The sequence below is a fragment of the Molothrus ater genome, chromosome 23, assembly GCF_012460135.2.
Source record: "Molothrus ater isolate BHLD 08-10-18 breed brown headed cowbird chromosome 23, BPBGC_Mater_1.1, whole genome shotgun sequence".
Lineage (NCBI taxonomy): Eukaryota > Metazoa > Chordata > Aves > Passeriformes > Icteridae > Molothrus > Molothrus ater.
Genome location: NC_050500.2, coordinates 2,847,487 through 3,417,075, shown reverse-complemented (window position 1 = coordinate 3,417,075; position 569,589 = coordinate 2,847,487). Strand labels below are relative to the sequence as shown.

Here is a 569,589-nt window from a genome sequence, read left to right as displayed (position 1 = left end):
CTGAACCTTGCTGGCGAAGCTGAAGGCCACAAAGCAGGTAGGTCAGGATTAACACTTTGTACGTACATGTGGTCGAGGTTCCAGGTGCTGAAGAGGATCCTGCTTTCCCTGTTGCTGTAGGGGTTGATGGAATGCTTACACGGGCAGTCATCTCTGTCAAAAGGTCCCTGTGAAAGGTGTCACACTCGTCACCCCAGAGAGATCCTGCACCCACATTCCCCCCAGCCTGGCACTGCACCCAGGAAGCTGTTTCCTTCCTCTGATGTTGAAGGGGCAATGGGATCAAACTGATAAAAGGGGAAGTTTAAGTCAGATATATACAGAAGAAATTCTTCTCTGTGAGGCGGTGGAGCCCCGGCACAGGGTGCCCAGAGAAGCTGTGGCTGCCCCATCCCTGGAAGTGTCCAAGGCCAGCTGGATGGGGCTGGGAGCAAACTGGGCTAGTGGAGTGTGCCCCTGCCATGGCAGGGCTGGAATGAGATGATCTTTAAGGTCCCTTCCCACCCAAACCATGCCATGATTCTTCAGGAAGGCTGCAGGTACCTGACAGGAGAACCACCCCTCTGCAGTGCACAGGCGTGCTGCCTCCTCCTCCTCCCTTCTGTCAAAGTAGCACCCGTTGTACTTCACAGATTTCAGTTTATCTGCCATCAGGTCGATTATCCCTCTGTAGGCATCTCGTGCTGCAGGATGAACGTTTGAAATAAAACCAGTAACCTAGAGGGGGGAAACCCAGCAATCACTCCTCTGTTCCTGTGGCAGCCCGAGGCTCTTTTCTACAAGCACAACTGTAGAAATACTTTATATTCCTGCAGCTACAGAATTACTGTTACAGCTTGACATAATTTACTTCAACAGAAACTTTTACCTCTCTCATGTAGCCCCGCATTCTGCTCTCACAGCTATGCCGCAGGTAGCTGGATTTATTCTTGAACCGAGACTCCAGTCCTGGAGGGAATGAGATTATTTTGTACCTCAGCACAGCTCCTGCCCAGCTGGGAGCTCATGCTGGCTTTCCATTAACTCAGGTTGCACAGGTTTTTTAATTTCCTATTTTTATTTTACTGGTTCAGGACTACCGTACTCTTAAGCACTTAAAAGGCTGCTGTAGAGCATCTGCTGAAAAAGCAGGAGCTGGTGTTGTTATGTTTCTTGTTACTCTGTATATGTAGAACACCAATAAATTGTGAAAGGAAAACAATTGTTGGGGAAGAACTGCAGTAATGGCTTGGAATGGAAAGGGAAACTAGCAGATTATAAAGAGAACATAAAGCTGGCAGAGATGTCCCAGTTATCCATATACTATTAGCAAATCATTAAACATCATAAATGCAGATTTATATTAATGGGGGAAAATGCATTCCAGAGCTATCTTTATTAAACCAATAGGGAACCATTAAAAAAAATCAAACATTTTAGCTTCGATACTAATCTACTAACACATTTAGCTTTAGATACTAAATGTGCATGTACTTTACAGAAACCTAAAGACAAGTGCTAATGGAAGGGGTAGCTAAAGCCCTGACCCAGCACCCAATCCCACCAGCCAGAAGAGCTCCCAAACTTTGCTTTAAGAGCAACAAAACTGACAGAAGTGACTTTTCAGAGCAGAGCAAGAGCTGGGAGTCCCGTAGCAGCTTCCTACGGCAACAAACGCGCCTTCAAACCATTTCTTATCATCCTCCTTGTCCTCGGCCAGGATGTTTTCGCTCAGGTTGTGGATGAGATCCGCCAGCAGCTTCTGCCTGTGGGGAGCCCGCTCGTCCGTCAGCAGCCTCCGCGCAGCCTCCACCACAGCGCCCTGCTGGCTGCAGAACGCGGCCAGGAGCCGCTCGATGTCGCTGGCACCTGGGGCAGGTGAGGCGGCACCGGCTGAGCCCCCGCGGCCGGCGCTGCCCCCGCGCCCCCCGCCCGGCCCCGCCGCACTCACAGCCCCGCCAGCTCTCCCCGGGGCCCAGCAGCACCAGCTCCGTCTGCGCCGGCAGCGCTCGGAAGTAGCTCTCGGTCAGCTCCGTGCCGTCCTCGTAGAGGCAGAGGCGGCTGCCTGTCAAGGGAAGCTGCCCCACGAGCGGGTGAGAGCCCGGCTCCGGGCGGGTGAGAGCCCGGCTCCGGGCGGGTGAGAGCCCGGCTCCGGGCGGGTGAGAGCCCGGCTCCGGGCGGGTGAGAGCCCGGCTCCGGGCGGTGAGAGCCCGGCTCCGGGCGGTGAGAGCCCGGCTCGGGCGGGAGAGAGCCCGGCTCCGGGCCGGTGAGAGCCCGGCTCCGGGCGGGTGAGAGCCCGGCTCCGGGCGGGTGAGAGCCCGGCTGCGGGCGGGAGAGAGCCCGGCTCCGGGCCGGTGAGAGCCCGGCTCCGGGCGGGTGAGAGCCCGGCTCCGGGCCGGTGAGAGCCCGGCTCCGGGCGGGAGAGAGCCCGGCTCCGGGCGGGTGAGAGCCCGGCTCCGGGCGGGTGAGAGCCCGGCTCCGGGCGGGTGAGAGCCCGGCTCCGGGCCGGTGAGAGCCCGGCTCCGGGCCGGTGAGAGCCCGGCTCCGGGCCGGTGAGAGCCCGGCTCCGGGCGGGACAGAGCCCGGCTCCGGGCGGGACAGAGCCCGGCTCCGGGCGGGACAGAGCCCGGCTCCGGGCGGCCCCGACCGCAGCGGCTGCAGCTCCGCACGCGTCTCGGCGGGCAGCTCCAGCCCCGGCCCGGAGCTGCGGCACTCGCTACTCCCGGTCCCGCCCAGCATCGGCAGATTCGCCCGCATCTGTAAGCAGCATCCCAGCCTGGTATCGTCCCGTCCCGCACCGTCCCGTCCCGCACCGTCCGCAGCCTGGTCCGCCCCGCACCTGCAGCAGCCGGCAGCCCTTCCTCAGCAACCCGCGCAGGTTCCCGGCCGCCACCCCGAACTTCTGCGGGCTGCCGCACCCGCGCAGGCGGAAGGGCCGCAGCGGCTCCTCCATGGCCGGGCCGGGCCGGGCCGGTGGCGCTCCCCGCCCGGAGCCGGTGCCGGTGTCCGGGCCGGGGCCGGGGCCGGTGTCGGGGCCGCCCCGCGCAGGCGCCGCGGGGCCGGCGGGGCGGTCGCGCCTGCGCGGCGGGGCCGCGTTGCCATGAGAGCGGCGATGGCGCCGCGCTGAGCCAGGTGGGGCCCGGCCCGGCGCTTCCCCCCGCGCCCCGCTCTCCCTCCGCCCCGGGGACACCCCCAGGTCCCGCCAGGCTCCCCCGTGCTTTGTCCGCCGCCCGGCCTGGCTGTGCTTCCAGAGCGGTGCGGCCGGGACCCTTCCGGGCCTGCGCCGCCTGCGGGGTTGGGGCCGGCGAGGGGAGGGAGGAACGGGGCCGGTGTCGGTGCCATAACGCGGCCCGGGGTGGGCAGCGCTGCTCCCGGTGCAGCAGCCGCGGTGGATGCGTGGCTTTCCCAAAAAGACTAAACTGACCTTGTACTTTGCTTTTTGTTCGCCAGAGTCAGATACCCAGCACATGGTGCAGCTACAGGTTTGGTACAGGTTGCTCGTGTATGCATTTGGAACTCTTAGTTTCAAGGTCCATCTTGGATTAGCAGGTTTAATTTATTGGAGATTGCTCTGCAAGTGATCTAAATCCTCGTTTTGCTCAACAAAAGGTTAAAAGATCAGTTATATTGACTGATCCTTTATCTTTTGTCTATATTGACTGACCCACGCCTAAAGAACATTTATGGTGCCAATGTTAATTAAAGGGAATATATATTTGCACTCATCATCCACTGACTCGACTGGCCTCAGGATGCAATTCTTTGATTGTGGTGCCTCAGTGGGTTTTTGTCACCCTTCCAGGGATGAGTCTAAGCTTGAAGGCCGTGGCTGTGACCAGCTCACCTGCCCAGGATGCCACACAAGATCGGTTTCACGGTGGTCAGTTCGTCGGGACACGAGGATGGGTTCAGTGCTCGGGAGCTGATGGTTCATGCACCGACAGTGAACGGGTGGCGCTCGCCCAGGTACTGTGAGGGGATGGCCTTGGAGCACTGAATTTCAGAAGCACCAAGTTTAAAACGAGTGGCAGATGTACCGTGCATGGCCAGAGCACTTTGCAGTATCCCAAACTGAACTGATAAAGCAAAAAAAGTTACTTTAATCCCATGCAACCCTCATCCTGGGGGAGAAAAGCACCTTGATTAACACCTAAAAGCACTGCATTGTATTTAAATAAAGTCCTGGAAAATGAAAATGTTTTGTTCTTGGCAGCCTTGGAGTTTAGCTTAGTGTGAAAAATCCATTTGACATCTTCTAAACATGTGTGGGGCACCTGAAGATATGCATGCAGTAAAGGGAAGGGAAAAGTGTTTCCACTCTACTCTTGGGATTCTGACAATATTTATAATATTAGCTTACAATTAATAACTTAAAAGTTCCATAATTAAACGTTGCTCAAGTTGGAAGTGAAATATGCTTTAAAATGATGATTGAATTCAGAAACTGTGTCTGTTTCAGGCTCTGTCAGTACCCCCAGGAGATCACCCTGCAGCTGGTGGAGAGGTGTCGGATCCGGAAGCTGCAGCTGCTCGCTCACCAGTACATGATTGCCAGCAAAATTGAGTTCTACATCAGTGAAAGTCTGCCTGAATACTTTGCTCCCTATCAGTCAGAGAGGTTTCAGAGACTTGGGTGAGACAGAAAGTTCTGGATCAGTTCATTGCCGTAATCAGAAAAGCTTCAGGGGGAAATAACACTCAGTGTGGGTTATGGGTGATGCTGTGTGAGCAGCTGGGAGGTTCTGGACTTGTGTGGATCTGTGACAAAGCTGGAGATGCAGGTGAATTGCCTTGCCAGGTGACAGCACACAGTTATTTCAGTTGTGAGGTTATGAGGGGGGTTTCACAGTCGTTTCAGTTATGAGGGAATTTCAAACCCCACCTGAGTGTTTGGATGTATCCTCTGCTAATGTGTTATGTTTTCCTTCCCAGTTATGTCCCTCTCTCAGACAATGAGAAGACTGATTTCAGAGCTCGAGAGTTGAAATCTGTGTACATGGATGCAGTTGGCCAGTACCTGAAGCTGATTTTCCATAAAAATTATGTCAATAAATACAACTTGTATGGGCAGGTGAGTTAGAAGTCCTTACCTGGTAACCTAGGTGACACTTCATAGTAAAGAGCAGACACAGAAATCTGCTCCCTTGATTTATGGAAGCAAAAAATGTTGGTTGAAAGCTCCTGTGTTTATTTAAGTTTGTTTTAAAGCATAAAACACAAATAACAGGTTAGAAGTGAGTTGGGATCAGGTGGATGCACCTCATCCAGAACAAAGGAGTCAAGGGCACATTCTGTCACTCTTGTTTGTGCTGAGGTTTAGCCCACACAGCAGGGTCTGTGTTGAGGACAAGGAACTCCCTCTGAGAACAGCTCTGGGTTCACAAAGGCACTCTGAGTGTTTTGGAGGACCTGTTGTGGCATTAAGTGAAGGTGTTGCACAGCCAGCATGGTGCAGACACACAAACACCTGCTGAGTTCTGCTGGGACTCGTTTCAGACCATGGGGTTGTAGATTTGGTGATACATCTTCAATGGAGCAGGAGGCACATATAGCACTCTGCTTCTCTCTGCTTCCATATCACCCTCCTGACCACAGGCCCTGGTTTTTATTCCAAGAAAAGAGGAATGAGCTTACACATTTCCATTTTCTGTGAATTTCTGCAGGTTGCCCTGGTAGCTGTGAACATCATTGGGGATCCAGCAGACTATGGCATCGACAGCATGAGCAGTGTAAGTCCAAAGCATCCCTGTCCTTTTACTGATGCTCCATTTCTTCAAGTACAGGTTCCTGGAGTAATGGGATGAACCTTTCTTGTGCCAATTCTTTAGCAGAGCTGTGTTGCATTAATTTATTTTTAATGTTCTCTTGAAGCAAGAAAGTTGAGCCTAATGTGGGAATACAAAAATTAAAATATAATAAATTGGGACATTTTCATTTTCATTGTCTTCAAGTTCTCTTGCTTCAATGTGCCCCAAAGCACAAGTGCTTTATGTTGCAAAACTGATGTTGGTTGTGGCAAGTCAGAATTCTGTCTTGAACACACACCTGATGTTGGTGAATGTGCCTTATGATTTTCTTTTTCCACCCTTCCAAAGCTTTCCAGAGAGAAGCTGATAGATCACTACTTGGGAATTAAATTGGATGACCCTGCCTTAGATGGAACTTACCTTGGGTAAGTTTGTTCTTTGCATATACCCTGGCAAAACCTCTGCTTGATGTAAAGCAGTTGTTGATCTCTGTATTTTGTTAATTGTTAATTCCCTGCTAATGAAAAGAGAAGCCTGCCTTATTGTGGTTTATTCATTCTCTGCCTTCAGGAAACTTGACTCCATTTCACCTCTGGATGATTTGGCCTTTGACATGTACCAGGACCCAGAAGTGGCTCAGATAATCCGGAGGCTGGATGAGAAGAAGAGGGAAGCTGTGCGTCTGGAGTGCTATGACCATGCCAAGAAGCTCAAACAGGCCATTGCAGACTTGCAGAAGGTGCTGTTGGAAGATCTCTGACATCTAAGTGGAGCAGAGCTCCAGTGGCCCATCAGGAATCACAATGATTTTGTTTGTGTGGAATCATAATGATTTTCGATATATTTCCCAAAAGATTAATTTTAAAATCAGATAGCTTGATTGAGTAATTTGCCTGCAAGCAATGAAACAAGTAGAGTAAGGTGGTTCCAAGAAATGCTCAGTAAAGTGATTCCAAGAAACGGAATGTTACATTTCCAAGAAATGTTCGGTGAGATGATTCCAGGGTGATTTGTACCAATCCTAGGTGGGCGAGCGACTCGGCCGGTACGAGGTGGAGAAGCGTTACGCGGTGGAGAAGGAGGATTATGACCTTGCCAAGAAGAAGAAGGAGCAGATGGATGAGTACAGGCTGAAGGTGTACCAGCAGCTGGAGCTGCACGACCTCCTGGATGCACAGCTGCTGGTGGGTGCTGTTAGGCCAAGCTAACAGAGTGCTCAAATAGAAATGGCACAGCAGCCAAACTTCATTCACAGGTTAAGGGAAATTTTGAGATTTACTAAAGCATTTCAGTTTTCTCTTTGGATTGTGGATTTCTTCAACCTAAGACTCTCAGTGTGGTGTTTTATGAACATGCTTAGTTCTCCACAAATCCCATTAAACTGTTGAGGTCTCAAGAAAATGGCATTAGAATCCTGAATGTTGTGCATAATTTCAAGACTACCTGATGCAGATTAATAAGGTACTTTCCCATATTTTGGAGGGGTAGAGGAGGCTTAGGATGGTATCAAGGCTAACCATACAGAATCCATGTGATTTTTTTATATCCATATGGTTATGTAATGTGCTCAGAACAGGAAATTTTATAATCTCTCCACACATGCACCCACACAGAATTATTTTCTGACTGTTTCATAAAATTGCATTCAGTGGGAATGATGACACACCTGTGAGCCAGGTTCAACTTTTACTTGAAATCACCAGAAGCCCGTTGACAGAGTTGTAGCTGTACTGACTGATTTTAGCACATTTTTAGCCTTGCTGTAAAAATCTTCTTCCCTTTCTCAGATCCGAAAAAATGAGTTGCCCTTGGGATCTGTGAGTGGCACTGAGAGCCCCCAGAGCTCCCCTTCTGAGCCTGCAGACCCACGCCAAGGAGAGCCCCTGAGGGCAGAGCCTGTGCTGGAAGAGCAGTTGGTGGATCCCACTTCTTCTGAGCCTGTTGTTCCCTACCAGTCCCCTCTTTCTCCTCAGACTCAGCCCACAACCTCCAAGGAAGTGTTTTCCAAGGAAAATGTGAGTAGTGTTCCTTCTGTTAATACAGAAACCTGTCAGAGCAAACAATCTGAGGTCCAACCTTACCAATAATGTCATTCTCATTGTTAACTGGGGTGTGATGCTGCTTTGATGTGAGAAAATTGCACTGAGGTGAATCCAATTAGTGATAAAACCACTTCACATCTGAGTCTTTTCCAGAAGAATAAATTTTATTATTTCTGGTAGGTTGAAATTTTACCTTATGATGAGAGACCTCTCCCAGCCATCTGCAAGCAGGTGGATGAAGCTGTTGCCTATGTTGAGCCAGAGGTGACTGAGGAGGATGTGGGTGATGCTCCAAGGACTGGCAATGCTGGGGAGCCTGAACAACTCACACAGAAGGCACTGAGGGAAGCCAGCCCTGTTGTGGAAGTTTTTGGAGAGACTTTGGTAAAACCCAGTAAAACAAACCCAAAACCCAGTAAAACAAACCCAAAAACCCCAGTAAAACAAACCCGTGGGTTATTGTGTTCTGTGTTAAGAGGATTTTTATGTGTTCAGAGCTGCTGTTTTGAAATCTGAGCTTAAAAATTTTACTTTGGCTCTATGGATGCCTGTTTGCAGCATTTTTACCAATCTGTAGCTTTCATGATTGATTATTTGATGTGCTGATAAACAGACAGGATCCAGCAGACTGCTTTAGGGTATGGACCCAGAACACCCATAACTTGCCACTGTCTTTTGGAGGGAGAGAAACCCTCCCTGTGCCTGGAAGGGCTCCATGAGCCTGACCTGTTAATCCCATTTCACTCATCTCATTTCAAAATGTGTGCTTTTAATTAAGCCAGATTCCTGTGGGGAACACCTGGGGCCTTCATGCTTCAGTTCATGTGTTCTTTTGAGGCTGGTTCTCTATAAAAATGTTAAATATGTATTGAAGTATCTGTAGGGACTTTTAAGAGATAGATTGTTCTGTGCTCAGGTTTCAGGAGCATATTCCAGAACTTGGTCATGTCGAGAAGAGGCTTTACTGGCTGTGTACCAGAAGCTGATGGAGGTGGCAGTGGACACTCCAAAGGAGGATTTAAGGAACATGCTGAGGGCTGCTGTTTTCCTTGTGAGGAGGGCCATCAAAGACACTGTATCTTCAGTAAGTTGGGATAAGTTTGGTGCTCCAGTGAAGAACTGGCAGCCAAAATTGCAGAACCATGGGGTTAGGATACTTTGAACAAATAGTTTATAAAGCTACTGTTGAATAAATCCAAAACCAAAACAAAGCCCCTCAAAACTCCCAAGACAACTGGGCAATGTCTGGAATTAAACAGATGGAGAAAACTGCCCTGGGCTGAGCCATGAGCTGATGCAGTAAATGTGCAGTGAGGTTGATCCTTTTTCTTTGTTAAATCTGAAATGCAACAATGAAATAACTTCTAGTTTCCAGCTCAAAGTACTGCACTTAGCTGAAGGATACTTGGGCATCAAATAAACCTTAAATAAGAAGAAAAGAAAATTGAGCTGGTACTCTTTATGAAACAATTTCTGAAGCCTTTCACCTAAGTCCTAGCAACAGGTTTTCTGGAAGACAGTTGTCTGAAGTAGCTTCCATTAAGGGTGTTACTGTAATTCAGATTAAAAATAGATTTTACTGTATTGTCTGAAAACAGGGGGCTCTGTGCTATTTTTGCTCATTGTTTCCTTTTTCCTTTTTAACTTAGGTTTTTCAGGCTTCTCTGAAACTTCTAAAAATGATCATTACCCAATATATACCAAAACACAAACTGGGGAAGCTGGAGACCTCTCATTGTGTGGAAACAACCCTGCCACATTTGCTTTCTAGAACAGGAGACTCTTCATCCCGTCTTCGTCTTCTGGCTTCAACCTTCATCCAGGTGGGTGTTGCCCTTCAAATTAGGGAGCTCATAGGTGAGAAACACCTGGTCAGAATGGACTGTGAGACCAGGGTTGGCTGCTGTGAAGTGCTATAGCTTATCACAGAATCTTATCACAACTTATCACAGAATAGCTGGGGTTGGGAGGGCTCTTTGGAGATCATCCAGTCCAACCCTCTGCCAAATCAGGGTCACCTGGAGCAGTCTGGGGGTACCTGCTGCTGCTGCAGGTGTGACTCTTGAGTTCTTTGCTGCAAGTGACCTACAGAGATGAGAAAACTCTGCTTTGCAGAGACAGGTAATTGTCCTTATCCAGCGTGCTCACTGACTCTGTGTGTTTCTAGGAAATGGCACTGTGCCCTGAAGTAAAACCTCTCCAGATTATTCCAGTGCACCTGGTTAAAACATTAAAACCAAACTCCCCAACACACCTGGCAATGAGTCACGTGGAACTGGTGGAATCTCTCTTGGCAGCCATGGGGACTGAAAGCTCCGGGTTTACCGTCAGCAACGTCATGAAGGTGAGAGGCCGAGGTTACAGCACAGGGAGGATTTTCTGATGGTTTTCTGGGGGCTTGCCTGGATTTTTTTGAGTGTTTGAGAATTCCTGGAGAGGTGTATTCTCCTGATCAACAGTGCTGGTAATAATTTTAGAGCAGGTTGGACAGGGCTTGAAGCAACCTGGTCTAGTAGGAGGTGTCCCTGCCTGTGGTATGGGGTGGAATGAGATGAGCTGTAAGATCCCTTTCAACCCAAACCACTCTGGGATTCTCTGAAGCAAGATGTTAATATCTGGAAAAAGGAACCAATGAGTTAAAAAGTGTTTGCAACAACCTGCCTTGTAGGAAGATTTCTCCTGCTTGCAGGAGAGTCTTGGACTAATAAACCAATCCTTAAAAATGCGAGAAAAGAGAGAGATAAAAATTTTTTATCATTGTTTCCAGTTTGCCACGGGAGCTCTGGAGCACAGGGCTTATGAGGTGCGTGAGGTGGTGCTGAGGATCATCTTTGCCATGTACAGGGAGCACAGGGCAGCTGTGCTGGAATATTTCCCTCTGGACGACGCCAGCGCCCGCAGGACCGTGCGCTACAAAACTCTCTTTGAGGGCTTTGCCAAAATCGATGGGAAATCTTCTGAAAGTGAAGTGAGGGTATGTAAGGAGAGGCAGAACCTCCAGGGCCACTTCAGACATGGTGTATTGTGTTTGCAGGATTCCCAGATGAAGGAAGGAATGATGGATCTGACTCCATGTTCTCAGAAGGCTAATTTATTATTTTATGATACTATATTATATTAAAGAATGCTATACTAAACTATACTAAAGAATACAGAAAGGATACTTACAGAAGGCTAAAAAGATAATAATGAAAACTCATGACTCTAGAGCCCTGACACAGCTTGGCCATGATTGGTCAATAAGTCACAACAATTCACATGAAACCAATGAAATTTCCACTTGTTTATTATTTATGATACTATATTATATTAAAGAATACTATACTATACTAAAGAATACAGAGAGGATACTTAGAGAAGGCTAAAAAGATAATAATGAAAACTCGTGACTCTTTCCTGCCCAGGCACAGAGAAAAGCAGCAACAGAAGCAGAGAAACAGACAAAGGAAGAAATGAAAGTTCTAAAAAGCCACCCAGCAGCTCTCAAATTAGTGTTACAAGCAGAGGTTGAAGATGAAGAGGTGAGCATGTTTCAGTTTAAGGTTGTTTTAATCCTTTGCTCCTTTGATATCATGGACTTAGATAATGAGCATTGGTGTTGTCTTATTAAAAAGAGTGAGAAACTGTAGGCATACCCAGGGTGACTTTTCTCCTCAGCAGTCCAGCATAAAATCTGGGGTGTTGTTCCTCCTAAAATAGTGTAAAATTTAGATTCTTTATTAGAATGTAACAATAATACCAATATAATATAATAATATATAACATAACATAATATGTATTATATAATACCTTTAGAATATAACAATTATACCTTTATAATATAAAATAATACCTTAATACAAGTGATTTGCCCTAGAACCAGAAGCACAAATGTTGTAGTGCATTGACTCTGCTTCTAAATTTTAAATTCCAGACAGAAATCAGAATATAGTGTGTTCCCTTTCTCTCTAGAAGGCAAATTTCTGAGTTAAATTTCTTTGTTTGATAGGAGAAAGAATCTTATTTTCAGAAGACAAAGAATCAAGGTAGGTGGTAGTTTCAAAAAAGAGTTAAGAAATGTAGATGAATTAAATTGTGATCTTGGTTTAATAGTTCTCTCCTTACAGATTACCAGGTGTATGAAGCAGGAAAGATTCAGGAGGAACTTTCCTCTGTTGCAAATTACCTGGATAAGTAAGTGAGATGAGCCTCTAATCACCTTAAGCCCTTGGTGTCACCTGTGAGCTCCTAACAGTAATAACATTTTTCCAGTAGATCAAAGCTAATTCCTTCAGCAGTGAAACAATAAGGACTAAAATCTCTTCCAACAGATTTGAAATGATCACCAGGCAATCCTAAGTTCTTTTCTTTGAAGTTCTTGGATAGTGTGACTTTGTACTTTTTTTTTTTTTTTCTGAGTATTTGCATGTGGGCTAAGAAGTAGCCACAGCTTTAATGTTCAGCTGCCAGTGTGAAATAAGGGAAAAATATGGTGTGGCTTTGCTGGGTGTTGTAGGGGGAGGGCACAGAAGAAGCCTTGGAAATTCTGGAGCCAGGAAAGCCAGTTTTGGTGAGGTGCTCTTGGAACTTCTGTAGAATTAATAATTCTCTAAGAAAAAATGCTCTATGCTTGTATTTACCCTAAATTACAACCCAGTACCTGCCCCATCCTAAGCTCAGCTCTACACAGGGGAAAGAAACTTTTCAAGATATTGGGTGTTTTTGAGAACAGCTTGGAACAGAAGGAACAGGGCTCATCTGTTTCTCTCTGATGTCACTGATGTTTGTATTTTTTTCCCAGCTTGTGTATTTTTTGTGGTGAAAGGAACGAGTCCTTCACTGAGGAAGGGTTGGATCTGCACTACTGGAAGCACTGCCCCATGTTAACCCGCTGTGAGCACTGCAAACAGGTCAGACTGAGCTTCCCAGAGCTGCTGAGACATGGTCTGCTGTTACTCTGGTTTAGATAGGCAAGATATTTATTGCTGCAAGATATTTAACACATGGGCAGGTGAATTCTGAACACACCCACGTGATTTGGGTGGTGCTTTTGGAAAAAAAAGCACCAATAGAAAATGAAAACTGGACTGAAATTTAATTTTCTCCTTGTCATTTTAGAAGGTGAGGCTGAGCTGATGAATGCCATCTCTGCTTGCTCAGCACAAACCTTGCTGGCTGTGTTGCAGATGCTGGAGATCTGCAGCCTGACAGAGCACCTGCTGACTGACTGTGACAAAAGGGACAGCTTTGGGAGGTGCCCACGCTGCAGAGAGGCCGTGCCCAGGGATGAGCTGCCCAGACACATAAAGAGCAGGATTTGCAATCGTGAGTAGCTCCAAACAGGAAAGTGGAACATCAGAGGTTCAGATTTCAAACACCAGGGATCTTTGGCAAGTCAGGCTTAGGGATCTAAGTGAATCCTCAGGATGGGATAAATGCCTGAGTTTTCTGGTGCTTGGCCTGTGTGAATGTGTGTTGGGAGGGTGAGTGAGAGGACTGGGAAATCTCTTCCCTGTAGATTATGCACTATCCCAGCACAGAAAGGACATGGCCCTGGTCTGGAGTGAGTTCAGAGGAGGCACCAAGGTGATCAGAGGGTTGAGTCACCTCTGCTGTGGGGAAAGGCTGAGAGAGTTGGGATTGCCTGGAGAAGAAAAAGCTTTGGGGTGGCCTAATTATGACCTTCTAGTAGGGGCTGAAGGGGCTACAAGTGAGGTGGAGAGAGGATGTTTAGAAGGGCCTGGAGTGACAGGACAAGGGGGAACAGGATGATCTTTAAGGTTCCTTCCAATCCATGTGATTCTGGGTTCTGAGATTCCTTTTGATCTTGTTTTGATGATTAAACACAGGGCTTCTTTGGGAGCAGTTAATGGTAACAGGGCAGGAGCTGGCTTAGTCATGGGGTAGTTTTATGCTACTTGCTCTGCAGATTCTCTTCTTGTGTCTGAAATTAGCCTCTCTTTGCAATTCTTACATGATTTTCCAAACAATTTCAGCTGCCAAACCAGAAAATGTGGCAAACCACTGCCCTTTGTGCCATGAGAACTTTCCTCCTGGAGAAGAGGTGAGGCATCCTTCACATTGGGCAGATGTTGTTATGGGTTGGTTTAATGTGATGGACCTTTCAGAATATATTAAAATACTGGAAACATTAATTTCTATTTCATAGCAAGGAGCTCATACTTTGAAAAAGCAGATTAAAGTGCTGTTGATAAAAAGTTTGTACACAATTAAAGCTAATTTTGCTGGATTTGTGCTATCATTGCTTTGTAATTGACTTCAGGCCTGGAGACCTCACCTGATGAGCAGAGATGGCTGCAAAATGAACCAGAGGAGGACATCCCTCCTGAACAAAACCATTCTGCTGCAGCCTGGTAAGACATCAGTTAATGATAATAACATTTGTACTTTTTACTGTGTTAAAACAGTACAAAGCAGTACTTTTGCTTAAGGAAAGTGTTATATCCCCTAGAGCTGGGTCTCTACAACTCGTGGTTTGCATTTGGGTGAGCTAAGTGATAGTTCTTGTGCTGGAGCAGTGTGCCTGGGAGCAAATTCCCAAAATCATGCAATAACAGTCATGTTCAAAGGAGGACATGAGCTCAGCTGGTGGGGAACTGGCAGATTTGATAAATTGATCAGTTCAGGGATTTTTTCTGCAGAACAAGATGACCGTGAATAGAACAATCAGCTGAACAGTGTTCTGGAAAGCTCCTGAACGCTGACACAGGGAACCAGAGCCTGATTTAGCTTTTAGTGTCCAATCAAAGGTTGCTAATCTGATCCTAATTACAGGGTGAACTGAACAGTGAGTGCTGTGCACTGCTTTTCCTTTCCAGTCCAGACTCAGGAACCTGACAGATTTATCATTGTGCAGCTTTTTCACCATCAAAGAGACATTGATGATGTCAGGTGGTGTTTTTTCCAACAGTTTCCTTTATGAAGAACATGGAAAATCCTTTTATTTCCAGAACACAGAAGTTAAACAAGCTTCCTGCAGCACCAGAACTTTTGGCCAGTAACCTCCAAACCTTTCCTCCTTCAGACTCTTTGGAGTTTTTTAGTCAGCTGTGTTTTCATTTCACATGCTCTGAGCTATGCTCTGCTCATATCTACATGTCACTATCCCAGGTTCCTGGAAAGAGCTGTGGAATTGTTTCTTCCAGCTGACCTAAGTGTATCATAGGGGTTAAACTTGGCACTTTCCAGTGTTAAACTGGATGCACAATCCTGTCTATTTGTCCTCAGCTTTGCTGTTTGTACTGGCTAATGAGACGCCAGTCAGTTGGTAGTTTGTTGCTGCTTAGAATTTGGAAACGGAAGCGAATCCTGCCTGGATAAGCTCTGATTCCAGAGCTGTTTCCCAGAGGTAGGAAAGGAGCCCTGACCATTCAGTCTGACACTGCTGGTGTGGAGCATGCTGAGGCTCAGTCATTCAGACTTAGCAGATCTTGGGAATCAAAACAGAGGATTAAATTCACTCCTGGGACTAGACGTGCAATAATGATCTCTGTTTTTCTCTTTGCAGCCAAAGCAGTTGGCCACTATTTAAGGAGACCAGGTCCTTCAGGAACAAAGTTTCAATCTCCTTCAATAGGAAGCAAGATCAGAACTCGAGGGGCCCCAAATAAAAACACTGGCAAAACATACTCCAAGCGATGACAGGAAAAGTATTTCTTCCTTTGTCTGAATAACTGGGCACATGGCTTTTCTGAGCTATTTAAAAATCGTAGGCAACTTGTATCATCTTTTGTGTGGGTTGTTTTTAGCCTTGGGCAGTGCCTGGTGTGATCCCCACGGCGTTGCCATCACTGCAGCACTGGGCTTTGCTTTGCTAGGAATGCTCATTTTGGAAATACCAAATGTTCTGGGACAAAAACATTATTTTGACAGATAACTGTGCTCTCCAATCCCATGTCAGTAATTTAATGGGTTCAAAGACATTAATTATGTCAGTGGAGAGAAGTCTATTTCCTGGTGCTCGAGGAACAGGAACCACACGTGGGGGAAGCCTGGCCTTGTGTGTGTGTCAGATTTAGGGTTCTAAAGGCAGCAGAGCTGTATCCAAAGCACTGCTCAACCCCAGGAATTTGCACCAAATGGAAAAGCCAGAGGGCTGGCTGGATGTTTTCCTGGTTGTGCCACTGTGCAGGAGTTGACAGGACATTGCAGCCTCTCACTGTGCACCAAGTGCCTTAGGAGCCCACTTGGCAGGAGGGTTAAACTAAACCCTCCAAGTCTGTATCCCCTAGAAATGACCCCTTACAGAAATGAAAAAATTATCTTGGTTGGGTCCTGAAGAGCTTGAATTAGTAAATTTAGCCCTTTTTGCCTGCTTTAGTGCACTTTCAGCTCAAATACTGAGCTCCTCTAGTTAGGTATTGATTAAAATAACCATCCACAGACTGGAGCACGTGTCTTCAACAGCTTCAGAGAGACAAAGTCTATTAAAACCAAGGCATGAAGCTTTGTACCAAAGCAGCCATTCTCACATCTCTAACATTCTCTCTTTAACATTCCAGCTGTTGCTTTCCAGTGTGGAATTGGTACTATGGGCACAGGAATGAGTGGTCATGATAAGATGAGGGGAAATTTGGGGGTTTTTGCTCCCATGGAGTGACTTTGTGATGTTGTTTTGTATATAGAGCTGATTTTGTAATACAGTTTTTCTAGTTTGCCTGCAGCCTGCATACCAGCTTAGGGATTTTCCAGGTAGATCAGTGTGCTTGGATTTCAAAATTCTTTGCATAAATTGTTTCTCTAACTCTTCCAAATACATATTTCAATATTTATACACACATTAGGAACATATATATAGGTATTTTTATTTTCCCTTTAGTGACATGGGTTCCTATTTGAGGACCTGATTCTCTATGCTAAATAATAATAATATCTCAAAATAGCCATTGATCTTGCTCAGAGATGTAAGGATGAAAACTACTCTGTGGTACAATAAGGAAATAACTTAGTGGTGATAAAATAGCAATTTTTTAGAATGTGAAAGGAGTACAGTAGTACCACCAGTGTCATGTTTAAAGGTGAATTTACTGGGATCGCTCCTTAATTAACAACCTGGGTTTGCTGCAGTGGCTAAATAAACACTGGAGTGAAAAACACCATGAGGTTTGGTGCTGTGCCACCAAGTCCTGAGCAAAATATTCCAGAGAAAATCCATTGCACAGGTGTGGGTCTGGGCAGCGAAAGAAGGGCTGCAAAGTGTTGGACTGGAACCTGGATTTGGCTACAATGGGGCCTCAGTAGGAAAGCAAGGAAAGAGTATGGTCCTGAGTGATCTCTGTCCATCTGAGCTGTGCCTGAGTGCCAACTGAGGCATTTTCATGTGTCACTGCAGAGATGGTTCCAGAGCAGCCCCTGTCCGTGTGTGCAGGAGTTGATCTCATCCCAAAAGACCTCTTGGTGTTCCACTACCCCCAAGAGAGCAATTTATACTGATTGCATGTTCCTAAGCGCTGGATGAGCAAATCACATATTGAAATCTGGGAGATTTTATCAAGAAAAGGAGTCACTTGTGTTAAATGTCAGTTATTTTTATTGCACATATTTAATAAATTACTTTAGCCACTCTGGAGGGTACATCTGCATTTTCCACCTGCTACAATGGAAATGGGTACAGAGTGGTGTGAGGCTGTGGTTCCTACAGCACCTGTGGGTACCTGTGAGTGCTGTACCTGTGTGAGCCCTGCCTGTGGGACCTGTACCTGTGTGTGAGCTGTGCCTGGACCTGCCTGAGCCATGTCTGTGTGACTTGTACCAGTGTGTGCTGTATGTATGTGAGCTGGATCTGGATCTGTACATTTGTGAGCTGTAACTGGACCTGTGTGACTTTTACCAGTGTGTGCTGTATGTGTGTTGTTCCTGGACCTGTGTGACCTGTACCAGTGTGAGCTGTAGCTGTGTAAGCTGCACATGTGTGTGCTGTAATTGGGCCTGTGTGACTTGTACCAGTGTCTGCTGTATGTGTGTGAGCTGTAACTGGACCTGTGTGACTTGTGAGCTGTACAGGTGTGTGCTGTAGCTGTGTAAACTGCACATGTAAGCTGTACCTGGACCTGTGTGACTTGTACCCGTGTGTGAGCTTCCCCTGTGTAAGCTGCGCCTGGGCCTGTGCGGCCCCGCTGGGGCAGACCCGCGGCTCAGCAGGACGCGGTCCCGTGTTTTGCCCTTGTTGAAGGTATCACTGCATCCAGGAGCAGCGATACCACCCCGTGCTGCCGAGTTCCCGCCGCGGGTTCGGCTGGCGGCCGGACCCTCCCCGAGGGCGGGACCGAGCCGGGGGCGGCCCTTGGACAGCGGCGGCGGCGCCGGGCGGGCTCGGGGCGCGATGGCGGCGGCGGCGGCGGCCGGGCCGTGGCCGGAGCTGGAGGCGGCGGCGCGGGAGCGGCGGCGGGAGCTGTCGCTGGCGGGCGCGGCGGTGGCGGAGCGGGTGGCGGCGGGCGGCGGGCGGCTGCCGGAGGCGCTGCTGGCGCTGCCGCTGCTGCAGTCGCTGGAGCTGAGCGGCTGCGCGGCGCTGCGGGAGCTCGGCCCGGGCGTGGCGGCCGCGCTGCCCGCGCTGCACACGCTGGTGCTGAGCCGCAACGCGCTGGGCCCGGCCGGGCTGGGCGCGGGGCTGGGCGGGCCCCTGCCCGCGCTCCGCCTGCTCGACCTGTCCGGGAACGGGCTGGAGGCGCTGCCCGCCGCGCTCGGAGGGACAGGCGGTGGCGCGGAGGACGCGGCCCCGGCCTTCCCGCAGCTGCGCAGCCTCAACCTGAGCGCGAACCGGCTGCGGGAGCTGGGCCCGGGGCTCTGCCGCGCCGCGCCGCAGCTGCAGGAGCTGCTGCTGTCCGGGAACCGGCTGCGAGCGCTGCCCGGAGGGCTCCTGCCTCCCGAGGGGCCGCCCGCGCCCTTCCCGCTGCTCAGCCGGCTGGACGCGGCCGACAACGAGGTGGCCGAGCTGGGCGCGGACATCGCGGCGCTGCCGGCGCTCAAGGTGGGAGCCGAGCCCGCCGCCCCGCACGGTTCCCCGCCGCGCACCCCTGACCGTCCCATCTCTGTCTCCTCCAGAGCGTCCCCATCGCGCAGCCCTGACCGTCCCATCTCTCTTCCTCCAGAGCGTCCCCATCGCGCACCCCTGACCGTCCCATCTCTGTTTCTCCAGAGCGTCCCCATCGCGCACCCCTGACCGTCCCATCTCTGTCACCTCCAGAGCATCCCCATCGCGCACCCCTGACCGTCCCATCTCTGTTTCTCCAGAGCGTCCCCATTGCGCACCCCTGACCATCCCATCTCTGTCACTTCCAGAGCGTCCCCGTGGGGCACCCCTGACTGTCCCATCTCTGTTCCTCCAGAGCGTCCCCATCGCGCACCCCTGACCGTCCCATCTCTGTTTCTCCAGAGCGTCCCCATCGCGCACCCCTGACCGTCCCATCTCTGTCACTTCCAGAGCGTCCCCGTGGGCACCCCTGACTGTCCCATCTCTGTCACCTCCAGAGCGTCCCCATCGCGCACCCCTGACCGTCCCATCTCTGTTCTCCAGAGCGTCCCTGTCTCTGACCCCTGACTGTCCCATCTCTGTCTCTTCCAGAGCCTGGACGTGGCCAACAACCAGCTGCGGGAGCTGCCCGCCGCGCTGGCCGACTGCCCCCGCCTGAAGGAGGCCAACTTCAGGGGCAACCAGCTGAGGGACAAGCGGCTGGAGAAGATGGTCAATGGGTGCCAGACGAAGGCCATTCTGGAGTACCTACGGGCCGGGGGACGTGGGAAGGGGAAGGCTGAGAGTGGCAGAGAGGACGTCAGGAAGAAGAAGAGGGAGAAGCAGCAGAAGAAGGACAGTGGGGATGGGGAGCAGGATGAGGTGGAAGAGGCGAGCAAGCTGCTGGTGAAGGTTCTGCACGTCTCTGAGAACCCAGCAGCCTTTGGTGGTCAAAGTGAGCCCGGGTGTCAAGGATGTGCGAGCCTTCATCGTGTGCTGTGTGCTGAAAGGAGTGAACTTAAAGCCGGGAAATGCTCTCAAGAGGTTCCTGACCATGCAGGTAACAGGTGGAGCCTCGTGGTACTCATTTGGAATGGGAATGTTGCTGGCAGAGTTGGAAATAGACTGTTGTAGGCCTCTTCCAGCAGATGAGTTTGGAAACTTAAGGTGAGCTCCTCACTCAGCAGGTGCGAGGGTACAGGGTGAGTTGTCCCTGCCAGCAGCACATGCCTAGTCTGTCCAAAATCAACAGAACTGTTTTTGGGAAGGACCCATCAGAGCTCAGGTATTGCCATGAGGGCAATGGACGCGCTCACATTTGCGTTGTGACTGTAACGGGAGCTTGTTAGTACTGTGGAACCTGTTAAAAGCTAAAAATAACCCTGTGTCCATGTGTAGAGATCCCTTGGATTGGCTCTAGCTTCCCTGATCCATTAAAACCATGGTACACACCCAGCTTTCTGACTGAGGTATCCTGCCCACAGGCCTGTTCCTGGGCCTGCTGCTCACCTGTCCCTTGGGTGGCAGGTGGGAGCTGCTTTCAGGTTACAAGGCTTGAGTATTTGGGATTGCTTTCTGACTTAAAATTTGGTTTCCCTGTAGAAAAAACATGTCACATGTTGTCAGGCTTTGCTACCCTTGCATTTGGGCTGTAACAGAGATGCAGATGAAGGGAAGGGCTCTGTTTTAGTCACCTGGCTGGTAGTGCTGCCAACATTAAATACAGAAGAATCTGCACATGGAAGGGATAAATCATATTGCCTTTTTGATCTATTTTGATGGCATCCTTTATGTTTCAGACCAAGCTGCACGAGGACATCTGTGAGAAGCGCACAGTGGCCACCATTGCCACCCACGACTTGCAGCTGGTCAAAGCTCCTCTGACATATGATGTTCAGCCTCCTGATGAGCTCAAGGTAGGGCTTAAGGGTGCTTTCTTACCTCATAGAACCTAGAAAACAAACTCCAGGAACTTTAGATGTTCTGATTTCCTTGCTGTCCTGCTGTACCAGGTGCTTGGTTTAGTACTAGCGGCTGAGCCTGTTTTTCAAGTGGGTGTTACAGCAGTCCATGTGAAATGGAAAGTATTTCCGTGGTGAAAAAGGCATGACAACATGCAGGAATATTGTTTAATTATTGACTTGCTTACAGGGGAGTGTTGTAACCCTGGTGTTTGAGTGAAATTCAGTTAAAATGTTTTGTTTTCCCGCGTGGTGCAGATCACGCCCCTGGGTCGGAAGGAGATCAAGGCAAAGGATCTTCTCCGCCAGCTGCAGCTGGAGGCTGAGGAGCAGCGGAAGCAGAAGAAGCGTCAGAACGTCTCTGGGCTGCACAGGTCAGCGCCTTGTTGTGGTTTTCCCACGTACATTTCGGTGACTCCACTGGGGATGTGACAGATGTGTTCGGAACAGCAGATAGAAGGGAAGCAGAGAGGATTGAAGGGTGTGTGGTGCACATGCTGTGAGCTGAGGGAATCGGGGATGAGGAAGACTTGACGTAGCAGCAGATGGGCTGTAAGGCAGTGTGTGGCCCTGCCCTGTGCTGAGATCACACACTGATTCCTTTTTGTCACTATTTCCTGCCCTTGTGTCCAGCTGCTCTCTCAGTTGCTCACTTCTTGCTGCTTTGTTTCTCCTGGCAGGTACCTGCAGCTGCTGGATGGCAAAGACAACTACCCGTGCCTGGTGGATGCTGAAGGTGCTGTGATTTCCTTCCCACCAATAACCAATAGTGAGAAAACAAAGGTACTTCCCAATCATGGAAATACATCAATAATTAAGCAGTGTTTCTTTCTATTGTGAGATGTTTAACTCAAAGGCATACAGTTCTGTGAACCTTGTGCTTGTAGTCCAAGTATAAACTCTTACAGTTTATATGGGCTCTGCTGTCAGACTGAGAGGGATCTGGGAGTTACAGTTTTACCTCTGGAAATCTGTTCCAAAACACCAGCCTGCCTGTGCAAAAGCTTTGGAAGGGCAATAATATGGCTTTTGATTTGTAAAGAACAGCAGAGCCTTGCCCCTGATTAAACAGAGTGAAAGCCTTCAGCTCTGTGTGCTGGGACGTGTCCAGGGGGCTGTGGATAAGCTGCTCTTACTCCTGACTTGCTTCATCTCTGAAACTCTTACAGATTAGAAAAGAGACCCGGGACCTGTTTCTGGAAGTGACGAGTGATACCAGTTTACAGATCTGCAAGGATGTGATGGACACCCTTATCCTGGTAGGGAGTTCAGGAAAATATTCTTCTGTTCCTGGGGGGGCTCCTGCCAAATGTGTCATTGCTCACATGCATTGGGAAGAACACAGAAGCTGATTTGTATTTTTGTAGTATTGTTACTCCCTCTCTTTGTTCCCTGCCACAGAATTGATGTTGTTCTCTGTACTTTGCTTTGCAGAAAATTGCAGAGCTGAACAGATCTGCCTTGGAGAACAAGGAAGGCTCTGGTTCAGATGTGGAATCAGATGCTCCCTGTGGACTAGGGAATTTGAACCTGCCCTTGGTGGTGGAGCAGGTGCGAGTGGTGGACACGGATGGGAACTTGAAAGTACTTTATCCTTCCAAAACAGACCTGGCCACAGTGTCCTCTCTGCTGACTGTGATCCGTTAGCAGGTGCCTGAGCTGAGAGAGGATTCCATTGCCTTTATTTGGGGTTTTTTACATTTATTCAACAACACAACTTATGCACAGTGAGATGGGTTATTAAAGAAAAGATGTGGAGCATCCTGCTGGGAAAGCAATGGCTGCAGAGTTTGATGAGCTACAGCAAGGAGAATTGGGATTTTCATCCTTAACAGACATCATCCATGTTAGGCCTGTGCAAAAGAGCAGCATCTTCAAACATGGGCTGAAGGCAGAGAAGCTGTTGGATGTCAGAATGCAGTAGAGAAAATCATTGCAATGTTTAAAACAAGCACAGTCACATTTTTCTGCAAGATCACTTTTTCCTCCTGGTGTTTCATCTGGATCATTATTATGGCAGCAGAGAAATGCAGTTAATTGACAGTGTGGAATTGAGGTCCTCTGCTGGGTACAACCTGGAGCCAGAATGCCAAAGCACTTTGCTGACATCTTGTTCTGCAGAATTTTATCTGGAGTAACTGTGAACATTTAGTTGCTGTCAGAAGCATTTAATTGCTGTCAGAACTTGAGGGATGCATTTTAAAGTGACGGTTTTTGTGTTCAGACATGAGCACAGCTTCCATTTTTAAGGGATTTGTTGAGGGTTTGTGTGTCCCAGTGCATTTCAGGGCCATCCTCCATCCCTGTGGGAATTGTGGTGACCTTGTGTGTGCCCAGAGAGTCACTGTGGGCGAGCACTGGCTTTGTTTTTGCTGAGGGGGTTTAGGTCTATTCAGAGCTGCCTCCAGCTGACACTGCTGAACTCCCTGTCCCCCCAGAGTACAGGCACTGATGCCCAGAGTGACCCTCCTGGAGCTTTCTGCCTCACCCACATATTTTTACCTTCCAAAATATAGGCAGTTGGAGCAGTTCTTGTTTGGCAGTCTCTGGGTGACCTATATGTGTGGGTGAGCACTGGTGGGCACTCACACCTCTCCCTAAGCCAGGGTGACCCCCATGACTCTTTTCTGGTAAAAATGATATCTCAGAGCTCTAACTGAATTGCTGCTATGTCAAATACATCCCCATGTTGGGACTTGGACATGGAATGGAAAAATAAAACAGCTTTTGCAGCCCTGGCACTGTCCCTCGTTCTGGCATTGGGGGATGTTATGTCACTTAGAAACTTCCCAAGGCAAAAATGGGAATTACACACTGCCCAGCTGCTTGTAGCCAAGCCATCCTTGTGCTTCAGGCTTCTCTGGGAAGTCAAGTGTTACTACAGACCAAGGACTTCCAGTGACTTGTGCTCTGAGTTGGCTGAAACAATTGAATCAGATACTCCAACAGAACTTGGTGTCAGTAAAAAGAGTTTAATTTCTTGTAAGGCACCTGCTCCGAGCTGAGAGCCCAGAACCTGAGGCTGGTGATGGGTTCTGGCTCAGCCATCAGAGCTTTTCCATCCTGGAGGATTTCCTTCTCCTTGCTGGTGATGCTGTGCTGCTGTTGCTGCTGAGCAGTGACGTCCTGCTGCTCTTGTTCTTCAGCATCTGCTGGAACTCCGTCCGCTCGTTAAAGATTTTCTGAAAATCAGCCATGTGTGAAGAGGTGGGCAGGCTGGGAGCAGCACTGCAAAGTGTCCTCTTACCTCAGCAGTCCCTTCCTGGCTGCTGGAAGCTGTCTGGGAGAGCCACATACCTGCATTGCCTCCAGCAGTTCATCATCCGTGAGCTCGCCCTGGGGGTCCTGGATGCCCTCCACGCTGAACGTAGCCTGGATTATTTTGTTTCTATACCTTTCAAACTTTGGATAAAAGAGGAGAGCAGGTGTGTTCAGGCTTAATGTGCATTTGCACTGATCTACAGAGACTGTGAAGTGTTTATGTCAAATTACAGGCAGTTTGGGCTTCACTGAAAGTGCTGTGGTGATTATGTGGGTCTGGGTGGGCCAAGGCTCTTCCCCTGGCACCAGGAGATGACTTTAGGGTGGTTCTTGTTACCTTGGGTCTGGAAGGATGTTAGAAACCTGACCTGAACTCACCTTTCTCCAGAGTTTCTGGTATTTGAGGTCTCTTTTCTTTTTAAGTGGCACAAGAGCTGCCTGCTCCACACTAGGGAGCAAATGGATTGAGATTCCCAGGTGTGTCCCAAGAGGGAGACAGGGCTCTGAGGTGAAAGAGGCCACACTTACCTTGCTGCTGATGAGCTCCAGTGCCACTCTGGTTTGCAGCTCTGTGTGCTGCAGTGCCTCAAACTGGCTCTGGGTCTCCTTCTGGGCCTGTTTCTGCTCCAGGAGGTGGAGGCGGGTGGTCCCAACCTCAGCCTGCAGCTGGCTGATTGTCCCCTGTAACTCACTGATGAGCTTGTTCTGCTCAGCCAGCTGGAATTCCTGTTCTGCAACAACCTGAGCAGATACAGGAATCCAGCTGTCACTGGGGAGAAGAAAGTGAGCAAGTTTCACCTTATTTTCCCACTATTTGGTCCAAATGTTTCCTGGGCAGAATCTCTGGACTGACAATCTCACCAGTAGTGGTAGCTGTTATTATTTAGTGTTTTCTCTAAAACTACTTGGGTTAAGTGGGTTTTATATGCCAAACTCCACCAGCCCTAAAACCAGCCCAGTGAAGCAGCAAACACCAGACTTTTCTGTAGAGGCTTTGTTCAAATTCACCTCTTGAAGGTTTTGGTTCTCCTCCTCCATCATCACCACTGCTTCTTCCTGCCTCTGTTCTTCTGTAAGGCTGCAAAACTGGAAGGAGAATGTTGTACACTTCAGTTTCACAGCCACAGGTGACCCTCCTGCCTATGAGAGAGGGAATGTTGCAAAAATCCCAAATTCCCAGCTGCCATGTCTCCTGCTAGCCATGGCCACCATGCTCTTGGGCCACACCTTGTCAGACACAGCTTGGAGCTGGACTTCTCTCTCTCTGAGCTGCTTCTGGAGCAATTCCTTTTCGATCTGATTCTCCGAAGCTCGGATTCTTGGATCTCCATCTGTCTTTGCAAGGAAGAGATGGCACCTGTGAAGTGGGAGAGTATTCTGTTAGCAAAGCAAATCCCTGCTGAACGCCCTGTGGCTGCTTTTTTCAGGTGAGCATAAGCAAAGCCACTGTGGGAACAGTCTGGGACCAGACTTGGGTCACATTAATGCTGCATCACAGTAGTTCTGGGTGATAATGTGGTTTGTGGGATGTGGGTTTGTACAGCCTGGAGAAGAAAAGGTGGTTTCACTTCAGTGTGACTAATTGTGGCCTTCCAGTGCCACAAGGAGCTGACAACAGAGACTGTTCACAAGGTGCTGGAGTGACAGGACAGGAGGGAATGGCTTCACACTAATAGAGAATAGGGTTAGAGTGGATATATGGAAAAAATTCTTCCCTGTGAGGGTGGCTACGCCTGGCACAGGTTTTCCAGAGAAGCTGTGGCTGCCCCTGGATCCCTAGAAGTGTCCAAGGCCAGGTTGGACAGGGCTTGGAGCAACCTGGGATAGTGGAAGGTGTCCCTGCCCATGGCACGGGGTGGCACTGGGTGATTTTTAAGGTCCCTCCAACCCAAACCATTCTGTTATTCCATGTGTATTAAACGGCCTGGCTTTGAGGTGGGCGCTGCTCTGGGGACACGCAGAGTGAGCACCTCGACCCCTGCTTTGCCACTCTGCTCAGCGCTTTCTCTGCTGGTTTTCTCGTGTTCTTCACTTCCAAGGGGAGAAAAAAAAGTGTTTTCAAAACAAGCGGCTTTTCAGCCTGTGAGCGACACCCTGCAATGTTTCCAAAGTGAAAGCAGCCGAACTGAATGAGACCTAGGCAGGTAAAGGCGTGCTCTGGGCACCTCCCGCGGTACCTATGGCCATCTTGTGGTCATCCTTGGCTTTCCGCAGCTCCTGCCGGAGCTGTCCCATGGTTTCGGCGAGCTCTGCTCCCTGCGAATCATCGGCTTCCATCGCCCGGGGCTGGGGCTGCGGCCGGGCCGGGCCGAGGTCTGTCCTGCACCGCGGGGCTCGGAGCGGGGCCGCTGCCGGGCAACGGCGTGAGGCGGGCGGGCCTTCCGCTTCCGAGTCAGCGGGGCCGGGCCATGGGGCGGAGGAGGAAGACGCTGCACGACTACGCGGCCGAGTTCTCGGAGCTGTCGGTGCGGCGGGAGCCGGCGGGGCCGGGCCCGGCGGGCGCCGTGGAGACGCTGTTGTGCACGCCGTGCCAGCTGCCCCTGAGGGTGCGCCGCGACCGCATCCTGGAGCACCTCAGCTCGGGCCGCCACTGCCGCAACCGCCGCCTGCTCCGGCAGCTCGGGCTGCGCGCCCCGGGGCTCCGGTGAGGGACACACCGCTGCTCGGGCTCACCCGGCCTTTCCCTGCCTCATTCAGTCTCACCCGACCGACCCCTGCTCGGGTTCATCCTGCCCTTCCCTGCCTCACCCGCTCCATCTCAGCCTCACCGAGCCTTGCTCGGGCTCATCCTGCCCTTCTCTGCCTCACCCACCCCATTTCAGTCTCACCCGACCGACCCCAGAACAGTGTGCCCAGCTGGACTAGTGCTTGTCCCCCTGTGCTGGGCACTGCTGAGGCCCCTCAAGTGCCATGCCCAGTTCTGTTCCTCACTACAAAACAGACATTGAGGGGCTGGAGCGTGGCCAGAGAAGGGCATGGAGCTGGGGAAGGGGCTGGGGAGTCAGTGCTATGAGGAGTGTCTGAGGGAGCTGTGGGTGGCACTTAGTGGTGTGGTTTAATTGACAAGGAGATGCTCAGTCAAAGGTTTGCCCTGATGATCTTGGAAATCTTGTCCAATTTTAATGATTCTTTAATTATCTGTCTCACCTGACCCCACTCAGGAAGCGTTTGGACAGCATCCTCAGACATATGGTGACATTCTTGAGGTGTTCTTATGCAGGGTGTTCTTCTCAAGAGTTGGATTTGATGATCCTTGTGGGTCCCTTCCAGCTCAGGATATTCTCTGATCCTCTGATCTCTGTCTCCTCAGCTCTGCAGGTCCCGACTCCAGCCTGAGCCTGAGCCTGCCCCTGCCACTCGACGTGCCCTCCCTGCTCTCCCATCCCTCCTTCCTCATCACCACTGGATCCAGCACTGGCTACAGCATGGTCCCCTCCCCACCCTCCTACCACAAGCTGCTGGTTCCCCACCACCCCCTCCCCACCACACACAGGGATGACCCAACACCCTCCACCTCTGCCAGCCACCCCTCACCGCTGGCCACCTTCCACACCAGGATTGCACCTCTTGGCCAAAGTGAGCCCGCACCTGATGCCTCCAACAGCCCGACACCCCCCTCATGCCATGGTGGCAGCAGCGTCGGCCTCGTGCTCTTCGGCGCAGGGCTCGTGAGCACAGCCTTGTTGCAAAGCCTGCTGGAGGAAGCTGGATGCTGCCTGCTCTACGTGGTGGAGGATCAGCTGGAGGAGGTGGAACGTGCCTTTGGGGCCAAGGTCCCAGCTGGCGCCAGGGTGCTGCAGCAGCAGGAGGCCACCATCGCGCTCAGCGACCCGCGGTACTGACCAGCGCGGGGGCTTCCACACAAGCCTTGCCTTCCCCTCTGGAAACTCTGCAGCAGCCCCAGACTGTCCCTCTGTTCACCAGCTCCACCAGCTCTTGGATGTGGCTCTTCTCAGGGCGGGGGGCTCCATACCAGCCTTGCCTTCTCCTCTGGGAAACTCTGCAGCAGCCCCAGACTGTGCCTCTGGCCATCTGTGTGGGAGTGAGGGCCCCTTTTGTTACCTACCCATAGGTCCTTCAGGGGTCTCTGAGCAGCTTAACTGGGCCCCAGATTAATGGAAACTTGGAGGTGTTTAGGTACAGGCAGTTTTGTTAAGAAATTTAAAAAAACCAAACATTTTCCTGCATTCCCACAGAGCAATAGTAAATGGCAGCTTCCCTGCTTCCTGCCAATTTCTCTGTTTCAGAGCAGTCAGCTGAGTTTGGTGGCTCTTGGAGCTCTGAGATAAGCGAGGGTTGGTGTAAATTGTGGGAGGATTGTGGCATTTTGCTTTAGATTGAACTGAACAACTGTAACATCACTAAAGTGCTGTTGCTGTCAGGTCTAAAATATTGCAGGAGCAAAAGGCAGAGCTTTTAGGAAAGGCAGATTTGATACTAGCAAATAAAGAATCACAGGAAGCTAAGATGCATTGATCAGCAGCTCTACCACATAAATACTTTGGATTTCTGTGTGTGTGATAACTGTCAGGATTTAAATCCTTTTTAAAGGAAACATTTAAAAGACTTTCTCCTTGAAGACACAGGAAAAGCAATGCAATTCCTTTGTGCCACTTGTGATTTTAATCTATGTGTGTCACTACATTTCATCCTTGAAGCAGGCACCGAGTTCCTTCTATAACCCAGCTGGCTCTTCCAGAGCAATGGGGTTTTAGGTTTTTTAAACTGTTACCAAATAGAGCTTTTGAGCATTGTTTGATCTAGTGAAAACCTTGTTCTTACTGAAGATCTCTCTTGATTCCTGCAGAGTTTCTGGAGCCATTATTTGTTCTCCACCTGACAAAGCCCCTGAGATGGTAAGAGATGCCTTACGAGCAGGTGAGAGGAGCAGCTGCACATTCAGCTTTTCCCTGTGCCCGTTGATGTGCACTTGTGAGTGTGTTTGTGTTTCAGCAGCAGCCCTGGAGCTGTGCAGGCTCTCAAACTGTGCAATTAAAGTGTCTGAGATCCCTGCTGATGTTAATGGCTGGACACCAGTGGGGTTTGTGCTATGCTGGTCCCTGTATGACTGGGCAGTGTCTCATCCTAAAATCCCACCAGGACTCACAGGAAAGCTATCACCAAAACAGTCCCACTCCTGGGGTCTGGGACAGCTGAAACCACAGCAGGCAGGCAGAAGGGGATAAATGCCATCAAAACCAGAAATGTAACGAGCTGTTGCTTCAAGATCAAGGTGTTTTGTGCAGCTGTGTCTCCCCTGAGCCCCGTGTGTGTCCTGTTTTGCACAGGTAAAGGTGTGTTCTGTGAGGGGCTGCCCAGCTTGGACAGACAGACAGCAGAAGCCTGTTTTGATGAGGCCGACAGGTGTGGGAGGCCACTCGTGTGTGGGTTCTACAAGTAAGACCAGTGGTTTTCCTGTGATTTATTTTTTATAAAATCCCATGTCTGGAAGCAGCACTGATTCCTCAGGCTTTCCTGACTTGGTCCTCAAATCAGCTTGGTTTCACCTTGAGAGGAACAGTGGATTTGTCTTTCCAAACAAGCTGTGGGTCTGCTGGTAGATAAAACCAGCACTGGGAGATAAAAAGAAACAATGGGAAGGATTCCACTGATTGATGAATGGAAAAAGATATTTGCTTTTACAAATAAACTTTAGGTTTGCTGATAAACGAAATTAGACATTGAAAGATGAAAGAAACAATGGGGAAGAAAAACCCCTAAATTCCATAAGAATTAAAAATGAAAAGGGAGGGTTATACATTTGAGGGAAATCTTTGGTATCAGGTGTATTAGGAAGTCTGTGCCTCTCAAGTACCTCAGCCAATGGGGACAGAGAGAAGGGAAATGTGGCAGGGAAATTGGGATAAAAAGGGAGGCTGCATCCTCCAAAAATTGGAGAGATCCCAAGGGAATGCCCCATGGCCTCTCCCTTTATAAAAATAAAGTAAAAAGGACTCCTCAGTCTCCTTTTTGGACATAAACCTCTGATGTTTGTGGATTCATTTTCCTAACAACCTCATCCTTGTTTCTCTTGGAAGGCGCTTTGACCCAGCCCTGCAGTTCCTGTACAAGAAGGTGCGGGAGAGCCGGGCCCTGGGCAGGATCCACCGGGTATCAACCATCAGCAGCCTCTATCCTGCAGCCTCTCTGAGCCTGCTGAAAGCCTCAGGTACCCAGCAGCTCCCTGCTGAAGAGTCTGGGCTTCACTCAGAGTCATGGAATGGTTTGGCTGGGAAAGGACATTTGAGCTCATCTGTTCCACCCCCTGCCATGGGCAGAGACACCTTAACCAGACCAGGTTGATCCAGAACCTGTTCTGGAAATGTCTCTGCCTTCTGTGGGAATTCCCCTGAATTTGTATAGCCTTAAGATCCATGGGGAGGAGAGTTTTTTGAGGAGTGTTTTCTTTACCAAACTTCACTTCTGTGCATTTTTTTGTCCCTTTAGTATTAGTTTCTTCACTGTGGGGGCTTTTTATACCATCTCTGTGCAGTTCAGAAATATGAATTAGCTGTGGGTTTCAATATGGAGACATTAATGCCCAGTTTTGCTTCTTCCAGGTGGAATTTTTTACAATGCTGCCGTGCATGACATAGATATTATCAGTTTGTTGTTGGGAGAGAGTGTGCCAGATACAATATTTTCCCTGGGCCATGCCTTCTGTGCAGGTAAGAATGAGTCTTTCTTTTGATAGTTTATTGGGTACCTCTGGACTTCAAGGTTAAAACTAGCAAGAAAGAAGGAATGAGAGCATTATAGCCATGACAATTGTTCCATCATGGAGCAGCTGAATAAACAGGCTGGTGGAACATAAGGCAGGTTCCTTGGGGGTATTTGGTGAAGATCTCTGAATCTGGTGAATCTCCTGCTGATGTGAAGCAGTTGAAGTGGAGTTATCATTGAACATGACTCTGCAGGACACCAGATTTGGAACCAGAGTACAGAAGATAACTGAGCTAAGGTTTGAGCTCACAAAAATGTCAATGAAATGTTCATTCTCTGCTTTCTCTGGCCCTTCCCTGTGGATCCCAGCACACAGCTGTGCCTTTGCTCTGGGTCATGTTGGGTTGATGTGCACACTCTGGGTTACCACACTCATTTAAACGAACCCTAAAATGTGGAAGGTGCCGTTTTTGAAATGGAAATGCAGAGTTTTAATTAAGGTAATTGCAGCAGCTGCCAAGCTTGGCTGGCTGGGGTGAGGAGGGGCAGGATGCAACACTCTCTTGCATGGCACAGCATTGAAGTGCAGCAAACAAGAGCCCTCCAGGAGGGTTCTGTACCCTCTGTCTGCTCCAGCAACGTGCTGGAAGTTGCCTGTTCCTGGAAGCACAGGTGGGTGCCCTCATTAGAGAGCTGCAGGCTGGGAGGGTGGAGTTGGGCCTGGGGCTGTGTGTTCCTGCAGAGCTGCCTGTGTTCCATCAGGAATGCTGGTGAAGCAGCTGGGGTGCTGTGGGAAGCTGTCACAAAGCCAGTGTCACCTCCCAAAGGAAGAACAGCAGTTTGTAGCTCTAGGATGTGCTGGTTTGCTGTTTCTGGGGTGAGCCAGGCCTGTTTTGTCCCCAGACATGGGCTGCCTGAGGGATGTGGACATGGTCACCATCAGCATGAAGTTCCCCAGCGGAGCCATTGTCACCCTGGACATCAGCCAGCACTGCACCAGGAGCTGTGACCAGCGGCTGGAGGTGGGGCCCTGCTGCTCAGTCAAGTCTGTTTTGACTCCTCTGAGTGTGCCTGCAGCACATTTCCCAAAGCCCCTCTATTACAGAATCATTGAGGTTGGAAAAGACCTCCAGGATCATCAAATCCAACCTGTCACCAATCCCCACCTTGTCACCCAGAGCAGAGCTTTAAGTGCCACATCTGTTTTGTTTGGCTGTTGCCTCAGCAGCAGTCCTTTTTCAATCTACAATCCACTTTCTCTTTTCTCACCCAAATTTTCTCTCTGTCCCATGCATTATGTGGTGTTAAGAGCTGCATGAATCATACCAGAGCAGGAACTGGTGTCAGCTCTCCTGAGGCTGAAATTGTGCAGATTTCCTTTGTCCTTTCCAGGGTGGTCTCAGCTGTGTAGCAGGAGTCCTGCATATGAAAGGGGAAGAAAAGTGTAAATTCCTACAGTAATGAATAATTACAGCTATGGGGGCTGGTCTTGGGAGGAATTTCTGTTAGGCCCTTATAAAAGGGGCTTTGCTCAGGTGAGGTATCACAGAAGTGGAAGCCATTGTACTACAGCAGATCCATGGTGTTTCTGTTGTGTCTGAGCCATTCCAGGGCTGGGGCAGGTGTGACTCCTCATTTCAGAACCTACTTTTGTCTTGGTTTTACAAACCAGGGCTTCTCTAACCTGGCCAAGTGTGTGAGATTGAAAATGTGATAACTTCAAAATATTCTTTCCTCCCTGTTTTGCTCCTTCTCTCAGGTTCATGGGTCTCAGGGGACGTTAAGGGTGGACAACCAGAACCCCCTGGGCATCACAGAGCATGGGACTTCTGTGTCCATCTGTCCCCAAAGCCAAGCTGAGCGCTACAGAGATGCCTACAGGGAGCTCTTCCGGCACTTCCTGAGAGCCCTGAAAGGTGGGACAAGGCTTAAATGGATGGCTGGTGTTGCTTTGGGTTGGCTTTCTTAGGGATGCACTGTGTCAGGTCATGGAGATGGGTGGGGAATGATGATCTGAAACTCTGTGCTGGGTTTAAGAAATGAGAGTTGGGAGGGGAAACTCCCTTGGACCTTACTGCTGTTTGTGACAGCCAAGAGATTCTCAGCCAGAATCCTGGCTGCCCAGAAGGGATGAAAATCACAGAATCATGGAGTGGCTTGGGTGGGAAGAGGCTTTGAAGATCATCTAGCCCACACTATCCTCAGCCAGAGTCCTGACTGCCCAGAAGGGATGAAAATCACAGAATCATGGAATGGCTTGGGTGAGAAGAGGCTTTGAAGATCATCTAGCCCACACTATCCTCAGTCAGAGTTCTGGCTGCCCAGAAGGGATGAAAATCACAGAATCATGGAATGGCTTGGGTGGGAAGAGGCTTTGATGATCCACACTATCCTCAGCCAGAGTCCTGGGTGCCCTGAAAGGATAAAAATCACAGAATCATGGAGCGGCTTGGGTAGGAAGAAGCTTTGAAGATCATCTAGTCCAAGCTATTTTTATTCAGCAGTATTTCAGTTGTTGTGGCTGCATTGCCAGGGCAGGAGGAGGGGTTGAAATGTTTTAAGTCTTGCGGCCCCAGTGCTGTGGGGGGATCTGTGCTCACAGGGGACCATGGGTTTCATCCAGTGCTTTGTTGCTGTCCCACAGGCCAGGAGCCCCCCGTGGTGACCAAGGAGCAGCTCCTCTGGACCATCCAGGTCGCTGCAGCAGCCGAGCAGTCCTGGAGGAATGGATCTGCCGTGGACTTGCACAGCAGTGCCACGGATCCGCCTGGGGTCAAGGCTGAGCTTGTGTGACAGCCACTCCCACCCAGTGGCCTCAACAGAAGCCTGGATGGTGGTTTTGGTGTTCCCACTGGGAATACCCAGCAGACAGAGGCAGTTCTGAACCAGGAGCACTCGTTGCTGGGGCGGGGCAGGGTTCCCACCATGTCAGCCAGAGCCTGCAGGAAATTCCGTGTGGTTTCATCCAGGTGGTTTTTCCTCCTGGAGGGTGCTGCTGGCCACAGAGCTCTGTTTTCCTGGGAGAAGAGTAATGCTCCTTGGGCCAGGCAGGGTAGTGGAGGACCACCAGTATCTGGGATGAGGGAGAAGTCTCCCCTTGGAGAGGGAACAGCCACTGCCTGCCTGGAGGAGAAGTCACAAGCAGGCGCCTTCCCGGCAGTGCCACAAGGGAGGTGATTTAATGCTCAAAAAAGCATTTAATGCTCACAGGAGCATCTGTGAGTATGTTTAGATTGGATATATGGAAGAGCTTCTTCCCTTGGAGGTTGGTGAGGGGCTGGAATGGATTTCCCAGAGAAGCTGTGGCTGCCCCATCGCTGGAAGTGTTCAAGGCCAGCCTGGACAGGGCTTGGAGCAAGCTGGGATAGTGGAAGGTGTCCCTGCCATGCCAGGGGTGGGATGGGATGAGCTTTAAGGTTCCTTCCAAACAAACCTGTCTGGGATTGCATGATCCTGTCTGGGACACAGACCCCAGCAGAAGGCAGAGCCACAGGCCAGTCAGTGTCTGCCAGGAGCTTTGGGCCTTTGTCGTGTGTGGAGCTCTCTGCAGATGTGAGGCTCTGACTGTTCCTGTCTGGCTGTCACATGCCAGTTTTCAAGATATTTTGAAACCTTTCTTTTTTTTTCTTCTTTTTTTTTTTTTTTTTTTTTGTATTATTGAATTACAACAACATTCTTGACTTGTTCCATTTCAAGGCATTAAGTTTATAAACTTCTTGCAAGAACCTTTAGTTCAATCAATTTCCAATTCCTACCTGTGGAATATATACTCCTAAAACTAGAAATAATGGTGAAATTTGTGTTCTTTTTGGGAAATTGTTTTTAACAGTGTAATTTTTCAAGCTCAGAAAAACTGTGTCTTAATGCTTGTTCTCCATTCCATTCACTATTTTTTAGCCATTTATTAAGAAGAAAAAAATTATGTGTCCAGAAGCTGGTTTTTGCCTCTCTGTTCTTGCTGTAGCAAATTAGTACATAATGGTGGGTTTCTTTTTTGTTTCAGTAGCTTTAGGCCTTTTGAGGTCCTACAGTTGAAGGTTTACTCTGGGTTAAGAGGGCACTTTCTGTCCAGTTTTAATTTTTAGATGCAAGAATTCCCACATGTGCTTTTATTGTGTTACAAAAAAAAACCCAAAACAACCAAACAACAGAAAAACAACCCAAAACAAAAAAGAGTAACCACATCTATAAAAATAACACATTTTCCAAAGATAACATTACAAAAAATACAATTCCTATCACAGAGTGATCCATTAATACTGCTGGGAACAGCCCTGGGAACTCTGGAAATGTGAGTGGTTGTTGCAAAAGCTTTAAAGCATTAAAGTGCTTTACTGAGCCATTTCCTGGGGACACAGATCACTGTCAGCCACACCAGGGGAGCTCCCAGTCCTAAAGGTTCCCAATCCCTGTGGTGTGAGGGGTGGGATGGCCTCAGGGGTGGTGACTGCACCTGCAGCTCACCAGTCCCTGAGGGAGAGGAGGGACAAGAGGCAATCTCTGTGTGCTGAAGGCTCCGAGCTGCTGTGGGACACCCAGACAGGGCCTTGGAGGAGGGTCCCATCCCAGGGCTGTGGGTGCAGCACATGCAGTGGTCACACTCCTGTCCCCCCTGCAGAGGGAGCAGCCACTGCCTGCCTGGAGGAGAAGTCACATCTCAGGTGAGCCCTGCTGGGATTTCAGCTCTCTGCTCTTGCTTAGAGGGTCCAGGGCTTTGGGAAGGGTATCCAGCCCCTTCCCCAGCCTGGGGGTGGTGGGAAGCAGGTGCAAGGCTGCCTTTGGAGGCCTCCAGAGGGAGAGTGCAGCAGTGGGAATGGGCTGGGCAGCGTCATCTCTGTGCAGGTTCCCTCAGGCTGCCCAAAATCTCCAGTGACCCAGGGCTGAGGGGGCAGATGCAGCAGCTCCCTGCCCTCCCTCCCACAGCAGCAGCTCCTGAGACTTCCAGTGCCTTTCCAAGACTTGTGGGACATTGTCTTCCCAAAAGTGTAGGGAATAAACAATCAGGGAGGGAACACACCTATTTGTGTCCTTGCTTTCTGTGAAGGCTTTTTTCCCAGTCTGAATCAACAGAGAAATTGCAGCTGGGGAAAATTACAAGGAACAGAAGAGAATTAGGCAGCCAGTCCATGCTGTGCTCCAAAAAGATGGAATTTACACCATGACATTCCAGCTTGTCAGGTCTGACCTGTCAACAAAACTCCCCAAGGGAGCAGGGAAGGATTATCCAGACCTCTGGCTTCCCAGGACAATCACTGGCTTTTCCACAACTGCATGCAAGAGACTCAGAGGAGGGAAAAAACTGAGTTTTGAACAGATAAGGCTGGAGACAGGATTGTCTGCATGTTTACATGCTACAACATGGAATTAATTTACTTGACACTGCGGTGTCTCAGGAGTCAGTATCAATTTTTATAGCTTACATGAAAATAAATCTTTCTCTCTCCTTACAGCACAACGAGTTTACTGTATGTACATTCTGTTTATATACACCAACCTTTAAGTACAAGAACACATTGGTAATGGACAAACAGGATCTTTCTGGCTCTACTGAGGGCTGAGGGAAGGGGTGCATTTGGCAGTCCATGGAAAAGCAGGATGTGGCTTCACACCAGTCCCTGGCAATGCCTGCACAGGTCAGGGCTGAGTCTGTTGCAGTGCCAAAGCCCTCTCAGTTTGGGACACCATGAAGAACACGGATGGCGAGCAGGGATGAGAAAAATGTGCTGTCCTTACACTGCTGGATGCAGGGATGCTCCAGGAAAACACAAACCACACAGTGCCTCCTGTGCCGTGGGCAGGCAGAAACCCCGCTCTGTCTGCTGAGCTGGCTCGGCTGCCCTCCTTTCCTTCCTCCTCCTCCTCCTCACCTCCAGTTTCCTCCCCAGGCAGGCACCTCCTGCCTGGCTCAGGGCCCGCAGTTCCCCTGGATATAACAAACTTAAACTTCTCCAGGTGCCCAAGGCTGCAAACACATTTTTGAGGGGTGGGGGGGTCTCGTCACCCCGCTGGTGTCTCGCTGCCACCTCTGGAGCCCCTCAGTTGATCTCTCCCTCCGTGAACTCCTCCTTTATGGACTGTTTGCGGGATTTGCAGTCCGGGAGGTCGAAGCCGAAGTCGGCCCAGTCGTCGGCGGTGCCGCGGTTGGGGATGGTGATGGTGTGGCGCACGCGGAAATGCACGGCCTCCATCACCCGCTGCCGCTGCAGCTCGCCCGAGCTGCCGATGGAGATGGTGGAGGCGTTGCTGCTGCTGCTGGAGCGGATCAGCTGCTGGGCGCTGTAGTCATGGCTCTGCTTAAGCTCCTGCAGACCCCGCCAGATGATCATGCGGTACTGCTCCGGGATCTTCAGTGCTGCGAGATCCTGCAAGGACAACGCTGCTCAGGGCACGGCCAGCAGAATGGCACTGGACCAGCAGGAGAGAGCCCCAGGTTATGCTTTTGGGGAGGACACGTGGGGGCAATGCCCAACAGAGCAGAGCTGGACCTCCTGCCATGGCCAAGGGTCCTTCCCTCAGGTTCAGGGGTCTCAGGGGACGTTAAGGGTGGACAACCAGAACCCCCTGGGCATCACAGAGCATGGGACTTCTGTGTCCATCTGTCCCCAAAGCCAAGCTGAGCACTACAGAGATGCATAAGTTTGTTATATCCAGGAGAGAGCCCCAGATTATGTATTTGGGGGGACACATGGGTGCAATGCCCAAGAGAGCAGAGCTGGACCTCCCGCCATAGCTGTGGGTCCATCATGGTGCACCCACGGCCATGGATGCATCCCCTGGGTGTCGCAGACACGTTTTATGAAAAATCCTTGTGCCAGGATTTTTTCTCCTGAGAAGCTCTTGAGAAGAGGCCTCAGAAATGATATGTAAACAATAATTACCTGCTGCCGTGGAACACAACAGGTGTGTCTTTGATTGGTCTCATGTGGTTGTTTTTAATTAATGACCAATCACAGTCAAGCTGTCTCGGACTCTCTGTTCAGTCACATGATTTTATTATCATTCCTTTCTATTCCTTGCTAGCCTTCTGATGAAATCTTTTCTTTTATTCTTTTAGTATAGTTTTAGTATATAATTTTCTTTTAATATAATATATATCATAAAATAATAAATCAGCCTTCTGAAACATGGAGTCAAGATTCTCATCTCTTCCCTCGTCCTGGGACCCCTGCGAACACCACCACACCCTGGGTTATTTCTCGTTTGCAACCAAGTAACTGCAGGTGTGCATGTTGGAGATTTTTGTTGTTTTGGGAAGGGTTCACATCAAACTGATGTGGAAATGGGAGGGAAGGAAGGGACCATTCCCCTTGAACACAGGTTGCAGAGCAGCGTGTGGAGCATCCTCGTGGCTGTGCACCTGGGATGGCCTCTGCTCTGGTCCTGGCCCAGGAGGCTGGAGCAGCACCAGCCTCCAGCACTGAGGACATGACATGACACTGACCTCAGGCTGGGGACATGTGCCAGGACACACACCAGCACAGGGGGGAGCTGCCAGGGGTCCGTGTTAATGCCAGCACAGAGACTCACGGGAGCGTTAACTGGAGCAGACAGTGAGTATGCAATTAGTAGCTACAAACGACTCAGACACACAGCTCTGCCCTGACACAAGTTTTGGCCATTCCTAAATGTTCCCGTGGACAGCTGACAGGCAGTCATGGAGTTAGTTCAGCAAATGGTCCAGAACCAGGCTCAGGTTACACAACTGGCCCCAGCCACCAGTGACAAATCATCGTCTCTCCTGCGGGATGCTGCAGCTGCCAGGTAGAGACACTGCTACACCTGCCTGGGGCAAAACAAGGTCAAAACAGGGTCGGGCAGGAGCTCTGTCTCAGTCAAAACACCAGCTCGGGGATTTACAGGGTTTTCCATGGATCAAAGCGTTCCAGGATTAGTTTTTGTTTTCCTTTTTCTTGTTTCTCTGATGGGCTGGGGAATAGCTCCAGTGCTGACCCTGGTACCAGCACCAGAGTGTGGCAGCAGCAGAGGATGATGCTCTGGGCACACACAGGCATTTCCAGCATCCCCTCCATGCTTCTTCTGACAGCTTTTGCCTGACCTGGGCTATTTCATTCAAGACTTCAGCCTCTTTCATTCTAAAGATTAGCAGGGGAAGAGGCGAGACCAGATTAAACCTCCCTGAGCTGCTGTGGGGTGTCCCTGCTGGCTCTGTGGGATATGGGGTGTGTTCCCCTGAGCACCTCAGCTGTGTTCTCTGTGTTAGGAGGAAAATCTCCCTGAGCTCTGGCCTGGGGATCTTTGATCTCTGTTGTTTCTGAGAGTCTGGAGGAAGCAGCTGAGATTGGTTGTGGTTTTTTGGGACTGGTTGTGATTTTTATCAAGGCCTGAGCAATAGATACCTCCAAAGGACCAGCAAGGGGGCAGGAATGACAAGCATCAATCCTGGGAACATGTGTTCTCTGTGAGGGGTTGGGGCACAGGTTTCCCTTCCTCCAAAACACATTTGGCTTTGCTTTTCAGACCAACAGCTGTGGGAAACAAGTGGTAAGAACAGATCTCCCCAAAGCATTTACCTCTATGGATAGGTTCTGCAGGTGGTAAATATTCTGTAACCCTTGTGAGGTGAAATAGTCGATGCAGTTTGGACACCCCAATCCTGTTAAAAAACTGCAGAGAAAGTTTGGAAAATAAAGTGGCATTAAGTTCTCATGAACAACAGCTGTGTCCCATCTCTGTGGGACAGACCATGTCAGGTGGGGGACGTGGAGAGCTCCATGGGTGCTCCACTGGCACTAAGGTCAAAGCACAGTGTGGGGTTGAGTTCGTTCCTAAACTACACATGTTTTTCTCCTGATTGTCTGAGATTTTGGCTCAGGAACTCATATAATATGAGGGAGCTCAAGCTACTGGGGAGGGGGATCAGGGCATGCCCCGGGCTCTGCCCTGTGTGGATGCTGGCCCAAGGTCTGTCAAAGCATCCGTGGTCTTTTTAAAGGCCAAAACATTCAAAACCTGCAGAGCTGTTAATGCATTTCTGACTGAAATAAGCCACATGGACCCATTTCCAGGTGTTGCTGGAAGGGGAAGGGGGAAGCTCATAAAGCTATGTGCTGTTGGACAGGTAGGACAAGACCCTCTTTAGGATGTGCTTAATTTCTAATTGATCAGGGATTAGGGAGGTGTATGAGGGCAGTGGGGGCTCCTGACTGATTGGTGGCCGGGCTTTGGTTGCTCAGGTGAGAGGAGCAGCAGTGATTTCTCAGTTGGGGCCAGTGGCCAGCTGACCAGTTGCCAGACAGATGGGAAGGTTAGAGCGAGGGACACAGCAAGGAACAGAGGACAGACAGACAGGACACCAGGTGCCTTCCCTACCTGACGAGGCTGGGGTCGGCGTTGTAGGGCGGAGGGGGGGTGCAGTGGGACCCCGACACCATGGACTGGGAGGAGTGGCCCCCGTTCATTTCTCCATTGCTCTGCATGGGGTGGCTGTTCAGCATTCCAGGTCCTGGGCAGTGGCAACAAATGCACCCATTAGACACCACCCAGACCTGATAATCTGTGGGAACCCAGGGCACAGGAAATATTTCTCTGTCTGCTCTGAGCCCCAGAGAAGCACTGGCTTTGACCCTCACCCATGGAGAAAGCTGCCAGGACTTCAAGATAGACTGGAGTCTACAAAAGTGTGAAATAGATTAGAAAGATTAGTGTAGCATGTCACTTGGGTGACAAAGTTAGGTTTTGGGATTTTTAGTGTGTTGTAGATGGAGGCAAGATAGGGCATTGTCCTGAGCTGCTGCTTCTTCTTAATCTACTCCATTTTCTGCAGTGTTGGTGGCACAGGGTGATTGGTCAAGGAAAGCTGCAGTTTTAGGTTACGTGGACAGACAAGGGATGAGTTATTGGTAGATAGGTAAAAATAAAGTGCAATTTAAAAGTTAATTGGATGGGGCAACTTTAAAAGACCTTGAAACTGTACATCTGTAGCCATTTTGCAGTGCTTTTCTTGTGTGCAAAGTCTGGTGTAGATGGTGTGCTCAAGTTTTGATACGATAATAATAAACAACTAGCTGAAGACTGAAAAAATCCAGTGCATCTCCTTTTCCTGACACAGAACTGCTCCAGGAGGGTTTCCCCCAACAGGGAAATCAAGAACTCGATAATAACCCCCACTCCTGGGCAGGGAGATCCCAGCCTGCTGGCAGAGGACGTACCCATGGGGCCCAGGCTGGGTGCAGAGCTGGAGCCGTGCTGGGCAGGCTGTCCCACCAGCTGGTTCACAGAGGGCAGCTTGTTGATTCCTCCTCCGTGGACTTTGTTCATGGGGGAAAGGACGGGGCCGTAGGAGGAAGGAGTCTGCAGCTGGCTCCTGTTTGGGGAGGGAACACTCTGGTCAGACTGGGGTGGGTAGGGTGGAGCTGTCCTGCTCTGTCTGGAGCTCGGTCCCAGCCCATCCAGCCTCCCTAGCAAGGGTGCTCAGGGGCTGTGGGGGTCTCAAGGGGCTGCAGGGGCCTGGGGGGCTGTAGGAGCCCCAGGGGCTGTGGGGGTCTCAAGGGGCTGCAGGGGCCTGAGGGGGCTTTAGGGGTCTCAGGGACTGTGGGGGTCCCAGGAACTGTGAGGGTCTCAGGAGGCTGCAGGGGCCTGGAGGACTGGGAGGTTCTCAGGGACTGTGGGTGTCTCAGGGATTGGGAGGGTCTTGGGAGCTGAGAGGGTCTCTGGGACTTTGGGGGTCTCATGTGCTCTGACAGTCTCAGGGGCTGTGGGGGTCTCAGGGGCTGTGAGGGGTCTCAGGGTCTGTGAAGGTCTCAGGGCCTGTGAAATTCTCAGGGGCTGTGGGGGTCTCAGGGGCTGTGAAGGTCTCAGGGCCTGTGGAGGTCTCAGGGTCTGTGAGGGTCTCAGGGCCTATGGAGGTCTCAGGGCCTGTGGAGGTCTCAGGGTCTGTGAGGGTCTCAGGGACTGTGGGGGTCTCATGGAGTTTTGGGGGTCTCAGGGGCTGGGGCAGGACTCACTGCCTCTGATGGAGCTGCTGCTGCTGCTGCCGGTAGGAATCCACCAGCTGCTGTGGGACCAGCTCCACCAGCTCCAGGCTCTCCTTTATCTTCATCAGGATCTCAAAGTTCTCCCTGCCTCGCACCTGGAGGAGGGAACAAGACAGGACTTTGCTTTATTCCCATCCCACGTGGCCAATTCCTCATTCTCCCTTTTTTCCACCCAGACTGGCTGTCACTGTGGCCAGGGACTGTTTGGGATGCCTCAATCCCTTGGACACGTTTGTCCATGGATGCTTTTGCTCCTATTCCCAAGGCCCCTGCTGTCCTACAGGAGCCTGTGCAGCCCCAACCTGCCTGACATCCCCTCCCCAAGGTGCTTCTGGCAGAGGGGACAATGCCACCGCTGTCCCAAATGGCTTTCTGACCCCATTGCAGCTCACCCACACTTACAGGCACGTAGTACACCTCCTCCTCCCCATGCCTCCGTTTCTTAATGCCAGTGCCCAGCGCTGGGATGCCCTGGGGGCTCTGCTTGAAGGCTGGAAAGAGGGGGGAAGAGAATAGATATAGTCGTGTGTAACCGTGTTCACAGGGGTCTTAGGAGGGAAGACCCCTGTGAAGAGGGAAGAGACGAGGATCTGACTTTATGTTTCAGAGGGTTTGATTTATTATTTTATGATATATATTAAAACTATACTAAAAGAATAGAAGAAAGGATTTCATCAGAAGGCTAGCTAAGAATAGAATAGGAAGGAATGATAACAAAGACCCTCTGTCCAAGCCAGCTGGGCTGTGATTGGCCATTAGTTAGAAACAACCACATGAGCCCAATCATGGATGCACCTGTTGCATTCCACAGCAGCAGATAACCATTGGTTACATTTTGTTCCTGAGGCCTCTCAGCTTCTCAGGAGGAAAAATCCTAAAGAAAAGATTTTTCATAAAAGATATCTGTAACAGTCATGGGAGACAGGACATGGCAGGGAGTACCTCAAGCTGTGCAGGATGCTAAAACCATTCCCTTGAGGCCTGGCATGGGTGTGTCCCTTTGTTATTGTCAATAATAAATAAACATATCTGGCCATGAGAGCCATGCCCAGGCATCTTTGGGCTCTACGAGGAGAGGGGTGGAGTCCAATTTATGAGATTTAGTGGAGGAAAGTCAAAGCATCATCCCTGAGTGTGGATTTGAGCCCAGACTTGTGGAGCACAGGGATTTTTGGAGCCCCCCAGCCCTGTCAGGGCACTCACTGCGCTTGTTGGCGTTGCCATTCTTGGCCGTGCTCTCGTTCAGGGCTTGCTGCTCTCGGAAATGATCCTCATCAGCTTTCCTATCCCTGCCGGGACAGGCACAGATCCGCCCCTCGAAGGATCTCCTCCCCAGGACCTGGCCGCTGGGAGAACAGCACAATCAGTGGCCCTGCTTCCCCTTGGGAAGGGCAGGAACCACATCAGCGACCCTCAGCGAGCCCCTGAGCAGCTGGGGGCAGAGGAAGGCTCCAGCTGACCAGTCCCTGGTCCCTCCATGCCAGCCCCTGTCCAAGCTGGCAGAGGGGAGCATTGCTGTGCTAAGAGCTGGGGCTGCCCCATCCCGTTCCCTGGGTCTCAGGTTGCTGTTTGATATTTGCTGCCCTGAGATGTGCAGGGTGTCTCTGCTTCGGCCCGTGCGGCTGAAGAACGAGTCTGGACTCTTCACTTTTCCGTCTTGAGGCTGTTTATTAATTCTTATCTATAAAATTTTCTTCCTGCCCAGCCGAGATCTGCTCAGCAGGGCAGCCACAGGCACTCTGACCGCCCCCGAGGCGGTGTTGTCCTTTTATACTATAAACTAGATTTAACATATTTACACTTAACTCCCAATACCCATCACCTATGTTAGACAGTGCACTTCTACTCTAAACCAATCCCAAAGTGCCAACATCACTGCAGAAAATGGAGAACAAGAAGAAGAAGAAGAAAGGCTGGACATGCCCAAGTTCCTCCATCTTGTCCCCATAACCCCCATACCAAAAATCCTAAAATCTACATTTTCACCCTGTGATACTTTTATTATTACAGCATTCAAACCTGTGTGACTTTCACGTCCTCATACAAAGTTGGCAACTTGCTCCAAGGGTCAAAATCAAATCCCCAGGTGTTCTGGGCTGGGTGCCAGGGTCTCTGAGCCCCCTGACGGGGTCCTCGGCAACTCTGGACACCCAGAGGGATGCACTGAGTTCTGACACCTGGGGAAGCTCCCTGCAAGGGAGGGTTCCTTCCCCAGCCCTCCCACGATGGGCGGGATGCCCAACCCTGCTCCCACAGCCACTCACTCTCTCGTCTCCAGGGTGATGATGATGAGGATGGGCCTCCTGTTCATCCCTCCCACGCAGCTGCTGTTGCACATGAAGTTGTACAGGATGGTGGTGAACTCGGTCCCCACCTGGCCGGGAGGGGAGAGCAGGTGCTGAGTGGGGAGTGATAGGGGGAGGCAGGCTGGGATCCCCAGGGTGTGAAGAAGAGGAGGGGAGGTAGGCTGGGATCTCTGGGGAGTGAAGAAGAGGAGGGGAGGCAGGCTGGGATACCCAGGGTGTGAAGGAGAGGAGGGGAGGAAGGCCAGGATGCCTGGGGAGGGAAGAATCAGGGCTGGACCCTCTGGCACAGGGCTGGTGCTTTAGCAGGATGAGCTGGGGAACACTTGGGATGGTCCCAGCTGGAAAAAGGGGACTGTACAAGGATTGTGGGGGCATCCAGAGAAGGAGCACCTGGGTAAGGGTACTCCCTTCCACAGGTACCTGTGGAAGCATCCCAGTGATATCCTGTTACACCCCACTTCCCAAGACCAGGCTGCTCTGGGATGCTTCACAGGGCTGGGAGCCGCAGGTTCTGGAGTGTAGCTGCCACCAGTGCCAAGGACGAGCACAGAGTGGTCTCAGATGGTGCCAGGGCAAGGGGCACACTGGGCCCAGCAGCCCAAACCAGGGAGGCAGGGGCTGCTCCTCGTCCCTGCCACGAGCAGCCGGGTACCTGTGGGGGCTCGTAGGGCACCATCACGCTCTGCCGCCCTGTCACTGGGTCATCCACGTACTGGGACAGGTTGTTGCCCTCCACCCGGATGAGGTGGCTGGCAGGGGCTGACTGGCCTGCAAGGAAAACCTCCCGTTAGAGCCATGGCTGCCCAGGGTGCCCATCCTGAGCACAGGAGGGCAGTGACACCAGGGACATGCAGCCCTCACCATCATTGAAGTCACGGCCCAGCTCGTGGTTGGGGCAGCGTTTCACCACCTCGGTGACGTGCTCTGCCTTCTTGTAGACGGGCATGGCCCGGATGATGGTGCCAGGGGGTGGTGAGGTGGACACCTTGATCTGGATGGGGCATGTCTTGGCAATCTGACAGTAGAGCTTCTTCAGCAGTGGGGAGTACTGGAAAACAGGAGACATCCCTCAGGTGAGCATCCCTTGGCAGGTGGAGGGTGCTCCTCCATCCAACCTCAGCTTCCTCTGCTGCTCTGGTGCAAAGGCAGGGCTTCCTTCTCTTCCCTTTCCCTGGAAATGTTGAAATCTGGCAATTTCACCCATGTAAACCAGATACAGCAGGGAAGGGTTTCCCTGATGGGCAAGGGGTCTACCAGAGCAGGGCACCACTGCACTGAGACAGAGGGAATCTCATGGAAAACAGGAGACATCCCTCAGGTGAGCATCCCTTGGCAGGTGGAGGCTGCTCCCCCATCCAACCTCAGCTTCCTCTGCTGCTCTGGTGTAAAAGCAGGGCTTCCTTCTCTTCCCTTTCCCTGGAAACGTTGAAATCTGGCAATTTCGCCCCCACTGTGTGGTATCTGCTTTCCATGTACACCAGATACAGTCACCTCTTGGGGCAGGGAAGGGTTTCCCAGGTGGGCAGGAGCTCTGGCACCACTGCACTGAGACAGAGGGAATCTCACTGGAAATCACCAAAACCCTCATTTGTCCATCACTAAGCCCATTTTGGAAATATTCCCAAGTCTGTTCTCGCACACAGAGCACACTCAGAGCACTGACACATCACAGCCTGAGGAAAACATGCTTGGTGCCATTAGCAGATGATTAGGCAGGACCTGGGAGCTTAGTTCTGACACAGATGGGTTTGTCCTGATCCTGATTCAGGACAGCCTTTGCAGCAGCAGTGGTTCATGGAGGGGACAGGGTAGGGACAGGATGGGGACCACTGCCTGGGCTGGCTGTGGGAGGAGGATGCTCTGTGGCAGCTGGAGGCAGTGCCAGCAGTCATTGCTGAGCAGAAAATGGTGTGTGGCCACCAAATTCCTCCCTGTGAGGGCACAGTGAGTTTTGCTTGGTGGCAAACTTGTCTCACAAGCCCCTTGGATGGGGGATGCTCTGTGGGCTGCAGTGTGTGCCCCTCCAGAGCAGGGCTGGGGAAGGAGAGCCTGACCTTCACCTTCCAGGAACTGCCCAGGTGTGGGGATGTGCAATTCCCTTCCACCTCAGCCGTGCCATGCTGTTTTCCATCTCGCAAGGAATGTGTTTGCTGTACACCAGCCCACCCCTGTGCTCGGAGCAGCCCGTCCCTGCATGGCAGGGCATGTTCCTGCTCCAGGTATTTTATCTCATCCCCACAACACAGAGCCCGGTGCCAAAAAAATACCACCGTGCAGAGAGTGTTTGTGGGGATGTTAAAGCTTGTCCTGAGCCATCCAAATACAGGTGTGCCAAGGACAGGCTCTGCTCTCCCTGTGCCAGGCAGTTCCTGAGCTGGGGCTGCCCAAAACAGGGGCTCAGCACAGGGCTGGAGGGTGTTCAGGGGCTCAGTGATGGCTCAGTGCCCATTTTCCTGGCTGTGAGCATGTCCCAGTGCAGCTGTGGGTCAGGCAGGAAGGATTTGTGTCTCCCAGTCCTGCTGCCCTGGATACAGGAGTAGATTCACCCATGGCTGAGAAAGCTGCTCCCAACATCTGGACTGGGACAGGGCAAACGACAGAAACCATTTCTGGGTTTGTCTCATTCAGGTGGTCTCTGTGGAAGTTCTGGGAAGATAATAAAGGGTAGAGGATCTACCAAAGCAAACAGCAGCAGCTCCTGCAGCTCCTCCAGCACTGCACTGGTGGTGGCCAGCTGCAGGTACCAGCTCAGTGGTGTGTCCTGGGTGTCCCAAGGTCAGAACCTGCTCAATGGGGTGTCCTGAGTGTCCCAAGATCAGAACCTGCTCCATGGGGTGTCCTGGGTGTCCCAAGATCAGAACCTGCTCAGCACTGGGGGAGCAGGAAGATGCTGTGGTCACTGGAGGGTGGTGGCTGAGAGGTGTAACATGCACTTGAGCCTGACAACAAGAATTAATCCTTATTTTTGTAGGCACTTGGACTCGCCCAACAAGAGAGGATGCTTGGAAACCCCTACTGAAATCCCCAAATTTTGCACTCATACCGGATGATGCTGACTACACCTTGACTCCATGGCCAGGTTGGCTTCCTGGGTGTGATCCTGCATCCCCAGCAGGGATTCTCAGGGATCAGGCCTGAGCTGGAAGCGTGGGTTCCACTCACAATGTGGTGACTCTGCTCTGCCTGGCTGGAAACTCCCATGTGGCTGCAGCCCACGGGACCCACTCACCCACCACAATGGGGTTTAACACCCTCGTTTAGAGGAGCCACCGTGGCAAAACAAGGGTTATTTGGAGGGGGCTCTTCCTTGCCAGGTGTTAAAATACTGACAACTCCTGTCAAAGGATCTTTTCATGTCGACATTCCCGGGCAGCCCTCAACATGCCTGGGAACTATAACTGCTCTGGAAGAGCAGAGGTGCATTATGGCAAGTTCTTTGGTAACAAATTCTCTCATTATACCATGTTATGACATGGATAAATCTCTGTTAAATAGCAGAGTGATGCCCTGCAGGGGGAAGGCGGCCGCTCCGTGCAGACTTGCCTCTGCTGATAACCTTATCGTGTCCCAACAGCTCCGGGATCGCCTTCAAAGATCCCTCCACAATAACAAACCATTCTTTTAAGGAACTCCCTGCTGATAATTCTGGGCAAGAAAAGTCCAGGCTGTGCCCTGGGCGGCCGTGCTGCTGATTCCTCTCCCTGTGGAGCCGTCCTGGGCCACATCTCCAGCTGCAGCCAGGGCAGAGAGGTCCCACAGAGCCAGGCTGCTCCTGGTCATCGCAGCCAGCATTGTGTTTTTGGGATGGCAGGTTCTGCTCATGGCCACCAGGACAACCAGCATTGTGTTTTTGGGATGGCAGAAGGTTCTGCTCATGGCCACCAGGACAACCAGCATTGTGTTTTTGGGATGGCAGAAGGTTCTGCTCATGGCCACCAGGACAACCAGCATTGTGTTTTTGGGATGCCAGGAGGTTCTGCATGCCCAGCTTGGCAATGCACACTCTCTTTAGGGGACAGCAAAACCTGCACTGTGTAGAGTGCCCCTGGACAGACACCTCTCTCCTCTGTTATCTGTATTTGATAATTATCAGCCCCATGCACATCTCTGCTGGGCTCTGCTGAATCACCTGAGGTCCTGGTACCTCCCAGCACAGCCATACCCTGCACAGCACCCTGCAGGAACCACGGGCACCATGTGCTGCTCAAGTGTAACATGAGGCAGTGGCAGAGCAGAACCACCAAAATGCTGGGATTTAATCTCAAGCCAGCGCTGCTGTTTGGCTCTCTGTGTGCCAAGGATGTGCTCCTGCCACCTGCATGGGGGGAACCTCAGTCTGCTCACCCACATCCTTCCCATTCTGCAGTGTTTAGACAAACTGACCTCTCAGGATTGGCCACGTGTGGCAGCTGGGTCACAGCCAGAGCTCAGGTCAGCTCTGGCCAGCTTGCTGCTGGGCATAGGAACAACATTTTGGGGCACCTGAACCCCTTCCTGGCATGTCCAGACCTCAGCTCCAGGATTCCTTTCACACCTACAAAGAAGCCAGGGTATGTTCTGCCCTGGGCATCTCCTGTCTGTGTCTCCACACCCTTTTCAACCCTGGGGACGTCTGGTGTCTGTCTCCACGGTTACATTAGGAGACTCAGGTCATCTCTGTTCCTGGAACACATTGGAGACTGTCTGTTATTGAGTATTACCATGTGTTTGAGGAACACAAATGGTTTCTGTGGCTTGTGGATGCTGGGTTGATTGAACCAGCACAGAGCAGCAGCAGCACTGACAGTCTCCCCTGGAGCCTATGGAAACACACAGAACCTCTGTTCCTTTGGGATTTCCTGCAGCTTCCAGTGTTGCCCTCAACTTCTGGGCTGGTACTGTGATGCCAGCTCTGTCTCTGTCCCTTCCCTGCTACTGCTGTCTGTCCAGAGTACTAGGAATAAGCCAAAAAATGGAAAAACCAAATTATTTAACTCCTAGCAGCCTATCAGCTCTATTTCCCCAAGAGCTTGGTAACACAAGGGGCCTTTGGACGTGTTTGAAATGCAGCTGCTTTTTTGGGTGAGATGAGACCATGCTGCACCACTGCCAGATGGAACAGGACATAAACCAGTCACTCCATGGTGCCACTGGCCACTGTGAAGCTTCACCATGGTTATCCTGGTTATCCTGGTGCTGCTGCCCCAAGGAAATGTTCTGGACACCACAAGATTCCACTGGGTGAATGCCCCACAATAGCTCCTGGATGTGGAGCCTCAGCATCCATCGCTGCCCACCCTGAGAGAGCACCAGGAGATGGCTCCAGAGGCTGCTCAGCCCCAGGGCTGCCTCCCCATGCAGGAAATGAGCAGGGAGAGGTCGTTTTCCCCATGGATGCTGACAGCCTCACACAAAAAATAACCTGAATCCTCTGCTGGAAAGCCTTCCTGGCCAAGTCCATCTCGCCTGGCCGTCCCTGGGCAGCAGAACCGCTAGGAGGATGTGTCCCAACAGATTTGGAGCTGATAAAATCTTATTTATCTTCAACTGTTGACACCTAAGCGTCTAGACTTGCCTGTTGGGGAAGGCGCAGCCAAGGCCTCCTTTCCCTCTAGAAGGAAATGATTTGCTCAACAATTGCTTTTTCCACAAATCCTCCCCTCCTCCTCCTCCTCCTCCTCTTCTCCTACATTCCAGGCTTCTCATTAGCTTTACTCAAGACGTGTCCAGGACTGCAGTCAATGGATCCCCAGTAAAGCCACTGGCCTGGCAAGGGGGAGAGAAAGAAAAGCGCTGCCTCCGGCTGCTAATTTCCTTGCACTCCCCAGCAAGCAGCTGCAGAGCTGCATCCTGGGACAGGTTGGGGCAGATCTCAGGCGAGAGGTGATAATAACGTGTCTGTCATCTTCCCCGGACATGTAGCATCTTGCAAACCGCAAATACCGTTAACCGGCTCGGACGAATCTGTTACGACAGATCCTGGAAGACGTGCCGGCGGCACAGCTAATTTTTTTTTTTTTTTTTCTCTCTCTCTGTCTAATTTTTTTTTAATAACTATTTTTTAATCACCGGCCTGTAAACTCCTCACTGAGCTGGAAATTCCTCCCCGAGCTGCTTGTTGCTCATTTACTACGAGCCAGGTTTGAGTACGACTGGTGGTTGAGAGGAGAGGGGAGTGTCCAGCGGGGCCTGAGGTACCTGTCCAGCACACAGGTGGGCTGAACAGGGGGATATTGCCCTGGGGATGGCTGTAAGAAGTACCCTGGTGCCCTGTGCCTCCAGTCCCTGCACCACAGCGGTGATGGATTGAAGAGATGGCCATAAGAGATGCCCCAAAACTCATCTTCCTGTGCCTCTAGTCCCTGCACTACAGCGGTGATGGATTGAGGTGATGGCCATAGGGATGCTCCAAAACCCATCTCCCCATGTCTCCATTCCCTGTGCCACAATAATGATGGATTAGGGTGATAGCCATAAGGGATGCTCCAAAACCCATCTCCCCATGTCTCCATTCCCTGTGCCACAATAATGATGAACTGATGGCCATAGGATGCCCCAAACCCCATCTCCACACATCTCCATTCCCTGTGCCACAATAATGATGAACTGATGGCCATAGGATGCCCCAAACCCCATCTCCACACATCTCCATTCCCTGTGCCACAATAATGATGGATTCGGGTGATGGCCATAAGGGATGCCCCAAAACTCATCTCCCCATGTCTCCATTCCCTTTGCAGTGGGAATGGATTGAAGTGATGGCCATAAGGGATGTCCCAACACCCACCTCCTTGTGCCTCCATTCCCTGTGCTACAATAATGATGGGTTGGGGTGATGGCCATAAGAGATGTCCCAAAAGCCATCTCCCCATGTCTCCATTCTCTGCATCACAGCAGTGATGGATTGGGGTGATGGCCATAGGGATGTCCCAAAACCCATCTCCCCATGTCTCCGTTCCCTGTGCCATAATAATGATGAAGTGATGGCCATAAGGGATGCCCCAACACCCATTTCCCCATGTCTCCATTCCCTGTGCCACAATAATGATGGATTAGGGTGATAGCCATAAGGGATGCTCCAAAACCCATCTCCCCATGTCTCCATTCCCTGTGCCACAATAATGATGAACTGATGGCCATAAGATGCCCCAAAACCCATCTCCACACATCTCCATTCCCTGTGCCACAATAATGATGGATTCAGGTGATGGCCATAAGGGATGCCCCAAAACTCATCTCCCCATGTCTCCATTCCCTTTGCAGTGGGAATGGATTGAAGTAATGGCCATAAGGGATGTCCCAACACCCACCTCCTTGTGCCTCCATTCCCTGTGCTACAGCAATGATGGATTGAAGTGATGGCCATAAAGGATATCCCAACACTCACCTCCCTGCGCCTCCAGTCCCTGCACCACAGCAGTGATGGATTGGGGTGATGGCCATAGGGATGCCCCAAAACCATCTCCCCATATCTCTGTTCCCTGTGCCACAATAATGATGGGTTGAAGTGATGGCCATGAGGGATGCCCAACACGCACCTCCCTGTGGTCCCAGTCCCATGGCAGTAATGCCTTGGGGTGACACCAAGCCACCACCAGCTGTGCCCAGCACAGGGGGTCTCAAGGCACTCAGCAGAGCCCCCTGATCACCCCAGCCATCATCAGCTCTGTGCCCCACAGGTCCTCCAGCCCTACAGACCGCTGAGGTCTCGGGGCCCTGCAGCAGAGCAGCACATGGAGGCTCCCTGTGCTCCAGCCTGTGTTCTTCTACCTTAATTAGCATGCCATTACTGCTAATTGAAATTCCTTGGTTCATCCCCAAAGGACTCCTCTCCCTGCCTTCCCCAGTGAGCACATCCTTAAAATAACTTCCAGCGGGGATCTCTCTCACTCCCTGCTGATCCAGCGCTGGCACTCTGAGGGTTTAATCTCTTCTGGTAGGTCTGACTCCCTCTGTGTAGTGGATACTCAGATCCCCTGTCCAAGCCAAGCCCAGAGCTCCCTCCCACTCAAAAACGGAAGCCACAAATCCAGCAAGGAGGTTACTTCACCCTGCCAAGGGTGCAGGGAGCAGGCTGGGAGGAGAGGGAAGGGAAAAGGAGGCTGAGTTGGCCTTGGGAATTGCTGCTGGGAAGGAAATGCGAAAAGCAGCACAGCAAGAGCAGGATTTAGGGGGGAACCACTGGCTCTGGAGCATGCCAGGAGGGCTGTGCCATGCAGGAGGGGCTGCTCCTCTGCTCTCTCTCAGCCGCTGCCCGGGGTGGGCACAGGCAGTGTGTGGGTTTGCCAAGGGCACACCAGCATCCTTTCCCCCTCCCGTGCAGCAGAGATCAGGGCTCCCAGCCCTCTCCCACCTCTCCTGCCAGGGAGCTTTGCCTTCCCCATGGAGCAGCATTGCCAGGAAGCCATTCCCTTGACCTGTGCATACCAGACACGTTCAAGATAGTGGAACTGATAGCGGGATCGTGTTGGAACATCACACACCGAATTCCTTTGCCTTTTTTCTTAATTCCATTGTGTCTGGAGCTCCTGGAGCCTCATCCACACCCTGAGAGAGCTGGTGGAAAGCCTCCAGTGGTTGGCTTCGATGGGCTCTGGAGCAAGCTGGTGCTGCTTTCCTACTTCTGGCACACCAAAATATCCACACTCATCTGCACAGCTACTCAGGGTGTCCTCAGCTGTTTCTGCCCAAATCATCTCCAGGCCTTGGCTGTTGGACAGCAACCTCCCTGGGATATGGGAATGTGCCAGAGAGAGTTTGCAGAGGGGGTTTGTGGTACAGAGATGCTCCTGAAGAATTTTCCCTCCTCTTCATTATCTGCCTCTACCCCAAGAAACCACAGACAGTGACCAGCAAGGGGAGAACCTGCCTCCCATCCTCCTCACTCAGTCAGGACCGGAAAAAGCGTTTCAGCTTCCCTGTTCCCATGCTCCAGCTGCAAGATCTATCAAGCAAGTGGAAGCAGCTCCACGCTGCCATGTCCCACTGGCTGAGCACTGGGATGCTGTGGGTGGCTGCTGGACAGCCATCCGTGGGAGCAGGAGCAGCTCTCCTCCTGCCCAGCCTCCCCCTCGCAGGCTCTTTTCTCCCCGAAACAGCAACAAGACAACCCCGGGTGTAGTTCCACGGGTGTATCAGAGACTCCCCTTCCTGCCTGCTCGGGGGTTTGTCCATCTCCTCCCGGCTCCAGGAGCTCCACACTTGAGCTGGAGCCCCCACGTCCCTTTGCAGCCCGCCCGCGGGAAGCCAAAGACCCCATTAACACCTCCGCATCTCTGGCACATGCGACAGCGCTCCGCCGCCAACCCGACTTGAGAAAAATCCTAATTATCCGTCAGTTACCAGCTGGCTGGCGTGGCGAGGGGCTGCGGCGAGAAAACCACGGCGATGGGGCCGCTGTGGCTGCAGCGTGTCCGGGCAGCGGAGCCGCCGGGGCCGGGCAGGATGCCGGCGTGCCCCGGCTTGCCGTGCCGCAGCTCCCCGTGCTCTGCCTGCCCGAGGGGGGCTTCCAAGCCGCAGGGAAAAGCTTCTTTTCGGCATCTGGCCGTTGGTCTCTGCGATAAGAAGGCCATTAAAAATGAAAAGGGAGGTGGGAGCGGGTTGGAGGGCTTCCCATAGGATGGGCGGGCGCGGCTGCTGCTGTCCAGGGCTGGGGGCAGCAATGTCACCCATCACTGCTCAGAGTCCCTCTGCCAGGACAGAGATGTGTAATGTCAGCCCCAAGGCTTCACCTTCTCCATTCACCTCTTTTCTAAAATTAGAAAATCAGCATTTTGAAGCAAGAGAGAGCAGCTGATGATGTTCTGGTGCCATTGCCCTCACTGTTACCCTCAGACCCCTGATGATGTTCTAGTGCCATTGCCCTCACTGTTACCCTCAGACCCCTGGTGATGTTCTGGTCCCACTGCCCTCACTGCTACCCTCAGACCCCTGGTGATGTTCTGCTCCCATTGCCCACACTGCTACCCTCAGACCCCTTCCTCCTCCTCCTGCATTGAGTCAGGGGTGTCTGCTAAAGCACATCTTATCTCTGGAGAGATATGCAGACTCCTCATTTGAATCCTTCAGGAGTTGGGAGAATCCACCACATTCCTTGGTAAGATGTTCCTATGGTTAATTATCCTCACTTCTTAAAAAAAAAAATATACCTCCTTGTTTCTAGTCTGAATTTGCTTGGCTTCAGCTTCCAAGTGCTGGATCTCATTCTGTCTTTTGCTATTAGATTAAAGAGCTGGCTGCTATCAGGAACCATCTCCTGGGCACACCATAATCAAGTCCCCTTGCTCTTCTTGGGGGGAACTTCAATGCAGAACATTTCTGTGGTATTGCTCTACATCTGTTCAAAACTGTTCATTTTGTTCACATCTCCCTCCCAGGCCATGTCTGTTTTTTCAATAGAGGGTTTGAAGTGTGGGCAGGAGCACCGTGTGTGGACAGGGCTTGGGGACACCCCTGTCCAGGTGACGCTGATTTGCCCAGCCCTGTACAGCAAGGGCTTGTCCAGCACTCTACAGGGGCCAGCTCACCTGGTCCTTAGGAGCTCTAAGAGAGGCAGAATGGGTAATGCCACATCTCCCAGAGGGATTCAAGTCAAAACCCTTCAAAACCAGGAGGCCATTGGGCTACACACCTCCATCAACCAAAACTTGTGACTATATCAAAAAATGATGCTAAAACTTTTGACAAGATGACTCACACAAACCATTTGTTTTGGCATTGCCTGCTCGCCAGCTGTCCTTTCCTCTGTGGCCAGATCCTCCATGATTCAACCCCAAATTGCAGGAGACTTTCAGCTGAGGCTCCTTCCAGTGCAGCAGAGCCCTCACTGCTCCAAAATGCTGCCCAGAGCCTTGGCTCTGCTGAGCTTGTGGTCAGTGCTTGGTGGCAATTGATCAACCATCCTGGCATGGATTATTGGGTGCAGCAAAGCTCAGAGTGTCCAAAAGGCACAAGGAACAGTCTGGGCTGGTTCTTCCCAAGGGCTGCCCCAAATCAGAGCACCAGGATGGTTGGTGCTGCTGTGTTTGGTGTGGCCATCACTGTTCTGTCAAATGCCTCTTTCTGTCCCCAGCCCTGCTGACCAGACATTTACCTTCACTTCCCTGCATTCCCCAATGGCTTGTTTTTTTACCTTAGGTGCGTGTTCCCAGCTCGTGTGGAGGCTCACACAGAGTTATTTGTGAGTTCATTGACAACATAAAACACATCTGTTTTGCTGAGTCCCTTTCCCCATTAAAGCAGGATGAACTCTCAGGTGTGGCAGTGGCACTGCAGAGCTCACAGTGAGTTGGAGGAAGGCATTGGCCTCATCTTCCAGCACTGACCATGCCTGTGACAGCCCCAGCCAGGAGGACAACAGGAGCACAGGGAGTGACACCAGGAGCACAGGGAGTGACACCAGGAGCACAGGGAGTGACACCAGCTGCCACCACAGCAGGACCATTTCTCATGTGGCACCGTGGCAAGCTGGACATGCTGCACCCGCCCTGGCAATCCTGCAAGAATCACTGCTGCAAATGAAACAGCCTCTGTGCTCTCCAGGGTCCCTGATGCTGCCAACCCACTGCTGCTCCCCTCGAGGCTCAGCTCCAGTGCAGGTGGGCACTGGCCCTGCAGCCAAGCTGTTCTGGGGGATGCAGCCACATCAGCATTGTGGCTCAGAGGGTCACACACCTCTGAGTGTCCTCCTTAGTGTTAAAACCACTTCAGGCATTCAAATCCTCACTCTCGACCCTTCCCAGGACCCCTCCTTGCAGCCGTGGGTGGCTCCCAGCCCCGGCTGGTGGATGCGTCCTCCAGAGATGCTCCCAGATTCTCCAGGCAGCTCCCGGGTCCAGCTGCTCCCCCGAGGCTGGGAGGGCACCGTGTGGCATTGCCTGCCCTGAATCCCACAAAGGCTTGGGAAAAACAGCCACGTCCTGTCCTGGTGAGCCGAGCTCCCAGCGGGACACAGCCAGAGGAGAACAGTCAGCACAGGGTGATGCGAGACAGCCTGAGCTCCCTTTAGAGCCGTGGAAAGATCCCGGGATGGCTCTAAGGAGGGGAGCCCTGCTGCGCTGGGTCTGCTCCACCCCAAAGCCATCCCACTCCTAGCTGGGGACAGTGGCAAGCGAGCACCGGGCACGTTCTGGCCCCCATCCCTGCGTGCCGGGACAGCACACGCTGCAGTGCCTGGTTTCGGTTTCCCTTGGGACGCTGTAGGACGGGAATGCCTCCCTTCCCTGGGCAGGTCCTACGGCTGACAGGAGTTATCTGTCCCCCAGCAGGGATAGGAGCGGGCTGGAGTCACATCCTGCCCGAGGACCTCCGCTTTACTCATTTCCTAATGAAATGCTGCCAGGGAACACAGTGGAAAAAGTGGAGATTTAACCACCCTTGAGAGAGCAGGGCGCTCAACCACGGCGCTGTCCCGAGTCCCCGGTCCTGTGAAGCAGCGGGGAAACTGCTGGACTGACCAGCCGGAATTCGGCTGCTTTCAAATGCCCGATGGCTGCTGCTTTCCCACTGCAGGCACCCATTGGCTTCGGCGGGACGCGGCCCCAGCGCTGCGGAGCTGCCGGAGCCCGTCCCATCCCCGCATCCTCCCCAGCACAGCCGGGAGCATCCCGTCGGCCGCTGCCCGGGGTGTCCCCGCACCACAGCACCCGAGGATGCGTCCTGTCTGCCGCAGGAGGGACTGTCGTGCCAATTAAACACGTCACCTTCCGCAAACAAAGGTCATTGTCACAGCCGGGCTGGCTTAAATACCGCTGGGCTGCTCTGCCCGTTCCGTGACAATGTCAAACCGCAGCCCCGGAGGGAACTCTGCTGTTCCCATCCCAACCTTCCTGCTCTGCCAGTGCTTCCCGGAGGAGAAAACCCGCCCGGTTCGAGCGCGGTCAGCAGCTCCCTCGAGGCACCCGCTGCGGGATGGACACTTGTGCCACAAGTCCTTAAAAACACCGCGCTGAGCCAGCAGCAGGGCTGAGGATTTAGGATTTTTTGCCACAAAAATCAAAGCATTTCCCGTGCGGTCTGCCCGGCCCTTGGGTCCCTGCTCGCAGAGCTGTCCCGTGCCGGGCAGCAGGAGCAGCCGTGGTGCCAAATCTGCAGCGACAGCAGGGGCTGTGCAGCCACCCCTCCGGGCATCGAAACCTGCTGCGCTTAAAATCCTGCTCGGTTATTTTCTGTGACTTGGAGGGATTAAGTTACTCCTCTAATACGGGATGGAGGATGACTGTAAATGACATTTTACAGCACAGCTGTAAATGGCATTCACAGCACAGCTGGCAGACACAAGCAAAGGTCCCTCTCACTCACGGCATCGCCTCTGACAGCACCCGCTGGCAAATACCCTGGGAAGCACCGTGAGAACAAGGCAGGTACTTTTACAGGACGGAGAACATTTACCCACAATTTAGGGAATCGCCAAGGAGAGAAGTGACATCCCAACCGCTGTGCTTCACTCCCCTTTGGGAGAAATACCCTGGGGAAGCACCGTGAGAACAAGGCAGGTACTTCCCCAGGACATTCCTTTTCGGAGAACATTTACCCACAATTTAGTGAATCGCCAACGAGAGAAGTGACATCCCAACCGCTGTGCTTCACACCCCTTTGGGAGAAACCCCCTGGAAAGCAAGCAGGGATGTTTCCAGCTACTTCCCTTCCCAGGGCCACCACCTGTGCCCGTGAAGCCGCCATCAGCGGTGGCTGCATCCCGTGTCACCTCCCCGCGCCACCACCCTGAGCGCGGTGAGGACCCGCTCGGCCGCGCTGAGCATCTCCCCGAGCCAAGGCAGGAAAAAACAAAACTCACAGTCCAGGTGGCCGATTTGGCGGTGCTGGATTGCTGGAAGGTCACCTCGAAGTGGTGGGGACCGGGGTAGTCGGTGTTGGAGGGGATGACGGGGGCCGGGGACATGGCGTCGAAGGTAGAGCTGGGCTGCGAGTAGGGCGAGTGCGTTGGGACATTGGAGGTGTGCTCGGAGCTGTAGGGGCTGGTGGAGGCTGCTCTGCTGCCGATGCTCTGATCCATGCTGTTGTTCAGCAAATTGAACTGGGACTGGAGGAAGGGAAAAGGGGAGGAGGGAAAAAAGAAAACACCAGCCAGTTTAGAGACAGGGAAACCTCAGGCACCTTTCTGCAGTGCTGGGGTGTCCTGTTACAGCCTCCTTAAAGGGCCAGCGTGCGGGATGGGAGTCAAAAGGAGCTGGTCTGGGTGGCTCGGGTTTTCTGACAGGTCGCCACTTGTGTGAGGGATGAAATCCGTGTGCTTAAATCACCCCCGCCTCGAGCTGCTCCATCCTCGCTGGAGGCAGCGAGGTGCCCCAGTCCCGCATTTCTGGAGCACCTGCCTCGGGAAAGCCGCGCTCCTGGCAGCGGGGAGAGGGCAGGGACGTGGTGGGGTTTGCTCAGCTGTGGGAAATGTTCCTCTGCAGGTGGGGAGGGACACCCAACCCTTTGTCCCTTGCCAGTGTCACAGCTCGGTGAAGCCACCGCGCCCAGGTGAGCAGCAATCCCTGGCAATGACACCGCTCCATCACCACGGCGATTCCCAGCGGGTTTTCCACCCTCTTTTCCAGCCTGTCCCTGGTGTGCTCACTGGTCAGGACACACACACCCCCACACCACTCCCGAGTTGTGGTTTGTAGCTGGTTTCCCAGCGGGATTGCTGCTCCCAGTGCCTGATGCAGCTCTAATTTGGGCAAAGCCTCAAACCTACAGAGCAGGCTGTGATGCACAGCGCTGCAGCAAAGTCACAGGGCAAACAGAGCCACTTAGGCAGGTCCCGGCTCTTATTGCAGACCTGTTGGACCAAATAATGACTTTTTACAATTTTTTCCTTATTCCTCTTCTGACCAATTACTGTCAGATTCTTCCAATAAGAGCTGGCAGCTCCTTTACCCAAGGCACAGCCCAAACACAGTGACATTCCCAAGAGCTGTGTGGCTAAAGAAATCTTAGTATTTCCTTAGAAAATCAGGCTCAAATACAACTCTTTCTCAGAGCAAGTGGGAGTTATTTTTTTTTCCCCAGAAATCTGCAATTCCCGGGTTTTTTCTCCCCCTGAAATCTGCAATTTCTGAATTGCTCAGGGGATGGGTTTTTCCCCCAGAAATCTGCAATTCCCGGTTTTTTTTCCCCAGAAATCTGCAATTCCCAGGTTTTTTCCCCCAGAAATCTACAATTCCTGAATTGCTCAGGGGATGGGTTTTTCCCCAGAAATCTGCAATTCCCGGGTTTTTTCCCCCAGAAATCTGCAATTCCCAGGTTTTTCCCCCAGAAACCTGCAATTCCTGAATTGCTCAGGGGATGGGTTTTTCCCCCCTGAAACCTGCAATTTCTGAATTGCTCAGGGGATGGGTTTTTTTCCCCCAGAAATCTGCAATTCCCAGGTTTTTTCCCCCAGAAATCTGCAATTCCCGGGTTTTTTCCCCCTGAAACCTGCAATTCCTGAATTGCTCAGGGGATGGGTTTTTCCCCCAGAAATCTGCAATTCCCAGGTTTTTTCCCCCAGAAATCTGCAATTCCCAGGTTTTTCCTCCCAGAAACCTGCAATTCCTGAATTGCTCAGGGGATTTTTTTTTTTTTTTTTTCCCCAGAAACCTGCAATTCCTGCATTGCCCTCACCCTGCAGCCCCAGAGGCAGTGGCAGTGCTGGTGACCATGCACAGTGTCGGGTGCATTGCCGTGTGTCCTCCCGGCTCCCAGCATTGGAGCAGGGACACAGCAACCCCTGGGCTGCCCTCATCCCTGTCCCCAGCACCCTCTGGGGCAGCTCTGGGATGCCAAGAGCTGTGGAAGCAGCCGTGGGCACAGCCAGCAAGCTCAGCCTTCTCCAAAGGGCTGCAAAGGCTCACGGCTCAGGAATCAGGAAACGTGTTTTAACTTGGGATCCCAACCTCACCCAACCCTCTTCGATGTGGAATGGTTTAAAGGCAATCATCCTTCTCCAGGGAAGTTCTCCTGTTGCCTGCATCTCTCACAAGGTCGTTGGAGCCTGTGACTAACTGGAGGAATGCTGAACAAGATCTGGCTTGCTTTTACGCATCCAGCCATTTTCTCCCCTAAAATATGTGCCTAAATCCCTCTATTCCTCCTCACAGCTCTATAAATAGCCCAGCCGAAGACAAGCCAAGCTCTCCTTAATCCAGGCTTCACCTGGAGAAAAAAACTTATGAGAAACTCTGGCAAAACAGGCACGTTAGGAAAGCTCTTGCCACCCAACTGGGAAATGCAGCTGCTGCGGGGACTGCAGGCAGGGCAGAGCCACTGAGGTGGCACAGGAAAACCTGAGGGATCAACCAGGAGAACAGCAGCAAGGGAAAAGGGATTGCTGCTGGCTGGGGCAGCATCCAGGAGTATCGGGATGATACTCAGCTGATCCAGGAGTATCAGGGCTGAGCTGTTTTGCTCCCATCCTGAGACATTCATGGTTGAAGCCTGTGGCTGTCAATGGGCCGGTGAATGGGGACCCACCACAGAACGGAGCATCCTGAGCTCTGTGTGGGAGAAAACCCTCCCTCAGGAAGAATGGTGAGAGGTGAGACCCAGGGTGTCACCTCTGCCAGGCTGGGCTGCCTTTGCATAAAGCAGGAGGCAGCACCCTGAGTGCCCCCAGACTTTGGGAATCTGCTGGTGGAGAGACCCAGAGTCAGGTGCGCGGGCAAAACCCCAGACTTGCTGTTCAAAATTGATGCAAAACCACAGACTTGCTGCTCAAAATTGATGAAATCATGGAAACATTCCCCTAAAAGATGAATTGAAGGCAGGAGTGTTTGTGTGTGTGTGCGTGTGTAAATATGTACAGACACACACAGGGATAATTATTCACACAACTGCAGCAACGACCTCCCATGGAACAGCCCCAACAATGGGACACAAGGGCTTGGTGCCAACACACTTAAGGTAAAACCAGGAATGAAGGGATTTCCTTCTGTCTCCAACTCCCTCTGTGCCTGTGCTGGATGGTTCTGAATGCCAGGGACAGACACAAACCCTTTTCCCTAAGGAAACAATCTCAGCACTTGAGCACAGGGCTGGAAATGCATTACCTGCAGCACAGGTACAGCTTCACCTGCCCTGCCCTCCCAGGGATTTCCACCAGGGGAAGGAAGCCTGCCTGCGAGGACAGGTGAGCAGTGTGGGCTCAGTTGGGATGACAGAGTGGTGCTGGAGGTGTCCAGCACCTCCAGGTGCTCCTTGGATGGATGCTCTGGCTGACCTGTGCACACAGAGCTGAGGGACCCTGCACCCCCTGCACCTGAGCTTTAAATCCCACCTTGGGTGTGATTTATAGATGGATGCTCTGGTTGTCCTGTGCACACAGAGCTAAGGGACTGCACCCCCTGCACCTGAGCTTTAAATCCCACCTCGGGCTCTGCAAGAGGCAGATGGGGCAAAGCAAGAGGAGCAGCCACTGCCTGCCGAGGCTGCAGCACCTGCACCAACACAGGGCTGGAGCAGCTCCAGGTCCTCCAGCAGCTGCAGGACAGGGACAGGAGTACACTGGGACAACCCCTGGAGCATCCAGCACCAGGCTGGGCAGGCAGAGCCAGATCAGGTAAAGCGAAGGATAACTCAAAGGGGAGCATCAAAGCAAAGCAAGCAGCACCTACCGTGGTGTAATGCTGCATCGGGTCGCTGATGTAGAGCATTTTAGTTGTCTCGGGGCTCGCGGAGCGCGGGGCAGGCTCCTGCCACGGGACTCATGGGGTCGGGCCGGCCGCCGGGGAGGGGAGGCGGGGAGGGAGGAGAGCGGGAGCGGGGCCGGGCGGGCAGCGCCAGGGATGCTGCGCTGGCCACCCCGTCCGTGTGCCGCCGTCTGTTGGCTTTTTTTTTTTTTTTTTTTGCTTTTTTTCATCTCCCTTAGTTCTGTCAACTCGCTGCATCCAACAACAAAACGGGGCCCACCCCTTCTGTCCCTCATGACTATTCATTAAAGCACAGGGCAGGCCCCAGCTTGCCCAGTGATGGACTGGGCGATACCAACCATTCCCGCTGCAGGGAGAGCAGGGGTCCGGCTCCACCACCAAACCTGCCCGGATCCCACTCCCCAAAGCTTCTTCCAGCCACACAGGGGGATGGAGACCTGCTGGGCTGGCAGCTGGCACCAGCACAATGGGGTGCCCACCCTGGCACTGAGCTGGCAGGGCTCTCTCCATGAGAGCTCCGTGTCTGGGAGATGTGGATTGTGGAGGGATGGATGGAGGGATGGATGGAGGGATGGATGGAGGGATGGATGGATGGAGGGATGGATGATCTAGAGGGACAGACAGGAGTAATTAGGGATAGATGCCTGACAGAGCATTGGGGTGACCTGCTCTGGGCTGGCAGCTGTCACCAGCACAATGAGGTGCCCACCCAGGTCAGCAGGCAGTGGCTCTGTGAGAGCTCTGTGTGTGGGAGATGTGAATTTTGGATGGATGGAGGGATGGATGGAGGGATGGATGGATGGATGGATGGATGGATGGATGGATGGATGGATGGATGGATGGAGGGATGGATATCTAGAGGGCCAGACAGGAATAATTAGGATAGATGCCTAACAGAGCATTGGGGTGACCTGCTCAGCACCACCGAGCACCAGCACCAGATGCATGCCAAGAACAGCAGGAATCAGCAGGGACTGAGTGATCCCTCCCCTCTCTTGCCTTCCCCTCAGGCTGTTGGCATCCCGTTACCAGAGCCCTTCTTGTCCAGAGCCCTTCTTGTCCAGAGCCCTTCTTGTTGCTCACCCCAGGCTGCCCCGGCCCCGCCGGGCTCGGCTTTGGTGACAGCAGCAGCGAGGGGAAAGGCGATGCTCGCTCAGCGAGGGGCACAGGCACAATTAGCAGCACTCTGCCCAGCCCCTGCCCGCTGAGAAGGGCCGGGGAAGGGAGGGAAAGAGAGCAGAAAGCGAGGGAAAAGGGGCTGGGGGAGGGGAGGCAAGCTGTCGGGTGAGGGAAACGGCGACTTTCTGGAGGGAAAGAGCGATTTCCCGGAGGGAAACAGAGATTTTCCGGAGGGAGATGCAGCCACCAGCCGGGGCAGCCCCAGGGATGCTCCCGAGCATCCCTGAACATGCCCAAGCGGCCGGGATGCCTCGCACGGCCGCGATGCTTTTCCGAGACTTTGTCTCAGACAGAAGCAAAGGTTTCTGGCAGGAAAGGCAGCGGCACGGACCTGGGGCTGTGCTGGGAGCACGGAGTGCCCCCTCTGCAGCAGCTCTGCCTCCTCAGCAGCTCACAAATGGCTTTTGTCCCGGAGAGAATGGCACTCTGCTGCTGTCCTGGTACTCACCTAGAACTGCTGCCCCGCTGCTGCCTGCACTGATGTTATCTAACAATAAATAGCCATGATTTTACTGACCCTTGTGCCATTGATTAACCCTGCCCCAGCAAGGTTGGTTTCTCCCCCAGAGCCCCCAGCCCACCCCTGCAGGGAAATCAAGGATGTGCCCGGCTCTGGTGCCCGTCCCTGCTGTGTGAGCAGACTCACCATCACCGAGTCAGTCATGCCTCTCATCTGGAACACGTCCATGGTGACCTCTGTGCTGTTGGAGACCTCATTGCTGCTGCTGGGGTTGGCTGGAGGCAGGTCGAAGTAGGTGCTGTCTGGTTCCCTGGGCAGGAGGTGAGGGCACAGTCATCTCCCAGCTCTCCAGCACAGCCTGTGCCACCACCACCACCCTCCCAAAAACTCACAGTCCCCTCAAACCTTGTCCCTTTCCCAAACCTCATCCCTTTTTCAAACCTCGTCCCTTTCCCAAACCTCGTCCCTTTCTCAAACCTCGTCCCTTTCCCAAACCTCGTCCCTTTCCCAAACCTCGTCCCTTTCCCAAACCTTTTCCCTTTCCCAAATCTTTTCCCTTTCCCAAACCTCATCCCTTTCCCAAACCTTTTCCCTTTCCCAAACCTCGTCCCTTTCCCAACTTCTTCCTCCATCCTCTGCTTTTATTTCCACCTGGCGGAGCTGTAGATGTGGGAAATTCTGCATCCACCCAGCTACTCCAGCATTTCTGTCACCTTGGGATGCCTTTACGTGTGAGAGGGCCAAGGAAGGAAGATTAAATGAAGCACAATCCTTCTCCCTTGCTGGATTAGAGCATGAGGCTCAAAGGCCAGAAGACTTGCAAACATCTTGGTGGGGCTGGGAGATGTTTAATTTTGGAATTAAGGGTTCCAGCTTGAGGGGAGCTCTGCTCTGGCCCTGGAGCATTGCTGCCCATGGGACAGACATGGGAAATGGAATGCCCTGAGCCAGAGAACCTGAAACCAGGGAGCCAAATTTGCCAGGTGGAAAAGGAGTTTGTGGAAAGCAGAGGATGCAAAAGGGAATTTGTCTTTGTCAAAGAGCCACTGCTGCCTCTGAACACCCCCATGGGGAATGAGCACACCCCACTTACAGCGAGCTCCAGAGGTGCTCAAAGGTGGGGCCTTCATCAGCTGGGGATGGCTGGGACATCTTCAGAGCAGGGGAGTCTGACAGAGGATAGATCACCCTGGGGGAAAGGAAACAGCAGGGTTAGTGCTGCCAGAGTGCCACTGAGTGCCATGCCATTCTGCTGTGCTGGGCTGGGCTGTGCCATGCTGTGCCATGCTGTGCTGTGCCATCTCACCCCAGCAAAGCAGCTCTCCAAGGAATCCCTCAATCCCAACTCCCTCCCAGCAGCACGGCAGGGACCAGAGAGCCCCAGAGCCCCTGGCAGGGGGCACACAGGTCAGGGACCCCAGGGTCCCTTGTGGGGGACACACAGGACCAGAGCCCCTCAGAGCCATCATGGGGACACAGAGCACCAGAGATCCCCAGAGGCCATTTTGGGGGACACACAGAACCAGAAACCCTCAGAACCATCGTGGAGGACACCCAGGACCAGATTCCCCCAGAACCCTCATGGGGACACACAGAACCAGAGCCCCCCAGAGCCCATAATGGACACACAGAAGACCAGATCCCCCCAGAACCATCGTGAAGGACACAGAGGATCAGAGCCCCCCAGAGCCCATTGTGGGGGACACTCAGGACCAGAGCCCCTCAGAACCATCTAGGAGGGGACACAGGACCAGATTCCCCCAGAACCATCATGGGGGACACAGAGGACCAGAACCACCGTGAAGGACACTCAGGACCAGAGCCCCTCAGAGCCCATTATGGGGACACAGAGCACCAGAGACCCCCAGGGGCCATCATGAAGGGCACACAGAACCAGAGACTCCCAGAGCCCATTGTGGGGGACACTCAGGACCAGAGACCCTCAGAGCCCATCATGGGGACACAGAGCACCCCCAGGGGCCATTTTGGGGGACGCACAGAACCAGAAACCCTCAGAACCATTGTGAAGGACACCCAGGACCAGATTCCCCCAGAACCATCGTGGGGACACCGGGACCAGAGACCCCCAGGGGCCATTCTGGGGGACACTCAGAACCAGAGCCCCCCAGAGCCCACCCTGAGTGACCACAGCACTGGGCAGCCCCGTGGCCCATGGTGGGGGACAGTGCCCACAGCCCAGCAGTGCAGGCCAGGGCAGCAGGCAGGGCTGAGCCAAGCTCAGTGAAATGAACCCGTTTTCCACCCAAACCCTCCTGGCTGCTGCTGCACGGTCACAACCAGAACCACACTCAGTCCAGGCCATTCCCCTTGTCCCTGCACGGGGATTTTTGGAGCAAAGCAGCCCAGCCCAGCTCTCCTGTGTGCCCAGAGCCTCTCAGAGCCAGCAGCTGCAGCCGGAAGTTTCACGGAGCCATCTTGAGCCTCGTGCTGCCTTCCCCTCTGGACAACCATCATCCTCCTCCCTCAGCCTCTCTCTGCCAGCAGCAGGACCTCTTCCCTGCCCTGGCTGACACCCCCAGGCACAGCTGGCTGTCCCTTTTCCCCTTGCTGATGTTAGCATCCCATCTCATAGTGAAAACCTGACACTTCCTGTGCTTTGGGCGGGAGATGCTGAGTGCAGGGCTGAGCCAGGGATGCTCCAGTGCAGGGAAGCTGCTCCTTGATCCAGGGATGCTCCAGTGCAGGGCAGCTGCTCCCCGAGGCCAGGGACGCTCGAGTGGGGCCCCTGGGACTCAGCTGGGGACTGACTGGCTGCAGGGCACAGAGTTAAAATGAAAGCGGGGAAGTTTTCCCCGTCAGTTTTGACAAAACACAGCATCCGCAGCCACCCTGCCTGGAGGGATTCCCATGGCACAGGAGGGCACAGGAGGGCACAGGAGGGCACAGGAGGGATCATTCCCCACAGGTGCCGTGTCAGGGACAGCTAAAAGCAGAGTCTGATGTCCTCCCATCCCTCCTCACCCCATGTGTGACACACACACAGAAACGAAAGGAGCCACGAGCAGCTCTGAGAGGAGCCCAGAACAGATGGCACAGGGGACAGAACAGGGCTGCTGGCGCTCTTACCCCTCTTCCATGCTGCTTTCCCTGGCCCAGAGCAGCTTCAGGAAGTAGCCAGGCCTTTTCCTCCCGAGGAGAAAGCACCTCTGCACCGCCCCGGCTGTGTGGTCATCAGGGTGACACCAGCTCTAACCACGTGGCTGCTCTCGGTCTCAGAAGGGAAGAAATCTGACTATTTTAAGGGCGTTTCGGAAGTTCCCTTTCACTCTTTGTGGCTGTGCAAAGCCAGCACAGCTTCTCCTGCTGTTGGAGCTCTGAACTGAGGGGTACAAGGGGAAGTTGGGGTGGTGGGTGCTGTTAAAGAACATCCCTGCTGCTCTGATCCCTGCTCATCACCTCTGCAGCAACAGTGACAGCCCAGCACCAAGCACCTCAGAATTTACCGACCAATTTACCTACAAATAGGGTTCCCCAAAGTTTGTCTGGTTCCCCAAAGTTTTTCAGGGATTGCTGGAGGCTTTCACATTTGGGAAGCTGGGAAGGCACTGTGGTGTGATAAATAAATGTGATAAATAAATGTTAAAGTAGTGATGTGATGGTGAGGTGTGATGGTGAGGTGTGATGGTGTTCACAGGGGTCTTAGGATGAGGGAAGAGATGAGGATCTGAATCCATGTTTCAGAAGGCTTGATTTATTATTTTATGATATATATTACATTAAAACTATACTAAAAGAATAGAAGAAAGGATTTCATCAGAAGGCTAGATAAGCTAAGAATAGAATAGGAAGGAATGATAATAAAGGCAGCTGTCTGGGGCTCTCTGTCCGAGCCAGCTGGGCTGTGATTGGCCATTAATTAGAAACAACCAACATGGGCCAATCCCAGATGCACCTGTTGCATTCCACAGCAGCAGATAACCATTGTTTGCATTTTGTTCCTGAGGCCTCTCAGCTTCTCAGGAGGAAAAATCCTAAGGAAAGGATTTTCCATAAAAGATGTCTGTGACAGTGAGGTCCTGCAGAAGGAAAAGTCACCCTGTGGGAAGCAGTGGGAGCTTTGTGCAACACCAAAATCAAAGGTAAATTGGGAAGAGCCTTAGAGCCTAATTGTGCATTGCTCTGGAAGCATTCCTGGTGGCTGGGATGTAATTCCTGTGCCCAAGGATGAGCAGATGGCACCTGGGGCTGAGCTCAGGAGCAGCCATAGCCCAGCTCAGCTCCCTGCAGGCACCAGAGGGAACACCTGGGGCTTCATCCTCACTTCTTCCAGCGAGAGTTCTCCAGCCAGGCTCCCCCAGGAGGATTATCACCTGCAGAGACCTCAAACTGCTCATTAAAGTGGGGATCTCCTCTCCCACCAGGGAAAGGGTGCAGCAAGGAGAATTCCAGTAAGGAATTCTCCATCCCTCCTGTCACAGACATCTTTTATGGAAAATCCTTTCCTTAGGATTTTTTCTCCTGAGAAGCTGAGAGGCCTCAGGAACAAAATGTAACCAATGGTTATCTGCTGCTGTGGAATGCAACAGGTGCATCTGGGATTGGGCTCATGTGGTTGTTTCTAATTAATGGCCAATCACAGTCCAGCTGGCTCGGACAGAGAGTCTGAGCCACAAATCTTTGTTATCATTCTGTGCTATTCTATTCTTAGCCAGCCTTCTGATGAAATCCTTTCTTCTATTCTTTTAGTATAGTTTTAATAGAATATATCACATAAAATAACAAATCAAGCCTTCTGAAACATGGGGTCAGATCCTCCTCGTCTATTCCCTCATCCTCGGACCCCTGTGACCACCATCACACCCTCCCACCTCGGTGAGGCAGTGGGGGATCCTTGGCACGGCTGCCACAGCTCGGGAGGGACCTGCACTGGATTTATTGCAGGTTTCTAAGGGGAAAAAAAAAAGACCAAAAAGTGCAAACCATGGGGTGGTGCTGGGATTCAGGGTTGCCGGTGGGATTTGCCGGCGTTCAGCCGCGCTCCAGCGTTCCCTGGGTTGCTGCTTCCCTCTGTTGCTTGTCAGGGCATTGCAGGGAGGCTGCACAAGGGAAAAGAGCCCGGCAGCGGGGAGACAAAACCTTGCCAGGAGGTGATGCCCCAGCTCTGAGCCCCGCGGGACCCGGCTCAGCCCGGGATGGGGCTGCCACCCCCGGGATGCGGGACCGGCTCCGCTTCCCTCTGCCCACGGAGCTTCCCTGCGAACAGCCACTGAAACAATGCCCAAAGATTAGCATGGAAAAGCTCCACGTACTCAGTTTTCGACTGGAAAACCCAGCCCCAGATAGAGGGAGGAGGAAAAGGAGGGATCAAGGTCCCTGCAGCCGCCCCAATAGTGGAGAACAACTCCCTGGAGAAGAAGAGATGAACCTCAGCCCATCCAACCGTGCCTCACTCATGTGCTGTGACCACAGAGGTCACATAATAAATAAAACAGAATTTCTAATAAATATTAGAATGATTAATAAGGTCTAATGGATTATTGGAATGATTTGGAATGATCCCTGGAGAAGCAGAGCAGATGAACTTCAGTCTATCCAACCGTGCCTCACGTGTTGTGGCCACAGAGGTCACATAATAAATAAAATAGAAATTCTAATAAATATTAGAATGATTAATAAGGTCTAATGGGTTATTGGAATGATTATAAACTCGATTTTTTTCATCAATATTGGAGAACAAGTCCCTGGAGAAGCAGAGATGAACCTCAGCCCATCCAACCATGCCTCACTCATGTTGTGGCCACAGAGATCACATAGGAAATAAAACAGCATTTCTAATAAATATTAGAGTGATTAATAAGGTCTAATAGACTTTTGGGATGATTATAAACTCAATTTTTTTCATCACAATGAGGTGAAGGGCACCGTGCGCTCTCAGCCCTGCTGGGATCTGGCTGGGTTTGCCCACTGAGTTTCTGCACTCTCTGGAAGGAGCATCTTTGAGCTCACTATCAACTCCAGGGCTCAGGTTTAGCACCAGAAATGCTCAGAATTTGTTATTCACCGCCATCCCACCACTCCAACAGCCCAGAAGGAAACATGACAACCTGAATGGGAGATAAATGCACAAACTCAACCTAACAGGGCTACAACTAATTCCTAAGGACCCTCTGGGAGAGCAGGAATTCTGAGAGCTGTTTCCACCTCTCGCACGGAGCTGCTCCATGACTTGGGATCTGGCCCTGCTCTTTCTCTCCTCCTCACAACGAGACCCACCAGGCTCATCCAGCCCACAGCAAACAACTTAATGTCTGCAAAAAATGCTGCCAGTCCCACAGTGCCACCGCTTTGTGCTCTGTGCTACATCATTCATTTATCCCAGACTGTTACATTCAAAATGAGCTTTGTAAGAGCAGTGGAGAGCCAGGGAGCTTTCCTGCGGCACACTTTGAATCTCAGGACCCTTCCAGCAGCTTATCAACAATTTCCTCCTGAGAAGGAGAGAAATCCCCTCGTGATGGGGCAGAAGGCTGGGGCTGCTGCTCCTCCTCCTTCCCTGGCAGCCCTGCACAGGGATTTGGGGTAGCCAGACCCTGCATCCCACCAGCACCCAGCCCCTCCATTGCTTCTCCCATTCCAGGCTCCTCCAAAAGTGCTCTCACTCCAGAGTTAAGGCACTTGGAAGCAAACTTTCCAAAAACGGTTTTTTCCAGAAAAAGCACCAGTCCAGTTGGTATCTGGTGGGTTTTTTTTTTCCCTTAAAAGATACAAGCATGGCTTGCTTTTCACTTTCCAAAATAGTCTTTTTCCAGAAACTTTTTCCAGAAAAGCACCAGTCCAGCTGGTATCTGGAGAGGTTTTTTTCCCCCTTAAAAGATACAAGCACCGCTTGCTTTTCATTTGTAAAAGCAAGAGGGGGAAATAGCATGAAATAGAAACATTAAAGAAGGCGAACTCATAGAAAACTTTCAATATTCTGTCACAACCCCGCCACCAATCATCCCCCAGCTGTATTATATAGAAACTCACACACCCCCAGAGCAAGGGGCTTCCTTTTGTAGGGTTTTTTTCCTCCCCTCCTACCTGAGTTTTTGAGTTCCCCCGGAGGTTTCCCGCAGGCAGGAGTGGCCTGGGATTGAGGATCTACGTTATTCACTGCCCTGCACACGGGAGTAGCGTCCCGGTCGCCAAGGCAATGACATTGGAGCCGCTGGAAAGCTCCGTGAAAAGTGAGGCAAAAGCTCCTGCGCTCCTTCCTGCCATAGGAGGCAGCTGCAAAAGGGGGTGGGGAGTGCTCAGCCAAGCGTGCCAGGGAATTAAAGCTGGACAAAGTGACGCCGGGGCAAGCCGGGCTGTGAGGGATGCGAGAGCGGGGCCAAGCCGGTGTGGAAAGCCCAGAGCACACAGGGAATATTTCTGTGCCTGTCCTCTGAAAGGTTCAGGTGTCCTGTGGCTGATGTCTCGCTGCGAGTCCTTTCTTTAAAAAAAAAAAGTATCCTACATAGCATAGTTTCTATTTTGACATTTTTTTAATATAACCTAAAACTGTATTTAACACACTACTTAAGAGAATTAACACAGCATCACTTTCTAATGCAACACATATAATATTCATTTTAATGTTTGCGAAAAGCCAATTGTAAAATGCATGCATTTTTCACATTGCTCCCATCCACAACACACTAAAAACGCCAAAACCTCAAATTCTCACCAAGTGATGCACCTACACTACTGTCTGTAATCTATTCCACACTTTTTGTGGATTCTAGTCTATTCTGGAGTTTAGAAAACTTTCTCCATGCATGAGGGTGAAAGTCAGGGCACCCCAGAGCAGACCCATGTTGTGGTGTGATGTAATGGCCTGTTTCAGTCATCCCAGTTATCAATTCATGCCCTACTTTGTCCCAAAATTGAATATTGTGGACTTCTTCAGGACAAATTTGTGGGAAGTGTAGAAAAAGCCACCTTATGAATTGTTTCTAAATTTCCCTTTAGAGAACGATATATTTCCACTGTCTAAAATTCCAACAGTCTGATAATGGGAGATTGTACTGTGCCTTTTACATCTAAAATGAGCTCTAAATTAAGCACAGCACAAAAAGGAGTGTATTATCAAATTGTTGGGATTTTAGTTAGTCTGCATTGGGGGCTGTTTGGGATCAGCTATTGGGTTAAAAGGGAAAATAATCCAGGTGTCAGCTCTTAATTGGATAGTTTAGTTGTAAAAGCCCTTGTACCAAGAGATTGTTGGCCATTTTGGGCCTTCTCATGAAAAGCTGCAGAACTCACAGCAGGGAGACTGTTTTACTGATAAGAAATAACAAACACCTGAGTGTGAACATGAACTCCTGTCTCAAGTGCCTTCACTCCAGACCCAGAGGAACCCACAACTGTGACCCCCACAACCAGCAGCAGCGCTGGGCTTTAATCAGCCACAGGGTCAGGGCATGGTTTGGGTGGGAGGGGCGCTTAAAGATTGTCTGGTTCCACCCCTGCCATGGCAGGGACACTTTTCACTGTGCCAGGTTGCTGCAAACCCCATCACAGAATAATGAGGTTGGAAGAGCCCTCTAAGATCATCGAGTCCAACCTATGCCCCAGCACCTCAACCAGGCTATAGCACCAAGTGCCATGTCCAGGCTTTTTTAAACACATCCAGAGATGGTGATTCTGCCACCTCCCTGGGAAGAGCATTCCAGTACTTTATTGTTCTTTGGGTGAAATTTTTTTTCCTAATATCCAACCTATCCCTTCCTTAATGTAGCTTGAGACTGCGTCCTCTGGCTCTGTCAGAGACCGACCCTACCTGTGTACAACCTCCCTTCAGGAAGAAGGGGGCTGTTTCCCAAAGGAATACGTCCTCTGAGAGGGGTTATCAGGGATCTACCCCTGGTGTGCCTATATTTATTTATTAATTGATTGATTGATTCCAGACAGTTCACATCCTTTTTACTGCGGTACATCTATTCCAATTATTAGTTCCTCTGTCCTCTCCGGCGAATCTGGCGGGACATCCCACCTGTGCCCCCACTGCTGTCGGTAATTAGCCGGCAGTAGTGATTAGCCCGAAGGGCTGATTAATTAGCCAGAAGGGCCGGTTAATCAGTCAGGACTATTCCATGCGCGGGATGCTGCCCGCGGAAAGGCGCCAGATAAGGGAGGGTTCCCTGAGGATATGGAGAGGAGGGGGAACGCGCCGCTCAGCTCATTAACCGCGTCATTACCCGGCTCATTAGCGGCTCATTTGCATACCAATGCGGCTCGCGCGCGCCTTTCCCGCGCGCTTCCCGCCGCCGGGCGCCCCCTGCCGGGTTGGCGCAGGGACTACAACTCCCGGCGTGCCCCGCGCCGGCCCCTCCCGCGCGGCCCCGCCCGTTCCGGCGGTCCCCGGCGGAGCGGGGCGGGCGGAGCGCGGCGGGTTCGAATCCCGGCGGCGCCGCGCCCGCCATGAACTTCTCGGAGCTCTTCAAGCTCTCGGGGCTCCTGGGCCGCTTCTCCCCCGACGGAAAATGCCTGGTGAGTGCTGGCCGCGCTCACCGGGGCCGTGCGGCCCGGGACAGGGCGGTTGGCGCGGCCCTCGAGCGGCCGCTGCGCGGGGCCCCCCGGGCCGGGCCGGGCTGCGGGCGGACGCTGCGGGGCAGCGATGGAGCCCCGGAGCCTGCGGGCCTGAGCTCCGAGGCTGCTGCCGAGAGGCTTTGAGGCACGGAGGGTCAACACCGGAGACCTGAGTTTGGTTTAATTAACCGTAATCAGTTAGATGAATTAGTACTTTAAATTAAGGACTACCTAAAGGGAGCCTACAGGGAAGAGGGAGGGGACTTTTTACAACGGTTTGGAGAGGCTGGAGGAGGAAGAACAGCTTCAAACTGCCAAAGGGCAGGGTTAGATGGGATATTGGGAAGGAGTTCTCTGTGAGAGTGGTGAGCCACTGGCACAGGGTGCCCAGAGAAGCTGTGGGTGCCCCTGGGTCCCTGGAAGTGTCCAAGGCCAGGTTGGACAGGGCTTGGAGCAGCCTGGGGTAGTGGAAGGTGTTCCTGGATGGGCTTTAAGGTCCCTCCCAACCCAAATCATTAAGGGATTTTATGAAATAAAATAAGGTATCAGACAGAAAGTAATTTTTTAAAAAACTGGAGTTTCTTGCTTAGCAATTATAGAATTGAGGATTCTGTTTACTGCTCTAAAGCCCCTTTCCCCCGGGTTAGTTCTCACTGTAGTTTGCAGTGGAGCTCAGTGCATATAGAATAGAATACAGAATCCTAGGCTGGTTTGGAGTGCAAGTAACTTTAAAGCTCATCCAGTCCCACGCAGGAACACCTTCCACTGTGCCAGGATGCTCCAAGCCCTGCCCAGCCTGCCCTTGGACACTTCCAGGGATAGGGCAGCCACAGCTTCTCTGGGCACCCTGTGCCAGTGGCTCACCACCCACAGGGAGGATTTTTTTTTTTTTAAACACAACATTGAGCTCTCTGAGCTAAACCTGCCATCACAGCGAGCCTGACAGGGGCAGCCCTGGTGCTCCATCCAGGATCCTGCCCCAGCTCAGCCCTGTCCCTGTCCCCCCCAGGCCTCGTGTGTGCAGCACCGCTTGGTGGTTCGGGATGCCAGCTCCCTGCAGATCCTCCACCTCTACAGCTGCATGGATCAGATCCAGTACATCGAGTGGTCCTCGGACTCCCAGTTCATCCTGTGTGCCATGTACAAGCGGGGCATTGTCCAGGTGAGCATGAAAGCAGCACAGGGTGTGTGTCCTGCTGGGGTTTGGGTGTGATGTGAGTGAGAGCTTAAAAGCCAGCACTAGTCTGAGGCTTTGCTGAGGCACCTGATGTTATTGATAACACAGTTTGAGGATAACCCAGCACGCCGAGGTTTTGAAAGCCACGACAAAAATCTTAGTTTGAAAAGGAATATTTCGGATAAAAATATCTAGCAAAACAGATCAGAATTGGAGACTATCCTTCAGAAATAAATAACATGCAAGCTTGTTAAATGGCCTAAACCCGTTTAAATGTTGGATATTCAGTATATTTGTCACAGAAAAAAATCCAACCCCACATCATTTGCCCTTTCCATGACCGCACAAAGTACGGGACTCACTTTTGCAGCGGGATCCAGCGCCAGTCCTTCATGGCTGCGGGTGGTTGGGTGTCGCTGAGCTCCCTGAGCTGGGATGCAGGAGCCTGTTGCCAGCTGCAGGGAACCCTCCTGAGCAGAGCTTTGGCTGAGCTGATGCTTGCTGCTCCGTGTGGTTGCTCCCTGCCCCAGGTCTGGTCCCTGGAGCAGTCGGAGTGGTACTGTAAGATCGACGAGGGCTCCGCGGGATTGGTGGCCTCATGCTGGAGTCCGGACGGGCGTCACATCCTCAACACCACCGAGTTCCATGTGAGTGTGCAGGCAGGCTTGCTCCCCTCGGTGTCAGGTGTTGCTGTCTGCCCTTTGCCTCCTAAAATAACCCAGAGCCCTTAAAGCTGCAGCGGTGGCGGAGAGCGCGGATGCAGCTCTGTGCTCCTGTGTGTGACTCGGGTTAGTGCCAGGCTGGGTGTTTGTTGTTCCACTAAGTGGAACATTTTAAGTGTTTTTTCCTCCTGCTTCTGGTGAGAAGGTAGAAAATGGAGACTTAAATTTGAAGGTAAAATTGTGTGGTTTAGAACATATCCTGATGTTTTGGATTTTGATGGCCTTCATCAAAGCAGTCTTAGAAATCCAGTATGTTGCTTGCATGGTGAGAGAAGCCCAGGATTTCTAGTTAAAAACTCAAACCATAAACATTTCAGAGTGATTTTAAATTAAAACTTACAGACCTATTGACCTATGAGATTTAGATCCAGATCCTGGAAATATTTTCCCAATTGTTTGATTTGACACACAGGAGCCAGACTGCTGGTGGAACTTGTCAAATTAAAATTATAACACCTTTAATGCTTGTTGAGACCCATATTGGGGGATGCTACTAATGTAGAATCCAAATTAGTTTGTGGATGGTCAGTTTTGTTGGAAAGCTTGTGGATTCTGACTTTTCCACCTTTTGGATTAGAGCTGATGATTGCTATTATTGAGTACAACAATGAAGGGTCAGAAAATAGCCAAGAGCAACATGTGAGACACTTTCTTTTTGTATTTACTCCTTCCAAACCTGTGGAAGGGTGTTAGGTGACAGGATCTTGTGCCATAACTCTGGTTAGCACAGAATTCGCATGCTGCAGTGCAAGATTCCCCTTTTTTTTGGGTAAATCCCAAAAATTAGTTAGTAGGATATTAGGATATCCTGAAATTGTTAGTAGGATATTGCTGTGGACAGACTGTGTGTGTGTACAGACCCACTCCCCCATCCCTCTAGACAGGAGTGATAAGTTTAGACCTTGGTATTCCCAGGTGTGAGCTGCCCTGATAGCAGCAATAAAAATTAAAAGCGAGCCCAGAATTCCAGCCTGGAGGCAGAGCAGCCATCCCTGCTGGTCAGGCAGCAGCAGAGGAGGCAGAACTGCAGGCTGGGGCTGTGTCAGGCTCCCAGAGAAGATCTCGTGGCACGTGCATGTGGGGGTGGACCAGGGAGGATTTATTGCCTCCCAACAGAACTCGGTTTGACCTTAGAGGATTTCATTAAGCCTTTGCCAAGTTGGCATCTGTGTTGGGATAAGTTTCCTTTCCAGCTGTAAACAGGTTGCTAAATTAGCTGTTGTCAGACAGCTGCCAGGGCCAGGCCGTGGTTGGAGCTGTGTTTATTCCCTCCCTGCTAAATCCACAGTCTGGGGGGGGTGGATGTGGGCAGTGCTCAGGATATTTAATAGCAGTGTCTTATCAAATCCACGGATTGCCTGGAGGGTTTGGGGGTTCCCTGTCAGCTCAGCTGGGCTTTGGTCGCTTCCAAACAGCACCAAGTAACCACTTGCTATTCCTCAGATCAATGTGTGAACTCCACTGAGAGCTCACAAGGAACTTTCTTATTCCCTGAGGAATAAGAAAGGTTTTTTTTTTTAAAGGTTATGGTTGGGCTAATTTCTTTCTAGCAATCTGTATTTACCATTTTGCCTCAGAAAAATCATTACAGAATCCCAGAATAGTTGGAGTAGGGAGAGCCCCCTGGAGATCATCCAGTCCAACACCCCTGGCAAGGCAGGGTCACCTGGGGCAGGTGACACAGAAATGCATCCAGCTGGGTTTCGAATGTCTCCAGAGAGGGAGATTCCCTGCCCTCCCTGGGAAGCTGTTCCAGTGCTCTGCCACCCTCCATGAAAAGAAATTCTTCCTCATGTTGAGGTGGAACTTGGTGTGTTTTAGTTTATGGCCATTGCTCCTTGCCCTGTCACTGGCACCTAAAAAAGGAGTCTGGCACCATCCTTTGACACTTGGAATTCATCAGCTAATTTGTAGGGTTTCTTTGTGGTCAGTGTTCCTCCTGTACTGAAATCCACTCTGGGAGGCAGTTCCACATTATCAGTGTGTCCTGTGGAGGGTCTTGAACCCCATGTGACTCCTTCCAAGGCCAAAATTTACAGGCACAGGTAGAGCTTAACCAACAGCTCCAGGTAAAGGATCTGAAGGAAATGGATCCTCTTCACATTTCTGAAAGTGCTCAAAGCCAGGTTGGACGGGGCTTGAAGCAGCCTGGCCTAGTGGAAGGTATCCCTGCCCATGGCAGGGGTGGGATAAGATGAGCTTTAAGGTCCCTTCCAACCCAAGCCATCCTGGGATTCTCTGCTTCCTCATGCCCCTCACATTTTGGGATAAATAGTGTGAAGATGTTCTGGAGTGTTTCTCTGAAGAGCTGTGCTTACAAACTACATACTTGGTGCTTTGTCTCATTCCATGTCAAGTCCTCAAGCGTTAAGGAGCTTCTTTGGAGCTGCAGCAGCAGGGAGAAGCGTGTGTTTCTGTGTGTATCCCAGTTAATCCTTAGTAACTGTGCGTGGCTGCGTTGGCTGAAAAATGCTTCCTGGCGAGGAATGTACTCTGAATAATCTTCTGAAATCCAGTGCTGACAGACACTGCTATGTAAGGGGGCTGAGTGACCCAGTCAAGTCTGGGACAAGAGTTGACAGTCATTTGAGCTGTAGGTTGTTTAAAAGTGTGTTTTTGTCTGTTGAAAATCACCAGTCCTACACCTGCCTGGAGCTGTCAACATCGGGCCGTGGTCCTGGGCCACTGTTTATCACGTTACCATCTAAATACTTTTTATTTCTCAGCTGTTTTTAGGCTATTTTAAAAATGCTTCTGCTTTTGGTTTGTTTTTCCACTGCAAAACAACAGCTGAAAACTTCTCAGACACCATTATTGTGAGGATTTGAGTTTGACAACTCCACTCAATCTATGCTGAAGAGAAGGTATTTCCCAAAAGGAGCAGTGGAGAAGGGCTTGCTGCAGACTTCACTAATCATGCGCTGTTCTCCTTCTATAAAAACAATTGTCCCTTCTCCATGAATTCCCTGAGAAAGGCAATAGCAGCAATGGAAATTTCCTGTCATTTTTGAAGCGTTTGGTTTCTTCTCTCATCCTCTGTGTTTGGTGTTTCTGTTGCTCCTGATCCTGTCTGCAAGCTGTGACATAATCCTTCTAATCTTCTTCATCTCATTTATGTTGGCAACTTAAATGAGATTGTGGAATGTTCCAGGTGGGAATATGAAGGTTTTCCCTTTCTGTCACAATTCAGTTGTAAACACAACGTTAAGGGAAGGGGGTGTGAAATCCATACATTAAGCACATAATGTGTGTTTCTCTATAGGAATGTCTGAGTGGGCACAAATGGAACAACAGAAAAGGATCCTGCTTTCAGGAAGCAAAATGATCTGGTTTTAAACGTTCCTAGCACTAGACCAAACCATCCAGTTGTGTGAGTTGGATGAGAAATTACACTGGAATTACAGAATGCATCTGTGTGCTTTCCTCTGAGCCTGCAGCCCTTGCAGGGGAGAGAGTGGAGTTGAGCAGACAGAGAATGACAGGATAAGAGGACACAGCATCAAGCTCTGCCAGGGGAGGGTCAGGTTGGACATCAGGAGGAATTTCTTCATGGAAAAGGTGGTCAGGTGCTGCCCAGGGAGTTGGGTGGTGGAGTCCCCATCCCTGGAGGTGGCATTCAGTGCTCTGGGCTGGGTGACAAGGTGGGGATCAGGCACAGCTTGGATTGGACTTGATGATCCTGGTGGTCTTTTCCAACCTCAATGAATCTGTGAATAGAAGATTTGAAACAAGATGATCTTTAATGTTCTTTCCTGGCTGTGATTCTTTGATCTTGTTAGATATTAAAAGTGTCTTGTGGCTGACAGATGGAGTGAAGATGAGGGCTCTGCTTTTCAGACACTTAGAGGCATCTTTAGTTGTAGTCTGGGTTTTTGCAGGTGTATTTTTGTGTGGGTGACTGTGCCATGCAAGGTGTGCTGGCCTCCTGAGGCTTGGAGCAGGCAGTGTGGTCCAGGATGGCAGTGTGTTTGATGCCCAGCAGGCCAGGGGAGCTGTTCATGAGGCTGAGTAGCAGCACTCAGATGCCTTTGTCAGGAAAAATGATGATCCAGCCCTGAGCATTCGAAGCCTGCAGCTGCTAAGCTTGTATTAAGTGGCTGGAGAATGTGTGCTGTGTGTTTTGCTCAGGGGAGGCAGGGCAGCCAGTGCATTTAGGGATGCAATTAATAGTCCCCAGCAGCATTTCAGTGCTGCAGTTGCTGCAGAGGAATGTGTGGAGGCATTGTGTTGGTATTTTTAAAGTAAATCTTGCCTGAGGAGCAGACTGACAGCGCTGGCTTTGGGTGGCCGGAAGTGAGCGGCCCCAGGGTCATTAATCAATAAAAGTTGATTCATGTTCATCTCGTGGGTTCCTCCAGCAGCTGCTGAACTTAGGGGAGGAGGTTCTGCCCCTCTCTCCTGCCCAGGTGAGACCCCACCTGCAGAGCTGCCTCCAGCCCTGGGGTCCCAGCATAGGAAGGACCTGGAGCTGCTGGAGAGAGCCCAGAGGAGGCCCCAGGGTGATCAGAGGGATGGAGCAGCTCTGCTGGGAGAGTTGGGATTGTCCAGCCTGGAGAGGAGAAGCTTTGGGGTGACCTCATTGTGGCCTTCCAGTGCCTGAAGGGAGCTTACAGGAAAGATGGACAGAGCCAATTTCCAAGGGCCTGGAGTGACAGGGCAAGGGGGAATGGCTTGCCACTGACAGAGGACAGTGAGATAGTGGAAGAAATCCTTCCCTGTGAGGTTGGGCAGGGCTTGGAGCAACTTGGTCTACTGGAAGGTGTCTGTGTCCATGGCAGGGGCAGGGACAAGATGAGCTTTAAGGTCCCTTCCAGCCCACATCATTCTGTGAATCCGTGGGGAAAGATTTCTGTGTTTTTTCTTCAAATCTCAGAAGTTTCCTGATGTGTAAGGCAGAAGGGTCTGTTTGGGATTCCATGGATCTCAGGGAGGCAGTGTTTATTGGGATTCTGAAGCTTGGTTTGAACCCTGTAAATCTCTTGAATTCTGCTTCCCACCAAAACTGATCATGTCAGCAAGGGAAAAACCTCCAAATTCTGTTGCAACACAGAACCTGCAGTGCTATCAGTGAAGCACATCCACAGGCTGCCCCCTCAGCATCCTTTGTCACCATTGAGCATTCCAGGTCCTTCAGGGAAGGAAAAGCTGTCAAGGACAAACCTGCAGAAAGGTGTAGGAGAACCTTCCTCCCAAGACTGCTGGGCTGTGTGGGGTGTGGGAGGAGGAGGAGGAAATGGGGACAATTCTGGCATTTTACATAATGGATCAGAATTAATCTCGGTGTTCAATTGTTCAGGGAAAGCTTTGTGATAGAGGTGCTTCACTGGAAAAAGTCCTACCTGTAGCTGTTCCTTGGCGCAGTAAAATGCGGGAAAACACAAATTCAGAAGCTGAGTCTGGAAACATTCCTTGCTCCAGCTCCAAATCCAAAGGTTCACGTGCCACCCTGGTGAATGCCCGTGTGTCTGGGCTGCCGTTGCTAAGGGAGAGGGAGTATTTGTTTTTAATTGGGTAATGTGCAGATGGCAGGGCAGAGCCTGCAGTGCAGCTGTGACCTTGGGGAGCTCTGGGGAGGCTGGGTCTGCCTTGGTGCTTGTGGAGGCACAGTTCTCCAGAAATCCCCCAAACACCAGTGTAAAGCCTTGCTTTGCATAGCAGGTTTTGGGTGTCTGAATTTTTCAGTAATTCTGTAAGGGTGCCTGAGGAAGGAAGAGCAAAACACAAATCAGCCATCAAAGCTGAGGGTTTCTAAATGTTGTAAAATCCAGCTCAATGCTCATACTTGATAGCCTTTTCCCAAGGGATGCAGTGTTCTGAAGGGGCTGTAACTTGTCATCCATTCATAAAGGCAGGAAACTCCCCATCTCTCTCCAGATTCTGTGATGAATCTGTTTTTCCAACTGCACAGTGACTCTAGCACAAATATCTTCCCAATCTACTGCCCAGTGTCAGGAACTTCAGTGTTTGTGAAGAGGTTTCCTCCATATCAGTGCTGTGAATTTTGTATCCCATCTTACTTGTGTAAGTTTGGGGTAAATTCCCTGCTAACTGCCAGAAATTGGGACATAATTCCTCATAGCTGCTCCCCATGTCATTGTGTTACACAAAATAGCTGCAGAATTAATTAATCACAGAAGTTTCATTGATCCACTTTGTGTTGCTGAATTAGGTTGATGTTTTCCTGTTAATTTTTTTTTTTTTTTAAACCTACACAAATAACCAAAACTGCTCCCTGTCTCTGTGCCAGCTGCGAATCACGGTGTGGTCCTTGTGCACCAAGTCCGTGTCTTACATCAAGTACCCCAAAGCATGCCAGCAAGGTAAGTAACACCTGGCTGGGAATGGTCCTTTGATGTGGCAGAAAGGGAAAATGACTTTAATGTGACTGCAAACCCCATTTTTGGGAACAGGCTCTGGTCCTGTCCCTTCCGAGCAGCACCTGCAGCCAGGTTGTAGTGTCTGAGTGAAGGATTCCAGCTGATCCATGTGCCTGCTCTTCACATGTGCATCTGTGTTGTGTTTGCCTCTGAGGGATCCTTTAAGACATTAAATTATGCTGGACGTGCTCCCGATGAATTAATCCAAAGTGACTTTTGTCATCTTCTGCATATGGAAAGGCTGGAAAGGGAAGCTTGTGTCAGGGCTGTCAGACCACATGGCTGTGGTGAGCAGTTTCCTGCCCAAGGCTTGTATCCCAGAGATGACAAAGACAATTATGTATTCCATGTAAAATCCAGGAGCATGGGGAGCAATGCCTGGGAGTTAGTGGAGACCTGATGGTTGCATAACTGATCCATTTAGCCAGGCTAAATGAAGTGGTTATTTGAAATCTGTTGGGTTTATATAACAACTGTCAGTGGTTAGATGTGTTTTGAAGCACGCTGGAGCTTTTCATCCTGAGAAATTGTACATTCTGAGCCTAAAAATTGCTGACACAATGAATCAGTAACACCGTGCTTCGCCTTGATTAATGTGACCTTCTGTGGAGAGATTCTGGCTCCTCTTTTAGTTCTGCTTTGAACTGGGAGTAACTGTGCCTCGCTGAAGACTCATCAGCTCTTCTGCCTTGTTGTCTGATTTCTGTTTAAGCCATTTTTAATTAATCTGTGCCGTGGCAGGGGTGGCTTTCACCAAGGACGGGCGCTACATGGCCGTGGCGGAGCGCCGCGACTGCAAGGATTTCATCAGCATCTTCGTGTGCAGGAACTGGCAGCTCCTCAGGGTAAGCTCTGCCTCTGCTCCCCCTCTGCTCTGCAGGAGGTTACCTGCACAGTGAGAGAAACAGTGAGAGCATCAAGTGCTTGGTACTTGGGACATGTGGTATAAAGTATTCACACATGGGATCAGTCCATGGAGGGTGGCATTGGCCACGGGCTGGATCTGGGCAATTAAACCTCACTAAGAACTTGTCTGTATCTTGTGTCACCTCTAATTTGGGAATTCTGAGCCTCAGCAGAAGCTGAGAGAAAATTTGGGAAATACCCCTAAATGTTTGTCATGTTCCTGAGCTCTCCCCTAATGAAGTGGAAGCTGTGGCTGTCCCATCCCTGGAAGTGTCCAAGGCCAGGTTGGATGGGGCTTGGAGCAACCTGGGATAGTGGAAGGTGTCCCTGTCCCTTCCAGCTGTCCCTGTCCCTGTAAGGTCCCTTCCAGCTCACACTTTCTGGGATTATGTGATCCTGTACTGGGCTTTAAGACAAGGAATTAGTTTTCCTGGATTTTTGACTGATTCAGTGTAACTAATTTAATTCTCTTATGAAATGCTGTTCATTTGAAGGTATAGAAACTTTCTGCTTTTCTGTAGAGGGGATCAAAGATCCACTGAAGGCAGCATGTATTACAGGAAGAAATATTTTTGTTGCTACTCTGGCATATAAAAAGCTCTTTTGTGTTTGTGGTAGCCCTTGAAAGGTTAAAACTGAACATTCTGTCATCTTAGATGCAACAGGATTTGTTGGCATGTTTCAAATGGTTTTGTGGTTTCTCTTTTGTGGGCAGCATTTTGACACTGAAACCCAGGATCTGTTTGGGATTGAATGGGCTCCCAATGGCTGTGTGCTGGCAGCCTGGGACACGTGCCTGGAGGTAAGAGGAAAAGCAGATTATTTTCTTGAAGAGCTCAAGTTGGTCTTTGGCCATCATGTATAAAGCAGTGACTAAAATAATTAGTGTTTAAAATGTTTCTTTTGAATATAAGAGGGTGTGAGTCCAGCTTTTGTTAAACATTACATTTGTATTGGGGATGGGTGTCCTTGCAAGTGGACGTGGCTGTTCTTTAAACCTTCAATGACAGCAAATTATTTCTAATTTATCTTGTAAAAAAATTGTAAACATTGTAGAAGCTGCCTTCATTATTGAAATAATGGAAGAAGAATAATGGAGGAGTGTAAGAGTTTTGTACAGCTTTACTGACATTGCACTTGCACAGTGATTTTACAGTTACTGAAAGTATTCATCCAAAAACAGAGCAACGAAGCCTCCTTAACTCATAGATAAGAGACCAGTTGTACCTTTGTATTTAACTTGCATGATAAACAGGCAGAGTTTGGCAGGATGACTTGCCTGCCTGTGGTTTTCAGCAGCATTGCTGGATTTTGGAGTGGCTGTGCTGTGTTTCAGTACAAGGTGCTGCTGTACTCCCTCGATGGGCGCCTGCTCTCCTCCTACCGTGCCTACGAGTGGCCCCTGGGCATCAAATCAATTGCCTGGAGTCCCAGCAGCCAGTTCCTGGCCATTGGCAGCTTTGATGAAAAGGTGAGAAGTGTTTCCTGCCTTTTTTATTTAAATAATTTGAAGAAGTTTGCCCTAACAGTCTCTGCTTGCCGTGTTTCCTGAGCCAGGTGCGTATCCTGAACCATGTGACGTGGAAGAAGATCACAGAGCTTGAGCATCCAGCAGTCATTACCAGCAAAAAGACTGTAAGTGTGGATCCCAAATCCATGGAGACCTTAGCAGAGCTTGCGTGCTGCTGTTTGTATCTGAAAGATGCTCATTAATCCATTTAATTCTGGGGACTTTTCTTTTTTTTTCCTCCCAGGGCTTGGGAAATTGCATGGCAACCTGGGAATGTAACAAAAAAGGGGAATCCTCCTTTCAAATTTGGTGGAATATGTGTCTGTGATCATCTCTCTTGAGCAGTAATAGATTTTCAGATGCTCCTGTCACATGCCAATGTATTTTGGGTGTAGGTGGTGGCTGCATTACAGATCTGGGTGTGCAGCCGATGGCAAACTGGAAAACTGAACAGGAGAGATTTGTCTCAGCTTTATACAATTCCTAACTTTAAACAGTGCTGGAACTGGATTGTGTTCAGATTTTCCATCCTGTGTGGACAGGCTCATCCAGCTCACCTAAAGGGCATTTCCTGGAACATCTGTCAGCATTGATTTTTATCCTTTATACCTGTACCTGCAAGGCCTGACAGATTCTGCGCTGTTGGCAGCAGGTGCAGAGCTGCTCTTCCCAAAATCCTGAGCTGATCTCATCCCTGGAGGTAATGAGAACAGTGTGTGGTGCTGTTTGCCATTGCAGAGGGACTGAACAGACCTCCTGGAAGAGTTTGTGTGTGGATTTTAAGCCTGCAATATTCACATGACTCTGCCTCTTAGCCAGAAGCCAGGCACGAGCCATTAAAGCACCTCAGCAAAGCTTCTCACGGCTGAAAAATGCCTTAACTTCCAGTTAGGTGTAAAATGTGTCATGGAAAACAAATGGAAATAGCTCTGTTAATCTCCACTACACAGACAGGAATTGCAGTTGCTGTGTTTTATCCTGGTGCTTGTGTTCAGGAATATGTTGCAGGCACACTAAAATATTTTTGCTATTTTCCTTCTGCAGCGCTGCACTTTGTTTGTGACAGAATCAGATGAAAGATTTTGGGTTGTAAAAATGAGATTCATGGTCCTGCTATAATGGGGATGATTTAATTTGCTGTCAGAAATAATGAACGAGGTGCATTCCCTGGGGCTTATTCTCTGCTGTGTTTTTCCTGATCATGGTTCCAAATGGCCCATAATTCACTGGGAATACTGGATTCCAGATCTGCCTACTGAAGCCCTTTCCTCTGTTGATGAACCAGGGGATGCTGAGGTGTACTAAATGTGCAAATGAGCCAGTGGGATGTGGGTATTTGGTAACAGCCCATGTTCAAACTCTCCAAGGCCCTTCTGTAGAGCTCTCACTTGTTTCTTTGTAGATTGTGTATAAAGAAGTGGAGAAATCCCCAACTCTTGGCACAGAGAGACTTTCTTTCCCTCCAACAAGAGCATTGGCTAGTTCTCTCTTCAGCACACAGAGTAAATGTAAGCCAAAGTTTACTCAAACCAGACACTTGAGTTTGCCTTGGGAAGTCTTTAAATAAACATTGTAGGTGAACTCTGCCCCTTGGATGGTGGAACAGATCCTCTGGATGTTCTCTAGGGCAGTAAAAATCAGTCTCAGTCTTTGTGGCACTGTAAATCACCTTTGGTTAACAGTGTTTGAAATAGTAGTTAGAAGGTAGTAGAAAAATTAATCTCTCCTCATTTTCCTGATTTAATCTCAGTCTTGCCTGAATTTCCAGCCTTTCCTTTTCTGTAGGAGGGCAGGAATAGTAGTAGGGCGGCTGTGTGAAGATGTAGTATCTTTAAAGCAGTTGAAATTCTGATTGGAACATCTTGGAGAAGAGTAAAATATGGTCCTATCACTTCAGAGATGAGGGGTTTTAACAGTTGGATATAAATGCATTATCCATCCAGGCTCACTTAGTGACATACTTTTATTTCCTGTTCCAGATGACATTTGCCAAGTGCCAGTTTCTTTACACTACATCAAACCAGTTGCTGACAAGGCAAATCCCAAAGTGGGAGTTGGGATGTTGGCCTTCAGTGCAGATAACTGTTTCCTGGCAACCAAAAATGGTAAGTTCCGACTGCCCTGCCTTAGAGGGGAAACCATGAAGGGCATGTGGGGGTTTCCTTAGCAGAAATGATCCTTTGCACTATAAAAAGAGTCATGGCCCTGTAAAATCAGCTCTGTTGGGAGATGTGTAACTACAGGGGAATCCCAGCCTGTCTTGTAGTGTGTGTTAACTGTTGTGAGCTGCCAGAGCTGCTGATCGGGGCATGAACTCAGCCTTGGCTCTGTATTTAATGAAAATAGTGGGGTTTTATATTTCTTCAAGTTTGTGTGAGCACACTGTATTGAAAATGAAACAAATCTTCCCACTTACAGCCTGGGTCTCTTAAAAGGCAGAACTCTGCATGACCTATAGCAGGAGGAATTCTGACTTCCTGAATAGTGAAAGTCATGGAATTAAGGTTCCATTTTTCCCTTTGGTCCTGTTGAGGGGCTGTTTGTGCCTGGATGCCAAAGCTCTGGGTCAGGTGCAAAACCCATCAGACAAATGTGATAAAAGCCAGGGAAGGACTGGGAGATGGACTAGATCACTTTTACCTTTTTTTGCAATATTTCCTGAAGGCTCTGCTTGGCATAACTCAAGTAGTGCTAACCCTGGGGTGTACCTAAAGATTTGTGTTGTACAGATTTGTCTGTTCCTGTGCATTTAGAAAAACCACGTGTGATCCTTTATCCTCCAGCTATCACACAACTGCTGCTTCCTCTGCAGATAACATTCCCAACGCTGTGTGGATCTGGGACATCAGGAAGCTGAAGCTGGCAGTGGTGTTGGAGCAGCTGTACACCATCCAGTGCTTCCAGTGGGACCCCTGCCAGCCCCGCCTGGCTGTGTGCACGGGCAGCAGCAGAGTGTACCTGTGGTCCCCAGCTGGCTGTGTCGTTGTGAAGGTGCCTGGGGAAGGTGAGCACACAACCTCCCAGCAACTGCTCCGTTGTTGGAACCCTGGCTGCTGAGAACTTTTAGATTTTCTGTGCTGGAAAAAGTTTCTCCCCAGGAGAACGCTGCATTTGACCTGAGGCCGTGGAGAAGGCTTCCAAAATGGAATGATGGAACTGGGATTGGGGGTGTGGAGTTTGCATAGAAGTGTGTGATATCAGAGGGTGGAAAACCTAGAGTTTAAGGGTTTAGAATATAAGTGATATATATATATATATATATATATAGCAAGATGGAAGTTTTAGAGTGGATGCTGGTCCCTCCTTCCCCTCCTTCCCCTCTTCCATGGGTTTGGGTGGTTTTGTGGAATTGGATAAAACTCCCCATTGCGGGGCCTGGGTGGTTGGTCATTGGGTTAAAAATAAAAACAATTTAGGTGTCATTTCTTAATTGGACAGTTGAGGCCTTGTAGAGAGAGAGACACAGCTCCATTTTTAGCCTGTTAGAGTGAAGTGCTGTAGAACTCAGGGTTTGTGAGACTGTAATAGAGCTAAGAACTAATAAACGTCTGAGTCCCAACAAGAAATCCATCTCACACATTTAATCCTGACCCTGACAGAAAAGAACTAAAGAATCCAGACTCAGTGAAAAATAATATTCCATTTATAAATTGATCTGAGTGTTATCCTGGAAATAGCTCAGGTGTGTTCTTGGAACTGCTTGAAAATGGCTGTTTTCACCCTCAGGAAAAGAGGAGCTCATAGTGAGACACAGGAAATGTCTCAGGGACAGCATGGGGCCAGCAGGGATTTATTTGTGTGGCTGATTCCAGCTGCCTTTTCCTCCAGCAGGAGGATGGGCTGCCAGCTCCTGGCTGACACACTGATCTCTTCCTGCAGGTGACTTCCAGATTGTGTCTCTCTCCTGGCATTCCAGTGGGGACTCCATGCTGCTCCTGAGTAAGGACCACTTCTGTGTGTGTTACTTGGAAAGAGAAGAGGTAAAATAAAAGAACTAAAATGCATTAAAACTGCTCCCAAGTCTGAGGAAGAAAGAGGAAAAGGATTGAAAACTTGTTGCCCAGTCTGAAGTGTTTGTATTTATAAGTTATTTATTTGAAGGAGCTCCAAGCTCAGTGTGTGAAATACTGTGACTGCATTTGAATGAAGTGATGTAGCAAGTGAAATGTAAGGAATGAGTGTCTATTACAAGAAAACCTGAATATTGAGGGAGTTGGTATTTTTCAACTCTGAACCCTTATTTTCTAAAACTGTAGCTCTGTGTATATATAATGTATAGCTATTATGTAAATTTTCTATTTCCAATAAATATTTTGATAGTTACAAACTATAAACCTGCACCTCTGCACTTGAAAGTCTGTTTCAGTGTGATCAGTGATGTGATGTAGTGATTTACCCCAGCACAAGGAAACTGTTACTTGCACACAAATAATTTTGGGTGACAGTAACTGTGCCTGGGCCACCGTGGATTTATTACATGGAATCTTTGCCAGAGGGATCACAATTTGACACTTGAAGATGCTGAATTACAGGTAACTGAAATGAGACTTTTTGTCCCAACTCTGGTGCCAAATAGGAGTGGATGGTTTGGCAGGGAAGGAGCAGTTGGAATCCTTCCTTGTTTTTCCCTGTGTCCTTCCAAGGAGGGAACCTCTTGTTTAGGAATTTACTGGATATTTTTTCTTTTGTTACCTAATTTCACAGCCTCAGTCTCCAGAAAATGAAGAACAAATGCCAAGTAAGAGTTGAAATTTTAACTTTACTGCAAGGTTAATGAAAATTGAACAGGTAACTTAGAAAATGCACGGAGAAGCTTGGAAAGCTGGAGTCAGGACTGACTGCAACAGGAGTTTCACAAACACTCACCTACATTAAGATCAAAACCACTGTGGCACAGTGTTCATCCAGCTCTGATGAAAGGGCATGGAGAGAAGGTCATGCACAAGGAAAAAGCTTGTTAGAGTCACCTCCTGAGCAATTACAGCTGTAATCTCTTCTGAGTTTCATCCCTGGATGAGAGGTTCAGTGCAGGAATGTATGAATCAAGGCTGACACACAGTGCTGAAAGTTTTCTCTGTCTCCGTTAAAAAGTCCTGGCTCAAACTAGCGTAGATTTAAGAAAAATGGCTAAGAGTATCAATCTAACCAAAATAGAATTCCTTTTCAGTTCTACAAAGAACAGCTTTGAAGGCAAATGTGTTTGTGAGGCTTTTGGCAACGTTCTCTCACAACAGTTTTTATTCTGTGGCTGCAGCAAAGAAACAGAAGTAGAGAGGAAGTTCCAGTAGGTTCTTAGAGGGATTTTAACAAGAAGCTCAGAAATGCATATTGAGTTCGCAAACTGCTGCTGAGCAGGTGGAACAGTGGCAGCTTTAGCAAAAGCTAGCAAATACTGTTAAAGACTGACTGACAGCTTTGAAAATTCCTAACAGGCATTAATCAGAGCTCTGAGATCATGGTGATTGGAACAGCAATTCCTCTTAAACAACACAAGGGAGTCCCAAGCACACGACAGGATTTGAGACCGTACACAGGGATACAGCAGGTTCCAATGGCACCAGGGTCCTGCTGTGCCCTGGGGGCTTCAGCAGGTTCCAATGGCACCAGGGTCCTGCTGTGCCCTGGGGGCTTCAGCAGGTTCCAATGGCACCAGGGTCCTGCTGTGCCCTGGGGGCTTCAGCAGGTTCCAGTGGCACCAAGGTCCTGCTGTGCCCTGGGGGCTTCAGCAGGTTCCAGTGGCACCAAGGTCCTGCTGTGCTCTGGGGTTTCAGCAGGTTCCAGTGGCACCAAGGTCCTGCTGTGCCCTGGGGGTTTCAGCAGGTTCCAGTGGCACCAAGGTCCTGCTGTGCTCTGGGGGCTTCAGCAGGTTCCAGTGGCACCAAGGTCCTGCTGTGCTCTGGGGGCTTCAGCAGGTTCCAGTGGCACCAAGGTCCTGCTGTGCTCTGGGGGTTTCAGCAGGTTCCAATGGCACCAAGGTCCTGCTGTGCTCTGGGGGCTTCAGCAGGTTCCAGTGGCACTTGATGGATTGGGAAGAGCAGGCTCTGGGACACAGAACACACCACGGCTCATTCACCCTGCATAAGGACCAGTGAGGGCTGTAAATAAGGTACAAAATACAAGGCTGGCACCACCCTGTGTCTGCTTCAAATCCAGCCTGTGCATTCCCCAAACAACCTGGGAACTGTCCTACAACGTCCCCCTTTCCTTTCTTTTCCATTCCTTCCCCTGGCAACTTTACTTTATCACGTGCTCTGCTGTCAGCACCCTCTCCCCAACTCACTTGCCCTTGAACAGGTGACACACAAGGGGGTTTAAAATCCAATTTTGCCTCTTGTCATGGAGTAGCCCAGCTTGGCCTCGTTGTTGATGAAGGACATCAGTCCCAGGTAGGTCTCGATGAGGATGGGCCGCTCCAGCACCAACACCCCGTTAGCACTTCCTGGCACTGGGCCCTCCTTGTGGGCTTTCTTCACAGCCTGGATCAGCTGTGTTTGAAAGTTTTCCAGCTGGAAGAAAAGAAATCACCTTGCTATGGCATTGTTTTGCAAACTGTTAAGTAGCTGCTGATAGGGAATGGTGAAGGATTAGCATTAAAGCTGTAGCTGTCAGGGCTCTATGGACTGCGACAGTCACAGTCTGATATTTAACCTCAGTGATTCAGTTAATTTCACACAGGACACTGCTGATGTGTGACTTAAACTTATCAGTGACCAGGTGTTTATTTCTGACTGTGGTTCTGCCCTGCTCACTGATGTGTTATGCTTAATAGGGTTCTAATTTTAGACAAACCTTCAGAGGGAAGCACCTATTACAAAAAGAACAGAAAACCACCTTGGTGAAGGTTTTCAGTGAGCAATTAAACTGTCTGTTAATTAGCTGGCAGTCCTAGATGAAAAGTCCATCAGCCTGTCAGGTAAGTAAGAACAGAAACAGCCCAAGATCCATTTGCTTTTGGGCTTTACAGGACTCTGTACATTCGGAAGTTTTGGCTTCCTCTGTGTTTCACCCAGTTATGGGTGGCTGGCAAAAGGGGACAGTGGGGCCACCTTGCAAGTCAAAATTTGGAGACTGGGGAGATGGAGCTCCAAGTTCCACCTGTGCTGTAACCGATTTTGTTTGATTAATTGATGTGTTGAAGTTGTGTTGACCCCATGAGCTCAATGAGGTGCCTGGAGCAGCTCCTTACCCGGCACAGGGATGAGATCTTCTCGTCAGCGTCTGCCATGGGGTGCTCGGTGAAGGTCATGTAGGGGATGTTGGTGGACCAAGGGTTCCACCTGTTGATGAAGGAGGCTCGGCTTTGCTTGTCCCACTGGATGCGGATACCGACACCTTCCCTCCTGACAGTGCACAATGAACAGGGTAAAACTTGCCTTTGAGCAAGGTTAACTAAAAATGTTCTGTCTGAAAAACACCTGCTTGGATCCAGAAGCTATCTTGAAATACAAGTGATAGTAAATTTTACAGTAGGCAAGAAATGCAGTAATTCAGGCCCTGGAACGTGCTTATGAGCTGAGAGCAAGAAGGTGAAGCACCCGGGACACCCTGGCCATCCCTCACAGCCTGTGACAGCCCCTGTATCCTGCCACTCACAGCTTTCTACTCATGCTGAGGTGGTGTTACTACTACTTACTGCATTATGTAATGATGATGAGTTTCTGCTCCCAAATATACTCCTCTTATCTTGAAAGTCCTTGAGCAACTTGCTGTTAGTGCAACTACTCACCACCCCAGCAAACCAGCAGCTACCCTGAGCAGTTCTAGTAAAGCTTCAGGAATTGTTTGCAAAGTTAAGCAAACAAAAGGAAGAATTCTCAGACCGTTCCTGTGGTCAGGCTCACAGCTCAGTCTGTTCCCAATAACCTGTGCCTGTGGCTGCTTACTTGTTGAGAGATTTAGGTGGGAACACAAACTCCCCCACGGAGATGGTGTCCACGGCACTGAGGGCGATCCTGGTGACATGCTGGCACTGCAGGCTGATGAAGTTGTACTTGCACACCAGGAGGGACCAGTCGGTGATGAGGACAAGGCGCTCCTTCTCGTTGTTCCAGTGATCGATTCTGGGGAGAGAACACCACTGAGTTTAAGTGGTTTTGACTCATGGCTAGGAACACTCAAGAGCTTGGCAGAAAGGAGAATTGCTGAGGAGAGCAAATCTGTAGTCTTGGTGACGCTGTATTTTCTGTCACTTTGCTTTGCATCTGCAGGGCCAGTGCAAGGCTGAGGGTCTGAGCCCTGCTGCACACACGGGGCTTTGGGTCAGTTTGTTAAAGCTGTGCCTGTGCTTTTCTGCAGGAGTGAGTTCTCTACGGGACTGGATTTAGTAAGGGGTTAACTCGGGAGCGTTGATCTGGAGCTGAAGGGCTGGGTTATAAAGAAATAATGAAATAATGATGGCTGCAGCCAGCCTGGACCATGGAATAATATTCACCAGGTTTAATACCGAATAGCGCTTGGGCTGTGCGGCTCCGGACCAACCCCGCGGCGGCCGAGGCTATCCTGGCTCTCATCTCCCCCTCCCGCAGCGCCCATCCCAATCCCATCCCAATCTCCTCCCCTCCCATCCCGCCGCGGAACTCACTCGGTGAGCAGCCACACGCTCTGCACCTCCCCGTCCTCTGCGGGCAGCACGACCACGCGGATCTCGCTCACCGCCTGCTCGATGGTGCCGGGCTGCGGGGGGGACAAGGCAGAGAGGACAAGGCAGCGGTCAGGGCGGGCGGGCGGGCGCTGCCCGCGGCCGCCCCCGCGCCCCTCCCGGCGCGCACCCGGAACACGAAGTACTGGCGGAGGCGGCCGGCGCGGCCCGCGGTGCGGACACTGAGCGGCCGCAGCGTCTGCCGGGCCGGCGGAGCCGCCGGCTCGAAGGGCGGCCCGGCTCCCCCCGGCACCAGCGTGGCGGCCCCGGGGCTGCCGGGGCTGCCGGCCGGGCCGGACTCGTCCGCGTCCCGCAGCTGCAGCATCGCGGCGGCGGCGCCGGGCGGGCGCTCGGAGCCTTCCGGGGCGGAGCGGGGCGGGCGGAGCGCTCAGAGCCGCCTCTCGCTCCGCGCCGCGCCGGGAGGCGGCACTGCAGCCCCGGCCGGGACCCGGCCCGGCAGAGCCCTCCCTGCCCGGGAACCGGCACTGCAGAGCCCTCCCTGCCCAGGACACGGCACTGCAGAGCCCTACCTGGGACCCAGCACTGCAGAGCCCTCCCTGCCCGGGACACGGCACAGCAGAGCCCTCCCTGCCCGGGACACGGCACAGCAGAGCCCTACCTGGGACCCAGCACTGCAGAGCCCTCCCTGCCCGGGACACGGCACTGCAGAGCCCTACCTGGGACCCGGCACAGCAGAGCCCTACCTGGGACCCAGCACTGCAGAGCCCTCCCTGCCCGGGACACGGCACTGCAGCCCCGGCCGGGACCCGGCCCGGCAGAGCCCTCCCTGCCCGGGACCCGGCACAGCAGAGCCCTCCCTGCCCAGGACACGGCAGTGCGGAGCCCTGCCTGGGACCCGGCACAGCAGAGCCCTACCTGGGACCCAGCACTGCAGAGCCCTCCCTGCCCGGGACACGGCCCGGCAGAGCCCTACCTGCTCGGGAACCGGCACAGCAGAGCCCTCCCTGCCCGGGACCCGGCCCTGCAGCCCCGGCCGAGACCCGGTGGGATGCGGGATGCGAGATGAGGTCCTGGTATCGGGTGTTGTCATCGTCACGCAGCGACCGCTGCTGGGACTGTCGCTGTCGCACACCTGGGGCTGTACAAAGCGGTTGTTCTAAGATCTTCTTTGAGGGGGAGGCCTTATTGGCATCTCGGGCTTGTGGCAGCTCAGTTGCTTTTTAATCTTGGCTGCTTGGGTAACATGTGGCCACTCTTTACGCCGTTATAAAGTTAATTTGGGTCTCCTGTATAACTGCGGTGGCTGGCACAGAATTTAGCAACCCTAGATTTGCTATGGCTAAGTCATTATCTTATCATTAGTCATTATCTTATGGCTAAGTCATTTGCTATGGTGCTGCCATTATCCCTTGCTCAGAGCTGATTAGGTACCAGGTACTGTCACTGTCACATGGCCAGGGCTGTGTCAGGTGCTGTGACCATCGGACACTGGGTGTACAAGGTGTCAGGTGCTGTCACCATCACACAGCAGGGCGGTGGGTGCTGTCACTATTGCTGCTCAGAGCTGGGTTAGGTACCAGATGCCATCGCTGTCACACACTGGGGCTGCATCAGGTGCTGTCACCATCACAAACCTGGGTGGGTGCTGTCACATCCCCTGCCCAGAGCTCTATCAGGTACCAGGTGTCATTGCTGTCACACATCTGGGGCTGTATGAGGCGCCGGGTGCCACCATGGTTGCAGACCCAGAGGTGTTTGAGGCCTCTCTCAGCCCTGCTGTGGATTTTCAGGCCTAAGACAAGAGCCCACACACATCACACAATGTACAGTGGGAGGCCCTGAGCTCAGCCAAAATTGTGCTCTGCTCTGCCCAGGTGGTCTGGGCAAGACTCTCACATACCCATAAAGGAACAAGATGTGTGGGTCTACAGAGTTCAGGCACAGCTGCTGTGAAGCAGATCTGGGTCAGATGTGCAAAATCCTGAAATATCATCAGGACAGAGCTCAGGAAGGTACCAGAGGAGGGTGGGATAGGGACAGGATTGTGCATGGAGTGCCCTGGCGCCCATATCATATCCAGCACATTGATAGCAAAGATTAAATAATGCTGGGGAATGAATGGCACGTTAATGTTTCAGTTTCTGTGGTCTCTGGCATGACTGCAGATATTATCATCAGTATTTATAGAGCTGTATCATATCTTGGACCCCTTTCAGGGCTGTTTTTCGTGGAGCCAGAGGATGACATCCTTGTCGGGCAGCTGTGCTGGGAAATGATATAAAATTGAAAACACACTAAATTGACTTCACAGACAGGGTAGGGTTTCAGATATCTGTCTTTCACATGTGTCCCATGAATCCCCTGCTCTCCACAGCCCTTGCTCACGTGGGCCTCTTTAGGTGGGAAACCTCACTAGCGGCTTTAAAAGGACTGCAGAGCTGAGTTTGTGCTGGGTCTCTCCTGGCTTTAAAGGGCCTTTAAAAGGACTGCAGAGCTGAGTTTGTGCTGGGTCACTCCTGGCTTTAAAGGGCCTTTAGAAGGACTGCAGAGCTGAGTTTGTGCTGGGTCACTCCTGGCTTTAAAGGGCCTTTAAAAGGACTGCAGAGCTGAGTTTGTGCTGGGTGTCTCCTGGCTTTAAAGGGCCTTTAAAAGGACTGCAGAGCTGAGTTTGTGCTGGGTCACTCCTCAAAGCACAGCTTTTCCCATTGGACCTTCCCCTTCTCCCTGCAGGCAGCCTGGCTGGGGTGGCTGTGGCGGGGAGAGTGGCCATGCCAGGACCCTACAGCGGGCTGTGACAGCCAGGATTGTCACCTGGGGCAGTGTAGCAGCTGTGGCTGCCCCGATCAATCCCCATCCTTGGCCGTGTCCTGGAGAGGGAGCCCGACTCCCGGCTCTGCCCAGTCCCTGCCCACTGGGAGCAGCCTGTTTCCTACTGTAAGGAAGTTCTAACTTTCTAATCCCAGACAGAAAAAGAGAAGCCTGGATTTATTGTATCCTGGAGCTCTCTCTGTTGTTATAAAACATCTTTATGTAGCTGCCTTTCTTATCAAGGAAGAATGAATGATGTTTTCTTCCCATCCATTAGGCTTGGCTGATATTTTACTGCTAAGTGGAAGCATTAACCCCCTCACCTGCTCTTTTCTTTACTTTAGGATTTATGGCACTGCTGCGACCTTAGGAGGGTTCTGGTGTAAGGAGCAGCTGCTTCAGTTTTTCCCAAGACTGAGCAGCTTTTGGGCATGGCCCTTGGGGACTTTAGTCTTGATTAATGGCTGTCCTTCAGCCACAAAATATGTCCATGAAACTATCTCAGCCTTCCTCCTTCTTATCCTGCTTCTCTGATGGAAATCAGCACCTGCCCCAGGCCAAGTGAGCTCTGGAGGGCCCTGGGGCAGCTCAGAGGTGCTGCTCTGGTCCCTCCTGGCCCTTGGGGAGGATTTGCTTGAGATGTTTAGTGCAGCATCCCTGCTCTCCTCCTCCCCATCCCACTGTGCCAGCTGCTGTGTGCAGTTGGAGGTGTCCCTGCCAGCAGAATTTCCTTGGGAAGCAATCAATTTTGTTATCTGCTGGAGTGCATGGGGAAAACTGAATCTCTGTGGGATGTTTCTCGAGCTTCTGGGAAAGGGATTTGGGCTGGTGTGTCCGCACACAGCCTTGGGTAGTGGAGGAGCAGCCCCGAGGCACCGCTGCTCCATCCCTGCATCCTCCCCCTCCTCTGCTCGGGGCTGGGCACCGCTCGTGGGAGGGATTTCTGACTGACAGCGAGCAAAGAGGCATGTGAGGGGAAGGAGCTGGACCTGGGAAAGGCAGGGGGAAGTTTTGTTACTGCCCTGACCCGCGGGGAAGCTGCTCCGGTGAGTGTGTGTGCCGAGCTCCTCTCTCCCGGCTCCGGAGGATGCCCGCAGCTCTGTGGATGCACTGAAGGATCACCCTGCCTGCTTCGGGAAAAAAACCCCTTCGAGGTGAGATTCTCCTGCCAGAAGAGCACCCCCTCCTTCCTCCTTTCTCCTTCTCCTTGCCAAGGGCTGGATTTCAAAGTGCCTCGGGAAGGGGATGGCAGCTCCGGAGCAGCTCAGCCCGCATGGGGCTGCTCTGCTGGGCACAACCCAGCTCCTGTGAGCCCCCAGCTCCTCGAGCTTTGCCAGGAAAGCAAATCCCAGGAGGAAAAGTCACTTCAGCGCATTTCACCGCCAGCAAACCAGCATGAGAAGCCGGGTTTGGTTTGGGGAAAAATCCAGCTGCAACCTGCGCTGTGATTTCCAGTGGAGTGAAGAAAGTGGCTGAGCGGAACCGGAGAGGGAGGAAGCATCCAGGAAGGATAAATCCGCTCTCCCCCTGTGCTCCCACAGCTTCGTCCTCTGCAGGGACAGACAGACACGGGCACGTTGGGAGCAGGAGGCGGCGGGATTCCCGGGATAACCGCTGGAAGCACCTGGAGGGAGAGCGGCAGCTGCGATGGAGTTTCCTGCCGTGGCACTGTCGCTCATCGTGGCGCTGCGAATGTCCCCGCTGGCTGCTGGCACCAAACTGCAGCCCCACATGTGAGTAGCAAGGAAAGAGCTCCGGGAGGGGTTTTGTCGGGCAGGGGATGGGGAAGCAGGAGCCAAACGCACTGATTTCAAATCAGAGAGTGAAGGGCCAGTGGGGACGAGGAAGCTGTTGTGGGTTTCTTTATTTACTTCTAGATGTGCAGAAAGGGGAATAGAAAATTGAAAATGTGGATAGTCTTTTCTTGTAGGAGGGAGCTCCTTGGTTCAGCTGAAACTTTTCTGAGTGCAAGAGATGATTCCTGTGTGAATACTTTGCCCTTTCTTCCAAGACCTGCTGCTTTTATTTCACTTCACTCTCTTATCCCGCGTTCCTCCCCGCCTGCTGCTGTTACTCCAGCAGCACGTAGGCTGCTCTTTTTAATTACATTTTACAGTTACAGTTTGGTGTTAATCATTTGGCTGCTCTGGAAGACTTCCTTGCAAATTTGGCCTCCTGCCAGAAGATGGTCTCTGAGAGCCAGGGGATCACTGTAATTCCCTTTGTCCATGGAGCCCGTGTGGTGTGGGGTGCAGACTCCAAGCCGCCCTCCCCGAGGGGTTTAATTCTTTACAAAAAAGCGTGTCCTTCAGAAGATAAAGGTTTTGGAAGGAGCAGCTTTTTCTCCCCACGTCAGGGTTTTGTGCTCCTGCCCTGGCAGTTACTTTCAGGACTTCTTGGACGGGGCACTGGAGCAGAGCCCTGTGCCAGCATGCCGGGGTTGGAATTGAGCAGCCTGGGGAATTCGGATGGCAGCTGTGACCTCTAAGCTTCACCACGTCCAAATGAGTTATTTTCACTTTTTTTTTTTTTTTTTTTTTTTAATAGAAAGTACCTCTAAGAAAACTCTGGCTCCTGTTGGAAGCAGCAGAAGCGGCCTCAAATACCAAGTGGCTCATGGAGTCAGGGACAAATGTCTCACTCTTCATCCTTAGTTAAACCCACTGACTTGTGCTTGGAGAAAGAGTTGGGATTAGAGAAGAAACAAAGTACATTTCTTTGATTTATTGGAATTAGCCTCACAGCCCTTAGCTCTGAATGAGCATGAAACCACCCCTGTGGCTGGTGGGCCTGGCACTGTTTCTTTCCCCTGCAGTGATTAACTCATTGAGGGGTGGATGCAGGAGGTTGCCCAAGCCCTTCCTGCCCTGCCAGCAGGAAATCCAGGCAGTGGGAATGCTGCACCCCTCACAGCTGTGACCCCTGTATTGGTTTGAACAGACAGGTGTCTGCTAAGGCAGGCAGGAGCCTTCCTTGAAATGGAAAATGTAAACCCCTTCCCTCTGAATTGTTATAATTTTGAAATTAAGGGGCTCTCCGTCAAAGATATGGGAATAGGATAAAAAGTTCTTTACTAGGAAAATTAAAATACAAATGCAATAGTACAAACAAACAAAGAAAAATCCCCACTGCCAGAGTCAGACCATGCCCTGCCCTCTGTGTGTCAGGGGGTGGCACAGCCCCATCCCATGGGGGCTCAGCCCTCCTGCAGTGCCAGCTGTGGCTCTGCTGGAGCAGGGATCCTGCACAAGGGGGGAGTTTTCCTCTGCAGCTCCAGGGCTGCTGGAGATGGGCCTGGGCTCCCTCTGGCCATGCAGGGCAGCAGAAGCTGCTCCTCTGGGAATGCACTGGGCAAAGGCTGCCTGTGGTGCTCCAACCCTCAGATTGTATCCAGGTAGGAATGCTTGGCTCCTCCCCTGGGCGGAGCATCTCCCCATGGGATGATGGAATTGGATCAGCCCTGCAGGGACACTCAGTGGCCATGGACAGCAGAGATCTCCCAGCTAAACCTGAGATACCCCCTGCATCCCTCTGCATCCCCTGCATCCTTCTGCATCCCTCTGCATCCTTCTGCATTCCCTGCATCCCTGACACCCCTGCATTTCCCTTTTCCAGGCTGAATGTGTGTGCAGAGCAGGAACTGGGCGTCGTGGGGCTGTGACAGCTCTGACCCCTTGGACTCCTCCGGCTCCCCTGCATCCCTGACACCCCTGCATTCCTCTTTTCCAGGCTGAACGTGTGTGCAGAGCAGGAGCTGGGGGTCATGGGGCTGTGGCAGCCCCTTACACCTGTGACCCCCTGGACCCCTCTGGTTCCCCAGCATCCCTGACACCCCTTTATTTCTCTTTTGCAGGCCGAATGTGTGCGCAGAGCAGCAGCTGGGGGTGGTGGGGCTGCGGCAGCCGTGCGTGCAGGCTGCCCGGGTGTGGCCGCAGGACTGCGGCGGCCGCCGCTGGTGCGCAGGCTTCGAGCGCAGGTGGGTGCTCCTCCCTCCGCCCCGGGCTGCTCCTGCTGGGAATGGGGGGATGGAAAATTCCACGGGCACTTCCAATACGTTAAGGGTTTTTTTTTAGGAGAGTCTTACTGAAGTAAGAGATGATAAAGTTGTATTTTTTTTCTTAACGCTGATGTGATGTTGTTCACAGGGGTCTTAGTTTGAAGGAAGAGACGAGGATCTGACTCCATGTTTCAGAAGGCTTGATTTATTATTTTATGATATATATTATATTACTAAACTATACTAAAAGAATAGAAGAAAGGATTTCATCAGAAGGCTGGCTAAGAATAGAATAGCAAAGAATGGTAACAAAGGCAGCTCAGACTCTCTGTCCGAGCCAGCTGGGCTATGATTGGCCATTAATTAGAAACAACCCCATGAGACCAATCCAAGATGCACCTGTTGCATTCCACAGCAGCAGATAATCATTGTTTACATTTTGTTCCTGAGGCCTCTCAGCTTCATAAAACATGTCCGTGACAGTACTACCACTACTATTATGAAAAACCCATTGCCCTTCCCAAAGAGAAGGTCTATCCTTTGTTCTCGTTCTGAAGAAGCTTTGTCCTTGTGATGGGCTGTTTCCCATCTTCAGGCAATGTTTAACATCTGTTTCCTATGATCCAGCCACGTTAATGGAATGACTTATTCTCATCGTGTGCACTGTTCCTGTTATCTTTAGGTATCTCCTCCTTAAAGCCCCTCAGTGCCTCTTGTCTGACAGAGCTGATGGCAGGAGCTGGGTCCCAGTGAGGGTTATTGGCTAAGATAACAGTGAAAGTGGCCGTGGTGCAGGGGATGGGGCGGTGCAGGGACTGCTGGGGTCAGCAGGATTTCCTGCAGGGTCACCTTGTTCCTTTCACTCCCTGAGCTGCACCGTGCTCAGGCCCACGTCAGAAGAGCTTGAGCTGGGCTTGCACAGGTGAGCACAGGGCTGGACCATCCCCTGAGTGCTTGTCCACCTAATCACAGCATCCCTTGGGTTCCCAGCTGGCCGGAGATGCGAGACTGGGCAGGAGGCCCTGCAGAAGGAGGGCTCTGAACACGTGTTAGAGCACAAAAATGGTGTGGCATTCACATTCTCTGAAACAATCCCTTTGCCCAGGATTTTTCTCCTGGGAAGCCTCAGAGAAAAGGAAAACAATTCTTATCTCATTTGCTTCTCCTGTGTTTTGCTGCTTTGGAATGTGTTTGGAGATTACCACAGGTGATTGTTCCACTGGATTCTGCTGTGAGTTGTTTTCACTCATTGGTCAATCAGGACCAAGCTGTGTTGGGACTCTGGAGAGAGTCATGAGTTTTCATTATTATCTTTATAGCATTGAGTAAGTATCTTTTCTGTATTCTTTAGTATAGTATAGTATAGCATTCTTTCATATAATATAGTATCATAAAATAATAAATTCGCCTTCTGAGAACATGGAATCAGATTCATCATTCCTCCCTGCAAATACAACAAAAAGGAACTTTTCTTACCTGTGCAGCAGCCAAACTACAACAGTGCCCAAGATGCTTCCAGCCTCCCCCTGCTCTTCCTGCCTCATTAGGGAGTTACAAGCCTTCGCAGAATAAAAGTGGTAGTTTGTCGTTTCAAAGAAACATCTTGGACTCAAGACAGCTTTTAAGTCCTGTCTTTAGGAATTCCTCCTAACCTGTAATTGTCAGTAATTGCCCTGGTGATGAGATCTGTGTCCTGGTAACAAAGGAGCAAACAGAGTCCCACTCTTGGCTGTGTTTTCAGGGAAGGCTTTGAAAGGATGGGTGCCCTGTCTGCTTCCACTTCAAAGGCTGGGAGCTCTTCAGCCCCAGCAGTCCCTTCAGCTCCTTAAAGGATGGGCTTGACACCACAAATCAAGGGACTGAAATGAAATAACTTTCTGTTCTGCTGCATTACAAATATCAAAATAACTCAGTGCTAAAACCAATCCTGATGGAAGCACAGAGGGGAAACCACAGAGGGATCTCACCCCAGGAACTGTGAAATCCAGACAGGGAAAGGACTATCAGCAGACCATTTTCTGGGCAAGGTTTTGTCCTAGATCTCCTCTCTCTAAACTTCTGGGTGGGAGTTCCCAAGCTTTTCCAGGAGCTGGGAGCTGTCCTGCCAAGCTCCCTTGTGCTGAGCGGCCGCGGCAGCCGAGCGCGGTGCCGGCGCTCGCAGGGATGCTGGAGCTGCTCCAGTTGGACCCAGCTCTGGCAGCTCAGCAAGAGCCTTCACAACTCCAGGATCTGGCCTGAAATTGGCCTTGGAGTTCCTGGAGGTGACTGGGAAAAGCAGCATCTGCTCGGCTGGAGCATCCTCGAGCTGTGCTGCTCTGTGTTCCTGCATCCCTTGTGCATCCCTTTGTGCAGCCTCCCAGTGAGTAATGACAGCAAGGTAGCTTTGCTCAGCCCTCCATAACCAAGCCTGAAGGAATCCCAGCACTATCCCAGAGGGGCTGGAAGGGGATTTTCCAGCAGCAGGACACAGCAGGATTCCCTGGGTTCCATTAGTTCTGGCTCATTCCCTGTTTTCTGTGCCAGGGACTCCTTAAAACACAAAAGAAAAGAGAAACGCTGAAGATAAAGTATCTCCTGTGTGGCTCTTTCCCATCTGCAGCACCCAGATACCCAGAGACACCAAGGCTGTCACAATATTTACCTGTCCTGAAGGGTCTGGAGTGTCCAACAGAGCCACCCAGGAGGGTGGGATGAGGCTGCTTAGGGCACTGCTGGGGCACAGGGAGCCCTGAGCTGTCCTACATCACTATTTTGAGCTTTTCCTCCCCATCCCTGAGCTTTTCCTCCCCATCTTTGTCATGTTCACACCACCCTGCATCCACCATCTCCCTTTTCCTTGCTGGGCTGGGCTGGAGAGGGCTCCTGGTACCAGGAGCATCCTGGTGGGCTGGAGCCTGGTGCCTGTGAATTGCTTTCTCAGCTGCTTCTGGAGCACAACAATTTCCTTCATAATTTGTTAACAGCTCATAATAAACCAAAACAACAAAAAAAAATTTGGTATCTGCTTTTATTTTTCTCAGCTGTGCTTCCACATGCTGCTTGGCACGCAGGAGTTGCTGAAGGTTTCCTTCCCAGGGATTAAAGGTTCACTGTTATTTAGGTTTTTTTTTGGTAGGAACATCCAGACAAAATCAAACAAGTCGACTGAGTTAGGATAAATATTTTCAGTGGACATGCACAACACATCTGCCCTGCCAAATATTTGTTGTTGTTTGCCTGATTCGCTTTGGTGGAGCAGTTTCATGTTCTGCCAAGGGAGCCTTTTAAAAATCAGCTTCAGAAGTATTATCTGTGTTTCAATTCTCACAAACACACAACACCAAATTTCCGGGGCAAAAAATGTGTCGCTTTTATTTATTTACGCTTCAGATCAGTCCCTGCTTTACCCCCCCAGCTCCTGTCCTGGAGGGAGCTCCTGGGTGTGTTAAAGGGACCCTCAGTGTTCCCTGCCAAGCTGCCTTGCTGTGTCCAGCACAACTTTTGGAGTAGCTTGGTGTTGCCATCAGCATTATGTTGATTTTTTAGCTCAGCAGCCCCTTAGAGACACCTGCTCCTGCTCACTGAGGCGGAAATACCTGTTCTTAAAGTTTACATTTCCTTTGTGAGCAAGCAGTGTAAGGGAGGAGCTCGGAGCTGTAAATAGTCTAGAAAAGGAGGAAAAAAAAATAATCTGGGGTGTTGTGAAACCTGGGTGTTGTCTCTTGTGTTCCTAATTAGAGTAAATTAGGAGTATTTTCTTAGCATCAGTGATCGCTGCCAGGCCATGTGGAAAACAATGGCAGCACTTTTGCAAAACCTCATTTTATTTGCACCCATGGCTACAAATTCTGTTCCTCCCCTTTCCCTGCCCTGCAGGAGCTGACTTTGGCTGGGTTTTTGTGTTCCAGGGTTGTGTATTACACAGGCTACAGGCAGGTGTACCAGCTGAGGTCCCAGACCACCTACAGGTGCTGCCCAGGATGGTCCCAGCTGGCAGGGGATGCTGGCTGCCTGCACAGTAAGTGTCACTTACTCTGCTCAACTTCCTTGGGCTTGGCTCGTTTCAAGTCCTGTGCCTGCAGGAAATGCTCTAAAAATGTCTTTTAAAATGTGCTTTTAAATAATTGTCATGGTTTTTTATTAGTTTTTTTCCCTGGTGTAACAACAACAACAAGAACAATAATAATAGCAATAATAATAGCAATAATAATAGCAACAACAACAACAACAACAACAACAACAACAACAACAACAATAATAATAATAATAATAATAATAATAATAATAATAATAATAATAATAATAATAATAATAATGTTTTACTTTTATTAATAATTTTACAATAGCAATAATATGAAAAAGTAATAGTATTAGTATTATCAATAATTCATTATAAAATTATTATTGTTGTTATTGTTGTAATAATAATTATTGTTACTGTTACTGTTGTTATCATTATTATTAATAATATAATAATAATAAATATTATTATAATGAATAATATATAATATATAATTATATGATAATCATTATATAATAATATAATAATATAATTATTATTATATAATAAATAATATATTACTATATATGATAATAATAATATATAAAAATTATTATTAATAATAGTGTTTAGTTTATTAATGATTTTACAGTAATAATATGAATAAGTAATAATAATAATAATAATAATAATAATAATAATAATAATAATAATAATAATTATTATTATTATTATTATTATTATTATTATTATTATTATTATTATTATTATTATTATTATTATTATTATTATTATTATTATTATTATTATTATTATTATTAGCTGCTCTGGCTTCCTGGGAAGCACTGTGCAGTGCTTTCCATTTCTGGAGAATTTCTACATTCTGAGTGTCCCAGCCATTCTTCCACTTGCCAAATGCTGCCAAATGTTTAAAATCAAGGCCAATTTGATGTTTCCAATGGTGCCGCTGGCAGAAGCTCTAGAAGCTTCTTTGGGAAGGTTTGTCAGGAGCTGGGTTTGTTATTTTAGGACTGGCTGAGTTGGGGCTGCCCCTGTGAGAGGTTTGGGATCTCTGCATCCTCCTTTCGCCTGCTCCCTCCCGTATCCAGAGGGTGAGTGGGCTCAGGGTGGTGATTCTGGTGTTTCCAGGGCAGTGGCAGCCTGGAGGAGGGGACACAGCCGCAGGGAAGGGGTGGCTCTGCTGTGGAGAACCAGAATTTGCAGCTTTGGGATCTGTGGTTGAATTCCTGCTCTCTTCCAGGGCAATTCCCTGCCAGACAGGCACAGGAGTGTGTCCCCCCCAGCTGTGGGGGAAGCTGTGAGATGTATTCAGGTTTGCACATGATGGGGATGTGCAAATATCAGCCTGTAAGATGATTTTATGCTGTTGTTGAGGAAGACAGAGGCAGCTTTATCCCCGTGGGCCCCACATTGCCCATTTCCCTCCAGATTCTCTGTCTGACACGGGAGGCAGCTGCTGTGGCACTCCCCAGACCCTGCAGCCACATCCAGCTGGGGAAACATTTAACTGGGAGCTACTTCTGAGGTGTTGAGAGCAAGGAAAAACCTCCTGAACTGAACCAAACTTATGTGCAGCACCAAATTTTACCTTGTGCAGAGCCCTGCACTCTCCTTGTGCTGTGGGATGAATTGTTTTGCTTTTCTAACCCATCACCTTTACTCACCTCTGCTGCACTGAGGGTATTTTTGTCCAATGGCTTCTGCCTCACTTGCACAGAGATGCTTTTGTTATAACTTTTAAACTTTTAGCTTATTCCATACAACCTCGGTGCCTGATTCTTCTCTGATTTACACCTTGGAGCTGCTCTCCACCTCCCCACAGAAAAGCAGCTTTGGATTTTAGTGGTTTTAGTGGACCAGCAGAGCATTTTGGGGTCTGACCTGCCCTGCCATCAGAGCAGTCACAGCCAGCTCCTTGTGGAGGCACTCAGGGTTGGGATTGACCTCCAAGACAGGAAGGTGTCTCCCACATCTGCTTGCCTTTTGTTCTGTGGAGAGGCTGTCTGTGCCTTCCTCAGGCTTTGATGCTTCTAGAAAAGCTTTTTTTTTGTTTAAAAAAAAAGGATAAAAAGGTGTGCCAAACAACCAGGCTTTATTCCTCCTCTCCCAAGCTGTGGCACAGGAGAACAACCCACAGGGGGGAGGAAGCTCCATGGGTGCCTTGTAGCCCCTGTCAGTGAGCAGATAATAACCTCAGCTGAACTCAGAAAAGCACCTTCTGTAATGAGTTTTCCTGCCAAGGAAGTGAGTAATTCCATGCAGGAAGGAAGCAGAGAAAAGGAAATAGAGCTGCTCAGGGCACGCTCTGAACTCATCTCTCTCATCACCGGGGCTGGGAATGGTCCTCAGGGGCTGCTCACTGCTGGGTTGGGCTGGAGGGGAGAAGAGAGGGACAAAAGCAGAGTGGCACCAGCCCAAAAACTCCTGCAGGAACTGCTGATGAGCTGCTGGGGAGCTTGAGGTGGATCTTGACCTGGAGGTGGTGAGCTCTGTCCCCATTCAGCCCTTCAAACCCAATTGGACATCACCCAGAACGTGCTGGAACCTTATTTCTGGGACAGAAAAATAGGTATTTGTGTGCCTCAAGTGCAACAGGCACAACAGGGAGCTGACCTCTGCCATCCCTCAGCACAGGCAGGGGGCAGAAAATAAAATTACATTGCTCTGTGAATCATCTTCTGAGCAGCAGCAGAGCAGCCAGGTGAGCTGGTGGGAATTCCCACCTCACCAGGTTAGGGCTCAGGTGGGAATTGTGCTCTCTGTTTGTGTATATATTATAATATATAATATATATTATATAATATTATATGTGATATTATATATGATACATATTTATTATTTATAAATAAATAAATAAATAAATAATATATATATAAAACTCTGTGCAAATGAGACAGAAGCCATTGGACAAAAGTATCCACAGTGCAGCAGAAATGAGTAAAGGTGATGGGTTAGAAAAGCAAAATAAATTCTGTAACAACTGTCTATTGGGTTTAGAAAGTTCTATATTGTGTTGTAACAAAGAACTTGTGACTACTCTGAACTACGGCTGAATGTTTGCTCCTCTAAAATCTCATAGCCTCTGAGACTGACGTTTATCTGAGCAATAAATCATTCTTAGCCCCAAAATAGTCCCATCCCCATTCATTTCTCAGGGTGACAATGACACCCCAGCCCATGTGAGGGGGAATTTTCAGCACTGCAGGCTGATGTATAACCAGCCAAGGCCCTGTGCCACCCCTTGTTTGAGCACGTGGCACTGTCTGACATTGATGGTGACCCTAAACACTGCTATGGGATGGGAGTTGCCAGCACCCTGTCCCAGGTCAGGGGAGCTGTTTGGCCTCTCAGAGCTGTCCTGGTGCCTGGAAGAGGAATTTGCCTTGTTGCAGCCCCTGCACTGGGGGTGTTCACTGTTAGCACAGGTTGTCTGAAGCAGAACTGGGCTGTCCCCCCTTCCTCAGGTGCAATTTGTGTCTCTGAGCTTTTACAGGTGAAGAAATGTCCCCAGAGCAGAGCTGTGGGGACAGTACGGCAGCTGTGGGCTCTGCTGGGAGCAAAGAGCTCGGAAAGAGATGGAAAATGACAAGAAACAGAGACCTCATCGAATATTTGGATTTGTTCCTCTCCTTGTGTGCCCTCTGAAATGGTGACACCCAGCCTTGCTCCTGCCACCCCCAGGGCTGCCAGAGGAGAAGGCAGGGAGCCCTGACCCTGGCAGGTTCTGTCTTTTGTCCCTTCTCTTCTGGTGGTAGCAGAGGGTGAGGATTTGCTGCCTTGCATTGCCCTCTGTCCTGTTCCATCTCTGTTCATCTCTTTGGGAAGGAGAAGGGTTAGAAGTCAAGGAACCCTTTGCATTTTTGGGATGGCATCAGGTCCTTTCCCTGCCTGATCACTGATAGTTTAACTCTCAGACTGAGCTGCCTGCTTTCAAGTGGCCTCTGAGATGCTGCTTAAATTCCACCTGGGTTCAATAACTCAGGTAAAGCCTCAGTGATTAGGTGAGGGGCCTGCATGTCTGCTAAGCTCTGTGATCTCCACTTGCAGCTGGGGATGCTGAAAAGCTGAGTCTGGAACTCTTGATGTGCGTGGAGGAGCTGGAGCTCAGCCACCCCCAGCATGTCTGTGCTCTTGGGCCAGCCTGACAGGGTCCTCAGAGCTGGCACAGCCCTGGAGCCTGGCATGGCCCTGGAGCCCAGCACAATTCTAGAGCTCAGCACAGTCCTGGAGCCTGGCATGGTCCTGGAGCCTGGCATGGCCCTGGAACTTGGCACAGCCCTGGAGCCTGGCATGGCCCTGATAACTGGCACAATCACAATCCTGGAGCCCAGCACAGCCCCAGAGCCAGGCACAGCCCAGAAGCCCTGCTCTGTCCTAGAGCCTGGCACAACCCTGGAGCTCTGTCCTGGAGCCTGGCACAAGCCTGGCACGATTCTAGAGCCCAACACAATCCTGGAGCTCAGCATGACCCTGGAGCCCAGCACAACTCTTGAGCCTGGCACAGCCCTAATGACTGGCACAGTCCTGGAGCCCAACACAACCCTGGAGCCTGGCTTCTCCTGGAGCTTGGCTTCTCCTGGAGCCTGGCTTGTCCTGGAGCCTGGCTTGTCCCTGGAGCTTGGCACAGCCCTGGAACCTGGCATGGCCCTGGAGCCTGACACAGTCCAGAAGCTCCACTCTATCGTGGAGCATGGCACAGCCCTGGAGCCTGACATGGCCCTGGAACCTGACACATCCCTGGAGCCTGGCAAAGCCCTGGAGCCTGGCATGGCCATGAAGTCTGGTTTGTCCCTGGAGCTGGGCACAGCCCTGGAGCCTGGCATGGCTGTGGAGCCTGGCACAGCTATGGAGCCCAACACAATCCTGGAGCTCAGCATAACCCCAGAGCGTGGCACAGCCCAGAAGACCCGCTCTGTCCTGGAGCCTGGCACAACCCTGGAGCCTGGCATGGCCCTGGAGCCTGGCACGGCCCTGGAGCCCAACACAGCCCCAGAGCCCAGCCATGTGCACCATCACGGAGGGGCAGCTCAGGTTTGTGATGCAGGTTGGAAGCTCGGCAGGAAATGCATCTGGCTGACAGTTTGATTTCCCTGAGAGGCAGCTTTGCTTTGTCCATCACCTCCTGGCTGCTGCAGGCACTTTGTTTAGTCAGCTGAAAGGCTGTGACTGAACTCCTGAACCTCTCACCCGAGATGGAGCTCAGTGCTGGGTAAAAGTCCATCCTGGGCTCCCCTGGGAGCTCCATCTCTGCCCAGGCAGGGGGCTGGACCTCGGGGAGCCCAAACATTGCTTTTCTTCATGGCTCTTCCTCCTAAATCAGTCTCATGTCTCCGACTTCCCCGGGATCCCGCCTGGCTGAGCTCTCACAAAGGACACAGCCTGGCCTCTGAGCAGAAGGCGGTGATGCTTCCCATAATTTATTCTTTCTCTGAACAGTGTCATTACCCTTTCCCCAAATTTCATCACATTAAACTCTGTCGCTCTGAATTAGGAGCTCGTTTGCAGGAGGCCTGGAGGGCACAGAGGGAGAGACCCGGGCTGGGAAGTAGGTTATCATGATTTCCACTCGGTATGTGCCAGCCTGCAGTACAGAGCAGGGAATTGTCCAGCTCATTCAGGAAATCTGGGGCACTGCCAAGAATAACACCCCTGTCTTCTAACCCCTGATTTGTGTCGCTGAAATTGCTTCTAATATTTTCCATTGTTGTGCTTTGGGTCTCGCTGAGCTGCTCTGAGAGCTGAGAGCTGCTGGTGAGTTGGGCTCCCTTGGAGCCAGGCTTGGCTCTGCTGGGACCCTGAGGAAAATGTGGTTTTTTTAGGTGTTTAAGGTGAAAGATTCAGGAAAAAACCAAACCACTGTGTAATTTGGCCAGGCAACCCATTCCCTCTTCCGGTGCCTGAAGGAAAGGACTAAAAGAAATACCAGCTCCTCTTGCATGATCAGAGCTGGGAAAACCTGGAGGCTGGAACACCTTGGCACACACCTGGAGATAGCAAGTTGCTCAGGCCTCGCTGTGCAGGGAAATATTTGCAATCCACAAGCATGAGGATGAGCAGGATGCTTGGCAAAGAGCTTCCCAAGTTCCGGTGCTCGGGATTGATCCAGAATTGATCCAGGATCACTGCAGTCCCCAGGGATACATGGCCATGGAAAGCAGCTAAAGTTTTAGATGAGAAGATAACTGGCTTTGTGAAGCAGCATTTCATCACGGGCTCATTAGTTCCAGGAGAGAGTGTTTGGGCTTCAAAGCTACCTTTGTCTTGTAAATAATCTTCTCTTCTGGAGGGAGGGGGTTTGAAAAATCATCAGGTCCTTAAGAGAGGCAATGCTGAGGCTGGTGGATTTCTGCTGTAGTGGATTTCTGCTGTCAGAGGTGCAAAGTTTGTGGGATTTGGCCTAACCCAGGGTGTCCCTGTGTGGTAAAAGAATTGATAGAAGAAAGGCCCTTTAAGCAGGTATGCAGCTCTGTCTGGAGACGGTGTGTTTTGATGGCAAATGTGAGTATTTGGAGAATGGTACATTCACCTAAACCTTCACCAAACCTCCCTAATCGCAAAACCTCCCTAATCACAACTTCCCCAGCCAGTGCAGCCTTGGCAGAAGGTGTTGTGTGAGCCAGGAGCAGGATTTAGCACGGAGGAGAAATCAGGAAGCTGATTGTGTTCCTGTAGGAAAAAAACAGAGCCAATATTGGATGTGTGGGAGATTCAATAGTGGGAACACAGTAACGTGGTTATTAAATTTCCATGTACAGTGGGTTAGAACTGATTTTTCAGGCGTGACAAGCTGACACCCACCAGCTCTGGGTTCCTTTTGGGAAGGTAATCCCTGCCTGTTCCCAGCTTGGATTTCGTGTGGCTGCCTCACACTTTTGAGTTCCCTTTGACAATTGATAACTTTGCAGCTTTATCTCCTGGTGTGCACAAGCTGTCCTGCCCCAAAACTGCAAGCCCTGCCTTGCACTGTTTCCATCTGTGATCCCTTTTTTCTCTGAGTGCACAATTAGTGTTTTGGAGCCGGCCTGGGCGGTTTTGTGCCAAGAATTTCGGAGCCATTTTGGAAGCCTGCGCGGGGTGCCAGTTATAATGACACGAAATGAAATGTGTAATCACAGACCTGCTTCTTCTGTCACTAATTAGTCACAGCTTTAGCTGGAACGGGAAGAGAAGCCAGGGGGGCTCCCAACTTGCAAGCAGGAGGGAGAAGCTGCAGCCAGCACAGCCCACGTGCGTGGGGGACCCTGGGTTCAGCCAGTGCTGCTGTAATTGTTGCCAGGTGGTCCCAGATTGTACAAGGGGTTGTAATTTAATCACAGCTCTGTGTGTTTGGTTGGTAACTGACCTGAAGGCCCTGTGACACCATTGGTGGCTGCAGTGTGCTCCTTCCTGGGATGCATCAGTTGGAATAGATTGGTCCCCATGGCTTCTTTTAGCCCAGGGCTCTCCACAGTCCTGGGCTCAGCAGAGGTGTGGAGTGGCTGAGAGGGAGCTGCTGGAGCAGGGACCACCACTGTGTATCATGCTCTGTGTCATCAGTTGATGCTCTTTGCTCCAGGTTTGCCAGGTTTTTGTGAGATGTGTTCCTACCAGTCCTGTTGCTCTTGGAGTTTGGAGTAATTTCATCAATGAAAAGTGGGAGGAAAAGAGGAGGTGAGGGAAGAAGAATGAAGAGAGGAGCTGGCCGTCACCACAGCTCTGTCCAGATCAGTGAACGGAGAGAAAATTTCATTGTGCAAATCTTTAAACAGATTTAGAAAGGAAGATGAATGCTTGTTCTGTGTCCCTGCCCCTCAACAAAGCACCACACACATGACAGTGCCCCTGCTCACAACGTTTCTGCTTTTGACATCAGCATTCCCCAGTGGGAAATATAAACCACGGGCTGCATTTCATGAGTTATGAGAAGCACACACTCCCCTGGAGGAACCATAACCTTGTTAGTGGGTTTGTGGGGACGGTTTGGAAAGGTGGATTTCAGAAGCCTAATTGAGCATTCTGTGTCTCCGTGTCCATTTTACACTCGGCTGGGTGAGAACAGAGAAACGTGGCTGCTCAGCCTTACTTACAGTTTAGTTCCATTTCACCCTCTGGGCTGCCCAAAGGTGACGCCACCATGGGGCACCAGCTCCCAGGGAAGCTCAGTGCAGAGATGGGAGCAGCTCCCCCTGGACTGTTCTAGAAAGACCCCTCCAATTTCAGCACGAGTCGCTTGTGTTTGTTGCCTCGAGATCTTGCGTGAGTTGTTTTCTGACTGTTTCACCCACTTGTTGGCTGGGAAATCATCATTTCATCACAGACCTGATGTTTTCCTATGATTCTCAAGGAAAGCCATTGGACATTGCCTGAGGAAATTTCCTTCCTATCCTAAATTTTGAGGCTTTGTGTGTTGAGTACTGCACTGTCAGCTAAAAGAAAAAATCAGCTTTCCAAAAGGGTTAAATGTCGAGTCTTAACTTCTTTTTGCACGGGTCAGGATTAAATGTGTGAGATGGTATTTCTTGTTGGGACTCAGATGTTTATTAGTTCTTATCTGTGTTACAGTCTCACAAACCCTGAGTTCTACAGCACTTCACTCTAACAAACTAAAAATGGAGCCCCATCTCTCCCTCTACAAGGCCTTTTAAGGATCAACTGTCCAATTAAGAAATGACACCTGAATTATTTTTACTTCTAACCCAATAACCAACCACTCATGGCCCGCAATGGGGACTTTTTTATCCAATTACACAAAACCACCCAAACCCATGGAGAAGGAGGAGAAGGAGAAGAAGAGGTGAAGAAGAAGGAGAAAAAGAAGGTGAAGAAGAAGGAGAAGAAAGAAGGAGAAGGTGAAAAATAAGGTGAAGAAGAAAAAGAAGAAGGACCAGCCACTGCCCTAAACCCTCCATCTTGCTCTATATATATCACTATATTCTAAAACCTTAAACTCTTAAGTTTTCCACCCTGTGATATCACAGACTTCTATCCAAACTTCATACCCACAATCCCAATTCTGTCATTCCATTCTGGAAGCTTCTCCACAGCCTCAGGTGAATGCAGTGTTCTCTTGGGAGTCAGTGCAGAAAGTCTGAAATTCTCAGTGACCAGGGTTCCAACAGTTAAACAGTGTTTTTTAATGACTATTCAACTGTTCTCTGGGGCTCTGGGCATATCACCAGGGATGGGGTGTTTGCCCTTCTGATGATGAGTGTGAGATCATCCTCATCCTCCTCCTTGCAGCCACCTCTGGTTGCGGCATTTGCCTCAAGGGTGGGAATTGCTGAGAGGGATCCCTGCAGCTCTGTCACTGCTCCTCTGGCTTCCAGGGCCCTCACTGCCAGCACAGTCAGCAGCCCTGCCAAATTCCTCCTTTCATTCCAAGAGCTTTGGAGCGAGGGATGTCCTGATTTATTCACGTTTTACCCTCGCCGTTGTTTTATCTGCAAAACTCCAACAATCTCCTCTTGGCTTTTGTGATGCTCGGGGAGCTTGGATGTTTGGAAAGGAAATACTTATCATGGCTTGCTGTGAAACACAGCTCTGTGCTGTACAATAGCCTTTATTCCTGGCTGCCATCCGTGGCGGGATTTGCTGGAACCAGAGAAGGAAGCTGATTAAAGTTGGGTCAAACAAAGGAACCCCGGGGTCACAGGCTGTGGGGTGAGCTGGCCCAGGGCAGTGCGGCCGCCTTGGAAAGGAACCTGGTTGTGATGGTGTTCACAGGGGTCTGAGGATGAGGGAAGAGACGAGGATCTGACTCCATGTTTCAGAAGGCTTGATTTATTATTTTATGATATATATTGCATTAAAACTATACTAAAAGAATAGAAGAAAGGATTTCATCAGAAGGCTAGCTAAGAATAGAAAAAGAAAGAATGGTAACAAAGGTTTCTGTCTCAGCTCTCTGTCCGAGCCAGCTGGACTGTGATTGGCCATTAATTAGAAACAACCACATGAGCCCAATCCCAGATGCACCTGTTGCATTCCACAGCAGCAGATAACCATTGCTTACATTTTGTTCCTGAGGCCTCTCAGCTTCTCAGGAGGAAAAATCCTAAGGAAGGGATTTTCCATAAAAGACGTCTGTGACACCTTGTATCTTTGGCCAGGCTGCGTTTTCGGGCTGCTAAGCTTTATTTAATTAACCTCTGTGAGATGTACAAGCCTCTCTCTTGAAGGTTATTGAGTTTCCTGTATTTGGTGGCTCACAGATGTTCTGGGTTGGGAATATGATAGTTCATAGCAAACAACCTCTAAAAGCTGGAATGTTCCTTGGGCTGCAGGGACACATGGTTGTCTCTCTCATCCCTCTCACTGCTGAGTCTGCAAGGCCCAATGTGGTGTTTTTTGTCTTTTTTTTTTTTGCTAGAGTTGGGATAAAATGTGGGAGATGGTATTTCTTGTTTGGACTCAGATGTTTATTAGTCTTTTATTAGATTAGATTTATTTTATTCTTTATTATTATTAGATTTTATCTATATTGATTAATATGGATAATATATAGATAAATAGATATATAGATAGATATAGATAATATATAGATAGATATAGATAATATATAGATAAATATAGATTAAATCTATATTTATCTAGATTTTATCTATATTATTACTATTTATTTTATTCTTTTATTATGATTAGATTTTATCTATATTGTAGTCTTACAAACTGTCCAATTAAGTGAGTAATTGCTGTGAGTTCTACAGCATTTCACTCTAACAAACTAAAAATGGAGCTGTATCTCTTTTTCTACAAGGTTTTTTAAGGATAAACTAATTAAGAAATTACATCTAAATTATTTTTACTTTTAACCTAGTAACTAACTACTTGTGGCCCACAATGTGGACTTTTCTATCCTATTACAAAATGCCACCCAAACCATGGAAAATAAGGTGAAGAAGAAGACTTCCGCCCTAAAACCTCCTTCTTGCTTTATATATATATTACTATATTCAAAACCTTAAACTCTTAAGTTTTCCACCATGTGACACACTTCTATTCAAACTCCACACCCACAATCCCAGTTCCATCAATGGGGTAAATGTTGTGTGCGTTTTCCTGTGCAAAACCTGAGAGGTAAAAAGCATTTTCACACTTGGAAATGTTTAGCAATTCCCACACTTACAATTGGTTGCAGCTTTGAAAATTGAACACACATTTTGGAGACCCCCAATGTTTTATTAGAAGGGAAATGGTTGGTTTGATTTGGAGGAGAGGAAAATTCTGGACTGGCACTGATGTTACTCACCTTGCACAAGAGAGACCTGAAGTTGGGGCTTTGGGTGTCATATTTTAAATCAAGGTCTGAGATCCTGAATATCTGTTGTCAGATCCCACTGTCACCATTTTGGCAGAGTGGTGGGAATATTTTAAATAAAATATTTTAAGTAAGAGTCTGTCATATTTTAAATAAAGTCTGAGATCCTGAATATCTGTTGTGAAATCCCACTGTCCTGCTTTTGGCAGAGTGGTGGGAATATTTTAAATAGAATATTTTAAATAAAGGTCTGAGATCCTGAATATTTTAAATACAAGTCTGAGATCCTGATCAGTTGTCAGATCCCACTGTCACCATTTTGGCAGAGCGGTGGGAATGGGCTGTGAAAAAGGCATGGCCAAGGATACACAAGGACACAAATTGTGGCTCTGCTACCTGAGTTTAAAGGCAGAAAGCAGTCCAAACTCTGGTGTTTTGGAGTGAACTAATTACAAGGAACAGGCAAGAATGTGAAGCAGAGGGGATAAATCATTCTTTGTGCAGCTTGTCCTGAGTTTGTAAAGCATTAATTGCCCTGTTGCCTCCTGGCAGAGGAAAGCTCAGCTGAACCAAGAGCATTCCTCTGCATTTGCAACCTCAAATTATTTTCATTCCAGGGTGATTTATATTTCACACCCAGGGCAGAGATGACCCCCTGCCACCCCCTTCTTCCAGACAGCACTTTGCTCTTTCCCGGGCCTATCATTTGTGAAGGTTTGAGCATTTTCATTGCCTGCAGGTGAAGGACAGATACAGGCACAGGGGACTGGGGACAGTGTTCGTTTTGCAGGCACCTTCAGAGAGCTTTCCTGACTTTCCAGTTTCATTTTAACTGTGGTTTCCATCCTGCTTTTAAAGAGATGTTGCCCCTGAAAAATTCCAAAAGACCAACGAAACAGCTGTGTTAGCCTTAGCTTGCAGAAAATTCATATTATTTTTGTCTGTTTCTTGATGCCTTTGGTTATTTGCAGCGTTTTTCAAAACTCACAGTCCTTGCCACAGAGAATGTGCTGATTGAGGATACAGCAAGGCCCCAGTCACAAGATCATCCTTCCCTTCATCTTAATTTCTTACTGGCTCCTGTCAATGGTTCTCTTTGGTAGAAGAGAACTTCCTTTGGGCAAATAAAGATACTTTAAAAAAGATACTCCAAAAAAGATAATTTTTCTGGACAAAATTTCTGGTGAAAACCCTAATTGTCTGGATTTTCATTTTCTTTTTCAGTGTTAAAAGTGCTCTGGGTGGTTGGCTTTGCTCATCAGTCAACATTTTGTGCTGGATTTTCCTAATAGGATGAGAGGCTGCTGTGGGGTGGGACACCTCATCAGTGACTCATTCTTTCCTTATCTGCCACCTGTCAGAGGAGCTGTCCTGGTGTGTGAGATGATGGTTCCTCCTTGAGAGAGGATGGAGTCAGTACTGGGCTGGAGTGGCCCTGGATATGGGCAGGACAAGGCTGTTTGGTGGAAAGGACATGAAAATAACCCCTGTGCTATTCCATACCTCACTCATCTTCAAGAAATCTCAAGAAATCCACGTCTGACCCTAATGGAACCATTTTTTCTTGCCTGGAAAGAAATACAGATGTGTTTTCTTTAGAGGCAGGACGCTCCCTGTCCTGGCCAGACTCCTATCAGAGCTTTCAGCACGGGATATTTTTGCTGGCCAGCCCCGAGCAGCAGCAGCAGCTCCCCAGTATTTACCCTGGCTGGGCAGCAGCAGCTCCCCAGTGCTCTCCTTGCAGGGTGAGGTGCTGTCCTTCCTGCTCTCCTGAGCTGCTGACAGCCACAGCATTCACTCATCCTCTGGCTGCAATCACCACAGCCCTCGGTGGGGCTGTGGGAGCTCTTGCAGGAAGCTCTGCATGCTCCTGTCCAGGTCTCAACACCTTTTCTGTTGCCTCTTAGTGGCTTTTTGATCCTGTCAGTGTAGAAATGGATATTTTTTTTTTCCCTGTTCTGCTTGTCCACCTGCCATCAGGTGAGCTTTAATTTGCAGCAAACTGCAGCAGAGGTTGAGCTGGACAATAGTTCAGCCTCAGGCTGCACCAAGGGAAATATAGGTTGGATATTAGGGAAAAGCATTTTACAGAAAGGGTGATAAAGTTTTTTACAGAAAGGGTGATAAAGTATTTTACAGAAAGAGTGATAAAGTTTTTTATTGGAAGGGTGATAAAGTTCTGGAATGGCTGCCCAGGGAGGTGCTGGAGTCACCATCCCTGGGTGTGTTTAACAAAGCCTGGATGTGGCACTGGCTGCCAGGGTTTAATTAAAGTGTTGGGGCTGGGTTGGACTCAATGATCTTTAAGGTCTTTTCCAACCTGAGGATTCTGTGAATTCTGTGAATATTACAGTGACCACAGACTGAGGAAGCAGCTGAGCTGTCCTGAGCTCCTTTGGTATCTCCCATCCTTGATAGATGAAAGGGTTGTAAATGGAGCATTCAAAGTTTGGGCTGAGGCTCCCTTTAGAGCTCCTTTCTGGAGGCTTGGACATAAATGACCTTTCAGTGCAGGCTCATTGCTGCAGGGAGGGGGTGCTGGGGAGCCTGGGCTCTGCTCCAAGCCTGCCCAGCCTTCCTGGGAATCCTTGGACCACCCAGAGCTCTGGGGTCCAGGGCTGCTGAGCCCATCAGACCCCACTGAGTGCAGCAGGACGGGACCTGTGTGTGCTGGGGCTGGGAAGGTGGTTGTTGCTGGTGTTATTTACTGGTGTGCCCTGCTGGAAATCAGCTGCTGGGCTTCACCCTTCGCTCCCTGGAGCCTCCCAGCAGAGTGGATTGTTTCAGCAACACTCACGCTCCCGGGGCTCTGATGGGGGAACTGGGCTGTTCCTGATTAGCCTGGCTGTGTTTTGAGGCCTGGGCCAGCCCAAACCTCCTTCTGCTGGCACAAAGGACAGGTCAGCTGTGGCAGCAGGGCTGTGATCAGTGTCTGTGCCTGGAGGCCTGCTCGGGTGGCTTTGTCACCCTGGGAGTGACACGGCACAAAGCACCAGGACTCCATCAGAAGGGTGCATGAGAGGGATGTTTTATAGCGACATATGTAAGAGGGATTTGTTATAGTTACATGTTTATTATAGCAGCATGTTGCTTTTATACTTTTTCAAGATTGTAGGAGCGATGGGGGGTAGGACGGTGGGGATGGATGGAGATGAGAGATCTCTGGAGCCAGGTCATGGAACTTGGGGTTTATTGCAAAGGGCCTGGGTGCAGGGCCCTGCTGGGAGCTGCCAGCCACAGCTCAGAGCAGGCCTGAGAGAAGTAAAGAGAGTGGTAAAGAGGATGAGAGAGAGAGAGAGAGAGGATGAGAGGATAAGAGAGTAAGAGGGTAAGAGAGTAAGGTTCCCGTTACAATACCATAAATCTTCTTCTGTATTGGATACTCTGATTCTCACTAACCAATCTAGTACAATATACAAATCCTATAGCATTTACACACAACCTATAAGAATCACTACATTACCATACTGTGTTACAGTTTAAACCCTAAAAACTCCTCTTTGGGCCCCTTCTGCCAAGCTGTAGGGTCTGCTCTGAGCCTTGGGCCTGTCTGCAAGCAGAGGGTGTTGTTCCATCAAAAGGGGATCACCTTCAGCTGGCCATGCCATTGTTTTCCAGTTGTTCAGTAACTGCGGGATCTCAAAGCTTGCTTTCATTTCAATCTCGCTTATAGTTTCCATATTCTCAAAATCTTTTGCCTGACAATCATATTTATAAGGCTTTCCTCTTTCATCTTCCCCAACACAAGATATTTACATTATTTACATTTACTTAACACACACATTCACTGCCCATTGGTCATAAGAAAGAAACAAAGTTCTCAATAGGTGAACAAGGAGCCACGTCACTCTGTGAGCCAGCTAAAGTCTGTATCTTTTAACTTTCTCTCCTTCCATCACGTTTTCACGGGGATAGCCTTGGTGTCTTCCTCAAGAGAGATATGGGGCTTTCCTTATCTTCAGGAAGCCTTTGCTGGCTCAAAAGAACAACACAAAATGCCTTTTCTACAACCCTGCTTCAGGAGACCAGTATTGTCTCTTTTATAGCACTGCCCTGGTTTGCCCAGCCTTGGAGGTGTTGTTTGATTGACTAAGGACCTGATTTCTCCTGCTAATCTCTCCGGAGCTGCTCACTTGGAAGCCTTTGGATGTGTTAGGGCTGGGACAGAGGGGTTTGCTGGAGGCCAGAGCAACGTGGGACTGCGAAACACTCAGAGGCGTTGGAAGCTGAAATGGGAAGGGTTCAGCCTTTGGAAGCAAAGGAAAGCACAGGCAGTATTTTCTTGGATCCAGGAGCCAGATGCTCTTTCCAAGATGGAGAAACTCGCGTGACAGCGCCAGTTCAGACTCAGGTGACTTCCCCAGCCCAAGCAGAGCCCGGTGCAGACTTCAGGATGACGGTAGCAAGAGTCTGTGATCGATGCTTCCAGTGCATGAGGCCAATTCAAAATCCGTTTTGTGGAATTAAATGGCTGCAATTGTTCTTCAGCTGTCAGCTCATTGGAGAGAATCCATGGGTAATAACACCAGGGCTAAATTAAGCAGAGCACTTCTCCCAGCAGCCAAGAAGTCCGAGTACTTTTATTTATAAGCAGCCTCCTGATTCACAAGGTTAGCCTTCTGCTGGGGAGGGGAGAGGAGTGCGAGGCCAGAGGAGATTCCTGCTGGGATTTTCTTGTATTTTGGCTCAGGAAGGCAGTGGAACAAGGGCGGCTTGTGCAGGGCTTGGCCACGTCCTGTGCTATCGGCTTGTCCATCAGCCAAGCATGGTATTTAAGAGCTGGCAAACAGGTAGGGCTGAGCTCTTTGAAGAAATCTGTGAGAGGAAACAAGCCAAGGCGATGCAGGGGCTTATTCAGGTAAAAAAAACAGCTTTTGTAAAGGCAGTTTGGAAGAAAAGAGGGAGTGTGCTGGAGCCAGGGGAATGTCTGTTGTTGTACCCTGCTGAAGAAGTGTCCTGGGATTTTTACCTGCAGGGTGAAGAGTCCTTCACTGAGATATGTTGGTCAAAGACGGCGCTGCTCATCACACCCAGCACCACCTCCTGCAGGGCAATAACTCTGTGAATAACTGGGCAGTTTATATAATCTGAGTTTCTAAAGGTGAACTGGAGTACACCGAACAGCCTTTTGGATGTGTGTGATGTTGTCCAGCTCTGTCCAGCTCCATTGGTGAGTGATGGAGAGCGTGCAGAGGCAAAAGTGTTGCTGGCCATTTGTTTAAAGGAACATGACAGTGGGTGAAGCAGAGCTCAAATCTGATGGGCTTTGGTGGATTTGAAATATGGCTGGCTTTGTTCTTTTCAGGCTTTCCTTGGGCTGAGCTCAAGAATTAAGGATTTCGTGACCATTTAAAAGAGATTATCATATTGGGTTGAAGAAAATATACGGCTCAAGTCCTTTGGATGAGTCGTAGCCCTCTGCTTAGGTTTTGGCAAATAAATCAGAGTGGAATCTTTTCCACTGATTTGAAACGTTCACACAGATCTTTACGGCTCCTCATGCTAAGATCCGCCAAGGGCAAGAAAACTTGGGAGGAAATGACTCATTGAGCCACCTGAAGAAGACAAAACCCCTGCTTTATTGTGAGGGATGGGTACCTTGGGCCAAGTCATGTGAAGAGCTGGATGGCACCTTCAAAGCTTTGCATCCCCTTCGGTGAGGGCTGAAGCTCCCAGCACCTCCCGTGATCCCTCCTCTGCCGCAGCCCCTGCTCCAATCTCCCTGCAAGGAGATTCCCAGCCAGCTGTGACCAATTAAACAGGGGCCAGGGCTGCAAAACCCCAGCTGGGTGAGGGCTGGGCAGAGTTTATGGCTCTGAGAGCAGCAGAGTCTGCCCGAGGTGTTTTCTTCCCGTAAACCACCCGAGGAAAGCCAGGCTTGTGAGCTCAAAGGTGAGTCAAGGGACATTTATGGAGGAGAATGGATTATTTTCCAGGCAATGTGGAATGCTGCAGTGTAACTGGACCGCTGGGATCCCATCGTGTAATTGGTAATAAGAAGGATTTGTTACACAAATGCAAAGGAAACTGAATTAAAGCTGAATTCTTGGATCGTTTCTGGAGAGGATTGAGCCCATCCCCTTGGTCAGGTAGCCAAGAACCATTCCAGGCTCACAGTTCCTCACCAGTTACTGGTTTCTTGCAATGAGAGAGAACATGATTGTGAGTGAGAGACTAAAACCTTCAGGTCTTCAGTGGATTCACAAAAGAGAAATAACGGGGACCAGCTTGACTCCCTGACTGTGACAGAACCATCAAACCCTTTACTTTGGAAAAGACCTTTAAGGCCATCAAACCCAATAATTCCCTGAATCTTCCTCTGTTTGCAAAGGATCTTCTGCAAGTCAGTGGTGTGGGAGCCACACTAGCCATGGGCACAAGGGCCAGGTTCCAAGTGAAACAGGAGGATTGGAGAGTGAGATGAGGAGTGAGGGCAACAGCAGGAACGAGAAGCATTGCTGCAAAGCTGCCAGGAATTTGTAGAATTAATTTATGCTTAAACACACAGCCCACTCCACAATAAATCATTGGTATGTTATGCTTTCCGTTTCTGGGTTTGGAAAGGTTGGAGAAAACGTTTTTTTAATTCATCAAGTGCTGCTTTCTCTGGGGCATCGTTTTAAAGCCATATTCTCTGGCAGGTGGTAATATCTTTCAAGCAGTCTCTCCCCACCTCAGCAACAGGTTTGCCTTTCATTTTTCCCTCGTTTGTTGTGTTTCTGTTTCGCCTCCCATGCTGCATGGGCTCAGCACAACACAATAATGGGTTTAACAATTCAGAAACAAACACATGTTGCGATTCCAGTTGTTACAAATACCTTTTTTTTTTTTTTTCTGGGAAGATGCTCAGAGGGTTCTCTCCCCAGAGGTCTAATCCATGTGAGTTATGTGAGGAAAGGAGGACACTTTCCACACATTTTTGATCCAAGTTTCAGTGCATGCAAGTTCCTCTTGTGTTTTTCCCTTGGGCTGGAGCTTGATATTCTGGGCAGCCTGGATCCCAACTGAGTTGATTGATAGTGGAGAAGGAAGAAAATTGCCCACTAACAACCTCCACAGAGAAATCCAGGAGGCACCAGCCAGTTAAGGAGGTTTTCATGGTCACTTTTTACTTTTCTACAAAGTTCAAATGGAATATGGGACTCCTCTTGCATCAGTGGCACCAGCATCAAAGCACCAGCTCAGGGGATTTGTACTTCTGCAGCTTCTTTATCATGGAATTACAGAATTATAGAATTATTACAGAATTACAGAGCATCCTGGGTTGGAAGGGACCCACAAGAACCATCAAAGCTGTGCTGGGGCTGGAGCTGTGACCCTGGGCCTGGTTCTCCCTGCACGTTCCTCAGCAGAGGAATCTCTAGACTGAAAGCAGAGTCCAGGGGACCCTCACCATCCTGGGCTGAGACTCCCCAGCCCCAGCATGGCTGGTTTCCTCCCAGACACACTTAATTTTATGGGGCTCAGCTTGCAGACAGTGACACATGTGCTGCGCGGAGCAGTGCGGCCGCTTTCCCCTTCCACGATTCCATATTTGTGGGGCCTCTGCACCCCCTCAACATTCCTGCTGGCCACAGGGGCACCTGTTCCACCCTCCCTCTCTCTGTAAACCAGCCAAAACCCAGCTCTGGAGGCCAACAGGTGTTTCTAGTTTGCGGTACATTAATGGATATTGACTGCCTGTCTTCCCGCCTCTCCAAGCCAATAAACCCATGGACCTGGAAATCCTCCACTCCCCGCTGCAGCAGCAGGCCCAGCACGGGATGCCAGGAGGCCAAGCGAGCTCACAGGCCGGGTGCTGGGGCTGCTGGCCCCAAGCTGCTCTCTGAAGTCATTCCTTAGCGTTTGACTTTCCATTTAGCCCGGAATGTGCGCTGGAAAGCCTGGGACACTGCAGCTTTCTGGGCACCGCTGAAGCGATACACGGAATAAACAGAATTCACAGCTCTCGGGGCTTCTGCTGCTCACAGTGACCCCGAGATGTGTTAGAAAGTCTCTTTCCCCAGCCTGGCGGTTGAAGAAGGAGTCAGAACTCTTCAGTTTTCGGTGTCAAGGTTGTTTATTGCTTCTTATCTGTAAAATTTTTTCTCCTGTCCTGCTGAGGTCCGCTCAGCAGGACAGTCAGAGGCACTCTGCCTCCCTGGGGTGATGTTATCTTTTTATACCAAAAACTACATGTACAATATTTACAATTACTTCCCAATACCCATCACCTATGTTAGACAGTGAGCTTCTACTCTAAACCAATCTAAAAGTGCCAACATCACCCAGAAGATGGAGGCCAAGAAGAAAGAATGACAAGCACGCCCAAATTGGCTCCACGCCCAAATCCCTCCATCTTGACTTCTTCAATCATGGCATCTCCACGAGCTCTTGTAGGTGGCAGAGCCTTGGTTTGAGGTGGGACCCTGCTGCAGATGCAAAAAGAAGCAGAAGCAGAATAACCCATGTTTACCAGTTAAAATAGGGATTCTTTTCCTTTAGAAATTTATGTGGCTTGCTTAAAGACTGGCTAGACCATTCCCAGACGTCCAACGCAGCCTCCCCTGGCCAGGAGCTGTTTCGAATCACGGATAATGGGAGTCAGTTCCGTGATTCATGGTCCTGATGTGGCTGTCAGAGATCAAAGGGCCAAAATAACCGAGCCCGGTGTAAGGAAGGCGGTGGAGGAAGGGGCAGGAGGGTTCCCAGCAGTTAAAGAGGATCCAGGGATGCTGTGCCTTTCCTCGGCGTGCCATTGTGCTGTGTGAGGGGTGTTGGGTTTCAGCCCCGCCGATGGATGCCAGATGTGTGTCATTAGAGGATGCCTCTCCTCACCAGCTGCAAATTGTCCATGGCTTCCTCTGCTGTTTTCACCGGGAGAAGCTTGAATTCCCGCTATTTCCTGCCATCTCAGATGTTGTCAGGCTGCTCTTTGGCTGGATTTCTGCAGCCCAAGCCAGTCACGTGTGGCAAAATCAGGCATTCTGTGTTGATTTGTATTTTTGCAGGAGCTCGGTGAGGATTTGCCTTGATAAATTTGCCCATAAAATTGCATTTTATATTTAACTCGCAAAATGAATCCCCAGAAAACTCTGAGGATTTTGCTGGAAGAATGCTGGAGATGGTTTTGTACTTATGTGAGAAGAAGACATGGCTTTTCACTTTGTGGTCTCTGGTGCAACAGGATATGCTCCTAAAAAATGTGTGTTCTTAAACTGAAGAAATGGTTAAAAAAATAGGAGCACAGAATGCTCTGGGTTAGGGATAAATTCATTAGGAAAATGTTCACACTTTACCCAGACTTTTCTCCAGCAGGAATCTGAGGTTTCTGTGAGGTTTTATGTGTTTGATACCTCGCTTGTGGAGTTCTGTGTGAATGCACCATTTTCCCTGGTCCCTTGGCAGCCTTATCTCCCAGGCAGAGAACTTTAGCAAGCTCCCTTCTGGAACAGCCTGAGAGGTCTTTTTTATTTTTTCAAACCTAAAAGCAAGATTCATTATAAGGAAAACAAGGACAACAACTCCTTTTCCTGAGCACTTCCCATGGGTGGCTGTTCCCACCTGGCCTTGCCTTGGGGCTGGGTCTGGATGAGGAGGAGGAAGGTGAGGAGCATCCCATGGGCTCCTGTGGCAGAGATGAAGGAAAGGAGAGGAAAAAAGGACCTGGATCTCTTCTGAGGAATGTGTTTGGGGGTACCTGTCCCTTCCATGCCACCATCCTGGCATGTTCCATGGCTGGAAATGCAGCATTGGCTTTGACCTTTCCCAATATTCAGCAGAGAGTGGGGGTGTTTGAAATACACAGGAGAAACAGATGTAGAAATTGAGTTTTGGGAAGCAGCAGACCAGGTAATTTTTCTGGTTTAAAATGATTTAGGCATTATCCCCCTCTGTACGGGCTGGGAACCTGCCTTGGATTGCACAGCAGAGTAGTGACTCCTGGCAAAAATATACATTATTTCAGTCTCCTTTTCCCCCAGTTGCTCAGGATCTCACCTCATTAATAGTGGAGATTTTGGAATGTCAGCTATTTGGCATATCTGGCTATTGGAGCTGTACAATAGATCCCTGTGGCTGGCTGTCACTGAGCCCCATCTTTCTGTGGGGAGGTGTTTGATCTGCACCTGGTTGTGCTGGGACTGGCCCTGCCCAGGAAACTTCTCCCACCTAAAACAACTGCTCCTTCAAGGAGGTGAATTTCCAGTTTAAAACATTACATTTATGCTTTTCTTTTTTTTTTTTTTTTTTTTAACTCATGAATCTCCCCAGAAGCGAGTAGCCCTGACCCTTTCATTAGAGACAAAAGGGAGTGTGTATAAATGTCTTTTGTGGCTTGGCAGTAAACTTGCTGAGGACGACATAAAACGTGCTCATTAAATGCTCTTTACCCAGCATTGCTTTTTGTTTTCAGCAGCACTGTGATGTTTCATCCCACCATTAATTGCCTAATACCAATTATGGCATAAACAAGCCATTTGCTAGTGTAACTTTTTCCATTTATTTTCCAAGATTCTTACTCCTGACACTCATTATGCATCTGGGAACGTGAGGGGCAATATTTGTGGGGAAATATAAATCATGAGATCGTCGATCAATAGTTTTACCCAGACCTTCCTGTGCTATAAACGTGATTGTGGCTCTTGAGAACCCTCCAAAAGGCTCCCCCCACTTGGATGCTTTGTTGTATTGAGCTTAATTATATGGAGACAAAGAGACTTGGAGGAGGACTCTTTTTTCCCAGGGATGTGCCAGTTTTTCAGTGTAAGACGCGGACTGCAGGTTGTGTGCTGGCAGCAAAGCGAGCGGCCCCGAGGGAGAGGTGGGCACTGCCTGGGTGTCACAGACACCCCAAACGCTGCCAAGTGCCTCGAAAGACTGGGCACAGGCACAGGGGCAGAGCTGACCCCTCCTTGCAGCCCTTCTGCACGAGGCCATCCTGTTCTTTGTGGCATTTTAGCTCCTGGCTCTGTTCTGGCCAAAATCTGGGAGCTGGCTGGAGTGAGCAGCATTGCTGCAGAATTTTGAAATATTCTGATTTAGGATTCCCTTTGGAAGAAACAGTGTGGCTTCTGGAGCCTCCTATCCACATGAGTGAGTTTAAACCTGAAAGGTGAATGTCTTGGTTTGAAAAGACAGGTGTCTGCTAAGGAAAATGAAATGGAAAATGTAAACCCTCTCCCTCTGAATTATTAGGATTTTGAAATTAAGGGGCTCTCAGGCAAAGATATGGGAGCAGAAATAACAGTTCTTTATGGGGAATAAAATAAAATATAAAATAAAAAAAAAAAAAAAAATAAAATATGCAGTAATACAAAACAGAATAAGAATACAACCTGACCCCCTGTGTGTCAGGGAGGTGGCACAGCCCCATCCCATGGGGGCTCAGCCCTCCTGCAGTGCCAGCTGTGGTTCTGCTGGAGCAGGGATCCTGGAGAAGGATGGAATTTTCCTCTGAAGGTCCAGGGCTGGTGGTGTAGATGGGCCTGATCTTCCTCTGGGAATGCAGGGCAGCAGAAAGCTGCTCCTCAGGGAATGCAGCAGGCAAAGGCTGTCGGCGTTTTTCCAACCCTCAGATTGTATCCAGGCAGGAATGCTTGGCTCCTCCCCTGGGCGGAGCATCTCCCCATGGGATGATGGAATTGGATCAGCCCTGCAGGGACACTCACTGGCCATGGACAGAAGATAATTAATAATTAATGGCCCATGAACAGCAGAGATCTCCTGGAGGGAGGACTGGCTGTGGCAGAGATAAAGAAAACTGCCCAATGAACAGAAGATAACTGCCCCAGCTCTGACAGATGGGGATAGAACACACACCCCCACCCACATCTTGCAGCCCCGGACAGTGGATATCTGGATGTCACACTGACTCCTGCCATGCCTGTAGCTCTCATTTCTCAGTCTGGTAGCAGAGATTTATCCTTTGTCATTGCTGCTCCTTGAAACACAGTGTCAAGCCTGGTCCCCCCAGTGCAGAGATGGGCACTGACAGGCTCCTTGTGTGAGGAATCACAGCTAGATGGACTCAGGAGGGAGGAGAGACTTTTGATGTTTAGCTGGAGAAATGGGAATGAGCCAGGGTTGTGAGCCCTGGCTGTGGGAGTGAGCCAGGGATGTGTCTGGAGCCCAGACCTGCTGCCCCAGAGCCATCCACTCCTCCAGCCCCTGTCTGAACCCTGTCACAGACACATTTTATGAAAAATCCTTTCCCTGGGATTTTTCCTCCTGAGAAGCTGAGAGGCCTCAGGAACAAAATGTAAACAATGGTTATCTGCTGCTGTGGAATGCAACTGGTGGATCTGGGATTGGGCTCATGTTGATTGTTTCTAATTAATGGCCAATCACAGTCCAGCTGGCTCAGACTCTGTGTCCAAGCCACAAACCTTTGTTATGATTCTTTCTTTTTCTATTCTTAGCCAGCCTTCTGATGAAATCCTTTCTTCTATTCTTTTAGTATAGTTTAATATATATAATATATATAATATATAATAGTATAGTTTTAATATATATAGTATAGGTTTAATATCATAAAATAATAAACCAAGCCTTCTGAAACATGGAGTCAGATCCTCATCTCTTCCCTCAACCTGAGACCCCTGTGAACACCGTCACAAACCCTTTACGGCTTAGCCTGGTTCTACAACATTTCTTCTGAACCTCCAACTACATCTTGCTAATTTTTTCCCCTTAATTCTATATGAATCACTTTGGTTTATAAGCAGTGAGAAGGAAGCTCTGTGTTTTTCTCCCTGCCGTGCTGGCAGCAAGTCCTGGTCACTGGTGTCCATTCAGAAGCCACCTGCCATGGGGACACACCACTGAAGGTCACCAGGTGAGCACAGAGCTTCACCCTGGCACAGATTTTGCTGTGAGAAACAACTAAAAATGGGACAAACCTGCTGGAGACACTTAAACCTCCCTATGCTCAGCTTTGGCAAAGCTTCTGTGATCTCACAGAGCTGAGGTTGCTTCAAAGGGTTGGAAAGTTTGAAGGAAGTCTCTACACTTCTCTATAAGAGGAATACAGGTTCTTTCCCAGGAGAGTCATCTTCCTTTCTTCCTATTAAATACAGTTTTGGCCATACAGTGGAAAAAAATCATCAAAGCCCAGCCTGTGCTCTGAGCTCCTGAAGGGAAGCCTCGGAAAGGCTGCCAGGCACAGTATATTTTTTATTGCATCCATTATATAATGTGTCAAAAAAGAATTCTCTCCACTGTGGGGAGATATTTATAGTCCATAGGGTTTTATGGCAGGAGTGGAGTGTCTCAGGTTACCCTGGCCAAGCCAAGCCAGGCTGCTGCGTCTGGCTCCATGGGAGCAGCTCTGGGAGCCTGAGGGTGATCTGAGGAAAGGAACAGCTCATCATGACCTGTCCCAGCTCTCCATCTCCTGAGGAACCTCGGCAGGACCAAGCAGAAATTTTCCCAAACTCTAAACAAATTGGGCACTGGAGCAGGTAGAAAACAGTGGCAGGATTTAGGAGTGGGCAGGAGGAGGAGGAGGATGTCTCTGCTGAGTCTGCCTGAGGCTCATGTTGGTCAAGGAGCTGAGAAAACAGCAAATGATGTGACATCCACAGGGAAAAAGTGTGATCTGAGTGGAGAGGGGACATTTGATGGCATCTTTGCCTCGCTCACTCACAGAAGGTGTGTGGGGGACACCTGGCACAGGTGTGGGGATACTCCTGGATCCATGTCAGCTCATCTCTCTTGTGGATGTTCCCCCAGCACATCTGCACAGCCCAAAGCAGCTCCTTGCCCTGACCTGGCACACACATTCCAGTGGGATGGAGGCAGATGAAGAAGTCCCAGAAGTCTCCTTTAGGCTGGGAAGATTCCAGTGGCAGTTTCCCTGGAAGTGTGGTTACCTCCCCTTGCAGGAGGCAGCTGGAAAAGAGATGAGCAGAAATATGTTAAGCCAGACTGAACCACTGGGTTTGAGCTCAGTTTCCTCAAACTGGGTTTGAGCTCAATTTCCTTAACTGGGTTTGAGCTCAATTTTCTTCGGGCTCAGTATTTGAGCTCAATTTTCCTCTTCTTTAAAAAATAAATACCTTAAAGAGCAGCTAAAACCCTTCACAACTTTTCACACCTCAACCTCCCTGTCAAGGAGTCGAGTTCCAAAAGACCTGCAAAGTTTACAGACAGCTTGCTTATGCAACCTTTAACTTCCTGAGGATTGAAAGCCCTGACTATGGTATTGATTAAACCTTATTTGGCCATCTGACATATTTATATTTGTGAGGAGTTTAGAGGGAGCCAAGTCTGATAATGCAGTCGCTCTGGGGAGGCTGGCTGCACTAACAGAGGGTGTCAGGTTGCACATGCACGGCTGGTATGTGTGGGAATGATGCCACTGTGATAAAGTGAGCCCGTGGTCCCCTCTTCACCTCTCCTGGGACTCCCCAAACCCAGGCAGGGCACGTACGTGAGAGTGCTGGTGCATGTGGGATCTCTCCACGTGTGGGGTTGTGTTTTCCGACATCCACATGGCTGAACCAGCATCCCCAAAGTGCCTCATGCCCCTTAAATTAAGGGGCTCTCACCCTCCCCTTCCTGCCACAGCAGGTCCAGACCTGGCCATGCATGAGGAAAACATCACAGAATGACATGATCAATCATTTTGGGAAAGACCTTCAAGGTCATCCTGTCCAAGCTGTGCCAAATCCCCACCTGGTCACCGAGTGCCACATCCAGGGATGGGCACTCCAAACCTCCCTGGGCAGGCCCTTCCAAGGCCTGGCCACCCTTTCCATGGAGAAATTCCTGCTGATGTCCAAGCTGATCCTCCTCTGGCACAGCTTGAGGCTGTTTCCCCTTTTTCCCTGTGACCTCCACCTGACTGCACCCTCCTGTCAGGTTCAAGACCATGATAACCAAAAAGCACCAGACAGATCAGCAGTGCTTGAAAAACTACCCAAAGATGACAGATGACATCAGTTTGGATGGGAAACTGAGGAAGAAATAAGGGGTGAACGAAGAAGCAGTGCCTGTGGCACGGAGTCAGCCTTATCTGAGCACCACAGGAAGCTGCAGAGCTGTGCTGATAATCTGCTCCCTGCACACAGCTCCCAGCAGGCACAGGCTCCTTTTACTCCCCCAAAAAAAGAGATTTCCTGGAGGTGCTGTCTGTCAGGGCTGTTTTGTGATGTCTCTGTTACTGCAGGTCAGGAGGAGCCAGGCTGGGCTTGTCTCAGCATTTGATATAATCCATAGAAAGGCATTGGATTTATGGATTTACAATTGGGTTTACAGAGTGTTGGATTAATAAGGAGGAGAATTTGGATAGGAGCTCTGGAGATATGGGAAAATCTAAAATATCTCCTTACAGTTTCTCTTTTTCACCACTCTGTTTACACCTTTGTGTCTTGCAATTTGTCTTTGCCATCCCTGCTGGTGAATCTCCTGGAGACACCATGGGATTCAGGGATGGAAATCCCAGAGGGTGCTGAGCTGGAGAGAGGGGAAACAACACAAAAAGGAAGGAGGAAAACAACAAAGAAACAAAAAAAAACCCACGGAGCCTGGGATTTGTGTGTAATCCCTGTGTGCTGGCAAACTTCAGCAGAGCCCCAACACTGGGAGGATTGTGCAGCCTCATCCCCCTGGCACAATTTCAGAGAAACAAGGGACAGGCTCCTCTTTCATCCCAAATTCAGCCACGCAGAAGTGCCTGCAGGACCCACAGCATCCTGCCAGTCCCGTGCTTAACTCCTTAGTTCAGCATTTCAGTGCCGGCGAGAGAGAATTGTCTGATTTCCTTTAGGTTATCAGGAGGGTGTGTTCCTGGGGGGATGTTGATGAGTTTTAAGGGCTCAGATCCCCAGGATGTCACAGCCTTTCTCCCAGCACAGCTGGTTCCAGGAAGATCTTCTACAGCAGCCTCATTTTTAGTGAATAATTCCCCAAAGCTTCTGTCTGAGAGTGTGTGTGGTGTCCTCTCGGCCAGAGGGAGGGGGTAGAGCATCTCTGCTGGGCTCTGCTCTGCTCCTGTCCCTGGAGCTGCTCTGTGCGCTGCCTGTCTCCCATTCAAAACCTGCACAGTTATCCCTTTGGAGTGAGAGAGAAAAACATTTTACCCCAGTTTTAACCACTATTAGTCTGTATAAACTCTACTAGGTTTCTTCTTTTTCTCTTTTTTTTCTTTTTTTTTTTTTTGGCAAACAAAATGCAGAAAAAATGCAGAAATCTTTGTTCACTTTTTTGTCTTATCGAAAGTTACTCACTTACCAAAGAACCCAACAAAAAACCAAACCAACCAACCAAAAAAAAAAAAAAAAAAACCAAACCCAACACCCCACAAAAATAAAACCAAAACCACAAAAAAAACAACCAACCAACCGCCCATCCACCCAAGGCCCCCAAAACCTGGTTCTCCTTTCCCAAGGAATTGGATCTTGGTCCTTTTTCCCAGAAAATTGGATCTTGATCCTCTTTCCCAGGGAATTGGACCCTGGTCCTCTTTCCCAGGGAATAGGAGGAATAGGATCCTGGTCCTCTTTCAGAAGGAATTGGACCTCGATCCTCCTTCCCAAGGAATTGGACCCTGGTCCTCCTTCCCAGGGAATTTTCAGCATGCAGATGGCTGAAGTGCTTTGTGTGCTCTGGAGAGCTTTCCCCTTTTGGGGTCACCAGGATAATGCACAAAAATCCCTTTTTCCCTGCCCTGAGTCCCGGATCTGAGGTGTGCACTCCAGAGCTGAGGATGGCTGTCACCATCTGGGAAAGCTGGGGGTTTGTTCAAGCCAAAGCCAGACCCTTCCAAACCGGGGCCTCTGGCATTTCAGCTTCCTTCAGAGCTTTTTTTTTACCGGAGCTGTAAAATCACCTGACAACAGGCCATGAATATTAATGGATTTTAGCCCCAAGGCAGAGGGAGAAGCAGGGGTTTGTTATCAGGTTAAAAGTGGACGGCTGCTTTCATGTGGGAGTGTGTAACTTCCATAAATAAAACACCAGATGTGCTTGGGTTCTGTTTTCCTTTAAACGACTTGGGAATTCTCATAAAGAACAGGAATATCAGGACTTTATTTCAACCCTTTCCTGGCAGGAGTCACTGCCTTGGTTTGGAAAGACAGGTGCCTGCTAAGGAAGGCAGGAGCCTCCCCTGAAATGGAGAATGTGAACCCTCCCCACCCCTCCCAATTGCTATAAATTTGAAATTAAGGGGCTCTCAGGCAAAAAATATGGGAGCAGGAAATAACAGTTCTTTAATAGGGAAAGGAAATAAAAGGACAAAATAAACAATGCAGTAAATTAAAACAAGACTGACAGGGTCCGAACCCAACCTGACACCCTGTGGGTCAGGCTGTTGGCAGCAGTCCCATTGGAATTGTGGCTCAGCCCTCCTGCAGTGTCAGGGCTGGTTCTGCTGGAGCAGGGATCCTGGAGAAAGGTGCAGTCTCTTCCTCTGGAGATCCAGGGCAAGAGGCAGCTGCTGTTCCTCTGGGCAATCCAGTGCAGAAGCTGTGCTGGTGTTCCAGAATATCCAGATTATATCCAGGTAGGAATGCTTGGCTCCTCCCTCTCGGCTCACATCTCCCAATGGGATGCTGTAGTTCTTATCAGCCATGCAGGGACATTCAATGGCTGTTATCAGCAGATGTCCCCTCCCGAGAGAGGAGTGATTGTGGTCACTCAGAGAGAGATAAGGAAAATGCCCACTTGACAAAGGACAACTGCTGTCACAGACACATTCTATGGAAAATCCTTTCCTTAGGATTTTTTCTCCCGAGAAGCTGAGAGGCCTCAGGAACAAAATGTAAGCAATGGTTATCTGCTGCTGTGGAATGCAACAGGTGCATCTGGGATTGGTCTCATGTGGTTGTTTCTAATCAACCGCCAATCACAGCCCAGCCGTTTCGGACTGTGTGGTCAGTCACAAGATTTTATTATCATTCCATTCTCTTCCTTCTTTGCAAGCCTTCTGATGACATCCTTTCTTCTATTCTTTTATTATAGTTTTAATGTAATATATATCATAAAATAATAAATCAAGCCTTCTGAAACATGGAGTCAGATCCTTGACTCTTCTCTCGTCCTGGGACCCCTGTGAACACCACCACAAACCGCCATACAATAGAATACATCTATTACCAGAATTCGTTGTTATTATTGTTGTTATTATTGTTAGAATACATACAAAACAATAATAACTATAATAACAATAATAACAACAATGTATTCTGGTAATAGATTTATAGATTTATAGGTGTATATAACAATAATAGAATACATCTTGCCTTGCAATCTGAGACAGTCACGCAGGGGGAGCTGGTGGATGCCACGATGCTGCAGGGTGGGTACCACATCCTGATGCTCTGAACCCTCCAGATTAAGCCAGGCTTACCTGTAAATCCTCCCAAAGCAGACCTGTCTGCTCACAGGATGTTGGTGCAGGTGCTGCAGGAGGATGGTGGAGCACACACCACGGGACAGCCCCATGCCCCAGGGAGGGGAAGATGCTGTCAGTCCCTTCCTCTGCAGGGATTTGTGCTCAGAATATATTTGAAACAAATCTTGCACAGGTGCAAGGCTGGAGGAGCAGGATGGGATTCTTTCAAAGAAGAATATTTTTGTTTTTAAATGAGCGTGGATTATCTGGGAAAAAAATGTGCTATATGGGTGAAAGTTCAGAGCAGTGTTCTCTTCTTTCTTCCTTGAAAACAAAGAGCAAATGTAGGTGTTTCACAGGCAGATTATTTGAAACAGTTTTGACAGAAATCACGGAGGAAGTTTCATATTGAATTTATTTCTGTTTCCACAGCATTTTGATTAAAACTAACAAGTTTTCCAGGAGCTCCTAAACATCCACTGTGAGTGACCTTGGAAATCAAGTATTGCTGGAGCCTGTGGGGTGATTTGAGGCGACCCATCCTTGGTTTCAAGGCTCTGTGGGAACCTCCAGGAGGAGTGAGCAGTGCTCTGTGCCTGCTGCAGTTGCTGCACGAGTCCTTTGGTGTCTCACGACCGCAAACATGTGAGCACAAGAAAAACCAACCCCTCACTGCTGAGGATTTACGTGGTGCAGTAGCGTTCTTGAACACCGGCTTGGTTTTGTTTTGAAAAATCACCTGAAAATGACATTTCTGGGTGATGTGAAGGGTAGGAGTGATCAGGACACAGCAGCTGCACCTGAGTCATCTCTGCTGTGAGTCCAAGCCAGGATCAATCCCTCAGCTTGGATCTGAACTGCAGAGTTTGTCCAAAGCTCACAAAACTCAGCCCTAAAATGATGAGAGGCAAATCCTCACCCTCAGGCAGTGATGCTGAGCCTGTGGTGAGCTGGGGGATGAGGAACACTCCTCCTTTTATTTATGGATGGTGTGCTTGGGTCAGGGAGGAAGGAAGTTCCACAATGCTTCGATAAATACAAGCTCTGGGGAGCTGCAGGAGTGTTTGCAGAGCCCAACCACAAAGCTTATTTTGACAAAAACGTGGAGGCAAGGATCATTCCAGCTCTGGAGAAACTCAGGGCTTACAGGGGAACCTGCTGAGACTGGGTCTGGTTGAAAGATTAAAGGGAATTTTATGTGAAAGCTGCAGTTAAACATAATAATAACAATGATATCTATTATTATTATTATTATTATTATTATTATTATTATTATTATTATTATTATTATTACTACTACTACTATTATTATTAAGGTATGCTGGGCTTCATGTGGATCCATACCACCCCTCAAACAGACCCTGCATTTAGGCACTTAGTCTGAAAATGTAATTAGAATTTATGAAATTCTAAGAAAATGTAATTAGAATTTATGGAATCCATACTTTTAAGGCCCTGCAGAGTGCAAACTGCCTAGAGTCCTCCTCCAGCTCCCTGCCTGGACCTTGCCCTGCCCAGAGCCCTTGGAATGAGCCCCTGTCTGCAGGTTGCTGCAGAGAGGGGATTAAGCAAATATAAACCCTTGGGGATTTCATTAAGCTCTAGCAGGTCTTAGGATTTCTGAAAATAAAACAAAACTTGCAGGGTCTGGTGTTTCTGAGCAGCCAGGGCGCTCTGAGCCCAGACAGGACCGAATTAGAAGAGGCTGAGGGAATTAAACTCTGAGGCCCTTTGATCACATCAGCCTTGTTTTGATTGCTGTCCTTCTCCAGCTCTGTTCTTGGCTGGAAGTGCATTTAATTCTTCATGACTTGACAGGTTGGTGTGCTGCCTGCAGACACCTTTCCTTGCTGCTGCTGCAGGGCTGATCTGGGGCTGGGTTTATGCAGAATTAAAGTGTCAGTTCCAGGGATGGCCCTGTGTTGAAGATCGCCATGCAAGATGTTCTCAATTCCCATCTGTGTGGCAGATTACCTTTGTCAAGTGGGCAGTTTGCCTTATCTCTCTCTTTGAGTGACCACAATCACTCCTCCCTTGTGAGGGGACCCCTGCTGATAACAGCTATGGAATGTCACTGCATGGCTGATAAGAACTACAGCATCCCATTGGGAGATGGGAGCCCAGAGGGAGGAGCCAAGCATTCCTACCTGGATATAATCTGGAGATTCTGGAACACCAGCACGGCTTCTGCACTGGATTGCCCAGAGGAACAGCAGCTGCCTCTCCTTCCCCTGGATCTTCAGAGGCAGAGACTGCACCTTTCTCCAGGATCCCTGCTCCAGCAGAACCAGCCCTGACACTGCAGGAGGGCTGAGCCACAATTCCAATGGGACTGCTGCCAACAGCCTGACCCACAGGGTGTCAGGCTGGGTTCTGACTCTGTCAGTGTTGTTCTAGTTTACTGCATTGTTTATTTTATCTTTTATTTTTTTTTCCTTTCCCTATTAAAGAACTGTTATTTCCTGCTCCAATATTTTTGGAGCCCCTTAATTTCAAATTTATAGCAATTGGGAGAGGTGGGGAGGGTTTGCATTCTCTGTTTCAGGAGAGGCTCCTGCCTTCCTTGGCAGGCACCTGTCTTTCCAAACCAGGACACCCTGTCACCTTCCACATTCTGCCACCCTTCCATCCCCATGGATTGTCACAGGATTCCCTCTGCAGCAGAGATCTGGGAGTGATGGGAATGGGGCTGGCTCTGGATGAGCAAGGGAAAAAAAACCCAAGATTTATCTGCAGTAGCAGAAGGAAACCCTGAGCACGGTGTGGCTGAAGCTCATTCCTGGCACAGCTGCAGCCCATTCTTCTTCCATCCAGCCCTAAAGCCTTCAAACCCTATTTGTCTCCATTTTTCTGCTGTCTTGTAAGAAGGAAATGATGCTTTACAGAGAGAAAAAAAAAAATCAACTTCTTAAGCACAGATACATTTTTGAAGTGCCTCACTCGGTGCCAAATGTCAGAAATTTGCCAGCAGCTGATAAATCTTTGTGAAACCACCCCATATATTCCACACATCCAGCTGAAACTTGGAATTCCCTAAACTTTGGGTTATTCTGATCTGTGTCCGAAAATAATGGAGTGGCCTAGCAGTGATGCAGGGGTGGGGAGCATCTCCTGTGCTGGTTCAAGGATTCCAGGAGGATTTTGGGGAGGATGGAGGATGCTTCAGGGGGGGAAAGCTCAGGTTTTAGCTCCTTTAGCTCCCCAGTGGAATCCGTGGGAGCCGCTGAGGGAGGGAGAGATCCGGTAACAAGGGGGTGGTGATTCCTCCCTTCTCACCTGGTGATTAGTCACTCACTCTAATAAAAGGTAATTTGAGAAAAGTGCTCTCTGTGCCTTCCAGGTCTGGCCCACGCCCTGCTCAGGGGTAGGGAGAGCTCTGGTTTCGGTGGGGGAACGTTTCTCATCCTCGACTTGAGTCACAAAAATTGGTAGAAAATGCAGAGAGGTGTCTATTTTATATTTTTCAACATTTTCGTTCAGATTTCTGTGGATTAATTCTATCCAGGGCGCTTGTGTGTGTTTATTTGAAGGAATTTTAGCTCTCTGTGCCTTCCAGGTCTGGCCCACGCCCTGCTCTGGGGTAGGAAGAGCTCTGGTTTTGGTGGGGAACATTTCTCATTCTCTACTTGAGTTACAACAATGCATAAAGGTGTCTGTTTTATATTTTTCAACCTTTTAGTTCAGATTTCTGTGGATTAATGCCATCCAGGGTACTTGTGTGTATATATTTGAGGGAATTTTAGTAGAAAGGGATAACAGTTCTAAGACAAGAAGGAAAACTTCTAAAACAACAGGTCTACAATGCAGAGAAGTTTTGTCTTCTCATTTTAATGAACAAGAGGGCTGTTAGAGAGTGAGCCAGAGAGTTGGGACATCAGGTGTGTTCTTATCCATGTGAGTCCCTCCAGGACAGGAATATTTTGGGTGATATCTGGAGTGTTTGGGCAAGGAAGGACGAGGAAGTTTTGTACCTGCTAATATTGCTTTTTCTTATTGGTACTGAAAGCTGGGAAATGGTAAAAAGAGCTGCAGGAAAAATAAAAAGCAGTTGGGTTTGGGTTTGTGCAGCATCTCCAACACAGGCAGGAGGTTGTGGTGATTGAGGTGGCAATTGTGGCAATTCCCTTGTATTTTATTGTTAACCTGATAACGATAAAATACAAGGGGAAAATGCCTCGTATTTTATTGCTTCAAAGATGAGATTTTTCCTTCCCAGTTTGTTCCCTGTTCTGCCCCAAACCTGGTCCCAAAATGGAGTGGAAGAGCAGCCCCAGTGTGTCTGTACATGGAAACCCCCAGTGCCAGCTGTGCTCCAGGTGCCCTTTGGGCTCCCACAGCTGGAACCAGCCCTGCCTTGCTCTGGGAGGGATTTCCATCCGTGTGAGAGCTGCTGGTGCAGCTCAGAGTCAGAGAAATGCAAGAAGCTCTTTGCCCATCAGAGCCAAGAACAAGATGACAGTTTTTGGATGGTGTCACAGCCCCAGGATTCATGGAGAGCACCTTCCCCAGGCTCCCCCATAGCCCTGGATTCCCTGGAGAGACCTTGAAACACCCACCCAGGGCACTCTGGGGGTTGCTTGGGATGGTCATGGCTTTGTGGCAGAGCTCTTGCATGTTTTCAGCACTGGTTTGCTTAGCAGGAGACCAAAAGTATTCAAATAATTAACAAAGATTGCTGACGAACAGGGAAAGAGCTGTTTTCTGTGGATATCTGCTTGGACATTAAAGAATTCCACAGAAAAAATGTCACTTTCTTGCCAATTTGGTACATTTGTCTTGTTTTGTTGAAAATAACTGAAAAGTATTTCCTGGCTCTGTACCACTGTAGAGATGTGTGAAATAAACAGCTCTGCCCTTATCTTAGCCAAGTGAAAATATTTCCAGTTTCCCCACAATTCCCCTGATGAGGATTAGCTTCTCTGATGATTAAGAGGTTCAGGATTTTGGTGGAAACAAGCAATCCTTTTAAAAATTTTTCTTTTTTTCTTTTTTTTTTTGGCCTTTATTTCTTATACTTTTAGGAGGGACGGTGTGGATCCCTTTGCACATATTCTTGGAATAATTTGTACCTCTTTGCTCCCTGTTTCTCCCTCATTGCCCCTGACTCTGTCTGGGGTGCTCTGAGTGCATCCTGGAGCCCCTCATCCATCCTGTGTGGCTTTGCAGGTCTCATCATGCCAAAACAGGACACTTAAGGGAGATTAAACCTTAAATGAAGTGAGAGAAGGGTTTGCACTGAGCTGCCTCACTCCTGCTTTGCTGGAGTGTAAATCTTTCCAGCCCAGCAAAGCCGGTGTTGAGTTATTCCCCCACGGCTGCACTCCTCAAACAACCCCACTACTGTGTCAGCAAGGGCACCCTGCTGTCCTCACCCCTTTCTACAGTAATTTCTATTTTTTTTTTGCATCAGATAAGAAGCTCTTTCCAAACTCCCCACATGCTCTCACATGTTTTCAGGAGAGGACGGGGTTGGATCCGTGTTTGTGCAGACAGCGAGAGTTTAAGGCACTGATTAATGTTTACAGTTTGCAAAAATATTCAGCTTGTGTTGGTCAGAGTCCTGATGGAGCCTGAATAAAGCTGCAAACCACAGGGTCAGATATTTGGAGGCCCGTGTTGAGGGTTTGGAGCCCACACCTCTCCTGAGGGTGGGCCAAGAAGAGGAGCTGGGGGTTCAGGGGTCAGCACTTGAAAGGTTTCATCCTTGGGATTTGATTCCTGGCTTGCAGTGACATCAAGCTGGGACTTTCAGAGTTCTCTCTGAAGTGTCTGCTAAACAAACTGCTCTGCAATAGCATCAGCTTTGTGTGGAGAGGAGGAGAATACCAGGGACCAGGGTTTTGAAGGGAAAAGCTTCATCTCAGCCACTCAAGAGCTTCCCAACCTGACCTCTGGTCAGAAGGAGGAGGATGTTGGAGCTCAGTGTTCCACTTTCCTGGCCAGAATTGCCCAGATTTTGTTGATTCCCTCCCAGCAGCAGCACAGACAGGGGTGTCACAGCTGCCATGGTTGTGAGGCATGGCAGGTTCTGGTGTTGATGAGGCCCTGCCCCAGGAGCAGGCGTGCTGGGGCAGTGCAGTGGAGAGCTCTTAGAAAACATCCCAAACCAACCCCAAAACCACAATTCTCACAAGATCTTGTTTATTTTATCCCTCTAAGCACCACTTGACATAGAGAATTATATTTGCACTTTGCATGGCCTTCACAGGACAAGGGCATTAGCTCCAAAAGTAAATGAAAATTCGCATTTGAGCTGGATTGTGCATAAACATAAACCTGATTCAGCACATGGAGGGGGTCTCAGTTTAGTTCCCAGCTGATATTACACACAGAGAAATTCAAAAACCTGTCTGGAATATATTTGAGCATGCAGCCCAGGACATGCTGGCCCCAAATCACCGACCTCATCCTTCAGCTTGTTCCTTTCCTCACCTCTTCCATATTCCATCTCCTGCATGTTTCTGCTTTCCCAGTCTCCATCTGGCCATTTCCTTTTATCTGGAGTCCTTTTTTATTTTTATTTATTTTAATGTCAGAAGAAACATGGTTCAAGGTTTAGGGTTTTTTTTTTTAGGTTCATGGTTTAGGTTTTGGGATTTTTTTAGGTTTAGGGGTTTTTTAGGTTTTGGTTTTTTTTTGGTTTTAAGTTTAGTTTTTAATTTTTTTAGTTTTGGTTTTAGGTTTTGATTTTAGGTTTAGTTTGGTTTTTGGTTTTAGTTTAGGTTTTAGTTTCGGTTTAGGGTGAAGATTCCTGCACTCCTCTTTACCTGAGCAGGTTGACTGTGCCTGTGCGGGGATGCATTAACTCTGGGGCTCATGATGCTGCTGAGCTGTGAAGCACCACACCGCCAGCTCTGATGTGTTTGGCTCTGTACAAGAATCTTAAGACTGAATCTGAATGAAATGCTGAGAGAGGCAGGGGCCCAGCCCAGCCCTGTCCCTGTGAAAGGATGGTACTGCTCTCCTGGCTGGCTCCCAGCTGCAGCAATGACCTGCTGCAGATCCTCATGTGTTGCCACACTCCAAACAACTCTTGGTACTCAATCAGCTGAAGTAAATTAGGTGAGGAGGAAGCTGGAGCTGGCTCTGACCTGGCCAAGCATAACTTATGACATAAGCAGGGCTCAGTTGGTGTTTGAGCCTGATGTGCTTTTGATGCCTGGGCTGGACCCCTGAGCTGTCTGCAGCAGTCTGAGCCTGGAGTCAGGCCCAAGGAGTCAGCCCAGCCTGGAGCAGCCTCAGTTTTGTGACCAAACTTGTAGGACACACAGAGCCACAACCTAAATGAGGATAAGGATTGTGACTTTCTGTCAGTTTATCGGTCTGTTCAGCAATTCTGGCTTCTTTGATTAGCTAGTCCAACATTTCTGAATGCAAGAATTAATTAACTGCTATTAATATGGAGGGGCCACTGTTCATTTCCCATCTGTGGCTCTGCAGGGTCTCATTCCCAGTTTGACAACTGTCAGTGTGACTTCACAAGGTGCTGCCAAGCACAGGAGCTGACCATGCTCAATTATCACCTTCCCTTCCAGCCCTAAATAGAAAGGATGTGTGCAGCAGCACAAACATTATATATTATATTATATTAGATTACATATTATATTTTACATATTATATTATATTATATTATATCATATTTTTATATTTATTATGTTATATCTATTATATCATATAGTAGCTTTTATAATACATCATATTTTATATCATTTTTATCATTTTTATATCATATCATGTTTTATATCATGTTTTCCTCACTGTGCTGAGGTTTTTATCACAGTCCAAGGAAAGGGGATTGAGCAGGTTTGTCACAGAAGTCCCACTTGTTTTGGAAGCTGCAGGAGGAATTCCCAGCTCCTGGAAGACCCCTTTGGTGGCTGCCTGAGGAGTCAGGGACTCCCTGGAAAGCTGCTCGCTGTGCCTCATCTGCACTCCAGGCAAGGCTAATTTAAGATAGACAAGTCTTGGTAACATTTCTGAGCAGAGGAACCCAGCCTGGCCCGTTTTTCACAGCTCTGTTCATTTCTGCTTGTCAGCACCTCTGTGTCAGAGCTCCCCATGGCAGTGCCTGGGCTGGAGCAGCATTCCCAGCACCTGCTGTGGGCCAGCAAGGACAATCCACGTCTTGCTACAGGATATTTTGGAACAGATGAAGTATTCAATAATTCCAAGTGGCTCCTGGCAGGGTGGCAGCGTGTCTGTGCACAGCAAGGGCTGCTGGAAGGCAGCACTGTGGCACATGGGGAGTGCAGGTGGAATTGCTGGGGGCTCTCAGTCACCCCCTCTGACATTTCCCTTTCTCCTCTCCCATCTCTTTGCTCCCTTGTGGCATTCGCATTCTCTGAAAAAATCCCTTTGCTCAGGATTTTTCTCCTGGGAAGCTGAGAGGCCTCAGAGAAAAGGAAAACAATTCTTATCTCATTTGCTTCTCCTGTGTTGTGCTTGTCTGGAATGTGTTTGGAGCTTGTTTACCCACAGGTGATTGTTTCATTGGATTCTGCTGTGAGTTGTTTTCACTCTTTGGCCAATCGGTGCCAAGCTGTGTTGAGGCTCTGGAAAGTCATTATAAGCTGATTTATTACATTATTAGCTAATAATGAAAGAGTTTTCATTATTATCCTTTTAGCATTCTGTAAGTATCCTTTCTGGATTCTTTAGTATGGTTTAGTATTCTTTAATATAATATAGATCATAAAATAATAAATCAGCCTTCTGAGAACATGCAGTCAGATCCACCATTCCTCCCTGAAAATGCAATACTCCCTCAGTACTGAGCATCTCCCTGGGGACTCTGCTGGACCCTCCAGACAGTTTGAGCAAAGTCTGTGTAAACCACATCAGGTTGGACTTCTCCAGACCATTTCTAAGCATTCACAGCATCCTTCAGAGAGGTCACTTTTTTTTTTTTTTTCCTTCACAAAGCAACTGACTCAAAAATGTGTCTGTTATTTTTGTTAAAATCAAAATAGTAATGAGGAGCATGTGGGCTGTTGCCTTGTGTAAATATTAAGATGAGCTGAAGTGGTCCCTGAAATGTTAGGAAGCTGCTCTTGGAACAATCAGCAAAGGGGACTCGTGACTGGAGTCCACCTTCCTTTGGAAATTGCTGCAGCAATAGCATGAAATCCCTATTTTCCTCCTGGATTCAGCCTGTTTCAAAATTTCTCGCGGAATGCTGTTCATTGCAGCCTAAACCACAAGTTTTAATTTGGAATTTTACGATGGCCAAATAATACTGTGAAAACGTCTCAGAGTAGCAGGGCCTGCTCCCCCCACCCCTCCCCAGCTCAGCCCTGCGAGCACATTGTTTCAAAACATTCCAGAAAGTTAAATGAGGCTTTTGAGCTTGCCTCTGGAAAATCCAATAAGCTATTCCTACTTCTTATTTAATGAAAAAGGTAAAATAAAATTCCCTTTCTTGCAGGAAGCGGGAATGAGCATTATGGTTTTCTTTGGAGCAGCCACGGTGGCTGTTCCTCATTTCTACTTAAATTTGGTGATTAAGCTTTGCTTTCTGTCGTTATTTTAAGACCAGAATTTTGGTGTTGGGTGCTGTTTTTGGGGAGGTGTGATGGTAACGAGGCACTTCCACAGTGAAACACTCCCTGCTCGGTGTAACCCTGGAGTTGTGTAACTTGGTGTGGTGTAACCACAGCAGCCTGGTGCTCCAGGGGGAAACCCTGATCCCCCCTGCCTGCCTTCCATCCCTCCTCAGCCTGGTTTGGGGCAAACCCACGGGTTTATTTCGGGGTGGAGGATCAGCCTGAGTCCCAGGGCTGGCTGTGCATAATCAAAACCAAACACAATTCCTAACAATAACAAACAAAAATTTTACAACTATTTATCTACCGTTAAAAAAAAAAAAGAGAAGAATTAAACATTACCAAAAAAGAAAACTAAAATTACATTACTAAATTATTCAAATATCTACTCAATAATTTCCCAAACCTCAGCCTGGTGCTCCAGGGGGAGATGCCGATCCCCCCTGCCCAGCTCCTATCCCTCCTCAGCCGGGTTTGGGGCAAATCCACGGGTTTATTCAGGGTGGAGGATCAGCCCAGCCCCGGGTGGATGCAGCCGTGCCTCCCTCGCCCGGGAGGGTCCCGTTTCTCCACGCGTGGGCGGCGGGGGCAGCTCCGGGTCCGGGCAGCCCCGACAGCTCCCGCCCATCCCGGGACAGCTCCCGCCCGTGCCGGGGGGCTCCGGGGCGCTCCCGGGCCCGGCGGTACCTGCGGGGGGCGGAGCGGGACCGCCCCCACGGCTGAGCCGCCCGCGCCGCCCCGCGCATCCCCGGCTGCGGCCCCTGCTGCGGCCGCGTCCCGTCCCTGCTCCATCCCTGCCGTGTCCCTGCTCCATTCCTGCTCCATCCCTGCTGCGGCCGCGTCCCGTCCCTGCTCCATCCCTGCCGTGTCCCTGCTCCATCCCTGCCGTGTCCCTGCTCCATCCCTGCTCCATCCCTGCCGTGTCCCTGCTCCATTCCTGCCCGTCCCTGCCGTGTCCCGCTCCGTCCCTGCTCCATCCCTGCCGTGTCCCTGCTCCATTCCTGCTCCATCCCTGCTCCATCCCTGCCGTGTCCCGCTCCGTCCCTGCTCCATCCCTGCCGTGTTCCAGCCCTGTCCCGCTCCATCTCTGCTCCATCCCTGCCGTGTCTCGCTCCATTCCTGCCCGTCCCTGCCGCGTCCCGTCCCGTCCCTGCTCCATCCCTGCCGTGTCCCTGCTCCATTCCTGCTCCATCCCTGCCGTGTCCCGCTCCGTCCCTGCTCCATCCCTGCCGTGTCCCTGCTCCATTCCTGCCCGTCCCTGCCGCGTCCCGCTCCGTCCCTGCTCCATCCCAGCCGTGTTCCTGCCCTGTCCCGCTCCATCTCTGCTCCATCTCTGCTCCATCTCTGCTCCATCCCTGCCGTGTCCCGCTCCATCCCTGCCGTGTTCCTGCCCTGTCCCGCTCCATCCCTGCTCTGTCCTGCTCCGTCCTGCTCTGTCCCGCTCTATCTCTGCTCAATCCCTGCCCCGTCCCGTTCCAGCCCGGTTCTGTCCCTCTCCGTCCGCGCTCTGTCCCCGCTCCATCCCCGCTCTGTGCCGCTCCATCTCTGCCCCGTCCCGTTCCGTTCTGCCCCGTTCTGTCCCTGCTCCATCCCCGCTCCATCCTTACCCCGTCCCTGCTCCGTCCCCGCTCCCTCCCCGCTCCATCCTTGCCCCATCTCGCTCCATCCCCGCTCCGTGCCGCGCTCATGGGCCGGCCCTGGGCGCTGCTGTGGTGCCTGGGCTGCCTGGGCGGCATCCCGGGCTCCTCCGGCGAGCATTACCGCTACCTGTGGAGGAGCTGCTACCCCTGCTACCTGGGGCGAGCGGGCTACCCCGACCTGCGGCCAGGTACGTGCGAGCCCTGGGAAGGTCCCGGTAGAATCAGGCTCTTTGTGGGTTCTGTGTGCCGGGCTGGGGCTCCCCGCAGGGCTCTGCCTCGAGGGGTTTGTCCCCAGATCCCCCAGCTGCAGGGTGGGGGTCCCAAGCTGGCAACCATCCAAGTGACAGACTGGTGACCTGGCTGTTTATGTGCCTGTGCTTTGTATTATTATATTTATTTTTACATTATTATTATTATTATTATTATTATTATTATTATTATTATTATTATTATTATTATTATTCCATTATATTTATCATTATTATCATTATTATTATATTCCTATTATTATCACTATCATTATTGCTGTTATTACTGTTATTACTATTGTTATTATTACTCTTCAGTGCATTTCTTACTCTCAAAAATCAGTTCTGGGCTCTGGCAGGGTGGCAGAGAAACAAGAGTTTCTCCACGTCTGTTGCTGTCCAGCTGGGTTAAAGATAGCTCCTGTGCCACATTCCTTAAAAAGCCAAATGCATGCATTTTGCTAGGGTATGTAGATTGTTTTTTTTCCTCAGCTCCAAAGGATCTCGCCCCAGTGCAGGGCAAAAAGTGAAATTTTGGTGTTTTTAACGTGAAAAAATGGTGCCTTTCTCTCTGGCTGAGGTTTGCTGGGGCTGTGTGAGGGTGGCTCAGCAGATTCTCCCCCGGGCCAGGGCTCGGTATTATTTGGGGTTGGGTTTGTGTGAGGGGAATCCTCTGGCAGCAGCAGAGCTGGGCATGGCCGGGGGATGAGGCAGAGGAGCCGAGTCAGGGATCACTGCCCTGGAACATTCAGCCTCAGTGTCTTTTGGAAGCAATTCCCAGCCTGCTGCAGCGTGGGAAGAGCTTGGCCAGACTTCCCATGGAGCAGGTGGAGGGCATGGAGCCCTCGGTGCTCCCTCTGCACGTGGCTCACGTGGGGTGGCGTCTGGGGACACGGAGCTAGGTGTGGATTCTGCCACTGCACCCTCCCTTCCTCCTCTGCCTGTGCTCAGCTGCCTCCATGGCAGGAAAAGCTTGTGGGGGTTTAGGAAATAACAGAGAATATGCGAAGGTCGCTGAGGAATTGGGATTCTTGGGCGTAATGCAGACATCAAGGAATGCATTATCTCATCCTGGGGTAATGCTGATAAATAAATAAATGCCCCAAGCAGTGATATCAGGAGAGTTGTGAGATGGGCCAGAGCTTTGGGAAGGGGCGAGTCACTGCCTTGTTATTTATAGATCAGATGTTTGTCTCAAGCTCACATTGTATTTTGCTGTCTCCATCCAACTGTGTTGGCTCAAAGTGACTCTCCAAGACAAGCTCCTGAGAGCCAGCTTTGTGCTGGATCCAACCTTCCCTTCCCCAGTGCAGAATTCCTCAGATCCTCAGGATCCTGATCCTGTTTCTGCTCCTCTCAGCTCCATGGACAGGCAGCTCTGTGTGGGCTTGGCTTTATCTTTATCCTTGGTGTGAAGTGCACAGCTGAGGGGTTTTCTCATGGGTTTTTATCCATGTTGTGACTTATCCTAAACTGGTATCACTGTGTGTCACAGACATCTTTTATGAAAAATCCTTTCCTTAGGATTTTTCCTCCTGAGAAGCTGAGAGGCCTCAGGAACAAAATGTAAACAATGGTTATCTGCTGCTGTGGAATGCAACAGGTGGATCTATGATTGGGCTCATGTGGTTGTTTCTAATTAATGGCCAATCACAGCCCAGCTGGCTCGGACAGAGAGTCTGAGCCACAAGCCTTTGTTATCATTCTTTGCTATTCTATTCTTAGCCAGCCTTCTGATGAAATCCTTTCTTCTATTCTTTTAGTATAGTTTTAATGTGATATATATCATAAAATAATAAACCAAGCCTTCTGAAACATGGAGTCAGATCCTCGTCTCTTCCCTCATCCTCGGACCCCTGTGATCACGGTCACAACTGTGGGTTTGCTTAATTTGTTAAATTTCTCCTTCTATGCCTCAGCTTCTCTCTGACAGGTAAGAGGAGCTGTCTGGGTGTGATTTCAGAGTCCCAGATGTTGTCTTGGTGTGATTTTTAGGGTCAGTGTGCTGCTTTCCCCGCAGTTCCCATCTGCCCAGCCAGCACACGCGTCCCCACAGCCGTGTCCCCTCACAGGCAGCTGCCACAAGGCACAAAGCTCTGCTGTGTGCACATCACCAGCAGCTCTGTGCGTGCCAGGAGAGGGAGGAGGTGCTCTCTGCAGCACGGCGTGGCTCTCACCGAGCTCTGGGTGCCTGGATGTGCTCCCTGTGCGCAGACAGGGCCCTGCTGGGGCTTGGTTGTCAGAACTCAGTGCATCCCTCTGGGCAGGGGGCTCAGAGACCCTGGCACACAGCCCAGAGCACCTGTGGGTTTGATTATGACCCATGGAGCAAATTACCAGCTTTGTATGAAGGCCTGAAAGCCACAGAAGTTTAAGTAGTGTAATAATAAAATTATCACTAGGTGAAAAAGTAGATTTTGGGGTTTTTAGAATTGGGGTTTTGGGGACAAGATGGAGGGACTTGGGCGTGTCCAGCCTTTCTTCTTCTTCTTCTCTACCTCCACCTTCTGCTGTGATGTTGGCACTTTTAGATTGGTTTAGAGTAGAAACTCACTGTCTAACATAGGTGATGGGTATTGGGAAGTAATTGTAAACATGTTATAGGTAGTTTGTAGTATAAAGAGATAACACTGCCCCGGGGGCAGGCAGAGTGCCTCTGTCTGTCCTGCTGGATGGACCTTGGCAGGGCAGGAGAGAAATTTTCATAGATAAGATACAATAAACAACTCTGAGACCGAGAACTGAAGAGCTCCGACTCGTTCTTTGAATGTGGGGGCCGAAACAGAGACTGCTCACGTGTCTTGGGGCTGCAATAAACTGCAAACTCCTGAGACTCGGTGTCACTGCAATGGCCCATGGCAGCCCTGGGTGTTGTGTCCTCACACAGCCGCCCCTACAGGAGGAGCTTTGTGCTCTGCTGGGGACTCACCATCCATCATTGCTGGGATATCCTCTCTGAAGCAGCCAGAAACCAGCAGAGCTGTTGTTTGATCCTGCTCCATGAGCTCCTCCAACAGCTACCCCAGAGGTGTGGGATTCACATTCTCTGAACACAGAGAGAAACAATTCTCTCTCAGATTTTTTTTTCCTGGAGAAGCAGAGAAAATAACGATCAAAACAATTCTTGTCTCATTTGCTGCTCCTGTGTTTGTGCACGAGTGGAATGCATTGTGGAAGGCTGTTTACCTGAAGGGGTTTGGTAATTGGATTCTGGTGTGAGTGTTTTGTTTTCTTGGCCAACCTCTGCAAGCTGTGTCCTGACAGTCAGTGAGGAGAGTCACGAGATTTTGTTCAGTTTAGTTCTTGTTCAGTTTCAGTTTAGATGTAGTGTAATATAGTACAGAACAATATAGTATAATAAAGTAATTAATTAGCCTTCTGATCTCATGGAGCCCTGTGTAAGAGTGTGCTTCTTGCTGATGGAGTGACAAAATTATTTTTTGTCTCCTTAAAAGGAAAGAAGTCCAGAAGTCTCTTTCTTTGATTAAGTGAAAAGACACTTCATAGGACTTAGGGGACCTCACTTCAAATTTAAGGAGAGCTAATTGAACAGAAGCTAAAAAGCCTTGCCTAGGCAATTAACTAAGAAAAGGAATGAACAAAGAAACTAAATTGCTTTTGTGAGGTGTTTTTATTAGAAGCAGGAATGTCTAGCACTTGGCTTAGTTTTTCTGTTTGTTATTTTGCCTTTTATTAAACCTTTTTGTTTCTAACACTGCAACAGAAGCCATCCTGCTGATTATTGTGCCTCTAATAGTAGCTGAACTATCTTAAGTATGTTATGGCCTTCCTAGAGCTTGAAGAAGTTATTATAACAGTCCTGCTCATCATCCTTCTTGCCAGTCAGGCAAAATTTCACCGATACAGGAGCTCCATCCCCAGCTCTGTGCCTGGGGAGATCTTTCACTCAAGAGTGAAAGCCCGCACAGGGAATGGGGTAAAAAACAGTGATGAGAGAAGGTTGGAGAGGATGAGAGCAGCAGCAAGTCCAGAGCAAGTCCAGGTGCTTGTTGCTGCCTGCACCTCTGCTCTGTGCTGAGTAATTCCCAATTACAGCCCCATCCCCAGGCACTCAGGGGAGCACAGGGGGGAGCTGGGCCACTCTCCCAGCCCCACTGCTTGGGGGCAGGAAAAGGTGAGCTGAGGACAAGGCCCGGAGCTGAGGCAAAGCAGAGTTTTCACTGCAGCAGATTGTTCTAAAGCTGATGCACCCATTCCTTTGGAATTCTCTGCTGGGCATGGCACAGATGGTGCGGGGAAGCTCTGGGCATCTCCCACCTGCAGTGGAAGGAATATCGGCCTCAATAACTCCCTGCAGCTCTTCAAGTGCTCTCTCAAATGCCTGGTTTAGGGTGAGATGAAAGCTGAGGGTGTGGAGGTGCTCTGCCTGCCCCAAATGTCCTTTTCCTTCCCTCCAGTGAGTCACTCACCTTCCCAGCTATCCTTCCTCAGCCTAGAGGAGGAAAAAACTTCCAGGCTGGCAGAGAGGAGATGAAGCATTGTCCTCTCCCATGCTCTCCTAGGTCTGTTTGGACCTTGCCACAGCTGTTTTTTCTGCATGCAAGGAGTGTGGAATAACAGGGCATCCGAATTCCTCACGTTATTCATGTTGGGACTGTGTGACACGTGCAAGAAATGAAGTAATGCAGATGGTTTTTTCATTCTAATCTGTGTCCATAGAGTGAGATTGGCTGTGCTCCCTTGCCCAGCAGCAGGGGCTCTTGGGTCCTCTCCATGCACTCTTTTTACTCCTTGAAATTGCTGAATTATCTTCAACAAACTGGTACTGGGAAGATAAACTCAGTAAATCCCACACATGCTCATCTCGGTGGATTTTAATTAACCTTTTCCCCGCAGCCCTGCTCTGTAATCCAGGCTAATTGCTGCAGGGATTAGGGCCTGGCACTGCTGCTCAGCCAGACATTGCAAACCTCAGCAGTGCTCCCAGCTGGGCTCCATCGCCTCCTCCCCAGCCCTGCAAGGAGATGAACTGCCTCCCTACCAAATACCTAACACTTTGCAGGGCTGCTGTTGCCACTTTCTTCTCCCTGATGTGTAGCTCTTGTAGGAGAGAAATCAGTGTTCCTTCTGGGAGGACCTGTGTGTGTGCAGGGAGTGCAGCCAGCCCAAGCCATCTCCTCACTCTGTGCCCTCTTTTTTTGGTTTTGTGTTCACTTTCCCTGTGTTTCATTGCTGTATTACCTGTGTTAGTCCATGTAGGTGTCTCACCAAAACTTTTCTATGGGTTTGTATTCATCTCCCCTGTGTCTGATTGCTGTATTTCCTGTTAGTCCATGTAGGTGTCGAACCAAACCTTTTTTTTTGGTTTTGTGTTCACTTTCCCTTTTTTTGATTGCTGTATCCCCTGTGTTAGTCCAATGTAGGTGTCTAACTAAACTTTTTTTTTGTGGTTTTGTGTTCATCTTCCCTATTTTTGATTGCTGTATTCCCTGTGTTAGTCCATGTTCACTTTCCCTATGTTTGATTGCTGTATTCCCTGTGTAGGTTCATGTAGGTGTCTAACCAAACCTTTTTTTTGGCTTTCTGTTCACTTTTCCCTATGTTTGATTGCTGTATTCCCTGTTAGTCCATGCAGGTGTCTAACCAAACCTTTTTTTGGGTTTTGTGTTCATCCTCCATATGTTTGATTGCTGTATTCCCTGTTAGTCCATGCAGGTGTCTAACCAAACCTTTTTTTGGGTTTTGTGTTCATCCTCCATATGTTTGATTGCTGTATTCCCTGTTAGTCCATGCAGGTGTCTAACCAAACCTTTTTTATGGGTTTATGCTCACCTTCCCTATATTTCATTGCTGTCTTACCTGTGTTAGTCCATGTAGGTGTCAAACCAAACCTTTTTTTATGAGTTTGTGTTCACTTTCCCTTTTCTTGATTGCTGTATTATCTGTGTCAGTCCATGTAGGTGTCTAACCAAACCTTTTTTCATGGGTTTGTGTTCATCTTCCCTGTGTTTGACCACTGTGTTATTCCCTGTAGGTGTCTGAGGTTTCAGGGATTGTTTCTGCTCAGGGAAGGGGCTGGGATGACCCCTCCTTTCAGAACTCCAGTTTCTTTACACAGCAGAGATCAATATCTCTGCTGTCTCATTGATCCAAGCCCCATCCCCAGCCCTTGCTGTGTTGGGCTCCTCCTCAGCTGGCTTTGCCTGGTACCCACTGCCCTGTGCATGCAGAGCAGGGCTTGGCAAACCCTGTCCTGGCACGGCTCTGGCTTGCTCAGAGGCAGCTGAAGAGAAGCCTGTATGCTTCTCATTTGCTCTCCTTTGGAATTATTAATTCCAACCAGATTTTTTTCAGCTCTCCAGTAGGAAAAGAACCGTGCTGTGCCACGAAGCACAGCTCACACGGTGTCACGTAGGGCTCTGGGTCCTGCTGGCAGGACCTGCCCAAAGCTGCTCCTCCTGGCCCTGGGAGCAGCTCCTGTTGCTTCCCAGCCTGTTGTATTTGCAGGGAGGGATGATGGATCTGACTCCATGTTCTCAGAAGGCTGATTTATTATTTTATAATACTATATTATATTAAAGAATATATATTAAGGAATATAGAAATATTAATAATATATTAAGGAATATAGAAATATATTATTTTATGGTACTATATTATATTAAAGAATATAGTTATATTAAAGAATATAGAAATATATTATTTTATGGTACTATATTATATAAAGAATATAGTTATATTAAAGAATATAGAATATTTTATGATACTATATTATATTAAAGAATATAGAATATATTATTTAATGATACTATATTATATTAAAGAATAAATATAGTTATATTAAAGAATATAGAATTTTTTATGATACTATATTATAATAAAGAAAATAGAATATATTATTTTATGATACTATATTGTATTAAAGAATATAGTTATGTTAAAGAATATAGGATATATTATATATTAAAGAATATAGAATACTATACTATACTAAAGAATACAGAAAAGATATTTACTGAATGCTAAAAAGATAATAATGAAAACTTGTGACTCTTCCCACAGTCCTTACACAGCTTGGCCCCAGTTGGCCAAATAGTGAAAACAACTCACTCTAGAATCCAATGGAACAATCACCTGTGGGTAAACAATCTCCAAACACATGAGCAAAACACAGGAGAAGCAAATGAGATAAGAATTGTTTTCCTTTTCTCTGAGGCTTCTCAGCTTCCCAGAAGGGAAATCCTGGGCGAAGGGAATTTTTTCAGAGAATGTGAATGCCACACCAGTCCATATTCCCATTGACTCACTGGCTGGAGGTGCTGCTGGTGCCAGCCTTGGCGGGTGGATCTGCCCTGGGGACAGATTTATTTTGGTCACACCATGGTGCAGGGTGTCCCCAAATCTCCCTGGGGCTGCAGGAGGGGCTCTGGGATTTGCGGGTGGCAGGGAAAGGTGATGCTGCTCTCCCCAGCCAGGACGGGGTTGGGATGGGGACAGCAATCACGGAGATTTAGAGGGTGAAAAGTACAAAGGGGGAAGAGGAGCCACGGAGAGAGGAGATGTAAAAGTGCTGAGTGTGAGTAATGGGGTGAAAGTAAGAAGTTTACTCAACACATCACTAAGTTTCTTGGACAGTGAATTCTCAACAGTTTCAGATTAGAGTTGAAGGGAAGCAGTGGAATAGTCATTTAAATTCAGACCAAGAAACTTTATTGTGCTACATAAAACCTTCCCAAACCCCAGTTTTCCTGTTCCTGAGCTGAACAGAGCCAGCTCTGTGTATTAATAGCTAATCCTGCCCACAGAGATGAGCAGGGAGTGCCTCAGGGGCTCTAGGGCTCTGCAGTGTCCCAAGTGTGTGCGGAGGAAAATGATTTAATCAGAATTAGGTTGCTTTGACCAGCATCTCAGACTCATGCCATCACATTTTTCCCCTTGAAAAGCCACTTTGGCTTTGGCTCACTCTTCATAGAGCATCACTCAAAGCTTATGTTTCACCTCAAAAATCTACTCATTTTCCTTTCTTTCAGTATTAAGTGTCTTGGAAAAAAAACAGGAAGAAAATAGCAAAACCTCCTAAAAGGCTCAGTCCACTGAGTAAAGCAAAGGGCTGGCATTACAGAAATGAGCATTTTGCTGGGTTAATGGAGACCACAGCTGCAGTGGGGGCTCTGCAGGAGGAGCCCAGCACTGCCAATGCAGCAGGACACCCCAGGACAAGGTTGGGGGTTCCCTGGGAATCACTGGGACAGAGGAGATGTTTTTATGATCTCTGAGCTTTAGGTGTTAATGCTTTAAGCCTTTCTGAGAAAAGGGCAATTTTGTATTCTCACTGCACAGCTCAGAAGACTCAAACAGGCATCACCTTTCCCACTTTTCCCATTTCGCCCCTGACCCAGACCTTCCCTTGCTGCTGGCTGATTTTCTTGGCAATTAATGTGACAAACATAAAAATTTGGCTCAGCCAAGGCTGTGTTTCTCCAGTTTTTGGTGCCCTTTTCCTGCCCAGTGGCAGCTGTGGGTGAAGAAGAGCTGGGTTGGGGCACCGGGCACGTTCCTGCACCTCTGGCGTGCGAGGACACGGCTGGGTCCCCACCCTGCTGTGATTCACTCAGGAAATGTTTCTTTATCTCCTCAGTAACAGTCCTGGATGGGAACTGAGCTGGCTCAGGGCTGGCCTTGCTGGGAAGGGCTTGGGGGAGCTGGAGGTGAAGAAAGTGCAAAGAAAAACCCAAATGGAGAAACCCAAGCTGCCGAAGCTTTTCTCTCCGTGTGGAAGTGTGGTGATGTTCACAGGGGTCCCAGGACGAGGGAAGAGATGAGAATCTTGACTCCATGTTTCAGAGGGCTGATTTATTATTTTATGATATATATTATATTAAAATTATATACTAAAAGAATAGAAGAAATTATTTCATCAGGACAAGGGAAGAGATGAGAATCTTGACTCCATGTTTCAGAAGGCTGATTTATTATTTTATGATATATATTATATTAAAATGATATACTAAAACTATACTAAAAGAACAGAAGGAAGGATTTCATCAGAAGGCTTGAAAGGAATAGGAAGGAATGGAATGATAATAAAACCTTGTGACTGCTCACAGCCTCGACACAGGTGGCTGTCGCTGGTCATCAAGTAAAAACAATTCACATGCTGGGTAAACAATTCTCCAAAACACATTCCAAAGCAGCAAAACATGGGGAAGCTGAAGTTCCCCAGCTTCTCAGGAGAAAAGATCCTGTCAAAAGGATTTTTCATAGAATGTCTCTGTGACAGGGAAAGGAATGGCTGGTTGGGTGCTTTGCTGCTCCTGGAGTGGGATCTGGTTCTCCCCTCTGATCCTTTCCAGTCTGAAAGGTAGTGTGGGTGCACAACTGTGCACACCCACAAATGGCAGGAATTAAGGAACTGTGCAGCTCTATCCACATCATCTCCACATTTCTGATTGTGGCACAGGGAGAAATCTACCTCAAACACTTCCTTTGACAAGCAAGGAGGTGTAAACTATGAATTCATCCATTATTCTGGAGTCAGTGGGAAAGGTGACCATTGGCAGGTGAACAGAGGAGGATGGTTTGTGCTGACTGACAAATCAAATTGGGTTTTTGTGGTTGTTGTTCATTGATTGCAGGTTTGTCCCTGGAATTTCACGAACAGCTTGACTGACTGAACATAACAAAATGGCCAATCTTGTTCCCTTTGCTTTCATCCCTCAGATCAGAGTTGGACAGCAGGGGATGGATATCCCTGAGCCCAGACACCCTCCTGTCCACTCTCCTGAGCTTTCCCCCTTGGTTTTTTTGCAGATGTTGACGAGTGCCAGGTGCACAACGGGGGCTGCCAGCACCGCTGTGTGAACACCCTGGGCTCCTTCTACTGCGAGTGCCAGCCCGGCTTCCGCCTGCACACGGACGGCAGGACCTGCCTCGGTAAGGCTGCCCTGCAAATCCCCTGGCAATCTCTCCTTTCAGCCTTTTTCCTGCCAGTAAATCCGTGGCAGTGAGCAGAAAACCTCGATTTCCTCACTCCCTCCCGTGCTCTGTGCCCTCAGTGTGAGATAACGCTGATGGGTTTGGGTTCCTCTGAGTCCCTGTGTCTTCCCTCACAGTTTGTGTCCCTTTGTGCAAAATATTTCCATGTGGTCACGTAAAACTGAGGCTGCTTTGCTGTCCCTGAGTTTATTCTGGTTCAGGAGAATCACTGGGTTCAAAACATTTGCTGTTCTTCCATGTGGTCACATAAAACTGGGGCTGCTTTGCTGCCCCTGAGTTTTTTCTGGTTCAGGAGAAATAACTCCCAAGTGCTTTGGTGCTTCTGCTTTTGATTCAGGATATATCAGATATGGCATTCTCAGAACAGATACATAAATGAAATTATGAGGATTTTCAAGTCAGGCTTCATTTTGACCTCAGTATTTCCCCAGAATTTCAGTATTTTCTCAGTATTGCTGTGGGCAGCAGGTGTGACAGACAAGTGACAGTAAATGTGGCTGTGTGTGGAGCTGTGGCCATAATAATCCAAAACCTTCTCCTCTGGGATGCTGGTCCTGCATTCTCTTGGATGGTGCTTGGTCAAACATCACCATCCAGGCACCAGGTTTGCCCTGCAGCTGATTTTGGGGCCAATTCCTTGAAATGTTGTTTTCTGCCTGCCCCAAACTGGAGCTCAGAATGGAACTCAGAGTCTTCCTCCAGCATCTGTGGCTGTTTTAATTAAACCACTTCTCCCCCACAGCTTCATTTGACACATTTTTCCACTATTTGAGGGATATTTTCATGCAAGTGGAAAGAATTCCCGGGCCATGGTGTTTGCAGAGTTTTCTCGGAACACAGTCACGCTCCAGAGTCTGCCTGTGCGTTCCAGTTGGGAATGGTGATATGTGAGCAGGAAAAATCCATCCAGGGAAGCTGTGCCCAGCTCTGCACTGACACACATCTGCCCACAGCTGCCTCCAGTCCGTAATGACACCCAACCAAGTGAGATTTAAGGTGCAGGATCCCCTTATTTTGCTGGAAAAATCCAGAAGGGAAAGGATGGCAAGGAAGGGACAAAGTCAAGCTTGACAAAGTCACGCTCATGTCGGGGTGAGGAGCTGCTGCTGCTCACATGTAAGTGTGCTGTGGTCTGTCATCTCCTAATTGTCTCTGGGATATGTTGCTCCCTTTCTTGTGGTGAGCAGTGATCCCGTGTTGCCACATTTCTCTTCACAGAGAAAAGCAAGGCACGATTCTTCCCAATAATATTTCTGGGTTTCACATTCTCTGAACCTCAGAGAAAGGAAAACCAATCCTTATCTCATTTGCTGTGCCAAAGTAGAATGCCAAATGGAGATTGTTTACCCAAAGTGGTGGTGTTTTGTTTCCTTGGCCCATCAGGGCCAGGTGTGTGTGTGTGTGTGAGGACTGTTGGCTGACAATCACAAAAAAAGAGTGCAGTTATGTACAGAGCTGAGTGCTTAACAGATTCAGTTTGGCTGTAATGCAATATAGTGCAATATAATAGAGAATAGTGTAGTATATAAAGTAATTAATTAGCCTCTGATGTCCATAGAGTCCTCATCATTCCTCTCCTTTGGGGGCAAAAATATCAACGATAATCCCGCAGCCTTGCAGAGCGAAACGTGGGACAGGCTGACACCAGGAGTGCTCAGCAGCCCCAGAAGCTGGAACAGTTCTCAGGGAAAACATTTAATAGATCTCTAGAGGGAGGAATTCTCTTCTTTAAGGGGAGTTTTTTATGATTTTCTGTCGCTCTCCAGGCTTCCCTGCTGGTGTGGCTGAGCATTCCCACAGGATCCAGCCCCGCTCCTGCTGCCCGTGCCCAGCGCTGCAAACCTGCTTTGCATTAAACTTGTGAGCAAATATTAGCCATAAAGTGCAGTGCTGGAATTCACCTGCCAAAAGTGAGAGGTCTCTGTTCATGAAATCTGATCATGAGTGAGTGGGGCAGTTCCTGAAGAGCAGAGCCTGCAAGATCTGCAGTGAGTTTGTGGTGCTGGTCCCCCTGGGATCCAGAGCACCCAGGAAAGCAAAGCAGACCAGGCAGGGCAAATAGAAACCTCTCACTGCATAATTATCTAATAATGTTTCTAAAATGGGGCTTTCTCATTTCAGGACTGGTGGCTTTTTCTCTTTACACATCTCTGCCTGTCCATGTGTATATGTGACACCTTCACAGAACTCTGTACTAACCCAGCTGTGAGGAGGGGTGGAACATCTTTTTCTTAGAAAAGCTCAGAACAGAGCACAGGCTCAGAGGTGCCTCCTCTGCTGGTGTTTGTGGCTGTCCTGTTGTACCCACAGACACCAGATTGCCTTGTGGTCAGTTCTGAGGGATTTGGGGTTAACTGATCAAAGCTGTTTTTCTCCTCAAGCTGGGATGTCCTCTCATTTTCTGTAGAGATTCTGTGCTGTTAAAATACAAAATATTGCCACTAGATATAGGGAATAAGCCAGGAATGAAGGGAACTGGGGACAGTGAGCATCCATCCATCCATCCATCCATCCATCCATCCATCCATCCATCATCCATCCATCCATCATCCATCCAATCCTTCCCATCCATCCAATCCTTCCCATCCATCCATCCATCCATCCATCCATCCATCCATCCATCCATCCATCCATCCATCCATCCATCCATCCATCCATCCAATCCTTCCCATCCATCCAATCCTTCCCATCCATCCATCCATCCATCCATCCATCCATCCATCCATCCATCCATCCATCCATCCATCCATCCATCCATCCAATCCTTCCCATCCATCCAATCCTATCCATCCATCCATGCATCCATCCATGCATCCATCCATCCATCCATCCATCCTTGTCCTGCTGAGGGAAGATCGCAGCTCCGCACTGGGACAAGCACAATTTTGGGTGGTAGGAAGCTCCTGTCTGCCCCAGCCAGAGTGTTCTGGGCACAGAAAGAAGCCTTTGCAGTCAAGTTTCTCGTTAAGGGCCATCAAATCATGGATCTCATTCTTTAAATGCTTTCTGCTCCCCACAAAACCCACAAAGGCTCCGATGATGGATCGGCAGCGCTGAGCTGGAGCTCCACAATTCCCCCACAGTGTGCTGGGTTAGCTGGTACCTGGGGCTGTGACTCAAATGGCTTAAAACCCCCTTCCTGCGCCCAGCTCTCAGCTGGTGCTCTGCAGCTCCGTTGTGCAGGATCCTTTTGCTGTGTCTTTGTTCCAATCTCTGCTGAGAGAGGGAGAAAAGGAGCAGCAGCTTCCACTGCGAGTGAAACAGAACAAAGAGAGGCCTTGGGCGTCCTGAAATCACCTCTTTCTTCATCAGAACCACATGGGCAGGAGGCAGGAAGCTGACATCTCCAGGTCCTTCTCCACTGTTTCAGCAGAGGGATGCAGGCCAGGCTGAGGCAGAGGGGTTTGATGGGAGCCAATTGCTTTTGTTGGCCTGAGGAGCAGAGAGATGGTCTGGATTAACACACAACATGTTTCTGGAAGTTGTCTGAGGTTAGGAGGAATCAGTTTGGGATTACAGGATGGAGCAGAATGTTTATATCAGGAGAACTTCAAATGAAGAAATCTCAGTGACAGGGGTGATATAATGAACAGAAGGACCAGGCCAGGAGGTTTGTGTGGGCTCGAGCTGTGTGTGCAGGGACCACATGTGCTTGGTGAGGCTTTCCATTTTACAGACAACTCGTACATTTTAGGGAGTTTGACCTTTTCTTTGCCCAGTCGCACATTTTTCAGCCTTTTCTTAGAATTGCTGGGTTTTTGTGACACTGCAGAAGGAACATCCTGCTCAGTTCTAGCTACAGCTGCTCACAGTCACTCTTGGGGCATCAACTCGCTGGTCCTGGTGGCAAATCACCTGTCTCTAAAGGAAAAGTGAGAGAGAGGAAAGAGGAGAAGTGAGAAGAGAGAGGAAAAGTCAGAAGAGCAGCTGGAGGGTGCAGAGATCAGGTATTAAATCATCTCCTGTGTTAGGCTGCTGCTGCACAGATCCACTTCCTGGCTGTAATCAGCAGCAAAAATCTCCTTTCCATCCCTCTTTATCCATTTCCCAGGCCTGAGAGGGTCAGAATCTGGGAGCAGCACTGCACTCCCCCCAGACAGCAGGGCTGGAAGGAACCTCCCTCTCTCAGACACTGAAATATCATCTGTGGAAAATCTGTCTGCGCTGTAATTACAAAAATCTGTGTGATGTACAGGATGACACTGGGCTTGGCAGCCTTGTCACAGAAATGTTAAGCTCGGGCAGAGCATCTGGGAATGGAAATATTTTTAGAGTGGTTCTGTAAACAGAATAAAAACCCCGAGCAGTAATTAAAACAAGGCCAGCAGCGAGGTCTGCTGGCTGTGACTGCGAGGAGCCAGCTGAGGAGACCCAGCCTCACACGGGCTCTGTCTCCTGAAATCTTGCATGGAAGAACTCAGACTTTCGATTTTTTTTTAGGAATTTGCGAGGAGGCCGTTATTTAAACTTCAAATTAATCCGAATAACTGCATCCTGGGTGGTTATTTTAGACACAAGATGCATTGGCTTGTTCCATGTTGGCCCAGTGCTTTTCCCAGATGAAGGAATGTTTTGGCAGGCATCAGCATTGTTTGACTTGTTTTCTTTTTTTTTTTTTTTATTTTAAAAAAAGGCTCTCTCCAACAAGCACATTATTTATGGCTATTTTTGAATATATGTTATTAAACACTTAAATATATTGGAATATTTTTAAATGACCACCCATCTCTGCTAGAGCTTGAGTAGTGTAACTCTGACCCAGAGCTTTTCAGGAACGTTCAGTATTCCTGTTGTTTCCTTCCAAATGGATTAAAGGAAACAATGCCAGCACAACTAACATAAACCCCGAGTTCTTGCTCCAGCATTATGTTTTATATGGCAAAATCTTGACCCTGTCAAGCTGCTTTTATTCCCCCAAATGTTGTTTAGCTAATTAGAGGCATAAAATGAGAAGTTGAGTTATTTTAACATTTGGAATGAGAGTGATCCTCAGCTCTGAGTCAAAGCATATTTTATTTTTTTTTTTGCAGGGGAAGGGCATGCAGAAAAAAATGAAAAAAAAAAAAATTGACTATATTTTTGTCCTGAGCCAAATATTTGTTTTCACTTATGTACAAGAGCAAGGACTTAACTTGCCTTGGGATTCAGAGGAGTGGTACCAGCAGAGATTTCTGCTGGTAGCTGCTTTCCAGGTCCTCCAAAGCTCTGGAGGTTGTGGAGGGCACTGTGATCACCTGAAGGATCAGTCTGGGGAGAGATGGTTTTCATTAGAGATATTTTTAGCTTTCCTATAAGATTCCACTGAGCCAGCACATTAGTTTGTTCTGGAGTTTGAAAAATAGGTCAGAAACGTGTGAGAGCAGAGCTGATGGTTCTGCTCAGCTCACGGGAGCCAGGGCTGGGTTTCCATCCTGGGCCAGGGCCAGCCCCAGCCATGCTCCACCAGCCCACTGGGTTGTGACACTTTGGTGGCTCCTGAGAGGCAGAACAGGGTTCAAAGGCCAATTTCCCAATTGTCACAGGAGACAGCTCTCTTTGGAGGAGCTCAGTGCATGAGGAGTTGTGACGGTGTTCACAGGGGTTCTGGGATGAGGGAAGAGATGAGGATCTGACTCCATGTTTCAGAAGGCTTGATTTATTATTTTATCATATATATTACATTAAAACTATACTAAAAGAATAGAAGAAAGGATTTCATCAGAAGGCTGGCTAAGAATAGAACAGCAAAGAGTGATAACAAAGGTTTGTGGCTCAGACTCTCTGTCCGAGCCAGCTGGGCTGTGATTGGCCATTAATTAGAAACAACCACATGAGCCCAATCCCAGATGCACCTGTTGCATTCCACAGCAGCAGATAACCATTGGTTACATTTTGTTCCTGAGGCCTCTCAGCTTCTCAGGAGGAAAAATCCTAAGGAAAGGATTTTTCATAAAAGATGTCTGTGACAAGGAGTTGGGTGCGTTAACCCAGGAGACACCCAGTGCTCCATTGTATGGCTTTGAAGGCAAATCATCATCCCACAATGACTTCTCCACCTGAGACCATGAATCCAGCTCCAGAAAGTTTTGTTTCCCAGCTCAAATTCCTCCTGGATCCGAGGTCAATGATCCTGGTTCTCCTATTCTTTTAGTATAGTTTTAATATATAATTTTTCTTTTAATATAATGTATATCATAATAATAAAAATAATAAATCAGCCTTCTGAAACATGGAGTGAAGATTCACATCTCTTCCCTCATCCTGGGACCCCTGCGAACACCACCACGTCCCCAGGTGCCACCTGTTGCAGACATCTTTTATGAGAAATCTTTTCTTTAGGATTTTTCCTCTTGAGAAGCTGAGAGGCCTCAGGAACAAAATGTAACCAATGGTTATCTGCTGCTGTGGAATGCAACAGGTGCATCTGGGATTGGGCTCATGTGGTTGTTTCTAATTAATGGCCAATCACAGCCCAGCTGGCTCGGACTCTCTGTCCGAGACACAAGCCTTTGTTATTCATTCCTTCCTGTTCTATTCTTAGCCAGCCTTCTGAAGAAATCCTTTCTTCTATTCTTTTAGTATAGTTTTAATGTAATATATATCATAAAATAATAAATCCTTCTGAGACATGGAGTCAGATCCTCGTCTCTTCCCTCATCCAAAAACCCCTGCGAACACGGTCACAGCCACTCAAACCCTTTTTGTGCCAAACCTTGTGTCCATTTTCCCCGCAGCTCTGAACTCGTGTGCCCTGAACAACGGAGGCTGCGAGCACGACTGTGTGCAGGTGACCCTGGCCCAGCACCGCTGCCAGTGCAGGCACAACCACCAGCTGCACCAGGATGGCAAACGCTGCATCCGTGAGTCCTGGGGGGCTGGGGAGCCGTGGGTTCCAGCTGGGAGCTGTGGGATGGTGTGGTGGGGTTCACAGGATGAGGGAAGAGATGAGAATCTTGATTCCATGATTCAGAAGGCTGATTTATTATTTTATTATATATAATATATTAAAAATTTAACATTATTAAATTAAATTTAGAATATATATTATATTAAAATATTTTATTATATATTACATTATTTTATTAATATATTATATTAAAATATAATATATTAATATATTACATTAATATATAATTAAATAATATTAAATATATTTTTATTATTTATATTATATTGTATTACATTGTATTATATATTATATTATAGTATATTATATTATAGTATATATTTTATAATATATATTATATATATTATATTAAAAGAAAATTATATATTAAAACTATACTAAAAGAATTGAGAGAAAGGATTTCATCAGGAGGTTAGCAAGGAATAGAAAGGAATGTTAATAAAATCTTGTGACTGCCCACAGCCTCGACACAGGTGGCTGCCATTGGTCATCAAGTAGAAACAACTCACATGGACCTATCACAGATGCACCTGTTGCATTCCATAGCAGCAGATAATGATTGGTTTTTTCCTTTCCTCTGAAACTTCTCAGCTTCTCAGGAGAAAAAAAATCCTCTCAAAAGGATTTTTCATAAAATACGTCTGTGACAGGATGGGGATGCTCAGATGTCCAGCAGATCAGACTGGGGGATTTCCAGTAAAAACTCTGTGTGTTTTGTTGTCATGGACATATCCTGCGGTTTATTCCAAGGGATGGGAAGAGCTGGAGGAGTCGTAGCCAACAAAAATGAAATTGTATGAAGGCACAGGCTGCTGTGGGAGTGGAGGGACAGCAGAGTGTGACAGTGGGGTGGGATGTTCTCCCTGTCTGGCTGACCTGCTCCTGGCTCAGGAGGGAGAGAAACTGAAGGGGACAGAACACAAGGTTGTTCTCGTTCATGGCTGCTGGCACTCAAAAGGCAGGAAGGACAGAAGTCCTGAGCCGTGGAGTTGCTACAGCAAAAGGGACAACTGGGACGTTCCAAATGCAGCAGCCAAAGGGGTTTGGAGCATCTGCCCTGGTCCTGGGGCAGGTCAGAGATTGGCAAACCTCTGGGTAGGAGAATTTGGAGCAAATTGCCAGCATTTGCTGTGTAATCTCTGCAGAGGGATGTGCCCATGCCAACCTTCTGCTGGAAGGGTTTCACCCAGCTCAATGCCAGCCTTCTGCAGGATCTCCTGCTGGAAGGGTTTCACCCAGCCTAATGCCAGCCTTCTGCAGGATCTCCTGCTGGAAGGGTTTTACCCAGCTCAATGCCAGCCTTCTGCAGGATCTCCTGCTGGAAGGGTTTCACCCAGCTCAATGCCAGCCTTCTGCAGGATCTCCTGCTGGAAGGGTTTTACCCAGCTCAATGTCAGCCTTCTGCAGGATCTCACAGCGTGCACATCCTCCCGAACAGGTGGAGCAGGGATTTTCTGCCTGGGATTTTCAGGCTGCAGGCTTTCCTGCTGCTCTGTGCAGGATCTGTGTGGGCTGACCCAGGCTCTGTGCTCTGCCTGCAGTGAGGAACCCGTGCTCTGACAGGAACGGGGGCTGCATGCAGCGCTGCCTCAGCCACCGTGGCCGTGCCCGCTGTGAGTGCCACCCTGGCTACCTGCTGGCCCCTGATGGCAAGACCTGTGAAGGTGAGTGCCCTGCAGAGCTCCCCTGCAGGAAAAGCTCTGTGTCTGGTGGGTGAGGGAGTGCTCAGTGGGAGCAGAGTGGAAGGAAGGACATTTCTTCCCTTGGCTGGCTCAGGTGGTGTCTGTGCCCTGCTGGAGCTGTCTGCAACAGCAGGGCTGTTCCAGGGGAGATTTAGGCTGGGCATTAGGGGGAAGTTCCTCCCTGAAAGGGGGATCAGGTGTTGGAATGGGCTGTCCAAGGAGGTGGTGGAGTCACCATCTTTTATTCTTTATTTAAGAATAGACTGGATGTGGCACTGGGTGCTGTGGTCTGGTGACAAGGTAGTTTTAGGTCAAAGGTAGGATTTGATGATCTCAAAGGTCTTTTCCAGCCTAATTGATTTTGTGATTCTGTGTGTCCCACTGTCACGTGACCCCATCTCCTGGGAAGCTTTACAGCAATTCCAAACTTAACTCTGTGTCTTTACTGGTCTGAACCCCAACGAACCGTTCAGAGGGCAAGAAACCAGTGCAGAACTCAAATACCATAACTTTGGAAGGATGTTTGAAGTTCAGCCTACTTATCTTATGTGTTCTCCTTCTCCCAGACGTGAACGAGTGCCTGACAGGGCTGGCCATGTGTGCACACCAGTGCCTCAACACCCGAGGCTCCTTCAAGTGCACCTGTAACCCAGGCTACGAGCTGGGGGCGGATGGCAAGCGCTGCTACCGTGAGTACTGAGGGCTCCAGTCTGAGCTTCCTTTCTGCCAGGGCCAGGATTAAATGTGTGTGTGATGGTATTTCTTGTTGGGACTCAGAGTTAGTTCTTAGCTCTGTTACAGTCTCACAAGCCCTGAGTTCTGCAGCACTTCACACTCTAACAAACTAAAATGGAGATGTGTCTCTCTCTCTCTACAAGGCCTTTTAAGGATAAACTGTCCGATTAGGAAATGACAACTGAATTATTTTTACTTTTAACCCAATGACCAACCACCCGTGCCCTGCAACACAGACTTTTTTATCCAATTACGCAAAACCACACAAACCCATGGAGAAGAGGGTGAAGAAGAAGGAGAAGAAAGAGAAGAAGGAGAAGAAGAAGAAGGTGAAAAGGTGAAGAAGGAGGAGAAGAAGAAGGAGAAAAGGGAGGAGAAGAAAAAAGAGAGAAGGAGAAGGTGAAGAAGAAGGAGAAGAAAAAGGTGAAGAAGGAGAAGAAGAAGAAGGTGAAGAAGAAGGACCAGCCACTGCCCTAAAACCTCCAGCTTGCTCTATATATATCACTTATATTCTAAAACCCCAAACTCTAAGTTTTCCACCCTGTGATATCACACACTTCTATTCAAACTCCACACCCACAATCCCAGTTCTGTAATTTTGGAAGCCTTCTTCACGGCCTCAGGTCAATGCAGTGTTCTCTTGGGGGTCTGTGTCAGCTCAGAAGGTCTGAAATTTTCAGTAACCAGGGCTCCAACACTCAGCCCTGCCCAGCAGGACAGGGCACACCTGGGCTGCTGCAGGCACGTGTTTGTCACTGCCCTCTGGGAATCGCCAGGGCCAAGCTGTGGCAATCTCTGCTGAAGGATTTCACAAGCGGTTTTGAGGCTGTTTACTCCCCCACCAAGATAAAAATCTTGGTCTGATCTTTAAAGTCACCACAAAGCCACTTTAGCTGGTTAAAGGCAATTGATTTGGAGCCATTTGGCTTCAAATAAGCCAACTTCTGCTCTTGGAGACTCTGCTGGACAGGCTCAGTGAGCTGCAGATGTGTCACTGGAGGAATTGAGCCAGTGAAGGGCTCACATCTGCTCCCATCAAGGCAAGAAATAAACTCTGTGATGCAAGAGTGAGCTGGACTGTCCTCACAGCTTCGTGCAGCTGCTGCAGCCCAGCAGGGCCAGGCTGAGCCAGAGCCACCAGCCCTGACAGATGCCAGCCACCGTGGCAGTCCCAGTGCTGGCAGCTGGTGGCACTGGGAGCTGTGAGGGTCCCCTTGAGCAGCAGCTGGAGCTTGGCAAGGCTTTGCAGGCCATAAATAGGTCCTGAAAGGCATCAAACAGAGCAATATGGGGCACCGGGATGATGACATGAGGTTGAAGGGCATAAGTATGTACACAGCTTTCTTCTTAGGGGCACAGCCAGTCTCACACCGTGACACATTGCCCTGGGGCCAGCAGAGCAGCCTTTCCACATGAAAGGTTCCTCCCTGCCCTTCCTGGCACGTTTCTTTTAAGCAAAACCCTGCTCTATGCTGCTTTAATAAGGAAAGGGAAGAGAGGGATGACAATCACGTTGTGAAATCTGGAAAAAGTCTTCCACTGTGGCCCAGCTTTTGTTTTTGACAAGCACAGACCCATTGGGAAGCATCAAGCTCCCTTTCTTTCATCCTCCTTGGGTCTGAATGCACGAAAAACTCAGCGCTCTTGAAGGCAGAAATTGTTTTCCTGAGGTTCAGGACTGAGTCAAAGCTCCATAAAACAAGTTCCTTTTAGTTTAAGAAAGCTTAATTAACTAGACAAGTTTACAGAATCCTTGCCAAGCTGGGATGATCTATGGCTGCGACTGATGTTTGCGCCGAGCGCTTTTGACATGTCAGGAGCTAACGATTCTGGCTGTAGGCATCTGGATGCTTCCCTGCTTAGCTGTGTTCTGCTGCTCCCATTTCTGCCTGGCACCAGCACAGCTCTGCTCTGAGGCTGAGCCAACTTTTGGCTGGCAGCACACGCTGCTGCTTGGCAGGAGTGGGAGCAGTTTCATCCGCAGCCTGTTCGATCCCAGAGACTGTCCAGAGGCTGCTCCGCTGAGAGGCTGCGTGAGATCCAGAGGTTTCTTTTTATACCCCCGCTTCCCAGCCCAGCAGTGGCCTCTGTGCTGAGCTATTTCCATCCTTTCCCACCGCAGATCCCCCTCCTCAGCAGGGAGGCAGTGCCAGGAGCTGGTGGGGGCAGGCAGGGGCCAGCTGTGCACGCAGATGTGTCCCACAGGATCCTAACCAGGCTGCCTTTTCCAGGGATAGAGATGGAGATTGTGAACAGCTGTGAGACCAACAATGGGGGCTGTTCCCACGTGTGCCACCACACCAGCTCTGGCCCAGTCTGCACCTGTAACTTTGGCTTTAGGCTGGAAGAGGACCAGAAGTCATGCACTGGTAAGGAACAGGAGAAGGCCAGACCTTGATTTCCATCCCAGGTAATTGTGAGGATCCCTCTTGGGATCTTAGGTCAGGATCCCTCTTGGCTACTGTGTGTGTGCACTTCAAACAGGCTAAAGAGGATAGAAACTGATGGAAAGTGAGAGCAGATGAAATATTGCTCTGCTCAAAGATGTCCCCAAACTTCCCTCAGGATATCCTTGGACAGCACTTATGACTTGGGCAGTAATTATGACTTCCAAACTAATTAGTTTTTCCCAGATGAAACTGCCCCGAGCAGGAGTCAGTCAGCTGGAATCACCCTGCCTGTAAGGACACCAAACCTGCAGCCACAATCCCCAGCTGGGAATCACAACGAGCTTCCCTCAGGGACTCAGGGTTCCTCCCTGGATGGGGGAGCATGATCTGTTAACACAAAACTCCCTGATTCCAGGAGGAACTCGAGGATTCTGGCTCAGCATTTGGCAGCAGACCAGTAAAAGCTCCCCAGAACTAGTCAGGGAGCAGTTTACCAGTTCCTGCCACCACTCTGCGGTGCATTAACACCCTTTGTTTCTCGTGCAGATATCAATGAGTGTGACACGGGCTCTCACTGCTGTCAGCAGGACTGCTACAATTACCCTGGGGGCTACGAGTGCTCCTGCCATGCTGGGTACAGGCTCAGCACCGATGGCTGTGGCTGTGATGGTGAGTGCCAGCACCTCCCTGGGCTCCAGGCAGAGCCCTGTGTGTCCCTCTACTTCTAATTAGCTCGTTGTCACTCTCCTCAGTTTGTTTAGTGTTGGTTCTAACCCCTGTGCTAAGCCCAGCCCAAGTGGAGAGGGGTTTTTGAACACATCAAGGTCAGATTGGGCTAACTCAGAGTGAGCTGGCCCAGGCTTGACCCCATTAATTCACAGAAACCATTTGATGTTCAACCCCAGAGGGCAACACTGCCCATCACTTTCACCCAAGGGATAAAGACAAATAACAGTGTCTGTGTAAAACACAGCCAAGATGGTGACTAATGAAGCTTTTAATTAGGAGAATAAGAAATTGTCCTACCTGGTGGCCAACAGCCAGGCATTTCTTCCAGTTTCTCCCTGCTCTTACCAGTTTTCCTGCCAGCTTTCTGATGAGTCACCTTCCCAGCAGAAAGAATGTGGGGGAAGAATCCCCCTAATAATTGTTCTCACTTCCAAAGCTCTCAACATTTCCAAGGGGAAGGAGCCAAACACACCCACCTGTTCCTACACAATTAATAAAGGATGGGAACTGAAGCCCAGCACATTTTTCTGTTGAAACACAGGCATCCCTAATCCTTGAGGTGGTTTAACTCCATTGTCAGAGCTGATGGCTTCACACATTTAGCAGAGAAGACGCCACCAGCCTATTTCTGCTGCACGGCCCTGTCACTGCTCCTGTCCCATGTTTTGCAGATGTGGATGAGTGCTCTGCCAACAACGGTGGGTGTGAACACACGTGCCAGAACCTGCCAGGCTCCTTCCAGTGTGGCTGTGACGTTGGGCACAAGCTGGATGAAGACAGAAGGAGCTGCATCTGTAAGTGCCTCACCCAGGCTGCCTCGGGCTGGGCAGTGGGTCCCTCCTCTGCCTCCTGCGTGAGCCTGGGCCACACAGACTGGAGCTCCTTAGCCCTGCACCTCACCTCTTTCAGCTCCCTCACAGCCTCTGAGCTGTGGCAGTGCCTCAGCCCAGCCCTGGAGAGCTTTCCCAGACAGGACCAGTCCTATTCCAGCTTGGGACACAGCGCTGGCCAGAGAAATGCAGGGAGTTGTGGCACAGCTCCACCTCCAACAGCTCCACAGCCTGCAGTGTTGAACACTGCCCCCATGTCCAACACAGAGCCAGAGCCCCTTCCACAGTCACCAGCCCCTACAGATTTTCCTTGTAAGAAATAATAGATTATTTATTTGTAGCATTACAGAGATCTTGAGCTCACATACCTGACCTGGGCCAATTCTAGCCAAAAAAAACCCTGAACAAACAACCTGGGAAAGCTTTAGGGGTGTCAGAACAGGGTGAGATCAGAGCTGCAAACATGAGAGCCACAGAGAGTTCTGGTTTCAATTTGCTGCTGCTGCAGAGGTCCTGTCCCACTGTCCCTGCTCCCAGAGACCTTGCAGAGGTTCTGTCCCACCATTCACCTCCCAGAGACCCTGCAGAGGTCCTGTCCCACCATTCACCTCCCAGAGACCCTGCAGAGGTCCTGTCCCACTGTTCATTTCCCAGTGACCCTGCAGAGGTCCTGTCCCACCATTCACCTCCCAGAGACCCTGCAGAGGTCCTGTCCCACTGTTCATTTCCCAGTGACCCTGCAGAGGTCCTGTCCCACTGTCTCTGCTCCCAGAGACCACCCAGAGGTCCCACCATTGTGGGACCACTGTCCACCCATGTCCCACCATTCACCTCCCAGAGACCCTGCAGAGGTCCTGTCCCACTCTCCACCTCCCAGAGACCCTGTCTCATCCCCTCTGTGACTCTGCCCCCTCTGTCCCTGCTCCCAGCCCTCGAGGACACGGTGGAGGCCCTGGATGGCCGGCGCCCCATCATCCGCCCCATCCCTCACGTGGCCATCCTGCGGGACGAGTTCACCCAGCTCTTCAGCCACGACTACGAGGAAGAGGAGGAGGAGCTGGAAGCACGAGGGGAGCACACGCTGTCGGAGAAGTTCGGTGGGCATTGTGCAGCAGCAGCAGTCGGGGCCGTGCTTTGCTTGGAACTTGTAAGAGCCTGAGTGAGAGATGCAGGACTCCAGGCAGCTCTTCAAAATTCAGTTTATTACATCCAAGGTGTTACAGCAGTCCAGGGTTGTGGGTGACAGAGCTGTGCTTACAGCTGTCAGCTCCAGCTGCAGGCAGGCCTGGAGACCCTTTGGTTTTGGTTACAAATGCATTCTATACTTTTCTTTTGGTTACAATGCATTCTATACTTTTCTTTGCTGAGCATCTTCATACAGTAGAACCAATCTATACCTTAACTTTTACCTATAGCCCATCATAACTACTAAAATTACCATATTTATGTTACTATTCTCCAATCACTAAAAGTTAGCACATTACAGTTTAAGCTAGAAGTTGTTTTTCAGTTTTCTTGCAGTGGAAAAATTCTGAGACTTTTTTCTCTACTTGCAACATTGCTGACTTGTTTGCCTGTGCTCTCTTTCTGCTTGGTAAAAACATCTTCTTGTTTGGGGTGGGTTTATCCTTTTCTCTAAGCCATAAAAACCCCTTCTAACTAACACACCCTTTGCCTCCTTGGTTATCCAGTGAGACTGGCTCAGAAAGTCCTTTCTTCTATATCAAAACTTGCTTCCATCTCTATTCCTTCATCAGACTCTACATTTAAAAATTTTTCTGCTAAGCACACGTATCTGTGAGACTCTCTTGTTAAACTTTCATCCTTCCCAGCAGAACTCTTCAGGAATGATGGTGCAGGCTGGGTTTAATTGTTTGGTGAACACACCAGGCCTGTTGAGTGCCTGTTCTGTGTTTAGCTCTGCTGCAGCTGTCTTGGTTTGGAAAGCCAGGTGTGTGCTAAGGAAGGCAGGAGCCTCCCCTGAAATGGAAAAATGTAAACCCCCACCCTCCAAATTGTTATAAATTTTAAATTAAGGGGCTCTCAGGCAAAGATATGGGAGCAGGAATAACAGTTCTTTATTAGGGAAGAAAATAAAAAGATAAAAATAAACAATGCAGTAAATTAAAACTACACTGCCAGAGTCAGAACCCAGCCTGACACCCTGTGGGTCAGGCTGTTGGCAGCAGTCCCATTGGAATTGTGGCTCAGCCCTCCTGCAGTGCCAGGGCTGGTTCTGCTGCAGCAGGGATCCTGGAGAAAGGTGCAGTCTCTGCCTCTGAAGATCCAGTGGAACAGGCAGCTGTTCCTCTGGGAATCCAGTGGAGAAGCTGTCTTGCTGTCCCAGGATCTCAGATTATATCCAGGTAGGAATGCTTGGCTCCTCCTCCCTCTGGGCGGAGCATCTCACCGTGGGTTGATGTAATTTTTGTCAGTCATGCAGTGACATTCAATGGCCCATTGACAGAAGATGAGGGAGGATTGTTTGTGGAAGAGATAAAGCAAACTGCCCGATGAACAGAAGATAACCGCCCCACCTCTAACAGATGGCAAATAGAATACACATGACCTTGCAATCTGAACAGCAGCCTCCGCAGGGGGACGCTCCAAACTGCCCAGGGTGCTGCAGCATCCCTGGGGGGTTCTCACCCGTGGTGCCTCTTGTTGCAGTCTGCCTGGAGCACACCTTTGGCCCCGACTGCAGCCTGACCTGCGACGACTGCCAGAACGGAGCCACCTGCAGCGCCGAGGGCAGCGGCTGCCTCTGCGCCGCCGGCTGGACCGGCGTGCTCTGCAACCAGAGTGAGTGCAGCTCTGCCCCAGGCTGTGCCCTGGGTGCAGCCCCGAGAGGCTGTGGCTGGGCTGAGCCTCATCTCCCTCTCCCTTTCCAGCTTGCCCAGCCGGCACCTTTGGCAGCAACTGCAGCCAGAGCTGCCAGTGCCAGAACGGTGGCACCTGTGACCCTGCCAGTGGCACCTGCCGCTGCCCGCCCGGTGTGGCTGGAGAGCTCTGCCAGGATGGTGAGTGCAGCATTCCCCTCACCCTCCCTGTGCTGCTGGGGCCATCCCTGGCCTCCTCTTTCCTGCAGAGATTTGCCACCACTTGACGCGGTGCTGGATTTTCCCCAGCTGGCTCCTGTGCCAAGAGGAGCGGGCTGTTCCCAGAAAAAAAAAAAAGCAGCACAGTTTCTGTTCCCAGAAAGCAGCCCAGTCTGGGATACAGCTGTAGGGCTTAAACTCTGTGGCACAGGTTGGTAAGTGTCCAGAGCAGGAGTAAGGATAAGGGAGAGGTCTTCAGAATGGTTTCCAAAAGGATTTTTTCTGTGGAAGGGTCAGGGAGCAAAGACACAGAAGGTAGGTGTGTAAGGGTTTTTAAATGGAGGTGATTTAATAGGAGGGGATAAATCAGCAGCTAATTGGAGATAGCCTGTGGAGGGGTAAAGGGCAGGGTTCACACAAAAGCATCTTCCAATGAGGGAAGTAGTGGGGGGAGGTTTGGGTCACATGGACTAATGGGATATTGAACTTTAGGGGATTTCTGAAAAGGAATTCCAAGCAGGTAGGATTGACAGGGAGCTCAGGGTAGATGGACAATGGGGTACAAGGATATAATTTGGACCAAACCATTACCTTGGGCAGTAACAGAACATTCCATTAGGAGTAAAATCACACCACAACAATCAGTGGATAAATGGCTGGTCTGGCCATTGCTGGTGCTACTCTCAGATGTTCCAGATGTGCTTTCCTGAAGCCTGGAAGTGTTTCCTGTGGGGTTCCCTCCACTGGTCCTTTTGTAGCTGCTCATCAGCAGCATCTCTCAGCTCTCTTGTTGAGCCATCCCAGTGAGAGCAGCTTGAACACACTCCTGCTCCATCTCAGTCCATCAGCCACTGAATTTTGTGTGGAAAAATGTAATTTTAAACAGCAAAAGGAGTGATAAATGACACTCTTCCCCCACAGAACAGTGCTCCAAGTGTTCTGTCTTTGCACCCAAAGATCTTTCCAATCAATCCCTGTTCACTGCTCATCCATGACTGAGGGCAGAAATCTCTATTTCATGGGGCATTCAGTGGCAGACACAGGAAAAAATGTCAAACCCACAATTTCCGTGGTTAATTTCCATGGAAACCATGGAGGTATTTTCCACCCAGATCACTGGAAAGCTGTGACAGCAGTAGTAACCCAAAGCACCCAGAGTACCCAAAGGAGGGGTCACTGCTGGTGGTGCTCATTTCTCCCTCCCAAAGGGTTAAAATTCGGGGGACATAATTTGAAAACCAGAAAGAGGGAGACAATCAGAGATTCAGACAGAAGGACTTCAGTCACATGTTGGGAGCATATGGGAACTATTACTGAAGGAGGAGAGTGAAGCAGAATGCAAACGAACACAAGAGATACCCCAGCCTCTTCTTTCTGTAGGAAGGAGGTGATTGAGGGGGCCAGAGAGAAAACGGGAAGGTAAAATGAAAATAAACAACGCAGAATGGCTCTGTTGTCCCAAGGTGGCATTTCCTCTGCTCCTCTCTTTGTAGGGACAAGGCTCGTGCTGCTGGGCAGCTGCTGGCCAGAGCACTCTGCTGACACAGCCTGTCTGCCACGTGCTTCCAATATCGAGGTCTTTAGCATAACAGAGAAAAAAACCCAATAATTTTATTCACTTAATAGTGCAAATATCCCTGTGGCTTTTCAACAGGAGCAGCCTGGTGGGTTGCTTTCTCATGGAGGACAGCCTTGACCTCTCAGAGCCCTCTGGGTGGGTTATTTCTGTCCCAGCCAGCAGAGTTGCTGGTGACAGTGAGTGCAGAGATGATGGGTGCCCTGGAGCACCACGAAGTGACATCCCCTGTGACACTGCACAGCTGATTTGGAGCTGGAGCAGGGAATGTGATCTCTGTCCCCCTGGATCAGCAGTTCAAGCAATGTAATTTCAGTAAGTCAAGATGTGCAAAGAGCAAGGCTAGTGGAGTATTTGACAATAGATATTCAGACATCATGGAGGACACTGAAAAATATTTTCAAACTCCTTAATGAGATATGACTGAATAGATCTTGCCAGGTGATAAATGGGCACTGTTTGAACAGCAGGTAGTTTGCAGAATATTATCAATGCTATGCCATGAATATTGTATAGCTAACACAATAAGAACTGAGCTGTGTTCAGTTCTTGGGACCGGAGCAGGGATGCATCCCTTTCCCTCAGTGCATCCCTGCTCTGGTTCTGAGAACTGAACACAGCTCCATTTTCAGTGTGTTTCTCTCGATTAAAACAACCTGCTGAGGCTGGCTCATCTTCCTAGGAAACCTCTCTCTGTTCCTAGGGTGCCCCAAGGGATTTTATGGGAAGCACTGCAGGAAGAAGTGCAACTGTGCCAACCGGGGTCACTGCCATCGGATCTACGGCGCCTGCCTGTGCGACCCTGGCCTGTACGGCCGGTTCTGCCACCTGGGTACGCTCGGGTTACCCCTGAATCCCAGCCTTTCTGGGAAGTATTGGAATTAAACACCAATATATCCGGATGGAACGTGCCTGGGCTCATCTGGCCCTTGCTGCTTGACCAAAGGCAGCAGCTGTGGTGGTTTCACCTCAGAGACACCTTTGGCTGGCTGGATGCTGCAGCTGGGCACTTGGGACAAGTCCATGCATGCAGGAGCTCAGGTTTACCCCTGGTGAAGAAGCTTTAAAGCGAGGTGAAGGAAAAGGAGTCGGGTTCTGCTGGAGGGTTTGGATCCAGAGCTTTATTCCTGACCCACAGGCCTCTGAATGCAGCAACAGCTCCAACAGAACTCCCTGAACTGCGTGGTTGCTGTGTCTTTTAACCCCAGGGAGAGGGGCAGGGAAGGGGTAGGGATCCCACCAACCAGGTAAGGGGGGGGGAAGTCTCAGGGGACAAAATGACACCTGGAGGGACCAATGTCCCCCAGGGTTGAACGGCATCTTTTGAACTTCGCCAATCACACCACGCCCTTCTGGAATGCCAGGATTGACGGACAGCAGTCAGCAGGGAGCAAGGGAAGGGAGAGGTTATTGGCACACCTGGGGAAAGAACTGGGATGACTGAGACAGGCTATTACAGAGAGCAACAGGGAAGGAGCTCTCTGCCCCTCACTGACCAGCTCTTCCTCTCCCTGCAGCGTGCCCCAAGTGGGTGTTTGGGGCTGGCTGCTCGGAGGAGTGCCAGTGCCTGCAGCGCAACTCGCGGGACTGCGACGCCAGGGACGGCTCCTGCCGCTGCAAACCCGGCTACCGCGGCCAGCGCTGCCAGCACAGTGAGTGGGGCACACGGGCAGCTGGCTTGGGAAACACCTCTGAGGTCACCTGTGACCGTGTTCACAGGGGTCTCAGGATGAGGGAGGAGACAAGGATCTGACTCTGTGTTTCAGAAGGCTTGATTTATTATTTTATGATATATATTATATTAAAACTATACTAAAAGATTAGAAGAAAGGATTTCATCAGAAGGCTAGCTAAGAATAGAATAGCAAAGAATGGTAACAAAGGCAGCTGTCCCAGACTCTCTGTCTGAGCCAGCTGGGCTGTGATTGGCCATTAATTAGAAACATCCAACATGGACCAATCACAGATGCACCTGTTGCATTCCACAGCAGCAGATAGCCATTGTTTGCATTCTGTTCCTGGGGCCTCTCAGCTTCTCAGGAGAAAAAAGTCCTAAGGAAAGGATTTTTCATAAAAGATGTCTGTGACAGTCATCAAACCCAACCCATGAGCCAGCAGCACCTTGGCAGCCAGACCATCCAGGCTTTTCCTGAACACCTCCAGGGATGGGGATGCCACCACCTCCCTGGGCAGCTCATTCCAATGCCCAATCACCCTTTCTGGGAAGAATTTCATCTTAATGTCCAATCTAAGCCTTCCCTGGTGCAGCTTAAGGCTGTGTCCCCTTGCTCCTGATCCCCCCTGGCTGCACCCTCCTGGCAGGGAGCTGCAGAGAGTGATAAGATCTCCCCTGAGCCTTCTTTCTTCCAGGCTCAACAACCCCAGCTCCCTCAGCTGCTCCTCACAGGATTTGTGTTCCAGACCCCTCCCCAGCCTTGTTGCCCTGCTCTGGACACGCTCCAGCCTCTCTGTGTCCTTCCTAAATTGGGGGGCCCAGCACTGGACACAGCACTCGAGGTGCTGCCCAACCAGTGCCGAGCACAGGGGAGCAATCCCTGCCCTGCTCCTGCTGGCCACACCATTCCTGAGCCAGGCCAGGAGCCATTGGCCTTCTTGGTCACCTGGCTCATGTCCAGCTGCTGCCCATCAGTGTCCACAGGTCCCTTTCTGCCTGTCACTCTGTCCCCAGTCTGTAGCCCTGCAGGGGCTGTTGTGGCCAAAGTGCAGGACCTGGCACTTGGACTTGTTAAACCTCATATCCCTGGATCTTTCCCATCTATCCAGCATGCCCAGGTCCCTCTGCAGATCCATCCCTCCCTTCAGCAGATCCACACTCACACTGGTGTCATTCTGTTCCCACAAAGCATCCCCAAAACATCCCCCTTTGTCCTCCCATGGCCTCTTTCCCCCATTAATTTCCTCAGGGGAAAGCTCTGCTTGCTTTCCCCCATCCCAGGCTGTCTCAGCTCTTGCTCACTCAGGAGCACAACCATGCTCACAGTCAGCCACGTTCAGTGGTCAGCAGGAGATGTGGGGTGGGTGGGGACAGCTGTGACAGGGGTGATGGGACAGCTGTGACAGTGGGACAGCTGTGACAGTGGTGGGACAGCTGTGTCAGGGATGGTGGGACAGCTGTGTCAGGGATGGTGGGACAGTTGTGACAGAGGTAATGGGACAGCTGTGACAGTGGGACAGCTGTGACAGTGGTGGGACAGCTGTGTCAGGGATGGTGGGACAGCTGTGTCAGGGATGGTGGGACAGTTGTGACAGAGGTAATGGGACAGCTGTGACAGTGGGACAGCTGTGACAGTGGTGGGACAGCTGTGTCAGGGATGGTGGGACAGTTGTGACAGAGGTAATGGGACAGCTGTGACAGTGGGACAGCTGTGACAGGGATGGTGGGACAGCTGTGACAGGGGTGGTGGAGCTTGGACGGGTGCTCAGCACCCAGGGGCAAGGAGTCATTTCAGAGCTTCTTTCTCTCTAATTCTGGCTGTTCACAGGCTGTGACCCTGGCTATTACGGGGAGGGCTGCAAGAAGAAGTGCAGCTGCTCTCCAGGAGTGCCCTGTGACCCTGTCACTGGCGAGTGTCACACGGAGTGTCCCCCAGGCTACCACGGCCAGCACTGTGACCAAGGTAAGGCAGGGCCCTGCAGGGCAGCTCTGTGTGGGCTGGAAACTCCCCTGTCCTCAGCATTCTGCTTCACAAAACGACACAAAAGCACTTCCAGATTCCCCTGAGAGGCCCAGCCCACTGCAGAGACTTCAGGGGACACAGGAGCTGCCATCCACAGGTCTCTGTGAGATGCTGCTGCCTCGTGAAAGAGGGAGAGAGAATTCCATGTATAAAATGAGCCTGATTCAGAAAAGGAGAACAAGGTCTCTCTTCACCCTGCCACTGGACACCTCTCTGTGGGTAGATGGAGGTGATTTTCCCCTTTCCCTGGCCTTGATGTCTTTTCCCTTCCAGGCAATCCCTGCCCAGCACAACATTATCACATTTTCTGCTCTGTTCTCTATTTTTTGTTGAAACTCTGTTTAATCTGCAAGTGCAAAGGAGTATTTTACCTTTAATTTACATGAGGATTCAAACTTCTGCCTCTGTATGAACCTCCTAGAGCAGTTTTGTGCTGTACCCATGCAGGGCCAGTCGATGGGATGGTGACTGAACTGCCCAGCTCAGTGTATATTTAACTGTGTCCAGCACTCAGGCTCTGAGGGTGCAGGTTTCCTGGGGGTGGTTTGTGTGCCAGAGAGCTTCACTTTGGGCAGACAAAGGTGCTTTGAGAGAACCTAAAGGCAGTGAGTCATTGGCCCGAGGTGATGATTACAAAATATGAACACAGTGTTTGGAAAAGAATAAGTTCTGCCAACCACAGAGCTGAGTGGCGACTGAAAAGTCAACCCACTCCTGCTCTTGTGGGGCTGGGGGGCCTCCTGAACCCAATTCAGCTGGTTAGGACCTGCAGAAAATGCAAAAAGTTGGACACTTGGAGACAGACTGCAGCAGCAGAAGATGCTGCATGGGGAGGTTGGAAGTGGCCAGCATCTGGATTTGGATTGGAGCATCCCAGGAGTTTCTGATGTTTAGCCAAGCACTGCTTCACCCCAGCCCAGAAGCTGCAACCATCAGCCTCATTATCTGCCAGCAAAGGGTCGTGGTGCAGAGCCCCATCTCTGACAGAGCAAGAGCTGCAGAAAGCAGCAAAAATCCCAATGCAATTGCTGCCACAGTGCTGGAAGGAGAGGTGGGAGCAGCTCCTGCAGGGTCTGAGAGCCCTGAGCCCCTTTGGGGGGATGCTGTGGCCCCTGGAGCCTTTTCAGGCTGGGTGCTCCCGCTCAGGATATTTTTAAAAAGGGTAAGAAAGGAGCTGAAGGCTGTAGGGGGGAGTCACAGGAAATAACACAAATATTTGTATAGAAATAGTAGGCTCTTGGCTGTTGTTCGGATCTGGAAATTATTAAAGGGTGAAGACAAACATCTGCCATCAATTAGCAAAGGGGAGGAATAACAAAAACTCCACTGTGTCGCTGGAAACGGAGGCGCTGCGTTTCCTCCGCGGTTTGTCAGTGCCCGTGTGTTCCCCTCTGCTGAAGCTGCTCAGAACATTGGCTTTGCTGAGCCTGGAGCTCTCCTGGGGGACTCAGAGAGGATTTAGGGATCCTGGCTCTGGGGGCCTCAGTTTGCATGTCACCAGCTCGTTGCTGAATTGTGGCACGGGGTGCAAAGATCAAAGCGAGCTGGGATCAGCAGAACCACGCTGGCATCCAGAGCAGAGGGTGGGAAAAGTGGATTATTCCTCCTGTGCATGAGGATGTTCCTTCTTTCCATCTGTGTCCTGCTGCAAACCTGGCTGCTTCTTACAATCCTGGTGCTCAGATCCTGGAGGCGTTCAGCCAGGGAGGTAAAAACCCTCAGAGCACCTTGGAAAAGCCAAGGGGTGTTTTGGTGTGGGGCTGTGACCCTGGTGCTCTGCACCCTAGCCCACAGACAGCAGGGTGGCTTGGGCAGAGCCCTTGTCCAAAGACTGGAGAGCAGTTTGGCCTCAGTTTTTGGGGATGTGAGTGGTCACTCTTGCATGAAGAAATGTTGACACACAAAAGACAGAAGTAACAGGCAGACAGGTCAGGTGGTGGTGGCAATGCTGGAGGTGACCAGAGTTGCTCACAGAGGGGTCACACCCAGGCTCACAGAATCACTAATGTTGGAAAAGACCTCCAAGATCACCAAGTCCAACCTCTGAGCAAACACCACCATGCCCACTAAACCACGAGCACAGGTGGGAACCCCAAACAGACCCAGAGGCTCCTTCAGCCTGCAGGGCCAGGTTGGTAAAATGCTCTTGGGCATCTTGGGGGGGATGTTCTGACCCTGCTGTTCTCCCACAGAGTGCCCTGAGGGGACATTTGGGCCAGGCTGTCAGCATTCCTGTGCCTGTGGAGAGGCATCCTGTGACAGGAGCACGGGGCAGTGCCACTGCCCACCTGGCTGGACAGGACACGACTGTGCCCAAGGTGAGCACGGGCAGCAGAGCAAACCCTCAGGGATTTCAGTGTGGAGGGAGGGATTTAGGTGTAGAGCTGTTGCTTTTCTTTTACTAAAACTCATTCTGAAAATACCCAGTGCAGTTAGAATAATCTTGTGGAAAATTGCAGCTTTTGATTGTGAGTCTTAACACAATGGAAAAGGTGAAGATGTTTTTTGTTGCTGCAGTCCTCAGTGTAGGAGAGGAACCTTTCTTTATTGATGCATGCTTTTAATTGCCTTCATCAGATTACTCTTTAACTGCTGGAAAACTAGAGAGTCTGAAATGGAAAGCTTTTGCATGATTGTGCAGTATTGCAGCAGCTGGAAGGTATTAGTCACATAGAGATGTCCTGCTCCTAAGAGTTTGGCTGAGCAACGAAACTACGTGTGCACAGTGCTTACCATACATTTCAAGCTGCCTTTTTTCTAGGCCCTGGAGCAGCTTAGGACCAGTTGGAGAAGGATTCTTGCCCTGGTTTTAGCAGTTTAGCCTTTTGCTCCTTCTTTGCAACTCCCAGTGGGTTCCAGAGCAGTGACTGATGTGCTGTCCATGGTGTGACAGCAGCTGTGGAGCCCCTGTGCCAGCAGCACCATTTCCCACTGAGGAGCCCTTGGAGCTCCCTGCAAGTGGCTGCAAATCCAAAATTGGCATGAAAATGCTGGAGTGAGCTCAGAATACCACTTGGAGAGTGCCTGTGGAGCAGGCAGGGCCAGGCTGTGCTGCGAACAAAATCCGCGTCTCGCATGAGCCCAGAGCTGCTGGCCAGAGGGAGCCCAAAAGGTCTCACATTTCCCTCTGCCACCTCAGCTCTGATCTCTGTGCTCTTTGTTCTCTGTCTGCTCACGCTCCAGCCTGCCCTGAGGGTCTCTGGGGGCCGGGCTGCCAGGAGATCTGCCCTGACTGTGCCAACAACGGCAGCTGTGACCGCGCCACCGGAGCCTGTGTGTGCCCACCTGGGTACACTGGGCAGCGCTGCCAGGATGGTGAGTGGGGCTGGGTGGGCAGGATGGTGAGGGCAGGATGGGGAGTACAGGCAGGGGAGTGCAGGATGGTGAGGGCAGGCTGGGATGTGCAGGCTGGGATGTGCAGGCTGGGATGGACAGGATGGTGAGTGCAGGATGGTGAGTGCAGGATGGTGAGTGCAGGCTGGGATGGACAGGATGGTGAGTGCAGGATGGTGAGTGCAGGCTGGGATGGACAGGATGGTGAGTGCAGGATGGGGAGTGCAGGCTGGGATGTGCAGGATGGGGAGTGCGGGATGGGGAGTGCAGGCTGGGATGGACAGGATGGTGAGTGCAGGATGGGGAGTGCAGGCTGGGATGTGCAGGATGGTGAGTGCAGGATGGGGAGTACAGGCTGGGATGTGCAGGATGGGGAGTGTGGGATGGGGAGTGCAGGCTGGGATGTGCAGGATGGGGAGTGCGGGATGGGGAGTGCAGGCTGGGATGGACAGGATGGTGAGTGCAGGATGGTGAGTGCAGGATGGGGAGTGCAGGCTGGGATGTGCAGGATGGTGAGTGCAGGCTGGGGAGTGCAGGATGGTGAGTGCAGGATGGGGAGTGCAGGCTGGGATGTGCAGGATGGTGAGTGCAGGCTGGGGAGTGCAGGCTGGGGAGTGCAGGATGGGGAGTGTGGGATGGGGGTACAGGCTGGGATGTGCAGGCTGGGATGCACAGGATGGTGAGTGCAGGATGGGGAGTGCAGGCTGGGATGCACAGGATGGTGAGTGCAGGATGGTGAGTGAGGCTGAGATGTGCAGGATGCTGAGGGCAGGCTCATCTCCACTGGGAACGGGGGTATCTCAGCTGAGCTGGAGCATCTGCTGGAGCATCCAGTGACCCACCAGGCAGTGCCACGCTCAGCACCGTGCACATCTCTGTTCCCTCACTCATTGTGGTGCAACGTGGGGACTTCAAAGTCCCTCTAGCCCCATCTCCACTGTAGTAACTTCTGCAGCAGGAGAAAAGCAGGCAGAATGCTGAGCCCCTTGTCCCGTTCAGCACTGCACTCGGGGTGTGAGAGCTGTGTCAGAGCTCTGCCGGAGCACTGCGGTACCCGGCAGCTCTGCCCAGGGCTGGGATTCCAGCAGCCACCTGCAGTGCCTGCCTGTTTCCCTTGGCAGTGTGTCCGCCCGGCTGGTTCGGCCCCGCCTGCCAGCTGAGCTGCAGCTGTGGCAACGAGGGACATTGCCATCCTGTGACGGGGACGTGCAGCTGCCCGCCCGGCTGGACGGGGCACCACTGCCAGAGAGGTACAGCACCTGTGCTCTGCCACCCTGGCCCGTGCCAAGCTGTGCTGCCATTGCTCCATTCTTGTTTTCATGCAGGAAATCCCTGGTAAATTTCCTGCCTCTGCCAGGGAATCCTCTCTGAAATCCTTTTGGTTTCTTGGCTGTGTCTGTCTGGTGCTGGCAGTGCCTCTGCTCTCTCTGCTGTCTCTCTGGTCTTCATGGGCTGAGCAATGAAACTGCATGTGCACAGTGCTTACCATACATTTCAAGCTGCCTTTTTTCCAGGCCCTGGAGCAGCTTGGAAAATGATTCTTGCCTTGGTTTTAGCAGTTTAGCCTTTTTCTCCTTCTGGGAGCCACTCTCTCCTCAACCACTCTGACCCGTGCCAAGCTGTGCTGCCATCGCTCCATTCCCATCTTCATGCAGGAAATCCCTGTCAGATTTCCTGCCTCTGCCAGGGAATCCTCTCTGAAATCCTTTTGGTTTCTTGGCTGTGTCTGTCTGGTGCTGGCAGTGCCTCTGGCCTCTCTGCAGACACGTTTGTCCCTGTGCCCAAGGGACGCTGTGCCTGCTGGTGAAGGCAGCGCTGTGCCCATGCCATGCTCTCTGGCACACACCAGTGATGGGCTCCTGCTGTGTTTTTCCAGCCTGTGACCTGGGGCGTTGGGGCCCTGACTGTGCCCACGCCTGCAACTGCAGCAACGGCGACGGCAGCTGCAGCGCCGAGAGCGGGCAGTGCCTGTGTGAGGCCGGCTACACGGGCACCCACTGTGAGCAGAGTGAGTGCTGCCCCTGCCCTCCCACCCTTCAGAGCCTGCAGGGCTCCAGGGAAAGGCACTGCTCCAGCCCAGTCCCCTTCCCTGGCTGTGATGCTGATCCAGTGCCCAGGGTGATGTGGGTAGGTGACGGTGTTCACAGGGGTCTGATGTTGAGGGAAGAGACGAGGATCTGACTCCATGTTTCAGAAGGCTTGGTTTATTATTTTATGATATATATTACATTAAAACGATACTAAAAGAATAGAAGAAAGGATTTCTTCAGAAGGCTGGCTAAGAATAGAAAAAGAAGGAATGATAACAAAGGTTTGTGGCTCGGACTCTCTGTCCGAGCCAGCTGGGCTGTGATTGGCAATTAATTAGAAACATCCACATGAGACCAATCCCAGATGCACCTGTTGCATTCCACAGCAGCAGATAATCAATGTTTACATTCTGTTCCTGAGGCCTCTCAGCTTCTCAGGAGGAAAAATCCTAAGGAAAGGATTTTTCATAAAATGTGTGATGTGGGTACACACCTGTAAGAGGCACAACCCACCGGTTGTGGGTTCAGCTGCCAGATATTTTGATTCCATTCAGAATCCAAGCTTCTGCCTTAGGATAGCTCCTCTGGGAACCAGGAAGGGACAGACTGCTCAGTCTCCTTTCTTTCAGAGTGCCCAGAAGGGTGGTTTGGGCTGAGCTGTCGGCACCAGTGCCAGTGTGACAACGGAGCCACCTGTGACCATGTCAGTGGGGCCTGTACCTGCAGCCCAGGCTGGCGAGGAACCTTCTGTGAGCATGGTGAGTACCTGGCCCTGGGCACCAGGCCTCCACCCCAGCAGGTTTGTGCTCCCTGTCTGACTTTGTCATCCCGTCACAGCAAAGAGAATTCCTCAGGATGGCCATGGGGGAGCAGCAAGACTGCAAGCTGCTCCCCTCTGGTTTTATTTCTGGAGGGAAAAGGTTAAGGGGAGAAAGAAAGACTATGAAAATGTAGATAATAGGTGACCCAGTGGTTGCACAGCTGTGACCATGTTCACAGGGGTCTGAGGATGAGGGAAGAGACGAGGATCTGACTCCATGTTTCAGAAGGCTTGATTTATTATTTTATGATATGTATTATATTAAAACTGTACTAAAAGAATAGAAGAAAGGATTTCATCAGAAGGCTGGCTAAGAATAGAAAAGAAGGAATGAATAACAAAAGCTTGTGTCTTGGACAGAGAGTCCGAGCCAGCTGGGCTGTGATTGGCCATTAATTAGAAACAACCACATGAGCCCAATCCCAGATGCACCTGTTGCATTCCACAGCAGCAGATAACCATTGTTTACATTTTGTTCCTGAGGCCTCTCAGCTTCTCAGGAGAAAAGAAAAATCTTAAAGAAAAGATTTTTTCATAAAAGGTGTCTGTGACACTCAGCTGCTGTGGTCACCTGAGTGTGTCCCTGTTGCACACAGGGTCTTGGAGGAGGCTCTCTCCAGCTCCCCCAGCAGCCTCTCCGTGGTCAGGAACATGAAGCCATCACTCTCCTGATCCACCACTGCCCTCTCCTGTACCTGGAATGTCCACAGTGGACTCGCATCCAATATCTGCTGCCCTCAGCAGCACTGTCACACCGCTGCAGCCACAAAGGCCACCAAGGGGCAGGCACCTTTTCCCACTGGGAGGGCTCCAGCTCTGCATTCTGTGTGGATTTTTCCTTTGTTTTCCACAGCCTGCCCTGATGGATTTTATGGACTGGAGTGTCGACAAGCCTGTGACTGCCTGAATGGTGCCCACTGTGACCCTGTGACAGGACAGTGCCAGTGTCCCCCGGGCTGGACTGGTGCCCGCTGTGCCCAGGGTGGGTGTCTGTGCCCAGGACAGGTCTCTGTGCCCAGGGCAGGTGTCTGTGGGAGGTGCCAACCCTGCTCTCCATTTGCACTCTGGAGCCAGGGCTGTCTCTGCTGCCAGGTCATAGGAACCAGAGTTCTGGGTTGTTCATTCCCCATTTGTGATTTTCTCTGTGTGGAATTTAATTTTGGTTCTGGGGGGCTCTGCCTGAGCGTTTATGGTTGGATGCAATGAAGGCTTGGGCATCCAGCAAAAATACTTCAAAATAATGAAGGATGTAACACTGGTGGTAGCAGTGCCTGCTTGGATGTCTCATTATTCCCCTGTAACACCACGAAACCCCCTCCCAGAGCAGCCAACACCCCTGACACGTCCCCTCCCAGCCCTCGGGAGGGTTGGCAGGAGCCTGGCTGCTGCAATTCCCACCCAGTGCCCAGCACTGCTGCCTGCTCTGCTTCCCTGCAGCCTGCCCGGAGAACAGCTACGGCCAGAACTGCAGCCACACCTGCCAGTGCTTCAACAACGCCACCTGCAGCCACGTCAGCGGCCGCTGCCTCTGCCCCGAGGGGTGGACGGGACCCTCGTGCCAGCAAGGTAACCCTTCCCACACCTCCTGCTTCCCCTGCCAGCAAGGTAACCCTTGCCCAGCAAGGTAACCCTTCCCACACCACCTCTACCCCAGCAAGGTAACGCTTCCCACTCCACCTACTACTTCCCCAGCAAGGTAACCCTTCCCACACCTCCTGCTTCCCCTGCCAGCAAGGTAACCCTTCCCCAGCAAGGTAACCCTTCCCACACCACCTCTACCCCAGCAAGGTAACCCATTCCACACCTACTTCTTCCCCAGCAAGGTAATCCTTCCATACCACCTACTTCCCCAGCAAAGTAACCCTTCCCACTCCGCCTCTACCCCAGCAAGGTAACCCTTCCACACCACCTCTACCCCTACAAGGTAACGCTTCCCACACCTACTTCTTCCCCAGCAAGGTAATCCTTCCATACCACCTACTTTCCCAACAAGGGAACCCTTCCCACATCACCTCTACCCCAACAAGGGAACCCTTCCCACTCCACCTCTTCCCCAGCAAGGTAACCCTTTCCATAGCCCCTCTACCCCAGCAAGGTAACCCTTCCACAGCACCTGCTTCTCCTGCCAGCAAGGTAACCCTTCCCACGCCACTTTCCCCAGCAAGGGAACCCTTCCCACACCACCTCTACTCTAGCAAGGTAACCCTTCCCACACCACCTTCCCCAGCAAGGTAACCCTCCCCACACCACCTTCCCCAGCAAGGTAACCCTTCCCACACCACCTTCCCCAGCAAGGTAACCCTCCCCACACCTCCTGCTTCCCCCATTAAGGTGACCCTTCCACACCAACTCCACCCCAGCAATGTAACCCTCCCCACACCTCCTGCTTTCCCTGCCAGCACGGGGAGGAATGCCACTCCTGCGGTGGCCAGAACGCTGCTGGCCTCTTACCTGAGCAGGTGACACACCCAAAGTTGTCATTGCATCAAAATCAGTGTTGCTGTGTATCGGACCATCCACCCACTGCTCTGTCAGCATGGCACAAGCCTCCAGAGCTGTGTCCTGACAGGGATGTCTGTCCTGTTTGTCCCTCAGCCTGCCCGGTGGGGTTTTATGGGAAGAACTGCCAGCAGCGCTGCCTGTGCCACAACGGTGGCACCTGCGACCCGGCCACGGGGAGCTGCGCTTGTCCTGCAGGCTGGACGGGGCTGGCCTGTGAGCTGGGTGAGGAGACAGCTGGGGAACAGCTCTGGGGCAGACAGGGCCTGCTTTGGAATGCTTTCCTGCCCCTTTTCAGCTTCCTTTTTCTACCTCTGTCGTGGTCAGGATTCACTTTTGTGAATAGTTTGCGTTCAGGCTTAGATGTTTATTATTTATCAATGTTGCAGTCTCACAGCAGTGAGTTCTGCAGTCTTTCACTAACAAGGCACAAAACGGCCAACTATCTCTTGTTACAAGGTCTTTTAAGGCTAAACTATCCAATTAAGAAAGGACACCTAAATTATTTTCACTTTTAACCCAATAACTGATCACTGAGAGTCCGCAATGAGGACTTTTCTGCCCGGTTACAAAAGCCCACCCAAACCCATGGAGAAGAAGGAAGAAGGTGGTAAAGAAGGAGGACCAGCCTCCACCCTAAAACTTCCATCTTTCTCCATATATATCACTATATTCTAAAACCCTAAACTCTAAGTTTTCCACCCTGTGATATTACACACTTCTAATCAACTCCACACCCGTAATCCCAGTTCTATCAATTTTGGAAGCCTTCCCCACGGCCTCAGGTCAGATGCAGTGTTGTCTTGGGAGTCTGTCAGTACAGAAAGTCTGTAATTCTCAGCATTTTAGAGCATCTCAGCGCTCCACCAGTTTTCCTGTGGAGGTTGGAGGTGACGTGCGAGGGGTCGGGGCGCTCGGTCCTTGCTGTGGGTGTGGGGATCTGGCAGGGTGGGAACCAGGGCAGTGCCTCACCCTGTCCCCTGCCAGCCTGTGCCCAGGGCCAGCACGGCCTGGAGTGCCAGCAGAGCTGTGAGTGCCAGCACGGGGGGCTCTGTGACCGCCGCACCGGGCACTGCCTCTGCCAGCCCGGCTGGACCGGTGACAAGTGTGACACAGGTGAGTGGGGCTGATCTGGGCATCGTGGCTCTGCCAGCACCTGGTGCTGCACAGGGAGGGTCTGGGGGCTTAAGCAAAGACAGAAAATTCAGGTTTCAGCAAGCAGGGAGCTGGTGGTGCTGTGGTTTTGGCTGTGCCCCTGTTTTGCTGTGCCCTTCCTCCTGCCATCGAATCACAGAGGGGTTTGGGTGGGAAGGGGCCTTAAAGATCATCCAGTTCCACCCCAGCTGGTTCCTGTTGTCTGAGGGCTGTCCTGAAAGTGCTGGTGCACACCCAGAGCAGCCTCCTTCTCCTCCTACTATATTCTAAAACCCCAAACTCTAAGTTTTCCACCCTGTGTTGTTATACACTTCCAGTCAACTCCACACCCATAATCCCAGTGCTATCAATCGATTGTGGAAGCTTCTCCACAGCCTCAGGTCAAATGCAGTGCTCTCCTGGGAGTCAGTACAGAAAGTCTAAAATTCCAAACTCTCAGTTTTCCACCCTGTGGGGGGAGGATGGGATTCCCAAAGGCACAGACCTCCAGGCATCAGTGCAAGAGCACGGGCTGCAAGCAGGGATGAAGGCAGGGCAGCAACCCAGCGTGGTGAAACTAAAATACCAAGGGAGGGCCTTCCTCTGCCAGGTTATTTTAAGTCTAACAGTGGATTGTCCCTTTCCACTCTTCCTTCAGTGTGTCCTTGTATCACACTGACCCTCAGGGCCTGGCTTTGGTGCCAAGCCCCAGCAGACCATGGCATCTGTCCCTTGGTGGCTCCATGTGTCCTTAGATGTGGCACACACCCTGGCTGTGGGAAATGGGTTTGTAAAGAATTCTTAAAGGTTATTTCTAATTCAGTCTCTCTCTCAACTATTGATAATAGAATAAAATCTTTTAAAACACCTCTCAATTAGGAAAAAGCTGAGAAAAACAACACCTGGCAATCTCCTTCTCATCAGAAAGGGTTTGAAAAGGCTCTTGGCCTTCAGAGCAGGGGACCTCATCAGGTATCAGCACGCCAAGCAGAGATCCACAAGCTCCTTCCCTTCTGGGGTCATGGCACCTCAGCTGGGCACATCCTTAAATCAGGGTGTGAAGTCCAGTGGCAGCACTTGGCAGCTGCCACAAGGGAGCTGCCACCAGAGCCTCAGCTGCCACCAGCCACTCTCAGGTTTCCTGCTGGGGATGTTTTTTCCCTTCAGGAGGCTGTAAACAGCTCTGCTGGCAGCCGAGGCTTGGCCTCACAAATCACCTCGCTGGGTCCTGCCACATCCTGAGGGACAGTGTCCCCTCCCAGCATTGTCACTTGCTCCCAGAACCCCACACAGCCTCAGCAGCATGGGGCACCAGGCAATCTAAAGCACTGCCAATATATAATATATAATATATAATATATAATATATAATATATAATATATAATATATAATATATAATATATAATATATAATATATAATAATGACGATATATTATTATATTATATGTTATATAATGTATTATACAATTATATATAATTATAATATATTATATAAATTAATATACAATATAATATAATATAATATAATATAATATAATATAATATAATATAATATATAGTAATATAATAATAATATAATATTATAATAATATATTATTAATATATTATAATTTCTTCCAATATAAATTAATGAAGAAACCCACCCAGAAGGTAGACATTATGTTGTTTTTTTTTTTTAAAAAAAGAACCAAGCTAGGGTCCTGTCAGCTCCCCATGTCTGTATTTCAACCTGCCTGTGTGTGCACAGAAGACAGACATAATCAGCTGTGGAACTACTGGGAAAAAGCCCCCAAAAGTCACTTTCTTTTGTGCAACTTGTTCTCTCTGCTGTGCTTTTATCCCTGAAGCTTGTCCGGAGGGGCTGTTTGGGGCACGCTGTGAGGAGCCCTGTGACTGTGGGGACAATGTCTCGTGCCACCACGTCACCGGTGCCTGTGACTGCCCCCGGGGCTGGAGGGGCCGGCGCTGTGAGAAAGGTGAGCAGCACCCCTGGGTGAGGGAAACCCAGGGAAACATCAGCTGCTCCAGAGCCTGGGAGGAGGGACACTTCATTTTGCATGAGAATTACAAGTTGTGGCAAAATGTTTTGAGGCTGCGACACAAGGCGCTGCTGGGCTGGTTGGGCAATGGGGCAGGAGCCCCTTGGAGGAGGCTCTGATGCCTTCCAGGCATTAGCAGCAACTTAAATCCAGGCAGAATGTCCATTTTCAGCTTCCCTTTTCCTCTGTTGGGGTCAGATTGAAGGCACTTGAGACAGCGGTTCATGTTCAGACTCAGGTGTTTATTATTTATCAATGTTAACTCACAGCAGTGAGTTCTGCAGTTCTTCATTAACAAGCCACAAAATGGCCAACTGTCTTTCATTACAAGGTCTTTTAGGGCTAAACTATTCAATGAAGAAATGAAACCTAAATTATTTTCACTTTTAACCCAATAACTAATCACTCAAAATCTGCAATGTGGACTTTTCTGTCTAATTACAAAATACCACCCAAACCCATGGAGAAGAAGGTGAAAAAGGAGAAGCAGCCTCCACCCTAAAACCTCCATCTTCCTCCATATTTATTACCATATTCTAAAACCCCAAACTCCAAGTTTCCCACCATGTAATATCGCACAATTCTAACCAACTCCACACCCATAATCTCAGTGCTATCAATCAATTTTGGAAGCCTTCTCCACGGCCTCGGGTCAAACGCAGTTTTCTCTTGGTGGGGGGGGTCAGCACAGAAAGTCTCAAACTCTCCAGAACTCCAACAGCAGCAGACTCACGTCCCACTGTTTGCTTTCCCACAGCCTGCCTGCCAGGTTTCTTTGGGAAGGACTGTGCCAGTCGCTGTGGCTGTCCCCTGGGAGTGCCCTGTCACCACGTCACCGGCCAGTGCGGCTGCCCGCCAGGACTGACCGGCTCTGGATGTGAAAAACGTACGGAGATGGGAATGATCCTCCTGCAGGCCCTGGGAATGGGCTGGGCCAAGCAATTCCTACAGAAAATAGAAGGGAACAAAAGAAAGATAAATGTTGGGGAAGATGAAACAGGAAAGCCTTATAAAGCCTGGCAAAAGATTTTGAGAATATAGAAACTATAAGTGAGATTGAAATGAAAGCAAGCTTTGAGATCCCTTAGTTACTGAACAACTGGAAAACAATGGCATGGCCAGCTGAAGGTGATCCCCTTTTGATGGAACAACACCCTCTGCTTGCAGGCAGCTCCAAGGGTCAGAGCAGACCCTACCAGCCTAGCAAAAGAAGCCCAAAGAGGAGTTTTTAAAGTTTAAAATGTAGCACAGTATAGTAATGTAGTGATTCTTATAAGCTATATAAAAATGCTATAAAATTTGTATATTGTACTAGATTAGTTAGTGAAAATCAGAATATTTAACACAGATGATTTATTGTATTTTAATGAGAACTTCGCTCTCTTAGCTCTTAGCTCTTGCCTTTTACTCTCTTACCCCTTTTACTCTCTCACCCTCTCATCCTCTCTACCCCTCTCCTCTCTCAGCCCTGCCCTGAGCTGTGGCTGGCAGCTCCCAGCAGGGCCCTGCACCCAGGCCCTTTGCAATAGACCCCAAGTTCCACGACCTAACTTCATAAATCTTTCATCTCCATCCCTCCCAACCGTGCTGCCCCCCAACGCTCTTACAGATAAACGAGGAAAAACAGCCCTGGAGCAGAGCTGTGCCAAGGAGCAACTCCCAGGCTGGCAGCTGAGTGCATGCCTGTGGAATGTTAGCAAGGCAGAGGGAGCCAAGTGGGAAATCAGAGCTGGGTATTTAGCCAGAGGATTAGCAATAAATCACTATTAAAATGAGCTCCTGTGGGTAGGAGCAAGTCTGGAAGAGACAGAGGTGTGTGAGCACGTTCTTTACGCAGAGGACAGTGCTGGATTTGCTGTGTCTGTGTGTGCAGCTTGCAGAAATGTGAGGGCAGGAAGGGCTGGCACAGCTAAAGGCATTTAATGCCTTTAAGTACTTGCCTTTCCTTTCAATCCAAGTATTTCCTGGAGTGAATGAACCCTTTGCATGCGAGTCCCTTTGCTTTTTGGGTGGCGTAGAATTTTACTGCCATAAAAGGCTCTCTAAATCCTTGCTTAAAATAAAATGTTTTTAATAAAAGCCTTGCAGAGAGGGGTGGGATGGCCCCTGAGCCACCTTGGTGCCCTGTCTCCTCACAGCCTGCCTGCCAGGGACCTTCGGGGAGGGCTGTGCTCAGATCTGCCAGTGCCCCGGAGCCACCCAGGAATGTCACCCTGTCACCGGGGCCTGTGTCTGTCCCCCTGGCTTCCACGGTCCTGCCTGCCAGCTGGGTGAGTCCTGCTCTGCTCCCACTGCATCCCCTGTGCTGGCTGTGCCAGCCTGAAATCCCAGTGCCATGAGGGATGTGTGTGAGTTGAGTCCTGTGTTCTTTGGGGCTGGCACAGACAGAGCTCTCTGCCTCCTCCTGGGTGAAACATCCATGCACATCCCACCTGGTAGATATCCCTGGGCTGTCTGGACCTTCTCCCGGTGTTTGTTTTCCCCTCAGAGTGCTCCCCGGGCTGGTACGGGGAGCACTCTGCTCCTGCTCTGCTCCCACTGCATCCCCTGTGCTGGCTGTGCCAGCCTGAAATCCCAGTGCCATGAGGGATGCGTGTGTGAGTTCTGGGTGTTTGGGGCTGGCACAGACAGAGCTCTCTGCCTCCTCCTGGGTGAAACATCCACCCACATGCACCTGATGCGTTTCCCCAGGCTGTCTGGACCTTCTCCCCGTGTTTGTAGCCGCTGTTTTTGTCTCCTCAGAGTGCTCCCCGGGCTGGTACGGCCGGGACTGCGAGCGGCGGTGCCGGTGCAGGAACGGGGGACGCTGCGACAGCGCCACGGGGATGTGCCACTGCTCCGCGGGGTTCATCGGGGCTGACTGCGCCATCGGTGAGCTCTGCTCCAGCCACGGGGGCTGGCAAAGCAGGGGAGCCTCCTCAGGGTGGGGCTGAGGGGTGGCAGAGGCAGATCTTGCCTGCAGAAAAACCCTGCAGGGATAAGGAGCAGAACAAGGACTGACCCCTGGGAAAACATCCCTGTGTCCTTTGTCAGCAGTGCCTTGCCCTGTGTCCCAGGGCAGGAGCCTGCAGGTGACACTTGTGACCATGTTCACAGGGGTCCGAGGATGAGAGAAGAGATGAGGATCTGACTCCATGTTTCAGATGGCTTGATTTATTATTTTATGATATGTATTATATTAAAACTGTACTAAAAGAATAGAAGAAAGGATTTCGTCAGAAGGCTAGCTAAGAATAGAAAAAGAAGGAACGAATAACAAAGGCTTGTGTCTGGGACAGAGAGTCTGAGCCAGCTGGGCTGTGATTGGCCATTAATTAGAAACAACCACATGAGCCCAATCCCAGATGCACCTGTTGCATTCCACAGCAGCAGATAACCATTGTTTACATTTTGTTCCTGAGGCCTCTCAGCTTCTCAGGAGGAAAAATCCTAAGGAAAGGATTTTTCATAAAAGATGTCTGTGACAGACAGTTTGCTGTCTGCCTTAGCTACTGAAATGCTTTTCTGCTCTGTTTTTTTGATGATAAAGTGATTTCTCCTGACACGCCATGCTGCATTGCTGTACAGCCATGGCTGGGCAGGGCTTGGAGCAGCCTGGCTTAGTGAGAGGTGTCCCCACAGCAAAGGGGTTGGAAACAGATGATCTTAAAGCTCTCTTCCAACCCAAACCATTCCATGATCCTCTGGCACAGCAGGGCAGGGCTGGAGCCTCCTTCTCATCCCATCACTCAGCTCCAGTGCTGTGCAGAACTTTCCCTGTCCCACCTCCCACCTCCCCAGCCCTGCTTTGGCCTGATGGAGTTTTTCCTCCCTCCAGGATGCCCCGCTGGTCGCTACGGCCAGGACTGTGCAGGGCTGTGTCCCTGTGGGGCCGGCGTCCCCTGTCACCCTGTCACTGGAGACTGCGTGTGCCCTCCGGGCAGAGCTGGCCCCACGTGTGAGCAAGGCAAGTGCTGTGCATCAGGGCTGTCGGGCTGGGAAAGGTGCTGGGCAGGAGAGGATTTCCTTGCCCTGAGATCTCTGCTCGTGCTCCCTGTGCCTGAGGTGGGGTTCGCAGGATGAGGGAAGAGATGAGAATCTTGATTTCATGTTTCAGAAGGCTGATTTATCATCTATATTTTATTTTATATAATATAAAATATAATATTATATATATATAAAATAAATGTTTAATTAATTAATTATTTAGTTAGTTATTTATTCATTTACTATTATTTATTTATTTACATTATATTTTATATAATATAAAATATATGCTATATATTATATAATAAGCAGATGTTTTATTTATTATTTATTTATTATTTATTTATTTATTCATCTGTTATGAATTAATTTATTATTTATTTATTTACTTACATTATGTTTTATATAATAAAAAATAGAATATTATATATATTATATCTATTAAATAGATGTTTTATTTTTTAGCTATTTATTATTAATTTATTATTATTTAGTTATTTATTTGTACATTTATTTATGAGCTAATTTATTCATTATTTATTATTAATTAATTAATTTATATTTAATACTCTGCTTGTTTGATTTGTGGTATATTGGTGATTTGTTAATAATGTATGGATGTAAGCTTGCGACGTAGAAGGAGGACCCTGGTTACTCATTCTGGCATTAATTCTCCTTATTATATATATATATATATATATATATATATATATATATAAAATATTTTATAATTTTATTATATATTTTATAATTTTATTATATATATCATTATATATATAATGATATATATAATATTTTATAATTTTATTATATATATTATATTAAAATAAAATGATATATTAAAACTATACTAAAAGAATAGAAGAAAGGATTTCATCAGAGGGCTGGAAAGGAATAGAAAGGAATGGAATGATAATAAAATCTTGTGACTGACCAGAGAGTCCGAGCCAGCTGGGCTGTGATTGGCCATTAATTAGAAACAACCACATGAGCCCAATCCCAGATGCACCTGCTGCATTCCACAGCAGCAGATAACCATTGGTTACATTTCATTTCTGAGGCCTCTCAGCTTCTCGGGAGAAAAAGATCCTAACGAAAGGATTTTTCATAAAATGTGTCCGTGACTCTGTGCCCACCACCGCTGCTCCTCTGCCCCCGCAGGATGTGAGAAGCATCACTACGGGCCGGGCTGCCAGCAGCGCTGCTCCTGCCGCAACGGGGGCCTCTGCCACCCCGCCGACGGCTCCTGCTCCTGCGCCCCAGGCTGGACGGGAAAATCCTGCGAATTAGGTAATTAACCCTGTCTGACTGTGGAGCTCACACCCCGGGTCCACTTTCTGTCACCCCACCCGTGGCAGCCCTGCCTTAGCCCAGCCCTCCGAGGTGCAGCTGTGGGGATGCTGAGCCGCTCCTCTGCCTGCAAATCTGATTCGCAAATCCTGCGAATTAGGTAACCCTGGCCCGGATCCTGTCTGATTGTGGAGCTCACACCCCGGGTCCATTTTCTGTCACCCCACCCGTGGCAGCCCTGCCTTAGCCCAGCCCTCCGAGGTGCAGCTGTGGGGATGCTGAGCAGTTCTGCCCGCTCCTGTGCCCTTAAATCTGATTCGCAAATCCTGTGAATTAGGTAACCCTGGCCCGGATCCTGTCTGATTGTGGAGCTCACACCGCGTGTCCACTTTCTGTCACCCCACCCATGGCAGCCCTGCCTCAGCCCAGCTCTCTGGACCGGGGCTGTGGGGATGCTGAGCAGCTCTGCTGCTCCCTCTGCCTGCAAATCTGATTCGCAAATCCCGCAAATTAGGTAACCCTGGCCCGGATCCTGTCTGATTGTGGAGCTCACACGACGTGTCCACTTTCTGTCACCCCACCCGTGGCAGCCCTGCCTCGGCCCAGCCTTCCTAAGCTCAGCTGTGGGGATGCTGAGCAGTTCTTCCACTCCTCTGCCCACAGAATGCCCTCCAGGAAGCTTCGGTGCCGCCTGCCAGCTGCGCTGCCCCTGCCTGCACAACGCCACCTGCCACCCGGCCACCGGCACCTGCCGCTGTCCCCTCGGCCACTACGGGCCCCTGTGCGAGCACAGTGAGTGTTGGGCACCGAGCAAACCCCGTGGGGCTGAACGCGGGGCTTGGAGCGCCGGGGACAATTCGGGCACAATTTGGGCACAAGTCAGGCACAAGTCAGGCGCAAGTCGGGCACAAGCTGGGCACAATTTGGGCACAAGTCAGGCACAAGTTGGGCACAATTTGGGCACAAGTTTGGGTACAAGTCGGTCATAATTTGGGCACAATTTGGGCACGAGTCAGGCTCTGTGCTCCTCCCTGCAGGCTGGCTGAGGCTCTGCTGCAGAGTTCTGCTCATCCCCTCCCTAACGAGCTTCTCCTGTCGCAGGCTGTCCCCCGGGGTTCCACGGAGAGGGCTGCCAGCAGCGCTGTGACTGCGAGCACGGGGCAGGATGTGACCCCACCACCGGGCGCTGCCGCTGTCCCCCGGGGCTGCGGGGCGAGCGCTGTCACACAGGTACCTCCATCCTCCTCCTCGCCCCTCCCGAGGGCATCCTGAGGGCCAGACACACCGAGCAGGGGCTGGATTCTGTGTCTCACGCAGGCTGCAAGGAAGGGACGTACGGCGAGGGGTGCCAGCATCTCTGTGACTGCCCCAGCGATGTCCCCTGTGACCCGGTCACCGGGCGCTGCCTGTGCCCCCCGGGCAAAACCGGCCCCACCTGTGCTGCAGGTGAGCTGAGCCCCAGCTGGGCAGGGGAGGAACAGGGGGTTTGCTCCCAGGAAGCTGGGAGAGGCTTTTTTCTGGTGTGTGTCACCTCACAGGGTGAGAGGGGCAGTGGCATATTGTATTTGAGGGGTTCCCAGATGAATGGAGGAATGGTGAATCTGACTCCATGTTCTCAGAATTTTTTATTTTATTTTTAATGTATTATTTTATTATATTATATATTTTATTTTATTTTTAATTTTTCTTATTTCATTTTTTAATTGTATATTGTAAATTTTAATTATTTTATTTTTATTTAATTTTCAATGTATTATTTTGTGATATTATATATTTTATTTTAAATTTTTAAATTTTTATTTATTTTAATTTTAATTTCTTAATTTTAATTATTTTATTTTTTATTTTTACTTTATTATTTTATGATATTATATATTTTATTTTATTTTTGATTTTTTAAATTTTTAATTATTTAATTTTATTTTTAAAATTTTAATTATTTTATTTTTAGTTTTATTTTTATTTATTATTTTATGATATTATATTTTTATTTTATTTTTAGTTTTTAAATTTTAAATCTTTAATTTTAATTTGTTGCTTTAATTATATTATATTATATTATATTATATTATATTATATTATATTATATTATATTATATTATATTATATTATATTATATTATATTATATTATATTATATTATATTATACTAAAGAATACAGAAAGGATACTTACAGAAGGCTAAAAAGATAATAATGAAAACTCATGACTCCTTCCAGAGCCCTGACACAGCTTGGCACTGATTGGTCATTAAGTCAAAACAATTCACATGAAACCAATGAAACAACCACCTGTTGGATAAACAATCTCCAAACCCCCATTCTAAAAACCCCAAAAATCTATTTTTTCACCCCGTGACAAACTAACTATTATAACTAACTAAGTTAACTACTTAGACTTTCATGGCTTGCAGGTCCTCATATAAGGTTGGTAATTGTTTTTTCTATGGGTCATAATCAAAATCCCGGGGGTCTTGGGCTCTGTGCCAGGGTCTCTCTCTGGCAGGGGTTTGGGCAGTCCGGGGCAGCCAGAGGGATGTCCTGAATTCCGACACACCTGAGCGGCTCTGTTCCCTCTGCAGAGTGCCAGCCCACCCAGTTTGGCCCCGAGTGCAGCCTGGCATGCCAGTGTGCCCCCAGCAGCTCCTACTGCAACGCCAGGAACGGGCAGTGCCTGTGCCTGCACGGCCACACGGGACCCACCTGCCGCGAAGGTGAGGCCACGGAGGGGACAGCGCCCGAGGGGAGGCTGTGCCTGGGCTCAGGGGGTGGGTTGGGAGCAGTAAATCAGCTCAGTCCAGTCACTTAGGGCAGCACCTGCCTCTGGCCAAGCCCCTCAGCTGGTCTGAGCTGTTTGCTGTCACTGTAGCCCCCAGGGAGGTTTGTTGTAGGAGCGTCCGGGGGTAGCACAGTCAGGATGGACAGAGAGGAGAGATCTCTGCAGCCAGGGCTGGGAACTTGGGGTTTATTGCAAAGGGCCTGGGTGCAGGGCCCTGCTGGGAGCTGCCAGCCACAGCTCAGAGCAGGACTGAGAGAAGAGAGGGGTAGAGAGTGAAAGGGTAAGAGAGCGAAGTTCCCGTTACAATACAATAAATCATCTGTGTTGAATATTCTAATTCTCACTAACCAATCTAGTACAATACACCAATCCTATAGCATTTACACACAGCCTATAAGAATCATTACATCACCATTCTGTGTTACATTTTAAACCCTAAAAACTCCTCTTTGGATCCCTTCTGCCAAGCTGGCAGGGTCTGCTCTGACCCTTGGGCCTGTCTGCAAGCAGAGGGTGTTGTTCCATCAAAAGGGGATCACCTTCAGCTGGCCACACCATTGTTTTCCAGTTATTCAGTAACTGAGGGATCTCAAAGCTTGCTTTCATTTCAATCTCGCTTATAGTTTCTATATTCTCAAAATCTTTTGCCAGGCAAAAATATTTGTAAGGCTTTCCTGTTTCATCTTCCCCAACAGTTTGTGAAGTCTCAGAATTGAAGCTGTTTAGCAGGCTGGCCACAAAGCTGCCCCTGGAATATCCAGGGCACAAATCCCACTCTGAGCATGAGCTGGGATGTTGATTCCATGCACCAACCACGCTCCTCATCCCTGCCCAAACCTGTGGGCTCAGAGTGACCCCTGTGGGTGCTGGGTGGGGGGCAGGAGGGTCTGACCCAAACCCACAGACTGGGACCAGTGCTCCCAGTGGGGAGGGGAATGGGGAGGGCATGTGCCCCCAGGCCTGGCAGCGTTGTGGAGGGCCAGCCCTGCAGCAGGGCTGCCCACAGCAAGGACTGCCCCGTCCTGGACCTGTCCTGTCTTGTTTTCCAGCCATGCAGTCCCTGCCACCCACCAGGCCACCACCACCCCCAGAGGGGCTTCAGCCAGCAGAGAAGTAGGTCCTGCTCTGGCAGCACTCCCTTGGTTTCACCAAGCAGCCACCTGAAGAAACCAATGACCTGTAATGAACTCGTTTTTGAGCCACGTGAGCAGCTCTCATCTCCTGGCAGCCCCAGCTGCTGCTTTTGGGGTGTCTGAGTGAGGCTGAAGCGCCCAGTATAACCAGTTCACTGTGCCAGCGCGGGCTGGCCCTGAGGACACGTGTGCCCTGCCCACACCAGGGTGTGCCCTTGGCCAGAGACCAGTGACCAGCGCAGGAGGGATCAATTCTGCTCGGGGGACAGTGCACTTTGACAGCTTGTGACACATTGCTGGCCTTCAACTTTTGGCTGCTGGGCTTGGGGAGGGGGCTGAAATCGTGGTCCAAATCAGGTATTTATGCATCAATATTTATGGGAAGCTGCACCACAGTGTTGTCAGGACTGATGGTCAGCTCTCCTGAGACTGGGCCTCCTGTGGATGCACCACCTCACTTGAATTATTTTTTTTTTTTTTGAATTTGAATTTTCCATGGTGTTTTACTGTAAGTGACAATTTGCCAGGGGAAAACACGCAGGGCTCCAGCACCCACCTGCAGAGCTGGTGCCTCCTGACAGAACAGGCTGTGCTGGACAAGCGTGTCAGGGGCCTGGAGCCTGTTCTTCATGCCAGGAATTTGCCAGCCCATGGTGCTGCCCGTGTCACTTACTCCAAGAAGAAGGAAGCCTAAATCGAGTGTGGAAGTCAGAGATTCTTCATGGATGGAGACAAAGAGCTGGCTCATCTGGTCAAGGCAAATCCCAGTTGGAATGGCCTCTCCCAGCCCTGAATCCTGAGTTATTTTGCCATGCCAGTCATAGTCAGGAGCTGGCCAAAGCAGCAGTGGGGAATGTGACCAGCCCAGTGTCACCACATAACCCTGGCCAGGGGCCCTTTTGTCTGTTTGCACAAAGCTCCTGGGCAGGTGAAGCCACTGCCAGAGGAACCCCAGCTCTGCAGAGAAGAGGGACAGCCCTGTCCCATTCCATCCCCACCCCATCCCATCCCATCCCATCCCCATCCCATCCCCACAGGCTGCAGCACAGCCCTGCCCAGGCATTTGGCCTTTAAATTATTCACACAGGGGCCAACTGAAAATAATAAAAGAATTCTTTCTTTTCCTGATGGAATTTATTTTAATCTGTATAGAACTTGTCATTTTGGGCTAATTCCTTTCTTATTTTATTTCTTCCTTAACAGTATTGTTTTTTTACATTAGCTATCATTCTTGTGAAGAAATCATTTTAATATGAGTATGTAGTGAAGGACCAAAATTGTGCTGGTGAGGTTGGATGTGGGATAAGAGGGAGCAGGAAGATTTTGTCCATGTGCCAAATGAGCCCAGTCAGTGCTGCCAGTGGTGCTGCTCATCTCCAGACAATCATCCCTCAGCTCCCCTTTGCCTTGAAGCTCCTGGGCCATCAGAGGAAGGTTCCAGTGATTGGGAGGAGGAGGAGGAGGAGGAGGCCACTGGAGATGCTCTGCCTCCATGGCCCTGCTCCAGGAGAACATGGGAACATCCTGAAACATGGGGATGGATCCACACTGTCCCATTCCAGCTGCAGCTCCAGGACTCCTGGCAGCTGCTCAGAGCAAGCCCTGTGCCTGTATTTTTATATAATATTCTTTTCCTGTTCATATTTCTTAATCCAGTTTGTTTGCTTCCTCTTTTCTTGTACTGTCTCCCTTTTTGGATCTTTAATTTAGCACTGATGAAAAACTGTTACTTTCTCCACAGTTAAAAGAAATAAACAGAAAGCCTGGCTGAGTTTCTACTTACCTTGCCTGTCTCACTGAAATGCACCTGACAGCTGCTCCAGGTGACAGCAGGGGCTCTGGAGGGTGTTTCATGAGGTGCAGATATTGTGTCAGAACATGCAATGCCACCAGCAGAATGAAGCTTCATTTTAGGCCTGATGGCTGGGACAACTTTGGAGCTCTCATGCGCAGGGACACTCACCACTAACAGAGAACACGTGGTTCATTGGTATCCAAGAATTTATTGTTACCTTAATTTACAGTTGATCAGAACAGTGAATGTGAAGTTTGGCACCCCAAAACTGTAGCAGCCATGTCCCCTGCACGGGGTGTGAGGGGCTGAGCCCTGGGCAGAGCCCCCTCCCCAGCTGGGAGGAGGGAAAGGCAGGTGGGAGCTGCAGCACTGCTCCCCATCCTGCCCCTGCTTCACCCTCTGCCTGGAGCACATCCCAGAGCTGACTCCATGGGAACAACTCTGGCATCAAGTATTTTATCAAGTGACCCAAAGGTGTCCGGCATCACCTCACCAGTGCAGGGCACGGCTCTGCCCAAAGGGCCCAAGAATTCTTGTGGGGGGAGAGACAGAAAGAAGAGAAACAGCAGCAAAAACTGGGCTGAGGAATAAGCCAAGCACATGGATTGAAGCTCCAAACAAAGCCTGACTGGGGCGTGCTCTCCCCACAGCAGGTGCTGCAGGGATGGAGATGGTGGCACAGGCACCTCAGAGCCCAGAACAGCTCCAGCTTGGCCATGGTGGCACAGGCACCTCAGAGCCCAGAACAGCTCCAGCTTGGCCATGGTGGCACAGGCACCTCAGAGCCCAGAACAGCTCCAGCTTGGCCATGGTGGCACAGGCACCTCAGAGCCCAGAACAGCTCCAGCTTGGCCATGGTGGCACAGGCACCTCAGAGCCCAGAACAGCTCCAGCTTGGCCATGGTGGCACAGGCACCTCAGAGCCCAGAACAGCTCCAGCTTGGCCATGGTGGCACAGGCACCTCAGAGCCCAGAACAGCTCCAGCTTGGCCATGGTGGCACAGGCACCTCAGAGCCCAGAACAGCTCCAGCTTGGCCATGGTGGCACAGGCACCTCAGAGCCCAGAACAGCTCCAGTTTGGACATGGTGGCACAGGCACCTCAGAGCTCAGAACAGCTCCAGCTTCCCAACCTGAGCCAAGCCCTTGGCTGCTCCCAGAGCCTGTTCCAGGTCACCAGTGCCAGGAGTGCCCAGTGCCAGCTCTCACAGAGGAGCTGCTGTGTCACTGCTGCCACACAAACCCATCCTGGCTGGTGAGATCTGCCACCTGGCACAAGCACAGTTCAAGAAGAAAGGCTCTGCTGCTGCCTCCTCTCTGTGGGCTCAGTCTGCAGAGGTCTGGGGCTCCCTCTGGGCTGTCCCTACACGTTGGTCTCGATGCGCAGCCGCTCCATGCGCCGCACGTTGCCCTCGGCGGCCACGCGGCTGGTGATGGGCCTGGCACAGGCCTGGGGGAACCAGCCCCGCTCCCCATCCCGCAAACGCTCCCCCCAGCACCAGCCTAGGAGAGAACAGAGCTGCTGACAGGGCCAGGAAGGGCCGTGGAACCTGGGGGAAGCAGCCCTGCTCCCCATCCTGCAGCTGATCCCCCCAGCACCAGCCGAGGGGAGAACAGAGCTCTGACAGGGCCAGGAATGGCTGTGGAACATGGGGAAAGCAGCTGTGCTCCCCCCAGCACCAGCCTAGGGAGAACAGAGCTGGTGACAAAGCCAGGAAAGGCCACGGAACCTGGGGAAAGCAGCCCTGCTCCCCATCCTGCAGCTGATCCCCCCCAGGACCAGCCTAGGAAAGAACAGAGCTGCTGACAGGACCAGGAAGGGCTGTGGAACCTTAGAGAACCAGCCCTGCTCTCTGTCCCACAGCTGATCCTCCCAGCACCAGCCTAAGAGAGAACAGAGCTGCTGACAGGGCCAGGAAGAGCCACAGATCCCTGGCAGTGCCACCTCCCTCAGCCCCCCAGGAGCCACTGTCACCTGCTGGGACACAGCACAGCCAGTGCCACAGGTCTCACCAGCAGCCACGGCTTCCTGGAAGCTTCTGCAATTGCCAAAACCCAGTCCCCAGGGATCACTGAAGGTTCTCCCTGCCCCAGCTCTGCTAAGGTCAGAGCCTGCCCCAAACCCAGCCCCACGCTCCCTGGCACTCACCATCCTCTTCCCCCAGCACCAGGACAACATCTGCCTGCTGCAGGGACAGCTCATCCGCCTCCTTGGCCAGGTAGGCACGGGTGACCTCCACCTGGCTCAGGTCTGCAGGACAGGGGACAGCAGGGACAGTGAGCAGGCACAGCCATGACCCCCCAGCTGCCCACCCAGTGCTCCACAGCACAGCACGCTCCAGTCCCTCCTGTCCCTGCCCCTTATCCCTCCAAGCTTGTCAAACCTCCTCTAACAACAGCTGAAGGCATTCCTGGAATTCCACTCTGCCTCCCAGGAAAAGAATTTAAGGTCAATTGTGACTGATAACTTCATGGGAGGCAACTCCTAAGGAGCAAGGCTGGTGTCACAGACATCTTTTATGAAAAATCCTTTCCTTAGGATTTTTCCTCCTGAGAAGGTGAGAGGCCTCAGGAACAAAATGTAGACAATGGTTATCTGCTGCTGTGGAATGCAACAGGTGCATCTGGGATTGGTCTCATGTGGTTGTTTCTAATTAATGGCCAATCACAGTCCAGCTGGCTCAGACTCTCTGTCTGAGACACAAGCTTTTGTTATTCATTCTTTCTTTTTCTATTCTTAGCTAGCCTTCTGATGAAATCCTTTCTTCTGTTCTTTTAGTACAGTTTTAATGTAATATATATAATAAAATAATAAGTCAAGCCTTCTGAAACATGGAGTCAGATCCTCATCTCTTCCCTCATCCTCAGACCCCTGTGAACACCGTCACACTGTGGGTGTGGGGGTTTTCCTCTCCACTCCAGGAATGGAGGAGAACCAGGCAGAAACCTGGGCCTGCAAATGCTCTGGTGTGGCAGGGAATCCCAGCAGAGCCAGGCTGCCCTTGGGCACACGGTACCTCCTTTGGGAGTGGTGTCAGGCTGTTCCTTCTCCCTGTGCATCAGAGCTGCAATCCACCTGGCCCGGTCACTCCTGCCAGAAGGAACACAAAGAGAGCCTTAGGACAGCATCCCTGTGGCCAGCAGCAGCTGGGACATTCCCAGCAGGATGAATGCTTTCAAGGGGAGTCAGATTGATCAGAATATTCAGTGTAAGGACACTTCCCAAGTGGTACACACGGCCCAGCTGCTTTGCTTCAGCTGGACAAGGGAAGCTGATATGGGAATTATGGGGGAAATATAAGAGAGAGGAAGGAACAGAGCCTGGGAGAAGGCTGTGCACATCCCAATTTCTAGGAGGAGGAGCGTGGGGGTAAAGGGAGATCTGCTACAGATGCCTGTAGCCATGATATTTTCTGAAAAATCCTTTTCCTTGGGATTTTTCCTCCTGAGAAGCTGAGAGGCCTCAGGAACAAAATGTAAACAATGATTATCTGCTGCTGTGGAATGCAACAGGTGCATCTGGGATTGGGCTCATGTGGTTGTTTCTAATTAATGGCCAATCAGTCAGCTGGCTCGGGCTCTCTGTCTGAGACACAAGCCTTTGTTATTCATTCCTTCTTTTTCTATTCTTAGCCAGCCTTCTGATGAAATCCTTTCTTCTATTCTTTTAGTATAGTTTTAATATAATATATACCATAAAATGATAAACCAAGCCTTCTGAAACATGGAGTCAGATCCTCATCTCCTCCCTCATCCTCAGACCCCTGTGAACATGGGTCACAGAAGCCTCAGAGGATTCCCAGTTCATCCCAAAGGCCAGAGCAAAATCCCACACTGTGGGATTCCCAGTTCATCCCAAGTTCATCCCAAAGGCCAGAGCAAAATCCCACACTGTGTGATTCCCAGTTCATCCCAAGTTCATCCCAAAGGCCAGAGCAAAATCCCACACTGTGGGATTCCCAGTTCATCCCAAGTTCATCCCAAGGGCCAGAGCAAAATCCCAGTGTGGCACTCACAGCGTCTCTGCCGACAGCACCACCTCCTCCCGCCGGCCCTCGCTGTCCTTCTCCAGCACCACTCGCAGCAGGTGCCCACCAGCCTTGCCAGGAGGAGGGGAGGGTGGCTCTGAGCTCTCCACCTTCTCCACGGTGACCTGGTCCAGCGTGGCGTAGTTCATGACCGTGTAGCTCTCCTCGCTGTGGCACAGATGGGATCAGCGACCCAGCTGTGGGGTCTGGGCCACTTCCCAGCCCCCCGCCCGGCACAGGAGGCTCAGCAGGCATTGCCAGAGCAGCCTGGAACTGATGCTCAGGGTGGGAAATGGTTCTGGGGACTTGCTGGCCACCCACCCACTGAGGCAAAGCCACTCTTCTGGCTGACAAGGGACAGCTCACAAAGGTGGAAACAGGGAAATCGCATGGATTACTCTGCTGTTGCAGTGTGATTTTAGGGTTTACCTCAGAACCTCAGGCCCCTCCCCTGATAATTCCCTGCCAGGTGTGTCAGTCACCTCTCCTTTCCCCTCCCAGCACTGTCTGTCAATCCTGGCATTCCAGAAGGTGTTGAGTGATTGGCAGATTCAAAGGATGCTCTCTACCCCTGGGGGGCATTGGGCCATCCAGGTGTCCTTTGTCCCTTTATCCCTCCCCTCCTGTACCTGGTTGGTGCCTCCCTGCCCCTTCCCTGCCCCTCTCCCCGGGGTTCAAAGGAGCAGCAGCCACGGGCTCGGGGAGTTCTGTTGGAGCTGGTGCTGGATCCAGAGGCCTGAGGGCCAGAATAAAGCTCTGGATCCAAACCCTCCATCAGAACCGACTCCTTTCCTTCACCATCACCTTAAAGCTTCTCCACAGAGGTAAACCCGAGGAGCAGACCCTGTTATGGGGGGAAGCTCCATCCCACCACCACCAGAGCTCCTGCAGGCCTGGACTTGTCTCCATGTGCCCAGCTGCAGCACCCAGGCAGCCAAAAGTGTCTGTGGGGTGAAACACCACACACCCAGCCAGCCAAAAGTGTCTGTGGGTGAAACACCACACACCCAGCCAGGCAAAAGTGTCTGTGAGGTGAAACACCACAGTGCTGCTATTTGGTTCAGCACCAAGGGCCAGACAAGCTCAGGCACGTCCCATCCGGCAATATTGGTAATATTCCAATACTCTGCTGGGGAAATTGGTGTTTAACCCCCCTAGCTGTTCTTCAGGGAAAGGCAGGGCCCTCACCTCTTCTTCTTGGTGATGATGAGGACGTCGTTGAAGAGGAAGAGGTGGCAGAGGCGGCCGGCGCCGCGGCGGAAGATGCCGGCCTCCTCCGAGAGCAGCAGGTGCAGCTCCCCCCGCTTCAGCAGCCACCGGGACACCGAGATCAGTGGGAAAGGCTGGAACAGCACCAGCAAAGGCTCAGGAAATGCCCTCCCCAGCAGCAGCAGGCAAAATCAAGGCAGGGAGTGAGCCTGCAGTGGCCCCAGGGTCAGTTGGGATGGACACACCACATGTGTTTTGTCACAGACACATTCTACGAAAAATCTTTTCCTTAAGGTTTTTTCTCCTGAGAAGCCAAGAAGCCTCAAGAACAAAATGTAAACAATGGTTATCTGCTGCTGTGGAATGCCACAGGTGGATCTGTGATTGGTCTCATGTGGTTGTTTCTAATTAATGGCCAATCACAGCCCAGCTGGCTCAGACTCTCTGTCTGAGCCACAAGCTTTTGTTACCATTCTTTCTTTTTCTATTCTTAGCCTTCTGACAAAATCCTTTCTTCTATTCTTTTAGTACAGTTTTAATATAATATATATGATAAAATAATAAATCAAGCCTTCTGAAACATGGAGTCAGATCCTCATCTCTTCCCTCAACCTAAGACCCCTGTGAACAACGTCACAGTGTTTATGGTCTTTTAGAAAGGATTTTCCAGGGGGCTGTGCACCCCATTCCAGCACACTCTGGACCCCAAAAGTGGGTGACACTGTCATGGCTTTACTACTTTTTAGAAACTGCTTGCACCCAACAGTCACAGAATCACAGAATAATGAGGTTGGAAGAGCCCTCTAAGATCATCGAGTCCAACCTATGCCCCAACACCTCAACCTGTAGCACCAAGTGCCATGTCCAGGCTTTTTTTAAACACATCCAGAGATGGTGATTCTGCCACCTCCCTGGGAAGAGCATTCCAGTACTTTATGATTCTTGGGGTGAAAAATTTTTTTCCTAATATCCAACCTATACCTTCCCTGATGTAGCTTGAGACTGCGTCCTCTTTTTCTGTCAGTTGCTGCCCAGTAGAAGACCACTCCAAACTTCCCAGAAGGATTCCCAGCACAGGTCTGACCTGTCTGAACAGGCACCAGAAGACTTCCCACCACCACTTCCACAAGGCCTCACCTTCTTCTTCCCGAATTCCAGCTGTTTCTGCAAGGTGTACATCTGCTCTGTCCTCTCCATAGCCCGAGCTCCCTCATTGCAGCTCTTGACCAGCTGGGAAGAGAAAAACATCCCAAGGGAAGTGGAGAGGGGTCAGACACTGAGTCCATCCAACTCCCACGCCACCTCCAGCATTAGGGACTGTCCTGCTGCCCTGAGCAGGAGAGACAGACAGACAATTCCTGGCACAGGTTTCATGCCAGGTTGGGGAAAGGCAGTGGGATGCTGTCCTGGAGAGAGATAGCACATGGGCTCTGCCTGGAGAAGGACGCAAGTGAACCTGCACCAGAACTGAGGAGCAACAGGAGGAGGAAGAATTAATCATCTGAGAAGAGCTCAAGGCAGGAGGATGAACAATCACACAGAGGGGAGGACCCTGCTCGGATGTGAGAGCAGGACAGACAGGGAGCAGCAGGAATGTGCTGCCAAGAGCTGCTCTTCAGGGGGATGAAAGGAAGAGTCACCACTGGCACAGTGGAGAAAACAGGGAGATGACATCCAGGAGCACAGACAGGGCACAGCTCGTGACTACTGCACTCCACACTTGCCTCTCTGCATCATTCACTGCCCTTTGCCCAAATCCCCAAAAACCATGGTGGGGACTGCCTCAGGAAGGACAAAGGTGGGCCAAAGAGGAAAGAATAATAGAGAACAAGAAAAAGGAACAAACCAAGATCAGGTGGCAAAGTCGAGAAGGGAAAAGGTGTGTTCATCCGGCAGCTGTTTGGAGCAGAGGAGCCTCGAGTGAACTGATGCTGGGAGGGAAATGAGAGGCCAGAATGGCAGCTTTGGATCAGTGCTCCAGAGGGCTGAGCTGGCAGGAGGAGAGGTGGAGGGCTGGCAGCTGGGCCTCACCTTGCTGATGGCCTTCACAGCGCGGGTGGCAGCTCCGTACGCTGCAGTGCGCGCGTTTGTTTTTTGCTGCACGGTCTGGAATTCCAAGATAAGAAGCTTTAGTGACACTGCACCCCAGAGAAGGGAGCATCAGCTGCTCCCCCAGGATTTCAGGATTCCACACGCTGATTGAGCTGCTCCCAGTGGTCACAGGAAGGTTTAATAGTGCTGGGAGCTGCGAATCTGGGGGTTTCATGTCTGATACGTGCCTGGCCACCCCCTGGCCCTCAGCCCTGCAACCACCACAGACTGGGAGCAGTCACTGGAAATCCCACATCCAGCAGCTTGGCCATTTAGACCACATTTCCATGAAAAATGCAAGACCTGCTTTCCATTCCTGGGCTGCCTGACCAGGACACTTGTGCCACCCCACCCTGGGACCCAGATACGGCACAGAAGAAGCTCGGGTGGCTCAGATGGGTGGCACCAAGACATGAAGTGTTATTCACAGAGCTTTAAGCTGCACACCTGACACCCCCCAGAGAAGCAGATTGCTCTGGATATAAATCAAAGAATAGGCTAGCTGGGAGGAACCCGTTAAGATCAACTCCTGGCCCTGCACAGGACACCCCAAGAATCCCACCATGTGCCTGGGAGTTATCCAAATACTTCTCCTGAATACAGGAGCACCCAGGGCCCAGCTCCAGAGGGCTGGAAGTCCAAGCAGAGGCTGCCCCAGGTTCAGGAAACAAAGGGAATAGCAGAGTCACCTCTTCAGAGGTGCCAAGCAGTGCCACTGTGTGACTACTTACATCTAAGAGCAGAGGAAGCCGTGTTACCCTCTGCATGGGCAGAATGAGAAATGAGATCATTGGCAGGCCTCCACACTCTGGTTTCCTTTCAATTTGTTTCAGGGTCTCTTTAAATAAGGGGTTTGTGGTTCTGGAACAGGACAAGAAAGCTCCATTAACTCTTTTCTTCAGTTGTCAGGATTTTCCAGCAGCTCTCCACACACTGGAAATGCAGAGCAGTGATGGCACTGCCTGGGGTGCTCTGCCAGGCTTGGAGTGCCCAGCTGGGCAGAAACGGGACTGATCCTACGGGTGGTGGGAAAGCACCCAGAGAGAGATGGTGAGCCCACCAAAAAGGTGGGTAAAGCCACAGATGTACCAACAACGGACTCAGACTTGGCCTGGAGATGAACAAGGCCCATCCATGTCCCTGTGTACTATGGACCTCTGCAGTCCCTGGAGCCCAGGGCCCCTCAGAGGCAGCTCCTTGGCCAGCCCAAGGCCTGTACTCACAGCAGCTTATCCAGTGTCCTCTGCTGATAGACTTCATTGGAGCAGTAGCTGATGTAGGGGTTGAAGTGTTTCAAGGCGTGTTCCTCCACGATGTCACTGATGTCAGGGATCACGAGGTGCTCCTGGTGTCGCTTCTCCAGGTCCTCAAAGAAGCTGAGAAGATAATTTAAACAGGCTCACATGACTCACTGGACAAACTGAATGTTCCCACTGCTGCTTTTCCCCAGTTTTCCCAGAGGAGATGGGGCCTGGATCCCTTCTGGCAGGGCAGCTCCAGCAGCTGAGACACCCACGCCTTCCCCAGAGGCACACGCTTCCTCCATTCCTGCACGGGATCCCTCCTCCACCTCAGCCCTCCATGAGGTTTTACTTTCTGCCCCACCAGGAAGCCACAAGCCCTAAACACCCCCAGAGCCATTCCCAGGGCTGCTGCATCCTCCTCCTGCTGCCTTCCCACACGGACACAGCTCCCAAGGCATTTCCTCCCCACCTCCCAGTGAGTCCCTTCAACAATCCAAGGGATGGTTGGTTTAGCACTACAAATAAAAAGCTCAGGGTCCTCTCCCAGGCCCCACTTGCCTCTTGCTGACTGTCAGGATGTCCCCAATGTTGGAGAAGAGGTGGTGGTGCTCTGTCTGAGTCATGGTCTCCTTCAGCTCCTCTGACCTCATGAAGTGGCTCACCAGGATGCTCAGGCTGTGCATGTAGGAGTACTCAGAAGTGATGATCTCAAACATTGCCTGGAGAAAGCAGGGAAGATGCAGCAGCATAAACCGAGTGGAAAAAGCCGAGAATTAATTGTTAAATCTTATTTCTACTCTTTGGCACAAAACCACTGGAAGTGACTTGGCTCCATGTTGGTTCTCTGTGTCACCTCATGCATGGCCTGGCCAATACCAATAATCCCAGTGTGTTTTAGGACGCTCAGTCATTAAAAAGCCATAGCATGAAGATGTTTTCCCCTCCCATCAGCACCCAATGGAGCTGCCTGTTTCCCCACCAGTTAGTGCAGGTGAGCCCTCCCAGCACTGCCCAGTCCTGGAGCAGCTGGAAGCAGCAGCACCACGAGCTGAGCTGAGCTCAGCTCCACCTGGAGCCGACCCCGGCAGAGCCACGTGTGTCCCACAGCCTTTGTGCCCTGCTGTGCTCCCAGGCACGCCCCAGGGCTCTCTCACCTCCTGCCTCTTGCGCTCCTCGGGGGAGATCCTCTGCAGGATGCCCGACTCCAGGACCTGGGGATGAGCAGGAACCACGGTCCTTGCACGCCCTCTAGTGCAGTCTGGGGCTGTGTCAGCCACCCCACGGCCCATCCCACCAGCACACACCAAGGGAACCCATCCCGGACCATGAGAAACCACCACACACTGTGACACACTACCACAAACCATCAGAAACCATTACACACTATCACACACCTGCACACACCATCACAAACCATCACCAACCATTACAAACTATCAGAACCCATCATAAACCATTACACACTGTAACACACCAGCACACACCATCACAAGCCATCAGAAACCATTACATACTATCACACACCTGCACACACCATCACAAACCATCACAACCCACCACAAACCATCACACAGTGTAGCACACCAGCACTTGCCAAAGGAACCCATCACAAACCATTACAAACCATTACAAAACCATCAGAAATCATCAGAAACCATCACAACGTATCAGAAACCATTACACACTGCAAAACACCACCACACACCAAAGGAACTCATCACAAACCATTACAAACCGTCAGAAATCATCAGAAATACCAGAAACCATTGCAACCCATCACAAACCATCACAACCCATCACAAACCATCACACACTGCAAAACACCACCACACACCAAAGCAACCCATCACAAACCATTACAAACCATCAGAAACCATCATACACCACCACCACTGCCCACCACCACTCACTCCTTCACCACCCCCTGCAGCATCACCCAGCCCCCAGCTCCAGCAGCTGCTGCCACTCCCTGGAGTGAAGATTACACTCCCTGGATGAAGATTACACTCCCTGAATGAAGATTACACTCCCTGGATGAAGATGACTCTCCCCAAAGTTCACAGGGAAAGCCCAGCAAGGAGCACCTGCCTTCCCTCAGCAGTGGGTAAAGCCCAACCACAGCAACACCAACGGCCCTGGGCAGACCCTGCGTGTCCCAGCCAGCCCAGAACATCCCACTGCAAGCACTAATGATGTGGAATTATCCCCTCAGAGCTCTCAGAGCCCCCAGGCTGCTGTCCCTACCTCTGGGAGCTGGCTCCAGGTCACCTGGGCCGGGCGGTAGCTCTGCACCACGATGGCAGCACCCAGAGGGGACGGCTCCTCTGGCAGGGCCTCCTCCAGCAAGTCCTCGTCTGACTCATGGCTGACAGAGTTCAGGCCTCTCTCACGGATCTCCTGATACAGCTGGGGCTCTGCAGAGGACAAGACACGGGGTCAGCAGAGCACAGCAGCCTCTCCCAGCTCATGGCTTCCCTTCCCACCACGGCTGCCTTGCCCTGTTGGCCACGAGCCACGAGTTCCGGGCCAGAAACTCCCTGACGAGGTTGGACTTTGCACTGCACTGATTACCCAGCGGCTGCTGCTCCCAGCAGCCTCCCACAGCCCTCCCATTTTCCCTGCGAGCCACGGCAGTGTTATCAGCCCCAGGAGTGGGAAAGCAGGGCAGCAATGCTGCTGTTGCTTCGGGGAAACAGAGACAAAAGCAATGGGAGCAGCACAGTGGGGAAAGCCTTGCAGGGATTTGCTTGGTTGAGGCACAGGGGACACTCACGGTCCTTGAAGGAGCCACCACGCTTCTGCACCCGCTTCCGCCCGAGGGTTCTCTGCAAGGGCAAGAGGAGAGCCTGCTGTGGTTACCACACTTCTGATGGCCTGGGAAAACTCCTTCAGGAAAAGGGGGAGTTACCTGTACCAGCTGGCCCACACCACCCTGTTCTTTCAGCCTGCCTTTTGTGTGGGCTCTGTTTGCCTTACCCAGGTGACTCAGCTTTCACCTCCCATATAACCAGGGTCATGCTCAGAACCATTCTGTACTTGCACTGCTGCTGTCAAATCTCTCTCACACCTGGACTTTGCCTGCTCTGGAGTCTCCCTTTCCCCAGACGTGCTTCACCCATGTTTGTGTACGACTGGAGCCGGCCAGCCCCACCCTGCAAACATCCCGCAGCCGCCTGCCAAGCGTCCAGCTCCACTCCCCACCAAAACCATGTCAGCTATTCCCAGCCTCTCCAGGGACCTGGTGACAGAGAGCTTCCCAAGGCACCAGTCACCACACCAGGCTCAGCAAACCAGCTCCAGAACTGACTGCAGCTGAGGGCCCTGCAGCTCCTCTGTCACCAACAGGAAAGCAGGACCCTATCCCTACTCACTCCTGCATCATCCCCTGCAGCATCATCCAGCCCCCAGCAGCTGCTGCCACTCCCTGGAGTGAAGATTACACTCCCTGGATGAAGATTACACTCCCTGGATGAAGATGACTCCCCCCAAAGTCCACAGGGAAAGCCCAGCAAGGAGCACCTGCCTTCCCTGAGCTGTGGGTGAAGCCCAACCACAGCAGCACCGCCTGCACCAACAGCCCTGGGCAGACCCTGTGTGTCCCAGCCAGCCCAGTACAAGCACTAATGATGAGGAATTATCCCCTCAGAGCTCTCAGAGCCCCCCCAGGCTGCTGCCCCTACCTCTGGGAGCTGGCCCCTGGTGACAGCAGGGGTTAAACCCACCTTGCTCCAGCTTCCCAAGGCACCAGTCACCACACCAGGCCCAGCAAACCAGCTCCAGAACTGACTGCAGCTGAGGGCCCTGCAGCTCCTCTGTCACCACCAGGAAAGCAGGACCCCATCCCTGCCCGCCAGGGCTGACAGCAGGGGTTAAACCCACCTTGCTCCTGCCAGGGCTGCGGTCAGGCAGGGCGCTGCCATCCTCAGATGTGGGTTTCAGCGAGGGAGAGGCCTTGGCTGGCTCCACGTCAGCCCCCAGCCCCTTCATGGCCGCGCGGTAGGACATGTTCCTCAGGTTGCGCTTGAGGGCTCCCCCGCCATCATCCTCATCCTCCCCCTCCAGGGCCAGCATGGGGACGGCCGCCCGCTTCGGGTCGGGGCTCAGGGGCTCTCGGCTCGCCCCGAAGCTCTGGGGCCGGGAGGGGCTGTTCTTGGGCTTGGAGGAGACGGCCAAGCTCTTGGGGATGAGCTGCTGTGTCCCCACCTTCAGCGCGGCGGGGCTGTGCGTGCTCAGGACGATGCGGCGGGGCTCGGCCGAGGTGGGGGAGCCCAGGGGGGACAGGGGGGTGGCACTGGGAGCCGTGGTGGGGCTGAGCTTCCCACCAGGGGCACGCGTTGGGCTGGGGGGTTCTGGCCGCACTGGGTGGCATCGGTACTCCAGGAGCAAGGTCTTGTCATCCACAGAGGTAGCAGAGGAGCCCCGAGACATGGTGGTGGCTGGGGGAGCAGCAAGCTGAGGAGGAACAGACAGACAGACAGACAGACAGGTGGCTGAACACCTTCCAGTAAGGCAGCAGGAATTTATGCTGAGCCATGGGAACCTTGGGACAGTGCAGGACATGGCCTCCACCTTCCCACCTTCCCTCAGGCAGGGCCTGTATGGACACACTGGGGATGCTGTCACCACCCCACTCCTTGTGGGGCCACCCATGTGCCAGGGCTGGGACAGGGGCTCCAGGATGTGGTCAGGAACCAGGAGCAGCCAAGACCAGGAGCAGCCAGGCCATGGGAGCAGGCAGGACCAGCAGCAGGCAGGACCAGGAGCAGCCAGGCCATGGGAGCAGCCACGACAAGGAGCAACCAGGCCATGGAGCAATGGTTAAACCCAGCCAGGCCATGGGAGCAGCCAGGCCATGGAGCAGCCAGGCCATGGAGCAGCCAGGCCATGGAGCAGTGGTTAAACCCAGCCAGGCCATGGATCAGCCAGACCCTGCTGCAAGCACAGGGCAGGCTCAGACCTGAGCCAGGCAGGTCTGGAGCCTCCCGGAGCCCCGCTGCTGCCACACCTTCCGTGTCCCCTCATTCCCCTCTGGGGTGCTGCCAGCCACCACAGCCGGTCTGCACCCTCCTGAACGCCACCTCCCTCAGGCTGTGGAATCCCTGGCTGTGAACCCTGTGCTCCTCCAAGCTCGTACCTGCCCCAAACCACTCTGCCGACAGAAACACCTGCTCCAGTCCCTGGGGCTTCCCAGGTAGGGTTAAGGTCACTCATTCCCTCCTGTGCCACACACAGAACCATGCACCTACAGAACTCTGCCCCTACAGCACAGACAGAGCGTTTTATGCCCTCTGCCTATTACATAACTTCGGGAGAAATTATGGCTTAATTGTCCTCAACTGAGATCCCATTGTGTGTCAGTGCCATCTCCAAGCTGTTCCCTTTCAAAGACCAGGAAACAAACCAAGGCTGGACCGTGCTTTTCCCTGCATGAATGACTGGCAGGAGGACAGCACAGACCCATCAACAACAGCTCGTTTGACAGAGATGCTGCTCATTCCACTGTCCGCGGATGGGGGACACATGCTTTATGTCCAGAGCTCTGCCAAGTGTCCCTCGGACGAGCAAAGCGCCACATTCCGCTCTTAACCCCATCCTGCCTGAGGACGAAGCTCATCCCAAGCCCTGGTGGCAACAAACAAGCCTGAACCCAGAGGGTTTGGGGGCGGCAGCAAGCACAGCTCTCGGCGCTGGGATGGAGGGAAGCTCGGTGCCCACACAGGGCATCGACAGCGGTGGCACAGGGGCACCGGCACCAGGGCTGCGGTACAGGGGGCAGGGCGGGATACAGCCCCGGGAAGCACCCAAACCCCTCTGCCACGGTCCCAACCACCCCTTGGCACCGCTGAGACCCTCGGGGACAGCCGGCACAGAGCCGCGGGAGGACGAGCCCTGCTGTGCCCCGGCAGGGACAGCACAGCCGGTCCCGCCGTCCCCTCCCCGGAAGGCGCTCGGGAGCCGCTCTCTCGGAGCCACCGCCCGCATGGCCGCCCGGGAGCCCCGGTACCGGTGCCGATGGTGGTGCCGGACCCTCCCCGGGCTCCCCGGTCCCTCCGCAGCGCCCCAGCCCCGACCCCGCCGCGCCCGCACCTACCCGCGCCCCTCGGAGCCAGCGCGGCGGCGGCGGCGGCGGCGGCAGGGATGGGAGGGACCGGAGGGATGGGAGGGACCGGGGCGGAACCGGGGGAGGTGCTGGTCCGGCCCCCGAGACTGTGCCGGTGTGCTGGCGTGACCCGGGATGTGCCGGTGTTCCGGTACCGGGGGAGGTGCCGGTCCGGCCCCTGAGACCGTGCCGGTGTTCCGGTACCGGGGGAGGTGCCGGTCCGGCCCCCGAGACCGTGCCGGTGTGCTGGCGTGACCCGGGATGTGCCGGTGTTCCGGTACCGGGGGAGGTGCCGGTCCGGCCCCCGAGACCGTGCCGGTGTGCCGGCGTGACCCGGGATGTGCCGGTGTTCTGCACATCCCGGCTCCGAGCAGCGCTCTGTTCCCAGCCCGGAGTCGCCTCGGCTTCCCGGGGGTGAAATATTAAATAAGCGTCTCTAGGAGCAGCGTTTTGCTGCTTCTTGGTGAGGGTTCATCAGGTGTGTGCGCCCCTGGAATCTCGGCATTCCCCATCCCCTAAAGCTGCCTCTGCTTCCCGGGGGTGAAATATTAAATAAGCCTCTCTAGGAATAGCGTTTTGCTGCCTCTTGATGAGAGTTCAGGTGTGCGCCCCCCTGGAATCTCGGCATTCCCCATCCCCTAAGCTGCCTCTGCTTCCCGGGGGTGAAATATTAAATAAGCGTCTCTAGGAGCAGCGTTTTGCTGTTTTTTGATGAGTGCTCATCCGGTGTGTGCGCCCCTGGAATCTCGGCATTCCCCATCCCCTAAAGCCGCCTCTGCAGGGCCGCTGGAGGCAGGGGGATTATTCGATGTCGTTCTCCTGTCACCTTAGCGGGTGACAAACGAGTGTGCCCCGTCTGTCCTCGGGGTTTGGGCGACACACACTCGATATTTCAGCATTCCCTTGCTACAGACGTGTCTGATGCTCGCTTTAGTTGGGTCTTCAGCGGTCAAAGGTAACCTCGGGCGATCCCTCCGGATGCACAAAACATCAGTTTCGGCTGCTTTTGGACGCTGCAGCTACTGGGAAAGAGGATCTGAGGGTCAGGCTGCTGACAGCTGCCCAGTAAGGCTCAACAGTGCTCTGTGTCTTTACTGGGAACAGACTTTTCCTTGACCTTCTCCTCTGCCCCCCTGTTCTGCTCCTCCCCATCCCCCAAACGGGGCCTTTTTCTCACTTGTTTGTGGTGAATCTCAAGCACTTTGTGCATGACAAAGTCCACTTGTCAGCAATATTCTTTGAAATGCCTCTGTTCTCTCCACTCCGGGGCCTGCCTGACAATCGCCCCATTATCACAGCTTTCTTATCCCATGGATTTTTTATCCTTTCCCTCCGGGGCTAATAAGGAGAAAGGCTCCAGCGAGAGGAGGGCTCTCCTACTCAAGGGTTCAGCTCGGACTGAAACCTTCCCGATCTCCGGGGAAGGGCCATTATCCCGAATGTGGGACACCATCATTTGATCACCATGAATGACTTTTTGAAGCGAGGCCATTCATCAGTTGTGTAATGGGGGTTTTTAGCTCAAAGACCCGGCTTTCAAGTAATTTCTGCTCCCAGGGTCCCCTGGAGCTGAACCATCTGACCGCTATCACTGGGCAGTTCACTCTCTCTGCGTTCTGGTTGTGAAAGGAAATATGTTTGACATTTTCCATCAGCTCACCGATGCCCCATCCCAACACTTTCTCCCACCCTGGAATATCTCACTCCTCTCTGTGCAAGACCCCCATCCCTTCAGTGGGATGTGGTGCTCCTGCTTTGCGCTGGGGAGAGCTCGAGTGCTCTGTCAGCTCTGGGGCCCCTCACAAGAGAGACATTGAGGGGCTGAAGCATTTCCAGAGAAGGGCACAGAGCTGGAGAAGTCCTGTGAGGAGAGGCTGAAGGAGCTGGGAGGGCTCAGCCTGGAGAAAAGGAGGTTCAGGAGGGACCTCTGGCTCTGCACAACTCCCTGACAGGAGGACAACAAGAAACAGCCTCAAGTTGTGCCAGGAGAGGTTCAGGTTGGATATGAGGAGGAATTTTTTAATGGAAAAGGTGCTCAGGCCTTGGCAGGGGCTGCTCAGAGAGGTTTGGAGTCCCCATCCCTGGAGGTGCCTGGATGTGGCACTCAGTGCTCTGTTCTGGGTGACAAGGTGGGGACTGGGCACAGGCTGGACTGGATGGTCTTGGAGAGCTTTTCCAAGCTTAATCATTCTGTGATTCCACGATTCTGACCTCAGCAGCAAGTGAGGTGGCCATAATTTAATTTTTGAAACTCTTTTGAGTATTACAAACCACACACACACACACACACACGACATCAGACCTCAGAGGTACCACAGAGCAGCAAAGCCAGACAGTGACACACCAATGTCCCATTGCTGGGGACATTCTCCATGGTTATTCCATGAAAAGAAGCTCACGGGACCACTGCTTATAAAAGCACACAGGTTTATTGCATATCAATCTCATGTATAAATTCATTGTAGCATTGGAAAGATTACATTTGGTATACATTCCTATTCTACAGCATTAACCTCAAAATCAGCTTTTTCTATTCATTATTTTAAAGGAATTTCTCTACACAAGTACATTTGTCTTTTATCACAAGCATCAAAATGAAATTTGTAAAATTGCCTTTTTTTTTTTAATTATTTTCTACACTTCATATCTTTTATTTCATTATGCTCCCAACAAAGCGATTCCATATTAATTAATAACTGCCAACACTTTTTCTTTCTTCCTTGGCAGTTCAAGGCTTCGAGCCTCGGACGCAAAATCTAATCACATATACAATAAGTGCATCTACGGAATTTTTTCTTTTTAATAAAAATTTCACAAACGGACACAATAATGACTGCTAAACACAAGTCATGCACAGTTTACTTATAAACATAACAGAAGCAATATACAATCAAGAATGATATGGAACAAGCACCATCCTCTTTCTCAATGTTTTTTAAACATTATATGAAAACCAGACATTTACAATTGATTTAAAAAAACACTATACAGGTCTAAAGGAAAAAAAAAATCCAACCTAAATCATATCTGTATTGTAACAATGGGAAAAGGAATGACATAGGATGCACAGATTTATGATTCTTGCAAGCACAATATATATATGTTTTAAATTACATCTTCTGCAGGCTGGAAATGACATCAGGGCAAAACATCTCTTGCTTTGAAGAGAGCAATGAGAATGTAAAATACACTGAGAATTACTTTCAGAATTACTTTGTTCACATGTGAATTGCACATTTGGAAAATCAAAGCTGCCTTTTTTTTCTTTTTCGTTCTTTTTTTTTTGTTGTTTTTAAATTTTTTTTAAATTTTTTTTTTTTAATTTTATTTTTAAATTTCTTCTTCCAAAGTGGTAATAAGAATTAACGACAGAAGAAAGAGAAAAAAAAGAACCTCGGAATCATTCAAGAACGTTTTTTAGTCACAGTTTCACTCAACACTACGGAGAAGTTTCATGGCTTTGTGAGAACACTACTGACCACCAGCGAGGAGCAGAGCATTTTTGCCCTTGTGCTGCCAGCACTGACCCGAGCGATGCCACTCCTGCCCTTGGGGACAGCGCTGTCCCCAAGGGTCAGGATCCCCCCAGAAAGGGACAGGGGGGATCCCTGACCCCCCCGCCCCCCGCCACACACACACACGCACACACACAGAGTACAGCACGTAAAAAACTGAGTGGGAATTCAGCAGATTGGCCTGGCTGGGGGGCACGGGGGGCTCACGATCCAGTGCTTTGATGCTCAGCGCCAAACTCGTTCACCTCATTGTGCAAGTGCTTCCAAAAGGCTCCCAAGAGCAGCCACTGAGGGCCTAAGTGCTGATTGGGGAAGGGGAAGAAGCTTCCCCTGGCTGTGTGAGGGAGGACAGGAGCCCAGCAGGGAGTTTGTCCCAGAATCAGCTGAGCACACCCGCTGTGTTTGCTCAGCTCTGTTTGGGTTTGGGGTTCCGCGCATCGATGTCCCTGTGGTGCCAGGCAAGGCACGGCCTGCTGGCCTTGGACACCTTGGAAAGGCACCCAGAGCAGCCTGAGCGCCAAAGGGAACATCCCAGGCAAGAACACAGCAGCCCAGCAGGAGAACTGGGTGCCTCAATGTGTCCTGCAGGACCAGGACCTGGACCTGGACCTGGACCTGGACCTGGCACCTCAGCACATCCCATGGGAGAACCTCAGCTCATCCCACTGGAGAGCTCCCAGCAGTGACCAACCACAGCGACCACACCAGGACCAGCCTCCAGCTCTGGGCGGGTGGGAAGCAGGGAATGCACAGACACAAGACCCACATCCTCCTCCCTGGCCAGCTCAGGCAGGAAGGTCCAGCTCTGGCCAAGGCAAGGGCTCTTCACAGAGCACCAACACCTCAGCCCTGCACAGCTCCCAGCCCCACCTGACCACTCCAAAAATCCCCAGGGCTTTTCCTTCTCCCCTCTGTGCTGTTGCAGCTGTGAAAATACTTTAAATAAATAGATCCTACACAAAGCTCTGGGTTTAAACCACACCCTGGCTGCTGGACACACCACAGCCACTTCCCATCCCTGCCACCCTCACCTGCCCTGGATCCCAGCGTGTCCATGGGGTTGGACACCACAGCTCCATGTCTCACCAAAGCTCCCAGAGCTTCCCCAGGACTGGGAAGCCAGCAGTGCTCTGCTAGCAGAACATCCTGGACACAAACCTCTCAGGAAGCAGCCTTGAAAAGGAGAGATTCTCTGCTAAAGCAGCAAAATGGAACCTCCACACCTGCAGTGAGCTGCAGCACGTCCCAAGTGCAATCCAACAAAAGGTAGAGGTTAACAGAAGGTGTGTGAGGCTTCCTGTTTCTTTTTCTTAATGGGAAAAATTGAAACTTGTAATCAGTGCTAAATTAGAGGAGTCAGGAGATTCTACAACACAAGCTAGAGAAAATGGGGAGAAACTGAATTAGGAAATATGAAAAGAAAAAAAAAATATCTTGATTTTAAACCCTATATTTTTAATGCCCTCAATCCCTGGCTGGATAATACCTCCTTGGCCAGGGGCCCTCAGGAGACCCATGGAGAGCCAGGATGAGCCTGGGGAGGGGGACAGTGACAGTGTGAGCTCAGTCAGAGCAAGGACCTGACCAACTGCTTCTGGAGAAATGACACAGCTGGCAGCAGGGCTGAGACAGGGACGGGGAGACCATAAATACCCCAAATAAACCCCCACAGTAACACTTGCATTCCTTAGTATTGGCCCACATTTTGGTGTCCAGCTCAGTGCCACTCCCTCAGCTGCTCTGTGGAGTGTGATGCTGACCTGCCCTGAGGTTTCTTCAAGGGTGAACAAACCATGGTCAGAGCACACAAACACTCACTGCTGCCCACAGATCCTGTCCCAGCACAGCAGAGAGATGCTCAGACATGTGGTTTGTTTCAAACAAACCAGGAGTCCTGGAGCTGCAGCTGGAATGGGACAGTGTGGATCCATCCCCATGTTTCAGGCTGTTCCCATGTTCTCCTGGAGCAGGGCCATGGAGGCAGAGCATCTCCAGTGGCCTCCTCCTCCTCCTCCTCCCAATCACTGGAACCTTCCTCTGATGGCCCAGGAGCTTCAAGGCAAAGGGGAGCTGAGGGATGATTGTCTGGAGATGAGCAGCACCACTGGCAGCGCTGACTGGGCTCATTTGGCACATGGACAAAATCTTCCTGCTCCCTCTTATCCCACATCCAAACTCACCAGCACGATTTTGGTCCTTCACTACATACTCTTATTAACATGATTTCTTCACAAGAATGATAGCTAATATAAAAAAAAATACTGTTAAGGAAGAAATAAAATAAGAAAGGAATTAGCCCAAAATGACAAGTTCTATACAGATTAAAATAAATTCCATCAGGAAAAGAAAGAATTCTTTTATTATTTTCAGTTGGCCCCTGTGGGAATAATTTAAAGGCCAAATGCCTGGGCAGGGCTGTGCTGCAGCCTGTGGGGATGGGATGGGGATGGGATGGGATGGGATGGGATGGGATGGGATGGATATGGATGGATAGGATGGGATGGGATAGGATGGGATAGGATGGATGGATGGAATGGGGTGGGATAGGATGGGATGGGATGGGATGGATGGAATGGGATGGGATGGGATGGGATGGGTTGGGATGGATGGATGGATGGATGGATGGATGGATGGATGGATGGATGGATGGATGGATGGATGGATGGATGGGACAGGGCTGTCCCTCTCCTCCACAGAGCTGGGATTCCCCAGCAGGGTTTGCTCTCCTACCCAGGAGCTTTGTGCAAATACAAGAAGCAGCTCGGTCACACCACCTGGTGCTCTCAGAGCCTTGGGCACTTTCACAGGATGTTGTGGAAAACCAAAAAGGGGAGGGTGAATTTTCTTAGGAAAACACACTGGTGCTGCTAATTTACCTTTTGTTCTCTCTGTACCAAAGCCACCCTGGACACTTTGCTGTGGGGAGAGCTCCCCAAAATCAGCCCCACATGTTCTCTTGGGTGCAAAGCTGACTTGCAAAGGTGTCACACCCAACTCTGACTCTGCTTTGTTCAGAGAGCTGGTTCTGTTGTTTTGGCCTGCTGGAATGAGGCTTCCCACATTAGACTGGCTTAGAACCCTCCATTTGACCTTTTCCATGGCTTTCCTAACCATTCCAAAAAGGAATGTCATCTCCAAATTCCCTGCTCCAACAGCAGATGGGAATTGCAGTGGAGAACAGCACAAAGCCCACAGGATTTGTGGAGGCTGCTGTGTATCAGTAGACAAGATGAGGTTTGGAAGTGATTGGAAATCACTCATAAAATCTCTGTGAGAAATTTTAGAGTCCGAGAGACAGCTGGATCCTTATCTCCATGCTCTGCACCCCTCAGGCTGCTGGAGCATGGAAATGTTCATCTTTCTACTTAAATTCCAGCCAAGCAGGTGGCACAGAGGGAAAAACCAGGCCAAAACAACGGTGTGAATCAGAGATCTGTGCCACAGATACCACCAGCACAGGGTGATGTCACCCTGAAACCCTGACACGCCAGCAGAGACGTGTCTGAGCTGCCCTGGCTTTGCCCAGCACACATTTCCTTATGCACAACCAGGGAAGCCTTTACCCTGTGACCTCTCTGCTCGGGCAAATCCAAGCATTTCCAGGAGCTCCAGCAGACTGGCTCTGTCCCAGGCACTCCCAGGAGGGGCAGGGAGCTCTGCCAGCCTTGCTCAGGGCGCATCCACGTCCGTGTGACACATCTGCCACCCCAGCCTCAGCACTGTTCCAGGCTGGGAGCTGCGCGTGGCTCACTGCAGGCAACGTGGCCTCACCTTGCAGGAGCTTTGCACTGTGCCAGTGTTTTGCTGGGAGCAAAGGGCAGGATGGTGTTTCTGTGGGAGTGCAGAATTCTTTTGGGGGGGGTCAGTTTAGTGGGTTGGATTTGCCTTTCCCTGGCATGACTCCAGTGGCTGGGTCACAGTTGCACCAGGGACAGGTCACACCTGGCTCTCTTCCCTTGGTGCTTCACCATTCAGCTGGATGGGAAGGAAATGCTGCCCTGTGGTTCCAAGCTGTCATTCCTGCTCAGGCCGTGCTGGCTCAGTGGCCTCAGTTTGGAAGGTTGGAGGGGGCCAATCTTTGATTGCACTGCTGCAATTCGTGTCTTGCTCACGCTGTTCCTACAGGCTGTGAAATCCTGGGGCTGCTTCAGGGTTATCCAGTTTGGGAGAGGTTCATTGTGATAAATTAGAAAGGAGAACTCTAGAGAGATAAAAATGCAGGACGTGTGGGTCGGATGTGACAGGTTTCCTTCTCAGCCCAAAGTCCAGACGACTCCCTGAGGCCCTCTCATCCATCTTCTGCTCGCTGGGATTTTGCTGGGATGGCTGCAGCACCACCACTGCCTCACCTGGGCTCTGGCCAGTGCCTTGTGGACCTCTCAGAGGTGGTTGATGGGGTTAAAGGTCCCCGACTCTGAAGCTGCTCCTGCCATGTCCAGCCAAGCCCCCAGAGAGCTCTGGGAGGACGTGTGGAGGGGAGCGTTCTCAGACAGGGACAGCATCATTGCATAAGCCTGGGGAGACAGGGGGGCAAGGGCAACAGTGAGAACACAGCATGGAGGAGCACTGTGGAAAACACAGCAGCACCCAGCCCTGCCCACCTGGGCCAGCAGCATCCTCTGTGCTGGGCTCAACTCTCATCCATCCACCTCTCAAAAAAAAAAAACAGATTTGTCATGGTTTATAGGGGCAGAAACCATCATTCCCTCTGGTTTTCACAGGACTAAACCCATCCTGCCCTGCCTGTGCTCTGTGACAAAGCTCCACATGATTCCAGGCTCTGCTCCCAGGGGAAAGCAGCTGCTACAGGGGTTTGTTATTAAAAAATCACATCCCCAGAGACCAGCAAGGCTGGGCTGGGGCAGCAGTGACATTGCATAAGCCTGGGGGAGAGAGGGATGCAGGGGCACACAGGATGGAAGAACATTGTGTAAAACACAGCAGCACCCAGCCCTGCCCACCTGGGCCAGCAGCATCCTCTGTGGATGCTCAGCTTATATCCATCCACCTCTCAAAAACCCCAGATTTGTCATGGTTTATAGGAGGGACCATCATTCCCACTGGTTTTCACAGGATTTAACCCATCCTGCACTGCCTGTGCTCTGTGACAAACCTCCACACGATTCCAGGCTCTGCTCCCAGGGGAAAGCAGCTGCTACAGGGATTTGTTATTAAAAAATCACATCCCCAGAGATCAGCAAGGCTGGGCTGGGGCAGCAGTGCTCTGGCAATGGGGCAGCAATGCCCAGTGGGATGTGGTGAGCTCATCCTGCCTGCCATGGCCCCACTGGTGATGCCAGCGTGGATATTTAGGGATGGGGAATTCTCATTGGCATGGCCAGTGTGCCCAGGGTGGGTTTATTGCTGCAGTGAAACCCTCAAAGGTGTCTGGTGAGAGAAATGCAGAGAGATTTGGTTGTCCTTTTACCAAACTGCTGGTTCCTTGTAACCTGGCTGCTCTCCCTCCACCAGGACACAAGAATTGTCTCACACATCTCTCTGTGCCCTTTCTCAGCCCACCTGCTCTATGATAACCTCAGACAGCAGAGGGGAAAACCAATGTCATTGTCACCCATGGCCTGAAAAAGAGGAGGACACAGTCCCCACCCTTCCCACCACCCTGCCTCAGGGAAGAAGTACAGTGTTTGGGTTTTGTGGGCACACACACTCCTCTAAAATGGCTTAAAACTAAGCCAAAGGAGTGCTGTGCTGCTCACACCAAGGTGTTATATTACCTGCCAAAAGATGGGTCAAATTATTTAAGTTGCTTGTTGTGATTCAAGTGTAAAACAGAGTCAAAAATTAAAAATACCTTCCCCCATCCGAGCAGAGGCTGTAGCAGGGTGGTGCATTGGAAAAAACCAAGCTGCTTCCAAAGAATTAGTGCATTTGGGATGTTAGTGACAGGACACAGGGAAGAGTCAGGCAAGTGGCTTGTGGTTAAATGGGTGTCACCCCAAAAAACTGCTGAGCTCTCTCTTCCAGCAGCCCCTCCCCAGCCTCACTACTGGCACCCACTATGAAGGAGGAAAAAAACATTTCCCAAGTTTTGGATGATGCTAATTCAAAAATCGTGTTCTGCATGGTGGCTGCACTAAGCTACTGCTCTGCTGGGCATTTGAAATAGATTTTGGGACAAATTCTGTTGCTTTAGGGTCAGAAAGGGCCCCTGAGGTGAGAGCTGTACTCATCCCCCAGCAGGGGCTGTGTCCTCTCTCCAGCCCAGGTAACTTCACTGAACAGTTCTTTTGTGAGAATCCTTGTGGAGGGATCAAGAGATCAACTCCATAAACCCAGATTATTTTGGGTATTTTGGGTATTTTGGCTAATGGAAAAACAGAAAGCACACACGGACCTGCCCCAAATCTCCAGATTCACTCCAAGAATCTCAGTAATTCTGAGATGCCATTCTGATGGTTTTTGGTGCGTCTAAACTGATCTGGCTCACAGGGTTGGGATTTTTCTTTTTCATTTTCTGGTTTACTTTTAGAAATCAAGGAGATAAACAAGGATACCCTCTAGACATGCTGGGTTGCAAGTCCTGGATGCATTCTTGTCTTTTACACCTGTTTTGATCAAACTTTGCTGCTGTTTCTGCAGACCAAAGCTCAGTGGTCACCAACAGAAGAGCCACCCCAAAGTATAAATAATTAAAGAGTTATAAAAATATTTATACAGACAGATAAAAATGCCTCTCCCTTCCTGTATAGCCCCATTCTCACTGCACAGGCTGAGATAAATCCATCTAAAGGTGATACCCACTCCCTTCCTCCTCTACTTCAATTTAGTTGCAACAAGACACATTCATGTGTGTGCTAGAATTCCTGCTGGAAAGGGGGAATAACCTTCTGGAAGGGGAAAATAACCCACTGGAAAGGGGGAATAACCTTCTGGAAGGGGAAAGTAACCCCCTGGAAATGGAAAATAACCCTTGGCTGGAGGAGGCCAGCTGCTCCCTAATCTGGTGGCAAGCTAATGGCAAGCTAGGAAAATGTTCTGGATATACCCACCTGGTTTTTAGCCTGCCTGTACAGAGTCTGTTTTATTGCCTCAGAGTCTAAGGTGGAATTAAACACATCTTTAACTTCAAAGGCTTCCTCGGCCGCTTTGCGGAGATCCAGCCCCTTCCCAAAATTCGGCATCTGCTCCAAATCTAACAGGCCGGCTTCGTCCTCCTCAACACACCTGTACCAAGGACCAGGGGAAGGGGTGACCTGTGTTAGCTCGTCTGGCCCACAGCCTGCATGCACCACCCACGGGGGCTCACCAGCCACATGCGTGAAGGGATGGACAGACGGACACGGACACGGCATGGCATGGGGAGGAGCGAGGAGGAGGTGGTGTGGCAGGCACACAGGGCCTGCAATGCCTCGAGAGGAAATGCCTGGTCATGATGACTGGGCCTCAGAAGCCCCTTTTTCCACCTTCAGACCCTTGTTATCTCTCTGTAAGACTATAGGTCACGTTCCCCTCGACCCCTACTATTGGAGAATTCCTAAAACTCCTGTACCCTATATAAAGGGTAAATAAAGATATATTCCTGTACCCTATATAACTCCAATAATCCTATACCCTATATAACTCCTATACTCCTATACCCTATATAAAGGTTATATAACTCCTATACTCCTATACCCTTTATAACTCCTGTACCCTATATAAAGGGTATATAAGGATACACTCTTATATCTTATATAACTCCTATCCTCCTATACCCTATATACCTCCTATACCCTATATAAAGGTTATATAAAGATATATTCCTGTACCCTTTATAACACCTATACCCTACATAACTCCTATAATCCTATACCCTTTATAACTCCTGTACCCTATATGAAGGGTATATAAAGATATACTCATATCTTCTATAACTCCTATACTCCTATACCCTATATAACTCCTATACCCTATATAAAGGTTATATAAACATATATTCCTGTACCCTTTATAAATCCTATACCCTATATAACTCCTATAATCCTATACCCTATATAACTCCTATAATCCTATACCCTATATAACTCCTGTACCCTATATAAAGAGTATATAAAGATATACTCCTATTCCCTATATAACTCCTATACTCCTATATAACTCCTGTACCCTATATAAAGAGTATATAAAGATATACTCCTATACCCTATAACTCCTATACCCTATATAACTCCTATACCCTATACAATTCCTATGCCCTATATAACTCCTATACTCGTATACCCTATATAACTACTGTACCCTATATAAAGAGTATATAGAGATATACTTCTATGCCCTATATAACTCCTATTCCCTATACAACTCCTATACTCCTATGCCCCATATAACTCCTATACCCTATATAAAGGGTGTATAAAGAGCTACTTTTGCCCAGTTCGGCAGAAGAACTGTCCCTGAGACCTTCACAGAAGATTCAATAAAAAGACACCCCTGTGGAACCTCACACAGCCTTCTCTCTCTCTCCCTGTGTCTGCCCAAGGCACTTAGAAAGCTGAATTCACAGATGAGCTGATAATCACTAAAGAGCTGATCTCACTAAGAGGGAGCTTGCTAAGGTAGCCTGCCTGAGGGGCCCAGACAGGTCGTGCTTAATTGGGCTTCTCTGTCTTGGGCAGCCACAGCAGCAGCCAGGGTCAGGGGGACCCCAAAATGCCAGAGTTGCCTCAAAGTGGAAAGCAGCAAGCAGCAGGTTCTGTCTGAGGTTCTGTGTCACCACATTTCTCTTCACAGAGAAAAGAAAGGCACGACTTCCCAAGAAATTTCTGGGATTCATGTTCTCTGAATCTCAGAGAAAGGAAAAACGATTCTTATCTCATTTGCTGCTCCTGTGTTTGTTCACAAGTGGAATGCATGGTGGAAGATTGTTTACCTGAAGGGAATTGATGACTGGATTCTGGTCTGAGTGTTTTCATTCACTGACCAGATGGATCCAGGTGTGTGTGTGTCGGGGCTGTCGGGACAGTCACGAGATTCTGGGCAGTTGAGTGCTTGGCAGATTCAGTTTATATGTAATGTAATATAATGTAATAAAATATAGAATAATATAGTATAATAAAGTAATTAATTAGCCATCAGTGACAGTTCTGCACCAAAACCAGAGGTGCTTTTAAGCTGAGTGAGGCATCACTTGCTGTTGTGTGGCTTGTGCTGGGAATACCCCCAGAAACTGGGGCAAGCTGCAGCAAAAAGAGAGCTGAGCCTGTGCTATGTGCAGCAATCTTTCATTTTGAAGGTGTTCAGACATGGCTTGACCTTGGGGGAAAAAACCCTTCACTTTTTATAGAATAATGGGATCTGGTTTGGGTTGGGACCTTAAAGATTGTCTCATTTCACCCTCTGCCATGGGCTGTCCCAGGCTGCTCCCAGCCCTGTCCAACCCAGCCTTGGGCACTTCCAGGGATCCAGGGGCAGCCACAGCTGCTCTGGGCACCCTGTGCCAGGGCCTGCCCACCCTCACAGGGAAGGATTTCCCTTGAAGAGCAAACCTATATCACTCCTCTTTCAGTGTAAATCCATTCTCCCTTGTCTTGTCACTCCAGATCCTTGGAAAGAGTCTCCCTTGATATTTCCAGCAGCTTCCTTCAGGCACTGGAATCTTGGAGCCTTCTCTCCTCCAGGCTGAACTGAAATCCCGGTTCCCTCAGCCTTTCCTCCCAGCAGAGCTGCTCCATCCCTCTGATCACCCTGGGGCCTCCTCTGGGCTCTCTCCAGCAGCTCCAGGTCCTTCCTATGCTGGGACCCCAGGGCTGGAGGCAGCTCTGCAGGTGGGGTCTCACCTGGGCAGGGCAGAGGGGCAGAATCCCCTTTTTCCAGAGCTCCAAGAATATTTTGCTCCAACTCAAAGGGCCATAGGAGCACCAAAGGCATTGCACAGACTCCTCTTGCCTTGCCCTGATCAGATTTGGAGAGAAAAACGACACCTGCTGAGCTGTGGTACCCTGAAAACTCTGGGTTTGTGTCTGTTCTCCTGTTTAGACTCCTCAAGCCTTGGATATCATTCCAGCCTCTCCTTGCAGTCCACTTGTCTCGAGTCCCACCCAAAATGATGAAATGGAATCTGGAGTGAAGGTTTGGATCCAACCAGAGGCATGGCATGGCTTGGAGAACAAACCCACGGCACTCACGATGCACCACAGACACGGGCAGGGGTCTGAGCCCCCCAGGAACGGCCCCCTCACCTTCGGGTGTGGTCAAAGCTCATGGTGAGAGACGTGGGCTCCTCGTCCTCCTCATCCTCAAACGCTCCCCGGGGCTCCGCCGTGGGCGACGCTGTCTCGTCCTGGGACTTCCCAGTCAGGCTGTCATCATCTTCCTCTTCCAGTTCTTCGTCCTCATCGTCCACATCTTCTGCCTTCTCGTTTGCCAGTCCGTGGCACTGGGAATTGCCATCAATATCCTGGATTTCTGGCCTGAAATGGTTGGTTGAAGGGCAGGGAGGAGAAGAGGAAGAAGAGGAAAGAGGAAAGAAGAAAGAAGAAAGAAGAAAGAAGAAAGAAGAAAGAAGAAAGAAGAAAGAAGAAAGAAGAAAGAAGAAAGAAGAAAGAAGAAAGAAGAAAGAAGAAAGAAGAAAGAAGAAAGAAGAAAGAAGAAAGAAGAAAGAAGAAAGAAGAGGAAAAAAAAAGATGACAAATGTTTATGTCATATATTCTCACTGTAATGAAAAACTTTGATAATGTTATGCACAGATATGAACACAGAGACACATTTATATACACATAGATATTATTTAAAATGTTATAAAGAAGAAAACCAATGTGCTTCAGGCATTTAAAAATCACCCTTCACTGTTCCTAAGGGCCAATGAGCACATTGACAATGCACCAACCTCAAGGCTTTTTGAACTACAAAAAATGATTTAAATGCTGGTTTTTCATCTCTTAAAATTAACATTTGTGAAACAAGCAGCTTTCTTCCTTCTCTGGGCTCTGTCCTCCAACAATTTCCCTTTGAGCAAAGAGCAGGAGGAAGCTTCTACCAGCCAGCCTGAATTCCCTCTTTTATTACTCTGCTGCTCATGCCTGCCCTGTCAGCAGATAATTTTATTTCCTTGCCTACCTTTTATCTGCTAAAGCCGACGCCTGATTCATCTCGCTGTTGGCAATAAAGTTCCTGATTTCTGAGAAATAGGAATCCTCTTTTTCGTCTAAAAGTGCATGGTTGTCTGATTCCGAGTTGGGGGAGGAGGCGCTGGTCCCGAGGTGGTTGGTGATGACTCCGGAGTGCTGGCTCACTGTGGGGCAGCAGCAACAACAGGAGAGACAACAGGAGTTGTGAGGAAACAAATTCAGAACGTTCTCAACAGCCCTCTCACCTTGTACTGGTGGTTTAATGCTCAAGAGGAAAGCCATGGAGCAAAGGTCCCAAAGGAAGATTGTGTTTTCCAGACCAAAATGCAGGTGATATTTGGCATTTATGGACAGTACACACAATTTAACAACCTGGAACATTCTAGCAAAGGTCCCAAAGGAATATTGTGTTTTCCAGACCAAAATGCAGGTGATATTTGGCATTTATGGACAGTACACACAGTTTAACAACCATTGCAGAGCTGTTTGCCTACAACTTTTCTATAATACATTTTTTTTACCCATGATGTGAAATCACTTCATCACAGCAATTCCTTCCTTTAATGTTCTTACGTTAAAAAAGAATCTATTTATCTTCTTGAACTTCCAAAAAAACCCCACAAACAACCCTACAAACTCATCCCCTGTGCATTCCAGAGAGGTTTCCCAAGGGCCAAGACCATGGAGTCTCCTCTCTCCAGTGGTCCCCAGAGTGTTTTCCTACCTGGAACATTCTAGCAAAGTTCCCAAAGGAATATTGTGTTTTCCAGACCAAAATACAGGTGATATTTGGCATTTATGGACAGTACACACAACTTAACAACCATTGCAGAGCTGTTTGCCTACAACTTTTCTATAATACATTTTTTTTACCCATGATGTGAAATCACTTCATCACAGCAATTCCTTCCTTTAATGTTCTTACGTTAAAAAAGAATCTATTTATCTTCTTGAACTTCCAAAAAAACCCCACAAACAACCCTACAAACTCATCCCCTCTGCATTCCAGAGAGGTTTCCCAAGGGCCAAGACCATGGAGTCTCCTCTCTCCAGTGGTCCCCAGAGTGTTTTCCTACCTGGAACATTCTAGCAAAGTTCCCAAAGGAATATTGTGTTTTCCAGACCAAAATGCAGGTGATATTTGGCATTTATGGACAGTACACACAACTTAACAACCATTGCAGAGCTGTTTGCCTACAACTTTTCCATAATACATTTTTTTACCCATGCTGGGAATTCCCTTCATCACAGCAATTCCTTCCTTTCATTTTTTTTTATGTCAAAACCTCTTTATCTTCTTGAACTTCCAAAAAAAACCCTACAAACAACCCTAAAACCTCATCCTTGGGGGGACAGTGCATTCCGGTGAGGCTTCCCAAGGGCCATGACCATGGAGTCTCCTCTCTCCAGAGTGTTTTCCTACCTGGAACGTTTTCATGCTCGTGCTTCTTCAGGTGCCTGTCGAGGTTGGTCTGCTGCCCAAAGCACCTGTTGCACAGGTGGCACTTGAATGGCTTCTCCTTGTTGTGGATGTTCCTGACGTGCCTCTGCAGGTTGGAGGAAATGCTGAATGACCTGTCACAGTATTTACACCTGGAAAACAACAGCAAATGGTGCAACGTGAGGAAAAAAACAAAAACCAAAAAATTTAAAAAAAGGAGAAAAATCTGACTATCAAAACCCCAGGATATGTTGGTCTATAAATCTTTACTCAGGAATAAAGATTGTGCTGAAGGAAGCACAAAGCATTAATCATCCCAGACAAATCTGATATTGTTGTTACTCAAGGAGAACAAAGAAAGGATTAGGATTAATTAGAGAGTGACTAGTCCAAACAAATAAGAGTTTGAAACACAATAATGACTTTTCCATGCATGGATGTAGGAATTGAGAGAGGTGGATTTATTCCTTCAGTTTTTTTTGAGAGGAATCAGGTGAAATATGGCTGTGGAGGGAGGACAAGGAAGACAGAAGAAGAAAGAAGGGAGGTGAAATGTATAAAATAGTTATGAACTGGCAAATCCCTGTGTGACAGTTAGCTGGACACACAGAAAATCCTGGCTTTATTTGTGAAATTCCTTGTGGTACTGGATATGAAGGGACTACAGCATGGCTTTAAAGGTAATTATAACTATTCTTATGGCAAAGAAATCCACCATCCTTTCCAAACAGGGTAAGATTTACTCCTAGGAGTGAATATCTGGTTTGTGATGAAAAGCTGGAAGGGAAGGAGCCGAGCCAGGATGTTCAGAGGAGCTGCTGGGAGAAGAGATGCTCAATCTCTGAGCTCAATCTCTGCAGGACCCACGGCAGATGGGCTGGGGGCTTGTTCAAAGCCACCACCACCCCCTTTTTTTGGGTTTAGATTCCCTCCAAATAAATGGGAATTGGGAATTTTTGGGTTTAGGTTCCCTCCAAATAAATGGGAATTGGGAATTTTTGGGTTTAGGTTCCCTCCAAATAAATGGGAATTGGGAATTTTTGGGTTTAGGTTCCCTCCAAATAAATGGGAATTGGGAATTTTTGGGTTTAGATTCCCTCCAAATAAATGGGATGGTGGTGAGAGGGCTCCCAACTCCCAGCGCAGAGTGGGAGCTGCTGATGGACTGAAGGTGGCAGCTCCGAGCTGCGCTGGAGAGTTTGGGTCGAAAACTCCTGAAAGCATCATTCCTGCCCGAATCCCTCGTTCCATCTCCCTTTAAACACGTCACTTGTGCCTCGGCAAAGCTGCTGCCCCACGGCTCTGCTTCCAAAACCCACGAGCAGCAGAATCTGTCCCTGCTGCAAATCCTGGATGCTTCCAAAAATTCCAGCTCTTCCCAAACCCTTGTAATCCCAGAATAAATCCACACCAGCAGGCTCCAGATTCTGGATTTATTCCAGAATAAATCCACTCTGAGCTCCTCTAACCCACAGCAACATCTGCCCCACGGAGCTGAGCTACTCTTCCATGGGGATCCTGGAATTCCAGAATGATTTCGGGATTCTAAACCCCATCCAGTGCCACCCCTGCCACGGGCAGGGACACCTTCCACTATCCCAGGTGGCTCCAACCTGGCCTTGGACACTCCCAGGGATGGGGCAGCCTGTGCCAGAGCCCTCCCCAGCACTCCAGGACACGGAGATGGAGATTTTGGGAGGATCAGCAGCTCCTGATGTGCCCAGACTCACCCCATGCCTGCCTCACTCAAGGGTGGAGCTGGATGTCCCTGGACACAGAGGACATGGGATTCTTCCCTACAGACACAACAGTGGAGTGGAAAAGATCCCTGCTGTGAAACACACACACCCCATTTCCAGATGTGCTCCAGCTGGGGTTTTTATTCGGTCTCTAAAAATAAATCGATATTATTTTTGGAAAAAGCGGGGATACATTTATGAAACACTCTCTCTTGCTGAATGTTTATGGATTCCATGTCTACCTCCGAATTTCCTACTGCTAAATCTCCAACAAGAATAAAGATATTTCAAATAATGGGCCTTTATTAGGATTAAGCAAGGCAGAGAGCAAAATTTTTAAAACACAGCATTTCCAGACTCTGAAAGTATTTAGTTTTCCTTTTTTTTTTTTTTTTTTTTTTTCCCAAATCCCCCAAATAACTCCAGAAAACAAGAAGTTATTTGAACATCAGCAAGAACAATCACACGGAGATTTATCAAGAACAATCTGTACAGAGAGTCAAACACGGATTTCCAGCACCAAGGAATTTGCTCTCAGATGTTCAGCACTCCAGCAAAATGCAACATCCAAACCTGCCAATATCCCAATATTCCAGCTATTCCATGAGATTTTCATGAGTGGTTTTGTCCAGCTTAGAGCAGGAGCTCCCTCCTCATCCTTGATGATGCCAGGGGTTTTCTCTCCCTGCCTGTCCTCACTAGCTCCTAAAAAACCCTTTTTTTGTGTGTCCCACAGGGAATACCTGGCACAGGGAACACCTGGCACAGTGGGCACCAGGATAATCCATGTTCCCAGCCTGGCTGTCCCTGCCAGGAGCAGCTCCAGACATTTACAAGCAAATCAAGGCAAGGAACGACCTGGCCTCCTCCACATCCATTTATTTGGGTGTTCAGGAAGCCTTTGAAAAGTTCCCTGTGACAGGTCCTGGCCCTAACCATGAGCTATGTGGATGCAGGGTTAGGAATGGGGAGGGATAAAGAGCTTGTTAAAAAAAAAAAAAATAGGAACCAGAGGGGCACAGGGAAGGAGCAGGGAGTGCAAAGGGATGAGGGAGATGTCCGGCGTTATTTGTGGTCCCAGAGGGGTCAGTGCTGGGAGCTCTGCTGGTTTTAATCTAAATTAATGGCCCAGGCAGAGGAACCAGCTGAAATTCAGGGAAAGGGGTGAACAGCAAGGGAGGAGAAGAATAAAACTCCAAGGCAGCGGTGTTTGCTCTGCAAACAGCCCGACAAAGCCTCTCCCTTATCAGCTGAAAGGGCTGAAAACATCCCAAGTGGGAGGGAGGCACAGGGCTGGAGCTGTGGAGCTCGGGCAGGAAATCCTGGGAGCTGCAGGAGCTTGGGTACCTGGGACAAAGCAGAGCCTGGGAATGTGGGGAGCATTTCCTGAGTCACTCTCATGAAGTTTTGCACTGATCAGTGTGAGCTGGAGAGGCAGAATTGCAGGGAAAAAACAAAAAAACCTGCACAGATAGCAACTCTCCCTCTGAGTGACTCCTCAGCCTCAAGTGCATTTATAGCAGGGTGAGCTCAGGCTGCGTTTTGAATACCAGAAAATGAGAAATATTTTCAATATTTATTGAACTATGTGCAATTTAAGTGACATGGTAGATGTCAGCTGTGGCTCTGGGTTCCAGCTTAATGCAGATAACAGGACACAAAGCCTCCAAGGGCCTTTTTATTCTGAATTCTGAAATACATAGTCCAGAATTTCAGGTTTGGTGCAGGAAAAAAAAAAGAGTGAAAAGAAACATGTTGAATTTCACTGTTGGGCACAGGGGCTTGCAGCGTTTTCAAATAATTTGATTTTTAGGAAGTGTATCACCAGGTATTTCTCACTCTTCAGAAAACATGTTGCATTTTCTCTTTATAAAAAGAATTTGCCTCGTTATTGCTCATGTTCTATTAATTCATACTTTATGCATAATTAGGCTTCTTAAGTAGAAGTTTGAGTGATTTCATAGCCCCTCCCAAAAAAACTCCAAAAAATTTAATCAGTGACCATCAGGAATCAAACCCAAACCACCTTATTTTCTAGCCTGTTCTCTTTAAGGACAGAGTAATTAATATTTGGATTGACTCTGAAATTATTATATATAAAAATATTTTTACGTAGGGTAAAAAAAAAAATTAAACAATCAAAAACAAAGTTGCATAGGAGACAACAGTAAAACACTGAGAAATCAGCAACCTCCTTGTACCTGCCTGAAGTCAGCACTTAAAAACCAAGCTCTCAAAACAAGCCTGGCTGCCAAAGCTGCAAATCTCAGCTCTCTGAGAGGAAAAGCAAATCAATGATAATTAAAGCTCGTCTGTGAACGCAGCCCCGGCTCTCCGGAGTGCTGTTAGAATGCAACATTGTCCAGGAGTCAGACCTCTAAAAAACCCACACAGGCTATTTTCTGGGAGAAGACCAGATCAAATAAATCTTTATTTTCCTAACCTTTGTTAAGTTGCAAGTCTCCTTTTTTGGAAGAAAACTGAACTAAGGATCTCGGAATAATCAGGAACAAGAGTTGCAGTGGACAGGGAACGCACGGGCATATCAAATAACACAACCCCAAACACCACAGCAGGGGTATAATCCAAAATATATGTCTGCTTTGGGGGGTGGTGGTGTATTTTTAATTTACCTAATGTCTACACTAAAAATGCTGGATGGAAAATAAACGGGATTCTCAGTGTAGCAGGGATTACAATGTGGGAGAGTCAATTCTTAGGTTAAACTGAGCATAAAAATGTGATGTATTTGACCACATGGCCTTTTGCTGCTCATAAATTTGTGTTTCTCTTTATTTAATAACTGCTCCATTTGCTTTGTTGTGAACTTATGGCTGTGTATGAAACGCTGCAATATCAGCTACCCAAAACGAAATGGAATTGTTACCATTGTTTGACAACCTGCAAAACACTCCCTCACATCATGGCAAACACAAGGCTTGATTTGCAGCAAGCTCTCAATTCATCATTCCTTCAGGTCTGCTCATTTCTGGACTTCATTCTAACAAAAAAAGGCATTTTTTTCCCTCGATTTTTTTAAAACTGCTTGCAACTCGGTGGGAGAAAATGCTGGGGGGAAAGATTTCCATGAGAAATAGTTATTTATATAGCTAGGCACACGTATTACATGTATTTTCTTGTGAGTTTTATTCAGATTTAAAGCCCTGACTTGGGCAGGAGCCACAGAACACACTGGGCTGGGACAGTGTCCCTGTGCACACTAAAGCATCAAAATCACATCACCTTGTCCCCAGCTAACAGAAAATAGCTCAGCCTTCCACCTTAAACACTCACAAATGTGTGAGACTCCGTGTGGATTCCCCCTCTCCCAGCTCTCCCTTTTAAACTCCATGATTTAAGCTCGGAAACTACCAAAATTCAGTTTTAAGGCAGGTAAATCAGCACGTTTTTGCATGTTGCATTTTCTCTTTATAAAAAGAATGTGCGTTGTGTATATTATGTATAAAATAAGAATTAATAGCACACTGCTCATGTGTTATTAATTCCTACTTTATACATAATTAGACTTCTTAAGTAGAAGTTTGAGTGACTTCATAGCCATCCAAAAACAAAAAAAAAAATCAAAAAAATTTAATCTGTGACCATCAAGAATCAAACTGAAGCCTTTGTTTTTTTTGATCCCCTACTCCAGGCACCTCTGATGTGCATTAAGAAAAGAAAAAAAAAAAGAAAACCCAGCCAGCCCCAGCAGTGAAGGTCCTGGCAAGCCCTTCAAACCAGCCTGAATTTCAGAGCCATTCAGCACCTTCAGCTGTCCTTGAGATGAATGGTTAACGTGAGTGTGAAACAACACTGCAAATCAGAGCCCTCATTTGCCAGCATACATCTAAATATAAGTTAAGTGTCTATCTTCGAGCTGCCAAGCCTGATTATTTTTGGCTGGTACACATAATATACAACCCTATGAATCACTCTGTGTAATGCTCCAGGCCTGTGGTATTCTGCTGGCACAGCTTTGTAGAGGAGGGGGGGAAATACCAGAGTGGTGAGTGAGGAGTGTTTGGGAAAGGGTTTTTTTTTTTTTTAATGGGGGACAACATCACCTGTAAGGCTGCTCCCCAGTGTGTGTCCGCAGGTGCCTCGTCAGGTTGGCCGAGCGTGGGAAGATCTTGCCACAGTACCTGGAGAGGGAGAGCCAAAGGAAACCATCAGGAGAACCGAAGGAAACCATCAGGAGAACCAAAAGAAACCATCAGGAGAACTGAAGGAAACCATCAGGAGAACCAAAAGAAACCATCAGGAGAACTGAAGGAAACCATCAGGAGAACCAAAAGAAACCATCAGGAGAACTGAAGGAAACCATCAGGAGAACCAATAGAAACCATCAGGAGAACTGAAAGAAACCATCAGGAGAACCAGAGGAAACCATCAGGAGAACCGGAGGAAACCATCAGGAGAACTGGAGGAAACCATCAGGAGAACCAATAGAAACCATCAGGAGAACCAATAGAAACCATCAGGAGAACTGGAGGAAACCATCAGGAGAACCATCGCAGGCATCTTTTTATGAAAAGTCCTTTCCTTAGGATTTTTCCTCCTGAGAAGCTGAGAGGCCTCAGGAACAAAATGTAAACAATGGTTATCTGCTGCTGTGGAATGCAACAGGTGGATCTGTGATTGGTCTCATGTGGATGTTTCTAATCAATGGCCAATCACAGCCCAGCTGGTTCGGACAGAGAGTCTGAGCCACAAGCCTTTGTTATCATTCTTTCCTATTCTATTCTTAGACAGCCTTCGGATGAAATCCTTTCTTCTATTCTTTTAGTATAGTTTTAATATAATATATATAATAAAATAATAAATCAAGCTTTCTGAAACATGGAGTCAGATCCTCGTCTCTTCCCTCATCTAAGACCCCTGTGAACACGGTCACAGAGGACCAAAGGAAACCATCAGGAGAACCAAAGGAAACCATCAGGAGAGCCCAAGGATGCTGTGGGGAAACGGATTTGTAGGGAATTCTCCAAACCTGACAGAAGGCTCACATCTGTGTGCAAACCTTGAGATAAGAAATGCTGACTTAGAAATGCCATGGGGTGGGGAAGACATTGCTGAGAGAGAAATGGAGCTAGAGACAAATTTCAAAGGATGGCTTTGCAAATAAGACTGGATATTTTGGGGAAATAGAACTGTGAAAGATGCCACAGCACCAGCTGCACCTCTCATTCTGACACCGCTCCCAAAATCCCTTCGTGCGCTCCCATCATGAGCTCATCCCTGATGGGGAGGACAAATCTCCTACCCCAGGGTCACAGGATTACAGAGCACCAGGAGCAGCTGAGGGAGCTGGGAGGGCTCAGCCTGGAGAAAAGGAAGCTCAGGAAGAACATTCTGACTCCTACAACTCCCTGACAGGAGGGTGCAGCCAGGTGGGGTCGGGCTCTGCTCCCACGGAATCGGGGACAGGACAATAGGAAACAGCCTCAAGTTGCACCAGAGGAGGTTTAGATTGGGTGCTTGGGAATTTTTTTTCACAGAAAGGCTTGTCAGACAGTTGGAATGGGATACCCAGGGAGGTGGTGGAATCACTATCCCTGGAAGTGTTCAAAGGAAGTGTGGACAAGGCACTTGAAGGCAGGGTTTAACTACAGCATTCCTGCATCAGGGAACAGAGGGTTTAATCACTGCCTGGGCAGATTGGCACTTGAGATGTTTCTGCATCTCCTTTATAGCCCTGTTGATGTGCTCATCAAACAGAATCTGCTCTTTCATCCTTGGAATTCACAGAATTTTCTCTGGATAAAGGCTGCAGCACCATGGGTTAGGAGGCTGACAGCTGCTTGGAGCAAGGAAATGCAGCCGTAGGAAATTAATAAAGGAAGGAATTGTGTTCCCCCATAAATCCAGTTCACAGTAAAATCAAAAAGGTATAGATAAAAACACTAATTGGGAAATAACAACTCCTTTTGTAGGAGGAAACCATGACAGACTTTCCTTATTTCAGAGACCTTCAGCTGTCCTGAAGATGAACAGTTAATGTGAGTGTTCCCCAGCAATGAAAATCCAAATGTTAACTTGTGAGTGTACATCTAAAATTTAAGTTTAGTCCCTTTCGTAAGTAGAAACCTCAAATTTCTAAATAACCAACTGAAATCTGAGCCCGCAGCTCTTGTGGCAAAGTTGAACATAAGAGATACATCAACCAAAGTTTGTACCCACTTTCTGCACCCAAAAAAGTCCCCTCAGCAGGAGCCACCATGAGAACTTTGAGGTAAAACTGCCACAGCAGACGGAGGTTTATTATTAAATACCCTTGATCTGCTCCAATTTGGAGCTGGATGGGTACGTGATGAGTTCTGTGGATAGAACAGTTTGAAAATCTGTTTCCTGCATGCCATTTTTTTTTTAAATCCAATCGTTTTTCCATAGCTGAGGTTGGCTATAGCCGGGACTGGCATTGGGAACAGCGGCGCTCGCCGCCGCACGCCAGAGACTTGGCCTGGGGAGCTGGGTTTGCTTGAGAATCTCCAGATCTGCTCCCAAGGTTATTAAAAATTACAAAGCAAACAGAAGATGCTGATTTCCTACCAGACAAAACAAGCTATTTCAGAGGGAATTAGTCATCCCAGCTCTGCTCTAACTCCACCGCTCCTGGCGGAGATGTCGGCGCGGAGCTGCTCCGCTCCCTGCTGGTGCCCAGCACAGCTGCCCAGCTGGGCTGGCACATCCTGGGCTATTCCAACACCCTGGGATGTTTCGATGCCCTGGGGGTCAGTGTGGATGCCGTGGGGTGCCCAGCTCACCTGCAGGTGTAGCGCTCCTTGCCCTTGCGCAGGATGGGGTCGGAGAGCGTTGGCGGCGGCGATCGGAAGTTGAAGGGGTGGTGGGGAAGGGGCTGCAGGGACGAGCCAGAGTCTGCCTTCATGGCTGCAAAGCTCTCCAGTTTCTCTGTCATCGTCTCGATGGCTGACATCTGCAAGGACAAGGTAATAGCTCCTGTCAGAAAAATCCCCAGGAAGGGCGAGGTCTGGTGCACGAAACACCGGTTATGGTTGGGCAATGCCTCCTGCTGGTGTTGGCTCTCTTGGAAGTTGGAGGCACAGTGGGAAATGGAGCCACTGGATCCAGCCAGGAAAGACTGGAGTAGTGTATTGGTCATGGAGAAAGCAGGAAAGGCACAACTGGCAAAGCCAGGCATGTAGGTCCCAGAAATGAGCACTTGTTCACTTTCTGCAGTGTGCATGTGCTCACTTTCAGCACTTCGGATCAAAAATCATCTCAGAACACAGCTAAGACATCCATTTTCTATCAGGAGTTCAACTGAATTTTTTACCAGGAAAACTCTGAAACTAAACACCATGGTCAGATGCCTGAGGTAGAACTCAGTACCCAAGTCCAAACCAAAATCTTGGGATGTCTTATTTCTCCTACAACATCCTGGGGGTTCAGAAGGACAGGGCAGTGAGGGATGGGTGGGCAGGCAGGGACACAAGCCCAGGAGAGGGGGAACAGGCAAGTTTTGGGCCTGAAGCAGAAGAATCCTGGCCAGAGTGGAGAGGGAGGGATGTGTGATCGCTGCTCAGGGAGCTGAGAGAGGAGAGGAGAGGTGGAAGGGGTGAAGAGGGAGCAGCTGGGAAGAGGAGGAGTTGGGATCAGGCTCAGGATGGAGTGGATCCACAGGGAGTTTGCTGGTGAAGAGGCCAACACTTTAATTATGGGTAGGAAAGGTTCAGCAGCTCCTAAAGGTGATGGAAGGATGGGTGGGAGGTTGCTGGGTTTCCTGGAGTGAAAGGGAGCTCCAGCCAAACCCCTGGATGTGAGCAGTGGCTGGGTGAGTTATGGGCAGGAGGGACAACACCTACACACCCCTTTGGGGTGGGAGCAGCTGGCATGCAGGCCTGGAGCTCGGGCACCAAGCAGAATGTCCCTGGATGCTTGATCAGATTTGGTTTGTGTGACTTGGCCATGTTCTCACAGACACGAGATTCAACGCCACGCCAGAAAGAGGGAGAAAGGGAAAACCCAGGAGATACAGGAGAAGGAGAAAGCAGTAAAGGAAAGAATGGACCTGGGCTATGTGCAAAAAAGGAAAAAATGAATCTGCACAAAAATCCTGCCTAAAGAACAGCACTTTTACTTTCATTACAGCGTAGCAGGAAATCCAAGTCCGAGAGAGCAGCGCGGCTCAGAGGACGACGCCGGCTCCTCCGACATCCAGCTTCGTGCACTCCTGAGAGCACTTTGGAGATACCAGGGGCAGAAGAGGGGGCTAAAACAAACAAGGCAGCAATAAAGCTGCCTCCTGGCTGCGCTGACATCAGTGGGACAGGCGGAGGCAGCCGGGGCGGCAGCGAGGAGCGGAAGGCAGTAGGAAGCCATACATCACCCCGAGATGCTCGATTGTACAGGAAGGGCTGACCTTTTGCACGTTTACACTTTATTAAACTGGGCTTTAAAAGGACTGGGAAGGGGGGGGGCAGAGGGGTAAGAGAGCCAAGATATTGTTTAAAAATATATGGCTATGAAAAAAAAAGTTGTCTTAATCACCCCCGAAGACATTGTGAGGGCTGACAAGCATTCATAAGCTGTAAAAAAAGAGGAGTAGTAACCCCCATTTCTCGATAATAGATCCACAGCCCCTTAGCTGGAGGCTCCCAGCCCATGATAAATAGTAAGTAATACTTAGCACCAGCCACTTGAAAAGGTTACTTGATCATTTACAGCACCAGCTCTGCCCCAGCTGCCAGTCATGCAACAAAACCATCACGTTAAAAAGCTCTCCGGACCTTTCAGAGCTGAGCTCTCAGCCCTTCACCAAGGTACCTGGAGCTCTCCTTTGTTGTGCCCTGTTCTTTAGGCACTTAGTCAGAGATATTTGCTGGCTTGAGAGCCGTAGGCTGGTTTTAAAATTCTAAACACTGGCCACAGCCTCTCCAGCGGCAAAGGCACTTTGCTATTTAGGGAACAACTGCCTGGTTATAATAAAACAGAAAGGGGGAAGAAAAGAAACTTAACAGGTGAGGAAAGGCTTTCCATTAAGTTATCAAAAAGTTACACTGGTTATTTATGTTGTCCAGAGTTTCATTTGGAATAGACAATGTAGGAAAACTACCAGGGAGCAAAGGAAATTCTGCCAACGACTGGCTAAGAAACAAGAGCTGCCTGAAATTCATTTTGAGAGAGGAAACATCTCCTGAACGCTTTTATCACATCTTCTGGCTTCATCACATCCTGGTGAGGGCACTCTGAGAGAGCTGGGGATTAGTCACAGAGAAAAAGGCTGAGACCAGACTCATGTTTGGAGTGAGAAAAGCCTGGGTAGAACGTGACTGTGACTGACCAGGCACAGGAACGTTGGTCCTAATGAAAAAAGCAGAAGCAGGAACCCTGAAAATGTGATTTCTTAGGAAAAGATCCAGGATCCAGAATTCTTAGCAATGCTGGATCCAGGGAATGGTCGTGGCCTCAAGGCTGCCAGAGCTCTCAGACACAGGGTGGGATTGTTGGGGTGTCCTGTGCAGGGCACAGGTTGGACTGGATGATCCTTCCAGCTCAGGATATTAATACTGGGGATTCTGTGATAATACTGGAAGGGGATCTGGTGGCAAAAATCTCCCATATTCTGGAACAAATGCCTCATGTTCCTTTGCTGTGTCTGAAATACCTGATTGACTGCAGCATGGGAACGGCGCCTCTCCAGATCGAGTGATCGGAACACAGCGCCCGCCTTATTAAAAATCATTATTAAAAATCAGTTATCAGGAAGCTTTGGGCTGGAGTGATTGTGAATTTGAGGCTATTCTGTGTGATAAGCAGTTAGAGATAACCAGACCTTGCAGATCTTTTCACTGCCATGGGAAGGGGACGTGGTCAGGGTTTCAGGAACAATGTTAACAACCTTCCACCCAGAGCTTGCTCCTGCTTGGGGTCTGAATGTTTCTCATCGTCTCCTTGGGTTGCTTTGCCACGCTGGCTCCTCCCTGCTATCAGATTCTTTACAGGCAGATATCCCCACTATTCTAAGCCACACAAACACAGGATGTTCCTGGCCAGCCTGTCACCATTATCCAGGCTGGATGAAGGAAAAATCGGGGGAAGTTATTAACCAAACTCTGAGGCTGGTGCGAAACAATGCGGGAACTAAGTTTAGCTGTGAAAGCAACCAGGACCCAGATTTCACAAACCTGCAGGTTATTTATCTAAGGTGGGAAACATTATCAGGGGAGAACAATGCTTGTGAATATAAAGGAGAGCACAATGAGGAGCAGGGAGCTGGGATCCCAGCCTGGGCACAGCAGGAGGGATGGGGATAGCTGAACCCACTGCCCGGCACTGCCACACTCTCCTCATGGTGTGGGAAATTCAGGAAGGTGAAAAATGCCGCTGCCTTGGGGCTGGGCAGTCCTTCTCCACCTTCTACCACTGCAAATGACATCCCCAGGTGTTCCCAAAACACACAGGCATTGTGGGCTGTGGAGTTTGGCAGAGCCTACGAGCTGCCCAGACCTCATCCCTGGGTTTCTGGTAATGCAAAGGAAGCAGCAAGGCACAGCTGCCATCATCCTCAAACTGGGAATTAAATGTATCTGGAAAGAACTAGTGGAGAACAGTGGAGTTTCCAGTCAGGCCCTAGGGTGAGGAGGAGCCTGATCCCAGTGCTCCCAGTGCTCCCAGTGCTCCCAGTGCTCCCAGTGCTCCCAGTGCTCCCAGTGATCCCAGTGTGTAGCAGCTCCACCCCAGCATTCCATCAACAGCGTCACTGCTTTTACCTGGGGGTGAAAAAGCAGCGGGGAGGGTCGCAGGTACTTCTCCTTGAGGGCACCCACGGGGTCTGTCACCTTCCGCTTCTCCACCCTGCTGGACAACAACACAGAGGGTTACATACCCCACAGGCAGCCCCACGCAGCCACGCTGGGCTGAAATTGCACACAGGGTTATTCTCTGACTCACACAAATGTCTTACACCCCCTTCTCCTGGACACTACAGATTCTGATGCACAATTGCCCCGCAATTGTGTGCAGAGGGCAGAAAGCGCTGGAAATAACATGAACACCAATCCCCTCCTTTGGGCAGTAATTTTTTTAGCCTTCAGGCTGATGACTAAGAAAAAATTTTGCTCCTGCTCTGCTGCAGTGGTTTGTAAACCTCTGCTGTTGTGAAAGGTCATGGAAAACCTTGCATTTAGAGCAAAACTGTCTGAGCAGGAGAAGCTCTAGGGTACACAGCAGGCAGCCCCCGCATGGAAAAAAAAAATGTCTTTGAGAGTTTGCATTTATCTGAAGAGTTAACACTGGGCCAGACTCTGCAGCCCCAAGCGTGCTGAAATCATTAGGTGTTTCATATTTGTTTCCTCCCTCACAGCTGAGACACAATTTGCATTGAGTTTCTTTGGCAAGCCCATGTGAACAACGATTTAAAAAGTGAGGGACTGGTGGGAGAATTCTGAAGTGGCTCAGAAACCTGAGTTCTTCTGATATCACCTTGGCCCACTCAAATATTTCATGTTTAAGCATCTGAGATGCAGAAATGACCCTAAAGCAAGGCTCCTATTTTTGAAAATATTGGCTTTGCTTCCACAAAATATTCTACTTGCAGGGAAATGGAGGTGTGGAATCACAAAAAAGACAGAGATGTTCTCTAAGGAAAAAAAAAAAGTGTTGAGGAAGTAACTCCAACAAACACAGCTGCATCTTTAAACGGTTGGAATTGAGTCCATCCAGCTAAACCAGCAAAAATCCAAGAGTAAGAGTGATTTTAACTACATTAGTCTAGCATAAATTGAGAGCAAATTATTTTTGCTGCATTTCAGCTGATTGGTGTGTGGATCAAATTACCAAAGAGTTTAAAGAAGAGCCCTGCCGAGTGCAGTCAGCGAACTGTGCTTAATCTGCATTTAATTCTTCTTGGGTAGAGGAAAAGAGAAGAGCTGGATTGGAAACACAGCCAGAATTAGGGGGCTTTGGAAGGTACGTGCTTTTATGGGTCTGAGTTGCCAGAAAAACCAAAGAATAAGTAAAAAGTTACTCCCTGAGCCCCTCTAACCAGCCCAGCTTTGCTCTCCACAAAGGAACATCCCTGATCCCAGCAGAGCCATCTGGGGAGAGCCCTGCCTGCTCCGTGTGCGTAAAACCCGGGGAATTGACAGCATTTCCCCAGCTCTGCCATCTCCCAGCATCAGGAATGGAAACACAAGGTCCAAACGGCCCCGTCAGAGCCGAATTCCGCAGCGCCTGGAGGATTAAGCCGAAGGTTTCAGCCCAGTGCCTGAGAACGTCACCCCCACGGGCTGAGCTAAAAACTGCCCCCATTTCAGACTGTCTGGCCGCATTAAATTATATCACCAGGAGAAAATGTCAAGGATTTAAGTGGCCTTTGGGAGGAAAAAAACGAAGGAGCCAAATGATGTGAGAGAGTCTGATAAAGGGAAGTTTAGAAACAAAATATTTCCATATTTTTCAAGCTGGGACTTGGAAGCTGGGCTGTTTCGCTCATTACATCAGAAGTCTGATTCGCAAGCAACGCCACCGCTGACTTTCTATTTTAACACATGACTAAAACTATGTGCATCCCATGGAATGCAACAAACGATGCCCCCATCCTTCACTTCCATCTGTCTTCTGGGCCTTTACGGTTTTCCCGAGGCTGCTGTTTTAATTGGCAGCGGCTTTTCCAAGCCGTGTTATTTCAGCATTCCTGCTGAGAATGCCCAGAGGTGGCAGGACCCTACAAGGATTCTTTTGCCTTTCTATCCCATTTATTGATATTTTTTTTTCCCCCCCCCTCCCCAGGAGTACTTTTTACGAACACTGTTCACACCATGCCTGATCTCTCCAGGAGGAGATGGCCACGGTGGGTGCCAGGCAGGACACGGCACCTCCAGAGCTGGGAGGTGTCCCCATCCCAGATGGCACGGTGTGGGCACGTCACCCCCGTGAGCTGGCAGAGCCAGAGACACTCATTTAGCCAGCAGCGAGGGTTCACTAATCCTCATCCCAGCCGACAGCTCCTTGGCCTGGCCAGACACTGACATCACTTTTTCCCACCGTTATCAGCCCTGCGGCAGCGGCCGGTGGTGACATCTGGGCTGTCGTGGTGCTCGCAGCCCTCTGAGCGCCCATCCCGCCCTCACACCACGGTGGCTCTGAGGTTTTCCAGCGCCAGGGACAAGGCAGATCCTGCAGGGGAACAGCCAGTAACCTTCCAGCAGGCTGGGCACAGCAAGGACCACCAGGCGTTCAGCACAAGGAATGCAAGGACAAAGCATTCACCTCCACAAACGGAATCCAGGAGTGCTCCAGGACAAGCACACGTATCCAGATGGATGCTGTGAAGCATTTAGACATGGTAATGGCTAATTTAGATGTGTTAATGTCTAAATCAAACTAGTTCAGGACATGCCTTTTCACTGGGCTTTGCTAAAATTAAACGTGCCATGTCCACCTTATCCAAAGGCAATGCCAGGATGGGTAACACACAAATTTACTGTTACCCTCACCACAAAGTTATAATAGTTTTCCTTTGGGAACAGGTTTTATAAAAAGCTCTCAAGCAACAAGAGGCCAAAGTCTTCCCTTTTTGCTTCCTCCTGAACTGATTCCTTCTGGAAGTTGAGCTGACATTTGGATAACTTCACCCTGCCTGCTCTACACACGCCTTCCATGTTCAGCTCATTCTGACGTAACACATCAGGCCCTCCTCAGAACCATCTGTTCAAGTGACACCAGAAAGGCCTTGTTATCTCCCAAGAAAGATAAATCTGTGAGAAATCTATCTGGGAGAGATCTGGGTAGTAACACGCTACCATGTGTTTACACAGTACTTGTTACTCCAAGAGTAACATGTTTCGGCAGGTTGGGTCTGCACCAGCAGCTCCTCTGAACGGGAAAAAAACCGAAGAAAAGGCATTAGAAAGGAAAAGGGAGGGAGGGAGAAAGAAAGGTGAACTGGCTCACAAAAGGCCCTCGAGACAGTCAGTGGGAGAGCTGCATTTCCAGGCTCCCAGGGCTCCTGACTCATTCCCAAGCCATGAGAGCCCAGGGCTCCAAGGCAATCTGAACTCTGCATTCTTATCAAATCAAACCTCTGGAATTTCTCCAGCAGAAGTGCCATCTTAGTGATGGCTCGTGGGAGAGTCCTTAAATAGGTCAAGTTTCTTCTTTATCAAAATAAGGATGTGTTCTTTACACACTGATTATGAGGGCTCCTTGCAATTACTCAGGCCTTTCCATTCAGGAAATTCAAAGTGTCCAGAAGTACAAACAACAACAGGAGATGCTCAACTGTTCTTCCCAACCAACCTGCATCCTCCCCTGCCTCGGGGTGTGGTGTCAGCTGGAAAAGGAGCTGGTTAGGGAAGGGCTTAAGGCAGGGTATGTTAATACCTGTAGATGGGGTCCATGAAAAAGGGCGATGGCTTAGCGTAGTGCAGGGAAGGCTGCTGAGGCAGCTGGGACTGGGAAATCTTAGGTAAGACCTCACTTGCCATCAGCTTCCTCTCCCCATAAATGTGGTTTTTCCGTGGCTCTCTCCCTCCGTTCTGGCTGGCTCGGATGCGGTTGCCAATGCTCAGGTCCAGTGGCTGCTCCTCCCCTGAGGACGGGGCTGGGAGGACCTTGGGGGGCGGCAGGATTGGCTTAATCTCTTTTGGCTTCGTGGTGAGATCGAAGGGGGACTCCGAGCTGGTGCCACCGACTTTGTGGAGGTCCCTGGGTGACTTTGGTTCTGCCTTGACCAGCAAGTTGTGATTGAGGGTCCGCTCCGTGAAAGGGTAGAGGGAGTGGGGGAAATTGGGGAGGAACTGGAAGGGGAACATGGAATGATACGGGAGCGAACCCATCTTTTTCTCCTGCATGCCCATAAAGCCAGGCCCAAAATACTTCTCTGCGATGGAGGCGATAGCTTTAATGGAGTCATTGGCAGCGCCCGTGGTGGGCAGCAGGTGCTCCTCGGGGGGAGGAAAGAAGGAATGCTGAGAATAGAAGAGAGGGATCTCGCTCGTGGTGTTGGTGGAGCTGGCAGACACCGAGCTGCTGACAAAATCTGGCTTGGTCTCCATTTGTTTGCTCTTGTCTTTCGTTTTGTCCCTGTCACTCTCTGCGTCACTGTCCAGGTCAGAGCCAGTGCCGGTCGTGGTGTCCAGATCCGTGCCCGTGGTCGTATTGACATCCTCAAAGTCACTGCCATCGGACATGTCACTGTTCCTGGCTTTTAGCTTCTCCAGGTAGGAGTTTTCCAGGCTGCTTTCACATTTCTCCTCCCCTGAAGGAGCCTGGTTGCTGTTGCTCACTGCAGAGATCAGGGGCAACGCCGGGTTCCCGAGGGGGCTGGGGAGCTTCGCGTCCGGAGTGTGGTTGAGGGGACTTTTGAGCAGCTGCGTGGGCGGTAACAAGGGGGGCCTGGGGTACAGAGAAGGTGGAAAAATCCCCGGGAATCCCGGGGTGAGGGCAGGGAATGCTGGAGGTGCTGGCGAGAACGGGAGCCCGCCGGGGTGCGGGCGGGACGGGAAATACTCATTAAAGCCCAGGCTGGCGTGGTTGAGGTTGGGAGAGGGCTTGGATTTGTCCATGATGGAGGTGGGCGTGAGGGGGAGGCCGGGGGCGAAGATGCCGGCGGGGCTGTAATGGTTCTTGCCCTCGCAGAAGCGCCGGTGCTTGTTGAGGGAGGAGGTAGTGCTGAACATCTGCCCGCAGTCCTTGCACTTGATCTGGGTGCGGCAGTCCGCGTGCATCCGCTTGTGGCGGCACAGGTTGGAGAACTGCGTGTAGGATTTGTGACAGACCTCACCTAAAGCGTCAACAGGAACCAACAACAAAAGCCATATGAAATTAACAGGAAAATACATCAGGGATTCGCCGTGGGATTCGCCAGCCCGCCCCCACACTGCCCCATCTGCTCCATCCCTGGGATCTCCCCACCCCAAAGAGCAGTGGAACATCACCACCTCTCCTTAGGATAAAGCTCACCCTGGAGAATCTCTCAATCCACAGAAATCTGAGGCGATGTGCTAGCTCTGCTGCAAGTTTGGGGGAATTTTCAGGGAAGATTATAATGGAATCACAGAATGGTTTGGTTGGGAGGGGCATAAAGCCCATCTCATCCCATCCCCTGCCATGGGCAGGGACACCTTCCGCTCTCCCAGGTTGCTCCAAGCCCTGTCCAGCCTGGTCTTGGACATTTCCAGGGATCCAGGGGCAGCCACAGCTTCTCTGGACAGCCTGTGCCAGAGCCTTGCCACCCTCATAGGGAAGAATTCTTCTGTATATCCAAGTTAAATTCAAATTTCAGTTTGGATGCATTCTCCCTTGTCCTGTCACACTAAAGTCCCTCTCCATCTTCCCTGTCTCCCCTGCTGTCCCTGGAAGGTGTTGTGAGACCTCCACACAACCTTCTCCAGGCTGAAGAAACCTCCCAGCCCAGATCCAGAGGGAAGATGCTCCAGTCCCCTCAGAACACCTTTGCCCTAATCATACACTTTTAATGACAACATCTATTTATCCCAGCTCATCTGCTTCCCATTAGTCCTAGCATGGCAGGAAGCACTCAGGGCTGGAGGGAGAAGAACTTTGCCTCATTTAATCAAACCTGCCCTTCCTTAATGCCCTCAGTGGTACATAACCCCTGCAGGGGGATGCTCTATAAATCCCCTGCCAGCCAGGCCTGGCTTCTGCCAGGAATGGGATCTCTCTTTTTAATCCTTTAAATCAGCCCAACACCTCTGCCCCACTAACTGAAGCCACATCAGCGTTTTCCCTAACAACCTGTAAATACCAAGCTTTCAAAACATGGATTTTTATGACCCCTTTTCACCTCCAGACTTGCTGCTGCGGAAGAAACAGGGCAAAGCGAGACAGAAATCCCACCCCAAACTTTTCTATACACATCAAAACACGGCGACTTTTTATTATCTGGTGCCTCTTTCAACATGGGAATAAATGTGGTGGTGAGTTAGCACACTCCTTCCCCCGGGGAGCTGCTGTTATCACCCTTTTGTGAGCAGGGAAACTGAGACAAAGCAGGGGAAGGACATTGTTTGGGCTTGGACAGGCAAGGACATGAATACAAGTTCTGACACTCCAGCTCAGGGACTGCTCAGTGCTCCTTCCTTCCTCCCAGCTTTACTGGTAGGTGCATGTGAGCATGCTTGTCCCCTGTATTTTCTCCTAAACGTTTCCTAAATCTTTAGGATTTACTTCAGTGCTCAAATATCGAACGACTGGTGGGAGAGTATTTCACTAGCAGCTCTGAAAATACAATAATATAATAAATTCCAATTGAAATTCAAAGCAGAGGTGGATAAAATTCAATGAATTTGACGTTTCAGTTCAGATGAGCACCCCAAAATCCAAAGGAGTGTCGCTGAAGGCTCTGCTTTCTGACTGCACTGTAAATTCAGGCTGTCTTGTCCCCAGAGTATTTAATTGTTTGGCCCTGACACAGCCCAGAGCTGCAGGGAAACACAAACAGGACAAGAAAGTCATCACAAGGGTTTGGATGTTTGAGCCAATCCTAATTTTTGGATTATTTGGATTATTATTGAGCCAATCCTAATAACTTTAAGATCTTGGATCAGGTCTCCTGAATTGCTCTTAGTGCATACACAGAGTTTTATGGCTTTTGTATTATTTCAGCTACCTTAGACTTGCAAAGAAAAGGTTTATTTGGCTTTTTTACTCCATTTTAAAAGGTTTTCTTAAAAAAATTCCCAACAGAGCTCTTAAAAGAAGCACTACTGAATTTATTTTCCATGAAAATTCAGCACTACTGAATTTTATTTCCATGATTGTCTCTTAAATACAACAATCTCTGTTTTGTTTTTTTTTTTTTTTTTCCCAAGGGAATCAGTAATCACCATCCCTGGAATTGCTCAAAAACCTGTGGATGTGGCTCTTAGGAATGTGGTTTGGTGATGAACACAGCAGTGCTGGTTAAGGGTTGGACTTGATGATCTCAGAGGGCTTTTCCAACTGTAACCATCCTATGATTCCAGAATTCTTCCATTTTTCACCCCAGGAGTTTTTGCTAGATATATAAATACTGCACAAAATTCCCTAAAGAGACGTGCTAGAGCCCTGAGAGCTCACATCAGCCTTCCAAAATAAGGAAAACTGGAAAATTTCTGTTAAATCTCCAGTTATCTGATGATTTAGTAACTCCATGTGGAATAGCCTCTCTTGCCCTCCTGATTTCTGCAGTTAGAAAGTTACAGGTTTGGGGTCTTTTGAAAGCCAAATTTTGTAAAAAAATTAAACACAAACACACATAGACCCCTTTTCTTCCACTGAACTGGGAAAAAACCAAGAACCAACTTCCTGGTGAATCCTGCCTGTGGATTTGAAGCTGTTAATGGATTCCACATTGATGGACAAAACAACCTGACAACATCTGTCCAGGCAGGATCCCTCTGCAGTTGCTCCACGCTCTGATTTGCTCTGACAACTCCCTAATTCTGATGAGGTGAGAGTGAGGAGATTATGAGGAAAAATCCCTCATCTCCCTGCAGCAATCCTGGGAGTCAAATTATCCCTTTCATGTGCCCAGTGAAAGATTGCAGCAAAACAAGCGAGAGGAGCGTTTCTTCTTCCTCTGCTGACACCCAGCTGATTATCTCAGGACACTGATTACCTCGGGACATTAATGAAATGAGTCTCCCAGGATATTTCTCCATGCTGTTCCCATTATTCCAACAGGGGGAAAAAAGGCAGGAGTGGGTTCAGTGGCTTCCCTACCATAACATCAAAGCCTGGAATCAAACCCAGATCCCGGCCCGTGCCTGAGCAACATGTTCTGAAGTGTCAGGAAGTGATCCCTAAAGTTCCTGGAGCTTTGTTGTGACACCATCCACCTCCCTGCACAGTTATCCAGACCCAGTGGGTGCTGTGTCAATTAAAAAAATATACAGCCCTGGGAATGACAAGGACTGAGATGGGTGGCTCTCCAGGGGAAATGCCCTTCTGGAAATATCCCACCAAAGAGAGCGCTGAGGACACAGTTCATCTGCTGTTTATTTGGCTCCCAGCATTATCTAGATGAAACATGCAGTAAATAAAGAAGAAAAAACTTTCTTTTTGGAAAAAAAACACCTTCTCATCTCTGTGATTATTCCAAGCTCTTTACAACGGCTCCAGGATTTGAGGCACCCCTGTAAAACATTTCGATCAGGCTGTGCCAGCTATTTATTTATGTCACCAACAGGAACATTCGAAAGCGATTAAGGCAAAAAAAAAAAAAAGAAAAAGACGAGAGAAAGAAAAGATATGAGAAAATGGCATCGCTGTGACCGCTGAGAGACTCAGCTTTTAACTTGTCAAGAAAGTCAAAAACTGCCACGAATGTTTACTGAAAAAACAGGGGAGCATGCAAAAAAAAAAAAGAAAAAAAAAAGAAAGAAAAAAATTCATCTTGTGCTCTGAGCTATAAAATTACAGCGGCCGGGGATGGGAGGGCTGGGGGGCCCCTGCAGGATCCCTGCAATTACAGGCTGGTGATGGCCGTGACAACTTACATATGAAAGGTTTGACAGTGCTGTGGATGTGCTTGTGCTGCTTGAGGCCCGAGGAGGTGGCGAAGGTCTTGCCGCAGTCGGGGCAGGCGTGGGCCCGCGCGCCCACGTGCTGCGAGCGGATGTGCCGCTGGAGGTTGCTGGGGTCCGTAAACACCTGCGGGGGAAAGACGCCTTCAGGAGGGGGGGAAAAGCGCCAGGAGAAGGAAGAGCCTGCGTGAGGAAAACTGGTTTTGTTAGGGGTTTTTTGCGGTGCTGCTCGTGGGTTGACGAGCGCGGGGTGGATAGGGGAGAACAGGTTATGAAAGAACTGTGTTCATGCCCTGCCAGGCTGTGGTACCTCCCTGAGTGTGTGGTGCTCGTGGTTGGACAGGTCTGTGGCACCTCCTCGGGTGTGTGGTGCTCATGGTTGGACAGGTCTGTGGCATCTCCCTGAGTGTGTGGTGTCATGGTTGGACAAGTCTGTGGCACCTCCTCAAGTGTTCACGGTTGAAAAGGTCTGTGGCACCTCCTCGAGTGTGTGGTGTTCGTGGTTGGACAGGTCTGTGGCACCTCCTTGGGTGTGTGGTGCTCATGGTTGGACAAGTCTGTGGCATCTCCCCAAGTGTGTGGTGCTCATGGTTGGACAAGTCTGTGGCACCTCTTTGAGTGTTCATGGTTGGAAATGTCTGTGGCACTTCCCTGAGTCCTGAGTGTGTGGTGCTCACGATTGGACAGGTCTGTGACACCTCCTTGAGTGTTCGTGCCTTGCAAGGCTGTAGCACCTCCTCAAGTGTGTGGTGCTCATGGTTGGACAGGTCTGTGGCACCTCCCTGAGTCCTGAGTGCGTGGTGCCCATGGTTTGATGGGTCTGTGGCACCTCCCTGAGTGTGGGGTGCTCATGGTTAGACAGGTCTGTGGCACCTCCTTGAGTGCTCATATTCCCAGGTGAATCCCCCCATGGACACTGTGTCCTGCACCCTTTTCCCCATATCCCAGCACCCTCCTCCAGGTGAATCCCCCCATGGACACTGTGTCCTGCAGCCCCAGGTGAATCCCCCCATGGACACTGTGTCCTGCACCCTTTTCCCCAAATCCCAATGCCCTCCCCCAGGTGAATCCCTAATGGACACTGTCCTGCACCCCCAAATCCCAGCACCCTCCCCCAGGTGAATCCCCTAATGAAATCTGTGTCCTGTGCCCTTTTCCCCAAATCCCAGCACCCTCCTCCAGGTGAATCCCCCCATGGACACTGTGTCCTGCACCCCCAAATCCCAGCACCCTCCCCCAGGTGCATCCCCCAGGCTGGCCACGTTCTCACTGTACCTTAACACAGTTTTCACATTCAAACCGTTTCCCACTGTCGTGAGACATTTGGTGACGAATCAGGTTGGATTTCCAGTTGAAAGCCTTGGGGCACTGGTCACACTTGTACTCCCTCTCCTCGGTGTGGATCACCATGTGCTGCTCCAGGCTGGCAAAGAGACACAGGCTGAGCTTCAGAGCACCCAGAGCAGGCACTGAGGCAGGTCTGAGACCCAGAGAGGTGACAGAGATGGTGACAGAGAACCAGCTGTGGGGCCTGGGGGTTTTCCAGTTTCTGGATGCCTCAGAGCAGGAAGGGAGCCGCTCATAAAATTCACAGAATTACTAGACTGGGAGAGACCTTCAAGATCATCAAGTCCAACCCAGCCCCAACACCTCAACTAAACCCTGGCACCCAGTGCCACATCCAGGCTTTGTTAAACACACCCAGGCATGGGGACTCCACCACCTCCCTGGGCAGCCATTCCAGAACTTTCTCACCCTTTCTGTGAAAAACATTTTCCTAATATCTAACCTATATTTCCCTTGGTGCAGCTCGAGGCTGTGTGCTCTGGTTCTGTCAGTTCCTGGAGAAAGAGCCCAGCCCCAGCTGAGCACAGGCACCTTTCTCAGGAGTTGTAGAGAGTGATGAGGTCATCTCTGAGTCTCTTTTTCTCCAGGCCAAACACCCCACCTCCCTCAGTGGTTCCCCACAGGGTTTGTGTTTCCAGCCCCTTGACTGTGAGACGGGCAGTGACACCCAAACACCATCTGAGGTTTTTGAGATTTATTTCATTGGTGGAAAATGCCCTGTTCTGCCTCAAAATGATGCTGTGCTTTATGCTACTTCTTATAAATGGACCTGAGTCCATTCTCATAGGGGAAAAGGAAAGTAAACCCAGCCATGACCCTAGAGATCCCTGAAGGGAAAAATGGACACTTTTTGTGGCATCCTCCTGGAGAAAGAAAAGATTTGCTGCTGCTAGGCCTCTCATGTGTCCATTTTCATGGGCAGCAGGCCCACGGCTTCCCAGAACACAGGGACTCACCGTTGGGAGGAAACATGATAAGGTGCAAACACGTTTCACTTCTAAATGTCAGACATCTTTGATTACTTCACTCAGCAATTTCACCTTCTGCCAACTGGCAGAGTCTCCAGAACGGGGGGATGATGGCAATCCTGAGTGGCTGCTGGCACAGGGCCACGGCAGGGGCGGCACCTGGTGCTCCAGTGCCCTCCCTGTGCCATGGGAAACCTGCACCTCCCTGCCCAGGAATTCTGCACCTTTCATGATGGGAATCCTGCACCTCTCAGACCTTAAATCCTGCACCTCTCGTGTTGGGAATCCTGCACTTCTCAGACATTAAATCCTGCACCTCCCTGCCCAGGAATCCTGCATGTTTCATGATGGGAATCCTGCACCTCTCAGACCTTAAATCCTGCACCTCTCAGGCCAGGAATCCTGCATCTCCCTGCCCAGGAATCCTGCATCTCTCAGACATTAAATCCTGCATCTCCCTGACCAGGAATCTTGCACCTCTCATGTTGGGAATCCTGCACATCTCAGCCAGAAATCCTGCACAATTCAGGCCTTAAACCCTGCACCTCTCAGACATTAAATCCTGCATCTCTTAGGCCTTAAATCTTGTATCTCTGAGGCCAGAAATCCTGCACATCCCAGGCCAGGAATCCTGATCCTCTCAGGCTGGAAATCCTGCACCTCTCAGCCAGAAATCCTGCACATCTCAGTCTGGGAATTCTGCACATCTCAATCTGGGAATTCTGCATATCTCAGACCAGGAATTCTGCACATCTCAGACCAGAAATCCTGCACATTTCAGGCTGGGAATCCTGTACCTCTCAGCCATAAACCCTGCACATCTCAGACCAGAAATCCTGCACATCTCAGGCCAGCCCTGAGAAACAAGGGAAGGAAATCTGCATCCTTTCCTTCCTTTGGGGCAGGTTAACAGGAGTTACAAACATTACTCTTACTGTGACTTCTTAAATAAAACCCAACAGCTTACATGAAATCTGCTCCTGCCTGACACCCCTACAGATGGATATTAAACCATTCCTACAGAACTTTAAAGCATGGCTGTATTTTTACAGAAACATTAAAGCTGAGCACTAATGGAAAATCCTGCCAGTGCTCAGGGAAGATACTCCCTGGGCATTTCTGGCAAGTTCAGGATCCCAGGAATCTTGTCAGCCTTGTTCACTCAACACCCAAAACTCCTGCCTTGGAGCACAGATAGATAATTCATATTAATGGGCATGCCCCTCATAAACTGCCAACCCACTGGTTTGAAAGCAGCAATATTCATTTTGTTCAAGAAATGCTGCTCTTAAAATGACGAGATTTTTAACACACACACAAAGTAACACAAAATTTTCATATGCACATCCAAAAATACGCTCCTGTTAACTGTGATTTATGAGTTTATTTTGAGCAAATATGGACAAGCTAATACGCTGTTCAGAGGCAAGTACCTACTGGGATTAGCAAAACATTTATTTATTTAGTCAGCTGCTAAATGCTCAATTTCAGGTCCCCAGTGGCATCCTTGATTTCATCTGTATTAACTTTGAAATATTCTAAGACCATCCAGGCACTCTGAGCAGGTTTATTTTGTGTTTTAGTGACTTTAAAATTGGCAGATTGATGGGGGAGAGGCTGATGTGGACATTTCCTCCCCACCCCACCAATCCACCAGCATGTCAAAGGCTGAACGAGGATGCTGCTCTCTTTTCCCTTGTAAACAAAAAAATCATCTTCATGTTACTTATCCCAAAATATTGGGTCTAAAAGGCAAAAACCCCAAGGCCACAGTGCCAGCTCAGACCCCTAAAGAGTCAGGAACACACAGAGGGTACATATAGGATACAACATACACATTTCAAAAGGTTATTTCCTAGTTAACATCAAAATTAGTTATTTCCTAGTTAACATAAAAATTAGAGAGTGCTGGAAGCTAAAGAAGAGAGAGCTCCTAATGATAGATAAAAGAATTGGAATTTTTACTAAAATCCATAATATTGAAAACACTTGAAGGAAGTTCTCCTTGTCTTGTCAGTTAAAAAAAAAATGAAGACAATTGCAGCCTCTTATTTCTAATGAGAGTACCCAACGCAGAGCCACGAGGTGAGGATTAAAAATACCACACTGGGCTAAGAGGATCCCACACAGGAATCCCAGGATCCATCCCAGATTCTACAGCTTCCAAGCTCTTTTCCATGCAGACACAGGGAATGCTCTGCAGCCTTCACCTTTCTCTGCATCTTTTAAAATAGATTTTTTTTCCCCCCCTCACTTCCTCACCCAGATCAAAGAGCTGAAAGTATCAATGTAATTAAGTTCAAAGTGACAAATGCAGGTTTTTAAATGTTAAACTGAAGTGAAACAGGGGCTTTAACCTCGAGGTTTTTGCTGTGCTCAGGCAGAGCCTGACAGGGGATTGCCAGTTCTCACAGTTTTATAAGAAATTTTGTGTTGCACGGGGTTTGTTCACCCAAGAAGGCAAAAGAAATGAGTATGTGAGAACTTCAGCCTCCGGTAAACACAGAAAACTCTGCTTTTATAGAATTTTATAAAGGCTTTTACCAAGGCTTAGGATGCAAATAAACACAATCTTAAATTGATTTAAAAAAACCCTCAACTTTTAAATCTGGCTCCTAATATTTAACTATCTGAGTCTCACTTTGACAATGAATTAGAGAGCTCCAAGATTGTGGTAGTAAGGAAATGCAGCTTTAATACAGCATTCTGCTTAAAAAAAAAAAAACAAAAAAAACCCAGATTTTAAGTTAAAACCTGAGTTTAAATATTTTCTCTTTTAAAGAAAAGTTTAATTCTTATTTACAGTTACCATATGATCATAATAATAACTGAATAATTGTTTTAAATTAAAAAATGAGCTGGAGTTATCCAGCTTCCAATCTTCTTCTTTTTCCTTTTCACATTGCTGTCACAAGAACATTTGGTGGACACAAAGAAAGTAAAAATTTTGATTGGGATAGAGTTTTTCAATTGTTCCTGCCAGATCAAATAGGAGCTTGTGGCCATATTAGGAGTTCTTAGGGCATTGACACCTCTTTGAACCCGCTCATCTCAAATGACCAAGAATTGAATTTAAATTCAATTAACATTCAAATTAACATTCATGCACATGTTGACATGAACTAATATTGGTGGTTTTTTTCCTTCAGAACAAGAGAACAGATGGTGGAAAGATCCTACCCAGGTCTCTCAGAAAAGAACCCCTTAAACTTCCCACCAACAACCTTTGGGTGCTTCTACCAAGGGGCAACGAAAAGCGCAGGTCTGTGAAATTGAGGTGGAATAAAACACTGCCCAACAGCTACAGAGGCCCCAAAGTGAACATTCCTAAACTTGTAGGGAAAGGGGAGGTTACTAGGGAGAAAGGAAAGGTTGATCCCAAAAGAACATTCCTAAAGCTTATGGAGGAAGGAAAACTTGATCCCAAAAGGACCATTCTGAAGCTCTATGGAGGAAGGAAAGGTGTCTGTGGGGAAATGACAGGTTTATCCCAAAAGGAACATTCCTAGAGCTCATGAAGAAAGAAAAGGTGTCTATGGGGAAAGAAAAGGTTTCTCCCAAAAAGGACATTCTAAAATTCTATGGAGAAAGGAAAGGTTTATTCCAGAAAGAAGATTCTGAAATGCTATGGAGGAAGGAAAGGTTTCTATGGAGGAAGGAAAGGTTTATCCCAAAAGGAACATTCCTAAAGCCTATGGAGGAAGGAAAGGTTTCTATGGAAAAAGGGAAGGTTTCTGTGGAAAGAGGAAAGGTTTCTATGGAAAGAGGAAATGTTTCTATGGAGCAAGGAAAGGTTTCTATAGAGGAAGGAAAAGCTTATCCCAAAAAGAACATTCCTAAAGCCTATGGAGGAAGGAAAGGTTTCTATGGAAAAAGGGAAGGTTTCTGTGGAAAGAGGAAAGGTTTCTACGGAGGAAGGAAAGGTTTTTATGGGGGAAGGAAAGGTTTCCATGGGAAAAGGAAAGGTTTCCATGGGGAAAGGAAAGGTTTCTATGCGGAAAGGAAAGGTTTCTATCGAAAGAGGAAAGGTTCCTACGGAAAGAGGAAAGGTTCCTATGGGGAAAGGAAAGGTTTCTATGGAGCAAAGAGAGGTTTCTATGGAGGAGGGAAGGGTATCTATGGAAGAAGGAAAGGTTTCTATGGAGGAAGGAAAGGTTTTTATGGAGAAAGAAAAGGTTTCTATGGGGAAAGGAAAGGTTTCTATGGGGAAAGGAAAGGTTTCTATGGGGAAAGGAAAAGTTTCTATGGAGCAAGGAGAGGTTTCTATGGAGGAGGGAAAGGTTTCTACAGAGGAAGGAAAGGTTTCTGTGGAGGAAGGAAAGGTTGATCCCTTCAATCCTCCCCACCTCCCATCACCCTGCTGTGCCCAGGACGGAGAGGGGAGGCCAGAGGAGGGTCTGGCTGTCAGTGGGTACCTGTATTTGTTGGGGAACATCCTCTCACAGTCCTTGCACTCGTAGACCTGTCCATCTCCAAGACCTTCCTGCTTGATGTCGTCGCTGAGGCTCTCGTAGAGGGCCCCCACGGCCCCACAGCCGTACTTCTTGTGGCGCCGCAGGTCCAGCTTGGACTGGAACAGCTCATCGCAGTCCTCACAGCGGAACGAGGGCTCCTCTGCAACACACACAGCAGCCCATGGTCAGCCCTGCCCTGGGAAACACAACCAGAGAGCAGCCAAGCTCCCCCAGTCCAGCAAACAAACAAACAAAGAGAGAATTCGCAAGTGAGAGGGGAGAGAACCCAAGGGAGGCTGTGCCAGCAGCTGCTTTCACTTTAAGCATTAAGAGAAAGAAAAAAAAAAAAAAATCAGATCACACAACCAGAGGAGATCTTGTTTTCTTTGTGTCTTGGCCTCTGCTGGGATGGAGAGACCTGCAGGGATTGGGAGACACACAAAATTCTGGGCTCGTTCCGGGGCACTGCGCTTGTCTGCAAGGAGGGAGTTTGAAATTATGGATGAGTTTTCCTCAGAAGGGGCTGCCAGGGAAAAAGGAACAAGCCAGGCTCATATAAACACAGATAGTGAGAAAAGCAAACTGCCACAGCACAAACCTGGAGAAGCTTCTTTCTAAGAAATTGCCTGTCTAATGTTCTCCTCTCAATTTTCCACTGCAGGAGCTCAGGGCTCCATCAGCCCGAGGAGTCCCAGCCCAGAGCACCATGGAAGGAGGAGCAGGGAGCCAAAGGCTTTGTTGCTGTGCTCTTTGCTTTTTTTTTTTTTTTTCCCTTTATTTATTTTTTTTTTTATAAAAGTACTAATGCACATAATAAATTACTGTAGTCAAGGTCAAACAAATTAAAAAGAGGGCAGCTATTATTAAGTTTACAAGGCAGCATCCTGACCATGGTGCCAAGCCAAACAATCAGCTCAGAGCTGTAAATTTTCCAGGAGAACAAGCTCTGTGAGGGAGTCGGGATAGCTCTGGGTTTCTCCACCCTAGAACAGAAGCTTTCCAGCCCCCTGTGAGTCACTGGAGCCACGTTTCCCTGTCCTCCCCTACCCTCTTCCTCCAGGCTCCGAGGTTCTCTTTTTCTGACAGCTGCACTCCCAGAAGGAGCAGCCTGTGGTGATGCATTATCTCTGAGGGAGGAGTGGGAATATTCTGAGAGCTGCAGCCAAAGGTGATGCTGAGGTGGAGCTGATCCATCCCAGGGAGGGGATGCTGGCGTGGGATGTGGCCATGCTCATGTTCCTGGGGTAAAATCTTCAACCCCTTTGCTTCAAAGTCCCCCCTTGCACTTGCTTACACCAAATTTTGCACAACTGCAAGCACTTAGGCTGAGCTTTAAGGCCTGGAATGGTGTTTTATATAATCAGGGTTATTTTTGCTATGAGTGTGACAGGAGTGGAACCACGGGCAGTGTCACACCCAGAGACCTCCGTGCTGCCACCTGGGTACTCACCTCCCATCTCCCTTTTCTCTGCTAAAACCTGAGTTTAAAATTGAGCAAATAGGCTGAGCTTTAAGGCCTGGAATGGTGTTTTATATAAATCAGGGTTATTTTTGCTATGAGTGTGACAGGAGTGGAACCACGGGCAGTGTCACACCCAGAGACCTCTGTGCTCCTACCTGGGTACTCACCTCCCATCTCCCTTTTCTCTGCTTAAACCTGAGCTTAAAACTGAGCAAGGCAAGGTCCCAGAGGCTGCTGCAGCAGTGATGTGGGCAGAGGAAACCCTCTGCACCCTCCTCTGCACCCTCTGCACACCTACACGGAAAATACTGACACGGGGAAATTCAAACCCCCCCGAAAAAGAAAGTATCACCAAAACTCACAGCCTGTGTGAGCCAGGGGGCTGAGCCACCCTCAAATATTTGATGGAATGACTGGCAAATGAAAAATATCCCCTGTGGTAATTGGAGAGAAGCAGAATTAAATGTAGGTGGAACTTCAGAAGTGCCATTGCACGAAAAAGATTGGGTTTTGTACATAGGGTGATGTGGAGAAACATCTCTCAGTACTGATTGATTTTTTTCCTGAATAATAGAACTTGACACAGAACTTTACTCTTGCAGAACTAAGGAGCTCTGATTCTGGGGGTTTGGCAGAGGTTTTAGCATCCCAGCAGCCTGCCCAGGGCTGCCAGAGCCACCCATACCCACATGGATGATCCCACAAGGCTGCAGGAGATCACAACAGAGGGGTGCAAAAAGAAATAAAGTCCAGCCAGTCAACAAAGGGATTTTGACTAAAAAAGAAGACCTGAGGAAAGAAAATCCCCAGTTTTGCTCATTTTGAGGGTTTATACGCTCTGAGGTTGCTGGCAGCAGCCTCACCATGGGGTGGGTCAGGCCCTGCTCTGCTCCTCAGAGAAATTCTCCCTTTCCTGCATTTTGTAGAGCAGGAACCAACGTGTATCTCATGTGTTTCATGTCCCTGGGGAGGGAAACCTGGAAATCAGGACACCAATGACAGCAGAGTGGAGAGACTACCATTAAAATAATCCAAACTGCTTTTTACGAGTGAAAAGAAGAAAAAAGTGTAGCGTCAAACTCCAGGGACATGGAACTTCTCTGGTGAGGTGTTTCTCCACCTCAGAGCCAACATTTCCCCTCTTTGCTCTCTTGTAAGTGCAGCAGTGGCTTCACCAGGAAGGAATTTTTGGAGCAGTGACTGAAATCCTCCAGGCTGGGAAGCCCCAGGTCCCTTCACCTCTTAACAAGGCCCTACCAAACTCCCAGTGTCCCTCAAGCTCCACCTGGCAAATCCCCAGACCTGAAAACACTTGGAATGGAGGAAACAGGATTTTTTTTTTTCCCCTTTCCTTTCTTTTGACTTCAGAGAAAATGCAACAAAATTCTTTCCACAAATCCATGTGGAATTCTCCCCTGCTCCAGTTTGAGATTTACATGATTAATTGCAGGTTATTTCACCCAAACTCTCCTGTAGGAAGCAGAAATCCTCTCTGGGTTTGGAAAAGCAGCCATGGAGGGTAATTTCCTCCATACCTGGCTGAAGCTGGATAACTCCCTCCCCTTCCCTGCTCTTACCAATGACAATGACACATTTTTTGTCCTTTCTGTGAGCTTACAGAGCAGGGAAAGAGGTGAAATATCTTAATTGCCTCAAGAATATTTTAGAAAAGAAATTCAGCTTCTCATTCTCCTGGTCCTTTGCCATATCTCACCCAAATCACACAGAATCCATGAGAGAACATCACACACAGCAGCTTTTCCACAGGTGGAAAAAGATGGAGGAGAGGAAAAGCAGTTCCTGTGCTTCAGAGTATCTGGGTTTGGAAAAAGAAACTTGCATTGAAAGGAGGCTTAGAGAGCAGACAAAAATATGATTAAAAGCCTTGTAGCCACGCGTTCTTCATGCTGCCACTGGTTGTAAATCCTGTTTTGATGCTCAGGGTAAAGAGAGGAAAACCAGAGCAGGTGGGAGAGCAGCTGAGGGTGGGGAGGCCCTGGGAGAGCAGCCGTGGCTGCCCCTGGATCCCTGGCAGTGCCCAGGGCCAGGCTGGAGGGGACTGGAGCAGCCTGGGACAGCGGGAGGTGTCCCTGCCAGGGCAGGGGCTGGGATAAAATCATCCTTCAGCTCCCTTCCAGCCCAAATCATTCCATGAAAACTGCTCCATCTCCAGCCCCATTCCTCTGGCATTCCCACAAATCCCAAACCAGACTCCTCAACAAACACCCTGCAGGAGAAGGACCTGAACCTGGCTTAGGACCCAACCATGCCCTGCAAAACTGAAACCTAAACCAGCTCAGGGCTGAGCTGAGACCTGGGATTCTGTGTCTGTATCTCACACCCACTTTGTAGGCTCCAGGTTCGTTCAACTGTTCCTTTTTTTTCCCTGCCTGTAGAGTACCAAAAAATAAAAAGGTCACCCTTCAAAGCACGTTCTCATTAAAGTTTCCCCCTTTTTTTTTTTTACAAAAAATACTGCCCTTCACAAAGGGAACTGTGTGACAGGGAGAAGGGGCTGCAAAGAAAAGAGCAGCCCCAGTCAAACCGAAATTACTGCCTGTTCTGTGTGTCGTGTTTGTCAAATCTGTGGTTGTATGTGCCTATCTGAAGTTCCATCAGTAACACTCAGGACAAAGCAGGAATGTAACAGAAAAATAAATCAGTGCCTAATAGCTTTCAGAGAAACCAAGGGGAACACAATTATGTGGCATCTACATGCTAATCTACCAGACTCGAATCTCAAAGGAGTTCAAGTGCCCTACTCAAAATTCCTGCAGTGATAAGGGGTCTGCTGTGTTTGGCTGGGGTTGGGAGGAAAGATTTTTATGATAATTATCTTTGTGTGGAACAATTTTGCATTTTCTCTCCTGTTAATTCCAAAGTGAGCTGGGGGTGCGAGGCAGCAGGAAGATCGCCCTCCTGAAAGTAAAAAGTGTTCAGGAGTCAAATATTTAATGTTGGCCTGGCATAATTTGACAGCAATTATGCAGCAAAAGCACTAGACACCGTTACCAGGAAGATCCAGATAAATGTTCCATAATGACAGAGATGGAAAACAAGGAGCACTTTTTGCTTGTTCACATAAAAGCCTGCTAGAAACTGAAATGCAGAACAGCGGTGAGTTTTCATTCAGATTTCTCCTTGACATCAAAAAAAAAAAAAAAAAAAAAAAAGAAAGGTGCAGAAATTATAGAAATTATTCATCTCTGTGTGTTAGTCTTGAGAAAATTATTAACTTTTTTTTTGGGGGGGTGAGCAGTGAAAAAATAGTTCCAAACTGGATATGAGTGAGGCAGCAAATATCACACTTCACCCCCAGCCCTTCAGCAAATGAACTTCCAGCAGCACAAATCCCCAAACTATCCCATTTTCCTGAAATATTGGAAACTGATTGTGCAGGATTTTACTGCAAATTTGCATCAGAAATTATACTTATGTATAGGTAAAAAAAATAAAAAAAAGGATTGTGGGGTGCACTGAGAGAACTCCAATTTCATAAATTAATTTTATAGAGCATTATTTCCAGCTACTAGTTTAAAAACACCTGGTAAATGAGAATTTACCAGTGTTCATAGAAATTATTTGTAGAAATCACTCATGGACTAATGATGCTGGGCACATCCTTCCCAGTTTTCCTCAGAGGTCGCCTCCTTGCACGGCATCTGCAGTGTCAGAATCCTGGATGAATGTGGAAAAAAGCATCCTGAGAGAGGAAAACCAGCGCTGGGAGCACTCTTAGATTTCCAGAACACTCCATGTGTGTGTCCTGCAGCCTGCTCACAGCTGCTGCAGAGAAAGATGAGGTGTCTTTATTCCAGCAATAATAATTTTAGTGATCACTCTTCCACCCCCTGCCTGGACCCCTCTTTTCCAGATTCCCCAAATCTCTGCAGGCTGATGTTCACCAAGAGGGATGTTTTCCATCCTTGGGATGGTTTGGCCATTTTTATTACACCCCAAGGCACCTCGGGATGGAAAAGGCTCCTCTGATCATACCCAAACCCACAAAGAGAACAAAATGAGGCTGATAAATGGAAAAGGCTCCTCTGATCATACCCAAACCCACAAAGAGAACAAAATGAGGCTGATAAATGGAAAAGGCACCTCTGATCATACCCAAACCCACAAGGAGAGGGAAATGAGGCTGATAAAAACTCGGTGTTGTGGACTGAGCCTCTCTCGCCAGGAAAAGAGTGAAGATGAGCACAAAATCCATTCAGGGGCAGACAGATGTTTTCCCAAGGATGGAAATCCCTCACCAAGAGGGATGTTTTCCATCCTTGGGATGGTTTGGCCATTTTTATTATACCCAAAAGCACCTGGGGATGGAAAAGGCTCCTCTGATCGTACCCAAACCCACAAAGAGAGGGAAATGAGGCTGATACATGGAAAAGGCTCCTCTGATCATACCCAAACCCACAAAGAGAAGAAAATGAAGCTGATAAATGGAAAAGGCACCTCTGATCGTACCCAAACCCACAAAGAGAGGGAAATGAAGCTGATAAATGGAAAAGGACCTCTGATCATACCCAAACCCACAAGGAGAAGGAAATGAGGCTGATAAAAACTCGGTGTTGTGGACTGAGCCTCTCCCACCAGGAAAAGAGTGAAGATGAGCACAAAATCCATTCAGGGACAGAAGGGGCAGGTCCTGGCTGAGGTTTTGTCCGGTTTTGTCCCAGCCCTGTCCTGGCTGAGGGTGCAGAGAGGAGCAGGAGCTCCCGGGGAGCCTTACCTTCCATGCTGGGTGCCATGTTCCCCAGGGAATAACCTCCTTCCTTCAGGCACACCAGGAGCTCTTCCCCCGGCTCAATCTCTTTAATAACTTTATAATAGACCTGGGGATCACAAACACAACAGACAGGGTAAATATGCAAAGGTTTGTGGCTTATGTTTTAATCAATAATTCAAATTACTTTCGTTAATAGGGGATAGTAATTTGTCCCTTGATTTGGGATAATTGCTGCTCAGAGCTCGTTTTCCTGCCTTTATTTGACTCTTTGGGTGTCAGAGTTTCACAGGGTTTGGACAATAAAAAAATATTTTGGGGAACAAAATATCTCTCAAATTACAACAAATCTTCCCATTTTTCTGCCGTCCTCCTGTGTGTGTTTGTCACAGTGAAGGGAAGGTTAAACTGATGGAATTTTTATGTTTAAGGCTTTGCTCTCTGAGCCAGAATTGGCCTCATGGTTAGAGCTGAATTATCACATCTCCACAGAATGATTTTGTTGATTATTCTCCCCAACAGCCTAGACCTGACCCCTAAGCACAGATATTAACCACTCCAGGTGAGCAGTTTGTCCACATTCTGAGCTAAAATAAAATAACATAAAATAAAATAAAATAAACCAGCCTAGACCTGACCCCTAAACACAGACATGAACCACTCCAGGTGAGCAGTTTGCCCACAGTCTGAGCTCATTTCGAGGGATTCCACTGCAAAATAAAAAGTTGGGTAAAATTTTCCTTTTTCTCATTATCTTTTTCACTTGCACTTCACTGCTCCCCCCTGCTTGTTCCACAAAAAAGCCTTTTCCCAGGAGCAAACCACAGTGAACTCAAGGGGAAAAGTGCCTGAAAAAACCCCAGAAGGCAGCCTAGGAGTGAGCCCAGAGCTCAGGACTGACTTGGAAAAACAGGAGTTGGGATGGGCCAAGCTAAGAGAAAAAAATTAAAATAAAATAAAATAAAATAAAGAAAAAAATAAAATAAAAGTAAAATAAATAAATAATAAAATAAAATAAAATAAAATTTTTAAAAGTAAAATAAATAAATTAAAATAAAATAAAATAAAATAATAAAATAAAATAAAATAAAATAATAAAATAAAATAATAAAATAAAATAAAATAATAAAATAAAATAATAAAATAAAATAAATTAAAATAAAATAGCCTGGACTTGACCCCTAAACATAGACAGCAGTTTGCCCACATTCTGAGCTCCTGTCTGAGCACAGACCTGGACCTTCCACAATGTCCTGAGCACAGCTCTGTTCACCTCCTGGACCTTTGTCACTGCACCAGGAGAAAACCCAAAACCAGAAACAGGGCCCAGAGAGGGGCAGAGCCCACTCCCCTCATCTTCACTGTCCCACCCCAAAGCTCACAGACCCCAGGGCAGGGGTCCAGGGACAGCTGGGTCCCACCCGAGCCTCCCTCCCTCCCCTGCACCTGCTCCAGGAGCTCTGTGTCTTTTGTCCCGAGGAGATTCCACGTCCTCCAGATGCTTCCCAAATTTTAGGAGTACACCAGGCCCTGTCCTAACACAATACCCTGAGAATTCACCTGGTAATTTTTATTAATTTCCAGGTTTTTTTAGCACCGTGTTTAGCAGCAATCCAATAAATTCTTTTTCGGCGTAAAAACCACATTTCACCCAGAACAATTCCCGAAATTTGCTGCCACTCCACCTCTGCCAGCCTGTGTTTGCGTGGAAGGAAAACACACAACTCCTAAATCCCCGCCTGCCTTTCATTAATTGTGTCACCACCGTGCATTTCTCTTCCCAGAGTCCCTTTCCCTCCCTCCTGGCACGGAACGCGAGGCTTTGGCAGATCCCGGCCCGGAGCGGGGAGCAGCGGCTGCCCGGGATGCTCCCGAAATTGTCCTCCAGGAGAACGGGATGGCAGGGACAGGGATGGGACTGCAGGGACGGGAGGCTGCAGGGACACGGGACATCCTTCACAGAGCTGTAGGGACATGGGAAACCCATCCCAGAGCTGCAGGGACAGGGGACACCGCTCCCAGAGCTGCAGGGACACGGAACATCGCCCCCAGAGCTGCAGGGACAGGGGACACCGCTCCAAGAGCTGCAGGGACATGGGAAACCCATCCCAGAGCTGCAGGGACAGGGGACACCGCTCCAAGAGCTGCAGGGACAGGGGACATTGCTTCCAGAGCTGCAGGGACACGGGACATCCCTCCCAGAATTTCAGGGACACAGGACATCCTTCCCAGAGTTTCAGGGACACGGGACATCCCTCCAAGAGCTGCCGGGAAAGGGACATCCCTCCCAGAGCTACAGAGAAAGGGGACATCGCTCCCAGAGCTGCAGGGACAGGGGAAACCCATCCCAGAGCTGCAGGGACACGGGACATCGCTCCCAGAATTTCAGGGACAGGGTACATCGCTCCCAGAGCTGCAAGGACACGGAATACCCCTTCAAGAGCTGCAGGGACAGAGTACATCCCTTCCAGAATTCCGGGGACGCGGGGCATCGCTCCCAGAGTTTCAGGGACACGGGACATCTCTCCCAGAGCCACCACGCGGTGCGGCGGGGACCGTGGGGAGCGGTTGCCGCTCAGAACTTTCCCTCCGCACCGAGATCAGGAGGCTCCCGACCGATCAGCCCGCGTTCCACCGAGCACCAGGACGGCCCGGCCCGCGCTCCGCCCCGGTCCCCGCACTGGCTCCCGGTCCCGGTTCCGCAGGAGCGCCCGGAGCTCCACGAGCGGAGCCGTTCCCCATCCCTCGGGATAATTACGATCCCCATCCCGCGGGATAATTAACTCGCTCCGCCGCCCCCGCCGCTGCCCGGCGCCTCCCGATCCCGATCCCGCTCCGGCGGGGAAGGGCGAGGGCTCTCAGCAGCCGTACCGGGGCTCTCCCCTCTCCCCGGGACACACCGGGGAAAAGTTGCCGGTGGGCAGCTCCCGCAGCTGCCGGGACCGGGAGCGGGGTGGGCATCAGGATGGGGATCGGGATTGGGATGGGGATTGGGATGGAGATGGGGATGGAGATGGGGATTGGGATGGAGATGGGGATTGGGATGGGGATTGGGATGGAGATGGGGATAGGGATGGGGATGGGGATCGGGATGGGGATCGGGGCCCGGAGCGCGGCCCCTGCCCGCCCCAGCAGGTGGCAGACGCCGCCCGCCGCCGGCCCCGCCGCCGCCGCGGGATCCCCGCCGGTGCCTCGGAGCCGGTGCCGGGCAGTGCGAACGGAGCGGGCCGGGCCGGGCCGGGCCGGGTTCCCCTGACCTGCTCGCTCCTGTCCCGCGGCCGCTGCGCTTCTCCGGGGCCGGCGGCCGGGCCGATACGGGGGGAGGGCAGGGAAGGGAAGAGGAGGGAACGGGCGGGGAGGGAAGGGAAGAAGGGCAGCGGGGCCGTGTCTGTGCAGCAGCTCCAAGGCCGGGGCAGACGGAGGCACAGCCGTCCCTATGAACGGGGGACTGCGGGGCGGCCCTTGCGGCGAGCTCCGGTACCGAGTGCTGTGACACGGCCCTTACCGGGGGTACAGCCCTTACCGAGCAGCCGGTACAGCCCTAACCGGGAGCTCCGGTACAGCCCTAACCGAGTGCTCTGATACAGCCCTTATCGAGCACTCTGATACAGCCCTTACCGAGCAGCCGGTACAGCCCTAACCGGGAGCTCCGGTACAGCCCTAACCGAGTGCTCTGATACAGCCCTTATCGAGCACTCTGATACAGCCCTTACCGAGCAGTCGGTACAGCCCTTATCGAGCACCCAGTACAGCTTTTATCGGGAGCTCCGGTACAGCTCTAACCGTGTGCTGTGACACGGCCCTTACCGGGGGTACAGCCCTCACTGAGAAAAAGCTCCCGGTAAAGGAGAGCTTTTAAAACCGGGCTCCCGGTAAAGAGAAAGTTTTAAAAACCCGGTACAGCCCTTTTCGGGAGCTCCGGTGCATCCCTAACCGAGCACCCGGTACAGCCCTAACCAAGTGCTGTGACACAGCCCTTACCGGGGGTACATCCCTTATGGAGCACTCGGTACAGCCCTAACCGCGAGCTCCGGTACCGAGTGCTGTGACACTACCGGGGTTACAGCCCTCACTGAGCATCCCGTAGAGCCCTAACCGAGTGCTGTGACACAGCCCTTACCGGGGTTACAATCCCTTACCGAGCACTCCGTACAGCCCTTTTCGGGAGCTCCGGTGCATCCCTAACCGAGCACCCAGTACAGTCCTAACCGAGCACCCAATACAGCCCTAACCGAGTGCTGTGACACGGTCATTACCGGGGTTACATCCCTTACGGAGCGCTCTATACAGCCCTAACCGGGAGCTCCGGTACAGCCCTAACCGAGCGCTGTGACACGGCCCTTACCGGGGGTACAGCCCTTACGGAGCGCTCTGTACAGCCCTAACCGGGAGCTCCGGTACTGAGTACTGTGACACAGCCCTAACCGGGGTTACATCCCTTACCGAGCAGCCGGTACAGCCCTAACCGGGAGCTCCGGTACCGAGTGCTGTGACACAGCCCTAACCGGTTACAGCCCTTACGGAGCGCTCTGTACAGCCCTAACCGGGAGCTCCCGTGCATCCCTAACCGAGCGCTCTGCCCAGCCCTTTTGGGGAGTTCCGGTGCATCCCGGTCCTCCCCGGCCGGTTGCTGGCCCGCCGTGCCTCCCTCCCTGCCGGGCTCCCCGCAGCCCCACTGCGAACTCACTGAGCTCCGAACGCACCCGAGCTCCGGCCCCCAGCGCTGCCCGGGCAGCTCTCCCTGGGGGTTTCGAAGCAGGGCATGGTCACAAACACAAAGGTTTGGGATGGGGAATGAAATCCCACTGCTGATAAAATACCCCAGACTGGCCAGGCACCCATCGCTGTGCTGCCAGACTCCTGCTGTAATTCCACCCCTGGTTTCCACTGCTTTGCTGGTTCTCCCAGCGCAGGCACGTCTGTCCTCATCCAGCTGGGAGTCCAAAAACGGGAGCTGGTGCTGTGGGCAGGATCTGGGATCTCCCTGGGTCTGTTCAGCTCCAAAATCCCAGGTGGAAAACCCCGAGCTAACACAGGACACACACCTGTGCACAGGTGAGAGCAGTGCTGACTCCCCTGCTCCACCCAGCCTGGGCAGTTCATTTCTGGGGATTCCACTGCAAAATAAAATTGTCTAAAATTTTCCTTTTTCTCATTATCTTTTTCACTTGCACTTCAGTGCTCCTCCCTGCTTGTTCTACAAAAAAGGCTTTTCCCAGGAGCAAACCACAGTGAACTTAAGGGGAAAAATGCCTGAAAAGCCCCCAAAAGGCAGCCTAGGAGTGAGCCCAGAGCTCAGGACTGACTTGGAAAAACAGGACTTGGGATGGGCCAAGCTAAGAGAAAAAATAAGATAAAATAAGATAAATTTAAAAAGAAATAAAATAAAAAGAAATAAAATAAAAAGAAATGAAAAAAAAAAAGAAATGAAATGAAATAAAATAAAAATAAATAAAATAAAATAAAATAAAATAAAATAAAATAAAATAAAATAAAATAAAATAAAATAAAATAAAATAAAATAAAATAAAATGAAATGAAATAAAATAAAATAAAATAAAGTAAAATAATAAAATAAAATAAAATTGCTATTAACAGATGTGCAGCTGGCAACCCAAACCAGCACTAAAAAACCAGCTGTGGTCTAAAAGGTCCATCAAGTTCAGAGATAGTCATGAATTTTACAGGGAAAAGTCCTTCAGAATGGCCCTGCCAAGGCTGACACTGCCCTGGTCTCACCCTTTAGCTCCTTTTCCTCTCCTGTTTGTTCTCAGAATAAAGTAGCTCCTTGTATTTCAAAACATCTCCTGCAGCCCTTCCAGAAAATGGCACAGGCTCCTTTAATGATCAGGGAAAAGTTGGATTCTGCTGGAGTCACATTAATTTCATCAAACATTTCATTATGGTAATTAACTTCATCTTCCAGTCATGGTACTGAGGGTCTGGGCTCATCAAAGCCTTTTTTATTTGTCGTGCACTGAAAAAGCTCAGATTCACTAATCCAGCAGAAGATTTACATTCACAAATCAATTCTGTTTGTTTATAGAAAAGTTCCACACTTGATGATTTCACCACACAGCATGGGCAGCTCTCCAAATTACCAGCTTTGTTTGACACTAAATAGTTAACAGGATAAGTAGGGTTTGGTGGAACTGAGAATATTCCTTTTTCTTGATTTTTATCAAAATTGTTCTGGGCACGGCGTGTTGAAGAAAGAAAAAATAAAAGGAAAGAAAGAAAAAGGCAAACAAACAAAAAAAAAACCTCAAGAAACCCAACACCCCAAAAAATAAACTAACAACCAAAACAAGCAAAAAACCAAATAAACAAACAAGAAAAAAGGGAAAGTAGAAATAACCCAGAGGAATCCTGTTCCAGCCTGGGTTGATCCAGGGATCTGCTGTGGATGTGAACTTGGGGCAGCTCTGTCTGTCTAATTTTGCTGCTAAAACAGCATAATTTGGTACAATCGCTGAAATATCGTCCCTGCAGAACCACAACAACCACACTCCGGGGTTTGTCTCACTCAGAGCCCAGCACCACCTCCCCTTTCCACTGAGAAAAAGAGCCTGGGAATGAGGTTTAACATTCCCAGAGTCACGGTAAGGGATGGAGATGGAGCACAGTGAGAGGGGAAAGTCCATCCCAGAATTGCCTCATTAATCAGGGCCCTTCCTAAGAACCAGTCCCATTTCTCTGCTGCAGGGGTTTTTATTTATCTGAGCTTTCACACGTTTGTACTTTAGGGTGAAAAGAGCATTAGAAGGGGAGGAAGCAGCTGCTGTGTTCACCTAAAATCAAAAACCCACCCACAGACACATCAGAGCAGCAGAGGGGCTCAAAAACTAAAAAAACAGCCTGAAAAAAGGTTTTTTGTGTCTTTGCCTCACCAATAATTCACTCCAGGGGCAGCCCAGTGAGGATCTGCCCCTCCTGCTCCTTCAGACCTGTCCGTGTGTCCAGCCAGGACAGGGCTGCACATTTTGCTTTTGTTCCTGTGTTTTCCTCCTTTGGAATTGCCTCCTCTTTGTTTCCACTCAGCCACGTTGCTGCTGATTTCCTCTTTTTAAGGCTCTTGGTGAGGTATTGGGAATCCTGACTGGAGTTACCAAACCTCTATAAAATACACCCAAAATCTCTGCATTGCACACACACCTCACACCGGCTGATTAAACACAAACCTGATTTTTTTTTTTCCATGTCCTGTTACTCCTTTTCCCCCCCAATATCTGCACCTCAACTAAAAGCAGCAGCTGTCACCTTGATTATTATCACTATATACTAATTATATTCATGGCCATGAGCTGGCCATGAATATATTACTATATATTATAAATATATTATTATGTAGATTCTGTTTAGTATTTCAGACTCTTAAACTGCTCAAGTATTTTCCTTTTTGAGGCAGGAGTAGCAACAGCAAAAAATTAAACATTTCCCTTTTAGTAAAAGATATCATTTATCTACCATTTTTTCCAGTCCTCCTTCAGAATCACAATTATCTCCAACAATCAAGGATCTTCTTTTCAAATACCTCTCCAGCATGAATAAATATAAAGAAATCTGGCTAATGTTATTCTACATGTGAAAATTTGCTTTGTAATTGAAAAATCGTTAATGAAACATCTCAATTAACCTCTTTCTAAATAGAGAAATAAATACATTTAAAATACATTATAATCTGTTAATGGGGAGGGAGAGGGGGGATGTAATTGAGTGGTCCAGATCTTGCTGCCAATTACTTCACTAAGAATGCAGGAAAATTCTCTGTGCATTCCTGGGACTGTTCCCGAGTTACAGGAGTAAAGAAGAACAGAAGGATCCTGAATTAGGGACTGGATCCTGAATTAGGGACTGGATCCTGAACTAGAGACTGGATCCTGAATTAGGGACTGGATCCTGAGTCAAGGACTGGATCCTGAAGTAGGGACTGGATCCTGAAGTAGGGACTGGATCCTGAGTCAGGGACTGGATCCTGAAGTAGGGACTGGATCCTGAATTAGGGACTGGATCCTGAATTAGGGACTGGATCCTGAGTCAGGGACTGGCTCACGAGTCAGGGTCTGGATCCTGAGTCAGGAACTGGATTCTGAATTAGGGGCTGGATCATGAGACAGGGACTGGATCCTAAATTGGGGACTGGATCCTGAATCAGGGACTGGATCACAAATCAGGGATTGGTCATGAGTCAGGATCTGGATCCTGAGTCAGGGACAAGATTCTGAATCAGGGACTGGATCATGAATCGGAGACACAAATCTCAGCTACAGGATCCTGAGTCAGGGTCTGGCTCACAAGCCAGGGTCTGGATCCTGAATTAGGGACAGGATCCTGAGTCAAGGACTGGATCCTGAGACAGGGACAGGATCCTGAGACAGGGACAGGATCCTGAGACAGGGACTGGCTCACGAGTCTGGATCCCAAGTCAGGGAGCGGATCCTGAGTCAGGGTCTGGATCCTGAGCCAGGGACTGCATCCTGAATTAGGGACTGGATCCTGACTCATGGACAGGACCATAAATCTGGAGGTTTTAGCTCATCCCAGGGCTGATCCATCCCTCGGTCACCTTCCCTGGATGCTGGCACTGCCCAGCAGCCCTGGCCCAGCCCGTGCAGGGTGCCAGGGGAGCCCAGCAGCCGCGGGTGGATGGTTACCTGCTCGTTGATGTGGCACACAGCCAGGTTCTGCTCGTCGCAGGAGCAGCACACTCGGATGTACTTCAGCCAGTTCCCAGCCCCGCCCTGGCCGGCATCACCACAGAACTTCTCAGTGCCCAGGGCATCGGGAATCTGCGGGAGAATGACAGGAGAGGGGTCAGCTGAGCACACATGGCAGCTACAGAGGGGAGAGAGGGAGGAAAAGGGTTTGCAGGGCACCACTCCAAACAAGGAGAAAGGAGAAAGGGAGGGGATGGATATGATTGATAAAGAGACTTATGACAAGGATAACATCAGCTCTCAGGCATTATCTGAAGGTGCTGGCTGGCAGAACCTCCAAGGACACTGCTCAGAGTGGTCTGTGAGTAAAAGGTTCAGGAGTACAAATATTCTGGACAAGTAACCAAACTCCTCCAAACTGCACTAATTTTAATAACAAGGTCCTTAACTGCTCATTCTGCACATCATCCGTTTCATCCTTTCATGCAGGATAATTTTTAATTACAAACTTTTCAATAAACTCTCAGACCAGGTCACAGAGCTGTGAGGTTCTATTTTAAAAATCCCTTTACCCAACGCGCTACTTTCATTTATCTGAGTACAGCCTGAGAAATTCACCGGCCACATCTTTGTGGCTGAAGGTGAGATACAATTTGGCTGCTGCGAAAAAGAGGAATCCTTCAAAATAAAACTTCTCAGATATTTAAAGTCCAGCTGTAGGTAAAAAAAAAAAAAAAAAAAAAAAGAGTTAATTGAAGGGTTGCAGTCCAAGGTCCAAGGAAAGATGCTGGTTTGGCAGGAAGAGACTTTTCCTCTCTTAAGGCAGTGGAGTTTGGTGAGAGAACCAGAGGAGATGCTCAGCACTCCAGAGCAGCCTTTGGGATGATCCAGTTTGCAATCCACTCAAAAAAAAAGCACATTTTAAGAATGACACAGCACACCCTGAAAACAAGGAGAAGCCCTTTGAGTGCCAGCATAGCAAGGCTCTGCTCTGCTCTGCTCCTAAGTGGGCCTCCCTGCTCCAGAAACTCCTTTTTTTCTGAGATTCACATTTCCCTCCACCCCAACAAGCCCCTGTGTCAGTGCAAATTACTTCAGTCATCAAAAGCTCTTAACATGCTTTTACTAGCAATTAATTCTCTCAGAATCTCGTGGGATACGATTATATTTTCCCATCTATTTCAAGACACAGGGAAAAAAAAAATAAAAGGTGGGAAATCAAAGGAGAGGAAAAATTAAAGCTCAGCAATGACAGCAACAAGTTGAGCCTAAGGCTGGGCTGGGAAACCTCAGGGGGACAGGTCCAGTTCAGGCTCTGGCTCCCAGCTCTGGACTCCTGGGAGGACCAGAACCTGCCAGAAGCACCAGGAGAGCTCCCAGCTCCCTGCTCTGGTCCCAGCAGACATTTCCTGGTCTCATCCCCACCACCAACCCTTCCCTCTCCAGCTCCTTGGCTGAAAAAGGATGAGGGAAAATCCCACCATCAGTGCTGGGCTTCTTCCTTCCTAACCAGAGCATGGCACTGGGAGTCACTGAAATGCTGCACTGGGAGAAAAATCCTGGCTGTGCTCAGTTTCTTCATCCCCAGCCTGGGAACACTCAGGGTCATTCACTCATCCCTAGCTAGAGCCTGGAACTTTCTAGACACTCTTGGTCATCTTCTGGCAGCATCAAAGGTCTGAGGTGGGCATTGATGGCACAGGAAGCTAATTCTGTGTTGTTTGGAAGTTTTAATTAAACAAAAACCCACCAAAAACAACCAACCAAACAAACAAAAACAAGCAATAAAACCTGTTCTTAATGTGGCTGAACCACTCCTGAATTTACTCAGTCTAAAATATCAATAACTTCTGTTTTATCTCAGGGAGCTCCAGGGACACGGAGGCTGCCTAATGCTGGTGAAAGAAAGAGTTTCTCTTGACTTTTTTGACCTCAAATTGAGCAGCCCGGTCAAGCCAGCCCCTCAAGTGGAGACACACCCAGACACCAAGTGACAGCAGCTTCCAGGGAAACAGTTTGGAAAACCTAATGAAACAAATCATTGATGCTCAGCTGGTCTGAAGGCACTGAAGAGTTTGGGCAGAGTTTGTAGTGGTTTGAGGAACCAGCAGCCCGCAAACCTCCCAGTGCCAGCAATTGGTGACATCCAGTGACCCTGGGAACACAAGATGGCAAATCCGGGACACACAAATAAGATAAGATCTTTAATTTCACAGCTCTATCTCACAGATGGTCCCATTCATCTTCTAGAATTGTTTGAGAGGACATTTAGGGCCATTGAGTGGCTTAGGATGGAAGGGACCTTCAGGATCATTTAGTTCCAAACCCCTGCCCTGGGCAGAGAGCTTGGGGAATGTGGAAGAGGTTCTACAGGGTCTTCTGTGAGCCAGAGAGAAGTTTGAGAAGAGGATCCATCCTTATCCCTAGAAAGAATCTTCTACCAAGGTCGTTGACATAAAAACCAAGAAAGAAAGAAGGATAAATAAGAGAAACCTGCAAGTGTCTATTCTAGGTTCCAGAAAGAAAGAAGGATAAATAAGAGAAACCTGCAAGTGTCTATTCTATGTTCCAGAAAGAAAGAAGGATAAATAAGAGAAACCTGCAAGTGTCTATTCTATGTTCCAGAAAGAAAGAAGGATAAATAAGAGAAACCTGCAAGTGTCTATTCTAGGTTCCAGAAAGAAAGAAGGATAAGTAAGAAATTCCAGTCCAGGAAATTCCGATCATGAGGGACTTTGTCTCTCATGACCAATGAGTAAAGTGTAAATTTAGGAGTTTTTTAAGAATGTCTAAAAATCATGCATGCTATATTAAAAACTGTTTTGAAGCTTTCAGAGAATGGAGTGTTTTTTTTGTATTGTCTCCATCTCCGCTATGACAGGAGAAAAGCCCAAAATTCAGCTCAAATTCATTTTGCAGGGTCCTGCTCACCAGCTGTGCCTCTGGAGGAGGTTCTGCCATAGCTCGAAATCACCTGAAACTCTGTGGTTTTATCTGCGTGGGGGCATTAAAACCCAAGCTGGGGGTGTGAAATCTGACAGATCAAAACGAGAGAGAAGGAGGTGCTGTGAGAGCCTGAGAACCTGAGCTGCTGTTCTCACACACCCTCAGCGCCCTCCACAAACAGAGCCTGGCACCACGGCCCAAAGGCCAAAATGGGGACAGCACCCAGCCACCCCTCATCCCTCTGCTGGCACCCACCAGGACCCTCTAAAAATGAATAAATGGGGTGATCAGCTGGTTTAGAGTGCTGCAGGACCAGTTCCAGAGGCAGGGCAACTCCTGGCACCACGGCCCAAAACAGGGACAGCACCCAACCACCCCTCATCTGATGTCAAATTTTACCTGCCCAGGAAAACAGGTGTGGATGGTTTGGGACTAAAACTGCTCCTGAGCCCTGGATAGGGAGGGACTTAGTTCTGGTTTTAACTGTGAATAAACAGATTTAATAGAGCTGGAGATGCCTGTTGGGGTAAGAGCATCTCCAGGTGAGTGGCTGCAGGGAGCTGAGCCTTCCAGGAGTGGGGTGAATCCCTCTGCTGGCACCCACCAGGTCCCTCTGAAAATGGAATAAGCGGGGTGATCAGCTGGTTTAGAGTGCTGCAGGACCAGTTCCAGAGGCAGGGCAGCCCCTGGGCCAGCTCAGCCCTCTGTGGCCAACACCTCTAATTAAAGATCAGGTTCACACGCTCGCCGATGGTCGCTATCAAAGTTATTTCACAGCTTAACAACGCTGCAGCAGTCACCCAGCACTATCTGCAGTATCTGTTCTTTCTTCTGTCAAATGTTCACACACAGAATAATATTTTAAGTATCTCTTCCCCCCCCTGCCACCCCCAACCTGAGAAAACTCCGGAAAAAACAAACTGAAACCTTTTACCACATCTTCTTCCAGTTCAGACCAGAAGGAAATCAGAAATTTCCTCTGGCGAAATTCTGCAAACCAACTGTTTACAAGTCTGTCAGTAAGTAAATTAAAAAAAATTAAAAAATAATAATAAAAAAAAAATTCCAGTTTGAAAATGCTCCCGGGATGCTCATGGAACATTGGTTTTCTCTGTTCTTTTGAAGAACCAAGAGATACCCTGTGCTCTAGGACAGGTGGAGAAGGAAAATGGAGGCAAAACGTTTTGGGAATGGGCAAATTAAAGATCTCAGATTCACCCCACTCCTGGAAGGCTCAGGTCCCCACAGCCACCCACCTGGGGATGCTCTTACCCCAACGGGCATCTCCAGCCCTATTAAATCTGTTTATTCACAGTTAAAGCCAGAACTAAGTCCCTCCCTATTCAGGACTCAACAGCAGCTTTAATCCCCAAACCATCCACAGCTGTTTTCTTGGGCAGGTAGAGGTTAATATCAGATATTTAGCACCAACAGCAAAAAAACCCCAGAGATGCCACAGGAAGAAAGAACCCATCAGAAAATGCAGTGTAATTATTAGCAGGACTCTGACTTGGTGGAGCTGACATGGAATTTCTGCCTGTGCTCTCTGCTCAGGCTGGCTCTGTATCAGTGGAGACGTCTCTCCTGAGAGTAATTTGGCTTAAACATTAAAAGAAGTTGTCAGAGGGAAAGGAGAGGTGAAAAAAGGGTGGGAAGAGACTGGAGAGGAGAAAAACAAAATAAAATCAATTTATAATTAGTAATTGGTGCTGGTTTTGCAAGTCTATAACCATCACGTGCTGCTGTTCCAGTCAATTTTGGGAAATGCATTTCATCTCTTTAATCCCTTTGGCTCTGAGCATCCCTGCCCCACGGAGCTGGGCTCCCTGCAGGAACAAGATTTGTCCCTTTTTCTTTGTCCCATGTTAAACCCCAGCAGTCTGGGACAGCCCCTGCCCTGGAGATGTGCTGGAAAAGCAGACTTTCATCTGGCCTGCAGCCTGCAGACACGCTCAGAAAGTTAATTATTGTGAGAGCACTTCCTCTGGCCGCTTTTCCATTTCATCCCTCCCACCCCATCATGGATTTCTCCCCGCTCCTTTTTTCATCACTGGACATGCCAAAACTTCAGTTCATCTTTTCTCCTTTTGCTGCAGATGGTGAGTTCAGTCTTTATTTATTAACCCACGGCACCTCCCAGCCCTTTTGTCTTCAAATCCAACAGCTCATCTACGAATTCCCAATTCCCCTTCCCCTCCCTGCCAGTAACAGTGCCATGATTTTGTCTCGTGGAGTTCTCACAGAGCTCTCCTCGCTCTGAAGTCCCCCAGCCTCCTCCTCTCTAGTCTATCCCCTCCAAACAAATGCACCTTCACGTTCCCTGGGATTACAGGGCTTTGACTGGCCCTCTGCAGAGACACGGATTTGGGACACAGAGCCAGAGCTCCGGCTGTGCCTGTGCTTCAGATCCATCCCCAGCCAGCCAAAAGGAAATTGTTGTCATGTTCCAGGGCTCACTTTGCAGCTTCATCTGCTGTCTGCCGAGCAGTGCTCGGGGTTTGGATCCAAAAAGCTCCTTGATCTCGCAGAGGCTCCGCTCCGTAATTTATTAACATCAGAAATGCTGAGTTATGGGGCAGAAGTTATGGAAAAATCCTCCCGAACGTTTACAATTTTTTTTGCACATCATTTGAGGTTTCCTGCCCCTCTAATTTGTGGGCTCTCTGTTGGGTTGTTTCTTTCACATTTTAATGGGCAGAGTCCAAGGTTTGGCCCCGGCAGAGGTGTGCCGGGGGGCTGGAATGCCTGCGGATCTGTCGTCAGTTGGCTTAATGGATTCCTAGTGTGCATGGAGAAACGGAGCAACCAGGAGTTTGCCATCACTGACCCAGCGTCCTGTTGCTATAACATCCCTCCCCAGAAGCCCAGAGTGTAATAAACCTTCTCATCCCATGGTCGCAGAATCTGCCTCTGACAGCTTGGCTGATGTGTGCATTTTATTTGGCAGGAGTTGGAGATTTTTTTCCTTTTTTTTTTTTTTTCCCTCCCTTTTTTTGCTTTAATGACCCACGAGCTGATTTAGAGCAATAAACTGTTGCCATGAAGTTTTGTTGTGTTTCTTTTAAATAAAGGGAAGGGAGGGACTGCTGCAATTTATGACTTTCAGAAGTAACTGAAACAGAAAGTCCATTCTTGCCATGAAATGAAGAGAAAAAGACTTCATCCAGAGAAACACCTCTGTCAATGTGCAGACACGAAGCCTAGATGAACTCATAAATTCAGCACTCTGCCTGCAATTAAGCAGGCTTCCTGGTGATTTGACAAAGAGTTAATGAGAAACGTGTCAGACACAAACAGGTCACAGCACTGGGAAGAGCAGCTGAACCAAACCCAGCTTGTCTGCTCAGGGCCACAGGAAAAGCTCAGAGTGCTCTCGGGGAGAGCTACTTTGGGTGATGGACAGTAAACCTCTTGTGCAAACGGGAGGTCCTGACAGGAGCTCCCAGCTCCAAACTCACCAGATGAAGAGGGAAGAGGCTGCAGAGTTCTCAGCACCACCCATGGCGGTGTGTGATGGTCACCCCTCCATCCTCAGCGTGACCCCCCTGGGAAATGGGCAGTGCATGCTCCAAGGACTGCAGGATTACAAAGCCCAGTTCACCTCCTGGCTCTGCGAGCAGGATCCTGTCCTCAGGAATTCTCCTCACCACCCCTGTCCCATCCCCTCTGCAGACCCTTGGACAACCAAATGAAAAAAATCATTGATGCTTAGCTGGTCTGAAGCCACTGAGGAGTTTGGGCAGAGTTTGTAAGGGATTGAGGAACCAGCAGCTCACAAAACCTCCCAGAAGGTTTCCAGCAGCACAGCACAGGACCCACCGGCTCTGCGACAAAACCCCAGAGCACCCAAACACTCTGAATGCTCAGAGGGGAGCAAAACAAATCTTTATGGTTCTCCTCCTTCAAACAAGCACATTTCTGCCTCTTTCAAACTCAGCCAAGAGCTGGGAGAACCAGGAACGTGAGGAAACCCAGCTGGATTGCACAGCGCCAGTGGGATTGGTGATGGCAGGCAGAGGCTGTGAGCCTGGTGACACTGTGGAGCCAGGTGACACTGCCAAGCCTGGTGACATTGCTGACTTTGGTGACAGGGTTGAGTCTGGTGACACTGTGGAGCCAGGTGACACTGCCAAGCTTGGTGATATTGCTGATTTTGGTGACAGGGTTGATTTTGGTGACACTGCAGAGCCCAAAGGGGGCTCGTGGGGGGCAGAGTGCCTCTGCAGCTGATGAGACAGAGACCAAATTCAGGTTTTTAAAGGGCTGGATGGTTTTGAGCTTCCACTGCCACCCAAGCCACACATCTGGAGTGGGAATTTTCCACTGGTGTGTGCACTTCTGGGCTGCTGCTGGGCTGCTGCATCCTCTGGCTTCACGAAGGGTCTGGAGGAAAACCATCCCAGGGAAGGCTGGTCCTGGGACGCATTTCTGTCACAAGAAATAACCTTCTCATTCTTTTTTCCCCACCACATCTAAAGCACATGAGGAATCACATGAAAAAAGGCTGTTTTCTCCCAAAAGTCCCTGTCCAGCTTCCAAGCAGAGGAGCCTGGATGGCTCACACAAGCTTGGGAAGCAAGGCTGGGTTTCTGGAGAGTGTTTGAATCCAGCAGAGCCTTTTGAAGGGCTGCCCACTATTAACTGCTCTTCTCTTGCACACCAGCACAGTGAGTACTTCCCAAGTGTCTGCTCTGCATCAGGATAAAAAGGGCTGGAAAAAGCTGCAGTAGCACTGCTGTGTCCTTCAGGCACTGTAGATTTGCTCCAGCTGAAGGAACATCAGCCCTGACCCTACACACAAAGCCTCAGGAAGAACCAACAGCACAAAGAATCATACAGAACACCATTTACATTAAATTTACATTTACACCCATTAAATCTCCACACAATCTTCAGGAAAGCATCTCCTGCTCTCCACAGCAAAGAGACACCACGGATACATGACAGAGAAATGGGGCAAAGAGAAGAAATCAGGAAATCTCGAGAAAAATCCACCCTGGCTCTGCTTTCCCTCCCCTGTACCTATAATTCCTTCTATTCCCATCTTGGAGATGCAGTTTTGCTGCCCAGAAGACACCCTGAATGAGCCAGGATGCCACAGAAGGTGCTGCCAATGCTGGTTCCTGTTGATGCAGGAACCCAATCCCACCCCCTCGTTTCTCTCCCCAATTTTCCTCCTCTCTGAGGAGGAAAATCAGCTCCCCTTGCACAGCAAGGTCTCATCACCACACAGAAAAACACAGAGTAAAGATGTCAAAACAGAAGACAACTTCCAAGCTGATGGCAGGCATTTATCTCAACAAAAGCTCATTTTTCAGCACTAACGTAATTCATACCACACTGATTTAAATTAAACAGTAAACCATAAAAAACTGCGCTCGAATCACATCTCAGGGCTGCCTCAGATATTGTACACACGAGGCAAGGAAGGGATTTCCAGTTCTTTGTAATATACACACACAAGAACTTTGAAGTTTTCCTCCATGCCGAAAGAGTTCAGGACGTCCCATTTTTGTGTCCGACAGCATTTTGGCTCATTCCTAAAGAATTGTAATTGTAAAGTTCTAAATAGATGAGGAAAAAAATGGGAACTTGGGAGAAATCTTCCTCTGATTAAAAAAAAAAAAAAAAAAAGAGGCTACCACAGGCAGGGGAGGATTTGGAGTCTCAGGACATTTCACTGCTTTGGGGAGAGGGAGCAGCAGCAGGAGGTGCAGCAGTGCTGAGCTCCCAGGGCTGTTCCAAGGGGTTAAACCAGACAAAAATCACTTGTGTCCCAGAGCTTTTGTGGTGATCCAAAAGGCTTTAGGGTCTGATTCCTCTGCTGCTATTTCCAAAGGAAGATGTGGGCTAAAATGGCTCCCTAATGACCGGGTGCCAATTAGCCCGGGGGGAGGAAGAGCAGGGCAGCTCTCCTGGCAGAAGGGAGAGGGCACAGCAGCTGAACAGAACTTTATTGTATGAAGATGGGAACATTTTCTGATGGTAATTTGTCCAAGAGTCCTCTTAGCACTCAGGCACAGCTGCTTCCCTTATCCAGACCCAAAAGGTTCTTCTGCTGTAAGGAAAACACAGCCAACCTTAAAAATAAATTCTGATCAGCTTCTTGAGGTGCATCCTGGCAGTTCCACTGGATCAGAACTGACAGAGGGAGCTGCTGCTTGCTTTGAACATTTTTTTGTTACTCCAGCTTGGTTTTAGTAACGTTTTGGGAACGGAGCTGTGGAATACCACGAGTGTGGAGGCCTCTCCAGGGTGATTTATGGGCAGCACTTGGTGCCAAACCCATCTGCTGCATTTCACACTCTGGCCAAAAAAGTAGCAGAGCCTTCAACTGCCCATTCCTGGTGCTGATATCAGCTCCAAAGCATCAGCCTGGCAAAGGCCACTGGAGGTGCCAGCAGGAGAAGACCTCTATGAAGTGACATTGTCACATGGTGCCTTCTGAGCCCCTTCCTTGAGAAGAATCCAGACTGTCACCCAACAGCCCTGGCAGATCCACTGCTTCCCCCTGCAAAGGCTCTGGGATTACACAGGATTGTTAATAATACATGAAACAAACTCCAACAACACTTATTGTTGAAGATGTATGAACTCAGAGAGCTGAGGGGCTTGAAATAGCACCCATTTTCAATTAATGAACAGATCTGGGGATATATGGCCCAAGTTCAAGTAAGAGGGGACTCAGAAAAGGAAGGCCATGCCCTGGGATGTATTTGATGGACACATCAAAGTGTTTCACTCCTGAAAACTTAGTGTGTTACTCTAAAAACTTGATACCTGGAGTTACCCTGCAGCCTGCTTATGGTGGTTGGGCCATTTCTGGACACCTCAGCACAGCACAAACCAAATTTACTTCTAGGATTGAGAACTACAGGGAATCAGAAGTGAAGGGAAATTCACTTCAAGGTGTTGAATGTCTGGAGAAGCTGGAAAGGATGTGGATTTTCATTCTGCATGTGACTGGTGCCAGTTGCACCCATGCAATGACAACCACTGTGTTGGTCCCACTTCTGTCTTCTCCCAGAGCTTCTGCACCCTGCTTTAGGTGCTGCTCAAACAAGGACTGACTGCTACCACCACACAACTATGGAAAGAGGGGAATCACCATCAAAAACCTGCCAGAGGTGTGGTTCAGAGGGGCAAGGCAAGCCCCAAGACACACAGGTATCACACTCTTCTAGCACTGATTTTAGGAGGTTAAGAGAGGATGATTATCCTTACTATACATCCCATCAGGATGGATAACAACAACCCAGCAATCCAGGAACACGTGGGCACCTCTCCTCCCACTGGCTTTAAAAGCCTTGAATTTGCAGGCCCAAAGGCTTCGTATTCCCAAGGCTTAACCATGACCTGACACTTTCAGAACAGAGATTTACAAAAAAAATAAAACTAAAACCAAAATCAAAACCAAAACAAAAAACAAAGAGAAAAACAACAACAAAAAAAATCCCCCAAAACAACAACAAAACCCCCTTGAATTTACAGGCCCAAAGGCTACGTATTTCCAAGGTTTAACCATGACCTCACACTTTCAGAACAAAGATTTACAAAGAAAAAAACAAAACCAAAACACAAAACAAAAAAAAAACCAAACAAAAAACCCCTAACCCCCCCGCCCCCCAAAAAAAGCCTTGAATTTACAGGCCCAAAGGCTACGTATTCCCAAGGTTTAACCATGACCTGACACCGTCAGAACAGAGATAAACAAAAACAAAACCAAAAACCAATAAAAAAAAAAAACAACCAAAAAACAAACCAACCAACCAAAAAAAAACCCACTAGAAAAAAAAGAAAAGGAAGAAAAAAACCCCACCAAAAAGCAGCCCAAGCAGGGCTGTGCCTTCCCCCATGAGCACAGCTGTGCCCCTGACACAGGAAACCCCCCCAGAGGGCCACGCTGGGACGGGGAAGCCAAGTCCTCCTAATCTTTGTTATCAGCAGCAGCTGCTCTCCTGCCCTTCAGAAGGTGTGAAATAGATGAGTTTGAGCTGGGCTGGCACTGAGAAAGAGAACCAGAGGATATTCGAGGTTCAAAACCTTCAAAACCAGCAGCCCCCTCTTTGAGGAGCTCAGGAAACGAAGCAAGCCCAGGGCAGATTTTCTCTCACAAGGTGCTGCTCACACTGCAGAGAGCTGACATGTGTGTGTGGTCTCCTTAGAACGATATTTACTGAAAACATGGCCCAGAGAAGGTGCTAAACGAGGCCTGTGGGCCTGGCCCAGAGTCCCACCACGGCCCTACATCCTGCACGAGAGCTGGTTTATCTTAGAAATGTCACCAAAAGTGAGAGCAAGAGGCCTTCCCAGCAGAAAGGAAGGGCTGTGAGGGAATTTGGGGGTGCTCAAGGTGTGCCCTCACAAAAAGGGAGAGCGAGAGGCCTTCCCAGCAGGAAGGAAGGGCTGGGAAGGAATTTGGGGGTGCTCAGGGTTTGCTCTCACCCAAAATAAGAGCAAGAGGCCTTCCCAGCATGAAGGAAAGGCTGGCCACTGCTGGGATGGAATTTGGGGGTGCTCAGGGTGTTCTCCCACCAAAAATGAGAGCAAGAGTTCTTCCCAGCATGAAGGAAAGGCTGGCCATTGCTCTGAGGGAATTTGGGGGTGGTCAGGGTGTACCCTCACCAAAAGTGAGAGCAAGAGGCCTCCCCAGCACAAAAAAAAAGGGCTGTGAGGGAATTTGGGGGTGCTCAGTGTGTGCTCTTATCAAAAATGAGAACAAGAGGCCTTCCAAGCATGAAGGAAGAGCTGTGATAGAATTTGGGGGTGCTCAGGGTTTGCTCTCACCCAAAATAAGAGCAAGAGGCCTTCCCAGCATGTGAGGGAATTTGGGGGTGCTCAGGGTGTGCTCTCACCAAAAGTGAGAGCAAGAGGCCTTCCCAGCACAAAAAAAAAGGGCTGTGAGGGAATTTGGGGGTGCTTAGGGTGTGCTCTTATCAAAAGTGAGAACAAGAGGCCTTCCCAGCATGAAGGAAGGGCTGTGAGGGAATTTGGGGGTGCTCAGGGTTTGCTCTCACCCAAAATAAGAGCAAGAGGCCTTCCTAGCATGTGAGGGAATTTGGGGGTGCTCAGGGTGTTCTCTCACCAAAAGTAAGAGCAAGAGGCCGCCCCAGCACAAGAAAAAGGGCTGTGAGGGAATTTGGGGGTGCTCAGTGTGTGCTCTTATCAGAAGTGAGAACAAGAGGCCTTCCCAGCACAAAGGAAGGGCTGTGAGGGAATTTGGGGGTGCTCAGTGTCTGCAGGGCCAGAGGGGCACAACCCAAGGCTCAGAGCATCAACCACCATCTGCTCCCCTTGCCTTGGCTGCTGGAAGGACAGCAAGGACCTGGGGTGAGGGAGCTGCTCCACAGTTAAAAATTCCTCTCTGCTGTGGGTTTTTAAAGCATCCAGACTTATCCCAAACCTTCTGCCTTTGGACATCGGCTGAAGAGTGGGAGCGAGGCCAGAGAAGCAGATCTTCAGGGCGCTTCCAGGAAAAATCTGCTCCCAGAAAATCTGCTTTAGGGCTGGTTTGTCTCCCAAGGGACATGAAGATTATTCACATGATCTAAATCTTGAGCAATAAACTTTTCAATATGTTACCATTACACACAGTTTGTCTTCAATGTGAGCATCACTGAAGTCAGAACTGGGGACACCAGGGTGGACATTTTGCCTCAAGTTTGCTTCTACGTGAGAAAAGAAGGTTTTGGAGTCAGTTCTCACCTAAAGATATGAAAGACTTTTACAGAAGGGGAGTCCCCCCAGCACCAGCCCAACAACTGCCTGTGGGTTTAGCAACAATCTCACTCACAGATACACAAAGAAAATGTGCAAAGTGTTCTGCCCTCAGATTTATGCTGTGAATGTGGTTATTTCCCCCTCCAACACCATGAGTCACACTTGTAAAGAAATTCTAGGGTGCTCATTTTCCACCAAAATCTCTGAACCAATAATTTTCTGCTGGTTGGTTGATGAGACATCCATGAGAGGTTCACAGACCTTCAAGCAAACCTTGTTCTTTCTTTCCAAATTATGACAAGGAGAGACTGATTAAACAATTTCTCCCTGCAGCTCTGCCCCCCTCTGCAGCTGACAGCAAAGCAGTATCTTGTCTGACATCACCAAAAGAGCTGAAATCTCAGCCATAAAGAAGTACAAGGGTAAAACTGCACAGTCCCAAGTGCTGCTGGGGTGAACTTTACCCCGAGCCAATTCACCTACTTATGAAATGATCCATCCCAGGGAATTGATGCTGATGATAAATCTGCCCTTTGAATACGCTGAGAAACAACATTTCAAAATCTCCAGCTCCGATCTGATCCCATCTCTGGGTCAAAAGACAGCTGAGCAGGGTGGTGGTGTCGAGATGGAGCCACAGGAGAGCTGTGGAGTGAGGGGCACCCCGATGCCTCTGCTCAGGTTGTTTTACTGAGGCAATGCCTGCACATCTGGTTCTCTGACAGCAGGGCTCAAAACAAAGCTGATCTGACACTCCAGACTGCTCACACTGCCCCAGCAGGGCAGGTTTGAGTTAGGAGATGCTGATAACCTCCACTCAGAATTCCCTATCTTCCATGGACATCTGTGCCCAGCCTGAGGGACAGCACCCAGCAGCTCCCTGCCCTCCCTGATCCGCATCCTGACCTGGCAGAAGATCTCTGCTCCTTTTAACTTGGGCTGTTTCGAAGCCAGATGAGAAAGACAAAAAATAATCTAGCATCTGCCTTTGGAGGCTGATTTCTCATCTCTCAGAAAGCCAGACTTCCACCCAATGGTGGAGCTGAGAATGATAAATATTTCCTTTATGCATCAGGATTCCCTGGGCAGAAAAAGGGAACCCTCCTCCTTTTTGGGGCACTCTGATCTTTTAGGTCTCTTCCAACCCAAGGATTATTTTCTCAGTCAACTCTCAGTTACAATAAATGTGAAGATGGTTTTGTCTCTTAAACCCAAATACTCTTGGGAAAAAAAAAAATCAGGCTTAAGGTATTCAGAAGGTTCACCTGATAATGATCTCAAAGACTTCCTCATTAACAGATGGAAACACTTTTTTTTTCTGACAGATTTCTTCTTATTTTGAAATTTAAAATCCTCAATTATAGAACACAAGACTTAAAACCCTCTCAGCCCTACTAAAAAGCATTAATTTAATGCTAAGTAGAAATTATCACATTTTTAAGCAGTGCTTCAGCACCCAAAACAAACAAATGTGGTGAGGACATTATTGTCTCCATTCCCTTCACAGAAACTCACACAAAAGTTGAAGCAACTGCCCAAGCCTTGAAATGCTGCCCAAACAGTTTCTTGTGCTCTAATCCTGCAGCTTTTAAACCAATCCATGGTGTAAATGATTCCTGCCTGTATCTGGCAGACCTGGGAGTTCTCTGAGGATGAACATAAATTCAATTATACCAAATTAAATGGGAACATACATAAACCACATAACATTTTAATTGGGGGTGATCTTTCACTTTTTTTGGAAGAGCTGTGCAATAGCTGAATCCACAAAGATGATATGACACATCTGCTTTCTCCCTGGAGCTGCCTGCTTTTATTAATTACCCTGCAGAGATATATTTATATTGATGTAGTCAGGGTGTGAACAAAACCTCATGGAGGAAAAATGGTTTCATTAAGGAAGGAAAACGTGGTTTACGGGTGCTGAGAAAATCTGGTCTTTAGAGTCAGTAAAAGTTTCATAAGTGATTAGATAAAAATAAATCCTAGGGAGATATTTGCACCAAATACCTCTTTGACATTTCATGCTGGAGAATCGCATAAAAAAATGTTCCTGACTCAAAAATCCATGGGCTGCACCTGGGGCTGAGTTCAGACCACTCCAGCTCTCTCACTCATTTTTCCTCCGCTCTGATTAACAAATCTACCTCTGCTGCCACAGAGTGCTCCCTCCCTGCACGCCCATGCCAGTGTTAACTTCCCAAAATTAGGCAGGGCCAGGCTGTGCCCTGTCCCACTCTGCCTCATGGCACCCAGCACAGTCACTCTGGACTGGGGCAGCAGTGAACAGGAGCAGAAGCTCTGCCAGAGCTTTCCCTGCCTGTTTCAGGAGCCAAAAGACGAGTTTGCCTGTAAATGACACAGAAATGTTGGCAAACCGCTTTGCAGAGGAACAAACATCACAGCCAGTGACACTCAGGTGTGCACAAAACACACCTGGCTGTGCCAGCCCGGGGCTCACTCCGTTTCCAAGAGCAGACACCAAACGAGGGGCTGAAGGGAAGAGTTTCACCCTGTTTCCATCCCAGGGAGGCAGAGAACAGGGCAGGAAAACCCAGAGCACGGGAGGGCCCCGGAGCGCCCCTGCCCCCGGCACAACGCGCTCTTTGTGGGACGATGCTCCTGCGAGAGAGACGCTGCCTCAGCCCCAAGCCCGGTCAGAGATGGAGATCTCACACGCTAATAAATAAAAATAAATATCTGACCTCAAGTAAAAGATCCTTCGTTTGACACTCCTGATCATTTTTTATACTTCAAGCCCAGTTTTTACTGGACAGGATCCAGCCATCCTATGGAAATGGAACAGTCTTTTTCTTTAGGTGAACAAAAGTCCTTTTCTAGTCCTGAGGGCCGGCGAGTTTATCCAAATATTCTCAGTTTACTACTAGCCCCTTTTGGAGCCGATACACTCAATACAAGCACACTTTGTATCTGCGGGGCAGCGCCAGGACAGGGCTGAGCCCGGCGCGGGGCCAGAGCCGCCCGGCGGGGAGGGACCACGGAGCCCCTGCCCTCCTCATCCTCCCCCTGCCTTCCTCATCCACCCCCTTTTCCTCTTCATCCTCCCCCTTGTCGTCCTTACGTTCCCCTGTCCTCCTCATCCTCCCCCTTTCCTCTTCATCCTCCCCCTGCCCTCCCCATCCTCCCCCTTGTCGTCCTTACGTCTGCTCCCGCCTTCCTCATCCTCCCCCTTTTCCACCTCATCCTCCCCTTGCCCTCCTCATCCTCCTCCTGCCGTCTTCATCCTCCCAATTTTCCTCCTCCTCTCCCTCCTGCTCTCCTCATGGTCCCCCTGTCCTCTTCATCCTCCCCCTGTCCTCTTCATCCTCCCCCCTTTTCCTCCTCATCCTTCCCCTGCTCTCCTCATCCTCCCCCTTGCCGTCTTTATGTCCTCCTCCTTTTCTTCCTCATCCTCCCTTTGCCCTCCTCATCCTCCCCCCTTTTCCTCCTCATCCTTCCCCTGCTCTCCTCATCCTCCCCCTTGCCGTCTTTATGTCCTCCTCCTTTTCTTCCTCATCCTCCTCCTGCCCTCCTCATCCTCCCCCTTGTCGTCCTCATCCTCCTCCTTTTCCTCTTCATCCTCCCTTGCTCTCCTCATCCTTTTCTTTGTCCTCCTCATCTTTGCCCCTGCCCTCCTCATCCTCCTCCTGCCCTCTTCATCCTCTCCCCTTTTCCTCCTCATCTTCCCCCGTCCTCTTCCTTCTCCCCCTTATTCTCCCCATCCACGCCCTGCCCTCCTTTCCCCTCTGCCCTCCTCATCCTCTCTGCTATCCTCTTCATCCTCCCCCCGTTTCCTCCTCATCCTCCCCCTGGCCTCCTCCTCCCCGGCATCTCTGCCCACATCTGATAGCGCGGCAGAAGAGAAACCACGGAGCCAGCGCAGCGCCTCCTCCTCCCCTCCTGCCATCTCCCCGGGAAGAATGTTTGGAAATGCTAAACGCTCTTTTCCATGTTTCTACATCAGTTCTTATTTCTCGTCCAGCCCGTGAGCGGCTGCCAAGTGCATGAAGTAATGAGAAAGCTTCGGCAGAGGGGCTGACTTCACTCCAGCGCCGCTGCAGAAACACACCCAGCGTGTCCCGGGCTGTCAGCACGGCGCTGGACGGGACCTCATTAGCGAATTTTGACTTTCCCAGCCGGAGGAAAGTCAAAATTCGCTGGCTGTCACCGTCCCTTCACATCCTGCCCTGCCCTTCTCTGTCACACCTTCCCTTCCCGGTCATACCTTCCCGCATCCTGCCCTGTCGCACCTGCCCTGCCCTTCCCTGTCGCACCTTCCCGGAACCTGCCCCGTGCAGCCGGGAGTGTCCCAGCAGAGCACTCTCTGCCCCCAGACCTGGTGACAATGACCTCCGCAGCCCCGGAGGCTGGCAGGGATGTGGAGAGGAAGAAAAGGCAGGACACAAACGCTCACCTGAGGCTCGGGGGCTGCGCGGGGACGCGGCTCCGGTGCCCGGCGCTCAAAGGCTGTGCTGGGAGAGGTCTGTCATAACCTGCCCCCCGTACAGGGAAATGCTTAAATGCAGGGTTTAAACTCCTCTGTGGAATTGCGTCCTGTCGGGGGACACAAAGGGACCGGGGCCCTCAGGAGAGGGAAGGCACTTTCACATGGAAAGTTCTCCCCAGGGAAGAGGCAGAAACTGGAGACAGAGAAGGGAAGGAGGGTCTGGCAACTGGGATAACTGGAGCTGCCACACCTTGAGGAGACTGAGGGATGGGGTGTAAAGACATTCAATTCAGACTCTGAGGCATTAACAGGCAAGAGGGACAACGACCAACAGAGGTCACAGAGCTTCTGTCCGTAAACACAGGTCAGAAAAACACCCAGACAAATAGCTGGAGGTGCTGCACTGGTCTGGGTGGGATGTGAACTGGAAATGGAAGGGCTTGTGTGTAGCAGTGAGCAGATGGATAACACAAAGTTGTTACCTAGTGGCCTTTGGAAATAGCTGCAAACTGCTCTCAGCACTTACTCTGCAAGTGCTGCTATTTGAGGGGGAAAATATTCAATGGAAATTCCTTCTTTCACTGAATCAGCAGAGGAATCCAACACAACACATCCAATCCCTTCAGCACGTGCTGCCCAGGGATACATTTAAAAAATAATATATTAGGAAAGGTGATTTTATTCATACAAGCCTTGCCCACACAGTGACACCAAAATTTCAGCAGATAAGGGTCCATAAATCTTTCTACCTTATTAGAATAACTCCTAGTTGAAGAAAATGAGCCCAGCTTATCCCTGGAGCCTTTTGGACAAGGCCTTTGCAATAACACAAGAGAACACAAGAGAAGGGGGCTGAGCCCTGTGCTGTAATTTCCATGGGGCCGAGTGCCACAGGTGCACTAATATAGGCATTAGTGAATGATTAGGCCCCATAAAATATATGAATGCTGTTTCTTTAAGAAGCCATAAAATTTTATTGAGGAAAAAATCCATGTGCAAGGCTTTTGGTTCGTTTCATGCGGTCATTCAGAATTTCACTCATTTCTGACAGGACTATGATAATTAAAACTGGGTCTGGTTTCTATAAAGTCCATCTGGCCTTCCGCGATGGAGACTTTTGGAAGGATGTAATTGCCTGGGCAGCAAATAACTATTTTGCCATCCGCAGTAGTTTAATTTTGTCCCTGCAGCAGGGGAGCCAAGTCAGAGGGGCAAAAGATCATTAAGGTCTGTGGGGGAAGAGGGGCTCCCAGAGCCAGGGCTGGCCCGGATTTGTTGAAACGCTTGACACCAATGGGCCCCATTAATGCATGGGTTAGATACAATCTGTGGAAAAGGGTCTATTATAAAGGGATTATTTGGAAGTGTTCTGTAGTTGGGGGTGGGTGTGATTGAAGGACTTAAAACTGTTACATTAACCCTTAGGGCACTCCAGGCAGTAACAAACCTGGCATTAAAGCGCTGGTGTTTGTCACAATTTCTCCACTTCCCTCCTTCCCTGCCACAAGGTCAAAGAGATTAAAAACATCCATAATGCACTCTTTGGAGCTACAAAGATGAAGCTTGTTTTCTGTCCACTTTATGGCTGCTGCAGCTCCCCCCTCCCTGCCTCCCCTGCTCCCACCCCGAACACAATTGTTAAACAACAAAACAAATGGCAAAGGACAGACAGCGGCGATTATTTTATATATACGTGGAATATAGGCATGTATTTACTTACACATCAAAAGAAAGGCAGCACAGATGGAGTGGTGACAGGAGAAGCTCTAGAGCTCTGCTTTAAACACCCAAAATATGCCTGTTCATATTTTGCTTGACTTGAAAACAGAGCTGGAAATTTCAGGCTCGTGAGTCAATACCTTTCCTGGGAAGCTGCCTTGTTCTGCCACTTTCCTTTGAATGTCACAGCTCAACAAAACAACTCAGGGACTTGATAGACTCTCAAATACTTTCCAGAAATCCAGCTTCATTTGCATTTTAAACATTTTAGGCATTTTGAGGGTTTTTTTTTTCCTGTCTTGGCAGCAGTGCACGTGTGACTCCTCTGGGAGACCAAAATCCAAACTGGGACACTGTGGGGCTGAAGCTCATCAAGGGATCAAAAATCTGCACCACCAAGGGCAGCCACTTTAGCCAGCACCCAGAATTGCTCAGGTTTGCAGTTTTTACACTTATGCACATCCATTAATTCCCCTCATGTTCTACACAGAGGGATTTCAGCCTTCTATGCAGCAAGTCCAACAACAAATCCAACAAAAATATATTTCTGTTTTGGCCTGAGGAAGAGGCATTGCTTTGTCAATCATTTTAAAAAAAGAGGAGAGGCTGAATCAGCTGAATTTGGACATTCTGAGTGTTTTGAAAATTAATTTGTGGGATAAGAGGGGGAAAGCATCACAAAAAATAATGGGAAGATCAATGCATGAGGAAATGAAATATATCTCAACGTGGAAAGCTATGAGAGGTTGCAATCCTGGAGCACTTGAACATCAGCTCAAGATTCCCATGTTCTCTGCCTGGCCATGGTGAGGGATGAAGGAGGGAAGGCCAGGGGAGGACACGAGCTCCAAGCACTGGCAGACCCAATCCAGGAGGACCCAGAGCTCCATCCTCCCCCTCTGGCTGCAGCTTGTCACTGTGACAAATTATTTCCACAATTGTGTGCCCCAGTAACCCCAAAGCCTGCGACCATCAGCCATTCCCAGGGCAATTTTCTCTGGAATAAGTGACTTCTGTTTTGCTTTCTTTTCCAAGGGTTCATCCATTTCATCTGATCTTGTGCGATCCCCAAATCAATCACCTGATTCATGGGCTGTTTGCAAGAATATTGAGAATGTGGGAAAAGCCCCAAGGGCCAGAGAATGCCCCATTTCCCTGGAGTTTGTGCAACTCTTTGCTGCAGGAATGCTTGAGACTGGCTTTCCTCCCCTGGGCAGCTCTGGGAACTCTGAGGGAAAGCATGTGCATATGAAGTGTTCCCCAGACCCCGCTGGAAACAACAACAGAGATAATGGGAGTGGAGAGCACACTTTGGAGAGAATGATTGAAATTGTCACTCTTCCAATACAGTAGAAATCTCTGTGTGCTTTGGCATGTCCAGCTCTGCTCACCCCAGCAATCAGCACGGTCAGAAATGATTGATAGCTAAAAACGTCTGCTTGGAAGAACAGAAAGGATTATTAAAACCCATAAATTAGGGGGGAAAAGGTGTTTAAAACCTTTGTATGAGCCCAACCCATGAAAGTTTACCCAGACCAAGTAGTCATGAAAGCAAACCTCATAATTAACAAACTCTTCGAGTTGCTAATTCTGATTGGATTCTTCATCTGCTGCTCCAGTGCTGGGACCTGTTTGATGTGGCAAAGCTGCCCCAGCAGCCCCGAGCCTGCACAGCACCAAAGGCAGGAACCAGCTGCCTCCCTTGAGCAAAACACCGAAATCAAAGCCCCAGAGCCACTCTGACCTCTAACCGAGCTGTGTTTGGGTGTTTGGCAGGAAAACAACACCTCTGAGGTGGTGATGCTTTGTAGGATACACAGCCAGGAAGAACCTTCTGCAAGGTGAGCTGCTCACAGATCAGCCCCAACTTAAACCTGGTCAACAGCACCAACAAAAGGACAGAACTTCTGAACTGAAATTGGTGCTGACACTGTAACAGAAGAAAGTTTAAATGGGTTAAAACCCAGTTCCTGTATTTTCATCCTGCTCCCAAGGCTGCTGGTGCTTCTCTGGGGAGCCCTGTCTGGCACTCACCGCTCTGGGTGTCAAAAAATTCTCTTTATTCATGGTTTTATTGGGATAAACCAAAGAGAAGTGGAATTCAAGCCAGGCTGTGCAACCACCCCTCACTCCCATCCTTTTTACTGCCTGAACACAGCCCTGTCCTGTCCCATCCAGCCCATCTGCACTGAACCCACCAAGGCTTGTGATCTTCATCGTCTTCACCTTCAAACTAAATATATCTGAATGAATCCACCTCTAAAATTTGTTAGAATCCTCTTTATGCAGTTAATTAGAGCATAAACAGAGTTATTTATCCATATTAAAAGAACACCCTTCTGCTGCGAATTTGTAGACAACTCCCCCATAGATTTTATTTTCCTATTTCTTATTGAAATCAAAACTAGCAACAGGGTTGCTTTTTCTTGGAAATCAAATTAAAAATATTCTGTTTTGAAGATCCTGCAGATACATGAAACCTGCATCTTTTCTAAATCAAGGAGAGTGAAATTCTGCCAGGCAAAGTAGGCGGAAGAGTGCCAAAAACCCTGAAAAGGTCTCTCAGAACGGGGGGGGAAAAAAAAAAGAACCAGAATAAAAGAAGCTGTGAAAGTTTATGAGGATAAACACTGATGACAGGTGGAGTAGAAGCTGAAATCTGAACTCCAAAGTAACTGCAAATAAAGATTTGTTACAGATGGTTTTAATATGACCTAACACTGGGATGCCAGCTACAGCATCACTTTTTCCTGTAGGCTGGACAAAACTAATAATGGAGTTGTGGAAACAGGGCTGCAGCAGCACAGACAGCACAGAGGGCACAGGGCCTGCAGGACATCCCCTGTCTCCTGGGGAGGGTGAGAGACACTCAGCAAATAGGTGAGAAAGGGACACAGAGCTGGAAACGGGAACAAGTCTTTTAAAGAGGGAAAATCACAGAATCCCAGGATCACTGAGGCTGGAAAAGCTCTCCAAGGTCATCGAGTCCAATCTGTGCTTAATGCCCACCCTGTCCCCAGCCCAGAGCACTGAGCGCCACATCCAGGCCTTCCTTGGACACCTCCAGGGATGGGCACTCCAAACCTCCCTGGCAGCCCCTGCCAAGGCCTGAGCACCCTTTCCATGGGGAAATTCCTGCTGATGTCCAAGCTGAGCCTGCCCTGGCCCAGCCTGAGGCTGTTCCCTCTCCTCTTATACCCGGAGCACAGCCTGACCTGGGGCTGTCCCCTCCTGTCAAGGAATTGTACAGAGACACAAGGTTCCCCCTGAGCCTCCTTTTCTCCAGGCTGAGCCCCTTCCCAGCTCCCTCAGCCCCTCCTGGGACTCCAAAACCTTCCCAGCTCTGTTCCCTTCCCTGGACACACTCCAGCCCCTCAGTGTCCCTCTTGTCTTGAGGGGCCCAGAACTGGTCACAGCCCCTGAGGCGCCTCACAAGCACCAGGGAGGGTGAAGCACCAGGGGGGGACCCTCCCAGGGGGGACCCTCCCTGCAGGAGATCTCTGCTGTCCATGGCCACTGAGTGTCCCTGCAGGGCTGATCCAATTCCAGCATCCCATGGGGAGATGCTCCGCCCAGGGGAGGAGCCAAGCATTCCTATCTGGGTACAATCTGAGCTTTGGGACAGCACAGCAGCCTTTGCCCAGTGCATTCCCAGAGGAGCAGCTTTCTGCTGCCCTGCATGGCCAGAGGGAGCCCAGGCCCATCTCCAGCAGCCCTGGAGCTGCAGAGGAAAACTCCCCCCTTGTGCAGGATCCCTGCTCCAGCAGAGCCACAGCTGGCACTGCAGGAGGGCTGAGCCCCCATGGGATGGGGCTGTGCCACCCCCTGACACACAGGGGGCAGCTCCTATTCTGACTCTGGCAGAGGTTTGGTTTTGTTTATACTATTACATTTGTATTTTCATTTAATTTTCCCAGTAAAGAACTTTTATCCTATTCCCATATCCTTGCCTGAGAGCCCCTTAATTTCAAAATTATAACAATTCGGAGGGAGGGGGTTTACATTTTTTCATTTCAAGGGAGGCTCCTGCCTTCCTTAGCAGACACCTGTCTGTCCAAACCAAGACAATTTCCCAGAGATGAGGGGGGAAAAGCCCCTCCTCTCATTTCCCCCATAAATCCATCATTTTGGCAGCTGGGCCCTGTCAGACAAGAAAACAAAACTGAATCTTCTTCGGGGAGCTGTGAAGTTCTTGTGTCTGAGCACTGACCTCCAGCACCCTTTCTGGAATCCCTGCATCATTCCAAAAGCAAAATCCAGCTGGAACACGAGTGGTTGCTGCATCTCTGTCTAGACTTCAAGCATGTAACACACTTGGCAGGTTGGAGCATTCTTGCTGAGATCAATGGCCACTAACCTGCTGCACCACAATTCCAGGAGGATTTGGGGTTTGTTTTCCTTTTTTTTTCATTGCATGGTAAATCTGAAATGTGAGTCAGGGTAGGAAATGCTGCACTGCTGCTAGAACTTCCACTATCAGATTCTTAATTAAATTGTCATTGTTGCTCCATTCAGATTTTAGAATGCAAAATATATTAAAGAAGGAAAAACTTAGCAAGGTTTTCAGAAGTGCCAAAAGCCCTGATGTTTTCAGCCACATTTATCAGACAGAACTTAATGGGGAATAAAAGAAGTTTAAATCAGCCCTGAAATAACTATATGAACCATTAATGGTCACAATATCCTATTAGCCACTCAAACCAATTAACACAGCTAATGACAGGCCCAAAATGCAAGGAATTTATTCTCTTTGAACACTGCAGAGTGTGCAGATGTCCTGTTTTACTTGTCCTGGGTTTCTATGTTCTCCTGATGGGGCAGGATGAGTGCAGACCCCATGAAGAGTGCTTGAAAAACAAGTGAAAACTTTGTTTGGAGAAGCTGAAACATCCTGAGCACTGAGACAGGACAAGGGGCTGTGCCCCCTGATTCCTCCCTCTCAGGATTCTTGCTCAGAGTGCCCCAGGATGGATATTTGGGTAAATTGGCTTGGGAAAAACCCCTGTGTGGGGAGAGGAGCCGCCAGCAATGAGTGTGTGGCTGCCTTGCCCCGCTCCTGCTGCCACTCAGAGCACACATGGAGCCCTGGCCTGGCTGCAAGAACCGGCAGCTCCTCCCATTAGGCAGTAAAACATCCCAGGTTTACCTAAGAACAGGGTAATTGGGAGCTGGAGAGCTTTCCCCATAAATTCCTGGGGCACATGTGAGGGTGCCAGGCCCGTTCCCATGTGGAGGTGCCTGTGGAGCACGGGCTGGCAGGGACATCCAGTGGGCTTGGTGGGATGCCATAGCTCATAACAGCCAGTGCAGCCATCAATAAACCCAACATCAGCAATCATAAAGTTTTACCACTCACCTTATGTAACTTTTATTTTACACTCGATTAACTTTTATTGCCAGCTCCAAAGAATAAAGGCATTCTTACAGGGGAGAATTAGAAACAGCTTTTTTTGGGGAAAAAAAAAAAAGGGGGGGGGGAAAAAGGCGTATTCTAATATATAAGGGGCTGCATTCCCAGGCAGCTTAGGAATATCAGGGGCAAATATGGTGTAAAACATGCATGTCTAATTCCCAGCTAATGGAGAGCCAGCCTTACCTTCCTCCAGCCTTGGGCAGTGACCCCATGCCTTCCCAGCTCGCTGTGCCCTGCACTTCCCGGGATCACATCCAAGGCAGACACCGAAGCAGGAGCTCCCCGAGCTGATTTAGCGATTCCTGCCTGCTAATGGCAGCCAGGGATGACCCAAAAGTTAATTCAGATCACCAAGGTGGGAGCAACCCAGCTACACACACACACACACAGAGCTATTTCCCAGGAATTTGGGGTAGCAAATGCACGAGGAAGCCACGCCTTTCTCAATTTCCTTTAACTCATTATGCCCATTTTCTGTGCTGAATACACCATTGTTTGTTAAACTGGACAGTGCCTGAGCCATCATGCCTGAGAAGTCAGGGGACTGTCTAATGTCTGCTTTTAATATGGGCCAAGTCCTTTTTTCACCCCCCTGTTTAGTATAATTTTATACTGGGTGGACACATTTAGGGCCTGAATGGTTTGACAGTAATGATTAATACCCTGCATTAGGAGATTCCAGTGAAAGTATTCAGGAGCACGCTGTGCAGTTTGGTTCTCATCAGATGGTCAGGTCTACAGGCCTATTAAAAACAGCAGGAGAGCTGCAGACTTAATCACAGAGGCTGGGCCCGTGGAGGGAGGAAGAGTGAGACACAAAAAAAGGAGAGAATTAATAGAAGGACACAGAAGAAGTGAAGGAAAGCTCAGACTAACTCATGCTCACGCCAGCCATGAAACCAGGTGAGGGTTTCTTTAAAAGCTCTGTCCAAAAATGTTTCAAGTGTAAAAATCTGGTGAGGGTGGAAGACTTCACGAGGCAGAAACAGAGTGGAAGATGAGAATTACTTATGGTTTAATGGTAAAAAATTCTAGCAAGACTAAATAAGGCCCAAAGCAGAACAGGTAACACGGGTGCTTCACATGGAAGCAGGCCCTGGAAAAATGCATCAAAGTTGTTTTAAGAGTGAAATCAGAGTGAAAAAACCACTCAGAGAAAGGCATCACAAAAATAAACCATTTAGAAAACGGCATCACAAGTCTTTGCTGCTGTTTTGGGCCTGGTTATAAGTTCATGGAGCCAGAAACCAGAACCTCACTCAAACACGAGTCCAAAGGAGGTCCCTGGTGATGCAGCAGGAGTGGGGAGAGCTCCGGGCTCAAAGGGCTGAGCTCTCCTGACCCTGCCCTGCAGGACAGCCCCTGTCCCCTGTGGGCAAAACCCTGCAGGTGACATCCCCATCAAGGTATTGTCACCTGAGTAATGAGATATTGCACCATCCACCTGAATGAGCAGGGGCAGGGGACACTGAGGGACACCCCTGGGTCTGAGGAACCCCCAAAAATGTGCTCAGCAAACTCAGTGGGTTTTTTGGGTTTTTTTTTTTGGCATTTCTCTCTCAGAATAAAAGCACAGAGGAAACCCAGAGACACTGAGGTGAGCGGCTCACCTGGGGGAAGGTGCTCTGTGCAGAAGGTGGAGAGGCTGCTACAGCTGTGCCTGGCTTAACTCAGACCTGGTGTGTGGCCCAAATGATGTTCTAAGATGTGGCTTTGCTCAAATGGTGTTCTAAGACATGGTTTAGCCCAAATGATGCTCTCCAGAGGCTGAGGAAGCACTGGGGTCTGGCCAACAATGCTTCAGGTGGTGCTGGAGACCATCTGAGCCCTGCAGTTTCTTCCCCCTCTCACCCTTTCCTGCAGTGTTCAGAGGTTTCAAACATTAACAATCCTTAAACCACCAGGGAGTGACAGAATTTACTCTCCACCACAGGAAAAACACCAACCCAACCCCATGAAGACGGTAAATCCACCTCATTGAAGCCTGGGACTTCAGCAAGGTATTTATTTATTTATTCCTTCCCCCAGCAAACAGCCCCCATGGAGCACCAAGCAGCAGATTACATGCCAGTCTCATGAGAAACATAATGCCCCCAGTAAAATAAAGCCATCAGAACCAACCAAAACCCCAGAACATTCCATCCAGTCTAATCCCACCCATGCCACCAGTCCCTAATTTCCACGGATTTTCACAGCCAGTATTTGTTTGTGACAAGTTTGCTCAATGCTGCATTCAATGCTGGGAGAGGCACATTGTGTTCTTGTTTCTTGATGGCCAAGCCCAGCCTTTCTGCAACCATCACCTGGTTGCTGCATGAAAAAAAGTTAGAATTTTTCAAAAAAAAGCTGGAGTTTTTCAAAGGTCAAAATTTTCCAAAATAAAGCTGGAATTTTTCACTAAAGGAACACAGCCAAGATCACATAAATGTGTTATTGATTATGCCATGAATCCATATGAAAATCACTCAAATGTGCTATCCGAAAATTGGATAAAGGAACTCCATGGTGTGTTGACCAACTGAGAAAGGTTCTTTTTAGGGAGGCTGGAGCCTCCCAACCTGCAAACCCAGCTTTTTATTATTGAAAATAACCAAAGACTTGGCATTGTGGTGACTTCAGCTGTTTTAAGCATTTGGTGGCAGTTCAGTTCCTAACACCCCAGCCCTGGGGGGATTTCTGGGGCCTCATGGGGACCATGGTGCTGCTCCTGGGGTTGCAGTGGTTCCGTGGGTAACCCAGGGCTGCTCTGGGCAGGGCTGTCACCTTTCAACAGGCCTGAATTTATATTAAAGCCCAAATCATCATTAAAACCCCAACAACACACAAGTGGCCTATAACAAAGCCCCTGAGGTGTTCAAAGTCTGTAAATCCCCCTTTTTTTGAACGTCTGAATAACAACAAACCCAAAACAAGAATTAATTCTTCTCCAATGCACAGACCCTGTTCAGTAACAAGCACTAAAAATACATCTGAACCTTAGAAACAAAAGAGGAGGCATGGAGCACTTTGAAAGTTTGCTCCAATGATTAAATAAATTAGACCTGAGCTGCTAAGAAGGGAAGGACAGAAAGTTCACTACCAGCACGACAAGACATTACCAGCCCCTGACTTGTTTACCAAGAGAAAAAAGGGGCAAAACCCAGCATATTTCTACAGATTTCCAAATTCCAGGCATTTTTTTTTTTATATTTAAGTGACAATGTGATTTTCAGCTCTGTGAGATCTCACTTGATTTTTGACACAATGCCCAACCACTGATGAGGTGGGAAGGGTCTCAGCCACGCAGGAAAGTGAGGGAAAGTGATAATCCCAACAGAGCTCTCATTCCCAGCTCTCCTAAAAATCTGTTTTTCCCTGCTCCTCTTTGAGCCCTCCAGGGCATCTCCTGGGGATGGTGCTCCCACACCAGCACTGGGATGCGCTGGGCCAGCCCTTCCCATTCCCACAGGGGCTGCAGGGAAACTCCATCTCCTCCCCACTGAAAATACTGCTCTGGAAACCCAAAGCTTTTTTTTTTTTTTGGTGACACACGAGGAATGTTCTCTTCATATTTAGAAACATCAGAGCCAAAGGTCACTGTCTGAGGACAACAACTCTTCCCAAATCCGTGTAGTGGCAACAGAGATTTCACTTTTCTGCTGGAGGACATTTACTCTGAATTTCCTACTCTCCACAACCTGCACACAAAGCTCCTGAAGCCCCACTTTTCCATCCTGGTCCAGAACTATCATTCAATACAATAATTCTCTTCTTAGACACCAAAATAATGCAGGGCTTCACTAAGCCCATGAGGAAATTTCTTGAATCCCACTGCTTTCCCATAGCTTGGATCAGCTCAGGGAGCTGATGGGATGAGTGTTCTCCTTCTGGAAGCATCCTCTTTTTTTCTTTTTCCCTTTGATTTGGCCCTTGCCTGTGATGGACAGCGAGAGTACACGGGGACAGGACTTCTGAGCGCCCCACTGCTATCTGCACATTATTTGGATTTGCAGGTTATCAGTGGGGCAGCAACTTCGGCTATGACCTCATTAACTAATGTGGCCACATCAGCACCTCTCCACGGCCTTTATCACTCATCATGTGTCAGAAAGCAGCCCGCTGACACCTCCCGGGGAATGCCGGTTGTATCTTATCTCCCGCAGGGGGAGGACCCTCGCCGGGAGACAGAGAGCGCGTCTAGGAATGCGCCGAGGAGACACGGCCGCCAGCGGCAGCTGACAGGGGATGATTTCTCAAACAAACACGGAGGGGGAAATTAATGGGCTTTGGTTTGCCACTGACAATGCTGAGCAGAAATACATTAACTCCCGGCTGCTATAATTTAAGAATTATGAGTGTAATTTCAGCCCAAAGCTTCTGGGACGCTTCCGTCAGCATCCAGCGCGCAGCTGCTCTGAGCTCCCATCATCACTGGCTCATGAGGAGGGCCAGGATCTTTCATTTCCAGCCTTATTCCTGGTGGCTGGGCGCTGGAATTCCCTTCCCACATCTGAAAACCACAACCGCGTTTTCTCTTGATTTCTTCCCGTAAAAATCCTTCTTTGGCATCTCCCAGGTTTGGATAGCGGGAGGAGAAGCAGCTGGCTCGGAACAGCACCCAGACAAGGGGCAGAGTTTGGGGTGATGCCAGGACACCTCACCGTCTTTTACCTTGTTCAAGATGGTTGATGAAAGGTTTATTAAACTCCATCTCCTCCCCACTAAAAATACTGCTCTGGAAACCCAACCCTTTTTTTTGTGACTCACGAGGAATGTTCTCTTCATATTTAGAAGCATCAGTGCCAAAGGTCATTGTCTGAGGACAACAACTCTTCCCAAATCCGTGTAGTGGCCACAAAGATTTCACTTTTCTGCTGGAGGACATTTACTCTGGTGGTTTAATAGAGGTGTATTTTGCCAGGAAAATGCCACCTCTCTCTGAAGAAGCTGTGTGCTCCTCCTGATGCCCAAGGAGGACAGGGCACAGCAATGAGGGAATGGTTTCACCTCCTCAGCAAACGCCTTTGGGATGGTCCCAGGGAACCCTCTCCACATTGCTCTGTTGTTACACCAAAATGCAGTGGGCATGGATATTTTAAAGTATGTAAAACTCCCCTTTAAAAAAGTAAAAATTATATTTTAAATGAAAAAAACCAAAAAAAAACCAAAAAAAAAAAAAAAAACCAACCCAACTAGCATGGAAATTTCCTTGGGCTGGAATCGAGGTAAACAGAACATAATTCACAGTGTGAGTGAGCTGGACACTGCTGGCTGAACTGGGAGGGGTCAGGGGACCGAAAGGTGATGGGCACAACAAAATGATGCATCCTGCCCACCCTGCCTAGGAACAGTCCCTGCATGGGAACAAATCCTGCATGGGAGCAATTCCTGCGTGGGATAAATCCATGCACGGGAGCAATCCCTGCGTGGATTTAGAAGTAGGCAGTGAGGAATAAGCACAGGAGGTGGGTAAGAGCTGAAATTCCCATTCTCAGGACTGGAAACTGAGCAGGCAGTGCCAGTGGGTAACAAATGTGGATAAATCCCTCGCTGCACCCCCAGGACAACCCCATGCACAGTAGGCTTCACACCCTGGCACCACTTTGCACCAGACAAACGCCACATATTCCTAAACTAATGCACTGCCTAGAGTTCAAAACAAACAAACAAACAAGGAAAACCACCCTCCCTGAGATCTGGAATCTTATTGCCAAACATCCACCTGATGCTGCCCATTCCCTTCAGGGAGCTGAAGTGGAAAGCTGATCACACCTGCTGAGATCCACCTGGGGAGCATCTCCTGCCAGGGGATATCCTGCCAGAATATCATGGATGCATCTCTTACCACTGTAAGATCTCTGGGGTATTCCAAAGTGCTTTTCATCTCCACCCAAATGTTCTCATTTTTTCCGATTGTCTTCTTTTTTTTTCTCTGCTTTTAAAAAGAGTGTCTTGTTCTCAGTGGCATTTTGCCTTTTGTTGGAGTAACTTGGAGAGATCAGCCTGTGGGACATGAGAAACCCACAACTCTGACAGCCTGGTCCCACCAGCCAAACTCTGAAAAATCACCGTGCCTTCTGTTCTATTTCCTCGGATACAGGTCGTATCCCCAACCTGTTATTGAGTCTGCAGATTAACACAGCTCTCACCATCAACACTGGGATAAAGACTCTTCTCTATGCCTTTTCCAGACTTAAAACCAGATCTTTTATTAAACCACATTAACCTAAACATCCTCCCTTTATTCCTCCCCTGCTGGGTAACACTGTGTCAGAACACGAGCTGCCAGGAATGCGCCGGGTGCTGCTGGAAGCTGTAAAAGAGGCCGACGAAACACACGGAGCAGAAAACATAAACACATCAGGCTGACGTGTTCTGCGTGGATTAAACTGACCAGGGGCATCATAATGACTTTTCTCAATTGTTATAAACAAAAGCAGAGCCCCATAAACATTTTCCATGCCCGGGCGCGCCAGGAGAAGTTGGTTTTGAAAGCGAAAATGAAATCGTGGTGCTCTGAGGAGGTTCCACTCGGGCAGGAACAGCTCAGCTTGTCACAAAGCTTGTCACAAAGCCCAGATTGTTTCAATCTGCACGTGCTCGATGCTCTGCTGGGCTCTAGAGGCAGCATTGGCTCATGGATGGGACACGGGGAGCAGGACAGGCCCCAGCTGTCCCAGCATCTCCAGCTGCTTGTGGTTTCTGGAAGTGGCCACTGATCCTTGTCCCTTGGCTGTGTCACCATTTCTGGAAGTGGCCACTGATCCCTGTCCTTTGCCTGTGTCACCATTTCCAGTAGTGGTTACTGATTCCTGACCCTTGGTTGTGTCACCATTTCTGGAAGTGGCCACTGATCCCTGTCCCTTGGCCACCAATAGTGGCCACTGATCCCTGTCCCTTGTCTGTGTCACCATTTCTGGAAGTGGCCACTGAACCTTGTCCCTTGGCTGTGTCACCATTTCCAATAGTGGCTACTGATCCTCATCCCTTGGCCACCATTTCCAGTAGTGGTTACTGATTCCTGACCCTTGGCTGTGTCACCATTTCCAGTAGTGGCCACTGATCCCTGTCCCTTGGCTGTGTCACCATTTCCAGTTGTCCCTTGGCTGTTTCACCATTTCCAGTAGTGGTTACTGATCCCTGTCCCTTGGCTGTGTCACCATTTCCAGTAGTGAAGGTTCTGGAATGTTCTCAAGCCAGTCTGGGGTTCTGGAGTTCTCTGAGTGTTCAGCACACAGATGAGCTTGGCGTGGCCACAGGGACTGGGGAGCAGGGCAGGAGTGGTGGTTTGGGGAGCAGGATGGGTGTGATAAATGGGAAATCAGGACAGGTGTGATGCTCATCCACCTCCCAGAGCATGGATGATGGGTTCTGGCCACACAGACACCTCCCCTGAAGCTCAGAGCCCTAAAGCCTCCCCCCTTCCCCTAAAGCCTCAGACACAGCCACATTTGGGTGTCCCCAGGGTGCTTTTGGTGCTTTTCCCAGCCCCGGAGGCGCAGAGCGGAGCGACCTCACCGTGTGGAGTTCTTTGGGAATCAGCAATCCCCACCCTCCAGTCCCAGCAACAAAAAGGGCCTGCAGGGGTGGCTTGGATTGTTTCCCTCCCACATTGAGAGCTGGAGTCTGAGCTGAGCACAGAAAGCCCCCAGTGTTTGCCTAAGATGGGATCTTACTTTCTCTGTCCCTTTCAAGTGCCCGGACCCTCGCAGGTGTGCGCTGCTTCATTTTCCCTCTTTTTCTTTCTTCCTTTTTTTTTTTTTCTTTCTTTTTTTCTTTTTTTTTTTTTTTTGGGAGAAAGATTGATTACAGGCTAAGCAGGGCTCCTTTAGCCAGCACTCCCATCTCTAATTATTAGCACTGCCAACTTTTGCAGCACAATGCTCAGTGTCAGATAAAGGAAATCTGTTCCTGTCTGTTCTGTAACTGATATCAGCTCCATAGTGACCGTCCCTGACCTCAGGACCCCGGGCTTTGTTCGCTGCTACATCTTTACTCTGCTGAGAAAGGAGTCCACACACATCAAAAAAATCACCAATATTAATTAAACCTCAGATACTGTTATCAACTTCAGTGAATAATGGGCTTTGTGGAGCTGCGCTGAGTGGCCTCAGCGAGACTTTGCTACTGACAACATTCAAAATATTAGATTTCCAATACTTCTTTCATCTGCCCACAACCTCTTTGAATTAGTGGTTGTTGCACTGCTGCAGTCAGAAATCTGTTAAAAATCTACCTGTGCACAGCACAACATGATACAGACACACAGTTTGTGTGAGCACCCTTTTTCTAATGGAAGAAAAAATAATTAAAAATGTTATTAACTGTGTAAATACCCACACTCTGCTGCAGAATGGAAATTCTGGCAGCGTGGATATGGGGGTGATGTCTGGCACAAGAGGCTCAAAGTAACAGAATTTGGGATTTATTAGTGCATATCATAGGAATAACAGCATCACCTGGGACCAGTGTCAATTTTCATGGATACCTCAGCACAGCAGAAATACTCAATCCTGGCATTTCCCAAACCTCTGTGACAAAAGGAATTGAGGTGAGGGGTTCACACAGGTGCTGCAAGGCAGGACAGGATCCATCCCCAGAATCTGGGGATCCTGCTTTATGCCTGAGTGACTTTTTTAGGCTTTAGATCAGATTTAGGCACCTGCAAGAACCATTTGGGGCTCTAAGCCACTAGAGCCAAGGGAGAACACGTTTACAAGGAAATTTTTTAAAGCCTGATGTATGAAGCCTTCCTTTTTAATGTTCAGACCTAGAGAATATTCAGAGTATTCTAGAAAATATTCAGAATGTAGCCATTTTCTTCTAAAACTTCACAGCCAAGCCTGGCTGTCAGTGAGCTGGCTCCCTCTCCACTGCTGACTGGAGTGGGAATTATGTAATTGTGCCTGAGGGGGCTGGTCCCAACTCCAGATACTTCTGTCAGACACAGAGAGAGGGTGGGAGACAAAACAACAGCAAATGGGTCAATAATAATAATAATAATAATAATAATAATAATAATAATAATAATAATAATGATGATGATGATGATGATGCTAAAGAAGTGAGGTTGCCTTTCCCACTTGACCTCTAAAATCAAAAGCAGTGAAAAGGAAATTTTTCAATGCTGCACAATTTCTAAGGCTTGACCGACCAACATGTGAGTGTCTGACATTTCTTCAACACATCCCAAATCATGACAATCCCTTTTTTGTGTTTTTTTGGGTTTTTTTTTCTGCAGCAATGAGGGCCCTGTTGGTTCACTGAGCTGTGACACCCCCCTTGAAGCCCCAGCTCCTCACACCTGGGATCCCACGGTTTTCCTGAGGCAGGAATTCTCTGCTCCAGCACAGGCCCAGTATTCCCAGGGCTCCCTGGAACACTGAAAATTGCAGCTGCTGCTGTAGTTGGGAATTGATTTTTAAATATTCGTTACAAGCTCACATCTCTAATCAACACGAAAATATCTACTGTAATAATTCCGATATTCCTCCTGTTATTTATTCCATTCTCTGGATTGGTTTGATAAGTTTGTGAGTTTCCAGTCCTATGGATTGGAGGCAAGGGCAAAGCTGAGATGTTTCCTGTCTGGGGAGGGATGCCTGGCTGTGCTTTGGTACCTTTTATTGGACTCTAATAAATTTGGGAGGGAGAAGAAATTCTTCCCTGGGAGGGTGGGGAGGTCCTGGAATGGATTTTCCAGAGAAGCTGTGGCTGCCCCATCCCTGGAAGTGCCCAAGGCCAACTTGGACAGGGCTTGAAGCAGCCTGGGACAGTGGAAGGTGTCCTGCCCATGGATGGGCTTTAAGGTCCCTTCCAACCCAAACCATCCCGTAATTCTGTGATTTTATGGTTGTTTTCTTGCAGGCTGCAAAGACACCTCACAAGAAACCGTGAACTTGAGTTTTCTGTAAGATAAATATAATCACCCTTCATGAGTGGTGAGAAAATGCATTTTATGTTAATTACTGGGCAGTAACTAAATTTGCTTTTCAGCCCCTCAATCCTTTGCCTCTCACCACATCTGCCCCGTTCAGTTTGGTTGTTTTCCCTGTCTGTAAAATCCAGCTGATAAATCAGCACAAATGGCACTTTTTGACATCCTCAATGTTGTCATTCCTCCCTAAACCCTTTTCCCCCCAACTTCTTTCCATGCCAGCTCCTAAAGACCCGTTGATTACCTGGATAATTGACTGGTGCTGCCGGTAACAGCCCCACGGACTAATTGAAATGTATGAGAAACAATTAGGGGTAATTGGAATCAATTAATTGACGATTTTCTGCGGAACCGCTGCTTTGTGCAGGCAAAATCCTAATTACATTTCCACAGTCTGGGAAAAGGAAAGAGGAAAGGAAAAAGGGAAGGGAAGGGAAGGGAAGGGAAGGGAAGGGAAGGGAAGGGAAGGGAAGGGAAGGAAAGGAAAGGAAAGGAAAGGAAAGGAAAGGAAAGGAAAGGAAAGGAAAGGAAGGAAGGAAAGGAAAGGAAGGAAAGGAAAGGAAAGGAAAGGAAAGGAAAGGAAAGGAAAGGAAAGGAAAGGAAAGGAAAGGAAAGGAAAGGAAAGGAAAGGAAAGGAAAGGAAAGGAAAGGAAAGGAAAGGAAAGGAAAGGAAAGGAAAGGAAAGGAAAGGAAAGGAAAGGAAAGGAAAGGAAAGGAAAGGAAAGGAAAGGAAAGGAAAGGAAAGGAATCCCCAGTGGACACCTGGGTACCTTTGGGATGTCACCAGCTGGGGATTCTCCTGAATCCTCCCCAAGGCCACCTAGAGCAGTATTTCAGTGTTTTATGTGGCCCTTCCCGAGCCTCACTGACGCTCCCAGGTCATTCCTCAGGGATAACAAACCTCTCAAAACCTCCCTCAGAATTCTGCATGGAGCACCAGAGGTTTTACTTCCCTTTTAGACTCAAAATGTTCCTAGAAAGGGCAAAACGTGGTGAGAGGGAGGCTGGGAAGTGCTCTCACATGCGAGGAGGTGGGAGAGGGACAGGGGTGGGCATCATCCCTGGGGTTTATCAGTGCATCCTTGGGATTTATCAGTGCATCCTTGGGGTTTATCAGTGCATCCCTGGGATTTATTCATGCACAGAGAGAACTCTGGCTGTTCTCTCTTGTCCCAGCACCTGACGGCCTCGCTGGGGCTGTCCGTGCCCCACACAGCCCTGGCTGTGAGCAGAGGCTCCCGTCAGGGTTAAGTTGAGTGTCTGTCCCTTATCAGATGAGAGCAGGCTGGAGTTTCAGCATCCTGCCTCCTGCCATTCTCCTGCTTTCATTCCCACTTCCTGCTCGCTGAAAGTCAAGCTGCCATTCACAAAAGAGGGGCCTTATCTCCTTACCTCTTGACCCTGAATCATGGCTGCAAACACAGGGTTTTCTTTCTGCCAGCACCAAACAGGTGGCAAAGTCATTTGGCTCTGGCTCTTGAGGGAATAAAAGAGAACATCATCTTCTGCTTCCTTGTTGGGGTGTTGAAGAGGCAAATCTCAAGCTGCAAAACCCCTTTAAAATGTATCTTTTATACAGCAATCTGCCCTTTAGGAACAGATCTGAGAAATCAGCACCCAAATCAGAATTGCCTCGAATTATGGGGAATTTCAGCAATAAAAATGGGTGGGTTTGGGGGGATGTTCTCGGTGGCTGAACCCAAAATTCACCTCCTTGTCTGAGGATGCCCTGCAGAGCAGCTCTTATCAGAGCTGGCTGCCAGCCCCAGGCTGGCTGTGCAGGAGCTTTATCAGCTCTCACAGCCACAGCTCTTGAGCTGAGGAGCTTGGCTGGGGAAAGGACTCGAGACAATTAAGGGAACGACAGCACGAGTGCCCCTGAAAACCTCGAGTGGCAGAAATAGATGTGCCTTGGGAAGGGTTTGGGGGGAAAATCATTGGTCGGTGAGACAATATTTCAACTTCTTCCCATTAAAATTAACTGTCAGCCTTCAGAAAGCCAAGGGTTTTTTGGGTTTGGGGTTTTATTTTTACAAAACTGTGTTTAAGGAATGTGTTACCCTTTGGGCTGAGGCTCTGCTCAGAGCCTGGGCCCTGTCCTGGTGTGAGAGCAGATCGTCAGCCTGCACTTTTACTACAAATTCAAACCTCACAAAAACTGCAAGCCTGATAACAAAAGTGCTTAAATCTACAGTTTAATCTAGTTTATTGAAATTTTTGCTACAATTTCTTCTAAGCTAAGGAAAACCATCCAGGATTCCACAGTTATTTATTTAAAAATATAATTTTAAAATATGTGTAATACAAAATTATTATTATTATTATTATTATTATTATTATTATTATTATATCAGGTGCCACACAAAAACTGCAAGCCTGATTTAACAAAAGTGCTTAAATCCACAGCTATTTATTAAAATATTATTTAAAATATTAATAATGATTATAATGATAATAATAATTTTAATAATGGTAAAATAGAACAATTATTATTCTCATTATTCTTATTATTCTTATTATTCTTATTATTCTTATTAGTATTATATCAGGTGCGGCACAAAAACTGCAAGCCTGATTTAACAAAAGTGCTTAAATCCACAGCTATTTATTAAAATATTATTTAAAATATTAATGATAATGATAATGATAATGATGATGATGATGATAATAATAATAATAATAATAATAATAATAATAATAATAATAATAATAATAATAATAATAATAATAATAAATGATAATTTAAATAATGTTAATAATTTTATTTATTAAAAAGAACCCAGTGCCACCTCTGTCTCCTTGGCTCGGGCGTGCAGGCTCAGATAAAAGTGACATGAAGGCATTTCTGTGCCTGTGCCCCTGCGGGACAGCGCGAGGTGACAGTGCACAGTTGTCCCCAAATTGTTGGGCAGACTATGTCATGTCCCAGATAGCAGCAGGAGCCTGCCCTGAACAACGTGTCTGGGGCCCTTTGAACTCGTGAGGAGCTCTGGGTGTTCTCTCCTCTTTATTTTTGTCACTGCTCCAGACCCCAGGGCAGGTGAGGAAGGATCAGGAGCAGCAAAGCCTGGGTGGGAGGGCAGGGCATGGACAGCCCAGGGCTGGGGCAGGAATGATGCCAGGATTCTCAGTTTTCTTTGGTATGAAAAGAGAAAAATATAAATATTACCCCAAAAAAATCTCCCCTTCCCGGAGGATCCTGTAGCAATTCCTAAATATCCTCAGAGAATAGGGAAAACCTCCTTGCCCTCCAGCAAGAGCCAGACTCCTCCTTCTCAAGGAATTGAGAATTTCCATCCCTTTTACATGAAATATTTGGGAAGAACCTTCTGAAGGAAGAGTTTGGAAGGATGTTTCTGCTTTTCTCCATCCCAGTTATCTCCATGACAGTTATCTCCATCCTGGGTTATCTCCATCTCGGTTATCTCCATCTCAGTTATCTCCATCTCAGATATCTTCATCTCAGGTTATCTCCATCTCAGTTATCCCCATCCCAGTTATCCCTCTCACAGTTATCTCCATCTCAGTTATTATTTCCATCCCAGTTATCTCCATCCCAGTTATCCCTATTCCAGTTATGTCTCTCACAGTTATCTCCATCCCAGTTACCCCCATCCCAGTTATCCCCATCCCAGTTATCCCTCTCACAGATATCTCCAACTCAGTTATCTCCATCCCAGTTATCCCCATCACAGTTATCATCTCTATCTCCATTATCATCTCCATCCCAGTTATCCCATCACAATTATCTCCATCCCAGTTATATCCATCCCAGTTACTCCATCCCAGTCATCTCCATCCCAGTTATCTCCATCTCAGTTATCATCTCTATCTCCATTATCATCTCCATCCCAGTTACTCCATCCCAGTTATTTCCATCCCAGTTATCTCCATCCCAGTTATCATCTCTATCTCCATTATTATCATCTCTATCTCCACTATCATCTCCATCCCAGTTATCATCCCTATCTCCATTATCATCTCCATCCCGGTTATCCCTATCACAATTATCTCCATCCCAGTTACTCTCCATCCCAGCTCACAGCTCGGGCCCCCCAGCAGGACAGATGCCTGGCAGTTGACTGAAAGCTGATTCCTGTCAGGAGCTATTTTCTCCCTGAGACAGAGGAGACATTGTGCCCCTTGCTGCTCCAGTGTGGCCTTGGCTACTGCCTCAAGACCACCTTTTTGTTTTTTTTTTCCTTTCCTTCCCTGAGACAAAACAGAATCCCCCTGCTGTCAGCTCTATCTGGAGCTGCTGAAAGGGGATGTATAAGCCCAGTAATGCTGCTGGGGAGATAACTGTCAAACAGCATGAAAACCCCTGCCTGTCTGCCCACAGAGGCACTGAAGCTCCATGGAGGCTACAACTCAATGCTCAACAGCTCCTGGCATCTGTGAGGTCTCTTTCTTAGCTGCTTTTTAATGCCCTGCTGAAAGGAAACGCTGTGGGATTCAGAACCTGCCTCTGCTCGCCCAACTGTGCCACTGGGTGGTTGCTGGAGATGTGGAAACAGGCATTGTTCCCCTTGGAGGGGAAGATGGGAGGAAAACAGGGAGCTCTGCTGCACACAGCAGGGATGTGAACCAGATTTTCAACCTGCTTTACAGTGCTGGGCCAGGAAAAGAGATAAAAATAATGGTAAATGTGTACCAGAGGCACGAGAACAACACTGGGCTGCTGAGAGTCACCAAAGGCTTTTGCCACTGCAGTCATGCACAAAACCACACACAAAGCAGTTTGCACCCACATCAAAACAGAAACCGTGGTGGAAGTACATAAAAAAAGTTATAGAGGTACTTAAAAAAGGATTAAATATGTGACTGATGAACATAACCCCCCCAAAATTACACTATTTGTAGTTTTACTCTAGAAACAGGCAAACTAAAGTTTCCCTCTGAAAACCACAGCAGGCAGGAGCCAATCCCCACATTATTCACCCAAAAGCACCTCCTGGGCAGTGGCTCCCAAAGCTCCCAAAGCTCCCAAAGCTCCTTTAGGTGGTGCCAGGAGCTCAGAAGCCCTCAGTGATCCCCAGCTCTGGTTCAGAGGCTGCACTGTCAGTCAGGGGGGTCAGTGCCCACCACACCTGGCAAACCCTACAGGCTACAAAACAATCCCTTGCACAAACCAGCACATTGGGAACAGCAGGCAATGGGAAAGAAGTGGAAAAAAAAAGGCAAAAAAAAGCAAATTCCAGTTTAAAAAACCCTCCAAACCCATCGATTTCACAACACTGCAAATATGAAGTTGATGAAGTTACATAATGGAGAATGCTCCTCATTTTTAGGCAGTATTTGGGAATGAAGAGAAAGCAAATTTCATCAGCATAAGGAAAATGCTTTAATACCCAGCCCTACTCCTGATATCAGAGTAAGCAGGACTAGATTTGATGATGTTTGACCTCCTAAAAATCTCTCTGGAAAATCAAAGCCATTAGGGCAACCCAAAGTCAAGTTCAAAATTATTGCTTGGCAGCAACTTCCACAAACCATCCATAGCTATCCCTATAAATACAGATATTTTATATATATCTGTATCTATATATATCAATTAAATGTTAAGTTTCTGGCTAAGCAGGTCTTAATGTCTATGGGCATCCTCCTGGATTAAGAGAATTTCATCAGGCTGAAAGGTCTGGGGAGGGAAACATCTCCCAGCTGTTCTAACCCAGCCACGGAGTCCTTTGGAAACTCCTAAAAGGAAAGTGCAAATTGGAATCAGGAGCCAGCACACGATAAAAGTGCTGCTGCAACTGTCCCTGTGCAGCCCTCAATCCAGCCGGTGATTCATCAGATACCTTCTTTTTGTTTTCATAAATGATAAGGAAATCCACTTAGTTTGTGTGAGTTGTGCCTGCAGGGATTCCCTCTCCCTCACCCCTGTGCTGGGGTGGCAGTGAGCCAGCACGAGCCAAGCTGCATTTCCCAGCTTGTGTCAGCTTGTCTGTTTATTTCTTTTATTGGGGGGCTTAAAAAAAAAAAATCAGTCTAGAAGGAATTGCTGGTTTCATTGTTTAGTTCTGCTTTTCCTGCGCTTAACCACAATATCAGCATCAAAGCATCCCCTGATAGGGAAATACAAACTCCCATCTCCAGTTCAGCCAAGAGCAGCAAGCAGCACTCTCCCTGCATGAAAAGAACAATCTTCACTCACATTTCATGCGTAAAAAAGTAGTTTAAATTACAATTTTTTTTATATATTTACAGATCTAATAATATAGAAGCCACTTTACACATATCAGCTGTGATAACAAAAGCAGAACTTTGGAGATTTGATGTGAAAATTTGGATTTGGCCACTGGAAAGCTTGGGTTGGGCTGAGAAATGCCTCTTTGACATCTCTGGTTGTCACATTGCTGCACAGCTGGCAAAGGGCTGCAGACACACTGGGAAAAGCCCCTGATGTTCCTCAGGGTACCCTGAGCCTCCAGAACTGGTTTTTCATTGCCACTGATTAGGCACCACTCAGCTTTAGAGCACCAGTCTTTGCTCCATTAGCTCCACATCCCCACATAACAATTAGAAAAATTATCCTGGAGACCTGGCTGCTGACATTAGAGGGATGAAATCCCAGTTCCTGGTCAGTTCTTAATTCAGAGGGGAGAAATGATGCAAAACCCCTCACCTGGGGTGCTTCAAATATTCACTGACCCATTATTTCAATCCCAGACACTGGTGCCCACTCCAGAATGTGAACCCAGCTCTCTTTGTCACACCAGCCGTGAAAAAACATCAAAATAAAACAAAAAAACCAAACCAAGTCCTTGTTGAATTTAAAAATCTTTTGGGCCGCAAGCCTGAAAGCAAAACTACCACGCCACAGCCACCTCAGCAACTGATCAATTTTCTTCAAAAGCAAACCCTCAGGGCTGAGAGGCCATAAATTGTGCAACAATCAGAAGAATCCACTTTTTAACAGAGGCACCTCTGCCAGCCTGGGTGCCTTTGATCAGAAATATTCTTGGGGAGAGGAGAACCCCGAATGTGAATGAACAACTCGGCGCTCTGTGGCCAGGCCAGGAAGCTGCTTTTTGGCTCCCTGTGTATGGGGAGAGTGTTATCTAAACCACTAGGATGACTATAAAATATCTTAACAGCTTCTGCTGCTTAGCTGGGAGCAGGGCTCCCAGTATCTAATATGAAACAAGTGGGCCAGGCTGTGAAAGGCAGCTCTATATTCGGAGGCCGCAGCGGCTGGAAGCTATGGGGTCGTCTCAGAAGCTCTCAATTGTTTTTAAATTCTGTTTTTACAAGGAGCGTGAGATTTATAGGCTCTTGAGGGGAAGAAAATGATGTAACTTGAGTAAATCAACAGGCCATTTATTCCTGGCCCTGTTTCCTCTCTGTCACTGAGCTCTGGAACGAGCCCCCAAGCGCTCCCTCTTCAAAACAAGAGCAGCCCGGGCTGCAGAGGCCTTGCAGGGACAGTTAAAGGCACAGCTCCTTCCTTCCCTCTCTGGATGAAGGGGGCCCAACCCAGGCACCCCCAGAGTGAGGGCACCCCGGGCTGGATGTGCTCCCAACGCCCCCAAAAAACTGGGCATTGCAGCTGCTGCTCAGAGCTGGCATGAGCAGGGACAGGGCTGCTCCTTTTGGGGACCTGCAGCTGTGAGAGGGGTGAACCCCAACATCTGGAGTGTTTGATAAGAACATCTCCCAAAGCAGAGTTTGGGAAGCAGGATGAGCCCAGAAATGGGGAGGGAAGGGGGGGTGGATTTTTTTTTCCTTGTTTTTCTCCCTCTCACGTCCTGGTTCATGGTTGGTGATGGTGGTTGTGGTCAGGTGGGGTTGGGCTCTTTCTCCAGGCAGCACTGGCAGAACCAGAGGACACAGCCTCAAGCTGCACCAAGGGAAATATAGGTTGGATGTTAGGAAAAAGTTTTTTATGGAAAAAGTGATGAAATATTGGAATGGTTTGCCCAGGGATGTGTGGAGTCACCATCCCTGGGTGTGTTTAGCAAAGCCTGGATGTGGCACTGGGTGCCAGGGTTTGGTTGAGCTGTTGGGGCTGGGTTGGACTTGATGACCTTGAAGGTCTCTTCCAACCTGGTGATTCTGTAAATTCTGTGAATTCTGTGAGTTCCTTATCAGCATTTTCCAAACTGCTCCTAATCCTTCACTGCTGCTCATGGAGTGAGATCTCCTGACCCAGCACTGCAAGCAGGGCAAAGAGGGATGACTCTCCTTACAGGGGGTTCCAAGAGGTCGTTCCCACCCACGGGCTTGCTATGATCTCCTCAGGTTTCTTTCCAGATGAAAATGTGATGTAAAAAGAAGCATGAGCACCCAGGAATTCCCACAGGAGCCACTGCTGGGCTGGGGCTGGCCCAGCTCAGTGCTGAGGGGCCTCAGGGTGTCTGAGCATCCTCACTCAACAGGGAATGGCGGCTTCAAAGTGACAGAGAGTAGGGCTGGATGGGATATTGAGAGGAAATTCTTCCCTGGGAAGGTGAGAATGGATTTTCCAGAGAAGCTGTGGCTGCCCCTGGATTCCTGGCAGTGTCCAAGGCCAGGCTGGACAGGGCTTGGAGCAACCTGGGACAGTGGAAGGTGTCCCTGCCATGGCAGGAGGTAGCACTGGACATTTTTGAAGGTCCCTGTCAACCCAACCCATCCCTTGATTCTCTGATTTCAAACTTTGCGCTCCGCAAATTCCAACCCTCATTACCACTCCCTCACCTGCTCCCTTCCCCTTGACCAGAAAGGGACATTTTGGGTTGAAACCCCCCCATTCGCTGGGTCTGCAGTGCCAACAGAGACCTTCACTCCCCCCCCTCTCCTTTCCCAGAGCTCTGCCTATTCACAGAGCCCCAAACTTTTGTTTCCTGCTGACACCCAGCTGCCTCTGAGGCTCTGCTGCAGCACACGGGGCAATTTCAGCGCTCAGGTCAGGCAGCCGGGCTGACCCCTCACCTTTGACAGTGATCTTTATCTAGACTCCATCTTAATTATTTATCTCAGGAAGGTCAGAAAGAAAATGCCTCTCTCAGGACCCCCACTGCTCCAAGCCTGCAGAACTTGTTAAAATGCAAGTTCTTTGAGGATGGTAATTCAAGCAAGCAGCGGAGAAACTGCTGCATCACTTCTCTACCCAGTTAGGAAATGTTTAGGAAATTGCTCTCAGCTCACAATTATCATTTTCAAACCCAGCAATTGAGGAGCTTTCCTCATAAAACCGAGACTTAGAAGGGCCACAAGAGCTTTGCTAACGAGACGTGAAAGATTTTACATCGTTAATGTGGTTTTGCCTGGAAGTTTAGCAAACACAAAAACCTCAGAGACAATAAAATTTAAAACCTCTTGGAAAACACAGGTAACTTGTATAGAAAAGAATCCTTCAGGACTTCAGCAGCGTTAAAACTTCAAGCACATCAAGAGAAGTTTTAATAAAGTTATTAAAAATGGCAACACTTTGTCCCCCCCTGCAATGGTGTTTCCCAGCACAATTTAAGGAAAGCCACACACACAATAAAAGGAAGAAAAAGGGGGGAAAAAAAAAAAAAAGCTTGTAGCAAAAAACTGGGGTATAATTTTCTTCAATCAACTCCAGCTCATGACTGCAATTACCCCAAATCTCTCCGAACCTTGCTGTGATACACCAGGGACAGGTCTTGGAGCCTCTGTGGGTGGCAACCTTTCATCTGCCTCTCAAACTGTTCTTTATTGTAAGGTTTCAAATTAGTGCTAGCAGCAATGAGCAAATTTGATAATTCGATCTCAAATTAGTTAATGTAATGTGCCAGGAACCACTAACTAAGGCTCTGCAAAGATGAAAATCTATCTCTGCCTGCTCAGGATGCAAAGTTAACCAGCCTGACAGTTCGGATTTAAAAAGTTGCTTTTTATTTTAATTCGAAACGAAATTCTGCTTGAAAACTCTGCCCGCTGCCCCTTTTCTCTCCCCGAGGTGTGTTTGCCTCATTCTGCATGAAAAATCACCTATAAACACGCGAGGCACTCATTTTTCTGGGATCCAAAGCTGTGCTTGACCCACATTGCTGGGAATTGGGTGGAAATCATTAGGATCGTGTGTTCCGATGGATGGAGACTTTGGAGATAACCGAGTTAACTCGGGGATCTGTTTCCATGGCAGCTTTCAACGAAAACGAGCCCGTGATTCACATTGCAGATCCTTATCTCGAGTTTAGGCAAAGTCATTTGTTCTGGGAATCACGCTGAAATATTTGACAAAAATACCCCAAAAAACCAAAAAACAAAAAAAACCGCAGAAAACAAAAAACAACAACAACAACAAAACCAAAAAAAACCCAAAAAACGTAAAATAACCAAAAAACCAAAAGAAACCAAACCCAAAAAACCCACAAAACAAAAAACAACACCAAACCAAAAAAAACCCAAAAAAACTAAAATAACCAAAAAACCCCAAAAAACCAAAAACCAACCAACCAACCAAAACCAAAACAAAAACCAACAATAACAAAAATACAAACAAAAAACACCCCTAAAAACCCAAAAAACCCCAAACAAACAAACAAACAAACAAACCCCAAAAAACCAAAGAAATCCCAAAAAACCAAACCAAAACAACCCAAAAAACCCCAAACCCCCCACAAAACCAAAACCAAACAAAAACCCCCAAAAATCAAACCAAACCAAACCAAAACAAAAAACCAACCCCCCGCAGACACTGAGTTTTCTGGTGATTTTTGGGTTTGGGAGATTGGGATTGTGATAGAATTTCACCCTGCATTTGTTTGTGTCGAAAATGTTTGTATTGAAAATGTTTGTGCTGAAAATGTTTGTCTTTAAATTTATTTTTCTTTAAAATGAAGATAAAAAGTCCAAGTTTGATCTTTAAGTGGTTTTGTCTTGGGGGAACTTCTTCTCTGCCACCTCTGCACCCACTTTTTTTTTCAGGGGAGCCCCAGGGCTCACAACACTCCTGGAGCATTTGCCCTCTGCTTCAGGGCCCTTTTCCACTGATCCCCTTCAGATTTCCATTCCCTGGAAAAGCTGTTATCCCCCTTCACCAAATAAAAATGTCATTATTCAGACAAAGTGAGATATTAAACAAGGCAGTCGGTGGGAGCCCCAGGTGGGAGTGTCTCAAAGCCACTGGGAAGTAAAAGTATGGGAGAATCATGTTCTAGACCCCTCTCTGAAAAGGATTTCTGACATTTTTAAAATATGTTTTTCATTCAGTTAAACACATGCATTAGAATTCAGCAAATTGGTGATCAGCTTCAGCCTCCTGAACAGAACTTTTTTGGTGAATTAACAGCTTTTAACATTAAAAAAAGGCATCACCACCTGCAGGATCGACCAGTCTGTCTGGTATAAAGTGGTATAAAAACTTATAAAGTGGAAAACTTTCCAAACTTGACAAAATCACAGCCCCTGTGGTTGGGCTGGCATGGGAAGGTTTGGTTCTTCCCCAGAGGTTATTCTAAATTAGAGCACAGCTCCCTGCCTGCACTGGACTTTTATTAACTGGCACATTTACTCAATTACACTTATTCTCACAATAAAAATTATATCTGAGCCCTGATAAAATTTGAAATAACAGAGATGAGTGAGGGAACAAACTCCCCATGTAAAATCTCCTTTAGTTTGGGGTTTGGTCTGCATAGAAGGACCCTTGATGGAGAGAAAATGTGAAGGGACTTTAAATCCCAAACCCAGGGCTCAGGAGTGACCCAGCCCAGCCTTCCCTTGGTGCCTGCAGTGGAATTATTGCAGTTTTCCTTCTCTGGGCAATTTGCTTTTAACTCTGAGGAGCAAATTCTGGAGGTTCCAATGGAATTTGAAATAACACAGATGAGTGAGGGGACAAACTCCCCATGCAAAATCTCCTTCATTTTGGGGTTTGGTCTGCACAGAAGGGCCCTCGATGGAGGGTAATAAAAATTAAAGGGATTTGAATTCCAAACCCAGAGCTCAGGGGCGACGCAGCCCAGGGAATTGATGCCTGCAGTGGAATTATTGCAGTTTTCCCTCTCTGGGCAATTTGCTTTTAAACTCCGAGGAGCAAAATCTGGAGGTTCCAAAGGAATGAGGGACTGGGAAGGGTTTGAAAAGCCTCACTGTTGTGGCGGCCTCTGCACCTCAGGGGGAGCTGAGAGGCCTCAGCCCGGAGCCAAGTGACAGATGATTCTCCCCTGAAATGTTTTCAGATGGAACAGAAGACGTTCTTTATCTGTGTGGTCTGAGCTCATTTACTGCAGGAGAAATCTCCAGCTCCCGCCTGACTGAAAGCCAGGGCTTGTTCTCCCCATCTGATGGATGAATGGAATTCAGAAGTTTGATACTGTCCCCTGAGATGCCATTTAAATCCACAGATACCTTCAGCCAGCAGGTAGAGTTAGAATGTCATTCTGCAGGCTCATCTCTCCCTCCCTGCCCCCTCCCCTCACACTGGAGCCTGTCTTCACTGCTTCTTGCTGCCATGAATCTCAGCAGCTTTCAAAGGAGATGCCAGGAGCAGGGGAATGGCTCCAAACTGACACAGAGCGGGGTTACAGCACATAGTATTTTATTGTTTATTATTATTTTTTATTTTATTATTATTTGGAAAATAAAAACGCAGATATTACGAAAAAAGTCTTCCCCATCAGGGTGGGGAGGCCCTGGCACAGATTGCCCTGAGAAGTTTGGCAGAATGGTTTGGCTTGGAAGGGACCTTAAAAGTCACCTTGTTCTACCCCTGCCATGGCAGGGACACCTTCCACTGTCCCAGGCTGCTCCAAGCCCTGTCCAGCCTGGCCTTGGGCACTGCCAGGGATCACAGCTGCTCTGGGCACCCTGTGCCAGGGCATCCCCACCCTCCCAGGGAAGGATTTCCTCCCAACATCCACCCTGAATTCCCCCTCAGGCAGACAAACTCACCCCCTTCCTAACAAACTCACCCATCTCACTGAGATCCAAGCACAAATCCCAAGATCCATCCTAATCTTTGGCACAGGTTTTTTTCTGGCAGTTTGATTTATTTTGCCTGTTCTGCTGCTGCTGCTGCTGCTGTAGATTCAAAACTTTGAAATCAGAAGAATGCAGCGAAGCAGCAGCAGAACAGAAGGAAGATTTCTCTTTTTTCTTTCTTTCTTTTTTTTTTTTTTTTTTGAAGCAAATGACTCATTTGCTGTATTGACATCCCTGTGGATTCTTCCCCAGAACAGATTGTGCTCTGGAGGAACTGCTGAACTTGATATAAAAGAAATTCCTCCCAGTACAGCAACACAGAGACCATGAGGGGCTTTTGCATCTGATTAGCCACCAAAAATGTGCCCATTCAGCCCAGCCCCAGCCTGCTGCACATTTCCCTGTGTCTCTGAGGTTACCTCTGTTTATCACAAAAAGGGCTCCAAGACAGTCAGAGCTGCTACTGTTGTAATCCATCCAAGATGGATCGTGGAAAAGGCTGAAATAAAAGCCAAGCTTCCTGCCCCATGTGTCTGCCAGACTGCTGCAGAAAGGTCAGGGCCATCCTCACTGCAGACTGGTAATTGCAAAAAATGAAGGAGGTGAACCCTAACCAGGAGATCAAAGGAGGAGAGGGAAGGAGAGGGTTTTACAGGGAACAGACTGACTACGGGGGCAAGACATTAAGGGGAAAGAAATATCTTGTACTAGGAAAAAAAAAAGGCAGTGTAATTAGCATTGCCTCCACGAATCAGGCAGCTGGAGAGTAAAACTCAGCAGATAACGAGATAGAAACGGGCACTGGGCAGCTGCTGGCTCCCACTGAACTAGAACAGGGCCATGTTTTATTGAGGTAAATGTTTCCTCTGAGTTGTAAGAGACAAGGGCTGGGAAAGTGGAGCTTGATTTGCTGGGAGAAAACAGAAGTGCAGCAGGATCAGGATCTTCAGAGTCCTCGGAGTATTTTGGGCACAAACATTGAGAGAACAGCACTGTCTTGGGACACCCTGAGAGATTGTGGCAGCACTGACCCTAAACCAGCCCTGAGTGATCCCAGCTCTGCCTGATCCCAGCCCTGAGTGATCCCAGCTCTGCCTGATCCCAGCCCTGCCTGATCCCAGCTCTGTGTGATCCCATCCCTGTGTGATCCCAGCCCAACCTGATCCCAACCTGATCCCAACCTGATCGCAACCTGATCCCTCCTGTCCCTCACACCCCAGCAGCCCTGCTCTCTCCTGGAGCCAGGACATGGATCCAGTTTCATGCCCACCGTGCCCAGCAGAACAAACCAGGCTCTGACACCAGCAGAAAGCCCCAAGCCTGGCGCTCTCTCCCAGCCCTCCCTGCTCCCACCCAGGCAGTGCCAGGCCCTCCACTGCTGCTCTGGTGATGCCCATGCCCAGCATCCCTCAGCCCAAACTCTTCTGCTTTAATTCCTCTTAAAAAGCTCAGAAATCCCTTCAAAGCAGAAAATGTCCCAAAGCAAGCCCAGCAGGGACTGCAGAGACAGTGCACAGTGCCTGCCTGCTCTGGCTGGGAGTGGAAGGAATTCCCTCACTTGCAGTCTGTGTATTTAATAAACTAATCCATTGATGACATTTCCTATTTAAATGAACAAGATTATGCAGCTAAACAATATTTTGCAACCAAAATGGCCAATAAATCACGGCCTTTGGAAGTGCTAATGGTGCTCACATTTATTCCTATTAATGCTTCCTGGTTTTGAAAGCTGGGCCAATTCCAGAGATAATGTATTACAAACTTTCCTGCTGAAGGATTTGGGTTCCTCTAGGCTCCATTCCAGTTATAACTGGCAGCTAATACTTTCACACATTCACAAATCCCCAGCCCCTCCCCAGCAGCAGAAGGGAGAGGAGAGCTTTTGGCTTGGGTCAGCACATTTGGGAGTGTTGCAGAAATGAATGGGAAGTGATGCAGCTCTCTTTGAACACTGGGCTCTTCATGACTGCACGCTCAGCACCTTCCCCCCCTCAGCCAGACAGACCCACACATCTGCACCCCTGTGGAACGGCCCCAAAAAACCCCAGAAATCGATGCACGGCCATGCAGCACTGCAGGTTTTCTTGCAGCTCCATGGAAATGCAAAGCACTGAGGTGTTCCCAGCAGAGCAGTCCTGCAGGGAAGCCCCCCAAAAAAACCCCAAAATTGATGCACAGGCATGCAGCACTGCGGGTTTTCTTGCAGCCCCATGGAAATGCCACTTTGTGCCTGCAAAGGAGGGCAGGTACAGAACTGAGCTGTTCCCAGCAGAAAAGCCCTGCAGGGAAGCCCCCAAAGAATGGAATGGCCCCAAAAAACCCCAAAAATTGGTGCACAGGCAGGCAGCACTGCAGGTTTTCTTGCAGCCCCATGGAAATGCAAAGCACTGGGCTGTTCCCAGCAGAGCAGTCCTGCAGGGAAGCCCCCCAAAATTGGAATGGCCCCAAAAAACCCAAAAATTGGTTCACAGGCATGCAGCACTGCAGGTTTTCTTGCAGCCCCATGGAAATTCACAGCACTGAGCTGTTCCCAGCAGAGCAGCCCTGCAGGGAAGCCCCCAAAGCATGGAATGGACCCAAAAAACCCCAAACCCGATGCACAGGCATGCAGCACTGCAGGTTTTCTTGCAGCCCCATGGAAATGCCACTTTGTGCCTGCAAAGGAGGGCAGGCAGGCATGGAATGCCCCCAAAAAACCCCAGAAATTGATGCACAGCCATGCAGCACTGCAGGTTTTCTTGCAGCCCCATGGAAATGCAAAGCACTGAGGTGTTCCCAGCAGAGCAGCCCTGAGAGCAGGACCTGATACCGTTTATATGAGTCCAATAAATTTGGTATGGAGAAGAAATCCTTCCCTGGGAGGGTGGGGAGGCCCTGGAATGGATTTCCCAGAGCAGCTGTGGCTGCCCCTGGATCCCTGGAAGTGCCCAAGGCCAGGCTGGATGGGGCTTGGAGCAGCCTGGGACAGTGGAAGGTGTCCCTGCCATGGCAGGGGTGGAACTGGATGAGCTTTTAGATCCCTTCCAAGCCAAACCATTCCAGGATTCTGTGACTTTATGATTCTGAAAATCACAACTGCCCAGCATCCAGGAAATGTCTGCAACAGGCACAGGTGGGAATGGGAAATGGGCACAGGCTGGAATTGCATTTTCCTGAGCCCAAACCAGCTGGTTCCAGGCAAACCCAGTCAGAGCAAGGGATGCTGACACTTGGGGTTTGCTGAAAGGAAATTTGGGAATGATCCTGAAAATGGAAAGAGACAAACAGGCCCCTAGGTTGAGGACAAACAATAATCTGTTGATTCCTACTTTTAGTCAATTAAATATCACTCAATAGCTTCAATCTCCCCCCAAAACACAGCTTTAGAAATCATCCCATGTGGGCTGATGAGCCCATTCAGAAGGGACTTCAAACCCAAACCATCAGTGAGAGATGATCAGATGCACCCAGTGATCTCTTCACAGGAAATTTATGGGACAGCAGCTCTGTAGGAGTGGATGTTATTTCCTAATGACTCACAACAAATTACTTGGAAAAGCTACTCCAGTCCCCCAGCCCAACTCCTTGCTTCTCAAAATCAGACTTAGCACACACTGTGCATTGTAAAAGCCTTCCCTGCTCTGTCTGACAACACCTACACCCCAGACCCTCAGCATCTTTCAGAAGTTATTTCTGGAAATGTTGAATCTCAGAGCAGCAATAAAAGGAAAATATTGTTGTAGCCAAAATAAATGTCTCTTTGGGCCCTGTCTGAAAAGCACAGGGGTATTTGTGTGAGTTGAAGTGCTTGCCTTCCCAGAGAACAGCTCAGTTGTTGGGAGATATCAAGGGCCAGGGTAAATTCATAAAGAGCTCCCGGCTGATTTGTCTGTTCAAGGGAAATGCTCGGGGAGATAAAAGTCTGAATTCTGATTTTTTTTTTAGCAGTCAAATCAGAATCCTGTTCTCTCCTCACCCAAAGCATGAAATCCAAACCAACAGCTGAAGAAAAGGCTCAGCACTGAGTGTTTTGATCAGGTTGTTAAAGGCTGAGCCAGTGCTGCTCACGAGGGCAGGCAGTGAAAGCTCTCAGTGGCACCCCAGAAACACGGGCACAGAGATGTGACACCCAACAGGGACGTGCAAAAATATTCACACTCCCAGCAGAAGTGTCTGAAAGAACCATATTTTACAAGGTTCTGCTGAAAATAGACTGCGTTTCCAAAAAAAAAAAAAAAAAATCTGTCACTTTTGGTCACTTTGAGTCTGCCTAGAGCGATCCAAAACAGGGTTCTGGTCTGTGAAGGGCCAGTGAGATCCACACCGGAAAAATCCTAATCTCATCCCAAATCTGACAGCCCAATTGGCCACCATAAATAAGAATAAAAAGAATAAATTATCAATAAATAATAAATATTAATAAATATGAATAAATATTAATAAATATCAATAAATATTATTAAATATAAATAAATAATAATAAAGATTTCTCAGGTCAAGTCTCCCTTTTGGTGTGGAAGGAGAGCTCCCAGGGAGGGCTGGATGGAGCTGGTGGAAGGAAACAAGATCTGCTTAACAAAATTGAATTAATTCTCTCTCCAAACAGCCTTTATACCTGTCCCCCCCTCTAAAATAATAAAAAAAGAGGGATTCAACAAACATTTAAGACCTTAACTAGTGCAATTTCAATTATTTTGTCTAAATTAATTCCCATTCAGATCTGAACCAACAGCACTGCAAACTCCCTTTTGTTTGGCAGGCTCAGCATATAGACCTGGAAAACAAAATTAATTTTTTTTTTTTTTCCTTACCCAGATGATAAAATAGATTATCCCTAGAAATAGAACATAGGGGTTCGAGGATTTTTTTTTTTTATTTTTTATTTTTTTTTATTTTTAGGAGAAACAACAGTCCCATTCCTGGGCAGGGAGGGAACAGTGGGATGATTGTTGGAGGAGTGAATCTGGTTTTCATTAGAGGGAAGTGATGGCTCCGGTTTCTGCCCGGGACTGTTTGCTCGCATCTCTGTTTGTGCTCGGCCTTGGCAGTTAACCCTTTCCTGCTGGGAGCCGAGCCTGTCCCGCTGATCCCACCCACCTGGCACAGGCAGGGACAGGGGGATCGCTCCGGGGATAAAGGGATCATTGCAGACACAATGGGATCCATCCAGGGACAGTGGGATCCCTTCGGGGATAATGGGATCACTTCAAGGATAACGGGATCATTTCAAGGACAGGGGGATCTCTCCAGGAGCAGTGGGATCACTTCAGGGACAGTGGGATCTCTCCAGGGACACTGGGATCACTCCAGGGACAATGGAATTGCTTTAGGGACAATGGGATTGCTCCAGGGACAGGGAGAACACTTCAGGAATAATGGGATTGCTCCAGGAATAGTGGGATTGCTCCAGGGATAATAGGATCGCTCCAGGGACAGTGGGATCGCTCCAGGGGCAATGGGATCACTCCAGGGATAATGGAATCCCTTCAGGGACAATGGGATTGCTTCAGGAGCAGTGGGATCCCTCCAGGGACAGTGGGATCCCTTCAGGGATAATGGGATCCCTCCAGGGACAGTGGGATCACTCCAGGGACAATGGAATTGCTTTAGGGACAAGGGGATTGCTCCAGGGACAGGGAGATCACTTCAGGAATAATGGGATCCCTGCAGGGACAATGGGATCACCCCAGGCTGGGCACAGCACTATGGATTTACTGCAGGTACTGCTGGCAGCCAAGCTGAGTGCAGACAGAACCTTTTGCCTTCAGTCTTCAAGTTGGAAGGAACTCAGAAATTGTTTATTAGGGACTGTTTTACCCAAAAAAACCCTCAAGCCCTGTATTTATATATCTGTAAATTTGCTGAAAACTCGATGTACCAATGAATACCTGCAGGACCAGGTGTCCCTCCAGGTGAGCTCAGCACCTGGGGAGGCTGCCCGAGGTGACCCAGCCAGCACTGCCAGGAGGGGACATGGGAGATGTGCCCTGTGCTGCCCCCAACATCCCAAAACTCCTCACACACTCCGTGGTAGGGAGACACCTACTCCAAACCAGCAGTGGGGGGGAAATTGTGGATGGGCTGCATGGAGCTGCTGGAGCACATCCAGAGGAGGCACCAAGGTGATGAGAGGGATGGAGCAGCTCTGCTGGGAGAGATTTGGGATTGCTCAGCCTGGAGAAGACAAACTCCAGGGTGATCTAATTGTAGTCTTCCTTCCAGTGCTTGAAGGAGCCAGCAAGAAATATGGAGAGAAATTGTTTACAGGGCCCTGGAGTGGCAGGGGAATGGATTCAAGCTGAAAGAGGGGAAGTTTAGGTTGGAATATCGGGAAGAAATTCTTCCCTGTGAGGGTGGCACAGAGAAGCTGTGGCTGGACGTGTCCAAGGGAAGGTTGGACAGGGCTTGGAGCAGCCTGGGACAGTGGAAGGTGTCCCTGCCCATGGCAGGGGTGGGACTGGATGAATTTTAAGGTCCCTTCCAACCCAAACCATTCTGGGATTCTGGGATTCCATGAAATAAGGAGAGCAGGTGAGGTTATCAGTCACTGAAGGGATGGCATACAGATTTTGGGCCCATAACATGAGAGACCCAAAAGAAAACTGCAGCTGGTGTCTGGCCTGGTGAAGTACCAGAATTGGACACAGCCTGCACACCCTGCCCAGGCTTTGGTTAGGTTTGATTCACTTCCAGAATGCACTGGGATAAAAGGTTTGCCTGAAATGGGATTTCCTGGCCTCTTCCCATCTCTGCCAATCCCAATACCCTGAACTGGGAGGGCATCATGGAGCAAACCCCTCTGAAAGCAGATTTTAGATGGAAACAGACAATCTCACCCAGTTCCACACCTCCCCTAACGCCCAACCTGCTCTGAGCAGATCTGCCCCCTTGCATTGCCCTTAAATCTATTCCTGACCAGGGAAAACAGAGGAAACCCCTCCAATCCCCCGAGCCCTCTGATGGCACCACCAGCACATCCTCAGAGCACAGATCTTACCAAATAAATAGATGGAAAAATGACACTGTCAAAAGGCTTCCAGCTCAGATGAAGCCCCAGATATGGTAAGTCAGCCACTAGACTGAGACATCAGAATATAAAGGAGATTAAAAGAAACTGTCACCACCTATTGCTAAAATTGTCTTCCACCTCCTGTTTCAGCCAGTCTGCATGTCACTGCTTCTTTGGAGGGAATTAGCTCGGAAAGAAAATCCTGCTCTTCCTTTTATTGGATGGAAGCCTCTCAGACACTCCCCCCACTTTTTATGGGGCACATTCTCGCAGACATTTGCCACCAAAAGGCACCGAGAACACAGCAGCAAAAGGGACTTTATTTGTGTCCTTGCCCTCAGCCCCATGCCCAGCTCGTGTTGAGCACAACCACACATGGCAGGGCATAAAGAATTCCTGGTGGCACCTCTGAGGTGGCATTTCCCCTGTTCTGCTCCGTGCCAGCGCTTCCAGAACAACACAAAAATTCCTTTTTCTGTTCGGATAATTCCTCGTTTCACCCCAAAGACCTCGTGCTGCACCCTATACATTTATTCTAAACTTGGTGTCTTAAGCCAAAACATTAATTGCATCTTCTAGCAAGGGAAAAAAAAAAAAACAACCCAGCAGCTCGTTTAGGAATGTATTCATTAAGGGCCTGATTGACACGGCCAGAGCCAGGGGGTTAAATTGAAGGTGGGGCGGAGGCCGGAGCGAGCATTGAGCTGCAGCAATCTCACCTCTCTGTGGTTTATCTCTGCAAGTCGGATAATTTATCCTCCTCACGGCAAGACAAAAAAAGGAACTTGGCAGAGGGGGCAAGACAAAAGTAGACATTTTGTAACTGCTAAGTGCTAATGTTTCTGAAGATAATTTTTTTGCGAAAGGTTTCTAAACAGCCCCTGTCAGCCAAGTTGTATTTTGTTATTTCAAAGTGACTGTGGGAGTCTAATCCAGTTCAAGCCCTTTGTAAATTTTAATGGAAATGCTCATACACAAAGGACAAAAAAAAAAAAAGTGTTTAGCTGCTGTTAGATATTCAGGAAATCTAAATCTAATTTGCCCTCCTAATCAGCGCTTCGATCTCAGCAGTGCCTGTTGTTTCTCTGTTTCCTTATTGCAATTTCAACTGCAGCATCTATTTTCTATCAAAATGCAGTTCTGTACAGACAATTCCATATAGAGCTTAAAATACAGCTTTAACCACAGGGAAAAAAAGGGGATTTTCTAGAAAAACAAAGTCATGGCAATATTGCTTTGACTTAAAAATGTGTGTGGAAGCATGGAATGATAAAAAAAAAAAGGATTATATCCATCAGCAACAAAGTGGCCTTTTGTTTCTACACTTAGGGGAAGATGATAAAAATCTTGGGCAGATCCAGCCACAGCCTCCCTGAAACAGGTGTGCAAAGGACCTTTTCCAGTGAAAAAGGAGGAATGAGAGCTGATGGATTCTGCCCAGGACAGACAAGGACACAGGAGCTGGGACAGAGCTCCCCTGAGAGGACCTCACTGCCCCATCCATGGGACAGCAGCTAGCCAGGACCAGAAGAAATATCCCAGGAGAGAAATGTGAATATTTCAATGGTATAAATGCTCAGAGGCAGAAACTAAACACAATTCCTGTGCCAAAAACCAGGCAGGAGCTCCTGGGCCCACATAGCTGAGGGGAAGGGTGGACAGAGTCTCGCCCTACAATCTTCTGCTCCCATGCCTAACTCAAGGCTGAAGAAATTTTGAGCCTCACTAATTATGGATAATCCTACAAGAAAATGAAGCTCATCAGGGAAACAGACAGAGGAGCTCCTTCATCACCCAGCTTGGAGGGCCCAGCAGACTGCAAGGTGTGTGTGAGAGACACAGGATGAGGTGTTCTGTCCATCCCCTGGTTTAAAACAGAGCTTTAATCACCACAGTTATTTCTGAAGTTTGCCAGCAGCACAGCAAACTCAAGGAGTAGCTGTAACATTATTAAAATTGCAAGTTATTAAAATAATTCCACAGCAGGAAAGCAAGCTGAGGGATGAAGCCACAGCTGAAGATGTCTTTGGTTTTAGTTTGGAGCTCAGGTTTCACAGTAAAAAAATCACAGCTCTTAAAGGAAGCAGACAAGGAAAAAGGATGGACAACCTACAGCCATTGGCACTCTGGATTGCCATGCACAGAGAATTCCTCAAAAACCTGTGCAACAAACTCTGGAAACAAGCCCATGATTTGGCTTGAGAGAAATTTTCCCCCAAACCAAACACTACTCATTTACCTAAAGTGCATTCCCAAGCAATCAGCAGCCCACAGACCTTAACCTATTTCCGAGGCAATAATGGAATTAGTTTTGAATCAAAGTACAGTGCCTTTGATAAGTCTGTGCTCTCACTTTGCCCTGGGCAATATTTGCCTCTTATTAAAGCCTTGTCCTGGTTGTGAGCTGATGAATCACTGCACAGATAGCAGTGGGCTTTAGCCAGACACTGCTATCAAACCCAGTGTCCACGGGCAGGTTTCATTCTAACCTCATGTGCCCCAGCTCCAGCCCTGACCATGGAGGAGGAACAAACCCCCAGATATCCCCAGGAACAAAAATCAGATCTTCTGTGATAACATTCTGCTGGATTTTTGATGCAGGTTTTTTGCAATTTTCTACTGAACCTTAAAAAAAGAAATCTTAGAGTGCGTTTATGAAAGTCAGAAAAATTCCCTCAAAAGCTCTGCAATAGGAGAAAGAAGAAAATACCCTGAGTTTGTTCAGTGCATAAACACAGCCACATGCTGGGGGTTGCTTCAATTAAACCAAAAATGTTTAAAGGAGTGAAAAAAACCTTAGAAAATCTTTTGAATGTGTCTAAAAATATTATAGAACACAGAATGGATTGGGTTGGACCTTAAAGCTCATCTCATTTCACCTCTGCCATGGGCAGGGACACCTCCCACTATCCCAGGTGCTCCAAGCCCTGTCCAACCTGGCCTTGGGCATTCCAGGGATCCAAGGGCAGCCACAGCTGCTCTGGGCACCCTGTGCCAGGGCCTCAGCACCCTCCAGGGGAGAATTTTTCCCCAATATCCGATGCAAATTTCCCACTTTTCAGCCTGAAAAATGATGAAACTCTTTCTAAGAATATATAATTAATAAATTTAATGAATATCTTTCAGCTGCTTATGTTAAACTGTTTCAATGTACTGCTGTGTAGGATCTTTCTTACTCTGAAATTCTGCATGATACATTCACCCGCAAGAGAAAGCACTTCATTAAAAAAATTGCAAACAGTTTCTTTGAAAAAAATTATTCTTTCTAGCTGTCTCTTGAAAAGACAACTCTCCCTTGCCTTCAGATCATTATTAAATACTGGGATTATTAAATACTGGAATCAGATTATTAAATACTGGGATTCCCAATATTTGGGAAGGATCAGGGCTGCCCAGTGGCCCATCCTTGTAGGAGGAGGGACAGCTTGTTTGGGTGGCAAAAGTCAGGAAAAAGGACCCCACAGCACAAAAACCAACACCCCCACTGGCCACTGGCTGTGCCGCAGAACTGCTGGGCCATAGACCCGAGTGTGTGACAAACAACCCCAGGACAAGTGAGCAGGGAACACTCCTTCACTTCCCCATCCCTGCTATAATGAGAAAATGTCATATAAAGTAACTCTTGTTCATGTCCTTTATCCTCAAATTTATAACTGTCTCCGACAGTGCAGTCAAGGGTGAAGGTTATTTGTGTCATACTTGCCAAGAAAGTGCCCCTTTCAACACTTAAGGAACACAGTCAAACTACAGATAAAGGGGCAGACAAAAAAGATTCTGTCTTTCCCAAGTATTATTTATCTCCTCTATGTTCTTTGTTTCCCCTAATGGTGGAGATACCAGCCAGAGTGGGATTCACAGATGTAAATCCTTGAGCACAAGTGTGTAATTTAATTTTCTTTCATTTGGAGCTAACATCAAATGGGGATCCTATTTTCTGAAACACTCTGGTGTTCTTTTTTTCTAAGAAATGGGTCTCAAATTGATACTCAGAAAATAAAATTAAATTAGGGGCGAAGTTTATTGTAAAATTCTCTATGGGAAAGCCAGCTGGACCAAATATTGGGTTTTTCCTTATTCAGGTAAAGTTTGTCAATAAGAAAGAGTTGTTAGAACTCCCAGCGTGTTAAATATAAATATTTAGACACTGACTCTGCTTCCAAGGCACTTCCTACTTCCAGCCATAGCCATTCAAAACCAGGCCCTGCAATGGCTTCAGCCACTGGCACAGTCCCCCAGGACCCTCTCCTGGTGTCTCCCTTTTGTAATTCCCATGCCCGGTGGAGGGATGGGCAGAGCCCTGTGGGGCTCACAGAGGAGCAGCAGGAGCTCAGAGTCACAGCTCACCTCCTTCAGGGAATCATGGAATGGTTTGGTTTGGAAGGGCCCTCACAACCATCCATTCCTACCCCCTGCCATGGGGACACCTTCCATTATCCCAGGTGGCTCCAACCCCCATCCAGCCTGGCCTTGGACACTTCCAGGGATGGGGCACAGCTTTTCTGGGCACCCTGTGCCAGGCCTAACCACTTTCCTAACCAGGAATTCCTTCCCAAAATCCCATCCAACCCTTCCCTCTGGCAGTGGGAGCCATTCCCTGTGTCCTGTCCCTCCATCTCTTGTCCCCAGTTCCTCTCCAGCTCTCCTGGAGCTCCTTCAGGCCCTGCAAGGAGCTCTAAGATCACTGCAGAACCTTCTCTCCTCCAGTGAACACCCCCAGCTCTCCCAGTCCAGCAGAGCTTCGTCCAGAGGTGTTTCTCTCTCTGATTGCCTGGCACAAGAAGGCATTTATGTGAAGATGAGATCATTTTTTCCCTCGTGTTTGTGCAGCGATTCCTGGTGTTCGTGAGGGCCGGAGCCATCCCCGTGGCAGTGCCCGCGCGGGGGCCGGGCCCTGTGCTAATAACACGGCTAAGACAGTTAATAAGGCCCCTGATGAATGATTAGGATGGATTTCTGCACTGCTAATTTCCGTAACTATCACTCTCTGAAAGACAGCTCCAGGGATTTCGGGCCCGGGGTGCCTCTGTCTCTGCGAACACAGAGCCGCTTTATCCGCCCGCGCTTCAAATTGGCGGATCCCCTTTCACTGACCTAATGTGCACTGCACTTTAAAATGATACAATATTTTGAAACATGCAACTGCTTTGCTGATACCGTCTGTGCCTAAAAGCCTCGGCGCAGTCCAACAATGCCTGGGCTCTGCTGCTTTGGGAGGTAACACAAAGCCTTGGCATGCGCTCCCTGGGATGGTTTTTGGCCATCATTTTGGGCCTTTGGGGTGGGGATCTGCTTCCATTGGGGCAGCAGGGCCTTGCATTCTCCCAAAACCACATTCTCCAAGCTCCTAGAGTGGGATCCATCGTGTCCATTTGGCTGTCACAGGTGGGTTGTGTCCCCATGTCATGCTGTGACAACACCAACCCCTCTCTGCCACTCTTTGAACTACGGGGCCATGGCCTGGTGTTGTTTTGATTTTTTTCAAGTTTTTCTAAACTCTTTAATGTTTATATTCTTGTAATGATTTTTTTTACACACTTTATGTAAATAACTTACTGTTTTGTATTTTTTTAATGGCCATTTTTTCATCGGCCAATTTGTATTTTTTTATGGCCATTCTATGGAAGGAAGAGAAATTTGATAGATGGTTAGTTTGTTTAGTGTCATTGGAGAGGTGGCACTGTCACCCTCCAATCCACTGTTACTTTTGGAAATCTATAAATGTTAGAGTCAGAAATTAAAAGTACTCTTTTTTACCATCAGAAAGCTGCATGTCCACGTTGTGTTATTTTGTGTCCTATAGCAACAGCCTGGTGGCTCTGATATGGCACAGAGGGGTCCTGAGCTGTGCTCAGCATCACCCGCACACCTGAACAGCTCTGGCTGGGGAAATGATTCTGCAAAAAGCAGAGGGAGGTGGGGTGACAAACCCCACACACATCAGCCAGGCAGGGAACAGAGGCTGTGTCAGTGCAAAGCAGGAGAGAGAGGTCCGTGTTCCTTCACACACACACTCGTGCCAGGCTCCCTCCTCACTAAAAAGGCTCAATTTAGGCCAAAACAGGCATTTTGACACAGTCCAATTTTGTGAACAACTTGTTGGACAGGTTTGTTGCTCATTCCATTGTAAGCCAAAAAAATGAATTCATTTTTCCTCATCTCCGTTCAACCCACACGTGCAGACACCTTCACTCAGCCCCGATTTTAAGAGAACTGAAGCTGAACCTGTCCCATAATTTTTTTCCTCTTGGAAGATCTTTCCTACCTTACTGACCTCCTTGAAGCAGAATTCTCTGTAGGGATCATCAACCTCAGAATTATTATTAGGAATTTAACCTGGGATTCTGGAGGCAAACCAAAAAAAAAACCATCCCAAAGCCAATGACTGCACTAATTATTCCAAGTGCTACTGCTGGGTTTAAGCAGCCCTCCTGAATCCCAGGAAGAATTCAAGATTAAAACACCAAGTCATACTTGAAGGGGTGTTTATACACACAGATGACACTGGGTGCAAGCTACTGATGTATTATATTAAACAAAGTGCATTTTCATAAATTACTTATTGCCATTTTCCCACTCTGAGTTGGGATGTGGCAGTGAAAATACCTGAGAGCTTGAGACAATGTCCAAGTTTCTGTCAGAACGGAATGTAATTAGTACAAATTAAGCAGCATCCTGAGAAGGAGGAGGTCAGGGAGAACTGGCAGGGTCGAACTGGGTCATTACAAAGCATTTTTATAGCCAGGCAAGCAGGAGGGATCCTGAGTTACCTATTGCTGCTGTCTGAACTCCCCCTGCATCCCAGACCTGCTTTTCCACACAGATCAGGAGTGGGATCCATCGATTTTATCGGCAGCAGACAAAGAGCTGTGAATTAAAACTGTAAAAAATCAGCACCGTTGCTCTTTTCTCCTTTCAAATTTTGCATTTTAAAATTGGGAGAAACAAAGTGGGCCCATCACAACCCCATGGGCTGTTACATTTCTGTTCTGGGGTTTATGGCACTTGATGGCTCAGGAGGAATGTCCTTTATTTATCCACAAATGGGAATGTCTGAGTAAGGCACCACAAATTTACCCCCCAAATCTCCACCATTTTTTCAGTCTGAAGGCTTGAAAATGATGACAGTCCTCAGGAGGCCTTGATTGGCCTTCAGAAAGTTCCAGAACTTTGCTTCAGAGATGCCGTCTGAATATTTAGGCCAGAATTACTGATTTTAGAGATGTGCATGTGCACACACAGGTGTCTGTCTGTCTGTCGCTGGTGTGTCAGGGGACAGAGGTGTGCAGGGGTAACGCTGCAGGTGCCAGCTGTTGGCCATCCCAGTTTTCTGGGTTAGGATTCCACAAGGATGGGCTCTGTCCTGCTACTTTTCTGTTAAAGGGATATTTCCCAACATACTTTGCAGCCACACAATTTTTTTGGCACCCCAAAAAAACCTCCTTTAGGATAATCCAGTCTTTGATAGGTTGCAGCCACAACATGCTGGTTTTGTAGGATTGCCCTCCTGAGCATTTCCCGCCATGCTGAGGTCTAAGGAAACTTCTCCAAATTTCTGTCAGTGCAGCAAAACTCAGAGTTTGGTGTGTTCAGCGAACTCTCAGGGACCTTCTCACCTGCAGAGAAGCATCTCCCAAACCTTCCCTGAAGATGAAAGGGTGCTGGACCTTCCATGGAACCTTCCCAGAGAAAAGTGCATCAGACATCCAGCCCATGGAATCACAGAACCACTGAGGCTGGAAAAGATATTCCCAAAAGTCCATTTCTAAAAATCCAACCTGTGCCCCATGGCCACCTGGTCACTCAGCCCAGAGCACTGAGTGCCACATCCAGTCATTCCTTGAACTTCTCCAAGCATGGGGACTCCAGAACCTCCCTGGGCAGCCCCTTCCAAAGCCTGACCACTTTTTCCATGAAGAAATTTCTCCTGAAAAGCTTGGTCCAAAGTCAGTGGGGTTTGGAGAGCATCTTTGCCCCAGGCCTGTGTGAAATCTCTGGAAGTAGAAGCTGCACTGGTGGGACTGGAAGCTGTTTTGAAGGCAACTGAAATAATTTTGGTGGGTGATGCTGGAAAGGCCCTTCATGGTGGATAATGGCCCTGCCTGTTCTCCACAGAAGGCCATGAGCACCAGGCTCTTCTCACAGGGCAATGACAGCTTCTGCAAATCATTCCTATCTGTCTTACTGGAATTTTACATCTCAGAAAAGTTCCAGGTGGGAGGGATGGAGATGAGGAAGAGAACTCTGAGCAACTCATGCCTTCCTCCCCAGCAGCTGCTCAGGCCAAGATCTCTGTGCTATAGACTTTTCCCTGCCTGTGACAAAACACTAAAAAGCCCTCCAGCACGACAACAAAAAATAAATATCAAAAGAACATTTGAAGAGCTCAATAAATTGATCATATTCTGCTGAACCTTCACCCTTGTAACGATAGTACCATTTAAATGCTAATGTCATTTTTAAAAAAGTCAATTACAGGAGTTTTAAAGTAATGGAGTCAGCAGTCTCGATGTAAATCTGTTATATTAATCTGCTCCCTACACTGTATCCATGGGCACTGATGCATTCACCCCCTTTTCCCTGGAGGGAACGTTCCCTTGCAGTGGTACCAGTAATTGAATCAAGTTGATACAGACACCAAAAATATTGTAAGTCTTGTAGGTAATGAAAAGCATATGTTGATAAAGCCAGTTGCTGTAATTTTGGATAGAAGAGCACTGACATTTGGGAAGTTCAAAATTAGAATTAACCCTTTCATGATGAAGTGACCTGAAATTGTCTTTACAAACTCTGCTAATTTCACAAAGAAAAACTGCTTGAAATCTGCCATAAGACCCCTTAGATCCTTTACCTTCCATTTTCCCTCCTCATTCCCAATGAAATTCACTTCCATAAAGACTTCTGCAATTTTTTTTTTAATCTGGTTCAGACAAAACATAACAGGATCAGAAAACAAACATTGCTCAGGTCCAAATTCATTTCTGCACCTGGACCTGAAGAAGCTGGAATGTCACAGCAAAAGAGAGATTTTGGTTGTGCTGCTTAGGGAGGTAAATGGATGCAACAAAAATCTCCAGGTGCCAGTCCCCACTCAGCAGATTTTGGGTGCAGCTCCAAACTGAACAGAATCACAGAATCATAAAATAATTTAGGTTGCAAAAGACCTCCAAGATTATCAAGTCCAACCTCTGATTGATCTCCAATATCTGGTACATACAAATGGTGTTTAGAAGTATCAAATAAACCCAAACCCAAACAAATTATCATTTAGGGTGGGACTTTTGGTTGTGAACAAACTTGGATAAAGCCCAACATTTTACAGTTCCTCTGATCATGTTGGCTCATAATGACCCGTTCAAATTATTATTGCAGTGGGGTTCAAAGAGATCCACCTTTCCTACTCCCACAGCTCATGAAATGTTTCTCACATTAAAAAGGATTCATTTTGGCTCAGGGAAACAGGGGATCATGAACACTAGGAGAGAGGCTGAACTCCCTGGCTGAGGTGAAATCACAAATATCTGCACATACTGTGAATTCACCCACATACAAAGAGGTATCATCGTTTATGACAGAAGATAAAACCTGCTGAGAACTTCCAGACAGTCAGAGCCATCAGAAATGAAAGACTAAATAAACATATATTTCTAAGTACTCATAACAAGGGAATTGCATTCAGCACTGCTCTGAGGCAGAAAGAGAACTTCCAGATAAAATTGTCATGGAATCCATTCCACTTGTCACATAAACACTGCTCTGGGTTTGCTGGTAAGAAGGGCTGATTAATGGTTCACCAAGATTTTCCTGCTTCTGCCTTTTGTGAATTGATTCTCAAGTGCAGGTCTAATAAAATCCCAGCCGATGTCACACACACGCCACAGAAATATTTCCAGTGCCATCATAAATCCCAACAGTTTGGAACAGGGGTTTTGTTAACTCAGGGCCTTCCTCTGCTACAGTTCAGGGGTTAAAGGGACCCACAAATATTAAAACAAGGTTGGGGATAAGCACAGAACTCAGAATATATCTGACAGCATTTCCACATTCTCCGAGCCTGGAGCTTCTCCCAAAACACTGCAGGCTTGAGTCTCTGGAGAAATCAATCCAGAATTTTGGAGTTTTGTTACTCCCAAAGCAGCTGAAATCTCTTCCCTCAGCATTCCCATTCCACATGAGCACATGGAGAAGGGGCTGAAATCCTCTGGCACCAACAGCACGGTGCCACCCCTCCTCTGGGAGACTCCCAGATGGAACCAGGAGTATGGGATCATCCCACAGGGCAAAACTCCCCGTTAGTGACTCTGCCAAATTCTTCAAATTGGCATGAGAAAAGAGATGTTTTTTCAAGAGAGTTTGGAGTAATTGAATAAACTGACTCACAAGGCAACATTTCACTACTTCCAGACAAATCTTCCCTTTAAATCTTTTGCTGTTTGGACAAAATTGAAAATCTCCATTCTGGCACAAAACAGAGTTATTTGAGTCCTAAAAGCATCTCAGGCCCTTTTTTTTTTTTTTGGGGGGGGGGAGGTATTTGTGTGTTTTGTTTTTGAACAAATGAGCTCCGAAGCTGGATCTCATTCCTACCAAATCCTCCCACAAAACACTCACAATGCCCTGGAAATTGATGTATCCAGGCACAGTTTATTCTATTGGAATAATAATAATATCCAGAAAAGTTTTTTTTAAAATAATAATATCCAGAAAAGTCTTTTTTAATTTAATAATAATATCCAGAAAAGTCCTTTTTTTTTAATAATAATATCCAGAAAAGTAATTTTTTATGTAGACCCAATATTGGGACCAGAACCAAAGCTCTTAAAGACTCAATAGAGACACAAACCCCTACGTGGCTCCTTTGAAATCAAACCATCCTGGAAGTTGAGACTTTGGAAGAAAAAGGGAAAGGAAGGAAATTCTTCCAGGAGTGATGTGAAAGGGAATGATTCTTCCAAAAAAAGATTTGCCCGAAGGAAAGCCTGGATTCAGGCTCGGCAGTGGTTAAGGGCAGCACCTCTGATGAGAAATGAAAAATAGGAGTTAAAAAACGGGATTTTCCCTATTCCAGAGGCAGGAGGGGACTGAGGGGGGGATTGAGCCTTGAGGCAGTTCCGCGGCAGCGCCGAGAGGGGGAACCCTCGCCCAGGCCGAGCGCAGGGGGTGGACGGGGGATAACGGGGGACTAACGGGGGGATAACGGGGAATAACGGGGGAATAACGGGGAAATAACGGGGGGATAACGGGGGAATAAAGGGGATGATGGATAATGGGAATAACGGGGGAATAACAGGGAATAACGGGGGGATAACGGGGGAATAAAGGGGGAATAAAGGGGATGATGGATAATGGGAATAACAGGGGAATAATGGGAATAAGGGGGATAACGGGAATAACGGGATAATGGGGATAACGGGGGAATAACGGGGATGACAGGGGAATAACGGGGATAACGGGGATAATGGGAATAGCGGGGGAATAATGGGGGAATAACGAGAATAACGGGGATAATGGAGATAATGAGAATAACGGGGGAATAACGGGAATAACGGGAATAACAGGGATAACAGGGATAATGGGGGAATAACGGGAATAACGGGGATAGTGGGGGATAACGGGAATAGTGGGGGATAATGGGGGGATAGCAGGGGAATAACGGGGATAACGGTGATAACAGGGAAAAACAGGGGGATAAAGGGAATAATGGGAATAATGGGGGAATAACAGAGATAACGGGAATAATGGGGGGATAACGGGTACAACAGGGATAACGGGGGATAATAGGAATAACAGGAATAAGGGGGGATAATGGGGATAACAATAATGGGAGGTAACGGGAATAAGGGGAGGATAAGGGGAATAACTGGGATAACGGGGATAATGGGTAGATAACAGGAATAACAGGGATACCAGGGTAGCAGGGGAATGATGGGAATGATGGGAATAATGGGGGGACAACAGGGGATAATGGGAATAAGGGGAGACATCAGGAATAACGGTGGGGTAATGGGAATAATAAGAGGGGAGTAAGAGGTAGTAGCTGGAATAATGGAGGGAATAGCGGGAGTAATGGAGGGTAACCAGGAGATAACGGGGGACAACGGGAGAAATGGGAATAACAGGACATAACAGGAATAATGAGGCAAACCAGGGGGTAACAGGGCTCTCCCAGCCCTGTGGTGGGCACAGGGACGGGGAGAACCAGGGGATGCCCCGTGGCAGTGGCCCTGGCCCACCCATGGCAGCAGTTGCTTGGCCAGAGGTGTTCCAGGAGGAGTAAGGGACACGCAGGAGCAGGGCAGGTGGGGTTAGCATGGGAAATTATGAAAATTAGTCTATAGTTTGGTATAATATTTGATATTATCCTGTTTTGTGGAGAGATGATCCCTGTGTCCCTCATCCATGGGAATTCCCCATCCTGGACACTGCACTGAGACCTACTTAGGTTGCCACAGCACGGGCATTGCCTGGATTTAGGAAAAGTTTTGGTTAAGCCTGGAATGAAGTTCCTGTATCCTGAGTGGTTCCTCCAGGAGTGCCAGAGGCCAGGCTGGTTCACTGCCCATTGGCCAGGGCAGCACTGGGACACAGGGACACTCCCAGGGATGTTCTTCCTGAGGGTTTTCCTTCCTGAGGGGCTGGGGCAGGTGGGGACAGGGCCAAGAGATGACACCAAAATGCCCCAGGCCCTCAGGACACCTCACCCTGCCCTTCCACCGATCTCCTTTCAAACAGGAATCCTCCTCCTGTAGCAGGGATCCTCCACAGGGCAGCTCAGACTCAACAAAACCAAATTCAAGCAAGTGAAATTCAATTTCAGTTTCGAGTGTTAAAAGACAACAAACTCCTCAGTATTCCTGGAGATATGGGGTGCAGTGGGCTGGAGGGGGGACAACCCCACAGCCTCCCCCAGCCCACGGTTCCAGCACACAAACAGCAGCCAAAGTGAGACATCAGCTGAGGAAAGCGTGGGAGGAACAGTCTGGAACCAGGAAAATACAAACAAACTGAGAGTGGAGACTTTTTGTTTGTTTACAATCTTTTTTCCCCCTCCTTTTCAATTTGTAAAGTTATAAGGAAAAGCAAATGCAGCCCAATCCCTCCTCCAGCCTGCTGTCTCTCGATGGACTGGATCAGCTTGGAGGTCTTTTCCAAAATAAATGATGCCATGATCTTCTGCCCCAGGTCCGCACGTTCCCATCTGGGAATGGTTTTCCAACCATTCCAACTGTTTTGCCTGGCACAGCAAAGCTCATCTCTCAGCAGCAGAAACCAACATTAAACTGGGGGTTAAGAAATCAGGAAATCAGACCTGGGCAAAGGGGTGATGACTTAAATCTTTCTGATTCAAAGAAACCCAAAACTCAGAGGAGTCACCCTGAATTCCTACCACAGCCCCAAACCAACTTAACTTATTTAAAAAGTAACCTTGAGTTTTGAGTCCTGCACCTTTTATTTCCTTGTTTTGCTGTGAAACTGAGGGCACTAAAATATTCCTGAAATGCCTGCACAGATCAGGATAAAGCTGGGAAGCAGGAGAATCATCCCTGAGCCAGCCCAGCCTCTCACACAGCCACGGCCATCCCCGAGCTTGCCTGAACTCGCTGAACTTGCTGAATTTACAGCTCTTTGCTGAGTCATTTACAACCAAACTGCAATTACTCTGCTCTCAATTAGTATTTTTTCATGTTTTTCAGTGGCTCCACATGCAAACAGCCCAAGAATTGTGGGAAGAACACCCCAGCCCGTGGTGGTTTTGTCAGTACTGTGTGTGCTTGTGCAAATGCTTCCCCTTGGGACGGGTGCTGGATTAATAATCCCAATCCCCCTGAAATCCACAGGAAAACTCCTCCTTGCTCTGCTTGGGCCACAATTCCGCACCTGAATTTTTGCGTCCAAGCACAACAACTCCTTTAGCTCCGTGTCCCTAACTCAGGTGCAGCAACATGCCTTGGTGGTTATTTAAAATTAAACTGTAGCTGTTTCTAGAGGACCAAGTGCTCTGAGCTTCCTTGCAAACATGAAGATTTTTTAACTCCTCTCATGCAAAAATCAAACTCTTCTCATCTTCCAATTGAAACTTGGACATATTTGCTCATAGGAGCACATTTTCCAGTTAGAAAATTCTAATAACAAATGGTTCAGACATTTTTATAGGGCAGAAAAACTCAAGCCAAGTTGGTTAGTGGTTTCAGATGCTTTTTATTTGCAAGTCAGAAAGGGCTTCATTTATAAATTGAAATTGTACTGGCTGCTAATCCTGAAGGCAGACTCAGGCCTTTGGCTCTGCTTGGAGAAGGAGAAATAATGCATTTTAAAGACAAATTATTTCATTTGGACCAATGAGTGCTGTGGTTGGACAGGACATTTATTTGATAGCAAAACTCACAGAAGAAATCCTTTAGATTGAGAGTTCCACCAGTTTAAGGGGACACTGCCCTCCACTGTAGATCTGCATCACAGTCCTGCTCCCAAATGTGAAACTTGGGGATTTTAGGGATAATTCCTGGTCCTCTGAGGAGCACAGGCTCTTTACACAAGGTGCTGCACCACCACACTGCTGAGGAGCTCCCAGTCCACCCCATCCAGAGACAGAATTGAGTTTCCCCTGTTTGGAAGCTGGATCTGATGAACTGAGGTGATGAAGGTGCTCAAACATCCCCACAAGTTTGTGCTGGGACACAAATCCCTGAGAGCACCAGGGCTGCCTCTCTCCGATTTCTACCCAGATTTTGGAAGCTCTCCCCTTCCTGAAGCACAGTAGTAACTTTTGGATCACAGAATCACAGAATGACTGAGGCTGGAGAACACCTCCAAGTCCAAACTATGACCAATCCCCACCTTGTCCCCAGCCCAGAGCTCTGAGTGCCACATCCAGGAGTTCCTTGGACACCTCCAGGGGTGGGGACTCCAAACCTCCCCTTCCAAAGCCTGGCCACCCTTTCCATGGAGAAATTCCTGCTGATGTCCAATCTGAACCTCCCCTGGCACAGCTGAGGCTGTTTCCTCTCATCCTCTCACTAATTGCTGGGAGAAAATTTTTTTTCTAAAATTTTTTCTAAATCAACATTTCTTATCTCAAAGTTGCCATACAAATACACACTATATAAGCCTTCTATCAAACCCTAAAAACTCTCTACAAATCTATTTCCCACAAATAATTAGTTAAGGTGATTGTTCTCATTGAGTAATGCACTCAAGATCACAGAGTTGCGTCTGAGCTGTGAGCCTAATAATTTAATATAATAATAACCATAATTTAATACTGGAGCTTTGAAAATGGCCAAGTTTTGGTGTCTTGTTTCTGGACAATGTGTACGAAGCAGGAAATATCTATAAAAGCTGTGTTCAGAAGGCAGGGATCAATGCACCAGAGCTGGGTTGTCTTTCCACACCTAAAGCAAGGCTGGACAGGAGTTTCTCCATTTCTTCCCGTCCCAATTTCCCTCATCCTGCTGCACTCAGTGCAAAACAATCTGCCACACCTGCTGAGCTCAGCTCACCCATTTCTCATCCTGCAGAGAGTGTGCAAACCAGCAGCCTTGATACGGCAGCTTTGCACCCAGCTGCTCACACCCCAAAACGCTTCCCCCAAAAACCACTGGAACCCCCTCAGAGCCTCAGAACGCCTCGTTTCTGTCCTCAGCATGTCACACCTGCCTCACAGAAAACAGGGAGAAGCTCTGCCCAGGAAAATCCAGCAAGGATTGGCACTTTGGGGGAAGTGCCAGCAGCCAAGTGGCAAAGGAAAACAGGGCCTGTGTCAAGGAATTCATCGGTCAGGAGTGAAGCAAGACATAAAAGAAGTGGGAGAGCAGGAGGAAACAGCTGAGCCAGGTTTGCTGTTTGCTCCCCAAGCTCCTCACGAGCAGTTCCATGGGTGGGAATCACACCTGGGGGATTCCCAGGGATTGAGGTGAACTCACAGTGCAAACAGAGAGCAGAGAAAATTCCAGTGGCTGCAAGAACAGAGCTGGCACCAAAGGAACAACAGTGGGAAACGGTGGGCAAAACTTAAACCTTCAAACTTAAACTGCAGGAACAGTTTAATAGTTACATGACACAGGTACAAAACAGTTTCTGATGGGTTCACAGATTCACAGAATTACCAGGTTGGAAGAGACCTTCAAGTTCATCGGGTCCAACCCAGCCCAGAACGAGTCCTGAAATAATTCCTGATGCTGTCTTTGGTCTGTGGCCTCTACAATCCAATCCCACCCTCTCTGGCCTTCTGTTACACTATTTTCTCTTCTTTGGAAAGGGAAATCCCTGGTGCTGGGGGGCTGCTGTCCCTCTGCTTCCCCGTCTGAGCTCAGGGCTCGTTATCGCGCCCGGGCAGCCCCTGTGCTGTCTCCTGCAATTGTTCCTGCTCAAGCCACTTTCTTTTCTTTTTTTTTTTTTTCCTTAGGGTGGTGGTGGTGTTTTGTAATTTATAGCAAAATAAGAAATGATTCTTTATAGCAGAAACCATTCTGTTGTTGCAGAGTCCTTATTTAGCTGAGGAAAAGCCGTTCCGTGGCTCGCCGTCGAACCACGCGGCTTCTTCTTCCTAACACCTCCCACAGGCCACATATCAAGCCTGCACTTCCTACGAATGATAAGCAGCATTCATTTGGATCATTCACAGTTGTTTTGGGGGCTGGTGGGTGATAGGCTCCTCTCTCAGTCTGTCACCTCCTGCCCAAACTGTCTGCGGCTCCCCCGTGCCAGCCCTGCCAGCGGAACCCGGGGGTTTCCTGCTCAGGGCACAGCACAAACACAGAGCTGGGCTGTTCCAAGCCCTCCCCACCACTGCCCCAGCCCCCAGGGATCACAGACAGTCCCCTGCCCGACTCTTTGGAGATGCAGCTCAGTCTGGAAGCCACAGCTACAGCGGGCAGGTCTCCAGGCATTGGGAGCACCCTCTGTGCCAGCACTGCAGAGCCTTGCCTGGCTTTTTAACACCTCAAAAATTCCTCCTGAAATTTCATTTCCAGGCTTGCAGAGGATTCCCTTTGCCACTCCAGGCCCTGCCAGAAACAGATGAGATTTCAGCCACGCTCCTCCAGCACTGGGTGCCCTCTCCCTGCTCCCTCCCAGGAACAGGCTGATGTTTCACTCTGCTTTTCTCCTCCTTTACTGGGAAAAATCCCTGCTCAGGCCTCACTTCTTTTGGACAATCCTGGGATCTGGCATCCCCCAGGAGGGGCTGATCTGGCTGTATCAGAGCACAGAGCATCCCAATGTCCCCCATGGGACTCCCAGACCTTGGGAACAAACCTGGGGAACACTGTCCCTGTTCCTCCAGATGAACATTCCTGTTCTTCCCAACCACTTTGATCTGACTGTCACCCAAAAAACCATCACTTCTTGGGGCCCCCAGCCTCAGGCTGAGTCAGGATCCCAGAACTGTGGTTTATCTGCTTCCACATCCCATAAAAGTGTGGATTTCAGTGTCCATACTCCAGGAGAAGAGCTTTAGGCGCCTCAGCAGGATCAGCACCAGCCAGTGCAGACAATCCCTGCCTGTGGATCCATGGGATCCATTCCTTCTCACCCCAATCCTCTCACAAAGCTGCCCAGCAAAAGTTCCCAGAGTGGTTCATATATTTTTACAATACTTCCCAGTCCATGAGCAGCCATGCTCGATGAAAATTGTATTTTCAGGATTTAAAAGCAGCTTTTCTGAGAGTTTTCCAGTTCATAACCACCCCCAAGGATGTTTTTAACATTCCAGTAAATAAGGGACTAAAGAAGAACTCTTGATTAAACAGAGTTTTAAATCCACAAAACCTGAATATTTTTTTTAATCCTTGAAAGTGCATTAATGGGCTTAGTGTTCTGTTAATGGTTTTATTTTTACGCCACTTTCTTAGGACCACACATTTGTTTTCCACAGGTATCAAAGTGCCAAAGAAACCTAAAATCTGCTCAGGAGGTACTTTGTGTTCACTTCTGACTACGAGGGACCAGCACTTGAACAAGTCTGGAGTGTTTGCAGCCTCTTCAGAGTTTCAAAACCACCTCGGGGTCCTCAGCGCTGCACGGGAGGAGGTTCCTGGCCTGAAACCTGATGGGGTTTGATTTCATTTTCAGGACATTTCAGCTGTAAACACTGCCCTGGTGGAAGCCTCTGCTGCCTGTTGCACTCAGCGGAACATTTTGTGCCAAAATACAAAATTTATCCCTCCACAAATACCTGGGCAATGTTTTGTTCCTGGGCTCCTCCCCACACGTGCAGCTTTTGCTGCCTCCCAGCTGAGTGTCCTAAGCCACAGAATAACCCATGAATCTCACAGGATTCTTGTAATGGCTTTTAAACCCTGCATTGTGGGCTGTTTATGGCACAGTTGCATTTGCTTTAGAGATTTGTTTTAATGCTGTTGGTGTTATTTAGAGAGATATTAAATTCAAACAGCTTTATGGTTGCTAATAAACATCTATTACCATTACAGACATTCTGATATAAAAGCCTCATACAGGTGCTTTCTCTCAACTATGCAGATTTGATTGATTAGGCCACAGTAGTTTATTTTACACTTCAGTGGTCACTAAATCTATCATTAAGATTAAAAATTGCAGTTTGTGCAGTCTGGGAATAACTACACATTTAAGCTGGAAAATAAAAGTCACTTTACCAAAATTCAGGGGGAGGAGGGTGGGGGGGAACACAACACAGAGCAGCTTAAAAGAAAAACAATTTTGTAACACCTTCTTCAATTCTTCAGAAGATGAATTTCATGGAATCTCAGAGTGGTTTGGGTTGGAAAGGACCTTAAAGATAAATTTGTGCTATTTTGTCCTTGCCATGGCCAGGGACACCTTCCACTATCCCAGGTTGCTCCAAGCTGGGTCCAGCCTGGCCTTGGACACTTCCAGGGATCCAGGGGCAGCCACAGCTTCTCTGGACACTGTGCCAGGGCCTGACCACCCTCCCATGGAAGGATTTTTTCCATAATTCCATATATCCACCCTGAACTTCCACTTTGTGAGTGTGAAACCATTCCCCCTTGTCCTGTCACTCCAGACCTTGGAAAAACCCCACCTCCATCTTTCTTGTCAGCTCCTCCAGGACCTGCAAGGCCACATTTAGGTCACCCTGAACCTTCTCTTGTCCATGCTGAGCATCCCCAGCTGGTGGGAGATGCTCTCCAGCCTCCCCACAAAGGAAAGTTCTGGGCTGCAAAGTTGTGATGGAAATGATTCTGCTCCATCCCTACTTTTGGACAGCACATAAAGGGGGATATAAACCCCAACCAAAGGATGCTCCAATAAATCCTGCAGCTGGATGCCAGTTAAATTCTCATACTTATGCTAGATTATTTTCTGATGTGTAAACCACAAGCCTTACATGCAATTGCAAGGCTTCCATCTCAGTGTCTGGCTCTGTACTCTAAAAACAAGCAATTAAAAAAAAAATAAAAAACAGACCCTACAAATTGTTTTGGATAAATGGAAATTTTATAACTCTTCTCAATTGCAGTTTACACAAGATTGTATTTCAGTTTTGTGAGGATCTTGAGCACATTGAACACAGTTCAGTGAGCAATTTCATGAAAGCACAGGAGTTTTCCTAAATTCCTTCTGTCTTTAGACTCCACAGATGCCCTCACACCTTGGTGGCTCTCTGCCCACAACCACACCTTCACATCCCAAAAAAAGGGCAATACCCCAACTAATTGAATATTAAAATAAGGGCAAATAGCCTGTTATCCCCATGCCCTCAGGGCACAGCAAACCCCACAGCTCCTGGGTTTCTGTGGCTGAAATTGCTCCTGAGGTATGAAAAAGTCTCTTTTGTCTCCCAGCCCCACGGCTGAAGAAGAAGAGGAGATTCATTGGTTCTGATTTTCAAGGTTGTTTATTTTCTCTTACCTATTCCATTCTTTCTCTGACCTGCTGAGATCTGTCCAGCAGGTCAGTTCGTGGCACAGTCTCTGCCCTTGGGGTGGTGTTGGCTTTTTATACTAAGAACTATGTGTGCTTTATTTACAATAATTTTCCAACACCTATCACCTATGTTAGACAGTCTGTCTCTACTCTAAACCAATCCAAAAGTGCCACCATCACAGCAGAGGATGGAGGACAAGAAGAAGAAGAAGAAGAAGAAGAAGAAGAAGAAGAAGAAGAAGAAGAAGAAGAAGAAGAAGAAGAAGAAGAAGAAGAAGAAGAAGAAGAAGAAGAAGAGAGGAGGAGGAGGAGGAGGAGGAGAGGACACGCCGAGATTCCTCCATCTTGCCTCTTGAACCCCCATTCTAAATTCCCAAAATTCTACTTTTTCACTCTCTGACAAATTAACTATCACTCTTCTCAAACCCCTGTGGCTTGTAAATCCTCACACAAAGTTGGTAATTTTTTCCATGGGCTAAAATGGAAGGCCCAGGTGTTTTTGACTCCGTGCCAAGGTCTCTGAACCCCCTTCCCAGGATCTCAAATCATCCAGGGCAGCCAGAGCAATGTCCTGGGCTCTGACACAGCATCCCTGTGGAGCAACCCCATGGTGTTTCACCCCTCTGCCGCTCTCCAGGAGGGACTTGGCCGACTCCAGGCGTGACATTTGCTCTGGGGGGTGGCTCCTGCAGCACAGTGTCATTTGTTACTGTCTCCTGCATCAGCTGCAGCACGGTGCCCACCAGCCCCTGGTCCATCCCCCCGTAGCTCCCTGGAAGCCCAGGCAGCTGAGCCGTGCTCCAGCAGTGACCACCTGGGAGCAGCTTGATAAATGGCCAGTTTATAATGCTGTCATGCCAGCTTTGTCCTGGGGGAAATGTGTGTCTCTCTCAAAACAGCTTATTACCAACCTGTGGCTGGGGCCATGATCAATCACGCTGATCAGATATGGCAAACATGGTAACTGATATAAAGAAGATTTCTCGCTACACGGCTCGAGGTTAACGTGACAAATGATGGAGTGAGAAAGAATAACTCAGAGGGAAAAGCCAACCCATTAAAGGCTGAACTTAGAAGTGGTTTTGGGAAGCAGAGTTAACGACGTGGCCTTGTGACATGAATTCCCTGCTCGTTGAGGTAACCCTGAATACATTCCCTCGCAAATTCCTCGTATAATCCAGGAGGAATGATTTTTTTAAACATGCAGTCTGATTGTAAAGGGAAATTTAACCCCCCTACACCCAGTGCTCATATGTGATGGGCTACAGTGCAGGAAATGCAAGATTCCAGGTGAAAAAGCCCAGGGCAGAGATATACTACATCTTGCCAAAATCCCCAAATATTTTTAAGGAATTCTATTGCCAGCCAGAGAAGAGCTATCTGAGAATGATGCTCTTCCCAGAATTTAATCTATTAGCCTTCAAAATCATGGAGGAAGAACAGTGGAACCCTGGGCATGCATAACCCACCTGTGACAATTTCCTAAAACATCAACACATAAAACACACCCTGTAAAACAAGATCCAAGGACATCTCCATTTGGTCCCTTTTACACTCCCACGATTTCTCTGAATGCTCTGAGCATGAAAGCCCTTAATTTCCCTGCTCACACAGTTCTGAGGCCAAATCTGGGAAAACTGGGAGCCAAATCTGTCCCATTATCTTTTTGGTCTGGAGCAGGGAGCATCCAGGATCAGCACACGGAGCTGCAGCTCTTGGAGACCCTCTGGCAAACATCTGATATTATTCACTTGACTGAGTTTGTGAAAACGAAGCCTTATTTGCTGGCAAAATTAATGAGAAAAGAGTCTTCAATGAGGGAATAATTTATGGCTTCTGCCCGACAGGGAAACTCGTCCGACTCAATTCCTCACAGGAAAGGCAGATAGATATTTTGGGGGGAAAAGGGTGGATTTCTTTCCAGAAACATGGCCTGTCATTTCAAAATCAGGTTCTTAGCTGGGTATTTTTTATGTTATGAAACCCTTCCAGAATGGATGAAGGTTGGAATAAATGGCCCTTTGTTCCCCTTCCCGTACCAGTGCATTTAATGAAGGCAAAATAAAATTCTGCTCCGTGGCTGCCCGCCAGAGATCCGATGATACAACCAACTCACAACATATTTCAAATTTTGTGCTACACTGAAAATTGAGAAGCACTCAGATAGCTTTGGGGCTGCACACATCCAGCATTATCTCCTGTTAGTGCATGGAAAAGTGAGAGCTGCAAATCGTATCCTTCTCCCCGAGACTCCCATCTCTAATCCGGCCATAAACACCAACTCTGTGCCTTTCAAACGCTGCAAACTGCCACGAGAAAAGCCAGAAATGCATCAGACAATAAAAAGAGGCATAATGGCCACCAAACTCCACTCTTCTCCCCCCTCTTTTTTGAACAGATAGGTTTTAGACTCTATAATAATCACGCAGCTAAGATACAAGGTCTCTTGTTGGCAATAACCTACATGACATGACTTAGAAGGCAGGTGTTACTGTAATTAGCTATTGTTTGACTATCAAAAGTCAGAGCTGATTAAAGCCACTAAGTACAAGTGCACTATTTTATTTCAAAGAATATTATGAACTGCATGCTGGGACTCTTTCACTGCGGCCCTACCTTCCGGAGTCTGCTAAGAGCCCATGCCAGCAGTAATCAAAACTAAAATCTGCATAAACCTTCAGGGTTTTAATTCAAGCAGAGCCCTTTCATTAGAAATATGTTACTTTATGAAATCTGGTCGCCAGCAAGGGGAGAAAAATGTGACTTCTTAAGAAAAGTGAATGGCATCTCTTTAGTGATTAACCCAAGATTAATGGAGGCTCCTACTGCTCGGCCTAAGTCCATTTTATTGCTAATTCATTTAGGTACTATTTCAGATGTACTTGATGAAAGTCACCTGCTAAGAAGTCATGTTTTGGCAAGCAAGGATAGCCATTATGGTCAAATCCCAAATAGAATTTTTATTAAAGAAGCTTTGAAAAGTGTCTTGTATTAGTCTTTCACAGACATACCATTTAATGTGCTCAATTAGTTAAAAATTTGGGGCCCAAGTCACTAATCAAACATTCATAATGCTTTTTTAAAATTTTTTTTTTTAGTCCACATGCATCTCTTAATGTCCCAGGTAGGATGAACACTGCACTGAACAGGGACATTTATATTCAGACAAAAGCAGCAGTGCTGAGACTCACCAAGAAGTGGGTGGGATTTGGGTAAGTGCTCGGTGGGATCCCTGAAATGTTGGCTTGGCAGAGCATCTCTTTGTTCCCCGGGATGCTGTGGGGAGTGGGGACTTATGCAAATCACATGTTCCTCAAACTGTACCTAATCATCCAGCTTTGGCTTGCGTGCGCGTTTGGAGCGTGAGGTTTGATGCCTTATGCACAAATCATTTCGGTTTTCAACTTGTCTGCAGTCTGCTCTTTCAATAAATGAGAGTTATGGGGATTTTGTGATTTTAGAGCCCCAAACCCTGGCCCTGTGTGCGCCCTGACATCTTTTCTACCCACACAAAGCACCTCCGTAGCCCATCCAAAGTTCCTCCCCATTTTGGGCGAGATTTTGCCTGATCCACAGGCAATTCCATGGGCATGGGGACCCCTGTTAGGTGTTTGTACCCTTCCCAAAGGCAATTCCATGGGCATGGAGATCCCTGCTAGGTGTTTGTACCCTTCCCAAAGGCAATTCCATGGGCATGGAGACCCCTGCTAGGTGTTTGTACCCTTCCCAAAGGCAATTCCATGAGCATGGGGATCCCTGTTAGGTGTTTGTACCCTTCCTCATGAGCATGGAGATCCCTGTTAGGTGTTTGTCCCCTTCCCATGGACAATTCCATGGGCATGGAGATCCCTGCTAGGTGTTTGTATCCTTCCCCATGAGCATGGAGATCCCTGTTAGGTATTTATACCCTTCCCATGGACAATTCTATGAGCATGGAGGTCCCTCTTAGGTGTTTGTACCCTTTCCTGAGCAACCCACGATGCTCCATCAGAGACTCTGATGCTCTGAGCTTTGCTTCCCTGCACTGAGCAGGGCAATCCTGACAGCCTGCCCAGGAACACTCACTCTGCAGAGATAAAAAACCTACTGCAGAAGTAGGTCTGGGCATCACAACAGAGCTTTGATTGTGCCCTTCTCTTTCAAAAATGGGAAAAAAAACCCCAAAGGTGATGCTGGGGAAATGATCCCAAGTGAGGAAGATGCCTGGATGCTGCTGCTCTGCTCAGCCCATCAGATGCCAGGCACCAAACCCCTGCACTGGTGAGTTATTGATAACACTGCTGATAACCATCACTCATCTCAGTGCTCGCACTGGTTTGGGTGCTCGTGTACAAAGCCAGAGCCTGAGAACCCCCCCTCAACCTGCTCTGCTTTGTACCTGCCAAGGATGAGACAGTTTTGGTGACAGAAAGTGGCAAATCAATCAAAAAATGTCTGCTTTGGGTGTTCTGGCTTGTTTGGAGCTCTCTCCCCTCTGGGGGTGATGATTGACTTTGTAACCCAGCAGCACACACCACTCAAACTCTGCTCTCAGAAGAGAAACAATCTGGTTCCTAAATTTATTTTTATTTTTTAATGACTGATTCAGTTTCCAAAATACTGACTGGAGCTGTCAGGATTGGTGAGAGCCACGAAACCAGGAGGGCACACTCAAAACAAAGAGCTCCCTGATGGATGTCAATGTCCCCTATCAAGGGGAGCGAAGTTTCCAACCCTCCCGTGGCAAAATTCAGAATTGCCAGGAACGGCAACACATCCTGTGGTGGAATTCTGCTCCTGGGAGACTCCACAAAACCCAGCCTGGACTTAAAGCCCTTGGCTGGGGGAATGTGGCACTGAAGGGTGTGATAACAAAGTTATCCTAATCTGTCCCTCTTGTGTACTGGGGCACTCACACATGCAAATCTTGTCTTGTTCCACCGTGTTTGTTCACCTCCAGAGTCCTTCCCTGATTCAAATCTGTGTCTTACTATCCTATAATACCCTTGTCTAACAGTTCTTTTTAAATGCATGTGTTAATTATCTTGCCACCGCTGTAATTTCTCCCTGTAGTCCATTAATTAAGAGGTCACAATCTAAGAGCATGTTTACCCAATAAGCTTTCTTTTTTAATTATCCTAATTGCTTGGATACTGACAAAGACTCCATCCCTCCCCTTCCTCTGAGTGGATTAGAAAACGACATTTCAAAGCCCCACACAATGATGGGTCTGTAAAACACACATATATTTATATCTGTTTTTATAACTCTGTGATGTTCAAACATCAAAGGTCAACGAGCCACAAGGTGCTGCATTTGCATGGCTGTATAAAATGCAGAGACAAACTGCCCTCCATTAATTGATCCATTAGCCTGGAATGTTCTATTGGTCGGGGAAAAATATAAGGGAAAAAAATCTTAAGAATAGGAACGAGATGGTTGTTCACAGCTTGGTGTGTCCTGGAGACCACCAGAGCCTCCTATCTCTGCCTGCTCCTGCAGGGACGCCTTTGGATAAAAGCAGGCAGAAATGGAAATAAAGAAGGAAAAAAACCACTCAGCTTTCACTGCAGCAAAGATCAGGTTTATTCTGCCTGTTCCCAATATTCCCTTCCCATGGGTGACATCTCAGCAAGCTGGTCCCAATACCTTTTTTACTGACTTTGCAGAACTCACCAGACAAAATCTCTACCACTTAAAAAATTTTAAACCCTTCCTTTTGTCAAGTATTGTAAAGGGAAAAACAGCTATTTGAATTCCAGATAGGATTTTAACACAACTATTAGCAGAAATCATGTCCAGAAAAATTACTACAGTGACAGAATGTGAAACAACACTTAATATGTCAAGTAAAGTGATTTTTTTGTTTTTTTTTTTTGTTTTAATAAACCCAATATCTCATTCAGACCAGTCATCTCAGGAACTATATAACAGAAGTATAATTACTTAGAAATTGCTTAGGTAAGCGTGATTGATGCATGGTAAATAGATGTTTCCAGCACTTATTGTTTCTTCCTGATGGATTAGGAAGAGTTGTTTAACAGTTCATTTGACCAGTCTCTCCTGGTGTTTCTCGAGTCTGGCTGTGCCAGTCAGCACCAGCAGTTCCTGGTAGTTTAAGTCTCTTTAATAAAGATTAAGATGTCAGAGGTCCTGCATTGCACAAAATCCCGATTTTATTAACTTCTCATTATCAGCTGAAATATGAAGTGCATTTCTTTTCATCTGGAGAGCAGCACTTTCTCAAGGGAAAGGACAGACACCTCAGACACATTTTGGGTGCTTTAGACTGGGTTTGCCCCAACCTTTTGCTGATGCTGGGGAGCATTTTCTCACCCAAGGGCATCGCATAGGTGGATGTTTTTCCCCAAAAAGTGTTTGGATACCATGTTTGTGGGCAGGTTGCTGAGCTGGCAGCTGGGGGTGAGCACTCACACTCCAGCACTTCAGTCGATCCAGCTCCCATGAAAAAGCAGAAAAAGTGCTGGGCAGGAAGGCTGAAACCTCAAAAGCCAGGACTGAGCCAACACTTCCCTCCTCACACCCAGCAGATCTCGAGGAGCGACAGCAGCAAACCACACAAAACTCCTTGAAAGAGATCCCAGAGGTGTCCAAAGTGCACCCTGAGCAGCAGGAATATAAATTCTGATGCCATCCAGGTGAACTTAGGCAGCACCTGATAAAGTGAAGCTGCAGCAGCCCCGTGCAGCTCCCGAATGCGTCACTTGTGTCACTCCTGCTCAACCCCCTGAGTTTGCTCACCACTCTCACCCCAAAACCCTGCAGGCCACAGCCACACCAACAGATGCTGCAGCAGCATCACGCTCCCAGCCACGCTCTCAGGGGATTTCTGAAAGCTGACAAATTGATGTATTTTGCATATTCTAACAGCGAGTCTTTGTGGAAGTCCTCGTTTTGCAGGGAGGGCAGAGCCGGCTCCGGGTGTGTTTGAACAGGCTGGCTCTTGCTGGGAAACTCTCCACGGAAAGAGTTAAGAGGGGAAAACAGTTGTTGTGGTGTAACCCCGGCCCTGCAGCCCGGGATCCCAGCCTCCCGGGAGGGTTAAGCTCTATTACTTCTGGTCCCTGACACTGCTAATGGCGCTCTCTGACTAATTGCATTTCTATACCTCCACATACGGCCGGGCAACAAGTGAGCCCTTTAATCAAACAGCTTCATCTACTTCTAATTAATTCCATTTCTATGCCTTTTTAAGAGCACAGGAACATACAAAGATAGAGATGATGGAGCACGTTCTGTGCTCTGCTCAGGATGTGTCCCCACCTCACACCTCCCGTGCTATCGAAACAGGACGATCCCCGTGGCAGGCAGAAATGATGCATCAGAAGGCTAATTAATTATTTTATTATACTGTATTATTCTATGTTATATTACATTATATTACTTTACATCTAAACTGAAGCTGCCAAGCACTCAAATTCTCTGAATCTCGTGATTGTCACCCTCAGTCCCGACTCACACACACACTAGGCCCTGATAGGCCAAGGAAACAAAACTCCATCACTTGGGGGCAAACAATCTCCATATTGCATTCTACTTTGGCACAAACACAGGCACAGCAAATGAGATAATAATTCTTGGGAAGAATTGTGCCTTGCTTTTCTCTGTGAAGAGAAATGTGGGGCTGCACACTTGGCCCTGATAGGCCAAGGAGACAAAACAGCATCACTGTGGGTAAAAAATCTCTATATTGCATTCTACTTTTGCACAAACACAGGCACAGCAAAGGATAAGAATTGTTTTTCCTTTCTCTGAGGTTCAGAGAATGTGAAACCCAGAAATATTCTTGGGAAGAATTGTGCCTTGCTTTTCTCTGTGAAGAGAAACGTGCCCCACTTGCCTGGGCCCGTCTTGATTGGGTTTTTGACTTTCTGCAGTTTGTTCTTTCAATGAATGAGCGTTTAGGGGATGTTTCACGTTGTGATTCCAGAGCCCAGATCCCTGTGATCTTTTCTAGCCACACAATCACCTCCACCAAAGCCCACGAGTGGAATCATTTGGGTTCCCTCAGTTGCTTTGGCATTTGCCACTGGGTTTAATCAGTTTTTGCTCCACCAGAACCAGCGCTGGCCTTGCCCTGAGGGACGACTGTGGCATCAGCTGAGCAAACAGAGGGGGATGTTTGCACACCCAGACCCCGACGCAAAGCCTTCAACCCGAGCTTGGAAGGAAATGCTGATTCCTCCCGGACAGTTGCTTCTTTGAGAAAACAGGTCGATGTAGCAGGAAAAAGAAAAAAACAAACAAGCAAAAAAAAAAACACCAACAAACCAAAAAAAACCACCAGCCCCTGCCCAAAAAAGCCTAACCCTTCCCCCGTGAAAAAAGCCAAAAAAAACCCAAAAAAGCAAAAAAAAGCTCCAAAAAGCAAAAAAACAAACAAACAAAACAAAACAAACAAACAAAACAAAACAAAAACCAACCAAAAAGCCCAAAACCCCAAAAAAACCACCCCCCAAAAACAAAACCAAAAAAACCCCAAAACACCAAAAATAAAAAATTAATAATCCACTGCTCTGGCTATTTAGGAAAGGGAACCGCATCTGCCGGGAGCTGCCTGTTGCAAAGGTATGTACGCACAAAAGGCACGATAAGTGGGTGCTGAGCAGCGAGGAGTGGCAATTATCAGTTGCACGTATCATTAGAGCCTCAGCTTTTCAATGGCACGGAGCTCCCCACGCCGTGTTTGCTGGGCCAGGTAAAAGGGGACTCTTAATACTGTGCAAATATGACTTAGCAAAGGACTTTGCTTTCTCACCTATTCTCGGGGCTTTTCAAATCAACATTATTAATTGGTGGCTTATCGGTAAGTGCTGTCTGGCAGTTAAAGGATGTTTTCCACCCAGTGCAACGATACATAGAAACTCAGCAATGTCAGCCACAAGGACAAAGAGCTGCCATGTTGAAACAGAAAAATGCTTCGACACCTTCAATCTTCTTTGTAAAAGCACGGAGCATTCCAGCATTCACTCGCAGCTGTTATTTCATGTTCTGTCATCCTTGTTTTAAATTAATAGATTAATTCAGAACTCTGGCCTACAGTTGCAACTATTAGAACTTCTAGTTTTTTCCTTTTCTTTCTTTCTCTCTCTCTTTCTCTCTTTCCTTCTTTCGTCCTTCTTTCCTTCTTCCTCTTTCCTTCTCCTTTTTCCTTCCTTCCTTCCTTCCTTCCTTCCTTCCTTCCTTCCTTCCTTCCTTCCTTCCTTCCTTCCTTCCTTCCTTCCTTCCTTCCTTCCTTCCTTCCTTCCTTCCTTCCTTCCTTCCTTCCTTCCTTCCTTCCTTCCTTCCTTCCTTCCTTCCTTCCTTCCTTCCTTCCTTCCTTCCTTCCTTCCTTCCTTCCTTCCTTCCTTCCTTCCTTCCTTCCTTCCTTCCTTCCTTCCTTCCTTCCTTCCTTCCTTCCTTCCTTCCTTCCTTCCTTCCTTCCTCTTTCTCTCTCTCCCTTTCCTTCTCTCTTTCTCTCTTTCCTTCTCTCTTTCTCTCTCTCTTTTTCTCTTTCTCTTTCTTCCTCTCTTTCCTTCCTTTTCCTCTGCTTTTCTGCTATCCAGGTGTGTACAACCACACATTTTAGAATCTGGACCGACTGGTTTCCATGCTGGATAACTCAGCTACTTTCAGCCCCTCAGATCACCTTGCTCCCCACCTGCCAGCTCTCCTGAGCACCAAATCCACTTGAAAACGGAGAAAAAATGTTCAGCTGATAAGGAAAACCGAACACAAAGGGCACGACACTTCCCAGGCACCATTAAAGGGAGGCAAAAAGAGCCTAAAAGGAGAAGAAAAGCTTTCAGTGCCCCCAGCTCGCATTTTCCCCACACACGTGCAGGAATGAAAGGACACTGGGGCTGCTGCCTCCCTTTGTCACTGATGAACAAGATAAACCCAGGAGCTCCATGAAAACCCGAGTGGTGCCGCTGCCCCTCATTCTCATGCAGGATTGTGGAGATCCAGGCCGGCCTGGCAGGTATTTGTGTGAACCTCTCTGCAGGGACAGGTATTTTATCTCCTCCCCAGAGAGCCTGCTCAGCTCTCAGCTATTCCAGGGGCTCGTTTTTCTCAGCATCCAACCCAAACCTTGCTCCTAGGCTGGTCCCGTTCTGTGCATGCCACACGTGAGCAACCCTAAATGCAGAATATGAATTTCTGCTGCTTCTTTTACAGCACGACGTTATCCTCAGGAAATTATCATTTATTTAAAAGACAAATGCTTATCCTCAAGAAATTTTCCTGTACAAGCACAAAATCAGATTGAATTCATTTATTTAAAGGACTTCCGTGCCACCACACTTTGCTGTTTTATAACAGTGAAATGAGATGCTCAGCAACTTTTCTTCTTCTTCTTCTTTTTTTTCTTCTTCTTCTTCTTCCTCCTTCTCTTCCTCTTCTTCTTCTTCCTCTTCTTCTTCTTTTCTTCTTCTATATCATCTATCTATCTATATCTCCATCTATCTATATTATTGGTATGTCTATATCTCTGATATAGTAATGCCTTGGAAAAATAAACCTGATTTAAATCCCACATTTCCTACTTCAGGAATGCCCAGTTTTTACTCAGGTTTAGCAGGGGATGCTCTGAGTTTTGCAGGAAAGAGCCAAGGAGCACATGGTGAGCAGCAGAGCTGGAATGGAGGGTGGGACACTCTCCCAGTCCCAAGTTTTTCTTGGCAAAAGGGCTGGCAAATCAAACTGCCAGGAATAAATTGCTGTTGGAGCTCGAGGACATGTTGGAGTCATCAGCAAATACAGAGCCTGAGAGGAAGGATCTCAGTCAGGGACAGCACAACCTCCTTAGGAAAATTGCACATCCTCCCTGCTTGGCATTGCTGGAAAGCAGGAGAATAACCTGTGGCATTCACATTGTCTGAAAAATCCCTTCACGCAGGGTTTTTCTCCTGGGAAGCTGAGAAGCCTCAGGAAAAAAAAAGGAAAACAATTCTTGTCTCATTTGCTTCTCCTGTGTTTTGCTGCTTTGGAATGTGTTTGGAGATTGTTTACCCAGAGGTGATTGTTGCATTGGATTCTGCTGTGAGTTGTTTTCACTCTTTGGCCAATCAGGTCCAAGCTGTGTTTGGACTCTGGAAAGACTCAGAGTTTTCATTATTATCTTTTTAGCCTTCTGTCAGTATCCTTTCTGTATTCTTTAGTATAGTATAGTATTCTTTAATATAATATAGTATTATAAGGTAATAAATCAGCCTTCTGAGAACGTGGAGTCAGATTCATCATTCCTCCCTGCCACAAGGATCCCTGCAAATACAATAATGACCCTCCAGGATTCCTCTCCTCCCAACAGGAACTGAGGGGAAGAAGAGACAGCCAGGCAGGGAAAAGGGATGAGGTCAGAGTAAGGAGCATCTCAAACCCAGACAGAGCTGAGTGTCCAGCTGAGGGTGTTCTCCTGGGGTGGATTTACAAGGCAACCCCAGCCCCAGCACAGATATTTTCCAGGATTCACCTATTTTAAGATTCTCATGACCAGGAAATGATTAATCCCCATTTCATGGCAGCAGGAACTGAGCAAGAGACTGCTTGGATTGGCCGAGATTACCAGGAGAAAAGTCCAGCTTATTTCTGGGCAGCACTAAAGAAAGGGAAAAAACTGAAGCAGGCATTAAAGAAGAGATGAACAATGAAAGTCAAGACTTTCCTGGTTTTACATATAAATACTAGTAATTAGAAGGGCAAACATTGAAAAAATTAAAATTCCTCTTGACTCATTTTTAAATTGAGTATTTCAGGAAAGAAGGATTCAACACTGCCCTAAAAACTACCTCGAGGCAGCAGCAGTGATACAAATTTCCAGAGTTTTCCCAGACTTTTTGTGAGGAAGAACCAACATTCTGGGGCAGAGGAGCTGAAGCCGAAATTCCAGTGGAAACTCAGAGAAGCAATTCCTTTAGGAGTTGCAATTTATTCTTCTGGAACAGAAGGAATTATTGCACCGAACAAGGGGCTAAGATGTCCTGACAGCAGCAGTGCAGAACTATCTCTGCAGCAGTTATTAATGAGCTGGAAAAATGCTGGACAGCAAATTCACCTCCCCTCCCCAAGGCCAGAATTCATGGCAACAAATCCCTAAAATAATCAGCTAACTCCAGAAGATTAGGAGAGGGGATGCCTCCAGATGACAGGAGATTTCTTAATTTCAGTTTACTTATAAGGTCACATTAAGCAGGAGGAAAATTTTCCTCTGAAGTTTACAAATTAGTTTCTAATCTATTCTACAGCTTTTGGTGTTTCTGGTCTATATTCTGGGTTACAGTCAAAAATGAGGAGGGGAAAAAAGTAATAAAAAAAATGAATAGCTTGGGTTAGCCAAGAAAGGATTTAAGCACTTAATTTAGATTCCTCCTGCTGCTACTATTATTATTATATCTATATTTTTATATATATTTATATACATGTTTTCAGAGCTGAACTTTCCAGAGGGAAACTGAACATCACAGAGGAGCTGACTCCTGGTGATTCCTTCTCTTTATTTTTCTCCCCAAACTGTCCTGTGAAAAATAAACTTGGTTGTGTTGTTTTATTTTTTTTCCAGAACATGTATTTTAACATCTCATAGAAATCTTGTAGAATCTAAAATCAAAATATATCAATATGTATTTTTGTCCCTGTGGGACAGCAGTCCCACCTTCACTGCTCTGCAGAACCTTGATTTATTTCTAGGACAAAATATGAAAAAAAAAAACAAAATAAAAAGTTTTTTTTTTTTGTTATGTTATGTATATTTATATTTAATTATTGTTCACTGGTACCCAGTTTTCTGTGTTCTGGCTTTCATTTTTACAGCAGCACCATCAGGGCTGGACCCAACTTCAAGTCCCTCTGGTGTTCCTCACCCCCAACCTCCCCTATCCTCTCTCCCCAGCTGCTGCCCAGGTTTTCCTGCTTATCCAGGAAACTCCAAGAAGCTCCTACCTGACCCAAATTCTCCTTCCAATGGGATTAACCCAGTCTTGAGCACCCCTCAGCATCCCAGGGGACCTTCATGGAACCATCTGTCTTCTCTAAGGTATAGAACCACACAAAAAAACCCCAATTCCAGACTCCCCAATGGAACAGGAGCCTGTCCTGGGAACCACACAATAAAACCCAATTGCAGATTCCCCAGTGGAACAGAAACCTGTCCTGGGAACCACACAATAAGGTGCGGGACCACACAATAAAACCCAATTCCAGATTCCCCACTGCAACAGGAACCTGTCCTGGGAACCACACAATAAGGTATGGAACCACACAGTAAAACCCAATTCCAGAGTCCTCTGGAACAGGGGACCTGTCCTGGGAACCACAAAATAAAGCCCAATTCCAAATTCCCCACTGGAACAGGAGGCTGTCCTGGGAACCACAAAATAAGGTATGGAACCATACAATAAAACCCAATTCCAGATTCTCTCCACTGGAACAGGAACCTGTCCTGGGAACCACACAATAAGGATGGAACCACACAATAAAATCCAATTCCAGACTCCCCAATGGAACAGAGACCTGTCCTGGAAACCACACAATAAGTTATGGAACCACACAGTAAGTTATGGAACCACACAAAAAAACCCCAATTCCAAATTCCCCAGTGGAACAGGAGCCTGTCCTGGGTGACATCCCACCCACCTCCCACCCTGAGGATTTTTCCCTGTTCCACAGCAAAACCCGGAGCTGGCCCAGGCCAGCCCCCTCCTTTGCTTCTGTCTCAGCTCCCAGCCCAGCCCAGAGCTGGTTCTGCATCCAGAGCTGACTCCAGGAGCTGATTCCAGCCAAACCCTCGTGGCACACTCAGCCCAGCGTCCCAGGAGGAATTACAGAGCAGAGGGAGGGGAGGGGGCTCTGTGTGTCTGTGTGTGTGTTACCTTCCAAGTTACCACACAGCCCCCAAATCCCACAGGCTATCATTCCAAAATTTGTGATGTTTTGTCTACTCTGGTGATTTAAGGTTTGTCAGAAAATGTCAGAAAGGCCACGGGGCCAAGGGCTTCCTGATGACTGAGGATTTTCTTTCACATGACCTTCCTGAAGTTGATTTTGGGCTCCAGACAGTGCTGCCTTCAGCTCTGACAGGGGCCGGCTGGCAGCAGATTCATGGGGATCTCTGGGGCATTCTGGCATTTTCTGACTGAGCTGGGGCTGTAATGCCTCCTAATCATCCAGAATATTGTTTCACTGGAGGGCTGGAAATGCCAGCTCCTCACTTTGGTGCGCAGGGAAAAGGAGCCTGGGATCCTGATGCAAGCAATTAAAAACAGCAACATTGAGTGTTGGCATTCCATGTGTGATAGTGCACGTGGCTTTTAGCAGGGGAGCACTGAGTTTTATATATTTTATATATCAAATGAGTTTTACAGACACAGAGAGAAAAGGAGGATTGGGAGAGAAGTGTTAAAAATGTTAATTTGTGATCAAACTTTTAACTTATCTTCAAACTCATAATTTGTGTTCAAACTCTTAATTTGTGATCAAACTCTTAACTTGTGTTGAAACTGTTAATTTGTGTTCAAATTCTTAAATTGTGTTCAAACTCTTGTGTTGAAACTGTTAGTTTGTGTTCAACAAGGGGTGGGAATGCCATCCCCTCACTTTGGTGAGCAGGGAAAAGCAGCCTGGGCTCCTGATGCAAACAATTAAAAACACATCAGATGGGAGTGGGTAAACAGCAGCCTTGTGTTGGCATTTCATGTGTGATAGTGCACGTGGCTTTTAGCAGGGGAGCACCGACATGAATTTTACAGACACAGAGGGAAAAGGAGGATTGGGAGAGAAGTGTTAAAAATGTTAATTTGTGATCAAACTCTTAATTTGGTTCAAACTCTTAATTTGTGTTCAAACTCTTAATTTGTGTTGAAACTGTTAATTTGTGATCAAACTCTTAATTTGTGTTCAAAATCTCAATTTGTGTTCAAACTCTTAATTTGTGTTGAAACTGTTAATTTGTGTTCAAACTGTTAAATGTGTGATCGTTCCCACAAACCCCAAGCAAAGGGAGCAGGGACCAGCACGTGAGGGTTTTACATCATTCAGGCAACTCTTGGTTATAAAAAAGTTTAGGAGCCTTGAATTTGCTTGTGTTATTGGCAGAACTGACTCAGCCAAAATGTCTTAATGGGTCTCCTTTGTGTCCTGATCACAGAACCATGGATTGGTTTGGGTTGGACCTTAAAGCTCATCCCATTCCATGGCAGGGACACCTTCCACTGTCCCAGGCTGATCCAAGCCCTGCCCAGCCTGGCCTTGGGCACTTCCAGGGATCCAGGGGCACCCTGTGCCATCCCACCCTCACAGGGAAGGATTTTAAATCATTTATTCTACCAAGGCAGCAGCCAGCGGTCTCCTCACTCCCACAGAAATGCAGTTTCTGACTCAAACCCAGCCCAAAGTCTGTGTCTGTGCTTGGGATGCATCGAGATGACAAGGTGGCCTCTCCTGAACGTGCCTGGAGTTTAGGGACACTTTTATCTGAGGGGATGCTGCTGTGGCACCTGAGCCGTGTGTGGGAGCAGCTCAGCAGCACGTTCTGGACACCTCCTGAGCCCCAGCAATGCAGGGGAATCAGACACAGGTTATAAATCAGTGCTGGGGAGCAGCTCAGCACCACAGCTCTGGGGTTTGGAGGATGGAGGAGGAGAAGAACCAGCTTAACTCACAGAAAGATCTTATTTACAACTGTGAGGTGCTCACACCCCACCCAAAACCCACAGAATTTGCCAGGGAGAAATGGGAAATTGCCATTAACCACTTCATAGCCTGCAGGTGTGGGAGCCCTGGGCCAGCCCCTGCTCTGCCTCAGCATTCTGCAGATATGGAGAGAGCAACCTTAACCACTCCTCTCAACTTGGCCTGATTTATGGGCTCAAAACCCCTCGAGATCTCTTCATGGAGCCATTTCTCATACCCACACTCACCGAACAACCCAGCCCAAACATCTGTATCACAGAAATTCAACACACAATGTTATTCCTGCAAAATAATTTAACCATCACTTTCTTTGCTGACTTTTCTGTGCCAGCCTTACACCTTTTTTTTTTTTTTTTTTTTTTTTACTTTACATGCTTCATTTCAGCAAAATCAAGGATGCAAACTTCTTAGAAGTACTTAGTTTCCATGGAAACCTAAGCTGACCGCAACATTATTGTTCTCAAGAGGGAACTGACTTTACTATATGTTCATTCACTGAATTAATGGACTCCTGGTTCTTTTATTAGCAGCTCTCTAACAATAGAAAGAGAGAAATGTTATAAAAAAGACTCTCAGACAACTGTCCACTCTTTTGTCCGGGGCTTATTGGAATGACGCAAGTCTATTCAGGAAAAGATTATAAAAATCAACTCAAAGCTGCCTGTGTTTGTGGCTGCTAAATATACCTTTATTTCATAAAGATACAACCTATAAAACAAGCAAATTAAAGCTCTTTTTTAAAGTAGTAACTGTGAAGCAGCAGCCCTGGAGAAATGGGGCTTTAGCTCCCAAATCTGGGATTGTTGCCCCCTCCCACGGGGTTGTGGAGCATCTTTAACCCCCAATTCTGTGTCAGTTCTCAGCCAGGATGAGGACTGTGCACAAACAGGAGGGGGGAGATTCTTCAATACACAGAAAAGTGAAGAAAACTCAGCAAAATCTGTGGGAAATCCTCACGGAGAGTTTGAGAACATCTTCCACAAGCTGGGGGTAATATGATCATATATCCCTGAGAAGTGCAGAAATGCAATTTGTGCTGCAAAGGCAGCAACTCTGAGCAGGCCAGGTTCAAATCTGCAATTGGAGAAATTGCAAATCTAGGTTCAAATCTGCACTGTGAAAAATTGCAAATCTGGCTTCAAATCTGCAATTTGAAACATTTCAAATCCAAGTTCAAATCTGCAATTTGAGAAATTGCAAATCTGACTTCACATCTGCAATTTGAAAAATTGCAGATCCAGGTTCAAACCTGCACTTTGTAAAATTGCAAATCTGAGTTCAAATCTGCAATTTGAAACATTTCAAATCTGAGTTCAAATCTGCAGTTCGAGAAATTGCAAATCCAGGTTCAAATCTGCAATTGGAGAAATTGCAAATCTGGGCTCAAATCTGCAATTTGAAAAATTGCAGATCCAGGTTCAAACCTGCACTTTGAAACATTGCAAATCTGAGTTCAAATCTGCAATTTGCAACATTTCAAATGCGAGTTCAAATCTGCAATTCGAAAACTTGCAGATCCAGGTTCAAACCTGCACTTTGAAACATTTCAAATCCGAGTTCAAATCTGCAATTCGAAAACTTGCAGATCCAGGTTCAAATCTGCAGTTTGCAACATTTCAAATCTGCAATTTGCTCTCACAAGGCCCAGGCCTGGGGGGGGTTTGTCCTGCCCAGTAATTGCTGCACAAAAGACAGTGAGCAGCTCCCTGGCTCTTCCCTAACTACCTTCCTGAGTGCTTATTGAAGTCTGATTTCTTACTCCTCTGGGTCATCATTCATCAGCCCCCAGATCCCACCGGGAGAGCCCGGCCAGACCTCTCCACATCCCTCCTTGCCAGGGGCCATTCCTGACGGCCCCGTGAAATAGAAAATGTCTTCACAGCGACCCGGCGGGACGGGCCGCGGCCATAATACCCAAATAATCATTTGGCAAATTATCATAATTATCAATCAATCATCCCCGTGTGAACAATGTGCTCCTGAAGTATCAGATGGTTCCTGTGACCTGTAGCATTTTGGATATAATAATAAACCCGGGGAGATTTATGGCCCCCATCCCGCTCTCTGCATCTGCAGCAGCAAAACACTCGTTGGGGTTTTGCTTTTGCTTTAAAGCTCAGAGCTTCCCTCATACCTGAGCTTCTTGTTTGCTACATGATTATTTTTTAAAAGGCCAACATTTCTGGTCACACCCAGTTTTCTAAAATTCGCTTTATTTTTAAAAAGAAATCTGTGTGATTTGCGAGCGCAGAATAACCATGCTGCTTAAATTGCTTTTACTCCACAGCCTCATCAGCATTATATTTACAGCTTCTAATATTTGGCAATGTAGGAACGAGGCCAGCCAGAGGAGGGGGGAAAATTGGTTTTGTCTTCAGTTTTTGTTGTGTTTTGCACAATACCAGATTGAATCCAACCCTTTTGAAGCCGATAGCATCTCCCGCTCCCCGTGCAGCACATTCTTGTTAATGGATAAATTCAAGCTCTCCAGAAAGTCAAAGAATAAATTTAAAGCCTTTTGCCAAATGCCTATCCTATTGGATTTTGATAAGACGGCTATTGAGCTTTAATAATGTCTTCTATCCTTTTTCAGCTGGCCCTTAACATGTCTCTTTATTTGTCCCTAAAGCCTCTTCAGCGATGCCTTTTTATTACAAGTCTCTCAGCTTGCTCTCAGGGGAGACAGGGTCGACAAGAGTGATAGATAGATAACTCTATAGATTATCTCCCACAGATGTTTTCTCTCCAGTAGCCCCTCAGGCTATTCCCTCTAAGTAAACAGAAACTAAATAGAGAGTCTACTGAAGAGAGAAGTCCCTGAGGTCCCTTGTCACCACGGTCAGAAAAACAGCCCAGCCTGGGGAGGTTGGCTGGGAGCTCTGCACACACACACACAGAGAATCCTTCCCCAGCATTCTGGAGCCCTCATCCAAAGTGACCCTTGGAGGGGAGGGAAATGCATCTGCTTGGGGGGAAAAAAAATATAAAAAAAGGTGGTGTGTAATGGGCACAGGCCTTGCTGGAGGAAGTGGAAATCTTTTAGCTCAAAGTTAAAGGAAAATGACAACGGGGACGGGGACAATGACAACAAGGTGTTTGCTCACTTTATTAAATGCTTGGAAAATTCAGAGGGAGAGGACACTGAGCTGCTTTCTAAGCAAAATAAACAGAGTGCAGGGATATGGGCTGGGAAAAAGACATTTGGGAGCAGGGGACAATAAACCCACAGGTATTACTCGTATTTTTATCTCTGAGTGTCCTCATTCAGGTCACTAAAAGAACTAAAATAAGTGACTTTCCTGTTTTAATATTGCTTCCAGCACTGATGATTTAAAATTAAACAAACAAGATGAGGAGCTTGTGTGTATTTGTCTAAGTTAAACTAAATATCAGCCAGCAGAGGTGATACAAGGAAAGCTCGTTAGGTATACACCACATTTCAATCCATGGAGCAGCATAGACACAAAAAATAATCCTGGATATGGGGGCTTCAATGACATTGAATTAGTCCTGTCAGACAACCACTAACAAAGAAACCAGCTTTGTGGTGTTAGTGGTCCCAGCAGAAATAACAGAAACATGAACTGAAAAATACTGGACACAGTGAGAAATACTTATTCTTTGTGCTCCAAGCCAAAAGAATCCCTGTTTTATTCTACTACAAAACAGGCTCTGCTGTGCTGCAGACTTTTCCCTGCCTTTCAGTTCATTAAAGTTATGTAAAAGAGTGGGTTTTTTTACCTGGGAGCTTAAGAGCAGAGATAGTTCTGGGGTCAGTTTTAAGCACAGGTTGCTTCATGCACATCTCCCTACACCTCTCACTGCCATCACCTTCCCTTCCCTGCTTTTTCGTGGTTTTACAGGATTTTCTCTGCATTTCTGAATTTTTTTTTTTTTTGCTCTTTCTAGTCCTTGTTAGTGCCCAATTCTGAACCTGGGATGCAGCAGTCAAAAGAGCCACTGAAATTATGGTCTCTTTCCTCCCCTCCCAGTTTAAATCAGGCCACCCACTCCAGTTACATTTGTCTTCAGTCACCTTCTCGCCACCAACTCATCTCTGAAGGAATAGGAATAAATTGAAGTCAAATCTCAACCATTGTGTCTTCAGGGATATGACAACTGAATGATTTAGAGAGGCTGGAAAAGGAAATCTGCTCCCAAGAGGGTTTTGTGCCACTGGAGCCAAATGCCAGAGTGCTACTTCCAAACAATTGAGAGATCCTACAAAAATTGTCCAGAGTGATTTCTCATTCTTTAGTTTTCATTTTCTCCTGACTGAAAAGCTGTCTCACAGTAGTCCTTTCACAAGCCATAAAGTTTAGACTTGAACTCTTTACCTTACTGCTCTGACCTCCTTTACCCCAGCTGTAAAACCCTACTGCCCATCCTTCAATAAATTTATCACCTCATAAACTCCCACTAGTGCTTCTCTACAATGCATTTAAAAGACACAAGTGGAAGGCCAGGCCTTCCCCCCTTGTCAAATATCACAATTGTCCAGTTTTATACCTGCTGCACAGGGAAATATTTAAGGGCACGGCATTTTTCAAAGACCTGCAGTTTTTGTAACAATCCACCTTGAAATAAAAGCACAAAGTTTAAATACAAACCCATGGATTGAACATATAAAACTGCCAGACTCGTGTTTCCCTGCTTCACACAACTCCTGCTCTCTTTGGGGTACTGCAGATCCTGGAGGTGGGGATGGAGAGAGTTCATTTGCGATATCGTAATTAAAGACTGAATAAGAATTAGCTGAGCCATGGAGAATTCCCTCCGTCCTTGTGGGAGCTGCGTGGGTACAATGAGGACCTGCCACCTTGTCACCGTGTCTGTCCAGACAAAGGGATCCCACAGAGGCAGGCACAGACACCCCATGAGTTATGGGGGTGCCCAAGGTAAAAAGTTCAGCCACAGGTCCCTGGCGAGGTCATGGGGCACTCAGAGGATGTTTCCTCTTGGGAGCCTTGGAAATAAAACCTGATTTTTTATTTTTTTAACCTGGTATAGAATAGGCCATACTGCACATGTGTCTAAATCCCTTTTCCCAGCCTGGCTCTGGAGCCTGGCAAGGATTTTATTTCACTGTCTTTGGCAGAGGGAAGCAAAGGATTCCTTTTTGTTTCAAGAGTGGAGAAACAGCATGGCCTGAAGGATGAGCAGCAAAGGGCCAGCCTCAGAGATTTCCTGTCATGGACACATTTTCTGAAAGATCCTTTCCTTAGGATTTTTCCTCCTGAGAAGCTGAGAAGCCTCAGGAACAAAATGTAAACATTGATTATCTGCTGCTGTGGAATGCAACAGGTGCATCTGGGATTGGTCTCATGTGGTTGTTTCTAATTAATGGCCAATCACAGCCCAGCTGGCTCGGACAGAGAGTCCGAGCCACAAACCTTTGTTATCATTCCTTCCTATTCTTCTTAGCCAGCCTTCTGATGAAATCCTTTCTTCTATTCTTTTAGTATAGTTTTAATATAATATATATCATAAAATAATAAATCAAGCCTTCTGAAACATGGAGTCAGATCCTCGTCTCTTCCCTCCTTCCTCGGACCCCTCTGAACACCGTCACAATTTCCCATTCCCAAAACTTTCACAAACAGGACTGTGAATGTCCTTTAGATGCAAATCCCAGCGCCATAAAGACAACTGCACCTAAAAGGAGTCACAACCAGCTCCTTATTTCAGAGAGGACACACAAGCTACAGCCATCGATGGGCTCTAATCAAACCCAACTTGTGAAGCTTTAATCAGCAAAGCTGCTAACCAACAGATCCACATGGAACAAAACCTCATTTCAGAGCTTCTGAGGGTAACCCCAACGCAAACAGCAGCCTGGCCACCCCAACATGCCATGCTGAGCTTCAGAGGAGCCCAGTGCAGCTGGGCTGAGTGTGGAACACATTTTCCCTGCTCCAGCTGGAGCCCCACAATGTGATGAGAAGCACCACTAATGCATCACATGGGCTGAATTTTATCCTTTCACAGACCTATTCCCTTTCCCTTGGACTTCACATCAGCCACATTTGATGCTGAAGTGACCTCCAAAAATTTAGCACTTCTAACAAAGGACCAACATTTTCTTTTACTGGAAAAGAGGTAAATGAGGTTTTTCGATTTGGCCCGGCAGCTGTTTGTGTTGTAGCTGAATCAAGGAACACCTCAAACTATTATTTTCTGTTTCATAATGACTGGAATCACAAAAAGACAGGAAAATACGCCAACAGAACCACAACACTTAATCCAAAAAAGCAACAGCAAACACTGGAAAACTTTTACGACATTATTGCCATCAACACCTCAGTTCAAAAGTGAGGGAAAATCTCCAGATGCATTTCCAAGCCAGGGAATAAAACAACTCCCAGAAGACTGGGCCATGTCCTACCTTTTTTATATTGCCCTCTTGGGAGGTCACCTCGGGATCAGTCAGTATTTGCTGAGGAAAAAAGAGAATAGAAGCAAAATTCAGTTGTGTTGCAGCTGAGAATGCTATAAAATAATAGAAATTCATATTGCTGTAATGATGATGAGGGGGAGCATGAATAAATATTATATTATTGGTAATAATGGCCAAAACTCACAGCTGCACCCAGATGATGTTTGGGAAGTTTGATGGAGGGTTTTCAGCAGAACTGTAATTTAGATTTTATATATATATATATATAAAAATGAAAATTACAGTTCTGCTGAAAACCCTCCATAATTATATTATAATTATAAACTATAATTATAACCATAATATATAAATATTATTATAATTTATAATTATAATGATCAATACTTATAATTATTTTAAATATCTGATTAATATCTAATTATATAATTCAGTACATTTTATTATATTTAATTAATTTAATCAATATTTAAATGATATAATTTTCCATAAATTATTATAATTAATAATTTATATTTCTATCATGATTAATTATAATAATATATATCAATAAAACAACAAACAAAAACAAGCAAAACCCAACCAACCAAAAACAAAACAAAAAAACCCCCATATTTATTAATTTATTTTACATATTTTTGTTTTGTTGCATACATCCTTGGCAAAGTAAGCTGTCTGTAGCACGCTGATTAGTGGAATGGGACCACAATTTTTGTCTATTGACTTAAGGAGCTAGTCCTGCTGAATATACTAAATATGTATATGTATACTAAATATGTATATTCATAAATATATAAATATATAAACAGTGCAGTGATAATATTTGCATAGCTGAGTTATGTGTATTAAAATTAAATAAATAAATAAATAAATAATAATATATATATATATATTAAGGTTTTCTGTCACTTCTGTGAATAATTCCCTTGGCTTTGGCAGACAAGGATGGGTGTGGACAACAAGGGCACCAATAGAACAGGCACCTGCAGGATCCAATACTCAATTCTGTTCCAGGGCTGAGTCCCTCTGGAGCAGATCCCGGGATGCTCAGGCCCCCCCAGCGCTCTTTAATTCCCCCTCCAGCCGAGGTGTGGGGGAACAAGTCATTAAATCGCTGCTGTGCTCCACCTCAGATTAGCTCCAGGTCAGCAGGCATTCAGGGAGGTCAAGTACCTCAGCCCTGCATCCCCCTCCAGGGCAAACAGGGACCCGATCCAGCCGGGAATTCCAGCGGCTCCCGGAGCTCTGCGGGGAGCTGGGGGGGCTGAGGTCACACAGACACCCAAGGACACCCAAGGACACCCAAGGGCTGGGGTGCTCAGGGGGCTTGGGGCTCCCCCGAGAGCTGGGGGAGGTGGTTTGGCTGCCAAAGAGCAGGAAAAACCTCCAGGAAGAGAGATGGATGTGGAAGGAAATGCAGGTTAAATTGGGGAAGGGATGTTTAGGGAATTTCAGGGAAGTTCAGGGAAGTTCAGAGAAGTTCAGAGCAGCTCAGGGAAGCTCAAGGAAGTTCAGGGAACCTTAGGAAAGTTCAGGGAAGCTTAGAGAAGTTCAGGGAAGAGAAGTTCAAGGAAGTTCGGGGAAGGGAAGTTCAAGGAAGTTCAGGGAAGGAGAGGAGAGGAGAGGAGAGGAGAGGAGAGGAGAGGAGAGGAGAGGAGAGGAGAGGAGAGGAGAGGAGAGGAGAGGAGAGGAGAGGAGAGGAGAGGAGAGGAGAGGAGAGGAGAGGAGAGGAGAGGAGAGGAGAGGAGAGGAGAGGAGAGGAGAGGAGAGGAGAGGAGAGGAGAGGAGAGGAGAGGAGAGGAGAGGAGAGGCTCCAGTGCATTTTAGCAGCTGAGGGTTTGGCACAAAGCTCTGGGCTTGCTTTGGCCATGCCCAGGTGAGCTCGACTGATTTACAAATTTCCAACCCTTTGCCAAATCTCCAGCTCAGCTGCACTAACAAGGGGCTGTGTTTCCATGGGAAGAACCCCAAACCATTCCCTGCTTTACACCAGCTCTAATGGACGTTGAAACTGCGGTTTCCAAAGTAGCTGAGAGCAAATAGGATCAAGAGGCAAATCCCAGAGCCATAAAATTCTGTGTTCCCAGCCTGGAACACCCTGACATGACTGGAGTTAAACACCCATCCTGCCTGTCCCAGATGTCACCAAGCTTCCAGGCAGTGCTGACTGCTCCCAGTGTGCTCACCAGGAACCAGCAATCCCCAAAAGCTTTGGAGAATTAGGCCATCAAACTGTCAGAGCTGAAAGAGAAATGCAAAACGACCCCAAAACATCCACGGGGATGAAGCTGCCTCCAAATGAAGACGCCTCCCTGTAATTATTATTGCAAAAAATCTTTTGGACACAATCAGAGAAGTGTGTGCAGTCAGAGCGTGTAATCCCCACGTCCAGCAGCACCATAAACGTGGAGGGGAAAGAAAACTCCAGTGAAGTGCAAATTGGGATGTGGTGGAGCCCTGTATAAACAGGCTTAAGAGTCAGGAATTCCTGAGTCGGAATGGAGATGCCAACACAAGCTTCCTTTTGTTGGTTTGGACAGAGCTGTGCTCAAGGGGCAAGTTCCTTCTCTCAAACCAATTTTTTTTTTCCCTTTTTCAATTCAAAACAGCGGATCTTGAATTTCAACTTTCTTAGAGAACAGAATTTCGGCGGAAATATTTCATCCATGTTCAAAAATGGTGATTTTGCAGAAAATCCTCTGTAGGATCTTGCTGCTCGTTTGGAGTATTTGAAAATAGCTGAGTTTTGGTATTTGGTGAAATCCTTTTTGAGTTCCCACCTATTACAGAGCTTCTGGGGGAAAAACCCCCTCAATGTAATGAAGAATTTTAATTTTGATAGAACCATCTCCACACTCAAACTATCAGAACATGGACAATTGGTGGTGAACATGCTGGGGGTGCTGCACTGCCTTGATGGTCTTCAAGGTCTTTTCCAACTTTTTAATAATTCTGGGATTCTATGGGTGAAAAGGCATTTTGGCAGTAGTGGTTGAGATTAAATATTTCATCCTTTCTTTACACCTGATTTAAAAAAAAATACGTCCAAGGTGTTATTGTGGGCCGAGCTCTACCACATCCCAATGTCCTGAATGTCCCATTTTCCCACTCCAGCTGTGGGATGGCAGCTTGGGTTGGTGTTGGCACCATCCATGAGAGGTGTCTGTGGAGGAGCGGAGGCCAGAATTCCAAACCTCCCCTTGCCCAGCCACGGCCAGGGCTCTGAATGAACCTTCAGAAACCTTCCTGGGGGCTGGAGGGAAGCTCAGAATTGTCCTGCTGCATTCCCAGTGTGGATTAAACACCTGTGCGACCACACAGCAACCCAGCAGACGTACCAGGTGCCATGGAGCAGAGCCCATCCCGAAATTCCACCCTCCATGGCACATGGGAAGGGGGTGATGCAACACCAAGGTGTCCACATCACCTCCTGCTTAAAGGAGAGAGGCAGAACCAGGCAAAGCAAGCCCCAGGTGTGAGGTTTATTAAGAAGAATAAAAGGATACTTTTTGAAAATCTGCTCATTGGGTAATTTTAGGGTAAACTCAAAATTTAGGGTAAATTTAATTGGGTAAATTTAGCCCAGTCTGGGCTTCATCTCATGCAAATGCCACGAGACCAAATACAGAGCTGGACGTGTGCAGTGGGCTGCACTCCTGCTCTTAGCACAGATGTTCCTGAATGTGCTCAGGATTTACAACACATGCTTTTTCTATCAACTGATCTGTTGATTTTAGCCAGGGGAAAGACAACATGTGAGCAGCAGCCACGTCAGGAGAGCCTGTGCCTTGGGCCTGGGCTGGAGGGGGATTTCTCTGCCTTTCTTTCCTTCCCTGGGCTCAGGGAATTGGTGGCACCCAGCAACTGGTGGCAATTCCCACCAGGAATTGGTGGCACCCAGCAACTGGTGGCAATTCCCACCAGGAATTGATGGCACCCAGCAATTGGTGGCAATTCCCACCAGGAATTGGTGGCACACAGCAATTCCCACCAGGAATTGGTGGCACCCAGCAATTGGTGGCAATTCCCACCAGGAATTGGTGGCACCCAGCAATTCCCACCAGGAATTGGTGGCACCCAGCAATTGGTGGCAATTCCCACCAGGGATTGGTGGCACCAGGATCCTGCCCCAGACACACCAGTCAGGGATGTGCTAGAATTTTTACAGAGCCCCCTGAGTGTACACTAAACATGTCAGGGAACACCATGTGATTCTTTTTGAAAAACAGTTTACAAGCTGGCATTCTCCAGCTGCAGTTAACCCTAATTTGATTACATTACTGGGACAGATCACAATGAGCTTATGTAAATAGTAACATTATCCATTCATTCCCCCAGCTCAGATAAATTGTCATTTAGGGGGGGGGAAAAAAAAAAAAACAACAACCCAACCTTCAATAGGCATTCAGCAGGGCATGGTGCATCCAGCCAACTTTGAGGGTGGCAGACTGGAACCTGCCCCTGCTGCATCTCTGGATTATCCCTCTAAAATCTGGATTTTAAAGGGGTATTTCCACATCTGCTCTGAGCTGGAAGGAGAAGAGGATGCCCAGTAATTGCACAGAAGTCAGGAGGCAGATGACAGCCTTGCTTTCAATGACTTGCTCTTTACTATCATCTGATTTTTCAGGAGGAGCTGAGTGCACCACTGATGGCATCAGTGGTGCTCACAGGTGAGTGAGCACTTTGGGGTTTCAGCCACTGCCTGGGCACCTGCCCTTGATGCAGGGCACTGGTCCTGCCTGCTCAGGGCATTGGGGATGTCCCTTCCAGCCCTGGGACCTGGGCTGTGCCACCTGCACCACCTCAGATCTGGTTCAGAAAAAGAGCGAGGAAACTCCCATTTTGCCTTAAATCAGCCTAGTGATCCTGACTGGCACACAGGCTCACAGGAATGCTGCAGGTGAAAGCAGAGGCTGTGGCCCTGCTGTGCCCAGTTTGTGCTGCTCACAGCTGGGCTCATGGCAGAGTTATTCTGCTTGTCTGTGATGTGGTGCCCCTTTGTCTGCACGGACACAGGGACTGCAGAGCAAACAGCTCCTTCCAGCAGCCTCTTGTGGCTTTAAAAAATGTCTCAGGTCAGAAAATCACAGAATATCCTGAGCTGGAAGGACCCAGCAGGGCCACCACAAAAATCCCAGGCTGTGCCTGGAGCTCTGGCTCTCACACACATCAGAGCAGCACAGCAGCCCTGGAACCTGGCAGAGCTCACTCCAGCCCCAAGCAGGACCCAGCACCTCCAGGACTGAGTGATTTCTGAGCAGGTTAAACCATCCAGACAGCACTGGGAGCGCCTCTCCTGTCCCACACCTCACCTCCTCCCTGCTCCTCTCCTCCACCCCAGCTCAGGAGACCACGCTGTTATTAACCTACAAATCTTGCTCTTCATAGTTCCCATTAATTATTCCCTTAAAAGTTTTACCCTGCCAAGTCCTGAGTGGGCTGGCCCTGGCCCAGTCACGTATTTAGGCAAGAAGTACCAGTGAAATGAGCAGAACCAGGAATGTCTCCACACCTAAGTGCTGTTCTGGCCATAGGCCAGGAGCACAAAGCACCTTGTGGGACCCAGCCCTGGCACAGAGCACCAGAACCCACAGCAGATATTCCAAAGGGAAGGGAATCCTTTATAATTTTATATCAATTATCATACAATCCCAGACTGCTTTGGGTTGGAAGGGGCCTCAAAGATGAATTTTTTTCCATCTCCTCCATGGACAGGGACATCTTCCACTGCCCACCCTGGCCTTGGACACTTCCTTGGACACTTCCAGGTATCCAGGGGCAGCCACAGCTCCTCTGGGCACCCTGTGCCAGGGCCTCCCCACACTCACAGCCAGAAATTCCTTCCCCATTTCCCACCTAAACTTCCCCTCTTGCAGTTTGGACCATTCCCCCTGTCCTTGCCCCTCCAGCCTCTCCCCTTCTTTGCTGTGGGACCCCTTCCCTAATTGAGAAGACCCCAATTAGGTCACCCCAAAGCTTCTCTTCTCCAAGACCTTCATATATATATATTTAAATATATATATTCAAACACACCAACAACCCACAGAGCCACAGCACTGATGTGCATCTGTAGGAAAACCAGATATGGGAAAAAACCCACAGAAAACCATTTCAGCACTTAAACATTCAGTCTTTCAGCCCTATTGTTAAAATACAGGGGTTTTATAGCATTTTCTGGCCAACAATTTACCAAAATCTTCCATTTTTTTTCCTATAGTAAGCAAATCTTTGAGCCCTATTAACTCAAGGAAATTTTCAATATCCTGCCTTGGGAATTTGAAGTGAATGTGCCTGGAATTGAGAGGGAAGGGAGGAAAGCTCTTCTCTGAGGGGAAGAATTTCCTCTCCTTGCTGCTGAGGGAAGGAGGATGAAGAGCACAGCTCTGACTGGCAAGGAACAAACCACAGGCTGAAAGGAGTGGAAAGAATAAAAAACCATTCAGTGCTAAGGGCAACCCCAGCACAATTGGGAACACTGGGGAGCAGCCAAGCTGTGGTTTGTGGCCCAGGAACAGCCCTGCAAAGCCCTGCCACTCCATTTTATAACCATTTATTTTTCAGCTGGAAGCCTGGTGCTGCAGGAAAAATGTGTGGAATTAGGAGGGACCCACGGCACAGGATTTCTGGAGATCTGCTGCAGGGAACACCTCTGCGCTTGCTCATGTCCTCTGTGGAGCCCTCCCTGTTCTCTGAATCCCAGGGGAACGAAATGCACTTTGCAGAGGGGACTCAGGCCAGGCTGCTCCAAGTGGGGTTCAAAGGAAAGGAACATCCTAAATCATCCTTTAGTATGGAACAATTGTTTGTACCCACAGATTTAACCTCAGAGAAATGTCAGGGGGGAGGTAATGTGAAGGAAAATGGATGTTTAAGAACAAAGACTTGGAGGAAGAACACAAACCTGTGATCTCCATGCATATCACAACTTTATCACTGATTTTTCAAGACATAACTCCTCCATGCCATTGGGATGGAGTTCACTGCAGCTACCAGGGAACACCTCTGCACTTGCTCACGTCCTCTGTGGAGCCCTCCCTGTTCTCTGAATCCCAGGAGAACAAAATGCACTTTGCAGAGGTGACTCAGGGCAGTGGGGTTCAAGAGAAAGGAACATCCTAAATCATCCTTTAGTATGAAATAATTGTTTGCACCCACAGACCGAACGTCAGGGAAATGTCAGGGAGAAAAATGGACGGTCAAGAACAAAGACTTGGAGAAACCCGTGATCTCCATGCGTATCACAACTTTTATCACTGATTTGAAAGAGCACAAACCTGTGATTTCCATATATATCATAACTTTTATCATTGATTTTTCAAGACATAACTCCTCCATGCCATTGGGATGGAGTGGGGTTCAAAAGAAAGGAACATCCTAAATCATCCTTTAGTATGAAATAATTGTTTGTACCCACAGACCAAACGTCAGGGAAATGTCAGGGAGAAAAATGGATGTTCAAGAATAAACCTGGAGGAAGAACACAAACCTGTGATCTCCATACATATCACAATTTTATCACTGATTTTTCAAGACATAACTCCATGCCATTGGGATGGAGTTAACTGCAGCTACCAGGAAGTCAAACAGGATCTAATGGAGGGAATTTGCAGTGACTTCAAGGAGCTGAGGACTCGAAAGCTCCAGCCAAGACAAATACGAGAGGGGACTGATTAGGAAATGTCGCCCTTCCTCCTGCCAAGCACTCAGGGCTGGTGATAGGAGAGCATTAAATATAATCTCGCAGTCTTTAGGGGCTCTTTGATTTTATATTGCATTCTTATCAGCTTCTAAAAGTCCAGTGTTAATGAGTATGAGAAACTCACTCGGTAGTTTGGCAGTTTTGCTGAAATCAAATGGAGTTCATTCAGTCCTGGCCTGTGGATCCAGCTGGAGATGCCTTTCCCTTTCCTAAGGAGCCTCTGGCTGCTCTTTTTCTCCATCCCAGCAATCCAACATCACCTTTAGAAGCAGATCTTCGTGACCACCATTAGGAAAAAATAGGTTTTACCAATAATCAGAATTATCCCATCCCTGGAAGTGTTGAGGAATGAAGCTCTGAGCAATCTGAGCTAGTGGGAGCTGTCCCTGCCCATAGGGGTGGGAAAAGAGGAGATTTAAGGTTCCTCCCAACCCAAACCATCCTGGGATTCTATGGATGAGGCTTTAAAGGACCCAGAAGCAGAGGTGAAACATTTGCACTGTAAAAATTCCCCCAGTGCAGCCCCTTTGCCCTAACAGCAGAGCAAGTCCCAATTAACAACACAAACCTCCAAGTCAGGTACTTAGCTCACTTTCTCCCAGAAAAAAATATGTGTAACAGTACATATGAGGGAAAAAAAGTTAAAATTAATTATGATTTTCTTTTTAAAACCCCCTTGCGGGTATTACCTCCAACTCCCTTTCTCCCAAAGAGAAATTCCATCATAAAACTGAATTCTGGAAAGATTAAAGAGACACTACTCACACTGAGTAGTGTGTGTAGTCTGAGGATTAAAACAGAAGTTGCAAGGATTAAATTGTATCTGATTTACTCGGTTTGTTCATTCTCCAACCTGAAACCTGCCTGGCACAGACTGTTGTGCTAAATAAATTCAATAAAACATGAGATTTTTGGACACAAGGGGCTTTTGCAGTGCAAAGCAGCCACATCTCCACTGTAAGCACAGAGGAAACAGCAGTGGAGTGGAAGTTTAAGGTCATCAGCTCTAAATTCTGTCTGCCACAGGCCCACATTGCACAATCACTTAATGTAGCCAGAGCTATTTGTTACCCCAGCAAAAAATCATCTTGAGGAGTGAAGTGCAATGTTTTGGTTTTAACAGATAAAGCCAGGCTGTTTGTGGGGATGTAAATGGATTGGATGGTTAAATTCATCCATGAGCCATCCATCTTTTGTCCTCGACCCTTTTTAGTTATAAAAATGACCTTGGTATTGACAGAAGAATATAAACGAACTCCCCCTGCAGTTCATCTATTGATCCCCCCTTTGCTCAGCTGATCACTAATAATCATAAGTGAATAAAGAGGGGCTGTGCATCATCCCCCTGCTGGAATTCAGGACATCCCTCTGGCTGTCCTGCATTGCCCAAACTTCTGCCAGGGGGCTCAGAGACCCTGGCACAGAGCCCAGGACACACCTGTGACTTTGATTATGGCCCATGGAGCAAATTACCAACATTATAAGAGGATCTGCAAGCCACAAAAGTATAAGCAGAATAATAATCAGTTTGTCACGGGGTGAAAAATAGATTTCTTGGGGTTTTTAGAATGGGGGTTCAGGAGGCAAGATGGAGGAATCTGGGCATGTCCAGCCTTTCTCCTTCCTCTTCTTGGCCTCCGTCTTCTGCTGTGATGGTGGCACTTTTGGGTTGGTTTAGAGCAGAAGCTCAGTGCCTAACATAGGTGATGGGTATTGGGAAGGAATTGTAAATATTGTACAGGTAGTTTTTAGCAGCGGACCTCGGCAGGAAAGGAGAAAGAATTTTATAGACAAGAAACAATAAATAACCTTGAGACCAAAAACTGAAGAGTTCTGACTCCTTCTCTGACCACCAGGCTGGGAAAAGAGGCTGCCTTGGAGGTGCTCAAGTGCCTTTTTTGGGGGGAAAGGTGGGAATATTCCAGGCTCCTTCACCAGGATGAGCTTTTCCAAAAGGAAAAGAAGACACTGACCTGTGCGGCCACCACAGGAGCCTCTCCCAGGGGCCTTGAGGGAACTTTACATCACTTAACTCTCATTTAATTTAGCAAATAAACTAAAAGCTGCAGATTGAAGAGCCTGGGCTCTGAGCAGGAGGGGAATTCCCTGTGCTGGGCTGTTTCTTTTCCATGCTAAGCACAGGGAACAGCTTTGCTGTTGTGTGTGCCACTCTCTACCCCTTGTCCTGAAGCTGCTCAGAGATGGAGAAAGGATTTACTTCGAGGTGGAAAGTGGATTTAGAGAGGAACTCCCTGTAGCACCACTCTGTGCAGGCAAAGAGAACAAGAGAGGGACAGAACAGCATTTTGCCTCCCTTTATTCAGAAGTGATATTGAGCAAATGATGATCTCTAGAAAGAGAAGTTAGTGGGGAATTATTCCATAATGATTCCCCATATATTATTTATTATTTTTATTAATAAAATTATATAAATATATTAAAAAAACCCCATATCAATAATATATAAATACATAATAAATATCTAAATATATATTATATGCATATAAATATAATATAAATGTATATTTGTATTACATTTATATTATGTAAATTAATATATATTTATATAAAATATAAATATATTATATATTTAAATAATATACATTATATATATCATATTTTAATATATTAATATATAATGTAGATATATAAATAATATATAGATATATAATAATAAATATATAAATATATATCATATATTAAATATGTTATATATTATATAATATACTACATATAATATATATATTATATGTAATATATAAAATAATATATAATATATAACAATACATTCAGAATTTATTATTAATAATAATAATGAAAGCTTCAGACACCAGCACAATCAGCTTTTTCTTGGGAAGGCACACAGAGCTGTTTTATCTCAATTGATAGGGCTGCCAGGTGAGCTCCCTTTTAAGAGCTGTAGAAACAATCTCAGACAGGACTGGATAATATTATGCTTGGAATGATAATATTGTGTTTGGAAAAGGTCAATATTTTATTTAATCAGGCAGACAGAGAGTGGGTGGCAATTTCAAGGCATTTTCTTGAGACTGGAATTCAGGGAGTCCCAATGGAAAAAAGGTTTTACTTTTTTTCCCCCTTGGGTTTTGGGTGACTGGAACCCCCTGATGAGAGGTGAAGGATGTGCTGAGAGCTCCTGAGATGAGGGAATGTGGAGATTTTAGCTCATGATGATCCCTAAAAACTGCAGAAGTGCCACGGGCACTTCTCCATTCCTGACAGATGAGGTGGGAGACATCCACCTCAGAAACTCAAACCTGCCGCTTTCCTCTTCCACAACAGCGCCAGGGAGACACCAAACACGGATCAATCCTCCTCAGCTGTCCCCAGGGCCACCCCAACAGCTCCTCTGGGTCACCCACTGTCCTGGAGGTAAATAAATTCTGGTCTTGGAATCTCTGCACAAGGTTTTCCCGAATGGTACAGAATGGCCAAGAGATTCTTTTTAAAAATTCCATCATTATCCTTTGTAAATTAGTAAAATTCCATTGTTATCCTTAGCAAATAACTCGAGTTATTTGCTGTTGGAGTTAAACTGGGTTCTACATTTGGAGCTTCTTCAGAGCAGCACCAGAAGAAAAAGAAAAAAAAATCCTTTTTTTTTTTTAATTTTTCATTAAAGCTTTTGAAGAGCACACACAGCCTGTATTGTTACCCAACACTCCAAGCAAGTTCTGAGGGAAATCTTGGGAGATCCAGCCCCGAGCATTGATTACAAGGAGTTTTTAATCTTGTGCCAAGAGGAACATTGAGGTTATAAGATGGCTCCACAGCCATCTTGCCAAATAGCACAAATGTTTACATCTTCCAAACTACCACCAATAGATCATAGACAAAGAAATGTCCATAATGTACCCAGCTGCTGGAAACAAAATGTATTTAAGCCACTGAAGAGGGTTTAATGAAGTAAAGCATTTTTGTAACTGCCAGCTCAAAGTAAATAATCACTGATGTGAGCAGAGTTAAGAGATCCTGACTGGCCAAATAATCTCAATGTGCCATCGAGGAAGCTGCTGCTTTGTGGGAATAACATAACAGCACTTGAACATTCTCATAAACTTGGGGCTTGTCTTCCTCAACACCCTGCACCTCCTGGGACTGGGGAAGTGCAAAGGGAACTTTCCAGCACGTGCAGAATCAAAGTACAAAAGGTTTAATTCACTCTGAAAGTCTGAGCTGTTTAAAGCTCAAAACAGGCAAAAAGAAAAGGTGAAATACCTGCTTGGAGTGATACATAAATGCAGGAAATAGATTTTAGAGAATTCTTAAAGTTTAACAAAAAGATCACATAGTATACATCTGTATGCAAACTTTGAGAGAAAAAATAATTACTTAGAAACGCTGTAGAATAAGACAGACATTATTGAGAGAAATAGAACTAAAACCAAGTTTCAAAAAATAGCCTTACAAATAAGACCAGACTCTTTAAAGAAATAGAACTATGAAAGATCCATTGCAGTATCAAAGTACAAAAGGTTTAATTCCCTCTGAAAGTCTGAGCTGTTTAAAGCTCAAAACAGGCAAAAAGAAAAGGTGAAATGCCTGCTTGGAGTGATGCATAAATGCAGGAAATTAGAGAATTCTTAAAGTTTAACAAGAAGATCACTTAGCATACATCTGTATGCACATTTTGAGGGAAAAAATAATTACTTAGAAATGCTGTAGAATAAGACAGACATTATTAAGAGAGAAATAGAACTAAAGTTTCAAAAAATAGCCTTACAAGTAAGACCAGACACTTTAAAGAAATAGAACTATGAAAGATCCATTGCAGTGTCTCTACATCAGAATTACATCTCTAAAGCAGAAAAAACCCCACCTAATCTGACACATAAAGAGCACCTGATTCAAACTAATACAGACAATTCTTTTGGGGTTTTTGGGGAAGAATTCGCTCCATAACTCTGCCCTTCAAACCTTTGGGGTTTTCGCATTCCTGGAAGCCTTCCAGGGAGGGTGAGCACAGCCAGGGGCTCTCCCCACCCAGCCCATGCCTTCAGTGCTTTCATTTATCTGATTTATCCAGGCTCTGCCCTGGACGTTGTCCTGCAGGTATGGGAACATTTCTGCAGGAGAAAAGGAACATTTCCATCCCTTTTCCCCTCTGTCCAGACAATCTGTGTAACTCCCACACTGTTTCCCACCTTTGAGGATGCACAATGACCTGAGCAGGTGAGCACAAACCACAAGGACAGCCAAAGGAGGAACAACCCAGCCTCACTTTTGGTTTTTACTTTTGCACACGTGAAAAACAAAAAAAAAAACCCCTGATATTCTGTATATTCTGTAGAGGGAGACCTGGCCCTGCAGATTTTCTGTCCTAAATCACTTAAAAAGAACACACCAAGCAGCATTTGCAACATCATCTCACGAGCCATAACAGCAGAATTCAGGTTTCAGGGATGAGAGTTACTTGCACTTATTTCTCACAGGTTTCCTGCAGTCTGCTTGAATATGAATCTGACTGCTTTGCTTTTTTTCCTGCAGAATATAAAACCCCTTTTCCTTGCACCACATAATTGTGTTCCATGGCAGAAGTGGCATCCATCATTGCCCCGCTGTCCCCTGCCTAAAAGATAAAACACCCACAGGGTAATAAATGTCAAACTATGATTATTGATGCTTTCAATTAAATTGATTATCTATTTGAGGTGCAGAGCAGGGTGATTTATTGCTGTCTCTTTAGGTTGCACTTGGCACAACAGCAAGGTGGGTGAGCCTTTGGATTGTTTCCATGGATTTTCTATTAAATCTGATTTTCCAGAGGTGCGTCACGACCACTCCAGTGCTGGGTGAGCTGAAATGGCACCAAATCCAGGTGGGAACATCCTGGGTTTTGTTATCTCCAGGAGCTTGGGAAGCAAGAGGGGAAAATAGGAAATGAAAACTTTCAAGTGTGGAAGCACAGGAGATGCCCTTGATTTAAATCCCTCATTCCCAAATTTGCATTTGCAGACTGAATCAAACCAAATCTGTGCCTAATCTGGAGCTGTGCTGAGCTTAGATCTTGGGAAACGATAGGGGAAATTAGGAAATTAAAACTTTGAAGTGTGGAAGGAGAGGAGATGCCCTTGATTTACACCCCTCATTGCTAAACTTGCATTTGCAGACTGAATCAAACAAAACCTGTGCATAATCTGGAGCTGTGTGAGCTCTCCCCAGCCCAGCAGAGATGAGATGAGATGAGATGACCTTCGGCTCGTCACTGCATTGTGTTTTTATTCGTTTCAGATAACAGGAGCTATAAAATTCAAAGCCATTTGCTCCCCAATGATAATCAGCAGCTGCTTCACAAACAAGGCTCTTTTTGTGGTGCCACGGGGTGACCTTTATCTGATCATTCCCTTAGAGAAATGCCTTTTGTGGCTGGGCAAGCCAGGAGCACCTTCCACTGGTTCTGCAGAGCACAGCACACTTTGGCTCTGCCTGCTCCAAAAACGCAAATCTGGCTCAGACTCAGGCACAGCCTCAGCCAGCAATGCTTGTTTTGGGAAGTGCCAGAAATCAGCAGGAGAAAATGATGATTCTCTTAATGTGCTGCTCTGCAGGTAGCAGGTAGATTTAGAGAATTTCAGTAAAAAAACTCAAGGGAAGGGAAGGGAAGGGAAGGGAAGGGAAGGGAAGGGAAGGGAAGGGAAGGGAAGGAAGGAAAGGAAAGGAAAGGAAAGGAAAGGAAAGGAAAGGAAAGGAAAGGAAAGGAAAGGAAAGGAAAGGAAAGGAAAGGAAAGGAAAGGAAAGGAAAGGAAAGGAAAGGAAAGGAAAGGTAAAAGAATCAGTGGGGAAATGAAAATCAGCACTGATTTTGAATTTGGGATACTCCAATTTTCCCCATTGTTGCCCACATCTGACATTTCCAAGCCCTGGGGAAGCTCTGTGGCAGAAAACCTTGTGGTTGAACTTCCCAGGCAATGCCTGACCAAGTTTCCCACCATTTTTTATCAGGAGCACCAGGACAAGTGCCCAGCTGGGACATAAAGGAGGAAGATGATTCTGCCTGAGACACCTTGGGAAATAAGTGAATGCAAGAGATAAACAGTGAGCATGGAAAAAGAGGATTTCCATCCCAACTTTACAGACCAGACAGAGGTGAGTAATTAGGTGAGGTGCCCAAATCACTCTGGAATTTAGAAATTGACTTTCAAGCTCCTTAGACCTAATCTTAACCACAAGGCTGTCAGTCCTGCTCAGATGCAAACACCTTTGACCCCACTAAGCTCAGAATTACTCTCACATCCACTCAGACTTTGAAGCCTGGCTTATCTCACAGCAGTGTAACTGTCCCCACCACCAGAACAGGCCTAAAAACAAACAATCAAGGGAGGATGTTGTGTTTGCAGGTGCCTCGACGTTGGAAGGAAGGAAGGAATGAATCTGACTCCGTGTTCTTAGAAGGCTAATTCATAATTTTATTATATTATAATTATTATATTATATTATATTATATTATATTATATTATATTATATTATATTATATTATATATTGTTATATGTTATATTAATATATATAATAAAAAGTCACAAAAAATGACCAATAAAATAAAATAAAATATAAAATTAAATAGAATTTAAAACAAAAAATTCAAATAAAAATAAAAATTAAAAATTAAAAACATAAAATAAATAAAATAAAATAAAATAAAACAAAATAAAATAAAATATTAAATAAAATTTAAAATAATTATTAAAATAAAAATAAATAAAATAAAATAAATAAAATAAAATAAAGTAAAATAAAATAAAATAAAATAAAATAAAATAAAATAAAATAAAATAAAATAAAATAAAATAAAATAAAATAAAATAAAAGGCAGGAAACCCCATAGGATGGAAGGCAATGACTTCCCTCCCTAGCCCACATCCCAAATGCAGGAAACAAATTCCAAGTGAGCCTCTGTGGTGAGCAGCTGCCAGAATGTGCCCATTGTGGAGGGAGCAGCATCTCCAGGTGGAGGTGTTTGTTCATGTAAACTGCCTGGCCAGTTTCCAGCCCCCCAGGTGCCCAGGAGGAGCTCAGGGGTGCAGGAGGAACTCGGTGCTCAGGCTCCTGCCATGAGCTGTGACCATGTCTGCATCCCTGCATCACCCTCAGCTCCACCTGGAGCCCGAGCGTGAAATGAAAAATGACCAAGTGACTCAAGGCAGCTTGGGTTTGATTTCAGTGGCTTGAGGAAGAAGCCACTGAAATCCAACCCAAATTCCTTCATCCTGAACAACTCCTGAGCCACGGGTGTCCCTCCCTTCAGCACAAACTCTCTCTCCACCAAAGCCCTGAGCACCGCCTGCTCCTCGTTCCTTGGACAGCAGCACAATGATCAAAACTAAATTAAAAAAAAAAAAAAGGGAAAAATATTTTTTGCTGCTTCCCATCCAGTTTTCTGCATAAAAGTCTTTTTCAAAATGCACAGAGCAGAGTTCTGCCCCAGAACAGGCAAAGAAAAGGGAAACTGAGCTGGAGGCAGCTGTGGTCACTTACTCATCCAAGCATGATGGCTCAGAGATCATCCCACCCGGCCCCAACAAAAACTTCCTAAATCATCCCCAGAGTTTGAATCACTCTCTCCCTTCCTTTTCTTCCTGTACTAGAGACCCAAATGTGCCTTTTCACAGGAAAATCACCACTGGAATCACTGGCAGGCTGGAGCTCCCTGCCCTGGCAGCAGCAGCCTGACAGGCAGGTCTCAAAAAGGAAACAGATATTTGGCTTTTCAGCCTGTAACATTCAAACCTGGCACCCAAAATAAAGTGTTTTTTTCTCTCTCCTTCCCTTCACACCCAGCACAGTTTCCATACCATGAATCCCTGCCTGATGAGGTTTTCACATGAATGAAGAAGCCAGGAGCTGATTCCTCAAAGCACCATCTCCACTCTTTGACAAAAACAAACCATGCCACTCATACCTCAGAGTTATCAGACTCAAGACAAGCTCCCTTTCTCCCCTTTTTAACAGGGCCAGGTTGGAAATGTCACTGTGTTATCAGGGCAGCTGCTCAGCTATCAGCAGCGGCCGTGCCATGCGGGAGCCCAGCAGGGATCTGCTCTGGTTAATGCTCAGGAAACGCAGGGCAGGTTTTAAGAAGGATGCAGAGGATGTAATGGAGCCTCTAATGTGTTTGGGTTTCTCCAGTGGAATCCAGTTTTATCAGGAAACAAAGGTCCTGGTGGGATTATCAGCAGAAAGAAAGCCAGGAGCTGTCTGGTTTGGGAGGGGAGGTTGTGCCAAGGTGCTTCCTCCCAGAAAACCTCCTCCAACAAATCATGTGGGATTCTGTGGGATTTGCAGCACAAGGAAGTGTTTCCCTGATGCTGATTCCCTGGGGAAAGGAAGGAGAAGTCCCAAGGACACTGAAATGCAAGAAGAAGCGGCAAAAATTAAATGTTATTATTTGCAAGTGGCTCATTAAGAAACCAACAAAGCTCATCCCTGTTCCCCATCCTGTTGGAAGCCAGGAAATTCCTCTGGCTGCCCTGGAGGACTTGGGAACCAGGTCAGGGGGCTCAGAGACCCTGGCACAGAGCTCCAGACCCCTGTGCCTTTGATTTAGACCTTGGAAAAAACAATCACCACCCTTTATATGAAGAATTACAAGTCAAGAAAGTTTAAGTAGAATGACAGTGAATTTATCACAGGGTGAAAAAATCGATTTTTGGGGTTTTTAGAATGGGGGTTCAGGAGGCAAGATGGAGGAATCTGGGCATGTCCAGCCTTTCTCCTTCTTCTTCTTGGCCTCCATCTTCTGCTGTGATGGTGGCACTTTTGGATTGGTTTAGAGTAGAAGCTCAGTGTCTGACACAGGTGATGGGTATTGGGAAGTTATGGTAAATATTGTACAGGTAGTTTTTAGTATAAAAAGATAACACCAGAGTGCCTCTGTCTGACCTGCTGAGCAGACCTTGGCAGGGCAGGAGAAAGAATTTTATAGATAAGAAACAATAAACAACCTTGAGACTGAGAACTGAAGAGCTCTGACTCCTCCTTCGACTGCCAGGCTGGGAGAAGAGACTTTGTGACACACCTTGGGGTCCCTGTGAGCAGCAGAGATCCCGAGACCATCCAAGTGCTGCCCGTCCCAAGGGATCGAACAGCATCCAAAGCTTTCCCTTCCCACCTCCAATATCCCTGCTCCACCCCCTCGTCACTCCTCACAACACACCATGAGAGCAGGAGGGGCTCAAAGTGTCACAAACTTTGTCACAGGCTGATAAGAAGGTTGGAATTGAGAAAGCAGTAAGATTTGTGGGCTTGATCCTTATCTTGTTGGCTTGAGGGTTTTTAAAATACCTGATTAATAGAACAATTATAATAGTTAATAACTTTATAATATTAACAATTATAATAGTTAATATTATAAAGTTATAATAATATATAATATATATATCTATAAAATTATTAATAATAGTTAATATATATAGTTTTTTATATACACAACTATATATAATTATAAATTATAATAGTTAATATTATAAAGTTATAATATTCTTATATATATAATATATATAATGTATGTAATATATATAATTAACAATTATAATAGTTAATATATATAGTTATATATATGTAACAATACATTTAATATATAGTATATATATTATATATAGTTAATTACATAGAAATATATAAAATTACCAATTATAGAAGTTATAATATTCTAAAGTTAAAATATTCTAATATATATAATATTAGCATATAAATCATAGTTATTAACGATAATAACTTTATAATATCAACAATTATAATAGTTAATAAAGTTATAGTTAATAACTATAAATAGTTAATATTATAGATTATAATAGTTAATACTATAAATATAATAGTTAAATGTTATAATAGTATAATTTTATAAATATAATAGTTAAATTCAAGTTAAATTCAAATACCAGCCTGTCTGTCAATGCCAACATCCTGGTCAAGGGATTTCAATCCTCTCAAAGCAGTGCTTGGGTTCAAGGGCTCTTGATGAGGCCATGAAATAAACGTGGCCCAGGTGTCACAAACAGGGAGCAACAACAAAAACCACAGATTTTGTGGTTTTTCCTTTGCCTTCCAGAGCATTGTCACCCTCCAGAAATCAGGGTTCCACATTCTGCCACATTCTGGCAGCTGCTCACCACAGAGCGTCACTTGGAATTTGTTTCCTGCATCTGGGATGTGGGCTAGGGAGGGAAATCAGTGCCTTCCATCCCATGGGCTTTCCTGCCTTTTATTTTATATTTTATTTTATTTATTTATTTTATTTTATTTTACTTTACTTATTTATTTTATGGTCACAGAGGGATTGGGCGTCTTAGTGGTTCCCCAGAGGATCTCTGGGGGTCTCAGTGGTTCCCTAGATGCTCTCAGAGGGACTGGGGGTCTCAGTGGGCACCCCAGATGATTTTTGGGGGTCTCAGTGGGTTCTCTAGATGATCTCAGGGGGACTGGGGGTCTCTGTGGTTCCCCAGATGATCTCAGAGGGATTGGGGGTCTCATTGGGTTCACCAGAAGATCTCAGGGGGACTGGGGGTCTCAGTGGGTTCCCCAGATGATCTCTGTGGGCCTCAGTGGTTCCCCAGATGGTCACAGAGGGATTTGGGGCCTCAGTGGGTTCCCCAGATGGTCACAGAGGGATTTGGGGCCTCAGTGGCCCCAGCTGATCTCTGTGGGCCTCAGTGGTTCCCCAGAGGATATTAGAGGGATTTGGGGTCCCAGTGGGTTCCCCAGATGATCTCTGTGGGCCTCAGTGGTTCCCCAGATGGTCACAGAGGGATTTGGGGCCTCAGTGGGTTCCCCAGAGGATCTCAGAGGAATTGGGGGTCTCAGTGGCCCCAGCTGATCTCTGTGGGCTTCAGGGGTTCCCCAGAGGATCTCAGAGGGATTTGGGGTCTCAGTGGTTCCCCAGATGATCTCAGGGAGTCTCAGTGGTTCCCCAGATGGTCACAGAGGGATTTGGGGCCTCAGTGCGTTCCCCAGAGGATCTTAGAGGGATTTGGGGTCTCAGTGGGTTCCCCAGATGACCCCAGAGGGATTTGGGGCCTCAGTGGTTCCCCAGATGATCTCTGTGGGCCTCAGTGGTTCCCCAGATGGTCACAGAGGGATTTGGGGCCTCAGTGGTTCCCCAGAGGATCTTAGAGGGATTTGGGGCCTGACTGGTTTCCCAGCTGATCTCTGTGGGTCTCAGTGGGTTCCCCAGAGGGACCATGGCTGTTCCACCCCCCCGTGCACCTCTCAGGGCTCCGTGTTCTCCAGGGGAAGCCGAGGATGATCCCAGCTCCCCCCCTGAGCTCTGCCTTCCTCCCCTTCCTCTTCCGTGCCCCCTCCTGCCACCCCCTCAGCTGCTCCACAAGCACCAAGTAAAAACTAAAAAAGGGAAAGAATGAGCGAGTGAGGAGTGCAGGGCTGGCACTGCAGACAATGTCTGTCTTGTGTGAGTAATTTAGCACTATGGCCAGTCAATCTGCTTTCTGGGCCCGATGCCCTGACCCTCTTTAGAGCTGCTCTCTCTCTCCAGCACAGTGTGAAACGTTTCCTTTCACAGCACTGACACTTTGCAGATTGAGACGTCAGGCCTGTCCAACTGCAGCAAATTAGCAATTTTTCTTTTACTAATTGGAAATAAAAATGTTTGCTAAGGGAATAATTTGGAGGAATGCAGTGTTAGGTTTCCGGCTTTTTATAAGGATGCTTTAAACTTTATCCATGTGCACTTTTCCTTCTGTTTTGATGCCTTGCACTGTAAATTTTAATAGCTTGCTTGACTGTTAACTTTACAGTCTCAGCCTTCCAAAGGATTAAATAAAGTTTTTAATTTATCTTCCTCTCTAAGGCAGCAGGATCTTCTTAAAGCCGTGCCCAGCAGTGCTCACCCACTTCAAAACGAGCAGAGAAAAGGGGACACAACTTCAAAGGGTTAAAACCCACACGGGGATGTGGCATCTGGATGAACCTCGGGCAGGAGATTTGTTTGCTGAGCCTTCAGCTCACAGCTCCCAAAGTTCCCTCAGAGAGTGGTGCAGAGAGATGGGCAGCAGATCCAGGGAGGCTTTCCAGCTCTAAATCTGCCAGGAACGGGCAATTCTGGAATTGTGGATTTGTTTTAGAGATGTGCTGGGCTCAGGGCAGGGAGCGTCTGACCTTCTGTCCCTTCAGCTTTGCGCTAATTCAGCTTTGCCCATTCCATCAGGAAATATCAATACTTTGGGCAGGGTTTGGTGGTGACAGTGTGGTGATTTTTTAACAGGGTTTGGTGGTGACAGTGTGGTGATTTTTTAACTTTCACACGCAAAAAAACCCAAAAAAAATGGACAGGGGAGCAGCTTGATCTATTGAATCCTAAATCCCTGCATGCAAATAACAGCCAGGACAGATTCTTCATGTGCAAAAAACCCCAAAAATCCTTCAAGAGAGCAGGATCAGGAAAGAAAGAGCCTCCTGGAATCTAGAAAACCCAGATAAGAAACTAGAAGCGAAAACAAGCTCCCTTTTTGCTGAAATCCAATATTTTAGCCTAATGCCCCTGCAATTCCTGAGGCATGTAATGTCTTCCTGCACGGCACTCCAGTGGTACATTAGCTCCTGTAACAATGCCAGCACATAAAGAGTTACTGTTCTTCTCCCCCCCTGCACCCCCCACCCCCCCATAAAGCATTTGACAGCCATGCCTAATAATTCTTTCTGGTGCGTTTTTTTTTCTTTTTCTTGATGTCTTTATGTGAATATGAAGCCGGAGTGAAAGGCTTTGGGTGACCCCTGTGAGAGAGAGAGAAAGTATGAACCACAGAGCAAAAGAGTGAGATATAGACTCCCTGCCGAGCCCTCAGCATCTTCCCTGGCAGCTCACAACTTGGCTTCAGAGGGCCTTTGTGAGGAAAAAAGGACTCTTCTTCACTCAGGCTGTGACAATAGGTGTTTTGTCAGCCAGGGACAGGATAAAAAGCAGGGGGTGGGAGGCGAGATCATCATCGGCCAGGGGCTCGCCTTTGGGGCCTTGCAGATGTTGGAAGGAGGATGATTTATTGCTCCAGTGTCCTCAGTGGCATTTGGCCACCTTCCCAGAGCCCAGCCTTGGTGGCTGGGAGGGTGGGAGGCGGGAGAGCAGCACAAGGAGGCATCTCCAAACCTTCTATGGGCAAAGGGTGCTGGGGGCACGGCCGGGGTGGGACAGCCGGAGGGACGGAGCAGCCATTCCCAAAGCTAGATATTTAAAATTATTATGTATAGATGTATAAGTAGATCTACTTTAAATTCCACCAATCTAGAAATCCCAGCAAAGAGCAGTGCTGGGGTTACCTGGACATGGGAATCAAATCCCAGGAGGATTTTGTACTGGGAAGAACCCAACCCAAATTCACACCCAGGGGGTTACCTGGGCACAGAAAATCAAATCCCAGGAGGATTTTTGTGCTGGGAAGAGCCCAACCCAAATTCACCATGGGCAAAGACTGCTGGGGGCTGTGGGAGGGGGCACAGCCAGGGCTGGAACAACCATGGAAGGAATGAGTGATATAGCAGCCATTCCCAAAGCTAGATATTTAAAAATTAAATATTTAAATATATTAATTTAAATATAAAAATATAAATAAATATATATAAATAAATATAAATAAATATAATAAAATAAATAATAATATAATAATATAACAAATATAAATAAATAAAAATATAAATAAATATATAAATATATTAATTTAAATATCTTAAAATAGATCTATTTTAAATTCCACCAGTCTAGAAAGCCCAGCAAAGAGCAGTGCAAGGGTTACCTGGGCACATAAATCAAATCCCAGGATGATTTTGTGCTGGGAAGGACCCAACCCAAATTCACCATGGGCAAAGACTGCTGGGGGATGCAGGAGGGAGCATGGCCAGGGCTGGGGCAGCATGGAGGGAATGAGTGATAGAGCAGCCATTCCCAAAGCTATATATTTCTAAATTATTATTTATATATTTTAAAATAGATCTATTTTAAATTGCCCCACTCCAGAAACCCCAGCAAAGAGCGGTACCTGGGCACGGACAATCAAACCCCAGGATGGTTTTGTGCTGGGAAAGAACCCAACCCAAATTCACCATCACCATCCCAAGCCTCAAACTGAGAGGCTTGGGTGTGGTTTTGGGGGTGTGGGTGTGCAGGAATGACCCTTCCACAGCTCCCCAGAGGTGTGATTGTATTTCTGCATGGCCATGCCTTCGTTCATTCACTAATGAGCAGAGCCAAGGTGCAAAAATTCCTGTCTGGGCTCTGCCCCTGGGTGGCTGATCCCAAAGCCAATCTGGTTTGTGTGTGAATGGGAGGGAAGGAGGGATTTGGTGCCTCCTGCTCACTCAGGAACTCCAGAAAGGCTTGGAAGCAGCAAGGAGGATTTATGCAAATCAGCTGAGAAAGGTAGCCACTATTTTGGATGTCTCTCCACACCTCAAAAAAAAAAAAATAAAAAAAAAATCCCAGACCTGTTTGAAGTCTGCCCACTGCTCCATATATCCAGTATATTGAAATGTATCCCAGATCACTGAGCCAGGAAATCCTGGATAATTTCCAAGAAGAAGGAATCACAGCCTAGCAAGAAATACACACCAAGACAGTGTATTGCCAGCAGCTTGATTTAGGACTTTTGCTCCAGCTCCTTCCTTCTTTTAATACACAGTTTTCCACCACACTTTCTATATAAATACTCTATCCTATGGCTGACAGCCTCTCTTAGTAGATTTATCCATTAGTGGATTTACTAAAAATGTTTTCTACTGAAACAAGGGCAAATACTTCACCTCAGCAAAGGACAAATCCAGAGGCAGCCTTAAAATCAAGCCCAGTAAATCCTAGACAAGATAGATGCAATGAAAAACTTTGAGAGTCCCCTTGGACACAAATTCCAGGTAGAAAAATTACAAAAAAATTAGCAAACAAATTCCAAAAGTGACTGAAAAAGGCATGAGTATCAAACCCCTGAAATGAGGCACAAAGATGCTTTAATAAAGAAGGGAAGAGCTCTATTTGTCTCAGCTGCCAGGACCCACCAGCACCTCTTAGGAGTGACATCTCCAAATGCTTTCCTAAGTTCCAGACACACTTTCCTGCATGTGCTCCAAACTGTTATAGCCATTTACAGAAGGAAGTGAAGCATTCAGAGGATAAGTGACACGTCCAAGGTCACACACGGAGTCAACTGCAGAGTCAACAGAAGAGCAAGGAGAGCTTTGCCGAAAATCCCTTGGCTTTGACTGCCAGACAATGGCTCCCCCTCCCACGTAATCAACCAGTTATGGAAAGGCATAAATGCATATTTGCAGGGCTAAATATGTTCACTTGAGAATAAAAATGTTTGGATGATTATCTATAAATTATCTGACATTCTCCAGACCGCTCCGGTTTGGAAGTTGGAGCGAAATTTGATGAATTACAAGCACGACACAAATGTTAGAGGAGAAGCTTTGCTTTGACTGTTTCTCTGGAAAAAAAAAAAAAACAAAAAAAAACCCAAAAAAAAAGCCAAAAAAAGCCTGGAAGAATGGCAGGGATACACCAAAAAATACAATCCCCACAGAGCTGAATTTCCAAAACCTCTCAAATTATTATTTCTCTGATTTCAGATAGTTTATCACTATTGGCATTTAATATTCCACTACTGATCTTGCCACAAAATGATTTTTTTTTTTAAAGTAAAGCAATAACCACAAAGTATGAGCAAGAAAAAAAAAAGTCTGTCTTAGAGGCAAAATAAATTTCCTCTGGACTTTCACAGGCTGTCAGGTCCCAAATATCTCCCATTTCCCCATGACATTACTAATGCTGGTCTAGGAACTCTTCCATAGTTTGGGAGCCATAATTAAAATAACTGAGCTGCTTTTTTTCATTTCCGTCTTTTTCTGGCTGTGTTTGTCCATGTTCTTACACACCCAGATTCTCCTCGTTTGTGGCAGCAAACCCTTTACTCTCTGTGGCGTTGAGCCCTCCAGCTCCTGAGGGATGTCATGGGACTGGAAGTAGAATTTATGTCAAACTCCCCTGCGAGGGAACGCGCTGCTAAAAGCTGGCTTTGTCTCGTTTGTATTTTTTTTTTTTTTTTTTTTACTAGGCAGTGTTTGGGCTATAGACATGGATAATTCTGCATCTTGAATGCTTTGCACCAAATTGCCACATCAGCACTAAATACCTCCACTTAATTTTTCATTTGGACCCGATGAAACATTTTTTCCCATGGAAGGAAAAGTCTGGTCTTTGTGATCGTGGCACTGCCAGCCCAAGTTACAGTAAAGGTTAATCACAAACAAGAGACAAGTAAAGTAGACAAAGAGCATCATACACTTCACTTTTCAATGGATGTTTTCATAAATGTATGAATAATTTAAATTATCATTGCCGAGTATTTATTCGAGTGTTTCAGGGGAAAAAAATGCCTCCTCTTTTTTTTTTTTTTTTTTTTTTTTTTTCTTTTTCCCCTCCTTGATTCTTTTCATTTCTGTCTCATCTCTTTTATGTGCTGCATCGGCTGTTTTCTTGCCATCTGAATCAGTTTTTTGGAACAATGGGATGTATGAGGGCTGAGGGGGCAGTGGAAGAATACAGCCCTTGTTGTACACTCTGTGACTTGACATTGATTAATGAGGGTGCGGACATGGGCAGAATTTGATAGAGAGAGAAGGGGAAATTGGAGGGACCTGAGGGCACCAGAAGGAGGAGGGCAAGGAGATGACAGAGAGGAGCAGAAGGATGGCAGTGAGTGCACAGTGGAAGTCACCCCACCCAGGGCCAGGGATCTGGGATGGGGCAGAGACACTTCCATGGCAGGACAGTGTCCCCTCACAGCCATGGGGACATTTCAGGAGCATCTCCCACCTCCCCAGGGTTATCCTGCACAGCAAGACCTGCTGTGCCAACGTGACCCTTTCTCATTTTGCCCCAAAAATGCCATTTGTAACACCTTCCTCTCTTCCTCCCTTTGTTCCTCAGTCTCCACTCCGTTGGTTTAACTCCAAAACATGAACACACAGAGGTTACAACTTTCCTGCAGGAGCCTAAAACCCTGTGCTGAAAGAGCCCTGAAATCCTTGTGGATGCAGGGGAGGGATGGATTGGAGAGAGAAAAGTCTCCTAAGTCCTGTTCTTTCAGTGGGATGGCTTTTATTTCCTCATGTGAGTAAGTCAGAAGAAGCGATGCTGTCAGAAAAGAGTTTGCATGCTGATAAACCAGAGGAGTTTCAGGAAAGTTGAAAGTTTGGTGTGGTTCTTAACTGACTTTTTTTAAAAACCCACCTTGTCCATTCAGAAGTAGAGGCCCAAAATGAGCTTAATCAGTTGGTGAAGTTGTAGAGGAGCAATGTGTTCCTTGCTGGGTGGTTTGGGTTTAACAAAGCCACCAGGTTCTCTTTACTTGTATTAAACAACAAAAAAGTTTGCTGTAAAATAGAAAAACTCAGAAGGAAGAACAGTAACAAGTGAGTGTCATCCTTTAGGATCCAGTTCCTGAAGTAACCCAGAAGAAGATGGAGAAAAACTTTTTACAACAACATGTAGTGACAGGACAAGGGGGGATGGCTTCAAACTGACAGAGAGTGAGTTTGGATTAGAGATGAGGAAGAAAATCTCCCCTGTGAGGGTGGTGAGGTGCTGGAACATTGAAGTGGTGGCTGGTCCCCATCCCTGGAAGTGTCCAAAGCCAGGCTGGATGGGGCTTGGAGCACCCTGGGGTAGTGGAACCCGTCCCTGCCCACGGAATGAGATGAGTTTTAAGGTCCCTTGAAACCCTTTTGAGTCTTTCCCACCCTGCTCCAGGACTGACTGTGGGTCTTCCCTGCTGCTGGTTTGCAGGGGTGAAGCTCTGGGCCACACAGGGTGAGCCACATTTCCCTTTCCAGCATGGGGGGCACGGTTTGTGCTGCTTCTGGTCCTGCAAGGTGCACCTGAAGAGCCCTGAGCCAGGAACCCTGAGGTATGGCTGGCAGGACCTGCCCTCTGCAGAGAAAGATCAAAGCTGCTGGCTCAGACAGGTCTCCAAAGTGCTCAAAAGCCACCTGAAAGCTTCACACTGCCCTGTGTGAGGTGTCAGGAGCAGGGGAACCACCACAGCCGTGCTGGCAGGGAATTACAGCAAGTTTGAGAGCCCAGTAAAGACAGAACCCAGGGTACAGGTTGGAATTGCAGATATTGAAAACATCACTATGATCCTCTGGTCAGAAATATTCACAAACCCCACTTTTGATGAAACCTGGAAATGAAGCTGGGCTTTCAGAAATTTCAACCAGGAGGAGAGAGAGAGAGAATCCCCCCAAACCAGCCCATTCTCAGACTCAAATTCAAATTGTTCTGCCTCTCTGCAGCGCCCCAGATAAATTCGATATCTGCCAGCCCATGGACTGTTCATGTGCTAATCCCACTCAGACCCTCATTCAGGGCTGCTCTCTTTTGCATAAAACATTAAATGTTGGTTTGAGGGGACAGTTGTCCCTACCCCCTGTGTGGGATCTCTCCCCACCAGCCTCTGGCCACTCCAACCCTGTCTCATTTTCCCAGAGTGAAAGATCCTGGCTCTGCTGTGTGTGAATATAAAAGGAACACAGAAAAGTCTCCCTGATGAGCACAGAATCTGCTCCCTGTCTCCCCTCTGCCCTGAGCACCACCAGCTTTAATCCCTCACCCAAAGAGCACCACAAAAACCCCGCTCCGGCCTTAGGCTCACACAACCTGTTTGGGATTTCTGGGTGCAGAGGCAAAAGCAACGCCCTGTCCCCCAACATCTGGCTGAGAACGAGATCTCAGACTTTTTCTCTGAGCAGCCTCTTCCCCTTTCTCCCTCCTCTTTGCATCCAAGACAAGCAGCCCAGTGATCACCTGCAATGGCAGCCCCAGAGGGTGACCTGAGCCCTAGAGCTACTGCTGGAACAAATGAGAGAGCTTAACTAGAGCAAGACTGGCATAAAAAGGAAAGGGGAAAAAAGAGAGGAACAAAGATTCCGTCCAATTTGCTCTTTTGGGCATTGTAAAAACTGGCCTGTTTCCCAGTATATCACTCTGCCATTGAATAAGGTCAATTGCAGAGCAGTTCTTCAGTCATCCTGATGGGTTTTCATGAGAAAGTGAATGGAGTGCAAATTAGCCAAAGTCGTCACAAGCTTTTTTACTGTCACTCCAAGCCTGACAGTCCAAAGGAAAATGAGGATTAATAAATCTAACGAACTTTCTCCATTCTCCAAGCCAGGTTAGGAAACTATTTATTGTCTCTCTTTTTTCTGTGTTTCATCCATTTCGCCTACTGTGGTGAAGCATTTGGAGAAGAAAGGAACAACAGCCGTGTGCACACACACGCTCACACACACCCCCAGAGCTCAGCCCCTCCAGAACCATGGCCACAGCACAAAATAAAGGCACTGCCAGCAAGAAAATCAAGTTTTTAAAAATAACTCTGCCTCGTACACATCGCGGGGAGTTTCGGATGAATCCTCCTCATTGCTCCCGTTAATTAATATGTGCTCAGTGTGTTGAACATAAATATTTTATGGGAGAAAGAAGGGCTGCTAGAAAAGCTTTAAAATTAACTTTTTGGAGGGCAGAAAATGAGTTTCAAGTTAAAGGAAAGAAGGACTGCTAGCAAAACTTTACCTTTTTGGAGGGCAGAAAATTAGTTTCAAGTTAAAGGATTAGTTTCAAAAGTTTTTTGACAATTATATCCACATGTAAAGTGGATTTTAGTGCAGCTTCAGTAATGTTTTTTCAGTAGATACAGAAAGGGCACAGATCTTTCCTAATTTATAAAAAAACTAATTTGTATTTGAGTGGCTTTTAAAACTTGCTTAACTTAGAGAACTGCCTGAAGCATTCCCAGAGAACAGGAAATCACACAGAAGGGATGCAAAGGCCTCTAGGAACCATTTAGGTTTTTTTTTGGGTTGGAAGTTTAAGTCTGTGTGTCTATTTCTGCAGATATTTATGGATTTAAATCAGAATAATGAAAATCTGTCCAACTTCACAGCTGGACAACACGTTACCCATGTAACTCCTATACACTGGGATTCCTACATAATTTTCCTTCAACATCTCCAAAGTCCTTAAAGACTTCCCTGAACAAGGCCTTGTGCTGCCTGAAAATAAATGTTTGAGCTGTCAGAATTCTTGTTTTCAGCCCCAATTAAAGCCAATTCTCATTTGCAGCAAAACAGGTGGAGAAAAGGAGACAAAGGGATCAGTCCCTTGCTCCTGTCCTTGGAATAAATGCCTGAGAGGAGACCAGCCCAAATTGCAGGTTTCTGCTGTAATTTCAGCTAAAAGTGATCAACCCCCCCTGATTTCTGAGGATTGGGAGTACAGTAATGGTGGGAGCAAGCAAAATGTACAATATACAAAATTTGGCACCTGGATCCTCATTAAAACCCCCCTGATATTGGGAATGAGGACAAAGATGATGAGGGAACATTGAACTGCTCACACAAAACCAACCATGGCTTTTTAAAACTAAAATGCTGAACCTCAACACTGGCTACAGCCAAAAATGATCCCATTTTTTCCTCTTTCTTCCATGAAAACTTATTTTAAATCATGCTTCATGTTGGTGCTTACAATGAGTTATTCCTCTGCCAGCAAAATCTCCTAAAATTCCTTCATTAATAACCAGGAAAAAGTTCAACAGATAAAACACAAGGTTTTATTCTGGAAGCAACTCAGAAAAAAAAAAATCTTTAATTTCTTCCGTCTTTCTTCAGCACAATAAAAATCATAGCATAAAAATAATCATTAAATACCTGTTTGGTATTTAATCCTGCAGTGGGTGGCAAGCCAGGGGAAAGCCAACTCCAAGAGCTTGTTTCAACACTTTGTTTTCAGCTTTTCTGTGGAGATACTCGCCAGAATAAATTCCACCTGAGGAAGCTCATGCCCCTGTCTGAGTAACTGAAGAAAAATTGTTGAGCATTCAGAGCAATCTGGGCTTTGTTGAGATTTCCCTTCTCCTACTTTTACAGTCACTTGTCATTCTGTTTAATAAGAGAGAAAACTTTCCTGACCAGCTAAATTAGGCCATTCAAGACGTTAAGGAAAACACACATACCCTGAAGTAAAGGTAAAATTATGCTGCAATCATCAAATCAGCCTTCTCTTCTTTATCCCATCTGTATATTCTCCTTGGAAAAGCTGGAGCAGGGGCTCCACGAGCAGCACAGCCCTACCTGCCTGCCACTGCAATTGCTGGTATTTTAATCTCATCAAAGAATCTGAGTTTTTCTTCCTGCTGTTTTGACTTTGCTGTCTCTTAGCCCTGTCACATTCACTAGTTTTGAATAAGTGCAGAACTTGCATTTACAGAATTTGCAATCTGCGAGATTGTTTAAGTGATTTATCAAATACTTTGATTGAACACTTATTGCTGCTCCAGTTCTGAATCTCATTTAAATTGACTGGGCTTGACATAAGCCTTTGGAGTGAACACAGGAGTGAGTCCAGGCTCTGGAAGGTTCAGCAAGAGGGGGAAAAAGTTCCACCTCCCGCCCCAGCACTTCTGGAATTGTACCCTGATAAAATCAGTGCTCTCTATTCCTTATAAAGCATTTCATGTCTGAAAAAACCACAGTCAGGTGGACTTTGTCTTATTTCTTATAATTTATATAAGATAGAGAAATATTATGTATTTGTAATTCTTATAATTCTATAATCTTTAATATATATAATACAATATATATAATTCTTTAATTCTTATAATTCTATATATAAATATTATATATTTGTAATTCTTATTTCTTCTATTCTTCTTATCTTATCTTGTTATCACAACAGCTCTGAAGCTCATTCAGAAAACACAGAGCACACCCCAGGGTTGTAAACCAGAAAATTTGGATTTTCTCTCAGTGGAGATGAAGGGCCCAGACCTTTGGCAGGCTCTGCTCAGCCACAACCACATCACTTAAGTCCAAGTTAAAATCACTTTGCACTCACAGACAACCCTCAGACCAAAGAAAGGCTGTAAGTTCTGAAATACCTAGAAAATTGAAAAAATTGTGATTTTTTTTTTGTCGTCAAATGGATGATGCACCTCTGAGGGATGCTAAGCAAATTTGTGGCAAATGGATTTGAAGGTCTACAGAGACAACACCCAAAGGGAAGCAGCAAAACTCTTCAAAATTAGAACGGAATGGAGCCCAGACACCACTGGAAGGCTCAAGGCCTCCTGCTCCATGGAGGCATTTCAATTCAATGTTTGTGTATTAAATTCATGCAATTGCCTCTTTTCCCCTAGATTTATGTAGAACAAACTCAGTCTCCAAGACCATGTGCTGCCTGCCACATCCCTCCCCATGGGACAACCACTTGGAAACAAAACTCGGCCACGATTAAAAGCACAGGATCTGTGATAAATCACAAATTTCACAGAGAGGAGGGCCAGGGGCAGGGTGGATTCCAAGCACCTGGGAGGTGACCAGGTACAGTGCTCACTGTGAGTAACAAGCAGAGGTAGAAGCAATGAAGAGGATTTGTTTCAGCCCGTCAGGGATTAAATGAAATTCTCCTGCAGCACAAGGGTCCCGAGGCTTTCTTGCTAAATCTGTTGTCTTTCAGGCTCATGGCATTTTCAATGCTTCCTCCAAACTCATGTGGGATAATGCACTCCCCAAAAAGTAGGCTCTAGGTATGCACATTCTTAAAATCAACCACTCAACACACATCCAAATAAAAGTGAGCTTTCCTCCCCATTTTCCCCAAGAAAGGAAGCTCAGAGCCCTTTTATGCATTGTGAATGGCCCACCTAATTTAGACTGAATTATACCCTAACCTTCATTTCCCCTTTACTTCTTTGCTCCATTCAGCAGTTTCTGACTTCAGCTAATTCACTAACAATCCCAGCTGGTCCTTCCCAGCTCCCAGTTCTTTAGCACATTGTCCAAGGAAACTATGTGCTCCCATCTACACTGGTATTCCACTCTCCAATTAACCTACTGCTGAGAGGCTTTACCCCTTTCCACCATCCATTCCTCTGCACAGACTATTTTTTTTTTAACCTTTTATTTCTTGAATTAAAGTGCAGGAGATCCCTTCCAGGTGAGAAGGTGTTAAATTTATTTTGCTGAAGGTTACTCAGGAAGACACGACCCAGGATGGGGGTGAGAGCCCTGAAAGAAAACCCTGCTTGATCTCCAGCTCTTTTCAAAGCTGAGTGTTAAGGAACAGATGTTAAAGGTAGAAGTAAACAAATAACAAAAGAATTTGCTCTGTGACAGGCGTGTGCTTGTTCTGAGCACTGAACCCTGGCAGAGGAGCCAGCTCAGCCAGAGGTGTGCCTGGGGTTTGATCCACACACAGATGGCACTGCTGGAGACACAGGCATGGATTTGTGTTCTCCTTCTTTAAAAATAATTAATTGAATATTTTATCTCACAGCTCCAACTTTGGTGGCAGCAGAGGGAAGGCCTGAGGGCTTCTGGGCCTGTGGGCCTCTGGGCCTGTGGGCCTCACTCTGAAAGTTTTGCCATGTCTGCAAGAAAGAAACCTTGATCCACATTACACACCTCTTTCACTGATTACCTTATAAATTTTTATACATTTATATATATTTTTATATATTTATATTTTTCAGTTTTGTCTGATCAGGAACAGAGATGAGCCCAATCATTTGGGTACCTGATCACATTTGCACCAACAGAACAAACCAGCCAGAAATTGTTCTGCCATTTGTTGATAAAGCCAAGGCTTCAACACCTTGGAGTCCCCTACCCAACAACATTTTACACCCAGAATTCCCACAGGAAATATTAATAAATCTGGATTCAGGCTGGAGCCTTGTCTCTCTAACAGTGAAGGCCTGTACATCACCCCTGCTGATAAAAAGTGTTCCCCTCTTCACCTAAACCCTTATGGCTATCCCAAAAACCCCTTCCTTATGTAGATTAAGACCACATTTTAGATGATCTGAACTTTCATGTTTGCTTCCTGAAATCCATTAACATTTCCCTCTCTCCCACTATGCCAAGTGCCTCCTTCCTTGGTAAATGGCCTGGATCTCATCATTGACAAGATCCCAGATAAAACAAAGACAGAGAAAAATGTAATTACTGGCTATTAAACACAAAACTCCTCCAATTCCTCCTTTTCTTGTACATTTGCTTAGAAGCAAGTGAGCATAACAACAGCCCCGTGCTCAGAAAGTGGGGCTGGGAATCAGGCAGTGAGAAAGTCAATATGGAGCAGTGTGTCCATTTGTTTTGATTTATCTCACTAACTTCAATTGACAGTTAATTCATCAGAGGAGGAAAATGCCAGTCTAGTGAAAACACAACTGGTGAAGGAGAGAGAACCAAGTGGAAAACACAGAGTGTGGATAATACAGGTAATAAATTAAAGGATACAGTATCAGTATTTTATCATTCCCATTCTGGATTTGCTATATCCCAACTCTTGCCAATTACAATTTATAGTGAGCAGTAAATTTACACTGATTTATTTCACACACACAACACACCCCCTTTGTAAAATGAGGTGACTTTGGAAAACAGGAAAAGACAGGGAAAGGAGTCACTTTGGCTCAAATTCCCAAATCTGAAATTTCCAGCAACTACAAACCCTTGTAACAAACCACAGGTGAGATGAGAATTTACACTGAGAACGTCGGCCTGGATCTAAAATCCACAAAAATACTGCAGGGTTGAAAACGGGATTTGCACCAGTGACACCAGTGCAAGGGGTGGGGATGCACTGGGAGCCTCACAGGGATCAGTATCCCCCCTGACCCAGGGAAATGCTCCAGATATTCCCTGGTTTATCCCCCTGACCCCAGAGCTGCTCCCTTGGAGCCTTTTCTTATCACCCAGCAACATTTCATTTCTCCCTGCTCAGGGGATTTTTGCCTGCAATGCCCCTCTTCCCCAAAGGAAGTTTTTCAGGTTGGTCTTTGCCTGACCTTGGGACAACATCAGTGACAATAAAAACTGGAGATGGGATTTGTGGAGGCTGTGAGAGCCTGACCCAGAGCCATCAGGTAAGAGCCATCAGACAGAGCATCCCTGCTGAGATCAATGTATGAATTTATTTCACACCATCCCCATTCTCTCTGAACCTCCTGATCTCCTGTTTTCTGGAATTCACATTTCCCTACAAAAAGCAGTACTTGTTTGTACTTAATTTAAACACTTTTCCCAGTAGTTTCATTAAATGCTCCTGTACAAGGATCCTGTTTGTTCTTAGACAACAATCCCAGTCTGAAGTTCAGCCTTGCATGGACACAACTTGAATTATTCTTCCCTGCATATTCCAAATTAAATTCTAAATATTCTCAAATGAACCTTGTGTGTATTTGAATGGAAGTTAACCTGTGATTTTTTGGCCCATTCACTGAGTTTTGCAGGGCTACTGAACATTTTGGGCACCATCCCTGATGCTGAACTTCCACCAGAAGTGCTGCTCCTCCACTAAGCAGCAAACCCAATTTCTGCTCCAAAGAGCACAGACAGCTCAACAAGGAGCTGAACTTTCTGCCTTTTTTTTTTTTCCCTTAAATCACCTTCTATGCTTATTAAACCCCAAGCACAGCTGCAGGGGACTAGAAGAAATTAAGTTTCTTTCTGTCCATTTCCCAAGAAAATGAACAAGAGCCAGAAATAATTTGTCCTGGTTGAAGCATCTGCATTTTCCCTCCACAACTCTCCAGAAAGGCTCCATCTCCATCTCCCTGCCACACTGCTGAAACTCATTTTGGAGAAGATAAAACCACTTAGGAATGGCAAAACATTCTTCACTTCTGAAGGTGGGAGAGTCCATAAATCAAATTTTGGGACAATAGTTCAGAATGGCTGCCCTCACTTTTGGTTTCAGCATGAGTAAACTTGGTACAAGTTACCAACAGTGCAGCATTTTGAATTGTTAAACTAAAAAGGGATTAAACCACCAAAAAAAAAAAAAGATTGTATCAACTCTAAAAATCCTACATCTTCATATTACTGGCTAAAGGCTGCAAAGGCACCAAATTGGGGTAGGAGACAGGAGAGAAAAAACAACTTTCACCCAAATGCCTAAATTAAATCACAAGTCTTGCAAAGGTTTAGAGAAACCTGGGGCACTGAACTGGGGCGAGGGGGGGGGTTATTGCTCAGAAAGGAAAATACCAATTATTAGAAAATAATAAATACTATTATAAGGAAAATACCAAATATTATAATTATTATTGTAGGATTTATTGGTATGTGTGGTCCCATAGGCCCAAATGCCAGGCTGGTGCAGTGAACTCCTTAAAATACCTAAAAATTGGATATACTGTTTTATTATATAGGTACATGATTTTATACTCTATAGGTATAAGTCCTTAAAATACCTAAAAATTAGGTATAGTCTTTTATATATTACACAATTTTATACTATTCAGCTGTAACTCCTTAAAATACCTAAAAATTAGATGCGCTGTTTTATTATATAGGTACACAATTTTTTACTATACAGGTGTAACTGTTTAAAATATTGAAAAACCTTAAAATAATTCCAAAATGTTGATCTTCTATCTGCACCCATTTCTAAACACTCTGTGGCTGATGTTCAGCATCACCTGAGAGTGCAAACACCCATTTCTCATTTCTCACAGCACATTTGCACTTACTGCTGCCACACCCCCACCTGCAGCCCCTTCCTTGCTTTCCAGAAAAATGTTTGGAAGCATTTGGGATGTTTGGAAACATTCCAAAATGTTCTGATACACCAAAAAAATCCAAATAAAATGCTGGAGATGCAAGCTCTGCTCGTTTTAGATGGGGATGTTTCTGCTCCCTGGCTGGGCCCTGCAGTTCCACCACGGCACAAGGCACCACCACAGCCCCAGCAACAACCAAAATCTCTGGGTTTGCACCAAATTCTCCCCCTGCAAAAACTTTTTATTTACTCCAAGGGATGAAACACCATGATCTGAATTTGATGGACAAGGATTTCCCCCACTCAACTGAGCCGGCTGTGATTTAACAGTAAAGTTTCCAAGTTGTTAAATAACCTTTTCCTTCGTTACATAAAAGATGAAGGAAGCTGAAAGGTGTAAGCAGGAAAGCAGAATCTGATATTTTATGGTGTTTAGGGGTGGAATTATCCAGTCCTACTAAAGCTGCCAGGAAATTCACCCCAACTACAGCTGTCAACTCTCCTCTCCTTCAAGAGACAAATATTTATTCCTCTCCTCACAGCAATTCCTTTAGACTGTGGCTGTTGTCAGCTACAGGAGAATCATGGCTTTGCTGTTGGGATCTTTGACATTTGTCAAGTTCACTTCAAAAAAATTCACCTCTTGTGGCGTTAAAATCACACTCAAAATAAAAGTTTGGCTGCTCTGCTGCACCAAAACCCTTTGGATGTAGCCCAGTATTTAAAACTTGCTTTGAATCAATAAACTGGATTTAAATTTGCCAGTTCTGAGGGAGCTGAGCCTGTCTGAGGACAGACAGGGAGCCCTAGGAAAGGACTGGGGACACTGCTCAGTCCTGCTGCCCTCTGCCTCTGAGACAGGAGCTTTATCCAGCTCCTCACATCACTCTTCTTTTCCAAACATTCGGCTGTGGTGGCTCCCCCCCCTTCCTCTTCCCTTCCCCTTGCTCCAAGTTGAAGGCAGTTCAGCACTTACGGTCATTTACAGCTTACATCCCAGCAAATCCAGAAGGTGTCTGATGAAAAAGAGGGACTAGCCAAGCATCTTAATCCCCCTGTTCATTCATGCTCTCTGTAATGTTCTTTCAGGCCTCTGCTGAGAGAGACTAGGCTGAAATGAAGGCTGATAAATTAGTCTGGAGGGAAACAAGGCAGATTCTGCTTGTAAAAGGTCATTCCAACTTTGTTCTGGGTGAGGGTTTATCTTGACTGCAGCTGCGACAGACAATGGCCGGGGCCTAAACGGCAGAAATCCAAGCTCTGCTCACGAAATTACTGTGCTGATAAGGGAGAATGGGCTTCAGGGAGATCTAAATGGGAAAAAGGAGGTGGGGGACAGGGGTGAGCTGGAGGTATTTTTGAGCAGGATGGAGCAGGGATGGCACAATGAGATGTACGATTAAAGCAGGGCGCTGTCCCAAAGGGAAGGAGCACACTCTGCCTGAGCAGAGCCAGAGGGAGGAAAAAGCTCTTGTGTGTGCTGAGGGAAAGGTCTCAGTGCTATCCTGCCATGGAGGGGCTGAACCTGGAGCAGACAGGTTATAAAATAGACCTGTGGAAACCCAGGGCACTGGGAATATTTCCCTGTCTGCTCTGGGCTGCCCTGACTGCCAGGGCAGCACTGACTTTGACCCTCATCCATGGAGAAAGTTTCCCAGATTCAAGATAGACTGGAATCCACAAAAGTGTGAAATAGATTATGGAGAGTAGTGTAGGTGTATCACCTGTGAGAAATTGAGGTTTGGGGATTTTTAGTATGTTGTGGATGGCAGCAAGATGGAGGGCACAGGGTGTCGACCTGGGTTTCTTCTTCTTCCTCCTTCTTCATGGGTTTGGGTGGCATTTTGTAATTGGGCAGAAGAGTCTGCATTGGGATCAGTTATTGGGTTATAAAAGGGAAAATAATCCAGGTGTCAGCTCTTAATTGGATAGTTCAGTCTTAAAAGCCCTTGTACCAAGAGATTGTGGCCATTTTGTGCCTTCTAATGAAAAGCTGCAGAACTCACAGCAGTGAGACTGTTTTACTGATAAGAAATAATAAACACCTGAGTGTGAACATGAACTCCTGTCTCAAGTGCCTTCAATGCAGACCCAGAGGAACCCACAACTGTGACCCCCACACATACCAGACACAGAGGTGGCTCTGAAAGGTCAGGGCTGAACCCCTCATGGTCCGGGCATCGCTTCCAGGACATGCAGGGATTCATTTCCCCAGCACCACGTGGCCAAGAGCAGCCAAAATGAACCCCAGCAAGGAGAGAGCAGGAGCAGGACGCTGGGTGAGAACACTCCTCAGTGAAAAACTCTATTTTCTTTAATAACTTTTTGTGCTGGGCAAAGTAATTAACACAACATCTTACTTGGGAAAATTCCCTGTTGGTACTTCTTGCATTGCACAGATTGAGGTAAAGAGATGGAATTTAGAATTTTAAGACCTTAGGATTGACCAGAACCTCAGATGGGGTTTACTGAAGGGTTTGATGACCCTGAGCACACCCCTGGACCTCACTTTGGAGTCCTCAGTGCCCCAGTCCCACAGAAATCTCCTGAGCAGTGAGGAGCATGAGGCTGATTCCCAAAAAACCTCCTGAATGCCTGGTACCACCAGCAGCCTGCAAACCCCAAAATGAGTTATTTAGCATCGCTCCCACCTTCCCAAAGTGCCTCTGAGAGAGTCCCCAGGGCGCTGCCTCTTTCAGAGCCCATGTGTATTTATGGTTTCCCTTATTGATCATCTCCTTGACAAAACCCCACTGTGTTCCAGGCTCCAGCAGCCAGACTTTGCTGGGAGAGGACAAAACCCAGGTTGGGTTTCTCTGCAGGTTAAAAATTCCAGTGCCCCGAATTCTGCAGGGCTTTTGACAATGCAAAAAAAGCTATTTTTGAAACCACTGTGGTCACCACTGTGCCGTTCATGGGATTTTTCTTTTTCTTTCTCCTTTTTGAATGTGTGGCTGATAAAATATTGCTTCAGGAGCTGGTATTCAGGGATGGCTCTCAAAGACGAAAGGAAAATATTTATTTCCTTTTTCTGCTTGTGAATCAGAATGTTCTATTTAAAGAAAGTGCCCTCTGCCGGATTGCTCATGAGTTATTACCCCTTATGGAAATAAAGGAGAAATATCAGGAGGTATTCTTAGTCATTCCCTTCCCCTGTCTCTTCTTTCTTTCCCTTAATTCCTTATATACCCATGTTTTAGCCAATGCCTAAGATAGAGCAACTTGTCTTGGCATTCTTGGGCCTAAAAAAGAATTGGAGCATTTCTCTTAACCCTGGCACTGAAGCATTTGGGGAAATGTCAAAAAATGGGACACATTTCAGTTGTTTCACTTGGATGCCATAAGGTGCATTCTTCACTTCTATGCAGAAATTATTAAATTAAACCGCCCCAAAAGGTGGAGCTGTAGAAAATGGGGTTTGTCCTGTGATTCCATCAGCTTCCTCCTCTCAACCCCAAGCCAGTCCTTGCTCCTCCTGGCATGGTTTTAATTCCAGTCATAGGAAGCAGCCCAACAATTGCCAGCACCTGGATCTGACCCTTCCCTTCCTCGTGGTGTCCCCTGACACCAGAACAAAGCCCAGATCCTGCAGGGAAAATAAAAATATTGATGCTCTACCAGAGCTGCTCCTTCGGAAGGGGATGGAACTGAGCATGCACAAAGCTGAGCAACCTCCTCAGCCAAAAAAATCTCATTTAAAAATTTAAATATTTAAAATAATTAAAACTAATAGAATAAAAATAAAACTTTACAGTATTTAGAGGCCAAGGATTTATTTTACTTCCTTGAGATTAGTTTTTTTTCACTTAATCTCTAAGTTTTGGTCCAAAGCAAAAGTTTCTTTGCAGTTTTATATTCACATGTATAAAAATTCTAACCCTTAGCAACTATTGAGGGCAGTCTCGGGGTGCTCTGGCATTCTGTTCTCTTCATGACCCCAGAGATTCTTTCATTTTCAGACTGATTCCAGCCTGGTGATCTGGGAAATTGGAATCACTCTGAACTCTGAAAACGAAAGAATCTCTGGGTTCATGAAGAGAACAGAATGCCAGAGCACCCCGAGACTGCCCTCAATAGTTGCTAAGAGCATCCCCAGTTACAGTTTTTATACATGTGACTATAAAACTGCAGAGAAACTTTTGCTTTGGACCAAAACTCAGAGCTTAAGTGAAAAAAAAAGAATAATCTCAAGGAAGAAAAACAAGTCCCTGACCTTAAATGTTGTAAAGATTGTAAATAATTCTAATGATTTTAAATATTTAAAATTTCTGTGAGATTTTTTTAGGCTAGAGGAGGTTCCTCAGCTTTGTTTGCTCAGTTCCGTTCCCTTCCTAAGGAGCAGCTCTGGGAGAACACCAAGATTGCATGGGAGATGTTGAATGGCACAGAATTCCCCAGCAATTTCCCTGCAAGAGCAGGATGAGGGGTGGAAAAGAGCAATTCAGGAACTCCTTTTCCCTAAGGGAGAGAAGCTGCTGCAGCAACATCACTCCCCAGGCCAAAGGAAAGGCAGAGGAGGGGAAAATGAATGAATCAGGGCAGGAAAAGGAGCAGGAAATGTCATCACATCCTCCCAGGTGAGAGCCCAGGGGACACGAGGAGCTTTGGGGATTTCTTTGCTCATTTAAAGGACTCACTCTCCTCTCAGCATCTCTGGCTAAGGCGGGATGGACAAGAACTCAGCGCTTCAGCTGGATCAGCTTTTAAAGGGAAATGAAGGAATCCCTGGGTGATCTGACAAAACCACGACAAAACCATCACAGCTCATGGAAGTGGTTGAAGGCCTGTTTTTAATCTTTTAAAGATAATTTTAAAATGTGTTTCAATTTTGAAGATATTTAAAATATTTAAATATTTTTAATATTTATTGCATTCAAGGAAAAGCAGTATAATTCTCCTCCCAGCATTTAAGTCCAGTCACAAAAAGTAAATTTCCCTTGGCACTTGGAAATATTTCTAAAAAGCAGAGAAAATTAAAAAAAAACCAAACAAACTGCTAAAAATTTAAATTTTGCAGGAATTGGGAGGTTGGAGTGCTGTCGGTGACACTTTAAAGTGTGTTCAAAACCCAGCAGTTTTCCCTGGCCCAGACATGGAGCCAGAGCTCTGCTGCATCCTCAGCTGCTGGCTCCTATTTTTTCCCCACTTATTTGTCTTCCATGGGACACAAGGCTCTACCTTTCCCCCCTGAAGCAGGAAATGAAAACATTTAATTTTTCCGTGTAAAGGATCAGCCTGGCTCTGACACCTCAGCTGAGAGAAGCCTTTGTGCTTCAGCAAATAACCTCTCTCAAAATATAAATTAAAATATAAATTAAAACAAACTGCATTTAAATATAAATTAAAACAAGCTGCATTTATCAGTAGTGTTAATCCTGTGAAGCAAACTGAGCTAAAATCATGACTCCAACAATGCAGGTGCTAAATCTCCCCCCAGGATGAGATCCCCATTCTCCTCTCAATTAGGAAAATTAACAACGCCATGATAAATACCATTATTTATCCAAAGCGATGGAAATCATTATGTAATTATTTTATTTTCATTTTCCTCAGCTCCCAGAGGCCATAAAGCACAAAAATGCCCTGATTTATTCAGGGTGCTGGCAGTGCTGTGCTCGGTGTCAGCGGGCAGGAGGGCAATGGGAGCAGGAGAAATGCAATCAGGTCACACTCAATAATCACAGGGCTTTTAGGTGGCGTCTTTTAAGCCACACACACAAGAAAAAATAAAAAGGTGAAATGACACCATCAGCAGTGTCAGGGAATGAGGGAAAGCACCCAACAGGTCCTGCACTGAATCATCCCTGGGAGGGGCTGGGGGCCAGGGTTGACACATCTTATTTATTTTTATGAGATGGGAGTGAATCACTCGCTGCCATCCCGTGTCCAAAAAAGCCCTTGAATGATAGGTGTGGTTTAATCCAAAGGATATTTTTTTAAAAACATATCCCACAAAGCAAAGCAGGAGGTCAGATAAGAGGCTGTGCTGCAGATAAGGCAGGACACGTGTTCAAACCATCAGCACCCAGCCCTCCTCTCTGCCCGAAAGGAAAAACACCAATAATAAAGATAATTATGCAGGTTTTTTTTGAGGTATGGCAGATAAAACACAGCATTCTGCATTGCCATGGATGTTTTGGGCTATTTATGAGTGAAACTGGAAATGTTGGCAACTAACACCAAGTTGTACCTGCGAGGAGTTCAGATGGAAACAAACAGAAACTGAATTTCCTGAGGACTTTGAGGTACAATTTGCTGCCTTTTTTATTTTCACAAATCTTTCCTTACTGGAGTTTGAAAATAGAAAGCTCTTTCTGCAGTGGTAATCCTTGGGCAGAAGAGAGAGATCCTCTCTCACATCAAATAACACATTTTCCAACCCCCAAAATGCCACTTGATTTTTCTTTTTTAATGCAGAAATCAGAAGGAACAGACATTAATTATGAAGCACATCCTGTATGACAACAAAATCAGCTTTTTCTAGCAAAACTGAGATGGTGCTGAGGAATGACCACTTTATAGCCAATTCCACTTCCAGTGAACTCCCAGTTTAGTCAAAGCCTGACACTAAATTTCCTGTGATGAAGGGCAAGGGCTTCTTGTGCCAAAGGCAGAAGCAGTGTTCAAATTAAGGAGCTCATGACTCCTAAAAACAAACAAACAAACAAATACAAAAACCAAGTTTTCAGAGTTTGGGGAGTGATGTGTGCACAAAAGTGGAATTATCAAGGCTATAAACTGCAGGAAATGAATTGGGAAATATGAATAGAGAAGAGGTTGGGTGTGAAGAACGGGGATCATTCTTGAAATAAATTTCTAACATGAGAGGCAATTCAAATGGAATATATTCTAATTGGCCATAACAAGGAGTTCTGTGGCAATCTTACACCAGCATTCAACCCACAAGTCATTGCATGCCAAAACTACAAATCCCAGAGAAATACTGACCAAAAACCCCAATGTTAAACTGCAGAAGGAATCTTCCTTGTGATCCTACAAATTTCAGATGTGTTGAGTTTATCACCACTGAAAGAAACAGCAAATGGAAGCAAAAGCCAGCAAGTTACTGGGTGACAAAAATCTCCTCCCTTTCTCTTTTTTCCAGTCATTGCTCATTTCCTGCCTGCTCAATTTTAGGAGCGGAGGATGCAAACACATCCCAAGTTCCCATTTCCTAATCTGCCATTAAGTAGAGCTGCCCAGAACATCCCAAATTCCCAATTTGCCATCAGGCAGAGCTGCCCAGAACATCCCAAATTCCCAATTCCCAATTTGCCATCAGGTAGGGCTGCCCAGAACATCCCAAGTCCCCATTTCCCAATCTGCCATCAGGTAGAGATGAGCAGACAGAGCTTATTCCATGAATTCCTGTCCAGCACATGAAGGGATTCATGCATGTCGCTCCCAAATGAAATTCTGAAGGAATTTCTGGAAACAGAGCCCTGAAATGTCCTCAAACGCTCTGGGGAATGGGAAAATTCAAGAGGTGTCTGCGAGGAGTGTTGGGGTGGGTTTGGGGACACCTGAGGGAGGACAAAGCCCTTCCTTTGAGGTGTGAAATGTCCCTGCCCCAGCAGGGCACAAAGGAACGCTGCTGGAAGAGGAGAAGTGCCCAGAGAGGGAAAGTTTGCTCAATTACACCACAAGAACAAACAGTATCACAAAGTCAACGGGAATTGATAAATGCAGCTCCTATCAGAGCACCCAGAACAGTGGGGATGTGAGGAACCTTTCTGAAAGTCATGAGTGCAAACAGCAACTTTTATCAGAATTATGAATGCAAGGACAATGTTTTGCCAAGGTCAGAGAAAAAAGGTTTGCACCGTTCCACTCCTGCCAGCCAATGAGGATTGCAGTTTGTTCCTAAAAATCAGCCTTTAAACAAAATAACAAACAAAAATATGCATTAAAACAACAAATACCACCTATCTGTAAATTAGGTGAAAAAAAAAGAGGATTCATCTTTCACATTGCAGCCTACAAATAATTAATATGGCATATTCCTAGAGAGAAATTATCCTTATTTTCAGAGACAATCAATACCTTCCTCAGGAATCTCGACCTCCTCACACCTACAGCCCCCCTGAACCAGACCAGTGAAACAAAAGGGATTTTCCCCCCCCAAAACCCTCACTTTTGGAAGCTCAGACAGTACTACCAATCAAATATCGTGCAATGATATTCACAATAGGAACCAACACCAAGAGGAATTTCTGAGGAATGTCATTGGAGGGGAGAGAGGGGATCAAAACTCAGCTGAATTACCCTCTTTTCCCTGCTCTAGGATAGAAGGAAAAGGAAACTCTCCACTCAGTCATTCAACCAAACTCTGATTTTAGCTCTTCAGACACTTCCTACTGCACAGCAACAAAACACTACTGAGTTTTGTTGTTAAAACAGGAGGTTTTTGCTGTTTCCTGCACTTCAGACGCATTGAAAAAGTAAACAAAACAAAAACATTTGGACCTGCTTCTCTGGGCTTCACTGGGTCTCACTGATTTTTGACTTCACAATCAAGAGTGCAAATATAATCAGAGAAAATTAAAAGCGTTGATGCTTCAGCCTGCCTTTTCTGACCTCTGTTTCTGAGAAAACAGGGTTCTGTCACTGCACTGGTGCCTTCTCCTGGGAAAACCATACAGTTCCAGCCCTCAGCTGCTTCCCACCCTGTAAATCCTCCAGGATTTTTGGGAACCGGTTCACCCCAGTAGTGGCTGATGGAGAAAACGGGGCAAGGGACCCCGTTCACCCCGTTCAAACTTTCCCTCATTTTTCCCTTCACCCAGGGGAAAAATGAGGGAAAATTCAGCTCCCACTTTTTGGGATAAACTTCACTTATCCTACAACAAAATCCTGCCAGGAAACCCCTCTGCCCCCACTGCCCCAGGCAAGAGCCAGCGGCTCCCATGGCAGCAGGGGATGGGATGTCGGGATGGCCACTGGGGGAGAGAGAAGGATTTATGTGTTGGATAATGGGATAGAACTGTGAGCCCAGAGCAGAAATCCCAGGATTCACTTCACTGTTAATGAATATTCCAGGATAATTACGGATCTAGATGTTTTCTAATCAAGAGTATAAGAGCTAAGATGATTTCTGGGACAAGCCCAGAAAAGCAAGGAGAAAGATAAGATGGGAGCCGTGGGACAGAGCATTTTTTCCTGCTGAAGGCTGGGTTTGGTTCAGCTCTTGGGGAACAAAATGACTTTCACATTTCTCCATCTTTGCCTAGCAGCACAAGAACTCGAGAACATGGGGGCAGTTAATGGGTACATGCTATTTTTCCCTGCCCAGTTAATAATGCCTGCAGTGCTGACACGGGCTGGGAGTCAAAGGTAACACCCCCAACCACCAAACATGGGATTAATCCCATTCCCTCTGCGCGACAACCCCCGAACACAATTTGGAAATGACAAGCACTTGATGAAGTGACCCGACACCGTTCAAAAACCGGGCTTCCAAAACGGTGCTCGAGCAGCTTTTGTGGCCCAAGAAGTGAACTTAAAAGGGATTTCTGCTGATTTTTAAATCCTTCAGGTGATGGGGGTGGGGAGTTACTCGGGGAAACGCGGCATCAGCAAAGTCACCACCTCTGTCCCCAGTCCAGCTCCGGGAACACTTGGCAGAGAAGACAAAGGAACGTGGTGCCCACGTTCCACACGCTTACCTCCCATCCAAAGTTTGTTTCCTTTAATGTGCTCCTCTGTACTGCCATATAGGGTCCAAATCTTTCCCCAACTTCAATCTTCTTTTTGGCCCAAATCCCTAGCCCTGCCCCTGGGATCGAAGATTCTCTGAGTTCAAAATCTGGTGGGATTGGAATGTCATCAGGAATGTAGACGGGAGCTTCATAGGGTGAGCCCTCCTTGGGAGTGAAGTCCTCACTGGTGGGGAAGGGTGACGGAGGTCCCACAGGGATGGGGGACATTATACTGTCCTCAGTTTCCTCCTCTGCGCTTTCTCCAGCAAGGAGATCGGGGTCGGTCTCGTACATATTATTTACAATCTCGCTGTCACCTAAAAGGGGGAAACAGCAGAACAAAACACACTGAGATACTCACGTGAACATTGGTTCAAAGTTTGGCTAAGCCGAGCTCAAATTCTTCTAAAGAATAAAAAAATCTCCCTTGAGGAGCTCGGGTGGAGCTGAGGCAAGGGGCTGATCACCATGGGGTGAGGCTCATTGCAGCCTGCTGGGTTCTGTGGCATCAGGGGTCCTCTGCTGTTTGCAGTGTTTTTCCCCCCCCTTCTTTCCAAAACCTCAGTTTGGGGAAAAAAACTCCCTGCAAACAGCAGAGGACCCTTGATCCCATAGATCCTAAAACCTCAGTTTTGGGGAAAAAAACTCCCTGCAAACAGCAGAGGACCCCTGATCCCATAGATCCCAAAACCTCAGTTTTGGAAAGAAGGGGGAAAAAACCACAGAAGAGGTGGTTGAGGTTCTCTTTGGCCACTTCTTGCTTTAACTGGCTCAGTGTATTTTGTAAAAGAAGTGTAAAAATTTAAAAGAGGAATCATCAAAAGATAGGCCTTGGACACTTCCAGGGATCACAGCTGCTCTGGACACCCCTGGACACCCTCTCCACCCTCCCAGGGAAGAATTCCTTGCTAATCTCTAATCCAGCCTTATTCTCTGTCACTTCGAAACCAATTCCCCCTTGCCCTGAAATGAAAAACCAAAAGTAAATCAGGGTAAAATCCAAGTTTGGCAAGAAGTGTTTGCCTGGTGTTTGGGGTTCCTGCTCAGTGTGTCCCACACCAGCAGCTGTGAGCTCCAGGCTACAGCTCAGCCATGCCCCCCTGCAGGTGTAACAGAGCATCCCTGCCTTGTAATCACTGAATCCTGGAGTGGTTCTGCTTGGAAGGGACCTTAAAACCACCCAGTGCCACGCCCTGCCATGGCAGGGACACCTTCCACTAGCCCGGGCTGCTCCAAGCCCTGTCCAACCTGGCCTTGGGCACTTCCAGGGATCCAGGGGCATCCACAGCTTCTCTGGACACCCTGTGCCAGGATTCATCTTTCACATTTCAGCCTACAAATAATTAATTTGGCATATTCCTAGAGGAAAATTATCCTTATTTTCAGAGACACCTGGAAGCGATCAATACCTTCCTCCTTGCTGATCTCTAATCCAGCCTTATTCTCTGTCACTCTGAAGCCAATTCCCCCTTGCCATGAAATGAAAACCCTGGGTATACAGAGGGAGGCAAAGTTTGGGGATTTTTCCAAGGGGAATCAATTTCTAAGCAAGGCCATTCACGTAATGAAAACAGAGCTTTAATGAAAACAGAGCTTTCTCATCCAAAAAGCAAAAAACCGGTTGTGGGGGAGCAAAACATGAAAGGGGGGGAAAGAAAAACACAATTTGTCACCCAACAGAAGGAGCTGGAGTATTTGGGGAGCAGGTTTGCCCCGTCTGCAGCAGCCACGAGGCAGCAGGGCGTGCTCAGCAGCTCCCACCACGATAACAAACCCCACAAACCCAACAACCGCCGCTTTGTGGGGGCTCCCGTGGGGCACAGCCAGCGCCTGGCCACTGATGGCACCAGGGGCGGATTTGTCACCCACCAAAATGACATTTTTCACTGAGCTCCCAGCTAGGAGCCATCAGAAGAATAGCTGGAAAAGCACGGCTCCACTTGAGGTATTTATAATTCATCACTTTGCTAAACTCAGAATGCACCTTCTGTCTGCAAGACACATCTCCCCCTCTATTTCTTTCTTTTTTTCTTTTTTTTTTTTTTTATGCCTAATAAAGATTTTCCGGAGTTCATGCCTAAGAAACCTGGTGGTAAACTCGACTTAAAGAGGAGGATTTTGATTCCTCTGCCAATATTTTTTTTTTTTTTTTGCTCCAGTTTTTGGAGGAGAACAGGGAGCTGCCTGCTGCAGCTGACATGGGTTTCCTCTGCTAGAAAGTGCAGCCCTCCCTACTCAAACATGTCACCAGAACCAAGCTTTCATGAACATGAGATACTCCATCATCCTGAAAATATTTGTGGTTGCAGTAAATGTTTTCTCACCCAGTATTAGCAAGTCAAATTATTTTCTGCTCTATGATTAGCCTCTTTTGCACTTAAGGAACAGGAATTCCAACTGAGTTGAAGAGCAAAACCGGGCTTATTGGAGCACAACCTGTGAAAATTTCCAGAGGATACAAGTAAAGTGTAAAGATACCTTACTACTAAACATGGTTAATTTAATTTATTCCATGGGACAAGCAGGGCAGTTCTGATTAAATTTTAATTAACAGTGAAGCTGATCCTTCCTCTGACTGACCTCATATTTCAAGAGGAATCACCAAAAGACAGGTAAATGTGTTTTTTCAGTTGTTAAATGACCAGGGACTGGCAAAAGGCACGAAATGACAACGAAACAACAATCTCAGGTCACCATAGGTCTGATACCAGAGATTCCAGGTGGCATCTGTGGGAGCTGAATCCCAGACTGGGATTCAGATGTGGGAACGTCGAGTTCCTCAGCACAACCCAGCGCTGAGCTCAACAAATTGTACCCAGCACTGATCAACAGCCAGGGAAAATCCATGCTGTGCCCAAACTGGGCCCTTTTTTTGTGCACTGCCAGGTGGATTTCACAGAATCCCAGAATCACTGAGGTTGGAAAAGACCTCCAGGATCACCCGGTCCAAGCTGTGACTGATCCCACCTTGTCAGCGGCCCAGGGCACTGAGAGCCACCTCTGGTCTTTCCTTGGACACCTGCAGGGATGGGCACTCCAAACCTCCCTGGGCAGCCCCTGCCAAGGCCTGAGCACCCTTTCCATGGGGAAATTCCTGCTGATGTCCAGCCTGAGGCCATTTCCCCTTGTCCTGTCCCTGTTCCCTGGGAGCAGAGCCCAACCCCACCTGGCTGCACCCTCCTGCCTTGGAACTATGGAGAAAAAAAGGTCCCTCCTGAGCCTCCTTTTCTCCAGGCTGAGCCCCACGGGTGAGGGAGCTGATCTCCTCCACAGGTTGTGTTTATTCCAGGGATTTGGGACAAATCAAACGGCTGGGGTTCAGTTTTGGATTATTCCGCAGAATTTTCTGGATTGTCCCCACTGAACCCCTTCATCCCTGCGGGGCTCCTCTCAGCTTTACCCCAAATATTCCACAATTGGTTAAGCTAAAAAACACATTAATTTTTTTTTAAAAAAGAGCAGAGAAGATCTGATTTTCCAGGAACAACCCCCAGCTCTTCTGAGCTCCATCCCAACTCGGCCCTGGAGAGCCGGACGCGGCCGCTCCACGGTGACAAACAGTGACAACCACTCTGTGCCACATCTGCCCCTCTGGAATGTCTGCCTGGGTGAAAAGCAGCACAGAAATACAACTTGACCTTATTGTTATTGTCATGAAACTAAAATTAGTCCCTGAAAGCTCCCCGGCGAAAGGAGTGGATAAAAAGGCTCATTGAAAGGTTGTTTCCACAGATAATCAGATATGGGCAGACGCTGAAAATCCGTGTGACACCAATGAGGGGCTGGCAACAAAGAGAGGGATGGTTTAGTGGTGCTGAGAGACCTCATGAATAATCTATTTAGCAGCTGTAATGAAAGCAAAAGCAAGGCTGATGGTAAAGGAAATGGTGGTAGGGGAAATAATGAGTTAGGGTTTTGGGGTGGGTTTGTTGTGTTTGGGGTTTAATATGTTTATTGTTGTTTTTGTTATCATTATTGTCGTTATTCCTGCTTTAATTATTGTTGTTGCTGTTAGATATCTGATTCTGCTGTGGAAATACCCAATTATCCGAAATGATTGAGAGTCTTTTACACTCACAGATTGCAAAGAGCTTCTTTGACTCCTTCATTGGGAACATTTAAAGAACATCCCAAGAAGTAATTGCAGTGCCTGATCACCGGCACAATCTTGAGTTTCACTGACCTGGATAATTCAACATTTGTGTGAGACCCAGGTATTTTTATTTTCTAGGCAAGGAGGAGAATGCCAGGCACCCTCTGAACTCACACTTTGCCTCAGAACCCGGAGCCTTGGGCCCAAAGGAAATATCCAAGCAGAAGAGTAGAAAATACAAATATTCACAGAGAACTTTGACTTTGTGGCTAAGAATGGAACCACATGGGCACAGCCCAACAGGTGCTTTTCCCTTAGGGATTACCTGGGTGTTGGAAGGGTTTTTTCATCATTATCCAAACTTTGCAGCTCATTCCTAGCTGAGTTTAAAATCATATGTGGGTATTAAAACCACAGTGCTGTCTAGAACTGCTTGTTAAGTGGTATTATTATTATTATTATTATTATTATTATTACTATGAAAATATTCATTAGGCCAGGACTTCCCTGGAATTTGTTTTCATTTTCTGGCTCTACAGAAAGAGCAGTGGAGTGACCTCAAACATCTTTTCCAGCCCATAGAGGGACATCACCACCACCTTTCCAGGTCTTTGGATGATCTGAGGCTCCTGCTCTGTGATTTCCCTTTAGAAATATTCCCCAGGGAAGAAAAGAAACCAATCCATCCAAACCAAACCAAACCAAACCAAACCAAACCAAACCAAACCAAACCAAACCAAACCAAACCAAACCAAACCAAACCATTCCTGATGTAATGGCTGGTGAGGAAGGCAGCACTTTGAGCAATATCTTGAGGGGCACTGAGCAGCCTGGTCTAGTGGGAGCTCCTCACAGCAGTGGGGATGGGATTGGATAATTTTTAAGGTCACTCCAACCCAAGGAATTCCCTGATTCCATGATTCTTTTTATTTCACACCTCCAGTAAACAAAACCACCTACATTTCTAACTCTGGGGTGACAGGATTTTGTCTCCATTTCTATGGACTCAGGCCAAAAATAAACTGATTTTTCTGACCCCTTTTGTAGGCCAGAGGAGCTGGATCAGATCATCCAAACCCAGCCCTGCTCAACCAAGAAGGAAATATTCCCATGAATGATGTGCTTGGCTACTGCTGCCAGGGTTCATCACCTCGGGGTGCTGTGCTGCTCATCTCACCTGAATTCAGGTGAATTCTGAGCAGTTCCTGCCCTCCATCCTGCCTTAATCCCCTGGGAATTCTGCAGGAGCCTCTCCCATCCCTCTGGTGCCCTGCACAGGGCAGGAGCTGGCAGCAGGCACAGCCCAGAACTGGGCAAACACGGCCCTAAATCACAAAGGAACTTGGAAAGCCCAAGGAGAACCCACCCCAAAGTGCCTCCAGCACAGAATGATCCCAGTGGTCAGATTGCCACCTGATGGCCACAGCTGAAATACAATAGGAAATCCCAAATCCAGGCCCTGCTCTGCTGCATCTGCCTGGCAGGACCAGCACAAAGATTCAGATTTTCCTCAAGGTGGTGGGAACTGCTGGTGTCAGTCAGCTCTGCACCCAGTCCTGGCATTCCTGAGCACTGGGAGTCTCTAAGTCCTTTAAAATCCCGCATGAAATGAGAAGAAATGAGAATTCTCCCCCAAACTTTCGCCCTCCTCATGGATCCACTCCTTCCTTCCCAGCCTTTTCTCCCTTCTGGGTGCAAACCTGAAGCTGCAGCCAGGGAAAAGCCTGGATTCCCAGGGGGATCTCACTCCTGGCTGCTACAAGCACCAGGCACACTTTTCCTCACTCTTGTGTGATGAAAGAAATGTGCCTTTGTGGGTTGGGTTGTGCAACACCCTCTCTGGAACTTGGTGTGAAATACTTCTGCCAGAAAATATACAAATTAGTGGCAAAATGTCATGAGAGGAATTATTCCTCTCCCATTGAGGATGGGGTTGGAGCATTGAATGCTTCAAGGTCATAAAAAATGGCTTTTTCCTCATCCATGGACAATACTAATGGCAATGCTGTAAGGAAAGGACCACAAACAATCAGTTGTTTAGGATTCTCAAGCCCACCACCCGATTTCTTCATCCCATTCATTGCAAAAACCTTTCTCCTCCACCTCCATCCAAGCTGTACTGGGATCTCCCATGTTTGCTGATCTGAAATGAGCACATGCAGCACCCAAAGCAGAGCCTGGCCATGAGGAACCCCCTTAGCAGCTCCTCAGACTGCAGAGGATGCTCTGACAGCTGTCCCCATCACCTCTGGCTGCTGCCAGAGCCAGGGAAATTCTGCTTTCACTGACCATTGGGAAATGTCTTTTTTTTTTTTTTTTTTTTTCACTTTTGTTCACTCAAAAAACCCCTTCATTCTCACCAATTTTACAGTTGAAATAAGGTTTGGGCAATAAATATCCAGGCAGGGAAGTGGCCACGAGTGGGAAGTGGTTTTGCCCCTGTGCCAGGGTGCCAAGGGAATGTCACAGGGGCTGTTTTTACCTCTGAGAAATGGGGCTGCTCACACAAACCTTTTCTTAATTTTTCTACTTCGACTTGCTGTGGTTTTGTCAACTTTTCTGAGCATATCTAGAGATACCCAGCTTGGAATTCTAGTATCCACCCCTCTGAATTCCTCTTGAATCTTTAACATGACACAGACACAGCAAGTACCTCAGATTATTTCTCAGTGGAATAATCCTTTTTTCTTCCTCAGATCTATCATATCCTGAGCTTCTCAGAGCTCCCTGACACCTAAGAAAAACCAAAATGCCACAAGCAAAAGGAATTAGGGACAACCAAAATGGCTGTGGGTGAGATCTGGTCTTCCCTATTCCCTGTTCAAGCTGGAATGGTGGCACAGAACGAGTCACAGGTCACAGCTTTGTCCAGCTGACAAGTTAAATTCCACTAAATAGGTGTGCATGGAAAATTCAGACCCTGCCAACCTGAAACTGTTGGGTACTCAGTCAGATCTGAGCTGATCCCACAACAAACCCACCAGCCCAGCTCCAGCAGATACCCAAACCCCACTCTCAGCTTGTTTCCCTCAAAGCACTGATGTGGGAAGTGGATTTACAGAAAATTTCATAGAAATATTTCTATTTCCTTTGACAGAAATATTTCGATTTCTCTTCCACGCTACAAAGCACAGAATTTTGGGAATGCACAAGAAGCAGGAAGGTGCTTGTGGGGCAAACAGGATTCTGGAGGTGAGTGCTCAGGAAGCCACCCCTGAGGGACCAAACTCTGCTGGCCAAGCTCCCTGTACCCCAGTGACAGCCCCAAACACTCCCATTTGCCAGGCCACACATGGAAATTTTTATTTATAGCTGCCATTGAAATGAAATCCTGAGGAACCACAAGTTTTAGCACATCCCTGTGTAAGATTCCAGACAGGAACAAGCTCTGAGCATTCCCAGCACAGGAACCTGCCCCAGGTGCTGCTGAGTCTGGCTGTGCTGCCCAAATCTTTGCAGCTGGTGTTTAAGGACAAAATACATGGAATTTCCCTGGGTCTGGCTGATGCAGAACTGCTGCAGGACACATTAAAAACCCAATTTTCTGCTGAAGAATACTCAGAACTGCAGAGACAGTGAGGGATGAGGCAGGAGAGGGAGGCAGGACGAGAAAAAGGAAGAAGGACTCGTATAAAAATTAAACCCTTGGAAACACAGCCCCTGTCCCGTGCTTACTTTGTATATTCATTTTTCAAGTTTCATGTTTATGCCCTGCTTTGTCTTAGCTGGAACCGCACCTCTCGAGGCAGCTTCAAGTCCTTTTATTAAAAAGAAACAGAAAGCAGATCCGAAAGGAGCAGCGAGAGCAGATGAGGACTGAGCGGAGTTAATCGGGTGCACTTTTCAATAAACATTCCAAAAGCAGTTGCTGCAGAACTTGGCTGTGAGTAGAACAGGTATTAAGGATTTCAAGAACCTTTGGTTTTAAGCAAAAAAAAAATTAAGTGTTTTCTTTTATTAAGGGATTTCTGCTGGCAGAAATGAAGAAAAAAGCTCGAAACAGTATTTCAGTGTGTTCCTTAATACCCATTTTCCTCTAGTAAAACCAGCAGGGAAAGTGTCCAAATTACTCTGCTCTAAATGCCAGTATTATATTTCCAGTAAAAGTCTGGTTCAAGCAGGCATCAAAAATATTTCCACATAAGATCCTTTTAGAATCAAACTCTGCAGAGAATGTCGTTGTTGCTGTTTGTTGTCCGTAACTTCTCTTCACCTGATCTCCCTGAACCCACAATTTTGTTTTATATTTGAATTCAAGCTGACATTTTTACAATTTGTGCTATGTCCAAATATTGATTTGATCCACATTTGGATGCAGTAGATAAAGTTGGTTCTTTAAAGCAAAAAAAAAAACCAAACCAAAACAAAAAAAAGCTCTGCTATCTTACTATTAAAGGAGCTGGAAAAAATATCAGCCTTTGGGATTTCTGTCTCTGAACTATTTATGAGATAAAAGCTCCAGTGAAGTGTCACGAGATATGTACAGTGCATTACCAGAGCGGTAACAAACATTTGGGGAGCAATAACACAACAGCAAAAAAAATTCAGGGAAGGAAGGGAGGAAAGCCTGGAGAAAAGCTCCACTCAGTGCAGAAAAATCCTCCTTGCTTTGCAGTGGTTTGCTTATTTTTGCTCCAAAATCCCTCCCCTTTAAAAAATCTATAGAAAGGCTCAAACCCCGCTGAAAAACGCAGCAAAGTGGAACTTTGGAAACGAGCGCGCGAGAAAATTCTCCGCTGGGAGAAACGCTACCTAGTTAGAATAAATAAAGAAATGCACTCGGGCTGGCCCTTCCAAAAACTACCAGCCCGTGCTGGAGATTTCTCTCGGCGCTGGATGTCAGGCCATGGAGTGAGAATAAAGCGTTTGTGAGCCTCCAAAAGGAGCCCTCGCCATTGGAATTCGCGGCTCTGCCAAGCGCAGCCTTTGGGGCTGTTGTCACCGTCTCATTGTCATTCCGCTCACTGTGGCTTCCCCAGGGTCCCGAACAGGAGTCCCTGGCATTATTAACGGGGCAGATTAATAGCAGAGAGGGGAGAGGCATTTTCACAAACAAGCCAAATATTAATATTAATCGATAACAATTTCCACTTCCTGACGGGAGGCGCGCAAAGGGCGCGGGAGGAGAGGAGGGAGGGATGGAAGGGGACGGTGCCCACGGAGCGGGGAATGAAAGGGGAGCAGGGAATCAATGCAGGGCACAGGACGGAGCCGTGAGGTGGGTGTCAAAAGCAGGGCTCTATTTTCACAGGCACACACAGGCACACATTTTAATGCCACCAGATAAGTGGGATTTGCCTTGCCCTGGCCAAAAAGAAAAAATTCCAGGGAAGCTCGCTGGTTTTATATCGGGGAAGAAACAGCAGAGCTCTGCAAAAACAGGGAGAAAATGTCCTGCATCCTATTTTTTGCCCTCCTGAGTAAGGCTGTACTCTGCAAACTGTATTTTCCTCAATATTCAGAACACCACATAGATATTTTTTAAATTCAGGTCTGTCCACATTTGCCAGATTTCTATGTTTGTATTTTAAGCTCTTTTCTACTACCACCCCTCCACTTTAAAGCCAAAAAAGTCTGTAAAACTTTTGCTATCTTTTCTAATGGATCAGCGCTATTTTTTTAATTCAGTCTTTGCAAGTCTTTATTTCACACACTCTTTAATTACAAACAGCACAAGCAGAATGCACAGGGATGTTGCCAAAGAGTTTCCCAAATGCTCCAACTCACAATATCAGCGAAACCAAATCCAACCATTCCACCTCACAGCCTTTTAGCACAGACCCCACTGGGTCACTGAGCCGAGTCCCCCCCAAGCTTTGACCAAACAAATGAGTTTTTCGCTCAAAGACGCATTTCTGCAGCAGCCTCGAAGTTCAGTTGGGCCCAGGAATGTTTCTCCCAGACCTGGAAGTGAAGCTCTGGGTGAAAACCCCTCCTGGCACAGATGGGGCTGCCCAAGCTCTGCCCCACACGGGACACACAAAGGGCTCTCAAGCTTTGATCTTTGGGCTGGGCTGGTTTCCTCACTGTGATCCACGAGGACAAAGCTCCTCGGACTAAATCTGGGCTGGGAGCAAAGGATTGTGCTCAAAAATCAGCTGGAAATGGCTTTCCCCACTCCTCATGGGTTCACTCCCAAAGCCCATGTAATGCTCTGGGGTTTTACATTTTTTACGTTTCGGGTTTCATTTTATGCCCCCACACATCCCAGCCTGCCCTGAGCCCACCAAACCAAAATATATTTGGGACTCTGACTGCACCCATCCAGTTGTGTCCATCCAGCTAATTCACATTTCACCTGCCACATTTTGACCATGTAAATAAGGAAAATTCAGAAGTCTACCAGGTATTTCCCACCACTGGGCTGAGGAGGTTCCTGATATTTTGGGACCAGAATTGAACTCCTTTCCTTGGCTAATCATCTTTCCTCTGGCTACCAGTGTCCTGATAATTGTAGAAATGTTTAATTACTATGAAAAATGGAATTTTAACCCAGTGATGACAGTAAGAAACAACTGGGGGTGTTAATGCTGTTTTTTGCAGCGATCTCTCCATTTCTCCTGCCCTCATCCCACTGAATAAATGATTTATTTCAATAAATGTTTGCACTGGGAGCACCTCCACAGAGCTGCTGTTTGGGGCACTTTTCTCCTGGCCACTCAAGGGCTCTTTTCTCTCTGGGAACAAGAACCTGACAAAGAACTGAGAGTGTGTTTAATCCTCCTGCTTTTCCCCACTGCAGTCTGTTTACAAGTCACTTCTGACAGAGAAAGTGCTCCCAGAGTTTGTCTGCAAAATGTAGGACAGGAGAGATGGGAGGCTCAACAAATGGCAGTGGGAAGTGGCACTCCATAAAATCCTTCCCCAGCACTGTGAACAAACCCTAATCCAGGTGGGATTCCTGGGAGAATCCTCTCCAAAGGAACTTTGCCCAATTCCAGAGGACTCCACAGTTGTTTTAGACCTACTCATTTCATAGCCACACCACAATATCCTCCTGGCTCAGCCTGACAGATCCGTTCACACTCATTTTAATCTGGTTCCAGCAGATTCTGGTTCAGTCACAACCTGGGAAGCAGTGGAACCACGAGGGTTTGGGGCACTCCCCACATCCAGGCAGAGTTTCTCATTTCCCTCTCCTCCTTCCAAAGCAATCCTGGGTGTTGCACCCACCACCTGGCCCTATTTAAAGCCACCACATTATTCCAAAAAAAGGATTATTTATACTAAAAACACTCCTGGGACTACTGTATTTGTATTTCAGGGCTGCTGCATCCCCTATTTCCTCACTGCTCTAATATGGCCCGAGGCAGAGCGGCTGAAATGACTTGCGATGCCACTGTAATTTTTATCAAGGCTTGTTCCTGGTAAAAAGCCTCTTTGTTTCAAAGAAATGTGATTTGGCCTTTTTCCTCCTCTGCTCTATTCCTTGGTTAATATACCACTTCCACTCACCCCGGGGCTAAGAAAGGTATTCCATGGAATTGGTCAAATCTCACTGTTTTTCTTCTAAATCACAACTGGCTTTTTTTTTTTTTTTTTTTTTTTTTCCTCGACCATTGCTAAGCACTATCTAAGCTGACAGTCTGAACTTGAGATTTTTATTTGTGCCTTAACTCTTCAGCTCCTGGATTTGGAGCAGTCACATGGTTAAAGAGATGCACCAAAGCTGCTCTGGCAAAGGAGGGATTAAGGGCAAGGCAGGAGGAGCAGCTCTGGCTCGTGTTATTTATTATACAAGGAAAATTTGTTCATCTCTATAAAAGTATTTTCATCCACTTATTACAAATTTGAACACAGCAGTGACTTCTGTGAAAGTCCACAAAGTTGAAATTTGAAGTTTTCAAAGTCTTTTTTCAAAAATAAAAGAAAAAGGCTCTTCATTTCTTATCTCCCACAAAAAATTTGGTTTTAAACACAGTAACGCTTAACCCAGATTTGGGATTGCCTAATCAAGTTTTAATTTAGTCTGTCTCATTGACAAATAGGGTGGATTTTCCAATGAAATATATGCCAAGTGTTCAAGTACACTCATAAAATATCCCTCGAAAGCAGAAGCTGCAGCAGGAGCTGTTTGTTGACCTGCATTTATAAAATGCCCACAGCCTCTAATAAAGTGAATAATTATGAATGAGGAAATCCAGTATTTTTTAATACATCTCTAAACTGGTCCTGCTTGGAATCCAGTCCTCATTTGCCATCCCTATCACACAGAGCTGAGAGCATCAGGAAAGGACAATTCACCTCAAGGGGAAAAAAAATGCATCAATATCCAAAATACTGTTACAGGAAACAGGAGTTAACACCCTAATGGGATCTTCAACAATTAATACAAATTAACACCTTGCCTTAGTGTTTAGTTAGAGATCATCACCCTCCCAATTAGCTGACAATTAATAATCCTTTATGCAGGAAGTTTTTGCTGCTGTTCAGAGCTTTAAACACATTTCTAAACTTTGCTAGCCATAAAATTATACCCACAAAAAGTGGATTAAAATCGCCAAGATGACATCCTGCTTTATGGATCACCAGCAAATATGTTGACATTAAAATTAAATGCAGACAGGAAAATCAGTTCATTGAAGGAAACACAAGCCAAAAACATGAAAGTCTTTATCTCCCAAGATAGCACCTATACCCAGCTGTGAAAAGTGAGGCATTTTTGAGCAACACAAATATTTCCCCTCGTGTTCACCAAGAGAGCCTCTGTCAGAGCAGCTCTGCTCAACTCCAGCATTCCCAAAAAAATCAAGCTGCAGGATCTCCCCATGCCCTGGCTGCAACAGGAGCCTGGGCACTTCAACATTCCCTCCAGGAGTGCACTGAGGGCTTTTGTTTGTTTGTTTGTTTGTCCAAAGCTTCCCTGTGTTTTCCTTCTCTAATCCCTCTGTTTTCCTGCTCCGTCCACAGCCAAATCCGTGGAAACTCAGAGAACCTTAAAGGTCTCTTGCAGGTCAAGTGCTATTTTTCTTCATATACCTGACTTTAACTGGTGGAATTGCTTGAAGATTTCCCTCACAAGTTTGATAATACAAACAAGGCCTCAGAGCAAGGTTGTTTAACTCTTGTTTTCTACTCAGCACCAGAATTTTCATCAGTCAGACTGGCAAGAGTATAAAAATTACAGCTAAGGCAGGCCAGGAGGTGATCCAAGCTCCCTGAGAGGAGCTCATACACCTGCAGTGGTCCCAAAACCCATTCCCAAAGGACTCCAGCAGTGTTCCCATCAATCTCCCTGGAATTCTGAGGTGCTGGTGGGCTGCACCCCCAATCCTGTGAGCAAGCCACCTGCTCCAGGGATTGCACCTCAAAAATCACCTCACTGACAGGAGCCAGCGCTTCTCATCAGCAGTCAGAGCCAAAAATCCTCACAAAACCAACCCAAACTGTCCTGTGGTTCCCTGTGAGCCAGAGCTCACTAATTAACAGGCAATGAGGTACCAGTTTGGGATGGAGAATCCCAAAATTCTGCTGACTTCTTCAGGGGTGCTGCCTCTGCCATGCCAGCCCTTCCTCTCCCAGCTGGTCTCCAAACCCACCAGGCACCAGACCAACCTCTCCCACTGGATCAGTCCCTGGCTGGGCTGGGTGTGGACAGTTATCTGAACCCTGGCTGGAACTGATGGAAATGCAGAACCAGCCAGCACTGGGCAAGCTCAGAGGTGGCTTTGCCAAAGATCTCTGCCTGAGAGCAGCCAGGGCACTCCTTGAAAGAATGAAGGCAGGGATCCACCACCTCTTAATATTAAATATTCATTTTTTTCTCTGCTAAACCTCTTTGTTTCCTGCCTCCTCTCCCTCTGGATGCAGACACAGCCCCAAAACTTTCAGAAAATCCTCGGTGCATCCGAGCAAACCCCTCCTGAGCAGAAACAAAAGCCCCACCACCCCTTGCCACATCCCATCACCGCCGTAATAAAGATGTTTACACTTTTAACCACCGAATAAAGCGCTCTAATTCCGCCGAGCCTGTCCCCTCCACTCCGCTCCCTTCACTCCACGGCTTCATTTAGCGGGCCGGCGGTAAAAAAAAATTCATTAATTTTTATTAACAGGGAGAGCCATTTGTTCCCTGTGACAATATTTGACTTGTCGAAATGATTTTCACCTCTGCCATGAGGTGCTCGCTCCCCACATACATCACCCGATTACTCCGGGAGCGGCCAGAGTTGCAGTCATTAGCCAGTGAATTAACGACAATCCACAGCGCTATTAATCACGCTGACAAAAGCGTGAGCTCGCTGCTGACCCGAGCACGGCTCTGGGACACGAGCACAGGCAAGGAGAGCACAGCCACGGGGCTGGGGAAGAAAGGAATTTTTTGTTGGGTTTTTTTCGGGTTTTTTTGTTTTTTGGTTTTTTTTTTATTATTATTATCGTCTCGCGGTGTTCTCGTTGAGCTGTTGAGGAGGGGAAAAAAGGAAAGGGGAGAGAAGTGAGGGAGAGATGGTGGATAAGAAGGTAAAGCAGCTGTGTGTTGCTGGTCCTGACATCCCTCCTGCAACTTCCAAGCAGGAGAGGCTGCAGGAATTCCATCCTAAATCCACAGCGCTTTACCGGGGACAGTTTGGGAAATTCTGGGAAGCGCGGTTGGTTTGATCAAAGCTCGTTCCTCAAGGCATCTCCTCTCTCTCCCTGCAAATTTCAAGTATCAAGAATCACTGAGGTTGGAAAAGACCTCCAAGGCCATCGAGTCCAAGCTGTGACCCATCCCCACCTTGTCCCTAGCCCAGAGCTCTGAGTGCCACCTCCAGCCCTTCCTTGGACACCTCCAGGGATGGGCACTCCAAACCCCCCTGGGCAGCCCCTGCCAAGGCCTGAGCACCCTTTCCATGGAGAAATTCCTCCTGATGTCCAAGCTGAGCCTCCCATGGCACAGCTTGAAGCTGTTCCCTCTCATCCTGAGAGCAACCACATTCCACAGGAAATGGATCCTCTCTCCAAAATACTGATCCCTGAGAACTGCTGGCTCCCAGATCCCAGAGCTGTTGGGACACTTAGAAAGAAGATATCAGTGAACATGGCAAGGAGCACTCATTGTTTTCTTGGAATATGGCTTCTAATTTCAAGCTTTTGAACACTGCACAATGTTTAGAGAAGAAAAACCCCAAACCCAAACATGACAATTCATAGAAAACAGAATTTCCCCCAGTGGCACAGTTCCTCAAGACAGAGCTGCAGCAATCCAGGACAACACATGGATATAACTGCAAGTTTTAAAATTCAGAAGTCATCATGAGAGGGAATCTGGAGGAAGAGCACACGAGGAAGGGGAACTCGCACAGGCTCTGGAAGAACAAGGCAAAGAATGAATCTTTGCAGTGGTTTGAATGTTCCTGCTGTACTGGACAATCCGTGGCAAGGAAAGCACATTCCTGCAGCCTTGCCCTGTCCCATCAGTCCCCAACTCCCACCACAGCAGTTCCAACAGTGAGACCATTCAGCACTGGGAAGATGATAAAACCATGGTGAGAATTCCAAAAATCTCCTTCGAAACTTTTTACTGCTGTTTTTTTTTCTTTTTTTTTTTCCCCATTCATGACCAAATAAGGGATTTAAGGGCAAATTTTCAGAAGTGCTCAGTGGATTCTTCCCCCCAGTTCTGCAAACACACACAGCCAAGTGCTGTGAGAGATGGTCATTCTTTCTTCAAAGCCAGATATGTTTTCTCCAAGAAAAATCTCTTAAAAATCAAAGCAGGGATCAAGAACCCACCAGAGATTTAAGAAAAGGAATTTTAAAAAGAGAACTTTCTCATACAATTTCCAATAACTCAGGACTGTTGTGACACAGCCCCAGTTTTTGGGGTGTTTGTGGTGTATTCTCACCTCTAACAGATTTTATGCCTCCTTTACAACCTAGCACCTTCTGATCAATTCTCTGCAGTCTCCATTCCCTCAGCCACTTTCTCTTCTCCAAACCCCTTTCCTAAAAGAGCTGCTGCTCCCCAGGTCGATGTTGCTCCCCTCTTGCCACACAGAATAACTCTAGAGCCTGTTTCTCGTTACTCACTTTCACCGGTTTCATTCTCCTTTTGCAGCAAGGAATGTCGTAAGGAAAGAAAGCCGGGCTCGGAAATCCATGATTTCCTGCCAGCTAATTCATTTCAGCAAAACAGAGGCAAGGTGATATTGCTGTTTAATGTTGCTGCAGCACTCCCTGGGGGCTCTAAGGGATCCCATGTGTGTCCCCATCCCTGCAGCACTGCCAGCACCAAGTGCCACCTTGGGCCAATTTAGGCTCTTCCACCCCCAGGCTATTCCATCCCATTTGCAACTTTTGTGAATTTAAACATCAAAGCAGGAACAAGAAGCAGTGGAGGTGCAAACCACGGGTGCTGCAGGCCTGGCAGAGGTTCCTGTGGCCTCACCTACCACCCTTTCATTTGAGAGCTCGGGATGGGTGCAAAAGTAGCTTTAATGTTAAAAAGCAGAGTTCTGCTTAAAATTTGTGCCTGTCTGGCACAGAATGGTTTGGGTTGGGAGAGGATCCTCGTTCCACCTTCCATCATCCCAGGTTGTTCCAAGCAACCTGGATCCTCCATCCAACCTGGCCTGGAAGACTCCACAGCTCTTTGGATGGGCCGTGCCCGTGTGTGTCACCCAACCCAGCCAGGTTTGGGGATAACCGAAAATTCAGGGCTCCCCAGGGCAGCCTCAGCATCCCCATGGCTCAGTCAGGAGCTTTTCCTCCCTCCCAGAGCCATTCCCTGACACACAGAGAGCACAACTGCTGCGGGAAGAGAAGGGGAAAGCCTCAGTCTCATTCCGAGGAGAGGTGGGGAAAGAATGCTCAGCCTTGCTACAGGCCTACTCCATGAGTATCCCCAACTTCCTCAGGGGTTCCACACTGAGCTTCCTGCTCTCCTCACTCACAGGAGGGAGATTATTGATCAGAACAATGAAATAAAGTGAATTTTCCCATTTAACCCCTGCTGGCTCCCACTCCATTCTGCACCGTTCTCACCCACAGCTCCACTCTCCGCTGTTAATTATGAAAACATTTTCAGTGCAACTCAACAGCTAAATCCAGAAATATTCCACGTAAAATCCACACAACGGCTCCATTCCTGGTGGGATCTCCACACAGCCCCACAACATCTCCCCCTCCTGTGTTACTCCTTCTAGAAATACTTTTGCTGGGTAGAATAATCCACATTCCAGCCTGGCCAGGAGCACACCAAAATCCAAGGTTTTCTCTTCCCCCCAGCTCAGCCTTGCCAGGCCACAGCACGCAGCAGTCAGCTGCAGCCCAACCAGCCATTTCTCTGCCTTTGAAGCTATTATTAAGAAAAATATTTAAGATAAAAATATTTTTACATTTTGCTTCTGCTGGCCAGCGATTGTCCCGCAGTCTGAAATATGAACTGCTGGGACTCCAAGCTTTCTTGTAGAGAGGGAAAATTCTTATGCTGTCACCCAGGTGTCTGAGGGGCTGCTGCTTTTCACTGTTGATTTTTCAGGAATTAATGCAGATGCACTGAAAGGACAGCACTCAAAATTAACATTTTATTTTGATTTAGAGTTCAATTCTGCTCCTGTCAGCTGCTCTCAAGGAAGCTGTGACTGCCCCAGTCCTGGCAGTGTCCAAGGCCAGGTTGGAGCCATCTGGTTTATTCTCTTTTTGAGAAAATGCTTTAAAAATTATTTTCCTTAAATCAGGGATGGGTTCTTTAGCTCTGTTTTGATTTTTAGGAGATTTTGCTTTTGAAATCTGAATATCTGCCTTTGAAAAGGAGAGTGAACATCTTTTACTCGCCTGGGGCAAGGGCCAGATCCAGAATCTGAAGCTTCACTGCTCCTTATGTCCAGCAGGAAAATAAAAATCTGAACTACTTTAAACATAAATAAATAAAACCAAAAACAAGACAACCCCCCCCTAAAAAAAAACCCAAAAAAATCCAAAAACTTTTTGCTCACAACTTTTCCAACCCAATTCCAGGAACTGATCCTTGTTATCGTAGAACGTGATTTTTTAAAGTTCATTTTTAAAGCAAAAAAAATAAAAAAGAAAGAAAATTAAAGAGCTCAGTGCATGTTAAATAACAGGTTTTGTTCGACATTTTCAATTAACTGAAAATAATAATTTTTTTTTAAGTAGATCATTCAATTTACAGAGGAATCTGTTTTGCTACATCTGGGACATCTTAGTCCTTTTGTGCTTACTCTTTTCTGGTATTAAAATCAGGTCAGTTCAGGTCAGAGCTCAATTTTTCAGCTTTTCTGAAATAAAACACTACAAAAAAAATATTCAAGTCTGGCCATTTTCACAATTTTCCATTTGCTGATGGAAGCTGCTTTCCAAATCCTACCTCCAGCGTTTTTTTTCTTCTTTTAGAAAACAATTATCAGTTTCAAAAACACCCAGCTCTAGTTCAACCTGGACAGAGCTGCCAATATACCACTATATAATAATTTTTTTTTGGAATTTTAAGATCCAGAAAAGCATTTATAAAAAATATGGACAACCAAGAGGGTGAATCTGAGCTGGAAACCCCAATTTTCCAACCAGCCAGGGCTGCCCTGCCTTGGTGGACGTGAAGTGGGGACCCAGAGCTGAGTTAAAAAAAAGGAAAATCTGGCACTCGGGGATTTTTCCGTGCCACTTTCTGGCTGCTTTATTCCTTCTTGTGAAATGCCTGCTGAACAAAAACATCCCATGGCTCACAGACTTTTCAACTTAGGGTCTTCAGCCCCACATATTTTTCATATTACTCATATTCCCCTGCTTGAGTTAAACTCAAACAGGCCTGGAACAACTTCATTAACATAAAACCACATGATAATGGGAAACAGAGCCTTTTAATGGTTTATTTTCTTATTATCTTGTGATATATTTCATCTTCTCCCCCTTCTCTGAGTGCTACTACATTCTGGTTTCACTCTGCTGCCTGGGCCTGGCAGGGATTGAGCATCCAGTACTGGATTCTGGAAATTCAGGAATTGTGAAGCTCATGGGATCAGTTTGGTACCAGGGCGATCACAAAAGCTCCAGTAAAAGTTAAAAAAAAGGTCTTTTTTATTTTAAATTAATATATTAGATACTCTGTTCTACCCTGAATACCCCTGCAGCATGTCACACTTCTTCTGAGGGAAAAAAAGAAATTGGTTTTACCCTCAAAATTTGGTAGGAATTCCTCGGCTGGGATGCTCAGGGAATATGGCAAGGGAAGATCTTTTGCAATACCACATTTTCTTTTTGTCACAAGACCACAATTTCAAAATTTAGGAGTTGCAACATTTTTTAGGAAGGTTAAAGAAATCAGAAATTGCATCTGGTTCAGGGTGACTCTTCTTAACTATTTCAGACATGCTTGTAATAATGAATAAATAAATCTTTACAGGGTTTCTACTTTAAAGTACTTGCTTTATTTCCCTGCCTTTTTAAACATGTCTTAAAAATATTTCCCAGCAGTTTAAATGCTAAGAAATTGCCACAAGTTTCTCACTATTTTGTGCATATTTCATCACTATTTTGTCACTATTTTAACCCTTTAATTAGGGTTAAACCTAATTAATCAAAAACCTCCAGGTAAGTGTATTACATCTGAGTATAAAGTCCATTAATTTGGTATTTACTCTGTCCATTAATTTGGTATTTACTCTGTCCACTAATTTGATATTTACTCTGTATTTACTCTGTTGCTTGAGAGGCTCAGGAGCAGCCTTAGACTCATCCCCTAAAGAAGAAATTGCAATTCCTGGGATTCACATTCTGGGATTCACATTCACATCCTATCACAGCTCAAAGTGGAATAAACGGGAGATGGAAATCAGTGAGATATATTAGCACCACTCCTTATTTTTCATCCCCCTCTGTCTCTGCCTCCCAAAGAATATCAGTGATGAATTTGCAAATGGCTCTGGCTGATGACAGAGTTTTTTTAGCCTTCATTATTTATCCCCCCCACTGCACGCCTCCATCAGGGATTACAGTGACAAATGCAGGAATAAAAGGCAAAGACAATATTGCAGTGGCGTGGTGTAAATCTCCCTTTACGCATTATTAATTTAAAGAAATCCATTATCCCATCGGGCTCCGAGGGGAGGACAAGGTTACATAAGAGCTGGTAGAGGCAGCTGGGGGTCACCTGCAGACAGAGCCCCGCTGCCACCACCCCAGAACGCTCAGTTTCCTTGGAAAATAGGATTGCTTGGCAGGTTTTTCTGTGGAAAATGAATTTGTTGGAAATTTGTAACATATTATAGCTTATTATTATTATATTATATCATATCATATCATATCATATCATATCATATGTACAGATATTTTATTATATATAATATTATTATATATTATATTATTATAGTACATTATTATATAATATTATATGTAAAAATAATATAATATAATATAATATAATATAATATAATATAATATAATATAATATTATATTATATTATATTATATTATATTATATTATATTATATTATATTATATTATATTATATTATATTATATTATATTGTAGTATAGTATATAATATATATAAAATTATTATATTATATATAATATTATTCTATTCTATGTAAAAATTATTATTATATTATATCTCTTTTCTAACCCACAGATGGGGCAACTGAGAGGTGATTTAAAAAACTTTTATTCCATTTTCAGTCTCCTTTAAGAAGTGAGACGACACAAGTGCTACAATTCACACCATCAGAAAAACCCAACTATTTCCTATTTACAATGCACTATAAATATTTCTTAACCTGTCAACTTTCTTCCTCTCAGTTCCTCTCTTTGCTTTGGTTTGGCAGAAGCAGGAGGTTGCTGAGTCCTGCCCACCTCAGAGAGGTCACCAGTGTCTCAATGTGGCCAATTCATGGCAGCAATTGCCGGTTCTCAGCTTCTTTTTTACCTCTGTCAAGGTCAGGATTGAAGCACTAGAGATATTATTTCACGTTCTGGCTTAGATGTTTATTATTTCTTATCTATATTACAAGTTGTGAGTTCTACAGCATTCTACTAACAAGCTACAAAATGCCAAACTATCTTCCTATACAAGGTCTTTAAAGGTTAAACTGCCCAATTAAGGAATGACACCTAAATCATTTTCACTTTTAACCCAATAACCAAGCGCTCAAAGTCTGCAATGTGGATTGTTTGTCCTATAACAAAATAACACCCAAATCTATGGAGAAGAAGGTGAAGAAGAAAGAGAAGAAAAAGGTGAAAGAGAAGGAGAAGGAGAAGGAGAAGGAGAAGGAGAAGGAGAAGGAGAAGGAGAAGGAGAAGGAGAAGGAGAAGGAGAAGGAGAAGGAGAAGGAGAAGGAGAAGGAGAAGGAGAAGGACCAGCCTCCATCCTAAAACCTCCATCTTGCTCTTTATATATCACTATATTCTAAAACCCCAAACTCTGAGTTTTCCACCCTGTGATATTGCACACTTCTAATCAAATTCCACACCCACAATCCCAGTGCTATCCATCAATTTTGGAAGCCTTGTCCACGGCCTCAGGTCAAATATAGTATTTCCTTGTGGGTCTGTGTCCTTCAGCACACAAAGTTTAAAATTCTCAGCCTCCAGGACTCCAACAAGCAACCCCACATCAAGGCTGAGAGAAGAATAAACCCCCTTTTGCCAGCCCAGCACATCCAACGCTCGCTGGAATTGTGAAGAGAAGGGTGTGTGGGGATGGGAGAGGAAGGAGGGAGAAATTAGCACTGCTTGGAGAAGGTTTTTCTCTCTTGTGGGCCACTAATTCACCATGACCTGGACAAGGGCCCAAACTTGTGTCGTGTGGGCCACCCACGAGCTCTTAGGTAGCAAAACTCCTGATCCTGCTCTCTGCCCAGGCTTCCCGGCCTTCCATGCGTGCTTTCTCCAAACCCTTTGAATAAAAGAACAAAAAATTGCTCCTTCTCCCCTTTTTCCCTCTTCTCCTTGCCCAGAGACAGGGATTAAATCCTGGAATGAAATCCTGAGGAAGGCTGAGCACAGCTCCCTCTCCAGCCCTGCAGCAGCGTCAGAAGGGGAGGAAATGCTGCTCCTATCGAGAGGAAGGAAAGAGGAAAACAGATGGAAAGTCCTCAGAATTGGAACAAGTGCCTCTCAAACAATACAACAGGTCCCTTTTACTCCAAAATAACAGAGCCCTTCTGTGGAAATCTAAATACAATCAGGGCATCGACAACAAAGATAAGGGGGAAATAATTCTGTGAACCTGGAGCCGGGGCCTGTTTGGTGAGAGCAGCCAAGTGCAGGCCCTGTCCCCATCCAGGCAAAGCCAGGCTTTGATTGCACTTGATTTACTCATTGTTTAAACCTTGCAACAAAAGACTTGGGACTAAAACACCCCCAGCTTGCACCCACCAGGCACGCAGGGGCAGGGATTTATCAGCCTGTGGTTCCCTGGATTGTTGCATCTGCTTGGCAAATCTGAGCTGGTTTTGTGCTTTTTCACTGATTTTTGAGGGAATTTATGGTGCTCTGATTAAGCTCAGTCCTAAAATGTCATTGGAGTTCTGCCTCTCTGCTTAAAGGATAAGGTGAGACTAAGGATGGTCAGCACTCTGTAAAATATACATATATACACACTACATATATATTTTAAAATAGTATATTGAATATACAACAGTTCTGCCTCTGATGATGCAGCCCAATAGAACCTAAATAAACACAATAAAAGGAAGAAAAAAAGATCAAATATTAAATTTCTCAAAACCCTGATAAGGGATAAATTCTTATTTGATCACCTTGTGCACTCAGGACTTTGGGTAACTTCTCCCAGTCATCAATGTTTGAAAGAACTTTTAGGAAAATAGTTAATTTAGATTATTGTTTTACATTCTGAAGTACAACAAGTGCCATCCCTTCATAAAAATGATTATCAAATATACTGTTTTAAGCTTTCAATTCTAATTTAGGTGTCTCAGCATTTGCTTCCCAATGGAAACACCAGAAAGGAAATGTCTGTGTGCAATGTGGGCACTTGCAGCTTTCTGAAAAATTGGGTTTCTTTAAGAGTCCAGTATTGGAAACTTAAGCTCTCCAGTTCTCTTTCAAAATGTAGACTATGGTTCATTGATTTCTTCCCTTCTGAACTGAGGGACTCAGTCAAGGGGCTTGAAAATAAGATACTTAATAGTAATTTTAAACCCCCTAATTTGTTTGCCCTCCCCCCATGCTCCCTATACCTTCACAATAAATCCTTTGAAAAACTGGAAATGCTTTACTGAAAAGACTGATGGGAAATGTTAAAAAATATCAGGCAAGCAACATCAAGTTATCTCTGTTATTTTAGGCCAAATGTGTTTCCTGTTTTTTTTTTTCCTCTTCAGGCTCCCTCCAGGCTTGCAGTGGAGCCTGGGCTGGGTCCCATCCACAGCAGGTCCGTGGTGTTGGGGTTCCCTGGGGGAAAAAATCCTCAAAATCCTCCTCCTGCAGCAGCACCTCCACCTGTGCAGAGCCCAGGAGCCAGGGGCAGGTCCCAGCCCAGCTTGGGAAGAGTTTATCTCAACAAAATCCAAACTCGGCTGCACATCCCATGGCTGCTGGGATGGGGAACACCTTGTGTGAAGGATTTCCCTCGATAGGAATTTCAGTTTTAAAGCATGAAATGCAACACCTGAAAGCTCACTGTGCCACCAGTCTGCAAAACTGCCATGGGAGCTACTGCAAGACACTAAAATTTATGGGAAAAGCATAAAAAATATTTCCATAACCCCTCAGTGCAGTCAAGGAAAAGGGTCATTATTGCTCCTCAGCGCTCCTGCCCTAATAAAACAGAAATTAGTGTGTTTAATAACAGTGCAGAAGGAGGGCTGGGGAATACAGCAGTGGATAATTTGCCAGTGATTAGAAGGTCAATGGGTTAACTCAGGAACAATCCAGTGGCCTCACCTGGGGGGAGCCCTGTCTGTAAGAGGAGAAAGCCCCTCCTTTGTGGCAGCCATGTCACCATGGAGCCTTATCAAAACAGAGCTGGCACTTATCAGTCACGAGGGAGGCAGGGCCAGGTGACTGCAGAGTCCCTCAGCAGGGCCTGCAATTCCCACACTGGGCTTCAAATCCTTTTAAAAAACAAGAGTTCTTTTTTCCCCCAATGTAAATATCTCTCCCCCACCTTTTTTTTTTTTTTTTTTAAGGCTGATTGCACTTTCATCACGAAATTTTATGGGATTACATCACTTCTGCAGGGATGTTTTTTATTCACAGTCATCTCAGATGGGAAATCCTGCAGGAATAACAGTGGTTTTGCTCATTCCAGTTTCCAATCCCAGCGCCACTCACTGCTGACCCAATCCTGGGTAACTCCAGGTCTGTTAAACACAATGCTGGTCTCATCCCTGAATAAATCCCTGCCAAAAAAGAGGCTCCCTGATAAGCCAGAAAGGTGAATTGGTACCTGCCACCCCTCAAACTGAAAATTCTGTATTTTTCTGCACACCTCTGCTGCCGTCACTGACAAGAGGAAGCCACACTCCCCACACTCTGCTGGGTTTGGTGGCGGCTGAAACCAGGGAGGAAAATCCAGAGCTGTGAACAGCAGGCTCACGGAATTTCTGGGAGTTTTCACGTATTTGTAGGTCCCTTGTAGGGTCCAGGTTTTGTGTGCACCCAGCCAATTCCAGCTACCCCTGTAATGTCATTTACAGAGACCACAACCCAGAGCAAACCCCTCTTGTACCAGAGGCCAGAGAGACAAAAACTGCACAGAATCCCAGGAAACTTCAGACCTGAACAGACAGAAAAAAGACAGATGAGAAACAAAACCCTAAAACCCCAAACCCTAGAGATGTGGTTTGGCCAAGGTGATGGAGTGAGGGCCATGGATCTGTCTGGGCTTTTATTAAATCCTGTTTAAAAGCTTTTGATGCAAAACTTTTTCTGCTTTTCACTGCTGGGGCTCCCAGGAGCTGAGCCCAGTGCCAGGGATGTTGTGGTGGGCACCAATCCTCGTCCTGACCCTTCTCAGGAATTCACAGGGCAGGAAATGATCCTGCAAAGGGCCGAGCACATTTTCTGGGAGCATCCCAGCCTGTCAGTGACTCCTCTGCACTGAGCTCAGAGCTCCACAAAGATCACAGGTGTCACCTTGGCAAAGGTTTTCCTAAACAATGTGTTTGAGGTATCATGTGACCTGATATTCCTTTCAAAATTTAATTCACAAGCAGGCAGCACAGACCAGTTCTGGTCTTTGAAAAGGCTGAAAGCTCACTTATGCAAATCATATTTATTATTTAAACATGAAATGATAATTTTAGAAAAAGAATGTAAGTCTATTCCATTTGTTTTTAACACAGATGAAAGAAGGTTGAACATATCAACAGCAATTTCCAGTGTGCACGAGCACACACAGCAGCCGGTAAAGGAGCTCTGTTTCATGAGATCAGGTTCCATCCAGAGTGAGGGACAGAAAAGCTGAATTTGAATTGATAATAACATTGTGACTTGAGCTCCAAGGAATTCCCTCTCCCCCACCCCTCCTTTTTTTGTTGTTTTTTTTTTTTTTTTTTTTACTTTTTGCTTAAAATAATTAAATTGGATGAGGCAAGATACCTGAGCAGTGAACTTTTCCATTCCACCATTTCCAAGGAAATAAAATCTAGCAACAACTTTATGCAAAACCTTGTTCTCTATGCCAGTGGGTCAGTGGCCAATTTAACCATAACAAATAATAGTCTAGTCTTTCAAAGTTTCAACCTCTTCTTTTCTTTTTTTTTTTTTCCCCTTTAAGAACCCGAGTGCTGAAGACAGTTTTGGATTTCCTCAGCATCCTCCTCTTGCCAAGTCGTGTTTTCCCTCTGGCTGGCGACCACATCTCCCTGTGAACATCTGCAAACTGCAGCTCCAGACAGCCCTGCTGCAGCAGCCCTGACAGCAACTGGGGGCAGCTCTGCTCTGCAATGATGTCATTCCCTAAATTCACCAAATCCAGGGAATGTCCACACCCAGTGCCCCCTTCCCCTGCTTTCCACTGCTCTGGTTGTGGAGGAGTTAAAATATTTCAGTTCTGAGTTAAGGAACTGTAAAAGTTCTAGTCCACAGACACTTTCTTTCCTCCTTTCTGATAGTGATTGGCTTCCCCTGCACCTCTTTTGTTTTGAGAATTTTGGAGTATGCAGACTTGTGTAATGCAGAGATTGCTTCCAATTTAATTTAGTTGTTTTGTCTTTTATCATAATGGAAACGAGCACGGGATCCTTCCCAGGCTTTCTGCCACGAAAGAGGAGGCAGATTTCACTGCTGTGGTTCCCCAGAACGACAGGGGAGGGAGAGCAGGGGCAGAAGGATTAAATAAGATGCTCATGGAGGCTCAGACAGCAATTTCTGCATGGCCAGCAAACCCCAAAACTCTGCTCTTGCACTCTCTAAATTAACATTTGCCCAAGTAGCGCATGGGATCTGCTGGGTTGCATCCCCATAGTGTCTAAAAAAGTCCTTGAGCCCTTTTCTATGGTTTGGTTTGTTTGGTTGTGGTTTTTTAGGAAGGAATTCTTTACTTCAGGAAAGGCCCTGGCACAGCTGTGGCTGCCCCTGGATCCCTGGAAATGTCCCAGGCCAGGCTGGACAGGGCTTGGAGCAGCCTGGGATGGTGGAAGGTGTCCCTGCCCATGGCAGGGGGTGAGATGGGCACGCTGGGTGTAAATCATCCCAGTGCTGGCACAGCCCCAGGGCAGGTATGGATGCACCCAGGCATCTGTGCATGATAATCCTGAAAAAAATGCCCAAGGATTTGGGGATACGCAGCACAAAATCAGCACATTCAGAAACTCCTCCAGAGGCATTTCCCACCAGGCTGATCTGATCATCCCTGTCAAAAGGAGGGAGCAGATGACACCAAATCAGAGTTACACTGAATTCTGACACTCTGCAAACAAGGCAGGAGAGCCTCACTGGGTGATGTGTGGGATGAATCCAAATACCTGCTCCTCATTCCCTTGGCCAGCCCCTGAGCCAGAGCTCTCAGAGGTTTGCTGGAAATCACTGAGATTTACTGCAGGGCACCAAGTTTCTGGTTGCTCTGCTAAACTCTTCTCTAAACATGATTCAGCAAGACCCAGCCTGCACCCCTGCAAGTGCAAGAGCTCCTCTGCTCCAGGGCTAAAGGGGTGGAGAGCAGAGAGGAAGAAACCCACACACACAACACAACACAAACAGAGCCAAACCCTGCTGAGGTATTTGTCCACCTGCTCAGACTGCACAGGACTGCAGCAAAGCAAACACAATCCCAGAGCTATCAGCAGATAGCACAGTTCATGGTTAACTTCGAGTGGCACAGAACACACCTCTTGAGAAACAGCAGCAGCTCAAACAAGCTCAGAACAAAACTGAAAACACACACACACACACCCAGCACCCTCAGAAGGGTGCATGGCCCTGGTTCCCAAAACTCAGAACTGAAAGTACACGAGGTCACTGCTGCTGTACTTACACAGCAGAGTGAGGACAGGAAAAACTGAAATGCTCTCTAATCCCTACCCAGCAGCCTTTTTAGGTGCCTCATTCTCACCACATTAAGCCCCAAATTATGCTTTCTGGCCTCTAGATCTCCACCCAGAACACAAATCTGAGTTGCTTCTATCTCTCGTAAGGGTTTGCAGTGTGTCTAGCACGGTGTTTGTAGGTGGGCCTTGCAGGGCTGGGCCTCAGAAATTCTCCAGGATGAACAATCTCAATTCTCACAATCTGATTGATTCTGAGGGTTTTTTTCACAATCTGATGGATTGTGAGAATATTTTTCACTGATTTTTTTTTTTTCCCCCTCACAGCAAATCTGCTCCATCCCTCTGACCCTCTTGGCCTCCTCTAGATCCATTCCAGCATGAGGACAGGCAAAAACTGAAATGCTCTCTAATCCCTACCCAGCAGCCTTTTTAGGTGCCTTATTCTCACCACATTAAGCCCCAAATGATGCTTTCTGGCCTCTAGATCTCCTCCCAGAACACAAATCTGAGTTGCTTCTATCTCTGGTAAGGGTTTGCAGTGTGTCTAGCACGGTGTTTGTAGGTGGGCCTTGCAGGGCTGGGCCTCAGAAATTCTCCAGGATGAACAATCCCTATTCTCACAGTCTGATGGATTGTGAGGGTTTTTTTCACAAATATTTTTTTTCCTCACAGCAAAGCTGCTCCATCCCTCTGATCCTCTTGGCCCCAGGGCTGGAGGCAGCTCTGCAGGTGGGGTCTCACCTGAGTGGGGCAGAGGGGCACAATCCCCCCTTTCCAAGCTGTGGGATCAGCCCAGGGCTCGGGGAGGTGCAGGGTTCGGGGCATTTCCAGCCTCTCACCCACCAGCACCCCAAGTTCTTCACCCCAGGGTTGTTCTGGATTGATCCCAGGGGTTGCCCTGATCCAGAGTGAACCTCAGGTAAAACAGAATTCCCACCCCCAGCACCCATGAGAGCCTGGTATTAATATATAATTATTAATTATGTTATTTATATATAATTTTTATATATAGATTATACAATACATAAAATTATACATATATAATCTATATAATATATATAATTATATATATATAATATATATAATTAGTAGCCAGGATTAATATCAGGATTTCAGGTGTTCATAACTCCTCCAGTGGATATTAATATCAAGGGTTTAACCCTTTGCTGTGGAACACCCCCCTGACAAATCCCTCCCTTCTCACACCAACCCTTTTCTTTTTTTTGTTTTTTTCCCAAGATATCCTGTATTAAAATAAAATCCCTGCATTGAAGTTCAGTCTGGGCTTAGCAGGAGGGCAAGAGCTCTGTGCCTCTCCATCCAGCACACACATTTTTCCCCTCCTCACCATAAAAGAAGGCAAAGGGAGGTGATGGCTCTTTCCACCCCCCTGATTTATAAGTGTCCCTGGCTATAGGTCAAAGGAATGAGCAGCACCTGGGGAGCAGGGCTGAGGCAGGAGAGCAACCCCAGAGTGCAGGGGAGATAACTACCCTGGCTGGGCAGACAAATTAGATAATTAAATGGAAACAGGCGAGATAAATTGCACTTTCTTAATTGGGTTATCAAGAAACAATAGTGGCTATGAATGACCTCACTGTCTGTGTAGTCTAACACTTCTCTCTGTAGGAACTAGGAGGGAGTTATTTGTCTAGGCCAGGGTTATTGTTGGCCTAGAAAATGAATGTTTAAGAACAACTGGGTTTTTTTTCCTCTCACCAGAAGCCATTACAGATAAAAATCTTAGGTCTGCTGATTTGGAAGTGGGAGTGTGCACGGGATGGAAGGAGAAGGGAGGAGATACCTCACCAAAGAAGTGCAGGGCAGTGGTGATGGATCTGGGCTTGCTCACAGCCACCTGAATGGTCCAGGGAAAATGCTGTGTGCTCTGTGTGTGTGTGTGCAGAGAGACACAAAAAGCACTGCAGAGCTCCTGAGATGCTCCAGAGAACACAATGGGCAGAGTGCAGGAGACTGGGGATGAGTCAGCCCCCAGCCAGGCCAATAAAAGACCCATAACTGGGATTTTATGGCTCAAACCTTCCCTCCACCACAAAGTCACAAGTGTGGACTGTGGGAAGTGAATTTGTGGAGTTTTGAAGTGAAATTTTGAAATTTTGAAGTGAATTTTGGAATTTCTAGAAATATAGGTATAGAAATATAGAAATAGTTGGCTTCAGATTGTGATGGTGTGAATGGTAACATCTGTATTGACCTACCCTTCACATGAGACTGAAAATGGAATAAAAGTTTTCAAAAAGCTCCATCTCTGGATCAAAATGGAGCTTAATCCAACATGGATCTTCATGGAAGTCAGCACTGGGAGAGGGGAGGATAGGGAAGAATGGAAAAAATCCCAGCTTCTCCTTGCCCATGAGTGGTGGAGCTGAAAGGAATGAACAGATCCAGGACCATGGGATCCAAACCAACCTGGGCTGGAAAATGAGGATATTCTGACCCAGCCTCCTGATGCAAGGCCAGGATCAGAGCCTTTATCACTCTCAGCCCTCCTCACTCCCTGGTTGCCCTTAAGGACATGGAAGAACTTGGCTCCTGGCTGAGCCTGGCTTAAAGGTGGTCAAAAACTCCAATGCCAAATAAAACTCTGCTCCTTAGAGGGCCCTGTGCTATGGGGGTTGGTGTTCAGTAAATACATTTTTACAGGAATGAATAATACACAGGAAAGGCTTCACACCCACCTGTAGGGCAAGGCAAGGCAAGGTGGCCACTCATTTTGTATTTTTACAGATCAAGGAAAACATTGCTCCAAAAATGAGCCTGTGTAGGCTGAGCCAAGCAAATATTGAGCCGTGTCACCTCTTCAGCAAAAATTGAATTACACCCACTTCTTACTATGTTGCTACACAACAGAGCCTAAAGCCATCCAAACCCACTCTTTTAAAACATTTTGAATAATGTCAGGATCTTGATACTATCTGTGGAGCTATCACTCCATCAAGCTCAGATCCTGTTTGGGAGAAAAACAAAAAAATTAAAACAAAAAAAAAAAATAAAAATCATATCCAGAAGTCCTTTGGAGCAAACCATACCAAACAACTCCCATGCTCACAGGACTCAGGGAGCAGGGGTGGGAAGCTGAACATGGACTTTCAAAGAACATTTGGAAGAAAGAACCAGCATATGGCTTATGTTTAAAAACCTCTCTTGATTCCACAACCCTGGGGCTATGGGGCTGCCTTGAAGCCCCTCGGTCTGGGCTGTCTGTGTGCTGTGTTTTGTTAAAACAGCCCCTTTTTACCCTTCACTGACTTAATGAGCATTGTGATCTTGCTTGTGCTCAGCTATTAACATGCTGAAATGGATTCTAATTCCGCACACACGCTCTCCCATGCACCTCTGGTCCCCATTTAGGATGCCCAAAGTTGCTGCACCCGCCCAACTTCAGAGCAGAAAATGCTCTGCAGGATGTTTGCAGCTTGTTAGCTTGAACCTGAAGCACTTCCTAAAAGGCTACCTAAAGCTACTTCTACTCCAGGTTCCTATTAAGATACCTCCTTCTCCCTCCTTCTATTTATTCAAAGTGACAGGAAACCAAAAACATCAAGTGTGGACCTTCCCTTTAGGCCTCCAAGAGATGTAATGAAAAACATAATTAAAGGCTGCGGTAGTTGATCTAAAAATCATCATCCAGGAGAAAACTTGCAAAGCTTTCAGGATTTACAAACATCTCCCCCACTTAACAGATCTTCCTACGAAGCACAAAATCAAACTCCAGGCGCCAAGACAAAACATCAAGTGTGGACCTTCCCTTCAGGCCTCCAAGAGATGTAATGAAAAACATTAATTAAGGACTGCATCCAAGAACATGTTTAAATATTGCAGCTCTGGAAAGGCCACTGACATCCTTCAGCTGCTTTTTGGGCATTTTGAGACCTAAACAATATCAAGGAAAAGAAAGGAAAGCTCTTCCATTTCTTCTGCACCTGGAGATCAAAGATCTCAAGCGCTTGGGCAGTGTCCAGACCCTCACTGCAGCAGGGAAGGAGTGACATCCTCATTTTTAGCAATAAACAGCCTGAGGCACAGAGAAAAACAGATCCTATGGCTCCTAGACAATGCATAATTGGGGAGAAAAAATTAATATGAACAAAAGGGCCATGGAGTGGTTGACCAGTGCTCCATGCACAGCCAGGGTCCCTTCCTGTGTCCCAGGCCATTAAATATTAACAGGCTGGCTGCAAATGGAGTTCTTTCTGAAAGAAAAGGTGACAGGACTTTCCACCCTGAGAAATATCAGGAATTTACTCCATCATTCTCCAGTTTCCCCCAAGCCCCTGAGGATATTGGCTGCCTGGTTGGGTCTGCTGCAGAGAATAGGGAGTGAGAACATCCCAGGTCTCCTCCTCTCACTCTCCCAGGCAGGGGAAGCCTCTCCCCTTTTCACTTTTCAGGGAATTCTGAAATGAGAAATTGTCCCCAGCATTTTTATGTAAATGGGTTTTTCTCTGTTAAGGGATGGGATTCCCTCTCCCCCAAAATTCTCAAAATATCTGAAAACACAGCTCTGTTAAATCAAGGCATCTCTATAGGCTGAGGCTTAACCAGGCAACTCTACAAGAATGAATATTAACGTGGCAAAATCTTCTACTTTTATCTTGTTAACATCAGACATTCAAATAAATCTTTCATTATTTACAACTTTGGATTTCCTGTGACTGACCATTTCCAAGCAGAGTAATGATTACATTTAATTTTAGCTAAAGTCAGGTCATTTTACCCCTAAATTTTAAAAAATAAATTAATTAAATCGTCCCCCTAGCTGCTGCCAGACATCTAAAATTCACTTTTGAATCCATTCAGCCTCTTCTTAAAGGAACAAAGCCATGAATGTTCCCCCAAAAGCAGTATCCATGATGGATAATTTCCTTTATGTATGAGATCAATGGATATGGGTTCAACATAAAAATTGCAGTTCCCATTCGGGAGATTTACATGAACCCTCTGCAGTCCTACTTTATAGTCAAGCAGGGGAGAGTTAATTATTTCTCCAGAATTTATCTTCTAAATGGATATTCAGTGGCTCTGTTATTCACCCTACTTTGCAATGAACTCTGCACTTCCCTACTTTCCTCCCAGGAAGAGGCAATCGAAGACAAAAGCCTGCAAATGATAGACAAGGGCAGAGGCCATGTCCAACTTTGATATCTTGTTGATAACGTATTGTACAATTAGATCAATTTGACAATTTCCATTATGGCTGATAAAATATTTATCGAGCCTTGGAGATGATGTCTGATCCCTGTGCCATTTGTTTCACTAATGGGGGAGATATTTACCAAATCAGGGGAAAGCATTCAAATTTCACATCCTCATAGCCTCCCCAACATTAGATTTGCAAATTACTGGCTGAAGCCATAAATTACAGCAGAGCACAGCCAGGCTGATGCCAGGCTGACAGGGTAGGTGGATGGCTGGTGATGACATTGTTTCACAGGAGCATTAATCATAGCAGCAAAGAAAATACTCTCAAATTGGTCCATAAGTCTAAATATTAAGGAATGAGAAGCTGGTTGCTGGGAGATAGCTTTAGCTGCAGCTGGAAAATTAGGAAATGAAAAACCCTTTCTATTATTTAACAAATCATCTTAATAATGCTTTATGCCGTAGTGCCAGCCAGCAAAGGAAATTCCTATTCTTGCCCATTTGCTCTTTATCCTCATTGCTCTTTAATAGGAATATTAATAATCTGAGGATTGGTGCAGATGTAGCCCGAGCTGTATTTTTCTTCTGCTGTGGCTTAACTAAAAGCAGGATAAATACTGAAGGAAAATAGAGTTTTGATTTCCATGTTTAAACCCTTTGCTTTGTCAGCAGCACCAACGGGGGCTTGAGCTCCTCTTCTGTTCTGCTCAAGGTCAAGCACATGTTTACTTCTGTGCAGGCCAAACTTCTTAAAACCCCACAAATCAGATAAACAGCAGAACCCAGCTCACCATGGATGAGAGAGAGGCCTGTGATCTCGGGAGGGGGGAAAAATACAGGTATCATTGTTGCTTAAATACGAGCCCTGCTGATTAATTTAAGAGCAAAGCACCACCTTTACAGGGTGATTAGACAAGGAACAGCTTCAAATGCTCCGTGCTCAGGGCACTGTCAGCCCTGAGCCTCCCAGCCCCGTGGCCCAGGGTTGTTCAGACAGCACTAAAATAAGTTGAAGGTGACACATTTGTCTGGCAGACGTAATTAAAGGTATAATGTTGGAGCTGGAGGTCAGAGTTGTGGAGTCCTGAGGCAAAAGGAAAGAGCTCAGAAATAAGGGAATGAAGGATGAGGCTGCTCAAGCACCTGACACCTCTCAGTGAGCCAGGGGAGGGGATTCTCTGTGCTCTGCTCTCGTGGGATCCCAGCTGGAATGCTGCAAACTCTCCTGGTGCCCCCAGGATAAGGACATGGGACTGTTGGAGAGGAGACCATAAAGTTCCCAAGGGAGCTGGAGCCAGGCTGGAAGAGTTGGGAATGTTCATCCTGGAGGAGAGAAGGCTGAGTGGACACCTCACAGCGCCCTGCAGGGTCTGAAGGAGCTACAGAGAAGGAAAGAGGACTCTAGATCAGGAGTTGGAATGGCAGGACAAGGGAGAATGTCTTCAGAAAGAGAGAAAGGTTAGGTGGGATATTGGGAAGAAATTCCTCCCAGTGAGGGCAGGTCCTGGTGCAGAGAAGCTGTGACTGTCCCTGGAATCCTTGGAAGTGTCCAAGGCCAGGCCGGATGGGGCCTGGGATAGTGGGAGGTGTCCCTGCCCATAGCAGGGGGTTGGAAAGAGATGATCCTTAAGGTCTCTTCCAACCCAAACTTTCTATGATTCAAATTACCTTGCAAAGCTTTGTCTCTCAAGCCTGATGTTCAGTTTTTTTCTACCTTTCACCAGTAAAAAAAGATAACAGAGTTCAGAATTCCCAACAGGGTCCCAGCTGCTGAAGGGCTGTGCCTTGGTGGTTCCCACTGATGGCTGGATTTCCAACAGAAATCCACACCCAGGGCATACCCACACCTTCAGGAACGTCCAGCTGTTTTTCAGTGCCTAAATGGCATTTGGGCATCACATTTTGGGGTTTTTGGGCACACCACTGGTGTTAGGCATCTATTCTCCCTTTAAAAATCCATTGGAAATTCGGAGGAGGGCTCATAAAGGACCTTGAGACTGAGCAGGGAAGGGTTTGCACAGTCACAGTGTCAAATAAAATGCTGAAGAATGGCTTTGCCTCTGTCAAAGCCTTCAGCACTATCTCTGTCTGCTGGATTTGTGGGTTCCATCAAAAGGAGCAGCACAAGGTGACCATAATGGTCCTTCTGTTGTGGGGCTCCTCCTCCCCTTGCCAAGGGAAGATGTAATTTCCTCTTTTCACTGGGGAAAAAATGTCCTAATCACCAGGGCCTGCAGACTGTCAACCTTTCCTGCTGAAGCAGCTCCTCCTGCACAAAGTGAGACAGCAGGAAATTGTCCCCATCAGCTGAACTATTGCCTAAAGGCTTAAAGATGCTCCTCCTTAATAGACTGTGAATGAGTAACATCGTCAATAATAGCTGCATTTCCTCGGCAGGTTTTTTGAAACCCAAAGACAAAGGAGATGATGACAAATGAACAGGAGAGGCTTCATCCCTCAGGTCAGCACCTAATGAGGAGGGGTTTTGCGTAGAGGAGTTCCACAGGCAGCACATCCCAAAACGGGGATTTGGGGGCATTCTGAAGATCCACATCTCTCCCTGCACACCTGGAGCTCTGAACTGGATGGTTTTTAACCTCCCACTGTCACCTGGTTCCTCTGCTCCACACCTGCTGAACAGTTCTTACTGGTTATAATCCTGGGCCTGTAAAATGTGTTTCCCTTAGGCCTGAAAGATGTATTTCCCTTGGGAAAGATGTGTTTCCCTTAGACCTGTAACATCTATTTTCTTTAGGCCTAGTTTCTTTCAGGCCTGTGAGGTGTGTGTTTTCCTTAGGCCTGTAGGATGTATTTATCTCAGACCTGTGAGATTTATTTCTTTTAAACCCATAAGATATACTTCCCTTAGGCCTGTGAGATGTTCTCCTAGACCCATGAGATGTGTTTCTCTTAGACTCCAAAGATTTGTTTCTTTTGGGCCTGTGAGGGGTGTTTCTCTTAGGCCTGTAGGATACGTTTCTCTTAGGCCCATGAGATGTTTCTCTCAAGGCTGTAAGATTCATTTCTCAGCACAGGACACCTCTCACACAACCTCTCTTCTTCATGAGAAGTCACATCAGGAGAAAATTCACCTCTGAGCTCTCTGCCTTGTCACCCTTGTACACTTGTATAAAACAAGACCTGGTGGAAGCTTCTCCCAGGATGTTGTAGGGCTCAGGAAAAAAAGCTGAACTCCTTATTGCTCCTTCTGTCTTAAATCTGGCACAGCTTCCCAAAGGCACCTTCCTGCTCATGGTTATCCATTTTGCCAGCCCACCACGGACCCAAAGCAGCAACAAATCCCTGTTCTTAGGCCCATAAGATGTCTCTTAGGCCTGTAAGATTCATTTCTCAGCACAGAACACTTCCCACATAACCTCTCCTTCATGAGAAGTCATATCAGGAGAAAATTCACCTCTGAGCTCTCTACCAAGCCAGTGTAGGTTTGTTGTACAAAACAAGAGCTGGTGGAAGCTTCTCCCCAGACGTTCTGGGGCTCAGGAAAAAAAAAAAATCATTGCTCCTGATGTCTTAAAATCTGGCACAGCTTCCCAAAGGCACCTTCCTGCTCATGATTACCCCTTTTGCCATCCCACCACAGACCCAAAGCAGCAACAAACCCCTGTTCCTTGCACCCTGACCCCCTCACCCAGCCATTCCCAGGGAGAAGTTCCTACACCTTTAAGAGGGAAACCTGTGGGCAGCGCCGCCTGTTTGGTTTGAGATAGCAAAGTTATTGTCCCTTGGGCTGTCTGGCAGCCCCTTGTGTCCCTTGGATTTATCTCACACACATGATGCAGCTTTGTGGAAGGGATCTGGAGGGACTTTGCATTCCTCTGGTGGGATGATATGAGTTTTGTGTCTAAATCTGTTCCATATGACCCACCTCACATGGTCGGTGTCTCGCCGATTCACTTGGAAAGGTCAAGAAGTGTTTCAGCTGAGGCTTCACAGTCAAGGGGTTTGTTAAGAAAAAAGAAAACCCTACTGGTAGAATTTGGGCTTCAGAAAGGTGCTGGGAACACTTCTTATTCTTTTGCATGGATAAATTTTAGGGACAGGACAGGCACAGGTGAGGCTTCACCTGTAGGGCTGTGGGGGCAGTGCTGAGGGTCTCACAACCTTCCCACATTAGAAGATGGACAGTCTGGGATAAATAAATCCTTAAAACAGTCTAGGATAAATAAATCCTTAAAACAGTCTGGGATGGATAAATAAATCCTTCCAGTCCCACAAAATCTGCTACATTCAAGAGGGTTTCTCACCAGGTTTCTAACAGCTAACACAATTTCTGAACTGAGACACTCCTGCTTTGCTCCTGACCCAACAGAGCTCAAAGCTGTGCAGAAAAACGAAGCAAAACCTAAAAAACTAGAGATTAAACAAACTCAAAACTGCTCCTAAAAGCATCCCGGGTCACTTGGCTCAATCATGAGCTACTGGGAACCAGTGACAGTGACTGGGGCCAGCCCAGGTTTGCTGAGCAGGGTGCCCTCCCCATGCCATAACCTTGAAGTTCAAATCAACACCTCCCAAAAACAAACATCCACCAGGGGATTTATCTCTGGCAGAGCAGTTCTCCTTTCTCTGGACAGCACAGCCTCACACTGAGTGCCTCCAATCCACTCCCATACATATTTTTGGGATATGATGGCAGACATCATCCCCCAGAGCAGGAAAGCAGAGAGCAGCCTATAGTTTTGCAAGGAGGGGTGTAAAGAACACCTAAAATTTTTTAATTGCATGCAATGATTTCTAGAATTGAAATCTCTCCAAAGGGTTGAAATTTCAAATCATGAAAAGCAAAGCAGAGAAAGGAATGAGCACAGAACTGAGTTTTAGCCAGGGCTGCTGCATTTTCTGCTGCATTTGCCAGGGTCTGAAGAGCATCAAAAGGGACTAAAAGATTTCTATCTATGTTATATTTAGAATTGTATTGATTTGTATAGAGGGGTTTTTTTCTGTATCTTGGGTAATGACTTGGTGCTTTTCTATTTTCTGTAAATTTTGGGCAATACTTTGTTATATGTTTCAATTTTTTATATTTGAAATATGGATTTTTGTTTGAGTTCTGCTGTTATTATTTTTGTGGAGTTGTTTTGTTTGATATGGAGAGTTTTGAGGGTTTTTTTGAGTTTTTTTATTTGCTGTTTCTAGAAGTTTTTGAATTGTTCTTTTAAGATGTTTGCTCAGATTGAGAGCAGAGAGGTAAAATGCTTAAAGATATTTCTCTGAGGTTCTGATTTCAGGGAAAAGAAAATCAAGCTTATTTTTAACCAGCAGGTAAAAGGAAGCTTCAAGTAGCTGGTTTCTTTTTTTTAATTTTTTTCTATTTTTTTCTTCTTATTGTTTCTGCTGAAATTTGAACAGAAGCTGTGCTGCAGTTCTGTGCTTCACCCCTTTGGGGGAATTGTAGGTGACATGGAAATACCTGGTTCTCATCAGGCAATACAACCCCTGGAATTACCAGCGATCCTCAGACAGTGATGCTGTTAAATACCAGCCCTCAAAACACAAATCAACCCTCAAAACAAATCTAGGAAAATCACCATACTTTAAAACAAAAAAATCCTTATTGGCATTGGCTGGGATGATTTGAGGCTCTCATGTCTGAGCACAGACAGGCAATAGAAGAATTCATTCAGAAGCACTGTTAGAAAATCTGACTATTTCTACCAGTTTGGATGGTAAAATCCATCCAACCTGTCTCATTCAGGTTTCACATATCCTCATATCCTGCTTCATTCTTGCTCCACAGGACTCACACAGACCCCAGCCAGGGACAAGAGGAAAATGTTTAGGATGTGCCATGGACTCAGACCTACAATCACCATTTGAAGTCCCCCACAGTGCTGGGAATTCATGAGCAGCTTTTGTCCCCTCAAGTGAAACATTAATAGATTAACAACTGACCATCTCCAAAATCAGCGCCTTCACTTCCTTCCTGTGCAGACACTTCCAAAATTTCCCTTTCCCATGTGCCTGTCATGAAGATTCGCAGCAGGTTTGGGTCAGAAGGGACCTTTAAGCTCACCCAGTGCCACCCCTGCCATGGGCAGGGACACTTTCCACTGTCCCAGGCTGCTCCAAGCCCTGTCCAGCCTGGCCTTGGACACTGCCAGGGATGAAGGGGCAGCCACAGCTGCTCTGGACACCCACAGCCCTCACAGAGAATTCCATCCCAATATCCAGCCTAAAGTCCCCCTCTTTCACTCTGAACCCATTCCCCCTACCCCTGTCACATTCTGCCCATATAAAAAGCCCTCCTCCTTCATTTTCCAGTATTCCAGGTGCTGGAAGGCTGCACTAAGCTCTCCCTGAAGACTTTTCTCCTCTGTGCTGAACATCACCCTCTACAACTCCTGAAAAAGGTGCCTGTGCTCAGGTGGGGCTGGGCTCTTTCTCCAGGAACTGACAGAACCAGAGGACACAGCCTTAAATTCCACCAAGGGAAATACAGGTTGGAGATATTAGGAGAAAGTTCTTTACAAGAAAGGGTGATAAAGTTCTGGAATGGCTGCCCAGGGAGGTGCTGGAGTCACCATCGCTGGGTGTGTTTACCAAAGCCTGGATGTGGCACTGGGTGCCAGGGTTGAGTTGAGGTGTTGGAGCGGGGTTGGACTCGATGGTCTTGAAGGTCTCTTCCAACCTGGTGATTCTGAGAATTTGGGGGAATTCTGTGAATTCTCTGAATTTTGGGGATTCCAGGAACCAGGGAGGTGGTGGAGTCACCATCCCTGGGTGTGGCACTGGGTGCCAGGGTTTAGTTGAGGTGTTGGACTCAATGGTCTTGAAGGTCTCTTCCAACCTGGTCATTCTGTGAATTCTGTGAATCGTCAGCACTCTCAGCCTGTCTGAAACTCCCAGAACCACCAAAGGTGAGATTTAGGAGCTTGAATTGCTTTCAGAACCCACAAGAACAGGCAGAAGCCAAGGTGGCCTGTCAGCACCACAACCCACCAGCGCTGAGAACATCACCCCGCATTTTTTAGAGAAACCTTTCACAAACTCCTCTCTCCAGCAGGCCTGGTGGGTGGCCAGTGATTTCCCTGCTGCACTGGCAACTCCCGCTCCTAATCCCCCTGCTAATTCCCAGCCTGATTGGCTTTGCTGGCCGTGGATAAGTCGTGTCCCTGGTCCCGCACACGGTGACCGGACACCACCTCTCCCCGCTCGCGAGCCAGCCCTGGATCCGAACAAAAGGCAGCCTTGTTTGGTCACCCTTCCTTCAGAGAGGCTTAAAGACATTTTTGTCATTTTTGAACAGCTAATATCTTGCAGAGGGGGGCAAAAAAAAAAAAAGAAAAAAAAAATTGCCTAATCTCTTTAAATTTAATCTTTACTTCTTGAAAAATCGGAGCGCGGATGCTTAGTGCTGGACTATGTTCCATTAGACTAATTAGGTCAAGATTACCTACAAGGGTATGACTCCACCAACTCAATTTAAATTCCCTCCCTCCTGGCCTTAAACTTGCACTGTTTGGAATTTTGCTCCTTTTTTCTCTTTCCTCCCCCAGAGAGCACGAAGTGTGTGGGCAACTATTAATAAAGAGAACCAATAAAGAAATAAAAACACCTGAGTGAGTGAATACCAGAGGGGATCACAGAATCCTGGAATGGTTTGGCTTGGAAAGGACCTGAAAATTGGGTTTTCAGTCCAATTCCATCCTCTGCCATGGGCAGGGACACCTTCCACTATTCCCAGGTGACTCCAAGTCCCATCCAACCTGGCCTTGGGCACTTCCAGGGATCCAGGGGCAGCCACAGCTTCTCACAGGGAAGAATTTCTTCCTAATATCCCATTTAAGTGCCTGGTGTGGCTCAGGTATCACTGGGCTGGGTGTTTGCTTCTCCCTCTCACAACCAACTCCTGATGACCAGAAACAACCCTCAGGAAAACCTCTCTCAAGAAATTCTGGTTATCTTCACAACCAACTCCTGATGACCAGAAACAAACCCTCAGGAAAACCTCTCTCAAGAAATTCTGGTTATCTTCATGGTAAAGGCTTTGAGAAAGTCAAAGGTTGCCCAGGATTTAAGCAAGAGCTAAACCCTGAGCAGTTCATTTTTCATCCCACAAATGTTTAAACATGAGCATAACTTTACACACTCATTCACCCAGTGATGCGTATCAAATGTGGGCTTGTCATTTCCTTTCCTTAAAAATATGTTTTATTCGACTTAATGTGGAATTTATTTAAGACACAAGATCAGGTTATTAATATGTTCTTTCAATTTTGGGAAGATATGAATATCTCCTTTGGCTGCACAGCATAATAGTCCATTTATCAGCAAGGGAAGCCTCTGGAGGGATGAGATTTTTTTTTTATTTCAAATACACTTTAGCAGCTATTGGAAAAGATTCAGCTTTTTTTCTGGGAGAAATATGTCATGAAAGTAGAAAGATGAGGAAAATGCTTGTGTGCAACACAGGCTTTTTCTCTGCTAGCAGCCTGGTGCCCGTCTGGACAGATCCCTGAAGACACAAGAAATCCCAATTAAATCATGAGTGCAGAGCTCTGCCTGCATGGAGCTGATGTCTGGATCAGGACCTTGGAATGTCAGCTTCGAAATTTCCCTGGCAATTGCATCACGCAACCTCCTGATACGAAAAACTCCAGTGCAGGGAGGCATTTCCCTCCTTTTTCTATTTTAGGGACTTGTGCTTCTAAGGGCAAAATAAAAATACAATTAAGGCAAAGATGATGACAACAGAAATAACCCAACTTCAAAAAAAAAAAAAATCAAACAGACAAAAAACTGCTGCATTCAGCAGGAAAAGTGTGAAAGGAGGGAATCTGAGGGGTCAGTGAGCCAAGGAGTAGCTGATTAACTTCAGTCTGACAATATCTCCAATATTTCACTCCAACATGACGTGAAATACAACACATATTTGATCTCTCTCACACTAACTCTGAGCGAGGCAATAAATATTTCCCTACAGAATCATTTCCCTGTAAGCAGAGATTTACTGTAACCCAAATCACAATTTACTCATTTCTGGAGCATTAAAAACTCATCAGCCTCTCAGTGGATGAGCTGGAATCACTGGAAGAGGATCCCACAGCACAGCTCCTAGACGGTATCCACAGGGAAAAAACGCAAAAATCTGCTACAGATATTTTATCCACTAAGTTGGGGGCATGGGACTGATTTTAGTTCTCTTTGTAGCCATCTAGAAGACAGGAAAAAATAAGATTATTAAAAGGAAAACAATAAACAATGGTGGCCTTTTAGTGACTGGGTGGTTATGTTTAGAACTAACATTTCCAAACTCAAATTGACAGGAACTAAACACAATCAGGCTTGGGTCAAACAAAACTTCTGCAAGTAAAACAATGATAACTCTACTGGCTCCAGCAGAATTCCCTGCCCTTGGAAAGGTTAATTCTGTCTCCTCACTCTCACAAAATCCATAAAAAATTATGTGTTTGCTGCATCAAGAAGTGAGGAAATAATATCTTCCCAATAAACCAAAAAATTATGTGCAGCAAAGAGAATATAAAAGAAAAAAGAATTCGGGGAAGGTGGGATTCTGACAAGTCCAAACACAGGCATTAATGGATTTCTTAAATAACTCAGTGCCACACAGAAATAGGGAAGCACCTGCCAAAAGCACAGCAAGGTCAGGCAGGTGTCACATCCACGTTAAAATTTAAAAAATTAAAATTAAAACCCGAGAAATTCTATCAGCATTGGCTCTGACCCTCCCTGAAAGTGCTCTCAGAGCAGCACGGAGCGTTTAAAACTTGCTTTTTCCTCTGGTACATTTTCTATTCTTTGGATGTGTTTGTTTGGTTGCACACACCACCAAAAATAAATACATTTCTGTGTTCCCCCTTCCCACCAGCCCTTCCCTGCTCCCACAATGATTTGGGGAGGGAAAGAGCGGAGACAGGTTTGGAGCAGCTCAAACCCCTCAGCAGGCAGAGCAAACACAGTGGGAGAATTTTTGTGTAAAATCCATCCCTGGGGGAAGGGGGAATTTGTGTAAAAATCCATTTTTGGGGGCTCCTCTGTTGCCCCAGTTTGTGGAAAAATCCATTTTTTTGTGGAAAAATCCGTTTTTTGGGGGCTCCTCTGCAGCCCCAGCTGGGCAGGGAGTGCGGTGGGCACCTCTGGGGGATCCATCCCCACTCACCCCAATGAGAAACTCACTCTGACCCATCCAGTTCCTCTCATCCTCATCCTCATCCCTGGCAGAGGGGTCCTGCCCATGCCCAGATCCTTGGGACAGTGGCACACAGGGGTGAGGGGTGGCTCTGCTGTCAGTGACACCCACACACCATGGCCCGGGCACATGGAAATAGGTGAAAATGAAAATACAGAATGTCCTGGCCTGGAAGGGACCCTCAGGATCATTGATCACCCCAAAATCCCACCCTGGGCATCTCTGACAGCTCCTGGGTCCCTCAGGATCATTGATCACCCCAAAATCCCACCCTGGGCAGCCCTGACAGCTCCTGGGACCCTCAGGATCATTGCTCACCCCAAAATCCCACCCTGGGCACCCCTGAGAGCTCCTGGGACCCTCAGGATCATTGATCACCCCAAAATCCCATCCTGGGCACCCCTGAGAGCTCCTGGAACCCTCAGGATCACTGATCAGCTCCTGGGTCTGCTCAAAGACCCCAAAATCCCACCCTGGGCACCCCTGAGAGCTCCTGGAGCTCCTGGGTCCCTCAGGATCATTGATCACAACAAAATCCCACCCTGGGCACCCCTGAGAGCTCCTGCAGCCTCTGTGCCCATTCCTGGGCAGCCTGGGCAGTGCCCAGCACCCTCTGGGGGATGAACCTTTCCCAAAATCCATCCTGAACCCCCCTGGCCCAGCTCCAGGGGTTCCCTGGGGGTGTCCCTGTCCCAGAGCAGGGATCTGAGCTGTCCCTGCAGCCCCTCAGCCTCTCTCCTCCAGCTGAACCCACCAAATCCCCTCATCCTCTCCTCGTGTGGCCCCTCCAGACCCTTCCCCATTTTTCTAGCTCTTTTTTTTTTTTTTTTTACTCGACACTTTTCTGGTTTTTCTGGCTGCCAGGACATCCCCATGTGCTGACCCCCAGCCCCCTGCCCAGCCTGGGACCCTCCCCAGCCCCCCTGAGCTCCCGGGGCAGGTCAGAATATTTAAACAGTTTTATATTCACAGCCCACAAAGGAGGGACGAGAATTACCCAAGGACAGGGTTAGCCGTGCGATCAATGCATAATCAGATAACTGCTCCAGCTTTTTTTTTTTTACAAGTCTTTAAGCAAAGATCAGCCACTCAAATTCTAATTCCTTTTGCTAATTAAGCAGCCTGTTAATTGCTCTCGGGGTCTCTAATGCCATGTCATTATGCTTTTTAACAGCCTGCTTGACATCAATAGGGCTGCGAGCTCCACACAAACAAAGCGGGCACCCAGCATTTACTGAATTAGCGGCCGCGGGCGCTGGCGCTGCGCCTCCCGCGGGCGGCACTTCGGAACCGCGGGGCAGCCCCGAGCCAGCCCCGTGCAGCCTTCCTCCCTCCCCAGAGGGAAGATGGGAACCCTCAGTTCAACCTGCGCAACGGGGCTGCACCGAGGGCAGAGCTGCGGCATCCCCAGGAACCAGCGACCCGGCTGGGCTCGCCCAGGAGAGCCCCCGAGGGGGGCGCCTGGCTCCATCCTCATCCTCGTCCTCATCCTTGTCCTTGTCCTCATCCTCGTCCTCGTCTTCATCCTTATCCTCATCCTCATCCTTATCCTCATCCTTGTCCTTGTCCTCATCCTCGTCCTCATCCTCGTCCTCATCCTTATCCTCATCCACATCCTCATCTTCATTCTTGTCCTCATCCTCATCCTCGTCCTCATCCTCATCTTCATTCTTGGCCTTGTCCTCGTCCTCATCTTCATCCTGATTCTTGTCCTCATTCTCGTCTTCATCCCTGTCCCCATCCTCATCCTCATCCTCATTCTCATTCTTGTCGTCATCCTCATCCTCATCCTCATCTTCATTCTCGGCCTTGTCCTCGTCCTCATCTTCATCCTGATTCTTGTCCTCATTCTCGTCTTCATCCCTGTCCCCATCCTCATCCTCATCCTCATCCTCATCCTCATTCTCATTCTCATTCTCATTCTCATCCTCATCCTCATCCTTGTCCTTGTCCTCATTCTCATCCTCATCCTTATCTTCATTCTCATCCTCATCTTCATTCTTGTCCTCATCCTCGTCCTCGTCCCTGTCCCCACCCCTGTCCTCATCCTCGTCCTCTTCCTCATCCTCATCCTCATCCTCATCCTCATCCCCATCCTCATCCTCATTCTCGTCCTCATTCTCATCCTCATCCCCGTCCTTGTCCTCGTCCTTTCCCTCTTCCTCATCTCATCGTCATCCTCATTCTCGTCCTCATCCTCATTGTCATTCTCATCCTTGTCCTCATCTCATCCTCATCCTCATCTTCATCCTTGTCCTCATCCCCATCCCATCCCATTGATCCCATCCCGTCCCATCCCGGTCCCGGGTTGGGCTGAGAGGGGCCAGCATGGTTCATTAAGAGGAATTTCATCTCATATGGACAAAGCGAAGCAATTCAACCACAGCTACAGCACCTCAAACTAAAAAGATAAGAAATAAGGGTCCTTCTAAACAAATTATTAAAGCATACTTTCATATTTTACAGCAGAAAACTGAAAATGCTTTAGCACTTGGCAAAATACTCATTTGTAGGTAGCAGATTTTATAAAATGTTGAGCATCAATTATAGGAAAAAGAAATAATTATTCTCGGTAGCTAAATCAGGAATTTCTCTTTTCTCTTGAGGTCCAGATGTTTGCTTTCCACTCTCAGGTTGTTACTGGCCTTCGGTGCAGAAATTTGGTGTTTGGGCAAAACAAATTCTAGCTGGGAGTTGACCCCGCTGCTTTTGGGATCTCAGGGCCCAGGGCTGTGACAGAAGAGATCTTTCAGCACCCAGAAAGCAGCACTTGGGGAGCTCTCACAGGTGATGAGAGGCTGAGAGACTCAGGCTTGGACATCTGAGTCTGGCATTGCTGAGGGAGTGACCTTGCACCCCTCTCCTCCTCCTCCTCTTCCTCCCTCCTCCTCCTCCTCCTCCTCGTCCCCACCCAGGATCCATAGCAGACTCACACTGAGCTCACCCAGTGGGTGCTGCCTGCTGCCACTCATCATTTTTAAACCCCAAGCAGACAGAGAAAGTCTCGGGTACACCTGGCAGGAAGTTTTGGCCAAGTTTTCTCAGTTTTTCTCCAAAAAGCTTCACCTCAAAGCAGCCAAACGTGTGGTGGCAAGGGAATAGGGGCTGGTGAAAATGGGGATTTTTAAGCATTTAAAATGGTTAAAATCATTAACTGCAGGTAAATCCTCTCACTGCAGGTAAATCCTGTCAGAATGGGAAACACTCCCTGCTCTCCCTCCAGCAGGGAATTGGGTTTTTTTGCCCCAGGGCCACTGCTCCTGCCTTGATGGAGTTGTTTTAGATGGGTCACAGATGAGGGAGACCCACGTTTGAATGGGGTTAAAAAAAAATAACCCCCATGATTTATTTGCCCTGTTCATTGGGTATTTTAGAGACCAAATCTGTCTGGATTTTGGTGTAAATGCTGAAAGTTGTCCGCATTGTCCACGGGCAAATTTAAACCGGATTCTGCTCTTTTTTTCAGGCGCAGTTTGTTCCCCACTGCGCAGCCAGCTCAGCTGCACTCACACACCCCTTCCCCACTCCTTTTTCACTCTCTCTCTCCAGTGCAATCCATCTTTCACTGGCCTCTTCCCCCATCCCTTCCCCTGCCCGTTCTCCAGCAGCAGCAGTGCCCTCACTCTCTGACACTTTCCATCTGCTGCTCTCTCCCTGTGCTCTGGGAAACTCTCTGTGCTGTCCCTTCCCCTCAGCATTTCTGGGATGGCTCCTCCAAAACCCAGGAGGAGCCCAGGGCTCCCACAGCACAACTCCAGGCTGCTTCCCTCCCCTCCTGCCTTGTTTTGTTGCTCAAATCAACCTCAGCAGCTCGTATCGAACATGCTCTGCTGGTACTTAAAAATTAAACTCATTTCAGTTTCATTTCTATTTGTTTTTTTAGGAAATTTTGGTGCATCGGGATGAGGGAAATATCTAATATGTGACCTCCTGCACTTCTAAGGAAGATCAACTCCTGGTATCACCAAGAATTAACCCTTTTCCCCTGACTAAATATTTAACTTAAAAATGAGACAAATCAGCCAAAAAAACCCCACACATCTGCCATCTCAGATATGCTGCTGTCCCTAAGTGGAATTACTCTGAGGTCTCTGTGAGCAGCCATTAATGCACAGATATTTATGTGACAGGTAAAAATGCACACACACACACACACACTCACACACACAGAGAATAATTTTCTGCCTCTCCCATGTCTGCTGCAGGATGGCAGCACAATTAAGTCACCGTGACGGAGACAATTATCCCCAGAGCCAGTAAAATGAGATGTCCACAGCGAGCTGCAGAGTTCTGAAACATGTGGGAATAGAGTACAGAAACTCTGTAGAGTCATGCAGCTAATGAGCAATAAATACACACTGGCACACCCTCATCAATTTTAAAGTCTCGCTATGAAAAGAATGTAATTAATTAAGATATGTTGATTTATAAGAGGTGACATAACAAGATGGATAGAGAAATCTTTTCCCTCCAATCTGTCATGGTTTCTTTCTAGAAGAGGGCCCAGCACGTGATGGTCTCTCCTTGGGCAGGCACAGAAATCCTGAGTTTGGCTTTAACTCCCCCCACCACCCTAAAAGAACTCCAGCTTCCTTTTCAACACTCATTTGCATTTGGCACAACTGTATTTACAGCAAAACCATTTTAAAGACAGAAAAGGGAAAAAAAAAAAAAAGGAGAGAGCTGAAAAGAATTATATTTAGAAAAATCCTTTCCACTTTCCCCTGTCTTACGTTTCTGCACATGGAAACACAACCCCATTTCCCTTTCTCCCCTCCCAAGTCAGATGACTTTTTTGTAACTTGGCACACAGACAGTCTGGTATAAGACAGGGCTGGAGCATTTGTTGAGTCAAGATGTTTAATTTTTTTTTTTTTCCCCTCACATAATGATCCTTTTTTCCCTCCAGCCACTTGAGTTTTGTTTATGTTGCTTGAGCCCTAAACTAATACATGAATTCTCCTCCCTGCCAAGATGACAGCAGCAGCACCAGGCAGGATGAGCCAGAGGAATACACAGGTTTTTAAAGAGAGAAAGTCTTTTAAAACACTTTTTCTCCAGTTGTGACAAATTAAATGCACTAAAGGAAACAACTGCTGTTGCTACTGGGCTCTGAGGAGGAACTCTATTTTCTCTGCAAGCCCTTGACTTTTGTGAGGGGGCACTTTGCTCCTGTGCCAGCTCTGGCTTATATTTTATTATTCTTAGAACAAAAAGGTTGCAGTAATTAGAATTGGGGAAGTTGTGCTCAAAGAGATGGAGCCATCAGATAAATTTGATACCATGGGGTGGTTATGAGAGGTGGGATTTTTGAAAGCAAGAAAGAACTGCTTCAATATATTGGGTTTATCCTGTCAGGAGAAGATGAATGAGAAGTCCAGCTACTTTCACTCAGGCCAGACATGTAAACCTTGTAGTTAATGACTGATGAGCAAAATTTTTTTCTCTTCCAAGTGCAGATGGGCAAATCCTTCACAATTAAAAAACACAAGAAAATCTAATTTTACCAGGAGAAAGCATCACTGTCCAAACGTTTCCCAAGCAAGAGCTTTAGGTGCTTGTTGAAGGCAAAAAAAAAAAAAGAAAAGAAAAAAAAACAGCCAAACAACATTTCTTCTAATGTGATCCATATTCTACCACATGCACATTTAATATAAAAGTTATGTTTGATATATGCCGCCGTAGCATTTTTCTATTTTTACTGAGAGCCTTTTGTTCTGTCAAGATTATGGGAGGATTTGCTTTCATTTTTCATGATGTTTCACTCAATACATCACCAACATTAGCAGGCCTTAATAAGCACCCACCTTCCCCTTCTCCTTCCCTTTCTCCTTCTCCTTCTCCTTCTCCTTCTCCTTCTCCTTCTCCTTCTCCTTCTCCTTCTCCTTCTCCTTCTCCTTCTCCTTCTCCTTCTCCTTCTCCTTCTCCTTCTCCTTCTCCTTCCCCCCAGCCCTGCCCTGGCCCTTTTGATGCCCATTCCCCAAAAACCCTCAGCTGTTCCCCACACTTTGGGATGTGGTCTCTCCATGCCCTCCCCAGGGAGAAGACGAAGATGAGGATAAAGATTAGGATGAGAATTAGGATGAGGATTAGGATGAAGATGAGGATATCAAACCCGCCAAGTCCCGTATGGCAGCAGAAGCGCAGCGAGCGAAATATTTTAATATTTTCCTTTTTTTTTTTTTTTTTCTTTTTCAAGGCTGCCCGTGCTCTGGTGGCCGTGCTGGGCTCTCCTGGCTCTCTCTCCCCGCTGCAGATTCACATCTGTTTCTCTGCAGTTTGAAACTGTGTTCATTTTTCACTGCTGCCCTTTGTCCCACACTCGCTCGCTCCCGCCAAGGGCTTCATTTCACTTATTCAATAAGCACTGAGAGGCACTGCAGGCTGGGGAGAGCTTTAAGACAAAGCTCAAACTTCTATTAGGCCTCAACAAAAATGTTTTTGTTCCCCATCAAGGAGCTTTTCCCCCCATTGCTCCTCGTTGGCTCGTTTTGTTTTGCGGGAACGTTTGCGGCCTGCGCGGGGTTTCACAGCTTTGGGATAAATAAATAAATAGGTGCAACAAAAATCTGTGTTATCATTAGCAGGAAAACTTTCTAGTAGGAAATCCCATTTGTCCCTTTTTCCTCTGCAGGCTGGGAATACCCACAAACCCCACAGCAAGCGCACGGGGCAAGCACTGGGCCTGGTTTTTCACCCGTGTGTGAGCTGCAAACACACTTTGTGATGTTTTCCTGGGTTTATACACTTTATGTAGGGAATGAGGAGAGAATTCCCAACTGCCAGGCCATCCCAAGCTGCTCCTGATTGTTCCCATCCTGCCCTCTCAGCACTGATCACTGCCACACACCAAACTGAAAGGAAGAGACCACGAAGCTTTTTCCCAACGAGAGATTTCTGACATGTTAAAGAGTTTATTATTTCCTCTTGCTGGTCTAAATAGCAAAGAGCTGTTCTTTGGAGAGGGAACAGCCAGGATGACACTTCCAACACTCACAGCTTAATGTCCACACATGAAATGATTGAACTCTTGTGGCTGAGCTCATTTTGCCACAAGCCCATGAGTCAAACACAAGGTTTTTCATACCAAATCACCCTCCCACTATGGTGCCAGGGTTATAAACCCTCCTGTAAAATTGTGAGGCTCAGGAAATATTTCCAAGTGTGTGTTCCTCAGCCTCAGGTTCCTGACAGTCCCATTTTTCCCCTTTGCTCTATTTCTTTAAAAGCACTCAGCCTCCACCTGAAGCTCATCTGATGCTACAACCCAGAGTTCCCTGAGTGTGTTTCCTTAGGAATCACATCCTATTTTACAACTTGAGGCTTTGAAGAAGCACAGAATATGAAAAACAACAGCAAATAGATTTTTTATAATTACAGTGTTTAAAGGATTTTAAAGTATTTAAAGAGAAAGTAATGAATTACACCAAGCTGTCCGTGTTTGTTGGTTCAGTGCCCCTCCCCAACTTTCACCTAAATATTCTTTGGGGAAAAATCTCAAAGAATATTTATTATATTATATTATTATTTATTATATTCTATTTATTATATTTATATTATTTATTATTATATTTATGTTATTTATTATTAAATTTATTCTATTATATTATTATTTATATTCCACTGTGTGGAAGCAGCAGTGCTGCTCTCTGAGCCTGGGGTGGGCTCTGCTGAGGAAACACCCCCAGAAACAGAGGGTGAGGGGTGTCCCACATCCCTCCCCATTCCCATTTCATCCGGGGTGTTCCCCATCACCCCCTTGTGCCCCACATCCTCCTGCCCCCTCATGTTCATGCTCTGGGTCACTGGGAGCAGGCACTGTGTCCCTCAGCAGCAGCCCCAGCGCTGCAAAAACACCAGTGAGGAGTGAGCTCTGCTCCCACCTGCCCTGCTCATGGCAGAAATCCCTCAGGAATTTCTGCTTTTCTGTATTTCTCCTATTTCTGCTCCATGTTACTGCAGCTGGTCTGGTCACACAGCTCACTCTGGGCTTTGCCTCCTGGCAAGGAGGTTCACAGGGAGTTATCTCAACATCCAACCTGCTCTGCAGCCTCCTGACTGTCTCAGCTCCTGTTTACCACCAGAGTTTGGAGTGTGGAAGGGCTTCACAACGATATTTACACTTGTTCCACGCTCTGGGGACTCCATAAGTCAAAGTGAGCAACTGGTGAGAATAATGAGGCTTCAGAAGAATGGAATTGGTGGCAACTTGCATCCCGCGGGAGGGGTGTTGATGATGGAAAAGGGAAACTTAATATTTGTGAAATTAAATAATGCTGAATAAACAAAAGGTCCCAACCAGACTGCATCCATCTTTTTAATTATTTTGGGTTTGGTGTGTTGGCTTTTTTTTTTTTTTAACTAGAACCTGACTCTTAAAAGTATTTCTATTTTCCCCAGGCTCCTCTGGGACGCAGAAGCCTGATATTAAAAGCCTGAGCATTGCTCTTAGAGGCCCTGGAGGGGTTTGGTTGCACAAAGCACCTTTAGAGAGATGAATTAATGCCTTGCTCTTCAGACAGCACCTCCACAAACCTGCCAAGTTTCCATCCCAGGGGAATTCAGCATCTGTTGGAGAGGAGACCACAGGGCTACCATGGGTCAGTGCTGGGAAGGGACCACCTGGCTTCATGGGTGAACTGGGAGAGAAGAGAAAGGCTTGAACGGAATTTTGGGAGAAAAAAGCTGCAGCCTCATTCAGGTATCTCCACTTGGTCACCAAAAAATGGGAGGTTTCCCAAAACATCATCCAATGCCTTAAGGAGTCACCTATCAGCTTCTTTAACACAGAATAAAATATTTGGGTCTATATTGGAAAACAGAGAGAAAAGAGAAGGGGGCAGGGGCAAAAAGGAGCAAATGGAGCAGCTGATTTTTGATTACAGGAATGTTTTCATCATCAGACAGCTTTCCCCAACAGATCTTCACAGCCTTTCACTTGTTGAATCTGGTCAAATAGCTGCACTTCACTTTGTGCTGCATTAAAAATAGTTAAAAGGAAGGAAGGAAGAAAACTAACCATAAAACACGTCTTTGAGAAGAGGTGGCTTTCAGTTCCCCTTCTGCCCCATCCAAGCTCTTAATATTCACACTTAAAATTGTCAGATTCTTCCCAATTCTTCCCATCCCCGGCTGCTCAGCATCCCAACAAACCAGCACATGAATATTTACAAAGAAATCGGATTGAAATGTCATTCTGAGCTGGAATTTGTGAAAGATAATTGAGAAGGCTCGCGAAGGGATGAGCCCGTGCCCAGCTCTCCTGTCTGGCAGCACAATGGGCCACCACAATGGGCGCTTCATTCATCCTGTCCCTGCCCCGGGACAGGGCTCGTCCTGCTGGGGCAGCGTGGAGTCCATGCAGGAATCAAGCAGGAATCCGTGCAGCAATCCATGCAGGAATCAAGCAGGAATCCATGCAGGAATCCATGCAGGAATCTGTGCAGGAATCCATGCAGGAATCCATGCAGGAACCCAGCAGAACACATGCAGGAGTCCATTCAGGAGTCCATTCAGGAATCAAACAGGAATCCATGCAGGAATCCATGCAGGAATCAAGCAAGAATCCATGCAGGAATCTGTGCAGAAACCATGCAGGAATCCGTGCAGAAACCATGCAGGAGTCCATGCAGAATCCATGCAGGAATCTCTGCAGGAATCCATGCAGGAATTAAGCAGGAATCTGTGCAGGAATCCATACAGGAATCCACACAGAATCCATGCAGGAATCTGTGCAGGAATACATGCAGAATCCATACAGCAATCCACACAGGAATCAAGCAGAAATTCATGCAGGAATCCCTGCAGGAATCCATTCAGGAATCAAGTAGGGATCCCTACAGCAACCCAGGGGGAGAAGCTTGGAGTGCAGGGGCAGCAGGGATGCTGTGCCTGGGGATGCAGGGATGTTGTACAGGGGGATGCAGGGATGCTGTGCCCGGGGATGCAGGGATGCTGTGCCAGGGGATGCAGAGATGCTGTGCTGAGGGATGCAGGGATGCTGTGCCAGGGGATGCAGGGATGCTGTGCCCGGGGATGCAGGGATGCTGTGCCAGGGGATGCAGGGATGTTGTGCCAGGAGATGCAGGGATGCTGTGACAGGGGATGCAGGGATGCTGTGCCCGGGGATGCGGGGATGCTGTGCAGAGGGAAGCAGGGATGCTGTGCTGAGGGAAGCAGGGATGCTGTGCCCGGGGATGCAGGGATGTTGTACAGGGGGATGAGGGGATGCTGTGCCCGGGGATGCGGGGATGCTGTGCCCGGGAATGCGGGGATGCTGTGCTGAGGGCCAGGGGATGCAGGGATGCTGTTCCCGGGGATGCGGGGATGCTGTGCCCGGGGATGCGGGGATGCTGTGCCCGGGGAAGCAGAGATGTGTCCCGCGGCATCCCCGCCTCGGATAACACCGGCTCTGGGGCACATCCTGCGCTCCGCTCCTGCCGCGCTACCCCTGCCAAAACTGCCGAGTTTTCCCATCCCGTGTCCTCCATTAGCGCCTGTTCTCACTCTAATTAGAGCCACAAAAAGAAAGACGAATGAGCGCGGTGCCTTCGAGGCGTTTTTACTCGCCCAGCGCCCCGCAGGAACTTCCCTCGCTGCGAGAACTCGCTGCTGCTGCTGCTGCTGCTGCTGCTGCTGCTGCTGCCCGACAGCACCGGGCATCCTGCCCTTCCTGAGCTCCTGCCTGGGACAAAATCCTCCTGAAAACGCCAAATTTCGTGCCACACACACACACAAACACACACAGATCCCCGGTGCACAACTGAGGAATCCTTTGGTCACAGCCAAGTCCATGGTTTCTTATTTTCCTAAAGAAAATCAAATTAGCAGATTCCTCTGAGCTACCGGAGAGAGGAGTCAGCTCGAATTTATTTTATACGTGTCCAATTCATACATCAAATATGGATAAATAAGGTGTGTACATTTATACAATTTATACATCAAATATGCAATATTTTATACAGGTCAAATTTATTAACTCCAATTTATTAACTCTAATTTATTAACTCCAATTAATGCCTCCATCAAGCAATCCATCTGTTGCTGAGGGGAAGGGGGAAAGGGATTTTTTGGAATTGTCTGAGCCTGCCCCACTCCCCCACCCATATGAGGAGCAATTTCTCTGGCCCAAGCAACCCTGTTAGAAGGGAAGAGAAGCCAAAATAAATGTGAAAGTCTCCTTTTCCTCCAGTTTCCTCCAGCACACGTTGTGCATAAATTACAGAGCAGGGGGGGAAGAGAAAAGCGAGTAGGAGAGGGGTTTCTGTTTGTTGTTTGGGTTACATTGCTGGCGTTCAAGAAAACCCAGGAAAACAGAGGCAACACTTGAAATATTTGTGAGAAGGCTTCGCTTTCTCATTCTCAGCAAATCATCTCCATGATTTTAGTCCAGTCTGACAACCAGAAGCAGTGAGATCATGGCAGTAACCAAGCCAGCCAGACAATACCGAGACTAAACTTCTCTCTGCCCGCTCCCCCTCCCACAATTCACCTCCAAAATCTGATTTTAAGCCAGGTCAGCCCCCTCAGAGCAGCAATCCTCGACTGGAAAGTCTCTCCTCCAACCTCCCTGCGTTCAGGAGTAAAGGCAAGGTAGATGAGCGTTCCCCTCTTCTCCAAGACTCTTGGAAAGAGGGGAGAGATGTCAGTCAGAAAAAGTATTTAAACAGCAAATTCCAGCTCTGTGATGACTTCCATGCCTGAGCAGTTCCCTTGCAGTTCCTCACTGCCCCTGGAATGTGCTCTTGGTAGGAATTAAGGGGGCAGCAGAAAGGTGGGCAGGGAGGGACTGGGAGCACTGGTTTGGGCAGGCTCTTCCCCTGTGGAATGGCCCAGGTAGGAATGGAACCCCAGCCTTCCCAATTCTCCATTTATCCTCCTCTCTGTGAGAGCCAGCCTTTCCAAAAATGAATTTATTTCCAAATTATTTTATTTCACAAATCATCCACATTGGTTGTTACAACCCATGCACATTTTAGCACCTCTGTGCCAACTGAGAGTACTTGATTTTAATTAAATCCTACACCATGAAAAATATTTATGTTGTTCAGAGCTAAATTTCTCCGTGACTTATTTCTATATATTTTGCTTGGAATTTAATTTGCCTTTTTTTTTTTTAATTATTATATGGCCTTTACATAAACTCCACCCTTCCATAGCATAGTTATATATTTATATATATATATATATATATATATGTATATATGTATGTATATATATATATATGTATATATATATATGTATGTATGTATGTATATATATATGTATGTGTGTGTATATATATATATATATGTGCATACATATATATATATATATATATATATATATATATATATATATATATAATTTCTAAAATAACAGCTTCTTAGGCTCTAATAAAAAATACTCACTGGGCCTTCCAAAAAGTTCCTTCAGATTAGATAATGACTATTTATCTAAAATATCAAATGGGGAGAGAGAAACATCAACAGAGAAAGCGATAGGCACACCAGAGGCTTCCTTTCCTTCTCCTTCTGAAGAGACTTTAAAGCTGAATAAACACCTTGGAAAAGCACAAGCAATAGAGGGATCTCCTGGGCTCTGAACCTGACCTCTCCAAGTTAAAAATACACATTTTCCAGGCTGATCCTCCAAACCCTCCCTCACAGGAGCTTTCCTGCTGCTTCCACGTGCTGGTTCCCCTTCCACAGGATCCACAGGATGGGATCTCTCAGGCCACGCTGGAGTTTGTTAATTTTTCTGTTTTCTGGAGCAGGCAAAAGCATTCCCTCCATGCCTCCTCAGCATTAATTCCCTGCTCCTGGTGATTAGCATATAAATCTAAAAGCATGTGTTGGGAATTTTTTTTTTTTCCCCCCATATTCAGTGCGACATTAATCTTATTAGCTCAGGTAAACAACTAACAGCTATTAAAGAGAGTGCAATTTATCAGGAGGCAGTTAACCCTTTGGAGTGTGGGTCGCACAGAATGCCACAGTCCCAGAGGTTGGAAAAGATCCCCGAGTCCAACTTGTGACCCAGCTTGTTCCTCCAGGGGTGGGGAGAGAGAGAAAGAGAGAAAAAGGGAGAAAAAGGGAGAAAGGGAGAGAGAGAAAAAGGGAGAAAAAGGGAGAAAGGGAGAGAGAGAAAAAGGGAGGAAGGAGGAGACAGAGAAAGAGAGAAAAAGGGACAAAGGGGGAGAGAGAGGGAAGAGAGAGAGAGAAAAAGGGAGAAAGGGGGAGAGAGAGAGAGAGAAAGAGAGAAAAAATGAGAGAAAAGAGAGAGAAAGGGATGGAGGGAGAAAGGGATTAAAAGAGAGAGAAAGAGAAAGAAAAAGACAGAAAGAATGTGAGAGAAAGAGAAGAGAAGAGAAGAGAAGAGAAGAGAAGAGAAGAGAAGAGAAGAGAAGAGAAGAGAAGAGAAGAGAGAAAGAAAGAAAAAGAAAGAAAAAGAAAGAAAGAAAAAGAAAGAAAGAAAGAAAGAAAGAAAGAAAAGAAAGAAAGAAAGAAAGAAAGAAAGAAAGAAAGAAAGAAAGAAAGAAAGAAAGAAAGAAAGAAAGAAAGAAAGAAAGAAAGAAAGAAAGAAAGAAAGAAAGAAAGAAAGAAAAAGAAAGAAAGAAAGAAAGAAAGAAAGAAAGAAAGAAAGAAAGAAAGAAAGAAAGAAAGAAAGAAAGAAAGAAAGAAAGAAAGAAAGAAAGAAAGAAAGAAAGAAAGAAAGAAAGAAAGAAAGAAAGAAAGAAAGAAAGAAAGAAAGAAAGAAAGAAAGAAAGAAAGAAAAGAGAGGAAGGAAGGAAGGAAGGAAGGAAGGAAGGAAGGAAGGAAGGAAGGAAGGAAGGAAGGAAGGAAGGAAGGAAGGAAGGAAGGAAGGAAGGAAGGAAGGAAGGAAGGAAGGAAGGAAGGAAGGAAGGAAGGAAGGAAGGAAGGAAGGAAGGAAGGAAGGAAGGAAGGAAGGAAGGAAGGAAGGAAGGAAGGAAGGAAGGAAGGAAGGAAGGAAGGAAGGAAGGAAGGAAGGAAGGAAGGAAGGAAGGAAGGAAGGAAGGAAGGAAGGAAGGAAGGAAGGAAGGAAGGAAGGAAGGAAGGAAGGAAGGAAGGAAGGAAGGAAGGAAGGAAGGAAGGAAGGAAGGAAGGAAGGGGCAAAAAGGAGGAAATGGAAAAAATGGAGCAGGGGGGGAAAAATTATGTAAAATAAAAAGAAAAGAGAAGCTTTGGAGGAGAGGAACAACAGAAGCCCAGCACTTGGCAGTGCCCAGACTCCACAAAGAGCCAGACTCTGCCCCACGGCCGCCTCCAGCAGTGAGGGAAGGGTGAAAAATGGAAATGCCAGTGTCCAGAAGTGCCCTTGCAGGCTCAGGCTGGGCTTTAGAGCAGAGCTATCAGCACATCTCCCTGCCTGGCCCTGCCACTCACGGGGGCTGCAGCTCTCTGGCCTGATGGAGTATTGATCTCCTGGAGTGCAAAGTCCAGCATGCCATTAGTCCAATCTGTTTCCAAGCTGACACAATCCCGTCATTTGTCATCTTCTCCTGTCCTGCTGTGTTTGTTTAGGAGCAGGATATTTGCTTTATCTGTCACTTCCCAATCCTCACTGTATTCTCTGCCTGACACGGAGTTTATTGGGTCCACAGTTTTCTCAGAGTCATTAACGAGGGAGATTTGGGCATGCTGATGAAATCATTGGGAAATGAAGATGCTGACAGTCTGGAAAATATTTGTGAGTTAAAATATGCCTGGAGTTTATTTCTGAACCTAGATTTCGGGGAGGAATTCCTAAAAACATTTCACTTTCTTCAGCAAACACGTGTGAAAAAGCAGAGGCCTGGCATGTGACTTCATCAAAGGGAACTGGGAGAAGCAGCCAGCTCAGAAACTGTGCCCAACATTTCTTAAAAGCAAGAATAGAAATTCCTGAAATTGATTGCAGGAAATGCTCAGAGGCACAAACCCCACGTTATGAATTTGCTGCATTGCAAACTCACTGTTTTCTTTTTTACCTTTCCTATTTAAGAGCTGTTTGTATCTCAGGGCAAAAATCTCTCAAACAAATCTGCTGGAAGTTCTATTTTATAATTTTCATCTCATTAGTAACTCTAGAAACGGGAGCTAGCACAGAAATTTTTATCATAACCATCGGTATTTTTACACTTCCAGCCATAAAAAGCCACTTGAATTTGCTTTCTAGAGTAAATCCCTTCAGAGGTTTCCTCCCAGAATTTTCCCTAAACCAGGACAGCACCATAAGAACAGCATCTGTTTATTGCCAACATTTATAGTAATTTTATAATTATTTTTTAATGCAGGTAACCCCTTCATTGCAGCAGCAGAGGCTCTCATGGCTCAAGTGACACAAGGATGGGAGCCATGCCTGACCAATTCCCCAGGGCAAATATTCCTGGTATTGAAGCACTAAACCCCAAACTTTGGCTCAGTTTGGTGAATTCACATTTAGAAACCTGCATCACCTCTCAGAGAATCCACAAACAGAAAGTGCAGAACTTCATTTCCCCCCTACAAACTCCATGTTTTTCATGGAGGGGGGATATACATCTTTGAATCTTTGCAGATTCCTTTGGTACTTCCCAAGTTTTGTTGTTGCAGGGGGCATTAAAAATCAATGACAGCAGGGCAGGTCCCCCCAGGAGGGTTTAATCACAAGCTGAGAGGCAGCCCTGGGAACTGGGGCTTCCAGCAAAGCACCTTGGAGCCAGAATTCCCAGGAAAACCAGGCCAGCTCTTGTAAAAGCCCCCCAGTATTTGTTCTCCTTTTCCTTTCCCAAATTTCAGGGTAGAGGAGGGGATCGGGTCCTCTGCAGCTGGGAAGGTTTGAGGCTGTGTTTAGGGGGCTGAGATCCACACTGAGCTCTCAGAACGTTTATCTGCATTGAAGACCAGCTTCAGCTGAGCCTGGAAATGTCTCATTTTCAGCAGGACTAGCCCCAGATCTCCCTCCACACTGCAGCAGCACTTTGCAGCTGCAGGTTCTGCTTTTGTCCTTCACCACTGTCTAATAATTTACTCACTATCAGAGCCTTTCTGAAAAGGCAAATGCTGTAATAACTGTTCACACTTCTTGCCTTTCCCAGTTTGTTTTTTAGAGCAGCAAAAGCTCTGGGATACAAAGGGGTTAAAATCACACTGATCTTTTCTGTCTGCCCAAATTCTCCAAACTGGATTTGCCCCACTCTGGGTAACCACTCCTGGCTCTGCATCTCCCCTCTCTGTGCCCTTAGCTTGGGCCTTTCCATCATTTTTTTCCTAAAGCAAATTGCCCAGTTTTCATATTGAAATATGCTCTGTGTGGTGGGCAAAGTAGTAAAAGGACATGGAGGAAGTAAATGAGAAGCCTGGGTAATTTAGGAGGTGGCACTCCAGGGTTCTGGAAACCTCTCTGAGCCCAGCATCCCTCTGAGATTGGGATTAGGGAGGTTACAGATCACAGGATACACTCTGCCATAAAATTTTAACCATTCTCATTAGGCAGCAGAAGTGCCCACACATCTGCCCAGCTGTTGGGGTTGCCTGTGCTCCCTCTGAGCTGGAAAAGCAGCACAGGCAGGGGAGGGGGGAGGCTCCCTCCTCTCCAGGACAGGGAATTCTGGATCCCTGTCACTCAGCCCCACAGATGTTCACAGAGTTTACTGCTCCTTGCTTGCAGGTTGCTGCAGTAATTGGTTGAAAAGGGGGGAAAAAACCCCCAGCAAAGTACTGCTAATAATATAATAAAAGCAAACTCTGGGCGGCACTATAAAAATGGGAGGTAGTTTTATGTTTTCTGGGCGAGCAGTTTGTGAGTTTATGGACAAATGGGCCTCTGCCTTCTCTTCCTTACATATATTGGGGATAAGGTTACATTTTATTTGTAGGGAATTTTATGGCAGCAAAGGCCATTCATTAAAGAAAGCGAAAGAGCAGAGAAAGAACAGATGATTGTTACGCAGAAATCCTCATCAGCTCCCCCCCCCAGTTGTTTATCCTTTAACTTTTTGAAGGAATTTTTAGACAAAGATGCTTTCTTTCCCCTCTGGAAAAGAAAAAGGAGTGGGGGGAAGACGTACAGTTTCACCCAGGCGCCTTTCAGAGCTCTCTGGGCAGTGCCCTGAAAACAACTTCCCCTTTAATGAAGACCTTTCTGGAGCTCTCTTCAATATTCACCAAAAAAAAAAAAAAAAAAAAAAAGAAAAAATTAAAAACTTCACAAGTTCATAAGGACGGATCCCTGGGTAGGACTTTTATTAAGTCTTTTCTATTTACTTCCTACCTAGATAAGATCTTAATCACAGCCCCCAAATTATCCGCAATGACATTTATCAACTCCAGTCATCTTTTCTTTAGCGTGCTCCGCCTGACCAGTCGGCTTTTCTTCCACCCCTTCCTTTCAATGGAAGTTAATTTCGAGTACATGATTTATCTTGCTGGGCTAACAGCACTGAGGCAGCCCACCTTTTCAAAGGGCTGGCCAGGGAGTGAATTATAGCCGAGTTGTCCGGTGATTGCGTTCCGTGGGGAAGGAGAATAGGCAGCCAGTGTGTTGCCCCGATGTGGCGCTGGGACCTTTTCAACGAGGGAAGAAAAAAAGATTGGGCCTCTGACCGTGGGGCTGACAGGCAGGCGTTATATCAGCAGACAAAGGCTCGAATACCTGAAAGGATCAGAACTCCATGTACTCCGAGATGTGATGTTGTTTACAACACCATACGCTGACCCTACCCCCGAATTTACATGATATCGGTGCAGCGCTCCTTTAACCTCTCCTCATTCTTCTTCCTGCATCCTTGCATGGCCATTAGCATAGGGAGAATTAGCCAGGGCCACATTAAAGGCAGCAGCAGAGGCAGCAGCAGCAGCAGCAGCACTTTGAAATCCTTCGCACGCATGGCCGCCGCGATGTGTAATTTCCCTGCACGCCCTGGGTATATCCAGGGGCTCTGTTTGGTTTGGCAGTGGGTTTCATTCAGTATCTATTAACATTCAACTTCTATTTGTAAAGGGCATGTACAACCCACTCAAGTACATATTTGGCACAAGCCACAGTCATTTAGTGTTGGTCCAGGAGTACAGCTGGTGCCATCTGGGGCGGGATAATGGGAATCTTTCACAGAGCTGTGTTTTCATACTCCTTGTTCCTTCTCTGCCTCACACAAACGGGGGTGGTTATGAATATGCTGCATTTCAGAGTTAGGGGCTCGTCCAGAGCCACAAACTCCAACTGCATGAGGAGGGGATCTCTCCTGCAGCCTGGGAGGTGCCATTTCAAACAGGCACCCCAAATCTGCAGAGCCCCGGCCACCAAGGGCTAAACAGCACAAAACCCCACGGATTTGCAAGCACGAGGAAGATTTCCAGCACTTTCTGGTTTAATTCCAGAAAATGAGGCATTTCCTTGCTGATAATTCCACTTTCCCTACCAACGGGGCTGGGGAATTGAGAAGCTGGGGCTTGCCTGAGGAAGAGGGAGAGGATTTCTCTAACATAACAGAAGATTCTGCGGGGTTTTAGTGCCAAAGTCTCAGCTGGTTCTTAACACACATCACTGCCCGAGTCGGCGGTGAAAGGAAATTTTGTACACACAGAAATCACTTGACACTGTTGAAAAACCTGGGGCCAGAGGACTGGCAGGGCTCTGCAGCCACTGGGCTGTTTATTTTCCTGCTCAGGGAGTTATTCGAGACGGGACCCCGCGCGACTCCGACGTTGACTTGGAGGAAATAAAACCCCTCCACATTCCAGTTGGTTCATCCACTCCCACCCTCCCTGGAAGATCAGCCTGCAGAGCAGGGACAGCCTGCCCCAAACCTGCCTGGGACCCTCAGCTTGGTGTCCCAACCCTTGGAGCCAGGGCCTGTTCCTGAACTGAACCAACGCACAACGAGGATGAACCTCCACAACAGCTCTGAAAGGCAGAGGAGCAACTGCAGCCACAAGAAATCCACAAATCCACTGAGGAAACTGCTCTTAGCATCAAATCATATTTGAAAGAAATATACATGGGTGGAATACTAAGAAATAATTACATTTTTGGGCAGCAGCAGAGCAGGGATCCTTTCTCAAAAGAGATTTTAATGCCATATCCCAACTGGTTTATTTTAATGCCATATCCCAACTGGTTTATTTTAATGCCATATCCCTGTAACCCCTGTACCCCAAAAAGCCAAGGGAACAGGAGTCATCCTCCACCATGACCATCTGGTCAAGCCAAGCACCTGCTTTGCTCCTCTCTTTTAAGCAGGTAGAATTTGTTTTCCCGATGGATTCTCCACGCAAAGATGCACATTTCAGTTTGGGGTTTTTTTGGGTTTCAGGGGTGGGTGGCACCCCTTTGAAGATGGCATTTTGGAAGATCCATGGCAGATTTGCCATGAAGGCAACACTCAGAATTTGCCACACAAACCCGCCCAGCCTCCAAAGCCCAGCGCTGCCCTGCTCATCAGCAACACCAAACACAGGCAGAGCCTCCCAAACATTTCCATTTCCCAGCAGGATTTTTTAAATGCTTCTCCCCACTGCCCACATTGCTGCAGCCTTTGTTGTGCTCCATAGAAAGCAGAAAATTCAGCAGCTGCATTCCTCCCACTGCCACCAGCACGCCCCAGCTCGTGGCTCTTTGCTAAGCGGGGACCTTTGCTTCTTTCTGATTCTGATCAAATGCCTGAAACCACATCCAGTGGATGAAAACATTCTGATTATTTTGGCCTGAATCATGATTTCCCCCCTGTCTGTCCCACATCACGAAGCTGCAGCTGTTGGAGCTGACCCAGAGCAGAGCCACTCCATAATAATTGTCCATCTGAGCTGGGCTGGGAGCAGAAGGGAATTTTTGGGGGTTCTTTCACTCTCAACTTGCAGCAGGAGCAGCTTCCCAATGAGAGCTCAAATGTGAGCTCCATTATTCTGCATGTTGCCATATCTGTCCTGCACATGAAGGAGCTGAACATGAATTTTTGGGTATGGTTTTATGTCCAAATAGGAAATTAGGTTCTGTTACAACAGGCACGAAATTCCCAAGTGCTGCTTCTCCTGCCAGGAGAGTTGTTAACGTGGAAAAACAAGGGCTAAACAGGCAGAATGCAAAATATTTGTGGAAATTATCTGTATTAAAGATAGAGTTATAATATAATTAAGTGTTCCACTAGAGAAAAATGAGTTGATAACCAAAATAAACATCCATCCCTTAGTCAGCCTTTGTTGGGTGTGGATATTTGGGTTCACCAGTATCCATTGATAAGGGAATGATGAAATCACTGAGCTCCTACTGGGTTATTAAAAGACATCCAGCTTCTTGAAACTTTGCAAATCCCAAATTAACAACTGAAGAAGCCATCACACAGAGAGAAAAAAGTATTTCCAGGTTTTGCTGATGTAAAGTTGGCCAGCGTTTTATGACGAGGAAGAGAGTTGGCGATGAAATTGCATTTCTATTCTACAGATACACATGATCACAGAATCCCAGAATCTCTGAGTTTGGAAAAGTTCTCCAAGACCATCAAGTCCAACCTGTAACCCATCCCCACCTTGTGAGCAGCCCAGGGCACTGAGTGCCACATCCAGGCTTTCCTTGGACACCTCCAGGGATGGGCGCTCCAACCCTCCCTGGGCAGCCCCTGCCAAAGGCCTGAGTACCCTTTCCATGGGGAAATTCCTCCTGAATGAAAGGTGAGGAAAATCACTGCTGCTAATTAGATAAACAGTTATTTTAGGAAGCTAAAACTGGGTACCAGCACTTGAGCGTAAGATTTGCTCTCATTTGAATGAAGACCATCTCACGACAAACTCAGGGCACAAATTGTAAATACAGCTCCTATTTTTACTGAAAACTCTGTGACTCTGTGAAAGAAACAAGAAAATCAGGACTAACTTCCACTCTAAAACCTCTATCTTTCTTTATATATATCACTATATTCTAAACCCTTAAACTCTAAGTTTTCTACCATGTGATATTACACATTTCTATTCAAACGCCATAATCCTAATTCTGTCATTCAATTTTAGAAGCCCTCTCCACGGCCTCAAGTCAACGCAGCGTTCTCTTGGGGGGCAGTGCCTGCCAGCACAGAGAGTCTGAAATCCTCAACAACCACAATTCCAGCGCTGGGGTCCTCCCAAAGCACATCCAAGAAGGGAACTGTGTTCTGCTAGAGCCAGAGTGCTCTGCTCACTCTCATTATTCATACCCTTGGATTTCAACAATGTAAGAACAAACTGCAGAGGTGAAGGGGGGAAAAATAATTAGGAGTGCAACAAAATGCACGAGCACATTAAGGTGTTAAAAGGGTTGGAGGTGTGAAGCCCAAAAATAAACATTCTGCTTAATATCTCAAGGTAATGTTTTGATGTGTGCTAAGCGAATCAATATTTGAAATCGTGGTAGGAGCTTGCATTTCCAGCTGGTGCACAGGGATAAAAATGGAACAGATTGTATTTAGGGCAAACCCTACCACTGCAGGCTCTGCAACAGCACAAGTTTGCATTTAGTGGCACATAAATGGTGTTATTCTTTGTTGACATTAGGATTAACTTTGTGGATTGACGCTAAAGAACTGTAAAAAGAGTTTTAAAACCTCCTCACTTTTGTGATCTCTCCTTAACCACAGCAGCTACTGTAAGCTACCCTGGCTGCCCATAAAGACAACTGGATTTTGAGGGTTTTTGAAGCAGGATCCTCCCAGGCATGCTCCAGTTTGGAAAATGCCATTGCAAGGGCTGCTGGAATGGACCTGCTGGGACTTTCCCCTCATCTCAACTATTAGAATTAGAAAACTTCCCAAAAAAAAACCCTAAAAACCCACCACAAGAGCAATGCTGTTCTACTTGTGCTCCCTGGATGAAACCACTCCAAGGACCAGCAGCAAATGAAATATTTTGCGAGGGGAAAAGAAAAAAGAAGGTAAACCAGCAAACAGCTGATGGAACCCCCCAGTGAGTTTCAGTTCAGCTTCTCCCTCAGCAGAGTTACAATCCTGAGGCTCACAGGACATTCCTGATGGACAGAGCATCCCAGCAGCCGACCCTGCCCAAATCTGGTGCCATGCCCAGCTGTGGGAAACCCCTCCATCCTCAAAGAAGAAACGCCACAAGTCCAGATTGGGATGGCTGGGTGGTGTGTGCCTGTCAGGGGCAAAAAGGGGAATCTTTTCCTGGCATCCAGGGAATGACCCTGAACCTGCTGTCCCAGAAAAAACAACCAGGAGACTTTGTAAAACCCTGGGACAGGTGGAGGGCAGTGCCCAGTGGGACAAGCATCCTTGATTTCGGTGCGTTTCAGGAATGCAGGAAGCTCAGTTTCCTTCAGAGCTGTGTCCTTTGTGCCCAGGCATAATTTATTCACTCATCCAACTTCCCAAAGAGCTAAAGAGAGCTGAATCAAGGAACCCTGAACCAAGCCAGGCCTGCTTTCATCTGAAACAGCAAAACTTTTACGGCTAACTCACTTTAAACTCAATAAAATAAAAAACCAGCTTTGATTAGACCAGGTTAGCGAAAATTCCCCTTCCATGTGAGGGTGGTGGGGCCCTGGCACAGGGTGCCCAGAGAAGCTTAGGCTGTTCCATCCCTGGCAGTGCCCGAGGCCAGGTTAGATGGGGCTTGGAGAAACCTGGGCTAGTGGAATGTGCCCCTGTCATGAGATGACCTTTGAGGGCCCTTCCCACCCAAACCATTCCAAGATTCTGTGATTCCAAGGAGAGGAGAGGGGGAGACAGCTCAGCCAAGCCACCACGGTCCAGCCATGCTCAGGGTGGGAGCACCCAACCCACTCTGGAACAAAGTCACTGCTCAAAGCAAACCTGGGACAGCGCCCAGTGACACTTGGAGCTCACCATCAGGACCAGCAGATGCCAGCCTAAGGCTCAGGCATCCCAGGCAGACAAATCCCAAGGCAGCTGAGCCTCTGTGCTGAGGGTTTGTCCAGCCGTGGAGGAGATCCATCCTCACGGCCAACCTGACAAATGCCTTATGATTACTATTATTTTTTTATTATTATTATTTTTTATTTTTTTTAAGTGGGGCCTGCTCTCTCTGGGTCACTTTGCTCCAGCCTGCCCAACCCTGGTAATAATGAGCCGAGGCTGGTTAAGCAGCTAATTAGCATGCCGTTTGTTAGGCGAGTTAAGAACGTAATTACTGTGAGTAGGCAGAGCCTGCCGGTGGAATGCATTTTGAAGGTTACCATAGGAATCCTTCCTCGCTCTATTCATTCCCAGTGTAATACTAATCACTATCATAAGGAAAGGATTGCTTGGATATAGACTGTAGGTTAACATCTGATTAGATTGCCAGGGAACAAAGCCATCCAGGCACTTTGTTTGTTAACCCTTTTGGGGCCTGCACCAGTTGTCCTGACCTGGGGGAAGAGCTCCCTGCTGCTGGGTCCCCCTGCCCTGCCCTGCTGGGAGTCCCAGCTGCGGGGCTCAGGGCTGGGATGGAGGAGGGCAGGCTGAGGGCTGCCTCAAATCAGGCTGGAATTAGGGAAGGGTTCACCCCAAGTGGCACAGGAAGCCATCCTTCCCTGCTTTTGTCACTTGGAGATCCCCAACTGGCACAAGGAGCCATCCTTCCTTGCTTTTGTCACTTGGAGATCCCCAAAAAGCCACAACAAGCCATCCTTCCCTGCTTTTATCTCTTGTAGGTCCCCAAGAGAAACAACGAGCCATCTATTCCTGCTTTTATCCCTTGGAGGACCCCAACTGGCACAACAAGCCATCCTTCCCTGCTTTTATGACTTGCAGGCTTCTAACTGGCACAAAGAGCCCCCTGTCCCTGCTTTTGTCACTTGGAGGTCCCCAAAAAGCCACAACAAGCCATCCTTCCTTGCTTTTGTCACTTGGAGGTTTCTAACCCACACAAAGAGCCATCCTTCCCTGTTTTTGTCACTTGGAGGTCCCCAGCTGGCACCAAGAGCCATCCTTCCCTCCTTTTGTCACTTGTAGGTCCCCAAAAGGCACAAAGACCCATCGTTCCTTGCTTTTGTCACTTGTAGGCCTGTCAGGGGAAAGCTGGACCGGGTAACTCCAAGATCTGAAAAAGCGTAACTGGGGAAAACTAAAGAGCGGAATTCCACCATTTTTATTTCTGTGAAAACCACATTTCCTCAAGGTTTCAGTGCGGGATCCCACCAAAAAACCCCCTGGGCATGGAGTCATCTGAGTGCTGTCCCAGCTCAGCACTCACAGGGGGCTCACAGAGAAAAGCCAACCACCACCTGGGAAAGCACCAACCAACATGTGCCCACATCCCAAATTATTCCAGGAAATCCACGGGCACCCTGCCCTGGGCAAGCCTGTGCAGATATCACAGCCCCAGGGGACACTGGTGGGACAGACAGGAGCCCTCAGGAACATCTCCATGCTCCTTCGGTCCCACCAGCAGGAGAATCCCAAGATGCTCCAACCCCAAAGTTCTCTCCCACCCTCCCAGAGCCCCGAGGGGTGCAGAACCTGCCCAGTGCCACTCCTGGTGGGTGAGGACCAGCCAGAGGCTGGGAACTGCTCCCTTTTGTCAGGCAGGGAAGCCAGGAGCGTTTGTCCTTTGTTCCCCTGCCCCCAAAGTCTCAGCCAGAGCTCTCAGCTCCGCTCTAAAGAGCCCTGGATGCTCATTAAATCGCCTCTGCATATTTTGCTCCTTTATTTTATTTTTTTTTCTCTCTTTTTCTCTCTCTCTTTTTTTTTTTTTTTTTTTTTTTTTAATATATCCCCCCTCGAGGCTGCCTACCAAAAATCTCCCCGTGGTGTTCCTTAGCTCTTATCCTAAAAGTGCTGCAAGAATGAAGTGGTGAATGCCCCAATCTGAGAGCATTCTGTGGCCAGCCCCACGCTGTTCACAGCCTCGGTGGGAATTTACAATTCATCGGCGACCAAACTCTTTGAATGTTATCAACACATCTTTCCCCTGGCACACGAGAGTGTGACTTATGAGGAGAGGAGCAATTTGTTTCATGAATTTCATCCTTTGTTATTGAAAGCTGCTGGATTTGGCTGTATAAAGACCTTCGCCATTAAGCCGCGGGGCAGAAGCATCCCATGGGCTGACAAGTTTGTTTGCTTGTTATTATTATTTTTAAATACAAATTACTTTGAAAGTAGCATTATGGAGGGCTCAGAAGGTGCTTTAAGGAAAGCTTGTGCTGCTTTCCAAAAGATTTGGGAATATGGAGGAAAATAAATGGAGCAGCCCATGACCTCGGTTCAACAGGGAAATATCAGCTGAATTTTAACCAAATTAATGAATATTATTCAGTGGTTTCACATTGCCCAATCCAGTGTACCTCTAAGCAACTCTATTTAATAGAAAATACGGATGTTAATAGAAAATGTAGATGAAAATATAGGAAATATGGATGCCATAGTCTAGTTGAGGTGTTAGGGCATGGGTTGGACTCCATGATCTTAGAGGTCTCTTCCAACCTCATTATTCTGTGATTCTGTGATTCTGTGATTCTGTGATTCTGTGATTCTGTGTTTCTGTGTATTAAAGTAGGAATCTGCCTGGCGTCTTTAAAATCTGAAATGGCAAAGGAGCATCAGTGTGAAAAGGCAGTTTGGCATTGACTAAACTGCTCCTTTTTTATCTTGAAAACGCTGTCTGCTCAAATGAGAGGCTTGATTTGTAAATAAAAGTCTTCAGAGTAAAGGGGAAATTGAAATGAATACTTAAGGTTGAAATTATGAAAAAAGTTCGTGCTCAAACCCAATCCAGAGTGTTTGGAACAGGGAGATTCTGAGGGAGCAGGGTTGGGCTCTGAGCTCTGCCCCAAAGCTCCAATTCCCAATGTTGGCCAGCCCTGCACAGGTGAGCAGCAGGTAAAAAAACTACACCAAGGCACTGACTCCAGCTCCGGGAATGTCCTCCCAAACCTTCTTGCATTCATGAATTAACACAAGTTCTGTGGAAGAACAACTCTGGGTTTTCCTTGAGAACTGAGTCAATTTTAGGCAGCAAATAAATTGTATTACCTGAGATAGCAAGGAGCTAGATCAGTTCTTTCATGGGAAGTTTGGGAAAAGTTTTGTTTGTATTATTCCAAATATAAAAAGAAAACCCTCAAAACATTATTCTGACCATTTGTTTTCTCAAGTTTGTGTACTGGAACAAGAAGCCAGGAAGCTCAGAGAAATAATATCTCAATCCAGCTTCCCCAGATTACCAGAACCAACAAGAAATAGAAAAAAAAAGAAAAAAGTTCTTTGGGAACTATTGTTCTCCAGGCAGTTCTTTCACTCCGTTTTTGGCTAATTAAATTAATCTGGTAAGCAGGTGTAAACCCACTTGTTTGGGTGGCTAAAAGGAGAGATTGGAGGTATTTGCACAGTGAGAGATTTGTACAGGGGAGCATTAAACCCTATCAACAAGAGGAAACTCCACTCAGGATGCAGAAAATCCTGTTTAGCACTTCCCAAATCTCACCAAGGCCGCCTCTAATCCACCAGCCCAGCCCCGAGGTGAGGTTTAACTTGTCTGCCTGGAAAGCTGCAAGGCTGTGCTGGGCATGTTTCACTTGGTTCATGCTTTATGTGGTAAATAAAAACAGAAACACTGATGGCATTTGCATTGAGAATGCCCAGACAGCAGCACCCTCAGCTTTCATTCAGGAGCAGCTCAAGACCAACCTTTTACTGCAATAAGGAATTTTTTCCACGTGCAGAAATAGAAACCAACCAGGGCACCAATAAACACAGCATCACACAGCCCAGGCATCACCAGAGGCACAGAAAGGGTTAACAAAAAAAGAATAAATTTCAATCAGAGAGGGGAAAGAAATAGAAATGGTTTCAGCAAAGAGGCAGAATTCAATCTCACCCCCATAGTTCTGATGGTACCACTCCCAGTCTGGTTTGGTGCAATTGTTCTGGTTTGGCACCAAGGAATAGCAGCTAACTTGAAAAATAAGAGGTGTTTTTGCCCTTTCTCTGGGTTAAAACCATGCTGGAGAAGAATGAGACCATCATGGGAGTGCACAGGGAGCAGGACCCAACCTCCAGCCCTTGGGACCCCACAGCTCCCAGAACTTCCAACACCCTGAGCTCACTCTGCCACCAGCCAGCCACACGTGTCCCTCCCTGCTGCGCCCCAAAAGTGCTGCTCTGAACCCCCAAAAAGAGTGGGACAATATTCACCCCTCAAGGTGGGATGGCAGTGATGCCTCAGGTTTTGGCTTTTCTATTTTTCAGATTCTGTGCTGCTTTAGTGTGCGGGTCTGGGCTTCACATCAGGGGATGCTGAGCTCTGTGCACAGAGCAGGGAGACAAAACAATTCCTGCTCCAGCTGGGGACCAAGGACAAATGATCCAAATCTCAGCCCAGGAGCACAAACACCGTGGGCTGGAGAGAGAAAAACAAGGATGGGACTGCATGGGCTAAAGCTGGAACTGGACAATGAATTCCAAGATGCAAATGGAGCAGAACTTCTAAAAGTGAGAGACCCTGTGAGTGGTTGTGCATTTTGTGACCATTTGGGTTCATCTTGTGTTCATTTTGTGACCATTTGGGTTCATCTTGTGTTCATTTTGTGACCATTTTGGTTCATCTTGGGTGCAGCCCTGGCTGGGCTCTTGTGCTGCCCAAGGTGGATCCGTTGAGGAGGAAATCCTTTTAATAAATCCCTGCTTTATTCTTTAAATCCATCTGTTATAGTCTCTGTTCTAGGTCAGCCTTCACGAGGCATCAGCACAACCAGCTGGGAATGGTGTGAGGGTGAGCTCAGGGGGAGGAGGAGGAAGAGGAGGAAGAGGAGGAGGAGGAGGAGATCCCAGTGACACAAATGTGCGTCCCCTGTCCCCACAGTGCCGGGACCCTGCCAACACCCAGAGGAAGTGTTTAGGGTGGCAGCAATGGTGGCAGTGCCTGTGGGCTCCTGGAGACTTTACACCTCTCCCAGCATCCCTGTTCCTCCAGCTCCCACCCAGCTCAGCCCCTGAGGGCAGCTGAGCCAAAATTCACAGAATTCACAGAATCACCAGGCTTGGAAGAGACCTTCAAGAGTCCAACCCAACCTCAACACCTCAACCAAACCCTGGCACCCAGTGCCACATCCAGGCTTTGTTAAACACACCCAGGGATGGGGACTCCAGCACCTCCCTGGGCAGCCATTCCAGAACTTTCTCACCCTTTCTGTAAAAAACTTTATCACCTTTCTGTACAAAACTTCTTCCTAATATCCAACCCATATTTCTCTTGATGGAACTTAAGGCTGTGTGCTCTGGTTCTGCCAGTGCTGCCTGGAGAAAGAGCCCAGCCCCAGCTGAGCACAGGCACCTTTCAGGAGCTGCAGAGAGTGATGAGGGCACCCCTCAGTCTCCTTTTCTCCAGGCTGAGCACCCCCAGCTCCCTCAGTGCTTCCTCACAGGGTTTGTGTTCCAAACCCCTCACCAGCCTTGCTGCCCTCCTCTGGAGGTGCTCAAACATCTCAGTGTCCTTCCTAAATGTCACCAAACCCCTCCCCAAAAGCCTGGGTGGTGCCAGCACCCCAAACCCCAGCCCTGGCATCACTCAAAGATTGATTCCACCCATCTTGGGTACCTCAAAAAGTGTCACTGCCACTCCCTGGGCTGCACAAGCACCGAGGGATGCTCAGAGCTGCTCCTCCTCTCCTGTGGCGATGGGAGGAAAGCGCACAGGGGGCTCCATCCTCGGGGACCCTCTGGAGGTGCTCAAACATCTCAACGTCCTTCCTAAACGTCACCGAACCCACTCAAAAACCCCTCCCCAAACGCCAGCCCTGGCATCACTCAAAGTCTTCGTTCACCCTTGGGGACCTCCAAGAGCGTCACCGCCACTCCCTGGGCTGCACAAGCACCAAGGGATGCTCAGAGCCACTCCTCGCTTCTCCCGTGGCGATGGGAGGGAACGCAGAGGGGGCTCCACCCTTGGGGGACCCTAAAAAGTGTCGCTGCCACTCCCTGGGGCTGCACAAGCACCGAGGGATGCTCAGAGCTGCTCCTCCTCTCCTGTGGCGACGGGAGGAAGCGCACGGGGGGCTCCGTCCGCCCCCTCCTCCTGCGATAACAACAATTAGCATCCCTCCTCTCTTCCCCCGGCCCAAAGCTCTCCTGCTCGTCCCCCCTGCCGCCCGCCCCTCGCAGATTTGCTCCTGTTTTTTCGTCCATTTGTGAAGGTGCCCAAGACAGGAGCTCACTTAATACGTTCCCTTACGCTTGTGGCGCAACAGCCTATTCAGGACAGATAAGCCCCTTTAGAAATGAAGGGGAATTTAATTCAGTGCTTGAGTGACAGCAGGAAGATTTATCCCCTCAGTAGACAATACGGCTTTTGGGGCTTTAATCTTGCCCAGACAATGGGCTGTTTCTCGGCCCTCATCTTGTGCTTTTCCCACGATGTTCGGTGATTAACCGGGGCTCCATTGGATGGAAGCCACTATCTCTCATTTAAGAAGTGTTTGCGCCTCTGTCAAGGACCAGGCAAGGGAGGGAGGGAGGTGGAGAAGAAGAGAAAGGAAAGGGGAGGGCGAGAAAAGTTGAACTCATCTGGGAGCGGTGCCGGGAGGGAGCGGATGCCAGCGCTATCTGCAGTGGGCAGGGCAGGGTGGCATTGTCACCTCCCGGGGACAGCTGGGCAAGGGCGCTGAAATCCCGTTTATTCCAGGAGCTCCGCAGTTGTTTCGCTGGGGTTGTTGTTCAGAACGGCCCTGCTCACCCAGAAAACCCTTAGGTATGCGCTGCCGAAATGAACTCCCGAGAATTAATGAATGAAAGCAGCTCAAAGCCTAAATAAGGCTTATTATAGTATAAACTTTGTATATGAGGCTAAACTTTATATATAAGGCTAAACTTTATATATAAGGCTATATATATATATATATATATATAAGGCTTATTATATTATAAACTTTATATTTATAAACTTTATATATGCCTTATTATATTATAAACTTGATTAGCCTAAACTGCCTAATAAAGAAATGGCTGATCAGCTGTCTAATTAAGAAATGACACTTAAATTAATAAAATGGCATTTAAATAAAATAACTTATTGTTATTTTTGACTTAATAACTGTTTTTATTGTTGACTTAATAACTTAATAACTTGTGGTCTACAATGTGGATTTTTTTACCCAAAAAAGCCTTTTTTGGGGGTAAAAAGCTGGTGTTGTGTGTTTGCCCAGTGAAGATAACTGAGGTGCTTCATAATAACTTAATAATAACTTAATAACTCAATAATAACTTAATAACCCATGGTCTGCAATGCAGATTTTTTTATCCTAAAAAGCCTTTTTTGGGGGTAAAAACTGGTGTTGTGTGCTTGCCCAGTGAAGATAACTGAGGTGCTTCATAATAACTTAATAATTCGTGGCCTGCAATGCGGATTTTTTTATCCAAAAAAGGCTTTTTTGGGGGTAAAAAGCTGGTGGTGTGAGCTTGCCTAGTGAAGATAACTGAGGTGCTTCATAATAACTTAATAATTCGTGGCCTGCAATGCGGATTTTTTTATCCAAAAAAGGCTTTTTTGGGGGTAAAAAGCTGGTGGTGTGAGCTTGCCCAGTGAAGATAACTGAGGTTCCATGGCAGAGGACAATGAGAGCTCGAACACCTGCGAAAGGCAGCAGGATCTGGGATGGAATTCCCAGAGGAGCTGTGGATCCCTGGAAGTGCCCAAGGCCAGGCTGGACAGGGTTTGGAGCCACCTGGGACATTGGAAATTGTCCCTGACCACGGCAGGGGTGGAACAAAATTGATCTTTGAGGTCCCTCCCGACCCAAACCACGCCAGGATTTTGAGATAATCAGAAAGTTCAACACCAGGGAGTTTCTCATCCCTAAGGAAAGGCAACCAATACCTTCACTCTCATCTACAAATATAGCTTTTATGGCCAAAAAAACCAAACAAAAAAGCGGTTTATGTCATTTTTTTTCTGTAAGAAAACACTGTGGACAGCAATGCTGCAATTTTGGTAACGAGTGGAAACACAGATTGAGCCTCAAAGTAATGCCCCACTGTTCTGAGGGGATGTTTTTTGTCAGTTCAGTTCTAATGGGCCCTTCCAAGCCAGGATATTCAATGGTTTTATATTGAATTTATATTTCTTATATTTATATAAGAAATATATTATATAGTATATTTACATATTAAATATATTATATAGTATATGTATATAATTATATTATATTGAACTTATTTGTAGTTCTATTTTATATTTCTAGTTTATATTTCTAATTTATATTAATCATTTATATGTGTAATTTACATTTATACTTTATTTTTATATTATTTCATTTCTATTTTAAATTATTTTGTATTATTTCTTTTATATACAGGTACTGCAATGTCAAGATTGTAATTTGGAGTTCACCCTCAGCCACTAAAACACAGCAGAAAGAGGAACAGAACCACTGCACCCAAATGGCTGTAAAATGGAAAAAATTAAAAAAACTTAAATAAGTTTAGCTTTGAAATCTCTAAATTTCCAGATTTTCAGCTTTCCATTGTCAACAGCAAAAATTAAGGAGTTGGCAAGATTATTTTAGGCAGGAATTGAACAGTGTGAGAGGTGTGAGAGCACCACAAGTGACTGCAGAGTGCACAGGAATTACCCACGATGGCACTTTTCATAATTAAATCTGCCCGCATTTAATTGGCAGCTAAATGTGGTTTTCCTTCCTAAAATTTAAGAAAATCTGCACAGAAAACACAACCAGAGCCTTTAATCCTCAACACACCTCGGTGGGAGGACGTGCAAGGGAAGAGCTGAGGATTTCCTCAGCATCAGATTTGGAATTTTCAGCTCCTTCAAGGACAAGTTCAAGTCCCTGAGGAGTCACTTCAGCTCTTCAGTGCCTTTAATGAGATCAGCTGGGTGAATGGGGGGCTCTGAGTGGCCTTTAAATGGAAATGCCTTGAAAAGGAATGAAAAGAAAAGGTTTTATGGAGCATTTTAAGGTTTTCAGTTGGGCTTTTTAGTTGGTTGGGGGTTTTGGTGTGGTGGTTTTTGTTTGGTTGGTTTTTTGGGGGGTTTTTTGCTGTTGTTTTGTTGGGGTTTCTTGATTTTTTTGGGGGGGCTTGGGGTGGGGGGTGAGTGGGGGGAGTTGTTTGGGGTTTATTTGATTATTTATTGTAATTTGACCCCAAGTTTAGGAATAGATTGAGAACTTCCAGCCCAGCCCTGCTCACCTGCCCGCATTCCTGTCAGCAAACCCCCAGGAACCTCCAGTTTGGGCAAGAAAAATAAAACCTCTGAAGCAGAAGAATTTAAACAGCGGACCCAGCTCGTCCCTGTCTGCACTCTCTGCCCTCTCGATTTTTGTCCTTGACTCTTCTGAACCCATCTCAGCCTCCTCTGAGCTCCCTGGGAACCTTTTCAACACCTCCCCCCTGAGCTGAAGCAGGGATTGACACCCCCAGCACCTCTGGCTTTGTGGATCCTTTGCTTCTTTTCTGTTCAGGTTGGGATTAAATGTGGGAGATGGTATTTCTTGTTTGGACTCAGATGTTTGTTAGTTTTTATTTTAAAAATGAATAGTTTTATTTCTATTATAGTTTTATAATATAGTTATTATATTTTATATGTATATGTATAGGTATATTTATATTTTATATGTATATTTATATGTATATGTATAGGTACATTTATATTTTATATGTATATGTATGTGTATATTTATATTTATATTTATATTTATGTGTATATTTATATTTATATTTATATTTATATTTATGTTGTAATTATGTTGTATTTATATTATACTTATATTAATAGTTACTTATAGTAGTTTATATTTATATATATTTAACTTTATTTTATCTATAAAATAAAAATAAAATAAATGCATATTTTAATTATATTTATATTTTATAATTATATTTTATATTTATATTATATTTATATTTTATATTATATGTATTTTATAATACAGATATCATATTCTTTTTTATTTATATTACAGTCTCACAAACTGTGAGTTCTCCAGCACTTCATTCTAACAAACTAAAAACAGAGCTGTATTTTTCTCTCTGTAAGGTTTTTTAAGGATAAACTGTCCAATTAAGGAATGACACCTAAATTATTTTTACTTTTGACTTAATAACTAACTACTCATGGCCTGCAATGGGGAATTTTTTATCTAATTACACAAAACCACTTAAACACGTGGAGAAGAAGGTGAAGAAGGAGGAGAAGGAGAAAGAGAGAAGAAGGAGAAGGAGGAGGAGGAGAAAAAGGAGGAGAAGAAGGAGAGAAGAAGGTGAAGAAGAAGGTGAAGAAGAAGGACCAGCCACTGCCCTAAAACCTCCATCTTGCCCTATATATATCACTATATTCTAAAACCCTTAAACTCTAGGTTCTCCACCCTGTGATATCACACACCTCTATCCAAACTCCACACCCACCATCCCAGTTCTGCCATTCCATTCCGGAAGCTTCTCCACAGCCTCAGGTCAGTGCAGCGTTCTCTTGGCTGCCCAATTCCACTTGGGGACATCAAACTGTGCCTTGTTAATTTTGCAGCACTTTTGTCTGGCCCAGCACTTACAGGAGATGAGGAAAGTAGAATTAAAATTATTCAGTACAGGCCTCCTGAAAAGTGGGAGGGACTTTTGTGGTGGTCAGGACAGCTCCGAGTTCTAGAAATGCGCCATAAAATTCAAATTTTTTTTCAATCAAATTGATTCAATCATCAAATTGATTCAATCAGATTTATTTCATAACCCCTGTAACCATGCTGGCCACAGCCAGGCCAGCACCAGTAAGGGACACAGGAGCTGAAGGGTGAAACACCTTGGACTGGGGTTTGGGGCTTGGATTGCTGATCGAGGGGAGCGCTGCAGGTGAGCACAGGCTGCTCCGCCCAGCTGAGGCTTCCTGAACTGAATTTGTGCTGAAGGGATTCCCAGAGACCTCCAATGGACACTGGGAAGGATCTGATTTGTTAATTAGAGGGGTTTTTTTTGTTTTTTTTTCCCCAAGAAGCCAACAAATCCTTTCACTGCTGGTGGATTTTACACTGCAGAGCAAAGAGAAGCTGTGGCCACGCCAGGGGCATCCTGCAGGGTAGGGCCAGAGGCAGAAATTCAACTTTCCTGAACCCAAACCTTGGACTTCTGCCTTTCCAAACCTCAGCCCTGCCTCCCCAGGCCAGCCTAGCTAAGCTCAGCTCAGCACAAACCACACCCAGCTGCCCTGAGCAGGAATAAAAAGGTGTTAAATAACCCCCAAAATAACAGAAAAAACCAAAATAACAAAAACCTCAAAATAACCAAAAACGGTGTTAAATAACCCCAAAATAACAACAACAACAAAAAAAAAACAAAATAACAAAAAACCCAAAATAATCAAAAACGGTGTTAAATAACCCCAAAATAACAACAACAACAACAAAAAAAAAAAAAAAAAAAAACAAAATAACAAAAAACCCAAAATAATCAAAAACGGTGTTAAATAACCCCAAAATAACAAAAAAAATCCAAAGTAACCAAAACCCCAAAATAAACAAAACGGTCTTAAATAACCCCAAAATAACAAAAACCCAAAAATAACCAAAAACGGTGTTAAATAACCCCAAAATAACAAAAAAAACCCCAAAATAACAAAAAACCCCAAATAACAAAAAAACCCCAAAATAAAATAAAAAACCAACAAAAAATGAAAAAAGGTGTTAAATAACCCCAAAATAACAAAAAACCCAAAAAAACAAAAAAACCCAAAATAACAAAAAAAAACCCCAAAATAAAAAAAACCCAAATAACAAAAAAAGGTGTTAAATAACCCAAAATACCAAAAACCAAAAACGAAACAAAAAAAAGCCCGCAAAAACAACCCAAAAAGGTGTTAAATAACCCCAAAAACCACCTCAGCACACCCTCCACGGTGGGACACGTTTAAAACCCAGCTGCTTGGGCTGTTTGCTCTCTGCTCAGGAGTCGAGCAGCACAAAGCACTTGGAGAGAAGGAGCCCAAACCCCCTCTGCCCTTGAGCAGTCTTTGCCCAGAGCCAGGAGTGACACAGCAGTGATTGGACACCGAGGCTCTGCTTGTTTCTCTAATGGGTTTTTTGTTCCAAGCACCCAGAATTTCCCCAGGTCAGGCTGACATAAAAGTGCAAGGGATCCAGGAGGCTCCTCTGCTTTCAAACAGCTGCATTTTGGCAGCAGCACTAACTCTTGGTGGAATTACTCCTTTCCCCCTCTAATAATCCACTTAAAAATATAGAGAGGGGAATTTGTCTGTCTGAGCTGCAGAACGCAGCAGTGGCAGGGCTTCCATTTGTAGTCCTTGCAGGTGTGGGTTTGCTCCCAAATTCCTGCAGAGCCTCTAAAAATTGGGTTTATTTCTCTCCAGCAGCTGCTGGACAATCCAGGTGAACTTGGTGAGGGTTAGAAGAAATAAATAAAATAAATCAGCCGAATAAATCCCTCCAGGAACAACCCTGCTCCGGCTGCTCCAGAGGCAAAACTTCCCTTTGTCGAGGGAAATACCCTGAGACTTTTGTCCTGGCCCAGCACATGAGGCACAACTGACAGGCCAAGGGATCAAAGTCTCCCCTTTATCACCATGCACTTGGCAGAAATGTAAACTTCCCCATCCAGGGCCCAGAAATGCCTTTGAACTCGCTCAGGGAGAGCCCAAAGGTGTCTCAAGGAGTGAAAACTGCCCGAGCCTTCCTGGATGGCAAAGGCAGCTCAGGTAGATTGTGCTGGAGAAGGGGAATTTTTCTTCCATCTTATTTTTATTTTTATAATTTTCAGGAGGAAATTGTGTTAATGTTGGCGTATTTGGTATCTTTTGGTAACAGCAGAGAGGCAAAAATGAAAGTATCAGAGGATGTTTTTTCATCTAGACATTGTTGGTTTGATAGTGAAATGGTTTTTTTACAGGAAAAAAATCAAGGGGTGTGCAATTCCAAAGGAAAAGTTTGTGCACATAAAATCCACCTCCCATCCCACCCCAGCTGCAAGAAGGGAGGGAAGAGCAGAGACAGAAAGAAATGAAGAAAAGAAGAAAATTAAGAAAAAGAGAAGTGGATGAAGAAAGAAGAAAATGAAGAAAAGAAAAAAATAAGGAAAAAGAGAAGTGGATGAAGAGAGAAGAAAATGAAGAAAAAAAGAAAATTAAGAAAAAGAGAAGTGGATGAAGAAAGAAGAAAATGAAGAAAAGAAGAAAATGAAGAAAAGAAGAAAATGAAGAAAAAAAGAAAATTAAGAAAAAGAGAAGTGGATGAAGAAAGAAGAAAATGAAGAATGAAGGAATGAAGAAAAACCTTATCAGGAGGAAGAATTAACAGCAAGACAGAGAACCAGCAGTGCTGAACTTTCCCAAGGGGAGATCACCAAGAGCTCACCAGGCTCTGGAGAATAAAACTCACACAGCTCTGCAATTCCTGCAGGAGGATTACTCCAAAAGTTTGGTTTAAAAATTCCCTTGTATCATAAAAAAAAAAAAAAAAAAAAAAAAATTAAAAATTGCATTCTGGTGAAAGAAAACGCAATTTTTTGAAACTGTTCTAAAATATTTAAAAACCTAGATATTTTAGATATTTAATATATTTAAAAATACGTAATATTTTTCTAAAAACATTTAGAATATTCCTTTTTTTTTCCTTGATTTCTGCAGCCATCCTGGGTATGACACCGCAGGACAGAAGCGCTGGGGGAGCTGCAAATGTTGAGAGGTGGGGGGGCAACGACCACTGGGAAAGGGGTGAGCAAAACTCTTCAGCCCAATGGAAAGGATCTCATCCAAAACCTGAGTGGGTGTCCCGGGCCGAGGCTCTGACAGAGCCTAAAGACAAAATCAGGGGTTGCCAGGGGCTGTAAAAACTCAGAGCCAACGACAACAGTTTAGGTGTGTGCTTAGATTTCGTACCTGCAGAGAAGTGGGTTTTGTTTGGCAGCAGAAAGGGCCTTTAATATCCTCTGGGTAGGCACACAAGACACAACCACCAGCAGCTGGAAAGGAGAGGAAACCCTGAGGAATCCTAAAGACCTGGCTGGTAGCATCACAGGGATACAGCTGGGGGGAAGTTTAGGGTGGATTCAAGCAGAATCGCGCAAAATTCAAGCAGAATTCAAGCGGAATTCAAGCGGAATTCAAGCGGAATTCAAGCGGAATTCAAGCGGAATTCAAGCAGAATTCAAGCGGAATTGTGCAAAACCAGCTTTTCTCTGAATAAAGGGATTTGCAAAGCGAAGCCATCAGGAAATAGAAGCACCTACCAGGAATCTGCAGCAGCCAGACTGATCCAGTGGGGTGGGAATCTGGTGGGGATGGCTCTGCTGCTCCTCAGAGCTCAGACCCACAGCTAAAGCAAACACCAGAGAGTTTCCCTTTCCTAAGGGACTGCTGAAAATGGCTTTACCTGAGCAGCTTCAAAGAGGAATTTGAGATGTGGGGTTTTGTCTGTGAAAAAAAAAAAAAAAAGAAAAAAAAAGGGCAAGACAGCAGCCAGAGACAGAAAGGGGAAGGAAAGAGGGGAAGAACCAAGAAGGAAGTGCCAGCTCTTTGACACCTTTGTGATGGAGTTTGATTTGTAAAGCAGAACAGAGCCCCTTCCCTTTCCCTGGCCTGCCCTCTCTAATCTGATTTTAGGAGAACTCTCGGAGATGAATCATCCCTGCCTGGCCCAGAAGTTCTGCCTCAGAGGGGCTCTGCAGGTCACCCCTGCCCTGCCCTCCCCATGCACCCACAGGCTGCAGCAGGAGCCCAAACCCTGGCCAAACCTGCCCTGGGGACACCCAAAGTGCCCCCACCCTAAAATAAATAAAATTATTTTAATAATAATGATAATAATAATAATTTTGGAAGAGCGTGAATCAGGACTGTCATTCTTTTTTTTCCCCCCCTTTATCCTTGAACTACATCACACGAGCTGTCTTTTGGAGGACTTGATCCTGCACTCCTGATCAGGGGAGCAAAACTCACCATGACTTCATTTTTGAGACTCTGTGTCACTTTAGGACAGGAAACAGAAAGATGTGGACACTGGATTTTTCTAAGGCAAAAAAGAGGGGGTTTTAATTTCTGATTGTAACATTTATAGATTTCTAAAAGTGACAGTGGATTGGAGGGTGACAGTGCCACCTCTGCAATGACACTGGACAAACTAACAGCTAATCAAATTTCTTTTCTTTTATAAAAGGATGCAAACCAACAAGCTATCTACATAATGTGTGTGAGAAAGTTTGTTACAAAAATACAAACATTAAAAAGTTTAGAAAAACTAAAAAAAATAAAGACAACAACCCTGCATTTTCATTTAGAGAAAAACTAAGCTTCCTTCCTTCCCATCACACATTCCTGGACATCCAGGGCAGCTGCCAGGATCCAGGACTGAACTTTCCTCTGCTGGGGATGGAAATGCCTCAGTTTGGCTTTCCCTGCTCTTCATCCACTGTGCTGAGCCCTGGTTTCTCTCCTTGATCCCCCCAAAAACACTCAGGGATTTGTTTTTATGAGGTGCTGAGCTCCTGCTCCCCGCGCAGGAGGGAGGGAGGCTCTGCTCAGCACCCCAGAGAGCAGAGCCCAGGCGAGGAAGGACATCCCTGAGGAATGCTCAGACTGGGATCAAGGATCCCACACAGCAAAAAAACCCCCTTGGTCTGTGCCTTTGGGCTGGACAAGCTCTGGACAGAGGTTTCTGGTGGTGTGGAGCTCTCCCCAGCTCTGGGTGAGCCGGAGTTCCCTACCTGAGCTCCTCGTGGCCACAGGGTTTCATCCTGGGGCTGGAGACTCTCTCCAGTGGCAATTCCAGCAGTTGTGCTCAGCAAAACCTCCCCTACCTGCTCTGGCAGCACAGATGCCACCTGATTCCTGGGTTTCCCTGTGCTTGAAATCCCAAATCTCTCCTTTTCCCTTGGATTCTGCTCATGTTTCCTTGTGGATTTCCCTGAAATCCCAAATCTCTCCTTTTCCCTTGGATTCTGCCCATGTTTCCTTGTGGATTTCCCTGAAATCCCAAATCTCTCCTTTTCTCTCAGGTTCTGCCCATGTTTCCTTGTGGATTTCCCTGAAATCCCAAATCTCTCCTTTTTCCTGATTCTGTGTTGTCCGTCCAGGACATTGCAGAGCAGGAGTCACTCAGTGCCCAGCACACCCAGCCCTTGCTGTGCATCACTGGCACCTCCCAAGGTCCCAGAATCCAAGGGAAATTCTTTTATGGACACCTCAGGAAGAAGAAATCATCTCAAAGCAGAACCAAGCTCTTTTTGATGCCTGGAAGTTTGTGAGACCCAGCTGTGCCTGTGCCAGGTGACACAGCCTGGGCAGAAGGGAGGCATGAGGAGAAGACCCCAAGGGTGCACAGGGGGTTCAGAACAGGACCAGGAACAGATCCCAGCTGTCCCCAAATCCCAGCCCTCCTTGGAAGATGTGAGAGGCTTCATTTCCCTGCTTGGTACCTCTTGGATGTGAGGGATTTCATGGGGGCAGAGCAGTGGCACTGCCCCTTGCCAGGTGCCAGCCTGAGGGGATGGAGGAGGAGGAATTTCCATGCCCAAAGATCCAGGAAAGGATTTCACAGCTGAACCTGACAAATCCCTGCTGCCTTCCCTGGATGGGATGGAATGGATGGATGGATGGAAGGATGGATGGATGGATGGATGGATGGATGGATGGATGGATGGATGGATGGATGGATGGACAGGGATGGATGGATGGATGGATGGATGGATGGATGGATGGATGGATGGATGGATGGATGGATGGATGATGGATGGAAGGATGGAAGGATGGAAGGATGGATGGATGGATGGATGCATGCATGCCATAACAATTCCACTGCAGGGGTTTGGAACAAGATGATCTTTAAGATCCCTTCCTACCCAAACCACATCCCAAAACCCAAGTTTTCCCAACAGTGAGCTGATGAGTTCAATAAAAGTTAAACTAATTTAAAAAGCCACTCATATTATATTTGAACATTGACCTGAGCTGAAATTAATAAACATTTAAAAAATTAAATAAGCCTGTTATATATTTAACCTTTATATTGAACCATCACTGAATAAAGGCTGCAGGCTGATCTCCAGTGCCACGAGATGTTCTCTGTGCTGATATTTTATCATTTCTCCTCACTTTCAGCTTGCTCAGCTCCCCAAGCAGGTCCTGCACAGAGGGAGGAGTGAGATTGAGTGAGCAGGGCACGGACACTGTGGGGTTCTCAGAGCCACAGACCTGTGTGTGACCACAGCCAAGTTCCTTCTCTCTCCACCACTGTTCCTTTTTTTCACCTCTTTCTCCTTAGGTTAAGCTCATGACAAGATTTGTGACCTCCTGGTTTGGCAGATCGCACCCATCTAAGGTCTTTTCAAAGCAGTGCTCATTTCCCAGAGCATCTCCACAGCACCTGCCTGCTGGGGCAGTGATTTCAGCTGGCACAAACCCCAAAATGCACATTTTAAATTCATCTAATTAAGAAATCTCCTTAAAATAATTATTTGCCTTTCATTTCTGTGTCATCACTAGAAAAGCAACACAGTAAACTGATTTAAAATGCCGATTACAAAACCAACACAGAAGTGTGCAGTAACCCCAGGAAGAAAAAATTCCTCTGTCCAAAATTTAAATTAAAAAAAAAAATAGGTGTTTGCCCTGGTAAAGCTGCAACTTTTCCCTCTGAACTTTGTAAAACTTCATCCCCAAATGGATTGACTTTTACATTATCTGACATTTCCTCATTAGCTTCTTTGCTTTCTCCCCTTTCCCTGCAAAAAGGCCCTTGAGTCTAACGATTTCAGAAGTCTCTGAAATTTGACAGATCTTACATTTCCAGCTCATTTTCTAATGAGTTTGTACATCAGGACTGATTAGTGTAATAAAGAATTCATGAAGCAAATAAATGTAACATGAAGACACCTTGAAGAGAGGAAAGAAAGAGCAAGTCAAACATGTTGAGAAAAGGTCTGGCCTTTTTAACCTTCATTTAATCGTTCTGACAAAGACACTTCATCAAAGAGCCTTGGCAGGTATTTGGACTTTGTGCACGGCAAAACCAGGCTTTGAACTTCTGCTCTGCATTACCCAGGAGAAGCCATCATTAGCCTCATTTAGGCACGAGGAGTCTTTGCTTCTTTTCTGTCAGGGTCAGGATTAAATCGTGAGATGGTATTTCTTGTGGCGACTCAGATGTTTGTTGGTTCTTATCTATGTTGGAGTCTCACGAACCCTGAGTTTTACAGCATTTCACTCTAGCAAACTAAAAATGGAGCTGTAGCTCTCTCTACAAGGCCTTTTAAGGATCAACTGTCCAATTAAGAAATGACACCTGAATTATTTGTACTTTTACCCCAATAACCAACCACTCCACTGTAATGCGGAGTTTTTTTATTCAATTACTCTATGGAATATTAATCCCGATATTTCCTGGTGGGACGTGCCTGGCCTCGTCTGACCCTTGCTGCTGGACCAAAGGCTGCAGCTGTGGTGTTTCACCTCAGAGACACCTTTGGCCGGCTGGGTGCTGCAGCTGGGCACTCGCAACAAATCCAGGCATAGCAGAAACTCAGTTTACCTCTGGTGGAAAAGGTTCAGAGGACGGTGAAGAGAAAAAGGAGAGGATTCTGCTGTAGAGTTTCAATCCAGAGTTTTATTCCAGGGTGACAGAACTCTGAATGTTGTAACAGCTCCCAGCAGAATCCAGACCGCATGGTCCCGTCTCCTTTTAAACCCAGGGACAGGGGAAGGGGAAAGGAGAGGTTGGCACACCTGGGGGGTCGGGATGGGTGAAACTGGAAATGGCATCACACTGCAACATGACACAAAACCACCCAAACCCGTGGAGAAGGAGGTAGAGGAGAAGAAGGAGAAGGAGAAGGAGAAGGAGAAGGAGAAGGAGAAGGAGAAGGAGAAGGAGAAGGAGAAGGAGAAGGAGAAGGAGAAGGAGAAGGAGAAGAGGGAGAAAAAGAAGGTGAAGAAGAAGGAGAAAAAGGAGGAGAAGAAGAAAGTGAAGAAGGAGGAAGAAGTGAAGAAGAAGGAGCAGCCTCCACCCTAAAACCTCCATCTTGCTCTATATATATCACTTATATTCTAAAACCCCAAACTCTAAGTTTCCCACCCTGTGATATCACACGCTTCTATTCAAACTCCACACCCACAATCCCAGTTCTGCCATTCCATTCTGGAAGCTTCTCCACAGCCTGATGTCAACCTGCAGTGTTCTCTTGGGGGTCAGTGCCTGTCAGCACAGAGAGTCTGAAATGCTCAGCACCCAGGGTTCCAACAAGTTCTTATCAAGGCAGGGCTTTGCTGAGCATCCCTGAGCAGGGCAGGGGGAGAAGCAGCCCCAGGCAGGGCTGGCCCCGACCCCTCCTCACCCTCCGGGATCGAATTTCCCAGCCAGGACTGCGGGCACCTCCGCTGTGTTTGGGAATCCACGGGAAATCTTCCTCCCGTTTTCCTGTGGCAGCCCCTTCCCTCCCAAACCCTCGGGTAATTCGGGTGCTCTCGCTGGGGGAGAGCTCCGAGCTGAAGTTTTTCCCCCGTTTCCCCAGGTTAAAATGAATTTTACAGAAAGAAGCACGGCTTGTTCCTTCCTGGTATCCCATCCCTGGATTCACCCACGTTTTATTTGCACTGTGGTCACTCTGTCACCTTTTCCTCAGCTTCCCACAGAGCTAAATCAGTTTTGTGCTCCTTCCACACACACGTTTTTTTTTTCCAGGGGAGAACTGGCAAAGCACAACCCCCCAGATGTCCCGATCCTATGGGAAGGAAATGGCAGCATGTTGTATTTTTATTTATTTTCATCCGCAGCATTAAAAATAGGCTTTGTTTAAAATAGGAGCAGACTTAATATCTTCGCTGAGGAAACCATACATTGGAGATGTTTATGTGGAAAACGTGCCAGGGGCTTCTGACCAGCTTTAACTTGGGATCTTTCCCACTCTGGACATGACTTTTGGCATCAGGGGCCTCAGGCTGAGCAGGAATTGCACATTCCCTGATGACACAAAGCACAACAATGACCACTAATAAGGAGGAATAATTCTATTCCACACATGCAGCCGAATGAACACGAGGAGGATTTCAGTGCTCAGCTCTGTTTCACCACTGGGCAGGGAGCAGAGCAGGATTTCCCTCAGGAATGCCTCAGTGTGCTCTGCCCAGTTGTAATCCTGTTCTCCCCATGTCTTTCCCCAAATGGAACATTGTCAGGGCTCCTCAGGAAGCTGCAAGAAGATTCTTTTGAATAGGGACAGTATGGAAAATAGTTCAAAAGAGTCCTTGTCCCACACAGGCCAGATCTGCATGGGAAGTTACTTTTTTGTTCTTCAGAAGAAAGCAAAAACCCACAAGGAGAAAAAAAAAAAAAAAAAAGAAAAGAAAAAAAGGGGAAGAAGAAAGGAACCAAAGAAACCTCAAAGAGTTCAAAGAGTGTTTCAGCAGCAGCTCAGGCCTCGAGAGCAAGGCCCCCTTTGTCATCTCTGGGCGAGTGACTTCTCCCCTCAGCTGCGTGTGCAGGGAGCATCTGATGGGGGCTACAGCCAGACCCTTGTCCCTGAGCTGCTCTGAGGGTCCCTGAGCTCCTCTGAGGGTCCCTGAGCTGCTCTGAAGGTCCCTGAGGTTCTCTGAGGGTCCCTGAGCCGCTCTGAGGATCCCTGAGCTGCTCTGAGGATCCCTGAGCTCCTCTGAGGGTCCCTGAGCTGCTCTGAGGGTCCCTGAGCTCCTCTGAGGGTCCCTGAGCTGCTCTGAGGGTCCCTGAGCCACTTGAGCATCCCTGAGCCACCCTGAGGGTCCCTGAGCTGCTCTGAGGGTCCCTGAGCCACCCTGAGGATCCTTGAGCCATTCTGAGGGTCCCTGAGCTGCTCTGAGGGTCCCTGAGCCACTTGAGCGTCCCTGAGCCACCCTGAGGGTCCCTAAGGTTCTCTGAAGGTCCCTGAGCTCCTCTGAGGATCCCTGAGCCACCCTGAGGGTCCCTGAATCACTCTGAGGGTCCCTGAGCCATTCTGAGGGTCCCTGAGCCACTTGAGGGTCCCTGAGCCACTTGAGGGTGCCTGAATCACTCTGAGGATCCCTGAGCCACCCTGAGGGTCCCTGAGCTGCTTCGAGGGTCCCTGATCCATTCTGAGGGTCCCTGAGTCACACTGAGGGTCCCTGAGCTGCTCTGAGGGTCCCTGAGCCACTTGAGGGTGCCTGAATCACTCTGAGGGTCCCTGAGCCACCCTGAGGGTCCCTGAGCCACTTTGAGGGTCCCTGAGCCATTCTGAGGGTCCCCTGCCCTTGGCATCCCCCCCAGCTCCTTCCTGCCCCCCTCCTGAGCTGTGGGTGCAGCAGGATTGATGCCCAGAGCCCCTTCAGACCAAGCATCCTCTGCCTCTGCAATTCTATTCAAGTGCTCAAGGGGAAAAGTTTCACTAAATGTAAAAAAAAAAAATTCAATCTGGATCACTTTGTCCTCAGAATTATAAAAATGTTATCATTTCTGAGCTTTTTTCCTGGTAGTGTTTTAAACTGATCTCTGTCTTTATCTCACAAAAACTGCAGCATGGAAACTCTCCCCCCCTCTGCTCCACTTCTTATTTTCTGTGCCCTTTTGACCCCTTTTGTCCCAGCTACCTTTTTCCCCTTATTCTCCTTTTGCATCTGAGCACCCTCTGCATCCTCTTTATTCTTATCTCCCATCGCTGCAGCTCTTCTCCCTCCCAGTTCTGCAAACCCCAAAGCCCCTCCTTTGCCTCCAGCACCTCTTCACTGAACATCCCAGCAGAAAATCCCTTTTTCCTTCATGGTGCAGCTGCTCTTTGGAAGGGTTTCCAGGCACAGAAAACCTCATGAAAACCTCCTGAAAGGGCAAACACCTCCTGCACATCCACAGGGATGCACAGCAGAGTTTGCTGGCATCACGGTGCACTTTAATCACCTTTTTTTCCCCCCTTTTTTCCCCATTTTTAAGGAATTTGCCCAAGCAGCATTGCTGTGGCACATGGTCACAACTGAGATTTTTTTTTTTTCCCAGAGAAAGTGAAAAACTGAAGGAAAAATGAGAAGATGGACAAAAACCTAAAGTGGGAACGGGATACTGGGAGAGAAGCTGAGTCCAGACATTTTGGCAGGAGAAATCGTTTGTAACGCAGATGATAAAAACAAGATACAATATAATTAGCACGGCCTTGGCAAAGCTCCAGAGTGCTGAGCTAAATAAATGATTCTGTATTTGTTTTAAAGCATCCAGAGCTATTTATACTGTCAGCCCAGTGCCTGAGGGATCGCTCCTTCCTGGAGTCCCTCTCCTCACCACGCTGCTGCAATATTGGCCCTCAGTTTCTCACTCAGCCCTGAATTCTGCTCCTTCCCTGCCTCTGCACCTCTCACTTGTGCAAAACCCCAGAAATCCTCCCCCCAAAAAATGCCCAGGTGAGCTGGCAGCTCCTGTCCCAGCTGCCATCCCACAGATTTAGGGCTCAGCCTGGCAGAGCTGGACAGAGGCTTCCAGCGGGGGCTCTGCTGGGAAAAGAAACTTCCCAAAATTGGCCAGGGAAAAACGTTGAAGCTTTTTCCATCTTTCCCCCCTCCCCACCTTTCCAGGAGCCAAGTGGAAAAGGGAAACTCCTCAATGTTCATTGAAACAAAAGTTTCCAGAAGTTTTCCTGAAGAGTGTCCAACTCCTCACCCGCCTCAGAGGCAGAAAAACTTATTTTCGAGAAGTTTTTTATTTTTTAACCTTCCAAACAGCTCAGTTTTGGGGGGGAAAAAACAACTTTTAGGGCTGATTCCAAGGCCCTGGATCTCCATCACCCACCTGCCTCAAAGACAAAAATTTCTTTTCAATAATTTTTATTTCTTAACCTTCCAAACTGCTCAGTTTTGGGGGGAGAAAAAAATCTTTTAGGGCTGATTCCAAGCACCCCCTGGATCTCCATCACCAAATCCTCACCTGCCTCAAAGACAGAAAAACTTCTTATCAAAACCTGATTTTTTAACCTTCAAAATTGCTCAGTTTTGGGAGGAAAAAAAAATATTTTAGGGCTGATTCTAAGCAACCCCCGGATCTCCATCACCAACTCCTCATCTGCCTCAAAGACAGAAAAACTTCTTTTCAAGACTTAATTTTTTTAACCTTCAGAACTGCTGTGTTTTGGGGGGAAAAAAAACTTTTAGGGCTGATTTCAAGCACCCCTGGATCTCCATCACCCACCTTCACCTGCCTCTTTTTCAATACTTAATTTCAATACTTAATTTTTTTAACCCTAAAAACGGCCCAGTTTGGTGCAAAAATAAAAAATACTTTTAGGGCTTACTCTAAGCACCCCCTGGGTCTCCATCACCAAATCCTCACCTGCCTCAAAGACAGAAAAAAATATTTTCAAAACCTGATTTTTTAACCTGCAAAACTGCTGTGTTTTGGGTAAAAAAAAAAAAAAAAAATCTTTTAGTGCTGATTTCAAGCATCCCCTGGATCTCCATCAGGCTTGTTCATGCCCCTCTCTGGGCTCTGGCAGCTCCTGCAGTCCCCAAGTGTGCGACACCAAGCCAGGAAAGCTTCCAGGTAATTCCACCAGCTCGCCACTTCTGTTAACAAACTTCTTGATTCGGACTGACCACACAAAACAGCTTCACCACAGCAGCAGAAACTTTCCTTATCACCCAGCAGAGGGGCTGGGGACACCTTTTTCCCATGATGGGGAGAGTTGGTGTGAAAATGTCACTTTTTTGAGGCAGAGACGGCTGTGGAACCACCCAAAAGTTGTCACCCACAGAGACTGAAGCCTCATCGTCCTCATCATCCTCATCATCCTCATCATCCTCATCATCCTCGCCGTGACCTCGATGTGCTCACGGATCCTATTTAAATCCCAGCAGGACCAAGGCTGCCAGGTGGGTTTAAATCCAGGGTTTGGAACAGTTATGGATGAAACCAAGCCAGGATTTTTCATAAAATTTGCTGCAATGAGGTGGAAAATAGAAATGCTTGCGCTGCTTTAATTAGCTCTGATTTCAGCAGGGGCAAAAGGACACTTGTGCCTTCTAAAATGCGAAATATTTATGAAAACTAATTCCAGTTGGAGCTTGAAATCCAAGGTGGCTGTGCCAGTGGCCTCAGCAGGGGCAAGGTGAGATCTCCAGGGTGAGCTCCTGCTCAGCAAGACTTCCCCAAATGAATTTTCCTGCTTGGGGCACACAGAGCTGTCAGGAGGCTCCAAGCTCAGAGCTCGAATTCTCAGCCGTGAACTTGGAGTCTCTGCAGAATCCTCAGAGCAGGGAAATGTTGTAGCTTTGAACAACGTTTGAACAACACGCTCCTGGCAGGCCCAGCGAGGTGAGGCTTCCCTTGGTGTTTATGGCGGGTGGGAGCTGCTCTTCCAACCCCTTTTTTTCCTCAATTCCTACATTTTTCTCATTTTTTAATAAAGGTTGTTGCACCTTTACGCCGTTGTCTCCAATTCTTCCTTTTTTTTAATAAAGGTTGTTGCACCTTTACGCCATTGTCTCCAGTTTTGCTGTAGGTATGTGCTCCAAGGTGGCATTTCTGTCACCTTTCCACTTTCTCCTCATTAAACTAAGCAGATTAAGCTTCTGGGATAACAAGAAAACTGTTGATTTTGAGGTTTACATCTGCATTTTTTCATTAGAAATTATTCATGACCCTACCCCAAACACATTTTGTGTCTTTCTTCTTTTAAAATCCCATTTCACAAAGAAATCCAAGGGAGAATCACAAAACAAAATCTACTCTAATCCTTTTTTTTTTTTTTTTAATGTTATAATGTTATAATGAAATTAAATTTGGAGATACTACAGTAGGGCCTGCCCCAGTGCTCCCAGCTGAAAGAGGGAAGGAATTAACTGAGTTTAAAATGAAACAGGTTTCTCCTGTGTCTGACTGAAAGTTACAGGATGTTGGTAGTGAACCAATTAAAACACATCTTAAAACGATAAATACAAACCAAATGTACATTATCAGCATGTTCAGCCTTTTGTTTCTTGGTTCTATTTTGTATCAGCTTATTGCAATCAGATGTGTGGGGAAGGAGAGGGGAAAATCAAATCATTTTAGGAAATAATAAATAAAGAATTCAGCGGAGGAAACAAAGGAGGGCTGCGTTTGTTCAAACATAAAATAAACCACGTTTCAGAGAGAACGCTCACGGAGAAGCCACAACATCCACGGATCAGTGGAGCTCAGAAATACCTAGAAAATGTCCAAAAACACTCAAAATCTGTCTCAGCTGAAGATGGGGATGAGGCTGTGCAGGATCAGGATGTTCCCACTTTGCTTTTTCCCCAAACATTGATTTCCTCAGACACCCCTTGTCCATCTCGGCTGGTTTGTCACCCGAAACACCCCATGACCCACACAATGTCCTTGTCCGAGCCAGGATTCAGCTTCTACTGCACCAACAATCCTGGAACCACCTGGAAAATCCATCCATCCAAGCCCACCCAGTCCAACCTGTGCTCAATCCACCTGGAACCACTGGGAAAATCCATCCAAGGCCACCCAGTCCAACCTGTGCTCAATCCACCTGGAACCACCTGGAAAATCCATCCAAGGCCATCCAGTCCAACCTGTGCTCAATCCACCCGGAACCACCTGGAAAATCCATCCAAGGCCATCCAGTCCAACCTGTGCTCAATCCCCACATTGTCCCCAACTCTGGGCACTGAGTGCCACCTCCAATCCCTCCTGAGGGACTCCAAACCTCCCTGTGCAATTCCCTTTCCATGAAGAAATTCTTCCTGAATTCATTCTTTCAATTATTTTTCGCTCACAAACAGTTACAGATTGGTTCTGGATGAAAATTGTCATTTCTCTCATCCAAGGCCACCCAGTCCAACCTGTGCTCAATCCCCACCTTGTCCCCAACTCTGGGCACTGAGTGCCACCTCCAATCCCTCCTGAGGGACTCCAAACCTCCCTGTGCAATTCCCTTTCCATGAAGAAATTCTTCCTGAATTTATTCCTCCATTTATTTTCGCTCACAAACAGTTACAGGTTGGTTCTGGATGAAAATTGTCATTTTTCTCGAGCAGCAGAGTTTTCTGCAGTTGCAATGAGTGGAATTAAGTCTCTATATAATCTAAATAGAGAGAGTATAAATATATATAAAAATACACCCACTACAGGCATTCCCTCTTTTCACAGTAAAATAAATGTAAACTTTAAAAGTGAAAATACTTCACTTTTTACAAGCCCTAGAAAAACTGATCTTTTTTTTTTTTTCCCTTACATTTCTCCTCCCAGCTTTTACTTTCCCAAGACAGGATTTTTTCCTCTATTGATCTGTTCCCAACCCCACACATCGAGTGGATTCTTCTTAATGAAAGACTGCAGCAAGTTTGCACAATTTTGCCATTCTTTGGGGCTGCAGGTAAGTAGCTGTGCTTAGGGGAAGGAAGTATTGAAAATCTCCTTTGCTATTCCTCATTTCACGCTTTATAACGTGATACTTACAAATACTTTGGTAGCAGATTAAGCTCCAGAGAAATGAAAACATTTCAGAAAGAGCACAAAGCCTGCAAGTGTCCAAATGAGGGAGCAGAAACTCGGGTTTAAGCTGCAGGAGGGGGTTTATGGGATGTAGTGCCATGTGCCATACAATACAAGATAAACATCTGTTGTTATTTCAGCAAACCTAAATCAGATGTTCAGCTTTTTCTTCAGGGGGAGAGTGGCACAAAGAGAGATTTTATGATTTTATTATTTTTTTTTCCCCCCCCTCTCTCTCTTTACCAAGGTGGCTGTTCCTGCGCCAGGAAGAGCAGGAGAAGATTCTGGAGGGGACTTCAACAGCCTTAAAGTAATCCAGTGGTGATAAGGGGACCTTTTGTAACCTCCATTGTGCCAGAGACCTTCAACCTTGGATCTCTGCCCAGGGAGATATTTATTAATAAGGCCAATAGTGCCAGGGAGGAGTTGTTCCACTCACACACTGAGCAACAAATGCAAAACTGGGTGAATCAAAGTTCTCAGGCTGAGAACATTGGGGTTGTTCATCCCGTTGTGTGGAGACCTCAGAGAACCTTCCAGGACCTTCTGAAGGGGCCACAGGGAAGCCAGAAAGGGGCTCTGGAGAGCCAAGACAAGGAGGAATGGATTCAAGCTGAAAGAGGGGAGGTTTAGGTGGATATTGGGAAGGAATTCTTCCCTGTGAGAAGCTGTGGCTGCCCTGGATTCCTGGAAGTGTCCAAGGCCAGGCTGGACAGGGCTTGGAGCAGCCTGGGACAGTGGAAGGTGTCCCTGCCCATGGCAGGGGGGGAATGGGATGAGCTTTAACATCCCTTCCAGCCCAAACCAGCCTGTGATTCTACGATTCCATGAATCCAACGGAAAAATCTTCACAGTTCCTGACGGACTTTGGATTAAACCTTCCAAAGATGCCAAGAGCTGCTCTGGGAGGCTGAGCAGACAAAGGGAAACACACAGAACCCCGTGGTCACCTCAAGGCATCACAGATTCCCTGCCCAAGGAGCAGCTTCTGCTTTGCTCCCAACTCCAGCCTGCTCCCATCCTGGTTCTCCCTGAGAAACCATCCTTCCATGTTCCAGAGGGAAATTCCTAAACTGCAGCACCAGGCTGTGCCCCATGCAGGGAACCTGTTCTGGCAGAGGTTTCAGAGCTGAATTTCAGAGAATTCAGCGCTGGGAATTGCTGGAAGCATTCCAGATGTGTTCCAGGTCTGGGAACACCCCAGATGTGGGACACCTCCTGCAGCCCTGGAGGGGACAGTCCCACTGTCCCACTGAAAGGTCACACACTAAATTCAAAACCCTCTTTTGCTGATTTACCTCTGTGGTTCCCTGTCAGCACCACCCCTGGATGAAAGAACACCAAATAACCCAGGTTTAAATGTGATATTCCACATCTTAAACTGCACAGGATCGGTCTGAACTGCTTGGCAGCTCATCCCCTTCCCTCATTACACAGCCCAGTTCATTTTCCAGGCTGGCTCAGGTTTGGAGTGGTTAAAAGGGCTCAGATGCCCCAGGCAGCAGCAGCAGCATCTGGAGCTGAGCTCCAGCCTTGGGCTAAAGCTGCCAGGGCTGGTGCTGGCCACAGGAGGGGCTGGAAAAGGAGGGGTTGGGAGGTGGGGTTCCAGGAGCTCTCCCCACACAGCAATTCCTGGCAAGTAAAGCACTGACCCAACACAGAACTCGGGATTTCATGCCCCACTCCAGATGTGTTTCTGTTCAGTTTTTAATTCGGAAATTTTGGGGCACACAGCAGTTTAACAATGCACTTTTAATGCCCTAACATGCACAGATATATATATACACGCCTTTTGTTTCATTTTTATTTACCTTAGCTGCACACCCAGACCTGCTGCAGGTTTTTACATTATATTTTAATTAGTGTTTTTATAGATGAAAGACAAAGACAGCACTCAGCACAAACACACACATCTACTGTGCTGCATTTCCCAAGGCACACACTTTAATACCCAGAACACCAAGGCTCTCTCCATCAAAATTTATATTCCCTTGCTGGGTCCTGGGTCCATCTGGTAGCTGGGTTTGGGAGCTGTGTGGGGAGGGAACAATGTTTGTTGTTCTTGTTGGAGTAGTTAATGTTTTATAAACTCGTGAAACTCCACAGAATTAGGATCACTGGGAAAGGAACCCAAGGCAAGCAGATGTGCCCCTCAATTAATTCATTTTTTGTGGGGTGGGTTTTTTTTTATTTTGTTGTTTTCTTTCTTTTTAATAGTCTGGTGTTCAACAGGGAAAATATGAGAGAAGAGAGCAGGACTGTCCCCGAAATGAGCAGGGAGTCCTGCCCTCCTCAGCATTCTGTGTTGTTCATCTCCACCTGTGAATTTTCCTATGGATTTTTGGGATGGAAACCTTTCCATCACCAGAGGGACCATCCCTGACTCTAAGAGAGGATGACCAAGGTGCCACATCCCAAACCCTGGCGCTGAAGGTGTTCAGAACCATTTTTGGGGTGCAGCACCTGGAAAAGCTGCTGGAGACAGGGGTGGGGTTCAACACGGAAACAACCAAGTCAAAAACCCCCATATCCACCCAAAATACCCCATTAATGTCTCAGAAGGAAGAATGAAGGAAAATGAAGGAGAAGGAAGGAGAAGGAAGGAAAATGAAGGAGAAGGAAGGAGAATCAAGGAGAAGGAAGGAGAATGAAGGAGAAGGAAGGAGAAGGAGTGAGAAGGAGGGAGAAGGGAGGAGAGAGAAGGAGGGAGGAGGAAGGAGAAGGAAGAAGAATGAAGGAGAAGAAAGGAGAAGGAAGGAGAAGGAAGTAAAAGAAAGGAGAAAGAAGGAAGGAGAAGGAATGAAGGAGAAGGAAGCACAGACACTTCTCAAAGGCAAACTGTGGCTGGCGTTTCCTCCAGGCTCCGAGTCTCCATCCTTTAATCCCGTGCAACATTTATGGAACATTCCTTCCCTCCTGCTCTGGAGCAAGTGCAAATAGGAGTTTGGCAAAGAGGAACTGCCCACAAGGAAGGAGCTCGGAGCAGTTGCACCAGAATTTGAGCTAAACCATAACATCACACGTCTGAATAATGCCGTGAAAAATATATAAAACCTGTTATGGCATTAAAAGTTTAAACCCCATAAATCTTCAGCATGCTATTTACTGGGCTGAGAAGGTGACAGAAACAACATTCTGAAGTGGAATAGGAGAAGAAAAGAAAATGGAGTGCAGGGAGCAGGGGAAACCCTCGGGACATGGCCAAAAACACTGGAACAGGCAGGGCTGGGGCTGGCAGAGTGACCCTGAGCTCTGTGCACACACACCCCCCCAGCAAACTGCTCCATTAATGCTCTGGAAAAAGGGATTTACCAAAATAGACAGGAATTTAGAGGGGGGAAAAAAGTCAGGGCAGGATTAGCAGGGAAGGAAACATGGAACAAGTAAAATTCACGTCTCAGAAGGTGCCATCGAGAGCCCTCATTCATTTTGTCCTCCTGATGCTCCCACTGGCTGGGGGGGGATGGTTCTACAGACAACAAGGATTAAACTTGCCAGCTACAAGGTTTGCTCCAGCATTTGCCAGATTACAATACAAACTGGAAGTTCAAGTTGAAATAAACCCCCACGTTGTGTCAGCTTTCAAGCTGGAGCTTTGCTGTAGCATCAGTCTGGTCTGAGCTCCTTCCCACAGGCACAATCCCTGAGTTGTGGCTCTCAGCTCTGTGTTACAGCAGAAGAAATAGAATTTTTCAGTAGTTACTGTGAGAAAGATTTAAACAACCCACTGCAAATTCTGCAACCTGTCAGCCCAAACCGTGGGGAAGTTATCTGGGGGCTCCAGCTGGAGCCTATCCCTCATTCAAACCAACTTTCTTTCACTTCTAATTGAGAACAAATTCCATTTTCATCTGTGACTGAACTTTTTGAGCCCTTGTAGCTTCAAGTCAGCTCATTAACATTACTTAGACATCGGTTTTATAGTTGAATTATACCATGTTTATACTGTGGAATTCCATTACTTAATTGCTTCACTACTGGAAATTTCAGTGGGGTTCTCATTTTTCGCATAAATCTCAAGAATAAACATGTTTCTGTATTTCTCTTACTTAATTAAGTGCATGTTTCATAAAAAAAAAAAAATAGCCAACATAGACAAATTAGGCAAAGAATCATTTGTTTAATCAAAGGGGAAACTCGCACTGCAAGTGAAGGGGGAAACTCCTGAAGCTTTGGCTCTTGCTTCTGGTGAGTGCTGAGGGCTCAAAGTCCTCCAAATTATCCAAATGTGTTCATCCTACAGAAAATCTGTGCTGGGAGTCACCCCCACAGTGCTCTTGCAGCAAAGGAGAAAATTGGGAAATATTCCCTGTGGAACAACGAGGTTGGGCTGAACCCAGGCTGCAGGGATGGAGGGGAAGGAGCTGTGCCAGCCCCTCCACCCAACACCAATTAAATCATGGCATCATTAAGGCTGGAAAAGGCCTCCAAGGTCATAAAACCTGACCTCTGACCAAACACCAGTCCTCCAACCCACAGAACATCCCACCCCATCATCCTGACATGGAAACAGGGCCCAAAATGAGAGACACGCTGAAAAATCCCCCAAATCACTGCAAAAATCTTCTGTGTTCTTCCTCTGCACCCCAAAATCAGCCCCAGCAGCTTTAGAGAGCTCTGTTAACCATCGTGTCCAAGCGTGTTCTTGTGGCTTCCCATTGCCACAAGCAGCACTTCCTCTCCCCTCTCCCAGGAAATCTGCCCTGCCTTCACCTGGCTTCAGTTTTCCTAAGTTTTTTACACAGGTGAAGTGTAGAGGATCCCTTTGGATCATGGCAGTGGTGGGTTTTGAGGTGGTTTGTGGGGTTTTTTTTCCAAGGTTTTAATAAAAATCCCTCAGCAGCACTTCCAGCTCCTTCCCTCTCCCAGTGTGGGAACACCAAAGTTGTTCCTGCTCCTCGCTTGAAGGAGAGAAACAAGAAATTAAACCAAGAAATAGCAGCAATAAATGTCTGAATTTTAGGTCCTTAGCAGGATTATTTTGTCTTTTCACAAATTTGCTTCCCCCTCCGTACAAAAGTTTGCACAGCTGAATAGGTTTGGAGTTCAACAAGGGATAAAATAATGCCTCAAAATTAATGAGAGTTAGAATTAAAGTAATTAATGTTTTAACAGCTATTTTCTATGATATGAGCTAAGCAAAGAATACTCTTAAAAAAAATTCAAACTAATTTGTTGTCAGCAAATTGTGAAAGGTCTATTTTAGCTACTCATTCATTTTAATTCTAATTTCTGTTATTATGGATCTTTACGGTGTTTAGGTCAAGAGAGATAGAAACTGGGCTTTTCCTACAACTGCTAAACCTCTCTCAGAGTTCATTTCCCTTGCTGGAATCTCTTTCCTGCAAAACCAGTCAGACACTTGCTATTTACCCCATGGTGCAAAATTCCAGCACTTGGCTCCCAACAACTCCTTTTGCCAGAAGTTGCTCCTACAATAATTGTGGAGATAAAATTCATTCAGGAAAAAAAAAACCAACAATTTAAGATATTCTCTCCTGTTGCCCTTTAGAGGTGGCATCATCTGTCCCCTCTGCCCTTTCCTCCCATGACTTTGCCCTGGGACACAGCTCTGTGGGTTTACGACCCAAAAATACTGAAAGATCCTATCTGGGACAACATTTTACTTAAATATTTTAGGAATTATCACCTGGCAGCAGCAGCAAAAATCCACGGGAGCATCAGGAATCTGTGTCAGCACCTGACTGCTGAAACACAGCCAGGTCTGTACTTCCCAAATGAAATCTGCCTGCACAGCCACATGAAATCCCACCCCACAGCACTCAGGGCATTTACAGCCACCAGTCCATCACATCTGAAGGCTGGGCTAAATGCTAATCAATAATTTATCAATATTTTTAATATGATGTTATGGGCTCCGATGTAATAATTTTATAATTATAATTTAATATTATATTATAATATCTATATATTATATTGTATTGTATTATAATATTATATATATATTTTTTATATATATATATATATATATATATATATATATATATATATATATATATATATATATATATATATATATATATATAAAATAGTATAATATAATAATTTTTCCTCCCATTGAGGCACGTGGGGTGTCATAAATGATGGCCCTGTGACAAAAGGGGAAGGTTTATCCACAGGAGTGACCTCTGGCAGAGCCATCTGTGCCACCTGCCCCTGGGAGCTGCAGCCCCTCTGTGTGCTCACAGCACTGCAAAAGCTGCAGTGAGAAAAGGTTTTCCACTGGGCAGGTCCAGGAAAAATTACAGGTATCATTTTTGAGGAAAAATTAGGGTTCAGAAAGGAAAAATTTATCATTAGATATCATAGAGGAAAAATTTAGGGATCATTTTTGAACCAAAAAAGAGGAAATTTATGTTAGATATACAGAAGGACTTGTTCCCTAGGACGGTGGTGGGGCCTTGGCACAGGGGGCCCAGAGAAGCTGTGGCTGCCTCTGGATCCCTGGAAGTGCCCAAGGATGGAACTTGGAGCAGCCTGGGATAGTAGGAAGTGTCCCTGCCCTTGTCAGAGATTTGGAAATAGATCTTTAAGGTCTCTTCGAACCCAAACCATTCTGCTTTTATGATTTTTGACCTTTGCTTTGATCTGAATGCCCCAACTCCCACATTTCAAACAGGTTTGGGCTTTAGGTGTGTAGATGCTTCCAAACTTAGCTCAAAATTGGTGTCTATAATACAAAACCTTCTCTTACACCCAAAACCAAGCAGGGTCCCACTGCCCATGGAGTTCTGTGCAGCTGGAAGGGTTTTGGGGCAGGTGACATAAAAGATAAAGGACATCCAGGAAGTTCTCTGCAGCTGGAAGGGTTTTGGGGCAGATCACCTAAAAGATAAAGGACATCCCAGGGTGGAAGGGTTTTGGAACAGGTCACCTAAGAAATAAAGGACATCCCAGGGAGTTCTTTGCACCTGGAAGGCTTTTAGGACAGATCACCTAAGAAAGAAAGGATGTCACTGGGCTGCCCAGGGAGTTCTTTGCAGCTGGAAGAGTTTTGGGGCAGATCACCTAAGAAATAAAGGACATCCCAGGGAATTCTTTGCTGCTGGAAGGGTTTTGGGGCAGATCACCTAAGAAATAAAGGACGTCACTTGGCTGCCCAGGAATGGCTCCTCCCTGAAGAACCTGGAGCAGCCCCTAACCCCGGTGCCCTCCTGGCATGGAGGAAGGGTTGGGTTCCCAGCAGCTGGCTTCTCTGCCCATCCCTGCAGCACAGGGGGGTTACCCCAGCCTTTGATTCTTGTGGCAAGGCCCAAAATCTTCCAGGTGTTGGCACAGAGAGGCCTTTTAATCTCATTTCACTGCAAACTCCTCTCCCCTGGCAGCCAGCTCTGCCCCAGGCCCGAGCCCTCAGGGCGTGAAGCTGCCGGTGGCTTTGGGAGCAAACCCAGCAGCATTATTCCATTTCCCCCCGCTGAACAAAAGTATTGAGGTCTCTTTGTGAGGGAAAAGCCAAGCTGGATTCCTTTATCCCCCTGCCCTTTGCGCTCACAATGCCACACTCTGTCTGCCGGGCCCAGGAGGGGAGTGTCCCCAAGGTCCCCACAGGATTCAGGCCTCTGGTAATGGAGTCCTGGGCCTGAGGGGAAGCAGCAGCCTCCTCCAGGCTTGCCTTTGAACGAGGCTAGTCTGTCAGGGCTGGGGAGCAATTTAAAACCACGGGGAAAGGGGGAGCTTAGGTGGAGAAGAATGATTTCTTATCAAAGCTGCCAATAGAGGAGACCCAGGTGGTCGGGCTGAGGGGGATCCCAAAGGCTGCAGATGAGATTGAGGAATAAACGGGGGCTTTCAGCAGCTCAGGCCAGCCTTGGGAGGGGACAACCAACACTGGTGTCCTCCTGGGGGTGGCAGTGCTGACATTTCCTCCTGGGGATGGCAATTCTGAAATTTCCTCCTAGGAAACATCAGACTCACAGGTAGGAGCATTCCAGAGGGGACTGGGATCCAGGGGAGGATCAGGAATTCCCTGAAATGCTTTATACACCCAGACATGAGAAAGATCCCAAAGGCTGCGATGAGCAGATGAGGTTGAAGAACAAATGGGGGTTTTCAGCAGCTCAGGCCAGCCTTGGGAGGGGACAACCAACACTGGTGTCCTCCTGGGGGTGGCAGTGCTGACATTTACTCCTGGGAATGGCAATTCTGAAATTTCCTCCCAGAAAACACCAGACCCGCAGGTAGGAGCATTTCAGAGGAGGCTGGGATCCAGGGGCTGATGAGAAATTCCCTGAAATGTCTTATACAGACATGAGAGAGATCCCAAAGCCTGGAATGAGCAGATGAGATTGAAGAACAAATGGGGGCTTTTAGCAGCTCAGGCCAGCCTTGGGAGGGGACAATCAACACTGGTGTCCTCCTGGGGGTGGCAATGCTGAAATTTCCTCCCAGGAAACATCAGACTCACAGGTACGAGCATTCCAGAGGAGGCTGGTATCCAGGGGAGGATCAGAAATTCCATTAAATTCCAATAAATTTGTACACATCCACACATGAGAGAGGTGGGCACTGGGAAGCCACAGAGCACCCTTGGACACGATGGTTAACAGAGCTCTCTAAAGCTGCTGGGGCTGATTTTGGGGTGAAGATGAAGAACACAGACGATTTTTGCAGTGATTTGGGGGATTTTTCAGTGTGTCTCCCATTTTGGGCCCTGTCACTCCCACCCTCCCAGACCTATCCCATTCTGTTCCGTTCCTCATCTCAAGTGAAACAGAATTTTCATTTCTCTCTGGTTTCTGGGAATAATAAAAGCACTTTGTGCAAGAAACAAGCCAAGTTGCAGGAACAAAGTTGTTCTCAGGCAAGAAAACTCAGCAACTGCTGTCACCAAACAATTGGGGCTTAAAAACATTTTGAAAACCTGTTTTAATGCACTGTCTGTGCACAGGAAACATCCCAGACTTCACTAAAGACATTGAGAGTCCTTCTAATACCTTGAAGTGTGTGGGGGGAAGTGTAATCTGTTTTGATAACTCCTGACATTAAACAGTGATAAATAATTAAATCTGTTTAACTGTTTCATTAACTAAAGATAGATGGGGAGAGCTCCACAGATAGAATATAGATCAAAAAGATTGAGGCTGGCTCTAAATTCCCCTGATGTTTTATGACACCATTTGTATTCTGTCACTCACTAGCTTTATGTATAGTCCAAGCTGTGAACTGAATACCCCATTCAGAAAGCCACTCACTCTGCATGTTATTGCAATTTAATATTTTCACACACAGACACATCATTATCTTGGAACCCGACACTGCAAGGAGAATTCAGTAATTTTTCAAGAGTGCTGGTTGTTGGGTTTTTTTTGTTTTTTTTGTTCTAATGGAAGCATTGAGGCACAAGGATCTAAATGGCCACTCTGCCAATATTTAACCTCTACATAGATACATCAGCAGGTTGGTACTGGGCTGTTTTGGATGCTTTTTCTCATTTTAAACGTGTCATGTCAAAAGAATTAAAAAAGGAAAATTAAGAATCTGCCTCTGTAAACAAGAATAAAACTCCTTGCAGAATTATAACTTGCGATTCTGAACTAGAAGTAAAGATATAAAATACATATATTGACATGGAAGTCCTCCAGGCTGTCTCTTCAGTCTTCAATTACCAAAACATTGCCTTGGAATGGGATCATCACACTTATTCTGGGATTCTGAGGGGGCAGAAATACACATTACTCTGGGATATTTGAGAAGAATCAGGCACCACAGAACTCTACAAATTGCAGATTAAAAAAAAAAAACAACAAAACCAAACCAAGCACATTTACAAATATTTAAAAGCCAAATCACACTAGAAGAATTTTAGAAGTGGAGATAAAGGCAGGGCTGATTTTTTTCCATGGAGATAAATCCTTCTTACCCCAGCCCCTCGGTGGTTAATCATTAACCAGAGCTGCACAGGGACCCAAACAGAAGGAAAAACTCTTTATTTGGAGGTTTTTTTTTTGGATATCCCAAAGATTCCAGGGCCTTCAGGACCTGCTCCAAAGTCCTGCAAAGTCCATGGGAAGCCCACCAGGAACCACCAAGGCCTTCAGCAGGTTTGGGGCTCCCAGCAGTGAGATTTTGCTGCTGCTCAGCCATGGGGAAGGTTCCCTCAAGGCCCCTGAGGAGCTGCACAGGAGGAAGGACAAAATTCCATCCTGGGAAATGCAAAATTTCATCCCGGAATTCCCAGTTCCTGCTGCTGAGTTGGACACAAGCCTCAATTGGCCCGGTTACACCCTCGGGATTTTCACAGGGCGATAAAAGAGAGCTCAGAGCAAAGGAATCTGCCACTATTTCACTTTGCCCCCACCTCATTTCCCAAAGCTCTGGATTCTGCAGTAAATAACCAGGAATTCTCAGGCAGGGAAGGTGGGCAGGGCCATTTCTCTGTGCTTTTTCTCCAGGTTTGGGATTGGAGCTGAGCCCCTGACCCACCAGAATTCTGCTCAGCTCCCCCAGCCCAGCCTGCAGGTCCTTATTGCTGGCCTGAAAAGCCAAATTCTCCAGTACAACACAAATATAACACAAATATAACACAAATCTCCTGGATATCACAGCCACAGGAACACCAAGGAGGTGCTGAGTGGAATTAATTCTGCAGCAGAGTTTTTTTTTCTGGTTAATGCCTCCAGACTTGTTTCCCAAACTGCCAAACCACGATATTTAATAATAATAATAATAATTAAAAAAAAACCTGTTTGGTTGCTGTCCATTGGTTAAAAATAGATTTATAGATGGGTGTGAAAGTCAGGCTCCTTTTCCTGATCTACTGCAACAGATACTGCAGCTCCAAAAATCAATATTTAGCTGGCAATTGGCTCCTGGTCATGGGAAAAACTCTCTGTCTCTGGCTGGAGATGATGTTGGTGCCACCAACCTTGGGGACTCCAGAGCCGCCCAAAAATGCTTCTTTATCTGAAATGGGACTTAAAAAGCCAAGAGTTCAGAGAGGAAATGAAAAACACACTTGGAAACGTGGAACATCTGCATCACCCACCTGCTGCTGGAGCAGCTGCGGGGTCCAGCAGGGATCCTCTGGGGGTTTTCACAGGTTGGTGTCTCTTTGCTTCACAGGTGCACCCATTTTTTATACCAATAATCATAAAGCCCTGAAATAAATCATTTCAGGAAGTACTAGAATCACCTAAAAGGTCTCAACTGAGCAAATATTGTGTCCGTGTGGAAAAGCAGGAATGTCTGAATGTTCCAGGGAGCATCAGTAGCTCCTCAGGCATTTCCTTCAGGACACCAGTGAAGATAACCTGGATTTCCTGCAGGCTCACCTGAGAAAATCCCTCCCTAATAAACACTATCAGGAACAGAGGACAAAGGACCAAATTCTGCCCTGGACTTTACTGGGTAAAGACTTGCAGGGAATTCTAGCAGGAAACATTTAAGAACTCCCAAAGTAACCAAGATCTGGTTTTATTCTCCTATATGGGATACATGAGCAGAACTGTTGCTGAGCAAAAGGCTTTTCAAAGTTCTCCACGAGGTATCAACTCCTTTTAAATCTGCCTATTGTGCCATGTAGGGATTGAAATTTATTTTATCCCTATGTGATAATTCTGAAATAAAATATATGATTGCTTGCAAGTGGTGCAGGTTCTTTATTTCGCATTGAGGCAATAAAATATAAAATGAAACCAGTCCTTTTCTATAAACAGAAAAAATAAATGGTGGAGTGATTTTATACTACATGAACTCACAGCACAGCCATTTAAAAATTCATTTACATGATTGAGCCCAAAAGGTCCATTTGCCATGAAATAAAAAACACTAAACACTGTCCTGAAAGCAAAGAAAATGCCAGACTACAAGCAAACAAAAGCTTTTTTTTTTATTAGTGTCTGAGATGGAATGAAAGATTTTAAGCCAAATATGAAACTTGTAAAAAAAAAAAAAGGAAAAAATCAGCTGCAGCAAATTCAACAAAATCATCCCAAGGAGCTCGGTGGGAGCTGGACCAACACAAAGGTGATTAATGAGACATTGCTGGTCCAGAAATCACAGAGTGCATCCCTCCCATGTCACAGATGGAGCAGCTGAGGGTGAATTATTTTTTTAAGCTGGGAAAGTTACTTTGTCAGCTCAGTGAAATGCCAAATTCCTGCTTTTCCTGCATCCTGGAGCAGGTAATGTTGTTTCAGCGTGCTCCAAGTTGGCTTTGGTGTAATAACAGGGCACAGGAGCTGCCCTCATTCCACCACTGCTCCATTCTGCAACTTTTCCATGTTCAGAGCAAAACTTTGGGTCAAACTTCCTGCATTTCTTTCCAGCCAGCAAATTCTGACCCCAGAGAAAGAGAAGAAACTCCTCAGCTAACGCAGGCCTGGAGCTGGGAGCCAGTCCTTGCCTGGAGCTGGTCCCAGCCTAATCCTGAGCCTAAACTCAGGTAAAGCTGCTCGTGGCAATGATGGAAAAGTCTCTTTTTTCCACCCTTATCCTGCAGTTTTCCTGACACCCCACAGAGCCCAGGCCACCAAGAGAGAGCTGTGATCCCAATCCCAACCCTCCAGTGCTGGAACTCTGGCTGCTGAGAGTTTCAGACTTTCTGTGCTGATAAGAGAACACTGCATTGACCTGAGAAAGCTTCAAAAATTGAATGCTAGAACCGGGATTATGGGTGTGACTAATTCTAAAAATTAATTCTAGAACTGGGATTGTGGGCTGAATAAAAGTGTGTAATATCACAACTTAGAGTTGAAGGGTTTAGAATACAGTAATATATATAAAACAAGATAGAGGTTTTAAGGCAGAAGCTGGTCCTTCCTCTTCACCTTCCTCTTCATAGGTTTAGGTGATATTTTACAAGAATCAGCCCTCCACAGGCACTGGCACCACTCTGTGCCCTCCAAACCCAGGAGAAAAACTGCCCCAAGCTTCTTTAGTCCCCCTGAAGTGATTTCATCCCGAGTAGGAAACAAAGCTGATTTTTCTCTTGCCCTGCCACGCCAATAAAACAATAAATTGGTATCACTAACACCAAGGTGCCGCTGCTGTAAAGTTAAAGATAGGGAAAGAAAATGAACTACTGGTTATGACAGCAGGGGAAGGGAGAAGAAATAAATAAAGCTGAGTGCGTGCAAGGGAGCAGATGGCTCATGTCCAGTGTGGCCCATCCTCTGTGGATTACTCCCCTGGAAAGGAAGTCCTTGCCACTTCAGAAAATAGCAATCTGTCTAAAAAATGCTGAGGTTATAGAATTGATCATTCCTTAAGTTAAGGAGAAAAACCAGCCCGAGCCAAACTGCATTTCTGCAGCAGATATTGATCTGCAGAGGCTGGAAGTGAACCCCCTTAAAGCAGTTCTAGACCCATATTTGTACATTTTTATTATGCACATGCACACAAATCTCTGGGGCCGTGTCCTCAGCTGGTGAAAATTAGGTTCATTGATGTTGATGCTGATTTACATGAGTCAGGGATCTGGCCTTGCATTTAAAAAAGAAATCCTGAGTTTCAGCAGAAATCCTGAGTTTCAGCAGAAATCAGAGTTTCAGACAGTTTCAGCTCAGATCAGGCACAAGTGCTGTGCCCAGCCTTACTCGTGGGTTACACATCTCTTAAACTAGCCCTGGGTGCTCTTACACAGGGAACAGATTCATTTTAAAATCAAAAAGAGCAGTTTTGTGGCCAAATTGTGGCATCTGAAAAACACCCAGGTTGGATTGGGGGGGTGCAGTGTGAACCAAAGCGCCAGGATCTGTGTGTGTTGAGGATTTGGGTTCAGATGGGCTGGGCTGGGCTGAACCTCACGGAACCAGGGCTGATTTTGGGAACTCAGAGTGGGATGGGCACAGCCTCAGCTTTTCCCTCTCACCTCAGAGCCCAAAGGAACGCTCAGAGCTGGTTTGGGATGTTCCTCACTGGGTTTTCATGGGAAAAAAAAAAAAAAAAAAAGCTGAATTTTTGAATATTCCTCATCTGCACTGCTGATGAAACTGCTCCTTGCATTTGCCGTCCCAAAATTGGAATTATAACTGGAGCAACACAAATTTGGTTCAAAAGAAAACCCTGAGTGCTGAGAGTCCATCTCCAAAGCAGGGAGCTTCAGGCAGGATCTGTGTGTGTTGAGGATTTGGATTCAGATGGGTTGGGCTGGGCTGAACCTCACAGAATCAGGGCTGATTTTGGGAACTCTCCCCTCTCACCTCAGAGCCCAAGGGAACACTCAGAGCTGGTTTAAGATGTTCCCCTCTGGAGCTCATGGGAACAAAATCTGAATTTTTGAATATAGCTGAAGAAGAATATTTCAAAGAATAGCTGAATTTTCCTCATCTGCACTGCTAATGAAACTTGCCCTCCCAAAACTGGAATTACAACTGGAGCAACACAAATTTGGTTCAAAAAAAAAAAAACCAAACCCTGAGTGCTGAGAGTCCATCTCCAAAGCAGGGAGCTTCAGGCAGACAGGAGGGGATTTTCTGCTGGGGAAGCAACCCATGAATCATTCAATAAAGCCTCCTTTTGATAATGAATAGCCAACCTTCTCTGGTGGTGATAAGATATTTTAACTGAAAACATCAGGCCATGTTTAAAAAATGATTACAAATTATTTTAACAGTGTATTTGCAGAGGGTTATAAAAACAGCTATAATATTTTTGTCTTGGATTCTAGAATTACCAGGGTGACAGCTAATGCAGTAATGATTTGTTTCAAATGCCAGTGTTTAAGCTGTATAAAGCTGATTTTATACATTTTTCCAGTAGGCCGCATTGTAGTTAATGAAATTAAACACACCAATCGCATTTGTCCCCAGGGGATGAGGAACTGAACACGCCACTGGTTTATTTTTTTATTAAAATAAATTGCAGCCAGCAAGATGGACTAATTGCCTACAGAATTGAAAAAGAAACATTCCATTGATATAATTAAGCCAATTTTCATGGACAAAAATAGTTATAGTGGATATAAAATAAGCAGAGCATTCAGGGCAGTTTGACTTCTCCCCAGCCCCTCTGTATTTTGTCCAGAACATTAACTATTAAACAAATATGGATCTCAAACGGGCTGACAGTGTTATCTGGTAATGATGGCTAAATTGATCCCAATAGCTGAGGCCAGGGCATTGTGTCTCAGGGCTCTGTTGGGAGAGTTCCCAAGCCAAGAACAACAGAGCAGCAAAAAAAAAAAAAAAAAAATTAAAAAAAAAAAAAACAAAAAACCAAAAAAACACCAAAAACCCACCTCCCAAACTGGACCTTAAAGCAAAACACCTGAAAGATGTAAAACTATGGAGGCAAAACTTAATCAGCGCCTGGTTTCTCTTGGGCTGACGCTTCACCCCTGGTGCCTGTGCAGCTCTGCTGTGGGGAGGGCTGTGGTGCAGCCAGCCCCACTCTTGTCCCCAATATAATCCCAAAAAGGGGATGGTGAAGAGAAGACAAAGTCTTCCCACAAAGTCTTTTCCACAGTCTTCCCACAAAGTCTTTCCACACCAGCTCAGTGCAGACCAAGATTTACCGTGATGGGAGCATTATTCTGTGGCCTACTGGAAATAATTTGGCTGTCTCAGTCATTTTCACCTGGCAAATGTCTCCCCAAGAGGACCAGTGGCCTCGTTTGCAGCACAAAAGTGGGTTCAGTGGTATAGAAAACCCCACCTTATTAGCTTTTTTTTATAAATTTGGGTAAAACACCTCTGTTAGGGAACATGATGAAAGTTCAGTCACCCTCTGAACAGAAACTTTCCTTCCTCCCACTGTCCTGCACAGAGAAGCACTTAAATCCATGGAAAAGGAGTTCATTTTCCAAACCTATGCACCAAGACATCCCTTGCTGCAGGGAAATTTCTTCCCAATTACAGAAAAAAAAAAACCCAAAGATAAAAAAAATCTCCTTATTCAGGGCATGAACATTCAGAAGCATGATGCACACTTAGTGCAGGGATGAAAGTCATATTTCATTTTTATGAGCAAAGAAGGTGCCATCACTCAGGGAGGGAAGAGGAGGAAGAAATCCTCCACGGGACAGGGACACTCTGTTACAGATTTGGACGGTGCACGAGGCAAACCCAAGTGCAATAAAAATGAAAATAAACAGCCGTGAGGAGGTAGCGCTGATGCATGAAAATCCATTAGGAAAAGAAAAGAAATAATAAGGTCGTAGATCTTTTCCACTCCAACATCCCTGAACTGAAATTTCTCCAGAAAAAAAAAAAAAAAAAAAAAAAAAAAAAAAAGAAAGAAAGAAAGAAAGAAAGAGAAAAAAAAGAAGGAAAAAAAATAAAATAAAAAGGTGTATTTAAGATGAGAAAGGCCAGCAGGAATTTTGGAGGGGGATGCCATATCAACAGGCTGTTACCAGAGTGGAACAAATGTGTTTTTTGCACATCCCCTTGTTCGGATGTGTCCATCCCCAGCTGCAGACAGACTCTGTGCTTGTGCATTTATTGATGTGCTGGGCTCTCACCCCCCTGGGATGAACGCTATCTTTTGGGAAATAGGCACGAGAAAATCATTATCAGCCAAGGTTTGGATGTTTCCCCTTAGCGCTAAATCGGAGTTTGCCATTTAAATAATCCCTAAGTGGGGGAAAAATAAACACATCCAGTAATAGGAGAGAGCCAGCAAATTGTGGAAACAAAGCCTGAGCTTGTCCTGGCCCACGGAGGGCACAAATAATCCCAGGTGCCATCAGCTCTGTGCCACAGGAAGGGTCTGGGTTGGGAATGCAGCTTTTTCTTCCACTAAACAATTTCACCCAGCTGAAGTTTTAATGCATCAAGACGCAGGGGGGGGGAAATAATAATAACCAGAGAGAATGGAAATTTTACAGGTACATTTTTCCCTGCGAAAGCAGCTCTGAAAAATGTGGATTCTCCTCCTGATCCTGCCACCAGGAGCGGGCAGGGATCCTGCACAAATCTCTGCACTCACCTCCTCCCTTCCCCAGCCCTGCCAGAGGATCACGACTCATTCCCCACCATCCAGGTGGCTCCTGAGCCTCACCTCCTTCATGTTTGCAAACTTCTCAGGCCTTTGTCTTTAAAGCACCGTATTAAACAGCACCGAGCTTTTTGTAAACCACGTAAGCCGTAATAATCATAGCCATAATCACAATAATAACACTTCTTACTCAACGGGGCCTTCCCTTGCGACAATCTCCGGCTGCTTTGCAGACACGAAGGAGCTCAGCCGTGCCTGGAGAGGCGATTTCCCTGCGGCACAGGAGATTCCCGTGCCATTCCCTCTGGCACAGGACATTCCCGTGCCATTCCCTGCAAGGACCGGCGGGCAGGTGGGACCCGGAGCAGCGGGGCCGGAGAATCCCGGCAGAATTCCCCGCTCGTGGAACGCTCCCAGCCGCCCGAGGAGCCGGGATATCACAGCAGCGAGCGGTAGCGATGAATTACAGCGCTGCCGTGGGGTGAAATCCAAGCTCCTGCCTCGCTTTTTGCCTGGAAAGGAGCGGGGATCGTGCGCGCTTCAGGTGCGCTGCTCTCCATCCCGGCCGGCTCTTCCCAACCCTGCTGCCCTCGGGGCTCTCTGACCCCGCTAATGTGTGGCTAAAATCGGGCAAAAGGGCAGTTCTGGGCTTTCCCGACATCGGTGTCTTCCCCAGGTATTTTTAATAGCAGCCCTCAGGAAAATGTTGGGTTTATTTTTATGCCCCCAGCTCATTAAAGACCTCCTCTGCCATCCCTGAAGCCACACAGCAGTCCCAGTGCAAAGCCTAAAAATAAAGCAGGTTTAGGTGGCCGAGTTAAAAAACTAAACATAAAGTAGAGATTCAGTCCGATTTCTGCACGGAACATTCTGGGTCGTGACCGTACAGTAGCTGTGATTTTAATGCGTTTTAAGAGCTTTGTATGTGCGCTGCCAGCCCGACAGACAAACGCCTCTGCACAGACAGACGCGTCTCGCACCGGCACGGAGGTTTCACAGGGAACGGGAATTCCGTGAAATCGGGAATTCGGCGGATTTGGGATAACGTGCCTTTCTCTGACGCACTTGATAAACTTGGATTTGTGCGCGGAGCCGCCAGTGCTGCCCCGTGATGGGAGCGCACGTGGATGGGCATCACACGCACCTCATGCGAGCTGCTCGGACACCCAGGAGCACTGGCCCGACCCCAATCCCGATCCCTTTGGCACCTCGGAGCTGCCCTGCGGGTGAGAGCAGCCTGTGCCCCGCGTCCAAACCCCAGCTCGGTGCCCCCGTTTGCCAAATTCCTGCCCAGGCCAAGGAGAGGACGTGCCCTGCCGTTGTTCCCTCCGTGCTTTTCCCCAAATAACCCACGCGGGACGAGTGGGGGAATTGATACATTATATTTGTAGAATTTGGTGGGGGGGGGGAATGAAAAAAAAAATAAATTAAGAGTAAAGTGATCTCAAATGCTCGGCGATTTTTGTTGAAGCGCTAATTACGCATCACCTTAATTAGCGGATCAACCCCCCCCCCCCTTCCCTGCCCCGCATCCCTAATTGCCTAATTGAACAGATCCGGGGCAGGACAGGGGGGGACCCAGCCACGGTGGGGACCCGGCGGCGGCTCCGCACCTGCGCTGGGCTCCGCACCCGCGGCTGCTGCTCGGGAGAGCTTTGGGGACATCCCGGTCACCGAGGGCAGGGAACCGAGCGGGGCACAGCGGGGCCGCTCGCTCCTCTCCCCGGTGACCGGGGCTCTGGATAGGGACAGGGCAGAGGGAGAGCTTCGGAGATGGGGAAAAAAATCTCAACGCCCCAAAGCGCCATAAATTTTCCTCCTCGGTGCGTGGCAGCTTTGGAAGCGTCTGTGGGAGCACAAACGGAGCCATGCGCCTGGAAGTGGCGCTTGGGCTCCAGCTCTCCTCGCTCCTCTCCCTCTCCCTTTCCCCTTCGCTGTCTCTTCAGCCTTAGTTAAAATAAAATTAATAAAATATCAGTAAACGGGAAGCCTGCTCTCTCCTCAAAGGCGAAGCCTGAAACCGAGGAACCGGTGCCGGGCACGGCAGGGTTGGGTTCACAACCATTTTCCTGCCAATCCAGCCTGCCCGGAGGATGCACCAGCGCTGCCTGAAAACTCCGGCCCCAAAGTGTGCCTCGGTCCTATTCCTAACAGTGAAAAACAGACGGGGCTGCAGAAGTATCAGCCACCGTTTGCCAGCGTTTATTTAAGAGCCTGCGATCCTGCCCTGCCGTGTGTGGCTCGGTGTCGCGGTTGTACTCTGAAATTCACGGATTTCGAAAGGAAACGAATTCGCTGTAAGCGTGCAGCGCCCAGTTCCTGTGTCCCTCGCCTCCTCCGCATCCTCTCCCTGCCAGCAGCAGCGAGACCCCCGGCTGCTGCAGAGCCTTCTCCCCGCTCCCCAGATTTGGTTTTCTCGCCGAAGGACGAGGCCCTTGGAGCGGGACGGACGCGGCTTGGCCTTCTACCTGCCCGTCCCGCTGATCCCTGCGGGGCTGCGGGTGGCCGAGCCCCGGAGCCGCGGGGCACAGCCCGGCCCTGCGGGGGATGCGGGGGCAGCGCTCACCTGGGCGCCGGCACCCCCGGGGCTGCTGCTCCTCCCTGCACCCTGAGCGAGCCTCGTGTTTTTGATTTACAGCCCTTTCTAAAGGCTCCCAGCCCGGCTGGAAGGCGCGGAGCGAGCGAGAACCATTCCCGGCTCCGGTTCAGCTCCAGCTGCCCCCGGTACCTGCCGCTCTCCCGGTGTGAGCGGCACTGAAACCGCCGAGAATTCCTCTCCCACCCCAGCGCACACGCGTTCTCCCCTTTTCCCAGGCAGGTAATATTGTGGAATTCCCAGCGGAGCCTCACATCTGCTTAAAATATTGTCCAATGGAATGAAATTCTGCGGCACACGGCGTGTTTTTAAAGCCCCGTGTGCCGCTGCCTCGCACGGCTCGGCGGCCGCGCACCGGGGCCGTGCGGGCTCTCCCAGCACCCGCAGCCGCTCCCGGGGCTGGAGCAGCCAGAAAAACGAGCTGGGAAGGGACCTGATGGATCCCATGCGGTGAAAGAAGTTGTGGCTACCTCGTCGGGGAAAATGCAGCGAGATCCCACACTCGTGTCCGTGTTTAATCTGTTTGGCAAATAAATACTCCTGGGATATTGAAACCTTAGCTCTGGACTACTGTTTTGAACTGTGATCCCTAAAAAATCCTCGGCTGAAACCCCATAAACCGTTGGGCCTTGTATTGTATTAAACACCTGATTTTAATCAGGGCTCAGCCTCCGAGCAGGCGCTTCCAGGCGTGTTCGCGGCCGCCGGGAAGGGCTCGCTCCCGGCCGCGGAGCTCCCAGCCCTTCCCTGAGCTCTCGAGATATCCAGGCACCGAAAATCTTTGAGTCCTTCAGCTGCAGGAGCTCGGTGAGAGCTCACGGAGGGAGCGTGGAGGGTCACAGCCGCGCTCAAACGCGGCCGGATCCTCATGGCACCCACCAGGGACACATCTGGAAAAACCCGCGCTGAACCCACCGGGACACATCTGCAAAAAAAACCCGGGGCCTTTTCAAGAAGTAAAGAGAAATGGAAGGAGAGGCGAGGGGAAAAAAAAAAAAAAAAAAGAAATAAAATAAAAGTAAAAGTGAAATATTCTGCCTTATTTAACCATTGAACTTCGCTTTTCCAGCCAAGAGAGCTCTGAAAATCATTCCTCACTTTAACAACCTAAAACAATAAGTGACGACTTTTTAAAAAGTTCTTGTTTGAACGGGGACGCTTAAAACGAGTGTTTATTGAAAAATATAAATTAAAGTAAAATAAAATCCCTGGATTAATTCAATGAACTTCCCGTACAACGATGGGGTGACAATGTTGACCACGCACAGAGTCACCCATCCCGCCCCGAGCAGCGCTGGTGCCCGCAGAGCCGAGGGAGGTGTTCGGGGGACACACGGACACGCTTTGGGGACAGGGGGGACCTTCCTGGATCGCGATGGAAAATGTCGCGACACCAAGGTGAACCGCGGGGCCTGGGGCCGCAAAACACCAACGGCGGCCGGAGCTCGGGGCCGGCGACAAACGCGGCGACAAAAGCGACTTTGTGAGGAAAAGTGGCCCCGGGAGCCGCGCTGGCTTTGGGAAGGGTCCCCCCTGGAAGCGGGGTGTCCGCCCCGGGAAGGGGCGAGCGCGGCTCATCCCGAGCGGCGGCACCGGCCCTCGCTGACCTTGGCGGCCTGGAAAGGCTCCGAAATGACGAACTTGAATGACAAAATCAAGCTCGGAGCCCACGTGTGGGAGCGCTGGAGCGCCCGTGACCCCTCGGCAGCCGCGGGGAGAGGCTGAAGCCCGAAGGGGTTTGCAGAGGGGGATGTTCTCCATCACCTGGGGGGATCCCCCCCCCGCCTCACCCCGGCTCGGAGCGGCCCCAGATCCTGCGGGGGATCCCGTGGAAACCCACGCGAGGAACCGGAGCGGGCACCGCTGCTCGCCCGAGCCCTTTCCGAGAGCTACGAGCGGAGTTTCCAGCGGGGCACAGACTGAGCTGGAACTTCTGCAGCCCCGGATACTTCGCACAGAGGCAGAGCGAAACAGAAACTAAATAATAGTAGTAGTAGTAATAATAATAATAATTATAATTATGAGAATAATAATAATAATAATAAAAGGACAGACTGGCTGCCCTGCTCCGGGATCTTGCGCTGCCACCGGAACCTAACAGGGAATCACCGAGGAGCCATCCCGAGCCTTTGCAGCGGGGCTCTGCGGGAGCGGGGGCAGAGAGGACCCGCTCTTCCCTACAAAAGCCACACTCTCCTTCCTCCTCGGAAAATCCAGGCTAAAAACCACTCGAAAGAAAGATCGAACGGGGAGAAGGTCCGCGGGAAGACGGAGGGGGGGAAAAAGCTGCGCGAGACTTACGAGCTGCAATTCCACCCCCAAGTAAATTTTAAAAAATTAAAAATTAAAGACACTCCCCCACACTCCCCTCCCCCAGACCTTCTTAACCCCCAGCTGGGACACCCGAGCTGCCTTCAGGATCTTCCCTCTGGACCTGCGACTCCAAAGCCCCTCACTGAGAGCGGATCCATTTTTGCTACAAATTCTCTTCCTTCCCTCTCCTCGATAATTGTTCCCGAGACCAGAAGGGTTTCTCCCACTCCCCCCCTGCCTGTCTCTCTCTCTCTCTCTCTCTCTCCCCCCTCTCTCCAGCGCTCCGTCTCTCGGCTCCCGCCGGCAGATGCCAAACGCAGACCTCTAGCGCCCACTATTTCAGGAGCCGGGAATATTATTTCACAAGACTTGGAACGACTCAATAAAAAAAAAAAAAAAAAAAAAAAAAAAAAAAAAAAAAAAAAAGTTGCTCGCTATCCCCTTTCGTCAACTTCCAGCTCTAACTTTCGCTTTTCTCCCCCGGCCCCGCACCGCCCGCCCGCCGCGGTAGCGCGGAGCGGAGCGCGGGGCAGCGCGGAGCGCGGAGCGCGGAGCGCGGAGCGGAGCGCGGGGGGATCCGCGCCCAGGGGCGGGCGGGCGGTGCGGGGCTGCGGCCGCCGCGGGGAGGGAGGGAGGGAGGGAGGGCGAGAGGGGCTCAGCCCCGCGCAGCCCCCGGCCCGGCTCCGTGCCCCCGGCCCCGCCGCCGGTACGCGGAAGAAGGGAGAGAAAGGACCTACTTTTGGGCAGTTTTCTCGCCCTCGCCTTGGATCTCATCGTGTCGGCGTGTGGATTCCTCTCCTCCTCCTTGAGCCCAGAAGCAGCTACACACTATCTTCATCTCCCCAGCATTGTCAGTTTGGACACCTTCGCACATGCGCACAGAGCATTCAATCTGACACCCTCACCAGGGCCAAAAAAACTTTCCAATGTATTCATCATCATCGGGCTGGTTTGGTCTTTTTTTTTTTTTTTTTCTCCTTCTTTTTTTTTTTTTTTTTTTTTTTTTGTCCTATCCTCTTCCTCAGACCACTTATCTCTGCCCCCTCCTCTCTGCCGGCACCATCACAGCCTTCCCTGATCTGCCCCTTTAAGAAAAATCAGCCCTCTCCGCTCCTAACCCTCCGCACACTGACCTTACACACTGGACAATATTTAAGGATCAAGGTGCCATCCTATAAAGAGGTGATTATTATTATTATTATTCTATTATTGTTGTTACTACTAAATAGCAATGCTGTAGAGAAAGTTTGTTAGTAGTTGTCATCTTGTAAACGTTCCTAGTTTGGACATGCTTTTGTTTTTAATCTGAAAAATGTTTATTTACGTAACTTTTCAACCAGTGTCTGTCTTTATTTTCTTCCTTTTTATTTTTTTTTTACCCTTTTATTTCTTTCGCCTTCCTCTCCCCCTTCGGCTCAGGGGCGGCGGGGGGGGGGGGTGCGGTTGCCTAACTCTTTAAAAATAATAACTTTTAAAAATACCAGAACTCGCGCTGTTGTGTTTTGTCGGTATTTCTCGCGTTTCTACCAGAATTTTTCCAGCCTTTCGGCAGCTTCGCTCCTTTATCCCCGGCTCGGGTTTGCCGATGCTCGCGGGGGTTTCGGCCCCGGTTTGTCGCGGGAGGGCCCCGGGCCCCGCACCCCGCGGGCAGCCGGGAGGGGTCGGGGAGGGAAGGAGGGAGCGAGGGCGGCCGCTCTGCTCTGCCTTTCAGGTGGAAGGCAGCGCGCTGGGGCAGCGCTCCCCAGGGACGGGGGAAGCCGCCAGACACCCGAGGAAAGGGGGGAGAGCAAGGACAGACACCCCCGGAGCCCCCCAGGACCTGGCCGGGCCCCCTCCGAGCGGAGGTAGCGAGCGCTGGGCCAGAGGCGCTTTGAAGAGAGGAGCGAAGTGTAAATAGCCGGTGATTGATGTGCTGGCTTTGACTGCGGAGAAAGCACTATTTTAATTCAAGTGGCCAGGTCAGATGGTCACGGAAGAAGGTTGAAAGGTAGGATTTAATGAGATTAATATGGAGAGAGGGAGAAAACGCGCGTCGCCTTAAAACATTCCATAAAATAATGGGGTGAGGGCAGCGCGGCGCTCCGCGCTGGAGGTGCGCACCCATCCCGGGGAGCCCTCGCACCGAAGGGCACCGCAAAAAAAAAAAAAAAAAAAACAAACAAAAAAAAACCAAAAAAAAAAAGCAAAAAAACAAAGCAAAACTTGTGTGGGTGCGTCAGGTCCCTGCTGGAAGCCATTCCGCCAGCTGCACTCCTGCCCTGCAGGTGGAACTGGGGAAGGGGGGGAATATTCCTGCTAATTACCGGTTTTCCCCTCCTCAATAAACTCTTTAATTGCAAATGGGAGCAGAGGCCTTTCAGATGCTACCGAGGAGCCGGCGTTCGAGGGAAGGGTGGGGGGGGAGCGGGAGGCCAAATAAAATAAATCCGTTTGAAGGGAACCCGGAGCCACGTGTCGCCTAAAATGCCGAAGCGGTGCCTGTGAATTCCTGCCTCGAGGACGCCGTTCCACGGCGCGCCGGGCACCCCGAGGTTGGAAAAACAAGCTCTTCCCAGCCTCACCGGTGAAACAGGAGCTCGAGTGTTCCCAACTCATTGAAATATTTCTTCCAGCCATCCCGGACTCTCGCTGTCCCCGCGTCCCCCACACCGAGCCGCTCCCGGGACGGGCGGGTTTCGCTTTGAAAACGTCGTCCTGGGTTATTTCTCGCTGTTCTTGCAGAAAACCGGGTAGAGCCGCGGCCGGCCAGGGGAGGATGCCCCGCTCGCCGGGGAACGGAGGGCACGGAGGGCTCGGAGCACCGGGAGGGCACCGCGGCCGTGCCCCCCCTCAGCCCCAGCCCCGCACGACCCCGGCTTTTGTTTTCTCGCCAAATCCCCCCCATCTCCATCAGCCAGGCTCCCCCAGGAATCAGCTCCTGCGGGGAACAGCCCCGCTCCAGCGGAGCCGCTCTCGGGGATATTCGGGGAGAGGCAAAACGCTTTTGGGGAGGGTGCACGGCTGGGGTGGCTCAGGGGGTGCCACGGTTTGGGGGATGCTTCTGCAAACGAAGCCAGCGAGAAGCGATCGAAAGGCGCCTTGCTGGGGCTGCCCCGGTTGTCCTCGGCTCCCCGGCTCTGCCCGTGCGGCTTCCCCGGCTCCGGCCGCGTTCCTGCCGGGCCGAGGCGGCAGCGGCCGGGCTGGAGCGGGGAGCGGAGCTCCCGCAGCCTCCGGCGGGCACTGAGACGGGCGGCAAGGCCGGGATGCGGCGCTTTGCCTGCCCAGGAAAGGGGGGAAAAGGGGAGAAACCCCCCCCTAAAATAAAAAATTATAAAAGGGTGAAAAAGGTGGGGAAAAAAAAAAAAAAAAGAGAGAGAGAACGAATTTGGAAGGGCCGGTGCCGGAGTGTGCTGGCCGTGGGCTGCGGTGCGTGTGGGGAAGGACACGCTGCCATCCCCGACACGAGTGGGATCCCTTCCCGCAGCGGTTCTGCCCCCGGGAACGGGCCGGGTTTGCCCCGCTCGCTGCCAGCCCCAGCGGCTCGGGGCTGCTGCCGAGGGCACGGCCCGGGCGCTCGGGGCTCAGCGCGTCCAGGACGCGCTCCTGCTCCCACCGGGGCTCCACGGGGCCGCTTCTGAGCCCCCCCGTGGAAGGAGTGGCGTCCTGGGGCTCCCCAAAGCCCCGCAGCGAGGTGCGCGGCCGGGCAGGGAGAGCCTCGCAGCCCCCCCGGAATCCCCGAAGCGCCCCCCGGGTCCCGGCGGGCGAGCATCCCGCGGTGGGCACCGGCTTCTCCAGCCTGCACCTGTTTGAGTGCGTGGCTCTTCCACGGGGAACGGCAAACTAAATGCCCGTGCAGGAGGAAGGGAGAGGCGCCAGGAAGGTTCTGGGCGCTGCCGGGTCAAGCAGGGCGGCTGCCAAGGCGCAGGGAGCCGGGGCCCTGCCCGGCCTGGAGCCGCTCCGTGCTCCGCCGCTTCCCCAGGAACTCTGCCCACGGCCACCCTGGGGATGGCTGGAGGGGAAAACCACTGCAGCGGAGGCGGCCGATTTTCCACCGAGAGTTAATAACCATCTCCTGCAGGGAAAGAAGCGGCCAAGACCCTCTGTGCGGCACACGCTGCCAGGGGACCCGCGGGGCTGCATGGCCGGGCCGAGGGGCGTCTGGGGGGTCTGGGGGCACAGGGGAGCGGGCGGTCCCGAAATGAGCCTGCTTGGGGTTGATCCCCTCCGTGCTCGCCCCTTTTTGCGCCTCCACCCTGGTCTCTAACAGAGATTTCAGCGCGGCGTGGGGCGGGGAGGGTCCCCGCAGCTCTGGGGAGGGGGCGCTGGAGCGGCAGGGATTTGCGGGTGGGTTCCTTGGCACCTCCAGGACAGCCCAGGTGTTCCCAGGTGTTCTACAGGGCGGGTTTGGGAAACACGCTCCAGGGTGAAGCGCTGCGTGGCAACTTCGCCCGGCCCCGCTCCCCGCGTGGGACCCCGGGCTCGGGTGGGCACCCACGGGGGCACGGCAGGAGGCGCGGGGGGCTCTGCGAGCTGTTTTGCACAAGCGTTTTCAAGCAGTAAAGAAGATTAAAACGCTCGAGCCCGTCCAGCTCGCCCGGGCGCTGCCGCACGCCCCGAGTCACCCCTTCCCTGGGAGGATTTTCGCATCAATCACTCCTTGTTCCTGCGCGCGGCATTCAACCGGGAATTCATATTCCGAACTGCGCAAGAACCCGGTGGCACAGGACGGGGCTGCGCTCCGCAGGGGTCGCGGATCAAGGCGCTGAGAATGTCACACGCTTCCCTGGGGATTTTCCCCGCTAATCTGCCGCTAATGAGCGGCGGGAGCGCACCCAGGGCGGGATGAGGAGCTGCTGCCTCGCACCCACGCCGCTGCTCGCATCCCTCCTGCCGAGCCATTCCGACACCTCCCGAGCCCCGGTCCCTGCGAGCAGCCGGCGCAAGGGGGCGGTTAAGGACAGCCGGGAGCCCCGGGGACAACGGGGACAAGGCGGGGAGCCCCCGCCGAGCATCCCGGGCCAGGCGGCGGGGACAGCTCGCCTTGCCAGCAGCGGCTCTGGGAGAGGCAAAAAAAAACCCATAAAAATAACAAAAATTAAACTCTGCAAAGGTGGATGCGCCCCCTCCCCGCTCCGAGGAGGTGGCGAGGCACCAAGCCGGGCTCCCCCCCGAGTCGGGGCCACCCGGAGCCTCAGGGGTGGCTCAGGTGATGGAGCTCAGGGCGGGTGTCACATCCTGCACCCGCCAGAGCCTTTCCTGAAGTGACCTATTTACACTCTCATTGGTTTAAATTAATTTTTTTTTTTTTTTTTTTTACCCGAAAACCTTTGAGAAGCGGCGGAACAAGCGCCAGTGAGAAAGGGAGAAATGGATGCGTTTTGTACAGGGAGGGGAAAAAAAAAAAAGAAATTAAGTCGGTCTTGTTGGTCCCCTCAGCGATGAAATACAGAGGGGAAGATTAATACTGCAGCATAACCTGTGCCTGCATTCACTGTCCTGCACCTCTTCCCTGATATTCCAGCTGCACTGAAACCCGTCTGTGCATCAAAATGAGGCGATCAGACTATTTTTTTTTTTATTGTTATTTCTAGAAGAAAACACTGGCTCCTCTGGCCATGAAAAAACACCGTGTCAATTGCCATTTCAGATTTTTCAAAAAACATGTTCAGCTCTAAGAATTCCTCCGAATTCGTTACACTCCGCCGCGCGAGGCTGCTCCTTGCTGGTCCCGGCGAAGGTAAAAAATTCACGTCCTAAAATAAGAAGTCGTAAAAAAAAAAAAAAAAAAAAAAAAAAAAAAAGGGGAAAAGAAAAAGAAAAGCACCATTTACATTTGAATATCTAACTTGAACATGATTATAATTACAATCGTCAGACATCGAGCAGTGTTGTCTCCCATGAACAGACAGTTTTGAGGATGTAAACACAATTTTAATCGTGACGGTCTCTAGGAATGAAGGGAAATTAAGGACTTTTATAGCAATTTTTTTTCGACGTTTGATCAAAATATTTTTGCCCGGAGATTGCTTGCCAAATGAAAGCAGAATGGAAACGATGTGCGCTGTAATTCAGCAGAGTTTTGTCACGGGTAGAGCCCAAGCCCCCGGTCTGTCAGGGCTGTGGTCTCTCCTTTCCCCGGGGCATTTTGGGGAGCGGCGAGTGGCCCTGGCCGACAGGTACCGCTGGGGCAATTTTCGATCAAGCATTTTTCAGCCGAAACGCCCAATTCTGAAGCCACTACAACGACCTGAGCCGCCTTTTCCCTCGGAACTGGCAGAACTGCCCCCGATTTGAGGCTGGCAGGGAGATGCAGCCGCTGGCGGGGCCGGGGCGCGTTCCCCTCCCGCAGCCCCGGATTTGGGGTTCCCCTGCCCGGGGCACCCCCTGGTGCTGATCAGCCCCGAGCCAGGCCCGCAACCCCGCAGGGCTCCGGCCAAGGGAGGGGGATTTGCGTTAATTAAATATTGTGGGGGTGGCGATTTGAACCCCAAATCTCCATTTGCTCCCACATTCGGAGCTTCCTGCGCTCGTCCCCGCGGAGCAGCGCCCGCTCTGGGGGTGCCCCCAAGCCCTGGGGACCCCGATGGAGCCCTCGGGGGGCGTCCCCTCAGTGTCCCCTCCTTCCTCTGCCCCTGGGGGTGCGGCACTGCAGCTCAGCCCCTAAAACGCAGCGAAATTCCCCAGGGGGACGCCCAAGGAGGCGCCCGGGTGTCCCCGCGGGGTCCGCGCCTCGTTCACTTGCGCTGCCCCCTCTAAGGACGGCTGCGGCGGGGCCGGCTGGCTAATTATTAGCTATTAATTGAGTTCAAGACCTTTTCCGGCGTTGGGAAATGAGGAGCCCGAGCAGCGATCCCGAGGAAGGGGCTGAGCACAGCCCAGAGCCGCGGCCGCGCCGTCCGGGCCTGCCCCAGAGCCCCAGGGGCGGGGGAAAGGAAGGGGTGGGGGGGGGGGGGGGAGAAAAAGGGGCGACAAAAATTCATGAGGTGAAAATTACAGAAACTTCAGAGGCAGGGATTGATTTCCGAGACACCTCGGGGAGAGGGGGGAGAGGGGCGATGCCCGACGGGGCGGGCCGGGGGCTGCGCTGGGGTCCCCGGGCAAGGTGAGGAGCGGGGCCCGGGGTCCCCCCGGAGCCCCAGCGAGCTCCTGCCGATGCCGCTTTCTTATCTTTGCACGCTTCCACCTTCCAATTAAACTTCCCCAAATTGCCAAAAGGCTGATTTGCATGCAAGGGACCCCGCTCAAAGATGCTAACTTATTGTCTCCTCCCAGAACTTAACATTTCTCTCTTCAGTTCTCACTTGAAAGAAGTTTTAGAACAGTATTCAAAGACTGTCCAAACGAACAAAACCTTCCCCTTCGCTCGGGAGAGAAATCCGGTGTATTCAATACCAGGGCATATTCTCAGAAGTTTGCAGATTTGGGTTTAAAGGCGGTATTGTTCGTGCCTTTTTCCTGAAACTTCTTTATTTTGTTGTTTTTTTTTTTTTTTTTTCTCCCTCAGACCACGGCTCACATGCCTGCAAAGGATTATTAAAATAAAACATCATAGAGCATTTTTCCTCCTTTTTTCCCCCTCCTTCTTTACTGTTTAGAATTACTTTTCTGAAGGAGCTTTCCAAGCATCCCCCCCAACCCCGCAAGTCATAATTAAGAACACTTTATTTTTTTTTTCCCCCCCCTAACAAACAGGAAAAAGACTCAAACCCTTCTCCGAATGTTCCTTTTTCTTTAAACACCAACAGCGTTCTAAAATCGGAAACATTTATCTGTTCCCAGAACACCTGAAAACATTCTCGGGGCTGGACAGACGCTGTTCTTCTACAGCTGAACAAATGAAAGCGGCGAGATTTTGATGCCAGAAGCATCTGTGAGAGCAGAAAATAAACGCAAACCTAAATTCTTATTGGGTTTGGGGGGAAAAAAAAAAAAAAAAACCAAACCAAAAACCTGTTTACAAGGCGCCGGGATCTCTGCGTTCAGACACCCCATACAGCGAGTTTTCTTTTTAGGATTAAAAGATGATGATCCAATGGGCTGAGGATGTAAAACTCCTTTGGGGAACGCGATAAACTGCAAAAAGCCAGTGGCAACTCATTCCTGATTAACTCCTTTTTTATAAAGGGGCGGAATGGAAGCGAACAGGGACCCCGACGGGACACGAACATATTTTATTCATTTAATACAAAGCAGCTCCTTAAAAAAAAAAAAAAAAATCTTTAAAAAGCCGGTTCAGAGCATAACTCACGGGCCAGGGGGGGGAAAGCAAAAAAAAAAAAAAAACCCTGATGGGGTGTGAGGTGATGTCGCCGTCATCCCTCGCTCCTCCCGGGGGAACGCGGCGGGCACGGGCGGGATGCGGGACCAACCCGGCCCCCCGGGACCCCCCGATGCTGGGGGACCCCCCTGGCTCTCCCCGCTGACCTGAAGGGCGGAATCAACGCAATGGTGTAAGGGCAGAGAGCACAAAGAGCTGCTGTGCTCGGCTCTGCGGATCATCAGCGGAGATGGGGAAGTATTTACGGGGCTCTCTCGGAGTGACTGGGTCCATCAGCAGCGAAAAAGAAATCATATTTTTAACCGCAGGGAAGCAAGAGTTCATGTAGATTTACAAACGAGGGGAAAGTAACTGTAAGAACATGTGTTAAAAAGGCGGCAGAAAGAATTCCATCGATTTCCATGAGAGGTGGATCGCGTCCAGGAAGAATGAGTCAACTTCATTCCTCGGGCAGAGCCGGCCAAGCTGAGAGAATTACACCAGAAATGCCTCGGGATCACCTCGTGTCCCCCTCTTCGAGCGCTGCTGTCCCACTGAGAGCCTCTTCAGCGTGGTTATGGCTGAGAAAACGAGCTGGGAATTCTTCTAAAAACGGCTTTTAATCCCCCGGAAAATAATAATAATGTTTTGGGAGATAGATTCTGCTGTGCTGAAAAGCCTCTCACACACCGACAGCATCCATGGCAGGACAGGGCAGCTCAGAGCTCGGGGAAGGTGAAAGGCAAAATTTGCACATCCCAGGGATCCATCTATCTGTCCTGGCTGCTAAACCCTGCTTCTCCTCTCCCCACAATTTCGGTGTTGAACCCTGCGAGGTTTTGGGTTTATTTGCGCACGAGAGGGTAAAATTCTTGCGAAATTTCCTCCCCACTCCCTTCTCCCAGGGCAGGGGGGACTCTGCTCACCCCCCAGGAATGAGCAGAAGGATGAATGGAGAGAGAAACCTTTCTCCACTCACAAATGCACATTTATTGTGGCTTTTTTTTTTTTTTTTTTTTTTACAGGTGGAAGAACAAACCACTCGTTCCTTCCAGAGATGTGAAACAGCAATGGGCAAACACTGTCAGAATTCTGCTCTTTGCATTCGGACACCCCAAGTTTCACACAGACCCCTCCCCATTCTTCACTAACACAAAAATAACACTTGGAACATCTAGCAGGGAGCTCATCAGGCTTCTCCACCTTGCTGGTGGCTTTTTAGCCCAGAAATCGTCCAAATGAGAGCTTGTGGATGCCAGAATTTTGCTGTGAGGCGCAGCCCGTGATAAGCTCATCAGTGAATAGTTAAAAAAAACCAAGCTCCAGAAGTGTGGTTAGAAAATGAAATGCAAATATATACAAAATAGCCAATGGTTCCTGTGGATAGAAATGCCTGCCTACCTCATGAGTGCTATTTTCCAGCCAGCTTTCCAAGCAGAGCAGCCCTTGCACTCCTGTATCTACAATTGTGCCATTTATAAGCCAGGAGCCCACCTCGCCCAGGCCCTGGCTCCTGCAGTGACTCATGTTCCACTGGCTTATTCCTGGGAAGATCTGTGCTAAAACACAGCAGAGAGCAGAATTTTGGGGAAGGAACGGCCCAGCTGGGAAGCACCAAACACTCTCACTATTCCCTGTCAGAAACCCTGAAAACATTGCTTTACATCCTGTGTGAGAAGTGGCATTAAAACAAAACATTGCACTGACACCTGAGCCAAACGACAATCCTGGCTCAGAATTATTCATCAGAATCGTTCTGGCTCAGGCTGGGGATGCTCCATCCCCAAGGCCAGGCTGGATGGAGCTCCGAGCAGCCTGGAATGGTGGAAGGTGTCCCTGCCCCTTGGGATGAGCTTTAAGGACCCTTCCAACCCAAACCGTGCTGGAATCTTGTCATTTCCAAGGAAATGAAGCTTCTGAATGAAGGATGAAGGGATTTATAAAAAAGCAGCACAGCAAGCTACAGACTTGAAGGCAATTGGATAAGGAACTTGTTTTATCAGGCCTTCCCTTTAAAATCCTTTTAAATCCATTTTCTGTGCCCAAGTTGGCCACTCTGCTGCTGGAAAAGCAACTTCCAGCCTCCCTGGTGGAAGAATACGGGAGTAAAACACATCACAGGTGTAAGCAGGTGGTTTTTATCCTTCCTGCAGCAACAAAGCTGTGCAGGATGCTTGGGAAGAGCTCCTGCAAAAACAGCAAAAAAAAAAAACCCCAAAAACAGCAGAGAGAGAGGCCAGGCAGGCACAAACTCAACCCCAGACCTCCTCCTGTTCTCATTTTGCTCCTTCCAGTGCCCTGACACACATCAGGAGCTGTTTCACTGCCACTCAGCTGTGGTTTTTCTCCCTTGGTAGGGATGAGATGGGGAAATGGTTTCATTTCTCTGAATTATAAAGTTAAATAGAGTGAACTGAGAAGCTCTGTGAGAAATAATGGAGCGAGATCATCCATACAGTGGCTTAAATACCCTCAGGGAACTTCTCTGTGTGACCTGGAGCCCCCCTGGCAGTCACACCCTCAGCACAGGGGCTGTCACTGCTGTCACCCTGTTCCAGGGGTGCCCTCAGTCACCCCCCCATGTCACAGACAGATTTTATGAAAAATCCTTTTGGGATTTTTCCTCCTGAGAAGCCTCAGAGGAAAAGAAAAACAATAATTATCTGCTGCTGTGGAATGCAACAGGTGAATCTGTGATTGGTCTCGTGTGGTTGTTTCTAATTAATGGCCAATCACAGCCCAGCTGGCTTGGACTCTGGTCAGTCACAAGATTTTATTATCATTTTCCTTTCCCCTTTCCCTTTCCCTTTCCCTTTCCCTTTCCCTTTCCCTTTCCCTTTCCCTTTCCCTTTCCCTTTTCCCTTCCCTTTCCCTCTTCCTTTTCCTTTTTCTTTTCCTTCCTTCTGATAAAAACCTTTCTTCTATTTTTTAGCATAGTGTTAATCTATAATTTTCTTTCAATCTAATATATGTCATAAAATAATAAATCAGCCTTCTGAAACATGGAGTCAAGGTTCCCATCTCTTCCCTTGTCCTGTGAACGCCCCACACCCCACACTCCCCATTTCCCACCCATTTTCCTGCCCAGCCCCACCCCAGATTTCCCACACCAATCTCTGGTCTCCTCATCCCATAAACCCACAATAAATTCCCCAACAATTCCGAAAATAATTCCACAATAGATTCCTCAACAAATGGCTCAAATAAGAGGAGCACTCAGCACCTGCCCATCCACAGAGCCCCACACTGGTTTGGCTTGGAAGGGACCTTAAATCCCAACCCATCCCAGCCCTGCCATGGCCAGGGACACCTCCCACCACCCCAGGTGGCTCCAAACCCTCACCTTGGACACCTCAGATGCTCAGGGGGACTTTAAGCGACAGCACTGCTTCATATGGGAACATATTTTCTCTAAAATTATCACTAAAACCTTTAATTCCTCTCTTAAGCAGCCCAGAATGTGGATTTGATAACTGTGTTATCAGTTACAGATAACAAAGACGTTTGGAAGGGAAGTTGAGTCATAATCAGTGATTTTGTCACAAAGCTCAGCAGAGGGAACCATCCAGGCAGTGAAACCTTTAATTCTGAAGTGTGCCAGGCACTAAAAATGGGCTGGGAGGGCACAGCAAGGGTTAAAGAATGACTGGGAAACAGTAAAATGGAAAAAATTCAAATTTTCAGCAAGGGCATAAGCTGCCACTTATGCCCAGATTAATTTTTAATCAGTTAAGAGCTGCAGCACTGCCCAATAACCACCTCACCCTTGAATTTTTTCATGGATGGACCTGGTTATCACCACCACCTCCACCAGGAAAGGGAGAACCATCACTTCACAGAAAGACACCCCAAATTCTGCTTTTTACTATGAATTAATAGAAATCAAGATGTGTTGGCAGCATTGTCATTCACCAAACGAACAAATTTAATATTTCGCCCTCCCGTTAAACACAAACTGATATGAAATTGTTGATTTTATCACTCAGGTTGTTGGAAAGGCCCCAATTTCTCCATTTAGCTATTTTCTCACTGCTCCTCCAAGCAGACATTCCACAAGGAACTTCTGGATGCTTCTATAGTAATAAAATCTAGCATTAAAAAAAATAAAATAATAAAAAATAGAAAAATAAATATAATAAAACTCCAAAATTTATCATACATCTGGTACAGATCTCTGGGAAATACAACCTTAGGTTTACAAACTGTCCCAAAGCCACAGAAGTAAGAGATGATCTATTGAAGAATAACCAAAACCCAGCTCATGTCACCCAAGAACAGAATCACAACTCACTAAATTATCCAGTGGATAAATCCAGTATTTTTTTGTCATTCATTCAAGTGGCTGCATTTTAGCAAGGGGGAAAAAAAAATCTCAATAAAAGGATTTTATTCTGGTAGGATGAGAAAAATGCTAAACATGTTTTTATGGGAGAAACAGAGATAGAGCACTGGCTTGAACACTGAAAATCTCTCATGCCCTGATCTATAAATAAAACTGGTTGGGCTTTTCTTTTGTACTAAATTTAAAGGAAAGCCTTTTCCATGGAGGGTTTTCTTTAAAGCAAACTCTGCCCCAGAAGGACTTTAAGGATGGTGTTTCCAGCGAGCAGCATGAATGAATTAAACAATAAATGCAGGCCCAGAGCAGCTGGGTGTTTCTTTAGCAGGAGCAGAGGAATGTGCAGCTCAAACACTGCTGGCTTCTCCAGAAAGGACAATTCCTGATGTTTCTCACCCAGTTTTCCTCCACCCTGTTCTCCAGGACCTTGCTCAGGTGCCGTTTCTCCTCCAGCACCGTAAAAAGCTCCCAGGTTGGTGCCTGTGGCCGTCAAGCAGAAATTCCGAATTTTGCTGCACGCACAATTTGAAATGATTCAGTTTCTCTGTGGTGGAAACCCAGGGCACAGGGAATATTTCTGTGTGCCTGCTCCGAGGGGTCCTGACCCCCAGAGAAGCACTGGCTTTGACCCTCAGCCATGGAGAAAGTTTCCAGGAATTCATTCAGGATGGGCTGGAAGACACAAAAGTGTGAAATAGATTAGAGAGAGCAGTGTAGGATGTCGCTTGGGTGAGAAATGTAGGGTTTGGGATAGTTAGTATCCCAAATTTATAGGTTTTAGTATTTTTAGAATTTTGTTGTAGATGGGAACAAGATGGAGGGCATAGGGTGTTGTCCTGAGCTCCTTCTTCCTCCTTCTTCTTCCTTCTTCCTTGTTCTTGTTCTTCTTGTTCTTCTTGTTCTTCTTGTTCTTCTTGTTCTTGTTCTTGTTCTTGTTCTTCTTGTTCTTCTTGTTCTTGTTCTTCTTCTTGTTCTTCTTCTTGTTCTTCTTCTTGTTCTTCTTCTTCTTCTTCTTCTTCTTCTTCTTCTTCTTCTTCTTCTTCTTCTTCTTCCTCCTCCTTCTTACTATTCTTCCTTCTTCCTCCTCCTTCTTCTTCCTCCTTCTTCCTCCTTCTTCTTCCTTCTTCCTTGTTCTTGTTCTTGTTCTTCCTCTTCTTGTTCTTCTTGTTCTTCTTGTTCTTCTTCCTCTTCTTCTTCCTCTTCTTCTTCCTCTTCTTCTTCTTCTTCTTCTTCTTCTTCTTCTTCTTCTTCTTCTTCTTCTTCTTCTTCTTCTTCTTCTTCTTCTTCTTCTTCTTCTTCTTCTTCCTCTTCCTCTCCTCTTCCTGCACCCCAAACCACCTAAAGATCTCAGAGAGGATGGGGAGCGCCCCAGCTCAGGGAGGAGTCCACAGGCAGAAAACTTCCCCTGAAAAGTTCAAGAAAAAGAAAAAGATCAAGAAAAAAATCAAAGAAAATATGAAGGAAACAAATCCTCTCACTGTCCAGGGCAGCACCACCCGTGGCTGTTGCTCCTTTGTCCATGCAGGGAATTTCTCCACGGATTTATCAGGAGAGAAAAATCCTGCCCGAGAGACCTGGGAGAGTGGAAGCAGTCCCTGCCCACGGCAGGGGGGTGGAATGAGGGGGTTTTAAGCTCCTTTCCCCCCCAAACCATTCCACAATTCCATGATTCTTCCAGTCCCTGACTGACTGGAGAGGTCCCCACTGCGTGTCCTGAGAAACCTGAGATTTACTCCACAGCAGAGAGACAGAACCCCACATGCTGGAATGGCTCACTGGGACTAAAGGCAGACAATAAATGGATTTTAGCTGAGCTGCCAATGATCCCAGAAGCTCATCCTGGCTCACTCAAATCACAGCTCCTCCTCCTCCTCTGTGTGCTTGTGAGGAATTGGGAAAGGGATTTGTGGCAGCTTTGGGGGCTCTGGGACAGCTGAGTTAACAGTTATGGATCCCAAAGGGTCTTTATTTCATACTCATTAATGCTCATTACGTTTCCAATGCTCAGAATGTTCCGCGAGCACAAAGGCTGAACTTCCTCCTACCTACCCTGGAAATAAATAAACAAACCCTCAGGTCATTCAGCTTGCTGGGGTTTGTATTTCCAGGAGAGAGCAGGAACACCTGAAAAGAAATTTTAAAAAACCAAAAAAAACCCCAAAACAACAAAACCAAGCATTTCCCAGCAAATTCTGATGTATAGGATGTGACATAATGGTGCAAAAACTTTTGGGAAAAACCCCAGGGGTTTTAAATTGCTGTGCTGGGAGCTCACCTGGGGCTCAGCTGATGCCTTTTGGGGCTACCTAAAAACAGAGGCCAGACAAATTAGAGAGAATAAAAAGTGTATGTGTTATATTTATTGAAGGGCCTTCAGGTACATTTAGGGCAGACAGAGCCCCCCCAAAAATGGACCACGAGTCACAGATTTTTATATTTTTATAAGTTTCGTCCATTTGCACATTTGGGTTCAATCTTCCAGTTGCAGCTTCAGGTAATGAAGGAATTTACCCCAAATTTGCTGCCCCCAAACTCATTTTTATTTACTTTTTTGGGTCCTGAGGCAGTGAGGTGTCCTTGATTGCCAGGCCTGGAGAGGAATTGTTGTGCCTGCCCAAAATGGGGAAGGAGCAGCTCCCACTGTCCATGGAGTTTAGAGTTCTAGATTAAAGAACTGCAGGATTGCAAATACATGGAAAATAGAAAATCTAAAATCCTGAGGCATTTTAGATTTTCTATTTTCCATGTATCTGTAATCAGGTTCACCCTGCACAGAGGGATTTGGGGGTTGGCTCCTTCACTGAGAGGCCACGGGGAGCTGTGGGCTGGGAAGGGGCAGAAGAAGAGGGGGAGGAATTGAAGATGAAACTCTCTTAAACAAAGCTCCTTATTCTGGGGGCTGCACCCCTGCAAGGTGCTCCTCAGCAGAGGGCAGAAGGGCTTTTTCCACCAGAAAAAAAAAATCCTTTTTTTAGGTAACCACAGTGTCCTTAACAAACTTAATTTGCTTTATTTCCAGGCCGTGGTGCAGGGGAGCTGCCCCTGCCCTGGTTTGGGTTTGGAGCATCTCCCCTGGGCACTTCCAGCATTTTCAGACCCCATGGGCCACCTCCAGCAGGAATTTCCCCATGGAAAGGGTGCTCAGGCCTTGGCAGGGGCTGCCCAGGGAGGTTTGGAGCGCCCATCCCTGGAGGTGTCCCAGGAATTCCTGGATGTGGCACTCAGAGCTCTGGGCTGGGGACTGGCCAAAGGTTGGACTTGGAGAGCTTTTCCAGCTTTGAATGATTTGGTGAATCTTTAATTCCATGATTCGTGACAAGAAGTGCGGCGTTTGATGCAGATTTTTTTTATCCCGTGCTCCTCCTTGCACTCCCTTTCTTCTCCTCTTCCCTCTAATGAAATCTTTCCATATTATTAATGGCCAGGGTGGATCTCCAGAGTGTGCTCCTTCCAGGATTTTCTTGTTTGCTGTAGTCTTAACATTTTTCCACTTCATTTCCTATTTTCCTGCCCTAAACCCCACTGCCAAAAACAATCCCCGAAGCAGCCTGTGCTAGTGGAAGAGAAAACCCCAATTTTTGAGAGCGGACATTTGACCCAAACTCTTCGTAATCAGCTGCAATTCACCCCTCAAATGTGAGCCACGTCCAGCAGTGCCTGACAGCTCCTCCAGGTGAGTTTTTTACCTCAGCAGAAGCGTTTCAGTCACTGAAACGGGGAACACTGGGTCATGGAATTTATGTGGAATTAGTAATCCAAGGGCATTCAGCCAAAATTACAAAGATTGGATTTACCACGGGCTGTTCCATCAGCTTCCTTTAGGAACTGAATGATTAGGAATGAAATTAATGGAATGGAATTTAGGAATGCCATTAATGGAATGGATTTACGCCTTGATAAGATAAATGTCATCACCAAGGGAGGGACAGACACCCAAGAAAAAGCTCCTCATCCTGGATGGGAATGTTTGAAACCAGAGTGGCTCTGAAATCCCCTGTGGAAAGAATTATTTGGATTTCACGTAATCCCTCAGCAGAAAAATTGGAACCATCACAGACTCCACTGACCCTGGAGCTCAAGTGCAGGATGGTGCCAGTTGGAATGGATCTGGAGCTGGGGAATTCCTCGGGACATGAGAGGAGAAAAAAAACCAAAAAAAACCTGATGTAATTTCATGGATTATTGTTGGTTTTAATCACTTCTGAGGCTTCTGAAGGAACAACCTCGCACACATTCAGCTGCTCCTGGCACCTCCTGGTAAACACAAACTGGGATTAAAACCCTCTGGAGGGGGTCAGGCTGATGGAGCTGCTGGTAAATTACTGTGATGGTGAGACTGGAGATCCCAAATTTATAGGTTTTAGTATTTTTAGTATCCCATGTTTATAGGTTTTAGTATTTTTAGAATTCTGTTGTAGATGGGAACAAGATGGAGGGCATAGCGTGTTGTCCTGAGCTCCTTCTTCCTCCTTCTTTTTCCATCTTTTTCTTCCTCCTTCTTCCCCACTCTTCCTCCTTCTTCTTCTTTTTCTTCCTTCTTCTTCCTCCTTCTTCTTCCTTCTTCTTCTTCTTCTTCCTCCTTCTTCCTTCTTCTTCTTCCTTCTTCTTCCTTCTTCTTCTTTTTTCTTCTTCCACCTTCTTCTTCTTCTTCCTTCTTCTCCCTTTCTCTTCCTCCTTCTCCTTCTTCCTTCTTTCTTCTTTTGGGGGTCTGGCACTGGCAGTTAGGGCTGAGTTAATTCTGTTCACTGCTGGGATCTTTGACCACATTGATTTTCACTTTTAAATGTCCTCAGTAATATTTTGTTTGTTCACTTCTTCCAACTTTCAGGTACAACCGTCCATAACAAAAATCATCTCAGCCTGAAAGTGGATTTCATCTTTCCTGCAGTGTTTCAGCACCATCAATTCTACTGAAGAAGAGAAAAGGAATTTAATTTAATTTTTCATTTTCAACTTTTTATTTTTCATTAAATTAAATTAATTTTTTTTAAATTTAATTTTAAAAAGAATTTAATTTTCTTCCATAAAGAAAGAATCAAATCAGGAGCCCAGTCCCAAAAGCTTTTATTTCCAGTAAAAGGAGATGATAGAAGCTCAGCAGCTCCTGTGCAGGTGAATTCTGTCTCTCTCCCTTATCTGAATCAGGGTTTAAAGTTTTTGGTTTAGTCGCAGATGTTAGATGGGATGAACCCAGATGTTGGTGGCTTCCCTGGAAAGGCTGTGATGGGTCTGGAAATGTGAATTCTGAGCCTTCAAGCTGGAGGTCACCCAGGCATCCTGGGTGTGCAGGGATCCATCCCTCCCCTCCTGAAGGAACGATGACCTCAGCAGTGAAACCCACAGCTCTGCATCCCCCCACTGAAGGCAGCAGCAGAGCTGGGATCAGCATCTGGGCTGTTGCCTTGGATACCTCCAAAATCCATGATCTCTCCCTCTGAGGGGATGTGCTTCCAGGAAATCCATATTATTTTGGCTGGAAGTCCTTCAGAGGGTGTCACCAGCCCACCAGCACAGCTCCCCTGCTGCGCTGTGCTGAAAATCCTGGTTTTTTCCAAAGAAATCTGGGAATGAAACAGCTTTGGCAGGGCCTGTGTTTCCACTTGGATCTGTCAGGGGAGCACAGAATCCGAGGGGCTGAGCCTTTCCACATCTCGTCTGCATTCCAGGGGCTCCTGGGGTGGGACAGGCTCTGACACCAGCAGGGCCACACTGATCTGAGCCGGCTGGGGAGCCCCAGCAGGAGAAATTCCCAACAGCACCGAGCTCCCCTCTCTGCTCTCAGGCAGGGATTCCTGGGAAAAGCAGCAGGAAATTCCCAGAGGCTGCAGGAGCACTGAGGGACAGGGGACGGGGATGATGGGACTGAGCTGGGGTGGGGGGGCTGGGATGTTACTCAGAGCCGCTGAGGGCATTTCATCCTCCCAGTTCCCTTCATTTCATCCTCCCAGTTCCTTCATCCTCCCAGTTCCCTTCATTTCATCCTCCCAGTTCCTTCATCCTCCCAGTTCCCTTCATTTCATCCTCCCAGTTCCTTCATTTCATCCTCCCAGTTCCTTCATTTCATCCTCCCAATTTTCTTCATTTAATCCTCCCAGCTCCTTCACTTCATCTCCCAGTTCCCTTCCATTCATTTTACCAATTTCGTTCACTTCATCCTCCCAATTTCCTTTATTTCATTCCCCCAGTTCCCATCATTTCATCCTCCCAATTTTCTTCCCTTCATCCTCCCAGTTCCCTTCCCTTCATCCTCCCAATTCCTTCCCTTTATCCTCCCAGTTCCCTTCCCTTCATCCTCCCAATTCCTTTCCTTCATCCTCCAAGTTCTTTCATTTTAACCTCCCAGTTCCCTTCCCTTCATCCTCCCAATTCCTACATTTTATCCTCCCAATTTCCTTCATTTTGTCCCCCCCAGTTCCTTAATTTCATCCTCCCAGTTCCTTCCCTTCATTCTCCCAGTCCCGTTCCCTTCATCCTCCCATTTTTCTTCCCTTCATCCTCCCAGTTCCCTTCCCTTCATCCTCCCAATTTCCTTCCCTTCACCCTCCCAGTTCCCTTCAAGGCATCCCAGTGCTGTGGCTCAAATCTGACCCCACAGAACTGAGAAAGAACAATCTCAGCTCTTTTTTTCCCACCAAAAATCTCAGCCATGACTGACAGCTGTCTCATCGTGGCATTTAACTATTATTAAAAATAATAATTTTTATTATTTCCATACTGTCACTTGTGGTCACAGCTTTCCCAGCTTCTGATTTTTTTTTTTGAATTTTCTTCCTCTCCTTCCTTTTCCTTATTTATAAATATCAGACTGGGGACCCAGAACAAATCACCTTTTTGGGAAAGGTCCTTAAAGACTGATAATATCCGTGCTTTGTGTCCCACATGCTTTTCCATTTAAAATATTTGGCTTGAGAACGTGGGAGGTAAAGAAATTATATTTAGAGGCCTTTTTAAAACATCTCTTCCATCCCCTGATTTATGCTCTTTGGGACCCATTCTGTGTAAAATGTTGAACTGGTTGTACTTTAGATAAAAGAAACATCTCAGGCATTGTTTTTTTCGGAGTTTCTCATTCTTTTCTCCCATATATCTTCATAAAATTGAAGTGCCAGAGCCCTTCCTCCTGTTCCTGAGTTTTTGGGTTTTTTTTATTTTTAAGCAATGTTCATAATAACACTTTAATATTCCCCTCCAGTGCTGGGCTCCTGGGTCCCACTTAGTGGTTTTTAATGCCATAAAAGCAGCTCAGGGCACCTGTTGAGGGTCTGGTGTTTAATTCCAGTCCCAGGTGAGGCTGCTCAGCCTGTGCTGTGCTCCTGCGTCACCCCCTGGGACACACACGGCTCCAGCAGGAGCTGGGGATGCACAAAAATCTGAATTAAATCCCAGCAGGGAAATGGAATGATCCCAACAGGGAAATGAGATGATCCCAACAAGGAAATGAGATGATTCCAGCAGGGAAAAGAAATTATATGATCCCAACCGGGAATGGAATGATCCCAACAGGGAAATAAAATTATATGATCCCAACAGGGAAATGAGATGATCCCAGCAGGGAAATGAGATGATCCCAAGAGGGAAATTAAATGATCCCAAGAGGGAAATTAAATGATCCCAACAGGGAAAGGAATGATCCCAACAGGGAAATGAGATGATCCCAGCAGGGAAAAGACATTATATGATCCCAACCGGGAATGGAATGATCCCAACAGGGAAATAAAATTATATGATCCCAACAGGGAATGAGATGATCCCAATAGGGAAATTAAATGATCCCAACAGGGAACTAAATGATCCCAACAGGGAATGGAACGATCCCAACAGGGAAATTAAATGATCCCAACAGGACCATTTCATTCCTTCTTCCCTGTGAGAGCTCCAAGGTAGATTCTGCAGGGCAAGGAGGGATGGGGACAGGTGGGAAATGGATTTGTAGAGAATTCTTAATAGATTTTTGGGGTTTTTAGCACGGGGGTTCAGGGGGCAAGATGGAGGAATCTGGGCATGTCCAGCCTTCCTCCTCTTCTTCTTCTTGGCCTCCATCTCCTGCTCTGATGTTGGCACTTTTGGGTTGGTTCAGAGTAGAAGCTCAGTGTCTGACACAGGTGATGGGTATTGGGAAGGAATTGTAAATATCGTTCACAAAGTTTTTAGTATAAAAAGATAACACCAGAGTGCCTCTGTCTGCCCTGCTGAACGGACCTTGGCTGGACAGGAGCAAGAATTTTATAGATAAGAAACAATAAACAACCTTGAGACAGAGAACTGAAGAGCTCTGACTCCTTCTTTGACTGCCGGGCTGGGAAAAGAGACTTTGTGACACACCTTGGGGTCCCTGTGAGCAGCAGAAGCCCCCAGAGGTGCCCAGCCATGCCAGTGCCCAGCGTGGCACTGGGTGCCCAGCCGTGCCACCAGCATGGGGACAGCCCTGGGTGCTGTGAGCAGCCCCAGCTGCTGCCAGCCCTTCCTGCAGTGCCCTCAGAGAAAAGCAGAATCAACCCAGGCACCTCATCCTGGCACGTCTGGGGTGAATTGGTTTGGAATTAATTGAGTCCAACCAGGCAGTGAAAACCCCAGGAAGGTGGGGGCTGCAGCCCTGGGGATGGGAGGACAATGCATATTTTACACTGTGAATTTTTTATTAAGGACTGGGTTGGTTTGGTTTTTTTTTATATTTTTTTATTATTGAATATGAATATTTTACACGTCCGAGTTCAGAACAATGCTTTTTTTGGCTGGCTCTGCACTTTTCATGGTTGTGTACCCTTTGCATTGCATAACTGAGAGAGATCCATTTACACACAGGGGGAAAAGGGGGACTAATGAATCTCAGCAAAGCTAACTTTACTGTGTGCGAAAAAAACAGCACTCTGAAGTTTTCCAAATAAAAAATAAAAAAATAAAAAATTACACATACATAAAATCCTTGCATGGAACGGCTCAATAAAATCTCTGTGTGTGTGTGTGGGTGTGTGGGTGCACGTGTGAGCCTGGGGTAAGGACTGCAAAACCTCTGTCACCCTGAGGAGCTGCAGCCTGCTCCAGGCAGGGACATCTCCACCTGGAAAAGCTCTGGAATGTTCTCCCATTCTTCATCCCTGCACTGAGGGACTCACCTGGATGTTTCCAAGGTGGGGGAAAAGGAGCTGGACCTGCGAATTGCTCGATAAATCATGGGATGGAGGTGCTCACGCTCAGGGCTGGGCTGGTGTTTTCCTGCCCCTTATCCTTCCAGGTGTTCCAGATGTTATTTCACAGCAGATGTGCAGGACAGCCCTGCTCTGCTGCCCTCTCCCTGCTCCTGCCCCATCCCTGGGAGCATCCCAGCCTTGCACTGTTTGGTCCCTCCCAACCAAACCATTCCCTGATTTTTGATGGTCCTTAGGCGTTCCTGGCTTTTGGGACAGCTCCTGCTGCATTTCCCAGGAGCTCTGACCACTGCCCTGCTGTTCTCATTGACTCCTCTTTGCCAGGATTTTTTTAAAATAATTCCTCCTGATTTCAAAGAACATTTAATTGGCCAGCAGGGGAAACAAGTTTCAAAGGATGGCCTTGCACATCAGACTGGACACTTTGGAGAAATAGAACTGTGAAAGATGCATTGTAGTGGGAGGGGTATTATTATCCCATAATATTACCCATGAGGGGTAATTTTAGATTATTTACTTTAAGGCATTTACAGCATGGTGTGGCTAAAGCTGATAGGCTAAAAAACACTTATAATATATTGTAATTAAGAAATAGTTGACTTCTGATTGTGGTGATGTGAATCTGTTTTGTCTCACCTTACACAGGAGACTGAAAATGGAATAGAAGTTTTTAAAATATCTCTCAAAAGGTCAAAAAAGGCTTAATGTGACAAATTGGTTTAATCTGACTGGGGAGAAGGAGGAAAAGGGGGACATTTGGGGTGATGGCGTTTGGCTCCCACTCTTTAATCCTCACCACCAGGCCTGGTGATGCTTTCCTGGGACCAGGAGGACCCCAGGAGTTAAAGAATCCCAGGATGGTTGGGGTTGGAGATCATCCAAGGCTGGGCCACCTGGAGCAGGGACTCACCCGGGTGGGTTTGGAACGTTTCCAGAGAGGGACACTGCACACCCTGCCCGGACAAATTCACCACTTAAATCCTCCCTGTACCCCCAGCACAGCTGGGAGTGCATCAGAGCAAGGACTCCTGCAACTCCCTCCCTGTTCTGCTGGGGGAATTGAGCCCCAAAATGACTGAGACCTCAGCCTGTTCAAAGCAAAACTGAAATAAAAGCGAGGGGAGGAATTCCCAGTGCCCTGGGGAGCCCTGGCAGCACAAGGAGGCTGAAATGGAGTTCAGGGAGCGTGTGCCAAGTTCTGCTATCTCGTGGTGTGCCCTTGAGCAAAGTCGTGCCTGAGAGGGGAATGGAAAGGGCCAGGCCAGGCCTGCAGAGCAGTAATGATGGGCTGCTGAAGGATTTTCTGCTGGGAGGAGCTGACCTGGGTCCCTGCATGCAAAATGAGTTTGGCATCAATGGACCCATCTCGGATTACATCAGCAATGCCCGGTGAGGGTGAAATCTCATTAAAAGCACTCACAGAGCTCTCTGTGAACACAGGTGAACATCCCTTCCCTTCCCTTCCCTTCCCTTCCCTTCCCTTCCCTTCCCTTCCCTTCCCTTCCCTTCCCTTCCCTTCCCTTCCCTTCCCTTCCCTTCCCTTCCCTTCCCTTCCCTTCCCTTCCCTTCCCTTCCCTTCCCTTCCCTTCCCTTCCCTTCCCTTCCCTTCCCTTCCCTTCCCTTCCCTTCCCTTCCCTTCCCTTCCCTTCCCTTCCCTATTTTCAGGTCCCCTCTGTTTTCCAGCAATTTTTTTATTATTATTTTTATTTCACATCAGATTTTTTTTTTTATTTTGGTACTTTTAAAAAAACATTTTATTTGCCTTAAATTAAATATTTCAGCCACTATGAATCCCTCCCCACACAAAACTCAGGGAGCTGTGAAATATTTAAACTGTCCCCAGCTCTTCCTCATTTGTTCAGCCTTTTCCCAGCAGGTTGCTCAAAGGTGACACCCCAGGCTGCAGGAGAGATCCAAGATCCTGATTCCAGAACATTCCAGAGTGCTCTGAATTCTTGCATGAACTCGGTGGTGCCGGGGGCATGAATCTCTGGAAAATTCTTAAAGCTTGACAAAAGGCCGAGAAATGCTTATAGTGCATTGTCATTAAGAAATAGCTTCTGATTATAATAGCATTAATTGTAACATCTGTATTGTCTCATCCTCCACATGAGACTAAAAACAAAAGTTTTGAAAATGCCTCTCAGTCACCCCATCTCTGGCTCAAAAAAAGGCATAAAAGCATCAAATAGTCAACCTAGGACACCAAACAAGTGGGATCACATGGATCTCAGCTTTGGGAAGCCTCTGGAACAGGAGAGCCTCGTGGTTTTAAGTCCTTTACTCTTGATCAGGGGGAAAACGAGGCTTGGTGGGGTTTGGGGAGTTGTCCTAAATCCCTGCCCACGTCCTTCCAGCCCATGGACTTTGATTTTCCTTCATCCCCTGAGCCCTGGGGCGGCTGTGCCTCCTTCAGAGCCTGGAAAAGTCCTGCAGGAAAGGAAAAATCTTACAGGAGAGGAAAAAGAGCCCTGCAGGACAGGAAAAATCCTTCAGGAAAGGGAAAAAGCCCTGAAGGAAAAGTTCTGAAGGAAAGGAAAAGAGCTCTTCAGGAAAGGAAAAATCCTGCAGGAAAGGAAATTCCTCCAGGGAAGGAAAAGACCCCAGAAGGAAAGGGAAAGATCCCTGCAGGAAAGGGAAATTCCTGCAGGAAAGGGGAAAAGTCCTGCATGAAAGGAAAAGAGCCCTGCAGGAGAGGAAAAGAACCCTGAAAGAAAAGAAAAGAGCCTTGAAGGAAAGGGAAAGAGCCCTGAAGGAAAGGGAAAGAGTCCTGAATGAAAGGAAAAATCCTGCAGGAGAGGAAAAGTCCTGCAGGGAAGGAAAAGAAAAATCCTGCAGGAGAGGAAAAGAGCTCTCCAGGAAAGGAAAAGAGCCCCGAGACGGCTGGCAGGGCTTCAGGAGGAGGTGCCAGGTGATGCTCGGTCCCAAGGCAGCAGAGGGCATCCCTGAGTTTGGAGATTCATCCCCGGAGCTGCAGGAGCACAGGCAGGAGCTGAGTGATGAACAAGGCAGATTTCAGCTCTGTGCTTGCTAGGCCTGAGCAGATTCTCCAAGAAGAGAATTTCCCCCACTTATTCCTGGACAATTTATGAATCATTTGTTAACAATTCATAATCATTTATAGGGGCCGAGCAGAAATTCAGGTGTGATTTCTCTTGCCTGCCTGGAAGCAGCGCACAGATGTGGCAGGTGTGCGGATAAATATCTCCGTAAACACATATCTTTCAAATTATTTAATTGAATTGCAATTTAATTGCTGAAAATTCCCTCCTTTCCTTGGCATTCCTTAGTTCAGTTAGCCAGGATTGTTTACACCAGTGGAATTATTTATAAACACTGAGCACGGCAGTGTTGATAAATACAGATTTGTTTAATAATTTCAGTAAAACCTTCCAGGACCATCCCTTTCCCCAGCACTTTGGGACAAGGCAGTGGAGAAGGTGCTGCTCCCACAGGGCTCAGGTCCTGCATCCCTGCACACCTGGGAACACTGGGAAGGGAAGAGAGATGAAAACCAATGAGATTTTTCACTCGTGCCTCTGGCTTAGCTGAGGTTCTTCAGATATTTCCAAGAGTTGGTGAAGTTTAGGACCATTTTTTTCTCCTTCTAAATATTAACTGAGTTACTAGTTTGCTTGTATTGTCCATGCTGGAATCAGACCTTTTCCAACTGATTCTTTATAAGAAACTCCTAAAAATTATTTTTAAATACTTAGAAGTGACTTTGGCACTGATTATGGCATTCTAGAATATTTTTCCTTTCCTTCTTACCTCATTTAACCACTAATTTTTGATTAAATCATGAAATTGTGAAATAATTTCATTTTGCTTCAAGAGAAGCAAAACCCCCAAAGAAGGAAACCTCTACAGCTTTAAAACCCAATCAGATCTGACAATCCAAATCCGTTTACTGAGGAAATTTCCTTTAAGAAAATAAATAAATTACTCTCTACCTTCAGCTTAAATCCGTGGCTGCTGGAGTTTAATTGCTTCTCCTTGTGGCCCTAAAACCAGGGCGGCTTCAAAGCAAGGGTGGCTTCTATTAAATTTAATTACCCTTTCCTGCAGCTCTCATGCAAAGGTGCCACAGTAACTCCAGGAAGGTGCTGATGAATCAGGGGCAGATTCCAAACCAAAATATGGATTAAACATCGTTTTCAACGCAAGCAAAAGCTGCCTGTGTGCGGAGGTGTTTGCACCCCGGGGTGAATTCCTACAACATGGAACCAGGGCTTGTCTCTGTGGGTTTTATTTCCATTTTCCTCCCATCCCAACACGTGTTAAGTGTCAGCAATGTCCCCTGTCCCCTCCACTTGTGTACATCCAGCCTGGATTTTCCCCCTGCTCCCACACACGCTGCTCTATTAATGCCAACAGGTGCCCTCAGCATTTAAAGGTTGTTCCAAACATCCCCCAGGAAGCCCCATTTTAATCCTGCCTGGCCTGAACACGGAGCTGTCAACACGAGGGTCAGGATTAAAACAAGGGAATCTTGGCTGGGATGATTAAACCTGGACATGGGTATGCTCATCTGTTCCCTCAGATTGGTTCTGTCACCTTAAAAAAGGACATGTGTGAATTAATTTGGGCCCTGCAATAAGGGGGACGGATGTTTGTGTGCAGCTCAAGTGCAGTAAATTGAATTTGTGGATGAGACAATGTGAGACATCAAAGCCACCCTGTGCTCACCTGGTGCTCGTGCTGATGTGACAGGATCTCCTTCGGGAATGGAGAGATGCCTCATTTTCTGAGGGCTCTGGAGAGTCCCAAGAGGACACAGACTTAAGCTGGGAAATTTAGGTCGGAAGTTAGGAAAAAGTTTTTTTACAGAGAGAGCGATGAAGTGCGGGAATGGTCTGCCTGGGGAGGTGGTGGTGGCTTTAAAACACATCCCTGGAGGGTGTGTTTAAAAAATGATTGGATGTGGCACTGGATGCCAGGGTTTAGCTGATCAACGATCTTAAAGATTGGGTTGGACTCGATGATCTTGAAGGTCTCTTCCAACCTAGAAATTCTGTGATTCTGTGATTCTGTGATCTCCTCTGACCTGGTGATTCTGTGAATTCTGTGAGACACCAGAGGAACAGGAGTGAGAGGAGCAAATCCACCCCACACGAGCACTGACTCCTCCCCAGCTCCTCCTGAGGGATAATCCCTGCTCCCTGAGACAGGGACAGCACCCAGGGAATGGCCGGAGCTTGGCCAGGAGGGATCAGCTTGGATTTTGGGAAAGGTTCTTCCCCAGAGGGTGCTGGGCACTGCCCAGGCTCCCCAAAGAATGAGCACGGCCCCAGGAGCTCCAGGAGCCTTTGGACACCACCTCCAGGGGATGCCCAGGGTGGGGTTGTTGGGGTGTCTGTGCAGGGCCAGCAGCTGGACTGGAGGACCCTGTGGGTCCCTCCCAGCTCAGGATATTCCATGATCCCATCATACCTTGCCTGGGTGGTTCCTGCTGGTTTGGAGTGGAACATGAGCTCAGGGCTGAGAGGCACCTCGGAAATGCAGGAATTACACAATTCCCACAACATCCCACACGTGGATGAGCTCTGTCCCCAGTCAGCCCGCGGGGACAACCCTCAGGTGCACCACCTGCTCCAGGTACACCCCAAAGTTGTGATTCCTGCTGGGACAGGGCCTGGGAATCAGTCAGGCTGCCTGGAGAAACTGTCTTGGGCTGGGCTGGGCGTTCCATCCCCATCTGTCAGAGCTGGGGCAGTTCTCTGCTGTTCTTGGGGCAGTTTTTTCTTTATCTCTCCCACGACCAATCCTCCCTCCAGGAGATCTCTGCTGTCCATGGCCACTGAGTGTCCCTGCATGGCTGATCCAATTCCATCATCCCATGGGGAGATGCTCCGCCCAGGGGAGGAGCCAAGCATTCCTGCCTGGATACAATCTGAGATTTGGGACACCAGGGCAGCCTTTGCCCAGTGCATTCCCAGAGGAGCAGCTTCTGCTGCCCTGCATTGCCAGAGGGAGCCCAGGCACATCTCCAGCAGCCCTGGAGCTGCAGAGGAAAACTCCCCCCTTGTGCAGGATCCCTGCTCCAGCAGAGCCACAGCTGGCACTGCAGGAGGGCTGAGCCCCCATGGGATGGGGCTGTGCCACCCCCTGACACACAGGGGGCAGGGCCTGGTCTGACTCTGTCAGTGGTTTGTTTTTGTTTATACTATTACATTTGTATTTTCATTTAATTTTCCTAGTAAAGAACTTTTTATCCTATTCCCATATCTTTGCCTGAGAGCCCCTTAATTTCATAATTACATTAATCTGGAGGGAGGAAATTTACATTTTCCGTTTCAGGAGAGGCTCCTGCCTGCCTTAGCAGACACCTGTCTGTCCAAACCAAGACGGAAACAAACCCTGCTCCGAAGGGCGGTGAGACCCAGCAGGTGGGAGAGCCAAAGCAGCAGGTCAGGCTGGGAGGGGAGGCAGACAAAAGAGAAATCAGGAGCTGGGAGCTCTTGGAGCTGTCCACAGCAATAATCGCCCTCACAGATGCTTAGCTCTAACAGCCTGACAAGATCCCTTTCTTCACAGAGGAGCTGTTTGATTGCTCCCATGCTTGTTTCCATCCCAAATCCCCGGGTTGCAACGTCTTTGTGACACTCCAAACATCCCCAGAGCTCTTTGAAGTCGAGTTTTAATGTGTTTATTGACACCAGTTATGATATTTCAGAACACATGGGCTACAAATTGTTACCATGCACTGCAAGTGTTTACAGTAATCCCTGTATTAAAACAAACTCAGCCTTTCCTGATGATTTTATATCTTCTTACTGACTCGCTTGCCTGTGTTTATTTAAACTCCTGTTGAGGGTTTTTTTAAAAAATATTCAACAGTTTTGAAACATTAAAAAAAAAAAAATGACCCTATCTGCAGATCTCAGATACTTTTTAAAGGTTTTGCCTTTATTTTATGGGTGCCACATGGCCCAAATCTCCCTTTTGAAATTTCACTGCATGGAATGGTTTAAAAATCTCTGGTTTTAGTGTCTGCTGCTAAGGGGGATGTCAGAAGAATTCCTACAGAGCACAAGGCTCCTCGTCCTGCTCCAAGTTCCTCAGAGGGAGCAGGACCCACTCCCATCACTGCTCCCAGACATTCCCTCTGCAAAACAAAACCAGAAAAACCCCATAAATTGTGGCAGGAACAGCAGCACTGGGAAAATGAGCAAAATCAATGTTTGCTCAATGAAAAAAAAAATGTAAATTAGGGGAAATATATTTCCTTAATAACTCCTAAAAGATAGGGACATGAATTTGCAAACAAATTATAAAGTAGAAATAATGCTACATAATGTATTATGTATTATATAATATAATATATAATATATAATATATAATATATAATATATAATATATAATATATAATATATAATATATAATATATAATATATAATATATAATATATAATATATAATATATAATATATTATATAATATTATGTAATGTGTAATTAATATAATATAATATAATATAATATAATATAATATAATATAATATAATATAATATAATATAATATAATATAATATAATATAATATAATATAATATAATGTAGACACAAGAATGTAAAACTGTGGTGGAAAGTCTGGAGGAGCAGCTCCATGCCTTGAGAAGTCCTGGCTGTTTGTACATCCCAACAATTCTGGGGACCAGGGGAGTTTTCTGCCTGCTCTGAAGGTCCTTCCACTGCATTTCCAAAAATTTAATGACATTAAAGGCAACTTGTGCTGCTCCTCAGTGATTTTGTTCACTTCTATTTGTGGAACCAGCCCTTCTTTTGTCAATAAGAATTTAATCCAGCAAAGGGCTGGGAGAGCACTGAGCAGCCAGGGATCCTCTGCACACAACTTTGCTGACTCTCTAACTCATCTTAGCAAATTTCTGTTGGGAAAAAAAAGCCACCTTATTTTAATTTCTGCATAAGAATCACTTGCAAACAACATTTCTTGGGACTGGGACCAGTTCAACCCCAAACTCCCGCTCTGAGGCAGAAATCAGCACCAAAACGGAACTGACAGATGAGAAGGCAGCAGGTCCCAAGGGAATCTTCCTGCTCGTTGTTCCGCTGGGAGCAATTCCAGGCAGCTCTGCCAGGGCTGGATCCTCTCTGGGAGCCAATATTTGGGTGCAGCAGCAGAGCAGGGCACTGTTTGTCTGTCTCTCAGTGCTATCCATCACCGTGTTTACCATATTTTCCTTTTCTTTCCATAACTCCTGGCTTCACTCATGTCTGGGTGTTTTCTAACCAGCCTTGAGGTAATAAATCAAAGCTGTCAGCGTTGGAAGAAAATTAATGTGAGAAGTTGTTCCAAAGGCCACCAACCTTTTCCCTACTCCCTGCGAGCTGTGTTAATCCAGGATTCCTCAACAGCTTTCAAAGTTTTCCTATTTTCACAAAGTTTTGAAGCTCCAGATGCCTTTTTTTTTCTTTTTTTCTTTTTCTTTTTGAAGGGCGGCTTTGTACCCTCCAACAGCCCAAATTCCTGGAGTTTCTTCAGGTTTCAGAGAGAAATGAGGGTGCTCAGCACAGCTCCAGAGCTGACCCTGGGCTATCTCCAGCCAAGCCACAAGCAAAACCCAGACCCTGAGCTGGAACACGTCAGGGGCTGAAGCTGGGTTGAACTTTTACAGAGGAAAAGGCCAAATAATTAGAAAGCAATCCTGCTCCTGTGCCCTGTAGTGATGACGCCGGCTGAATTATTCATCGGGAGTTATTTATCCCAGGAATGCGGCTGGCATTTCTGCTGAATACATTTACTTGCAAGTTTTGATTTCTGGTTTCATTACTCACCCTGCTCCAACCCCAAGCTCCTCATTTCTGCAAGTCTCTTTTCCAAGGCTGGGAAAAGGAACACTTGGGACACAACCTTCAGCTGATGCGATCCAGCAAAACGCCTCCCTGGGAACGGGCAGCCTGGCAGCTCCAGCATTTCCCTGGAACTCTGGAAAAAAGCAATGTTCTTACCCCATTCAGCTGCAGATGAACTCTGCAACCCCAGGCAAATCACTTTGTTCTCCCCCTCACCTCTGGCTGCAGATTTATAAAACGGCCGGAGTATTTCACTGTAAGGTACCGTAAGGCCAGATATGTTAAATTGTTCAGTTACTATGGAAACTGGGAATGCTCCTAATGCAGATGGATGAGTGCAGGAGCAGACGCACCTGACTGAAAAATCATGAGCAGTTGGGAACTTCATTAGGTAAAATCATGGTGTAATCAGAGGGATTGTGGGAGCCACCAAAAATTCCTTTTTTAGGAAGTGCCTGCTTATTAATTATTCAGTTTGGCTCTGGGCAGACGCTGAAGGTTTTCCCTCGAACATTTTCGAACTCTGATGTTGAATTGTTCCGTTGAAATTTCTTCTGAGATGTTTAGGTAGCAGCTAAAATTCTGTCCTCCCAAACAAAGATCATTAAAACCAGAAGAGCAATTGCAAAATCAGCTCAGAAGACTGAGACATATTGAGAAAGAAGTTTAATTCCAAAACTAAAAACCTCATGAGCCACTTAAAGAGAAAGTACCAAGCAACTGCTGAAGGCAACTGTGGCAGCTTTCCCTCCACTGAGAGGCTGCTGTTTTAATTAAATATCCACAAAACATTGCTGCTCCCTGCTTTTGGATCAGAATTCAGCTGTCAGCTGCCCAGCTGGACATCTAAAAGGTAGCTCAGAGTTTTTTCCAAGCAAAAATGGAGCAGGGACTTCAACACCCAGGCCAGTGTGTGCCCTGCAGCAGGACCAGCAGAGAGAGGCCACTTGTTTCCTCTGCTAATATCCTAAATAAACACAGGATTTGCTTTCTTGTCCCTCAAAAATCTAAGTGGTGGGTTTGGTTTTCAATAAGGTGTTCCAGATATGGAGGTTCCCTTCCTCTTTCAACACATCCAATTACAACATCATCATCATCATCATCACCATTATTATTATTATTATTATTATTATTATTATTGTTATTATTATTATTATTATTTATTTATTTATTTATTTATTTATTTATTTATTTATTTGGGGTTTTTTCTCTATCATGATGGGAGTCAATCCCATTTAATTCCCCCACTGTGGCTGGAGCAAGGCAAACCCAGCCATGTCCCAGTGCCAGCAGCAGCCACAACAATGGGCAGGATTTTCCAGCTCAGTGTGTGATTTGATCTCTGTAAAAACCTCCCCTAACACCGACTGTAAATCATTCCCAACATTATTCTCCACCTGTCTGGGAGCAGAGTGCAAGCACTAAGACTACCTGAGGATCCCAGGCTCCTTTCAGCACCCATCTCAAAATTTACAGACAGATGCACACTGTGTAAGTCTTCTGTCAAGATTTGAGTATTTTCTAAAAAATCCATTTCCCACAGTCCCCTGCCCACCCTGTCTGTGTTCTGCCAGTTGATGGGGGAGATTTAAAAGTCACAGACACCAATGGAAAGAATTGTCTTATTTTACTGTGAATATAAAGGCAACACAAAAAATTTTAAAATCAAAGACACCAATGGAAAGAATGGTTTTATTTTACTGTGAATATAAAGACAATACAAAAAAATAAAATGATACATCCAATAAAAACTGCTTGTTTGGCTTTAGCAACGAGCAAAAATAAGCAAGGTAATAAACCTAATGATTATTATAGGAGAGAAAGGATAGGACTGAGAAAAATCCATCACTAATTGTTTAAATACTTTAAATACCATCATCCAGAGTCTGCAGTTTCACAGCAAGGACCTGGAGAACCCTTCCCAGCAACTGGGAAAATCCTACACAGTTTCTCCACCTGTAGCTGAGGTTGCCAAATTGTCGCCAAATTCACCCCAAAAGTGGCTCCGGCTTTTACAGGCCCAAATCAGCAGGTCAGGCCTGGCCTGGAGAGGAATTGTTGTGTCTGCCCCAAATGGGAAAGCAGCAGCTCCCATTCCCCATGGAATTTAGAGTTCTACATGAAAGAGTTGCAGGGTTACAAAGAGATGAAAATAGAAAAGCTCAGACCCCAGGGCACCATCCCAGCCCTCCTTTGCCATTGTCCCTGGGCCATCCCCACATCCTCAGCTGTGCCTCCCCCAGGCACCCCAGAGCACACCCCAGTGCCCTAAAGGCCTCTTCATTCTCTTGCAAAGCTTCAATGAGAGCAAATTCTCCAAATAAAAGCCAACATGAGCCCACAGGTTTGAAAACAGGCCCAGAACCATCTCCTGTTCTTTTTTTTGGCCTGCAATTCCTCTTGATTTTGACTGAAACAGCATCTAATCCCTGCAGACACCCTCAAATATCTGTCTATACACATAAATATAAATATATAAATATTTTCCAATTCCAAGTAGCAGCTACTGAGGGAATATTTGCCTACCCAGACCAATAAACTAATCCTGAGTGCCAGGTGTGCCATAATAAATTTCTCTCTGCTCTGAGTGGTTTTGATATTCTTGCTGCTATCAAATAGCTCACACATCCTTAAAACAAAACCGATTTGTTCCAGAAAAATCACACTGCAGTTTTATTCTTAGCATAAAAAGCATTGTGTTCTTTATATCTCTGACTTCCCCAGACCACAAAAATAAAAATAAAAAAAAAAGCCCATGGCTGGGAATGGCTGAGTTCTGCTAGAGCAGGTTCCAAAAGCAAGCAAATCCCTGTCTCACACACACATACTTAGCAGGATTGGGGATTTATTTGTCCTAATCTAACCTGAATGCCTGTTTGTAATGTGAGTGAATATCTAAACAGATTATTACTTGTAACAGCAACAGCTTTCTCCAAAAATCACCGGGATTATTCAAAGCCTAGAAGGGAAGAAAGTAGAGAGGAGTGTTTGAGTAACGTGATCTGCCAAAACAGGACGGAAACTCTTTAACAGCACCTTGCCAGAAACAATGCAGGGCTGAGTCTGCTTTAAACAAGATGATTTTTCAGAATATTGTTACTGACTTTTTGTATAGTGTTAGTGAGGTTTGTGTACACTAATAAAAAATGAAAGCTGCTATTAAAAACAAATCAATGGGCTGGGCCTGGTTTTGATCACACCAGAGCTGGCCATTTGCATTGGTATTTGCAGCATCTGTTCCAATTAAGACTTGTTTTCTAGTTTAAAGATATTAGTGCAATCACTAGAGTTCTGTTGAGAACATGAATGGAGCATTGTTCTGGCAGAATGCAGTTAAACAGACTCCACAGACTCTATTAAACAGCTTTGCTGCCCAATTAGAATGGGAAGGAGTCAGGCAGACAGGGCTGCACTGGGTACCCTCTGTTCCACATGGATTTTTATGGATTCATAGTCAATGAAAAGGGCTAACGTGGAACATGTGTGGGGAGAGCAGGGGCTGCAGGCTGGCTTGGGGCAGGGCTAGGGGAGCATCCAGCCCTTTATCTGCGTTTAATGGGCACCAAATTTAATAATTGTGGCCACTGGGTGTAAAACAAGGCCCAGGGATGGCACTGTCTGCAGGAAGGGAAAATGGGTCAATGTGGGAGTGATGCACCAGGGGCAGGAATCACTCCAGAGGCTGAGTCTGAATCCCAAGAAATGAATCCATCACCATCCCAAACCACCCAGTGTTCCAAAGATTATCCCAGTTAAGAAGTCAGAGCCGGGTGAGGGCAATGCCATGGGCACTGCCCACAACATTTTGGGTTCAACCTCCAACCCCACAGCTGCTTTCCCACCCACAGGAGGGCTCACCCACCCTGGTGTGCCAGCAGGGATTCCCTCAGGGATCCTGCGGATCAGAATTGCCCAAACCAGCAGGTTCTGGCTGCCTGAGCCTCCTGGGCAGCTTTCGGGGGGAAATATTCCCTGAATCCCTGCTGCAGCTTCCTAAAGTATTCCACACCCCAGCCCGCATCCCAGCCCAGCTGCCCTGACTCCAGCTAATTAGCTCTTGGAGCTTTGATGGATGGATTGATTCCGCAGTTAAACAGAGATAAATTAACTGTCTGTCCAAACAGAGTTTGAGGGAGGAGGGAATTCTGATTAGAAAGTTATTTCATGCAGTGCTGCTCTTCCTTCTCGGCCAGTGCTGAAAACCTCTCACTTCCCTTGAGAGGGGAAAGCTCATGGAGCCAACCCAGACCTGCAGAGCTCCCCCAAAATTCTGCACACTCAGACCTGCAGAGCTCCCCCAAAATTCTGCACATTCAGACGTGAAGAGCTCCCCCAAAATTCAGCAAAATCAGTCCTGCAGAGCTCCCCAGGAATTTAACAAATTTAGTCCTCCAGAGACCCCGAGGAATTCAGCAAAATCAAACCTGCATAGGTCCCCCAAAATTCTGCACACTCAGACCTGCAGAGCTCTTGTGAAATTCAATGAAATCAGACCTGCAAATCTCTCCTGGAATTCAGGGTACTCAGACCTGCAGAGCTCCCCCAAAATTCTGCACACTCAGACCTGCAGAGCTCCCTGGGAATCCAGCAAATTCAGTCCTCCAGAGACCCCCAAAAATTCAGCAAAATCAGACCTTTAGAATTGCCCCAAAATTCAGCACACCCAGAGCTGCAGAGCTGGCCAGGAATTCAGAATTTGCTCATCAAACCCACAGGGGACACCCTTGGCTTGGGCTGTGCATTGGTAAAACCCCTGATTCTGCATTGATCTCTGCAGGTTGAAGACCTCACCTCTGGAATTTAATTTCCCCACACTTCCAGGAGCATCTGAACTGTGTTTTGTTGTGAAACTCATCAAAACACCTAAAATTCAGCAAAAAAAGTTTGATTTTCTCTGCACTCTAAAGGACTTTTATGTTAAAATGTTGGGGTTTTTTGTCCTGAAATGAGAAATACCCAAACATGTTTTTAAGAGGTGCAATTATAGAACCAATGAAAAAATCTTTAACAACTCTGATAAGGGCTTGGAGAAAGATGGGGTTTGTTAGAATTTAAGTACCTTAACGTGCAAATAGTTTAAAAAAACAAATGCAGCCATCACCTAAATATGTTAAACAAACAGGCATCGAGCAAGATGGATTGGAGATCATTTCATGTAAATATTAACTTTTAAAGCTTTCCAACTGACACAATTTGGGCAACAGAGAATGTCCCTTTACTTGCATCCTCGTACACTCAGCAGTCCTGGAAGGGAACCAGGAGGGGAAAAGAAACAAAAACAAGCAAATGCAAGGTGAAAAATAGAATTTAAGGTTTCTGCAGACATGGCCAAGGAAAGCTGGCACAGGGCTGGACTTCCCTGGATGCCTCACCTCCTCAGAAAGGCTCCAGCAATGTTGGCCAAGCCCTAAACTCTGCCAGCCCTGTTGTCTCTTCTCTCAAGTGTTAGAACACATGGCCCCAGAAAGCAGAGAAAAGTGCCTTGTTTCATGTGAAAAAAACCTTAAAAAGATTGACAAAACTCCACAACTCCACGAGTTTTCTCCTTTTATTCCCCCAACTCCACGAGGCCTTTTGTCCATCTTTTCCCCCACCTCCACAAGGCTTTTTATCCACTTTTCCCCCAATTCCACAAGGCTTTTTGTCCATCTTTTCCCCCAATTCCACAAGGCTTTTTATCCACTTTTTCCCCCAATTCCACAAGGCTTTTTGTCCATCTTTTCCCCCCTCAAACCTTTCCTCCACCATCTCCCAGGACAAATCCCTGGCACTCAGTCCTGCTGTGATGTCTCTGCTCTGCAAATCACCCCCAGCTTTGCTCTGCACTCTGAAGGGAGGACACACAGAGGGACCAAAATGCCCCCTAAAAAGAGAAAAAATGAGAAAAAGACGTAAAAATAAAGCAGAAAAGGGACTCTCACCCTCATAAAATCACATTTCTTTTTCTCTAGGTTTTTTTTTTTTTTCAACTTTCAAGGACCTTAATGAGGCTTAGTCCCACCAAGGAGAACCAAGGATATGAGATTTTTTCTTCTCTGTTGAAGAGGCTTTAGATACATTAAGACTAATTACTGCTTGTTTTATGCTCCAGTAGGATGAGAAATTCCCTTGAAGCTGGGATGGGAATTAATGCCAGTGGGCAATCTTTTACTGTGTGAGAAGAAAGGAGCAGGCAGCATCCAGTGGAGAGCTCTCACCACACATTTTTTGAGCAATCCCAAATGGGATGGTGACTCCAGCACTTCCCTGGGGAGGCTTTTCCAGTGTTTAACCGCTCTTAAAGTGAAGATTTTTTTCCCTAAAATCCAACCTGAACCAAACTCAAGGTTGTTTTTCCTTGTCCCATCAGCCCCTTGGGGAGCACAGACAGGGCTGAGCATCAGCCAGAGGGAATCACTTTCATTCCTAGGGAGCCTTGAAAGAGAGATTTTGGCTTTGCCAAGTATTTCCAAGGTCTGAATGCAAATTATTATTATTAATAGGATATTTTAGCCTGTCTGGGTAAACTGTGCAAACAGCAGCAACATTACCCAGGGCTTCTCAAGTTTGTGCACTTCAAGCAGATCACCTTTCTCTCTGTAAGCAAGGAACTCTGTCTTTAGATCACATTTGGCTTTTTTTTTTTTTTTGGTCTTTCCAAAGCTGTTTAGCCTTTTGTTATTATTTTAACTGTTTATTTCTTTAACAGCTCATTATTTTCAGTGGGCTCCTGTGTCTCATTACACACAGTTCAGCTTTAAGGGGAAATGTGTCCTTTATACAGGTTTTATTCTGCCTAAAAACATAATCAGAAGTGTTTCCTCCTCTGATAGTCATCTCTGTAAAGACTGCTCTGGGCTTTATGTTGGATTCCTTTTGTAAGAAGTGTTTTGCTTGCTTGAAGAGACCCAGAGAAAGTCACAAAATCCTTCAGAAGACAGCCTCGATCTGTTCTGATTGAAACTATGGGCAAGAATTTTCAGTTAAGGCTGGTTTTGGGGGGGAAAATTAATTCTAATAATTCTTTTTTGCTTACATTACTGCTGATATTTCTACAGGATAGAAGAACTCAGATGAAAGGATGTGATTCCATCAGCTCCCTGACTGCAGGCGGGGGTAAGGCAGGGAATTTGGGCTGCCATGGAGCACCTTGGGCACTTCAAAAAAATCAGGAAAAAAGGGAGAGGATGCAAATAAAGCTGGGAGAGGGGATCCTGGCTTCTTCCTGATGCTCTTGCTTTCTTCCAGGTGCCCAAAGATGCTTGTCCCACCTGCATGGCCCCTCCAGTGAGAGCAGCTCAGCTCCCAGCACGTCCCCTAGCCAAGAACAGAATTTAAAATCCTTCTGCCCCACGAGGCAATGATCAAACCTCAGGTTCCTTCATAAATAATTGGGATGAGACATCACTGAGGAGCAGCCCCGGGGTGAGGCCAGCACTGACCTAACAGGGGTGGGAGAGAGGATCCATTCACAGGGAGGTTCAACCTCCATCCTCACCCTCTGGTGACCTCACAGTGCCCAAAACTGTCCAGGACTCTGCCACCTCCTCTGGTCTGGGTTAGGGACAGCCCTAAAGACCTCCACTAAAGCAGAGTGGGAGCATCTGACAAATTCCTGTCCTGTGTCACGGCTGTTTCCTTTCAGAAGAAAATCTCAAAATAAAATTCTGGTTTTCCTTCCGCTCACTGGGACAAAGCTCAGCACCTTGGGGTTTCACTCAGCTCGGGGTTTTGTTGGGGTAGGGCCTCGCATTTGGGGTTTCTGAGCCAGATGTGCACCAGCAGGTACCAAACAATCCGTAAACTCCTATGAAGCTGAGGGTTTGAGGGCTTGAGAGGACAAGATGCCTCTGCAGTGCTCTCACCTGCAGAAATCATACTGAGTCAGAATTGGGGTTCCATTTATCAAGGCCCTTGGACTGAGTGAAAGGCTGGGTGATAATTCCAATTTTAGGGTATTCCCAAAATAAAAATCCAGAATGTTTTTGGAGGGGAGGGTGGGATTTGCTTTACAAAAGAACAGATTTTATTATTCAATGGGTGACAGCAACGCTCTCAGAAGGCGCAGGATCTCCTCCACTCGTGTCTGTCCCCCAGCAGGGTCTCTGAGCATCCCCACAAAGCAGAGGTGTCCTCAAAGTCACCGCCAGTGTCACACAGCATCATCAGGGACGAGCTCTCTGCCCTTCCCAAACCCTCTCCCTTCCCAAACAGCTCCCACAGCCGTGAGGTGCTTGGCACAGGCCCCAGCTCAGCCAAGACACTCCTTCCTGCAAAAGCAAACTGGTCAAAAAATAAAAGAAAAAACAGCCCTTAAAGAATTTGGGATGCTGATTTTCAGCCCAAACAAATTACAGGGAGAAAGAGGGGCTGGGCAGGGCACGAAGGAGAAAAAGAAGCCAAGCTCTGGAACCACAGAATTCCCCTCAATCCTCGGAGCGCGGCCAGCGCAGCATACGAAGGATTGCCCAGACAGTTCCAAAAATGACACATCACCCTCTTCCTTTCCTGCCTCACTCGTGGCAAACCCACAGCAACAAGCTCTTTTTTTTTTTTTCTTTTTTTTTCTTTTTTTTTTTTTTGCTTGTAATGCCCCAGAATTGCCATGAAAGCAGCGAAAGGAGCCAAAGCAAGAGGAGCTGAGGTGCTCCAACATCGCAGCAGCGCCCCGTATTTAAACACCTCCGCTCCCAAACCTGATCCCAGCCAGACACAGCCCTTTGCCCAATGCCTTCTTTCAAAATACAAGCCCAGCAAAGGCTCTGACCTGTCAGCCCCGCTAAGCATTAATTTATTTATTTTTTGTTTTTAATCTCTGCCATACTCAGCCCCTCACAAAGGGGGTAAGTCTCTGCCTGGCGTTTTTTTGGAAGGAAAATGTGGCATGCACCTATTTTGTTTCATTCTGTGCCAGGACCTATAAAGTTACTGTGGGCTGCAGCTCCTGCCAAGTTCTAAAGGTGACAGGGCAATGGGCACCCAAAGGACGCTTCTATCAATGCCCTTTTATTTCCCTCTCTTTCCCCTTCCACCAACCCTTTTTTTTCTAATAGAATTACTCTTATCTGCAAGTGATTTAAACTCTAAGGTTTACAGAAGATTTAAAGAGTGCGAACACAGTTGGAATGTTTTAAACTAACAGTACAAGTTGCATTTTAAGAAAATAATTAACTCCCAGGGGAGGTGTGGTTCTTGGAGTAATGACAGATTCAAGGCTGGCTTTCCCTATATGGAGTTTCCAAATAATAAAATATCTTTGGTTCCCTACTGGTGTCAGATGAGAACCTGTTAGTGTGCTAGTTGCTGGTGGACTGTCATGGGTTTGTCAGGGGTTTTTTTGGTGTTTTTGCTTTTTTTCAGTGGGCCCATTAGTGTTTTAAAGACACAGTGCACAGTAGGTAACCTCCCGTGCAAAGCTGCAGCACAAAGCGTTGTAAATGCAGAGTTTGTGTGTTTACAGCCTTTCCCCATCCCTTCTTCTGGCTAAAAAAAAAATTTAAAATACAATATTTTCTTCTTGTTTTGCAGCTTTATTGTTTCTGTTCTTGCTGGGGGCTTCTCACAGCCCAGTGTAAGTCCCAATCTCCCCCCTGCCCACTGGGAGGGGTGGCAGGGCACAGCCACCTGCCAGGGCACAAGAAGGGATGCAAACTCTCCTATTTTTAAAAGGTGAGTGCTCACTGTTGGAGGAAAACATGCTAAGAAGATCCAATAATGAATTTAATAATTCCTACTCAAAGCACTGCTCAGGTAATTCAGCAGAGCCTCAGACAGCAAAGATCCCTTGCAGGACTCTGCCAGCAGCTGAGATGTTGGGCAGAACTTAAAACTGATTTTATTTTATCTCCTTTTGAACTGTGGTCACAATAATGGAAGGGAAATGCTGTGGCCTCTCAGGTTCCTAAAGCATGGCACAAAAGCTTGGATAGAGAGGAGAATAATTTCACAAAAAGCAGAATGGTTGCAGGACAACAAGACTCTCTATGACTTGTGCACAGATCCTAAAATGATGCACATATTCAGATTTTAGGAGCGACCTACAATATACACATGGTCCATGTCTTCTCTTTGTAAAGTGTGAGTAACTTAATGGATAATTTACATGAGGTTCCCAACCTGAAATTTAAACCTGAAAATGAAACCATTTTCTGTGATGTGAGCTACATATCATCTCATTTGTACTCATGTCATTTATTTTGCCCAAAGGAAAAAAAAAAAAACCAGAGAGTTTTATTCATAATTTCATAACATTTTGTTACCAAATTCATGAGACAACCTCAGCAGTGTGTGTAACTCATGCTGTAGGTTAAAGAAACCACCTGGACTGATGAGTCTCAGCCCCATCCCTGTTCCTCACAGCTCTCCTGCTCAAGTTTAAGACTCCAGCACCACACAGGCACCAGCCTGTTCTCAGGAACACTCCCAGCCTCTCAGGGACAGCTCTTGCCACAAATTTAATTACTTGCAAAACCTTTGGTCATTAACACCCAACCTAAATTCTATTGCAGGTCACAGGCTATTAAAAAAATGAAGTGTCCATGCTCCCCAAACAATGATTTGTTTAACTGGAGCTTGGATTAAACCTGAAGCCACAACAGCACAGGCATCCCATTGCCAATGTCCTCAGCTTGTTCCAAAACCTTCTGGGAAGCTTGGGAGGGAATTATTTCTTCCTGAATCTTTCCTTGATGCTCCACAATTCCTTCTCCAAGGGCAGGTTGGGCTTGGGGCAACCTGGGGTAGTGGGAGGTGTCCCTGCCCGTGGCAGAGGGGGGGAACAGATGAGCTTTAAGGCCCCTTCCAACCCAAACCATCCCAGGATTTCATGATTCCAGGCTGCTTTCCATCCCTCAGGCTACTGAGTGTCTGTCTTGGTGGATAAATGGGCCAAAATGTCTAATTCCCAGGAGGAAACCACGTGAGCCACGTGGCCATTGGTAATGAGCATCACAGAGCTCAGAGGACACCTCTGCCCCCTGAATGTTCATTCACCACCCTGGCATGAAGCTCCCCAGGGCTGGAACAGCTCTGGAAGCCCAGGACAAGCTGCATGGATGGAGGGAGGTGTTTGTCACCTCCCCTGGGGTGGCACAGGCTCCATCAGGGACGGCCAGCCCAGGTTCTCCTGGAGTGGGGCTGGAGAGTGACACGTAACCAAATCCGAGTGTGTGTACTCACAGAGGCACGGCCCCTGCAGCAGGGATGGTTTATTGCTTTCATAATATTTTCCGGGTTTTGAAACACAAACCACATGTTTAATATTTTCTTTTTTTTTTTTTTTTTTTCTTTCAAAATTTACACATTGCACTTGCTGGAGAGTTTTTATTCTAGCACCCACAGCACTAGACCCTTCCCAAAAAAATGAGGAGAGGGAGGAGAAAGAGACTTCAAAACCTGCTGCCAGAGCTCTGGAACAGCCCAAAATCCTTGGGTGTGCTCCTCCCCTACCTTGATTTTACAGGGCAATAAAGAGGTCATTTGGATTATCTTGTCATCAAGGAAATCACTGACATCCAAACAAAGGGGAGAAATTTGACAGCTTGGAGCACATGGAAGGGGAGAGAGCAAAGAGTCAGGAAATGCTCTCGGCCAAGTCCACCTGGGGTGTAAAACCCTTAAAATTCCTTCAGTTCCACCACAGATCAGCTTGACCATGGGCAGAACATGCCCCTCTTAGTGGGAGTAGTTGAGTACTTGAATCAATCCCTAAACTTCTGAATAATGTTCCAAAAGGCAATGGGAGGATTCCCAAATTTTTGAAGGTCTCCATTAAAAATTAATGCAAGAATTTTTCAAATTCCCTTGGACCATCCCTTCAGCAAAATTGAGTTTGCTGATGGTGTGGGTGTTGTGAAAACAAATGAATGATCAAGAATCATGTCCTGGAAGTGGAAGCCAATTCCCTCATGTAAAATCAATGGGAATTAGACACACAAGTGCTTTGGAAAATCCTGTTAAGCAGCTGTGGCATCAGTTGGTTCCCTTTAAAATCTATCACTCTCCACTTGAGTGGAAGGGGTGTGGAATCAAGCTCTGGATGTGAGAATGAGGGAAAAGCCCCAAAGCATCTCATGAACACCCACACAAACAGCATCCATGCTTCAGAGTCCAGAGGGAGCACAGATCATGGGGTAACATGGGGTGTTCTATGCAGGAACAGGCTGGGAATGCTCCTGGAACACTTTGTGAGAGTCACTGACCCCTCACAAAGTGTTCCAGGATGCCTCTTTATTGGTGCCAAACAAATCCCTAAAGACAGCCACCTATTCATGGTAGAAAATGGTGATATTGGACATGCAATGGTCAATCAAAGGACCAGGGAGCTTTTGGGACACATTTCAAAGAGCAGGAGCTCTGTGTTCCCCAGGCACACACCCTGCTCTGTGTTGCCTTCATTAGGACTCATTTTAATGGGATAAAAGGTTAAAAATGCACATAAAACTCCCTCAAAGGGCCTATGTTTGTGTGTCGGGGCCACTCCAACGTGGCACTTTCACAGCCGCCTCTCTTCACTCTCATTTCCTCGCAGGACAAAATGTAATTGGTGGTTTTGACTGCACTC

The 569,589-nt window shown here is 47.6% G+C and overlaps 11 protein-coding genes across 13 annotated transcripts in view; 5 read left to right on the top strand and 6 right to left on the bottom strand.

Annotated features, from left to right (window-relative positions):
* The window catches only part of DFFB (DNA fragmentation factor subunit beta), a 4,500-nt gene extending 1,514 nt beyond the window's left edge, over positions 1–2,986 (bottom strand). Inside the window, exons 1-6 of the mRNA XM_036396219.1 lie at positions 2,819–2,986; positions 1,931–2,057; positions 1,660–1,848; positions 869–948; positions 544–717; positions 67–167 (exon numbers count right to left, since the gene is read on the bottom strand). Of these exons, the coding sequence (XP_036252112.1) occupies positions 67–167; positions 544–717; positions 869–948; positions 1,660–1,848; positions 1,931–2,057; positions 2,819–2,932 (785 nt within the window). The 5' untranslated portion in view covers positions 2,933–2,986. The remainder of the gene's footprint in view (positions 1–66; positions 168–543; positions 718–868; positions 949–1,659; positions 1,849–1,930; positions 2,058–2,818) is intronic.
* An 83-nt stretch (positions 2,987–3,069) lies between these two features.
* On the top strand, positions 3,070–17,331 carry CEP104 (centrosomal protein 104). The gene is made up of 22 exons (XM_036396371.2): positions 3,070–3,111; positions 3,782–3,945; positions 4,439–4,612; positions 4,912–5,050; positions 5,643–5,708; positions 6,075–6,151; positions 6,297–6,465; positions 6,752–6,910; positions 7,514–7,741; positions 7,949–8,152; positions 8,685–8,852; positions 9,418–9,591; positions 9,936–10,112; positions 10,536–10,742; positions 11,173–11,289; positions 11,757–11,793; positions 11,875–11,941; positions 12,549–12,657; positions 12,934–13,072; positions 13,744–13,811; positions 14,031–14,121; positions 15,276–17,331. Exons 2-22 carry the CDS (start codon positions 3,833–3,835, stop codon positions 15,407–15,409), a joined length of 2,817 nt encoding a protein of 938 aa, XP_036252264.1. The 5' UTR covers positions 3,070–3,111; positions 3,782–3,832; the 3' UTR covers positions 15,410–17,331.
* A 758-nt stretch (positions 17,332–18,089) lies between these two features.
* LRRC47 (leucine rich repeat containing 47) lies at positions 18,090–24,186 on the top strand. The gene is given in 8 exon segments (XM_036396407.1): positions 18,090–18,734; positions 19,329–19,655; positions 19,657–19,776; positions 20,516–20,632; positions 20,936–21,051; positions 21,358–21,460; positions 21,847–21,936; positions 22,112–24,186. Coding segments are annotated over 8 exon segments (1,731 nt in total). The 3' UTR covers positions 22,325–24,186.
* Positions 23,630–26,285, bottom strand: CCDC27 (coiled-coil domain containing 27). Its single transcript, XM_036396412.2, has 6 exons — positions 26,116–26,285; positions 25,166–25,295; positions 24,947–25,024; positions 24,467–24,679; positions 23,975–24,079; positions 23,630–23,859 (listed from the first exon to the last, which is right to left on the bottom strand). Exons 3-6 carry the CDS (start codon positions 24,977–24,979, stop codon positions 23,725–23,727), a joined length of 486 nt encoding a protein of 161 aa, XP_036252305.1. The 5' UTR covers positions 24,980–25,024; positions 25,166–25,295; positions 26,116–26,285; the 3' UTR covers positions 23,630–23,724.
* LOC118695028 (myo-inositol 2-dehydrogenase-like) lies at positions 26,137–34,207 on the top strand. Its single transcript, XM_036396408.2, has 9 exons — positions 26,137–26,582; positions 27,249–27,773; positions 28,746–28,816; positions 29,227–29,335; positions 29,977–30,107; positions 30,499–30,606; positions 31,505–31,623; positions 32,361–32,517; positions 33,246–34,207. The coding sequence occupies exons 1-9, from the start codon at positions 26,347–26,349 to the stop codon at positions 33,392–33,394; spliced, it is 1,605 nt and encodes a 534-aa protein (XP_036252301.1). The 5' UTR covers positions 26,137–26,346; the 3' UTR covers positions 33,395–34,207.
* Positions 34,208–34,701: 494 nt separating this feature from the next.
* On the bottom strand, positions 34,702–70,219 carry TP73 (tumor protein p73). 2 transcript variants are annotated; one of them, XM_036396405.2, is made up of 14 exons: positions 70,194–70,219; positions 64,246–64,341; positions 63,339–63,462; positions 57,676–57,921; positions 44,763–44,949; positions 44,554–44,669; positions 43,860–43,969; positions 42,799–42,941; positions 41,998–42,086; positions 41,566–41,690; positions 40,771–40,925; positions 39,932–40,064; positions 39,133–39,226; positions 34,702–36,963 (listed from the first exon to the last, which is right to left on the bottom strand). In XM_036396405.2, the coding sequence occupies exons 2-14, from the start codon at positions 64,302–64,304 to the stop codon at positions 36,637–36,639; spliced, it is 1,908 nt and encodes a 635-aa protein (XP_036252298.1). In that variant the 5' UTR covers positions 64,305–64,341; positions 70,194–70,219; the 3' UTR covers positions 34,702–36,636. The 2 variants fall into 2 exon arrangements, with proteins under 2 accessions (XP_036252298.1, XP_036252299.1); XM_036396406.2 differs by lacking the exons at positions 63,339–63,462; positions 64,246–64,341; positions 70,194–70,219 and adding an exon at positions 61,478–61,572.
* A 2,324-nt stretch (positions 70,220–72,543) lies between these two features.
* WRAP73 (WD repeat containing, antisense to TP73) lies at positions 72,544–87,697 on the top strand. The gene is made up of 12 exons (XM_036396409.1): positions 72,544–72,626; positions 73,675–73,827; positions 74,373–74,489; positions 80,812–80,884; positions 81,683–81,786; positions 82,563–82,649; positions 83,184–83,318; positions 83,405–83,482; positions 84,760–84,865; positions 85,337–85,462; positions 86,170–86,361; positions 87,237–87,697. Exons 1-12 carry the CDS (start codon positions 72,558–72,560, stop codon positions 87,344–87,346), a joined length of 1,350 nt encoding a protein of 449 aa, XP_036252302.1. The 5' UTR covers positions 72,544–72,557; the 3' UTR covers positions 87,347–87,697.
* A 399-nt stretch (positions 87,698–88,096) lies between these two features.
* TPRG1L (tumor protein p63 regulated 1 like) lies at positions 88,097–92,320 on the bottom strand. Of its 2 annotated transcripts, XM_036396411.2 has the most exons (6): positions 92,126–92,320; positions 91,939–92,030; positions 91,241–91,417; positions 90,544–90,697; positions 89,638–89,863; positions 88,097–89,431 (listed from the first exon to the last, which is right to left on the bottom strand). In XM_036396411.2, exons 1-5 carry the CDS (start codon positions 92,318–92,320, stop codon positions 89,669–89,671), a joined length of 813 nt encoding a protein of 270 aa, XP_036252304.1. In that variant the 3' UTR covers positions 88,097–89,431; positions 89,638–89,668. The 2 variants fall into 2 exon arrangements, with proteins under 2 accessions (XP_036252304.1, XP_036252303.1); XM_036396410.2 differs by having other exon boundaries at positions 88,097–89,863.
* A 4,091-nt stretch (positions 92,321–96,411) lies between these two features.
* On the top strand, positions 96,412–196,721 carry MEGF6 (multiple EGF like domains 6). The gene is made up of 36 exons (XM_036396481.2): positions 96,412–96,497; positions 98,618–98,740; positions 102,649–102,758; positions 153,515–153,637; positions 160,414–160,539; positions 162,128–162,250; positions 162,835–162,957; positions 165,235–165,372; positions 165,940–166,062; positions 166,794–166,916; positions 167,882–168,049; positions 169,623–169,754; positions 169,844–169,972; positions 172,270–172,398; positions 173,084–173,218; positions 175,070–175,204; positions 177,457–177,582; positions 178,448–178,579; positions 179,719–179,847; positions 180,474–180,605; positions 181,257–181,385; positions 182,301–182,429; positions 182,885–183,013; positions 184,043–184,171; positions 184,934–185,062; positions 186,928–187,056; positions 187,877–188,005; positions 189,258–189,389; positions 189,862–189,990; positions 190,937–191,065; positions 192,247–192,375; positions 193,039–193,167; positions 193,477–193,605; positions 193,693–193,821; positions 194,956–195,087; positions 196,202–196,721. The coding sequence occupies exons 1-36, from the start codon at positions 96,412–96,414 to the stop codon at positions 196,267–196,269; spliced, it is 4,554 nt and encodes a 1,517-aa protein (XP_036252374.1). The 3' UTR covers positions 196,270–196,721.
* A 1,547-nt stretch (positions 196,722–198,268) lies between these two features.
* On the bottom strand, positions 198,269–211,097 carry ARHGEF16 (Rho guanine nucleotide exchange factor 16). Its single transcript, XM_036396066.1, has 14 exons — positions 210,531–211,097; positions 209,425–209,476; positions 208,896–209,065; positions 207,806–207,862; positions 207,210–207,370; positions 206,631–206,783; positions 206,139–206,268; positions 205,348–205,422; positions 204,454–204,546; positions 203,296–203,450; positions 202,096–202,275; positions 201,097–201,170; positions 200,229–200,330; positions 198,269–199,582 (listed from the first exon to the last, which is right to left on the bottom strand). The coding sequence occupies exons 1-14, from the start codon at positions 211,077–211,079 to the stop codon at positions 199,443–199,445; spliced, it is 2,091 nt and encodes a 696-aa protein (XP_036251959.1). The 5' UTR covers positions 211,080–211,097; the 3' UTR covers positions 198,269–199,442.
* Positions 211,098–218,848: 7,751 nt separating this feature from the next.
* On the bottom strand, positions 218,849–527,419 carry PRDM16 (PR/SET domain 16). Its single transcript, XM_036396437.2, has 17 exons — positions 527,251–527,419; positions 412,519–412,868; positions 367,562–367,612; positions 271,617–271,751; positions 262,969–263,071; positions 256,733–256,931; positions 251,278–251,425; positions 249,976–250,129; positions 244,856–246,257; positions 241,243–241,327; positions 237,277–237,446; positions 234,577–234,654; positions 228,756–228,925; positions 227,322–227,496; positions 226,445–226,675; positions 223,277–223,451; positions 218,849–220,780 (listed from the first exon to the last, which is right to left on the bottom strand). Exons 1-17 carry the CDS (start codon positions 527,285–527,287, stop codon positions 220,646–220,648), a joined length of 3,798 nt encoding a protein of 1,265 aa, XP_036252330.1. The 5' UTR covers positions 527,288–527,419; the 3' UTR covers positions 218,849–220,645.
* Between the last annotated feature and the right edge of the window lie 42,170 nt (positions 527,420–569,589).

What these genes read in the sequence shown, in the direction of transcription:
- CEP104 (XM_036396371.2), top strand. Translation starts at nt 3,833, where the DNA reads ATGCCACACAAGATCGGTTTCACGGTGGTCAGTTCGTCGGGACACGAG. An exon ending in AATACAACTTGTATGGGCAG is followed by an intron (nt 5,051 to 5,642) that starts GTGAGTTAGAAG and finishes GAATTTCTGCAG; the next exon opens with GTTGCCCTGGTAGCTGTGAA. An exon ending in TTAGATGGAACTTACCTTGG is followed by an intron (nt 6,152 to 6,296) that starts GTAAGTTTGTTC and finishes CTCTGCCTTCAG; the next exon opens with GAAACTTGACTCCATTTCAC.
- CCDC27 (XM_036396412.2), bottom strand. Translation starts at nt 24,979, where the DNA reads ATGATGGAGGAGGAGAACCAAAACCTTCAAGAG. An exon ending in AGAACCAAAACCTTCAAGAG is followed by an intron (nt 24,680 to 24,946) that starts GTGAATTTGAAC and finishes GTATCTGCTCAG; the next exon opens with GTTGTTGCAGAACAGGAATT. An exon ending in TGGAGCTCATCAGCAGCAAG is followed by an intron (nt 24,080 to 24,466) that starts GTAAGTGTGGCC and finishes TTTTATCCAAAG; the next exon opens with TTTGAAAGGTATAGAAACAA.
- LOC118695028 (XM_036396408.2), top strand. Translation starts at nt 26,347, where the DNA reads ATGGGGCGGAGGAGGAAGACGCTGCACGACTACGCGGCCGAGTTCTCG. An exon ending in GGGCCATGCCTTCTGTGCAG is followed by an intron (nt 30,607 to 31,504) that starts GTAAGAATGAGT and finishes TTTTGTCCCCAG; the next exon opens with ACATGGGCTGCCTGAGGGAT. An exon ending in GCTGTGACCAGCGGCTGGAG is followed by an intron (nt 31,624 to 32,360) that starts GTGGGGCCCTGC and finishes TCCTTCTCTCAG; the next exon opens with GTTCATGGGTCTCAGGGGAC.
- TP73 (XM_036396405.2), bottom strand. Translation starts at nt 64,304, where the DNA reads ATGTCCCAGCCATCCCCAGCTGATGAAGGCCCCACCTTTGAGCACCTC. An exon ending in CCAAATCGGCCACCTGGACT is followed by an intron (nt 44,950 to 57,675) that starts GTGAGTTTTGTT and finishes CCTGTTTTCCAG; the next exon opens with TACTCCCCACTGCTGAAGAA. An exon ending in GCCGACCCCAGCCTCGTCAG is followed by an intron (nt 39,227 to 39,931) that starts GTAGGGAAGGCA and finishes CTTTCTCTGCAG; the next exon opens with TTTTTTAACAGGATTGGGGT.
- WRAP73 (XM_036396409.1), top strand. Translation starts at nt 72,558, where the DNA reads ATGAACTTCTCGGAGCTCTTCAAGCTCTCGGGGCTCCTGGGCCGCTTC. An exon ending in CCCCCGACGGAAAATGCCTG is followed by an intron (nt 72,627 to 73,674) that starts GTGAGTGCTGGC and finishes TGTCCCCCCCAG; the next exon opens with GCCTCGTGTGTGCAGCACCG. An exon ending in TCAACACCACCGAGTTCCAT is followed by an intron (nt 74,490 to 80,811) that starts GTGAGTGTGCAG and finishes TCTCTGTGCCAG; the next exon opens with CTGCGAATCACGGTGTGGTC.
- TPRG1L (XM_036396410.2), bottom strand. Translation starts at nt 92,320, where the DNA reads ATGCTGCAGCTGCGGGACGCGGACGAGTCCGGCCCGGCCGGCAGCCCC. An exon ending in AGCGTGTGGCTGCTCACCGA is followed by an intron (nt 91,418 to 91,938) that starts GTGAGTTCCGCG and finishes TTCTCTCCCCAG; the next exon opens with AATCGATCACTGGAACAACG. An exon ending in CCACCTAAATCTCTCAACAA is followed by an intron (nt 90,698 to 91,240) that starts GTAAGCAGCCAC and finishes GTGCACTGTCAG; the next exon opens with GAGGGAAGGTGTCGGTATCC.
- MEGF6 (XM_036396481.2), top strand. Translation starts at nt 96,412, where the DNA reads ATGGAGTTTCCTGCCGTGGCACTGTCGCTCATCGTGGCGCTGCGAATG. An exon ending in AGACAGAAGGAGCTGCATCT is followed by an intron (nt 166,917 to 167,881) that starts GTAAGTGCCTCA and finishes CCCTGCTCCCAG; the next exon opens with CCCTCGAGGACACGGTGGAG. An exon ending in GGGCACCCACTGTGAGCAGA is followed by an intron (nt 180,606 to 181,256) that starts GTGAGTGCTGCC and finishes CCTTTCTTTCAG; the next exon opens with AGTGCCCAGAAGGGTGGTTT.
- ARHGEF16 (XM_036396066.1), bottom strand. Translation starts at nt 211,079, where the DNA reads ATGTCTCGGGGCTCCTCTGCTACCTCTGTGGATGACAAGACCTTGCTC. An exon ending in CCTGGAGCCAGCTCCCAGAG is followed by an intron (nt 207,863 to 208,895) that starts GTAGGGACAGCA and finishes GCTCATCCCCAG; the next exon opens with GTCCTGGAGTCGGGCATCCT. An exon ending in AGGAGCGCAAGAGGCAGGAG is followed by an intron (nt 207,371 to 207,805) that starts GTGAGAGAGCCC and finishes TGCTTTCTCCAG; the next exon opens with GCAATGTTTGAGATCATCAC.
- PRDM16 (XM_036396437.2), bottom strand. Translation starts at nt 527,287, where the DNA reads ATGAGATCCAAGGCGAGGGCGAGAAAACTGCCCAAAA. An exon ending in AAGAGGGCAATATAAAAAAG is followed by an intron (nt 271,752 to 367,561) that starts GTAGGACATGGC and finishes ATTCTCCCGCAG; the next exon opens with ATTCCCGATGCCCTGGGCAC. An exon ending in ACAGGCAGGCTAAAAACCAG is followed by an intron (nt 220,781 to 223,276) that starts GTGGGTATATCC and finishes CTGTCTCCCCAG; the next exon opens with GCTTATGCAATGATGCTGTC.